Source organism: Ahaetulla prasina, chromosome 3 (assembly GCF_028640845.1).
Source record: "Ahaetulla prasina isolate Xishuangbanna chromosome 3, ASM2864084v1, whole genome shotgun sequence".
NCBI classification, from domain to species: domain Eukaryota; kingdom Metazoa; phylum Chordata; class Lepidosauria; order Squamata; family Colubridae; genus Ahaetulla; species Ahaetulla prasina.
The window spans coordinates 191,790,512-192,367,227 of NC_080541.1; the positions used below are offsets into that span (position 1 = coordinate 191,790,512).

General features: G+C 38.5%; 3 protein-coding genes across 11 annotated transcripts; 2 read left to right on the plus strand and 1 right to left on the minus strand.

The window, feature by feature from the left end:
* Positions 1-5,910: 5,910 nt before the first annotated feature.
* On the plus strand, positions 5,911-270,182 carry TOX2 (TOX high mobility group box family member 2). 4 transcript variants are annotated; one of them, XM_058175389.1, is made up of 11 exons: positions 5,911-6,430; positions 93,408-93,526; positions 95,208-95,303; positions 100,830-100,895; positions 157,614-157,859; positions 219,255-219,494; positions 234,172-234,399; positions 251,287-251,367; positions 257,109-257,516; positions 259,108-259,238; positions 265,726-270,182. In XM_058175389.1, the coding sequence occupies exons 4-11, from the start codon at positions 100,845-100,847 to the stop codon at positions 265,760-265,762; spliced, it is 1,422 nt and encodes a 473-aa protein (XP_058031372.1). In that variant the 5' UTR covers positions 5,911-6,430; positions 93,408-93,526; positions 95,208-95,303; positions 100,830-100,844; the 3' UTR covers positions 265,763-270,182. The 4 variants fall into 4 exon arrangements, with proteins under 4 accessions (XP_058031372.1, XP_058031373.1, XP_058031371.1 ...); XM_058175390.1 differs by lacking the exon at positions 93,408-93,526; XM_058175388.1 differs by lacking the exons at positions 93,408-93,526; positions 95,208-95,303.
* Positions 270,183-317,741: 47,559 nt separating this feature from the next.
* On the minus strand, positions 317,742-382,721 carry SNTA1 (syntrophin alpha 1). The gene is given in 6 exon segments (XM_058175392.1): positions 317,742-318,890; positions 326,413-326,636; positions 326,639-326,670; positions 331,756-331,951; positions 377,184-377,369; positions 382,177-382,721. Coding segments are annotated over 6 exon segments (1,005 nt in total). The 5' UTR covers positions 382,451-382,721; the 3' UTR covers positions 317,742-318,797.
* A 61,134-nt stretch (positions 382,722-443,855) lies between these two features.
* On the plus strand, positions 443,856-530,672 carry CBFA2T2 (CBFA2/RUNX1 partner transcriptional co-repressor 2). Of its 6 annotated transcripts, none has more exons than XM_058176297.1 (12): positions 443,856-443,989; positions 502,257-502,344; positions 509,911-510,054; positions 510,539-510,780; positions 513,404-513,493; positions 515,618-515,799; positions 518,282-518,532; positions 519,436-519,521; positions 520,435-520,630; positions 522,925-522,996; positions 525,809-525,999; positions 527,479-530,672. In XM_058176297.1, exons 2-12 carry the CDS (start codon positions 502,299-502,301, stop codon positions 527,767-527,769), a joined length of 1,791 nt encoding a protein of 596 aa, XP_058032280.1. In that variant the 5' UTR covers positions 443,856-443,989; positions 502,257-502,298; the 3' UTR covers positions 527,770-530,672. The 6 variants fall into 6 exon arrangements, with proteins under 6 accessions (XP_058032280.1, XP_058032282.1, XP_058032283.1 ...); XM_058176299.1 differs by having other exon boundaries at positions 525,812-525,999; XM_058176301.1 differs by lacking the exon at positions 443,856-443,989 and adding an exon at positions 502,498-502,589.
* The last annotated feature ends 46,044 nt before the right edge of the window (positions 530,673-576,716 follow it).

The following is a 576,716-nucleotide window of genomic DNA, read 5'->3' on the forward strand; positions in this document are numbered from 1 at the left end:
CAACTCAATAAGTGGATGTTCGAGAAATTATTTCAAAGGAGTATTCCAGATACATTCTTGGGAGTCACTTGAAGTTGGGCAGCATATAAATTTAATAAATTATTATAGTTTGCTGCATAGTCAGACAGATGTTCAAACTGGATTTGACCTTTTTATCAGGGGTGAAATCCACTTACCTTCACTACCAGTTCACAAATGGGAGTTTGCTCGTGACACCTCTATGCATGCGCAGAACTTTCTGTGCATGCACAGAGCGCCAAAAACGGGACGTGATGACATCCGGGTGGGTGGGCGGAGCCTCCCGCCCCGGTTTGCCAAGTCAGATAGAACCGGCTGTATTTCACCATTGATTTTTATCTACCCGTTGAGTCTTTATCAAGGACCTGGGATAGGCAGATGTTATTCCTATGGATAGAATCTTTTTTTTTGCATTTACTGAGGTGGCCAATATCCAGCCATTAATTGTGCAACCAACTAACCAGACTCCCTGAGTTCCCAAGTTTCAATTAAATCCCATAAGAAAAAGTCAGGAGGGAATTCCTCCTTTGGGATGCTTTCAGACTGGAAGAGTGAGCAGACAGGGATGTCTCAGCAATGAAAGAAAATAATGTCAATACTAACATCCTCTTTACTTCCAATTCTAAAGTGAAATGAAAGACATTTACAGAAAAATGCACAGTTTTTACAACTGGTTGCTTGCCATTTAAAATTAAGCTAAAAACCACTAAAACCACATGACATTGGCTGATGTCCATGGCTTTTAATGGGAGGGGGAAGTACTTATTTTAAATACAGAAATATATTAATTTGTACGATATAGGACTAAATAATAAACCAAATGACTAAAGGTGTGATTCAATGTTTGAGATTAGTTTATTTGGTCTCTATCGGGGTGAAATGTTCCCAGTTCAGACTGGATTGCCCGATCCGGTAGAGATGGAGGCAGGTGGTTTGGACAACCGGTAGCAAAAATCCCTGCCTCCCCCCCATGCCCAGCTGAGCCATGCGATCATCAGAGATTTATTTTTTTAACTTTTAAAAGCAACTTTTCTTCGGCCGAAAAAATGCTTTTAAAAGTAAAAAAAAAAAAAAAAGCCTCTGATGATCATGTGGCTCAGTTGGGATCATCAGAGCCAGGGTGAAATCTAAAAATTTTCCCTACCAGTTCTGTGGGCATGGCTTAATTGGTGGGCGTGGCTTGGTGGTCAGATGACTGGGTGGGCATGGCCAATAGCAATAAATAATAAAAATAATAAACAAAGTATACAAAACAATAAGAGGCACCAAAAACCAACTTTCACACTTTGCACACACATACAACACAACTGACTCACACACAATGTTAAAGCAGATGCACTTCACCCAAAATGGCCCCTGCAACAAGCAGGAACCTCACTCTTTCACACTTTACACAGAGACAACATAACTGACTCACACACACATACATACACACAAAATGCCACATACAGCTTTGTGAGATTTTGTATGTTTGTGTAGTTAGAGTGAAACACTACAGAAACACATCAAATCTCAGAAAGCTGCACAAATATTTTATTTTATTATTTTATTTTATTATTTTTTTAGATCAGGGGTCTCCAACCTTAGTAACTTAAACATTTGCGGACTTCAACTCCCAGAGTTTCTCAGCCAGCAAAGCAGGCAGATTGAGTTGCTCAGATAGATTTTAGGCAGGCAGTTGATTACAGTAGCTGAAGTAAAGCATGAAAGGAGCAACAATTATAGGTAACTGAGGAGGGGGCATTGGGTGGGCATGGGTGGGGGCTCTTGTAAGTGGGGGCTGTTAAAAATGATTTTAAAAGCCTGTGAGGATCAGGAAACTCATCTGGGATCGCCAGAGGGAAAAAAGATTTTAAAAGCTCTTCTGACTATCTCAGCTGAAGTTCCTCATTGCAGCCCAGAACCTCTTAAAAAAATTGTTTTAACAAGCTCTTCGGCTTGTTAAAAGAAAATATGCTTTTTAAAGGTTCGGGCAATCAGGCAACTCAGCTGGGATTGCCAGAGGAGCCTTTTAAACCCTTTTTTTTCTAACCTCTTTGGGAAGAGGTTGTTAAAAAAAAGAGTTTAAAGGCTCTGCCGATCTCAGCTGAGCCGCGGGAGTCTCAAAGGCTTTTTTTTTACTTTTAAAGGCATGTTTTCGGCTGAAGAAAAACTGCTTTTAAAAGTAAAAAAAAAAAACCCTCTGCTGATGGTGCGGCTCAGCAGAAGCAGGGGGCAGGGCCAGGGATTTTTGCCACCGGTTCTCCGAACCACCCGCCGCCATCACTACCGGATCAGGCGAGCCAGCCCAAACCAGGCGCATTTCACCTCTCATCAGGCAACTCAGGTGGGATAGTCAGAGCCTTTTAAAAGCATTTTTTACAACCCCTTCGGCTGTAGAGGTTGTAGAAAAATGCTTTTAAAAGGCTCTGATCAGGAGCATTTCACCCCTGATCAGAGCCTTTTAAAAGCATTTTTCTACAACCTCTACAGCCGAAGAGGTTGTAAAAAATGCTTTTAAAAGGCTCTGACTATCCCACCTGAGTTGCCTGATAGTCAGAGGCTTTTTTTTTCTTTTAAAGGCAAAAAAAAGCTTTTAAAAGAAAACAAAAACCTCTGACAATCAGGCAACTCAGCTGGGATTGTCAGAGCGTTTTAAAAGCATTTTTAAACAACCTCTTCAGCCAAAGAGGTTGTAGAAAAAATGCTTTTAAAAGTTAAAAAAAAAAGTTGGCCGTGCCCACCCAGTCACATTACCCCACCAACAAACCCCGCCCACAGAACCGGTAGTAACAAATTTTACATTTCACCAGTGATCTCATGTATGTTATAGTCCTGGCTTAGTAAAAAAAAGTTACTATAAAATGCTAATACCGTATAATAGATCTGAGATTAGCTTCCTATAGCCATTCTCAGTATTCCTTGTGTACGTTTCCTACAATTGATATGATCAATATCAAGGATAAACTAAACAGCTATTATGCTTCCTATGGCATCAATTTTTTCTTTTTCTTAAATAATTGCTTTAACTGAGCCCGTCCTGAGTCCCTCGGGAGAAGGGCAGTATAAAAATTCAATAAATAATAATAATAAATAATAAATAATAAATAATAATAATAACTGTTCTGTTTCTCGAATATCTTTCCTACTTTGGTAGAATAATAGCTATATCTTCTCTTACTTTTTCCCCATAATATTGTAGTCTCTTTTCCCATGATTTTTCTACAGTATCCACTCCTATTCCTCCCCCAAAGTCTTTTCTGTGTTTCCTATTCATTTTTCAGCCATCTTTCCTCACTGAACTTACTTTCTCTTTCTTGAGTGTCTAGGAAGATTTAAGTAAAAATATAATGCAGTTCATGGATTAAATGTACAAACATCATATTTATGACAAGAAAGTAAGATCTCTTCCATCATAATAAAAATGCAAACATGAGTTCATTTGAACTACTGTACTATTTTATGTTGATTTTTTCTCAAATTAAGTCTATACTGTAATTTTTGAAAGAACTACAGATCAGGCTACTGAACTAAACCATTTCCTGTACAAAACAATTGTAAAGTTGGTTATTCAACTGCAGAATGTGCCCCTTACTTCAGTATGGCTTTTTCCTTCTTTACTTCCTATCCATTTCTGGCTGATGATTTCCCAATATGACTAAAATTTCCTGAGTCTGTAAACTGAGTGGTATCTATACTGAAATGTTCAAATCCACTTTCTATAAACAATTATTCCATCCATCTTTTATTACCACTGCCGTTATTATTTCAAATTGTACAGTATTTGTTATCTATTGTCCCTTTCATTTGGAAAGCCTGAGGTTTTTTCTGTCCTTTCATTGTTATTAAGAAGTAACTATTTTATAAATACGTATAGAGGGCAGGAATGGAAAACAATACTAATTCCTTCCTGTTGACACCTCTACCTCAAATGTTTCCGTCCAATCATAAGAAGAATTCCGTAACTTTTAAGTAGTGGTACCTGAATTTTTTCCCCTCTTCCCTCTCTCTTCCCTTTTCCTTTTTATCACTTGTTTTGGACTGAGTGCTTAAAAAATGTTTTTTTAAATTTAATTTCTAAAATGCTGAGATAGTATTTTGGGTGAAAGAATGAGGTAAAAATATTTTAAATACTTATTTCTCTATTGATTGCTACGTTCAACATGATCTTGCCCTTTGGAATGCTTGAGATTATATTATACCCCAGATATAAGATTATAAATATCTGAGAATAATGATTGGTTTTAAGTCTTCAGTTAGTACTACAGTACACAATTTCTGTACTTGTATATGAAAAACAGATTTATTCATTAGTACCTGAAATTATATATATAAAAAAACCTCCTGTACAAAATCATTATCAACCTATGCATATTGTGGTGCTAATACATTCTGAATTGGTATTCTTTCTCTGATGCAGAATATAAAACGGAAAATATAAACAAACCTCTACAGCCTTTCCACCATTCTATCTGCCACTTCTACATTTTTTAAAAACAGAATCATTTGGGACAAAGATTACATATAATTTATTTTGCTAATATCATTATCATACTGTGCCTCTTTAATGTTGGGATTATACTGAGATACAGGCCCAATTTTAATATTATAGTGCTATGTTGTGAAAAAGCTCATAATTAAGAGATGATCAGCTTTACTGTTTCTGCACTGGAATAAAGTATACAGCTTTGTATGCTTCCTTTCCCCCTTTTCTGGCAAGTTTATATACTGAAGATGTATCACTTCTGTCTTCAGTTTCCACAACAGTTTGTTGCAACAAAGATATTAAAGAGTCTTGTGGCTCTTAAAGAGCCAGAACATTACTTGCAGCATAATTCCCATGCTCCAATTTGTTGGTTGTTAAAGTGCAACATTCTTTTGGCTGTCTGGATAGAGTGGCTGATAAAGATTGATTTACTCAATGGATGATTAAATCTGGTCCAGACAGTCATGTTGGTTTAGGATTCAGGAGAGTCAGATTCAAATTTCTACTAAACCATTTAGATTTTGGGTGTCCTTGGGCCAGCTGCCAATTTTAAGCATAACCTCATCCGCCTGTTTTGAGGAGGACAGGCAAGTAGATAAGGGCTTGGGAAAAATCCTTTCCATGCCACTTACAACTCCTTGGAAGAAAAGAAGTACCGGTATACTAAATAAACCTGGAGGAATCCTGTGTTGTAGGAAAATCTAATTAGAAAACAGGCTGTTCTATTCCAACCCACTTTCTCATCGTTTAGTAGGGAAGCTTGACAAAACTGATGCTTTGGCAGCAGATCTTTCTGAAACGTTGAGAAAGGCCCCTAAGCTTAGTCCACCCTTTTATCACTTGCAGGAGCAATTAAAACAAGATTCTGCTCCACGATTCAGGGATACTTGGGAAGAAAAAAGCGAGGGGGGGGGGCGTGTGGAAAAGTTTAATCCCAGTTTCTCTGCGAAACAGGCCTGCCCGTTACTTTCTTGGGAAAAGGCCTGAACCTTATCTTGGAATTTAGTAGAAAGCTTGATGGACGCATAGGCAGGTTAGGAAGGTCACGTTCTGACACCCAACTTTTGCTTTCCCTTCCTTGGAGGCTTCCCTCCGGACAGGTCCGCGCAACGCGAAACCCCGGTACTACCAAACCACATTTCCGTACCGGAGTTAGGAGGCGGCCAAATCCAAAAAACGCCAACAAGAGACGCGCGCCCCTTTTTCCTGTGGGATCACAGAGTCTGGCTCTTTTCTCCCCTGAGGGAATAGTCCTAGATCGCACGCGGAAGGGGCAGCGAGCCCATGACGGGTGGCGGTTTCTCCGAGCCCTTCCTTTCCCAGGCGGAGTGGAGCGGGCGCGGGGGGGGGGGAGGAGAAACCAACAATCACCACCACTTTCTTCTTCCCAGCTCACTCTTTTTTTCTTACGGACCCTGCCCTCCACACACCGGGCCCTCTCCTGCTGGCTTGCCAGCCCCGGCGCTTTCGGGGCAGGGCAAGTCCCGAGCAGCGCGCGGGGATTTGGAGCTGCCCTGTGGCGGTCCCAGCGCCGGCCCGAAAGGCTGTTAAGGGAGAGGCTTGACCCAGCCCAGCTCGAGCAGGTCCCGGGCGCTCTTCCCCTCCCCCTCCTTCCTCCCCCACCCCCTGCCTCGGTGCCTGGAACAATAGAGTGCGAGAGGAGCTGGCTCTGGGCTGCGCGCCCTCCCCTTCTCCCTCTCCCCGCCTCTCCTCCCCTTTCCTCCCGCCCGCCCTGAGCCAGAGGCAGAGCAGCCGCCGCCGGAGGAGCCGGTTCCATGCCCCCTGGAGCCTCCTCTTGCCGCTGCTGCCGCCACCTCTTTCTCTTCCTCAGCGCGCAGTCCCGGCATGGACGTTAGGTTTTACCCTTCCGCCCCCACCGCCGTTGGTTCTTTGCCCGGGGCCGACCCCCCTTGCTTGGGCCCCCTGGACTATTACCACTGCAACAAGGTAACGAGGGGCGGAGGGAGGGAGAGGGACGGTGCAAACGCCTGGGCAGTGCGGGGAGGGGGGGAGGTTAGAGGATGCGAGCGACTGAGCATGGTACTGTCTGGACGAAGTCTCGCCCCGCTTCCCATCGTCACTGCACACACTACCCCCCCCCTTTCCCGCGACTCCCCTTTTGGGACTGCTGCCCCTTTGCCCCGCACCGGCGGAGGTGGCCGGTGGAGCGGGGAAGGTTGCACTTTGCCGCTTTTGCACTGCCCGGGACTTTTACCGCGTCCTCGCAGACCGGGCAGGGCAAGGAGTTGATTTAATGGCCCCTCCGAGCCCCGACCTTCCCCGAGCCCTTTGCCCCGCTTGAGACGGGCAAGCTTCTGGCTATTGGGGAAAAGGCGCAGCCTTTCGCAAAAGTCCAGGAGCCCCTTCCCGAATTCCTTCTGCCCAGGTCGCTTGGCTGGCTGAAGGGCCAAACTTGAAGGCGAAAAGAAAGGCAGTTCTACCCAACCCAGCCCAGCCCAGCCCAGCCCATCCTAACCTAACATTTAACGACGTTGAAAACTTCTTTTCCTCTGGGAGGCTAAGTGTTGAAGGTGGCAAGCGAGCGGCAAGCATCCTGCAGGAGGGAATTTCAAATCTGCTTTACTTAACAGCACCAAGACTGGCTGCTTAAAGGCTGAAAGTCTTTCCCATCTTGGAAGCAAAAGCGGGTGTACAGGGTGAATGCGTGAGGGTGGGGGGAGGAGGAGGAGGGGCAGTTGGTTGTTGGTTGCGAGGTCACTTCAGACCCCTGATCACATAGCTTAGTTTTGACAAACACTGTTATAAGTGGGAGGGAAAATAAACCAACAGCTAAAATTCTGATATAGGCTTTTTAGAAGAAATGTACTGGGGCGGGGGGAATGGATTGCCTGGTTTTAAGTGTTTTCCTTCCATGCCTGGCTATGGTGTTTGATGGAAAATGTATAAGCTAAGGGAGGAATACTTTAGGGTGAGTATTTTGTTTTTGTTTTTTTCCTGAATAAATTTCTGTCTTGCTCAAAGGAATCAGCATATTGGCAAGGCTGCAAACCTGGATTTCGTTTTTGTACAGTATGTTCTGGTTAGAACCTAAACCATTTATATGCTCATGATTAACATTTCCTTAACACAGGATTCAGAGTCTTGGCTCATGGTTGTCAGCCTCTTATGTTGTCTTTTTCCTAATCCCACAATTATTCCTGTTAAATATAACTGAGAGGACAGTTTTATGACTATTTCATAAATCTAGAATACAGCATAAAAACCTTACTAACCTAGATTTGCCTGTGTGCCACCACAAGCCTTTTACTCTTAGTGTGTGAGGAAGAGAAAGAAGGGGAAAACCCCCAACATTTGTCCAGGAATATCTGAGAGTGTATGGTGTTTTAGGCAATAACCCTTTAACAGACAGGAGAAAGAGGTGAACATAATCAGAATGTCAATACTTCATATGAGTAGCCATCATTTCAGGTTGAGAATTACAGCGCTGCAACATTTTTAATAAAATAATTCAATTGAAACTGTGGATTATTTAGTTAAGCATGAAAATGTTGCTGTTGTTGATAATCAGGTGCTTTCACAAAAGTAATGAAAGTTGTAGCATCTCAGTACAGGGGGGAGGTTGTTTTGTTTCTATGATATAATGGGTTCTTCAAAATAGCATAGGTTTTCAATGCTGATGTCTCCCATCCCCATGAAAACATCTAATTATTCTGAAATGTAAGCTTTACTAAACATGTATCAGTTTATATATTACAGTAAACAGTTATTTTTGAAATACATTTAAGTATCCTTTTCTTACTAAAATATTAACAATGTTTAACAAAGAATCATTTACTGACACAAAGAACATCTGAAAATTCATGCAATATCAATCTGCAGGAGAAAAAAATACCCAAATACCTTCTGAAATTCTTTGTGTTTTAGGAGCTCAAACATTGTAGTTTCAAGATAGAATATCAAGATATTTGTGCACCTGATGAGCTATAATATAAACCTTTAAAACTGTAATTGTAATTGTAAATCAAACAAAGGGACGGAATATGATGCACTTCAGAAGAAACTTGTAGGCCCCATAGAAAATAATTCTCTGGGATCTAAAATCATCTTCCACATGTCGGGAATACACTTGTTGCAATTAGTATAAATATATTTTCCTTTAATTCACCCTATTTTAAGATCATCATTTCCTGTAGTGCTAAAGAGACAGACTTCATCCTGGGAAATTCTTCATCAGTTTTCTGATAAAGCTAAGTTCAAGTTTGATTGATAACACTCTGGATGAAGTGATGCAAATGATCATATACAAAATACTGACCTCTGCCACGAGGTGCTGCTGTTGCCACTGTTACCAAGATCTTAGAAAAAGAGAGGGAAGAAAATACAGCCAATACTGTATATGTGTGTGTGTATGTGTGTGTGTGTGTGTGTGTGTGCACGCATGCGCACGCATATACACATACTGCATTGTACCATTATTCTACTTTATTCCACTTCTTTCAAATTTTATTTACATAATGAGAACGTGCAACAAAGTTCTATCATAGCAAACTCCAGTGCACAAAGAAAAATGGACTGCAGCTGAAGCAGTATCTAAATCACCTCTCTTTCTCAGCCTTGCCCTGTGTGTTACAAAGATGTTATCACTGTCTATAAAACACAGGAAGAGAGTTTCATTTTGAAGAGCTTTGTTCCCTTCAGGATAATCTAAGAGGTTCTGTTATTGTGGGTGGGCTAGAGCCAAAAGTAAATGAATTACCCAGTTACGTTCCGCTATTCTTTTCTCTTCTTCATCATCTGCAAGACTTCCACGGAAAAGACAGATAGGTTTTTCATGAGTTCTAAACTGATAACTTGCAGAAAGCTTTCCTTTTGCTTTCATCTTCTTTGGTTGCCCTGTTTTGATTGCCTTGCCCCCTTTTTTTCTTTTGCCCTTTTCTTGTTACCTGATTCCAATTGAAGGCCACAGGTTGCCTACCTGTATTCTTCAAGATAGATGTTTCACAGCTAGATCAGTGGATTGGCTCCATGCCAAAGCCAGAGAATACATAGGTACAGTTTGTTAGGAAAAGAGAAGTGTCCTTGAATAGTAAGAATTGAAGGAATGTTTCAGTTGTAGCGTAAGAAAAATAAAATAAATTTCAACAGGATCTGAATGAAAAGGGAAAAATGTGTTGTGTTTGTAGTTTTTAATTCTGCCTTTCCTTACATTGCAGTTTAGAATCAGGGCAGTTTTGTGTTGTTATAATTAAAAGAATGCTGGCTTGGAGAAGGTTGAAATAGATTAGACAGGCCTAACAATTTCTTTTTCTTCATATTCTCCAGGAGTTCAAACAAGAAAAAACTCAAAACATATTTTTATGTTGAAAGACTGAAAGTATTTTTTCCAAAAAATGTAAGGTTTCCTTCAAATCAGGCTTAGGTCTTAATGATTTCGTATAAGGTTTTTGTGTGTGTGTGTGATTTCATATAGTTCCAACCATGCTTACAATTTTAAGTCCAGACAAGATCAGTTACATAGTTTTTTTCCCTTCTAGATAGTGATTTTTGTTCTTTTGTGAGTAGGTAGGTAGAAATTCTGCAGGAGTGTGTGGAACCCAACATATATAAATAGCTGAAATGGAGGGTATAGCAGACATACATTTGTTTTCCTTAGACTAATTAATACTTCTGATACAGTAAATGAACCAGCTTGTTCAGGAAATAGTCTGTTTCAAGCATCCTAAAATTTTGACATAATTGTTTTGTGCCATGATAGAATGTGATATTCTTAGCATGAAATCTCTCATTTAATTTATGTATCACAACAATCCTCATTATCAATTCTACAAATTCAAAAGATAATTTTTGAGAAGCATTTTTTCTTCCTCTATGATGCTCAGTCTTAATACTGTAGAATTCAATGTTTCTGACCTATGTTATGGAACTTTTTTGATCATTAGTTATTACTAGTTAATAAATGTTCTTGTTAGCATTGTGAATGTGGACATGCAAATGAGCTCACATGTGAATAGTCTGCAAAAACGTTTATAAGCCTGCTTGTTTGTTATATTGATATCTGAAAGAAGAGCTAAACACCCACATAAGTTTTTCAATCTTCCTAGTGTTACTACGTAGAAGTAGTAGTTACCAGTTATAATTGTGGGCAAGTTACCATTTGCCAATACCATTGGTATTTTGCTGTCAAACTTTCTTTCCCTTTCTTTTAAACATTTAATACATTTTTATCCTCTTGTATTGAGGCTGATTAGTGACTCTATTTAATGATAGATTATTAATGTCATTTTCTTCTTAATAAAGTAATTGTATGCTACCCTGGAAATATATTTCTCCTTTAATTAATATAAATATTATCCTTACTTCCTCACTTCTTCACATTTAATATATTTTATAATGATCTGGGTTGCAAAAATGTGGATTAAATGACAGCAAAGAGTAACAGTTTCAAATATCTATTATCATCTTCTGATTTTCTTCTTTTCGGTTGGCCTTTTGTACACTTGTTTCCTAGATATGGATGAGCTTCATATAGAAAAAAATATATATGTAAAGTGCTCCTTATTTTTATAGAGTTTGCCTTCTATGGAATCATTTTGGTTTGCAAAATCCAAAATATGAGCCTGTTGTTTCAGATGGATATTTAAAAACAGAGCCCTCAGGGCCAAAGTTGAATATATTCCTTCTTTCAGTTTTTGATTTTTGAGTATGTTATACACTGAAAAAATATTGTTTCTTTCTCCTGAAAGTTGTAATATTATGAAGAGGGCATCAATTTATCCTCCATAGCACCTGAGGGCAGGACAAGAAGCAATTGGTAGAAGTTTGTCAGAGGGAGATTCAACTAGGAAAAAAGGAGGAATTTCCTGACAGTAAGAATGATTATCAGAGGAATAGCTTGCCTCCCAGAATTATGGATGCACCATGATTGAAGGTTTTCAGAAAAAAAATTGGACAACCATTTGTCCAGGATGGTATAAAGATTCCTCCCTTGGGCAGGGGGTTGGACTAGAAGACCTCTCAAGTCCCTTACAGCCCTGTGATTCTATGATATAAATTGGTAGATATAATATACATCTATGTGGTCATTAAAAATCAACAAGAGGATCAAACCAATCAATCAACTAATGATTAATGTTCACTCTTTATTCCCTTCATAGAGAAAAACTCAATAAACTTTACAGTACATAAAATTTATATGCCCAGAAAGTGAGGAGAAAATTATAACTTTCTTTTTTTTAAAAAAACCCATAAGTTTTTATGATGATAGTAAAAATTATGCATTATGTACTCTCAGTGAATCTCTTTATAGAGCAGAAGGCTAAATTTTCTGTCTTAGGCCTATCAGATCTGAGCTGCAAAAATCCAGGCAACCATAGATGACACCAAAGATATACAGAATAGTCTTTACTACTATTTGCTGGTCATTTGGATTTTGTAGACTGCACTTCTCTTGTCTTTCAACAGAAAGTACTACTGCAAAAAAACCCCACCACTACTATAATGTAAAAAATGATTGTATGGTAAGGATGTGTATGCTCAGGATGGTAAATGTCATATCCCATTTGCTGCTTAATTATTTTTTGAAAAAACTTGTGAAAGTAGATTAAAGTCTCAGTTTTTGACTGAATATAAAACTGGCTCTTCACTCCTTATTTTATATGTAGAATTAGGATATTTAATTTTTTATTTTCAAAGATCACATTATCTAACAAATATGATAATGTGGAAAAAAAGCTATATTGAATGGTGTGCAGCAAACGTGTTGTTAGTTTAGCTGACATGTTACACATAGTCATGAAAGGATAGTGCGCTATAGTATTAGTCAGAAAATGTGCGAAGCCAAAAACTTGGACTTGTTTTACATTACAGGCTACTTGTATGGGACCTGAGTGCCCCATGATAACATATTTTGATATAGCACTAGCACTTAGCAACAGCACTTAGACTTACCCTGTTTCCACTGAAACAAGACATCCCCTGATAATAAGCCCAATTAGGCTTTTAAGCACATGGCAATAAGGTCAAGCGCTTATTTCAGGGTTCAAAAAAATATAAGACAGGGTCTTATTTTCGGGGAAACAGGGTATATACCACTTTACAGTGCTCTACAGCCCTCTCTAAGTGGTTTACAGAGACCGCGTATTGCCCCCAACAATCTGGGTCCTCATTTTACCAACCTCAAAAGGATGGCAGGCTGAGTCAGGTGAGATTTGAACTGCCAAATTGCAGGCAGCCGGCAGGCAGCAGAAGTAGCGTGTAGTACTGCACTCTAACCACTGCACCACCATGGCTCCTATGTTGGGATATTGGGGATAGGGTGAAGGAAGGTTTTGGAATTACTTTGTGTTGGGAATTTTTATATTGCTTGTAAGAAATATTCTGGTTAATTCAATATATTGAAAATGATTATAATAAAAATATTTCTATTTTCAATTAATTTGTGTCAATGGAGTACTAATTAGAGGAGGAAAGATTTCCTTGTACTAGCTTGTAAGAGAATTGGCTGTGATTAGTTCTCTCTCCTAGTTGCATTCCAGCTCTTTTCATAAAATTTCCTCTAATTTTGAAATGAGGATCTACGTAGCTTTGCTACTGCATACTGAATTCCATATTTTTCAATCTGAATGCTTAGTCCTTTCAGTTAAATCATATGCATGAGTGATTTGGCACATTAAAACATAGTGAAAAATGTCATGGCATTGTGTGCATGACTGAATTAATAGTTTTGGTTATTTAAATTTTATACTGTTTTTCAGTTAATCAACAAGTCCTTGATTTAAGACCTTCTTGGTCTGTTAGTTTTCATCATTGCCAACAATATTCTTTGTAGAGGAATTGCACTGTTCCTTTTGCATATATGCAATAATATGCATCCAATAATGGTGATTGGGAAACTGACTGAATATTGGGAATTATTGATTTGGAAGACTGGGTAAAAGGAATGTTGATGTGATTATTTATATAATTACAAACAGCAAGATGAAAACATGATTTTAATGCACATAAGGAAGAAACAGAAAGCTGTAGCTAGAGCAAATTGTGTGTTCCTATTTTCAGAAATTCATGTTGAAAGAATGTTGGAAAACAAAATAATAAATGCCACAATCAATGAAGTAAAAAAGTGTGATATTTTTAATGTATTTATGTTATTAGCTTCCTAAACAGGGAAATCCTAAGGCCTTAAAATTTAAAATGTACTCCTTATATTGTATACATATTGGTATATAGAGATTGTAAACAAAGGGCCTTTAACCTTGCTTTTCCTAATATCAGTTCTAAAAGTAACATTTTCTCATGTCAAAGAGGATTTATTCCTGTTGTTCAAGTGGACGATAAATCTTAACCTAAATCTTATCTCTCTCTCTCTCTCTCTCTGCCTAAATAAACACTCAGCAGAAATTAGTTTTTCCCCCTCTATATAGTGAATGTAATAAATACTTTTTATAGATTTTTTTTTGTTTCCTTTGGAATTTTACCTCCACAACAAATTGCAATGCTTTGCTGCCTCCTCCTCCTCTGTTTTAACTTGATTTTTTTCCTCACTCATATCTCAGGGAAAATAATATAAATTGTAAAGTTTTTATTTGAGCCCCCCATTTGTGGTGTGATTTTGAATATTGTTAAGAAGGATAAAAACTTGTCATTAAAATTCTTTACATTCTAGAATGGCCTGAGTCACTTGATGCATCGTTTCTGTTTCTAGCAGCATAAGCTTTGATGATGTGTTCATTCCATCTGCATAATAGAAAGTGTTTGAAGCTCTTTTTTGCCAAAGGCTTTATTAAATCAGGGATTCAGAACTAAATAATGAGTACTCATTCATTCACAGAAAATGTTGTTCTAGCTTTATGTGTGGAAAAGGCTTTATTCTAGTTACTTTCAGAATTTTAAAAAAAGATGTTTTGAACACTATGGTAGCCATGGCTGCCATGGCACGTTCTCATTAATTCTGTTAAAAGGATGATGCATTTAAAGTTGCTCATACATTTAAATGAATCAGAAGAAAGGATGGGAAAATTTACATTTATATAAATAGCATAAACCATCCATGTGTGCTATTTAAACAAACTGAGTACAGTTATATTACATGTTCTGTTACTTTTAGTGCAGGGATAAAAACAATTTATTTAGTTTTGTGGGCCTATAATGCATTTGAAAGCTAAAATTAATCTGGATTTAATAAGAAACATAACCTACATATTATTGTCTTGATTTTAGTGGATGATAGAATTGGTAGACATGTTCCATTTGTGCAATCCAATGCAGATTTATTATTCTCAAATATAAAAAAATCTATATTGCCTTGGTAAATGGGACTAAAAATGAAAACATACTAATGAAATTAGTATATACACTGAGTTTCGCCATGTTCTGTTCCTGCACTATCTCTGCAATCATGAGGATTAAACCTATTTAAACGTAACTTCATTCTTCCAAGTGCTTTTAGGCTAGATATCTGCAACTCAAAAGTCCCAAACGTTCAGTTCTTGATGTTGAAAGCTACACTGCTATTGGTGGTATTAATCCTCATTTCAGCCTGTATTTCATAAATCAAAACACTTCTTTTCTTGCTAAGGAACAAAACCCTTTTTTCTTCATATATGCTCTTCATATATAAAAAGTGTGACATTGAGTTGGTTACAAAGCTCAGAGCATACACATGGTTTCTTTTTCTTTAGGGAATGTATGGAAGAATCTTTTGACCCATGCTGCCTTCTTTTTGCACTATTTATTTTTATTAACCACCATGTGTTTTTACAGACTCATCTGTGTAGAATCTAGATCTCATGCTTACTCAACCAATGCTTTTATTATGTGCTTGTATTAATCTGCATAAAATGTGTGCAGAGACCATTTTGAATCTATATTCAGGGTATTCTGGCAGTAGCATTTCATTGTGAAGTCACTGGGAGGGCTAATGTGCACTGAATACATTTTTGCCATTTACCTTTTGTATTCATCTTCTAACAAATAAAGCTCCAAATGTTCATTTTAGTAGAATTTGGATTATGTTGTAAAGCATAAATTAATTGTGTTTTTCTAAGCACTCTGCACTAAAGATTTTTCTGTTCATGTTTCTTTACAATGTTTTTTTCAGTGATGAATAGTTTGTTTCTGTTTGTTTGTTTTTTGCTGTATTTGTTTGTCTACGCAGTCAGTTCCCCAAAGAGTGTAGAAAGTGATATGTAGCTCTGGGTATCATATCTTGTCATTGGCTAACTGGAGACTTAATTGCCAGTTTGATTTTAGAATATAACTTTTAATGCAATGAAGTGAGGCCAGACTACTTCTTTTTTTTTGAAAAACGTATTCCAACTTGTAATGGGCATCTATTTGCCATCATCTCTGAACTCACTCAAATTTCCACATGGTAATAGGCCCCCTCACTATGTAAAACAATGGTGCTATAAATAATTACCTAGAAGAATATCGACTTTCAAGCAGTTAAGGTAAAATCGCCTTCCAGTTGAGCTTGATTCCTAGTGGTTTCATGGCCAGTTTCTGTATTTTTCTTGGCAACAATATGGAAATGGTTTGCCATTGCATTTTCTAGTGTCAAGCTTTATTCATGAATCACACATATGTAGTATATTAAATGTTTAAATATGGATAAGCCATTGGCTTACCTAGATATTATATGGTCAGGCTTCCTTTATCCTGATGCTTTGAGTTTGGATTAGAGGATCTCATACACATGAGGAAATACTTATGCACAGAATGCCTTTTATTATGTTCTTGATGTTTACAGAGCTAACCCCATTCCTATTTTAGAGTAATACACAAATAAGGCCTAATTTGTAATGAAATTGTGTATTCTTTGCAATCCACTACAAATAGATCAAGATCTTCAACATTTAGTGTTCTCCAACTATGCTGATTTTGCAAGAATTTTGAAAAAAATAACCACAGATTCTAAATCCAAAGGATCAAGCTGTTGGCTAAAATAAGATGGACAGAATGTGAAAAATCTGATTTTATTTATTTGATTTTTGTGCCCTCTCCCCTAAATCACAAAAGTGGTTTTGGGTGGCTTACCTGTTGCTAGAGTCATAAAAACTCAAGGGATTAAAAAAAAACCAAACACAGCAAACACCAAAATAGAATAAATGAGATCAACCACAGTAAGTTAGTCCTTCCATTTTTTGGGACAGATTTATCTCATACTCTAGCCCAGTGGCAGAAGTAAAAGCCAAAACTCTTCAGGCCCTTTTGGAAAATCAGTATATTCAGGGCCATCCGAGTCATTGAAAAAATGTTATTCTGTAGAGCAGTTAATGTGTCAGAGAAGGCAATCATTGCGTTTTTTTCTTCGTTAATTATATTTATTTTATTTAATAGTGTTTCCATGCAAATTTTTCATAACAAATCTTGATAATCCGCATGGGTTTAACAGTCTTTTCATAGTGTTCAAACATTAGAGTTAATGATTTACAAACTGCTCCAAATATTGTATGTTAATATCATTACAACTACTGTTTCTGCTATTGAAAGCAACTTGGTAATGCAGCACTTTCCACATCTAAAACACTAGCCACTGTGTTGATATATGTTGTCCTTTCTGGATAATTTCACAGAAAAAGGCTACCCATTTATTGATTAGAACATCTATGTTTTAGGTAGCCTTCTATTGATAACAGAGAAGTAAAAGGAACTGGGAAGACATACATTATCCTTTGAATATTTGGCTGTTGCGCTGCTTTCCTTTTGAATTGTGGTATTGGAGTCCCTTGGACTCAGTGGTGAAATCCAATTTTTTTACTACTGCTTCTATGGGTGTGGCTTGGTGGCCGTGGCTTGGTGGGTGTGGCAGGAGAAGGATGCTGCAAAATCTCCATGCCTACCCCACTCCAGGGGAAGGATTCTGCAAAATCTCCATTCCCTCCCCACTCCTGGGGGAAGGAATATTGCAAAATCTCCATTCCCACCCCACTCTGGGACCAGCCAGAGGTGGTATTTGCCAATTCTCCAAACTACTCAAAATTTCCACTACCAGTTCTCCAGAACCTGTCAGAACCTGCTGGATTTCACCCCTGCTTGGACTGCAAGGAGATCAAATCAGTTAATCCCAAAGGATATCACCTCTGACTGTTCTTTGGAAGGAGAGATACTGAGGCTGAAGCTCAAATACTTTGGCCACCAAATGAGAAGTGTGGACATTAGAAAAGATCCAGATGTTGGGAAGGATTGAAGGTAAAACAAGAATGGCAGAAGATGAGACTGTTAAATAATGTCATCAATGCAGTAGGCATGGGTTTGGGAAAACTCTTGGACACATAGGAGGACAGGGTGGCCTGGCAATGTTGTGGTTAATGGGATTGTGAGGAATTGGACACAATTTAGCAATTGAACAATAGCAATGACTACCCAAGATGATCTGCCATTTACACTTATAGTACAATTTGTCTGAAATACAAATACTGTACTATTATTGGGAGCCCTTAAGGAATAGATAGATTTGCAGCATCGGCCACCATCAAGAAATGTCTGTTAGCAACTGCTAGTTTCTTAGATAGCTAGTGAGAAGAAAAATTAATTGCATGATGTTTTTCTTCATTCTCTCTGTCTTGGTTAGAAGAAGCAGGCAATTGTGCAAATGTATTACTAAGTCATGTTCTTTCCATCATCTTACGAGTTAGGTGGACTTTAAAATGAAACCTTCAAGTGGAAGAAATGAGCAATAGAAAAGATTGTAAGAAAAGAGCAAAAGAATTGACTTGACTAACTTAGCTAAATTGTGGCTGAAATGGGAAATGAACTAGATCAGTGATGGCGAACCTTTTAGACACCCGAGTGCCCAAACTGCGGGCGCATGCATGCATGAACGCGCGCACATGTTCAGATGCGTGCATGCACAAGTGGACATAGCAGAGACTCGAAGACCAGCTGGATAGCATAGCAGAGACTCGAAGACCAGCTGGATAGCAAGAGGCAGGGCATCCCAACACCAGCAGCACAGCAAGAGGTGAGATCTTTTTTTGTGTGTGAGCTTCTGGTTCTTCATTTGTAGGGAAACAAGCTCACGAAAGAAACACCATGGAGATCTGACCTAGGGCGATGATGCATGTGCCAACAGAGAGGGCTCTGCCTGCCACCTCTGGCACCTGTGCCATAAGTTCACCATCATGGAACTAGATGATCTTTAATATCCCTTCAAAAATTCTCATTCTATAGTTTTCCCTGATTTTCAACAGTTTGTTGTAGTTATCGTTCAAAGTTACAGTGGCACTGAAAAAACTGTCTGATGACCGTTTTTCACACTTATGACAATTGCAGGATCCCCATGGTCATGTGATCAAAAATCAGAAGCTTGGCAACTGATTAATATTTATGATGGTTGCAGTGTTCTGGGGTGATGTGATCACCTTTTGAGACCTTCTGACAAGCAAAGTCAGTAGTGAAGCTAGATTCATTTAACAACCATGTTACTAATTTAATAACTTCAGTGATTGACCTAACAACTGTGGCAAGAAAAGACAAAACATGAAAATGTATTTCAAAGAGAAAACCAGTTATAGTCTGTGCTTCTGTATCAATTATCAGTAAAAATATTAATTAATTAAGGGCCGTAATAGCTCAGGCTGTAAGGAGCCTGTTATTAGAACACAGTAGCCTGCAATTACTGCAGGTTCAAGCCCGGCCCAAGGTTGACTCAGCCTTCCATCCTTTATAAGGTAGGTAAAATGAGGATCCAGATTGTTGGGGGGGCAATAAGTTGACTTTGTAAATACCGTATATACTCGAGTATAAGCCGATCCGAATATAAGCCGAGGCACCTATTTTTACCACAAAAACTGGGAAAAACTATTGACTCGAGTATAAGCCGAGGGTGGGAAATGAGGCAGCTACTGGTCAATGTAAAAAATAAAGATAGAGCCAAGTAAAATAACATGAATATTTATTTGAACGAAAAACAATAAAAGTGCAAAAGGGGGAAGGAGGATTCCCAGCTTTAGAAAATTTAGAACTACGCCGCCTTTGGTATGACCTGAGCATAGCTCATAAAATTATCTGCTACAATGTACTTCCTATCAATGACTACTTCAGCTTCAACCACAACAATACACGAGAACACAATAGATTCAAACTTAAAAGTGAACCTCTCCAATCTAGATTGCAGAAAATGTGACTTCAGTAACAGAGTTGTTAATGCCTGAATGTGCTACCTGACTCTGTGGTCTCTTCCCAAAATCCCCAAAGCCTTAACCAAAGACTATCTAGTATTGACCTCACCCCATTCCTAAGAGGTCTGTAAGGCGTGCATAAGAGCACCAGCGTGCCTACCGTCCCTGTCCTAATGTTCCCTTTAGTTGTATTCCTTTTATGTATTCAATTCATGCTTATATTTATATAATTATTTAATATGTATTTGACAAAATAAAATGAATGAATGAATGAATGAATAGAATAGAATAGAATAGAATTTTTATTGGCTAAGTGTGATTGGACACACAAGGAATGAATGAATGAATGAATGAGTGAGTGAGTTACTTCAACAACATTGTCTCACAGAAATTGACAATACAACTGCAAGCATGAAAATGAGTCCTCCTTTAGCTTCCAAGGGACCAGGGTGCCTCTGAAGGTCAGTGCTCTAAGCACTAAGAACCCAGCACAAATCTAAGCCTGTATGCACACCAATAGTGAAAATACCCTGCACAGTGTCTCTTGGCAGAGAAGGTTAATTTTCATAGACGTTGGGGTGGCTTTTTTTTTTTTTTTTTTGGCAGGGCAATAAGGGTCTCTAATATCATTAAACCCAAGTGGGGGGAAAAAAACAGCAGCTAAAATGTTAAGGCCAGGTGTGGGACCTTCTCCAATACAGTTGGCCTGGCTGTTTGCCAAAACTTAAAACACCCTCCCACCCCCCCCCCCTGCTAAAGCTTCTTTCTTAAAACAATTGTGGTCTTTGCCTTTCATTGTGCCAATCGCCTTTAGAAGTCTGTGTGTGTGTGTGTGTGTGTGTGTGTGAGAGAGAGAGAGAGAGAGAGAGAGAGAGAGGGAGGAGGGAGTGCAAAAGGGGAAGGAGGATTCCCAGCTCTAAACAAAGGGGAAATCCCGGAATGCCAGCGAAAGGCGGTGCTCACGTTCCTCCTCCCTTGCTCAAAAGCCCCAACATGATATTGGAATTGGATGCCATTATATACCTGCTGAGGGATAATTTGAATAACTTGAAAGATATAAAAGCTCTAAACATATTTGTTTAAAAATCTAAAATCTATACTTAAAATAAAATGAATATAAAGTAATAAAGTTCTTTAAAGTTGTAATTCACTTTGCTGCTGAAAAGAAAAGAAGCTTAACACCTTAAATGGTATTTATTAACTGAAATATCATCAAATCAAATATATAATGAGGTATATTATAATGACCTTTGTTTTCAGAAAGAAGCATGATGGAAGTTTTTCAATAAAGGGGAAATATAGAAAAACTTAGTGTCATGCTCATATATCATCTTTACAGATGTTGTTAACACTATACTATGGCAGCATATGATGGTACACTGTTTCAATCAATTTCAGGATGAAAACTCATCAATGAGGAGGAGGAGTATAATTTATTAACCTTGTATGATATCAGTTTCTCAAGGACTCTAGAAGGACCCGAGGAAGAAATCTCTGCCCCTCCCACTTTCCCTTTCCAACCCAGCCTTCCAAGGGGACCTTTGAGGAGAAATCTCTGCCCCTCCCACTTTCCCTTTCCAAGGCAGCCTTCCAAGAGGACCTCTCGAAAAGAGCAAAGCTTTCTCCTGGCCGTTTACCACCACCACACCCTCCACGCCCGGCCATGGCACGAGCTCAGATTGCCGGCTGGGGATGATGGGCGCTGCAGTGCGATCTCGGGAGAGACTAGGAGGAAGAAAGAATGACTGTTTCCCACACCCTAGGATTGGGGAAAACATTGACCCCCTTAGTTGCGGGAGAAGGGTTGCGCTTCAAAGCGGTCGCCTCCATCCATCAATCCATCCTTCCTTCCTTACTTCCATCCATCCATCCATCCTTTTTTTCCCAGCGGTGCGTGTGTGTGACATGCAAGCAAGGCGTCTCACAGGCGTGTGTGTGTGTTTGTGGTGGGGTCTCGTCCCAGCCACCCACCCACTCGCTCCCTTTCCCTCTTCGGGCGTGGGCTGTTCCGTTCGCCCTGGCCTCCGTCCTCCGATCTCCTGCGCTGGGAGGCGGCGGCGAGCCAGCGGCAACCGGGCACCGCGGACTTTGGCAAGGAGGAAGGTGGGAGGAAGCGGAGCTGCCGGCTGTGGGGGTTGAGGCGTGCAAGAGGAGTGGCGTGGAAAGGCCTTTTGTGTGTGTGCGTGTGTGCGCGCCTGTGTGCCCTAGGGAGGCGGAGCTGCCGGCTGTGTGGGGGGTTGAGGCGTGCAAGAGGAGTGGCGTGGAAAGGCCTTTTGTGTGTGTGTGCGTGTGTGCGCGCCTGTGTGCCCTAGGGAGGAAGCGGAGCTGCCGGCTGTGTGGGGGTTGAGGCGTGCAAGAGGAGCGCCTCCTCCTCTTCCTCCACGCTCGCTCCTCTTGCACGCCTCAACCCCACCATCCCCACCCTCTCCAGCGTGAAGGTCACCTCCTCCCTCTTCCAGGCGGCGGCGGCGGCGGCGGCTCAGCGGGCGCCACAGCCGGCAGCTCCGCTTCCCTCCCACGGTCCCAGTCAGCGAGCGGTGAAAGCGACATGCCGGCGCGCTCCGCTTTCACCGTTCGGCTGGATTGGGACCGCTTGGTAGTCGCGGCGGCGGGGAGCCGCCAGCCTTCTCGGCTGAGGGAGGAGGTTTCCCGAGCGGTGGCTGGATCTTCCAGACTCGCAGAGTTCCAAGCCCCATCATCCACAGGCGGCCCTTGCCAGGGGCTCCACATCTGGCACACGGGGAAGGGATGTGGGGGGACCTTCAACGCATTCGGAAAAGCCGCCTGGCGGCTCCAGCTCTGCTCGGGGCGCCTGAAGCCTTCCTACAAGCCCCTTCTACCCACCCTTTTCTCCCGCCCGCCCAGCCGTGTAGAGCCAGGGGTTTGGTTGGTCGACCGGTAGCCTTCCCCACGCAGCCCGGCTCGCTTGAAGCCCTCAGGCCAACCGATGCAGGAAGGTGAAGCGAAACTCCAGCCAAGGTTGCAATTCAAAGCCGCTCCGCTCTTGGGCTCATCATCCCAGCGCGTTAAGCTTCCAGCCGGCAAAACGCCAGGCGTTAGCCCGGCCGTCCCACGTCACGAGACCGGGCGAGCACGGGACGGAGGAGCCCCGCGGGTTGCTTTGAACTGGGTATCCTTGCGGCTCTTAGGAACTCGCTCGCAAGAGAGACAGGACGGGCCAGCTGGGGGCCCGGCAGCTCCTCCAACCCGCAGCCCTTTCAAGGGGAAACCCTCCCTCCCTCAGCCGAGAAGGCTGGCGGCTCCCGCCCGCCGGACCAAGCCAAGCGGTCCCAATCCAGCGAGCGGTGGCGGGCGGCGCTCGGCATGTCGCTTTCACCGTCCGGCTGGACTGGGACCGGTGGGAGGGAAGCGGAGCTGCCGGCTGTGGCGCTCCGCTGAGCCGCCGCCGCCGCCGCCGCCGCCGCCGCCTGGAAGAGGAGGAGGTGACCTTCACGCGGAGAGGTGGGGATGGTGGGGTTGAGGCGTGCAAGAGGCGGCGTGGAGGAAGAGGAGGTGCGCTCCTCTTGCACGCCTCAACCCCCACACAGCCGGCAGCTCCGCTTCCTCCCTAGGGCACACAGGCGCGCACACACGCACACACACAAAAGGCCTTTCCACGCTCACTCCTCTTGCACGCCTCAACCCCCACAGCCGGCAGCTCCGCTTCCTCCCACCTTCCTCCTTGCCAAAGTCCGCGGTGCCCGGTTGCCGCTGGCTCGCTCGCTCGCTCCCAGCGCAGGAGATCGGAGGACGGAGGCCAGGGCGAACGGGAACACTGCACCACCAGGGCTTCCCCGCGCCAATGCACAGCCCGCCAAGTTTGTGCCGTCCGCCCACCAGACACGGGAATAGGGGCCGGCGTGGGGGCGAGAAATCCCGCCAGACCTCGGGGGGCCCGCTCCCCGTCCCTCCCATGGGGGTCCGGTCGGTACCCCTCCTGTGCGGGGTTCGAGCGTGAACTCGAGTATAAGCCGAGGGGACGTTTTTCAGCACAAAAAACGTGCTGAAAAACTCGGCTTATACTCGAGTATATACGGTATACAAATAGAATGAGACTATTGCCTTATACACTGTAAGCCGCCCTGAGTCTTCGGAGAAGGGCGGGATATAAATGTAAATAAATAAATAAAATATATATAAAGATGCCCTCAAGAGTTTGACTCTCGGTTGTTTGCCAATGTATATTCCAGGAGGCTTTTAAACTATCTAGTTCATTTTCTACCCTGGTAGTCTCCCATCTAATTACTTTGCTTTCTCTTCACTGACAAGATTGGCCAGGTGCTACCATTTGCTAAGTTTTGAAATGTTATATATGAATGGAAATCTAAGATACAGTGGATATATAAAGTCTACACGCCACTGTTACAATGCCAAGTTTTTGAGATGTAAAAAATTTAAACCAAGATAAATCACTTCAGAATTTAATATAGAATATAATATGTACAATTCAATTGAAAAACACATTGAAATCTTTTAGGAACAAATAACAATATGAGTTCTATGACATTCATAGCTGTAAAAAGCTGGAAAAGATTGGATGAGCTCCGTAGATACAATTAAACCTGTAACAAATACTAAATTAGTCCAGTTCTCATAATTATTGTGCTGAAGAGATTACTTGAAAATTGGCTCATACAGGCTAGTCTTGTAAAAGCTATTTCCCAGTAGCTTCATCAAAGAAAATCAGGTGGCTTCTTGACTTCTAATTATAACATGGTCATAAGAACTGGGGATCATAAATGAGCTGTAGGTGAAACAAAGTTTTTTTATGCTCCTAAAAATACTTTTGCCTTTTACAAGTAGTTTTTTAAACTTGTAAAATGGATCATGTCTTTCCCACTGAAAACTGCATTGCATAGTTCTTCATCCACTTGTTTGCTCCCACTTTAATCCCTTTGAGCATGCTCAGTTCTCAGCGAACTGTATTAAGTGCTGTTTCCTCTCCACACTGTATTTTTTCCTTAATAACCATATTTGGGACTGGATCTTCCATCATTAAATGATGAAGTTGTTAAGTGAGTCATGCCCAATTTTACAACCTTTTCTGATATATATATATATATATATATATAGATAGATAGATAGATAGATAGATAGATAGATAGATACACACACATATAATACATAATAACATATAAAATATAATATGTTATAATATAATATATTAATAAGTAGAAGAATGAAAAAGTAAACTGAGCAATGCCTAATAATATGGCATTTTTGTTTAAAGAATTAAATCATATCAGTTCATACATGCATGTTATCAAAATAAATCAGTTTTGTTACTAGACAGTGAAACAGTCATGTTGCCATTTAATTGTAACCTAATCTTGCTTTGGCAGTGCATAACTGATACTTGCTTTTCAATTTGACATATTTTTTTAAACAAAGGGCAAGATTGACTGGGTGTCAGTGAAACTGAAGCTGCAGGTTTATACTAGATGATACAAGTTTTTATGCTGGGGGACGACGACCTTCAGTTTATTTTAAGACAGCAGCATCTAATATTGCATTTTCTATTAATTTAATTGACATCCTGTGTTCTTACTTGAAGGTGGCAAATTAATTGTGGAAGACCATCTGTTTGAAAATTGGGTATGTATACCATTGCTGGCAATACATCATGTAGTAGTTTTGCAGTATCCAATTTAAATCAGATGGAAATGTTGGCCTTCTGAGGATTATGATCAATCAATATTTCATTTTAGTAATGGGCTCAGAGCAGAAAAAGAAGCTGCTTGAAGCCTACAACTTTTGAAAAAAAATATCTTTGTCCTTTTAATGGTAGGATTTGACTTCCTTTCCTTACTCTGAAAAGACAACAAGAAGGTTCATGATCAATATTAAAATTCTTTTCTAAATATTTTTCTTTATTTCCTTTAAATATAAAATTTGGGTTTCTGTTCAATATTTTTTTTCAGTAGAAAGAACTGTTGATTTGAAAGAGAGAATGGGAGATGGGGTGTTGGATACCACTGCATTGTATTTCTCATCATCTCTCTTCATTCATCTTGCTGGCTAAGTCTAATGAAAGATAGGACCTTTGTCCTCAGTTTTCAGTTCTCTAAGGCCTTTGCCATATTGGCTATGAATTCTGGGAAGTGTAGTCTTTGATACCTGGAGGGAAATTATTTTGGGAACCCTAATATGGGTCTAGTGGGAAATGTGCTGGTCTTCATTCTGAGATAAATTACATAGCTTATGAGATAAAATGTTTGCTCTGGGATAAAATGTTTGCTCGAAACATTTCATTTGAACACAAATTAGAGGAATAACATTTGACCAAAGAGAAACAAAAGCCATATATGGTATACATCACTTTGTCTTAGTTATGACTAAGCTTGCATTTTCAGTTTCTTTCAGGAACTGCTATTAACTAATCAATGAAATTTAAACTTTGGAAAGGTAGAGCTGGTTCAGCTTCTACTCAGGATGAAAAAAATGCTTGAAGGATTCAAATCTATATTTGGGATTTGGGCTCATTGTTCTCAAAACAATTTTGGAGAAATAATACGTTTTCTTTTCAGAGTTCCTTGGAGGAATAATTTAAAGAAAATGTAATGGGCATTAAAGAAACATTTTTTGTGAATGTCACATTTGTGAATAAAGAACTTAAGGTCTTTAGTGCCATTTCGCATGATAGTCAGCTCTGTGTTAGATTCACTTTTGTTTCCTAAAAGCTGAGTGAAAAAAACGTGACAATTGCTCAAAGTTACATATTCTTACAGTACAGAAAACAGTTTTGCATGGAAATTTTGTAACTTTTAGTATGACCTTGTTTTGAATAAAGTAAGAAACTATGTTGAAGTAATTAATCAGTGACCCAGGCTGCCCAAGGCCATGGATACAAGGGGAGGGAGCTGAATTTCACTGCGTGTTCCTTTATCCCAGATTTTTTTATATTGATGCAAACCTAACTAGATCTTCCTTCAACCAAAGATGTCCTTTGCGCTTATTATCTCAATTTCCCAGTTTTCTTGAAAGGAAGTTGTACATAGGAGACAAATGAGTATGGGCTTCTTTTGTCTTACTTCTGAAGCTTTAGAAAAGACTAAAACATTAAAATTATGTACACTATAATTAGGTACATCCTATGTACCTTATCCTTATATCTCCTAGTCACAACAGTAATCTTAATTTCCATCAGTATGTTTATTTTATAAGATAAATTTTAGCATAAAATCTTATAAGATAAAGTTTCATTTTCACAAAGTTCCATAATTTAAAACTGATATGCTGGTGCAAGCTTTTAATACAGGGAGTCCTCAATGAACATACGACTACAGTTGAGCCACAAGTGAGAAATTTGTGAAGTGAATTTTCTGTTATTTTATGACTTTCCTTGCCACATTTCCTAAGTGAATCACTGCAGTAATTAGTAACATGGTTGTTAAGTGAATCTGGCTTCCCCATTGATTTCGCTTGTCAGAAGATTGCAAAAGGGGATCACATGACCCCAGGACAGTGCCACAGTCATAAATGTGAGTCAGTTGTTAGCCATTCTATATTGTTAGGGGTTGTATATCTGACAGTTTGTTTGGTGGTTGATTTTGCTGGAATTGGGAGTAAATTTCTTTTCTGCAATTTGGAATGAGTCTCTTATCTGAAAATAGTGTGAAATTACAAGTGCTGAAATCTGGAATGAAACTTGATTGCATCAACTTCTGGGGAACTTAGAACACTGGATTTAAAAAGGCAGCATTCAAAATTGCATTTAAACACTGGGTTTCAAACCAATTTGAATTAATTCTTTTGGTTTAGTTTATTTAGGTAGCAAAGAGTAAATATCCTGCCAAAGATAACTCAGGATCTGGAAGAAGAGGGAAATGGAATCTTAGTGATTAATTCAAAGCAAAGTATGAAGATTCTTAAACAGTGTACACATAGTTCTTGACGTACGACTGCTCTTTTAACGACGGCTCAAAATTACAGTGACCTTGGAAAGAGTGCTTCATGGTCTGTAAACCACTTCCGATCATCATAAAATGTTGTGCTTCCCTTCCTCTATGGTTATATGATTACGATCTGGGTGCTTGGCAACCTATTTTCACTTATGACTGGTTGCCAAGCACCCTGGTATCATGTGATTGCCATTTGCAATCTTTTCTACCGGCTTCTTCCAGGAAGTAAATGGGGATCCAGCATGGAACGTTGCAAGCTGTTCTGCCTGCTGAAAGGGCTCCTTGTTGTTTCTGGGAACTGGGTGAAAGAGCTGCCTGCTGAAGGGAATTGAACTTCTTGGCACGGTGGAGAAACAGATCTGAGCCCTCTTTTTTGCACCCTGCTGGAGGTCTTCGTTCAGGTGTGCAGAGAGAAAAAGAACAGCTTCAGCAAGCAGCTTGTTTAACCAGTCCCTAGAGCAGAGGTCTTGAAACTTGGCAGCTTTAAGACTTGTGGATTTCAACTCCCAGAATTCTCCAGCCAACTATGCATAGCTGGCTGGAGAATTCTGGGAGTTGAAGTCCACAAGTCTTAAAGCTGCCAAGTTTTAAGACTTCTTCCCTAGAGACAAGAGGGAGCTGAAATCTCATAGGAGAGGCAGTACAGTAAGATAAGTACAGTAAGATAAGAAGTGCAGAATGCCTCAAACAGGTGGGAGGTCTGGTGCAGGCTGTGGGTGAGTGTCTCCCTCAACAAGGGCTGAAAATCCTGCTTAGTTTTCAGCAAGGAGGAATTTTAGCTTCCCAGGGTCTCCCCATCCCCCCTAATGCACTGGCATGCCTTAGCCAGGACTCATCAGCTTAACAAGTGATCAATTAAGAACCATAACTGGGAGTTCCAGGATTGACAGTCATTGAATTTTGGGTCAATATAAAAGGGGTGAAAAACGATATTGCCATAGGTCTATACTATAGGCCACCCAACCAAACAGAGGAAGTAGATGAACTTTTTGCTAGTCAGCTAACTAAGGTATGTAGGAAGCACATCACAGTAGTAATGGGGGATTTTAACTACCCTGACATCAACTGGGAAACAAACTCTGCACCAAGTGGAAGATCCAACAGGTTCCTAACAAACCTAGCAGACAACTTTGTTTCCCAAAAAATAGAGAAGGCGACAAGGGGATCAGCTATATTGGACTTAATTCTCACTAACAGAGATGAAATGATAGAAGGTGTTGAAGCTACAGGAACCTTGGGGGCAAGTGACCACGCAATATTGGAATTCGACATTAAGCAAATACAAGTAGTAGAACAAAGTCAAACTAGAGTCTTGGACTTTAAGAGAGCTAATTTCAATAAACTTAGAGAGAGCTTGAGAAGGATTCAATGGATGAGAATCCTCAGGGGGAAAACAACTCAAGAAGCTTGGGAAATTTTGAAAAGTGAGATTATAAAAGCACAGTCTAACACAATACCAATGAAGAAGAAAATAGTAGATCTCAAAAGAAACCAGCATGGATGCATAAAGAACTATCTGACAAATTGAAAGACAAAAGGACAAATATAAAAAGTGGAAAGAGGGCAAATAACTAAGGCAGAATATCAGCAAATAGCCGAGCCTGTAAAGATGAAGTGAGGAAAGCTAAGGCTCACAATGAACAAAGGCTAGCGACAAAAGTAAAAATAACAAAAAGCTTCTTCCAACATGTTAAAAACAAGAAAAAGTCAAGGAAACAATTGGCCCATTGCTGGGAGAAAGTGGCAAGAAGATGACAAGCAACAGGAGAAAGCAGATCTACTTAACTCATTTTTGCATCTGTCTTTACACAAAAGGAAAAACAATCCAACCTATCAAAAACAGCACTACAAAAACAGATTAGAAACACAAGTTAAAATAGGGAAGAAAATGGTAAGTGAACACCTGTCTACCCTAGACGAGTTCAAATCACCAGGACCGGATGGATTACACCCCAAGGTTCTGAAGGAACTGGCAGACGTGATCTCAGAACCACTGAACTATATCTTTCAAAGATCCTGGAGCACAGGGGAGCTGCCAGAGGACTGGAAAAGAGCTGATGTAGTTCCCATCTTCAAAAAAGGGAAAAAAACAGATCCAGGAAACTACAGACCTATCAGTCTGACCTCAATACCGGGGAAGATTCTGGAAAAGATAATCAAGCAACGAATCACCGAACACCTAGAAGCAAACAAAGTAATAACCAAAAGCCAACATGGGTTTGTCAAAACAGATCATGCCAGACTAAGCTTATCGCATTCTTTGACAAAATGACAAAATTAGTAGACCAGAGGAATGCTGTCGATATAATTTACTTGGACTTCAGTAAAGCATTTGATAAAGTAGACCATAACCTACTACTAGATAAAGTAGAAAATGTGGGTTAGACAGCACCACCACCAGATGGATTCGTAATTGGCTGACCAACCGCACTCAACGTGTAGTCCTCAACGGAACTACATCCACATGGAGGAAGTATGCAGTGGAGTACCCCAAGGCTCTGTTTTAGGCCCAGTACTCTTCAACATCTTCATCAATGACTTGGACGAGGGATAGATGGGAACTCATCAAATTTGCAGATGACACCAAGCTGGCAGGAATAGCCAACACTCCAGAAGATAGGCTCAAGTTACAGAAAGATCTTGACAGAATTGAACATTGGGCGCTATCTAACAAAATGAAATTCAACAGTGAAAAAAGTAAGGTTCTACATTTAGGCCCAAAAAAACAAAATGCACCAGTACCGTATATGTGGTACCTTGCTCAATAGTAGTACCTGTGAGAGGGATCTTGGAGTCCTAGTGGATAACCATTTAGATATGAGCCAGCAGTGTGCAGCAGCTGTTAAAAAAGCCAACACAGTTCTGGGCTGCATAAACAGAGGGATAGAATCAAGATCACGTGAAGTGTTAGTACCACTTTATAATGCCTTGGTAAGGCCACACTTGGAATATTGCATCCAGTTTTGGTCGCCACGATGTAAAAAAGATGTTGAGACTCTAGAAAGAGTGCAGAGAAGAGCAACAAAGATGATTAGGGGACTGGAGGATAAAACATATGAAGAACGGTTGCAGGAACTGGGTATGTCTAGTTTAACAAAAAGAAGGACTAGGGGAGACATGATAGCTGTGTTCCAATATCTTAGGGGCTGCCACAAAGAAGAGGGAGTCAGGCTGTTCACCAAAGCACCTGAGGGTAGAACAAGAAGCAATGGGTGGAAACTGGTCAAAGAAAGAAGCAACTTAGAACTAAGGAGAAATTTCCTGACAGTTAGAACAATCAGTAAGTGGAACGACTTGCCTGCAGAAGTTGTGAATGCTCCAACACTGGAAATTTTTAAGAAAATGTTGGATAACCATCTGACTGAGATGGTATAGGGTTTCCTGCCTGGGCAGGGGGTTGGACTAGAAGGCCTCCAAGGTCCCTTCCAACTCTGATGTTATGTTATGAATGAAGCGCAATTGGACAGTCATGTGACATCTCGTTTAACAACTGCTTTGCTCAGCAACTGAGATGCCATTCCAATTGCGGTCATTAAGGAAGCTCTACCTGCAATGCTATTTTTAGAAGACTATTAGAATACTTTTCAACATTTTAACATAGCCTTTTTATCTTTTTTTAAAATGAGCCATTTACAAACAGATGGCTGTAGATGTAGAAGGGGAGCAAATATTATCATCAGGAAATTCATTCATTGTTCAGTTTTGTGAGTGGTGTTGATTGATACATAACTAATATAAGAATTATGGCTTCCTTATTAATATTTATAATATTAGACAAGAAAAATAAATGGATTTCTATGTTAGGGCATCTGCACCTGGATAGGGAAGGGATCATTATTCGAGTGTACAATTGGTTATTTATTTACCAAAAATGTAAAACTCAGATTAAATACTGGAAATGGAGAGTTTGCTGCAAGGATTATCATCAAGTTGTACTGCTAGAGCAACAAGCATCAAGTTGTACTGTTGTCACATGACTTTTTCCCCCTTTGCTAAAACAGGTGGGTGTGGCCAGCATGTCATGCATCTGGCCCAAGGGCCGCAAGTTTGACAACCCTGCACTACAGTAAAATGGAAAATGATGTCCTCTGTTTTTATTTTTCTTATTCCTTCCCATTCTCTCAGTATTAGAAATAGTACCATTATGTTACCTCAGTAGCTTGGTTGATATATTTCTATGTGTATCTAAAATTATCCAGGTATGTCTGAAAGGAAACCAGCAGTTTTCCTGGATGTCATGCTATCTACCTCCTTGTATGGGCAGTCCTCTCAGTCACTTCATCGGTAGATAAAACATCGGCAATGGGCTTTGTAATTCTAACAATGGAGAGTCAAGGATTTTTAGGACAAATGTGCTCTTCTATTTCTGTAGGTGTATCATATTATTGACTCTTCCCATTACTGTATAAAGAGTTTTTTGGAAATACAGTGAAACATCAATTTAATGGACTGTTTTGGGGAAAGAAGGCCTGCTACTTCTCTGTTACATTGCAAATTATGTCATTCATAGTTATTTATGTTGCTACTAGGCTGTGGTTTCCTTTCAAACATATTTGTATTGAGTTACTGAGTGAGATATGGAAGGAACAAGAAAAATAAATATGGGACCAACTTTTGCTCAACTATAGAAATCATTTTTAGTACTAATGTTAAGATGCAAACTAGGTTATTCACATCAGATTATATCATTTACAATTGGCTGTAAATTATGTAAAATGAAAGCTAATTTAAGTTTCTTGTCTGATTGCAATGGACATGTCTTTTATTTCAGAGGAGTCTTCTGATGAAAAATTGGTTTATTGCATGTAACATCTGTTAAATGCAGGTCTGTTAAACCATAATTTAACAGACCTGTTAAATTATTCTGTAATTGTGAATTGACCTTTAATTCCTAAAATACAAATTAAAAAAAAACTTATTTCAGATATATTACATGGGCAAATGAAAGTAAAATAAAACCCACAGGTGAGTCCTTCGGGAGAAGGGCGGTATAAAAATCGAATAAAATAAAATAAAATAAATAAAATAAATTTGGTCCATTTATTTGGCCCAGTAACCTAAAAAAATAAAATTTAATTATCTTATGATAGCTAATAGTTAAGGGTCACGCTAAAACTTACTTGTGCTTTCAGTTTCATAGATAAGATAGCCCATATTGTTCCTCCTCTCTTGCCAAAAAAAGCTATGGATGACTTTGCTGTGGAATTTTGAAGATTATCTTAAAATCATCAGAAAGCAGAAATGAATCATCTAATAAACATAATAAAACTACAATTTGATCTTGATTTTTAAAGATGACCATATGTTAAAATCTTTTGTGGTTGGTGCTTCCCCAGAAGATTATTTGTTCAATTTATCAATAATCCTTCAATTAGATATTGCAACATACAAAATGCAGGATTAGAGGAGTTTTTTATTCAAATGTTTAAAACAATATATCAGCTTAGTAAAATGTAGAGATGAGTTCTCAATATAAATAAGAATTGATTTCCCCCCATTTTTATTAAGTGAAAAGGAGCCCACACTTAAATTTCTTATTTATATCCAAAGAGGGATACTGAAGTTTTACACGCACATGCATACACACGTATGTACGCGTGCGCATGCACACACACACAGACAGATATATTTGGCCTGATTTCCATTTGTACAGTGTAAACTATTATCAGGATGTAAACAACCCCAATGCATAATCTATTAAACTTGAACTGTACTATTGCTTCCTGGAGATTGTTTTCTATCTATAAAATTGTTTAAAACATTGATGTCACCGAAAAGGATAACAAGCAAAAAGAAAATCAAAACAGATGATTCATGATGTATTGCAGAAGATGGCAATATAAGTCCCTGACCCATTGTCCTCCAGATAGAATTCTGGAATTCTATCCACCAGTAACTGGGAATTCTGGGAGTTGAAATCTCAACAAGTCTGTCTTTCATCAGGGTAGGGAAGGCTGCATTAGGGTCAAATCTAATTTTCACAAACTCTAATCTAATCTTTGCAGATCTGTCTTTGCAAAAGACAGGCTTGTATTATATTTCCCTTTTGTCCCCATAATTTTAACTGTCATCTTGTCTCCTCTCATCCAACAATTGATGGGCACGAGCAAATTTCATTTCCCCACATTGAAACTCCTTTGTTTGTAAAGGGAGAGAGAAACTATTCAGAGTGCTAGTTTTGAAAACCCATCTACACAGGGAAGAAATTCTGATTTTGATAGAGTGGAATGGATACAATTAAGTCTCAAAATGAATGCCTGTTGTTTACTTCTTTTCAGGTTGCTGGACTATATGCAAAAGATGTGTGTTATATGCAAAAGGATCCCTGGTATTCTTTTCTGTGTATAGTGTAAAACAATCTTAAAATAAACATTTTCAATCAGAATAGACCTTGGAGGTCTGTTCAAGCAGGAGAACCTATACCATTTAAGGCAAGTGGCTGTCCAGTCTTTTCTTAAAAACCTCTAGTGATGAAGCACCCACGATTTGTGAAGGCAAGCTGTTCCACTAGTTATTTGTCCTCATTGTTAGGAAGTTTCTCTTTAATTCCAAGTTGCTTCTCTCTTTGATTAATTTCCATCCATTGTTTCTTGCCGTCTGCTGTTTTGCAAAAAAAAAAAAAAAGTTTTTTATAACTCCATAGAAGATTTCAAATAATTTACTTTTTGCTGCTGAGTTTTATAACCCTGGTACAAAAATACTTGCTTTCATGCCGTGCTGAATGCACATGCATGTATCTTACCACTCTTAAGTAGAGATCAATTGTTTGCAACGTTTCAGTGCTAATTTTTTTTTTATGTATGCCATCTACAGGCAAAGCAAACTGAAATTTTAAATGCCTTTTCAATCATATATCTTATTTCTTGAAGTATTTAGTTCACAGATGACTCATCACTTGCAGAGCTCTGACACTGGGTATCAAAATATTGTGATATTAAGCTGCAGAAACCCACTGCATTATCAACGTACCTCTGTAGAATGGAAAAGGCAGCAGCTGGGCATAAAAAAACCCCAAGGCTTCAGTATGACAGAACTAAAATTGGAGTTGGCAATTACCACATGCATGATTCACAGTATTGTGAAGTGAAGCTACTATATAAATCAGCCCCAGTAATCATAGGGTTTAAAATTAGTCTGTTACTATTAACTCTGCTAGCTTTGGCATATGCTAAAGCTGCTATAAAAAGTGAATGGTGTAGCATGTTTGAAATACAGGTTTAAAATAAATTACTTAAGCAACCCCCAGTAGGAGGTCTTAGGTACTCACAGGGAGAGAGTTTTGAGGGTGTTTACAAAGGTTTCTGTAATGGCAAATGCATTTTATTATGCCATGAAGCCTAATAATAGCTCGGTGTCAGAACATGTGATTTGCATGTATGAGGCTTCACATTGAGGCCCTGGAAACTCCACTTAAAAGGTTTCAGGTATCAAAGCTGAGGATCTTTTGTTTGAGATGACTTGAGTCCTGTTCCAAGATAGGCTAGAGCAGAGCTAGGCAAGGAAAATGCCTAGAATTTTGAGGGTGTTTACAAAATGTCTCAAACATTAAATGGGCAAGCAGGAACACGCCCACCCAAAGTGCTAAGCTATAGCAAAATACCAGTTTCATTTTCTAAGAATATCTTAAAATGGATAATCTCAGAGACATAAGACACGTTTGTGCATAAAAGCACAAACGTGCCTACCGTTCCTGTCCTACTGTTTCCTTTCATTATATCCAATTTATATAGTTATTTCATACTTATACCCATATATATGCTTATATATTATATAGTTACTTCATGCTTATGCTTATATATACTGTTGTGACAAAGTAAATAAATAAAATAAATAAAAATAAACATTTTGGAAAAGAAATATCTATGGAGACATTCTTTGCTTTTGCAGATATGACATCTATCTATGTATTTATTTATGATTTACAGAGTTTACAAATGGAGTCATTTAGTGTAGAGAGCCCAGACGGTAGAAGAAAAGTGCCAATGGCAGACTAGTGCCTGCAAATTTATTTATTAAATTTATATGCTGTCCATCTCACTGTCAAGTGACTCTGGGTGGTTTACAACAATCTAAAAACTCATTTTAAGATAACCTTAGAAATGTTAAAAACATTCAGCATGGAGAATTAAAACATTAAAATTAATTCAGAACTAGATAAAAAGAGACTGATATGTAAATGGTGTGGAAGTGGGATCTTCTCCTATTTTACTAACCACCTCCAAAGTGGAATGCCCCCATCGCGCCTGAGGAAGAGCCAGGTTTCCAGTTTTTTTGAAAGGCGAAGACAGTGGGAATGTACACCGCGTTGCTTAATTCTGGAGTAGAGAGAACTGGTCTAGGCAGATAATAGTCTGAAAACTGCACAGAAGTAGTTCTTTATATTGAATGTTTCATATTTTTGATGAATCCTAGTTTCCACCCTTTTTAAGGGTTCTCTTGAAAAGGAAAATGTTTAAAAATAAGCTGGTACTAGAAATTTACATTTATACTGTATGTCTGTTCCCAAGCACAAATGACTCTATCCACACTTATTGCTAAGGCAGAATTTGTTTTAACTATGGCTAGAACCAGAGAAGCAAAGTAATTATGGCTTTTCAGTCAGTTTCTGGTTTGCTTTCTTCCCATATTCTATTACTTATGAGCTGCAAAGAACTATTTTGCTCCTTTTGTTTATTGGACAATGTATACATATTTATTTTGAGATACATGTTTTCTGTGACTAAAGAAAACTTTTATACAGCATTTCGTTTGCGTGGGGATTTTTATTTTGAAAGTCTTCATTGTTTGCCACCAAGTGACATGGCATAAGTTTTATCAGGAAAGATAAGGATGTGGCTTTTTGCAAACGAGTAAAGTATCTGATTTCCATTGTTCGCAACTGTTTAACTTCATCCTTCTGACTACTTAAATAGCATGTATTATTACAATTAAGAGGCTAACCAGTGGTTTGAACAAAATGTATAGAAGATAGTGTACATGAAAGCAACATGAGAAATCACAGTTCAAGAAGCAGGAAGTGTGCCTTTAACCAGGAAAAAGCTGTCACTGGCATTGTAAAAGAAGTGGTATAAATAGGGCATTGGATAGAAAGCAGGAAACCTTGGTATTGTCTATTTTGCTTTTCTGGTGGCCTAAGATAAGACTATTGACCCTTTTGTACTCCAGCACTGCTGTTTGCCATTCAAGAAAGTCGGCTTTTAAAAAATAAAATCCTTCACAGGGATACTGTATTGGAAATAATATTACTCGATGATGTCAGTAAAAGCTTGTCTCTGAGAGGGATGCTTTGTGTTCTGTTACTGAGACATCTCCCAGTAGACTTGATTTTGTGATGTTTCCCATTTCCTAGAGGTGACACCAGCATTGCTCTGTCAACCTGCCAGTGGCAATGCAGAGAAAGTGAGACATCTGGCATCATTCCCATAACACATCATCTCTGTAATGTCCTAGCTTGCCTGGGGCTTAAGGTTTTTGCTCTAGTTTCCAGCAAGGCTTTCCCACGAGGGAGCTTGAAGTATTGTCATTGTGCCAGCTGCCTAGATAAATTGAACTTTTTGTGACAGCTCAACTTCATATTTATTACCTAATAAAGTAATTAAGCATTGATGTCTTTGTTTATAGATTAGGGTATTTTTTTCCCTCTCCCCCTCTTTCCTTGTTTGGAATTGTTTGGCCTTTAAAAAATACCCTTAACTTTTTAAAGTATACAGAATGGATTGCAAAAGATCCATTCTGTTTGCATATGAACAAGGTCCAGACTAAGTAAAAGATGGAAAATTGTCAATTGTCCCACTTTAGGTTGAGTACTGTCTAGGCTTTCCTTGGAATAAATTCTAATAAATGCAGCACATTTGCTTAGTACAGGTTTATACTTGATAAGTTTGTAAGGTGATTGCTTCATTAGTTGTCTTAGATCTTCTATTGCTGATTGTGGCTGTAAGTTTATTCTGAATAAAATGTGTGTTTGGGATTTGATCGCATGTTCCAATATTTCTCAATCTAATGCTTTCTGAATGCAACTCATAGAGGTTTTTTGTTAGTTTGGACATTCCATACAATTCAAATAGACCATAGGTGCAACTGTCAGGTTGGAAAAGGTTAATTCTGACTTATTTCCTCGTGGTTTGAAGGACCATACTTCCTTCCCAGCACAAAACACTGCGTTCATAATATTTGTCCATATCATCAATTCATATCTTGTCTGTACAGCATCTAATAACAATATGATGGATTACATTGTCCATAATTTCCATTGTAGCATTTCTTTGGAAATTGTGATTGTTTCCAATTTCTGAATTTTGTTTTCCTCTGTTCCTTGTCATGTTATGTAAGACATAAAAAAAAAAAACATTACCTGGCTATAATTCAATTATTCATGGATGACATGAATAATGCTTTTCCAAAACCCAGAATTTCTTTCTGACAACATAATTATTTTAACAGATATAACAGAATAACAGAGTTGGAAAGGATCTTGGAGGTCTTCTAGTCCAACTCCCTACTCAAGCAGGAATACAATTTTTTTTTCAAATCTGTCCCCCAAATATGAGGGCACATATCAGGGGGGTAAGAAGCCACAAAAATCCTCCTAGATCATTTGCAAGCAGGGCTTGAATTCAGCTGTGCTTTCTGATGGTATTAAAGAATGATAAATTTTATTTTTTTCAGTATGTGTGGCATTTATTTAAGGATAGGACATCTTCAGTACTCTGAAATAATGAATTGGGGGAGGGGGGGGAGAGAAATGGCAGCTATGGAGACAGATTGATAAAGATGAAGAAGTGGCATGTCTAAAACCAACTCCAAATGCCCAGGACCTATCTCTGGTCATACTTACAATCCCTGTATTACAGTAATCGGAAGTAAAATGTTATAGATACAATGCAGTTTGAAGCTGTAGCAGGAAAGTGTTGGTTAAGCAGAAGAAAGGAAATTGTTTTATTTCAGCACAGGAAATGATGATAGAAGACTATTTAAATCCAGACTGGGGGCCGACGGAGGCAGGATTCTGTGATAAAGAGAGAAGACTTGTGTGTCAGGTTATTATAGTTCCATTGCAAACTGCAGTTGAGACAAAGCCTTTAGTTTGATTAATTTGGCGCCATGGGACCCTCAGTATTGAATTTGCATTTGCTACAATATTCATACAAAGTAAGCATGTAAATATGATCCTGGCATTTGGACATGCAGTGAAATAGGTTATGTACTTGTCATTGGCTGTGGCTCCTAGTACATATAATGTACCTGAAGTGTTTTATGGCTTTTGTAAGCCATCTCCAAAGTGCATTTTCCAGAAAAGTATAATATGATATTATTGCTTAATATCACATCTGGCATAATTACCACCAATTCTTTAAAGAGAATATTTTGGTGAGCCCATGGTTAATTATCTGAGATAGCAATCTTTAAGTTTATTTCATCTTCTGGGGTTGAAGTTGAACTCCACTTGGATGAAAAAAACTTAAGTGAATATCAGTATGACTGTAAAGATGGGCATTCATCATCTCACTGCTAGTGGGATCTTCTTTGATTTCAACTCTGAAGTATGATATAATAGAGAACATTTGACAATAACAATCTGTTAAATTGTATGTTTAGCTAATCTGACATTATAGAGATGACACCATTTTATGTCATAGGTTGTGCATGTGAGCTTGTTGTGGATAAAATTTTGTTTCATTCAACTAATCTAATAGAATAAAATATATGAAGCTCAGAGCTGAAGAATTGAGTTCTTGGTGCTCTCTGAGCATGGTTTGGTTGCAGACATTTCATTACCTAACTAGGTAACAAAGATCATAGAACAGGGGTCTCCAAACTTGGTCCCTTTAAGACTCGTGGACTTCAACTCCCAGCAAAACTGGCTGAGGAACTCTGGGAGATGAAGTCCACAAGTCTTAAAGGGACCAAGGTTGGAGGCCCCTGTCATAGAACATAAAATATAGAATAAAAGGTTTATTGGAGATCTTCTAGTCTGTTTATGGTATTACCTCATCAGGTAACAAAACATTTGCAAGCAAATAACCAAGCTCAGAGAGAATCAAGGATTCCATAGTTTATGAACTAAACGTTGTTTAGATCAGCTTTTGTAATTGCTTGCTATTAGGAAAAGCCCCATGCTACTTTTGTCTGGCTGAATATGCAGGAAGCTTATTATCTGTCTATACAAACTACAACTAAACTGTGTTATAGGATTGTTTATATGGTGACATCACCCCAGGAGCAGGGGTGAAATGCTCCCAGTTCGGACCAGTATCCGGTAGTGATGGCGGCCGGTGGTTTGGAGAACCGGTAGCAAAAATCCTTGCCCCCATCCATGCCCAGCTGAGTCGTGCAATCATCAGAGGTTTTTTTTAAACTATATACTTTTAAAAGCATTTTTTCGTTTGCTGAAGAGGTTGTAGAAAAAATGCTTTTAAAAGTAAAAAAAAAAAAGTTGGCTATGCCCACCCAGTCACATTACACCCCACCACCAAGCCATACCCACAGAACGGTAGTAACAAATTTTACATTTCACCACTGCCCAGGAAGAAATGTACCTTGTCTTAAGCAAGTCTCCTTCAGATATTTTAAATTGCCTGGGAATTATGTATTGGAGTTGCAAACCAAACACATCTAGAAAATGCCAGATTGGGGGAATTTGACACATTTCTTATGTCTTTTCTTCATAGGAATGCCTTCAGGTTAGCTTCTCTCTAGTAGAAGCTTTCAGAGGTATCTCCTCCTGGAGAGTCATGAAAAAGCCCAGCAAATCAGACTGCAGATCAGCTTCCTAATTTCATGGGGAATCTCCCCTCAGAACTTGAGTTGGACGAGTCTTTATATAACTTTAAAAGGATCCTGATGATTATAGTAAACTATATCTCCTATTCTGAAGCTCATCAAAATTTAGTGGGTTGATATTAAGACCATTTGCTGCTTATAAGTTGGACTTCTTTTGTTTCCATGCCATTGCTTTCCTATTGTGAGTTTACATACCATTTTATGTCATAGGTTGTGCATGTGAGCTTGTTGTGGATAAAATTTTGTTTCATTCAACTAATCTAATAGAATAAAATATATGAAGCTCAGAGCTGAAGAATTGAGTTCTTGGTGCTCTCTGAGCATGGTTTGGTTGCAGACATTTCATTACCTAACTAGGTAACAAAGATCATAGAACATAAAATATAGAATAAAAGGTTTATTGGAGATCTTCTAGTCTGTTTATGGTATTACCTCATCAGGTAACAAAACATTTGCAAGCAAATAACCAAGCTCAGAGAGAATCAAGGATTCCATAGTTTATGAACTAAACGTTGTTTAGATCAGCTTTTGTAATTGCTTGCTATTAGGAAAAGCCCCATGCTACTTTTGTCTGGCTGAATATGCAGGAAGCTTATTATCTGTCTATACAAACTACAACTAAACTGTGTTATAGGATTGTTTATATGGTGACATCACCCCAGGAGCAGGGGTGAAATGCTCCCAGTTCGGACCAGTATCCGGTAGTGATGGCGGCCGGTGGTTTGGAGAACCGGTAGCAAAAATCCTTGCCCCCATCCATGCCCAGCTGAGTCGTGCAATCATCAGAGGGTTTTTTTAAACTATATACTTTTAAAAGCATTTTTTCGTTTGCTGAAGAGGTTGTAGAAAAAATGCTTTTAAAAGTAAAAAAAAAAAAAGTTGGCTATGCCCACCCAGTCACATTACCACCAATTCTTTAAAGTGAATATTTTGGTGAGCCCATGGTTAATTATCTGAGATAGCAATCTTTAAGTTTATTTCATCTTCTGGGGTTGAAGTTGAACTCCACTTGGATGAAAAAAACTTAAGTGAATATCAGTATGACTGTAAAGATGGGCATTCATCATCTCACTGCTAGTGGGATCTTCTTTGATTTCAACTCTGAAGTATGATATAATAGAGAACATTTGACAATAACAATCTGTTAAATTGTATGTTTAGCTAATCTGACATTATAGAGATGACACCATTTTATGTCATAGGTTGTGCATGTGAGCTTGTTGTGGATAAAATTTTGTTTCATTCAACTAATCTAATAGAATAAAATATATGAAGCTCAGAGCTGAAGAATTGAGTTCTTGGTGCTCTCTGAGCATGGTTTGGTTGCAGACATTTCATTACCTAACTAGGTAACAAAGATCATAGAACATAAAATATAGAATAAAAGGTTTATTGGAGATCTTCTAGTCTGTTTATGGTATTACCTCATCAGGTAACAAAACATTTGCAAGCAAATAACCAAGCTCAGAGAGAATCAAGGATTCCATAGTTTATGAACTAAACGTTGTTTAGATCAGCTTTTGTAATTGCTTGCTATTAGGAAAAGCCCCATGCTACTTTTGTCTGGCTGAATATGCAGGAAGCTTATTATCTGTCTATACAAACTACAACTAAACTGTGTTATAGGATTGTTTATATGGTGACATCACCCCAGGAGCAGGGGTGAAATGCTCCCAGTTCGGACCAGTATCCGGTAGTGATGGCGGCCGGTGGTTTGGAGAACCGGTAGCAAAAATCCTTGCCCCCATCCATGCCCAGCTGAGTCGTGCAATCATCAGAGGGTTTTTTTAAACTATATACTTTTAAAAGCATTTTTTCGTTTGCTGAAGAGGTTGTAGAAAAAATGCTTTTAAAAGTAAAAAAAAAAAAAGTTGGCTATGCCCACCCAGTCACATTACACCCCACCACCAAGCCATACCCACAGAACGGTAGTAACAAATTTTACATTTCACCACTGCCCAGGAAGAAATGTACCTTGTCTTAAGCAAGTCTCCTCCTTCAGATATTTTAAATTGCCTGGGAATTACGTATTGGAGTTGCAAACCAAACACATCTAGAAAATGCCAGATTGGGGGAATTTGACACATTTCTTATGTCTTTTCTTCATAGGAATGCCTTCAGGTTAGCTTCTCTCTAGTAGAAGCTTTCAGAGGTATCTCCTCCTGGAGAGTCATGAAAAAGCCCAGCAAATCAGACTGCAAATCAGCTTCCTAATTTCATGGGGAATCTCCCCTCAGAACTTGAGTTGGACGAGTCTTTATATAACTTTAAAAGGATCCTGATGATTATAGTAAACTATATCTCCTATTCTGAAGCTCATCAAAATTTAGTGGGTTGATATTAAGACCATTTGCTGCTTATAAGTTGGACTTCTTTTGTTTCCATGCCATTGCTTTCCTATTGTGAGTTTACATAATAATGTTTTGCCCATTTTGGGTGAGATTTTATTTTTTCAATATATCTGTTGTCGAGGGTATTTAATTATGTGTGTTCTGTGAGCATTCATTTAAAACTTGAATCAAGCTTCTATGGCTTTACCATATTAACATTGGGTTTCATTTAAAACTTGAATCAAGCTTCTTGCCTTTACAATATTAACATTGGGTTTATAAAGTTCACTACTGTACTGGAATAATGGGTGGAATATAGGAATGCCTTCAGGTTAGCTTCTCTCTAGTAGAAGCTTTCAGAGTATCTCCTCCTGGAGAGTCATGAAAAGCCCTGGCGGTGCAGTGAGAGGGCGGGCGGGAGCCGCCAGCCTTCTCGGCTGAGGGAGGGAGGGAGGGAGGGAGGGAGGGAGGTAGGTTGGCTTATTCAACCCTTCCCGGCTAGCCATCCAGCCCTTCCCAGGAGAAGGCGAGGAGTTTTGGGCGAGCGACCTTTTTGCTAGAAAGCGGCGGCGGCTGGCCCGACACCACCAGTTGGGGCGGGAGGCGGGTGGGCCGCAGTAACTCCCGCCAGGCTGTGCATTGGCGCCGGGAAGCCCTGGCGGTGCAGTGAGAGGGCGGGGCGGGGGAGCCGCCAGCCTTCTCGGCTGAGGGAGGGAGGTTGGCTTATTCAACCCTTCCCGGCTAGCCATCCTGCCCTTCCCAGGAGAAGGCGAGGAGTTTTGGGCGTGCGACCTTTTTGCTAGAAAGCGGCGGCTGCCCCGACACCACCAGTTGGGGCGGGAGCCGGGTGAGCCGCAGTAACTCCCGCCAGGCTGTGCATTGGCGCGGGGAAGCCCTGGCGGTGCAGTGAGAGGGCGGGGCGGGGGAGCCGCCAGCCTTCTCGGCTGAGGGAGGGAGGGTTTCCCCGACCGCGCGAGCTCGCCGCCGCGAGAGCCACCCCAAAGGCCAGAAGAAAAGGTCATTCCATCGGAGTAATGGAGCGAAGGCTCCTTCCTCTCCCGCCTTACCCATGCTGTGCGAGCTCAGCCTCCCGGGCCTCGCGCTCTAGCAGCCGCCAAGCTCAGGCCGGACTCGGCAGCTCCCCATCAGCACTCGCACGGCGCGATTCGGGCAGGAGGAGTCGGGCTCGCTCCGTGGCGGTGGCGGTGGCGGCGGCGGCGGCAGCAGCAGCAGCAGCAGCAGCAGCAGCCCGCCAAGTTTGCGCCGTCCGCAGTGCTCGCTGGCGGTCTGGTCGTGGTCTGCTCGTGCTTCCTCTTCCTTGCGTCCCGCCCGCCAGACACGGGAATGGGGGCGAGACCTAATAATGGGTGGAATATAGGAATGCCTTCAGGTTAGCTTCTCTCTAGTAGAAGCTTTCAGAGGTATCTCCTCCTGGAGAGTCATGAAAAAGCCCAGCAAATCAGACTGCAGATCAGCTTCCTAATTTCATGGGGAATCTCCCCTCAGAACTTGAGTTGGACGAGTCTTTATATAACTTTAAAAGGATCCTGATGATTATAGTAAACTATATCTCCTATTCTGAAGCTCATCAAAATTTAGTGGGTTGATATTAAGACCATTTGCTGCTTATAAGTTGGACTTCTTTTGTTTCCATGCCATTGCTTTCCTATTGTGAGTTTACATAATAATGTTTTGCCCATTTTGGGTGAGATTTTATTTTTTCAATATATCTGTTGTCGAGGGTATTTAATTATGTGTGTTCTGTGAGCATTCATTTAAAACTTGAATCAAGCTTCTATGGCTTTACCATATTAACATTGGGTTTCATTTAAAACTTGAATCAAGCTTCTTGCCTTTACAATATTAACATTGGGTTTATAAAGTTCACTACTGTACTGGAATAATGGGTGGAATATACATTAAAATATCCAAAAATTTAAGAGGAGTGTTCTTCTCAGGCGATTTGGTGTTCTCTAATTTGAGTACATTTCCCACAGTATCTTTCTATTAGCCGTACCAATGAGGACTGATAAGAGTTAAATTTAAAATATCTGAAGAACATAAAGTTGTCATTTCCACCGATCATTGTAAAATATTCATGCAAGGGCGTGTACTTCACTTGGACACTCAATATTTAGTGTGCAACTGTGTTTGGGCTGTTGGAAAGTTTGACTTGAAGGTAGCAGAAGATGTTGGCATCTCCCTTTTGTTTCAATTTATTTGGTTTTTATTTTGGCCATGATTAGTATTTGAGGGAATAAAGATAGCACTGAAGAAATGAATACAGTATAATTTGGTCTTTTCTGCTAGAACTTTCTCATTGTGGCTTCCTTCTGATAGATCTTTCTTTCTTGTTCCACTATCTGCAGCTTTTACAATATTTTACAATTACAATGTATTAAAATCTTCTAGATCTGACTGGTTTTCCCAGGGGAAGATATGGCATCTGTGCATGGTTCACTGAAGGCTTGTTTTTCCCCCCTCCAATTTAACTGTGAAAGTCTATGTACAGGGTAATTTTTGGTGTCATTAATCATGAATGTTAGACAGCTTGATTTTGCCCTCTGTGCATTATAAAACTCATTGACTGACCTGTTAGAATTTCCAGTTAATTTTGGTGACATTTATAGCATTGAGATCTACAGCTCTGACCTGTTGTGAGGACATACTGTGGTTTGACATCTGTTTTAGGAAAAGGGATTATGCTTTTGAGTGGTGACCCAAATCAGCCCATGTTGCAATGAGAAAAAAGTGGTTACCAGTCAATTGAAGCTGCTGACAATTGATTTCTACCATTATGGAAACAAAACAACTGATATGGGGGGGGGATTTGAAATGTACCAGGGGAGAGAAATAAGAGTAAGTGTTGTAGTGGTGGTTTTTTGAAGGAAAGTAAAGCTGAAATGATATACAGAGGAATTGTGAAAATCTTATATTGTGAAAATATTAAATATATAAAACTGAAGGTAGATGTGGAATAACAGGCCTGTGTATATTTCTGCCTGTGTTCTGTGCTTCATGTGAGTACCATGTGGTTATTGTTTGAACAATAATAGATATCACAAGAGATAGTTGCAATTTTTGTTGTTGTTGCAAGACAATCCAATTAAAAATAACATTTAGGGTGGGAAAATATTGGCATTTTAAAAGGTATCATTATTTTTTAATATGATGTTAAGTTTCCTGAAAATTTGGTCCCGCTCTTGGAAAGATTGCCCTGATTTTGTACTGGAGCCATGAATATAGCATCTGTCTGCATATCCTTTAAATAAACATTTCTTTGCTTTTTCCAACTATAGCTTCTGGATTTAAAAAAAGATGCAGCAGCTTTAAGGGGTTTACAGATAACTGCTGCATTTCTACACCTGCACACTATGAAGCACTTTATGCACTGTAATCCAAACTCCTGCACAGCCACAGCATTTGATATGATGCAGCATCTGCTAGCATAGAGGCAATTTTACTCATAAGAACAAGAAGGGATAATTGACTTATGAATCTTAGAAAATTTTTATGGAAATTTATCAAATGTCTCAGTGAGTCCAATATAGTTCACTCTTAAATACTTTAAAAAAATAGTGGTATATGTCTTAATTAAGCTTAAATATCCCCTAAACTCCACTGAAGATGTTACCTAGCCTGGCATGAAATGTTTGGAAACCAACCCACAAGCTCGGAGAACGAACCTTCAACCTATAACCAGAGCTACAGATATTCGCCATTATTGCTAAGCTTAAATAATCGGGAGGCATGCAATTTCTTTTAGTCCATAAACTAGATTTGATCAGAGTCTACATTCTGAAAAATATCATGGGGAATGAAGCCAAAAACTATATTTGACTTAATTTCATTTATATTTAAATTTAATTATTTTAAAATATAATCACAGTATTATTAGTATCCATCTATGCATTTATTGTCTTTACAAAATTCTGATAACAGTTGTGGTAGGTTTGTGGGGGGCTTGCTGTGTATTTTCATCTGGTCATTCATGCTTTGAAAGATATTCAAGTAGTCTCAAATGGTCTTTTTTCAGGGGTGAAATCTAAAATTTTTCCCTACCGGTTCTGTGGGCGTGGCTTGGTGGTCAGGTGACTGAATGGGCATGGTCAATAATAATAAATAATAAAAATAATAAAGTATACAAAACTTGGGAGGCACCGGTCTACCTTCTTTAAAAATAGAGGCCCCGGTCTACCAATTGCGTTTTACTGAGAGGCTCTGGTCTACCAAGTGCCTTTTTTGGCAGGCACCGGTCTATCTTCTTTAAAAATAGAGGCACCGGTCTACTAGCTGCCTACAGCGCTGATCAGCTGTAGTGCGGCCCTTTGAATTGCTGCGGCAGTCATTTAAGGCCTTTTGCAGCTATATCACCACTGAGTGCTTCAGGAACAGAGAAGAGGAACAGTGAGGTGTGGGCAGTGGGGGTGGGCAGGGATTTTTGCTACCGGTTTTCCAAACTACCTGCTCCCATCGCTACTGGATTGCGCGATCCGGTCCGAACCGGGAGCATTTCACCCCTCTCTTTTTTGTTTTAAAATGTAAAATATATGAAGAACATTTCTTTGAATTTAATCTATCCTCATATCAAATAGAGCTTCTATGTTCTGCAGCTGTAACACTAGCCCCTGTACATTGTTTGTTTGCACTGGTATTACTCATCTCTATCTATGTATTAGTGAATTATTTCAGTAAATCTCACCTACAACAGAAGGGCAGCTGATCCTCTTCTTGGAATAGTTTCTCCAAATTGCAAATACTCAAGGGCTTAGTGCTCTCTACTGAAGTGCTGTACTCTGTTATGGCTGCACTTGCTAAACATCCGAGAGCCTTAATCCTGGGAAGTAGTCAAATATGACAGCCCATGGTAAATCTTCTGGGAAATAATACATAAAAAGAAGTGAGCATGAATTTCTAATTAACTAAATTTGCAACTGATACATATGAGTTAAAGGGCACCTGATTTATCACTTGTCAATAAAAATGTTGGTTACAGTTGCTGTTGCTGTCAGTACGGCAGTGTATGCAGCTGTGACACCCAAGATAAAGGGCATCTGATTTATCACCTGACAGGAATTGTGTTCATTAAGCTATCTTGCCCTGGGGATGCAGCAGAAAATGCATTGTGTGTTTCTTGTTTGAACACTACACCTTCTGGAATGTGTGCAATTGTTGAAGCAAATACTGGGATGCATTCATTCATATATTGAAAAATTGGGGTAGATGCAATTGATCCCCAGTTTCTTCTTTCTAATACTACATGCATTGCATTAGAGGTGCAAGCAACCAACCATTTGCAAAGTGGCTATAAATTCTGTAATCTGCAAATAGTTATATCTGTGACATCCTTTTTTAAAAAAACCAGTGGATTTTCAAAAAAATTATGAGATTGACTTAAGGGCCAGTTTACACATGGGTTTCTTCCCATTGCACAGATTTTTTTTCATTCTATATCTTTTTGCCCAATATAATATCTATTGCAACTTTTCATGTACATTATTTGGTTATCAAGTCATAACATATCCGGTTATGGTAACTAAAGTTGCCACATGAAAGTAGCTTGCTACAGGGATAAAGTAACATTTAGACCCACATTCATAGGATAATGGCTTTGTGCTCAATATAAACTGATAGTGTCACCAGTAGGGAAAAAAGCTGTTATCATTGAATTCATAGACATAAAAGAATCTTGTATTATATTAACAAACTTATTAAAAACAAGTAGGTTTGACATGTTAAATGTAAAGGGTTTTTTAAAATCTGTGTATCCAGTTTTGTAATGATGTGCATCTTTGGCTCATTTTGAAGTAATTTAAATGCACGTAATGAATTGCGGAAAGGGAGGAAAGTGTGAGCCAGGTGTCAGGGACCTATTAGGTATTATTGTAAATCATGAAGAGGCAACCTGTGGCACTGCAGCTGTTTACCAAATGGCAACCTCTATCGTCTTCTATTGGCCACAGTTTCTAGGGATGCTCAGTAGTGTTTGGCATACTCATGGCTGCTCACCCTAGCAAATAATTTGCAACCATAATCTCTGTGTTATTTAAAATTAATGGGAAAGCAGATACTAATGACAAAGGATTTCCCTCCGGAGGTTAATAACATTTGTGGGAGGACGTATTTTGAGGATAGCAATGGTAAGGAAAAGGTAAACCCACTCTTCTCGTGTGTTGTCATTTCAACAGGCAATCTTTCATAGATTGTTCCATACAATCATAGGGCTGGAAGGGACCTTGAGGGTTTTCTAGTCCAACCCTCTGCTGTTTCTGTCAGTCATAAAAGATAAGCTTCACACATAAAGATCCAATTGAATGGATTTATTGCTAATCATGTCTATTCACAGGAATCTTTTCAACTAATGGTTAGCACCTATTTGTGGTTAGATAGGGGTTAGTTGAATTCAAGGAGGTTGGATTTAATTTGCTTGTGATTCTGTAGGGGTTCTAGATTGATCTCTCTTTTAACTCCAACCCAGTTTCTGCCACTCCTTTTTCAATTTCCCTATTGCTGAACATAGATATATTTATATATAGTGTTTCAGTATTCTATCTAGCTGCTGAAAGCAAGGATCCTAAAATGAAAGTTTCAAAATTTGTGTATGGATGTTCTGGTTATTATTGGACCTTGGCCCAGACTTTTTATCTAAATATTAAGCAGATGTAATTTCTTGTTATTTTTTTTTAATAATGCAACAATGTTCTTAATAATATGAGGGAAGGAACTGAAGAATACTTTAAGCTGACCATGATCACAAAATGATAACCTGCTACAACCTAAATGTAACTCTTCTCCAGTGTTTGTGAATATAGTACTAATTTCCACCAGTCAGGGAACAACATTTATGATGCCTAAATGTTAGCTATATTAAATAAAAATTAGCTGATCTGTTACACCAGGAGGATGACTGTGCTAGGAGTCCATACTGCTAGTGCCCAAAATCTATTCTGAAAATTGCTGAGGTGATTTACACAGTGACAGACCTGGAAAACTGTCATGGCTTTCATTGGAAACACGATACAGGGAATTCTGACAGGTTGCTAACCTTATTTAAGTAAGGCTGCTTTCTATTTCAAAGGTGCATGGAGAGATAGATAGCAAATGAACTCAAGAATTCCCATGTAACACTTGTTAACAAAATTCCTTCTCACTCAGTTTGCCAAGGTTGTAGGGACACACTAGAATAAAAGAGCTGGATATAATACAGAAAACAGCTGAAACCACACTAGTTTCAGTGTGCTGGTGGTAACTTGCAATTAACTTTAAAGATATTTTTTTTTGCAAGGAGAAACTATTTAAAATATTTTTATTAAAATAACAGAAGACGGTCCGGGGATTTGCTCTTTTTCACATGAAAGAAGAGACTTCTTTATCCATGTTAAAGTGAAAGAGTGCTGCTTTTTTGCTCTGCATGAAAAAGGAGCATGTGGAGAGATAATAATAGTGATGGGTTTCCAGAAAGGAGAAGGCACATTGTTCCTAATGCTCCTCTCTCTAACATCTAGTTTCCCTTAGTTATCCTTATCCTGATACAGATAGAAAAAAGTATGATAACTACCATGTTTTCCTGAAAATAAGACCCTATCTTATGTTTTTTTGAACCCTGAAATCAGCGCTTGGCCTTATTGCTGTCCACTCAAAAGCCCGATTGGGCTTATTATCAGGGGATGATAATATTTTAATATAATATTATATATAATAATATAATATTTTGGGGGAAACGGGGTATAAGAATTATTCATTAGGAGAGAGAGGAAGGAACTCAAGCTTGTTTTTATTGGTCATAAAGACCATAGAAATATAGTTTGATTATATTGTTTCCTTGAATTGCAGTTAGATATAGATTGTTCAAAAGTAATTGGAAGGAGGAGACTATCTCAGTTTAAAATTGCTTTCTCAGTAACATCCAGTTCATCATGGTGTCTTGAGAGTTATTGATAAATAATACATTTATTCCAGGTGCTGATAGCAAACTAGTAATACCAGAAATGGATATTGTAACACATAGGATAAGTTGCTTACATTGCATATATTATAAATCTATTGATGTGTATTGGAGACTATTAAATAGTGAAGAAAGAAGCATTATTTAACCAAATATGCAAATATTACACTGGGGAAAAGGAAACACAAGGAGCAGTGAAATGTTAAGTGATATTTTAAAGGACGGTCTCCAATCCCCGGTTCATGGACCAGCATCAGGCTGCGGCATGCCAGAAACCAGGCCGTGCAAACAAGCAAAGCCCCATCTGCAGGATGCAGGCAGTACCCGAAACCACGCCCCCTCTGGTCCACGAAAAAGCCTCTCTCCATGGAACCAGTCTCTGGTGCCCAAAAGGTTGGGGGCTGCTGATGCATGAGGAACATTGTCAGCTTTGAATCTTATATAACATGCAAAGATTCTCATAGAATGTGAGAAAATAAATATTTCTTTTTTGCTTGTAGATATTTGACTTTTTAATGAGTTTTTAAAACATTACAATTAAATCTTCTTTAAAGAGTTTATAAGTAACAGCTATATATGAAAACTAAATCTAAAATAAACTCTAATGAAATGAATCATAAAAAACTGCTTTGTTTTTATTCTGAATTCGATGCTTCTTTAGGCATGGTTCCCATCACTGAATGCTTTTAAATGCCAAAGGTATAAAGCAAGAGTAATAATAATTTCCTCATCTGAAATATGAGCTCCTTGGGAGGAATTTGTATGATACTGTGGATGAGCTACAACTGGCTGCAGAGTTAGTCAAAATTTTATTTCTCTAGGCAGATTTGGAGGAGATGTATGAAATAAACTGTTTTGAGTTCAGTGAGAGCATTTTAATTTAGACTGTGGAAGGGTTTATTCTATGCTGCTGTTTGGAGTACAACTGTGGTCTGCGGAAGCTTATATCAGTTAATTTCTGTTCCTCTTGGGACACATAAGCATTCTAATTTTTTTATCTGCAATAGCAAAGTAATCTCTAATGAATATGTCTCAGAAGTAAAAAGCCAGTGCAGTCCTAGACTGCATCAACAAAGAGATAGTATCAAGATCACCAGAAGTGATAAAACAGCTTTATACTGCACTAGTAAGGCCACACTTGGAATACTGTGTCCAGTTTGGATCATCACAATATAAAAAAGATGCTGGGAGGATCCAATCTGAGTCAGTCACTGGGACCAAAGGTTTATTCTTCCAACCTTTCTGGCTCATGCTGAAGCCCATCATCGAGGATTTCTCTCTGAACCTCTCTCTCTCAGCCTGAATGCTTGGAAGAATAAACTTTTGATCCTGATAACTGAGAACAGATTGTCTCCTGAAACATTATCTGGGGATGTTTATATTTACCTTTATTTGCAAGATGTTGAGACCTTAGAAAAGACTGCAGAGAAGAGCAACTAAGGTAATAAGGGGTCTGGAAGCCAAATCATACGATGCATGGCTAAGGGAACTAGGTATGTCTAGTATAACAAGGAAAAGGACTAGGGGGTAATATGGTAGCTGTCTTTTAGTACTTGAGGGGATGACACAGAGAAGAGGAAGGAGGGGGGGAATTTATTCTCCAAAGCACCTGAGGGCAAGACTCCAAGAAATAACAGGTAGAAATTCATTCAGAGAGATCTAATCTGGAACTAAGGAAAACATTCATGACAGTGAGAACAATTAATCATGGAATGGCTTGCCTCCTGAAATCGTGGGTGCTCCATGGCTAGAAGTTTTCAAGAAGACATTAGACAACCATTTGTCCAGAATGGTAAGTTCTCCTGCTCAAGCAATGGTTGGACTAGGAGGCATCCAAGATCCCTTCCCAATCCTATAATTCTAAGAAGAGTATACCATTGCAGAAACTTAGTATGAACCCTAAATTTGAATGGAACTGTACCCGAAATGTTCAGTCCCTTAGCATACATGTCTTGAAATAAGGCTCTTGAATTCCATGAATTAATGTATATTATTGGACGACCAGGATCCATTACAGATGTTGGTTAAACAAGTTATATCCTCTCTTTTCTTCATAAGCTCAAAGGGGATATCCAGCATATCCTCCCATTTTTCTTTCAACAGTCCTAGATGGTAGACAGGGCAGAGAGAAAGTAATTAACTCAAAGGCAGTGACTGCTTAAGAATTTTAGATAGGAGACTTCCTCAACAGAAACTGAAACAGCCAATGACTCAACCAGGATCTTGTTCATGCAAGGCAACTGCAAGCTGCATCTACCAACATTCATTTTTCTGCAGAACCTTTAAAGATGTAGGAGCCCCTCCCTCCCACCTTTTTTATTATTAGCTATCTTAAATCTAAACATGCTCACAAATATGTGTTTATTAAAAGCAACAGTATAAACTATGTCATTCTGATTGCATGTTGCCAGATTTTCCCCTTTATTGTGGAATGTTGCTCACTCATGGATGTGATCACTGTTGGCCATTCATTTATCATATAAGAATTATCCTAAAGACCCCACCTGTGGTAAATAGGTTCATTTAATAACACATTGCTTCATTTTCCTGTGGGAATTGGATTTCCACACATTTAAGAAGCACATCTGCTACCTAGGGTTTTCATCCAAGATCTCTATTAGAGTAGTTGTGCATTCAGTATGAGGAATGTAAACTAAGACAGACTGGAATCTTACCTTTAATGAAACCACATCTGCAGAGTAGCAAAAAATAAAAATATATTCTGTTGAATTCTAGTAAGTTGTTACTCTGCTTCATCAATTACATCCTACTCACTGCCTGTAATTTTTGTTTAACTTTTCTTTAAGTAGGAGGAAAACTTTGCCAGCTGCTTCTATAATTAGAATAGGAAAGCTATATTCATTATTTGGTAATGAATCCCATTCACGTACTTGCCTATCTATATGTAGGTTTGAGATATAGATCCTATATTTTCTTTCAGATGCTTGTATAAAAGATATTATGGGCCTATCAAAAATTGAAAGTTTTTATTTTGGTTTGTTGCACAGTCAGCAAGAAGTTCATACTGGATTTGGCACTTTTGTCCACTTACCAAGTTTTTCCCAAGGATTGGGATAGGCAGATGTTGATGTTTGATGGTGTCACACGATGTAAGCTGTTCATAGTAAAACTCCCTTTTGCAATTTGACTGATGGTGAATTTATCCAAGCTGATGGTGCTCCAGTTGTTTTGAGGTTGCACCCAAGGCCCTTATAATTATTGTTACTACCTTTGCTTTCTTTTGCCACAATTGTTCTATTTCTATTTGCATTTTGTTATCTTCTCCAGTTCTTTCTCTTCTCTTCTGGTGTCTCTAGGTAATGTCATGTCCACTATCCAGACTTTTTTGTCTTTCTGATCAACAATTGTTAAGTCTGGGGTGTTATATGGCAAGGGACTTTCTGTTTGAATTCTAATGCCCCATAGCATTTTAGCTTCTTCTACTGCTTTTCTACTTTACTGTCCCACCATTTCTTGCTGGCAGGCAAATAGTATTTCTCCCTCCCTCCAAGTTTTTTATTTTATTTTACAATATATCCACATCAGTGCATGAACAGTGTAGCACCTGGGTATCATACATAACACTAATCATATTTGTTACATTCCTCAAGCTTATGTAGTTCTACTGTTAATACACATATTTGTATTAAATTATAGACGTTCATTATTTAATTATAAAATGTTTCAATACATTATTCCAATGCCAATCACAATATTGTTTAAACATACATAATAATACCATCATTCAATTTGTAGTCTTCCCTCATATTATTATTTTTATCTTATTGTATAAAAATGTCCTCCCTCTCTTATTTCTATCCCTATTCTAACTTTTAATCATGCCACCATTATATTTAACAACAAATCCTTTCTATCCGTCATCTCTTGTCCTCTTTAAAGCTTTAATTGTTCATTTTTTAACTTGCCTTCCATATTACTCTCTTGGATCTTTATCCCTATCTACGTCCTGACTCTTCATTTTAAACATTTCTCCCATCTCTGCCCTTTTCCATTGTCTAGTTCCAAAATATCTACCCCTGCCCCTGTCTCCCTTTCAAAAATGTCTTCCTGCTTCTCCTGTTTCCTTTTTAAATCTCTTAAAATGTTTCCCCCTTTGTTTATTTAATCAGTCATTGTTGTTTTTGTCATCTTCTTTTGTTTGCTGGTTAATCTGTTCTGCTTTTTCATCTTCTCTTTCAGTTGGCTCCTCCTTTTCCTGGGCATCTTGATCACTCATTGTCCTTTGTATAATATTTCCCAGTTTTTCATCCATGCCATGCATTAAGTTCTTAATCTCCTTGTGGTTTCTTATCAGAATGTCCTTGATGCTTTGAAACATTGATGCCATTTCTTCCCAAATTTCACTCATTTTCTCCTGATGGAGCATTTCATCTTGTTTTAATAAGTCACGCTTATCCAAAAACCATATATTGAAGCTTAAAATCACTCCCCCCAAAAATTTCAAAGTTCACAATTTTTGTATTCCATAGTTAATCAATCTGTTCCTTTAGATAATCCCAAAAGCTTTCCAGAACCTCCTTAAATCCCTTTTATTCATTCAATCGTGTATCATAGCATTCAGGGGTCTCTAATGATCTTCCTTATTCTAATATTCTAATATTTAATATTCTAATTATTCTAATATTTAAATCTCCAATAGTCATGTCGTAGGTGCATAAAACATATCCTTGTCAGAATTTTCCAGGATTTAAGAATATGTTATACTTTCCTTTCCAGCAGATGGCACTCTTAGTTTATATTTCAATGTTAACTAGTTTTAGTCAAATAATAAGTCAAAATATAGAAACAAAGTTAGTTTTTTAGGTAAATAGTTCCAGTATTTTTAAAATGCCTTTCCAGAACAATGCCTGCTCAGTTTGAAAGTCCAGTTTTCTGTATTTTTAACATTTTTTTTGCTTTTCTCCTCTTAATTCTTTTTTTTTTTCAATTCTGAAGTTTTTCTCAAAGTGCTTAGTTGCTGCTTTAGCAAATAGTTGTGTGCCACTCTTTTCCTGGAGTTTTTTCTTATGGGGTAAGGTTTTAAATAAGAAAGAATCCTCTCACCCAGTTCTAGACACTGTTCACTAACTCAGCTCCAGCACTAATCTTAGGTGTTCCTTGGCTGCCCCAGCTTTGTGGCAGCCATGTTCAGGCTGCCTCTTCTCCTTGTCATAGCTGAGAGGGGAAAAAACCCCGGGGCCGTCAGGAGAGTTGTGACTCTCCACAGTCTCAAAGGTGCCCCTCTTTGCTTCGCTACAGGGCAGCTTTGGCTCCTTTCGGAGCCCACCAATGGGGAGAACTCAGCATGCGAGTGCAGAGACTCACTCCTCATGTCCGATATCACTGCGATGTCAACCGGAAATCACAAATGGTATTTCTTACAGATCTGCCATTGATGCTGCTTTGTCATGTCATTGTTTGTAGTCAGTCTGTGCAATTTCTTGCAGAGCTACCCACGGAATAGATATATGGTTTCTTCAGCTTCTTTGCCGAGTCAAGTCCATTATTCCAGCTATGTATCTAATGACTGGAATTATCCAGGTATTGATTGACTTGATGATATTTTCTTCACTGAGTTGGAAATGAAGATCTTCTTCACTTCACTTCCTTGAGATATTCACTTCTAACATTTTTTTTTTAACTTCGGTGTGCTTGATGTTGTCAGCTTGAAGGATACCAAGGTATTTGCAGTGATCATCTTCATCCAGATTCTTGATTATTTTCATAGGGCATCTTGATTCCTTCAGTTTTTACTATTTCACCCTGATTGATGGTGAGGATCACACATTTGTCGAGTCCAAACGTATTATTATTTACATATTGTACTTTAATTTGATTTGGCGCTGTCTTTGTAATGGTTGACACATTTCACTGCTAGCTGTCTTCCCTGGGAGAGATTCAAATCAAGGTTAAATGATCTCTGGGTTGCAGGCAGCTCCCAGAACAACCCAGATTGCACCATCATAATTTGTTAACAAAGTAGCTTTTCTTTTAATGGTTGGTCTGACATTTTTTTGGGGTTTTGCTATAAAATAGGTTCTAAAATTGTAATGTTATCTCTGCAAGGCTTAAAGTACCTATTTCATCCTCCCAGATCATTCTTCCAAATAGAAGTCAGAAAATTAATGTCTATTCTGATGACATCAACCTCTGCAGCCCTTAGAAGAGTTATTAAAAAACCCCTAATAAATAATGTACGTGTGGCCTTTGGATCAATGTTGACTCCTGGCAACTGCCTGGAAAAGTTCCTGCAATTTACTTGGCATTATCTGCTTCCTTGGTCTGAGAGAGAGAGTGACTGGCCCAAAGTCGCCTAGCTGGCTTCATGCTTAAGGCAAAACTAGAACTCACATTATCCTGATTTCTAGCCTGTTGCCTTAAAAGCAACACCAAACTGGCTATCCAGTGGGAAAATCAATGGCATTTGGAAGATTGTTCTATTTTAATATTGGTTGTATTTTTTATTTACATATAATATTATATGACACCTTTGCAGATTTTGTATTTGTATATATAAATGTATTTATTTATTTAATAAGCTACTTTCTACTGTGGCTCTGGGCAGCATATATTAAAGCAATTTTAAAACAATACAAATAATAAATACTTGGAGAAAAATAAATAATCTCTGACAAATCATTCATCACATAAGGCATAATACATAATACATGTCTGGGAGGAATATAATTCTAGAAGGCGGGTGCTTTGATTGGGAAGGATATTTCCTAGTTCCCATCAGGTGATACTATTTGAACCAAGGGTTTCAAACTCTAATGAATATGGGGATCACATTATATATAATATGGTAATTGATGAGCTGCATTTATGCACATGCAAAAATTCAACAAATATTCTATATTAAAAATGAATTAAAGCTGCATTTCTTATTTTGAACATACTACGTAATAATATTCAATCTGTTCCATATGATGTTCCTGTTGCTGCAGCCAGCCATGTTTTCTTTTTGCCAGTAATTTTATAATTTATTATCCAAATTGGATTTTTTTCAAAAAATGATAGGTAGTGGTAAAATAAGTAATAAAATCATATCAGCAGTGATGACGTTACCTAGTTTGAGTAATGAAACATCTGCAAGAAAACAATCAAGCTCAGAGAGCACCAAGGACACCTCAAAAGCATGTCAAAATAAATGTGTTTTTGAATGTGTGTGCATACACACATTCCACACTGACAACTCATTTCCATTCTATTCTGGTTCATTGTGTCATTGGCAGGCAGACAAACTAGTTGGCTCAGGAGAGCAGAAGCAGAAGGTGTGCAAACCAGCACTATGGGGGGTGGGGTGGGGGGAAGGGAAGGCAGATATGAGTTTGATGGTATCATGCCTGATACTGTGATTTTGTACACATACTTTTTATCTGATTCATTTTTCAATAAAAACTGTAGCTAAGGCTCTAACGCTATTGAAAATTTTATGGGAGTTCCTTTGCTCTTCTAACTTTTGGTTAACTGAAACTTGCTTTTAAATAAATCTGCAGAGGATTGAATGATAAACAATTAAAATCTTTCAATGTAATATGCTTGCAACAGTAGATTCTAGAAGGTTTTTTCTTGACTAATTTTATGAAAGAAAGGTATTTATTTGCTTACTGCCCCTTCTCCAGCTTGCTATATTCATTAGACCCCATGTCCTAGTGACAAATGTTTGATCTGGATGATGAAATCCTTGGGGTGAAGGAAAGTTTTTGGAATGTTAGAGAATGCTTATGATCCCTGGTTTTCCTAGTAATTAAAACAGCCAAGTCTGTTTCCAGCTTGCTTTAGAAGTACCGTATTTTTTGGAGTATAAGACGCACCGGAGTATAAGTCTCACCTTAGTTTTTGGGGAGGAAAATAAAAAATCTGATTGGCAGGCGGATTGGCCTCCCCGAATACCCCCAATCAGCTGTTCCCAGAGGTGAATTTTAGCAACAGATTCTGTGAGCTATGTGTCTTGCTTTTTTTTTTTTGCCTTTTTTTCTGCCTCTGAAATTTCTGAAACTCCATTTCAGAAAAAAAAAAAATCTGCCTCTGAAAGCCTCCAAAACAGCTTCAGAAAAAAAGCCTCTGAATCCCTGTTTGGGGGCTTCTTTTCTGAAGCTTCATTTCTGATGCTTTTTTCAGCCTCTGAAACCTCCATTTGAGAAACTGGGTGGGGCTACATTCAGAGTATAAGATGCACCCAGATTTTCACCCTCTTTTTGGGGGAAAAAAGGTGCCTCTTATACTCCGAAAAATACAGTAGCTGGCAGCACTTCCAAATTTGGGAGAACCCTAGAAAGAATATGGCTACTTTAAAGATTTAAAATTGTGCGCTTTCTAAATATTTCCCCTTGTTCCAAACAACTTCTTTTGAAGGGTATGCACAACAATAATGATCTACTTTTTCCTGCATTATTTAGTTAAGGGACAAAGCTTGGTGAGATGAGATCCTGCTGGTTTATGATTGCTCTGGCAAACGGAAAATAGTGCTTTTTTTGGGGGGGGGGAAGAATTGCCTTGAAGCCTGATGAAAAAGAACCCATGATATAGCACCCCCTCTGGAACAACAAAACAAAATAGTAATTCCCCTTAAAATGATTAATTGAAAAATATAGCTTCATACATAGATGTATATTTTATTTATTTTATTTATTTATTTAGTCACAACAATATATGTAAGTATCATACAAAAAGATTATATAGTATATAAACATATGTATGAGTAAATATTAGGAGGTATAAGCATATATATATATATATATATATATATATATATATATATATATATATATCTATATCTATATATCTTTGGTTGTTGGTTTTCTCCCGTGTAAAATTGGAAGTGTCTTGGCGGCGTTTCGAAGTCTCATTCGTCATCTTCAAAGGAAGAAACAGCTGCGATCACATTGCTCCCAGAAGCACGAAGCTGAAGCCTGAAGATGACGAATGAGACTTAAGACACTTCCAATTTTACAGAGGAACAACCAAAGACCTATATGCAAACACCCGTGAAAACCTCAGAAAACATATATATATATATATATATATATATATATATATGAAGAAGAAAATAAAAACAATAGGACAGTAACGGTAGGCACGTTTGTGCTCTTATGCACGCCCCTTATGGTCCTCTTAGGAATGGGGTGAGGTCAATAGTAGAAAGTTTTTGGATAAATTTTTAGGATTATGGGAAGAGATCACAGAGTCAGGTAAAGTGATCCAAGCACTGATGATTCTGTTACAGAAGTCATATTTTCTGCAATCTAGATTAAAGCGGTTGACCTTAAGTTTAAATCTATTGGTTGCTCTTGTATTATTGCAGTTAAAGCTGAAGTAGTCTTTAACAGGAAGGACATTACAATAGATGATTCTATGAGTTAAACTTAGGTCTTGTCCAAGGCAATGGAGTTCCAAGTTTTCTAAGCCTAGGATTTCAAGTCTAGTGGGATAAGGTATTTTGTTGTTTTCAGAGGAATGGAGAACTCTTCTTGTAAAATATTTCTGGACATGTTCAATTATATTGATGTCAGAGATATGGTGAGGGTTCCAAACAGGCGAGCTGTATTCTAGAATTGGTCTAGCAAATGTTTTATATGCTCTGGTTAGTAGTGTGGTGTTTGTGGAAAAGAAGCTACACAAAATTAGGTTTACAACTCTTAGAGCCTTCTTTGCTATGTAGTTGCAGTGGGCTTTGGCACTTAGATCATTTGACATGAAAACTCCAAGGTCTTTAACGGGATGTGGGTCATCTGTAAGGTAATGTCCATCAAGTATGTACTTAGTGTTTGGGTTCTTTTTTCCTATATGTAAGACTGAGCATTTGCTGGTTGAGATTTGGAGTTGCCAAGTTTTAGACCAAGCGGTTAGATGATCAAGGTCTTTTTGAATGATAGATGTATTGTCTGTGGTGTTATACTGTGGTGTTATACACACACACGTGCGTGTGTATAGCGAAATAAAATGCCAGGTGTTTATATAGGAAGTCAGGTTGCATCATTTTCAGTCATGAGGTCTGAATCGGAGGTCTCTAGCTACTTTTGCTCAGTATTATTAGTTTACTGAACTGAATTAGTTTACTGAAAAAAGGGTTTTACCTTTCTGAGTACGTTTGTAAGAGAAGAAAGAAAAACTAGAGATTGTATTAAGATAATCAATTATGTGAGAGAGGAAATAACTCTTTTTTCCCACTGCTTTTATCAGATATTGTGGTCACCTGAGGCAATACAAAGCAACTCAATGCTGTTGCATTTATTTTTGCTACAATCGTTCCATCTCTGTTTACCATATTCAGTTAAATTTGCTTGTTTGCTACATCCTGCCAAAATAACCTCATTTACTCTTCAAAGTCTTCTATCAGTGCTGCTGTAGCATTGTTGCTTCACAAATAAATACTTTGTTGTGCTTGGAGATGATAGCTTGATATATCCCTTCACTTCAAAATACCCTAACCTATGGATGAAGTGCATTTTTGGAAAATTATACATTTGGCAGATTATTCTTTAATGTCTTGCAAGGTTGGATAATTGTTAACTTTCCTTTTAAATTCATTCAGTTTAGTTCCAAATAGAGTTGCCTTTTCCAGATGTTTCTAATAATTTTTTTTAACGCAAAATGGACTGAATTCAATAGCAGATCTAAGCACTGGCAGAATTAAGAAAAAAAAACCTTAGTAGTAATGTTAATAAATATTTTCAGTGTTCCTTATCATTTGAGTATTTAGGTATTCCCCCATTTTCATTTTTATTTTTCCCCCTTCCCAAGCTGTCTGTATTGGGAAACTTGCATTTTTAATTTGGATGTTTCTGATTTGACCAGTGATCGTAATGATTACTGAATGCACCTGAAAAAATAGAAGGTGAGTGACAATGTTTCTTTCATTAACATTTCTTCCCTCCCTCACCCAACACTCACTAACTATATTAACCAGTTCTTAGATAAGATACTATATAAAGTACGGCTGTGCAGAAATATGACTTGGAGTCAGATATAGCACCTGTTCAGAAAATCTCCCTCTGCATCTGACATGCGTTCCCAGATAAATCCTTATTTGATTTAAGACTAGCTAAAGTCTAATGGATCCCCGCTGTTAATAAATAAAGTGGAAAAATTAGGCAGCATGGCACCTTGAGTCCCGCATGGTTTTTACATTAAGAAACAAGGTTTTAGTCTGGCACCAAATTCTGTAACACAATAAATCTTGTTAATCTATGTAGGAGAAAAAAAGAGGACCAAAAATTGCTTTTTAAAAATATTTAAAATTTGCAATTCATCTTAGACGTCAATTCTAGGTATTCTGAAATATTTTGGGCTATTTATTAAGATGTTAAATAAGGCATGCATGGATAAATCACCACTTATGGGTCGGATAAGCACTTGACTCAGTGTTCAGTTCATATGTTTGATGATTGATGTAAATCTACTCTTGACAATTTTAGAATTAAATTTTGTAATGGAAAACTACTGTCTTCCAAACCTCACCTCAAAATGGGAGCTAGTAGAGATATAGCTAATGAAAAAGTAACCTAACATTTGCAATCCAATGTTATCTGAGAGTCCCCGAGTTTCACGTTCTTTAAACAGTTTTGTTTAATATGGTATCTGTATTTTTTTTATAATGCACGCTATTTTCATAGGTTTTTTTTTTATTGTAGTGATGACAAATTAGGGCTTTATCTTTTTGCTAAAGAGAAGAAATACAATGGCAGGAGATTAAATCTATATTCTCAAGAAACATTGTGGATGCCAAAGACATTAAATGAATTATATAAATTCTTTTATGCCCCCAAAGCCTCAAATGAAAACACCATAAAGAAGCTGAAAACTTAGGTGTACCTCCCTTTGTAAATTCACTGCCATGTTTCTATAATTATTGGAATTGGGGGGGAAAATGTGGAGCAGCAGCAAAACACACATACAGCAAAACTTCGTAGACAATACTAAAATATAATAAAAATTAAATGCAATTTTGTATTTCAGAAAAGTTTAATATATTCAGTGAAACTTCATTCTGTAGTTACCTTTTCCACTGTAGGTGCCTGGAAAGCAGTACATTTGTGCTAATATAAATAAAAGTGGCAAACTCTACTCTCATTTTTGTGATAGTAGGATTTCTAGTGTTAAGACCAGAAAACTCAGAGTTTTGGTGAAATTAGTACAGTGATAAACAACCTTATGTGTGTTTTCGGTAGAACAAATGTCTGCGGGGAAAATGTTAACATTTCAGCTCAGTTATAGAGAGCTGCTTTAAAAATTTTCTTTGTCAGCATGAATCAGGGTGGAGTAAGCAAGCAAATATGTCTCCTTGAAAAATAAGACTCAATAAGATCTTATTTATGAATATATGAATAGTTTTGTAAATATTGCATCTGAAATTTATGAATGATCTGACACTGACAGGATGAAATGAACTATGCAATTTTATTGTATTAGATTTAATGGGTCAGAGAGAGGAATGCAAAGTAGAAGTGACCTAGAAAACATTTCTAAGTCAAAGTATAGAAAAATAAGTTATTGGCTTCTTTCTCACCTTTTTATACCCCCAAGGACAAAGTCACACAATTTTCTGCTTACCCCAACATTTTTCTTATTTTAAAAAATGTAGCACTCCATTTGAAATATATGATTTAGGGCTTATTTCATAACTTAGAGGAAAATAAATACACTTCTTCATATAATAGTTATTCCTTCACTTATCTTTCTTTTTTTATAGCTTTATGTAAATTAAGGAGTTGTTTACTGAGTACAATTGTTGGCCTATAAATATATAAGTAATGCTAAATCTCATTGTTTGAAAAGAGCTTCTAGAAAGATTCGTTCTTTCAAAGAAAAATTTATTTACTTAAGTAAATGAGAATAACTTCTTGTTTGAGATACTGTATTCAGCAATACACCCAAGTAATTTTTAAAAACATAATAAATGCAATAAAAGTAAATGGATACATTAAAATACATTAAAAAGGATGAAGAAATTATAGAAGTCTTGTGCTGCAAAGTGTAGGAAGGAAGGAAAGACTAGTGGCGCTAGGCGTGTCTTTATTGCATAAGATTATGATCGCAGGGCACTTTGTTTTATTATACCAAGCATCCATCTTATCTAAATGTTTAGTGGCCTGCCAAGAAAAGGAATAAGTTGGAGAAAACATTCCTAGCTGTTGGTTTTATAGCAAAAATAAGACCCTGTCTTATTTTTTTTTAAACCCTGAAATAAGTGGTTGGCCTTATTGCCATGCACTCAAAAGCCTGATTGGGCTTATTATCAGGGGATGTCTTATTTGGGGGGAAACCAGGTATGTATAGAAGTGACATCTCCCTTAGTACAGAGACTTAATTAATAAGTTTATTAATAAAATTATTATTTGTCATTTACTGATAAGGATTCTTAAAGACAGAAATATTAAAATGTAGAAAATAGTTTCTTAAAAATCATGCTAAGAAGATTAAACAGGAGAAGAAAGCATTATTTTAGAATTATTTTAGAACAGGAAACACAAAAGTGTTTTAATGATCTGAGGTTTATACTTGCCAAAACAAATATAAAAATATATAGAATATAATTTATCCATGTTTCCAATAAGTTATGAGTAGCTAATAGCTATTGATAGATTTACCTTTTACAAATATATTTAAATAGTGTCTATCTTGGTGTTTTTTGGAAACTAAATTGCATATTCTCCTGTGCGCTGCTTGGAGAGTCCAAGCATGGGTTAAATTCATCTGATTGGCCAGAGACTGAGTTGCAAAATCTTTGGCCATGCCTCTTCCTCCTGGCCGAGCCTCAGCAATGTGGCCGAGACACATTGTGAGTTGATCCTACAATTAATTGGATATAATTCAGAAATTAGAAGTTTTAAAAATTTTCAAATTGCTGTGTGTGGCTGAAGCATTGAGAGTTCAGTTTGCCTTTAAATCTGGGAGCGGCATTACGATAGCAGCCACGGTCGCCATTGCCATGTGGCAGCTGATTTACTTGCTGCAGGGCCAGACAACACAGGAGGTGTTGGGAAAGGCCTTTTGGAAGACCGAGGCTTTGGTCATGAGCATGGCTTGCAGCAGCTTTCCCCGGAGCACATTTGCTATTCAGCACTGTGATCAGGGTACCAATAGCTGCCATTTTGTGGGCGGTGGCTACGATAGTGAAAGCCAGAACAGCTGTTTTTCAGAGCTTGCAAGCTCAGAAGAGGGCACTGGTGCATTTAATAACCCTCTGATGACTGAGGCTTCAGTCAGGAGTGGAGGAGCATGCAAATAAACTGTGTTGCCGGTTTCGTGCTATTGATTGTGGGGTGGCATTTGTAACCGTGTTGCCAGTTTCGTGTCATTTCCCCTGCTGTTATTTTGCTGATTATCTTGCGCTTACAAACCATGTTGCCAGTTTGGCACTAAATTTGCAACCTGAACTGCGCAGTGAGTACCAATTCAATTGCTCAGTGATAAAGCAATATCCTTTAAAGTATTATTTCTGCAGTCTGTGAGTTTTTAAGAGGCAACTCATAGCAGAGGTTACAGGATAAAATGGCAGACTATGGGGATTCTAATAGCAGTAATTCTGCTGGATCTTCCCCTAGACAGCAGATAGCTGAGTGTTCTGAGCCTAAAAAGGGAGATCAACAGCCAAAGGGCCTTCAACTAGATTCAAGGCCAAGCATTCAAATCAACATCTGCAGCATCCCCTCCCCTTTATCAGAAAAGATGCACAGAGGAGACAAAAGGTCCACAAAAAACAGTTTGGAAAAGCTCAAAAGCAGGAAGTGGCTACAAGGGCCCCAGAAATTTCTGGGAGCACTAGTGTTGCTTGCATGTCATTAGACATGGAAATACCATCTCAAACACTCATCGGCTATGGCAAACCTCCTTCCCAGGCTGAAGGTAATCAACAACTGGCAGATGACCTGAATGAGTTTTACTGCAGGTTTGAAAGGAACTTACAGCCACCCATCTCCACAGCCCCCATCTCAGACACACCAACAACAGCCAAGCCTCCTACAACTGACCCCATTTCATTGGGTTCACAACCCCTAGTGATCACAGAAAAGGAAGTGCAGGACCTATTTCACAGACAAAAGCAAGGAAAAGCTCCAGGCCCAGACAAGATAACTCCTTCTTGCTTAAAAGTCTGTGCTGACCAACTGGCCCCCATCTTCACCCATATTTTCAATAAATCACTAGAGATGTGTTATGTTCCTTCTTGCTTCAAACGCTCTACCATCATCCCAGTGCCGAAGAAGCACACCATCAAGGAACTGAATGACTACAGACCAGTTGCTTTAACATCTGTAGTCATGAAAACCTTTGAAAGGCTAGTGCTTTCCTACCTGAAAACCATCACGGATCCGCTGTTAGACCCCTTGCAATTTGCATACCGAGCAAATAGATCAACAGATGATGCTGTTAATATGGCTCTGCACTACATCCTACAACATCTTGAGTCTCCAAAGACCTATGCAAGGGTCCTTTTTGTAGACTTTAGTTCAGCATTCAATACCATCATTCCAGACATTCTTCTAACTAAGCTAAACCAGCTACAGGTACCGGAACAGACTTGTAAGTGGATCACAAGCTTCCTAACAAACAGGAAGCAGCAGGTGAAGCTAAGCAAGATCACATCAAATACCTGTACAATTAGCACAGGGGCCCCCCAAGGCTGTGTGCTCTTCCCACTTCTCTTCTCTCTGTATACCAATGACTGCATCTTCAACGATCCATCTGTTAAGCTACTGAAGTTCGCAGATGACACAACAGTGATTGGTCTCATTCGAGACAATGATGAATCCGCATATAGACAAGAGGTTGAACGACTAGCCTTGTGGTGCAACCAAAACAATCTGGAACTGAACACACTCAAAACTGTAGAAATGGTGGTAGACTTTAGGAGAAACCCTTCCATACTTCCACCTCTCACAATACTTGACAACACAGTATCAACAGTAGAAACCTTCAAATTTCTGGGTTCTATCATATCGCAAGATCTCAAATGGACAGCTAACATCAAAAACATCATTAAAAAAGGACAACAAAGAATGTTCTTTCTGCGCCAACTCAGTAAGCTCAAACTGCCCAAGGAGCTGCTGATCCAATTCTACAGAGGAATTATTGAGTCTGTCATTTGCACCTCTATAACTGTCTGGTTCGGTTCTGCAACCCAACAAGAAAAACACAGACTTCAGAGGATAATTAGAACTGCAGAAAAAATAATTGCTACCAACCTGCCTTCCATTGAGGACCTGTATACTGCACGAATCAAGAAGAGGGCCGTGAAAATATTTGCAGATCCCTCGCATCCTGGACATAAACTGTTTCAACTCCTACCCTCAAATCGACACTATAGAGCACTGCACACCAGAACAACTAGACATAAGAACAGTTTTTTCCCGAAGGCCATCACTCTGCTAAACAAATAATTCCCTCAACACTGTCAGACTATTTACTGAATCTGCACTACTATTAATCGTTTCATAGTTCCCATCACCCATCTCCCTCCACTTATGACTGTATGACTATAACTTGTTGCTGGCAATCCTTATGATTTATATTGATATATTGACCATCAATTGTGTTGTAAATGTTGTACCTTGATGAACGTATCTTTTCTTTTATGTACACTGAGAGCATATGCACCAAGACAAATTCCTTGTGTGTCCAATCACACTTGGCCAATAAAATTCTATTCTATTCACTATTGAATGACCAGCTAATCTGGTCTCCTAATGTGATCATGGAGCTGCAGGATTTTCAGCCACCTTCCTATGAAAAAGCAGGTGATTCAGGATCTGGTTTCCCTGCATCAGGATTGCAGCCTATCTCTGGCAACCGGGCTTCAGCTCCATGTACCACATTTACACTGACTGCAGTGGGACTGCACCCTCAGGAAAATTTAGACCAGGGGTTGTCGGCAGAATTACACAATGTCATTATTCAGACTATTGCACAAGGCATTGATGCAGCTCTCCACCAATGGGAGTTAATGGGATTATTACCTCTGGGACGTGCTCGGTCTGGGGCTAAGCATCATCACTTCCAACCAGAAATGGGTTATCTTAGAGAACCATATTCCCCATCTCCTTCAGTGCAAAGCGAGGCTTCACTAGAAGGGGAAGAAGCATTGGGACACTTTGAATTCTCAGAGGATGAAGACGTTACCCCAGAGAAACCCACGTATTCTGGCCTATTATGCCCTAATCTGTTTAAAACCTTATTGTTTAAGTCCAAAACTACAGCCAATATAGGGAGGACTGACAGTCTTATAGACAACCCCATGGTATCTCAGGATCCCTTGCCAGCCTCTTTACCGAACAGATCACAGCTCAGGAAGGGATTCCTTCACCCAAGTTCTTTGTGGATGCCATACAAAAACAGTGGGATCAGCCTGCGTCCATTCCTGCCCCTAGTGGAATGGACAAAAAGATGTATACGGCAGAGAAAGAATTAGAGGAGCTTCTGCAAATACCAGCTATGGATGCCCTGCTGGCCACCTTAGCCTCAACGGTCATTCTGCCTTCAGACACGGCTGAAGGGTTGAAGGCAGAGGACAAGAAAGAAGAGCTGTCAGCTCGTAAAACTCACCAGGTTGCCACCTGGGCTATTTACACAGCAGCTTCCTTCTTTTCTAGAACTATTATGGAGATTGGCATCAGCTCCATTTAAAGGAGGTCAGATTTTTGGGGAAGTGTTAGACCCATCCTAGTGGAAGGGAAGGATAAGAGGAAGGCCCTTCTGCATCCTTACAGGAGAGCGGATAGGAAGACTACTCTCTATTATTGGAGACAGCCCTTTTGTGGATCTGAGGTGGGATTCTCTGCCCCACATTATCAGAGGCCACACCCACAGAGTATGGACTGGGCACAGGACAGGCCATTGTTCTGAGATGGGGCTAGGCAACCCCAATCCAAATGGCCCTTTGGGGGAGCCAGTACCAGATCCTACTGCTGTTCGAAGTGACTCTCAGTCGCACGTCCCCATTGGTGGCCAGTTGAAAATGTTTGCAAGCTAGTGGCAGGACACCACTACAGATTCTTGGGCACTACAAACAGTGAGGTTCAGGCTCACTATAGAGTTTTGTTCCAAACCACCAAGACATTTCATTCAGTGCCCCATGCCCAGAGATGTCTCCAAGAAGGCTCTAATTGAGGCCGAGATCTAGCACCTGCTGGACATCAAGGCCATTGAACTGGTGCCAGTAGAACAAAAGGGACTTGGGTTTTATTCAATCCTCTTTCTGGTTCCCAAGAGTTTGGGGGGACAGAGAGCCATTTTAAATTTGAAGGACCTCAATGTACACGTAAGGTACAAGAGGTTCAAGATGCAATCCTTGCATACTATCTTGGGGGGCATCAGACAGGGAGATCTTTTGACTTCACTAGATCTCAAGGAGGCATATCTCCATGTACCAATCAGACTGCCCCACAGGAGATTTCTCAGATTCTCATTTGCAGGCAACCATTGGCAGTATAGGGCACTGCCCTTCGGGCTTTCCTCGGCCCTGAGAACATTCACCATATTGTTAAATGTCATCGCGGCTCATCTGTGTGTGAGGCCCATAAGACTACAATGATATCTAGACAATGTCTTAATTCAGTCATTGTCTCTGAGGCTGGCATAACAGGACCTTTGATCATGGTCCAAACCCTCCAAGATCATGGGTTTTCTGTGAACTGGGAGAAAAGCCACATCATGCCTTCTACCATCATTACCCATTTGGGGTCGGTGATCAACATGCAGACATCACAGCTGTTCTTTTTTCAGGAACACCTAACCAGTATAAGGGACGTGGTGATGCAGGTCAAGGCCTTAAACAAAGTACTCTGGATTCTCCTTTACCAACTGTTAGGAAAAATGATACCTTGCTTAACGATAGTATCTTGGGCTCATCTGCATGCAAGGCCCTTGCACTAGCTTCTACTACCCAGCCAGAGATCAGGGCGTAGCAATTTACTGACCACGATCAGGGTCTCCAGGCAGGTGGCCCAGTCCTTTGACTAGTGGATGTCAGCGCTATGAAAAAAGGCAGCCTTTTTCAGGAACCTTGCCGGCTGGTTCTCACTTTGGATGCCAGCCTCTATGGCTGGAGCGTGGATTTGAATTCCAGAGTGACCCAAGGTTGGTGGTCGCAACACGAGCTCCTTCACGACATCAGTTGGCTGGAACTGAGGGCAACCCATCTGGCAATACAACACTTTCAAACAGCATTGTCAAGTTAGCATGTGCTGCTCCTGACCGACAATGTGACAGCCAAAGTGCATGTCAACAGACAAGGTGGCACTCATTCCAAGGATCTGATGTGCGAGGCAAAGGACTTAGGTCTTTGGATGGAAAGACATCTGCTTTAGTTGCAAGCAGAACGTATTTCCAGTGTGACCAACACTCAAGTGGACTGGTTGAGCAGAATAATCATTGACCAGTCAGAATGGTGACTCCACCCAGACCTCTTCCACCAAATAATAGTCAGATTCGGATTCCCAGCCCTGGATTTATTTGCCAGCCCACAAAACACTCAACTTCCGAGATTTTTCTCCAGGTTCCAGACACAATTGGTAGGGAGCACCAACGCTCTTTGTTGCCCGTGGCTTGCTGAATTCTTATATGCCTTCCCCTGACCCCTCTAATACCAAGGGTCATCAGGAAGATCTTGGAGGAAGAAGCAGAGGTGCTTCTGGTGGTGCCCCACTGGCCCGGGCATCTGTGGTTCATGGACCTGGTGACACTATCCATCGTGCAACCATGGAAGGTACCACCCCACAGGATCTCCCTCAGCCAAGGGGCTCTACAACACTTGGACCCGCAGTGGTTCTAGTTGGCCGTTTGGCACTTGAAAGGGAGATCCTCAGGATGGGACACTTTTCAAGTAAAGTGATTTTGACAATTCTAGCTCCTCAGAAGGACTCAACAAACAGGATATACATGGGCTTCTTTCTGTCACTGGTGCACTAAGGAAACATTGCCTCGACTTCAGCAACTGTTCCACAGGACCTAGACTTTTTACAGGTGGGTCTTGAAAAAGGGGTTATACACAAACACTCTCGGCAGGCAGGTGGCAGCCCTGGTCACAGTCCTGCCAGGTGAAGAAATGACCTCTCTTTCCCAGCATCCTAAGGTGCGTAGTTTTTTGAAAGGGGTCTTCAACCTGTTACCCCCACTGTACATAGATACCCTACTCGGGACCTGTCAGTTGTCACTCACGTTTCCTCTGTTTGAGCCCTTGACATCAACCAGCCTCAGACTACTTACCTTCAAAGTGACCTTTCTAGTCACAATCACATCAGCACGCAGACTTTGGGAGCTGGCAGCGGTTTCTGTGTTTTTCACCCAAGTAGGGTTGTGCTCCGTTTAGATCCAACACTTGTGCTGAAAATTAATACTTGGTTTCACAGGGCACAGGAGGTAATTTTATCAGATTTTTGCCCAAAACCCAGACATCTGCGTGAAAAACTCTGGCAGAGCCCTTCCCAGGTACAGAAAACGTACAGCCTCATTCTGATGGACTGAATCTCTGTTCATCTCTTTTCAGCCCAGGTCAATGGGCAAGAAAGTTTTCCCATCTACTATTGGATGCTGCCTGAAGGCGTGTATTGCACTGGCCTACGAACACCAGGCCAGGCCCACACCACATCGTATTACGGCGCACTCAACCAGAAGTGCAGCCACCATGACTTCAGAGGGTTCTGCCAGCTGAGGGGACCCCGGACCATGCTTTTTCCCACCCTTCAGTGAGTTAGCTTGGGTATATCCCATGCTTGGACTCTCCAAGCAGTGCACAGGAGAAGGAACGTTGGACTTACCTGAACATTCTTTCTATGTGTGTTGCAAGATAGTCCAACCCCACCCTGGTTCTGGTTCAGTTCAGGAGTGGTCAGTTTCATTGATTAGGCTATGTCCTCTCCAGATCCTTGTCATCATTGAAAAAACTGAGGCTCAGCCAGGAGGAAGAGGCATAGCCAAAGATTTTGCAACTCTGTCTCTGGCCAATTAGACGAATTTAAACCATGCTTGGACTCTCCTGCAGCACACATAGAAAGAACATTCAGGTAAGTCCAACATTCCTTTCACGAATGATAGATGAACACGAATTCTGGCTTTCATTCAACTTACTTGTCTTTGCTATTTTTCCATTGATAGAAGAGGAAAGAAATAACTACTTACAGAAAGGTGTTTATTTTTTTCATTTTCCCCTTTTTAAATTCTAACATAGAATATGCTTTCCAAATTGATAAAGTCAAGCTGGAACAGGCATATCTATGTACCATTTATTCTATGCAGTGTATTCTTGTTCTGTTTAGTATTCTGTAGCTCTCAACTCCCCACAGCTGGAAAGTAAGATGAGCTCAATATTCTACACAAGTGATGTTTGATTTCTGAACTAGAGCAGGATGCAACATTATAGCTATTGAATCTATATTCAGACTTAGTACTCCTCTTACCAGATGTTTGGTCAAACTGTCAGGTTGAGGGTGGGGGGGAGCAGTTATTACTTTACAAGTTTCAAGAGAATGCATTGCTTCCTGTTGCAACATAACTACATTTCATCCTATGTTTGATGTGAGTTACTGTTTTTCTCTTTATTCTTAAAGTGTCTAAGTATGGTGAAAGTCGAGTGTTATAATAAAACTTCAGATTTAGATGACTGGACTTTAAGGTAGTAAACCTTTAGCCCTTGAGATGTTCTCAAAAGACAATTAATAACATCTGTTCCCATGAACCATGCTGGGTAACTTACTAGGAGTTGTAGTGAATGTAGAAAAGCTGCAGCAAAAATGCTTATCCGTGCTGTAGACACGTATCTCCATACCTGATCTCTTCGTTACTTCTATGCTTCTTATGTCATGGACTAGCTAGAAATAAAACTGACATTTCCCCAATCCAAATCACACGAGGTACCTGAGCTCTAGGGATTAGAAAATTTGTTTAAGAAAGGGACCGCTGTAAGAATTTTCCACCATCAAATGTGAAGGCTGATTCTTTTGACACTAGCGAATAGGAGGACATTTCCTACTTCATTAAAAGAGAAATCAACACTACCTGGCAGACTTTTCTCTTTCATAGGCTTGTTGAAAGCTCTTTTGATAGGATGTCAGGTACCATCAGTATTTTGATAATATTCAGTGGTAGATCTTGATCCCTTGCTGACCAGGTGATATTGTCAAAGTCTTGCCCCAGTGTTTGGAAGCTGTGCTGGTTTGACTGGAGATGCAAAGGACTCAAGCGAAAACCCTGACAAGATTGAGTGGTTGGGGATATTTGGATATGAAGTTGCTTCTCGTTTAGCCCTGAATGGGGTTACATTTCCCCCTTAGGACTGGTATATAGTTTGGACAGGTTCACAGTATGATATGGTGGAGCATAATGTGCCATCAATTAAACAGTGTTACCTGATGAGACCCTGGAAGCCTTTGCAGCACCAGTCTGTTGGAATGATAATCCTTCACAGATATGTATGGCTCCCACCCTCACGTTGATCAAATGAGCTCATAAGACCTGGCTGTTTCCTCAGACCTTGGCCTAGAATGGGTGGGAGACCTCTACAGATAACAGTTGTTTTGTGAGAATTCTCTCTTATTTTTCCAGTTGTCTGCTTTTTGAATTGTTGTTGCTTGGATTGCCTATTAAATTAATAAATAAAATGGACACCATGGTTTTAAACTACATATTCTAAAGCACTGAACTGTTTCAGTGTCACTACTTGACAGAAAGAGAGCTATGCAGTAAGTTACAGTTATCACTATTTTCTTATAGTGCCAAAAAAGGTGAGGCCCCATGTATGTAAGAGGAATACATCTTGTAGATTCTCTTTAGTTTGTAAATTAGGAAGAAGTTTCAGCATAGTTTTCTCCTACAAGGGGCCTGTTCTTTTCCCCTGGTAGTGCAGAAAGGAGCAGAGCTCTTGGATTACCTACATTTAAAACAAACAAACCAATACAAACAAACCTTTGAAAGGCTAGTGCTTTCCTACCTGAAAACCATCACGAATCCACTCTTAGACCCCTTGCAATTTGCATACCGAGCAAATAGATCAACAGATGATGCTGTTAATATGGCTCTGCACTACATCCTACAACATCTTGAGTCTCCAAAGACCTATGCAAGGGTCCTTTTTGTAGACTTTAGTTCAGCATTCAATACCATCATTCCAGACATTCTTCTAACTAAGCTAAACCAGCTACAGGTACCGGAACAGACTTGTAAGTGGATCACAAGCTTCCTAACAAACAGGAAGCAGCAGGTGAAGCTAAGCAAGATCACATCAAATACCTGTACAATTAGCACAGGGGCCCCCCAAGGCTGTGTGCTCTCCCCACTTCTCTTCTCTCTGTATACCAATGACTGCATCTCCAATGATCCATTTGTTAAGCTACTGAAGTTCGCAGATGACACAACAGTGATTGGTCTCATTCGAGACAATGACGAATCCGCATATAGACGAGAGGTCGAACGACTAGCCTTGTGGTGCAACCAAAACAATCTGGAACTGAACACACTCAAAACCGTAGAAATGGTGGTAGACTTTAGGAAAACCCTTCCATACTTCCACCTCTCACAATACTTGACAACACAGTATCAACAGTAGAAACCTTCAAATTTCTGGGTTCTATCATATCGCAAGATCTCAAATGGACAGCTAACATCAAAAACATCATTAAAAAAGGACAACAAAGAATGTTCTTTCTGTGCCAACTCAGTAAGCTCAAACTGCCCAAGGAGCTGCTGATCCAATTCTACAGAGGAATTATTGAGTCTGTCATTTGCACCTCTATAACTGTCTGGTTCGGTTCTGCAACCCAACAAGAAAAACACAGACTTCAGAGGATAATTAGAACTGCAGAAAAAATAATTGCTACCAACTTGCCTTCCATTGAGGACCTGTATACTGCACGAATCAAGAAGAGGGCCGTGAAAATATTTGCAGATCCCTCGCATCCTGGACATAAACTGTTTCAACTCCTACCCTCAAAACGACGCTATAGAGCACTGCACACCAGAACAACTAGACACAAGAACAGTTTTTTCCCAAAGGCCATCACTCTGCTAAACAAATAATTCCCTCAACACTGTCAGACTATTTACTGAATCTGCACTACTATTAATCGTTTCATAGTTCCCATCACCCATCTCCCTCCACTTATGACTGTATGACTATAACTTGTTGCTGGCAATCCTTATGATTTATATTGATATATTGATCATCAATTGTGTTGTAAATGTTGTACCTTGATGAACGTATCTTTTCTTTTATGTACACTGAGAGCATATGCACCAAGACAAATTCCTTGTGTGTCCAATCACACTTGGCCAATAAAATTCTATTCTATAAAATTCTATTCTATTCTATAAAAATTGAAGCAACTTCTGATATCCCAGCTGAGCGTTAAATTCTGTGGCTGTGGTGCCTTCTGAACAATTACAGCTCACAGCAGTCCAAATGAAAATGTTTGTTGAAAACAACATGTGCATAATTAAGGCTTAATGAGCCCTTGTCTGTTTGGAATCTGCAATTAGATTTATAATAGAAAATACTAGCAAATGCCAAATCATTTTAAAAGAAACTGCAATGAAAGGTAATTTTGTTGTAAATCTTTAGTAATACTGTAATTGAATGAGCTGGATGTATTGCAGGAAAGGCTGGTGGGAGCATTGGGCAGGTGTGTATTGTGCAGGTTTTATCTTATCTGTGTTTTCCTATCTTTGAAACTGTCAGTTCCATTTTTAACTGCTGAGCAAAACTACACAACTTCTCTGAAATGAACATAGATTCAGTCTGGTTTTCTCCCACTAAGCCATTAATTAATTGGACAAAGCTGCTTTTACATTGTTTCACCAACATATTTTAAACGTATTGTTGGTTGTAATGGTAATAATGGAGTATCAAATAGAGATGCACAATAAGTTTTAAGGATTCAAATGTTTTAAAGTTTTACAAGCTGTCAAAATTGCTGAATGCTAACATTTCCTTATTCTGTTGCTGCATGATTCACAAAGCCAGATAATATCTTTAAATGTATGTTTCCCTCTATTGATCCGGGCAGCTTTTGCCAAAGCTGTTTATTCATTTCCTGCCTTCCTTCCAAATGCCCTTGTAAAATGTAAAATATGAAAATATATAAAATTAAATAAACGACAGTAGGAAACAGTTGAGCCAATTTATAATAAACCCTAAAATTAAATTTTGTAGAGCTAGTTTGGTGTAATGATTCAGGCACCAGGCTATAAACCAGAGGCCTGAGTTTTATTACCACCTTAAGCACAAAGCCAGCTGGGTGAGCTTGGGCCGATCACACTCTCTCCCTCTCCCTCTCCCTCTCTCTCTTTAAAAGGCAAACCACTTCTGAAAATCTTTGCCAAGAAAACTGTAGGGACTTGTCCAAGTAGTCACCAGGAATCAATAGTGACTCGAAGGCACAAAATAAAAATTAAAAAGCTTTCTAATAAACATATCTTACTAATAAAAAGTAAAAGTTTTTAGAAATATGAGATGAGAATAAATTTGATGCATAAAAATAGGAAAAAGATATCAAGTAGGCTTTGAGTCCTAAAATATTTTCAGAGCAAGTTTTCTGAAAGATCATCAGCACCCAGGGTATATTTAACATTAGCAGCGAAACTGATTAGTACCATATACAGAGACCTCAGCAAATACGTACGTGTGACATATTTGCATAAAAATATACAAATCTCTTTATATAAATGCTGAAATGAATCCTATACAGACTGGGGCACAATAAATATCTAAATATTGTTGGATTAATTAATTAAATTAATTGCTTGTAACATCATTTATTTACCTCATGTACAAAACTGATTCCTATCTTGGTATACAAATTGTTCTTTGTTCTACACTCGGATGACTGTCAATTACAAAAATATATAGTATACATCTATACTCCATCCTTTGCTCCTTCCAGCAGATGGAAACCAATAAACTGTATGGGATTTATGATTGTTGGGAAATCTTCCAAATGTCTTTTGAAGTATATTTGGATCCATCCTATACAGCAGAGGTGTCAAACTGGCGGCCAACAGGCTGGATGCATCATTCTCAAGCCACACCCACACCCACCTCCATGAAGGGAAAAAACATCGCAAAATATCACATGATGGCAAGTTGACATGGCGAGTTTGACACCCATGCTTGACAGAATCAATCCAATGGAGCCATTCATAGGAAGGTCCATATTATCACTTTCACAAGGATAGATGGTAGAATCACTGGAAAGGGATATGGGTGGCATATAAATTAAACAAACAAATCAATAAATAGATGTTAGAATGCTGTTTCTTCAGATCATATTTAGTCTGCTCTGAAGTAAAACTAGGTCACATATATGCTCAATATTACTTGGAACAGATGTATGATTGCTATGGAAGTCATGAACATAAAAACTACATCTGACCCCTCCCCCAAATTATTAATCTAGATACTTATAACACACCCCCAAAAGGAGATCCAGATACTTAGGGAAGGCAACTGCTTGACAGCTAAGCAGCTGATATACCAGCATTAAACATAGATATTGCTGTGGTCTGGTTCCTTATATATGTTCTCACACTGAGTCACCTTCTTGGCAGTGCTTCTTATAACCAGATCTCTCCTACCACCTTAGCTGTTTAACCTTTACAATGAAGACTTTTCAGTGAAAGCTGTACTAACTGGGACAACTGGTTTAGAAAAAGGATTTTGCACTAATACATTTGTTTTTTGCATGACATTGTTAAGAGCCTTTTAATGAGTTAAAATGAGTTCAACAAAAAGATGCTCACAAAATTTTAAAAAAGCACATAACAATAAACAGTCCATCTCTAAATTAAACCACATATAAAATAAAATAAAATCAGAAAACCATAAAAATAGATGGTGACCTCTCTAAATCAAAGACTGTCTTAAAAAGTTAGATTTTTAATAATTTCCTGAAACCTAAAAAGGTAGGAGCTGATCAGATTTCAGGAAAGATGGAATTTGTGGGTGTACATCATCTGAATCTCATGGAAATGAGGGGCTACTAATAGATTATCCTAAGAGTGTTCCCTTAGGTGGGTCAAAATTGAGTCGAAGAGACAATATCTTAGTGACAAGCTACATAAGACTTTGCAAGTCAAAAATATTTATTTGAATTGCACACAGAAACTAATAGGAAGCCAGTGCAGAGTCTGAAGCACAGGTGCAAAGTGCTTATAGCAGCAACTATCCATTAACAACCAGACTGTGCATTCTGAACTAACTGAATCTTCCACATGATCTTCAAAGGCAGCATCATGTAGAGCACATATAATGAACCAGCTGAGAGGTGTTAAGGGCATAAGTTATAAACACATTGATCAATCATAAAACTAACAGCATTTCAACCCCTTGCTAACTATAATCTTTCTTTGACTATACAAATGTCTTCACTCCAAACCACCATTTGTGGAAGCTGTCATTTATTTATTTTTTATTTTTATTTATTTGATTTTTATACCGCCCTTCTCCCGAAGGACTCAGGGCGGTGTACAGGCAAAAATAAAACAGATAATACAATGTACAGTTTAAAATGCAATTAAAAAACTTATTTTAAAATTGGCCTGAGAAATAAAAATATACAATAAACTAAAAACCCCATTTAAAATTAATTAATAAGAATTTAAAATTAATAAAATTCAATTTAAGCCAGCCCCGCGCGAATAAAAAGATGTGTCTTCAGTTTGCGACGAAATGTCCGAAGGTCAGGTATTTGGCGTAAACCTGGGGGAAGTTCGTTCCAGAGTGTGGGAGCCCCCACAGAGAAGGACCTTCCCCTGGGGGCCGCCAGCCGACATTGCTTGGCGGACGGCACCCTGAGAAGTCCCTCTCTGTGAGAGCGTACGGGTCGGTGGGAGGCATGTGGTAACAGCAGGCGGTCCCGTAAGTCATGTTGCCAGAATTCCTACTGCTAATAAAAAACTCCCAATCCCAATCCCACTTTCGTTCCTCTCCTCTCCTCTCCTCCCCTCTTTTCTTATTGCAGAAAAACGGGAGCCTCGTCAACAGTCCTTAGATACCACCAAGGATGTACAATAACAAATCCTCACTGTTTTAATCCAATTAACAATTCCCAGAACCATCTGACCTTTGCTTCTAACATAACTCCTCTTGGGGAATTGTCCATGTAGGGATTGTCTATACCAGTGGCCCAACCTTTTTGGGATCAGGGACCAGTTTTGTGGGAGACAATTTTTCCAGACCGTGGTGGGGGTAATGTTTTCAGTTTTTCTCACTTGCCCACCACTCACTTCCAGCTGTTTGGCCCAGGTTCTAACAGGTCATGGACCATTACAGGTCCATGGCCAGGGGTTGGGGACCCCTGGTCTATATATTCAAATAAGATGGCTGGCTCCTGCTTTATTCCCACAGGAGCCTTTCACCCATTAGTTCTGCTGAGATTCATTATCCTCCTGAGTCATATGGGAACCAAGATCTTTTCTCTTGTTTCTGCTTCAGTTACTCTTCTCCTTGAGGCTACTCTGTTGATAATTATTGTGGCAGCAAGTTTTGTTGGTTGGCTTCCAGTGTGCTCCTTGTCACAATGCTACAAGATAGTTCACCTTCAGCCAGAAGGATGATCAGTTTTGGAGAATGCTGTTGTCTTTAGAGTGGTGCAGTGGTGCAGTAGTCAGCAGGGACTACTACTGTACATATTTTTTCAGTTTCACCATCGTTTTCATACCTTCTTTTTTCCTTCTCTTTCAGTTACTAGCATGTGGCTGCTATTGTTTATCATCTGCCTTCTGTCACAGCACACTATGCAAGGAGGTGATCTGTAACATTTCAGGGATTTCTTAGGATGTCATCAACAAGTCACAATTTTATTAACAAATCTGCACTATATGTGAACTCACTCCTGCAAAACTACCCTTTTCCATGGCAAATCTGTACTGCCCAAAAGGTTACACTAAATGTAGATGTAATATTCTGGGGTAGAACATTGACAGGGAACCCTACATGTGTCTTATTCAGAAATAAAACCCATAAGTTACACTGGACATATTTCTAGTAAATATATCTATGATTGTAGACTATCATTCTAGCACTGAATCTTATCTTCTGTTGTCAGTAGAGCACAGCATAAAGTTAAATCATTATTATTTCCTTTCCTAGGTTGTTCATTTTCTAAGTCATGTTACTTTTTTCTATTACATTTTTTTTAAAAAAAATACTGTCCTTTTTTCCATTTCAACAAAATTCCACTTTCAGAACCATTCACTTTCTTAATCTCAGTGTCCTATCAGTGTTTATATCAAGCATAATGATAACACTTATTTCCCAAATGTAAAATGAATCTAGAATTTTATCTGACCACTATAGCACAAATTAGTACATGTCCTATAATATCTTTCGAATTGTTTCACAATATCTACTAATAACACAACCTTTTCAACAATTGTCCTTTACCCAGATGTAATTAAGCAGATGGCACAACAGTTTCTTCATCCTCCATCTTGTTTGCTTCCTTTCTGTGTTGATGTTTCCTTTTAACATCATTTATGGGTGGTAACTGTCATCTTGTTTTCTATAAGGCACCTGGGACAGCATATTTTGGATAGGTCTGGTGCACACTTTTGTTAAAATAGGACTACTGTGAAGTGTTGTTGTTTTTTATCTCCTTATTGCCATCTAACAGTCATTTGGCTGTGTACACTCAGATATTAAAACCATTTTTTTCTGTGGCCAAACAGTGGCATACAATAAGATTGTAGTGCATTATCAGAGGAAAAGGGAACAGGCTATATTTTTTTAAAAAAATTGTTTTCTAAGTATGCTAAATCTACCTGATTTACAATTGAAAATCAGTAGAAAATTGTACCTGTTTGATATTCAAGTAAATTTGGCTGCCTGCATATCACAATGTACTGCTCTAGCCCTGTGATGAAGTACCGTTACTTTATTGTACAGTGTTTATGATTATGATGAAATCATTTAAGCTGGAATTCTTATTAAATTAAATTAGATTTGGCTGCAGTGTACATTTGCTTAAAGAAAGCAAATACATCACCCTTAATTCCAGATAATATGCATAAGAATGCATCACAAAAACCATTTGCCTTCAGGAGAATTTAGTTTGTTTTTCTACAAGTATTTTGAGTGAAAAGCTTGCAAGACAAAGAGTACAAGAGTTTTTACTGAAAGGCCTCACCTTTCTCTAGGCAAGTGAACCAAATCTTTACTTAGGAACCCCATTCAAAAATAAGCTTTGTTTTGCTAAGTATCAGCATTAAGCTGTGCTTCTAATTATCACAGTTTTGTTTAAGTCAGTTAACTGTGGCCTTCCATTTAGGTCTCTTCCAGATAAGATCAATACAATCAATACATTATTTTAAACTCATTGCTCTCTTTTAAAGTTTAAGATTTGTTGATTGGACTAAGGAAGAATGAAGCATTGTCTCCCCCCTCAAACACACAAGTGCGCACACACACGTTTTGCATAAGAATGAAACCCATGTAAACAAAAACATTAAAATAAAATTGGCACAAAGGTAAGCTTTGAGAAGAATTTAGGCATTTGTGGACAGATTCATAAAATAGCTTACTTGAATAAAATAAAGGTGTGGGGGGGAATATAGGACTTCCATGCAACCAGTCGTCACCTAAAATTTCAGGAGAAGCCACCTCTACAAAAGTATTAATTGTTATTTAGAAAACAGATTAAATATTGAGGGTGGTATTTGCTCTTACAGAATTCTATTCCTGTAGGAATTCTGTTTCTAAATTCACATGTGACAATGAGCACAAATCAAATTTCACAAGCTAGTTTCAAACTGTTATTTCATATTAGGTTTAGTCAAGCTAAAAAAAAATCAGGTAGTCATATAAATAAACCACAGCTGAGGTAAAGAAACCACATTTTTAGTGTTATGCCTCACTCTAAGCTTAACCCTAAGGTTAACTCTTACTTAAAATTGAGTATGCGATTCTATAGTGAACAATCTTTATGGACTGCCTATAAGGTAATCAAAATGTCAATATAGGTATCTGGACCTCTAAGTTGAAATATACAATAGATCTAAAAACATGCCAAAAACAGTGGGACCCAAAAGCCTATATTTTGTTCGTAATATAATGAATGAAGCAAATTCTTGTATGTGGAAATTCAATATATAATTAATTATTTCATGTTTGAAGTATTAAAGAACCTTTCTTTAATTTAAGACAATCATGTAGACTATTTCTACTCATTTTTAAGCTTCAAACTTATGATTACTTATAGGATCTATTGAAAAATATCAATATTATACTGGGCATTCCTTTATTTGCATTTTTGTTTACCAGGGTCTTTCTGTTTCTTCTCATTCGTGATGGATCTTCTAGGCATCACCCCAAAAGTTCTAAATTCAGTATTTTATCTGTGCTTTTACAGACAGTTTTTTTTTTCAACTCAAGCTTTCTGTCCATGAAGATATACATACTACTGCATATGGAACAAAACTTCAAAGCATGACGACAATCCTGATAAACAGTTCTCCAGCAGGGCGGGACCAGCAGCCAGGCATGGGGGGGAGTGACTCGGTCTGTATCCAATGGGATCGAGTCTGCTAGTTGAAAAGCACCTCCTCCTCCTGGTGCCTTCCAGCTTTCAGACTCGATCTGATTGGGAACAGACGCACTTCGGAGCTGCTTCCCTTTGAATTCTTCCCAAAGTAAGCTTTTCTTAAGTAATTAGGAGGGCGATTCAGCCCTATTTATTCCTTCCCAGCTGCTGGTATAGGGGTTGAGGCTCCCATTGTAGGTGAGCTCTCCCCCTCCCCAGCGAGAAAGGGCGATTCAGCCCGATACCGCTGGGGACAGCATAAGAAGCTGCTGGAAGAACGGGGAGGCTGTTAGGCCTCAATTACGCCTCCCCGTGGCTGGCAAATTCAGCGGCTGCCGAATTTAAAACACAGCGTGGCGGCTTTAATTAATATTAAGTTTGGGCGCTCCGGGTGCTTCCCGATCGCCTCGGCCTACCCATAAAGGGTCTAGGCCGCCAGCCTGCCCTTACCTGAGCTCTGGGCGTCTTTAATCAGGCCATTGATGGGCCTATTTTCCAGTCACCGGATCTTCGTGGGCGCCCCGGCTTCATTCCCGATCGCTTGGTGACTCAGCAGGGCCTCTGCATCGATCTTCGACTGGCTCTCCGGCCGCTCACTGAGGCCTTCAGTCTGTGAGTATGATTACCCTTCTCCGGTTTTACTAGCCACGTGGCAAAATACCTAGTAGGCCCTAGAGAATGGAAAAATTTCCCCACTGAATTTTTATTTAAATGGTAATTTAATTATAATTTGTCCTAGGTCATTTCTGTAATAGGCCTTGGCTTGGGCCTCTAAAGGCTCATAGGCCTCGCATCCAGGCCTTGTCCACGTGGGGTTTGAGGCCTAACTATCGGTTAGGCCTTTCAAGATGGCCGCCGTTCCTCCAGTCCGGCCTAGTAAAAGGAAGCAACATCAGACCAGTCCAAGCCCAGGGCCTAGTGCTTCGAGCTCTCATGCACCCACAAGGTCAGAGACACTTCAATCCTCCATTTCTAAGCCCCAAAAGGCTATTTCTAAGACTTCTGAAAAGAAGGCCCTACAACGCCAGAAGGCTATGGATAGGGCCATTGCTAGGGCAGTGAGGGAATCTGCTGATACTATACAGGAACAGCAATCCACCTCCTTACCAGTTCAGCCTCCTGTGCAGTCTCCTGGGGCTCCATTAACTTTATCTCCTGATATATCTGTAGACTCATCCCAACCTCTGCCCAATTCTGATTTATTCTGTCCTATTTCTGTATCTGAAATGGAGGTTTTACCTGCAGCCCCGCCAGTACTTGAGTCAGCAGAGGTTCCTTCTAGTGCCACTATTCCAATGGGGCCTGTGAGTCACCAGGCAGTTGCCCCAGTGGCTAATGACCCTGCAGTTATGGCAGAAATGATTGCAGCTGCTGTTCAGAGGGGTATTACTGCTTCCAGGCAGACAAGAACCCATTCATGGGTTTCAGAATATGTAGCATCCCAAACTAGTCACGATTTGGTGCAGGACTACTCCACACCTCAAGCTGAAGATTTCCAGGCTCATTCTCCATCTCGGGCCTCACTGGGGGATGAAGGGGACCTTAGGGATGAGAACCTCTCTGAGGATGAGGATTTGGTTCCAGACCAACCCTCCTTTGTGGGTCTCTTCAACCCACAATTATTTCGGTCTTTGCTACACAAGGCCAAGGTCACTACCCGGCTGGGAGTGGCCCGACCGGCCCCAATTCCCACCTCAGAGACCACTGATCCACCCATGGACTTGTTTTCAGTTCCGGTGGTCGAGTCAGAAGAGGTGCCTGCCCCCAAGCTCTTTGTGGAAGTAGTCGATAGGCAATGGAACACTCCTATAACTGGTCCTAATCCTAATGCCTTGGACCGTCGCTTGTATAATTTGGAACCTAACTTCCTTAAATTACTGCAAATCCCCACAGTTGATGCCCCAGTAGTTGCATTAGCAGGGCCATCTGTGGTCACAGGTCCTCCAGAGGAAACCCTTCGCCCGGAAGACAAACGGGCCGAACAAACCCTGATTAAGAGTCATCAGGCGGCTGCCTGGGCCGTTAGGGCCTCTTCCTCGGCCTCTTTCTTTAATAGAGCGGCCCTTTTATGGTTAAAACAGTTGCGGGACCGTTTACCAGTCACTGACTCCCGGTCACATCAGGACTTAAACAAGATTATAGCTGCCATCGAATACTCAGCCGATGCCACCCTGAATGCTTCTCGATTTGCTGCCAAATCGATTGGTTCCACAGTATCCTCACGCCTTCTCTGGCTTAGGCGTTGGCAAGCCGACGCCAAAAACAAATGGAGGTTGGCCTCAGCCCCTTATTCGGGGACCTCACTCTTTGGAGCAGCCTTGGATCCTTTACTTATAGAGACCAAGGACAAGCGCAAAATCCTTCCAAGCATGTCCCGCCGTTCAGACTCCAGACCAACCCCATATTTTCGTCCCTTCAGAGCGGCTGATTCTAACTTTGGAAACTCCAGAACCCAAAGACCCTTCTCCCCCAGACAGGGTAGACAGGATAGGCAGGATAGACAGGCAGGTCAAGGTCAGAGGGGTTCCTTCAAGCGGCCCTTTCGGGGGGGGAGAGGTCGCCCATTCAGACGCTCACGTTGACTGCTTGCCCGTCCCTCCCATTGGGGGCAGACTGGCGCTCTTCGCCAGCCAATGGGAGGAGTCCACCTCGGACTCCTGGGTCAGGGAGACAATCAGGTTCGGTCTATCCCTGGAATTCCTCTCCACCCCCCCGGGCCATTTCGTCAGGTGCCCGTTATCTTGCAAAACGGCTGCTCGTGGCATCGGCCATAAAACATCTTCTCTCAATTCAGGCCATCCAAACGGTGCCACGAGATCAGCACGGTCGGGGGTTTTACTCCCGACTGTTCATAGTTCCAAAGCCCTCGGGGGGATGGAGAGCAATCCTCGACCTGAAGGCTCTGAACCGCCACATAGTCTACAGGCGGTTCAAGATGCAGTCACTCCAGTCCATCTTGGAGAGCATCAGGGAGGGGGACTTCCTCACGTCAGTAGACCTGACGGAGGCATACTTACACGTCCCTATCCTTCCGGCTCACAGACGATTCCTCCGCTTCTGCCACGGGGGTCTCCATTACCAATATTGTGCCCTTCCATTCGGGCTCTCCTCGGCCCCCAGGGTCTTCTCAAAGCTAATGGCCGCCCCCACAGCCCATCTCCGGGCTATTCCAATCAGAATCCAGGCTTATCTGGACGATCTCCTTATTCAATCTCGATCAGAGACCCTGGCGGCAGCGGATTTGTCCACAACCATTCAGGTTCTAGAAGCCCACGGCTTCTCGATCAACAAGGCCAAAAGTCACTTACATCCTACGAATCGAATCCAACACTTAGGGGCCATCATAGACACGATAGAGGGCCGGGTCTATCTGTCACAGGAGCGTCTCACCAATTTACAGAATCTAGTCAGGGGGGTAACCAAGAGACGCCTTATTCCTTTAAAGACCCTTTCCCAACTCTTGGGGAAACTGGTCTCCTGCATCGGCATTGTACCTTGGGCTCGTCTCCACTGCAGGACACTGCAGTGGTTTCTACTCCCCTATCAAAAGGCACACACAGCTACGTCACCAATACTTGTCCAACTTCCACAACAAGTCAGACACTCTCTTTTATGGTGGATCTCCCCAGCCCTGTCAAAGGGCAGAGAGTTCAGGGAACCCCAACGCCTAATCTTGACAACAGATGCCAGTCTTCATGGCTGGGGCGCCCATCTGGGATCAAACATGGCTCAGGGTCAGTGGTCCCCAAGGGACCTGACCCACAACATAAACTGGTTAGAACTCAGGGCCATTCATCTGGCCTTACTATCGTTCCAGGACATTGTTCTCAATCAAGACATTCTAGTATTAACGGACAATGTGGCCGCAAAGGCTCATGTGAACCGCCTGGGGGGAACCCATTCTCAGCCTCTCTTGCAAGAGGCAGTGCAACTGGGTCTCTGGGCGGAGGCTCACCTGAGGTCCATACGGGCCTCTCATATATCAGGGGTGGCAAACACACAGGCCGACTGGCTCAGCCGAGTCTCAGTCGACCAGGGGGAGTGGCGACTGAATCCGGATATGTTCCTCGAGATCACACTCCGCTTCGGGAACCCGCTGGTAGACCTCTTTGCCACTCGAGACAATCGTCAACTGGATCGGTTCTTCTCAAGGTACCCAGTCCAGGGGGCGGAGGGCATAGACGCCCTGCGCAGCCCTTGGCCCCCCGGCCTCCTTTATGCCTTCCCTCCCATTCCGACAATACCCAAGGTTATCAGGAAGATGCTGAGGGAACAGGCGGAACTCATCTTGCTGGCTCCACACTGGCCTCGGCGCCCGTGGTTTGCGGACCTGGTGGCTCTCTCAGTGGCTCCCCCGTGGAAACTTCCTCAGACCAAGATCTCGCTCAGCCAAGGGCAGCTGACTCATCCGGACCCTCAGTGGTTCAAGCTGACCGCCTGGCGCTTGAGCGGAGCCTCCTGAGGAAGAGACATGTACCTGCCAACGTCGCCAACACCATCCAGGCGTCTCGTCGTAGTTCCACCATTCGCATCTACGGCTCGACGTGGCGCACCTTCTACACCTGGTGTTCAAGCAAGAACATAGACCCTACCAACGCTTCTACGATCACTATCCTGATCTTCCTTCAACACGGATTGGAACAAGGTTTGGCAGCGAACACGCTTCGACGACAGGTAGCTGCTCTCTTCTATTTTAACTTGCGGTGCTAAACGCCTCCTAGCCCACCGCCCCTCATCCGTCAATTTCTGAGGGAGCAACCAACCTTTGTCCTCCGGTAGTCCACAGGTATCCATCTTGGGACCTCACGAAGGTTCTAACATCCTCACCAAGGGCCCTTCGAACCTTTGGGAGTGTGGCCTGCATTATTTGACATATAAGGTGGCCTTTCTAGTAGCCATTACTTCAGCTCGCAGAATTTCTGAACTTGCTGCCCTTTCCACCAGGGCGGATCTCTGCGTTTTTCACTCAGATAGGGTGGTCCTCCGGCTAGATCCTACCTTCCTGCCTAAAGTTAACTCACTGTTACATAGATCACAAGAGCTCATTCTTCCCGACTTTTCTCCAGATCCGTACACCGCTGGAAAGGTCCTGGCATACCTAGATGTCCGGAGAGCCCTCCGTATTTATATCAAGCGTACCGCCTCTCTCAGGAGGACGGAGGCTCTTTGTGTCCTTTCAACCAACCACCATCGGCCTTAAGGTATCTTCCTCTACCATCGGTAGATGGCTTAAGGCATGCATTGCCAGAGCATATCAGATTCAGGGAATTCCTGTTCCAAGTCGCATCACTGCGCATTCTACTAGAAGCGGCTACTTCAGCTCGTGGGCCACTCAGGCTCCGTTAGAGGAAATCTGCAAAGCAGCCACATGGTCTTCTCCGAATCCATTCATACGCCATTACAAGATCGATTCCTATGCATCTGCTGATGCGGCGTCGCCGCAGGGTTCTCCAAAGGGTCCTAGAAGGGGGTTCTAACCCGGACCGGGCGGATCCCTCCCGATAGGACTTGCTTTGGTATGTCCCATGCCTGGCTGCTGGTCCCCCCCCCCTGGGGAATGGACATTGGTCCTACCTGGATGTCCTTTTTCCTTTGGGGGGGCCCGCAGCCCGCCCTCCCTGAACGCCCGGTTCCTGTCTTCTATAGAGGTCATTCGGGCTCTCATGGTCATATGCCGGGGGGGGGGGGGAGGGCATAATAGCATATTCTTGCAGTTCCTGTTTTACAGCTCAGTGCGTCGGTCTGCCGCATCATCCTCGTCCGAAAGCTGGAAGGCACCAGGAGGAGGAGGTGCTTTTCAACTAGCAGACTCGATCCCATTGGATACAGACCGAGTCACTCCCCCCCATGCCTGGCTGCTGGTCCCGCCAACAGAGAAAGGACATTCAGGTAGGACCAATGTCCATTTTGTTTAGCAACTGTGTTTCAGTTATAGAAGATTCTGTTTATGAAGATTAAAGGAAGATTATAGTTCCGGCTCATTGGATATCACATCTTAATTTTAAAGGCAGTTGAATTGTATAGTTAGATTTGAATAAAGGTCACATTTCATTCTCCAGTTTCAAAGCTTTTCAGAACAATCTCTCTCTCTCCCTCTCTCCCTCCCTCTCTCTCTCTCTGTGTTTAATTATTGAACCACCAAGACAGTGGATAATATTTCAAGCAATTTACCAAGCATTACTGGTTGAATTGGGATTTATTTAAGTTCTAGGTTCTATATAGACAGATTGCAAGATTTTGTAAGGGTAGCTTTATAATAAAGTAGAATAATCTGTTCTACCTTGTAAGAGTAAAATCAGTCTTGCATGTCTGAAAATACTATTCTTCCCCCATTACCTGAGAAAACCAAGGAGCGTCCTTTTGAGCCTTTTGCTCCACCCATAATTCAGTTGCAAGCTATGCTAATCCTTATCTGACTATACCTTGGCAGCATCTATTGGCCCAGTTCCCTATTCAAGGATAGGATTTGAGGATCTTCCTGGATTTCCAATTCCCCCTTGATAAGCAGGTGGCAGCTGTTACCAGGAAGGCCTTTTCCCAGCTTCATCTGGTGCACCAGTTGCATCCTTACTTAGATTGAGGGTCCTTACAGACCACCACTAATGCCCTGGTCACAACCTATTGCAATGTGCTCCACGTGGGTCTGCCCTTGAAGACCACCCAAAGGCTTCAACCTGTTGAGAATGTAGCTGTGCAGACAGTGAAGCGAATGCTTTGATATGCTGAGATATACTTCTGCTTTACAAGCTGCACTGGACTCTTAACTCTAAAGCCTTACATGGATAAGGCCCAGATACTTGAGGGACTGTGGTGAATGGGAATGAACTTGGGAAACAGGAGAAAGAACTGCAGAGTAGGCAATGGTCAGATAAGAGGCAGTTGAACCTGAAGAAGGAATGATTCATGATTTTCATCCCTAAAAAGTAATATATATTCAAATGCCGAAAGTCAGTTTGTTCGCATAATCTTACATTGTTAGTGCTTTAAATTTGAGAGGGAAAAATTGTTTCTGAATAGTTTCAGTTGTCAACTATTGGCAATTGTTGTGGATTTTTAAATGCATATTTTCTCTATGTATATATGTATCCTCCATTTCCTGTGATTTGCAGATATTGTACGGATATAAAATCATTACCATTGTTACTAAATCTTGTTTGTTCGTTTGTTCTTTTCTAAAAACATTTTACTGAAAAAAGTAAAGGCGGTAGCTTGTGATCTGCACAATGTGTTACTTACTGAACCAAAACCCAAGTAATTTATTGTGACTTGCCAGGAACTCAGCAACTTTTGTTTTGCTGTTGTAGCAAGCTATATAAATTAATGAACTATTAATGATCATTTGTTCACAATGCATGGTTGGCAAGATGTATTTTGTTTGTCAAGTCACAGATTAGACATGAAAAATAGTGCAAGGTTTCTAATCTCAGTGAATTGATTTATTAGAAATCTAAAGATTCAGTGCTTGGGAGAAGGATTTTCCATATAATATTTGGTAGGACCTCTTCCTAGCATTTAGTGCTGTTTGCTATTTTTTTTCTTCCAAAACAGTAGCATTAAAATAATTTTGATGGAGTTTGAGACACCCAGGAGGAGGAAGTATATGGGGCTGTCTAGGGAAAAAGCTTAATTTTTGCTTTTCTGTTTCTGCCACCCTATTATGATTCCAATCACTTTGCTGATGGCACATATTCCTTTTTTATTGAAAAAGTTTCATTTTATGTTTATTTTGTCTTAATAACATATTTTCTTCTTGCCTGATTGTAGGTATATACGTGCTTCACAATACTCAGATTATTGTTTTATATTATGAACTTCATGAGCATTGTGATTATTTTGTACATATTTACGCTTAACTGAATTGTTGGAAAGAAAACTTTCTGAAGTGTTCTTCCATTTTCTTTCTTCCTGCCCCCCTCTCCCTCCCTCCCTCCCTCCCTTCTCTTCTCTCTCTCTCTCTCTCTCTCTCTCTCTCTCTCTGTGTGTGTGTATATATGTGTGTGTTGGAATGGATTTTAATCTACCTAAGTTTAGATAACACCGTAGTGTTATTATTTTTAAGGTACTTACTGTCATAACTGTATACTGTTTGAATACTATTTCAAAGTAGGAGAGACAAGGTAGAGGAGGTGATATAAAGACTTTGAGAAGCCACAAGCCCTTCCTCTACTTCCTCCCTTCTACATCCTTTGTTAGTGTTTTTTTTAAAAATCTTTTTGTGTTTTGTTCATTGAAATTAAACTACCAGTGAACAGCTTTGTAGAGGAAAAAGTACTGAAATAAAGTTTAGGTCAATCTGAATATTTCAGATACTAAACTGTTCTTTGAATGGCTGTTATCACTCTACATGGGGCACCTAAGGCAGTTGCTCCCTGAGTAGAAGATGTCTCTATCAGTAGAACATTTGTATTTTGCTATGCATTTATAAAAGTTCATATTTTCTTATTTTGTGAGGAAAAACAATCTCAAAATTTCTTTATCATGCAATGATACTCTGATAGTGAAAATAAACTCAGGGTACAAAACTTTTTCATAATCATAGAGCACATTAAAAATGGATGTGGCATTGATAAATTAAACCTTTTTGATTAAACATACAATTGAATACATGCTTTTTTGTGAGGGGATTAAGATATATTGAAATGTATGGGATTTGTATCCTAGCAGATTTTAGAGGATTGTACTGTAAATCTTATTACTGAATCATAGAACCATAGAACAAGTGGAAAGAGAATTATAGAAACACAGAACAGAAATAAGTTAAGGAATCCTTTCTCAGTGCAAGAATCCAATTTAAAGCATCCATAACAAATATCTAAACATCTTATGCTGGAAGATATCAGTGGTATATGCTCCTTCTCTTTTAGTGATTTTAACATTGAACTATTTTAACATTCATTCAGAGTCTATTTGTTCCAATGTTAACTTGTTATTCCCTTTTAGGACAAGAGAGAGCATGCCACAGTTTTCTTTTCATTCACGCCATTTAAAGTACTTAAAAAGTGTTATTGACAACTACTCAAATGTTCTGTACCCAAGGCTGAATATATACAGTTCCTTCAATCTTATTTTCTGATAATGTCAATTGTCATTTTTTGAACCTGTTCTAATTCATCTGAATCCACCTTAAAATGTGATGTCCAGAATTTGATACTACTTAGCTGAGGTCTGCAGTGCAAGTGAATGACTGACAATATAGAAGGGTTTTTGGACCAAGATTTGGGTTAAACAAATTGTACGCTGTTGGCATGATACGAGATGTACCTCACAAAAATTTGTAAATAATATGTGGCTAAAGCAAGGGAAGTTTGATCAAGATTTAAAAGAGAATCCAGCAGAGTTGGAGACACAATCCCTGATTAAGGAACTCTGATAAAATTTTATGCACTTTGAAAGTGAGAGCTACTAAAGAAGTAGAAAGACTTTGACTCATAACATTCATGATCTTGATAGTCTATATATATGTTCACAGTATGGGAAATAAGCAGAATGAGCTTGAAGACTTAGTACATGATGGCAAGTATGTCTTAAAAGGTATAAGGAGTCCTGATGGGAAGAAACCCATGATTGGAATATAATAATTGAAGTATGAGTTATTCAGAAGAAACCAAAGCAATAGCAAATGATAGAAGAAAAAGAAGAAAAAGGAAGAATGACATGCATTTAAACATTTTACGTCATTGTATTAAAATAATCTCTCTTCACAAATCCAAGTCAGTACACTTACCACTTAGCATGTGCCTTTAAAGTAAATGAATAAAAAGCAATACTGTTGTTGATAATATTGAATGTTAAGAAAAAAGAACTTTGTGCAATGGAATTATGTCCTCCAAGAGATGGTAAATAAGCCCTATTTAATGTGTTTCTGCAAGAAAGCAGTTTGAAGGGGATACTTTAATTTAAAACTGTGAAATTAGCAAATACAAAGATTGAAGAATATCTAGGACTGAACCTTGTAGCATCCCATTCAATAACTCATTCCATTAATGGGAAAAGGTTGAAGGCAGCTCTGAATATTGCTGACCAGCTGTGAGACACCTAATAGAATTTCCATTCAGCCCAACTGATTTCCTAATCAGTATGTCACAAGATATATCATCAAATGTTTTTGTTTTCAAAGAATATCAAAACCAGAAGGGAACATAAAAGTTTTTGCTTTACTTGTGATTAAAATAAAAAACACCATTTTGATGGTGGGCCAGTAGGATACCATGCCATAAATATGCTTGCATTTCATAGCTGTTTATATTTTTTATAACCTGCATTTATTGCCCTAGTAAAAATATTTAAACTTCAAAAGAGGTGTTGTATGTATGTTGAAAAGTGTTGATTGTCTCTAGGAGTTATTCTTAAAACAGATTTTAACATAGTTGCAGTAATACTGCTTGAAAGGGCTTGTCTAAAGCCATGCTTTTTTGTGTTCTTTTCTGAATCTTTGCCAACACACTTTGAAACAATATATTCTGCTTGTCATTTGAATGTATCTGCAGCGGTGCATAACATTTATGTCTCCTTTATCATTTTTTTAATATCATTCAATACTATTTAAAATGTTTAATTTTACTTTCTTCTTGGAGAATTCATTTCTTTGCAGTATGACTTTCCCCTTTTAACTAAATCCACTGGAATACTACTTAGATGAGATAGATTAAGGTCAAGAATATTGTTTGAAGAAGTTCTGCACTCCAGAGTGAAAAAGTTTGTAGTTTATCTATTTGTAAGTTTTCTAAGTCAGCTTATTCAGCTACAATGGTGCATCAAATTGACCCCTTGCTTTTCTAAAGTAAGTGGTTCTATTGTTCCATAGAGTTGCATCTAAAGTCAGGGAGAAGAAAAGTAATTTTTCAAATGAAGAATACTATTTCTTTAGGATTACTTTTGGACTAATGTTGCATTTGTACTTACTTTCTATTTTCTCTTTGTATTTTATTTAAAGTAATAAGCATATATTAGGAATTCATTTCAACTCAACCTCTAAAAAAATCTGTAAAGCTGGTTTCTGTCTTATTTATAAGCCATTTTTTTTCTTTCATAAAACTCAAGGTTAGATTATTCAGGATTTAATTATCAGGTAGTCTTTCATCTGTGCACTGAATAATTGTTTCTGTAAGATTTGCCTTGTTGCTGTGTGGGGGAAGTAGGGAGTGTACATTTTTTAGGTCCAAGGACATTTGGAAATGTTCATCAACAAGTGAAAGCAACGATAATACACACCATGCAAAAAGTTACCACAATATGAAAGAGCATAATTGTTTCTATTGATGAATCCATTCTTTCAATGAATTAATAATGGTTGCCACATATGCTATATCTTATTGTGGAATTGGCTGATCAGCCAGGGATTTCTAAGCCTTTCTGCTAAAGACCTGTCTCTATTGCCTAGCTCTAGGGTGACTTGTCCAAAGTTTGAGAAACCTGGAGGCTAACAGAATCTTGTGAAAAGTCCTAGGAATACAAGGCAGCACTTGGTGAAAGTAGCTTCTGCCCAAGGGAACTTTTTTGGTGAGACATTTTCTTTTATAACAGTCTACTAAATTGTCCAATATAACAATATATTTGGGAAAAAGAAAAGATAAAATTAATAAGTGAAATAATAGAATTAATAAACCAGAACAGAACAGAACAGAATAGGAGCTGGAAGGGACCTTGGAGGTCTTATAGTCCAGCCCTCTGCTCAAGCAGGAGAATGTATACCATTTCAGATAAGTGACTGTCTTGTCTTTTCTTAAAAACCTCCAGTGATGGAGTACCCACAACTTCTGAAGGCAAAGCTGTTCCACTGGTTAATTGCCCTCACTGTTAGGAAGTTTCTCCTTAATTCCAGGTTGCTTCTTTCTTTGATTAGTTTCCAACCATTGAAAACAACAATTACAGTATATTCACCCAAAATTTGAAAAGAAAGCAGTAAAGTGAATCTAAATCAGGGCGTATCAGTTAATGTAATTGAGAACATATGCAAAGTTTCTTGCACAAAGTAGGGAATGAAAGAAAACATAATTGTTCACCTAACGTGTTATTATTAGAGAAACTTAGATTTGGATTGAGTCTCATTATATAGAAGTTTGAGATATGTAATAATCAGTCTCTTAATAGAATTGGGTCCATCTTTCATTTGTAGTATAAATGAGTTAGACAGTTTCAATCTAACCAACAGTTTGAGGTAAGGGTGTTAAATTGATTGTATATGTTTTTAGATAAAACTAGAATAAATATTTTTTTCTGGCAGAGTTTCAGAGTCAAAGCATTGTAGTGTGCAGTGCTGAGTTGTATTGAATATTGTTTTGTTTTAATTAAAAAGTTGAGCATCTTGGTCTTTTTATTAGTTTCACACTTTGCTTCTAATTCCTATGACAAATTCTCTATAAATTAGCATATACAGAATCTTGAAGACTATCAAGCATGGGTGTCCATCTGGGGGCTACATGTGGCTCTAGACAGCTAGTAATGCTGCTGCACATGATTGTAAACTTTTAACATTATGCGTTTTTCAGCAATATTTATATACATTAACTATTTTATATATTTTATATGCAGCCCAAGACAACAACTCTTCACTCAATGCAGCACAGATTGGACATCCATGCTATAAAAGGAAAATGAGATAGTTGGGCACTGCTTGATGCGAGAGCAAGAAAATAGCTGTGCTTACAAGAGAAACTAGGTTAAAATTCAGGACATTTTAAATTCAATCTTAAAAGTTATTTCCATGGTATTATGGGTAGTCCTTGGTTAACAAACAACAATTGGTACTAGAATTGCCATTGATAAGTGACTGAGCCATTTAGGAATGGCAATTCTGACAGTCCTGGTTGTCATTGTTAAGTGAGGGCCACACAGGTCAATAAGTGAGGATGTCACATGGTTGCCATTTGCAGCCCCCTGCTGACTTTCTTATGGTCTGGTAGCAAAAAGAAGCTTTTGCATCCTAGGATTTGTAATTACATTTATAATATTACATAATATGTGTACTGCTCTGCTTACAGACAACCTCAGTAAGTCTGAGAAATATATATAGAAAATATAGAAAATATAAAAAATATAGAAAACAATTTCATAGTAATAATAACAAAATGAAAAATTTAAGACTAAGTCAGATTAAAAGATATTGCAATATTTTAAATTAAACCAAAATTTGGTGAGTTATTGTTCCTTTTTTGTCTTCATGGACACTTTAATACTTTAGATTTTGTGGAACCCAGGCTGAAGAATGACAAAAACAGGCCCTTGACTTCTCTATAGGGGGATATAGAGAATTGAACATCAGGCCTAAAACAAATCAGTAAGTTTGATATTTCTGACTAGACAATTTATCTACTTAAACAGAAGTAGAAAACATTAATTCCAGATATGTTTTGATATTGAATGTGGCTTCACATCTCACATGAAGAAGTAACTCTGAATGGCATATAATAAAACCAGCAATAATCTTCCATATGAGATATTTTGTTTTAAATTGAGATCTTCAACTGGCTTAATTGTTCTTCAAGATCTTAGCATTTTCCCCAATGTATAGTAACCACTTGTTTTTACATTGTACTGGCTAATGTAACGTCTATGTGATGCATCATGTGAAGTGTGTTTGTGCTGGGTGAGGGGAGATTGTTTTATTACTCAGCTTGTAGGAGAGCTTGATGTTAATTTGGACTGAGAATGGGTGGCTAGTCCACCTGGTTTCCATGCACAAGAGAGAACCAGAACCTGAATCTTCCCATTACTAATTCAGCACCTTAATTACCGCATTATGCTGATTCTCTTCAACCTGCTTGGTTATTTCTATTTTTTTTTAAAAAAAAAGATTGTTTATTTTTTTAAAGAAACATTTATTTATATAGTTTATGTGCATAGGCTTGAGAGTAGGCATCAAAATTAACAAGATCTATTTTTAATATCTGGAAAGGCACTGCAGTATGAAATATTATGTAATCTCTAGTCTAAACCTATTTTGATGTTAACCTATGTTAACTTATTGACTTTGTGTTAACTGTGTTGTGCAAATTAATAGGTAATTAACCCATTAAATTAGAACAGTTAGATTACATGGCTGTACTGTGATTAGGTATATCATCATACTTTTTCTGTTGCAAAAGGCAGAAAAGCAATATCAAAATATATTTCAATAATCAGTCTCATGGGAGAAAGAATAATTAGCACAATAGTTCTGAACTATTCCCCTGCCAGTAACAGAAAAGTTTTTATTGTCTACCATGCTTAGTTGATTAAAAATAAATTGGATCAATTTTTCTTGGAAATAGAGTATAATAAATGTATTAGCCTTATTTCCTGAAATTGATTAGCATCTCTCTATATATGAGGAGATAGTTCTAATCAAAACTAAGAGAAAATCATTTTAACAAATGGAAAATATTAAAATGTTTTGTTTCTGTCATAAAGAGGGGGCAATTATAAAGCTGATTGTCTCCAACTGCTTTCTGCCACAGAGTGATAACACATCATACATCTATTCGTCTGGCTATAGCATAAGTTGCAATCATTTAATTGAAAAAAATAAGCTAGCAGCAAGTTTTTTTAATATATTTTTTTTGTTCTTACTGCTTTCAGGAGTTAAAACAAATCTAATCTTCAGGGAGGAAGTTCTGAAGTTTTCATTGAATTTTGAGAGTTGATTTTCAGCCTCACTGCTTGGCAATCAGAAGCATAGTAATTTCCAAGATAGGCTTCATTATAGTTACTGGGCTAGGGAAAGAATAGCATATAAAGCAATAAAATAGATATGTATTACCAAATTGGAATTATGAAAAGGGAGAGTTTGAATTGGCTTTCAAGCAAATAGCACAGTTAAGAAAGGCATACACATACACAAATCTAAAGTAATAGTGATGATATTAGACTGCCTCCTGAAGATGGAAAATAAGATACATGAACATGTGTGACTTGAAAAATGTGCACTAATACTTTCTTTGCTCAAAAGTATAGGTTTCATGTGAAGTAAAATAAGTTGACTATTGATGCCATCCTCTAGTTTGATTTCTAGGTGTCACTAAACATTTGCTAGAACCAACTGTGGTGGCTTTGAATCTGTAGTGTTTACTGGTCCATGTCCATATAATTCGAAAACAGCATATGAGCTCAAAATAAAGAAGAAGAAAAAGACAGTTTAAGATAACTTTCCTCACTTTCCAAAGAAAGATGCATTCATTTGTCTTCATACCACTTTCTTGGTAAATCTAAGATAATTCTTTCATTGCAACCTAAACTGTTTGGTGGGAACTATTGTAGAAAATGCAGTACTTGAGAGTCCGAAATGATAAAAAGTAATGTAAGGATAATGTATGAATGCTAAAAAGAAGGTAATAATGTGCTAATGGAAGTAGCACTTGCTGATGGAATGACAGTTGTAATTTTCCCTTCCCTTTATTATCATCAAACATTTCAAAGAAAAAAATATCTGTGTGGGAGGTATATGAGTATGTGTGTATGCATGTATATAAATTATAATAGTAACTCCACTACAGGTAGTCCTCAACTTACAACAGTTCGCTTAGTGACTGTTTGAAGTTAAAACAGCACTGAAAAAAATGACATGACCATTTTTCTCACTTATGACCATTGCAGCATCCCCATGGTCATGTGTTTTACCTTCAGATGCTTGACAACTGACTCACATTTATGATGGTTGCAGTGTCCTGAGGTCATGTGGTCATCTTTTGCAGCCTTCTGACAAGCAAATTCAATGGGGAAACCAGATTCACTTAACAGCCGTGTTACTAATTTAACGACTGCAGTAATCCACTTAATAAATGTGGCAAGAAAAGTCGTAAATTGGGACAAAGCTCACTTAACAGATTTCTCATTAGCAACATAAATTTTGGGCTCAATTAAGATGGTAAGTGGAGGATTACCTGTATAGCTGGACAGTTGTATTGTTCATGTCCAACTGGAACGTAAAGTAGCAAAACAATAATTTTATATATAACTCCCCAAGAATATTTAAGGAAAATAAAAGGAAATTAAGAATCCAAATGCCAATTTATACACCCATTCCATAAAAATGATTCTGTAGATCAGTTTTCCAGTTCTTCAGTGGCCTATAGTTCTGCAAGTAACTAAGGGAGAAAAAAATTGCAGCCAATTTTTGTTCTGTGATCTGAAAAAGTTGGAAACCACTAGCTGTAGACCACTTCTTCTAAGAATTTTAGCTACATTATTTTCAGTGGATTGCACAGGAGTAAATTATTTTAATGACTAAACCATTTTCCAAACTTTTATTAGATGTTTGTTGCATATTTTTCATTGCAACAGTTGCACCACCGACAATACATGTACCATTCAAAAAAACCTTGATCATCTAACCGCTTGGTCTAAAATTTGGCAACTACAAATCTCAACCAGCAAATGCTCAGTCTTACATATTGGAAAAAAGAACCCAAACACTAAGTACATGCTTGATGGACATTACCTTACAGATGACCCCCCACCCTGTCAAAGACCTTGGAGTTTTCATATCTAATGATCTAAGTGCCAAAGCCCACTGCAACTACATAGCAAAAAAGGCTCTAAGAGTTGTTAACCTAATCCTACGTAGCTTCTTTTCCAAAAACACCACACTACTGACCAGAGCATATAAAACATTTGCTAGGCCAATTCTTGATTACAGCTCGCCTGTCTGGAACCCATACCATATTTCTGACATCAATACAGTTGACCGTGTCCAGAGGTATTTTACGAGAAGAGTTCTCCACTCCTCCGTAACCAACAAAATACCTTATTCCACCAGACTTGAAATCCTGGGTTTAGAAAACTTGGGACTCCGTCGCCTTCGACAGGACCTGGGTTTAGTTCATAGAATCATCCATTGTAATGTCCTTCCTGCTAATGACTACTTCAGTTTCAACTACAATAACACAAGAGCTACCAATAGATTTAAACTTAATGTCAACCGCTCCAGTTTGGATTGCAGAAAATATGATTTCTGTAACAGAATTATCTGTGCTTGGAATGCATTACCTGACTCTGTGGTCTCTTCTCATAACCCCAAAAGCTTTAACCAAAATCTATCCACTGTTGACCTCACCCCATTCCTAAGAGGACTTTAAGGGGCGTGCATAAGAGCACAAACATGCCTACCGTTCCTGTCCTATTGTTTCTTTCCCTATATATATATATATATTTGCTTATACTATATGTTTCGCCTCATATATATGTTTATATATTATATAATCTTTTTGTGTTATGTTTGTGTATATTGTTATGACAAAATTAAATAGAGAATTAAATAAATAGATAATTCTTATCTTTTATGAGGAAAGTTTTATGAATGAGGAATTAAAGTATGTAGGGCATAGAAAGTTACAGAAAACTTGCTGTGTTGGCAATAAAAGTTTATGATGGTAAGTAAATTATATAGTTATAATATAAAATGTAGCTCAAAACTCTTAATTGATCATTTAATTATAATGATGATTATTGAATGTGTTATTACTTATAATTATGGTAATTATGATTATTTAACAATAAAGAAATGATGTGAGGTGGCTCACAAAACACCAGACAATATTAAAAATAATATAAGAAACAGCAAAACTAACTAGAATATCCTTCATAGCAAGTGAATTTGTCCTAAAGTTTTCTTTCTCTAAATAAATATAAGATTTAAAAAAACTACTGCTAATTCTGGAGAAATACTAATGAAAATAAATGCACTCTTAGTTCTTTGAAAGGATTCTCCAGGCTAGATTTTGCCATTAAACCTTCATTTGTTATGACCAAGCTCACTGCCCGTAAGAAAAGACAGAAGACAATAAATTTACTGTTTACCTTCCTTTCTTCTCCGTTGCCCAATACTGAAGATTTCTGTAGTAACTAAACAAAACTGTTAGGAAAGGGAAGTACAAATAATAAAACAATAATTTTGCAGTAAAGATACTGTATATAATAAAATCACAGTAAATGAAGCAGCAAAACAGTAAAGAAAATTAAAGCAGCAGTAAAGTTGTATTTAAAAAAGATAAATTGAAGAATGAAGACCTGGAGCAAATAGATTTTGATGAGTATCTCTGGGAAGGAATTCTGCAAACAGGACCTTACTTTTAAAAACAAAATCAACACCCTTTTGTCATTTAGCATGTATCTCATTCCAAGATCACCTTAAGAAACATTTCTAATGCACATATTTTGGGCCCCAGTATGAAAATAGATGATCTTCTGGTCCAAAGGTGATCTGATCCAAACTATTTAGTTTCAGTTCTATGGTTTTCTAAACTGAAGGTGATTTAGATCCATCTTTTATTCATAAAGTTTCTTTCCTAATTTCTGATAGGGCTTTATCTTAATAATAACTAGTATGGAGAACAATCTATTGTATGCCAACAGATGTTTTCCTTCATGCAAGTAGCTATGTGTGACCTGAGATTTTGTATCTTAGACCTGGTTTTTCAATTAATTTTAAACTTAATTCCTAATCATCCTCCTTATACCATATGATTTCTACAAACAGCCCATTTTTCTTTAGAAGTGATAAAATTTATTTCCCTGCTTTTACAGTAGTAAAAGTCCATGCTTTGATATATGCAATCTTATAAACTTTCCACCATACTGATTTTCAATTGCAAACAGTGGTGATACAACTTTTGGGGATAACTACAGACCAGTTTACATGAAACTTCTCTATCATGCTGTGATTTTGGTTTATTTTGTGCTAATCTCTGTAACATTTAGAATTATTTTCAGCAATAAATCAAACAGTCAATCAATCAAGCTGTTAGATGGGCTGCTTATAGAATTTATCAATTTCTTGATGGTTCCAGTATACTTGCATTTTGATTATTTTTTTCCCCTGTCATTCCAGTTTGACGGAGAGAACATGTATATGGGAATGAATGACAATAACCAGGAATTCCTCTCAGCAAATCAGGTAAAATGAGTTGTTTTTTCAAGGATATGTTGGTTTAGGATATTCTCATAATTTGCTTATGCAATATTGAAGACAGAATCTAATCTAGAGGGGTAAAATGAAGATGGGGTACTAATACACACAGATTATCAGCTCCAAAGACTAGCCTGTTGAATGTGAAAAGATAAGTAGCCTGGGCAGAAAAAAAATGTTTATTTAGATTCATAACCTCTCCCTCTCCCCTCCACCCCGTATAACCATAGCAGAAGCACTTCTGTTGGGTGACTTTTGGTATGTCTCTTGGCCAGATAGCTACTTCTATTAAATGAGCAAGTAAGTGACAGATATTTGCAAATCTCTTTCATCCATTCTATTGTTCCACTGAATTGTTCCACTGGAAGTTGATGGAAGACTAAAATATACATTTATATATAATGTCATGCTTTATGTATGGACATTGTGCAGGAATGTGTCTGTCTTTTATTTATGTGTACGCGCCTACTTTCCTCCCCTTGGTGACTTCACTTTCATGTTTCTTGGACAGTGTTACTATATAGTATGTTTTCACTTACTACTGATTACACAACTCCTCAGCAATCCACAAACTAAATAATACAAAAGAAAAAGAAAGGCATTAGAGGGAAAGTTTGGAATTTATTTAGCTTAGAAAAATAAAGAAATTAGATCACCTTGATTCCAAGTGATTTTGGGCAGCTTACACTTTAAAAGCAAGAATAAAAAAATTAAGAAACTCTTCATGGATATCCAGAAATGTAAAAACAAACATACCTACAAAAGCCTACATGTTAAGCAACCATTCTTACCCTGATGCCTGAGAAAACAGACATATTTTCAAAGACATCCGGAGCATCACCGTGGTGGGAACTGTATTAATATCTGGGGCAGGATATCAAACCAGAGAACAGGCACCACAATATAGATAGCCATGCTTTCTACATTCTGTTAGATGGCATTCTTTATTAGAGGGAACTTGAAAGCTATCCATTCTGCCTGATCTTACCAGCCTAGAAGAAATAATGGAAGATAGGTTGGTCCTGCTAGCTAGACTACAAAGGTTAAATCAAATCACTGCATATCACTTCTTTATGCTGCCAAGAAAATTACATGGATATGTTGAGGTCAACTGTGAGAAATCTATATAATATGTGCAGCTTATATATTTTGTGTATATAGGTCTTTTGTGTATACAGAACTTTGTATATAGGTATTTGTGTAGGTTTCCTCCCTTGATGATAGTGTGTGTGTATGTGTACGTGCACCTTCAAGTCATCCTTGACTCCTCATAGTGCTTACAATTTTTTTGGCAAAGTTTTTCAAAAATGGTTCGCCATTGCCTCTTTCCTAGGACTAAGGTTACCCAGCTGGTCTTATGACTAAGGCAGAACCAAAACTCAGTTTCTTGCTTAATGATCTAGTGCCTTAAATAATACCTTGGTAATAAACCCCAAATACATTCTATTTATTGTATGGCTTTTCCTCAATTTTTTTCAAATACTTTTGCAGAATTTCCCTGTATTCAAATACATTCACAGTGAGGTCAGAGCAGCTGTATACAATGCAAAGCATGCCCTGCTGAGATTCTAATTTATTAAAGTTCCAATCAAGGAAATTATGAAAATTTCCTTGCTTTTTGGAAGATAAATATATAAAAATTGGATTTTTAAAAAAAGTTTCATGCAGCAATTGCCATATATTCTCCAAATGGACAATTTGTCTTTTCTTAAATTCACAACGCCTATTCTGGTAAGTCTGTACACACTGAAAAAGTATGTAAATGCATTTTCTTTACCATGAATAAGTTGTGTAGTATTTGTTGATCCTTTATGTTTTCAATCATGACAATTTTACTTATTTATATATTATTTTATTTAGGGTCTGTATTTTTAAATCTAACTTCTCTTCATACATTTCTAAAATGATTTATATTGGAAAACTGAACTATTCATATAGTAAAACTTCACAACATAATGAAATGTAGGGAATATACAACCAAAATAAAATCAAGAAAACAACTGGCAGCAGAGTGGAGAAAAACTTATTTGCTGTATCAGCTTTTGGAAATGGAAAGAGAAAAGGAAACCTTAAATCTCCTTGTGGAAAGATAACAAAGATGGAACCTCAGAGTTTTCCCAAGAGAAAAAAAATGCAAATAATGGAAGAATATGAACAGGGAAATTCTGTTAACTCTGTTCTTTAAACATGGCTTACAATGCTCTCTTTTTTGGTTTGGTTCTGTAATCTCATAGATGATAGAATCTTTTTAAAAGGTATTTATTACACTGCAGAAAAGATCCTTGATAGTGGGATTAAGGCTAAGTGCAAGAATGGAAAATAAAATTAGAGAAGTATTATTAAAAATCAATGTATTTTCATGTAGTTTTTTTTAGAATAATTCTAATTATCCCAATAATTAGATTTCTGATTTAACAAAATACTAAAAGCATTCATGCTTTTATTTAATATCTGAGTTCTGGTCTAGATACAGCTAGTGAACTTTCTGTTTTATTGTTCATCACTATAACAGAAGATCTTTAGAATTTTATTTACTTAAGTGACTGGAAACAGAAATGTACTACTGAGCTTCTAAATGAAATTCAAAATTTATTTATTAACAGACCAACTAGATGCTCTATTTTTTGATTGAAAAATATAAGGAACCATTTTGCATACTAATGTAAAGAGTAAAATCAGTAACAGGTTCTAAGGGCCAGTTTGCTATAATGGTTAAGGCAGGGGTGTCCAAACTTGGCAACTTTAAGACTTGTGGACTTCAACCCCCAGAATTCCTCAGCCAGCAAAGGACCCCAGACAATCTGCACTTGTGTTACCCCAGTTACTTGGGCATTCCTGACTGACATCACATCTCTTATGCACTTTCTCTGACCATTGCTGCACTTCTCATGTGCCCTCCCTGACCTTCATTGTCCCCCCCACCTCCCGCACATCCTCACTCATTCTTTCTCACACTTACCTGCCTGTTGTCTGGGACTTGCAACTTCCTGCTGGCTTTTCCACTGGCTTTGTTTGTATGAAGCCAGCAGACAGTTTACTTGCATAATGCATAATGACCATGAGATTCAGCTAAAGCAGCAATTGAAACTGCTGGGATCATAATTGCTAAGCAGAATGATCTCACTTTATTATAGCATCATTTAGTGATAGAAACATTGGTCCCAATTGGTATCAAGGATTGCCTGTATATATTTTGTGTGTGTGTAGTTTCCAGTGCTTTTTCAGGCTTGCCATCTGAAGGACACACACCCAAGGACAACCCAGGTCTGAGTACATTTTAGTTCCTAAATCAGTGAAAGAAGGTTTGCTGAGACTTGGAGTAGAGCAGAGGTGTCAAACTTGCGGCCCGCAGGCCAGATGCGTCATGTGCTGGCCACGCCCAACCCCAGTTTAGCAAAGGGGGAAAAAGTTGTGATATGTCACATGACTACTGAAGTGATGCCAGGAGTTGACACCTCTGGAGTAGAGTATGGTAGAGCTGAAAAAAAATTGGATTGGGAACTGATGCTGCTTATTATTATTTTTACAAGCTCTATACATGTATTACCTTATATAAAGATTCCTTTAAAAATACATATAAAATAGGGTTGGTTGAATAGGGATTGTTGTTTAGCATAGCATGAGAAGAGTAAATAATTCAGTTCACACACTTTTCCCCTTTCATATCTATTGCATTATTCCTGCTACAGGATCATTAAAGTGCCATGTGCATCCATGGATTCCATTATTTCAAGAGTTTCAGGCTGGTCAATCATGGAAATCGTTGCTTTTTTCACATTGTAATGAAAAGTTCCAAATTACTATCAAAAATGTTCATGTTTGTGGTTAAGCCAAGTCAATTATTAGGAGAATTTATTAAAGATAACATGTTACAGTAAATGTACTTCTAGTTCTCATGTTTTTCCTGCTGTGTCATGATGAATAATCTCATATGAAGAATAACATGAACTTCCCCATAGGCATATCTTTTAAATATACAAAAGGGGGCTGTAAAGGATAGTCATATGTGGCTGGTGATGATCTCAAATTTTGGAACATTTTTTCCTAGAAAAATGTATGGAGCATTCTTATGTTTTCTATAAGAAAATTAAAATGTAATTTTGGCAAGGGGTTTTGGCTGTACAATGCTAATATTACAATAATCTTGCCTTGTTTAATTCCTTTTTACTGTTTAATCTTGGATGGTATTTTATTTATTTTATGCTGTTTTCAGTATTACTAATATCTGAATAGCTTCATCCAATATTTAATGAAACTGTAATCTTCGATCCTAGCTGTTCTTGTAAGTCCACTAAGCTTTTACGTAAACTACCAATAGCCTGTTTGAACAATATTTATATATTGATTTGTATCCTGTCTTTATTATTTTTACAAATAACTCAAAGTGGTGAACATATCCAACACACCTTCCTCTCCTATTTTCTCCACAACCACCACCCTGTGAGATGGGTCGGGTTGAGAGAGAATGACTGGCCCAAAGTCACACAGCTGACTTTCATGGCTAAGGCAGGACTTGCACTCATATTTTCTTGCTTTCTAGCCTGGTGCCTTAACCAGCAGACCAAACTGTAGAAAAGCTCATTATCACTCAGTTATAATGATATATTAGCAGCATCAGTGGTGGGTTGTTACTGGTTTGCCCTGTATCGGATGAACTGGTAATGGTGGCGGTGGGAGGCTCCACCCACCCACCCGGACCTCTCTGCACATGCGCAGAGGCGTCGTGCGTGCAAGCACTCAAGCAAACCAGTAGCAATGAGATTAGAATCCCACTACTCAGCAGCATCCATTGGTATACACAGGCAGATTGCCTTATGATACAATCAAATAGCCTTCTTCATATAAGTCCTTTAAACAAAAAAAAAGGGGGGGGAGATATTAAGGCAATAGTTAGCTAGGTGCTTTCTTGAATGATAATTTATGTTCAAGGAAGTGAAGAAGGCATATTTCAATGGTTAATAAATTGCAGTTTTAGAATTAAATATTCTACAAGATGATTTGCTATACAGAAAATAATTTTACTTGGTCAAAGATTAAAGGAAAGGGATAGCTATAAGCATGTGAGGCATATTAAAAATCCTTAACAGCTGATATAATTTGTTGCTTCTAAAACTACTGCAATTAGGAATAATTCTAATATAATAATGTAGTCTATTCCTGACTGATTGCTTTTCGCCTTACAGTCAAGAAACAGTCAAACTATTTTCTGTCTCCTTTAACTCTTGATTAAGATGCTAATTTCACCAGCACAGCAGTATGTCATAATTTGGTTAGCCATTCTGTCTCTGAGATTCATGCTGCGACAATCTGCCTGATAATTCATTCTTTATTTAGTAATATATGTCTTAATGTAAGGTAAATTAAAGGACCTACTAATAATGTATATATCCTGCTATGTCTGTTTGGCTTTCTGAAGTGGTTTAAAAATGCTTTGAATATGCCTACCACATGTGCTTGAAAAGCTTAAACTTGAGGTGATGAATATGGTTGGAGTGGTGGTCCATGATGCGGCCAACGTTCTTCCACATTACATAGATCATGGCAGAAGCAAACTGGCTGTACTCAATATTGAAAGGATACAGCCAAAAGTAACCATTATTGAAGATTTGGCAGATGTTACTTTTGCAACCACAGTTGTCAGAGAAGCTTTCTTTTAGATCAACCATCCAATATCTCAGGGGTTGCCACAAAGAAGAGGGAGTCGGGCTGTTCTCTAAAGCACCTGAGGGTAGAACAAGAAGCAATGGGTGGAAACTGATCAAGGAAAGAAGCAACTTAGAACTAAGAAGAAATTTCCTGACAGTAAGAACAATTAATAAGTGGAACAACTTGCCTGCAGAAGTTGTGAATGCTCCAACACTGGAAATTTTTAAGAAAATGTTGCATAACCATCTGACTGAGATGGTGTAGGGTTTCCTGCCTGGGCAGGGGGTTGGACTAGAAGGCCTCCAAGGTCCCTTCCAACTCTGTTGTTATATTATATTATATAAATTTTCTTCCCACAGCTGACCAACTTTTTTTGCATTCGTTTTAAGCCATTTGGGTTGTTTGACATGTATTTTCAAAGATATATAAAAATTCCAGAGCCACTTTAAAATTAAATCAAGATTGAAGCAAAATTAGTATAGTGAGTTGAAATTGAAAGTTTTGCATTCATGAAAAGAGCATGAAGAGTTTCAGGGAGTTGTATTTCTGTGTTTATCCCTTCTTTTCAAGGTCCCCAAACCTAAACAGCTTCACTATCTACATTCACAGTATATGCCCATCATGATTTAAGGTTAGTCATGAATGTACCATATTAAAAAAGCAGGCTTCTTAGTTCATATTTGGTCTAAACTTGTTTATGTTAATAAGGATATACAAATAGTGAATCTGCTTGAGCTAGGCAAGGTACTCTAGTTTTGTTGATATCACAGAGCTAGAACCTGTCTGCCAATCTTTAAAGCAGCTGAGACTCTTTCTAGATTTATATAAAAGTTCCAGAGGGCAACCATATGATTTTGAGAATAGACAGCTGTTTTAGCATTTGTAGACAGGTGCTTCTCTGATACTCCAAAGCAGTTTTTTGAAATTGAATCTGAAGTGCTGTATGGCAGTTTGCATCCGCATTACTCATCAGCATATCCTGATTTCTTAATGATTGAGAATGAGCCCGTTTTGTCGATAGTAGGTTTTCACAGGATTTCCTGGGGATCCAAATTAACTATCTGCTTTAGAAATAACTTTTCCAAACTCATTTATTGTTATGTATATTTTGGGAAACTTGGTGAATGGTGTAAGTCCCCCATATAATAGCTTGAACATTGAAAAGTCATATCTTAGTATGCACTGTTAAAAACTGTGGAGGTTTTCTAGAAAGTGGCAGGTGGAGAGAGCACAATTACCATTAGCTATATTATTCTTATAGCTGACAAACTTAAAAGTTAACAATTTGTTACCTTTTATGATCGGATTCTCTCTTTCTTGCTATTGCTGCTTGATGTTTTGTAATAAATACAAAGAATTGGAAATGCAAAAATGCTGTCAAAAATAAGATTAATAAAATGATAGTGTAATATAATTTGTGAGTGAAAAAATATTTTAAGATAATATAAACAGAAATTGCAAAGAGGAAAAATAACTGGCAAAGAAAAATGAAATAAGATATGAATAAAAGTTTGATGAAGTTAACATAGTTACGGTATTGTAATATGATTATTTTGCACAATAAAGATATTTGATTTTTTCCCCATTAATTTCTTATTCTCAGTCTCTGAATGCCTAGGGGGGATAGACAAAATGTTTTATTCTGTTTGTAATGTTTATGCTATTAGAATATGATGTTCTTTATATGGAAGAACTCAAGCTGTATGAATAGCATAATGTATATAAAATTTACATTAATGGATGTATCTAATAATATCAACTCTTTCAGTTTTTAAAACATTTCTTATTTTAAGAAAAGTAGAAAGAAAGTACGCAAACACAGACATTAAATTTCTGGTATCATTGCTCAGAGAATTAGAAAGTTTGGGCTGATTTTATTACCTAGAAATTGCCTAGAACATCTGGGCAAACTAATCTTAATTATACTTTTAGAAATACACCAATACAACAATTAGAAGGAACATATTGGTCGCACCCAGAATAAAAATCTATTATAACCAATGACTGATATTTCTCCTAGGTGTGAACATATGTAATATAAATTTCTGCTGATCAGAGATCAGACCTTTCATAAAAAAAATTTCAAGTTTAATTTGAAAGTCATGAAATATAAACAAGCAATAATTTAGCTTCTGATTTAGCTATTGATTCAGTACAGAAATTCAGGTTAAACTGAAACTATATCTTCTACTTTAAAATTACCACTGAAGAAGAACTCATCACCTTTGTTGGTGATTGTCAATCTGCGGTTAAGTGTACAAACTGTTCCATGAATCCAGATCAAAATACATATATTTTATCTAGGTTTGGACCTAAAACATGCATGTTCTGGCCAGAGGTGTTTCAGAATGGAGGATGTATGAAAAAGGCAAGGTCATCAGTTTTGGCAAAGTATTGATAAGCTAAGAGGAAATAGGGCAAAAAAAAAGTTAGGCAGGTTGATGCACAGGTAAGAGAGAAGTGGGAGTGCCACAGCCTTGCTTCACTTGCACTGTAAGGTCCTCCAGGTTTTGTTCAATGAAACCCAAAATAAGTGTCAGCTTTGGAAGCCATATTAATGCTTCCACACTGCCGCCATCTTGTGCTTGGGAAATTAGGAGGGGGGGATTTAGTAGCGGGGTTGTAGTTAGAAAAAATAACATTCTTCTTTTCAGTCAAGGCAGTCCTGCATCTGGCGAAGAAGTGGTTGAAGTGTCTCAAGATGGGGCGGATGGTGATTGGACCATGTGATGGACTGATGGGTGCAGGGGCTGGATTTGCAGTTTTGATTTACCTGGAACTCTCAGATCAGGTTTTTCCAGCTGTGCCACTCTAATAAATGGGAATTTTGAGACAATACCTGTCTCTGAGTTTTTAATTGAAACTGGGTTCTTCTGGAACACTGACACATACTGGTCTGGGTTTCAGCCTGACCAAAGAGTAACCTACCCAGAAGAATTCAACAGAACAGAAATGTGTGTGTTTGGGGTATGAAATAAAACACATTTTCTACTTCATGTGCTCTTCAACTCTTACTGACAGGACTTTTTCTAACACTTTTCTAACACTTGCTTGGGATCTGTTTTTCTGTTATTTAGTTTGATGGTATAGGTCCTGCAATCTGGAATTTTTTTAAAAAAGCAGGTCTTAACTTTTTTGTGATATTTTGAAGTATTTGAAGAGTGTTATCATGTGCTTCCCGAATTGTCTGTTCTCAAGGCTAAACATATCCAGTTATTTCTAATCCCTTTATTATCTTTTTTTCCCATCTTTGAACTTGTTTGCAATTTCTCTGAACCTTTCTTAAAGCATTTTGTTTGCAATCAACTACTGTTCCAAGATCTTTTTCACAACTATCATTACCAGGTCAAGTTACCCTATCCTACACCCAAATATATTATTTCTGTTTCTTCAATGAAGAAGCTTCTGAAAATTTTATTTCTGTTGAATGAACTTGGAAAGAAAAATCCTTTGAGGAATATGGGGTAATATTTATTAAATGAAATTAATAAAAATAAAGTCCTGCCTGTTAAGGCCTCATGATTTTTACACATTGAGAGCCGAAAAAAGTAAAGAAATATCATCAGGCTAAAAGTTATAATATACTGCAGATTGTTCAATGAAAAAAAAATATTTTTTTTGTTATTGATTTAAAGGCAAGAGTTTTTGAGGAAATAACTCATTTTGCAATGAGAAAATAAAGATTTTAAATAAATTGGTTTTGGAGTTACATCAGCTCATTTGACTAGGGGGAAAAACAAAAACACAAAAAGCAAACCAACATAACTGACCAACTTTATACGTTTCTTATTCAGGCTATATTAAACAAAATAACAAATTGAGAAGAGGTGGGTTGGAGCATGGCAAGAATAATAACAGTGTTATTCCTGATTTTAATTCAGAAATACTTGAAATGTAAATTCAGTATTAAAATAGAAAACTATTTTGATCTTGTATGCTTGAATGGGTTGGATCTGCATAGGAGAAGAAGTGTTTCATACACGCACATAGAATGATGCTGGAATATTAAATTAGCTGTGTATTCTGTTCTCTCCATAGATACTACAGGCTAGTTTTGGATTAGGTATATGACAATGACAATGAACATTTTTTAGATTTTACAGCCAATTCATATATCCACCACATTGCAAAAAGTAGTAGTGCAGCAAAATCTCAGAGTTATAAGCTGTCCCCCATTCTGTTGATCTAACACATGATTTAATTATATCTAAAAACCCAAATATGATTTTTCAAGAGGCAACTGGGCTTTCTGGTTTTTCTTTGAAGATGTTTCACTTCTTATTCAGGAAGCTCCTTCAGCTCTGAAGAAACTTCTTGGATGAGCAGCGAAACATCTTCAAAGAAAAACCAGAAAGCCCAGTTGCCTCTTGAAAAATCACCTTTGGGACAACCATGACCTGGATGACTGAGAATCTCCATAGACGTATTTTTAAAAACTTACCTTCCTTGCTTTATTTTATTTTTCCCCCTCTAATAAAAACTGCAATTGTGGAGCTTGGTTGCTTGCTTGCAGACATTTCATTACCTCACGAATGAGTGTGTGATTTGCTCCCTTTTTATATGCAGTAGCTTGCCCTGCCAGTTTTGATGGAAGTGTGGTTTTCTCCTTGTTAATTTCTTGATTAGGGTGCTGTTTTCTGCTTGATTGTTTGCCTTTGTTAATTCCTGTTATTTGGGGCTCTTGGAGACACACCAGGATGGGGAAGAGGGGTCCAGTTTTCCTCATAGATCACATCTCATTTTGTCCCCCTCCCTTTGCCAAAATGGCAGACGTTGGGGGGTCAGCTGAGGAGGAGGAAGAAGGATGATTTCTGATGCTCTTCCAGCTTTCCACAAGCAGCATCAATGGAGGGAAGCTGGCAGGAAATTGAAAGTTGCCCCATTCCTATTTCCTTTTTGCGCCATTCTGTTTCTCTGTAAGGAAATATCTTTGAAAAGATGAGACAATGTGTCTAGTGTACTTTTAAAACTCTCATTGTGTGTGTTTGTCTGCTTGTATCCTCAAGTTAGCCTGAATATATTGTGACAATTTTTTAATCAAGGTCCCTAAAATCCTCTAATTTAAGGAATGTGTAAAAAATCTGGGACCCACTACTTCTGTAAAATTGATATTTCCATGATGTTCAGTTTTATTTATAAAAGTGGCTATTGCATCATCCCGGCAGTCATATGATCATGATTTTCAATGTTTTCCGGCGGCTTCTCATAAGCATAGTCGTTAAGGAAACTGTCAGAACGTTGTTAACAACTTTTTTGCCTGCCCATGGTCTTTCTGCTTTGGTAAATAATTATTGAATTATTATCGAAGTTTGTTTATCACTACAATTATTTTTCTATTTATGATATATACTCTTATATGATCATGGGACCATTCACCATTGTTGTAAAAAAAATGGCCAGACTAAAATATAATATTCATTACGATTATATCAGATTGCACTACCTTTCTTTCAAAGGATGACGCAGAGGGTCACATGGTTGTCTAGTAAATTATATTTCTTTAGGATTTTTATGCACTTTGCAAATTCTGCTTAAAATAGTTCTATTTTTGAGCAACTTTTCTTTATCCTATGACACTGAACACAGTAAGGACATAGTATTGTAAGAAGTAGAATAGTATTGTAAGAAGATCTCTACTTCTAAATCAAATCTGAATCAGAGTAATTGATGTTAGAAAACATTACTTGGAAAATAGCTATATATTTACACAGAGAGGGGGAGAGAAAGAGAGAGAGAGAGAGAGAATAATGTTTAAGGATATTTTCTTGAAAAGAAGTGCAGTTTACATTTACAGCATGGGAATCTTTACAGATTAAGAGTTGGAAGGGACCTTGTAGGTCATCTAGTCCAGCCCCCCGCCCAAGCAGAATACCTACACCCATGATGGCGAACCTATGGCATGCATGCCACAGGTGGCACGCGTAGCCGTATCAGTGAGCATACAAGCTCAGCTCTGGTGCACACATGATTTTTGGGCTTTCTGGGCCCACCAGAAATAGGGAAACAGGTTGTTTCCTGCCTGCAGAGGGGGGAGGGGGAGGCCTATTTTTCTCTCTCACCTAGTTCCAGAGCCTCTCTAGGAGTTTGGGGGGGCAAAACGGCCTTCCCTACCCCTTGGAGGTCATCTGGAGGCCAAAAACTGCCTGTTTGCCAACTTCCAGTGGGACTGGAAGACCCATTTTTTTGCTGTCCCAGCCTTCAGGACCTCTCTAGGATTTCCAATCCCACCGGAAGTTGGCAAACGGGCCATTTCTGGCATCTGGAAGACCTCCGGGGTGGGGTGGGGAAGGCTGTTTTCACCCCCCCCAGACTTCTAGAAAGGCTCTGGAGCCAGATGAGAGAGAAAAACGGGCCTTCCGGCCCATCACGTACCAGGAGCGCGGGGAGCGCATGCACAGGCACACATGCACACGACCTCCTTGCTCCCCCCTCCTGGCATGTGATGGCAAAAAGGTTAGCCATCACTGCCCTACACCATTTCTGACAAATGGCAGTCCAATCTCTACTTGAAAGTAGAGTGATGAAGCTCCCACAACTTCCAAAGGCAAGCTAAATTCCATTAGTTGATTGTTCTTACATCGATTTATTTAAAGCAAGGTTGAAAGACAGCAAAGTTTCATTCCCACTAGAATTGTTTTAAAGTAGGTGACTTGTACATTTTTAGCTGCATTGTCAAAAGTAGCCAGCACATAGTATAATAACAAAGTTGAAACTCTTAAATCACAGTGTGCTGCATGAGAATAATTTCTCATGTTCAATCAAATCGAAGGGGTTTTGACCGTTGGAATGAGTCAATGCAAAATGTAATGCAATCCCCAACAGGGCCCTAGGTATTAATGGAACCTGACATGTGATCAAACAGTGATGGCCATTTGACCCCAGAGATGAGCGAAGAATCTATTGTGTCTAATAAAAGAGGCAGGTTTTCATTCTTCACTCTAATCAATTTTCTCTCATATATACTGTCTGTCTATCTCTTATTAGAGTGGTGATGTTAGGATCTAAACAGTGTAGATTATCAGTGTTCCTTCATTCTGTATTTGTTAGAATTTGTCAGTGTGGTACAGTGCTAAAGTGGGCAAATGATTTGAAGCATTATAATGGCAGTAATCTCTCCTTAAGCAAGAAACAAAGAGAAAGGAAAGAAAAAAAATTATAACATCATAACACTGGTTTAAAAACCCATTAAGCAAGATTTAGCTTTGGTTCATCCCGCAGCGCCAGTTCTGCTTACCAAAAGTGGCTCACTAGGCGTCTCGCATTCCACGCCAGGCTCCATGACAGCGAGCCGGGCTTCTTACCCATTTAAAGTTGAGATTGTTTTGGCCCCAAGACCTCTAGTCATTCGCTTGACCGGATAAAACTGTGGTGTCGTGTCCCACTCCTCCGCTAACGGCCGGGTCAGGGAAATCCGAATCAGGCTTGCCTCTGCAGCTCTGCCCAAAGTCCTAGCAAAGTCCTCAGAGCAGGCAGGAGACCAGTAAGTGACTTCAGCAAGATAAGTTCGACTTTTGCCTGACTCAGAGACTGCCAGAAAGCAGATCCTTTATATAGGCCATGGGGTGTGGCTCCATGACTCAGCACTCATTAAGGCCTGCCCCTCCCTTCCTTCTGTTGCCTCCGCCTATCCAATCTTCTGATGCGAGGGTCACTCCAATCAGCTGTTGGTAATAAACCCTCCTCAGGCTCACATGCTGTGGAGGAGGGGGAGGGGTCTAGCTGCTCCGTTTGCCTGGGCATGGAGTCAGGGCTGGGGCCGAGAGGTGCTCCTTCTTCTGCAGTTTGTCTGGGCATGGAGCCAGGACTGGGGCCGGGAGGCATACATTCCTCCGTGTTCGGGAGCAGATAAGAAGGCCCCGGCTGCTCTGAGGGCGGGCAAGACACAACATGTGGCAGCCTTATGCCCGCAAGCGCCAACTATCCTGAGGGAAACTTCGGAGGGAACCAGCTACTATATTAAATTGGGAAAGACTAAGCTTATACATAATAAGGGATGTGGTGGCTCAGTGGCTAGGATGCTGAGCTTGTCGATCGAAAGGTTGGCAGTTCAGAGGTTCGAATTTCTAGTGCTGCGTAATGGGGTGAGCTTCCATTACATGTCCCAGCTTCTGCCAACCTAGCAGTTCGAAAGCAAGTAAAAAATGCAAGTAGAAAAATAGGGACCATCTTTGGTGGGAAGGTAACAGCGTTCCGTGTGCCTTTGGTGTTTAGTCATGCCGGCCACATGACCATGGAGATGTCTTCAGACAGCGCTGGCTCTTCGGCTTGGAAACGGAGATGAGCACCGCCCCCTAGAGTCAGGAATGACTAGCACATATGTGCGAGGGGAACTTTTACCTTTACCTTACCTAAGCTTATACATTAGGTTAGTTTTAATGCTGAAAGCTGGAGACAATATTCAGTTGACTTGTTATATGAATGACTGAATTCTTGTGCAGCTAGTTTAAACTGTTGGGATCAAATCTGCTTAGCCTTCAAAGTATACCCTGTGCTGAGTATCCATTAAAAGTAGGTGGATAAAGTTAGTTAAGCCTTATTACCTGATCACCAGTAATCACAGCAGTGAGTAAGAATGTAGTTTAGCTACAGATCAAGAGTTAAACAAAACAGTCTCAAAAATTCATTCACTAAAGGGATAAATAAAGAGTAATACTAAGTAACTAAGATCAGGAATTTGTCCATAGTTGCAAAGCAGAGGTCCAGAAAACCAATCAATATGAAATACGAAGTACAAACATTCTAGTCCTGGATAACTTTATTTAGTGGCATGCTTAGATTGCTGTAGGGAGTAGAATAATTCTCTGATCCAAAGACTGCATGTTTGATCTTATCTGTTTAGCTTATCATGTAGTGTACCCATCGTGAACAAATATTTTCCTGCACTAGAACTATTGAAACAAGTTGCTATTGTAAAACTCTTCTTATGGCAGATTATTATAAAGAAAAGATAGTTTTTTCTACAAGAACATCAAGGAAATACTAACTTTGAAACTCATATACATGTATGTATATACATATATATATCTGAGATCAATTTAAATAGATATTTTCTAATAGCTGCAGTCAAGCAATTTATCTTGGGCTGAAAATTCTACATTTTTGTTTTTCAAGATAGTGAAAATGCAAATAATGAACAAAATATTTTGTGATTTACTTTTTTTTAATCAATTGTAAGTTTAAACACTTTTTAGTCTAGTTGTGGAACAACTGATAGAAGTAAAAGCATTGATGTTGTCAATATAGATTGAGTATGAACACATATATAACTTATATCAGTTATGGCTAATCTTTTTGCCATCGTGTGCCAAAAGCGAGGGGGAGCGCGGGGGAGCTTGTGCTCCCCTGAGCACGTGCGTACAACCACCCAGCAAAAATGGCCTTCCCACCCCCCACCCCGGAGACCCTCTGGAGGCCGGAATGGCCTCCCAGAGCCTCCATACGAGTCCTGTATTTACCTGGCATCCAAAACAGGCTGTGTGGATACTCCTGGGAGGGGAGGCTTGGGCGAGGCCAGCTGAAAATCAGTTGGCCGGCACGCGCATGTGCACAGGAGCTGAGCTAGGGCAATGTCTCTCATGCCCAAAGATATGGCTCTGCGTGGCACCTGTGGCATCACGGACTTATATGTTCCAAACAGAGTTTTGCAGAAAGGACAGTTTTAAAAACAAACAAAACCTGGAAATGAGCTGCAATTCATTTTGTGTTTGAAACATAGGACAAGATCATGAGCAATGGTTTTGCAGTGGTTATAGTGCAGTACTGTAGGCTACCTCTGCTGATTGCCTGCAATTTGGCAGTTCAAATCTCACCAGGCTCAAGGTTGACTCAGCCTTCCATCCTTCCGAGGTGGATAAAATGAGGACCCAGATGATTGGGGGCAATATGCTGACTCTGTAAAATCGCTTAGAGAGGGGTAAAGCACTGTAAAGAGGTATATAACTCTAAGTGATATTGCTATTGTTATAATAGTTCCTCTTTTGGAAAAATAGGCTTATAATCTGAGGCCCCAAAATCAATCCTAAATAAATTCAGAAAAATTTTTCTGTGTCATCAAGTCATTGTTTATTCTTAGAGATCACATGGATAGATTTTCTCTATGATGATCTGTCCCTAACTTTATCCATTAGTGGTGCATTCATTACAGTAGTGGGTTTCAATTTAGTTTGCTACCGGTTTGCTCTAAAGAGCTAGGTCTTTGCTCCATCATGGAGATGGTGGTGGTGGGAGTGCTTTCTGTTCCTGGGAGGGATGAATGAAGAAAGTTCATTCTCTATTTCAAGAGTGAACATTCCCATCAGAGTCACCCAAGGCACGAAGGTCATTCCTGTTTTCTCAGCTAAAGCAAGCAAGCAAGCAGGCACCCATATTGGCAAAAGTAATATAGGAAGATGCTGGAGGCCGATGGCCATTGCAGTGAGTATGGTAAATGCATCAATTCATACTGTGTGGGAGAAAACAATGGTAAACCACTTCTGTACTTTGACAAGAAAATCACATAGATAGAAAATACTTAACAGACTGACCACTTTGGGGAAAACCAGTCTGTACTTAAAATAAGTCACTCAAAATTGGTAGCCCAGATTTACTATAATCAGAAAGGATCTTGTCTGTGATTTGAAGCTACTGCCAGTACAGAATGGCTTCAAGGTATCAAAGAAGTAGAATGCATAGTTCCATTACCATAGATAAAGGCATCATCGACAGTAAACCATTTGGAGCAATCTTGAAATAGAATTAAACAATTCTGCTTTTAATAAATTAATGTGCATATTTGTATCCCGATTGCTCATATATACAAATCAGCATGTGTATCCAAAAATAGATCCTGAGTTTCATCTTCTTTGCAATGTGGTCTGAAGGAAGTTGCAAGATAAACCATGCTTTGCCATTCTTGAGAGCTAAGTATGAGGTCAAATGGTCAGGTTGCTTGATCAGATGTCAGGATGCATTACGACTGTGTCCTCTGTTGGGTGCTGAATTACAACTCTTATTTAACTCATTTCTAGGGTCAATATGTCCCTCTCATTTGATCAGATGGCAGAAATTGTATAATTTGTATATATCCCTGAGCCATATGGGCTCTGAGTGGTGCTTAATGTGTTTTATAAAGGCACAGCTGTCTGAGTGACTTATTTAAAATGGGATTTTGGAGTAGCATTTCTGCTACTAAATGTCTTCATTCAGAGTTAGCCAAGGTTTATCTGTTAATAAATTGCATTTGGGTGCTTGCTTTATAATCACAATAGTTTTGCTATTTATGAAACATAGACTTTTGCAATGTGTTGGTAAGCAACCTATAATGTAAAAATAAATAATAATATAATAAGGGCTTAATGAGAATTTGGAAAATATTGTTATAGTTGTTGCAAGTCAGACAAAGGGTTTTTCTCCTCTTAGTACTGCATGTTATAAGATGATATAAATATTCTAAATAAGCATGCCGTTTCACTGTAAAAAATCATCTAATATGTATTGCAGTAAGATAGCAGGTGAAGTTTTTAATGTAAAATGAAACAGGTCTCCAGGCAAAAGAATACAGTATAATTAAAATCAGTTGCCTGATACATTGAGGACTGAATATCAGACTAAACTTGCATCATAGAAACAAATATATTCCAACAAAGAGTTTAAAAAAAGAACCTGAAGTTTTCAACATTACAATTCTGTGCTATACAATGTACATGCTTATTAATTTCAATTGAAAGTCCAGTTGAATTCATTGGAGCTTGTTCCTAGGTAATTGCTGATGGCATTCTTAATTTATTTTTTAAATTTTATCCTGCAAGGTGGCATACAAAGCATGTAGTTCCCCAATTTTATCTCTGCAGTAATAATCTTTCAGTGAGTAAACCAGAGACAGTTTGTGAATTCCCAGGAACCCAGTTTCTGTATCTTTCTGGCTACAGTGTACCACATAGCCACTACACTAAACTTGAGTGTTCCAAATTAGTTGTTTTCAAATAAATGTAATGTGGTTTGCTATAATTTATGAGGAGGAAATACCAAACCTCCTTCTACAATTTATAGATTAGAAAAAAATGACTTAGAATTAAATAGAATAGAACCAGCTGCATGCTCCTACATTAATTTGTGGATGCTCAAAAATGGCTATTTAGGTGAACAAGTTTATGTTCTTCTGCTTATGTTCTTCTGTTGAGCCATATCTGGTAAATTAAAAAATTTTTTAGCAAAAGTTTCTTTCCACAGAAAGAGAAAAGAATGGTCAATAGTAGTTAATTCAGTTGGGGGCAGCATAGGAGAAGACCCATTGTTGTAAAGACAGAAAAATTGAAAGGAAGCATAATGATTTCCTGGCTTTCTCCTGACATTTCTCATTCTAAAATAATCATTTTAGGTAGATGAATCAGCTAATAGAAGGCAGTTAGAATTTCCAGCCTTGTGGTCAAAGTCTTTGTGTAATTTCTCTAGTTATTTCTCCTATATTGTTCATGCATCATGGCTGGCTACTGTAAAGATTTGCGCACAATAATTCATCTCAAACTGGATCAATATACTGTATGACATTTGTCTTTTCTATATCATAAATGTCTGATCTATATGCTATGTGTGAATAACATAAGGGAACTTACGTCAGTTATAGAGACTTAACAACATCAACATCAGGGTGGATTTGATTTAAATCAACTCGATTTAAATCATAACTTTTAAAGAGCAACTGTCATCTCTGTCCCACAGCGGCTCCTCCTCTGACCCACTGTTGACTCACCAACAGTCCCAATATTGCAGAATATACAGCCTCGTGCTACATAACTAAGCTCCATTTCATGCTGAATAAACTAAATTATTAATCTATCTTAAAGAGAAAACTACCTTTGATTTTTACTCCAAAAGCATTTTATTAAAATAAATTTGATAAAAATTTAAAAAAATCTGATTTAAATAAAAAAAATCCAATTTAAATTAAAAAATTAGGTTTTTTAATTTATTTTCAAAAAATTGTTGATTTTTATCCACCCTGATCAACATACAATTAGCAATTTGTTCTGACAAATGTGCAAATGTCAACTCTTAACTCTTATACCATTAATTAACACAACCAGTCATATGGAGGGCTTGGAGTGGGGGGCACCGTTTATCAATGGTTCTCCTCCTATCTCTCTGACCAGTCGCAGACGGTGTTGGTAGGGGGGCAGAGATTGGCCCCGAGGCGCCTCTTGTGTGGGGTGCCACAGGGGTCGGTTCTCTCGCCGCTTCTGTTCAACATCTATATGAAGCCACTGGGCAAGATCATCCATGGTTTTGGGGTGCGATGTCATCTATACGCAGATGACACCCAGCTGTACATCTCCACCCCTAACCACCCCAACGAGGCCGTCGAAGTGATGTCCCGGTGTCTGGAAGCTGTACGGGTCTGGATGGGGAGAAACAGGCTCCAACTCAACCCTTCCAAGACCAAGTGGCTGTGGATGCCGGCTTCCCGGTACAGTCAGCTGACTCCATTGCTGACTGTTGGGGGCGAGTCGTTGGCCCCCGCGGAGAGGGTTCGCAATTTAGGCATCCTCCTGGATGCACGGCTGTCTCTAGAAGATCATTTGACAGCCGTCGCCAGGGGGGCTTTTTATCAGGTCTGCCTGATCTGCCAGTTGCGTCCCTTTCTAGACCGGGTTTCCCTCTGCACAGTCACCCATGCCCTCGTTACGTTCCGCCTGGACTACTGCAATGCTCTCTACATGGGGCTCCCCTTGAAGGGCACCCGGAAGCTCCAACTGATCCAGAATGCGGCCGCGCAGGTGATAGAGGGAGCGCCTCGTGGTTACCATGTGACACCTCTCCTGCGCGATCTGCACTGGCTTCCGGTGGTCTTTCGGGTGCAATTCAAGGTGTTGGTCACCACCTTTAAAGTGCTCCATGGCATAGGACCGGGTTACTTAAGGGACCGCCTACTGCCACCAATAACCTCCCATCGACCTGTGCGCTCCCACAGGGAGGGCCTCCTCAGGGTGCCGTCGGTCAAACAATGTCGACTGGCGGCCCCCAGGGGGAGGGCCTTCTCTGTGGGGGCTCCTGCCCTCTGGAATGAGTTGCCTCCAGGGCTTCATCAACTCCCTGACCTCTGGACCTTTCGCCGTGAGCTGAAGACTTTCTTGTTCCATCGTGTAGGGCTAGCCTAACTGCAGTTTTTAATGGGGTTTTTATTTTTATTTTAGTTTTTTGGCCATTAATTGAATTAGTTTTTATATTGTTTTTAAATTTGTATTATATGTGTCTTTTAACTGGCTGTTAACCACCCTGAGTCCTTCGGGAGAAGGACAGTATACAAATCTAATAAATAAATAAATAATAAATAAATAATATGGAGAAGAATCATAAGTAGCTCCCGAGAGCTGATTTTGGAGGGAATTGAATCCAATTTTCCTGGATTAGAGAATTATTTGCCTAATTTTGAAGGAAAGTGGATCCCATTTCTCAGGGAAATATAAAAGGACTAATTGCAAGAATCCAACAGTTGGCGATTTTACCAAGGAAAAGAAAATCAATAAATATAGGGGAGAAAGGAAGCCTTCTCTAAAAAAGATTGTAAAATAAGGCAATGAAACAATATGAGAAAGTGTATTTTTTTTTTTTTGTTTACATTTATACCCCGCCCTTCTCCGAAGACTCAGGGCGGCTTACAGTGTATAAGGCAATAGTCTCATTCTATTTGTATATTTTTACAAAGTCAACTTATTGCCCCCCCAACAATCTGGGTCCTCATTTTACCTACCTTATAAAGGATGGAAGGCTGAGTCAACCTTGGGCCAGGCTCGAACCTGCAGTAATTGCAGGCTACTGTGTTCTTAATAACAGGCTTTACCAGCGTGAGCTAAACCGGCCCATTGTATTTGAGACAATGAATGTGTTATTGTGCACATCAACATAATAAGCTGACCCAGAACGTCAAAGCAGGTGGAAATGCGTTCCACGTAGGATCAGGTAATCTCATTGGATAATTTTGAGCTAGTATTTAACTTTTAAGTCCAATGTATTTATATATTTGCCTTGAGCTTTGTGGGGGAAAGATGAGAAATAAATACTGTAATGATTAAATAGGCTTGAACCTATTTATATTATGATGACCATCTGCAAAACTGTCTAGTCTCTTTTAATTTTATAGATTATGGAAAGGATAGAAAATAAGGTTTTAAGTGCTTTCAATTAATATTAATATTTATAAAAAACTAAATTTACTGCAAAATGAAGCCTAAATTTGGAAGTGCCAAAGAGAAAGATGGGTGAGCAGTTCTGCCTTCTTTCAGTTATACTTATATATGAAGTTATCCTGTTATTGATCATAGTTTTTCTTAAATAACTCTTTAGTCTCTGAGAGTGTGTGAAAGAGAGAAGAGATGATAGATTAGATTAGATTAGATTATAATATAATATTATATTAATTATATTGATAGATAGATAGATAGATAGATAGATAGATAGATAGATAGATAGATAGATAGATAGATAGATAGATAGATAGATAGATGGAATATGCAACATTGGAAGAATAAATACAAGGAAGTACTGCATCAAGGGACTATAAAGAATATAGTGATTAATATTAAACACCTTCTCCAGCATGATGCATGGTAGTACTCTCATGTGCCATTTTGAAATAATCACTATAATGTTATATTCAGTGTAATGGAATACAGGCTCACCATATATCATTTTACCCTCGAACAAGAGTAATATTGAGCTGAGGCTCCAGTGACGTCACCCTCCTGCTGGGTGCTCAAACAGAGCACTCCGTGTTAGAAGATTGTAAAAGTCAGTGAAACAGAAAATAAATCACTGTTCACTGAGCTTAGCATAATCTCTGGGTGAAAGAGATTATCAGAATTGTGGAAGAGTGGCAGGTCTGACAGGGGGTTTGCTCTTAAGAGCGAATTTTCCTGGATTTATGACCCCACCGAATTCCACTCCTTCCAACTTCAGCACGCCCCTGTTTTTATCAGGGAAAAGGAGAGGAATGTTGCTTCTGCTCTAGAGAACTTATTAAATTGATTGATATTCCAAGCAGACGGGAATTTCACAAGCGTTCGAACTTTGATGTAGAATCAGCACGGCAAGTACCGACTCCCTTTTTGAAATTTGAAACCTTTCTTTGTCTTTGATTAATTGACTTTTAAAATGGCGTCTAAAAGTGAAAGTAAAATTTTTTAGTACGATGAAGCAGCGTTACTTGTGGATTGTTACAAATGGAGTTTTTTTTATACTGAAAGGAGGGAAGGAGAGTTATTAAGTTTGAATTCCTGATTCTTTTGAAGACAGAATGGCAGCTAAACCTTTAAAGCCTTCTGGAAGAAGGGGATCTGAACCAAGTCTTGAGGAAATATTGAAAGAACAATTAAAACTTTCTGAAGATAGGCAAAAAGAGATGATGGAGAATTTTAATGCAAAAATAAGAGAAGATATTCTTATGGCAGTTCAAGGACTGAGTAAAAAAATTGAAGGATTGGAAGTGGAAATGCAACAGATCTCTCAGTCAAATAAGTATTTAGAAGATGAAATGAAAGGTGTTCAGAAAAAAGTGGATCAAAATGAAGATCAGGTTGTGATATTACAATATAAACTTATGGAAGGAGCTCTTAGAATTCGTGGTATGCGAGAAGAGCGTGAGAAGACTTAAGAAAAATTATATCAGAAGCATTGGCTGAATTTATTGAAGCGGACCCCAAGAGGTAGCTTACCAAATTGATAAAATATATAGAGTTAATTCTTGGATTGCAAGACAGAGAAAGCTTCCTCGGGACATTGTGGTTTATTTTGTGAAAAGGACTATGAGAAATCAAATTCTGCAAGTTTCATATCAGACAACTTTAAAAATTGGAGAACAGGAGTTGAAGGTGTTGAAAGAGATTCCTTCAAAGATGTTAAGAGACAGGAAGAATTTGCTTTTTACACAAGAACTTAAAAAACATCAGATTCAATTCAGATGGGAGGTGCCAGTTGGACTGACACTATTCTATCAAGGAAGGAGATATAGAATTGACACTGTTTTAAAGGCAAAGGATTTTCTTTCTACAGTTTTGAAAGTGAAATAAGAGGTGAAAGAAAACCTCCAGGAGCCTCAGGAAGGCGTGGTGACCCAAGAGCCTTTATTGCTGCCAGTATTAGAGGAACCACAAGAGCAAAGGGTGACAAGAGGAGCCCTTAAGCGTAAAGAAGAGCAACAGTCTCAAAGTAAAAGTCAGGATCCCATTATGGAAGCTGTGGAGGAGCTAGACGGAAGATACCGGAGGAGGAGCTTCCGTTGTCTGCTTCAAAGCTTCAGGAGGCCAGTAATGGCAAATAGAATCTTGTCATGGAATGTTAATGGCTTGAATTCAGCTCAGAAAAGAAGGAAAATATTTCACTACTTGAAACAATTAAAAATGATGTGATTTGTTTGCAAGAGACACATATAAAATTATCAGACCAAAAATATTTAATTAATTCAAAATTGGGTAACCATTTTGTTGCATCAGCTTTGGAAAAGAAGCATGGAATTGTTGTATATATCAGGAAGGATATACCAGCTAAGCTTAATTGAGGCAGATATTCAAGGAAGATTTATTGCTATTGAACTGGTGATAGATGCAAAAGACTTTGTTGATAGGTATTTACGCACCTAATCAGCAACAAGAAAAGTTTTACAAAATGTTACATGAGAGGTTGACCCTCTGGGATTATAGTTCGTTTATTTTATTAGGAGACTGGAATGGAGTAATTGATACAAGAAGGGATAAGAGAACTTCCTCCAAGAAGATACCTATACATGCAAAATTACCAAAATCTTTTTTTGAAATGATGGAAGACTTTGAGTTTAGAGATATATGGAGGTTACGGAATCCAGATGAGAGAGATTTTACTTTTTTTTCTGATAGGCATCAATCTTTTTCACGCATTGATTTTATTTTAATTTCTAATGACTTGCTTTCTAGGGTGAAGAAAACGAAGATATTTCGAGGTGTTTAACTGACCATAGCCCAGTATGGATGGAATTATTACAAGGGAAAAAAGGTGGTAGAACATGGAGGTTGAATGAAAATCTGTTTAGATATGAGGATAATGTAACTTATTGTAAGAAACAGTTAAAAGAATTTTTTGATTTTAATATGTACAAAGGGACACCTATAGGAACTGTGTGGGAAGCGAGCAAAGCGTTTATTAGAGGGATATTGATTTATTTGGACAACAGGCAAAGGAATAATAAACAAAAGCAGCGTAGATATTTGGAAGAAGAAATTCAAAGGAAGCAACAGTTATTAATTCAAAACCCACAAGATCATAAACTTAAAGAGGCTATAAAAATATTACAGAGTCAATTTAATATGTTAATGGCAGACCAGGTGGCAACGAATATACAATATGCTAAACATAATACTTTTTGTAATGCAAATAAACCTGGGAGATGGTTGGCATATAATTTAAGGAAGAAACAGAAAGCACGTGTCATACAAAAAATAGAATATAAAGGTAAAGAGATATCAACAGGATAAAATTAAAAGGCATTCTCAGAATTTTATACTGCACTATATGCAAAAGACAAAATATTGATAGGGACATTTATGATTATTTGAAAGATTATAAGGTGAATATTCTAACATTAGAACAGAGGGAGGAGCTGAACCGGCCGATAGCTACTGGAGAAATAGTGGAGGCAATTAAACAATTAAAAATGGGGAAAACCCCTGGTACAGATGGTCTTACAGCAACTTATTATAAAAAAACAGGATGAAATATTAGGCCCACTTATTTAATCAGATACAATTAGGAGTGGGGATACCCCGTCATGGAAAACATCTTTTATTTCACTGATACCAAAGAGGAGCAAGACTGCTCTAAACCTGGTAACTATAGGCCGATTTCACTTTTAAATAATGATTATAAGATTTTTGTAAAAATAATAGCAAATAGATTAATGTTAGTTTTACAACAAAGAATTCATACTGATCAATCTGGTTTTATAAAAGGGAGGCAGATGAGGAATAATGTTAGACAGATTATTAATATATTGGAATATTTGGAAAAGAAGAATACTTCAGCGCACTTATTTTTTGGATGCAGAGAAAGCCTTTGATCGATTGCATTGGGATTTTTTATTTAAATTAATAGAGAAAATGCAATTTGGAGACTGTTTTATTAGAATAATTAAAGCGATTTATGGAGAGCAAACAGCACAGATTATAGTAAATGGTAGTTTGACAGAAGTTATTAAGATTGCGAAAGGAACAAGACAGGGATGTCCCTTATCACCATTATTGTTTGTTTTGACTCTGGAACCATTATTAGATAAAATACGAATTAATGAAAATAGAGGGAATTAAGATTAGACAATATGAGTACAAAGTTAGAGCTTTTGCAGATGATGTAGTGGTTACGTTAATGAATCCTATAAATTCAAGTAGATTTTTGTTGGAAGTAATTGATAAATATGGAAAGGTATCAGGATTTAAAATAAATCAGAAAAAAACAAAAGTGATAATTAAAAATATGTCTATACAACAGAAACAAAAACTAGAGGAAATGACAGGATTTGAGGTAGTAAAAAAGGTTAAATATTTACGGTCTATATTAGCTCATCGAACAAGAAACTTTATAAGAATAATTATGACTTGCTATGGCAAAAAGTTCAGAATGATATGAATGGCTGGAAGAAATTGCAGTTATCCCTATTGGGAAGGATTGCGGCTATTAAAATGAATGTGTTACCTAGATTTTTGTTTCTGTTCCAGATGATACCTATAATTAAAAAGGATAAAAATTTGGAAGATTGGCAGAGTGGGATTAATAAATTTATATGGCAGGGTAAAAGGCGAGGTTAAAATGAAAATAATACAGGATTCACGGGAAAGAGGTGGTTTAAGAATGCCTAATTTTAAACTATATTATGAAGCAGTAACCCTTTCAGTAATAAGTGACTGGTTTAACTTAACAGAGGAAAGAATTTTGAATATAGAAGGTTATGACTTGTTATATGGATGGCATGCGTACTTATTTTATGGAAAAAGTGGATAGGGCTTTTAAGAATCATGTGTTGAGAAGTGCTCTTTTGGTCTGGAATAAATATTCCTATAAATTAGATTATAAGATTCCTATATGGGCGAGCCCTAGACATGCAATAGAGAATATAAATATAGAACAGAAACAGGAAATGATTACATATAAAGAACTTTTGTATGCTGAAGGAGGTAGATTGCAATTAAAATCATTACAGGTATTAAATGAAGAAGGGAGGAATTATACTTGGTTTCAATATGGGCAAATAAGTGCTAGATGGAAAGAAGATCAAAAATTGGTATAATGCAAAGGAGGAAAATTTAATAAAGCAAATTAGAAATCAGACCCAGGAGCATATAAAGAGATTGTATAATGTGTTGCTTGAAATAGATTCGGAAAAGGATTTGGTAAAGGATTGTATGATAAAATGGGCACAGAATATTCAGGAACCAATAATGTTGGAAACATGGGAGAAAATTTGGGTTAGAAATGTTAAGTTTACACAAGCACAGAATTTAAGGAAAATTTTTATAAGATGTTTTATAGATGGCATTTAGATCCCAAAAAATTATCATGTATGTATCCTAATATCCAAGCGAAATGTTGGAGGTGTGATTGTGATGATGCTACATATTTTCATATTTGGTGGACTTGCAAGAAAATTAAGGTCTTTTGGATAAGAATTTGGTGGATTATTCAAAATGTACTGAAGAAGAAGATAAAGTTCCTGCCACAATTTTTCCTTTTGGGAATTATAATGGATTGTACAGGGATTGAGACTAAACTGATTTTGAACTTAATAACAGCAGCAAGACTGTTGATTGGACAATACTGGAAGAAAGAAGAGATACCTACAATAGAAGAATGGATATTGAAAGTTATTAATTTGGCTGAGATGGCTAAAATCTCAGCGCTTTTAAAAGACAATACGCAGGAAAGATATTTAATTGAATGGAAAAAATGGATTGATTATCTACAAAACAGATATCAGATTAAGAAATATCAGATTGCCTTTGAATAATTAGAAAGTTATTTTATGTAATGGGGAGGGGGTTGGGAGACGAAAAGCTTTGGATGTGGTTATTTGGATTGGACTTTACCTTGTGATTGACCCGGGAAGCCGGGGGTGGGGGAGGGAGGGGGATGTTTTGTTTTTTTTTTTTTGGGAGGGAGGGGGAAAAAAGGGGGAAAATGTTTTTGTTTTTTTTAAAACTCTTTCAATAAAAAAAAAAAAAGAGTAATATTGAGCTGAATGTGAGTGCAAGGGAAGATCTGGGCAGCTGAATTTTGCATGAGCTGCTGTCTGACAAAAGATTTTTTAAAGCACTGAGCCAGGAAGACATTATTATGATTTAGTTTGAAAGTAATGAAAATCTTAGTAGTAAAAACATGGATGTCTCAGTACTAGTCTTTGTTTTACCATGATGGTTGATGGAGCCTAAATGAATAGGTCTGTGTCTCCCGTGTTTACTATGATGCAGTAAAATAACATAGTTTGGGAGAGTAAGAAAACAGAAAGATGATGCTTAAAGTTGTTTTGGGGTATAGATCAGAGTTCCCCAACCTTTACAGCTTTGCAGACCAGCGGGGGGGGGATGGTTCGATGTGAGCGGGGGACAAGTGTGGATGCACAGCTCCATTTGCACAACTGGCAGGCACATGCACCCAACCTGTGCACTCACCTGCCACTTCTGCAGCCTGGGGGTTGGAAACCTCTGGTATAGATGGTTCGAGAAAGTTGAATTTTGCACAAAACCCACTTCCTTGTTTAATGACCATCTGCAAATACGAAGATGATAAAAATGTAACTGTCATGCACAAGAAACCAGGAGATAGGATAGAGTTCAAAAGCATTGCAAGTTTATTCTATGCAACCTATACACAAGAATCTGAATTACTAACGGTCAGTGTGAATCAGCACCAGATAAGAGTCAACAGACTTCAAAAGTGGGGCTGGTCATAGGTGTCTTTTGGGAGTGTAGGGATTCCAGACTGATGATGCATTTGAACCTGCCATTGGTCATATACAGTAACTTTATGGCCAATCTTCATAGTTACAATTTTCACAGAACTGTAAAGCAAAGGAAAGCTTTAAACACAATGACTACTTAGACTAATCATTGAATGGCCAGGGTGATTTCTGGTCACTAAACAAGAACTACCTATTTATGAATGTCTTAAACAACAATTGGACAATCTTCATGGATTAGATAGGAAATCACATATGAGTAATAAGAGGGATTGTGTGTGTTGTGGGGGGAGTTGGAGGAAATAGTCTATAACACAGAGAGATTAGAGCAAGGCAAAACTTCCTGCTGGAATCAAATCATAGCAATCACTATTATATTTGGTCGCCTCAATTTCAATTTCTTCAAACATTAAAGGAACTTGTTTAAATTAAATATCAGGGTCCACAAATTTTGATTGACTATGATCAACAAAAATCTTTGTCTCAGAAATGTAACTGTATTTTAAGACGCTCTCAGTACTAGGAAAAACTGAAGCAAGTTAAAAGGGTGAGGACTCCTATTTATAGTCACACTTAACTTAATGGCTAATTTAAAGCAATGAAGACATACAGAATACAGGTTATTAATCAAAGATAAGATTTTATCACAGTCAAATTTTCCAAAAATTTACATGGCAAAAATGAAAAAACCAATTGGCCACAAATTCAGAGTAAAATATTTGGGGGAAATCATGCTACAGATTAGTGGGAAATTTGATGGAAGGTAATATGTGTTTTGTTTAATAGAAATGCCGTTGTCTAGGAGAAAAAAGATATTAATCTAATGAAAATGAATTTCAACAAAATTTCATAGAATGACTCAGCATGTGGAATAGTTTTTCTCAATTTATTGCCAAATAATCTGAATTTTTAAATAAAGATTTCTAAGCTTCTTATTTATGAATAATATTGTGACTATTAGTTTATGTCTTTTACTTCTTTGTTTATGTTTGCATTTCTTTATAAAATTCAGTAGTGTGTGTTGTATGTGAATGCATACAGGATATTAAAAAAACCACACATGACAATTTCCAAACTTTCATTTACAGAAATTGATGATCAGTGGCCCCAAGATTTTTGCATTCTACTTTGATCATTACAGCTGAGAATTGATCATTTTCAGGAAGAACATACGTCATGCTTAAAATATGCTTAATACACAGCTAATTATTTTTATCTCCTTGCTATTTATACCAATTAGGGTTTTTTTCCTTATAGTTCCCAAAGTCTGTTGTGTACACTCTTGTTGCAAGAAGTTGTCAAGAAACAGATACATAATGAGATTTCTGAGGTAATTCTGATAAATAGTTGTGTTAATCATTGCTGTTGTTTCATGTTGGCACCTTAGTTAGACTTATTGTTCTTCTATTTAGCATTTCTCCTGCTAGTTGCAGTGTCTACTTGCACTTACCAGTACTTATAGTAAAGCTTATTAAAACATGATGCAATTTGGGTTTTAATCTGGTTTATTGCGGATGCTAATTTGGGTCGAGAGGAAGTGACTTGCCCAAGAACATCCTGCTGTCTTCCATGCCTAAGGGAAGACAAGATCTGTGTTCCTCCACTCTTAATCTATTACTTTAACAATCATATTAAATTGGCTGTTATCATGTTTAAATCTGTATATTTGGGATTATATAACATATAATTATAAAATTACTGGATTACTGCAACGCTCTCTACATGGGGCTCCCCTTGAAGGGCATCCGGAGGCTACAGTTAGTCCAGAATGCGGCTGCGCGGGTGATAGATGGAGCCCCTCGTGGCTCCCGCATAACACCCATCCTGCGCAGGCTGCACTGGCTACCTGTGGCCTTCCGGGTGCGCTTCAAGGTTTTGGTGACCACCTTTAAAGCGCTCCATGGCATAGGGCCGGGTTATCTACGGGACCGCCTACTGCGACCAGATACCTCTCACCGACCCGTGCGCTCTCACAGGGAGGGACTCCTCAGGGTGCCGTCAGCTAGGCAGTGTCGTCTGGCCACGCCCAGGAAGGGCTTTCTGTGGGGCTCCGCCTCTGGAACGAGCTCCCCAGGACTCCGTCAACTTCCGGACCTTCGTACCTTCCGTCGCGAGCTCAAGACACATTTATTCATCTGTGCAGGACTGGCTTAGATTTTAAATTTTATAGGGGTTTTAAATTGATTTTAATATTTATATTTCTATTTTTAATGATAGGGCATTGGAATAAGTTTTTTAAAGATTATTTTAATTTTGTGTATCGATGTTTTATATGCCTGTGAACCGCCCTGAGTCCTTTGGGAGATAGGGCGGTATATAAATTTAAATAATAAATAAATAAATAAATATACCCCATTTAATCGTGTTCTGTGAGCTTCTCCTTATGCTACTTTATGTTAGATATCTCCTTAGGCACCTTAACAATATATCAAGTACTGTAAGCAGTCAGTTTATTTCTTTACACTCTTGTTATGTGAGGTGCTCTCTTCTCTCTCCCACTTTTTTAACTTGTATTTTTAAATTTTTATTTTGAAATAAAATGCCATAAAATATATATTTGAATTTTCTTTAACCCTACCACATCTCAATAGTTTCCTCACTTCTTTTAAGACCTCCTCACTGAAACATTTATATTTATACCTTCTTCACAACAGGATACTTAGTCTGTAAGAGGTTACTTGGGAGCCGTTTGCTTCAAACAGGAAAGCCTTATTGTCCACTTTAGTGTTTGGATGGAGGCCTGTGCAAACAGGAAGAAGACTTAGCAAAGAAAATTGACTAAGAGAATGCAGTTCTAATATTCTTGTTTGCATCCATTCCCCATCTCCTAGAAAAGTATCTTTGTGAGCTTTAATTATGAGTGAAGAATAGATTTGGGAGAAATAAGTTTCTAGCATTTTAACTTTTTAGACATTGGAAAGTAATATTGTGGGTTCCATATTAAGAACTGATTCTGTACAGACAGCAGATTTGTAAGGAAAATGCTGACTCTGTAAACTGCTTAGAGAGGGCTGCAAAGCACTGTGAAGCTGTATATAAGTCTAGATGCTATTGCTGTTGCTAAAACAATTGATAATTTTGCTTCCAGTTTCGGTATCCATGCATTTTTATTTTGCGCAAGAACAACCCCCACCTTTTCAACTATACCTCAAAAATTGCTATGAATGCCCTCTACATTTGAATGAACTTTCTTCTCCTTGCCTCCCGTAGTCCCATATAGAAAGCCATCAAGTTTTCATATAACCTTGGGGTTCCATGAACCACAGTTTGAAAAATCCTGCTGTACAGTTGTTAGCAATGTTGCTCCCTCTTTTTTTTTTAAGTACACAATTGGATTTACACTCTAAACTTTTGCCAGTCATCAAAGAACCTTGTATTGTTGATAGAAAAGCAAAACTCTAGCTTAGGTTTTTCTTACTTAAAATCTGGGCAAAGAGAGTGAAATTCATATTACATTGTCTTTTTCTGCTTCTTTTGTTAGGGAGCCAATGGATCTAATTACTATGAAGATTACAGAGTATCAGTGAGAAAAAGAAGTTTCTGCAAGCATTTTGTATTAAATGTTCAAACATAACAGTTTACAAATAATACTATTTTTAATAATGGTATTACTTGGAAATGATTCTTAAATTTTTACTTAAATATAATATCCATGAAATTAAAAAGGATCGGAGGTTGTACTATTAATTCTAGCCTGATGAAAGCTAGCTTCCATTTTGTAGCAATAGAATAAATGAAGAGTGGGGGGAGGAACTGAACAGTATTGCATTTGTCAGACTAAACTAATGAGGTATTTTTTGTCATTGACTTTAAGCATGCACTCAAGCAAATGGAAAAAACCGTTCTAATTTCCAGAAAAGAAAGGAGAAAAAAGAATGATGATAGTGGTGATAGAATGGTTGCAATTGTTTGTTAAAATACAACTATCTGTATATGTAATATTATGTATGGAGAGATTTCAGATCTCTTCTGCAGAACGTTTGAATTGATGTTAATTTAATAGCCCTGTAAGAAAAAGAAGCTTACATTCTTTTTTTAAAAAAGAGAATAAAGGAAGAACTTGAACTGGAAAATTTATTAGAATTCCCATTGGGCTATAATAAAGATTCATTTTACACAATACACAGACTGTTTACAGTGGACAATTTAGTTTCCTTCCAACAATTATGAGTGAAATTGAATCTCAGGAAATGTTACTTTTCTCCAAAATTAGAAATAACAATAAAGATATCCCTGAAAGTTTATAGAATGGTTGAAGCTGGGGAGGAAAAAGAGGGTGGGGGAAGAACTATTAGACTTTATTTAAAGAATTTCAAATGGCTTATAAACAAAAGCATAGCTTTGTGCCATGATTAAAGATTGAACATTTTCCCTGCAGCTCTGTCTCTCTCTCTCTCTCTCTCTCTCTCTCTCTCTCTCTCTGTGTGTGTGTGTGTGTAGCATGGAGATAGGATTATGCTCTGTGTGCAGGGCTGCTGCTGACAAGACTCCAAAAGCACTTTGTGTGTGAGAGCAATGTGGGCTCATCTTGATTTTGTAAATGGTAATTAAATTTAGCATGAGGTGTTTCTTTGTGAATAATGTAAAGCTTTCGGCTAGCCATTTGGGAGGCACAGCTGTGCTATGTTTACTTTTGCTCCTATAGCAATGATAAATCCTGTCCCTCATTATACAAAAAGGAGGGTGATACTTATCTGACAGGGCTTGCTAAAAGAAGGAAGTGTATGTGTATTCTTTTTTCTTTTCTGTTTGTTCCTTTTTCTGAGAGCAAACGAAAGTGTGAGTAAGAGAGAGTTAAACAGTTAAAACTAATGACAGCCTAACAGATTCATTTCTGTTCTAATTCTGTCATCCATCCATAATAGTAAGCTTAATAATTCACACATGAAAGACTTAACTTAACACAGACTTTCTCTGTTTTTTACTATTTTGGATCAGAAAGGGAAAGAGTGGGAGAGATAATTATTTCATTCTGAGAAAAGCTACAGCTGCTTCTTTGGACGTGTCTAAAAGAAACTACATAGATCTAAACTCTCATATAAGATACATTTATCTTTCAACAAAAGTTATGATTTGGCGAGCCAGACATAACCTTCCATACATTTACATGGGTAGAAATAGTGCTTGCCCATCCTAGTATTCTACAGCTGTCTATATTTCTCATATAGTCCTCTCAAAAACTTGGGACAGTGTGCAGTTAATGAGAGAACTATTGCAGGATGGGAAAACTGACAGCTTTTCCTTGTTACCCTATATGCAGAAATAATTTATACGTATATAAAAGCCTTTTTAAAAAAGATTCTAAAGAAGATATAGCGGCTCTCACCCTTTGGGAATTTGGGAAGATAATTAAGACTTAGTTGTTCCAGGAAACCTATAGGGACTAAAGTGGATATTGCTATTCTGCAGTTTCCTGTGGTATATAATTTTATTGATGCAAAAGGTTTATTAATGATTAAGTATTGTTAATGCATTGTTTTAGCCCTTGTTATGGATGGAGTGTGTATCTCACTTGGAGATTGTTTCAGTTGAAGCAGCTGATAAGTAGTAAACAAATGAACAAATATGTACATTCAAAGGACCTCATATAATTTCTGTAGTGGGGCATTGATAGCTACTCTTGCTCCTCATTTCAATTATTTTTATGTTGCCTTAAAACTTCTGCACTGGTTACCATCCAATGTCAGAGGTATGACATTTGAGGAACATAAGAAACAGAAGAACTATATTCTTGGCAGTCAGGAACATTCTTGAGAGGTGAAAATCATGCTTATTTTGTCAAAATATTTGGAATATTTTGTTTATCTGAATGCCAATTTTAATTTATATTTCAGTACATGTGAAGGTATTTTTTGCATAAATACATAGCCTTGTAAACAAATCTTATGGAAATTCCAAAAATAAAAGGATGTTTTTGCATCTGAGTAGGTGGAAAAATGCCAACAGAGCAATTAAATAACATATCTGAAAAAATAAGCCTGTAGAAAAATATATATTTAGACTCCTGAAATAAAATTGCAAATAATAAGCAATGTATGTATATTAGCAGCAATCCCCAACTATAGTGGCAGGATTGTTGTTTTGGTAGTCTGTATGATATTGCAGATGGTCTTTGGTGTAGGTACAAAAATAACAGGAGAGAGAGAAAGGGATGGAAGTGAAGAATGAGAGAGATTATTTTTAATAATCATGTAGATGCCATCTGACTAATATGATTTTCCAAAGATTTTAAGGACTACATTGCATAAAGGAAAAAGTTGATTGAACTTTTTCAGTGGGAATCACTGCTCTAGATATATTTCCACACTGTAATATATAAAGTCAAGAAACTGATCTATATTACTCAGAATTCATCTTACTCAATTTCTTTCACAATCTTATTTTCAGCATGCATCTCATGGTGCATTTCTCTAACAGAAAGTTTGTTCAAGCTAGATTTACATAAACTTAATACATCCTGAGAGTGGCTTTGAAATTTAAATGTTCCTGTGTATTAGTAGCTTAAATATACAATGCACTGTACGTTATCCTGGTTACTAGTAATTGCATAATTTGATGGATGAATTAATACACTACTTACTACATCATGCAGATGTTTGATCACCCAATACTAGCACTGATGGTGTTACCTAGTTTGGGTAATGAAACATCTCCAAGAAAACAACCAAGCTCAGAGAACACCAAGCTCAAACCTGCACTAAAAATATTTTCCTTTACTAACACTACTTTCAGCATAATAAGTGCATAGAGTGTATAAGTGAGCAGTCTGGAAATATTTACAAGTAAATAAAATGTTCAATATAAGCTCTGAAGTGCACTTTTTATCTCAGTTTTAGGTTGGTCAAAACATTTTTAGGTTGGTCAGTCTTGTTTTTCTCTGTTTCTGCATTTCTTGGCATATTTTTAGGATTCTAAATACATACTTGCCTTCTCCAATTTAAATGTTTTGCAAAGGCATTAGGACTTTAATTCCCAGTATTCAGACTGGAATAATGTGCCATTTTTACTGGGAATTGGAAAATAGGTCTATAGCATTTTCACATTCAAAATCCTTTGCAGTTTCTCAAATTTGTGATATATTTGGTAAATGTTCAGGGATATTTATTCAAACTCTTCCTTATGTTTCTACTAAGAATTGCATATTGGTAAAGCTCTGAAAAGTGAAAGTAAGATACCAATATTTACTTTTGAAAGTGAAGAAAATGTGGCAGGTAACAAACATATATTAACACTATTTTCACTATGATGCCTTCCATGGTTTGAAGAAAAGCTACTAATTTGTGTTTGTCTGCACCCTATGATGTGAGTCTCTATACAAGTGTAAAATATATGCTAATTGAGAATACAGCTTTTTCAAGTGCTGTCTTCTGGATGGTTTTTATGTTATTTAAAATTTTGATTGTGAGCCTCTCAAGAGATTGTTATAAGATGGGAAGTTATATAAATGTTTTAAATAAATAAGTAAAAATGAGTGTTTGTCTATTACAACTCAGCTATCATTGGTAAATATATTATACAATACAATTTTTTTCCTTTGTACCCAAAACACTTAGAGCCCTCTTTGAAAGAGAAAAACACTCATTCCCTTTATTTCCTAAGTGCATATTATGATTTAACATAACAGAAGACAATATGGGAAATAAAACAATAGTAAAAAGAAAGGAATAAAAACAGTACAACAAAAAGTGCATATGCCTATATGTATATAGGCAGACATATATTATATTTGTATGTTATACTTGAGATCAATAGGAGCTGCGATCATAATAAAAGAAACTATATTGCTGAGCAATTTAAATGACATGGCTAAGACAACCCTCATTCTAATGTATTCATGGTATTAATGCAAATACCAACCACATGGAAATACATGCAGTGATAATTGTATTTTCCTGTATGAAGGGTCTTGTTTATCTGTTTTCAAAAAAAAAGGAAAGTAAAGACCATAATTGTTTTTGTCCATAAAAGTCTGAACATAGCCTAAACATTTTTTTCTGTCATTTTGGTTGGTCCTAGTAATATTGTTACACAATCGTGAGTTTTGAATTCTTTCTAGTATAGTGAATGAAATTGCTGAGTTTAACATTTATCCATAGCAGGACTTAATGAAATGGGTGAAAGAATGCTGAGTGCATGAACTGGCCATGAGAAAGTCAATTTCTGGAAAAGACTAAATGATGTTACATTTCTCTTCATTTAGTGCTGGGATCTTATTTTCTTGATGTTGTTGTCTTCACTTTCTGCCTAACATTCTGTGGTTGAGTCCCACCGGTGCTGTTATGAAAGCCTTTTCTCTTTTTCTTTTTTATAAAATTTCAAAACATTCCTAATTTTTTTTACAGCAATTTTTTAAAAAAGAGATCCTTAACAGCTTCAAGGGTAGCCAATGTGTTTTAAAAGGATCTATCTTTTTCTTTCTGACTAGAGACTGCCTTTCTGACTGTTGCAAGTTCAAAGTATAAAGATACAGACACTGTGGAATAATACAACAACACGGGTTATTAGCAACAACTCTGTGTTGAGCGTCCTGGTCTGTTTGAAGGACTCTCTATTATATCAGTGCTGCTTCAGTGAGTTTTGCCCCCAGAAGGTAATGTAAGTGAATTCTGTATGGGATGTGAACATGGAGTTAGACTTCATTTTATAAGTGCACTTCCTTTCTTGTATCGATTGACATGAATGTGTTGGTGTTGTTCTACAGTAAGTGCCATGGATTTATTTATTGACTGTAGGACTCTGCTAAATCATCTATTCTCTGTTTGTGGATCTCTCTGTGCCTGCTCCTCCTGTCCAGCACAGTCCCTCTGCAATAAAAGCCACCTTGTGGTAATGCAGGGAAATATTTATAAACAAGTACCCAATCTGTGTTGGTTTGTAAATTTGGTTTCTTAAATTACAGGATAAGAAGAGCAGCACAGACACAATCCATTAAGAAATAACTAGGTGGGTGATTCACTACCATTTGTGTAAATGGCATTAACTCTGAGCTGCCTGCACAATTTATTAATACTTCATGGGAGGAAAAAATTATTTTAATCTCATAATGGATGATGAGCTGTGAAATTGCTTCTGCAGCAGCTGGGCACCCTGGGGGAGGTGCTAGATTCTGCCACATTATGCAAGTTTCCTTTGAGATCTACTACAGTGTGCTAATCAGGCACCATCAAATGTTGAAGGGAAAGCAGTACTGCAGAGTGGAAATGGAGTGCAGGAAGATTGAAATTGTCTTTTCTGTTTCTGGGTAGACAAAAAGGAACTTGCTTTGCAAATGGTATAAATGCTGCAAAACTGGGATGAATTCAACTGTACATGACATGATGACTTAGAGAAAAGGCTATTGTTTCTTTGGAATAATATCTTCCAGTGTTATAAATTGTCTATGGGATTAATGTATCTGATTCGCTGGAGACAAAAATAAATAAATAAATTGGGATTAAAGAGGATTGAGTTTGCTAGCATATGAGAAGGCATAGTCTTAACTCAGTTTGTTACCGAGAATGATACTGATCTATATATGGGCATTTTTAAAAATTGCAGACTGGTAGAATTTAGATTTTCTTGGACTCATAACCTGCTGAAAACAAGTTGGAGGAACTGCTATTGAAAATGTTCAACCTTAGAGGCTATAGATCTAAAAGGGTTTCTATGCCCTGCAGATCTGTTGAATTTTAACTGAAAAGTGTTTTTCTGGTGAGACCGGTCTATCAAGCTAACCTGGTTTATCCAAATAGGGGACAGAGCACATTTTCTCTGCTTTTGCCTTTCAGCCCCAATCCAGGAGTCTCCCATTATTTCCTCGTTGGTAAATTTAAATTCAATTTCCTCGTTGGTAAATTTAAATTTAGATTAAACTTCAGTTTCCGTTTGTTAAAGACTTGGTAGATATTAACTCTAGAAGATAAAATACCACAAATAGGGAAGCTAGTCTGGGGCATATTTCTCAATATCAGAGCTCATATAACTTTCATATTTTTGAGTGCTCTTCTGAATGTTGGTCTCTACAAAACTACAGGCTTTTCTTATTGATATTGGGTGTTTTTTGTGGGGGGGGAGAGTTGTGAATTGATTTTGGACATAGAAATGGACTTCGTTGGCGCAAATGTAATAGAAATTGAATAAAGGGAATATGTAACTGATAGTTCTTTTAGTGGATGGATCTCACTGATGCAATTAATCATGTTGTCATTCTGGATTTGAATTTGAAGAGCTATTTTTGTAGTAGTTCTAATTGTGTTTTGTTGATCATTTCCAGAAGTTGGTCCTTATAGCTCAGACAATCTTGCCATTGATTTGTAGGATGACTCAGGTTTTATTTTTATCCATTTTGCTGTTTTGAGGGATCATCAGAATGTGGAGCTGGATCTCATAATAATGTAGGCATAATTGTTCTTGGAACTCTCTGCCTTTTTAAACAAAAGTCAAAGATACTGTGAAATCTTGAGCCAATAATTAGGTAGTGTTTGGGATATTGGTGGAAGTTCAATCCAAAAAAATTTAAATAAACGATCTGATTTGTCTGTTCTGTATAGATTTCCCACCCTTCAAAAGTGCACATTGTAATTTTGAGGAACTCTTAGAAGTTTTGATGGTGACAGTAGATAGGAGTGCACCACTACTGGCTGACAAAGGTTTTCCCTTTGTTGTCTCCTAATTAATGCCTCCCTTGCCTTTCAGCCCCAATCCAGGAGTCTCCCATTATTTCTTTATCGGTAAATTTAAATTCAACTGCAAAAATTGGATTAAACTTCAGTTTCTGTTTGTTAAAGACTTGGTAGATATTAACTCTAGATGGTAAAATACCACAAATAGGGGAGTTATTTTAGGGCATATTTCTGACCAGTTTAATTCTGGATACATTCTGGATAGGGCTATTGATAATGTTTAGAAACTGTAGGTGCCCACCCATCTCCCACTTCTAGAACATGTTTCACAAAAGGGTGAATTAGCTTCTTGACTACTCATCTGTAAGCTTGCTGAAGGCATTTCAATTTATTTAGATTGTGAATGTTTCCACAGACAATTACTCTTCTGTATTCATACATTTTGAAGGTTTGAGGGGTTTATTTTATAAATCTTTTTCAAGAAGACTTCAATTTACAATCCATAGAATGCTAGTAATTGGCAAAGGATTATTAGTGAAGAGTCTGGACAAAATATTAATAGTAATCTAGTGTACCTCTTATATATTACATTTAATGTTATACTACACTTTTTGGTGTAATTTGCCTCACCAATGTCTATTTGTTCACCCTGCCAACAAAAGTGCGTATAGTCAAGGCTATGGTTTTCCCAGTTGCAATGTATGGCTGTGAAGGTTGGACCATAAGAAAGGCAGAGCGCCAAAGAATTGAGGCCTTTGAACTCTGGTGCTGGAGAAGACTCCTGCGAGTCCCTTGGACTGCAAGGCGAACAAACAAGTCAGTTCTAGAGGAGATCAACCCTGACTGCTCTTTAGAAGGCCAGATCCTGAAGATGAAACTGAAATACTTTGGCCGCCTAATGAGAAAGAAGGACTCACTGGAAAAGAGCCTAATGCTGGGGAAGATTGAGGGCAAAAGAAGAAGGGGACGATAGAGAACGAGGTAGCTGGATGGAGTCACTGAAGCAATAGGCATGAGTTTAAATGGACTCCAGAGGATGGTAGAGGACAGGAAGGGCCGGAGGAATGTTGTCCATGGGGTCGCGATGGGTCGGACACGACTTCGCAACTAACAACAACATGTCTATTTGTATAATAGTCCCTGAATTTGAATACTTCTTGAGTATTCAAATACTTGAGTGACTTCTGTAAAATGCTGGTGTGAACTAACCTTTACACAAATAATGTTTGTACCATAATATGCTGGAGCAGTGACTTTTACCTGTAGTGTTAAAAGAATGGTCATTATTAGCAATAGCAATAGCAATAGCACTTATATACTGCTCCATAGTGCTTTACAGCCCTCTATAAGCAGTTTACAGATTCAGCATATTGCCCCCAACAATGAGGATCCCATTTTACCGACCTCAGAAGGATGCATGGCTGACTCAACCTTCAGCCAGTGAGAATCGAACTGCTGGCAACCATCAGACAGCAGCAGTAGCCTGCAGTACTGCATTCTAACTCTGCACCACCATGGTAGAATCCTGGTTTAAGATTTTAAACTGACATTTTCCCTTTTAAATATTTTTCTCTTTTAAATATTTTAAATATTTTTCTCTTTTAAATATTATATGAGATTTTGTTTTAAAACAAATTGGGATCATGGCACAACAGGTGGCATACAATATAGAAAGACAGAAAGCTTCACAATTATTTTTTATTTGTTCAACCAAAGAGACCAATAACATTATTTCTAATAAAAGCCAAGAAGCTCTGAGATATGAAATTTAAATGTGCTGTAGGTAGTGATCTCTAATGATTCTGTTCCACTGGGTCTCCCTTTGTTCTTCTAATGTTTATATTTATCAGACACACAAATGGAAAATGTTGGTTGAGAATTACAGCAAGATTTTTCATTCTTTGATTACTGGAATTCAGCCGCATAACTGCTGTTATACACAGGATACAATAAATGTGGCACATTTGTTTTGGTGGTAATTGCAAGCTGGAAATCAAGGGTTTCCTGAAGTATCTCTTGAGACTTTTGTGGGATTTTTCTGAATACTTAATTGTAAATATGTGGTTGCAAATTGTGTTATGGCATCCCCTAACTATTATGGAACAATGAAAGGCAAGAATTGACATCACCTATATAAAATTGGTATGTGCTATGCCAAAGCATCCCTTTTCTACAATTGCCTGTAACACCATATGCTATTTCTTGCTTGTAAATAAGTCTCTCTAAAAACATTAAATCCTATATCCAGCCTAACCAAAAAGTTTAGTTTTTCATTTTGGATTATGTACAGTGTGACTTTTGGAGGGACATTTTTATTCTAGGAAAATGACAAGCCAACAAGAAGCTATAATTGCCCTGATTTTTAGAAGTGGTGCACTACTACAGATCTGATGTACTGCAAGACATGAATCAGAAAAATTCTATTAAAAAATCTCTTGAATGGCTGACACGGGACTATTCTCCACAATGATTAATTTGACTTGGTCATTATGAACACAGACAAGTCTGACAAAATTGCATTTCATTCCCCACTGAATTCATAAAATTGCTGTACACATAATAAGAAATTATAGACCTATGCTATCTACTATATTTGACAGGATTTCAGCTCTGGGAAAAAATGGGGATGGGGGAAAGACCAGGAGAGGAAATTGGGAAGCAGTTTAAAAGGCTACAATTTACTGTCTTTTGCTATAGCTTGATATCCCAGTTACTCAATTCAAATTCCCCATTAAAGTTCCAGTGAAAGTCACTTTGAATGATTCTGGAAATAGCTGCTTTATCATTCTCAGAATTGAAAGGCAAGAGTTTCCATTGAGGCTGTGCAACCAGATTGTGAAGGAAACACACATGGCCATATCAAATTGGATTGAGAAAAAAATTGATTTTGCCAAAATTGCCTCTTTTGCACTTACTGAAACAATAAGCTCCTGCAGTCCTTTACAGCAAATGAGAATATTTACTTTCCAGCTAAATACCCTTAGTGGAAAAACAATGCTATGCTACTCTTGACTTTTCTCGTTTGTCAGCGACTTCACGTGAACCAGCTGCCAGAGAATTAATTAATTGAACCAATGTAATCTTCTGTATGCAGTTTCCAAACTAGAACATTAGACTCCTCAAAGCAGGGAACTCTGAGAAGTTAGATAAGATATTACCCAGCATGGTTTAATTGTATTTAGAATAAAGATTCCATGTCCTGAAATAAATAATGCAAATTATATCAAGTGGTGGTTGATTAGTTGTAAGAATGTTTAGATGTGGGTTGCATAACACTGAAAGATACATAGGTTTGGCAAAGTAAAACTAAATGAATGTTATGTGTACTGAACTAGAGGATGCATTCTATGGCCCTTGTGAATCTTTCCAATTATGTGGAGGAAAGTACATAGTTCAAGTACATGCCTTTATACAAATGATACCCAATTCAATATTTGTGATTTTAAGATGTGGCTGGAAAAAATTGCTGCCTAAATCACTACCAGTCTGTGACCTAGAATTCATATTTCATTAAGCCATGATTGGTTTAACTAGGGTTCATTGAATGCATCACAATTGGCTGGGCATTCCCAGCTGACTTTCATGGCGAAGGTGGGACTATTCCTATTCTCCTCCTATTCTCTAGCCTAGTGCCTTAGTGCCTTAACCACTAGACCTAATTAATTCTCTTATTATTAATGGTATGACACATAGAAAATATAATTTTTGAAAGAATGGCTCTAGTGCTATGCACCAAAAGTTGTGTAGCCAATAATTACCTCCAAGAGAAGATAGAATGGGATGTTAGATCCATCCTGTTCTATTTTACACTGACAGATGAATTTATATTACTTGGTCTGTTTTCCTTGCAGTTCACCAGAAACAATTTCTCTGCAGCTTTCTCTCTTAAACTTATATTTGTTCTGAATGTTATTTGACAGGGCAAATATTTACCTCCAATAATGATGAAAATCTCCATCCTTCTAACTGTGAATAACATTCTTTGAATCAATGTTTGTCTGAAGCTTCCAGGATCCCAGCAGATAATCACAGTGAACATGACATGACAGAGAATTGGGGTCACTTGATATTTGTCAGGTTTCTAAGGAGAGCATTTTTCTTGAATTCCTGCCTGGCCAAGTAATGTTCTTTGTGATTAACAATTGCACACAATGTCTGTCTTGATGGAACTGTTCATCTATAGAATTGAAAGGATTTTTCATTTACTACCCATTTTACACGTGAGGAGTATTGAGGCATAAAAAGGGATTTGTTTTTATTGTTATTGAGCAAGAGATGACATGAATAGCCAGATTTGTACAAGATTACATTAATTTGGAATTAGAGTATTCAGATGCAAAAGAGGATAGGGGTCACAAAGCTTTACAATGGCATAGAAGAAGTAATTTTGCAATTCCCACATGTTGCTCTGGAATGCAGATTGCCCATCTTTGGTCTAGAGGTTTTAAATGTGGATGGTATTGTTCTGAATGACTGTCTCATCCATTTGCTCTGCTTCCTTCCACAGGAAGTACATAAGAGCACCAGAGACCAGTGGTTTTCCAGAGGCCTCTCTGGGAAGCTCCCAGGCAGGACACAAGTAAAGTAGCATTTTGTCATTCAGTTACAGGTAGTCTTCAACCTACAACCATTCATTTAGTGACCAAAGTTACAACAGCACTGAAAGAAATGAACTATGACTGGTTCATACCCTTACAACCATTTCAACATCCCTAAAGTCACATGATGAAAATTTGGGTGCTTGGCAACCAGCATGTATTTACGATGATTGCAGCCTCCCAAGGTCATGTCAGTACCATTTGCGACCTTCCCAGCCAGCTTCTGATAAAGTCAATAGGGGAAGCTGGATTTGCTTAATGACCTAATGATTCACTTAACAACTGCAGCAATTTGCTTAAGATCCATGGCCAAAAATGGTAATAAAATTTAGGGTGATCCACTTAACAACTACCCTGTTTTCCCCAAAATAAGACATCCCCAATAATAAGCCCAATCGGGCTTTTGAGCACATGGCAATAAGGTCAAGTGCTTATTTCAGGGTTCAAAAAATATATATATAAGACAGGAACTTATTTTCGGGGAAACACTGGTATCTTGTTTAGCAACAAAATTTTTGGATCCAGTTGTGGTCATAAGTCAGGGACTACCTGTATTAGCCCTGAGAATCATAAATTATCCATTATGAAAATAATACAGAATTAGTATCACTGGTAGACTTTTATAAGGTTATTCCCCCATTAAGTTGTGAAGTCTCATTTTCAAAACCAATCAGCCTGTGCTCAACTCTGTTCTTATTATTGTATAAATTACACAGTTTGTTAAGTGTTGTACAAAGAAGCATTTCTTTTTATCTGTTCTAAATCCCACCCCATCCTTGAATTTCCTAGAAGAATCCTAAATTGTAGTATTACAAGAGGCAGACAAACATGTTATTATCTACTCTCTTCCCTTCATATATGACACTTGTCCTTTATTGCATCTTCAAGGGAATAATAATGAGTGTGGTTTCGCGCTTGTGGTTTTCCTACTACTGGAATCTCTACCGTTAGCCTTTCCCAACTCCAGCTGTGTTGGATTACATTCCCAGATGCTTTTCATATTGTTTAGTAAAAGTTCTTTTTTTTTTTTTGCATGTACAAAACCTTGATTTTATTTCACATCTAATTGATTTCTGTTTTGTCCAGTACTCAAGAGTTGAGCCAAATAAAGGGAACTGCAATAAATAAATAAATAATGTAAGTAGCTAGTAAAAATACCTCTCTCCCCTCCTTTTTGGGGGGCAGACATTGGCATGCTTCCAAACCAAGCGCTAGGTTGCATCTTTTCTTTTTTAAATTTTCTATGATAATACGGAGACTAATACGTTTCTCTGTGCAGCAAATCAATATATTTAGAGATGGGAAAAGAATCATCTGATACAAGAATCCTGGTAGATACTAAGTAGGTGCCAGAGATATATAGCTGCTCTTGAAAGCCACATTGGGAATTGCAAAATATGTATAGTAAAGATTTTAAGGTCTGCATTCTTGAATCAGGTTCTAATAGTTTGTCTTTATTCCTGCTGATTTTTACATTCTGTAATATGCAGTATGCAGAAAAGCTTTTGAAGCTGGTATAACAGGAGAGATTTGAACAAAATAAAGGCTTAGATTAAAGGCTCATGCAGCCATGTAGAGAGGATTAAAAGCAATATTTTCAGAAAGGCTTTTGCAGATGAACTTTTAATGAGGTTTTCAAGTGGAACTATTGCATCTGTGGTTTGTTATTATGACTTTATACTAATGGTAGACTCTGCACACTATTTTATTGGTTTTTATTGTTTTAAAGCTGGCTGAAACATATATTGCCATTAGAAGAAGAAAAAAGATACTTTGTTAAATTATCAACTAATTGTATCAGTAAAAAGCAGATTGAAGTACATCAGAAAAATCCTGAAGAGAATTCAGTGTATATCTTTTAGAAGTACCAGTGAAAAGGATCTGCAGATAATTATACCTTCTTAAAGGCAAATCTATAAGTCAGGCCTTTGTAAGTGAACTTAATGTATGTGGAGGGTCATATTGCCAAAAGTGGTGGTGTTAATTAAGCAAAATAATATATGGGTGATATGCTTCCAAGTCACATATAGAAAGATCAGTGTTAACAGAAACCTTGTGATATCCCTCTAAGTGACATTGATACTATTTGGGAGTTTTGAAATCTTTTGGGTCCTAACAACTGGAAAAGGCTACACAATATAAATATACATCCCATAATCCATTCACTACAGCCATTTTTGTCTGTTTCTATCTATACACTTACAAACACACTCAGGAACTTTAAAAGAGATGATAGACACTCCTTTCTTCTTGCCATTATGAGGAAATTTGCTCATAATGCTCTGCTATGTTGGCAGAGAAATAATGACCCTTCTAAAAAAATTGCTGGGAGAGAAGAGAATGAAAATGACCTCTCCTCAATAATCATTACCAAAATTGTTGTTTCTGAAGTATTAGCAGTGGGAAAACAGCAGATATGATTTTCGCTACCTAGCAGACGGCTGATCAGTTGGATGATAGAAAAACGTTAGGGCTCTACACATACTGGCAGGTGGCCAGGAGAGTGGCAGAGGGCCTCTTGTATCCTGTGGTTACCCATATGTAATCTGAGTAGTGACATCATGCATGCAAAACTTTCTGTGCACCAGATTTTCTCTGGGTGTTATTAGCATGCTTCTCTGTTCATCATTACTTCAATCAGCCAATTTGTTATTACCTTCAGTGACCAATATTCCATTTAGAAGAGCATGAAGGTTAAATCTTACCAATTTTTTTTTAAAAAAACACCAATATATTATAAAATAAAATGTGATAGAAATAATATAGTGACTAAATAAACAGCCATGTTGAAATGATTGATATAAGTAATGGTGATGAATTTTACAGCCAATGAAAGAAACTTTGATCACATTCAAAGAACTTGAATCATACTGGTCAGCTAATAAAGTACATACAATCTGTGCCACCTGGAAATTTATTTAATGAACGAATTACCACTGCTTTACAGTTTACGTATCACCTTTGGGGGCTGCTCAAAATGCTCTTGGAGGATACACAATATAAGTTATATGTGTGCGTTTGACAGAATCTAAGGGGAGGTGATTCCCAAAGTAATTCTTGCTTGCCTCTATCTGTGTTAGTGGCATTGTGCAGCACATTGATAACAGCCAAACACAGAGAGAATTGTTTTATTGCAGCCCATTGCAAGTGACAGGCAGAACTGTGGTTTTTTGTCAGACGTATCTTATGCATGGTAGATCTATACATTGAAAAAGCTTAATCTGGCTTGAAATTTGCCAATTGCTGGTATTCTGCGTTTTAGGTAAAAATACATTGCCCTCTATATTTATGACTATATCTCCTAGGTGTATTTTGTTTATTTGAATTGGTATCTTAAATATTAAATATTTTTGTATATGTAGTTTTAGACAGCATTATATTCATGTGGCACTTTTTTATATATAGAATTTATTGGCCAAGTGTGATTGGACACACAAGGAATTTTTCTTGGTGCATATGCTCTCAGTGTACATAAAAGAAAAGATACGTTCATCAAGGTACAACATTTACAACACAATTGATGATCAATATATTAATATAAATCATAAGGATTGCCAGCAACAAGTTATAGTCATACAGTCATAAGTGGAAAGAGATTGGCGATGGGAACTATGAAACGATTAATAGTAGTGCAGATTCAGTAAATAGTCTGACAGTGTTGAGGGAATTATTTGTTTAGCAGAGTGATGGCCTTCGGGGAAAAACTGTTCTTGTGTCTAATTGTTCTGGTGTGCAGTGCTCTATAGCGTCGTTTTGAGGGTAGGAGTTGAAACAGTTTATGTCCAGGATGCGAGGGATCTGCAAATATTTTCACGGCCCTCTTCTTGATTCGTGCAGTATACAGGTCCTCAATGGAAGGCAGGTTGGTAGCAATTATTTTTTCTGCTTGATTTAATTGAATTCACTTGATTAAATTGTGAACACTGTGGTAAAAGCCAAATTAATGGCAATTATCTTTAACAAATAATATTTTGAAATATCACTACTTTTCAAAAATAATTAAAATTCTTTCTCTCCTATTCAGTTATTTACTTCCTGGTCTCTAGATTGCATTTTCCTCATCCATATTCCATGCTCTCTATATAAAACAATAATAGACACATTTTTTAAATATCATAAGGTGTATTCACACATTAGTAACATGCTAGAAGGTGGAGAAAACACTGGAGAAATACAGATATATAGACATGTACATTCTCTCTTTTTTTTCTATCCATCTTGCTGCTGGTTATCTCCTTCTTCTGTTTCCTTCTACCTTTCTCTGCATTGTAGACTTTTCCAGAGAGCTAGATGTTTCCTAATGGGTCCAAAATATGAAAAATTGGGCCTGGTCATTTGTGCCTCAAGTGAAAACTCTGTGTTGATCTGTTTGTTTTCTTAGCTATCCATAGTATTCTCAGTTCTCTAATAAAACAAAAAATAAAGTACAATAAATATTGATAAATAAAAACCCACAATACAAAAAATCATAACATTATCAAGAAGGGCAATCTAGATTCAAGTAAGTTGAGTTGGAGAAATGGTGCTTTCTGATCTCAACCCCTTCATGGACCTGGGGCACCATTAGTAGCTTTACTTAGGTAAATCTTCAGCTGGGTTGACTAAGGATGGAACATGTTATCCTAAACATACTTTGGCACCAAGCCATAGGGGGCTTCATCATGCAAGACTAGCACTTTGAATTATACCCTGAAATGTATTATCAAGGCTGAAAAGATCGATGTAATATAGACATATTGCAGCAGCAAACTTCAGTCAATAAGCATTTTGAACCAAGAATGATTTCCAGCCAGTCTATAAAGGTAGCACTTAAAACCTGGAAAAGCTCCTAGAGGTGCTTTCATTCCCTCCAGATTACTAGAGGAAAATAAAGATTGGTGGGCCAGTGCCGGCTGTCCTATTTACTTATATTACCAGCTCAGCATATTTTCTGTCTGAAGGGAATAGGGCCATAGTCTATAACAGTGATGGCTAACCTTTTTACCATTGCGTGCCGGAAAGGTGATGTTGCACGCATGCATGCCCACACCCATAATTCTATGCGCTGTGCCCCTGTGCATCTGTCCGCGACCCCCTGCTTTTCCACCTACCCTCTACTCCTGGCACGTGATGGCATGGTTTTCTCTCTCCCCAGGCTCCAGAGCCTTTCTAAGAGCTTGGGGAGGGCAAAAACAGCCTTCCCCAGCCCTCCGCACCCCCTGGAGACTGGAAGTCGTTTTTTGCCTTCAGAGGGTCTCCGGGGGGGAGGCCATTTTTGTCCTCCCCAAGCTCTTAGAAAGGCTCTGGAGGCTGGGAAGAGCAAAAAACAGGCCTTTTGGTCCCACCAGAAGTTGGCAAATGGGCCGTTTTTGGCCTCCAGAGGGTCTCTGGGCAGGTGGGGAAGGCCATGTTCGCCCTAAAAAGGCTCTGGAGCCTGGGGAGAGAGAAAAATAGGTCTTCCCCACCTCCCTCTGGAGGCAGGAAACAGCCTGTTTCCCTACTTCCAGTGGGCCCAGAAGGCCTGAAAATTAGCTGGCCGGTGCGCACATGCGTGCCGGAGCTAAGCTCATTTCCCACCGATATGGCTAAGCATGCCACCTGTGGCACGAGTGCCATAGGTTTGCCATCATGGGTCTATAAGGATAAAGGAAATTGACTTAATGGACTTAAATTACAAATTAAATTTATAATTTAAATTACAAACTCAGTAGCTTGTCTCATACTTAAGCAATCTAGAAAATACCTTTATTTAAAATTATTGGATCAGGTCTAAAGTGAAAATATTTTTATGTGGAGCAGATAGGATTTAGACTACACCATTTAACTGAAAAATACATAGCCCAAAGGATTCCTTTTTGCAACTTTTGTGAATTTCCAAGGAACTGGATAAGGGAAAAACTAATAGGATCCTCAGTGGGTAAAATATTGTTCCTTCTTACCTAGACTCTTTATTCCAACACCTCACTTAATATATTTCCTGGATGTTATTTTTCTGGAGCCGTTTCCATCCAGATAGGGGTAAGGCAAGAGTACATTCTAGTACTCTTATTTTTCAATATGTATATTAATTCAATAATTCAAGCTCTGAGATCTTCTGATTGTCCATGGCTGTAGATTGTGTAGTTCTAGCTTTACTATATGCAGACAACATAGCAATTTTGTCTGTCTTTACCAATGGGAATGAAACAGGCATTGAGGTCATTGATTTTCTTTTGCCTAAACAACAATTTGTAGCAAATCATCAAAAGACTCCAGTTTTATTTTATTTTATTGCACTAAATGTTTATAAGATGGATAAATAACTAATTAATGGGACCCTGATAGATCAAATGAATACTTATAAACATCTTGGGGTACAATTCCAAGCCTCCTTATCTTGGACTTCATATTTATCAGGGCCAACATAGCTCCTCAACCATCTACAGATTTCTTTCATTCAAAGGGACACATTTTATTCCTACAGCTTGCAAGGTCTTCCTTGCTAAGGTTATTTCTAAGCTTCTTCATGGTGTTGAGATTTGCACTTTTAAACCCTGGAAGCTATCCAAGGTGCATCAAGAATGCTGCCTTACACTTAGAGATAGGTTTAGTTTCCATGGGTGCTAATGCCTGGTATACTGGCTCATTAATTCCCAGTTAAAATTGCTGTTTTTCCCTGGCTCCAGTGATTTTCAGACACTATTTTAATTCAACCTGGCTAATAAAAGGTAACTGCAGACTCTAGTCTTTTTTGGAGAGGTTCTGTTTATTAGGGTTTGAAAATGCCAAGAATCATCATAAAGAACTTATCAGGGATATTGATTTACAAACTACTCCAAACCTAATATTCAGCCCCATAGTTTCAGGATTGTTCTCAGATTGGCATATGTCATCATCCTAGTTCACTTCTATTATAATTCTGAACTGTTGTTGGACATACACCTTGGCCAGAAGGGATCCATTACTCCCCACAATCCTATCAGGATATTAAAATGCACCCTTCTTCCACAGTGAACACACTCAAAACCGTAGAAATGGTGGTAGACTTTAGGAAAAACCCTTCCATACTTCCACCTCTCACAATACTTGACAACACAGTATCAACAGTAGAAACCTTCAAATTTCTGGGTTCTATCATATCGCAAGATCTCAAATGGACAGCTAACATCAAAAACATCATTAAAAAAGGACAACAAAGAATGTTCTTTCTGCGCCAACTCAGTAAGCTCAAACTGCCCAAGGAGCTGCTGATCCAATTCTACAGAGGAATTATTGAGTCTGTCATTTGCACCTCTATAACTGTCTGGTTCGGTTCTGCAACCCAACAAGAAAAACACAGACTTCAGAGGATAATTAGAACTGCAGAAAAATAATTGCTACCAACTTGCCTTCCATTGAGGACCTGTATACTGCACGAATCAAGAAGAGGGCCATGAAAATATTTGCAGATCCCTCGCATCCTGGACATAAACTGTTTCAACTCCTACCCTCAAAACGACGCTATAGAGCACTGCACACCAGAACAACTAGACACAAGAACAGTTTTTTCCCGAAGGCCATCACTCTGCTAAACAAATAATTCCCTCAACACTGTCAGACTATTTACTGAATCTGCACTACTATTAATCGTTTCATAGTTCCCATCACCAATCTCTTTCCACTTATGACTGTATGACTATAACTTGTTGCTGGCAATCCTTATGATTTATATTGATATATTGATCATCAATTGTGTTGTAAATGTTGTACCTTGATGAACGTATCTTTTCTTTTATGTACACTGAAAGCATATGCACCAAGACAAATTCCTTGTGTGTCCAATCACACTTGGCCAATAAAAATTCTATTCTATTCTATTCAGTGTATATGCCAATATGAAAATCTTGCTGTGGAATTCATAAACCACACATTCCTTTGTTTACTCTCTTTACAGGGAATATTCAAATACTTTCATTTATCCCACTTTAAAGAACTACCTTAGTAGAGTAGAATAGAATAGAATAGAATAGAATAGAATAGAATAGAATAGAATAGAATAGAATAGAATAGAATAGAATAGAATAGAATTTTTTATTGGCCAAGTGTGATTGGACACATAAGGAATTTGTCTTGATGCATATGCTCTCAGTGTACATAAAAGAAAAGATATGTTCATCAAGAATTCTAAGGTACAACACTTAATGATAGTAATAGGGTACAAATAAGCAATCAGGAAACAATATCTATATAAATCGTAAGGATACAAGCAACAAAGTTACAGTCATACAGTCATAAGTGGAAGGAGATGGGTAATGAAAGGAGAGAATGTGATGCTTATCAGTCACTTCTTCTATCCTGTTAGGACACTGATGTATTTGTCCAGGTTGCCTGATTTTGTGCCTAAATTTGTTCTATCCCCCCACCCCCCATGATTATAGATTAGCACTAATCCTAGTGATCATCACCACTATTATTGTTACATCAGTTTTATTTTTGGTGATAGTAGTGCCTAACACTATGCTTCTCCCTATTGTATATTTGCTAGTGCCATTTGCAAGAATAGGATCAGAACAAGGAAATGATAGCAAAACCCAAAATCATTTCACTATTTTCATTTAATAGTTTTCAAGAGCTGATTATTATCTTATAGATTTGTAGATACCAGTTAAAAACTAAATGCATGTATCTATCAGACATACTCCATGTAGTTTTACACATTCTAGTGGATTAAGGAAATTAACTCCCAACTACTTTCATTCCAAACGATTTTAAGTCAGTACCTTTATCTAAATTATTTTCAAATAATGTTTAAATTTCAATTTACAATTTTCCACCATTGCATCTTTCTGTAGCAATTTTTAATTTAGTCTCCATCAAAAAGAACTACGTGTTCTTTTATAAACCAAACTTACAGTATTATCATCTAATAATGACTTTGGTAATAGCTCTACTTCAGAAACCTTAACAGCCAAGTTCTTTGACATACAAATCATGTTTGATTTAAGGCGTAATTTCTCAGCATCAAAGTCTTAATCCCATTCAAAGTAAATTCCAGCCCAACATCTACTATACTCATCAATCAGTACAAGTTCTGATTGTAGTTGGGGATTTATTTATTTATTTATTTATTTATTTATTTATTTATTTATTTATTTATTTATTTATTATATTATATTATATTATTTATTTTATTAAATTTTTATACCGCCCTTCTCTCGAAGGACTCAGGGCGAAGTACAGCGAAGATAAAACACGAAATATATACAAATTAAAACATTTAAAACCTAGCAAATTACAAAAAGGCTGATAATTAAAATTTAGTTTTAAAATTTTAGAAATATTAATAAAACCCCGAATTAAAATTTAACACTATTATGCCAGTCCCGCTTGAATAAATAGGTGTGTTTTTAGCTCACGACGGAAGGTCCGAAGATCAGGCACTTGACGTAAGCCAGGGGGAAGTTCGTTCCAGAGCGTCAGTGCCCCTACAGAGAAGGCCCTGCTCCTGGGGGCTGCCAGCCGACACTGTTTGGCAGACGGCACCCTGAGGAGACCCTCTCTGTGAGAGGGTACGGGTCAGTGGGAGGCATAAGGTAACAGCAGGTGGTCTCGTAAGTACCCGGGTCCTAAGCCATGGAGCGCTTTAAAGGTGGTAACCAAAATCTTGAAGCGCACCCGGAAAACCACAGGAAGCCAGTGCAGGCTACGGAGTAGTGGTGTTACATGGGAGCCACGAGCGGCTCCCATTACCACTCGCGCAGCCGCATTCTGGACTAACTGTAGCCTCTGGGTGCACCTCAAGGGCAGCCCCATGTAGAGAGCATTGCAGTAATCCAACCTAAATGTAACCAGAGCGTGAGTGACCGTGCATAAGGCATCCCGGTCAAGGAAGGGACGCAACTGAGGGACCAAGCGAACTTGGTAAAAGGCCCTCCTGGAGACAGCCGCCAGATGTTCATCAAAGGACAGCCATCCATCCAGGAGGATGCCCAAGTTGCGAACCACCTCCTTTGGTGCCACTAACTCGCCCCCAACAGTCAGCCGTGGATGCAGCTGATTGTACCGGGGTACCGGCATCCACAGCCACTCCGTCTTGGAGGGATTGAGCTTGAGTCTGTTTCTCCCCATCCAGACCCGTACAGCTTCCAGGCACCGGGACAGCACTTTGACCGCTTCGTTGGGGTGGTCCGGGGTGGAAAGGTACAGCTGAGTATCATCAGCGTACAGGTGATAACTCACCCCGAAACCACTGATGACCTCCCCCAGCGGCTTCATATAGATGTTGAACAGGGTAGGCGAGAGAATCAACCCCTGAGGCACCCCACAAGTGAGGCGCCTCGAGAATGACCTCTGCCCCCCCCGTCAACACCGTCTGCGACCGGTCAGAGAGATAGGAGGAGAACCACCAATAAACGGTGCCCCCCACTCCCAATCCCTCCAACCGGCGCAGCAGGATACCATGGTCGATGGTATCAAAAGCCGCTGAGAGGTCTAATAGGACCAAGGCAGAGGAGCAACCCCTGTCCCTGGCCCTCCAGAGGTCATCCACCAACGCGACCAAAGCCGTCTCCGTGCTATAACCAGGTCAGAAGCCAGACTGGAACGGGTCTAGATAGACAGTTTCCTCCAGGTGCTGGGGGAGCTGCCATGCAACCACACACCATTTATATCAGAAATCCAAACTGGTTTGCTACCAGTGAAAAATTGTACCAAAACTTTGGAACATTTCTTAGTCTTGCAAACCTTATATTTATTTTGCATATTTTATTGATTTCTGTTTCCTCCAATCACAATTTTTTTAAAAAAATACTACAGTTTTAGTAATTTTTCTCTAATATCTTCAATAGAATCCTCTGTGATTGATCTAAATTTCATTCAAAATTCCTTTCCTCTCAATTCAAATTCACCCAAATCATCTAGTTCTCTTTCTAACTCTCACTCTATAACTTATGTCTTACTCTCCAATGTTTCCATCCTGTCATTAATTGGTTTTATATCCCCAGAACCTATTCTACTGAGCTTTCCATCTTCCATCCATAACTTCTTTCATCTCCTCTTTCATCTTTACATGTCTTTCATCCAACCTCTTTTTTTTCAAAAGCTGTCCAAAGGATTCAGCTAGGTTATTGGACAGTTGCTGAAACATTTTCTGAAGCAAATCTGATGTAATTCCTCTCTCTGCAGCTTGCTCTAATGATCTTCTCTCCCTTTATATACCTAGTGGATCCAGGTTTTGTCATTCTACATGTTCCTATCCGCCATATCTTTTATTCTCTGTCTATATACAGTCATGGCTGAAAGTGTTGGCACCCCAGAAATTTTTCCAGAAAATCAAGTATTTCTCACAGAAAAGTATTGCAGGAACACATGTTTTGCTATACACATGTTTATTCCCTTTGTGTGTATTGGAACAAAACAAAAAAAGGCAGGAAAAAAAGCAAATTGGACATAATGGCACACAAAACTCCAAAAATGGGCTGGACAGAATTATTGGCACCCTTTCAAAATTGTGGATAAATAAGATTGTTTCAAGCATGTGATGCTCCTTTAAATTCACCTGGGGCAAGTAACAGGTGTGGGCAATATAAAAATCACACCTGAAAGCAGATTAAAAGGAGAGAAGTGCACTTAGTCTTTGCATTGTGTGTCTGTGTGTACCATGCTAAGCATGGACAACAGAAAGAGGAGAAGAGAACTGTCTGAGGACTTGAGAACCAAAATTGTGGAAAAATATCAACAATCTCAAGGTTACAAGTCCATCTCCAGAGATCTAGATTTGCCTTTGTCCACAGTGCGCAACATTATCAAGAAGTTTGCAACCAATGGCACTGTAGCTAATCTCCCTGGGCATGAACGAAAGAGAAAAATTGATGAAAGGTTGCAACACAGGATAGTCCGGATGGTAGATAAGCAGCCCCAAACAAATGCAAGCTGTCCTGCAGGCTCAGGGAGCATCAGTGTCAGCGCAAACTATCCATCGACATGTAAATGAAATGAAACGTTATCGCAGGAGACCCAGGAGGACCCCACTGCTGACACAGAGACATAAAAAAGCAAGACTGCCAAAATGTACTTGAGTAAACCAAAATCCTTCTGGGAAAACGTCTTGTGGACAGATGAGACCAAGATAGAGCTTTTTGGTAAAGCACATCATTCTACTGTTTACTGAAAACGTAATGAGGCCTACAAAGAAAAGAACACAGTACCTACAGTGAAATATGGTGGAGGTTCAATGATGTTTTGGGGTTGTTTTGTTGCCTCTGGCACTGGGAGCCTTGACTGTGTGCAAGGCATAATGAAATCTGAAGATTACCAAAGGATTTTGGATCGCACTGTAGAGACTAGTGTCAGAAAGCTGGGTTTGCATCCAAGATCTTGGGTCTTCCAGCAGGACAATGACTCCAAACATACATCAAAAAGCACCAGAAATGGATGGCAACAAAGCTCTGGAGAGTTCTGAAGTGGCCAGCAATGAGTCCAGATCTACATCCCATTGAACACCTGTGGAGAGATCTTAAAATTGCTGTTGGGAAAAGGCGCCCTTCCAATAAGAGAGACCTGGAGCAAAGGAAGAGTGGTCCAAAATTCTGGGTGAGAGGTGTAAGAAGCTTATTGATGGTTATAGCGACTGATTTCAGTTATTTTTTCCAAAGGGTGTGCAACCAAATATTAAGTTAAGGGTGGCAATAATTTTGTCCAGCCAATTTTTGGAGTTTTGTGTGACATTATGTCCAATTTGCTTTTTTTCCTGTCTTGTTTTTTGTTTTATTCCAATAAACACAAAGGGAATAAACATGTGTATAGCAAAACATGTGTTAATGCAATACTTGATTTGCATTATTGCATCACAGTAATGCAATACTGTGAGAAATACTTGATTTTCTGGAAAAATTTCTTGGGTGCCAACACTTTCAGCCATGACTGTATCTGGCCTTATAATAAGGAAGTATTCATCTAAAAGCTAGTTTGGGTTATAAAAGACCAATGCAACTTAAATTAAATATCCCAGAATTAAATCTTTCTTCAGCTCAAAAGTATTCTGCTGATTCAGAGCTTCAAGAACTGCCACATTTAGGTCATTCTCTGAGCAAATATGACACAACTCATTAGTTATCACAGTATTTGGAATTCTTGCTCAAACTTTTCCAGGCCTCAGTAGCTTATGTGGCAGAATCAAAGAACAAGGAGTCTTAAAATACACTATTATTTAAAGTCATATGTTCTCCATCAGTTGTCATTTCTCATAATGATGCGCACGATGGCTTAAATTATGGTATTATTTAGTAAATAAATTATTGTATTAAATAGTTACAATACATAAGTTATTGTATATATTAATATTTAATTAAAAAACGAGTAATAGTCAACAGCCCATTTTACTCACTCAGATAATATAGACCTTTATTTTATTATAAATATATCTCAAATTTAAACAGTCATTGTGTTGAAGAAACTGAGATTCCTCATTATTCAAAACAGTATTGAATGGAAAAAATGTATATAAATTTTGTCCACTACAGCTACTCATTGACGTACAAATATTCATTTAGTGAACGTTCAGAGTTACAACAGCACTGAAAACTAATTTGTGACCATTTTTCATACTTATGACCTTGCAACATCTCCACAGTGATGTAAACAAAATTTGAACTCTTAGCAACTAGCATGTACTTATGATGGTTGCAGTGTCATGTGATCACCTTTTGCAACCTGCAGACAAGTAAAGTCAATGAAAAAGTCAAATTCACTTAATCACCATGAAACTAACTTAAGTGCAGTGATTCACTTGAGAACTGTGGGAAGAAAGGTCATAAAATGGGGCAAAACTCACTTAACAACTGAGTTTAGAAATGTTGAGTTCAATTGTGGTCCTAAATCAAGGATTACCTGTACTAAATAGTTTTTGGAGAAACAAGTATGGTTTTTTTTAAAACTATGAGAAGTTGTCAAACTATCTTTTGTTGTGTTTTTATTTTAGACATACAATGGTCAGAATGAAAATAATGAAGATTATGAAATCCCTCCCATTACTCCTCCTAATCTCCCTGATCCATCCCTCCTTCACTTGGTGGATCATGAAACTGGATATCATTCACTGTGCCACAGTCTCCCCCCAAATAGTCTGATACCAGCATATTCCTACCAGAATATGGATCTGCCTGCTATCATGGTATCTAATATGTTGAGCCAAGATGGGCACCTCCTGTCTAGTCAGCTACCTACCGTGAGTAATATTTTTTTTTCTATTATTGTACCTCATTTTGTATACCTCTACCTTTCTATATGATTATTCCAGATATAATGGAATACAATTTAAAAGAGGAGACATCACTTTCTACTTATTCCTGAGATAAAAATCTGTTTTGGATTTTAAAATTCAAGATGTTCTTGACTATAATAAATGAAGATCCTTAATTCTGTGCGGAGCCCTTGGCTTATTTTAAGAACCACCATTAAGTAACTGAATATTTCTGTTTTGCTAACTCAGATATTTTTTGTTAATCTGTGATCTTGTATATTGTTTTGCTAACATAATAACAACATGCATACAAATAAAACCTTTTATGAATTTAGTTATGGACTAAATTCTACCATGTTAGTTCAGTGCTAGTTGGTAGATAGATTTTTTTTCACTTCTCAGTCTAGTCCTGAAAAAGAATGACTGGTCCAAAATCACTCAGCCAACTTCCATGTCTAAAACAGGACTAGAACTGTCATATCTTTGTTCCTAGTCCAGTACTCTAACCACTGTACTACACTGGCTAGTATAGATATTTATACCATCACATTAATATTAATTACTTTATGATCAAGAAAGTTAATTTTCTTAGAAGCTTAAGTGATACGCTGAACAATGGACAATTAATTTGATATTTGGAAAATACCATAAAAATAATTTCAATTTAGATATTTTTTTCTTATTTCCTATCCTTTTCTTACAAGGTATTATGAGACTATTGTCTAAGAATGAAGTACCACAGCAGAATAGCCTAGAAATAATAAAAAGAACACTGAAAAAATAGAAACAACACAGGCTTTTAGAACAGATCGGAACTACATTTTTCACCCCCGGTCACTTCACTGTATCAATGTCCATCAAGTATTTTCTGCCGGCAAAATAAAATCAGGATAAATTGGCAATGATTGAAATGCTAAAAAAAGCAAGCTCAAGTCCTATTGTATATTCAAAATAGTCTAAAATAAAAATTTTGAATTACTGTAAAATGAAACCTTTGGATTAGATGTTACTCTTATGCATAAAGTAGCAGCATAGGAATAATTTGTTAAATTTAAGGACATGAAAGTTTCCCCTATTAGCATATGCTGATCAATATAGTATAATATGGTATGGGAAACTTTGACTTCACTGGCTGGTATTCGGAGATCTTATCTCTCGGTCTAACCTACCTTTAAGAATAGATGGTAGGAGTTCACCAAATTTGTAACAACCAAATTATAAATATACAAATATACATAGATACATGGATATATACATATATCTTTACAGATCGTATCTTGGAAAAATGCTTCATTTATTAATAACAATTTTTGAGGAAGAGTAGTGTTCAGGAAGTTCTGGAAAAAGAAATAGAAAGAGAGAAATTGCTTGCAGATATTAGCAATAAATAACAGTATAAACCATGAGAACCTCTCCTACCCCTTTATTAAAGTCCCCTACATTTTCAGATATTCAATTTCTTTGTGTCTAATTGAAGGGATTCCACTAATACTTACTCTGTCATGGCCATCTCCCACTCAACAGATACCTTTGTGTGAAATCAAACATTACTTTATGCTCCTCTTCAGCTGAGTTGATTAAACCATTTATTTCTGAGACAAAAGAGTCAATTTCGTATGAAAGATATTTCCCTCTCAGTTTAATTTAAAGCACAGACCCAATGCCTGACCCCTATTTTCATAACATGATAATTTTATTCTGCATTGATTGTCTCATTTTTGAGAAAAGATATTGCACGTATAAATCAGTTTCTAAAATATCCAAAGAAATGAGGAGAAAGGGATTTATTAAGCATCTTACATATGAAATAATTTATTTTGGAATAGTCCTTGGGAAATGTTCTGCAGTTTATGGGTCTGTTTTATAAATGCAGTATCATGACAATAAATCAGGACTGAGCTGTAAGAAGATAAGAAGAGGGCTTAATGTGCTATAAGCATAGAATAGGGATATTAAGATTTGTTTCCCTCTTGTAATGAAAATGAAAATCGAAAAGAAATCTGGGGAAGTCCAAGTTTCCCAGCTGATTGTCAGTGAAAAGTGTTTTATTTTAAATGGTGCATTTGGAGTGTTGACATATCCCTAAGGTTTTCAACTGCAAAGAGGGTGTTAAGGAAGAAAATTGTCTTTCTATTTTAAGGCCAAAATAATTTTTCTCTCTTTCTGTCAAATATCTTTTTCCAAACCATTAACATTTCCATCCCTGATTAAATGTCATGTCACAGTAAATCAGCCATTCGTTTCCAGTATTTGCACCATTTGTAGGCTAGGCAACATATCTCCCAGTAATGTATGTAGAAATTCTCCAAGTGGCATTAATACAATATCTATTTTATTTATTTATATACTCTTTTATTTTTTTATCTAAGACACAGCTTACAACAATTAAAAATAAAGTATCAAACCTCCACCACAACAAAGATTACTACACAATTAACATAATTGAAATCAAAATCAAACTCGGTTATTCAAATAATAATTAAAAGGTTGTTGAAACATTTAGCATCTTTTTAAATATAGGGAGAGTGCCAAATATCTTTTTTTACATGTTCTGGAGCTATTTGGGAGAAGACTCATTCCTCCAAACCAATACTAGAGCTTCTGGTAGTAGAAACGTATTCAAAAGTATCATTGTCACTGACCTAAACAACCTATCAAATTTATAATGGGAGAGATGGAGAACCAGACTCTAAACCATTTAGGATTTTAAAGGTTAACACCAGCACCTAACACAGTTGTATGATACACAATTGGTAAATTGACATATCTTTTAAGTAACGTGAACCCTGTACCATGAACTGGTCAACAGCTGTCAGCCTTTCAGAGTAGGCAAGGCAAGGAAACAGGAGTAATTAAAAGTCTTGGAATGTATTTTATAAAGGTTAGGGCGTTACAACAAAATCTTAGATGACTGTCAAGTCCTTCTCTTCTTCAAATTATGCCTAATACAATCAAGGCAGACCTGTTTTGAGTTTCTTTCTCACCCCAATTTTTTATAATAGCATAACTGTCTGGCTGCTATGTTTTGCATCAACTGCAGTTTTTAGGCACTTTTCAAGAACAGCTGTACTTCATTATATAATATCACAATACATTTGCACCATTCTATTATTACAGTTTTTCTTCCAAAAATGTTTCAATGCTCAATATGTATTTCTTAAGCATGATGACATCCAAAGGCAGTGTCTTAACTTGCACCAATAAATGTACACTATACAAAATGTACACAAAATATAGATAGACCTATTAATGTTTGCATACCTACATAGTTATATGTGCAGTAAATTATACAAGTAGTTCTTGCCTAATGATCACAATTGGAACTAGAATATTGGTCATTGAGCAAAGCAGTCACTAAGCAATACATTACATGACCACTTTAACAACTGCAATCCCAGCAATTATCCTTGAAGTCATTAAGCAATCATGTGGTTTGTTAAGCAGAGGGAGTTCCAAGTAAGAAACATGAGAATGCCTCAGTTGGGTAGCACATGAAACACTTTCCCAGATACACAAAGGGCCAAAAGCCTAAGAAGTTTCCACAGTAGCAGTTGTCTTCTGAGAAGTTGCAAAAGCTCAAGAGGCTCCAATGATGTACTACACTGCAAAGGACCCACCCTTCATGAACAGCCAAATACAGGGGAAGCCTCAATTCAGACCCACCCACCCCCACAGCCCTGCTGTCCTTGCTGCCCTGCATTGCATCACACCAGCTGATCTTCACTGTCCCACTGTCCCATTATATACGAAGCACACCCAGCTGGGCCTTTTTGAGGATGAAGAAGAAAACGAAATACTAAAGACAGTTGCTCAAATGCAGCATCCAAAAATACTGGTGTCCGCGTCCCTGTCGCCGCCCGCAGGACGCGTTTAAAAAAAAGGGGCGGGGGAGTTGAAAAGAGGCTGCCTCTTCGGGTTACCTCAACATCCATTCCAGAGCCGCTAAAAGAGCGGCTGCTTGGCCCGCCCTGGTTGGGGAACGGGCACAAAAAAAGGGTCCCTGGTGACCCAGAATTCATCCTAGCCCCATTGACTGGCCCCTTTGACTCCATAGGATTTAGCTGACGGGATTGTTAAACAGCGCTCGCACCTTTCTTCTGGGGAGAGAAGTCACTCTAATAAATATTGGGAGGTGTTTTCAAGGAAACATAGGGGTCCACCTTCTGCCCACAAGAAATGTAGGGAAATGCCACCATTCCCAGCCTTCTGAGCACATCAGCTTATCCTGGCAGAGGATGAGGAAAGTCGATTTCAAAGCCTTTGGAAATCACCAGCTTGGAAAAAGCTAAATTATGTAGGGCTATTCAGCTACAACTTCGTGTTTAGGTTTTGTCTTTGAAGCGAGATAATGATAGCTAGCTAGCTAGCTAATTAGATAGATAGATAGATAGATAGATAGATAGATAGATAGATAGATAGATAGATAGATAGATAGATAGATAGATAGATAGATTAGAAAGAAAACAGAACAAAAAAACAGAATAATAGAGTTGGAAGGACCTTGGAGGTCTTCTAGTCTAACCCTGCTTACGCAGGAAACCTTATACCACTTCAAATGCTTATCCAATATCTTCTTAAAACTTCCAGTGTTAGAGCATTCCCAACTTCTGGAGGCAAGTTGTTCCACTGGTTAATTGTTCTAACTGTCAGGAAATTTCTCCTTAGTTCTAGGTTGCTTCTCTCCTTGATTAGTTTCCACCCATGCTTCTTGTCCTGCCCTCAGGTGCTTTGGAGAATAGTTTGATTCCCCCTTCTTTGTGGCAGCCCCTGAGATATTGGAATGTTCCTATCATGTCACCCCTAAACTAGACATACCCAGTTCACATGCCCGTGAGACGCCTTGCTTGCATGTCACACACACGCACCGCCGCTGGGAAAAAAAAGGATGGAAGGAAGGAAGGAAGGAAGGATGGATTGATGGATGGAGGCGACCGCTTTGAAGCGCAACCCTTCTCCCGCAACTAAGGGGGTCAATGTTTTCCCAATCCTAGGGTGTGGGAAACAGTCATTCTTTCTTCCCCTAGTCTCTCCCGAGATCGCACTGCAGCGCCCATCATCCCCAGCCGGCAATCTGAGCTCGTGCCATCGATGTGGTCCTTGAACTTCCCCTCCTTGTTTCTAACCCAGCCTAGGATGGCCGGGCGGAGGGTATGGTGGTGGTAAACGACCAGGAGAAAGCTCTTTTCGAGAGGTCCTCTTGGAAGGCTGCCTTGGAAAGGGAAAGTGGGAGGGGCAGAGATTTCTCCTCAAAGGTCCCCTTGGAAGGCTGGGTTGGAAAGGAAAGTGGGAGGGGCAGAGATTTCTTCCTCGGGTCCCCTTGGAAGGCTGGGTTGGAAAGGGAAAGTGGGAGGGGCAGAGATTTCTTCCTCGGTCCTTCTAGAGTCCTTGAGAAACTGATATCATACAAGGTTAATAAATTATACCTCCTCCTCATTGATGAGTTTTTCATCCTGAAATTGATTGAAACATTGTACCATCATATGCTGCCATAGTATAGTGTTAACAACATCTGTAAAGATGATATATGAGCATGACACTAAGTTTTTCTATATTTCCCTTTATTGAAAAACTTCCATCATGCTTCTTTCTGAAAACAAAGGTCATTATAATATACCTCATTATATATTTGATTTGATGATATTTCAGTTAATAAATACCATTTAAGGTGTTAAGCTTCCTTTCTTTTCAGCAGCAAAGTGAATTACAACTTTAAAGAACTTTATTACTTTATATTCATTTATTTTAAGTATAGATTTTAGATTTTTAAACAAATATGTTTAGAGCTTTTATATCTTTCAAGTTATTCAAATTATCCTCAGCAGGTATATAATGGCATCCAATTCCAATATCATGTTGGGGCTTTTGAGCAAGGGAGGAGGAACGCGAGCACCGCCTTTCGCGCTGGCATTCCGGGATTTCCCTTTGTTTAGAGCTGGGAATCCTCCTTCCCCCTTTTGCACTTTTATTGTTTTTCGTTCAAATAAATATTCATGTTATTTTACTTGGCTCTATCTTTATTTTTTACATTGACCAGTAGCTGCCTCATTTCCCACCCTCGGCTTATACTCGAGTCAATAGTTTTTCCCAGTTTTTTGTGGTAAAATTAGGTGCCTCGGCTTATATTCGGGTCGGCTTATACTCGAGTATATACGGTATTTTATTTATTTATATACTCTTTTTATTTTTTTATCTAAGACACAGCTTACAACAATTAAAAATAAAGTATCAAACCACCACCACAACAAAGATTACTACACAATTAACATAATTGAAATCAAAATCAAACTCGGTTATTCAAATAATAATTAAAAGGTTGTTGAAACATTTAGCATCTTTTTAAATATAGGGAGAGTGCCAAATATCTTTTTTTACATGTTCTGGAGCTATTTGGGAGAAGACTCATTCCTCCAAACCAATACTAGAGCTTCTGGTAGTAGAAACGTATTCAAAAGTATCATTGTCACTGACCTAAACAACCTATCAAGTTTATAATGGGAGAGATGGAGAACCAGACTCTAAACCATTTAGGATTTTAAAGGTTAACACCAGCACCTAACACAGTTGTATGATACACAATTGGTAAATTGACATATCTTTTAAGTAACGTGAACCCTGTGCCATGAACTGGTCAACAGCTGTCAGCCTTTCAGAGTAGGCAAGGCAAGGAAACAGGAGTAATTAAAAGTCTTGGAATGTATTTTATAAAGGTTAGGGCGTTACAACAAAATCTTAGATGACTGTCAAGTCCTTCTCTTCTTCAAATTATGCCTAATACAATCAAGGCAGACCTGTTTTGAGTTTCTTTCTCACCCCAATTTTTTATAATAGCATAACTGTCTGGCTGCTATGTTTTGCATCAACTGCAGTTTTTAGGCACTTTTCAAGAACAGCTGTACTTCATTATATAATATCACAATACATTTGCACCATTCTATTATTACAGTTTTTCTTCCAAAAATGTTTCAATGCTCAATATGTATTTCTTAAGCATGATGACATCCAAAGGCAGTGTCTTAACTTGCACCAATAAATGTACACTATACAAAATGTACACAAAATATAGATAGACCTATTAATGTTTGCATACCTACATAGTTATATGTGCAGTAAGTTATACAAGTAGTTCTTGCCTAATGATCACAATTGGAACTAGAATATTGGTCATTGAGCAAAGCAGTCACTAAGCAATACATTACATGACCACTTTAACAACTGCAATCCCAGCAATTATCCTTGAAGTCATTAAGTAATCATGTGGTTTGTTAAGCAGAGGGAGTTCCAAGTAAGAAACATGAGAATGCCTCAGTTGGGTAGCACATGAAACACTTTCCCAGATACACAAAGGGCCAAATGCCTAAGAAGTTTCCACAGTAGCAGTTGTCTTCTGAGAAGTTGCAAAAGCTCAAGAGGCTCCAATGATGTACTACACTGCAAAGGAACCACCCTTCATGAACAGCCAAATACAGGGGAAGCCCCAATTCAGACCCCCCCACCCCCACAGCCCTGCTGTCCTTGCTGCCCTGCATTGCATCACACCAGCTGATCTTCACTGTCCCACTGTCCCATTATATACGAAGCACACCCAGCTGGGCCTTTTTGAGGATGCAGAAGAAAACGAAATACTAAAGACAGTTGCTCAAATGCAGCATCCAAAAATACTCCTTTTCACTGTGGTCCTGGTTGCAGCCAAAAAACTAGAACAGGCTTTACAGTGAAAGAAAGAAAAAGAAGAACTGCCCTACACTTTCTCATGACTTTGTGAAGAAAGTGCAGCTCTTGTCAATCCCAAAATGAAAAGTTTTGGCTTGGCTTCCTGTGGGTTAAAACAACCAAGCCGATTCCTAGAGGAAATTGACTTCAGCTTGGCTTCCCGTGACAGGAAGCGAAACTGAAACCTATCTCCTCTAGGAATCAGCTTGGTGGTTTTAACCCACAGGAAGCCAAGCAGAAGCCAATCTTCTCTAGGAATCGGCTTGGTGGTTTTAATTCATAGGAAGCCAAGCCAAAGCCAATCTCTTCTAGGCTTTTGATGTTATCTGGGAAGAATTTGAGCATTCAAGGAAGTGGACAGGATCCCTAGGCTGTAGATATGGCCACTTGTGTATTAGATCAAGGAGGGAGCATATGGGTGGCTCTATGCATTGATAAATATTTTCTTTGAAAGAGGGGTGAATGTGTTTCTTGCAACTCTGAAAGAGGCAGTAGTGTACTCCTTCCTCAAGGGACCAGCTAATCTGGACATTTTTATCCAATCTCCAACTTTCCCTTTTTAAAGAAGTTTGGAGTAGGTTGTCAGTTTCCAGTTTCAGAATGCCCTGGTGAAAGTGGATTACCATCCCAGACAGGATTCAGACTAGGATATAGTATGGAGTCAACTTTGGTTGATGATCTGTAGTGAGCTCAGAATGGGGATGGTGCATCCATTCTGACTGTCCTCGATCTCTTGCTGGCCTTCATTCCCATCCATTATGATATCATTCTGGATTGACTGAGGTTGGGAAGTGGGTATTATTCTGAGGTATATCTTCTCTGAGGTGATTCTCAATTGGTGTTAGTGGGAGGGGAACAGTTGAGCCTGCTTCATGGGGTGCCTCAGAATTTTACCCCACCTCTCTGCTTTTCCAAATCCACATGAAGCTGCTGGAGATAGTAATTTGTTTTGTCCATATAGGGCAAGAAATGAGTGATATGCAAATTAAATCCAGTAAAACATCTCTGCAACATCAGTGTCTTGAGGCTCTAAGGATCTGGATGGCAAGAACAGATTGTGTCTTAACAGTGCCAAGACTAAGTGGGGAGAGATTTTCAGATCTCCAGATCTGGGAGTTGGAGGCTTTCCATCTTTTAGACCTCTTGTGAAATATGGTGATTCTCCTGAACTCACAGTTCCTGCTTGAAGAGCAACTGACAGCTATAAGTTCTCTGCACAACTGTGCCTTGTGTACTAGTTGTATTTATTCCTGAACCAAAGGTCCCTGCCCATAGTCACTCATGCCTTAGTTACTTTCCCATTGGACCACTGGAATATATTCTATACAAGGTGCTAGGAATCACGGGGCATAAACATTAAACAAACTTACAAATAAGGAAGTTCTTGAACATCATCTGGAATTTTCAGTAGCCCATTTCATGCCCGTGTAATACCACTATTTTGTGCTGTTAGTTTTAAACCCTACATAGCATAAGGCTATGAGGGACTGCTTTCTCCCAAGGGGATGAATTAGAATTGTTAAGTCCTCGGATTTACGATGCCGGCTTGAGCCTTGCCAACAGCAAACGACTGCTGATTGGCTAAGGCGCGAGCCGGCTAGAAAGCGGGAAAATGGTGGCGCGTTGATTGGAGCCGCTTTCTGACAGCAGCCTATTTAAGAGCTGTCAGAAGTTCCTCAGGCTCCAGCTCTAGAAGTCCTGGCTGTCAGAGCCAGCTGTTGTTTCAGCGCTTGTTGTGCTAAGTTAATAAACCTGTTGCATCGAAGCCTGCCTGTCTTGTTTCTACCCACTCCTATTATACTCAACACTGGCGACGAAGCGATGGGAGCTGGACTATTTGAGGCTCGACAAAAGTGAATGACAGATCTCGTCAGCTAAGCTAATCGTTCAAACAAATGGCGACCCAACCGTCTTTCGGCCCGTTTGAGCCGGCCGCTGAAACATGGGACATTTTTCTTGAGCGTTTTGAGTGTTTCTTGCAGGCTAACGATTACACGGAAATGTCCACCCTTCGAAAGAAGGGGTATTTCCTCAGCCTGTGTGGCCGGGAAATGTTTAAAACGGCTAAAGCCCTAGCAGCGCCACAGCTGTTACGTGACATGCCATGGGATGTCCTGCTGGATAAGCTACAAACGCATTATGCCCCTGCCCCGTCTCAAATCGCCTGAAGACATGCCTTCCACCGGCGGTTCCAGAAAGAAGGGGAGAATGTGGCCGAATACATAGCCGCCCTCCGGTCAGCAGCATTACAATGTGATTTCCGCGACCTGGACGATGCCCTGGTAGAGCAGCTGGTCAGCGGTGTACGAGACTTAAAACTCCAACGACGTTTGCTGGCTCGCAAAGAACTATCCCTAGCAGCCACCATTGATGAAGCCCAGGTGTCCGAGATGTTCGAGAGATCTGCAACTGAGCTACAGAATTTCCATTCGCCAAGGGGTACCCAGTCAGGGGAATCAGCTGTCAATCAGACTGCCTCGGACTGCTCGGAATCATCAGATGAGGGCGGGAGTGTGAGTTGTCTTAGAACAGCGGAAAAAAAGGATCGGCTTCAAGCGGCAAGACCTTTTGACTGCAAATGCGCGGGCTGCGGAGGAAACCACGACAGGGCAACCTGTCATTTCAAAACCTCGATCCGCCTGCGATGCGACAAAAAAGGCCACCTGGCGAAGGTCTGCCGGGCAAAATTGCCAGTCGCTGATGCTTGGACCGAGACGAGCAGAAGCAAGAAACCTCAAAGGAAGCCTTTCAACCGCCATGAAGAGTCCTATGACATTAACCATGCCATCGCTACTAAGCCCAACAATAAGATTTACCTCATGGTAAATCTTAAAGGGGCACCCTGCAAAATGCAAGTGGACACAGGGTCCTCTAAGTCTTTAATTTCCTGGGCTACCCTGAAACGTTTGCTACCGAAGTATTCAAAGAGTCACCTACAACGGTGCGCCATTCTTCTGAGAGACTACCAAGGTCACCCCATTCCTATTTTGGGGTGCGACCTGTTTGAAGTCAGCCATGGCAGTTTTTCCAGATGTCTGCCCTTGGTGGTAGTGAAGGGAAGATTGCCTAGCCTTCTTGGGCTTGATTGGTTCGAGGCATTCGGCCTCAATGTTTTAGGTGTTCACGCAACCGCTGCAGACCCCTTCGATGACATCCTCCAAGAGTTTTCCGATGTTTTTGATGGTCAGTTAGGGGAATATAAGGGGCGGCCCATTTCCTTTAATTTGGACCCTCAAATTGCCCCCATTCATTTGAAAGCTAGAAGGGTGCCCTTTGCGTTACGAGATACGGTCGATCAGGAAATTGATAAGACTCATAGCACAAGGAATCCTAGAACAGGTGGATCATTCCCCTTGGGAAACTCCTATTGTCGTTCCTATTAAACGGGACGGATCCATCCGGATCTGTGCCGATTACAAGGGAACCATCAATAGGGCATTACAGGCGAACCCATACCCGGTTCCAGTAGTGCAACACCTCTTGCACTCATTGGGACAGGGTTCCCTTTTTGCTAAACTCGATTTAGCACAGGCCTACCAGCAGCTGCCGATCGACGAAACAACGGCAATGGCGCAAACTATAGTCACTCACCGGGGGGTTTTTAAGTGCAAACGCCTTCAATTCGGCGTTTGCGTAGCCCCCGGGTTGTTCCAGAGTCTCATGGAGCGTTTGCTCCATGGGCTAGAGGGTGTCGTCCCTTACTTTGACGACATCCTCATCTCTGCAACTAGCCAAGCCGCCCTTCGCGCTAAACTTCGGGCAGTATTGGGGAGAATCAGGACAGCGGGGCTTAAACTAAAACGCCAAAAATGCGTAGTGGGGGTACCCAAGGTGGAGTTCCTGGGATTCCTCGTGGACTCCCAGGGCATCCACCCCACACCCTCTAAGGTTGAGGCCATTAGGGATGCACCGACCCCGGCCAATAAAGCGGAACTACAGGCTTTCTTGGGGTTACTTAACTTCTACGCCATTTTCTTACCACATAAGGCATCCGTGGCAGAGCCACTGCACAGGCTCCTAGATGCCAAGTCTCCATGGCGTTGGGGGCAGGACGCGGAAGCCGCGTTCAGGGCTGTAAAAGCCATGCTCACCTCGTGTTCTGTCTTGGTGCAGTATGACCCCCGGCAACCAATTTCCCTTTCCTCTGACGCGTCTCCCTATGGGATCGGCGCCGTATTAAGCCACATCCTTCCCAATGGCTCCGAGGCTCCAATTGCCTATTATTCCAGGACGCTATCTGCGCCCGAAAGGAATTATAGCCAATTGGACAAGGAGGCATTGGTGGCTGTGGCTGGAATCAAGAGATTCCATGATTATGTATACGGGCGTTTTTTCCTTGTGGTCACCGACCACAAGCCCCTTCTGGGTTTGCTGGCCAAACGCCGCCCATTCTGTCATCCCGCATGTCCCGCTGGACGGAATTCTTGGTGGCATATAATTACCGCCCAGGCTGGGCACTGGGCCACGCAGATGCCCTAAGCCGCTGCCCACTTCCTGCTACTGCGGTGGACCCTGCCCCCGTTTCTAAGGTTCTACTCATTGACGAGTGGCAGGGGCCGATCTCGGCCTCTGACATCGCCAGGCACACGTCTTCTGACCCCACTCTGTCCCAAGTCATGGACTGGGTCTGCAGGGGGTGGCCGGCAGCGGCCGTGTCTCCTGCCTTCGTACCATTCCAGCGCAGACAGCATGAACTGTCTGCGCTGAAAGGCTGCCTCTTGTGGGGAAACAGGGTAGTGGCGCCCGAGGTACTGAGGGCGCCAATTTTAAACAGCCTTCACGATGCCCATCCCGGCATCGTACATATGAAGGCTCTGGCACACAGCTATGTGTGGTGGCCCAAACTGGACCGCGACATAGAGCTGTGGGTAGCCAGATGCCAGCAGTGTCAGTCCTCCAGACCGGCTCCCGCGGCAGCTCCAGTCCGGGACTGGGATGTCCCCAGGACACCTTGGTCCCGGATCCATCTAGACTTCGCGGGACCATACCAGGTTCAAACCTTCTTAGTGCTCATCAACGCTTACTCCCGCTGGGTGGAGTTAGCACATATGCAGTCCACCACAGCAGAGGCGACCATACGAGTCTTGGAACAAATCTTTGCCACCCATGGGTTGCCCGACATCATGGTGTCAGACAACGGCCCGCAGTTCACGGGCCGTTTTTATTACTTTTTGATGGCTAAATACATAGTATACTCCTGAGCTTTTCAAGTAGATTCATTAAGACTAGAAACTGAAAGAAATACATGATAATAGAACTAAATTCTTATAGTATAAAGATGTTATTAAAATCCATGAAAACAGTAAGTAATTTTCTGAATAATGGGAATAACCATCAGTATTTTGTTGAAATCTCAACAAAATACTGATGGTCTAAAACAGAATAAGTAAAAAAAATATTGCTTTAAAATGGAGCTGCACATAAAGAAAGATAGGAAATGCAGAATAACAAAATGCATCTTTAAGTTAAATTTATGGTTTGGTGTGAATTGAGAAAATGTATTTTATGATCACATGACAATCCAGAAGTGGAAACAGTAAGGTGATGTTGTGTTGTTCACTGTTTTTTACCAAAATTTAAATTAATCACTCACTCAGAAAATCACACTAAACTTCTAGAACTTGCTGAAACACATGTAAAAATAAATGTAAATAAGACAATCGTTTTCCTTTTCTGCCCTTTTCTCAGGGAATTAGATCTAAATCATGGTTTTCTTTCATTAAGTGTTAAAAGGAGCATGGTGCCTTGTGTGGTTTGGATGCTGGGATGGAGGTTAGCAAGCCCACGTTCAAGACCCAAAAGCTGCCGTGGGGCAGGATTGAGCTCCCGTCCTTCTCTCCAGTTCCTGCTAGGGACATGAAAGGAGGCCCCAAGTGGGCATCCCCCAGGTGACAGTGATATCACTGGCTAATCCTTTCAACCCAGAGGTGCCTTGGCGCTTCTGATACCAATGCAAAAATTTAAGTGTTAAACCATGGAATGTAATTTTGAAATATGAAGTCTGAGACAACAAAGCCATTAGTGGTGAATACTTGCATAATCTAGCAGACTACCAGTTGCTGGGTTCTCTGCTGATTCATAATGTGCTTGGTTTGGTTTTATTTAGCATGATGTGATTCATATTTGGGGCTAAGTGTGTTCCTTTTTAAAAACATGGCATTAAGCTCAGCCAATTGTGATTTATTCAAGAAATCATAGCTAAACAAACTTTGGCTTAATCAAAATGTTCACCCATTTAGAGTCTTTGAAACTGACCAAAATTAATCCAAGTATAAGAAGTTAGGCACTCAGAGGATTTTTAAATAAGCTCTGGAGCGTCATGAATTAAAGTGAAAACCATATTCAATGTGGGAAAAAATTACAGTGTATGGAAAAGGAATTATGCATGAATGAACACATGTCAGATTTTGTTCAAAATATCTCATTTGTTCAAGCTATCAGACTTCATTTTTACAATTCGTGTCCCAATGACTTAGTCTTGTGTAAACCCAGGTAAGCGAATGGAGATGTGCAGGAAGACTGTTTGATGGAAGTGAATGCTTTGTTAATTTCTGAAATTTCCAGAAGACTAAAGAATTTATCTTCTACTTTTTACCAATTTCTTTACAGCTGTGAAACCTTTCATCCCCAATGACTGTGAGATGAAGAAAGTTAATGTTCTCTTCATTAAAGTAAAGGGAGCACAGCCGATCCTTTAACCACATCCTCCTATATTGGTTTTTTTTTTAAAAAAAACAACTTTGGTTCTATAAATACTCTGCATATACTAGGTTCTCATTATGAAGGAACAAAGTGAGGAGGAAATTCACCAGTTGAGATGTAGCCACAGATGTTAATGTGTTTTTTTTCTCTTCTTGAGGCCTTGCTGATATTGAATGTAACTACAACAACGGAGAAATTATTCTGGGCCCACTCAAGTTTATTTTTAAGATTAGCCTTCCTGGCCCTGCTGCACATGATGTTCTGTTACATGGCATTTATAATATCTATGCTTCTTTGTTGGAAGCAGCTATGGGGAACATGCTGAATTCCATTGATATTTAGAATACTGGAGCTGGGAAATGTTAGGGACTCTGCAAACAGAATAATTTTTGCTAAACTAGAAAAATCTGCATTTGACTTTCCTTAATTAGATTATTTGAGTTACTAGATATATACAGAAGGCATAGAAATGGATCTTGCAGAAATACAAGAAATACCAAAGTACAACATACAGAGTGTGAAATGTGATGGATGTTTAGCATTCTCTGAGCTTTGCAAATTTTCCCCAAAAGTTCATCTCTTAATTTTGCAGAGCATACAAAACCACATTTTCAGCTTCTAAAAAGGGATGTAAATTCAACAACAAACAGCACTGCAGGACTTGAAAAATATCCTTTTTCTTTCCAGCCGCTATTCAGGCATCCTGACATCTTTTCTCTCTTTATTTTATACAGATATCAGACATGGTGTTAGAAGCCATTCTCCTCTAAATTCTGGAGGTGGGGATCTCCTGCCATTTCTTTTTAATCCAGATTGCTTTTTCCAGATGAAAGGAGCTATGACATTTTTAATAGAATTGGTTGCATGGTCTCAACAATGAAGATATTTCTTAGAGAGAGCAATCATGGTAACCTGCATATGTTTTTTCCTCACTCATCCCTACCTGCCAAAATTTTGAAACTAATCAACTTTATCTCTGACCCAGAATTAGACCCTCCAGAAAAGTTGGGGAGCAAGGAAATAGGCAGTAGATTGTTAGATCAAGTTAGATTGCAATAACAAAAGAATGCATATGTCAAGTCTCAGATTTATGTCCTCTAGAGTGATTCTTTGCCTTTCTTTATACATGATGGATAGTTGCTTGTTCATGTATATGTTCCCTTTCCTTTAAGGAAATATATATTGCAATAGAACTGCAGGACCATGGGGAAATGTTTACAATTCTGCAAGCTGAATATTCAGAGAGCTTCAATGGTCAAGAGTAACAGCAGATGCCAACAATTAAGTTTCATCTTATCGTGTTTGTCACCAGGCCAATATTGTTTCTGGTAGGCCAGATGGTTTACTTTGGCTTCTCCTTTCACCAATGGGACTCTGGGATTCTGTTTCAATGGATTTCATTTCTGATCTTCCCCTTCAACAGAATTACATGATGATTTTTATGGTTATTTATTTATTTATTTATTTATTTATTTGGTATTTATCAATTTATTAGGGCAATACTTCAAGTCCCTATTGTTTTTTGCAGAATTTGCATATAACAATTCAATACATTCATTGATAGGCATATCTCTCTTTGAAACAGTCTATGGTTACCATCCCACATCTTGCCCTCCTGAACTCTCGCATCTGCTGTTCTTTATGCCTTCTACATAAGAGACAAGCTACTTAGCAAGCTTAAAGGAACATCTAGATTTGTCAAAGTTATAAATTGTATGCAAGATGGCACACACAAGCAAGAGCGAGATAAGTTTACAGTGGACTTTGGTGTAGCTTTCAACCAAATGTTTATCTTTTACCAGTCTATTTAGACAACTGGAATCAAATTGTACTGACTTCTTCCCAGTTATCCAGCAAATTAATCTAGTGGTCTTTTATTTGCAATTGCCGCCTTCTATGAATGCAGCCTTCCATTATGTATTGCTAACAATTCTTCCCCTTCTTCCCTTTACTGGTGAACAGGAAAAATGACTATGAAGTGGAGTATACCCTTGATGCAGGAAAAAATGCTTGGAACATCTGATTCACTGGAAAGGCTACTCTGAATCTAAAAAGTTTAGTCTGAATTCACAGAATAGGAATCATTCCTCTGGATTATTTTCCATGCGTGTGCTTTTAACTTTTGTCTCATTATTCTTTCTAATGTTTAAAATACCCTAAATGTCAGCTTAAAAACAGAGCCATGATGCAATGGTGTGTGAGAATGACCTTGAGGAATGAGGGGAAGTGATGCTGCCTAGAAAATGATCAGACAAGGAATTCCTCCCCCCAGTGGCTTAATGGTTGGAGGAAGAAACTTAATTGATCAGGCAATTAAAAGTGGTGGCGAGAGATTTGTATCTTTAGACTTACAGCATTCTGTTAATGTAGCCTTACAATAAAGTAGCTTGTCTAGTCCTGTATCCTGACTGGTTTACCTGAGGGGGGAAGGGTGACTGACACATGGCTGGCTTTTGTTCCACACATTACAGTTGGATGACTAATATTTAGATGTTCCAGACTATTAACCCGTAACATGATTTATTAGTTTTAGATTGATGTGTTACATGAACAAATAATTATTTCTTTTACTGAAGTTTTGCATTTTATGTAAATAATCCTGTCCATGGTTATTCATAGTCATTCATATCAGCCAGCCCAGGGCTGTAGCCTTTCAAAATAGGCAAGGTCAAGAAAGAGGCATGACAGGGAATCTTTATGGCTGTAGAGTAGAACTGCAGAATCTTGAAAGCCTGTCTATACCAAACAAAATTAAGGCAGGGACAGAGAAGTCTTTTCTGAAATTCTACCCTTAATAATAAATTCATTCCTCATCAAGGTGAGGTCCACATTCCTTCACAAAGGCTAAGAAAGAAAGAAAAGAGAATTTTATTTATTTATTTAATTTTTATTTACTTGTATCCCACCTAATATAAGATGACAAACATCTTCCTCCTTCTACTTTTCCCCAAAACAACAACCCTGTGAACTGAGTTGGGCTAAGAGCAAGTTCACACAGCTAGCTTTCTTGGCTAAAGCAGGACTTGAACTCATGGTTTTCCACTTTCTCTAGCCTGATCAAACTGGCTCTATGTGTTATGTCATATTATATGTTAAGGAGACCCTGCAATAAAATAAGCCAGTCAGCGGCATACATTGAAACACCATCGTATTTCAGGTCATGTATATGTAAATAATATCAACTTCACCACTGATATAAAAATCTTGCCTTTTGGACAATTGTATTGGTGCATAGTTCATGCAAATTGTATATTAATTGTTTGTTGCTTGTTAAAACATGCCCTGACACAGTCACTAGGGTGAAGTTTAAAACTGCTTTTTATGTGACTTGTAAGTGTAAACTAGTGTTTGCAATATAATCTAGTATCATTGAGTAATGCCTGTTCCCATCTTTATTTTAGTAACTTGTAAAAAAATTATGAGCTGACAGTATTTCCCCATTTTTATATAGCAGTTACTGCATATATTTGCTTTTAAAAATAATAAATAATACAGACAATGATTGCATTCATTTTAGTTTTATGTGGTGACTCCCGGGATTTAGCTCATGATATTATTTTACTATTGCATTTTGTTTTTTAAATCTGATTCGGAAAGGACATTCAAGCAGTATAGACAAACGCTCCCATCTTCCTGTAGAAACTAAAATGTTGCTTTCCTGAATTACAATGTTTAAAAACAACTATAAAGTGCCATGAGAAAAAATTACCATGTAAATATAGCAATAGAGTCCCCAGGCCTGTTGCTGGTGACGGCTGCAATAAAGCAGATCGTAGAGCTACTCAAATCAAGCTGCAAAACAAATTGAATTCCAAATTAGCAGCCTTATGAAAACAAACTGAGGTAAATGTTGAGCACTGAGCATATGAAATGTAACAGCAGAAACTGTTGACACAGGAACAAGCGAACAATTTAAAATGTGCTGAGCTTTCTCTGTAATTCTGTGAATTGGACCTTTCCTATTTCAGTAGGATTTTTATCTTTTTTTGTTATAAAGTGTTTAAAATTCTGCTCATTAATGTTCCCCTGTTTAAATAACTAAATGTAAGTCAGTAGCAAGGAATACTTATAATGCAATCAGATTCAGAGCTGTTTTTCTTTGTATTAATCGGAGGCCAGTTGGCAATCCTCTGCTAGTGTTTTTCTCAGAGGCAATAAATGAAAGAAATATGTCTTTTTAAATTTTATAAAACTCAAAGAAATGGTTTTAAACAGCTTTTCTTCACCTCCTATAATTATTTATTTTCAAACAGTCCTTCAGGGTAATGTTCCGTTTTCTTATTTCACACTCCTTTTTCTCATAAATGAACCATCACTTCAATAAATCATTATGAAAACAGAGACTAACACAAACCCTGAAAGGTTGAAAGATTTATGTAACACATTTATGTTTTCCATTTTCTCATTCTGGTACTCTGCTGCTAAAGCTAAGCTAATAAAAGCAGCTATTAATATTTCTTGTTGCCTAGCAACCACAGAGAGGGAGTAATAGCTATAGCTAGAAAAATAGATGACCGATAAGGAAAAATTCAATTCTTTTATTATCTCAAGGGAAAATGGGCTTTTACTGGAACATTATGATGTACGAGTACAAAGTTGAATACAAAGGATTGTTCTCATTTTTTAAAAAATGAACATTATTTTACCTTTGCTAACTCTCTTTAAGTTGTCCTCCTCCTTTTCCAATTTAATTGAACAACCCCCACTAATATTCTCATTGTAATTAATTTGGCATATTCATTTGGAAACTTCTCTCTCTCTCTCTCCCCTCTCCCCTCCTTTTTTCTTCTTTTTTCTTTTAACATAGGAGTGTACAATTACTCGGTTGTAATATTTTTCTCCAAGCTGAAATTTGCAACATGGCATAAGGTTATTTTTATGTGTTAAAATATATCATTCTCAACAACAGAAATAAATGGTTCAATAAAATTATTTTTTAGTGCTTTGCTATGCATTTAGGTTAAAGCTCTTTCTTGTGGAGGCTTCAGGTCTGATCTTAGCTTAGGGATAGTTGTGTTCCATTGAAAAATATAGATTGATTACCGACCTATAACATGAAGGCACAAAAAGGTTCTCTTCTGCAGAACTTAAAATCCAGAACCTTTATTTCAAAATGTGGTCTATATTCTGAAATAAAAGTTCTGGATTTTAAATTCTGCAGAAGATAATCTTTTGTTGGTACCATACAATCAGAGGTAATCTTGACAAAAATCTGGGAGATGTTTCTTTGATAAATGCTGTGCTGCTCTGATGTTTTTCTTAGGAAAATGCATCATTTTTCAGTTAAATTGATATTTCAAGTTAAGGAATATCTTGTGATGTACAATAGTAGGGAATTATCATATATTGTGATTCTGACCCCACAAAAAATCTTGAAGCAATACTTGAAGCAAGTACAGCAATGATTGAGATTATCTTGGAACATATTCTCTATTTGTTGAGATTGTTCACTGTATATATTATTGTTATTGTGTGTTTGTATACTCAATCTTTCCATTGTATATACCAACCTTCTTAAATGTATGCCCTCCAGACAAGTTACAATCCAAATTTTATAACGACCATGCAACATATCTGAAGATTTTGCATTGTGAGCCTGATGTACATTTGCTACTTGGACCAATCACTCTCTCTCAGCCTAGCTCATTTCACAGGGATAGTGTTGTGGGGAAAATAGGAGGAAGAAAGTGGGTTGCGTATGTCTGCCACCTTGAGTTATTTATAAAACTCAAAGAAATGGTTTTAAACAGCTTTTCTTCACCTCCTATAATTATTTATTTTCAAACAGTCCTTCAGGGTAATGTTCCGTTTTCTTATTTCACACTCCTTTTTCTCATAAATGAACCATCACTTCAATAAATCATTATGAAAACAGAGACTAACACAAACCCTGAAAGGTTGAAAGATTTATGTAACACATTTATGTTTTCCATTTTCTCATTCTGGTACTCTGCTGCTAAAGCTAAGCTAATAAAAGCAGCTATTAATATTTCTTGTTGCCTAGCAACCACAGAGAGGGAGTAATAGCTATAGCTAGAAAAATAGATGACCGATAAGGAAAAATTCAATTCTTTTATTATCTCAAGGGAAAATGGGCTTTTACTGGAACATTATGATGTACGAGTACAAAGTTGAATACAAAGGATTGTTCTCATTTTTTAAAAAATGAACATTATTTTACCTTTGCTAACTCTCTTTAAGTTGTCCTCCTCCTTTTCCAATTTAATTGAACAACCCCCACTAATATTCTCATTGTAATTAATTTGGCATATTCATTTGGAAACTTCTCTCTCGCTCTCTCCCCTCTCCCCTCCTTTTTTCTTCTTTTTTCTTTTAACATAGGAGTGTACAATTACTCGGTTGTAATATTTTTCTCCAAGCTGAAATTTGCAACATGCATAAGGTTATTTTTATGTGTTAAAATATATCATTCTCAACAACAGAAATAAATGGTTCAATAAAATTATTTTTTAGTGCTTTGCTATGCATTTAGGTTAAAGCTCTTTCTTGTGGAGGCTTCAGGTCTGATCTTAGCTTAGGGATAGTTGTGTTCCATTGAAAAATATAGATTGATTACCGACCTATAACATGAAGGCACAAAAAGGTTCTCTTCTGCAGAACTTAAAATCCAGAACCTTTATTTCAAAATGTGGTCTATATTCTGAAATAAAAGTTCTGGATTTTAAATTCTGCAGAAGATAATCTTTTGTTGGTACCATACAATCAGAGGTAATCTTGACAAAAATCTGGGAGATGTTTCTTTGATAAATGCTGTGCTGCTCTGATGTTTTTCTTAGGAAAATGCATCATTTTTCAGTTAAATTGATATTTCAAGTTAAGGAATATCTTGTGATGTACAATAGTAGGGAATTATCATATATTGTGATTCTGACCCCACAAAAAATCTTGAAGCAATACTTGAAGCAAGTACAGCAATGATTGAGATTATCTTGGAACATATTCTCTATTTGTTGAGATTGTTCACTGTATATATTATTGTTATTGTGTGTTTGTATACTCAATCTTTCCATTGTATATACCAACCTTCTTAAATGTATGCCCTCCAGACAAGTTACAATCCAAATTTATAACGACCATGCAACATATCTGAAGATTTTGCATTGTGAGCCTGATGTACATTTGCTACTTGGACCAATCACTCTCTCTCAGCCCAGCTCATTTCACAGGGATAGTGTTGTGGGGAAAATAGGAGGAAGAAAGTGGGTTGCGTATGTCTGCCACCTTGAGTTATTTATAAAAATAAGGGAGGGAGGAATATGGAGAATATTTTTATAAGGTATTGGGAAAAGTTCAATAAAAATAGTTTGTTAGTTTAACTCAGCATTAGTTTGACTGTAAAAGTAAGGTAAAAACTAATATTCTTCATAATTTCCCCTTATCTAATTATATATTTTTGCAACACTAAGGGGTGTTTTTCACCTGACAAAATAACTTCCTCAGTTTAACAGTATTCATGGATGCCAGTTATTGTTTGCCTTAATGATTGCCTTTTAGTCTGCTATCAAAATATGATATTCACACATAAATCATCCCTGATATTCAGGATAATAATGTCTGCTGCCTTTTTTTTATTTTACCTTGCACACATAGTTGAATAAACATTGTACTTTGCAATCTATGGTTATCTCCTACCATTAGGTATTTGCAAAACAGCATTCATTCACTCTTGTTCTCTCTGTGCATGTATATTTATCTATTTTTAGTTGTTTAAAATATTAGTGATTATAAATGCAAAATATATCCAGAGCAATTATCAGGACCATAAATAAGTTGTCTAACACCAATGAGGAGGTTCACTGGGAACAGAAGCGTGTACATATTAGTAGTGTAATTAAAATATCAATTACACTATGTTGACAGTTTGCCAAATAGCTGGCTTTTGTGCACAGTAAACTTAATCATTCCTAAATCTGTTCAGAAGTCATTTTGCAATCCTGGAAAATTGAACTGGTACAAGATAATAAAATTTCTTAAGGCATATTTCCAGTATACCTCCCTTAATGGCTCTGTGTTCCAACTGTATGCTGAATATTGTTTTCTGAAAATTATTATTATTTTTAATTTACAATTGTACTGTTGAAAAATACTATTTAACCTCGGCAAAAAGAACTTGAAGATTTATTTTACTCATACTTCTTTTGTTTCCTATATCAGGTTGATAACACATCCTGGTTTTATGTTCAATTTGGTATTCTGTAGAAGGATGCAATATAAATAAAAGATGATATAAATTAGGAGCACTGTAGCAAATAAAAACTGAATTTCTAAAGTAGAGGAAATAAATACCGTATGAGGGAGCTTTAGAAAAGTAGCATAATATAGATAAAAAAACAGTTTGAAAGTTATTTTATTAAAATAAACCATGTATACATATATGGTACAGGTTATATAATATAGAAAATGTACAGTATATGTGGAATATAAATCCAAATACATAAGTAAGAATAGTGTATTTCTCAAATCCTCAATATGCATACATGCATGAATGGATAAATAAATATGAGACCATACAGTATCTTAACTAAGTTGCATGTGCAACATTCATTATATGTTTGGTCTATGTTAACTCTAACATGTTAATTTTACCAGTCTAACATGTTTTAAAAGAAAATATTTAAATTACTTTTGTCCAAACCTAGCAACCCTAGAGAATAAATTATGTATGGTGTTAACTGGATCCCAACAATGGATCAAATTTGTTTGTTTGTTTTGTTTTTAATACTAGTGGTGCAGAACAGAAAGCTATTTGCAACAAGGAAATACATGCAGCCCTTATGTTTTTCAAAGGGTGGGGAAATAAGGAAAGCAATTGTATGTACAGGTTCCTCCAACTGTGCCAAAGAGATGCTTAGTGGCATGTGAAATCAACATCACCCTATTTTTGGACAGTTAGGTGCTTGCGAAGGCATTCATATGGCTGCACATAAATAACTCAGTACTGTTAATGCTTTTTAGAAGCATTTTTGAAAGTTTTACTACAATATATTTAGTGGTGTTTTTTTTCTCTTTTCACCTCACTGCATAATTTCATTGCCAAAAGAAACATAAACAACATTTACTTTGTTTTTGTTAGAATCATTCTCCTTTTTTGCAATAATATTTAGCTGTTAATAATTACCACTGCCTGTGGCCTTCAAAACACATTGTGCTCTGCTTTCTCTTGGTAATTTATTTATATTTTTCTTAACCTATGTGTGTAGTGGCTGCTCCATGGAAGTGGGATTTTAGCCCACTTTCTCAAATTCTAGGAATTAAAATTGGCGCTATACTTCCATATTCTTCGGGAGATCTGTAGTCTTTTGCTAGTTTTCTATTGGCTTCTTTCTTGGAGATTTGCTTATAGGCTGAAGGCAAATGGTGATGTGCTTTTAGGAGCAACAAATTATAAACTGTTGAAATCTTCAGGGCTTCAAGAATCTAAGAAGTGGAAAATGGATGCTAGAGAAATCAAAGCTTTACTGTAGTGGGAAAGACAGAAGAGGGTCACAGTTAGGACTCACTGTTAGGACTCACTGAATGGATCAGCTGTTGCTGAATCTCTGCAGGAGAAGAAAATCAGTGAGTATTTTATAATTTTTAATTTTTGCAAGTGGGCATTCCTTCTGCAGTATGTCACAGGCTCAGGAGACTTGGTGAATTTTGTTTTATAATTTGTAAGAATAGGTGACCTTTGAATAATGAGAGAAAAGTGTTCCTTTTTAAAGTCATATTTTCCCCCTGTAAACATGTTGTGGTTGATATTTAATTGTTTCAGTTGAATATTATTTATGCCTTTGTTTGACATTGCCAACTCTTAGCACCTCTTCAACTTAGATATAGCAATAATAAATAATACATAATTCTAGTTTTCAGCTCAGAAGCTTTGCTTCAATAGCTCCTAGACTTTTTTAATGGAAATTTATGCAGAAATAACATTGCTTTTTGAAAACATTTTGCATAAAACATCTTCACTGTTTAAAAGTAGAACACTGCATTTGTATACATATAGCATAGAATGGAAAGACAGACTGAATGCTATTACTCTAAAAATGTATATTGGATAAGAGAACCACAAAGAATAGATTATTCTTTTCCCTTTGTTCAGACATAGAGATTGTGATAACTACATGGAGATGTAGATGTATGTGCACCCAGGAGAATTTTTTAAAATTTAAATTTAAACATTTTAGAGGCAAATTATAAAGAATGCTTACAATAAAAAAGTGTAAAATGCTTCTTTAGAGTGTAAATATTTCAAAGCATTCTGAAAACATATGTGTATGAGAGAGTTTTCTGAAGAGTCAGTTCTAAAAGCAAATGCTTCCAATGTAATATTCCCTCCCCCAAAAGGATCCCAAATCTGTTACTCACTTTGAATTTTGCTCAAACTAAAATGGATACCATTTTTGCAAATGGCAATTGTATGGAATATTTTTCAACCATATATTCTATATTCTACCAATCCACATTAACATCCTGGTATAAGGGTTCAGCGGCTAAGACACCATAGTGCCGCGTAACGCGGTGAGCTCCCACTACTTGTTCCAGCTTCTGTCAACCTAGTAGTTTGAAAGCATGTAAAAAGTGCAAGTAGAAAAATAGGGACCACCTTTGGGGAAAGGTAACAGCATTCCGTGCGCCTTTGGCATTTAGTCATGCCAGCCACATGACTACGGAGACATCTTCAGACAGCGCTGGCTCTTTGGCTTTGAAACGGAAATGAGCACCACCTTCTAGAGTTGGGAACAACTAGCACATATGCGTGAGGGAAACCTTTACCTTTACCTTTATGTTGGATTAGAAGGTGTGAATTTTTTGTCTCTTGATTGTGATCTTATTGAAACCAGACTTCCATCACATTTGTGAATGGGGAGGCAATTGAAACTAAATGAAAATGGGACAAATACACACACACACACACACACTGCACTTCTGCCAGCAAGTTGATTTAGACTGCCTATATTTACCTGATGATATCAGAAATTGCTGATATCATGATACATCTGTGATTGGGCCATTTGTGGGGGCTAATAATAATTACGTTAGTTAGGAAAACAATAGCATTGTATCTCTTTTCAGGGGAAAGGAGTATTCAGCTCTGTAACTGCAAATGCAGATCATTGTCAACACATTATTTTGATTAGTTCCCTTGTTGCAAACATATTTTGCATGCAGGAAAGTTTGAAATCTCCTTCTCTATTTTTCTTTAATGCAAATTGCACTACAACTCGAGTTCTGCTTTTTTGCATTGCTTTATGTTCTTTATGGATCTTAAATTGTACATTTAATTGAAATTACAGTAATGAAGTTGCTCTCTAAAGTTATGTATATCTAAGTCATCCTATCTTGAATAATAAGAACTTGGATTTCCAGGCAAAACAACAAAATGGTATTAGAGAAAAGTAGGAAAGTTCCAGATAAAGAAACACTGCTGCACATGCAACACACACACAATATGTTCGTGAAATGCATCCAAATGTTTTGCTCTAGCCTTTCTGCTTAAAAAGGTTAATGTGGTGCCATACACTGAATCCTATTACTAAGCTTCCTTTTACAAAGTGAACATTGTTTGGCTTGTCACCAAGAAAGGAGGAAATGTATTGCTACAATTCTTCAACATCCATAAAAAAGGCCAGTGTCATACTTCTCACTTATCTCTTAGTGCAGTGGGCATTTCTCATTATAGATGGAGACTGGTTTGCAACCTGCTCAAGCCAGCTGTCATACATTTTTGGTGCCCTTACAGATAAGCAGCCCCCAATAACAACATCCTTTCCCTGCATCTGCATACTACGTGCAAATCAGCCTTTTGTGGAGGTGATCAAAAAGGCAGCATATTGTTGAATCCTTTTACCTTCGCATAGTATAATGTATTGTGGAGTTGAATACAACGTAAATTAATGGGTATTTGTGGCATATGATTTTTTTGCCATAACAGCTTCATATCATATTGATATTATTTTACTTTCTTTAATCTTAAGAATATTATTCATTCTTGTAAACATTGTATCGTAACTTTGTAGCCTATAATGATAATTAAGGGCCTCTGGTGGCTCAGCAGACTAAGTCTGTCTGTTATTAACACAGCTGCTTGTAATTATTGCAAGTTCAAGTCCCACCAGGCCCAAGGTTGACTCAGCCTTCCATCCTTTATAAGGTAGGTAAAATGAGGACCCAGATTGTTGGGGGCAATAAAAGTTGACTTTGTATATAATATACAAATGGATGAAGACTATTACTTAACACTGTGTAAGCCGCCCTGAGTCTTCGGAGAAGGGCAGGATATAAATTCAAAAAAAAAAAAGTGTTGTATCATTAAGTGTTAAATTTGTACCCTATGACTATCATTAAGTGTTGTAAGTATTGTACCTTGATGAAGGTATCTTTTCTTTTATGTACACTGAGAGCATATGCACCAAGAAAAATTCCTTGTGTGTCCAATCACACTTGGCCAATTAAAAAAAAATCTATTCTAATCTATTCTATGTTTCTATTCTATGTAATGGAATTTTCTTTTTCTTCTGCATATATGAATACAAGATCATATGTTTGCTGGTTAAGAGTCACTGTCCTGACTCTGAAGGGATTTTCTTTTTCTCCAAACATAGCCAAAGCAATACCTGATTACCTGTGATGATGTCATACTCATTATATTAGATTTAACTAAATAATCTAGGAAGAATTATACCATTTGGGTTGAACTAGAGATGAAATTTGAAATGTGGTGATTAGTAGGGCTGAAAAGCTCTTGCAAATTATTTGGACTATATGATTCAGGGTGCATGGGCATGTGACCATTGTATCTGTCTGCAAATGACATATTTTTTCTGGGATCACATGGCTAGCCTCTACAGTTGTCATCTGATCGCAGAGAACAAAGTAGTTGACATTACAGTTTACAGATCTATGGTATGTTTGCAACTCCACACCATGAAGCAAATTTTTGTAATGAAAACTGAAATATTGCACCGTCCTTGTAATTAAGTTAAGGTTAGACAACTGTTTACACAAGTTGATTTAGCAAAGGCTAGATTAAAATAAACTGGGAAGGTTTGTGGTTCTTTGTGTTAGAGGAACTTGATGACTGTCTTATCATGGTATGGGGATCAAAACACAATGTTATGAGATGAAATACTATGTTTTAGTAGAACAATAAATTATATGAACACAGCATACAGCAAGGTATAATCTGGATTAATGATTTAGTATGTGACAGGCAGCAGAGAGAAAGCAGAACTGCTTAATTCCTTCTTTGCATCTGTCTTCATGCAAAAGGGAAAAAATAGTTTAACATATCAAAAACAGCACTGTGAGAGACTGAACAGGAAAGCAGGTCAAAATGGTCATAAAATTAGTAAAAATATACCTTTCTATTTTAGATGAATTCAAATTGCCAGGGCCACACAGTTTATATCCTAGGGTTCTGAAGGTTCTGGAAGATGTAATCTCTAAACCACTGACCAAAATCTTTCAGAACTCCTGGAATATGAGGAAAGTACCAGAGGACTGGAAAAGTGCTTATGTGGCTCTGATTTTTAAAAAAGGAAAAAAAGTGGAACCAGGAACTACAGACCAATCAGCTTGATATCAATACCTAAGAAAATCCCAGAAAAGCTAATCAAGCAGTGAATTTGTGAAATGAACAAGGCAATTAATAGAAGCCAGCATGGGTTTGTTAAAACCAGCAACATTATTGCTTTCTTTTACAAAGTGACTAAATTAATGAATCAAGGAAATACTGTGTATATTGTATATGTGGACTTCAGTAAGACATTTGACAAAGTAGACTATAGCCTTCTCCTTGGTAAGATAGTACAATGTGGGATAGACAGTACCACTAACAGACAGTTGGCTGATCAATTGCACCCAGTGTATAGCCATCAACAGAACTAAAATTGCAGGAAGAAAAGCATGCAGTGAGGTACCTCAAGGTTCACTTTTGGACCCACTTCTCTTCAAATCTTCCTAAATGATCTAGGTCAGGGGTCACCAACCTTTTGGACCTCAAGGACCACTAAATTCATAATTTTAAATCCCACGGACCACTAATATGATCTGCCTAATGACTGGGTGAGCATGGCTAGGTGGTCATGTGACTGGGTGGGTGTGGCAGCTCAATATCACTCACGTTGAGGGGCAATATCACTCACCAGCCTCTACTCGCCCCTCCCCTGCCAGCCACTACTCGCCTTCCCGTCCAGGCTCCTTAAGGCCCCAACAGTTATTGGAGCTAAGCAGCCACCATCAGAAAGAGTTGGCAAAACAGCTGTCTCAGTTCAAATTGGAACTGACCAAGAAGGAGGCTCAGCAGAAGCACCTTACTGAGGACTATGAGCACAGGTTTTCCAAGCAGAGGAAAGACCTGTGGATGTGCAAGTCCAGGTACCGGCACCTGGAGGCTCAGTGGGCTGAGATGGTCAGCCAGTTCCAGGCCAAGATGCAGTCCCACTGGACCAGCATTTCACCACCAGGGGCGCTTCCCTCCAGCCTTCACCAAAGCCCTGCACCAGGAGGTTGAAGCAGACCCCAAGTTGGAATTTCTGCCCTTCTCCAACCCACACAAAAAGACACTGAAGTGGGAGACTCTCTGCAGCAACACAAACATTCATTGCACATATCCGGCACAGGGGCCATAGTTTGAGGACCCCTGATTTAGTGCAATATAAAAAAAATGCAAATAATTTTTCTGCGGACCACTAAAATTTTCTCATGGACCGCCAGTTGGTGACCGCTGATCTAGGTGAGGAGATAGAAAGTGAGCTCATTGGATTTGCAGATGAAACCAAGCTGGGAGGAATTGCTAACTCTTTGGAAGATAAATTCAAATCTTGATAGGGATCTTGCCATACTGGTGAAATAGGCCCTTTACAATAAGATGCAGTTCAGTGGTGAAAAAGGTAAGGTCCTGCACTTAGGCAGGAAAAAACAAATGCACAGGTGTAGAATAGGCGGTACCTGGTTCAATAATAGTAACTGTGAAGGGATCTAGTGTCGCTTAAGTATGAGCCAGCAGTGTGCTGCAGCTGCCAAAAAAACCAGTGGATTCCTAGGCTGCATCAACAGAGGGATAGCATCAAGATCACAAGAAGTGATAGTACTGTTCTATACGGCACTAGTGAGGCCACACCTGGAATACTGATCAAACAGACCAACTCTACATTTCCTCCTTTTACTTCTAGCAGTCTTGATCTTTAATTTGTTCAGATTTGTAAGAGTTGATCTTTCTTCAATTTTTTTTTCTCATCACAATGGTTTCTACTAATTCTGGTTGTCACAAAAAAGATGCTGAGACTCTAGAAAGAGTGCAGAGAATAGCAAAGAGATAAGAGGTCTGCAGTCTAAACCTGCAGCAAAGCTAGCTGAGGAATTCTGGGAGTTGAAGTCTACAAGTCTTAAAGTTACCAAGATTGGAGACTCCTGGTCTAAACCATATGGAAAAGTGTAGGCAACTAGGTATGTCTAGAGTAATGAAGAGAAGGATTAGGGGTAACATAATAGCTGTCTTCCAGTATTTGCGGAGGCAGTCCCAGAGATGAGGGGGTTGACATATTCTCCACCTTAGAGTAGGACAAGAAGCAAGAGGTGGAAGCTCATTAAAGAAAGATCCTACCTGAAACTAAGAAGAAATTTCTTGACAGTGAGAGCAGTTAACCAATGGGACAGCTTGCCTTCCGGAGTGGTGGGTGCTTCTTCACTGAAGGTTTTCAAGGAAAGATTGGGTAACCATTTGTCTGGGATGGTATAAGGACTCCTGTCTTGGGCAGGGGGTTGGACTAAAAGATCTCCAAAGTCCTTTCCAGCCCTATGATCAGCTATAGATTCAATGAAATCTCCATCTGCCACTAGCACAACTTCCTTTATTTTTGACAAAGTCTAGTATTGCTTGAGACGCTTACCATTTGTTTAAGGTAGTGAGTTGTAACCACTGGGGATTGAGACCAATTTATGGGGCAGGGCATCACACACACACACACACACACACACACACACACCAAGGCAGCTATGTTGTATGGAGGCAAAGCTGGAATATTTTGACGGCTCACTGCCATGTTGCCTAGATAAGACCACAACAGATTTGAACAGGTAAAGTGGGCATTGCATGGATTTGCAGATTATTTTTTCCCCAACTATTTTTGTCCGGAGAGGGAGATTGTCTTAAATTCAGGCTTGTTTTCTTTACAGTAATAGCAAAATTTGTTTTGATTTGGAAGATCTCTTAAGGCCACTGACAAATATGCACTCTGTGAGCGTGCTCTCTTACACATGCACATAATATTTTTTTTTACAATTATTTGTTTCTTCTGTGATGGAAAGAGATGTGACTGTGCCTTACTTAACCAATCAGAATATCAATTTAGATCCTTTTTGAAGATTTAAACTTCATTGTCTGCAATGGTTGATAAAAATGGAATTCTTCCAAGTAACAGTTTTTACTTTTTTTTTTTTTTTACTTTTTCAGTACAGTAGAAAAGTCACACAGCAGAAAGTATAAACTCAGTCAGCAGGAGCTTAGCTCTGCTACTTTATCCTGAATATTTGGATGCATGTTTGATGCTGCACAATGAAAGCTAAATGTTCATGTTGATTTTTCTTTTGTGTGAATGATTAGGTATTTTTTGTATATGTTTGCTTTTTTAGATATTTCAGTCAGGCATCACTCTTGTCATATTTTGGAAGCATGACAGAATGATCTTGCGTTTTGCAGGCAGTATATATATCAAGAAAGCAGGAAGCAAATTCTGAAACCCATGTCCTATAGTTTAATGAAATCTGTCCATATCTATTGTTTTCTTAACTTTAAAAAAATAATTACATTAGTAAAAGTGAATGCAAAATAGAAAGAATAAAATATTGTTTAGGAAGGAAGGAAGGAAATAAGATTTATTTTAAAGAAATGTAAAGAAGCGAGTTCCAACATATGTGTCCTTCAGGTTCGAAGAAGACACACTGTTGTGCAGTTCATCAGTGGACCTGGAGTGACTTTGCAGTCCCAGTTTGGAAAGGCAGAATCTAACACAATGAAGGCACCGGAAGTCCATTTTTGTAGCAAGTGGGTGTTATTCTCAGTTTTCTATCAGTTTTTGGCAGCCCCTATCTTTAGAGCCAGTGGAATCTTCATAGCATACGATTCCCCAGCAGATTCTGTCAGCAACTACAACTTCTAGTTCCCTTAGTTGGATTTCACAGTAGTATATGGTATATTTCATAGAATCTTTGGAGCAATTGTACGGTCAACCTTGAGATCTCCTCCCGACACCGTATACTATAGAACAGCTATGCAGGCATTCAGTGACCATCCATTCTGATGATGTATCCACCCTTTTCTCAACTGGGCTCTGATAATCAGGGTATCAGCTTTGGAACCCATATTCCAGGGCCTTCTCTGTGGGGGCTCCCACCCTCTGGAACGAACTCCCTCCAGGACTTCGCCAACTTCCGGACCTCCGAACCTTTTGTCGCGAGCTTAAAACACACTTATTTATCTGCGCGGGACTGGATTAGATTTTAAAGTTATGGGTTTTAAGGGGTTTTTATTATTTATACTATTTTAAATTTGGGGCAATAGAATAAGTTTTTTTATTGTTTTTTAATCTGTATTTATATGTATTTTAACTGCCTGTGAACCGCCCTGAGTCCTTAGGGAGATAGGGCGGTATATAAATTTGAAAAATAAATAAATAAATAAAATAAAATTAGGCCGGAAGCTTTCATGCTGACACCTTCTCATGTGTGGGAAAGTAGGAGGGGGGATTTAGTAGAGGGATTGTCTTTAGACATAATAGCATTCTTCCTGTCGGTCAAGGTCAGGCCGATCTTGCATCTGGAGAAGGAATGGTCGGAGTGCTGTCTCGAGATGGGGACGAATGGTGATTGGAGCATGTGATTGACTGCAGAGTGAGGAGATGGTTTTGGGGCTTTTGATTTACTGAGGGAAAACCCGGACCTCTCGGATTCGGGTTTTCCCAGATGTGCCAGTTTACCTATTCTAGTAAATAGAACTTTGAAAAATGCTTGTTTTGGAGTTTTTACTTGGAGTTGGGTTTTTTTCTGGAATGCTAACATAGGGATTCAATGCTAGTGGACTCTGTATGATCTAAGACCTCTAGGTTGGAAACCAAATGCTAAGAATGGAATGGAGTGCGCACATGTGAAATTTCTCCAATTGTTTGATGTCCTTTCGGTACAGATTCTAGAACTCACATTCATAAGTATAAGATTACAAAAATACTTTATTTCTTAAATGTGTGTGCTACCCAGCTTGCAGCTCTAGGGAACTCTGGGTGACCTCAAACTCTCTTCTTCCTATAACTCCTTCCTTATCTATCAGCAAATCCATAAATAATCACCTTTACATATCTTATGTCAGCAGAAAACATTACCAAAGCTTTATAAAAATGTGTCTTTATTTTAACTCTGATCAAACAGATGAACTCTGTATTGCTTCCTTTTACTTCTAGAAGTCTTGATCTTTAAATCATTCAGATGTGATCTGTCTTCTATTTTTTCTTTTTCTCATCAAAATGGCTACTATGAGGCTTTAACAAACACCTCTTTTGTAAATCCAGGAAAAAGTCATTGTCCAGGTTTGTCGTTGTATTGCGGTTTGATTTTCAACGCTTAACCAGCTTACTTTCTTTTGTATATTTCGTAAAAAGTCTTAATCAGGGTCATTCTCTTGGCTTATATAAAATTCCACTTTACTTGCACTCTTAAATGTATTCTTATAATCTACACTTTTTTATTATCCAGTATTTCTGATTCCTGTTTCTGCATCAGATTTAATATATTTTGAACATAATCTATCCATAGAAGCAGACATAATTTGCTGACATTTCTAGTATTGTAGCTAATATTTGGCACCATTCTTAGAAAAACTCCTGAAGTATTTCAAGTACTATAATAATTTGTATCATTCTTTAAATCCATATATTAACTGAAAACGTATGTTATTTTTTTCCCTTTTCCTTTTCTGCTTGGTATCTTTAGTTCCCTCTAGTGTTCAATTTGTGAAATAATGTTTCCAATTTCTGTTTTGACTTAAGATGGACAAAACACTCTGGTTCTCACAAAATATTATTTATTTTATTTAGTTATTTCCACTACCTCGTAGTAAAAATCTCAATGTAATTCTAAAATTCTCAAAATGTATAATTATTTTTTTGTTTATTTAAGAAGAAAAGTAAACTCTCCAGGTAGTTTTTAAAACTTGTTGTTCTGAAAATCTCTAGTAGTCTTGGAATAGTAAATAAGCAATTTTCAAAAGTTATTAGAAACTGTGCTTTGGTAATTGAGTGTCCTTTGAAAAGTTCATCCATGGCGGTTAGCATGATATCTCCCAACTCCCAGACCTACAGGAGACTTTTGTCCTGCAGTCTTCTCATGAGGTGCATCCATCCTAAGTATATGTGGAATCTCCCAATTTCTTCTTATTCAGAGATGTTCCAAAGAAATTATCTACTTGCTGATTTTCCAATCTTTGCCACAGTTATCATCTCTGTCAGAGGCACATTTAGTTTGCCATGGCTCTAGCAGACATTATCCTTCATATTTCTACATGGTTCATGTGTCATAACCTTATCGTTATTCAATACAAACATGTTGTGCCTCGCCCGCCCCCCTCTCCGCAGCCGGGCCCCTCCCATCTCCTGTTATCTGAGCCAGAGACTGATAGTGAAGAAGAATGGCCTGACATGCCTCCAACCCCCAGCCCTGGCACCATGCCCAGACAGACTGAGCAAATAAACCTCCCGCCCCATAGCATGTGAGCAAGAAGCCAGCCACGAGCTAGAATTGCCGGCAACTGACAAAACGTGGATAGATCCCCGCTTCCAGAGAATGGAGAGGCGAGGTCAGCAAAAGGAAGGGAGAGCAGGCCTGGATAAGTGCTGAGTCATGGAGCCACACCCCATGGTCTATATAAAGGATCTGCTTTCTGGCATTCCTTGAGTCAGGCAAAGTCTAATCTGGTTGCTGAAGTCACACCTTGGATTCCTGCCTGCCCTGAGAACTCTGACAGGAATTTGGCAAAGCTGCAGAGGCTTCACGGCCACGCTTGATACAGACTTCCCAGACCCGGCCATCAGAGGAGGAATGGGACACGACAAAACAGTTGGCTTTATATGTGAGAAACATATTGGCTTGGATCCATATTTAAGGATAGATATATTGAAATCAAGTGGCACATAAACCATGATTGAACCCCATTGATTTCAGTAGACCTACTCTAAGGTGTGATTAATTCTCTACCCCAGCTATAACGTATAATGTGCATACGCATTTTCATGACACTTTAAATAATGTTAATGTATAAAATAATGTAGAAATTTGAGTAATACTTTTATAATACTTACGGGACCGCCTGCTGCGACCGAATACCTCTCACCGACCCGTGCGCTCTCACAGAGAGGGACTCCTCAGGGTGCCGTCAGCTAGGCAGTGCCATCCTGCGACACCCAGGGGAAGGGCCTTCTCTGTGGGGGCTCCCACCCTCTGGAACGAACTCCCCCCAGGACTTCGTCAACTCCCGGACCTCCGAACCTTCCGCCGCGAGCTTAAAACGCATCTATTTACTTGTGCAGGACTGGAGTAGATTTTAAATTTTATATTGGTTTTTATTGGTTTTAATGGGTTTTATTATGGATATGGTTTTTTAATATAATCGGGCTATGTAGAATAAGTTTTTTAATTGTTATTTTATCCTGTATTTATATGTATTTTTATTTGCCTGTGAACCGCCCTGAGTCCCTAGGGAGATAGGGCGGTATATAAATATAATAAATAAATAAATAAATAAATAAATAAATAAATAAATAAATAAATAAATAAATAAATAAATAAATAAATAAATAAATAAATAATACTACATTAAACAAGACTCGCATGCTGTCTATCATATTTCTAGAGGCTCTCCTATATCCTCCAAGTATTCTTACTTGCTGATTAGATTTGGTAGATTTAGCTGGAAGAGGATAGGGATAATCTGTTGCACTGGCAGTTTTGCTAATGTTAATTTAAAAATAGACATTAATCCAGAATACACATAAACAAGTACCCACACCCATGTTACTGATTACCAGATGTCAGGCAGTTGATAATGAGGGCAATGTTCTTAAATTAGCTATCAAGGGTTATGTAATAAATATAATGAAAACTAACAATGCATGGACAAATAGTTTTGCTTTATTTGAATAAAGGAAGACAACTATGATTCAGAGCAATAATTCCTAATAAGTCAACAAATTCAAGGAAAGAAGATTAAAATATAATGAATCTTTCAATTTTGTCAAACACACTTACAAAATATAGTATATTCATCACAGCCTAAAAATGAATAGAAATTAGATCCTTTTACGATACTTGTTCAGCATCATAGTAGGAAAAAATAGGGGGGGAAATCTATAAATTTTGCTACAACATAGCACATTCGCACTTTCTGCCTTTCTGATGTATTGTCTGAAAGTGGAATAAATTTACAAAAGGTTTCACAAACTTTGCCATGAGTCTTAGTCTCAAGAATTTGAATCTGTTAGGCAAAATTTTATTTATTTTACAAGGATGAAAGATATAGTGCTTGAGGATTTAATGTGAAAGAGGATTGCCCAGAAAGCAAATCCAAGAAATTGAACGCTCCATGCAACAAGGGGGTGTTATATTAAAGACATAAATGGCATGATTTGATGCTATGTACAGCTACAAAGCATTTCAAGGTAAATTATTGTTAAAAATTTCTGGTAATAGAAATGTATAGTATCTGCTTAAACATTGTGAGTCACTGTTTACCAAAATATTAGACATAGAATGTCCTCTGTTTTATATTGCTGTTATAACTGAACTTCACCTGAGACCCAAGACCATATGCTAGCAAGTACCTTAGAAATCAACATTCTTGTGGATTGCATTTGCTGTTTGTTAACTTTGGGTGGAAAAGGACAAAGGTCTCTGAATAAGCATGAACCTCAAGATGCTGACAAGAGCGTTAAAGAGGATATATTAGTTCTTGCTGAAATGGAACAAAGTATTTAGTGAAGTAACTGGGGAAAATTCTTCGTTGTTTTGGATACGTTGGCAGAACTTTGGCACATTGCTCTGCATTCAGAAGATGCCAGAAATTTTACTTACATTGTACACTTTGATAGAGAACAAGCTTTAGAATGATTGTTGACACTTGTTTAGCTTAATTAAAAAACAAACAAACATCCTATCAGCACAGTGCTGGATAGACCAGCACGCCCAAGAGGCATATTCCAATGTGTCTCTCAATTAATGTTTTTATTAAGTGCTCTTGTTTAAAACTATGTGACAAAGCACTTACAGGTCTGTTGGGATTTAAAGTTAGCATACTGTAATATCTCAAGGAAATAAATATCATATATAGATTATTTTTTGTGTTTTGCTTATATTCAGCCATGTAACTCAAACACAGTAGTTTTATTTCAGTTAACGCATTGTGTTACATTTTTAGAACTTTAAATTATTGCATGGTACATCAGTCAAGAGCTTTACAGAATAGCTGACAAAATAAAGCTACTGCATTTAGACTAAGTCATTTTGGACTATAATCTTTGCTTCAATTAGATATACATTCATAGAATCACAGAAAATATGAGGTGTAAGTCATCTAGTCAAATCCCTTGGTCCTTGCAGGAAGTCACTAAACCATTGCCAGAATCTGGCCATGCAATTCCCATTTTAAAGTCTCTAACACAAGGAGATCTATCACTGTTCTGGGTAGACCATACACTGCTTCAGAACTCTTTTTGCCAGAAAATATATCCCAAATTCTCTGTCTGAATCTTCTTTTCTTTTTCTTTATTCACTTGTTCTTGCACTGCTCTCAGGCTCAACAGTTCTTGCATAGGACATCCTTTTAGATCATTTTTAGAGAATAATATAGCTTCTTTTAATCATCTGTTTTAAACGCTAAATATGACAATCTCCTTTAACTATTTCTTTCAGGTCTTGGTTTCTAAGCCCATTATTCTTTTAGTAACTGTCTTCAGAATCCACTTCAATTTTCTATCTCTCTTTTAAGGCATAGTGGCCAGAACTGAACATGATATCCCAAGCGCAATCTAACCAGCTCAATGTATATTGGAAGTGTTACCTTCTATTAACTGGATAAAATGATCCTGTTAATGCAGCCCAACATCGTGTTGGCCCTTTTAATTGCTGCATCATATTTTCATTCATGTTCAGCATGTGATCTGCTGGTATTCCTCATTCTTTCTTACATGTTACCAAATCAGATTCCTCAATCGTATTCTTATCCTACCTAGATGCAAAATTTTATAATTGTCATTTATCATCATCCTACAGAATTTTCCCTATGTTCAAGTCTGTTCAGGTTTTACTGAATTGTGATATTGTCTTTTAAGGTATGTCTTTTAGTTAATCCATCTAGAATAATGATTATGTGCCATCAAGTCTGTCAATTTTTAGTAACCACATAGATGGTTGAGATGAAATAACGTAGCATTAATTTGACTTCAGAAATGGTGATGGAAAACTGATTGATATAGATGGTTCACAAGGTTCTGAGCTCCAACAACCAGTAGCCATAGAGACAATGATGGGAGCTGTTGTTTATCCATATCAGGAAGCTATAGCTTAGAAACATCTTGAATGCCATATATTTATTATCTTTGTTACACCTGTGTTCTTTAACAGTAAGTGCCATTGGACCCATTTGGATTTACTACTGAATGCACAAACCTAGAATTGTATTATTAGATGTTTTCTAGCTCTGGTTGGTAATCCCTTTGGCAGGGAGAGAAGAGAAAGGACAAGGCTACTGCACCTTTAAGAGCTGTATGATAAAAAAGTATTTTGGCAGATGTTGCTTCTACCAATGAGACACATTTTCTGCTTTAAGATACCAATTGGGAATAAGCAGGCTGATTATCTTCTAATTACCATGCAGACCATTATTTACTATTAAAATGATTTTTTTAGCATATAGTTATATGCAGGAGAATGGTCAGCTACATGGTTTGCATTTAACTTTTCTATCTTGCAGTTTATGTTTTCAAAACGAGAACAGAGACTTATAGGTGGTTTGTATAAGTGGCTCCCATATCGAAGAGGATAGTATACTTAAATAGCATACCTTTGTAGAAAGTATAGGCAATTTTGTATTGCATCTGAGCATTGTAATAATGAGACAGCACAATTAATTCATATCTACTTTAATGAAATTAAAGTACAACATTTAAAGGCATTAGTACAACATTTTTATTACCCTCTGTCCCTACCAAAAAAAGGGACAGAGACCCATCCCATGAGTCCCTGAAGGGTTAAAAATCCCTGCCTGAATTTTAGTTGAGCTGACATACATGGTTGAGATGAAATAACGTAGCATTAATTTGACTTCAGAAATGGTGATGGAAAACTGATTGATATAGATGGTTCACAAGGTTCTGAGCTCCAACAACCAGTAGCCATAGAGACAATGATGGGAGCTGTTGTTTATCCATATCAGGAAGCTATAGCTTAGAAACATCTTGAATGCCATATATTTATTATCTTTGTTACACCTGTGTTCTTTAACAGTAAGTGCCATTGGACCCATTTGGATTTACTACTGAATGCACAAACCTAGAATTGTATTATTAGATGTTTTCTAGCTCTGGTTGGTAATCCCTTTGGCAGGGAGAGAAGAGAAAGAAAATAGAAAGAGAGGCTACCATTTGTATTGTTCCTATTTCTGCCATCCAGGAATTTAAGCAGTGGCTACTTGAATTTTTTTAGACTGCTGTTTTACTTGTATTGCATAAGAGATATTGACAAAATACTGCAGTATGAAATAAATATCATATATAGATTATTTTTTGTGTTTTGCTTATATTCAGCCATGTAACTCAAACACAGTAGTTTTATTTCAGTTAACGCATTGTGTTACATTTTTAGAACTTTAAATTATTGCATGGTACATCAGTCAAGAGCTTTACAGAATAGCTGACAAAATAAAGCTACTGCATTTAGACTAAGTCATTTTGGACTATAATCTTTGCTTCAATTAGATATACATTCATAGAATCACAGAAAATATGAGGTGTAAGTCATCTAGTCAAATCCCTTGGTCCTTGCAGGAAGTCACTAAACCATTGCCAGAATCTGGCCATGCAATTCCCATTTTAAAGTCTCTAACACAAGGAGATCTATCACTGTTCTGGGTAGACCATACACTGCTTCAGAACTCTTTTTGCCAGAAAATATATCCAAATTCTCTGTCTGAATCTTCTTTTCTTTTTCTTTATTCACTTGTTCTTGCACTGCTCTCAGGCTCAACAGTTCTTGCATAGGACATCCTTTTAGATCATTTTTAGAGAATAATATAGCTTCTTTTAATCATCTGTTTTAAACGCTAAATATGACAATCTCCTTTAACTATTTCTTTCAGGTCTTGGTTTCTAAGCCCATTATTCTTTTAGTAACTGTCTTCAGAATCCACTTCAATTTTCTATCTCTCTTTTAAGGCATAGTGGCCAGAACTGAACATGATATCCCAAGCGCAATCTAACCAGCTCAATGTATATTGAAGTGTTACCTTCTATTAACTGGATAAAATGATCCTGTTAATGCAGCCCAACATCGTGTTGGCCCTTTTAATTGCTGCATCATATTTTCATTCATGTTCAGCATGTGATCTGCTGGTATTCCTCATTCTTTCTTACATGTTACCAAATCAGATTCCTCAATCGTATTCTTATCCTACCTAGATGCAAAATTTTATAATTGTCATTTATCATCATCCTACAGAATTTTCCCTATGTTCAAGTCTGTTCAGGTTTTACTGAATTGTGATATTGTCTTTTAAGATATGTCTTTTAGTTAATCCATCTAGAATAATGATTATGTGCCATCAAGTCTGTCAATTTTTAGTAACCACATAGATGGTTGAGATGAAATAACGTAGCATTAATTTGACTTCAGAAATGGTGATGGAAAACTGATTGATATAGATGGTTCACAAGGTTCTGAGCTCCAACAACCAGTAGCCATAGAGACAATGATGGGAGCTGTTGTTTATCCATATCAGGAAGCTATAGCTTAGAAACATCTTGAATGCCATATATTTATTATCTTTGTTACACCTGTGTTCTTTAACAGTAAGTGCCATTGGACCCATTTGGATTTACTACTGAATGCACAAACCTAGAATTGTATTATTAGATGTTTTCTAGCTCTGGTTGGTAATCCCTTTGGCAGGGAGAGAAGAGAAAGGACAAGGCTACTGCACCTTTAAGAGCTGTATGATAAAAAAGTATTTTGGCAGATGTTGCTTCTACCAATGAGACACATTTTCTGCTTTAAGATACCAATTGGGAATAAGCAGGCTGATTATCTTCTAATTACCATGCAGACCATTATTTACTATTAAAATGATTTTTTTAGCATATAGTTATATGCAGGAGAGTGGTCAGCTACATGGTTTGCATTTAACTTTTCTATCTTGCAGTTTATGTTTTCAAAACGAGAACAGAGACTTATAGGTGGTTTGTATAAGTGGCTCCCATATCGAAGAGGATAGTATACTTAAATAGCATACCTTTGTAGAAAGTATAGGCAATTTTGTATTGCATAAGAGATATTGACAAAATACTGCAGTATGAAATAAATATTTTTTTATTTACTTCAAGGTATATACACATCAATTTTTTTCTCTCCCACCCCCTTTCTAACCAATACTCACTATTTTTACTGACATCAAAGATTGTCATTGGATTATGCCCCTTTCACAGTCTTTTAAGTTTTCTTTCTCTTTCAATCCCTAGATAAACTTGCAGAAATGTCCTTATAGGTTTGTTGATGGTACCATTTAGACTGTGTAATAATCTATTGCCAGATAATGTATTTTTATTAATTTATTGGAAGTGGTTCCATGCAAGCCCATAATAAACAGAGTCATTGTGTGGTTTTAAAAATGGCAATATAACTGCTTATTAGCCATCTGAATCCTTTTTGTATTATCTCAAAGTAAATATTTGAAATCAAATATTGCTTTTGGGTGTATACCACAATATCATGTCATGAAAAAAAGCAATTTAAATACTATATACAGGTATAATGGATACAGAACTGTATTGCTGGTAAACTATTTGAAATAAGTTGTCTGCATTCTTCTGGCCTGCTAGTCATACCAACGTTGCATACAATGATAAGATGCAATGTCATAAAAAAACTAAGATGGTCGTTTATACCATCATGCAATAAACATAATGAAACTATATTGAATTGATGCATGGTTTTAAATTCTGACATTAAAAAGTATGTTAGATAGATCTACCTTAATAATGTTTACTAGCTGAGTTATCTGTTCATTACTTTTGGCTGCACTGGATTTTCAGAATGGAGAAGAAATAATTGTGTCTTACTCCAGAAGATCTGTTTGTGTAGTTTCGTTTTTATATATATATATATATTCCAATTTGAATTGATGTGGATTAGTTTTTCAAGATGATTCCATACTTGGAATTTCATTTAGCTAAAAGCAGGTACATGTGTTATCTTCAATCTAGCATTTGCCAGGAAGAATTCTGCAAAATATCCAAAATACAAAGTATCTAAATCAGCATGAAATCAGCATGGACCCCTGGACTAGTTCCTATTAAATTATAGGACTGTTGTTCTACGGGTGTCTTTAAATGAATTAGGATGGTCCCTTTCCTTCTATTTATTACTGTCGAAGTAGTTCTTCCTCCTTGCCTCAGGACATAAGAGATCAATTATTTAAATTCTGAATATATTTTATCTCCCTTTTTTGTTATTACAGATCTTTGGTTCCAAATCTATATAATACTTTGAATGAAGTATTCCTAGGATATAGGCAGATGAGATAATAGAACATTTCTCTCTAGTCTATCTTCAATTCAGACTCTGACTGAATAAAATTTTGTTTAAAAAACCCTTCATATTGCTTTTAGTTGGTCTAGTCTAGGAACTACTGTCTATTAAATTGTTTTGTTAGTAACTGGAATGGAGTCATCCACTTTTTTTAAAGCTGCATTGATGCAAAGCAGTTGAGGTTCATGGTGCATGCTAATTTATTGACTTGCCTTCCTAGACTTGAACTGTATATTTTCTCCCTATAAAATACAATTAAGCTGCTTTCTATGTAAAGGCAGTCTTGCACCGGATTCAATATGGAACAGTTTAAGAGATAATGCCTTTGTGTCCAATAATATAAAATTTTTTGCATGATCAGTGATAACAATACACATGGTTCCTTTTTCAATATTTTATCCTTGTGCATTATAGATCAAATGTTTCTATCTTGGTTCTTTTAAATTCTGTTACCAAGAGCTAACAATTCAGGAAATTGTTCATATTTTTATTTAACTATAGATAAACAGCATAATCTAATTATTATAGTTATGTAGGAACTATGACTAATAAAATAAGCCAGCAATACAGATAATTTCAAAATCATTAACCGTAGTGCAAACATTCTTTCATGATAATCTTGATTTGTGTAAATTATGAAAGAGACAAAATATGGTTTATATGAAAACGGCAAGTAACTTGCATGATGCTATTCCACAAGACTTTTCAGTTTCAAGAGGGACAGGAAGGAAAATAAGAGTTTATTGTAAATTAACACTTTATTCTGGCAGATTTCATCCTGCATACATGGGAAATCTGTAATGATGGAGCTGCACTGTATGTAAACCATTCTCAATTTGAAATTATGCCAAGCCACATGCTCAAAGCAGAGTACAAGAGTAATATCAGCTGTATATTAATTATGGCTTCTGAAGCTTTGCCTAATTACATTCCCTCTCTTAAGACGACACAAATATTTATGAGTAGGACATTTTATTCTCACTGTAATCGGTGACATAAATAGGTAACACCTTTATAAAGAGTTAATAAAAATATGTAAACACCGGATAGAGTGCAAAATATTGAGCAGTGAGCAGTAAAACATTCCAATGTTTATTGTATTAATTGAATATTCATGAGATGCCAATTTAAATTACAGTTCACAACTGTTGCTGTGTCTAATGAATAATTTAAACAAGTGTGGCCAAAGAGATTTCAACGCTGCATTAGCAAACTGCAACGGATTAGCAACAGAGAATTTATAATTAGCTTTGTATATCCTATAATAAATTCATTGGAAAGATGGTTTTAATTATCCCACATGTTAATTTGGAATAGAGTGCATTAATTTTAAACTAAAAAGTAACCCTTTGCTGCCAGGTGATTTTTTTTTTTTACTACTCTGCTGAATTTGCTTTGTGCTTCCTAGTTTTTAATTGGAATTTAGCATTTTTTGAAGAATGATTGAGATAGCAAACATTTATGCAATTTACTAGGTATATTGATTTTGTTATCAGTTATTCTAATTCACGCTTTTTGGTTATCAGTCATTACACACACACACACACACACATACACCCCACCGTGCATAACACTGTGTATAATTGGTGAGCCCTTTTCCTCCTTTTCTTATTTTCCAGTGTTTTCTCTTGTAATGTTTTAATTCTTACCTGCTTGTTTTTACTTTTGTTTACCTTACTGTATGTCTCTGTAATTATGGCTAAATATTTCACTGATATTATCCCTTTCAACCCTTCTTTTCTTTTTCATATCTTCCTTAACTTAATTAAACTCCATTGAGCCCATTCTACATATTTTTTCTAGACAGATTTTATATGCTTACATATCAGACATGAGTCCAGATTTCTTTCTCTTGCACTGTTCCATTCTTTCACCATGCATGCATACTTATTTTTTCATCTCTTTCCATATTTTAAAATTAGAATTCACTCATTAGCAAATATGTAATGAACATCCAACAACAACAGATAGCAGTGTTCCAATATCTCAGGGGTTGCCACAAAGAAGAGGGAGTCAAATTATTCTCCAAAGCACCTGGGGGTAGAACAAGAAGCAATGGGTGGAAACTAATCAAGGAGAGAAGCAACTTAGAACTAAGGAGAAATTTCCTGACAGTTAGAACAATCAATAAGTGGAACAGTTTGCCTGCAGAAGTTGTGACTGCTCCAACACTGGAAATTTTTAAGAAGATGTTGGATAACCATTTGTCTGAAATGGTGTAGGGTTTCCTGCCTCATCAGGGGGTTGGACTAGAAGACCTCCAAACTCCCTTCCAACTCTGTTATTATTATTATTACAATTGCTCTAGACAACTTTTTCCTCATCCTGATATTCAATATTGTTTTTTATTTTTGAAATGAGCAAGCAGGATATTAGAACCATGATGGCGCAGTGGTTAGAATGAAGTATTGCAGGCTAATTCTGCTGACTGCCAGCAGTTTGTTTTTGACTGGCTCAAGGTTGAGTCGGTCAGCCTTCCATCCTTCCAAGTTGCTAAAATGAGGACACAGATTGTTTGGGGCGATATGCTGACTGTAAACAACTTAGAGAGGGCTGTAAAGCACTGTGAAGTGGTATATAAGTCTCAGTGCTATTGCTATTATTATATTTGATTTTCTCTTCTGCCAAATTAGACTATTTGACAATATTCAAAACCATTTACACTATTTGATAGGATATGAAGAACAATACAATAACTTACAAGGAAATACTTAGATTAGAGATTGTAGCATGTATCAACAAAATTGGGGTAAACCTATATTTTGTCTGTATTTATGGCATAGTGGCCAAAATGTGCCCAAACTGAGTGGTATTGTGTCCATATCATTAACAGGAAACATTTATGTAGCATAGATAGGGCTACAGGTGATGTTCTAGTCTTCTTTTTAAAAAGATCTTACTAATTTATTAATCAAATCTGTATGCTACTGCATTTGTAAGATTGATGGCAGCTGAAAAAATATCAAATTATAATGAAGTATTTAAAACTTAAAATAAATTAAGATACAAACAGACTATATAGTATCAAGATGCAAAGGCCCTCCAGAAAACCACCATCTTTAAAATTTTCTGGAAAGCAGATGGTCTTGGAGACAGAAAAATGTCCAGTTGGAAGTCTTATTGCAATGACGTAAGCCAAACCCATAGTGGATGTGATATGAGAGGAAGGAAGGTCATTTGTTTTTGAATAGATCAAAATAAAAGCTGTCTGATCTTCCAGTGTGGAGGTAATGTATATATGGAACTGAAGATATAAGTTTAATAAATCAAAGAACAAAATGTATATTAGAAAGTAGAAACTGTTTTTGTCTTGATTTCTATGGGTACATAGTAATATAGATTGCTGATAGCTGAAAGTTATGTTTAGTATCCAAGAAAATATGATGAAAAGGAATGTTAGAAGAATATTGAAAAAGGTAATGCTGCATATGTGGATGGCAAACTGATGAAATGTTAAAAATATAGATGCAGCTTGTTTTCAGAATGATTGTGTGACTTCTCTAATGCATTTAAAGACTGGGTCTGTACCTCAGGAATAGAAGAATGTGTTATTGTTCACTTGTGTAACAAGTGTCAAAGCAAATTGTGCAACTAGAATCAAAACAAAAACTACAGAAGAATTAGTTTGTTCAATATGCCTGGAAGGTATTTAGTAATCAGCAAAACGTAGGAAGCATAGTGAGGCTTTGTGCTGGCCAGTTATCTACTAGATTGTTGGTTTCCAGCAGAAAAATTACTTTTTTTTATTTTTTTATTTATTTTTTAGCTTTATTAAATAAAAACAAAAGAAAGTGAAGAATAAAGAAAAAAGAAAGAAAATGAAAGAAAAAAAACCTAATGCAACAACTTCTTGGGTGATAGCTTGAATAGTTTCTGGTGGACCTTAAACCTTAAATAAGGTATATTGTAAGGTGCTGTGAGAGTTATGGATTTCAAAGTAAATGAATCATAGACCAAATTAGTTCTATTTGAAAGTGACAATAAATGAAATGATTGAGTTACACTTAAATGCTGTCCAGAGACTGAAGGATGGAGTATACATCATGATTGGATGGCTCTCTTTTTCACCTTTGCTACTCAAATGCATGGATGAAATGCCTCCCATATAGTCATTCAAGTAACTCTTTGCTGATGACTGTGCAATTAACATTTGACGCTGCACAAATTCTCAGAAGCTGCTATGCTATTCGGTCTGACTATCAGCCTGAACAAAGCAGATACACCATGCCAAACACAAAGCTTGTAGAACTAATAATCACTGTTAATGACATCCAGCTGATAAATATTATAGCATCATCTGGAGTGATGGGTCCTTGGATGGATCTCTGAATATTAGAGTACTCAATCAATATAACATTCATATCTCCACAAAGCAAAGTCTACCGAGCTGTAATTATCCTTTCTCTCCTATATGGATGTGAATCATGGACTCTGTACTGAAGGGACATCAAACTTCACACACACACACTCTGTTTCATCCTTGACATTTATTGGCAAGACTTGTCTCCAACCTAGAGGTCTTGGGTCTTCCAGAGTCCACCAGGATTACCGTATTTTTTGGACGATAAGATGCACTTTTTTCCCTCCTAAAAGAGGCTGAAAATTTGGATGTGTCTTATACTCTGAATGTAGCTTTTTCGAAGCTTTTTTCAGCCCTAACGAGGTGCTAGTGAGTGAAGCGATCTCTGCTTCCCTGCTTTGCCTGCTCCCTCCGACTCTCAGCTGTGAAGCTTTTTTTTCAGCCCTAACAAGATGCTAGCAAGTGAAGCAATCTCTGTGGTTTGCCTGCTTTTCTCATTGCTTCTCTCTCCAAAGATCAGTTGTGCTTTAGAAGCTGTTTTTCATACCCAAGCAGGAGATAAAAACCAGCAAACTAATGTGGTGAAGCTGACCAGACTAAGGACGCTAGCCAGATGAATACGTGGTAGGCAGATTTTTTTTTCCTATTTTCCTCCCCAAAAATTAAGCTGCGTCTTATACTCCGAAAAATACGGCAAGTCCCTGATTAACAGAGCACAGATGTGATACGTTGGGCATCTAATCAGAATGGATGAGTGCCACATAACTTACCAGTTGCTCTAGAGTATACTGGAATCTAGGAAGAGCTCTTGAGTTCAACCAGGTAATTACTACAAAGATACTGTAAGGAAATTGTACACCACTGTGACATCTAGAACTAGAAGATGCAGCAGCTGACAGAACATGCTAGCGAACCCTGTAGTATAAAGCCTCCACCATCTTTGAAGACAGGTGCTGCAATGCCATGAGTGGCATCACAGACTAACACCTACAGTTACTCTAACAATGGACTTCTGTAACCCCACTGTGCTAGCCTCTGTGCTTCCAGGCTGATGTTGCAGAGCAACCATTGTGTCCATTAATCAACTGCACAGCAGAATGTCTTCTTCAAACCCGAAGAACTGCCATACATCCTACCGCTTCCTGCCCTCAACCTTAAGACCATTAAAGAATGAAAAAAGCCTGCACTAAACTGCAATACAAGTTTAAAAAAGAGGACTAAGAGCAATTTTAAATATTGTTACTATTTGCAAGGGCCATACTTTTGTGTTCAAAATAGATGCGAGTTATATTTTAAAATAAGGCTCAGTCTAATTGCCTTCCTTAAGATGTACAGTAATATTCATTAAGTATTGGGAAGTTTGAAAAGTCATTCAAATTTGTATATCTTTAGATGGGCAGTAAAACATCTGTTCTAGACATACAGATTCTGAAAGAGCTTCTCAGATTTTAGTGAATATAGGAGCACTTCTTCCAGGTGGTACTGCTTAATTTCAGGTCATTAGGTTAATCAGATCTTGCTGATGTTTGATTTTATTCTATAATATAAACATTGACTTGGCACATGTCCTTAAGATCTGATTGGATAAAAATGCAAATGTTGCATTGAAAGTAATGTTCCTTCTGGAATATTTTGGTGTCACAGACAGCAAGACAAAGAGAGCCAGCTTTTGAAGAAACTTAATTGAAATGTGTGCTCTTTTTTGTGAGATTCATCTGCTATATTAAAATAGGCAGCTGGCTATAAAATGTAAAATGTAGAGAGATAGAGATAGAGTGGAAGTTTTTTTTTACCTTAATACCGTGCCAAAGGAATAAATCTTCTTTTGCTTTGCCATATTTTAGTGCATTTTAATTAGTATCTCATTAGTACCTATTCAGTAATACAGCCAGATACTGATGTGGTATACAACATTAGAAGTATAATTAATTTCCATTATTGTGCCGGGATTTCTGATTTACATAGTGTGTGTGTGTGTGTGTGTGTGTGTGTGTGTGTGTATCTTGTTTCCCCCAAAATAAGACATCCCCTGATAATAAGCCCAATCGGGCTTTTGAGCACATGGCAATAAGGCCAAACACTTATTTCAGGGTTAAAAAAATAATATAAGATGGCGTCTTATTTTCGAGGAAACACAGTGTACACACACACACACAGAGAGAGAGAGAGAGAGAGAGAGAGAGAGAGAGAGAGAGACAGTTATATACATTTAATAATTTATTAATTTTTAAATTTTTAAAAAGATAAAAACTAACAAGATTAATGAAAAGAAAGCAGAGAAAAATCAAATGGAAAAAGAAAGAATGAAAAGAAATGGAAAGAAGTAATTTTTGATTTTCTTCTTCACAACTGTTAAATAAAATACAAAATTACCTCTTACCTATGGTTACAAAATTAAAAAAAACTCTTACAATGTATTTCTTATGATTTTGGTTTTGATAATTTTTCTGTTTAATGCAAAATGTCGTAAGGGGTAAATTTCTGACTTTCAAGGAAGTGGAAAATAAAGATGGCTGTAAAATAAATACTTTTTTTTTTTTTTTTTTGTAAAAAGGCACATGAGAGAGATTCAGATGGAGCAATAGACACCTTGATTAATCAGATGTTTGTTGTTAATTTTTCACAAGATTATCCACAGCAAATTGTAAATTGTAACAGCTTCAAAGCATTTCAGATGTAAGCCATGGTAGGCTTCATATTATGAGATAGGCTAAAGAATTAATGGAAAGTTAATAAGACATTTTTCTAATAACCAACATTGTTTAGGAAATCAATGCAATATTAGATGATACAGGGACAGAACGAAAAAAAGCTGTATGACAAACTGGATGCAAAATTTTAAAAAATAGTCACAACATAACAATGGGAAGAATTATATATAAAATTCATACCAAGATATAACTTAAATGAAAACTGGTATAAAATGTTTTATATATGTTATATAACTCCATCAATAATATCTGAACAAAAAAATCATACTTATGTTGATTATTTGTTTTAATTAGTTTTTATATTCAGTCTTAATGGTTGGCTTTGTTTAATGCCATTTAGAACCACCCAGAGTCAGTCATATAAATTTGATAAAATAAATACATAATAAACATTGGAAATGCAGTGAAACAGAATGTTTACCATATGTGGTAGAAATACTGGAAACTTGGAAATACTTGAAATATATACAAAGCACGGAGCAAAAAATAAATTGGAATTTAAATTTGAAATGAGAACTTTCTTACTAGGCATAATTTCAGAAAAAAAATCTTAATTTAATGAGGTACATGTTCACAACAGTGATAATAAACGCTGCCCAATACTGACAGATATAATGCTGACAACATCTGACTGGGAATGTAGGCTTGGAGAAGATGAAACAGTAGCAAAATTAGTGTACACACTCACGTTTGCAGACCGGTAGTGAAGGTAAGTGAACACCGCCCCTGGTTAGGAGGGAAAAAATAATCTGAAGCTTAGATTGCAAACTTCCACAAGACCAAGGTGGCCATGGAAATACCTTCTTCTTCACTCCCATCCTTCAAACTCCCCAAAGGGAGACACTAACATAAACCTCATAGAGGGCTCCAGAAGTCATAGGCAACACAGAATTGGATTTGGAAACTAAAAGACAACCAACGCAGTGACTGAAACATTGGCGTAAATCTGCTGAAACAGTTCTCACCTTCAACATTCATACTGCTGTTCCTGTATTGAAAGACAGTCCAAAGTACATTGCAGTGTAATAATCTAGTTTGAAGACAAGGGTATGAGTTTTTTATTTCCAAGATATTCTGTTCCCAAAATAATTGCAACAGCTGCACCATACAATGCTGAGTAAAGTTTGTCTTGTCATAGACTGCTTTTGCTAAGCAAGCAAAAGCCATCAATCCAGAGAGAAAAAGTAAGAAAGGGTTTTTTTGCATAGATGGAACATTCCTTTTAACAAGGGAAAGGAACACAATACAGTTTTTAAGTTCCATGTGCTCTACAGGAAAATATGTTTTTGGATAAGGAAGGATCTACAACTTCTTTCCTTCTGGAAAATTACTCCCTCCCAAACATAGCCTCCTTTTAAAGTTGGATAAATGTTTGTTGTTGTTCAGTTAGGATAGAGAAGTGTTAGAAGCAAGGTAGAGAACTATTTCAAGTCAGGATCCTTTCAAAAGGCTCTTGATCTTCCCTGCTTTACTATATAGAGGACAATCTACTCTTTGATGGTTTTTCCAGGTCCAATTTAACAAGGGTTGTAAGAGAACACTCCATTCAGATAGCTTACAAGTCGCCAGCAGGGTGAATAAACACACATATTATCTGATTATAGTCTTATAGTTGATACTGGTTTATAGTTGATCTGTTTATCTTTTGTCCTTTTTTAAACAGGCCACATCCTTCTTTTTTTGACAGGTAATAGTCCTACTTAAACTGGAGTCAGGTTCTTTTTTTAATTCAACAAATTAAGCAGATGTTCTAAAATCTTCCCAATATTATTGAAGATAGATTCTACTGTCTAATATACGCTTGTCCCTCCTTCATTCAAGGAGAATTCTAGTAGCAGAGTTGCATCTGATCAGGTATCTTGTCTGAAATTTATGATAGGCCAGGTGCCGTAGGGTCATTTCTGCCTCTTCTTTTGAGTGGTGTTTTTGAGGGAAAATCTAGTTTGGTATTTCAGCCATAAAACAGAAGTTCAAAATTGAATCCTTCAAATATAAAAATAATGTGTTTGGCCATAACAAATCTTACCAATTCTTCCATGTAAGTACAGAGAGGAGTAGAGAAACCATTGTGATCTTATTCCAGGCATATTAATATAGGAAAACCTATATTAGGAAAACCTATATTAGGAAAACCCAGTGCTGAAAAACATTCAGTCTTTTGGAGAAAACTGCCAATTGCAGTCTAGAATATCAGAAAAATCTCTCTCCCCAGCCCTTTCTGTCTGTATCTGTGCATGTATATATGCACACACACACACACAAACACAAAGACCAATACTTTAATATTGATTACATTTTTGTTGTATGATCAGTCAATGATGAGCTGCATTTAATGGCATTTGAAATACCAGATCAAGTTTTGTGGTCAGAATTCATGGCTTTGAAATGTACTTGCAGAGCTTTCCCCTAGATACTGTTTTTTTTATCCTCTCAGAGAGTTTTCTACTTTTTCATCTCCTGTTCTAAAACCATTATGTTTTATATTCATGCAATAAAATATAGAGATCTGCCATTATTTTTAGACATTTTTGTTTATGGGAACACAGTATCTAAAATAACTAGCAAAGCTATAAGAAGCATGAAACAAGGATGATGTGACTATGCATAAAATGTGGGGAAGCATTCTAGATATGTACAATGAGCATGGTCACATTGCTGTGTATCACAGAGGAAAAAGAAATCAGAAAAAGATTGTTAAACAGAGCAAGCATAAAATCAAAAGGTAATGAGCAACTAAAATGCCATAAACATCCCTGAATAAATATTATTTGAGAGAAAGATTTTCTCTAAAGCCCACTGAAACTTTTGCTTAATTACTTATGTGATGTGGGTTCAGTCTATTATCTTCATGTTTTGCTTCAGAAAGAATAACAAAACAACAAAAATAAATTCTCCAAAAGAATCAAGACACAAACTTTGAACTATAGTTAAGCCTTTTGTTATTTATTTACAACTCTGTGTTGTTCAGAAGAAAGGCAATAGTTCCCAATATTGCTTTAACAATAACAAAACATGATAAAATAATGTTACAATATCACAATAATTCATTAAAAAGAACTGATGGAAACGGTCTCTGACTCAGATGATTAGTACTCAGTAGAAAAGTACTCAGGGTAAAAGTTCAAAAAAAAAAAGGACAGAATTTCATTGGACCATGTTTTGGCAGTTTAGTTGATAGTTTTCTTGTACTAACTGGTTTGGATTGCATCTCAATCAGCTTAGTCTTTGGCTGAGATTTCTGATAGTTGTAATTCAAAGCATCAGGCAGGGAAATCTTGAGATTTCTTAATGACTTTTGTGAGATTTTTAAAGAAAAACAAGTATTTTTGAACAAAAAAAGAGAACAGATTTTTAATTTCATACAGGGAAATAATTAGATTCTCTTTTGTTGCCGATCTGGGTAACAAAAATCCTGAACAGTATTCCCAGTTACAAATATCTACATTGAAAACAAATTGCAATTCACTTTGTGTCTCTAGAACTGGGGTGAAACCTGATACAATTAAACACGCTCTCCATTTGTTAAAGATTTTAATGTTAAACACACTAAAATAATGTGTTTTAATGGTAAATAATTTAAATAACAGAAGCATCTTAACATAAACTGGCATCACCTTGTTTATGAGTGACAGGCTTAATTTTTTTGGATGGGATGCCATGCAGTATTTCATTGCAGAAAATTATAGAACATTAAGTAGAAAAGGTTCTGTTGCAGATTTCTGAGGAAGATCTAACCAAAGTATGATCTTTCATTATTCCTTCCCTCCTGAGCAAATGTTCTGTGAATAGAAATTTTAAAAAGTAAAAACAAGGTTTATGAGAAGTAGGTAAATGTCATCTGGGGAAATCTGTATAAATTCATAATTAAAATCTTACATAGAGACATCATGTGAGAAGATTGTGAGGGAAAATCAAATTGTGGTAACCACTACATTAATTAAAGCAGAAATTTATTATTAGCTGCCTTGCCTCTTGCTCAGCATTCAACATCATGCAGGGAATAGACTTTGATTTGAGAGGACCACATCGCATTTCAATACTTAGATCTAGTTGAGCTTGTGTCTGAACCAGTGATTGAGAGCTATAACAGTAAGAAGCTTCTACTGTGTGATAAATGCACCCCTACAGAAATAAATTGCTCCCTCTTTAAGTCCTTCCCTACTGCTTCACTCATATTCTTAACAGGATGAGTAGTTGAACCAAAAAAGTGGCTGTTACTTTAAAGAATAAATTAGTTTGACTCTTAACTCAATAATTAAAATGGTTATGGCTATGAGCCTGCAGGGATAATGTACTATTATTATAGTCATTTGTTTCAATTAAATGCTTACTGATTTTACAATACCAGCTGGGCACCTGTGTGAGACAGCTATTACTCTGAACAAGACATCTCAAATTCCACCAGAAATTGTCCCCTCTCCAATGCATTCTACATACAGCTATGACAGTTTCTTAGAAACAGAAGCAAATTGAATGGTAACAAGGATTGTGTGTGTATGTATACATCTTTTTTGTCCAATGTAAAATAATGAATTTGATAAGGGTGGTACATTTCTATTTAAGAAGAATTAATTATAAACTATATTATGGAGAATCTTCCCTTTGAAACAATTCCACCTTCTCCTGATAGCAATTCAAATAGCTTTTTAAGGGAAGTCTTTGTATATCCTTTGCCACAATTCCAGGGGGCATATAGCAGAATTTCTTTGTAATTTGTTAACATTGTGATTTTTGCTCCGGTGAGTTGCTGATTTGAATTGGCTGTAGCTCTTGGTTTACTAAGGAAGTAGAAATATAAAATGGTTGATCAAGCTTGACAGATCAGAATAGGGTGTGTTTTTTTCAGAGAGAAAGTAGACATTAGTTATTGCTTTAGAAAAACTGTGTCATTTTTTCTGCTGTTAGGTTACTTCTGCACTAGTTTGGGAAATAAATCATTCTCCAATGTTCTAGTACTGTTATGGTTCTTTTACTCTGAATGTTATTTTTCTCATGCAGATGAGTTATAAGATATGACCCTAAAGCATTGTCCTGGGCAGAGGTTAGGAAGATGCAGAAGCATTGTTGTCTAACCCAAAAAGACTTTACTTAAGGCCAATCATGCACCTTGAGCAGTACTTGGTACATCAGTCCAGAAGTCAAAGCCAATGGAGTCAGGGTCATCGAGGCAATAATATCTATCTGGGTCTACCTAGAACAGTAGTTCTCCAAGTATGGTTTGTGCATCCCATGAGTCTATAATAATAATCAGGTCCACAAAGTCAAATAACTTTTAAAATTTCTTATTTTTAATTTCTAATATAATAAATATCGATAGATATAACCTACATAAACCACGGACCTTTGGTCGTTTTTATGAATGTAAAGGAGTCCTGACACCAAAGTGTTTGAGAACCTCTGATCTGGAAGAAATGGCCCTTACTATTTCAATGCTGATTTATCGTGTGTGTGTGTGTGTCTCTGTCTGTGTGTGTGTGTGTGTGTGTGTGTGTGTGTGAGAGAGAGAGAGAGAGAGAGAGAGGGAGGGAGGGAGGGAGAGGGAGAAAAATTTCCACTTAGTTGTTAACTATTCTTTGTCATCTGTAGCACATATAGTAGCTTAATCATAGTCTGAGGCTAAAGTATAATAAAAAAATACAGAGTGTTAACAATGTTAATTAGTGTATTGGATAAAGCATATCAGGTGCCCAATCCAAGCCAAGTGTGGTTAGCTGGAATCTTTCTACTGATATTAATGGGGCTGGATTGACTTTATACTCATTTCTGAAAATTTTCATAATAAATTTTCTGCACAGGTCTCATATCCATAATTACATTCCTGGACTAGTTCTGCTCTGCTGCATAAATAATATGCACTTTAAAGAAAAAATATGATTACATATTTAATGGATAAATGGAGGCGTTGTGGTCTACTGGCTTCATAATAAGATTTTTTTTAAAAAAATCTTAATATAGTGTTTGCCCAAGAGACTAATGTAACTGTAGATGGAAATGATCTTTTAGATTTGTTTAAAACTCAACACATTACATTAATATATCTTTCAACAATTATAAAAAATGAATGAAAAATAAGGAGAATGCATTATTTTTCTTACTAGCTGGCCAATCATCTTTAACCTTTAACATCCTCATGAAACAGATGCAGTCTAAAGAGCTCTAAGAAATGTTTAATTTTACATGTAATTAGAACTTATTAGAGAAAGTTGGCAGTGTAATATTAGTTTCTTTTTTTAAGGATTTCATTGGATGCTAGAAAAGTAGATATGATCATTTTCTTTTTGCTTCTTTTAGAATGGTATAAAGCATTTTAGAACAGTTTCTGCACAACTTATTAAATAAGAAACAAATGCTTTCCCCTGCAAGTGATCTAGAAAATGTCCTTTGTATCGTGACCTTTTTTCCAGAAGCTGCAGGAGAAGCCTGTATGCAAACAGCTGATCGTGTGGATTTTGACATTATAATCTGATTCATATAAATGTATAGTTCTCGGATTCTCTGTTGGGAGCTTAATCTGGAAGCTAGTTTAGGAACAGGCATTGTTTTTGAGATAATTTGAGTTGGCATTAAAATTCTTTGCTGTTGTTCATTCGCACATTAAAATCATCAGCTCATGTTGTCATCATTAAGTCATGTGGACAGATTCCTGTGAACAAGTCCTATAAAACAAACCTGCTTGTCATTCAACTACAGAATTCTACATTCAGCTTTTTGGAGGACAAATAGAAATGGATTGAAAATGTGATGCATTCTAAAAAGTATATTGAATTCTCTTATTTATTTAACAGAACTGACAAGAACAGCTCTTACAAAACCTTGCCAGCTTCCCACTCTTAAGCTCCCTCCCTGTGTCTTTTGAACATCTGAGCCCTACATGCTGTCTAATGCTGTAGAAAAGCTCTTGATTCCTGACCTGTAGCAGTAAATCTGCTTCTGCATTTGGATTTATTTCTGCTGAAGCCTACAGAGCCCTTCGAGTTCTTCCCTACATTTCTTACTTTATGAGCTGCTAATGGAGTTGGCAGGAGTCCTCTGCTAATGAGAGATTGCACCTCAGTGGGCTTATTGGAAATGAAAATTGTTAATAAATAAAGTCTTGAGTCTTTAAAGTCATGTTAACATTAATCAGATTAATATAAAAAGTGGGAGGGGAGAGTCTGGCAAAAGCTTAAGACAGTATTTGATTACTCTCCTGCTGGTTTCCACTGGGTCTCAATTGATAGTATCTAAGTATCTGGATTAATTTTATTTCCAAAACAAGCGAAGAGCAGTTGTATTTCAGTGCTCTGGCCTTTTTTTTAACAAGTCTCCCCCCCTTTTAAAAAAAGTTAGCAGTTAAAGCAGAATGAAAGTGATAAGCCACTATTTCTGAGCATCTTATCTCTTATTGAAGGAGAACTAAGCAACAATAGACTCTTGTGGACTTTGTTGGAGGTCACATTTTGTTCTTTGGATATCGCAGAAATGACTTACTCTTTTTGCTTCCCTAATTCACTAATATCAATTTTCATTAACATTAGTGTTGTGTTCCTTTTATAAAGTATTTTTTAAAATTGTTATCCTATTTAAGTTTGATATTCTACTAACCCTGCCCTTAGCATGGATGACTAGGTATCCCCAATGAAAAGAGCATAAGATGGTGACAATTTGAATATTTGGACCCTTCTGCAAAGCCATACTGGAGTCAGCCCTCAAAACTTCTGCAATCATTTTTACCACTGTGCTAGTGTTTTTCCTTTTATGTCCCATGTTGGGGAAAATGGGTAGTAAGGCACTACAGCATTTTGATTCAAGAAATAGGAAAGCAGGATGAGGTTGAATACCACCTACAACAGGATCAAACTAATAGTTAACTGGCTCAGCTTCTTGAGTTCTACCCAAATCCCAAACCTTGCTTGTGGAAAGGGGTCTTGGTTTACCCCTTATATCTAGTTTTTAAGAGTAAATTGTCTCTGAATGTGAAGATTCTATGCATAGCTACAATAATGCTGCATAACTAAATTTAACTACTAAAGCAAATAAATAGATAAAGATTCAGGTGAAGAGCAGCCTCATGAAAAGTTTATAATACAACAACATTCTAGATGCCTATTTTCCTTTGGTTTTCCAAGTTTGTTTCAATTCTTAAAAGTATTAAAACATTTACAGGAAGCCAGAATAAGTTTGTTTTGAAGGACAGTAAGGCATAACAGTAAGCATCATAAAATATGATAGAAAAAAGAAACCTAATAATAATAATGTACCCAATATGATTTTGGTCATAATTACTGACTACGTTACCATGGGCTTGAAATGCATGAATGAAAACAGTTTCAGCACACACTAAAAGTTTTTAAGAGGAATACCAAGAATTTTAAGAAAATAGATTTGAGGAAACCAACAGAACTGAATGGTTTTTGAAATGGGAGCTCCATACATAAGCATTAGGAAGGAAAAACAGTGTTTAGATAGTAAAGTTATCATAAGGGATATATAAGAGCAGAAAATTATAGACATTCTTGATGGACTTCAGAGATAAGTTTAAGTTGGATCTGAAAAACAAATTAAGGAGCAACATAAATGAACAAATTAATGAAGATAGGCAAATGTGTCTTTAAGAGGCCAGAGAATAATTGATTGCAGTAATTAGTGGGAAATAATAAAAGATAAATAAAAATAAAGTATAAAGGGAAAATGTCATGTGTATAGCAGGTGGGTGGCAGTACTGTTCACCAGTGGAGATGAGGAGCTATGAAGAAAGCTGATGAATTTGGTTTTTGAATGTTGCATTTTTCAGGACTGATCAAATGTGAGAAATTGAAAGCAGGTAATAGAAAGAAAGACTGAACAAAAGCAACTTTTCTGAAGACACTTGCTAGAATCCAAAAGCTCTTCTTCAAATATACTTTGTCCTTAATGTTTTATCTGTGTTTTTTAAATATTTTAATACTTAAAGTCATGGATTTGGTGAACAGATCCAAAAGCATTTAGAAAAAAAATCCTTAAGTGACCTTCCAACAAAAAAATGGAAAAGCAGAGGAAGACTTTTGCTCCATAGAAATTTTAAATGAGAGGCTAAATTAACAATTAGAAAACCTAAAACAAAATCAAAGAAGCTTGGGAAAGAAGGCAGTCAAATAAAAGATTCCTCAGTAATTTCAGCCAAAACATAATGATCAAGGAGACAAGGACAGGAATTCTTGAACTTGGCAATGAGTCAGCTATCAATGATTTGAGAGCATCTGAACCAACAGTGATGTAATATTTCAGAAGACCGTGAGATAAAAAATTATAAACAGCAACAAAAGGCATCATGTGAAAGTATAAAAGGAAAACAGTTGAGAGGTTTAAAAAAAAAGCAAAGGGAAAACATTAATTATTAAAATGAAGCAAAAATAAAGTATGGGCACTTTCAGATCTTCTGGTACTGTTATTAACAAAATTCCAAGTTTGTGCACATGCACACTTGCAATTCTGGATATTACAGTCCCAATATATCTAAAGGAAGCTGAGATGGAGAATATTGAATTGTAAGAAAGTGATAAATTGCTTATATGGCAGGAGATATAATGAAGGAGGAGATAGTCACCACGAATATAATGCATGTGGAGAGATTAGATTAGGACAACAGAGTTTACTACAAAAATCCATGGGGACTAGCTTTATATTCAGTGCAGTTTCCAATCTTTGACAACGGATATCTTCAGTCATTTTAAGGAGATTGTACAAGAAACCAGAAGTATAGTATTCTGAGTATAGAGCAAACACATTCCTAAACCAGCTTGCTTCAGACTGCCTGAAACTAGCTAGCTACCCTTGCTTGCTTGCTTGCTAGATAGATAGATAGATAGACAGACAGACAGACAAAAATTATTGGCCATATGGTAACTCTGGACAGCTTACAGTTAAATCTTAATTAAAACATAAAATGTTAAAATCAAACCTTACAACCAAAGACACCTAGGGACGGCGGGGACAGAGTGGAGAGGAAATGGGATCTGTTGTTACTCAATCACCTCCTATAATGATAGATGTAACTTTATTTTTCTCCTATCTAATGCAAACACTACCAGTAAGATTTTTTTTTCCAAAAAAGGGTTAATTTCAAACCCTTTGTCCTACAACAGTTTGAAAATGAGTGAGTTTGGTAGTCCTTGTCATGAGCATTCCATTTAAGGAAATATGTTCCTGTTGAAACATTAACTATTGCAGCTGTATTTGCATCAGTTGATGTTTTCTCCATGTAAGCTCAACATTCCAAATTTCAAAAAGAACATGATTTAAAAAAAATTCTTCAATGCAGATTTGAATTCTTCATTTGACTAATAAAAATGTATTTGAAGCTGACATGCCTTTTTAAAATTGACAGTAGTGTATTTTATTTTCCATTGAAAATACTTTAAAATAAATATTTTAATTGAGAATTGTATAAGAAATCCTGTCCTGTAAACAAAATATTTTATTTCCTTATACCTGCTCTTTCCAACCTTTTTTAATTTTTTGTTTTCAGGTTTCCAGCTTTTTCAGGTTTTACATATGAAAAACTTTTCCCCCCCCAAATTTTAGTATTATTTTAGGAAAACTGAACTGCAAAAAACTTTGTTCTCCTATATCAATTTATTTAGTCATTTGTTCATTCATTTATTTATTGGCTTTCTATGCCCATCTTACTAATACAATGACTTTGGACAGTTTATAATATAGTAGAAGTTTAAAAAATTAAAACAGAATAAAACAATTAAAATTAAAAACCCAGATGATGTGTAGCCTTGAGGAAAGAATTTTCTCTATGCTGTCAGCCAGTCCCAAGGTAATGGGCCCCTGTCAGGTCCTCAGGCAAGTGGCAGAGCCAACTTTTTAGGCTCTTACCAAAGGCCAAGAATGCGGGGGCATATCTCACCTGTGATGGGAGAATTTTGCAGAGGGCAGGAACCACAGCAGAAAAGATTCTTATCCTGCCAGATGAAATCCTTAGGCCGAGCGGATCTGAAGTAGGCCTTTCCCCCTGGAACAAACGGGGTGGGTTAATCCCAATGGGATAAGGCGATTCTTGGATTCCTTGCCATAACATGCCATAACATCCAAGGTGTTGCCAACACCTTGGATTAGACCCACTGGCAACCAGTACAGTTCGCATAACAGTGGCATAACATACACCACTCAAGGGCCCCCCAGAACAGTCTACATCGCTGATTTTGTACCAATTGTAGTTTCCAAATACTCTTCAAGGGTAGCTCCATGTAGAGCATGTTGCAGTAATCCAACTGGGAGATGACCAGGGCATAAGTGACAGTGAACAGGGTCTGATGATCCAGGAAAGGATACAACTGGCACACAACATGAAGTTATACTAAGGGCCTCCTAACCATGACTGTCACCTGTTCTTCTTATAATACTGTAGAATATTGTATATTTTTGGACACATTTGTAGTTTCCATCTGTACATATATGGCTAATTATTCAAGAATTAATCTCTTCATTGTTGTTTCCATCATATGATAACATTTTATGATTTTCTTTTTTGATCATGAAAATAGGGCTATCTTGCTGAAAAATACAGTAAAGTATGCAAACAAATTTATATGACCCTATTATGAAAAGCAAAGTACAACTAGCAAATCCGCTGCATGTTGCAATGAGGTCTCCCCCCTTTCCTATTTCCAAACTCTGATATTTGGGAGTCAGAATACCGCATGACCTAGTTCAAAATAACTGCTAATACTGCTGATTAATGTCAGATTAGCACAGGATTATAGTGTTAGCCCATTGTAACAGCTCTGCTGTAAGGCATATGGCATTTGAATTCAAGGGATGCCTTAATTTGCCAAGGATTACCTGTAGGAGAGTGTTAGCACATGAGAAAATGTTCAGCAATAAATTAATATTAAAAATGTAGTGCAATTTTATCTAAAATACATTGTTGGATATTCTGCAAGGTAAAAATAAAGCTAACATAGGAGTGTTTAATATGATGGAAACAGTTCTGTTACAAGTTAAGGGTAATTTTTTTCCCAGCATCAATCACTTTCCAAAAGTGACTGATACCTTGGTAACAACCATGCCCAACTTGTATCATCATATAATTTTGATAAGATAATAAATACAATTTAATTTAAAAGTAATATTCTCCTAACTCAGATCCAGGAGATGGTCCACTCAGATGCTACGTCCTATGAGTCCAACCATCAAGTTCCCCTGATCAATCGACCAGGGATGTTAACCAGTCACATGAGTGCCCTCAGCCAGTCACAGCTGATTTCTCAGATGGGTTTGAGGAGCGGTGTTACACATGGTTCCCCATCACCCCCTGGAAGCAAATCTGCTACACCATCTCCCTCCAGTTCTACTCAGGAAGAGGAGACAGAATCACATTATAAGGTACGTGCAGCCATGCCTGTTTTGACAGACATAGAGACAGACAGTGACAGGCAACCTACAATGGCAGAAATAATGAACTGCACCTAGAACAAAGGCATTCAGCCTTTCCAAGAGAGATATATACAAAGAGAGAGAATAACTTTTTTTTAACCCATCTGAAAAGAACATTTCTTAGCAAAAGAATTGGAAGAGATATCAGGATTACAAATTGGTGTACAAATTATATCAGACATTGAGGTGTTATATTGATGCATATAGAACAATTAAATGCAACAAAATATTTGCTTTCTAAATATTTTCCATCTTGCTAAAAATGCTAAGTATATTATTTTGTACTACCCTTCCAGGTTAAGATTCTGAAATAAAAGTATGATTTATCACATACAACTATTAAATTCCACAGCTGAAAATGTTTTTGGTACAGGCAAAAATTTCATATTTGGAGAATGAAAATAGGAAAGCATAAATATTCAGCTGGGATTTTAATTAAATAGCTTGCCAGGTCATTATCAGAACGAAATAACAGAAAATGTTTTCACTATAGTTAAACCTAGATAGGAGGGATTATAAATTGTTTAAAGCAGATGATTTTGCTTTTGATAAATATATGCTGAATATGTTGTAAGGATGTAAAGAATGTGTGCATGTTAACATAGCAATTTGTATGAAGAAACATGTTTTTATATTGGATGCCTTGCTAAATGAATATTCATAATTATTTTGTCTTTGAAAATAAAGTCTTGCTAAATACATTTACATATTACCCATCATTTTTTTAAAGCCCAAGTCATAGCAGAGTAGCTGTAGCATTTTTTTAAAGGATGAAGACTCTACATTGTGAAGGAGAGGCAGCTGTTTTACGTTTCACCAAATGGAGAATCTCCTGAAGCTCATACCAAGATGAGCTAGCCATGAGAACTTGACTGGTAGATCTACTGCTTCCAATGAAGGGGATCATGAGACAGGGGGATGAATCTTCCTTCTCCCTCAAGTGATCAGTCATCCTGGGCCAACTGTGTTGAGATCTATACCTCAGGGCTGCTGGCAGACAGGGGCTATTCCTTTCTTTCTGCTGTCCTTCGTTTTACCATGTTATTCCGCCACTCCTCTGTAGCAAGTGATGTCCTGATATATATTGTATGCTATACAATTTGTATGCTATATATATTTCCTAATTGGTGGCATGTGACAGTCTTGGCTTGAAATGTTGTCTCTATGAAAGATCATAACATGCTGAGCGTGAGCATGGTTGGAGTAGAACTGGGCTTTGCTTGTGTTTTTTGAACGGTATGCAAACTCTGCCAGTATCATTTTTACCATTAGAAGAGAATGTGTATGTTTCACGATATGATTAAAATAGTTAAGTTGGTCTACATTATCTCTATCTTATTAAAAATGATGAGAAGTGCAGATTAATATCTGTGTGCTCATCTCATGGTAATAATAATAATTATTATTATTATTATTATTATTATTATTATTATTATTATTATTATTATTATTATTATTATTATTATTATTTAATTTTTATACCGCCCTTCTCCCGAAGGACTCAGGGCGGTGAACAGCCAAGTAAAAACAATACAATATATTACAATAAAAACTATTTAAAAAACTTATTCCATATGGCCTAAATTTAAATATAAAATACATAATATAAAAATAAACCCCATTTAAAACGAATTAAAAACCCCTATTAAGCCCCTATTAAGAATAGGTACATCTTCAGCTCGCGACGAAAAGTCCGGAGGTCAGGAAGTTGTCGAAGTCCTGGGGGAAGCTTGTTCCAGTGGGTAGGTGCCCCCACCGAGAAGGCTCTCCCCCTGGGGGTCTCCAGCCGACACTGTTTGGCTGACGGCACCCTGAGGAGACCCTCTATATGGGAGCGTCGGTCGGTGGGAGGCATGTGGTAGCAGAAGGCGGTCCTGAAGATATCCCGGTCCTATGCCATGGAGCGCTTTAAAGGTGATAACCAACACCTTGAAGTGCACCCGGAAGACCACAGGTAGCCAGTGCAGTCTGCACAGGATTGGTGTTATATGGGAGCCATGAGTAGCTCCCTCTATCACCCGCACAGCTGCATTCTGGACCAACTGAAGCCTCCAGGTGCTCCCCAAGGGGAGCCCCATGTAGAGAGCATTGCAGTAGTCCAGGCAAGAAGTGACGAGGGCATGAGTGACCGTGCATAAGGCATCCCGGTCTAGAAAGGGGCGCAACTGGCGGACCAGGCGAACCTGGTAAAATGCTCTCCTGGAGACGGTCACCAAATGATCTTCAAAAGACAACCGTCCATCCAGGAGAACACCCAGATTGCACACCCTCTCCATTGGGGCCAATGATTCGCCCCCATCAGTCAGCCGTGGATGCAGCTGGCTGTACCGGGATGCCGGCATCCACAGCCACTCAGTCTTGGAGGGGTTGAGCTTGAGCCTGTTTCTCCCCATCCAGACCCGCACGGCCTCCAAACACCAAGACAACACTTCGACAGCTTCATTGGGGTGGTCAGGGGTGGAAATGTACAGCTGGGTGTCATCCACGTACAGTTGATAACTCACCCCAAAACCACTGATGACCTCACCCAGCGGCTTCATATAGATGTTGAACAGGAGAGGCGAGAGAACCGACCCCTGTGGCACCCCACAAAGGAGGCGCCTCGAGGTCGATCTCTGCCCCCCTGCCAACACCGTCTGCGATCGGTCGGAGAGATAGGACAAAATCACCAAAACACGGTGCCTCCCACTCCTAAACTCCCCAACCGTCGCAGCAGGATACCATGGTCGATGGTATCGAAAGCCGCTGAGAGATCTAGGAGAACCAGGGCAGAGGAATAACCCCTATCCCGGGCCCTCCAGAGGTCATCCACCAACGCGACCAAAGCTGTCTCCGTGCTGTACCCGGGTCGGAAACTGGACTGGAACGGGTCTAGATAGACAGATTCATCCAGGTACTGGGGTAACTGATGTGCCACCACACTCTCAACAACCTTCGCCACAAAGCGAAGGTTGGAGACCGGACGATAGTTACCCAAAACAGCTGGGTCCAGGGAGGGCTTCTTGAGGAGGGGTCTCACCACCGCCTCTTTCAAGGCGGTGGGAACAACACCCTCCCCCAAGGAAGCGTTGACAATTCCCTGGAGCCAGCCTCGTGTAACCTCCCGGGTGGCCAGCACCAACCAGGAGGGACACGGGTCCAATAAACATGTGGTGGCATTCAGCCGTCCCAGCAACCTGTCCATGTCCTTGGAAGCCACAGGATCAAACTCCTCCCAGATGGTCTCAACAAGACTAGCCTCCGTCACCTCACCCGAAACTACCCAATTTTGGTCCAGACCATCCTGAAGCTGAGCGATTTTGTCAAACAGATACCTGCTGAAATCCTCAGCACAACCCTGTAAGGGATCATCGCACCCCCCCTGGTGAAGGAGGGAGCGAATCACCCTAAACAGGGAGGCTGGGCGGTTCTCTGCTGACGCAATGAGGGTAGAAACATAGGCCCGCTTGGCCTCCCTCAATGCCACTAGATAGGTCTGGGTGAAAGACCTAACTAGTGTACGGTCAGCTTCAGAACGGCTGGACCTCCAAGCGCTCTCTAGGCGTCTTCTCTGGCGCTTCATCTTCCTCAGCTCCTCAGAGAACCAAGGAGCTGGTTGAGACCTACGCTGGGTCAGAGGCCGCAAAGGCATGACACGGTCCAAGGCTCCTGCCGCGGCCTGTTCCCAGGCCGCAACAAGCTCCTTGGCCGAGCCGTGGGCCAGATCGTCAGGGAACGGCCCAAGCTCCATCAGGAATCTCTCCGGGTCCATCAGTTGCCTGGGACAGAACGCATTGGTCCCATCTCCCTGCAGTGTTAAGCGGCGGTCCGAAAGTCCAGACGAAGGAGAGAGTGATCTGACCATGACAAAGGTTCAGTGACTAATTCTCATACTTCCAGATCACTCAACCACTGTCCAGAGACAAAAATCAGATCCAGTGTGTTTCCCCCAACGTGGGTGGGGCCGTCAACTAATTGGGTCAGGTCCATGCCGTCATGGAGGCCATGAACTCCTGAGCCGCCGTTGATGACATACCAGCTGATGGCAGGTTGAAGTCCCCCACGACCATAAGCCTAGGGGTATCAACCGCCATCCCGGCTATCATCTCCAGCAACTCAGGCAGGGCTGTTGTCACGCAGCAAGGAGCCAGGTATGCGATCAACAAGCCCACCTGCATCCTACGCCCCCACTTCACGTAAAGGGATTCACAACCGGCTATCTGAGGTACAGTGGCCTCCGTCGGCTCTAGACTGTCTTTAATAACCACCGCCACCCCTCCACCCCTACCTTGGGCCCTCGGCTGATGAAATGCCCGGAAACCTGGTGGGCACATCTCCACCAGGGGCATCCCTCCTTCAATGCCCAACCAAGTCTCCGAAATGCCCATAAGGTCCGCAGCTCCCCCCTGTATAAGATCATAAATCAGGGGGGCTTTATTTACTACGGACCTGGCATTGCATAACATCAGCCAAAGGTCCAAGCCCTGAGGAGACTGGCCACTCGGGGAACGGGAAAAGTCTGAGGGGCCGGAGCGCGCAATCGCTTTTAAACAGCAAGTGCACACCCCCTGAACATGATACGGCCCCCCACTTCCGCCATATCTGCCTCTCCCACTTACCGAACTGATGGAACAGCCCTCTGGAATTGGAACAAGAAGCTTCCCCTTTACCTCCGGACCTGATGAAATATCGCCGCGAGCAATCGCAAGAACTGACTCCCTCCCCAACAGGTTTCCCCCGATACCCGTTTTTACCCTCCCACCCCTTAAAAATTGTTTATCTAAAAAATCCCATAGGTTCTTTTTCAACGCATGCCATCTATCTGGGTCCCAAAACCCGTCATTGAGATAGGCCCTCGATAACGTGGAGGGCCATTGCTGCAAAGTGGAGGACCCTCGCAGATGATGGAGTTCAGCCGAAGAATAAATCATATCTCGAATCAGACATAAATGGCGCATAGATGAAATGTGTCTCTCATCTGTAGAAGATGGTAAAGCAGTCATATTTGGGTCGATGACATAAGACCCACAGATGGTAAAAACGATGGACATTCTCACATGGAATCCTCTTTCCAGATGTTAAAATAGTCGGTGCCAGCATCCTCCCCCTATAAACACCACACGCCCAAAAGGGTATGCAGGAGAGGAGGGGGAGGAACCAAGGATAGGGCTGATCTTAACCTGGACTAGCCAAAAAGCTAACTCGAAGCCCACGCATGATCTTATAGCGATCCTAATAGGTAGCCACCAGCTACCCCCATCCACACTCCAGAATTCCAAAAGGGGGGGGAGACTAGCTCCAGAATCTAAACTCCCCAAGTCAGAGTCCTGAGTCTTGGGGGGGGGAAGAAAGGAAAATCCACGGAGAAATAAATAGTCCATCGCCAAATCACAGCAGAAACAACCCGGCCCGAGGCAGTCCATCCAGTCCAGAAAGTGTCCAAGGAAAAGGGAATGAGGAGGATAGAGTCTACTGCCGTTTCCACCACCGGAAAGGCTCCGACGCCGTCCAAATCCACAACAGACGTCCTCACCATCACCGTCACGGCCACGGCCATGCCCCCCCCACAGCGATCCCCATTCCATAAAGGACCTCGCTGGGACTCCACGATGTATTTCCGCCGTTCCCAGCGAAGAGTAGAGGCTGGGTGAAACCCTCGTCACTACCATCGCTGCCGTCAGGCCCCCCCCCCCGCACCGCAGTAAAAAGTTCGAAACCAAGCTGCCGGGAGAGTAGGCCGGAATAGGCCGATGTAGGCCGGAACGCCAGCCGGGAGAATAGGCCGGGGAAAACCGGAACGCCGCCCCGCCCCGCACAAAGATGGCCACCTCCATTTCGCTGCCGTTCGGCTCCTGGCTCGGTGCTCGGCAGCCACGGAACTCTCAGGGGTGAAAAACCCCTCTCGTGGCTGCCGGGACGATCTAGTACCCGGCCAGGAAACCCAGGCAGCCCAGGACGTCCGCAGGCTGCATCTACAGCCAGAGACAATGCAGCCTTGCCGCTCCGAGAGCCGGTTAGTCGTCCATCTTGGACATGCGCAGAACCCCAACCCCAACCCCATATGATGATCATAATGTGTGGAAAACAGCAGCTTGTTATATTAGTGTGGTGAGTGATCAAGAGCATAATGAAATGAAATAGAAAGAACGTAGCTATATTATGTATCAGAAATTAGGACAAAGGGTAAAATTGCAATAGATTGAATAATCTTTGTATGATGTTGTGCAGTGAAATGATGAATAACAAAAGGGAAGGTATAGGTTTAATCTGAAAAAGCTGTACTGTATGTTTGGCAATAGAAATGATGTTATATAGACCAGCTACCCCCTTGGCAACTTTAAGACTTGTGGACTTCAACTCCCAGAGTTCCTCAGCCAGCTTTGTAGACTGTTGTGGATATAGCTGAAAGTAGGAATTCATAAGCTGATGAAGGTTGCATGTTATACAACCAGTTAATGGGGAAATGGAATAAGCAGTGATTGGTTTTAGGAAAAATTATGTAACATCCTGAATGAATGTGCTTCAAGGGAAAATTATTTTGTCAGATGACATGACTAGATGCCTGGGAATGAGACAAAAGTATACCCAAAAATAATGAACCACTCAGAAACCCAGGAACTGTAATTGTTTAATGTATTGGCTTAGATTTTTCCTTTAAAAAAGATGATTTAAGCATGTCTGTTCATATGTACATATAAGAAAGGAAAATATAAATGTAAAAGTATGTTTGATTTATTTATGATTAAACGCTTAAAGAACTAATTAAGGAAACAAATGTGATGAGAAGCTCTGTAGAAGTTTATATACTGTATAATGTTTGTGTGTGTGTGTGTGTGTGTGTGTGTGTGTGTGTGTGTGTAGAGTTGCCTAAAATAGAATGAAAATAATTATGCTAAATTATGCTGTATTTGTTAGTATCCAGTAAAAAGAAAGTAAAAATATTGTAAGAATATTGAAAAATGGTACATTTATAAATATGATGTTCCTGGACATATATTAACCTAGTATGGCTGTTTGATTTGTTATATGGCCAGATTTGTTACTTATAGGAATATTAAAACATTAAAAAAAATAATAAAAAAGAAGAGGTAAAGTAAACATGTAAGTAAAGAACTGAGTGGTAAATAAATGTGGACTGTGTGATGTATCAAAAGGTTTCTTGGGTTGGGTTGGTTATATTGAGACAATGAACCTTTGCAACTTGAGACAATTAAGTTGAGTAAGAATTAAATGAAAGAAGAATGAATGGGGCAAGAAAGCCATGGTTGGATGAAATCTGAAAATCTTAAAAATACAGTAGTAGAGGTAAGGAGCTTGAAGAACTCAAGGCCTTTCTGCGTGGTCTAATTGTATATGGACATAGTAGAACAAATATATGTGCAAGTGTAATGAACAGTGTTTATGTACACTAAATTTACCTATATTCACTATTTTCTTATTTGCTATGTTTCTTTGTTTATTGATTTTTATTTCACTTCTACACTTTGGATAATGTCTCCATTGAAATACTGTAGCTTGAGCATCTTCAGAGCAAAGCTATCAATAGCTAACATTAGCCTTTCATTTGAGAATAAGAAAGAGAAGACGTTTCAGGAATTCCTAGTTTTGCTTTGTCTCCTTGAAGCTAACTAGATGCTGGCAGTAGTTGAAATCCAGCAAAGAGTCTGCTTAAATGTAAATAGGGATAAGATTTATGTTATGTGTATGGGTTCAAGAATATATACATACAGACTGTATCACAATGATAAATAGGATATTCCAAGGAAGAAAAGTAATAACATATTTTCCACACAATAATGAAGCATAAAGATATTTCTATGAAACAAAAAAAATAGTGAAGGTAATTGTATGGCTGTGAACCTTTGTCATTGAGAAAGAATAAATAAGAAAAGAAAGATACACTTGTTTGAATTATGGATTTGGAAATAGTTTCAAAGAGTACCATGGACTGCAGGAAGAATCAATCACTAGTGAATGGCTTCCTTAAGGTAATAGCCAACTATTAGAAATTCACAGTTTTCGGGCATGTATGATAGATGAAAAACAAAAGGAAAATAAAAAACTATTAGAGAAGGTTGAGAGAATGGCAGATAAGGTAGATAAATAGGTTCAAGTAAATTATAGGAGTGTTGTTACTAGGTCAGATCACTTTACACAAGTAATAATTTGTTCATGTGATTACTAGGAATCATGATCAGAGACACTTAAGAAAAATAAGTATGAGATTGATCCCCAAGTGGCCAGAATTCCCAACCACACATTTGAAAGCTTTTATGGAAAGCGGATTATATGTGTCACCTGCACTAGGTAGACCAAACTCGTAAATCAGATTCACTTCTTTTATTGTGATTGGCTACAGTAACAGAATCTTGGAAATCTGATTGTGCTGTGCCTCCTTCTCCTTCTTATAGTTCATTGAATTAGGGGAACATCTGCCTGAGTTGCTTCTGAATATTTTTTCATTGTGGATTTTAAAAATGCTTCAGCCCCTTTTGCCTAGATAACAGTTCCTGCTTATCTCCATCAAGGTCATCTTCCTTATTCTCAATGTATGTCAGTTAGGAGTCTTTCCAGCCTGCAGGAAATTATCAAAAGGGTAGAATTAATCTTATTCATTCTCACAACCCTTTCATATAATCAAAACTAAAATCTGACAAGGAATCTTTTGACTTGACAAAATTTTCAAAAATGCACTTTAAGAGTTGACACCTGCCCTATATTGCAGGAATACTAATCTGTTTCTCTAGAAATAATATAAATCTCTTTTGATCTTTAGATTTACTATTATGCTATATTTTTCACATAACCTATTTATCCCATTTTTCTGGTGAAAAGATATCCAGAACAATTTATGTATGATCAGTAAAAACAAGACAATTCTTGTGCATACTTTAAAGCACACAGAAAAAAAGAAAAATGGAATGAGGATGGAAGAAGGAACTTGATTTGTTTCTACTCCAGCTAGTCACAATAAGAGCTATTGTTATTTTGAAGAGTTAAAGAAAAAAATAAAGTAGAAAAACATCCAGGGTCCTGATCTCTCAACATAGCTGGTAAATTCTCTGTGGTTTATCCCCCCCCCCGCTTTTTTTTTTTTGCTATAGCAAATTGGTATTGGCTAATTGTATATATAGTGGAGTTTACAAGCAGAAGTCAATGTCTATAATGTATTTTCTCACAACAATAACTTGTGGGTGAATTCACACATGACAATAAGCAGAAACAGATCACATCACTTTTGTACCATGCCACTGTCTGCAGAATCTACCTTAAAAGCTCTGTTTTTTCTGATTCTAACATTTTCCATATATTGCTTAAATTACCCTTTCATATCGAAAGAAATGTGCTTTACAGAACTGAAAGCCAGTGGCATAGAATTGGTGAAGTAGAATTGCAGATAATCAAGTCCACTTTTAGTCTTGAAAGACCTGGTGCATTGGCTAATCTGTTTCTTCCAACCCCAAAATATCGTATTAGATCCATGTGGGAGGATCTAACTAACTAGGAAAACCCTAACCCACAGTGAAACTGAAGAAGGCAGTGTTTTGTGTACCACCTTAAGAAGGAAGGAAGGATATAAACCTAACTAATAGATAAATACTCCAGGATAAATACTGCAAAGCCAAAAATCCATATATGAATAGAAATCTTTCACTTCCTGTGAATGATAATAGGAAAAACAAAGTATGCAAATAATAACTTTGCTCATTCATAGTCACCTATTGCAGTTTGTGCAAAGACACATTAAAAATAATAATGGGTGCCACTTTGCAGGAAGAATTCTACTCATTAAAGATGAATACACATTCCTATATAACATTCTATTTCTTTCACATTTCTAGTACAGTGCAGCTATTTCTAATTCACAAAACTAGGTGTTTATATTCTTATGCATCTGGTCCTTGTAATGAACGGCTATCATCTGTTTTTTTCTGATAATAGCAGTGAAAGTAACCACTATAGGTTCCCTTTTCTCTTGGATTAGAGTGCTGACTATAAATGATATGTTTATAGATCCATGTATAATGATTTTCATAATTTTTTGGCATCACTGTGCTTCATATGTTCCATAATTAGCTATGAATTCTGCAGGAACATGTTCTAAGAGTTTGGCATCATGGAAACAATGAAATTTCAAGTATTTCTGCCTTCATTAATTTCTTTGTTAAGTAAAATAGGAACCAGAATGTTGTCCTTTTACATGAGATTAACTCTGTAGCCTTCTGAATATTATCAGTGATTAATGAAGCACTCAAGTATGTGGATATTATGGTCATTTAAACTGAGAGGAAAACAAAGTGACCAAGATGAACATTCTGGATGATGATGATGATGATGATGATGATGATGTCAAAAATAGTAGTGACTGGCAGCAGGCATGCCCTGGCATTGAGCCTAGAATAGGGATTAGTTTGTGTTACCTGAAAATGTTGCAAATCCTTCCTTCAGCAGTCACCTCAAGGGGGTGAAATAAAGAAGACTCTCATTTCCCTCCGAGAATGAATATGGTGGGAAAAAGAAATGATTTGGAGTTTGTACTGGAAGAGAAAAGGATATTTGATCTTAATTACCTCCCTCTACTGCAGTGTTTATCAAAGCTGGCAACTTTAATACATGTGGACTTCAAATCCCAGTTCTAAGTAGTTTCTGTATCTCTTTTTTTATGCCACCTTTGTTTCATTCTGTTGGAGGTTTAATCTGTTTTCTATTACTTTTTCATACAGGCCATATACATTATTTTCCTGTACTTGCTCTACTTTCTTCTTTCCTTTCCTTCTATGTTCATTTTTCCCAAAATACCCTTTTGACAAAAAGTGACTCATTCAGACTCATCATCCTTGTATCTGCTGCCAGTTCTCTAAGTCTTTCATCATAAACATTCAAATTAAGTTTTCCATTCAAATAAATGTTTGTTCCTATTCCATGTACACATATGAATAAACGTACAAGTAGTTCTCAATTAATGACCATTTGTTCAATCACCATTGAAATTATAATGGTGCTAAACAAATAGTATCAAACATTAAGGCTGCTGCAACGCACACATACACACACACCAGCAGTCCACCCACACATACAATTATAGGAGCGTTTTAAGACTGTCACCCACCTATCTCCCCCCATATTTCCCTGTTTGGATTTTTCGGAGATAGCAGTAGTGTTGAAGTAGAGGCCCAGTCTTAGCTGGCTGCCACTGCCTCTCAGCCTCTTATTCAGTCCAGTGCCATTATGCTTCTATCAAAGTATGCTACCTCACGCTCCAAGTCATGACCAGCCATGCCAGCACCTCAGCAAACAGCCCCAGCAATTTGCTGTTTGGCTGCTCTTTGCAGGCCCAGCTGCATCCAGATAATCTTCAGCTTCTTGACTGGTCTGGTCCTATGCAGGGCAGCTGCTGGTTATGCGGAGCCTTTTTTCCAAAGCTACTTACACCATTCTCCAAATAATACATTTCATTCTCATGATACTTTGGAAGGCCTTACAACCAGTGGTGAAATCCAGCCAGATCTATCCGGGTAGCACGAACCAGTAGTGCCAGTAGAGGCTCTTCCCACCCACCGGGACGTCATTACTTCCCATTTTTGACCCTCTGCATATGCACAGAAGGCTCTGCGCATGTGCAGAAAAGGCACACACTCTTACATGCTTACAACACATCACTAGTGTATTTTATATCATCTTTTTTTGCACCAGTGCAGTTGGACTGATATAAACTGTAATCTCAAACCCCTGGCTAAGGATATCGATTCTTGGGCCAGCTAGGGCCTCCATTTGCATGCCGGCCAGAGCTTCTCTTTGTGCCCTAACTAAGATCTTGTTTCATGAAAAAAGACCTGGTTATACTGACATGAAAGGACCCTTCTAACCGGGGGTTCCTTCTTTCTGCCAGCAGCTAAGACCACCTTTCATGCACCAGCAAAAGAATCTTGGTACATGAAGGAAGAACCCAACTATGCCAGTGTGAAAGAAAGACCCTTCTACTTGGGACTGTCTTTTATCCATTAGCAAAAGAATCCCAATGGGGCCAGGTGGCAACTGCTGGTAGATGAGCAGCCAGAAGGGGAGTGGTGGGAAGAGATACACAGGCAGGGGAAGTTCAAGAGGAGGCAGTCCCTTGTTGTGGTCCGCCAGCAGTCTGCGGAACTGGCAACAGAGTCGGACAGCGATGAGGCTGAGGTGAGGCCAGAGCCATCAGGGAGTGAGGTGCAGACTCCAGAGCCTTCAGAGACTGATAGTAGTGAGGCAGAGGAACAGGAGGAGCCTGTTCCTAATGCATGCATGAGAATAGCTACTAGAAGGCAAGAGCAGCTCAAGCAGAGAGGACAACCTGGGAATAGGGCCAAGAGATGATTGGCTTAAAACAGACCAGTAACGGCTTTTGGGCTTTGCCGGAAAACAATGTTAACATAACATAACATAATAACAGAGTTGGAAGGGACCTTGGAGGTCTTCTAGTCCAACCCCCTGTCCAGGCAGGAAACCCTATACCATTTCAGACAAACAGCTATCCAACATTTTCTTTAAAATTTCCAGTGTTGGAGCATTCACAACTTCTGCAGGCAAGTTGTTCCACTTACTGATTGTTCTAACTGCAGGAAATTTCTCCTTAGTTCTAAGTTGCTTCTCTCCTTGATTAGTTTCCACCCATTTCTTCTTGTTCTGCCTTCAGGTGCTTTGGAGAATAGCTTGACTCCCTCTTCTTTGTAGCAGCCCTTGAGATATTGGAACACTGCTATCATGTCTCCCCAGTCCTTCTTTTCATTAAACTAGACATACTCAGTTCCTGCAACCGTTCTTCATGTTTTAGTCTCCAGTCCCCTAATCATCTTTGTTGCTCTTCTCTGCACTCTTTCTAGAGTCTCAATATCTTTTTTACATTGTGGTGACCAAAACTGAATGCAGTATTCCAAGTGTGGCCTTACCAAGGCATTATAAAGTGGTATTAACACTTCACGTGATCTTGATTCTATCCCTCTGTTTATGCAGCCCAGAACTGTGTTGGCTTTTTTGGCAGCTGCTGCACACTGCTGACTCATATCTAAGTGGTTGTCCACTAGGACTCCAAGATCCCTCTCACAGTTACTACTATTGAGCAAGGTACCACATATACGGTACCTGTGCATTTTGGGGTTTTTTGCCTATATGTAGAACCTTACTTTTTTCACTGTTGAATTTCATTTTGTTAGATAGCGCCCAATGTTCAAGTCTGTCAAGATCCTTCTGTATCTTGAGCCTATCTTCTGGAGTGTTGGCTATTCCTGCCAGCTTGGTGTCATCTGCAAATTTGATGAGTTCCCCATCTATCCCCTTGTCCAAGTCATTGATGAAGATGTTGAAGAATACTGGGCCTAAAACAGAGCCTTGGGGTACTCCATTGCATACTTCCCTCCATGTTGAGGACTACACATTGAGTGCGGTTGGTCAGCCAGTTACGAATCCATCAAGTGGTGGTGCTGTCTAACCCACATTTTTCTACTTTATCTAGTAGTAGGTTATGGTCTACTTTATCAAATGCTTTACTGAAGTCCAAGTAAATTATATCGACAGCATTCTTCTGATCCACTAATTTTGTCATTTTGCCAAAGAATGCAATGAGATTAGTCTGGCATGATCTGTTTTTGACAAACCCATGTTGGCTTTTGGTTATTACTTTGTTTGCTTCTAGGTGTTCAATGATTTGTTGCTTGATTATCTTTTCCAGAATCTTCCCTGGCTTATAGGTCTGTAGTTTCCTGGATCTGGTTTTTTTCCTTTTTGGAAGCTACATTGGTAGCTTCGTCTTTTGCTTCGTCTACGTCTTGCTTTTATTTTTGTGACTTCTGAACGTTTGTCAAGAAAGGCCTTTGGCAGTTTGCCTAATTGGACCAAGGTTTGCGATAGAACTGAGGAATTTGTATTGGGAGGAATTTATTTTAATTTGAGTTGAACGACACTGGGAATGAAGTAATTCTCAGCTGTTTGAATAAAGTTTGCTTGTTTTTTTCATGGACTGAGTTTCCTGCTACCTACTTGGGCCTTGGTCACAACATCCCTTACCTTACCAAGGGTCGGGGCTGGGAGGGATCAAGCTGGGAATGGTTTGGATTGGGATAGATACTCCCCTAATGACCAGTAGGATTTGATTTACAATGACAACAATGATAGTTGGTATTCCCATTGCTATGAGATGTAACCAGGTGATATCACACTTTATGGCCCCTTTGCTTAGTGATTGAAATTTCAATCCCAGTTAATCAAGGACTATCTGTATATCATATATTCATAGGAAGGTCTTCTATTTTAATAGCCAATAATGACAAATCAAGTAATGTGCACATCTGTAATTGAACCTTTCCTTAAGATAGCAACTAAAATGTATGGTGTATGTAATTGTTTTAGATTAATCACATAGATAAAGAACAGTGCTGGGTCAATAAGCTATCAAAAGTAAAGGGTGTTGAAGGGAACATCTGTAAAAGTAATTGTATATTTGCATTGTATTTTGGGAACAAAGTTGAGAAAATTACCTGGCATGCATGTCCTTAAACTATTCCCAGTTATTGTGTGGGTTTTTTCTTCTCAGTTCAAAAGCAAATATTATATTTCTTCTAAAATAAAAGTGATTGAAGGTGGAAAAAATAATATATTTTTCTTGACTCTTTGACAGGCAACTGGAGAGAAGAGACCTTTGACAGATCTGGGCAAGAAACCCAAAAACCAAAAGAAGAAGAAAAAGAAGGATCCTAATGAACCCCAGAAGCCAGTCTCTGCCTATGCCCTCTTCTTCAGAGACACGCAAGCAGCTATTAAAGGACAAAATCCCAATGCTACCTTTGGGGATGTGTCAAAAATCGTTGCGTCAATGTGGGATAGTTTAGGAGAAGAACAAAAGCAGGTGAATGTTTTTTTCCCAGTTACTGCTTCCCCCCCCCCCAATAATGCCATATTTTATTTTCATTTATCTGATACATTATATGCCCAACTATTTCTTAAGATGGTAGTGATAGTTGTTTTACTAATGTAAGCTATTTTCTGCAGCAGTAAAATTATCAATTACCTTTTCTTCCACATACCTCCATCTTATATTAAAGCTAACATTTTCAGTAAAAGTATTGCCTGAAAAAGCCTTAGGGGTTTTGAGCAGCTTGTAAATTTTACTAAAATCACCCCCATTCCTGAGTGCATTTTTTCACTGAGTATGTCATTACTTGTCTTCTGGATGGTGATGATAGTTATTGTTGCAGGTTTATTTTGTTGTTTTTGTTATCAAAGCTTTCTCCACACATAATTTTGTATAAGTTGGTTTAGGCATTTTCTAGAAGCCTGCTTCAGTTTCAAAACCAGACTATGCATTACACTGTAGCAAAAACACAGCTCTTTTCCCAATACAATAATGTATACCATGTAGTATTATATGGAGCAGAAATTTATGAATCTCATAGTTGCTATTGTTAAACAGTGTATTAAAAATTAATTATATGTTATTTTTGATACACGTTCACAAATTGAAATGATGCCACTGAGCACCCTTAAAGTTATATCTTTTAAATGTGGACTTTGGAAATTGCTATTTTGAAATTGATCTCTCAAGTAGAAGTTATTAAAAAAATGTACATAATATTAGATTAGAAAAATGTTTCTTGCGAAGATTGGGAGACTGTGAATGCAGGAACAACTTGATGGAAAGATGTGTATCCTGCACTTTTCAATAATCCTTGTTGCATAGTTAAGATGTTTTACAGTGCCACAGAATCGCAGCTGAAAGAGGGGCTGGACTTTCAGGACCATGCAATCAAGTCCAATTCCCTGCTCAATGCTGGGGTTCAGATTGTAGCATCCCCAACAAATGTCTGTCAAGTGTGGCTTGAAGGCTTGAACATATACTGTGAAGATATATACCGGTCTTCTCCCTTTGTAATGGATTCTACAATCAAAGTTGACTTGTCATTAGGAAGTTTTCTTAAGTTGTAGCTGGAATCTGCCTCCTTGCAGCTTGACCCTTAGTCCACATCCTGCAATCTGGGATGATAGATAATAGTTTCCCCTCTCCAGGGATTTGAAGAATCTATAAAATGCTAATTGGTTTTAGTTTCTATTGCTTCATTAAATTGCAGAGGTAATTTTCACTGCAAGAGTTTTGCCATCTAGTAGTGGAATTAAGGTTTTAAGAAACCTTGAAAACTTACATTTTTTTAAAAAAAGTATTACCCAGTATTACTCACTCACCTAGAAACAGGAAGTAGCATCTCTAGGCATTTTATTGGCAATAAATGTGGAAATTATGTTTCCACATTTTGTTTATTTCAGTTTAGATGCTAACCCAAGTTTAAACCAAATCTGGGCAGCTCACAATATAATATGCAATATAAACGCTATACAAAATAAAACAAGATAGGGATCTGATTGTTTGATGCAAAAACCCATCCAACAGGGGACTCTATTCACCCTAGCCAAGGCCTGGGATAACTTGCAAGCTTGATAGAATGTAAACAAGGTGGGAGCCATATGGATGTTCACCTAGGACACCAGAATGTTCCTTTCCTTTCTTCTTGTAATCTGTTTTAAAGCATCCCTTTAAGCCTCTAAAGATTTTTAAGATTATGGAAAGGATTGGAGAGAGTTCTGCTGGAAGAAGCGGCTCCATCAGTGGAAAGTATTCTGTATCCTTAAGAGCTGTCTCATCTTTTCTGTGGGTTGCAATGCACTGCTTGGTGATTTTTTTTAAAAAAAAAGACACAAACATTTCCTGAGAGCCAAGATCCTCCCACTGGAAGGGTTCCAAGAAACTGCATTTAGGGAAAAGAGAAGCAGGTGGAGAAAGCATTTAAAATTAAAATTGTGCTTTAAAATGACTCTGTATTTCATGTAGCCTTGTGTTGAATGACAAATACCATATCTTCAATTTTAATGAGCTCCCTCTGTCTTTTTTTTTTAATTCTAATGTGATTTTCAAATGTTCTTCACTTTTGTGACTGATTGACAAACAGTACTGATGATTCGCTATCATTCTTGGCCATGCATAGGTATTTTTATAGAATTACTTTTTGCTGCTAACTTGTCTCTATTGCCTGTCCTATTCACCCCACATTCTGATCTAACAGTAGAAACTTGATAGTTTTACAATTGCAAGAGATATATAGGAGCTCCTTTGCTACCAGGTTTTTTTTTTACCCTTAATGTTTAAGTAATTGTTTCCCTATAATATAGTTGAGTGAGTTACTTTCTATTTGGGCCAGAAAGAGGTTTCTGCTCAAACTGCCATTTGTCCTGATTCAGCAAAGATAAAATGAAATATATTTTCAATTCTGTTATCAGTGGAAAGTCTAAATTATACAAGAGAGCTGCTTCCATTGTACTTTTCAAAACACTTCATAGTAAGGTAGGAGACCTCAGGGACACATGTAGCATCAAAATAAGGGAGATTTATTAATATATTATTTACATAAAAATTTAAAATATAACATTTAAATTTCACTGAAAACATAGCAATTAATTTTGTCTTTGATAACTTCCCCATTAATTCTTATTTTTTTTCTACAGTTCCCAGGATATCCATATTGATTCTGTTATTTAACCTGCCCCAGCTTCAGTTTTAGAGTCAGTGCACCTTAAGTTGAATTAATACTTATTGTCTTCCAAACTGACCAAAATCTGACAAGCATGAGAAACAAATTCTTATTTATATGAGCATGTGCTGACCATTTATTTCTCAGAGAGTTAGTTTGAAAAGGAATGATAAAAGATAGATTGACAGACAATGTATATTCTGTCCAACTCCCAATGAGTGGACACTGGGTGGCTTACAATTTAAAAAAAAACTCTTCCAAAGGCAAAAGTAATAATAAGTGCTCCCCAAAGCAACATAGAACCAAAAAATCGATCCATGGTGGATCAGCCTTCACTCTGCCCCAAAATTAAGGAGAATAACCAAGATTACACTAGATTTCTTGCAGTCTTCAGTTCTATATTCATCTGAAGTTCCAATTTGGGTATCACTGCTGAATTAATGAATAGGTAACCTGAAAGAGAGAGAGAAAATTATTGTCATCATCATTATCATCATCATTATTATCCTATAGCAAATCTCAGAAAGTGAGCCTTCATGTTTTTAGGGAATATACCTCAATTATTTTTGAAACAGCAAGAAACTATTGGATTTTTTCCCTCTGAAATTACTCTTTCATGATTGTAAATTTCTAAAGCTTTTGTTTCACCTTATCATACTGGAAATAATAAAAGCCCTTGCCAGATAAGTTGGTAGAGTTTGATTTGATTTAGGCCTAATTCAAACGATCACGTTCATTGTACTGCAATATGGAATAACCATTTCAGTGCAAGTAAGATATATCTTCTTAAGTCAAAAGATACGTACTTTACATACACAAGTTCCCAAATTTCACACAACATCACTGATAGGGGTGGGTGAAACAGCCAGAGGGTTGATCCTTAGATCCTTTGATCTCACTCCAGAGGAATTCTAGATAACTCTTATTTATTCTATCCTGAAGAAATACCTTGATAGAGGGCATGACTTTTATTCAGCACTTTTCTGGTCTGATCAGCATTCAGACATATGTTTCTCAGTTGCCTATTCTATGTCTCAATGTGTACTTTTCACACTATATATTTTTACCTGTCTAATTTTTTTTGACTGTTAGTAGTTTTAGTTGATCTAAATCTGATATTTGTATTCACATCTTAATTCATGCCATAAAATATACTGTGTGATCTTGTACTATTTCAGTTTAACCATTAGATTTCTATGAGAATAAAAGATGATAAGTATATATTTCCAAAGGAACATATTGTTCCTGCTGAACGAAAGCTGTGTGTCAGAATAGAGATTTTTCTTCGTGGAAACACAGTGCTTTATCTAGGAATCTGGTGACTTGGTTTTTCTTATTCTTCAAGTCTCCCTTTGCTTTAAGCAGGTTTAGTGAAAAATCAGTTTAAGAAATGATTGGTGGTGGGTATTAATGTCTGAGGTTGGCTTAAAATTATAAACACATTTATATTTTTAGAAAAATGTTTTAGAAAAATGTTTTAAAATGATCACACTGAAGATTAGTTTTTTGAGCCAACTGGGAACATTTGTAGTTTGGTTTGCTGGCTGGAAGCTTTTGTATGAATCCTGCTAAGTTCCTTTGATGTTCTCCCTGCATTCATATCCTTATGAATGCAGGGAGAATAATCCTTATGATTTATATTGATATATTGACCATCAATTGTGTTGTAAATGTTGTACCTTGATGAACGTATCTTTTCTTTTATGTACACTGAGAGCATATGCACCAAGACAAATTCCTTGTGTGTCCAATCACACTTGGCCAATAAAAATTCTATTCTATTCTATTCTATATTCAAAAGACTATCACATAAAGATTTAGAGATGGACAAGCAATAAGGAACACAGGGCTTGGTGCCGCAGTATTTGTGAAATCAACAGACAGTATAAATAAGATCAGCTGATAATTATTACTGTTTTCATCAATAGATTTTTTTGGCACAACAAAAATAACCTTCCCCAATTTCACCCTGTAATGAACCATTGTTTACATAAGGCAGCACAGTATGGTGATCAAGGAAGATCTCTTCCTCCCTGAAGCAGCAGTAGTAAAAGAACTATCCAAACAATGAGATCAAAATGGCAGCTCTCAAAGCTGGGTGACAGATTAATATTAATTTGATGGATATTAAACTTGGCATTGATACTAACTGAAATGAGCTACCATGTATCCGGCAGACTTCTTGTTTATCACACAGAGGGTTAAGACACTGTTTGTGTACACTTGAAGTATCAAAGCTGGGGATATTTATCTGCTGTGGAACAGGTGCTGCTACTCCTACAAAGCAAATTTACTTTCTTTCCATTGATGAAGTAAACAAAGTAAAGATTACATATTACATATTTTTCATTGCAGTTTTATTGTTTGATATATTTCTCCCTTACTAAAAAGCAAACAGAAAGAGGAAGGAATTATGTTACTTATGCAAGGAAAAAAATAATGCAGAGCTATGTTTAAAGCAGTTGTTAGTATTGCTGCCATTTATTTGAATTTTTGCAAAAAAAAAATCAAAAGAATCTAATATTTTTGTTTGTCAGTTGGGGCTTCTCTCATATTGTTCCATTCTCTTCTTCTCATCCCTGGCTTTTTACAATGAATCTTCATTTTCTCGCTGACACACTTATATCTAAATTTCTCATTTCCTGCCTTTTTTATTTATATCTGTTGCTTGGTGATTTGATCATGCTGTGGAATACAGGATTAGCAATCTCTCCGTCCTTGGGTTTTCATCAAGGACACCTGTTCTGCAAGTTGCACAATTTCTTCCCTGCCTTAACCCTTTCAAGTATAGCTTCTGTACAGAATATGCACAATTTCCTTCCTTGCCTTAACTCCTTCAATCATCAACCTTGTGCAGAAATGTGTGTAGATGCTTATATGTGTGGGCATATAAGGGAAGCTCAAGACTTTAACGTTTTTTACCACTGTACTTTGGCAGCTGACATAGGCTTTTCTAAGAGGCTTAGAGAAGAATCTAAAGAATATGTGTGTGCATGTGTGTGTAATATACACATATAAACACACATTCTTTTGACCTTACAAAAAATGTAGCAGCTGTTCCTGCGTAGATAGTTCTTATCTCACTAAAACATAACATGTTAATGATTGTTATCAGCCAAAGAAGTATCTCTAATAATCTACCTTCATCTCTTTCAACTTTCAAAACTCATAAAATGCATTGCCACCATAAAAATAGATTGGCCCCTCAATTCTCAACATAGCAGATTTTAACTCTAGATTGAAGTAATGCAAATAAAATTCTGCCCTGCTATGGGAAGAGAGTTGGATTTTTTTAATGCTGTGTCTAAACAGAATCAAGAACATTAATTTTTGTTAACGTTAGCTCCATCTAGAGGAATTGGGGTCACAGGGTGATTTTCTAGACCAGCATGGCTCATACCAACAATCTTAGTTCTACTCACAATTACAATGATACATTCCATAGAAATTCTATACTTCATGACGTGTGCATGTAATATGAAGCCTGTAGTATACCAAGTCTAAGCATTTCCTTCATTTCTCTTGTTGTACACATGTTACAGCTTGTTAATTTAGTTTGCTTTTTAGATGTAATTCAAAACTCCACACTTAAGAACTGTCTCCTAATACAACAGTTCAGATCTTCAATGAATACATCATTTGTTTGCTTTAGATCCCAGTATTCAACCTCTCCCATTAAAAATGGTATAAGCACTGCTAAAAGAGACGTTAGTCCGAAACCTAGGAGAAATATCAGTCACTGCAAGCAGAATTGGAATGTACAATTAACTGGTCCAACTGTCTTAAGACTAGTTTGCATGTCCATCTTTTTCCCAGACTGGCATATTGATCTTATCCAAGTTCTATTTAATTTTCTCTTCTGGGTGTTTTCTTTCTTCCACAGCAAGGTATGACAGGAGTAACTAGTGTTCATTTGAATGCCAGTGATACCTTCTGTGGCACTGTGGACCTCAATAAAATAACTCCCATCATCCTCTGCTAGAACAGTAAAATATCCAAGACAATTAAGTTTAGACACCTCCTTACTCCACAGAGGAGGGGGGAGCGGTGGCTCACATGGTAAGACGCTGGGCTTGCGCACTGCTAAGGTTGTTGGTTCAATTCCTGTGAGCGAACAAACCATGGAAGGGATAAGAAAGGAGCCTCCCCCATCTGCCCACCAGCAGTCAGGCATCCCACGGGTAAAACAGATAACACCGCCCAAAAAATTTTCCTTTCACAGTCAGCCAGTCACTTCGGTAATCCCTGGCTAACAAATGCCATACACTAAAAAAAAAAAAAAAAATCCCCCTCCACAGAGTCTAGACTAGAGGTCTTCAAACTTGGTAGCTTTAAGACTTGTGAATTTCAACTCTCAGAATTCTCCCAGAATTCTTCAACTCCCAGACATCTGGGAGTTGAAGTCCATAAGTCATAAAGCTGCCAAGTTTGAAGACCTCTGGTCTAGACTGCACAAAAAACCCCAACAGAATAACAATATAACATAATACGTATAAAAGAATAAATAGAATACTATAACTATAAAAGAATGAACAAGAACTGATGGCAGATCTGGCTAACCATACAGCACGTGCGCGCACACACACATACACACACACACACACACACACACATACAGGGGCACTATCCACTCTAACCCAAGGCCTGGTCTGCCCAGAATTCCAAAAGGCCACATGGATATCAGGTGGAATCTCATTCCAAATCCTAACTGATGTTCAATGAATTTAGGTGTGGAAATAAAACCGCTAGTTTGAGATATCATCTTTATCTGGCATAGTCAACGGAAGTTATTGGGCATTATTGCAATTACAGTCTGATGTTACCACAGGGCACCAGCTTGGGAAGGGCTATTGTAAGTAAGATGAAACATGCATTTTCCTTTTCAGTATCTGGTATAAAAAATGATTGAAGACAAGTAGCCAATAGGAATACTTGCATATGTATTGGTTTTCAAGGAAGCTTAGTTTTTTTCATCAGTGTACTGATTGAAAAACATTTCCGCAAACTATGCAACATCTGTCCATTCATTTTTCAGAATAATTTTTGCAAGGTTATAGAAATGTGCAGCACTCTGAATTTCTTCTGAGGCTATATTTTTAAATCATATATATGGTACTCATATCTCTAAGTATAGCAATCAGTATTTAAATTATGTTTATATTAATTTGTTTTTATATTTGCAAGCTTTAGATTTATTATTACTAACTCAGAGTGATTCCAAAATACTTTAAACCAAAGCATTTACAATATCATTTAATTATTTATTAAATATTATTTGAAGAGGCTTTTCCTGAAAAAGATATGGCAATAGCAACTTTGAGATCGAGATACAAGCCTCCTTTTTCACTTCAAAGAAATTAAGGCTCTGAACATTCAAGTTCCATTCCAATTACAGAAAAAAAATGTTAATAGAAGAACTGTGTCGACTTTTTTGCTTTAATTCTTACCACTTTTCTATCCAATGGCACATCAGGTGCTTTGCCATGGAGAAGTCAAGTTGGTAAGTATTTGGCAGAAGTAGCAGTTGCCCCCAAATTCTTATGAGAAGTATCAGATTAGGTCCTTTATAATGGACCAAGGTAGCTGTGCATATTAATAGGAAGCTAGTAGAAGTATTTATGGCACTATATTGTAGATAGGAAGCTGATTATATGTCATGTTTTATTCAAACGATAGCAATACAGCAGGTGAATTATCATATCCAAAATCTAGGAAATTTGTTATTCTTTAGTTACATTTAACATTTACTAGTAAAGAACGTGTAGCATTTACTTAACACAGAGTGGTTCTGTGTGCATCAGCAGGATTTGGAATAACACTCTTATTTATTGTTTTTGAAAACTGAGCATTTCATTATGGCACAATTGCCAGTTTCTTTGCTAAACCACAAAAGCATTAGGACTGAAACTCTGGCTTATGCTTCTATCAGCTGCAATTCCCTCCCCCATAATCAGTCACATGTTTGTCCTCCTTCTCAACACCCACCCAGTCCCTTAATGATTAATGAATCCTCCCCCCACCCCAATGAATAAGAAAAATAAACCCATGGGCATGGTGGATTATCTGGAAAACATGTAGAATATTTTTTAAATCTTTAGCTCTGATAAACGGCTGAAGTTAATGCTCTGTGGAAAAAGAAAGAGGGCCAATTCTGCCAGTATTTAAATGGATCTCACAGCAAAGCCCCTTTTACACAAATGGCTTTTAAGAAACCCTGCTAGGAATTGCTGTCCACATTTCACCTCAGATTTTCAAAGTGTCAAGTAGGCTTTAGTTACACATTTTCTCTTTTTAGTGAAAAAGGCCAAGTGGGTACTACAGCATGTAATAGTTTCTAAACAGGGTCACAGGTAAACCATATTAACATGTAGAAAACTAAATCCATGTGCCAATGAATGGAAGTCTTGTCTCTGTGTCAATTAGTACAATTATTAAACAGACATAGAAGTTGATACTTTGCCTTTCGCTTGATTTTTTTCCCCATCTTGAAATCTTCCTAGCATTTATAGCTCTGATTCATGACAATATTTAGTATTTTTGGAACCATCCTATCAAGAAAAGAGTCAGATAAAGAACAATAACATATTAGTAATTGCTAGAATTAATAATTGATTTTGTTATTCATATAAGAGAATTATTACAGTCCTTTGAAACTTACTCTGAACTTAACAAGAAATATAACTTGAATGTAATCTACATGAATGTAATAAAATGTATGTAAACAGTCTCAGGTGACCTATCACTAAGAAGAAAGTATGGAGAGTTAATTCTTATACCCCTGGAACAGGATATTTATCATAAGACTCTCGATTAGGGATGCACAGTGGGGACAGTTAAACCCCAAATAGGGCAGAGTGAAATCCATCTTCTTCCATCAGGTCCAACCCAAGAACAACATAGAACAAACCCACTAAAGTTTCATTCCTTATCTGCTCATACTATATTGACAGAATCTTGCCAGATTAAACCTATAGTACTCTAAAATAAAGGATATACCTTGGGACATTCTAGGGAGTGGTTGTTCTAATGCTCTTCCTCTGTCTCTGATCCAGCTCTGGACAATGTTGTCTCTTGTCTGCCCCCCTCCACCAGGAATGTGCTCCCTATTTCATTTCAGTCCATCATGTTACCTCTCCCTTGTAGACACATTCCATCACATCTTTATTCTCCAGAAAGAAGGATACAACTCAAAAAACAGCCTCTGCAGCTGCCCTTTTAATCTCCAGCTTTCTTTCATGGACACTCTTTTTCAATCTTTGGAGATCTTCTTCCCACATCCAAAAAAAAATAAATGCTGCCAATATAGAATGACAGAAACAAATTAAAACTAAACGTCTGATGAATTTAAAGCAAAGATAAAATAAAAAATCATCCCTCAAACAAGATTTTATTCCTAAAGCCCTGGAAACAACAGCAATCCCTGACCTTTCCTTGTCTACAACCTTCCCCCAGAAAAAATAAAATAAAAAATAAAATAAATCCATATACACTTTCCATATATAGTTTATAGGTCATATTGCAATTCAAACCTAAAAACCAATTCAAATGCTATTTAATATGCTGAGCAGTAGATAAAATCTATTTTACCTTACATAGCAGTGTATTTGACTTGCAATGGTATTTTTACACAACTAGGCACAAAAACAGGTGCAAAGCCTGTTTGCAACCGGTGGATGAAAGGTATTTAGTAGCCTTAGGAGTAGGATCCATCATGCTGATTCTCATGACCTACCAGTACTGGAGATCAAGCATAAGGATAACCCCACACTGGTGTAAATATTACCAGAGAGTATTACCATTACCACAGAGTGCATGAGGTTACCAGTTTCTCCTAATATATTTTATATGGCAGCCAAAATTAGATGTGCCTGATAGTATATCAACTGCACAAGCTACCAATTAACTACTGATCCAGGCTTAAGAATTTGGTTATAGTTATATAATGTTAAGGAAAAGTAGGGCTGTGTGAATGGTATTTTGGTAGCACTCAGCTCAAACACCATTTTTAATTGTCCCTAGCAGTTAATAGCAACAGCACTTAGAGTTATTTACCACTTCACAGTGCTTTACAGCCCTCTCTCTAAGTGGTTTACAGAGTCAGCATATTGCCCCCAACAATCTGGGTCCTCATTTTATCAACTTCGGAAGGATGGAAAGCTGAGTCAACCTTGAACCAGTGAGAATCGAACTGCCAAACTGCTGGTAGCCGGCAGTCAGCAGAAGTAGCCTGCAGTACTGCATTCTAACCACTGTGTCACTACAGCTCTTTAATATTGGACACCTAATTACAATGATCAGTAAATCAATTGCACGTATTCCTTGTGAAGCCAATACACTGCAGCACAGAGGACAAGCAAGCAGCAGAACTTGGAAAGTTTGATCAACAGGAAAAGATTAAAATAGCTTTTCCTAGCCGTTCCCAAGGCATATGTATGCAGATACTCAGAAATAACTCCATATGTCGCTTTAGGTTTTTGACAATATTACAGATTCCAATGTCACTGACTTTATGCTGTTGCATTACACTATAGCTTCCCATAGAAGAATGTCAAGGATCTCAGCCAACTATTGGTATTTGGAGATAAGCTCATCTTCCAAGAGTGCTCTAGATATTTGTACATTTGATATGAATGCCAGGGACATTTGGAGAGGCCATGATGAATAATTTCTTTTTTCATTCTCACTCAGAAAGTTTTTTTAAAAAAAGCTATGAAAAAGAATGTTTCAGAAGGGGGGGAGACGAGGGGTTCATATTAACTTCAGCACTCATGTAGTAAAGATGTCTCCTAATGTGAAGTCAGCTAACAAGAAATTTTAACTGAAATCATATTCACACTTTTTTTCATCTTTGGGGTATGGGCATGTGGTTTCAATTTCCATAATTCTCAGCACTACTGGGAATTCTAGACTTTTAACACATCTGGAGAGTAAAGACTGAGGAAGGCTGTGTTGTAAAAGGAAGTGTAGGCAAGGTGTAAGGGAAGGGGAAAACATTAACAGTGAGATTGCATGGCTCTTGTTGGTTTCCTCAATGTTTTGCTATAGATTTGTAAATTCATTCTGAATTTAAAACCGTCAGCTATTGTTGAAAAGGTTTTTTCCAATTTCTTACCTTGAAGGCATAAAATGTCTACAAAATTTAGTTTTTCAAAGCTAATTCTTCTGAGTGTAACTAAACTTTTAAGAAAGAAACAGAAGTAGAAATGTATTCACTGAGAAACTTAATCTCTTGGGAGACTTCTTCAAAATTGAGATGAGTTTTTTGAATCTCATATTGGTCTCACTTATTAACCACAAGGCAGTTTTTCCTGTTAAGCTTGGAAACTTCAATTTCAACCACATATAAGCAGTCCTGATCTATTTTTTTTTTATCTCATGTAATTTTAGGCAAATCAAAGTATCCTCAATTGCTGGGATGTCTAATAAAATCAGAGCAACTAGAGACGGTTTTCTTAATTTTTTAAAGTCTGTTTTCTTGAATTCAATTACTTTGGTTAGCCACCAAGTGATAATATTCAGTTTTATTTGTAGTCTTCTTGTTAGTTATGTAATGAAGAGCTTGATTTTATGTGTTTCTACCTTTGGCTTAGGCATCTGCCACTTGTGAAGTTCAGAAATAACAACTGTGTTTTCCATGGAGAACAGTGCCTTCTCTTTCCCCAACTCAAAATAGCAAGCTTTATAGTAGTTGTTGTCTTTGGCCTTTTTTAGTACTTTTCCCCATGGAATTGTAATGTCTCTACAAATAGATATAAGTGAAATTGCAAAGTAGCAGTTTTGGATCTGATCTGAAGACACAAAGCCTTGGCACATTGTTCTTTCCATTTTCCAAAATAGAATTCTCAAAATTATTGAAAAGACTTGCATGTATTGTGAGTATAAAATGTGCTATTGATTTAATACTATAGTACTTTCTGCCCACATACATATAGAGCATCTGCATGCAGCCCCTCAAAAACCATCTCATAAGTGCCCTCAGAATTTGACTTGAGAAATGAAAGCTATCATTAGAAGAGCTTCCTGGGTGAATGAAAGCTAACTTCTGCTACTTTGGAATCTTTTTGTTTGGATATGCTGGAATTAAACATCTTTTTTTACTTCCCCTTTATGTTTTTAGACTAATGAACAACTTGTGGAAATAAAAAATAATATTCTAATCTTTAACTGTCCTGAGGTAGAGGCTGGGATGAATAACACTATATAGGGTTTGTTTTTGTTTTTTTACTGTATATTGATCACCTCCTTTAAAAAAAGAACAACCTGCTCAACTCTATACACTTAAATGAATTTTTATTTATTTCATAAGCAAGTAAATACCATTATGATATTTATGCATATGCAGGCTAAATAAATGCTGAATGCAACCATGCTCTATTTCAGTAATATTTTGTAGTGCACAAGAACAAGATTGCAGATTAACACATTCATAACAATAAGGATATAATACTCTTAATGTATTTCAATGGAAGTGTTTGGGACAAAGCATCTTCAACTGCTTCAATGGAGAGAGTATGCCTTCTGATAAAGTATACTATTGCATCTGTATTGATATTTATCAAAGATGTTTTTCCTGTTGTAGTGAGTTGGTCCAAAATGTGGTTTTCAGAGGCAGGATTGTGGCAAAGATAACTTTCCTTCCATTCGATCCACCATTGTTCCTGTCTTTCTGGCTAGCCCAATTTGGCCAACCATGTGCATCTTTGAAACTAGCATAGTTGGTTTTGTAAGTATATGGATTCCTTAAGCTCACATTATCATAATTACATATACAGTGAGAAATCAAAGCTGTCAGTTCCTTAGCTGCTGTTGGTCTTCATTTGTACTGAGTTTCTTCAAAAGAACTTGGGATATGATAATTTATCAGTGTAGGATATGTGTGAATCCAACAGATAGAAATTTTGTCAATGTGCAGGTTTTCTAAGTATCATCCAAGGCTTTTTCATATGCCACCTAGTGTGCCAATCACTACTGGGACCATAATTGCTGCTTTATGCCATAATCTTTCAACTTCAATTTTCAGATCTTGATACTTTGTGATCTCTCCAGTTCTTTTTCTTCGGGTATTGCCACATCAATTATCCACATTTTTTTTCTTTTCAGCCACAGTTAAATCCTGGTATATGATGCACCAAGACTATTCAGTTTGTATTTTAATATGCCCCTTTTTAATGACTTTTTCATCTGATTTTCCAATGAATCATTTGGCAACATTTTGGTTTATAATCTCTCTGTACAATCTTCTTGCATGAAATGAATATATCATTTACTGTTTCTTCTGTTTTTTGTACAATCTGGATTTGGAATCATTTGATCAATTTTTAATTCTGGCCTTGACTGCATTAGTTTGAATAGCTTGCTTTTGAGCAGCTAAATCAAGCTTTCAGTTTCTTTTTTTAATGTTACAGTTATAAGCCATTGCCATGTTTTATTTTTATCCACTTTCCCTTAATTTTTGGTAGAAATTGGTCATATATTGGGTTTCCTTGCCAGCACTGTTTCCTATATATTCAGGAAATTCCTATTGTTAACTTGCAGTAGTGCTTGTTTTTGACTGTCTTACATAATCAGCTAATCCATGCTTTTCTTCTTCAAATAGTTTGACTGAAAATAAACCTGTTTCTATTTCTATGGGCAAGTATAATATCACTAGGGGAATGTTGTACAAAGTGAATTGTATTTGTTTTGTTTTTTTCGTTTTCTGGTCTAAAATGTCCAGTTCAGCTTGTAATAATTCAAATATTGTATCCTTTCACAAATATGACCCAGGCTTTAATGGTGTTTCCACAGTTCAATTTTATCTAGGAATTTTCTCCCTGATTGGAAGTATTATTTACTAATCACATTTGTTTAAGCTTGATTTTACCCAATTGTAAAATGTCCAAATGCTTATAGGCTTCATCTTGATGGCTTCTCTGGTTTGGTCATTCAGCATTCCCATTCTATCATTGTTTGTGACCAAATTATTGCTACTATAGCATATTTCTCTAGGCCACATTCCATTGCCACATTTGTGCTAAAACTTCTTATAGTATTTGTCAGTGACTGGGTTTTGACTTCTGGTTTTCCATAAAGCTTCAGGTCATCCTTAAAAAGCAAATGTCCAAGTTTGTTAGCCTTTTGATAGCCAATGTTTGTTTTCTTCAAAATCAATGAAAGTGATGTAGCAATGACAATAATAAAATTGATAATGAGTTGCTCTGGAAGATGTCCCTCCTAATGTTGACAAGCCCATATTTTTCATTTCCAACCACCAATTCTGTCTGCCAGTTCATAATTTTTTATATAAATATTCTAAATATTCTAGTTTTTTAATGACACCAGTTGTTTCCAAACGTTTGAAGATCCAACTGAATCAACAAAATATGTAATTTTCACTAATATGCAATCCACTCCTGCAAGCAACTTATTCCTAAATCACAATATCAGGTCTTCAGTCCACTTAGTTGGGGCCATGAATTTATCTTTCCAAGTTGAAGGACTTGGAAGTGGTAAGAATGTGGAAAATCCATTTCCGTTCTCTACACATCAATTTGATGTAATGATTATGTAGTTCAAAAGAATATGGATACTAAAAATATTGCAACCTGTCGTAAAATCAATTTGCTATAATAGGTACATGGATAATCTAAGTACAATATCAAGTATCCTGGGAATTAAATTCATTTGAGAATGCTTATCTAATCCACATATTTGTTGAATATCTTATTTATATTTAATATAATTATTTGAGAAATGTCACATGGAATATAAATACCTTAAAGTTAATAATATCAATAAACATACAAAAATGATAATTACCTGTTGATATCAACACCTTCTTAGCAATCACATAACATAGCATCTCTTAATTTGCCTCAATTTATTAATCAAGTGCTTCAGAGCCAGAATCAAAGTATGATCAGAAACAAAGAATAAAATATCTCTAGCATATAATATCAATTTATATGCTAATGAATTATATAAAAAGAATCCCACCTCATATTATGAACTTGTCTAGTAGAACAAGCAAACTGCTCTAAACAATATCAAAAATCAAAATGGATATCCTTATCTGGTATTTCAGTAGAGTGAAAAACTAGATTAAGGCAGCCATTGATTTAGACTTAAAGCTCCGTACAAAAACTGGACCCATTTTATAAATCCTATGGGAAATCCATTGCTAAGGTAATTTAGCTATGATAATATACTATCTATAGATTTCATTGGAAGCTTTGTCTGCAAGTAATAGGATTGTGGCTTTGTCTTTTCCATCTTTACTCAAATCAATAACATTAACATTAACAGCCAAATATTATCTGATCTATGTCAAGTTTGATTATTCTTGACAGTTGAAGCAATCACTTGCTGATGTCTGTTGGGTAAAATATCAGTTAAGACTTTAATCAGTTAAATAGGATGTTAGCACCTACTGTATGATCTTTACCAGATATAACATGACATATGTGTCATATTTCATTCATTAAATGAAAAGGATAAGAGTCCAGTTTAAAAAAATATAATTGGATAAAATCGATAGAGTTTGGATAAAATGTATCAACAAATACTTTATATCATTCTGCAAGAAATCCATAAAATCCTGTTACATTATCATTACTCTATTTTTTTCCTTTCTATTCAATAATATCCAATTTGCAGAGATGGCCTGGATTGCCCTGCAATTTTCTTGGCAAGGTTTTTCAGAATTGGTTTGCATTGCCTCCTTCCTAGGACTGAGAGAAAGTGATTGGCCCAACTGCCCAAAGTCACCCAGCTGGCTTTTTGCCTGAGGCAGAACTAGAACTCACTGTTTCCTGGTTTCTAGCCTGATGCCTTAACCAGTACATCAGACTAGCTCTTGCCTTTACTGATAACCAATCAGTCAAAAAGTAATTAATAATTAGTTTGTTTGTAGAACACTCTCTCTAAATTTGATGTCTCCATGCCAATTCTAAAATAGCATTTTAACTTGTGCAAGTAATAGGAAGCTTCCATGATAAGCCCAGCTATAATTTTTAATCTCTATTTGTTTTCTGGTAGTTTTGATTTCAGTCTGAATTTCTGTTTTTGAAAAAAGCATATAAAATTCACTTTCATATTACCTATATACAGAGATTGGATTTATAATAAACCTAGCACAGATCCCTTGGGCAATATGCAAGACATAAACAACTGAACAATCAGAGCAGTATCATCCTGTTTCTCTTGTTTAATTAATATTTTCTTCTTGGGCTTTTCAGGCATATAAAAGGAAAACTGAAGCAGCAAAGAAGGAATATCTCAAAGCTTTGGCAGCCTACCGGGCCAGCTTGGTTTCCAAGGTAACAGACTATGCTTCATATATGAATTTCGATGGTTGTAGCAATGATAAATTAGTTGCAACTCAGGGACATCTCTGGGGAAGAGCAAGTTTGTAAGAAACACACTATAACCATGCCATCAAAATGAATTTAAGTGTTAGCTACATTCTGTATGAACTAAGTAAAATACTCCAGCATGCCTCAAGGATACATAGTAAAGATTCTAGTTTTCTTGGTTTTAAGAAAATAACATTGAATGTTCTGGGGTTCCCTTGCCTTCTTTGGAGACAAGGTTATGAGCTCACTCTATGTTACAACTAAATCCAGTATTTTGATTTAGAAATATGCCTAAATACTTATTTCTCTATATAATTAAGGAACATTTGAAAGTTTTTTGCAGGTATTCTAAACTCCTTAAAATATAATTTCTAATAACTCAACCTGTCTCAGTCTATACCCTGGTCCAGAAGCTTTAGCAAAGTCATTCTTGTCCAGGGTCATATAGTGCTCTCAGACGAATCAATAGGCAGATATTTGTCCCGTCTATTCAGGGATTGAGATCAGCAAAGATTAGAATAGTGAGTCATGGTTCATTAGCAAGTCAGAAACTTTTTTTCAGACAAAGAGACAAAGGTTTTAATGAAGATTGATATATGTCCTAGCATTACACAGGATCAATTTATTACCAGTGTTTATTAACAACTACAGTTAACCTCAGAATTTCCGTCATATCTTTTTGAAATTGTTAAGCAAATCATTTGGGCATTAAGTGAACCATAAGGTTGTTAAGCAAATCCTTTTTCCTAAATTGATCACATTTGACCACAGGATGGTGCAACCAGTCATAAATAAATAAATGCAGGCCTGTTAAGTATCCAAAATGTGATGTAGGAAGTGATTCAAATCCATTTCATTTAATAAGATTCCAATAAGATTAATTAGGCAGGATCTGACATGGCAATTCAGTTGTATTGAATTGCAACATCAGACTATTATCTTCCTCAACCAACAATGGGTGTGGTGATGAGAATTTAAATCTGTATCCAGACAAGTGGAGACGCCTGCATTAGATGGAATTATCTTTACTAGTCATATTCACATTCTTTCTTTTTTCTTTCTTTTTTTTTATATTTGAAGAAAATTTTGCTCTCCAATGATAAAAGGGGACAACAATAAAACAAAGCTGTAGTTTTTAATATATGATCAACCAGAGAAGAATTGTTTGGAATTTTAATGGCTATAGAATTGAAATTTAATTGATGTAGAATATAAAATGTATACATAAAAATGGACACCATCTAGTGATGGAAAAGAATACATGCATACATACATACACACATGCATACATGCACATACACATACAGTATGATCCATTGACCACCTGAAAATCAATTATGAGCAAAGGGAATGTAGTTGCAATTGTTTTTCCTACACATAATAATGGCAGCATGTCTATGCTGAAGGAGTAACATAGACATATGAGGAGAACATATGGCAGCTATTATTGGATGATATTACAGAGATGCATTGTAGACAGTGAGAATATAAACCTCAGGTGGTACAGTAACTTTGATGAATAAAATTTGATGAATCTCTAAATTTGATCAATAAAACAAATAAAAATTAAGTGGCTTTGGAAGCAAGGAAGATATGGAATATTTAATAAAATAAAGGATATATTGGACTGTAATAATATTTTAAAGCCTATCCGTTTTGCTAATTCATAGACATTTTTGAGTGAGTTTGGAATTGCCACCTTTGATCAACAGCTGTTATGTGTAAGGGAATTATAGTATATATTATAGCTAGCATTGGCCTTTTCTTCTTAATTAGTGTACTTTAAATGTTTGTTTGCTTTGATTTCAACATTATTTCAATATAATGAAACAATATTAAAAGGGGGGAGGCAGAAATATCTAACAGTGAGGATCAAAGAACAGAATCTTGATTTACTGATCATCTTGACCTATCAGTTCACAGAGAGTCCCTTGGCATTTTTCTGTAATGATACACTTGTTTGCTTCCTCATTTGCTATTGGCATATATGTGATGTCAATAAGCAGGCTATGGACTGCGGTTGGGGGGAGTGACCCTGGAAAAAAAAAGTACAGTGGTGGGAGAAGATGGGACATGTTCTTTGTGTTGTAGACACAGTGTTCTCTCTTTCTCTCTCCCTCCCTCTCTCTCTGATTATATTACAGAGTCTCTTTACATAAATCCACCATGCAGTGGCCATTAATGTTAATATTATAAGAAAATAAATTTACTTTTTAAACCCCTACATCATTTTAATTTTAGTATAATTAAAATCAAGTAATCATACACTTCACGCTGTGCAATGAGCACTAAGGAACTTTGCCTGGAGTTAACTGAGCCATGCTTGAAGGTTAAGAGCTGAGGCAAAAAGGTCAAAAAGGAAATAATCTGAGTCCCTGTCACTGGGTTGAGTGTGTCAAAAAATTCAAAACTGCATTGAATGAGTTTACAGTTGAATATTCTGATATTGGTATTCCATTCATGCTGCATCTAATTCATTGGCACACTATCTTACAGCATTTAGCAAAGCAGTAATGATAACTTGTGGTATTCTTTCTTTTTTAAAAAAAACTGACTTTCATATTTAAATATAGCTGGGATGAAAGGTTTTGGAGAGAAAAACCCATTTATCTTTGCAAGCAAATACCTTAAAATGTATCTATTGCCTTAGAGAGGCAAATAAATGAAATTCTGTTAGAAATTGTCTGCATTTGAAGCAATCCACAAAATGGAAGCAGGTGGCATAGCAGATAGGATGTGCAATTTTGTCAAAACTATGAGAATAAAAAAGGATCCTAATGGATAAGAACAGAGATTAGCAACATGGTGCTTATGGGCAGCTGCAAATCTCATCTCACTTAACTTTTAAAAAATTATTTTAAAATAAATAAATGGAAAGCTGATTGCAAATCAAAGTGTTAGCTTCAAGATCAACTTATTTCCAATAACTTCTGAGATTGTCATATAGGTTGCATAGATGTTCTTAGAAAATAAGTGTGATTAGAGCTGTAGCCCAATTGTTTTCCCTGGGAATTTGCCCATTAGACAGAAAATAAACAGAAATACTGGCAAAAACTGGCAAAAACTATAACTGTAGAGACAGTGGGATTAGACCACCATGTTGCCTTTTGGTTAGTCCTTAGATGGGAAATTACCAAGAAATCCCCAAAGTTATAAAAGTTAGATTGCAAGGTGGAATGCCCAAAGAACAAAACAGAAAATTATTTCCTTATTATTGTTTTTTAAAAAAACCCTACACAATTGTGTCCCATTGTGGTAGGCATTTTGTGAAAGCATTTTCAGCATGCTGTCAAAATTCCAGTTTGGGCTCAGGGACCTCAAAAGTCTGCCCTCCTCTGGTTTAAACATTGAATAAGTAAAAGGTGAAGCTAAATGAAATAATGACATAATAAACTGCCTTCTATTTGGACCAAATTTGGCTACTTTGATTAGCAGTAGCTCTTCATGTATTTGAAAAAAGTCATATGTTATCCTTTAACTAATTCTGGGTACAAAGCATATTGTGTGCTTAAGCTGTAGACCCTGAAGGATTTTATGTTAATTAAGCTTAACTCCAACTGTGTTGCTGGTACTACTTATAGTATTAATGAGCAAAATGTTTTGTATAATTGATTTACCATAGTGCTGGGAAATGCAATAAGTTTGTTGCACTTTTTGCTGCCATATATTCTTCATCTAATATAACCATCGAAAACTGTAGACTTTTTACTTAATTGTACACCATTTATAACTGTGAGAAAAATGTGAAGTCCCAATCAAGAACACTGTGATTCAGTTGCACATTAAAGGACAAGATTTATTTATTTATTTTATTTTATTTTATTAAATTTTTATACCGCCCTTCTCCCGAAGGACTCAGGGCGGTGTACAGCCAGAATAAAAACAAAATATATACAATTTAAAACAACATTTAAAAAGAGCAAATTTTAAAGGCTGATTATTAAAATTTAGATTTAAAAATTTAAGAATATTAAGAATACCCAATTAAAATCCAACACTAATTATGCCAGTCCCGCTTTAATAAATAAATATGTTTTGAGCTCATGACGGAAGGTCCGAAGATCAGGCACTTGACGCAGGCCAGGGGGAAGTTCGTTCCAGAGCGTCACTGCCCCCACAGAGAAGGCCCTACTCCTGGGGGCCGCCAGCCGACACTGTTTGGCGGACGGCACCCTGAGGAGACCCTCTCTGTGAGAGCGTCTGGTCGGTGGGAGGCAAAGGGTAACAGCAGGCGGTCTCGTAAGTACCGGGTCCTAAGCCATGGGCGCTTTAAAGATAGTTACCAAAATCTTGAAGCGCACCAAAGACCACAGGAAGCCAGTGCAAGCTACGGAGCAGCGATGTCACGTGGGAGCCACGAGCGGCTCCGTTACTACTCGCGCAGCCGCATTCTGGACTAACTGCAGCCTCCGGGTGCACCTCAAGGGCAGCCCCATGTAGAGAGCATTGCAATAATCCAGCCTAGGCGTAACCAGGCGTGGTGACCGTGCATAAGGCATCCCGGTCAAGGAAGGGACGCAACTGGCGAACCAAGCGAACTTGGTAAAAGGCCCTCCTGGCGACGGCCGCCAGGTGTTCATCAAAAGACAGCCGTCCATCCAGGAGGACGCCCAAGTTGCGAACCACCTCCTTTGGGGCCACTAACTCGCCCCCAACAGTCAGCTGCGGATGCAGCTGACTGTACCGGGATGCCGGCATCCACAGCCACTCCGTCTTGGAGGGATTGAGCTTGAGTCTGTTTCTCCCCATCCAAACCCGTACAGCTTCCAGGCACCGGGACAGCACTTCGACCGCTTCGTTGGGGTGGTCCAGGGTGGAAAAGTACAGCTGAGTATCATCAGCGTACAGATGATAACTCACCCCGAAACCAAGATGTAGTGGCTTCAAGGGACTAAGGCCTTTATATTGGATGCATGTATTAGATCAGGGGTCCCCAAACTTGGCAGCTTTAAGACTTGTGGACTTCAACTCCCAGAATTCTCCAGCCAGCATAGCAAAGCTGCCAAGTTTGAAGACCTCTGTATTAGATCATTACACCCAGGGGTAGGGAGGAACCCCAAGGCTAGTTTCCTAAAAAATGAAGAGATAGTAAAAGGATTTCAGAATTCATCTCTGTTAACTGGATCTTGTGAACAAGGCTCATCATTCAATACATATGTTATCAAGCATGATACAACAACAAGCCTCTTGTATCTGACAACAAAAGTCACAGCCCTAAATGTCCACAGATTATGGTTACTGCATAAGTCTTATTTAAGAAATCCAGTATTTCATTTTTATTTTTTTCTAAAATTGTTGCTCCAATTATGAAATCTCTACCAGAGTTTATATAGATTAGAGAGAAATGAAGATTGCATTAGCCACAGATGTTACAGAACAATATAGAATATGAGGCATTAATACAAATTTAGTTGTCTGCTTGCTTCAATGATCTTAAGTTACAGGAAGTGAAGAAAAGCTAGCATAAGCACATTTCTATTCTATTTTTATTTTTTTTAGTTTGTTGGAAAGGGATGTTCAGTCATGTATTTTAAACTTGTTCTTATATTTCTGTTCTCATCATGAGTGGAAGCAAAGATAAAGATTTTATAGAAAGGCAAGCAATGCTGTTCATTAATCTATCCAAAGGTGGTCTAAGTTGCACTTAACTAATTTTCATTGCAATTTATTCTCTTCGTGTGTTTGTCTTTTTGTTTCTCTCGTAGAGTCCAGCTGACCAAGGCGAAACAAAAAATGTTCAGAGCAGCCAACCTTCAAAAATGATCCCACCCAAACAGCCCTTGTATACAATGCCACCACAAGCCTCGTCACCTTATCCTGGCTTGGGCTCCTTCTTGTCCCCATCAGATCTGCAGAATTACCGTGGTCACCCTCACCCCAGCCTCTCCAGGACCCTGAGTTCCAAACCTATGTTGCCCAGTATCAGTGCCTCACCTCCTCCTTCTTTCCAGATTAGCCCCCCTCTCCATCAGCAACTCTCTTTGCATCACCCGCAGAGCTCCATCCTCAACCAGCCCCTCAGCATGCAGCAGGTCCCCCAGCAACCTATTTTGTCTCCTTCTATGGCACTACAGGTACAGCCTCCCATGAATTCTTCACCACCAGGCCAACAGGTGAGTGGCTGAGTTCTGAAGCAACCGTTCTTAAACAGGTTGTGCATGCGGGTATAGTGATTTAAATCAAAACCAGCTGTGAATTATTCAGTGGGATGTTTATTTATTTATTTATTTATTTGATTTTTATACCGCCCTTCTCCCGAAGGACTCAGGGCGGTGTACAGGCAGAATAAAAACAAACAAGACAATATACAGTATAAAATACAAAATTAAAAAACTTATTATAATTAGCCTAAAAATTTAAAATGTATAGAAAAACTAAAACCCCATTTAAAATTCATAATAGAAAATTATAAAATCCATAAAATTTTAAGCCAGCCCCGCGCGAATGAAAAGATGTGTCTTCAGTTCGCGGCGAAAGGTCCGAAGGTCAGGTATTTGGCGTAAACCCGGGGGAAGTTCGTTCCAGAGTGTTGAAGTAACCATAAGTCAAATCCCAATTCTCTAGAGCAGTGATGGTTAACCTTTTCGGAACCGAGTGCCAAAACTGGAGTGCTCACAGGCTCGCCTGCACACGCACCAGAACGCTGGAACCAGGAAGAGAGCAGCTGGCCAGTGCACATGCATGCAGCAGCCAGCTGCTTTTCTGGGTTCCATTGCACGCATGTACGCTGGACAGTTGCTCTCATCCAGGTTCCTGTGTGCACATGCATGCCAGCATAACCCAGAATAGAGCAGCTGTGTGGCGCGCATGCAGGCAACAGAACCTGAAAGAGCAGCTGGCGATGGCACGCATGCCCACAGAGAGGGCTGTGCGTGCCTTCTAGCACATGTGACATAGGTTCACCATCACAGCTCTAGAGTAAGTGAATTTCAACCTGGAGGTTTGACAATGGATGTTTTCCATCATTGTTCTCTCAAGCTAAATTTGTGTAGAACGTCTTTTCTAAATTTTATGATTGCCCTGTTTTGAGGCTACCTTGATTGTGGAAATAAATTAAATAATGATTTGTTTATTTCCTCCAGGAGCTTCACTGGGATATAAATTTAGTTGTTATTATGATTTCAGCTTTTCCCAGCTGTATGTCTCCAGATATACTGGGAACACGTTTCTGAGGATCCAAGTTACTAGCAACCAAAGTACATTTGGAGGGTACAGATTTCAGAAGGCTTGATTAGGGCAATATCTGAAACAATATTTCACATCAGGTCTCTCTCACGTTTTTTCGGAACTACCAGAACATGGCTTCTGCTAAAACCACAATGAAGACTTTTCTTGCCACATCCTCATATAATCAGTTATTTTAATACATTACAGCAGTGAGAAATGCAGTTCATGTGGGGAAAAGACTATGATTGCAAAGAAAAATAATAATAAAAGCAAAAGTATTCTATAATAAAACAGTAAATGTGAGATGACTTTTTTTCAGAAAAACAGGTTGTAAAGCTAGAATAAGTGAGAATACAAATTGTTTTACATAATAAATAATCTGAAATAAAGGTTCTTTAGCACGTTCACAATTGTTCAGATATCAGCATACTTGGTTCATCTGGGATTTCCCCTTTTAATATTTTTTTGAACTGGTTATATATAAAAGCCAAATTGTTCTGCTAGTAACTGTCTTCTGTTCTTGTCTTCTATTTTTAGGATTTTTCACATATTTCATCCGAGTTTCAGAACAGTGTTGGACCACGATCACCTGGTGCATCAAACCCTCCAGGAAATACTGACTGGGACAACGATTATTCCAGCAGAGAGTGTGGGATTAACCATTGCAGGCCAGTAAACAAAATAAAAAACTCTAAGTTATTTAGAAGGCTGCATCCATTTACACAATTGGAAATTTATCATTTAAGGTCACAAAGGTCACAAAGAGAGAATAATGAAGTAAACAAAACACCATATTCCAAAAACATATATGTTTCCTTTGAACATGAGTGCTTTTATTTAGATTTTGCATTTCTAAGAAAGAAACCTATCTTGTTCCCAAAACAATTGCATGAATTTTCAGAGTAAAATGAACTATATTTAATCTAACAGAAACAGAAACTTTAACTTTCTTTTTTTCTCCAATTTGTATTCAAAAGATTAATTTTCTTTCTTTTATTAAGAATTTGCTTGGTGTACTTAGAATATGGGCCTCAGTGACTTAGTTAAAAATACTGAGCTTGTCAGCTACAATCCAGGTTTGAGACCCGAGCACCATGCAACAGAGCTTCCGTTACTTGCCCCAACCTCTGCCCACCTAGCAGTTTGAAAGCATGAGAATGCGAGTAGATAAATCAGTACCATTTTTGGTGGGCAGGTGTTCTATGTACCTCGGTGTATAGTCACATTGGCCACATGATCATGTGGAAATATCATCAGATATTTGGCTGGCTCCCTGGCTAAGAAATTGAGATGATCCCTAGAGTCAAATACAACTGTCATGGGAAACCTTTACCTTTATCTAATAATATAAGACATGATGATTTATTTCCCTGATGAAGAGTGAGTGACAGAGCTGACTAACAAGAGGGAACAAATAGAAAGATGGGTTAATTTACAAAAGAAACTCTACCCTTCTTTACTATCATCTGGCTCCAGCCTTCTCACTTCCCTTGCATAAGGCTTCTTCATTATGTACCGTACATTTGTATAAGTAATCAGAAGTATTAACTTATCTCCATTTATTATATCATGACACTAATTCTTTGCAACATCTACTTTAAAGCATTTAAGTCATTCCATTGTAGCCATTATAATTTTCAGTGCCATCATAATTTTCAGTGTTCTTTTTACTTACCATAGAATCGGGGGGGGGGGGGGGAAGGATTTTCTAAAGTCAGCAAAATAGAATACAGTATTTAATACAGTAGTAGGCTATTCTAGAAAACTGGTCAAAGGCTTCAGCAGAAGGAGGACAAAAACTAAAAATGGTGACAGCAGTTATGCTGTTAAAGCCTTGCCCTGTTTAACGTGTGTTGCCCCACAAACACAAATGTGGGCAAATATGTATCTATTGGAAACTGAAGTAGCCAAGACTTATGAAACTCTCTGGATTTTGCCAGCCTAACAAGGAGCATTTTAGCCCTGAAAGATGGGGCAACTTTCTTCTGAATGTATGTGCTGGGATGATGCTTGATGTCATTCTTTGCAACGTGATGTGGCTTCCATTTGCTAGCTTGTTCTCACAGACTTCCAGTATCCTAAGGCCCTCAGAAAAATCTGAATTGGGATATACCATGAATTGTTGTTTTGCTAAGACATTGTTTACTGGAATAATATATGTGACTGCTTTTCTCCAGTTAAAGCTACTGTTATGTTTTCAGTGTTCGTCACTTTAGTTTAAATATATTACTCTTCTTGCCAATATTTAAGATTCACTGGCTGGATATCTTAATACAATTTTGCAATTTAGGATTTTATTTCTTAAACCCTTTATATAAAAAATTGTAAACTTGGCCAGGAATGAAGACAGAATGAGTGAACCGTTAAAAAGGGAATTTCAAAAAAGTCCTGACAAAGAGAAAAGTGCGAGATACCAACTCAAACTAATGCCATCTTCATCATCTTTGATATACAAGGGGTAGAAGAAACTCTTAACTGTTTTTCAAGATTCTATATTCTACCTTACAATATTAAATGGTGTTCCTGGAATCTCTGGTGTATCTGTTTCTTGATCTAGCCTAATTTGGAGGGCTGATATTTGGATAGAGAGCATTCATGAGAGCCTCTGAAATAAATAGTCTGAATTGTGAAGCAAATTGTGAAGACTATGAAGCAAACCACACATATTGCTGAGTTGCATGCAGTCAGTTTGTCCAAACAAAAACAGACCACACTAATTCATGTTGGAGACTAGAAGGTTCAGTCAAAATTATATAATCTTCCAAATCATTTGAATAAGTGAAGAAATATATTTGGGGGGGGGGAAGAGGAAATATAAAACATGGGAAATGCACTTAGTTGAAATTCAATTATTTATAATGATATCCATAATGTGTTTGGGAGAGCAGTTTGTAAAATTAATGAAGCTCTAGTACTGTAGCACCATGCCATTCATGTTCATATTAATTCTGTGCTAAGGATAGGAAGATAGAACATGCTAAGTGCAGACAGTAAAAAGGACACATAAATGAATTATGAGAGTGGATACTGTAGGTTGCCAATACCTTTGACAAACAGGTGCTTTAGTATATTTTCATTCCACAACGGAGGGCTGAAATTCATATTGATCTTGGATGTATTCACTTAAGTATGGGCCTGCTATAGGCACATAAAAAAGAGTAGAGCCAACCAATTTTTAATGGAGAAAGGATATACAGATGAGGCAACTTTTTTTCCCCTTACCTCTCTGTAGTTACCTTTCTCTCGATAGTCTACTTCCAGCATATCCAACAAGATACGTTGGTGGTGAAATATTTAGTATCACCACATGTACAATACTGCATGTGCTTTATTCTATCTAAAACACAAGCTTATAGCCTGCTTTGTATGTGATTAAGGCATACCTGTCATGAAACTGTACAATAGTTAGGTTTGACACTGATTCTCACTCTGATCAGTCTTTTTCTTAGTTTCCAAAGGGGCAAAATTGTTCATTTGTTATGAAATGCAATGAAAGGCATATTTTCACCTGTAAAATTGTGAATGGGTTGAGGTAGTAGAGTTAGATAGCTTGGAGGTTGCACAATTTTATTAGCTGAAAATTCTTCCATGAAGCTCTTAGATGGGGGAACCAGTTATAGGTTTTAATTTGGTAAGGCTTTTCAGGATTTAGCTGATTTTGCAGAAATATTAACTAACATTTAGAATTCAATTAGTATTTGCAGTGTGTGTGTGTTTGTGTTTGTTTGTGTGTGTGTGTTTGAGTGTGAAAATAGATTTCAGAAGTCTATTTGCAGCAGTGTATTTCTATGAGCCTGTATTGTAAAACAAATCCATATCTATTAGCATTCAGCAAGCATAAAATATATTCAGATCAACATGGTGGAGGTATTCATCATCTTTTTTTACTAAGGAATAATCAGAATTAGTCTTTGTCCTAGTCAAGATTTCTAAGAAGGCCAACATTTTTGCTGCTACAACCTGTGGAAGTTGACAGAAGGGAGAGAAAATGGTTGGCTCTTAGGAATGACAGGCAAACTGTGATAACACAGCTAAGTGTACCAAACAGGAATGGGGAAAGAGAGGCAGAGATTAACCGATTCTTCGCTGTAACTTTTCATAATTATTACTAAGGGAAACAAACAGCACAATGTTGCAAATAAAGAAGCTGATTTTGGTCTGAACTAATACAACTGTATTTCCCAAATCATTCTGTTCTACATTGGTCAGGTCAGATATTATCTTGAGTACTGCAGACCAAGGCTGAGCACCATGCTTTAGAAAGGATTTGCGCTGACAAAAGTGGTAGCGGAAGGTAGCCTTGAAAAAGAACAATTGAGGGAGGATACAATAACGTGTGCCAGATGAAGTGGGAAGCAGAACGTAAGATCTGTTCTTACCGTCCCAGGATGCAGAAAACAGAATAATGACTTCAAATTAAGGCAGCATCTAACTGAGTATTAGGATTGGAAGAGCAATTCAAAAGTAGAGCATATTTCCAAGGGTGGTGCTCATCTTCATTGGATGTATTCCAGCAAAGGTTGGAGTGCTTTAACACACATTTCCACATTGAGCAGGGAGCTAAATGCTGTGGCCTAAATGGCCCCTTATGTTACTAAGCTGTATCACTTTCACCACATGAGTAGGAAGTATAGCAGTCCACCAGAGTCTCGGGTTTAGAATGGATTTAGAAGTATAATGACCATATTAATTTTTTTCCCTAAAGTTGCAGCGCATTGCCAATCTCAGTTAAGTAAAACAAAGCCTCTGGTGGCTCAACAGACTAAGCAGTCTGTTATTAACACAGCTGCTTGCAATTACTGCAAGTTCAAGTCCCACCAGGCCCAAGGTTGACTCAGCCTTCCATCCTTTATAAGGTAGGTAAAATGAGGACCCAGATTGTTGGAGGCAATAAAAGTTGACTTTGTATATAATATACAAATGGATGAAGACTATTGCTTAACACAATGTAAGCCGCCCTGAGTCTTCGGAGAAGGGCGGAATATAAATTCAAATTTTAAAAAACCCAAAAAAAGTGAATTATATAGATAGATTATGCAATGTAATGCAATATAGCAGTTAAAAGTGCACATCCACAGTTTGCATGACCATTAGCTGGGCCAGTGATGTCAGCTGTAGGAATAGTTACTGCCAATAGTTTCAGCTAGAGGATGAACACAAAATTTTATTATGGATGGACTGTAAGACTTGACCCTTTCAAGTCATTCCGTTTAGTTCTGTATTGACTCTCTGATTGACAGCAACTCTCCAAGTTTACAGATTCCCCCCACTCTGCAAATACCAAGAATTCAGCCTTATGCATGTAAACTATGTACCCTAACACTGATCTGGTATCTTTGGGCTGTCATTTCTGAGGATTAACACCCAAAGAATGATGCACTACCGAGAATTGTATTTCCAGTCAGTTGGTATGTAAAAGCCTGTTGTGAAACAAATCAAAAATAACAAAGCCTGGTTAACAGTGTGCAAAGGGATGGCAATATATCAGGCATGCCACTTGTGTGCTCTAGCTGGCCTAACAGGCTTCTAAACAAAACAGCTGCAAATAATTTGATATCTGGAGTGCCAGTTGGGCATTGGAACAGAAGCCATATCTTCCACGGTCCTGAATTGTTGCTCCAACGGGGAAGGCTGACTGTTATTTGGGTAGCCAGTCTGCAGTTCATTCCCAGACATAGCCCATGCCCAGCTATGATTAACAATGGAACTATAATTGGTCTTATCTCTGTGGTAATGGACAGTATCAGTGCTGTAATGTCTGAATAGCACACAGGGCTTGGATACTTTTTATTTTCGGTGCTCCCAGCTGAATTGGCTGCTTCCAGAAAGGCTAATGAGCTAGTCTTAACTGTAAGCAGTTGTTGTTCCTTATGAGACTGTCCCTACAGTGCCCTTGCCTAATATTTAGGGGCAGTACAATAAGCTATGCAGAGCTCACGCTTGCTTATTATCAGGATGTATTTGTGTGGGTTATAATTAAATAATTCAGATATTTATTTATTTATTTATTTATTTACCGTATATACTCGAATATAAGCCGATCCGAGTATAAGCCGAGGTCCCCAATTTTACCCCAAAAACTGGGGTAAACTGGGGACTCGAGTATAAGCCAAGGGTGGGAAATGAGGCACCTACGGTTGAAACCCTCCCTCAGCTGAGAAGGCTGGCGGCTCCCCCGCCCCGCCCTCTCACTGCACCGGCAGGGCTTCCCCGCGCTAATGCAAAAGTCCGCCAAGTTTGCGCCGTCCGGTAAAATGTGAAAAAAAGAAAAAAAAACTCGAGTATAAGCCGTATATACTCGAGTATAAGCCGAGGGGCTTAAAAAAAACAAAAACTCGAGTATAAGCCGTATAGACCCGAGTATAAGCCGAGGGGACGTTTTTCAGCACAAAAAACGTGCTGAAAAACACGGCTTATACTCGAGTATATACGGTAATTAAACTTTTATACCGCCCTTCTCCCGAAGGACTCAGGGCGGTGTACAGCCTGCATTAAAACAATTTATATACACCCTAAAATAACAATTAAAAAACTTATTCCATAAAGGCCGAAATTAAAACCGTCCAAATTGACCAATAAAATACCCAATAAAATGCAATTAAAATTTAAAATTTAAGAATTTAAAAATTTAGCAATTAAAAAATCAGGCCAGTCCCACTTGAATGAATAAATAAGTTTTCAGTTCCCGGCGAAAGGTCCAATAGGTCCGGTTTAGCTCTGCCTGGTAAGGCCTGTTATTAAGAACACAAAGCCTGCAATTACTGCAGGTTCGAGCCCGGCCCAAGGTTGACTCAGCCTTCCATCCTTTATAAGGTAGGTAAAATGAGGACCCAGATTGTTGGGGGGGCAATAAGTTGACTTTGTAAATATATACAAATAGAATGAGACTATTGCCCTATACATTGTAAGCCGCCCTGAGTCTTCGGAGAAGGGCGGGGTATAAATGTAAACAAAAAAAACAAAAAAAAAATATGGGTGAATTTCAAGCAGAGACAGATAAGTTGTTGATTTTTAATTTCCCTACTGTCTTTTACAATGTGGACCTCACAATGCAGAGGTACAACACATGAGTACTGCTTGTATCATGGTTGCTATGCTGTTTTTTTAGCAGCCTGTCACAATCTCACATCCCCTCTTTTTTTTTTCTTCTTACAGCATGCTGCCAAGGGACAAGTCACTCTACCTCACTTAAGCCCTGACATCTCCATTCTGCAAAGGTGAAAAGGAAGGACACTTAAGTGAGTCTGTGACACAGGCTACCCAGGTGGGCATCAAGCAAGTCACATGGAAAAGAGAGCATGGCTTCATATCTTGATTCTGAGAGCAGCCTGTCCTTTGTTTTTTTTCTTCTTCTATCTTTTCTTCCTCCTTCTTCCTTCCTTTCTCTTTCTTCTCAGAAGTCTACTGTATGTGGAAGCCAACCATGCATAGATCATAAAAGAGCAAAATTTACAAAGGTTCACCCCATCCCGCACGCAACTTTCTTGCTTGCTACCTAGCTAAGGACCATTTTCCTAGCGAACTGCTTTTTAGATTCAGCACAGACTATGGCACAGCACTCAACGGCATTAGGCTTGGCTCAGCTGGAGGAGACGCTCTTTTGATGACTTGCTAAAAGGCACTAAACTTTGTGCAAGACAAATGTGAAGTCTGTGTGAATATTGTACATGCAAAAGGCCTTGAATGTCTGGCAAAGAATTAAAATTCAAAATAAAAATAAAACTATTGTTTGGAAGATGGGTGGACAAAATAGCTGGGAAGCAAAAGTGCAAATATGAGAAGGAAACAATGTGAAAAAAAGACCATGAAAAATATAATTTGTTGGATAGTTGTAAGTAGCTTACTTAAATGTTTTAGAAGTGTGCTAAAGACATCTTTAAAATTCTTTTGTGGAAAAAATAGTAGTTTACTTTATAGTAAAAGCATTTTATATTAATTGTAGCACATTTTTTTAGTTATACATAGAATGAAGATGTGTATAAAAAACAAATGGAAAAAAAAAACCCTGCCAAACTCGTTTCTATTATTTGTACAGCAAGAAATGGACAATTTATATCCATGTTATATGGCATTATTATATTTTTTTCAGCCATATGTCCATCTATTTAAAATTGCTGACAAGGATTTTTGTCTATTTATGAAAAAAAAAAATAGAAAGCAGAATTACAGTTTATGAAAAGTGCGTTTTCCATGTTTTTTTTAATTATTTTTTATTTTCTTTGTGGTGCTGTTTATACAGTACCTGCACATTTTGACTCACAATGCTTATCTTACCTTTCTTTATAATAAAACATAAAAAAAAGTAGAATCCAAGGCGTCACATTCTTTTGTGGGTCATACAAAAGTATCACTCTGTGCTGCCATTTCTCACCAATGAAAATATGGTGGCATATGCTTTCAGGAGATGTGTTTGCATCACTTCTATAGTTATGGGAGTATCTGGGCACACGTGGAGTTCTTTTGCTCATAAAGATTTCTTTCTTCTCTTTAATGGAGGATTAAGAACACACAAAGTGGATGCATTTACAGAATTGCTCTTTGTTTCAAAATACACAGGAGAGCCTCCATCATCACACAACACAGAAAAGCCCAGAGTATCTTAAATGCTAATACATTAACTCTAGCCCAAGTTTTAATGGACTGAATCTGTCTATTGAGATGGATCTGCTTACTCAGGAATTCTTGTGTGTATCATGCATAAGGCTCTGAATAATAACTATATGCTTTAAGGAAGAGTTAAGCACCTTTCAATAGATGAACTTTGGCTACGTTCGGATCACCATTTTAATTAGTTGCTCATACATAAAACTTTGACCCATGGTACACTTCTGCAAGAATACTAGCCAGCACTTCACTTTTCCAAAGGAGATGGTGGACTTGGGGACCCTGGTGTTTTTGTTTATCTATATCATTTTTATTAAGAGTTTTTATATAAATAAAAAAGCAAATGTAAAGTAAAATATGAAAAAAGAAACTGCAAAAAGCAAAGTAGTATCAGAAAAATGTTATCTTTGACCTTCTTTTAAATAGTTATAAACAAATTCATTATCCCTTCCCTTTTTTCACATTACAAGAATCTCTTCAGCCCCTTATTTAGTCCTTTTTCAATCATCAAAACCATAAATCCTCACTTCATTTTTTTCCCTTTTGAGAAAAAAGTGCATAAAGATTTTTTTAGTCATTTATAAAAGTATTTCTGACTATACAGATCTTTTTTGGCCAGTTCTGACATCTTTACAATCCATTCCTTCATTGTGGGAATTTCAGGGTTTCTCCATCAACCTGCATTAAAAATCTTGGTTGGAACTTGATGTTTTTGTCCGTGAGCAGATCCATGGAGAATCTAAAATGGAATACATGCTTTTGACAATCGGTTGACCTTTAATCTCACATTTGAGAGTGATGGTGCAGACTTCAAGCATGAGAAAAAAAAGATCTCTAGATGTTCTATTATCTATCCATAGAGATATTTTTTCTACATCTGTGTGAAAACTGTTTTTGATAGTCATATTATAGATGTGGACTGACACACAGAAGCAAATCCCATCAAGTTTGTCGGACTTACTTCCGGGTAAGTGAATATACAAGTGTAGCATTAGATACAACATTACATTTAAGCTATTTTTATTCATTAATGGCTCAGACTATGTTCTCGTCCTGACATAAAATCAATGGTTTTCCTCTCAAGGTTTTGACGTGAGAATAATACTTCTGTAGAATTTTTTGTATACCAGCTCTTTATGCCATTGCTCCAAATATTTCCATTTTCTTTTTTAAGGAAATAGAATAGCTGTAGTGCATGGGGTGGAGGTTGCTGTTAAGAAACTGAATAAGTATTATTTTCCACAGTTTAAAAAGTTTAATTGGCTTATTCATATCTTTCAAATTCATTCAGCATGGCAGGCAGGGTTGGCTCTAGATGCTTTGGCACCTTAGGCAAAGTCTCATTTGGGCATCCTTTAAGGTTTTGGTCATCTAATTCTTTTAGGAATTTCCAAAATTGTGTGAATGTGTGTGTGTGTGCTTTAGTTTTACACATGATTTTTTTTTTTTTGCCCCAATTTTTTTTTCTTTTCTGGGACATTTTCACCCTCTTTTCACCACAAAATTACATTTGACATGTTTTGTCAAATATATTTAATGTATTCGTTAATCCTCACTGAAAATTGCTGAAATTGATGCTTGCTATGTGTAAGTTGGTAAAAGAATGTTGGAAATCTTTGAGATGATTTTCTTAGGGCACATACAGAAAGATGGTTGTACACGAGAAACCATAACTGAGGTTTCCAATCACAAGCCATTTTCATGCATCCTTGTGTCAGTGGCCTTGCGTCTGTGGACATGGAAATGCCATTCTAGCAGTGAATGCCCTTTTTGTATATCACTGCCTGGTGCTTGAATAGATGGCCTGTGCAATCATACCGGAAATTCTAGGTACATCCTGCATTCTACCTCTTGAGATCCTGGGAGAAGATAAGAATATGCCATTATGAGTATGAAAACATGCTAAAGTGCAGCCTTATCAAAATATCAAAACTAAGAATTTTGATGACAGTGGAGCTTTGCTACATGACATAACAAAAACACAAAGAAATACTAGCAATCATAACCAATGTATTACTTTTTGAATCTGTGCAGAGGGAAAAAGGATGTTAACTTAGGCATCAACGTGAGGGATGACACAAATCCAACAGAAAAGAATATAGATGCTTTTCTATACAGGGCAGAATGAGGGCAATTGTCCTGGACCTTATACATGGAGGAGATCCCTTTGCAAAATAGCTCAATATTTGAAGCTATTAGATGAAATATTCCAAGTGTTATTCCAATATTTCTGAAATTCTGCACACATTCCTATTAAAGTATAAAACAGGAAAAAAAACAGATTACCATGAAATGCTATGAAATAAAATTGGGGGGGGGAGCTGCTCAAATGAACATTCCAGCTTTGAGCATGCCAGAATTTTTAAAGCGCCCAGGGAACACAAAGCCCATTCTATCATTATTTGTTAGATCACACATGACAGTTCATGTGTGTAGTAGCTATTTGCTTCCCAGCGAAGTAGATTTATATGCTTTCTGCCACTGCACTCAGGGCAACTCATTGTTCAACAATGTTTACACTTTACAGTGTTTTAGTTAACAGTTTAATGGATGGGATAGAAGAAGGGAAAGGAAACTTTTTTTAAAAAAGCAACTTCTATAATGGTGAGGAGGACGTAGCTACAAATGATGAAGTCCTAGCCTGGCCTAGGATGGAATGAAGGAAATATCTCACTGTCTCACTTCTGGTCCTGACCTGGTGGAATTGCTATGGATAATTGCAGTTCTCTGAACATCTGCCTTGCTAATTGGTTGTGCTTTATTTCTGCATCTTGAATTACTACTTCACAAAGCCACCTTTTTTCAGCCAGGCACCATTCAGGCCTATTGATCCAATCAAGTTTTGTATAAAAGTATCAGAACACATTTATTCATCTGCGCAGGACTGGATTAGATTTTAAATTTATACTGGTTTTAATGGGTTTTATTATTTATATTGCTTTTTTAATAATTCGGCCATGTAGAATAAGTTTTTTAACTGTTGTTTTTAGTCTGTATTTGTATGTACTTTTTTATTTGCTTGTGAACCGCCCTGAGTCCCTAGGGAGATAGGGCGGTATATAAATGTGATAAAATAAATAAATAAATAAATAAATAAGTATCTTGGGAATCTCTAGGATGACAGCATCATGTTTACATGACCTTTGGCAACTCTGTCATGCTCTAGTATAGTGGTTTTAAAACTGACTCTTTTCCAAGTCTTATAAATATCATTACTGTACCACCACAAAAGAACACAAACACAACATCTTGTTTTACACAAGCATCTCACAGATGTTTCAGACTGGATCTTCAACTCACAAAGAAGCATTTACAAATTATCCCCAATATATATATGCCCGGTTTAAGAATCACTGACTTAGAATGAAATAATAGAATAGGAAGTGTCAATTAAAGACAACAATGTCAGTCCTATTCCATTTCTGCACTTTTAGGTATATATGTTATGTAATCTTGGTTTAAAACTATTATATTTAACTAAATTAATTAAAATGGTGAAATTATTCCATACCCTGGTGCCTTGATGTGTAGTGGAAGAACCTGGGGAGGGAGTCAAAAGAGGCATCAGCCTAGAGAGTCTCTACATAGCCACAAATGAATTAAGTCCAACCTCTCCTGAATTCCATTGACCCTTATCTAGTGCTGAAATATTGCTAACTGTTAAGTAGAGAAATCTCTGTGCTTAGGCATGAAATCAGTTTAATTAGAACTTTACTTTTGGTAGTGTATTTCACCCCTGACGATGAACTGCTACTGCTTTTCCAGTGTATTTCATTTCATTCACTTTAGATAAAAATTTCCCCTTTTTTCAGTATTAATCTATTATTTTGACTCATTTCTATAACCTATCAATATCATTTTAGTCTTTTATTTCTGGAATATGTTATTATATCCAGCATTTGGCCTATTATAGCTTTTGTAAATATTTCCTTTATACCTTCATCCAAATCACTAATAAAAACACAGTACGAAACCTTGTGGCAGATTGCTTGACACTTCAGTCCAGTTAAATCAATATTTTGCTGATGAGTGGTTCTGGAATCTAGTTTTCAAGCCATATGAAAATCATGTCATCCATAATAGATATGAAATCCAGCTGTATTATGTCCACAGCATTTCTCTATTATCTAAGGGATCAAAAATGGAAATAAACAGAACCAGACAACACATTTTGTTTACCAAATCCATGCTGTTTTCTCATAATGTGTTGTTTTCTAGATGCTTTCAAATAATAATAATCAGTTCTAGATGTTCCCAAGGGTTGATGTCAGACTGATTGTTGTGCCTTGGGTCCTTCTTTTTTCTTCTCTGAAAGTATGACTTAATCTAATTTTAGTACATGAAAGTTAATAAAACAATAATTTGATTCTATTCTGTGCTGGTCAGGCCATGCCTCAAATACTGCATCCAATTGTGGACCCCACCTTTTATATTTTGGGCTTTCCTTTCCAGGATTCGTCCATTCATTAGGGGCATCTGCACAGGCACCTGCAGCTAAATGACAAATGTGCAGTGGACTTCATAATGTAAGCTCGTCCCTTTCACACATTGCTGCAAAATATATTTCATCACTTGCCATTCCCCTTGCCTACATTCTGCATATGTGCATGGATACTTGATTCAGTAACCTCAACCGTTCCTTTTATTTCCTGTTTCTATGAACCCTGCCTGCAATATCTGAAAATGATTATAAACTATGAAAGCTGTGGAAGGTAACACCATGAATTGCCTAGAAAAGTCCATCCATAAATGCTTTGCGACATAGAATAGGGAGAAACACTTTCTCATATTTCAGCAGTGTCATTTAAACTCAGACAAAGTATGGTTAATCTTGACTATTGCTGGTTGTAAGAACCTATTTTCAATATACAAAGTACTTCTTGGTTTACAGCCACAATTGAGCCCAACGTTTCTGTTGCTAAGCCAGACAGTTATTAAATGAATTTTGCCCCATTTCAGGGGTGAAATCTACTTACCTTCCCTACCAGTTCGGAAGTGTGCGTTCCACTCTCATACGTGTATCACATGCAACTTTGGACTCTCTGCGCATGCGCAAAGCCTTCTGCGCATGTGCAGAGGGTCAAAAACAAGTTCGGGCAGGTGGGCAGAGCTTTGCACTGCCGCCGCTAACGGTTCATCAAACCACATGCCACCACCGCTACTGGTGCAAACCGGTAGCGTTTCACCCCGCCCCATTTTATTTCTTGCCATGATTGTTAAGCGAATGGCTGCAGTTGTTAAGTTACTAATACAGTTGTTAAGAGAGTCTGGTTTCCCCATCGTCTTTGCTTGTCAGAAGGTTGCAAAAGGTGATCACACGACCGCAGGGCATAAATATGAGTCAGTTGCCAAGCATTTCAATTTTGATAATGTTACCATAGGGATGTTGCAATGGTCGTAAGCATGAAAAACTCTCATAAGTCACTTTTTTCAGTGCCTCTGCAAGCTCAAACAGTCACTAAATGAACTGTTGTAAGTCGAGGACTACTTCTACTTTAGGATGAAGAAATCTGTATCTCTTTAGATATTGCTGTCAGCCCTGAAGCAGACCTGGCCAAGGCGATCTTTGCGGCTTCAGAATTGCCATAAGGCAGAAGATGGGGCAGAAAGGGAGGAATAGTTAGCTGGGGGTTTTGCTGTCAAAACGAAAAGTTCTCCTGTGGGAACCAAGGTCATTCCAACAGGTGGCTAGGAGAGGAGGAGTGGAGTAACCAAGCAACTGGCCAGCATCTCTATTGGATAATGTGACTGATGACATGAGAAAAGGGGGAAACTTTCACTTTTAATTAGGAAAGTGTGAACTTTCAGAGTCAGTTTTCACCAGTTGTGCCAATATGATGTATCCAATAAATTGTTCTACCTACCTCTGAGTTCTACTTTCAATGGAAGCATTACTTGGAATTCTGATAATTGCAGAGTTACAGGATGCTGGAGTGGTCCTTCAGCAACACCTGGAGGCTAGCGATTTGGGACAATGCACTAAACTGATGTTTAACTTTGAGCAAAATGAAGCTTTTAATCTGTTTATGATTTCATTAAAGGAAGGGAAGAGTAAATGCTCCAAACCTAGGTTAGCTGAGTTGTATTAAATTATGGCTTAACATTATATACCAGCTTTGATTTTTTTTTAAAAAAAACCAAACATCCTGTCTCACCCCAACTTTTTTTTTAAAAAAAATTCCCACCAAGATTACCAATTTAATGTGTGGTTTCAATTGTTTCAAAATTGTTTGAAAGCATTTGGATTTATTATAGATGAATATAATAATGGGTTACTTACAACAAATATGACATCTGTTGCCCCAGTATGCTTACAGAGCAGTACAAGTAACCAATCCATTATTTGCCTTGTTACTGTTTCTTCCAAGTATTCAGATTTAGATAAAGTTTATTTACTGGATCTATAGGCCACCGCAATCACTGATGTTTCTGAATATCGTTTTACATGTCAGTAATATGATATCCATCAAGTTTCATTATACCATTAGGAAAATTCTCAAATCATGATCATGATCAATTCTCTGAAATTAAATAACCTCTAATTCTGAAAATCACATGTCATTACTACTGAAATAGTAAAGGAATATTTGGGGAAAAATACATAATGACTAAATCATTTTTCTAGAGAGTTCATGAAAGATGAAAGTTTCATCAGAAACTGCTGCATTAGAAATACATATTAAGAGCACCAGAAACAAATAGCACCAGAGATAATCTCAATTTTCAAAAGTTTTGTTTTTCAAATTAGTAAACCAAATCCTACTTCATCCTCAACAGTGTTCCACTATCTCAGGGGCTGCCACAAAGAAGAAGGAGTCAAACTATTCTCCAAAGCACCTGAGGGCAGGACAAGAAGCAATAGGTGGAAACTAATCAAGGAGAGAAGCAGCTTAGAACTAAGGAGGAATTTCTTGAAGATTAGAACAATTAATCAGTGGAGCAACTTGCCTCCAGAAGTTGTACATTCTCCAACACTGGAAGTCTTTAAGAAGAGATTAGATAACCATTTGTCTGAAATGGTATAAAGTTTCCTGCCTGAGCAGGGAGTTATCAGTTATCGAAACAGTAATTGTCTGAAACAACAACATCATACCTGGCAAATCATTCATTTTATCACAGAGATAACATTGTAAAGCTTATGAAGAATTTAAGCAAGTAGAAAAGCACCAGGTTGCTTGTCTGTGATTGCTGAAGAAAAGAGTTAAAATAACTCTCAAATGGTTTTATTGGTTTTAATAAGCTCCTATTGATGTAATATATCTTTTTTAGATACTGGAAAGGACTGTAATTACTGTAAAGTACAGGAAGAACACAGGTTTCCGGTGATAATAAGGAAAGAGTTTGGAGGCGGTAGAGAGTTTACTCTAACCACATTGGGTCTTTTGGCTACAAAAATTGTCTGCATTTGAAAAAAGGAGTATCTGTGGTTGACTGTTCACATAACTTAATTAAACAGAGGTTTCAACGGAACACAGAAAAAGTAAGTACTGTAGAAATTTAAAAAAAAACTGAACAGAATCAAATGATTAGAAAACTCATTCCTGTTGTAGACAGTTAAAAGAACAGCCTGAGTAAGACAGAACTTCAAGATCCTAGATTATCCTTGATGATGGGCCTGAATCCATTCCTTCATTAACTTTTGTTTGTTTGCAAAGACCTTTGTTCCATTTCAAAGGAACAAATGGAATATAACTCTAAATAGCTTACAAGCAGGAAGTGATCACTTATGAATGAGGGCTACCATGTAAGGGGTGCAGAAATCAAGGTATCCACTAGATCAGGGGTCTCCATCCTTGGCAAGTTTAAGACTTGTGGACTTCAACTCCCAGAGTTCCTCAGCCAGTGAAGGAAATCTGAGAGTTGAAGTCCACAAGTCTTAAACTTGCCAAGGTTGGAGACCTCTGCAGTAGATGGTAGCAAATGAATCTCTTTGTGCTATTCAGTGGTCACTTAAATTGTTGAAACATATTGTAACTCAGCCTCTGAAACTACCGGTAATTAGCCTCTTTATTGACCACATTGGCTTCTCACTCTGACCTAGGAAATAATTCAAACAACTGGCAACAACCAAGAAAGATTTTAAATATTGAAATTAAGTAGCACAAGGAAGGACTAGAGTTACACATATGTTATATACAGTATAAATATACAAAAATCTATGGTTTCTCACCTTCTTAAGATTTTTTAAAAAATTTAATGCTAAAATTTTCTTAACATTGTAATTGTGTTTACATTGGCTGCCAATTTGCTTCTTGATGCAATTCAAGGTGCTGCTTGTCACTTTTAAAGCCCTTCATGGCTTGGGACCAGGTTATCTGAGGGACCGTCTTTTGCGGGTTACATCTACCCAACCCATCAGAGTGAGGAGGCAGGAAATGCTGCGGTCCCATCCCCAAGGGAGGTACACCTGGTGAGACCCAGAAGAAGGGCCTTCTCCATAGTGGCTCCCTCTCTCTGGAACATCATTCCCCCAGAGATTAGAATGGCCCCCACTCTAATACTGTTCCGGAAGGCACTGAAGACCTGGTTCTGCCAGTGGGCCTGGGGAGCCCAGAGCGGGATGGAGCCCATTAAATGGCTCGTGTGATCTGTCGCCGGGGTGGGGGTTGGGGGTGATTTTATTATACTATATTAATTTATTTTGATTCTTTTTAATAGTTTTATTGTTTTAAATGTGGTTTTATACTCTGTAAGCCGTCTTGAGTCGCCATGGATGAATAGGCAACAAATATAAATTCAATAAATAAATATTTTTATATACTTTTTATATTTTGATGTTTATTGGTGATGGTGCAGTGGTATTGCAGTATAATACAGTATTGGAATACAGTATTGGAATACAGTATTGCAGGCTAATTCTGCTGACTGCCAGCAGTTTGATTCTCACTGGTTCAAGATTGACTCAGCCTTTCATTCTTTTGAGGTTGAAAAAATGAGGACCCAGATTGTTGGGGATTATATGCTGACTCTGTAAACCACTTAGAGAGGGTGTAAAGCACTGTGAAGTCTAATATATAAGTCTAATAATATAAGTCTAATTGCTATTGCTATTGTACATCACCTAATATCTCTCTTTGAGGGAGATGGGGAGTTCAGAAATGTGAAAAATAAATAACTAAGAAAGAGAAGGTGAGTTTTCAGGACAACGCTCTTCAATATCATATAAATAATTGTCATGAAGAGACATACATTAGAACACAAAATTAATAATCTTAAAGAGGTTTGGGTCACATATTCAGAAATGATAAGATATCCATTCCATATGTGAAATGTTGTTCTGGTCTCTGGAACATCATTAACATCTGTGTTAATGTGGAGCATGCTGGCTGGGGAATTCTGAGAGTTGAAGTCCACAAGTCTTAAACTTGCCAAGGTTGGAGACCTCTGCAGTAGATGGTAGCAAATGAATCTCTTTGTGCTATTCAGTGGTCACTTAAATTGTTGAAACATATTGTAACTCAGCCTCTGAAACTACCGGTAATTAGCCTCTTTATTGACCACATTGGCTTCTCACTCTGACCTAGGAAATAATTCAAACAACTGGCAACAACCAAGAAAGATTTTAAATATTGAAATTAAGTAGCACAAGGAAGGACTAGAGTTACACATATGTTATATACCGTATAAATATACAAAAATCTATGGTTTCTCACCTTCTTAAGATTTTTTAAAAAATTTAATGCTAAAATTTTCTTAACATTGTAATTGTGTTTACATTGGCTGCCAATTTGCTTCTTGATGCAATTCAAGGTGCTGCTTGTCACTTTTAAAGCCCTTCATGGCTTGGGACCAGGTTATCTGAGGGACCGTCTTTTGCGGGTTACATCTACCCAACCCATCAGAGTGAGGAGGCAGGAAATGCTGCAGTCCCATCCCCAAGGGAGATACACCTGGTGAGACCCAGAAGAAGGGCCTTCTCCATGGTGGCTCCCTCTCTCTGGAACATCATTCCCCCAGAGATTAGAATGGCCCCCACTCTAATACTGTTCCGGAAGGCACTGAAGACCTGGTTCTGCCAGTGGGCCTGGGGAGCCCAGAGCGGGATGAAGCCCATTAAATGGCTCGTGTGATCTGTCGCCGGGGTGGGGGTTGGGGGTGATTTTATTATACTATATTAATTTATTTTGATTCTTTTTAATAGTTTTATTGTTTTAAATGTGGTTTTATACTCTGTAAGCCGTCTTGAGTCGCCATGGATGAATAGGCAACAAATATAAATTCAATAAATAAATATTTTTATATACTTTTTATATTTTGATGTTTATTGGTGATGGTGCAGTGGTATTGCAGTATAATACAGTATTGGAATACAGTATTGGAATACAGTATTGCAGGCTAATTCTGCTGACTGCCAGCAGTTTGATTCTCACTGGTTCAAGATTGACTCAGCCTTTCATTCTTTTGAGGTTGAAAAAATGAGGACCCAGATTGTTGGGGATTATATGCTGACTCTGTAAACCACTTAGAGAGGGTGTAAAGCACTGTGAAGCGGTATATAAGTCTAATTGCTATTGCTATTGTACATCACCTAATATCTCTCTTTGAGGGAGATGGGGAGTTCAGAAATGTGAAAAATAAATAACTAAGAAAGAGAAGGTGAGTTTTCAGGACAACGCTCTTCAATATCATATAAATAATTGTCATGAAGAGACATACATTAGAACACAAAATTAATAATCTTAAAGAGGTTTGGGTCACATATTCAGAAATGATAAGATATCCATTCCATATGTGAAATGTTGTTCTGGTCTCTGGAACATCATTAACATCTGTGTTAATGTGGAGCATGCTGGCTGGGGAATTCTGGGAGTTGAAGTCCACAAGAATTAAAGTTGCTAAGGTTTTATGGATTCAGACAACTGGGGTTTGGGGTTCTTTTTTTAATGAAGGGTTTTTTGTTTGTTTGTTTGCTTGCTTGTTTGTTTGTTTTTTGTAGAAATGGGAGCCAAGGAAAACTAGTTTGTCAAAAAAAGAATCTGTCAAAACATATTTTCACTTACTGGAAATACTAGGAACAGCTATTGAGTATATTTTCATTACACATTGCAGAATCCTTGAATTCTTCAGACAATATTGCTTACAGATATTAGTTGAAGGAAAGGACTATGCACCCAAAACTCTTGTGTTCAACTTAAGAAAGTTCAGACATATTGCATTGCAAACTATATAAACTCAAAAATATAGAACATATAGGTTTTCTGAATGTTATAGTGTCTATTTATATGTATATAAATTCAAATATAAATTGTACCATTTAGAAATGGATGAATTTCAAAATTAATTTATTTGTATGATTAGTTTGAAACTTTTAATTAATGCTGACTAATTGATTTATGTCCCCAATGGCTTTGAATGTGTTTATTCTGTGCTAAATTCAGACAAGTATCCTGGGTTGGCAACTTATTTAAATCTGGCATCAGTTTTCTAGAAAATGCTAATTTACCAACTTTTGCCATTTCTAGTAATTCTGTGTGATTAATTTACCTATTTCCTGTGACGATGTTTTACTTTCCACTACGTGATATATATGTACACTAAAAATATAGCAGTGTCACCATGAATGCATCTAATGCTATGAGATCATTGGTATTTGTCTCCCTCTCGTGGTTCATCTAAAATCTTTGTCTTTGTCAAGTTTATTAATGTGAAAAGTAGCCATAGATTTTTTTTAAGAAAATTGAAAAAAGTGACAAAAACAGAATACTAATGTAAGGGCCGTGGTGGCTCAGGCTGTAAGATAGCCTGTTATTAAAACACAGCAGCCTGCAATTACTGCAGGCTTGAGTCCCACCAGGCCCAAGGTTGTCTCAGCCTTCCATCCTTTATAAGGTAGGTAAAATGAGGACCCAGATTGCTGGGGGGGCAATAAGTTGACTTTGTAAATATACAAATAGAATGAGACTATTGCCTTACACACTGTAAGCCGCCCTGAGTCTTCGGAGAAGGGCGGGATATAAATGTAAATTTAAAAAAAAGTCATAAACTAAAACTAAAATGGAAAATCACCCAGTAGGAATACAATGGTCACAATTCAAGATAGGATTAGTTATGCTTAACCTTATTAATTTCAAGAGGCTGAAATGCACTTTATTCTCTTTGAATTGTACTCAATGAAGTCACAACATCGTGGCCCTAAACAAGAAATATATTTCATTGTATAGCTCATCATGATGAAATAATGTGCATATTGAAGAAATTCACTTTTAAGAATAGTCTCCAGCAAGGCATCTGATTCTGATAACATATCAGGTTCTACATTTAGGCCAAAAAAACAAAATGCACCAGTACCGTATATGTGGTACCTTGCTCAATAGTAGTACCTGTGAGAGGGATCTTGGAGTCCTAGTGGATAACCATTTAGATATGAGCCAGCAGTGTGCAGCAGCTGTTAAAAAAGCCAACACAGTTCTGGGCTGCATAAACAGAGGGATAGAATCAAGATCACGTGAAGTATTAGTACCACTTTATAATGCCTTGGTAAGGCCACACTTGGAATATTGCATCCAGTTTTGGTCGCCACGATGTAAAAAAGATGTTGAGACTCTAGAAAGAGTGCAGAGAAGAGCAACAAAGATGATTAGGGGACTGGAGGATAAAACATATGAAGAACGGTTGCAGGAACTGGGTATGTCTAGTTTAACAAAAAGAAGGACTAGGGGAGACATGATAGCTGTGTTCCAATATCTCAGGGGCTGCCACAAAGAAGAGGGAGTCGGGCTGTTCTCCAAAGCACCTGAGGGTAGAACAAGAAGCAATGGGTGGAAACTGATCAAAGAAAGAAGCAACTTAGAACTAAGGAGAAATTTCCTGACAGTTAGAACAATTAATAAGTGGAACGACTTGCCTTCAGAAGTTGTGAATGCTCCAACACTGGAAATTTTTAAGAAAATGTTGGATAACCATCTGACTGAGATGGTGTAGGGTTTCCTGCCTGGGCAGGGGGTTGGACTAGAAGGCCTCCAAGGTCCCTTCCAACTCTGATGTTATGTTATGTTATGTTATCAAAGAATGAGATTAGCAGAATTAGCAAGCATTTTCTTAGTTATTTTTATGATTGTATCTTATGTGGTAATAAAATTCTTTCTATATTGAAACAGGTTTACTCTCATATGAGCATATTTAAGTCTGTAAACTTGATTCTCTTACCTCAAAATGTAGAACCTAATTTATTGCCAAGTACTACATTTTGTGACCAAAACCTGCTGTGCTTTATGTTCCAGGAATGCAAATAGCTGAAGTTAAAAGTGGATGTGACTCTGAGATTCTCTGATTATTCAGTTAAGGTAACCATTTCCCCCCCTTCTTTCCAATCATGTCTGATTTTCGGAGTTTGCTTGGACAATCCCTGCAGTTTTCTTAGCACAATTTTTCAGAAGTAGTTTGTCATTGCCTCCTTCCTAGGTCTGAGAGAAAGTGACTAGTCCAAAGTCATCCTGGTGGCTTTGTGCCTAAGGCAAAACTAGAACTTATTAACTCTCAGTTTCTAGCCTGTTTCCTTAACTACTATACCAAATTCTCTTTCCTGGCTGTAAAGAGAAAATAACTATTATACTGTGCTGTCTAGTGATTATCCAGACTTCTGCAGCCCAGATATGATACTTCTAGTTTTCAATAATAAAATAGCACCATGCTAGAAGCTAGAAAAATGTAGAATAGATAACATCACCACCAGATGGATTTGTAGCTGGATGACAAACCGTCCTCAACAAGTAGTCGTTAATGGTACTATATCCACATGGAGAGAAGTAAGCAGTGGGGTACAACAAGGCTCCTTCTTAGGCCCAGTACTCTTCAATATCTTCATAAATTACTTAAGATGAGGGAATAGAAGGGGAACTCATCAAATTTGCAGATGACACTAAACTGGCAGGAATAACCAACACCCCAGAAGACAAGCTCAGGATCCAAAAAGATCTTGACGCACTTGAACAATGGGCCCTATCCAACAAAATGAATTTTAATATGGAGAAAAGTAGGTAGGAAAAATCAAAGTTATAAGTACAGATTAGGTGAGACCTGGCTCAAAAACAGTAACTGTGGGAGGGACCTTGGATTTCTAGTAGATGAATCACTTGAATATGTATGTTTGTTGCCTTGAGTTATTTATAAAAATAATACAGCAGGATAAAAATCTAATAAATACATACATGCATACAAAAATGCTATTTGCATGCTGATCTTTTCTTTCCTCCACTGATCCAACTTATTGCGTTAATAATGCAGACAGCATGGCTGTATGGAGTAAACAATATTAATTATCCTGGATCAGGGTGTATGGCCTATGGAAAATTGCATAGTTCACACTGTTAGATTGAAGCTCTACAATTGGCTCACCTTGCTGATGAGAAAACTATTCCCCAACTGCATTACCATTTTCTTTTGCAAGGACAGATTTGATTAATGTCTGTAAAATAAGGTAGATTTAGGAAAAATTTTATCTGTATATTTACCTATGTATTACAGTAGTGTAGGGTTTGGAGTAGGCTGAAGTGTGCTTAAATTTTGCCCATAGGCTCTCTTCTATGATGTATGAAAGTTCTCCTGAGCAGAATTTATGTCTATAATCACAACTGGCCTCTAATGTACAAATATATTTGCATGAAATCCACATCCATTGCCAAATGTGTCTTTTAAGATAATGATATTTGTCCAGTTTATTTTACATTTAATTACTTAAGTTGGTAAGTGGTTAAGGTTTGAGTTTTTTTCATATCCAGGGAGCTAAAAATTATGCAATACATACAGCATTAAACAAAAATTATTAGGTGAACTGTGCATTCTACTTGCAATTAGAGAATTAAGGATATATTTAACTACAACCATCAAATGGTCCACTATTTTCTTTAATTAGTATGCTAGCTAGTATTTTCAATACCACTTTCCAGTCCCAGGTCCTTTGAACATTTCCACAGTTTCATTTTATTCACCACAACCATCTTACTCTAAAGCTGCGGTGGCAAAGTCGATTTCATCGAGGGCTGCATCAGGGTTGTGTTTGACCATGGGGTGCCAGGATGGGCACGACCTGCTTGACATCACTAGCGTTGGGGCTGCTTGTGGTGGCCCAAGCGCTCTGCCAGTGAAAACAGGCTCCTGAGCTTTGTTTCTGGCTGTGACACCCTCCTGCAACTCACTGTCATGTAGCCCTCCCGAGCTCCATTTTCACTGGCAGAGGCATTGCAGACCGGTCTTTTGCTGTTTCCAGGGTGGCCCCACAGGCCAGACCTAGGCACCCCATGGGCTGGATCTGGGCCGTGGGTTTGACACCCCTGATCTAAAGGATTAAAGGATCTATTAAGTCAGAAGTGGCTAAGTTGTTTTGACCTGTGGCAAAGCCTTTTTTTTTAAAAAAAAGAATGCAAAAAATATCAATGGTTCATTCCATATCACTTGGTTTTTCAGGGTCCTTCTTGAATGTTTAGAATTTAAGGATTGTGTAAGCACATTATAGCTGTGTATATGCTGTTATGTGTACGGGAATCCCACTTCTATGACTAGGATAGGCAGGAGGGACAGAAAATATGCAGATGCTAGATAAAATTTGTGACTTTCCTAATGGGGTTTGATAGCAGATGCCATAAAGATTGCTGCCCTGAATAGCAATGGCATTTAGATTTATAAACAGCTTCACAGTTCTTTACAGCCCTCCCTAAGTGGTTTACAGTCTCAGCATATTATCCAATAATCTGAATCTTCATTTTACTGACCTTGTAAGAATCAAAGGTTGAGTCAACTTGGAGCAGGTCAAGATCAAACTGCTGGCAGTCATCCAGAAATGGGTTTCAGCAGGTTCTGACCAGTTCTGGAGAACCAGTAGTAAAAATTCTGACTGGCTCCACCACCATCTATTCTCTGCCTTCCAATTCCTAGCTGATCAGGAGGAATTGGGGATTTTACAGTATTCTTCCCCTGCCACGCCCATCAAGCCATGCCACACCCACCAAGCCATGCCAACAGAACCGGTAGTAAAAAGTTTTGAAACCCACCACTGCAGTCAGCAGAGTGAGCCTGCAATACTGCATTCTAACCACTGTGCTATCATTGCACTACTGCTGAATCTTGCAGTGTTGCTGTCAGTTAGTACATAGTCTCAATAGACCAGCAGTCTATAGTGGCTTCTTTATTATGGTAGTCTTGGACTTCTCTTTTGGTTACAAAGAGGTAGGCATTTATTAACTTTACATCCCATTTTCCATCAAGATGTCTGGGTCTTCTTTCCTGCACATTTGTCTTCATACCCATGTCCCTGGGGGGCAAAGTGGGCTGAGCAAGAGTGGCCCAATAAAGACCAATGAGTCTTTATGGCTGACGATGGAATTGATCCTGCTTTCTATAGTCCAGGTCCTATGTCTTCATCACTACACCATGTATTCTCCATATTTATGCAAACCATAAACGCACTAATATTTGATTCAAACGAAGAGAAGCCAGAGAGCATAGTTAACTGGGTAAAACTTGGACAAAACAGTAAGAGACAAAGAGGGAGGGAGGAGGCAGCCTTGGCGGTGCAGCCATAAAGTCTGTGCACATTTTTCCATCTCTTTCTCCAGTGCAATCTACTCTTCTTTCAGGAGATACCCCAGCGATTCTGTTTAATTACTGCTGACATTTCATCTGTCATACAATGACTTTTATGAAAGGACAGATATAAATTAGCTTGCTTCTGAAAAGAGCAAGTGTAAACTCAATAAACAAAAGCACATTATAAAAAGAATACATCACAGGCATACAAGGAGGCTCTTTCCCCCTCCCCACTGTCACCCTTTCAGGATTCATTTATACTACCAGTATTGTGTGCTAACATCACATACCTCCTAGAAGACAGTTACAAAAGAAGCTGCAAATTGACTTCACTGAAATGCCAAACTATCAGGATATTGGGATGCTGTCGTCCTTGATAGTAAAGGAAATATCTGAAGGGATTTTGGCGAGGACTCCCAAATATTTATTTATTTATTTAACTTACATCCCATTTTCCATCTCTTTCTCCAGTGCAATCTACTCTTCTTTCAGGAGATACCCCAGCGATTCTGTTTAATTACTGCTGACATTTCATCTGTCATACAATGACTTTTATGAAAGGACAGATATAAATTAGCTTGCTTCTGAAAAGAGCAAGTGTAAACTCAATAAACAAAAGCACATTATAGCTGTGTATATGCTGTTATGTGGAATCCCACTTCTATGACTAGGATAGGCAGGAGGGACAGAAAATATGCAGATGCTAGATAAAATTTGTGACTTTCCTAATGGGGTTTGATAGCAGATGCCATAAAGATTGCTTCCCTGAATAGCAATGGCATTTAGATTTATAAACAGCTTCACAGTTCTTTACAGCCCTCCCTAAGTGGTTTACAGTCTCAGCATATTATCCAATAATCTGAATCTTCATTTTACCGACCTTGTAAGAATCAAAGGTTGAGTCAACTTGGAGCAGGTCAAGATCAAACTGCTGGCAGTCATCCAGAAATGGGTTTCAGCAGGTTCTGACCAGTTCTGGAGAACCAGTAGTAAAAATTCTGACTGGCTCCACCCCCATCTATTCTCTGCCTTCCAATTCCTAGCTGATCAGGAGGAATTGGGGATTTTACAGTATCCTTCCCCTGCCACGCCCATCAAGCCATGCCACACCCACCAAGCCATGCCAACAGAACCGGTAATAAAAAGTTTTGAAACCCACCACTGCAGTCAGCAGAGTGAGCCTGCAATACTGCATTCTAACCACTGTGCTATCATTGCACTACTGCTGAATCTTGCAGTGTTGCTGTCAATTAGTACATAGTCTCAATAGACCAGCAGTCTATAGTGGCTTCTTTATTATGGTAGTCTTGGACTTCTCTTTTGGTTACAAAGAGGTAGGCATTTATTAACTTTACATCCCATTTTCCATCAAGATGTCTGGGTCTTCTTTCCTGCACATTTGTCTTGATACCCATGTCCCTGGGGGGCAAAGTGGGCTGAGCAAGAGTGGCCCAATAAAGACCAATGAGTCTTTATGGCTGACGATGGAATTGATCCTGCTTTCTATAGTCCAGGTCCTATGTCTTCATCACTACACCATGTATTCTCCATATTTATGCAAACCATAAACGCACTAATATTTGATTCAAATGAAGAGAAGCCAGAGAGCATAGTTAACTGGGTAAAACTTGGACAAAACAGTAAGAGACAAAGAGGGAGGAGGCAGCCTTGGCGGTGCAGCCATAAAGTCTGTGCACATTTTTCCATCTCTTTCTCCAGTGCAATCTACTCTTCTTTCAGGAGATACCCCAGCGATTCTGTTTAATTACTGCTGACATTTCATCTGTCATACAATGACTTTTATGAAAGGACAGATATAAATTAGCTTGCTTCTGAAAAGAGCAAGTGTAAACTCAATAAACAAAAGCACATTATAGCTGTGTATATGCTGTTATGAATCCCACTTCTATGACTAGGATAGGCAGGAGGGACAGAAAATATGCAGATGCTAGATAAAATTTGTGACTTTCCTAATGGGGTTTGATAGCAGATGCCATAAAGATTGCTGCCCTGAATAGCAATGGCATTTAGATTTATAAACAGCTTCACAGTTCTTTACAGCCCTCCCTAAGTGGTTTACAGTCTCAGCATATTATCCAATAATCTGAATCTTCATTTTACTGACCTTGTAAGAATCAAAGGTTGAGTCAAATTGGAGCAGGTCAAGATCAAACTGCTGGCAGTCATCCAGAAATGGGTTTCAGCAGGTTCTGACCAGTTCTGGAGAACCGGTAGTAAAAATTCTGACTGGCTCCACCCCCATCTATTCTCTGCCTTCCAAGTCCCAGCTGATAAGGAGGAAATGGGGATTTTGCAGTAACCTTCCCCTGGAGTGGGGTGGGAATGGAGATTTTACAGTATCCTTCCCCTGCCACGCCCATCAAGCAAAGCCAACAGAACCGGTAATAAAAGTTTTGAAACCCACCACTGCAGTCAGCAGAGTGAGCCTGCAATACTGCATTCTAACCACTGTGCTATCATTGCACTACTGCTGAATCTTGCAGTGTTGCTGTCAATTAGTACATAGTCTCAATAGACCAGCAGTCTATAGTGGCTTTATTATGGTAGTCTTGGACTTCTCTTTGGTTACAAAGAGGTAGGCATTTATTAACTTACATCCCATTTTCCATCAAGATGTCTGGGTCTTCTTTCCTGCACATTTGTCTTCATACCCATGTCCCTGGGGGGCAAAGTGGGCTGAGCAAGAGTGGCCCAATAAAGACCAATGAGTCTTTATGGCTGACGATGGAATTGATCCTGCTTTCTATAGTCCAGGTCCTATGTCTTCATCACTTCACCATGTATTCTCCATATTTATGCAAACCATAAACGCACTAATATTTGATTCAAACGAAGAGAAGCCAGAGAGCATAGTTAACTGGGTAAAACTTGGACAAAACAGTAAGAGACAAAGAGGGAGGAGGCAGCCTTGGCGGTGCAGCCATAAAGTCTGTGCACATTTTTCCATCTCTTTCTCCAGTGCAATCTACTCTCCTTTCAGGAGATACCCCAGCGATTCTGTTTAATTACTGCTGACATTTCATCTGTCATACAATGACTTTTATGAAAGGACAGATATAAATTAGCTTGCTTCTGAAAAGAGCAAGTGTAAACTCAATAAACAAAAGCACATTATAGCTGTGTATATGCTGTTATGAATCCCACTTCTATGACTAGGATAGGCAGGAGGGACAGAAAATATGCAGATGCTAGATAAAATTGGTGACTTTCCTAATGGGGTTTGATAGCAGATGCCATAAAGATTGCTGCCCTGAATAGCAATGGCATTTAGATTTATAAACAGCTCCCCAGTTCTTTACAGCCCTCCCTAAGTGGTTTACAGTCTCAGCATATTATCCAATAATCTGAATCTTCATTTAACTGACCTTGTAAGAATCAAAGGTTGAGTCAACTTGGCGCAGTTCCAGCTCAAACTGGTGGCAGTCATCCAGAAATGGGTTTCAACAGGTTCTGACCAGTTCTGGAGAACCGGCAATAAAAATTCTGACTGGCTCCACCCCCATCTATTCTCTGCCTTCCAATTCCTAGCTGATCAGGAGGAATTGGGATTTTACAGTATCCTTCCCTGCCACGCCCATCAAGCCATGCCACACCCACCAAGCCATGCCACACCCACCAAGCCATGCCAACAGAACCGGTAATAAAAGTTTTGAAACCCACCACTGCAGTCAGCAGAGTGAGCCTGCAATACTGCATTCTAACCACTGTGCTATCATTGCACTACTAACCAGAGCATACAAAACATTTGCTAGACCAATTCTTGATTACAGCTCATCTGTCTGGAACCCACACTGCATATCAGACATTAATACAACTGAGCATGTCCAGAAATATTTCACAAGAAGAGTCCTCCACTCCTCTGATCACAACAAAATACCTTATGACACGAAAGTTGAAATTCTGGGTTTAGAAAATTTAGAACTACGCCGCCTTCGGTATGACCTGAGCTTAGCTCATAAAATCATCTGCTACAATGTCCTTCCTGTCATTGAGAACTTCAGCTTCAAACACAACAATACACGAGCACACAATAGATTCAAACTTAAAGTGAACCGCTCCAATCTCAACTGTAGAAAATATGACTTCAGTAACAGAGTTGTTAATGCCTGGAATGCACTACCAGACTCCGTGGTCTCATCCCCAAATCCCCAAATCTTTAACTCAAAACTGTCTACTGTTGACCTCACCCCATTCCTAAGAGGTCTGTAAGGGGCATGCATTAGAGCACCAGCGAGCCTACCGTTCCTGTCCTTATGTTCCCTTTAGTTGTATTCATTTTATGTTTTCAATTTATGCTTATATATATTATCTAATATGTATTTGACTAAATAAATAAATAAAATAAATAAACTTATTTGGGGGTTTGAAGAAGCTTGCTAATTTTAGCTGCTTAACTTTGTTTCAGTTTGACTGTCAATTATCTAGTGGAGACACTCATTCTCAGACCATTGTAGATTCTATTAACATTTTAAGGGAAGATGGAAACAGTAAAAAGCCATGATGGTGAACCTTTTCGGCACCAAGTGCTGAAAAGGTGATGCAGAAATGTCACATGCGTGCACACTCATCAGGGCCATGCTCCAGAAAAGCCGAACTTCTGGGTTCTAGCGCGCAGGCATGTCTGACAGTCAGCTGGTCGATGCGCATGTGCAGGCCAGTTTTCAGCACTGCCGCACGCACAACAGTGGTGGGTTGCTACCAGTTTGCCCTGGATCAGGCGAACTGGTAGTGGTGGTGGGAGGCTCCACCCACCTGCCTGGACGTCTCTGCGCATGCGCAGGAGCGCGCACACACCAACAAGCAAACTGGTAGTGGCCAAAATTGAAACCCACTACTGGCGCACGAAGCAATCGTGCTCCGGAAAAGCCAAACTTGTTGTGACCCAGGCCCAAGTAGGTATTAGGAAACTCAGTCCATGAAAAAACAAACTTTATTCAAACAGCTGAGAATTACTTCATTCCTTGTTTTAATTTGAGTCATTCAACTCAAATTAAAACAAATTCCTCCCAACACAAATTCCTCAGTCCTGTTGCAAACCTTGGTCCAATTAGGCAAACTGCTAAAGGCCTTTCTTGGCAAACATTCAGAAGTCACAAAAATAAAAGCAAGACGTAGAATAAGCAGAAGACGAAGCTACCTACGTTGTTTTCCGGCAAAGCCCAAACACCATTACTGTTCTGTTTTAAGCCTTATGGGAGGGGCCAATAATCTCTTGGCCCTACTCCCGAGTTGTCCTTTTTGCTTGAGCTGCTCTTGCCTTCTGGCAGCTCTTCTCACGTGTACATTAGGAACAGGCTCCTCCTGTTCCTCTGCCTAACTACTATCAGTCTCTGGAGGCTCTGGAGTCCGCACCTCACTCCCTGATGGCCCTGGCCTCACCTCAGCCTCATTGCTGTCTGACTCCATTGCCAGCTCCGCAGGCTGCTGGCAGACCACAACAAAACTTCTGGGTTCTAGCGCAAATGTGTGCCCAGTTTTCAGCACTGCCATGCGCATGAAAGAAAGCTGCGCACCAGAAACCCAGAAGACAAATGGGCAAGGCCATGCGTGCCTGGCGACATGACTTTGCATGCCACTTTGAGCATGCATGCCATAGGTTTGCCATCATGGGTATAAAGAATAAAATATATTTGGATATAAAACTTCTCACACTACATTGTTGTGCCTGATGTCTGGAGGAAAAAAACAAGCCAATTTCAAGGAGAGACGTGCCGCTGCTCTTTCCTTAATGAATGTAAATGTTTGTTGGATGAATAATACTCTCCCAGAGGTATGTACCTAATGGATCTGAAGGAGCACTGAGCTCTTTGCTGCTGATTTACAAAAAGCTCTGCTGTTCAACAACCAGAGGAACAAGCGCAGGAAATTAATAAAGGCATATTTCCATAAGACAACAATTAATGACTTAATATGGTATCCTGGCTACGAGGTGCATTAATTTAGATTGACAGTACTCAAGGCCTTAAGAGCTGGCACTGCAATAGATGGACAGGATGGAAACAAGAGCAGAATAAACAGAAAGATTTCTAAGTGCTGGTGACATTTGTTCAATGAGCTTAAAAAGAATAATATAAAGCTGGGGTCACGTATATATAACAGAGGAAGCAAAATAGAAATGTGGTGAGTACCTGAAAAAAGCTGCTTAGATCCAAGGCCAGCAAAAGATATGTGTGATGATGGAGAGGGAGATGAAGGGTGGGGGTAGTTCAGATAATAGAGAAGAATACTCTGAATTGTCAGCCTAGGAGCTATCCCGCAGCCTTAAAAAACGAGTGACATATTCTGGAGAATATTTTTCTTTCTGCAGTTTTGCTAATTTATTTATTTATTAAATGTATGTGCCATCCATCACATCGGGGGTGGGGGGTATCAAACTGGCAACCCCATGGGCGGGATGCACATGGGCAGGCCACGCCCACCCCAGCTCTGTGAACGGAAAAATATGGAGAAACGTCACGTGACAGCAACATGACGCCCTGAGTTTGACACCCTTGCATTACACTATCCAAAGCAACTCTAGGCATCTTACAGCAACACTCACAATTTCAATTAGGTGAGAAACCATGAGAAAAAGAAACACAAGAATTCTAGTCTTTCTCTAAAGCAGAGGTCTCCAACCTTGGCAACTTTAAGACTTGTGGACTTCAACTTCCAGAATTCCTCAGCCAACTTTGCTGGCTGAAAAATTCTGGGAGTTGAAGTCTACAAGGCTTAAAGTTGCCAAGGTTGGGGACCTCTTTTCTAAAGGGTGGATCAGGTAGCAATGGCTTACTGAGATGTATAGATAGTGCGTCCTTGGAATAATCCAAACATCTAATAAATTCTGCCATAATCCTTCCAGGGATTCCATCTCCCATGCCTTCTACTTAAATTCAGGAATATTTGGTGAATATAATTGCCAGTCGTGTGAAAGTGTGACAGTTCGTTAAGCTATTTTTCTTTCACATGCTTTCTAGAAATTTGATGGGGCAGAACTAGAGAGAACGGTTACATGAACTGGGCATACGCACTGGGCAAACACATCTTCCAATACTTGAGGGGGTGCCACAGAGAGGAGGGGATCAAGCTATTTTCCAAAGCACCTGAAGGCCAGACAAGGAATAATGGATGGAAACTGACCAAGGAGAGATTCAACCTAGAAATGAGAAGGAACTTTCTGACAGTGAGAACAATCAACCAATGGAACAGCTTGCCTTCGGAAGTTGTGGGAGCTTCATCATTTAAGACTTTCAAGAAAAGATTGGACTGCCATTTGTCAGAAATGGTGTAGGGTCTCCTGCTTGAGCAGGGGGTTGGACCAGATGACCTATAAGGTTCCTTCCAACTCTGTTAATCTGTAATCTAACTTAGATTTTAAGCAAACTTGTCCCCTTTCTTCCAATGTGACCCACATTGTTTTGAAATGTATGATAATAGTACAAAGCCCACATTGAAGTAACAAAGATTTTTGGGGGAGGAAAATAAATAACAATGCCAGCAGTATATTTTGAGAATAAAGTAGCTAAATCAGGTTGCAGAAGGCCTAAATCTGCAAAGCAATTGTAGTGATTGTTAATTGTTAATAAAGTTTTAATTTTGGGCAGAGGGCTTGAGTTCAGTCAGGCAACTATTGTGATAGTCCTCAGGACCTGCAGCCAATTTAATATAGGGGCCACAAGAAACTTCCAGCTGCTTCCACTCCAGACTTCCAAGCCTCTCACTGGAAGTTTATAGTGGTTTGAAAGGGTGGCTTCCCACACTTAAAAGAGTGAACATGGTAAAAACAATTAAAAGCGAAGAGTTGGTTCTAACTCTGCTCCAACTCCAACTCTAATATTAGTTTTAATAATATAGTGTCATGATTAAAAGATCACAATTAGCTTGGGTCAAATTAAGAATTTGAAATATTTTTTTTCCCAATTAACTGCCATTGTAAGACACACTAAGGGTTCTTGAGTGAAAGAGAAGAAGGAAAAAGGAAGGCATTCCCATGAAATGTAGAGTTCACCCGAGCAGTGCCATTAGTCAAATAATTCTTGTCCTCCTCTTTGGTTTCTTCTAATGAAAATTTGTCTACAAAGAGATGGCAGGAAGGCTGAGATTCGGTCTGCTTGTTCCATTTTGAAGATGTTTTACTGGTGTATAATCAGGTGCAGGTGGTTCATCATCAGCAAAAACCAGGTGGGGCTATTTGATAGGGTATGACTCTAGGCAGAATATTCAGTGAGATGCGCCATTGGCCAATCCAGTATTGTAATTTGCACACTTCATTTATTTATCACATTTAGATGGCCGCCCATCTCACACAAAGTGACTCTGGGCAATGTACTACAATTAATCTTAGCTTGGATCCTACAGAAAAGTTTTGATCTCTTCAGGTCAATACCAAATGCAGGGCACAGGCAGAAATGAAGCATGGTGGCAATCATATTTTTAAATGTTATCTCTGTTCTGCAGAGATAAAAATTGTACAGGATTACAATGGAGCCTCTAAATGCTGGTTGCTTGGTAACATCATGGGTCATCTTCCTGTGTATCATCAGTTAGCTGTAAAATTAATGGTTATCCTGGAACTTGAGGTGGGGCGGGGAGGAGATCTCCTGTTAAAATTGCCTTTTCCCCCTGCTGGGACTTCAGCCTGCTGTCTTTGTTCCAAGTGGTGTGAAGTGGTTAAAGTCATTAACTTCCTGCGGTTCTAATCTGGCTGTGAATGAGAATGAGCAGTAGGACACCACATGTTTAACTGCATGATCTCCTTGTGTTTATTATTCACACAATCTTTTGCAAGCAAGGGAATCCTCTTCTGGGCCTTTGAGACGTCAGAGAATTGGTAAATCTTTGTAGCAGGTGCCTCCAGATAGAAATATGCCAACACCTTTAAGAATGTTCCCAGAATTCTCATGTGGGTTTGCATATGTTTGCATACATGCATAGACACCTGCAGTAGAAAGACTTTCATTGCTCAGGCATATTATCACTGAAAGATTTTTACCTATAAGATTTCATTGCTAAAGACAAATAATGTCTGAATAATGCAAAGACTGTTCTTACAAATCTGGGATTTTCTAGATATGTTGGATGATACCTTCTTGAATCCCAAGATAGAGAGTTTAGGAATTGGTGCACCATGTTTAGCAGGCTGGACAAGACTCCTCCAAGAGATGTCTAAAACAACGGTAATTTTGTTTTAGATGGGTTTCTGCACCTTTGAGAATTGTAGCAGGTGTTATCCAGGAAATAGTGGAAGCTAAATTTGTAGCAAAACAAACAAATTTACAGCATAATCAAATTGTTGGTCCATCTTGTTCAATTTATCTATTCATTCGCTGGAAAAATGACTGACAAACTCTTCTTTACATCTGTGAAACTTAAGGACACCTCTACACAAAAACTCCACACCAGTTTGAAATCAGGTTAGCCAGGCCAACCATGAATTGTCAACAGATTTTGAGAAGTGATTTGTGGGTGGGTGGGTGGAGGAATTATTTTTCCTGGCCCTCTTGCCTCTGTTGAAAATCTAACAAAGCTATCTTTTTCTTTGCAATCCTGCTGACCTTTGGTGGTCGTGGGAGAGTTGTTTTCTATTAGTAGGAATTGCAGACTCATCCCATTTTCTGGCTCCATGAATTTCTTCCCTTGAGCCAAATGCTATCATTTCTGATTCAGAGGTTTTTTTAAGACTGAAGAAAAATAGTGTCAAGATTTCTTGGAAATTTACAAATGATCTTTTGTTCATGAAGAAAGGGGCACTGCTAGCAATTAATTCCATATCTGCCTCGCGTGAAGCACCTGTGGGGGTCTCAGGGTGTAGATCACTGGCTGAATAATGGCAGCCTATTGGCAGCCTTTGGCATTGAGTCATGCCGGCCACATGGCCATGGACACGTCTTCGGACAACGCTGGCTCTTCGGCTTTGAAACGGAGATGAGCACCGCCCCCTAGAGTCAGCAACGACTAGCACGTATGTGCGAGGGGAATCTTTACCTTTACCTTTATTGGCAGCTGAAGAGAGCACAGATTAGCTCACAGCTCATGATGCCTGTTCTCAGTGATTTGAACTTTGCAATAGATCCCTTGAATTTCAGATTCTGTTGGTGGGAAATGATGGCTCCAAAATGTCTGTTGCTACTTTTTGATGTTTGAGGAGTATGATAGGCCAAAAATATTCATCAACGGAATTGTTGACAATTCAGATGAAAGAGAGTAAGAAAAGACAATATGGAAAACCTATTTGACAATTTTTAAGAGCAAAACTGAGATCTCCCCAGTATTATCTCATCTACTGTCTGCTGTAATGTTGCTGCTGTGATGGTGGAGTGGTTACAATGTAGTATTGCAAGCTAATTATGCCAACCTCAAGCAGTTCGATTCTCATTGGCTCAAGATTGACTCAGCCTTCCATCTTTCCGAGATTGGTAAAATGAGGAGCCAAATTGTTGGAGGCAATATGTTAGCTCTTAGAGACGGCTGTAAAGGACTGTGAAGCATTATGTAAGTCTAAGTCTATTGCCATCGCTATTGCTGCCCTCAGAATGACTTTAAATGGAACTAAGCTACATTGTAGCATTGCCGTAGTTCTGCTAGGGGATGTAAGCAAATACAAAATTCTGCATTTGAGTAGCAGTGAGCAAACACACACACACACACACACACACACATCACACACAAGTCATGCACAACTATATACAGTAGTGAGGTGAGAAAGTCTATGGCTCTAGAGTTTTAGTTCAGATAGAAGACTTTGCACTTAATTCCTTTGCTATCAAAAGTTGTGCTGTTCCTATGGACAATCAACTCTCCACTGATATTACAATATGACGTAGAGGGAAAGGATTGCTCATGGGTGCCTCTGTAGTAAATTTTATATTGCTTGTGTCATCTTACCCAGGTACAGAATTATCACATTTGATACTTCAAAGAGACACATTGGCCATAAGTATGAGCTGCAGTGTTGCCATACGTGTCATGATAGTATCACACAATGATGCAGATGGCATAAATGGTGCCATTTGCACAATGTCATCAAGATGCAGTTGAAGTCACTTGCTTCCACACAAACCCCCTCACTTCAAGATTGCTCATTATTTTAAGGTGGGGGAGGAATCACTGACAGCTACGATTTCTTTCTCAAATCCTTTTGCAAAAATGTTGTAGAGCATTATTTTGGAACATGCTGGTTAAATGCAGTTATGAAGACTCCAGAATAGCAATGAGTTTACTATCTCCTACTTTGGACTTTTTCTTCATCTGTTAAAATAGTTGAAGTCCAATTGCTGCCTCAAAAAGAATTGTGGATGAATGTTTGTCACTCAACAGTAGTTCGACAGTGTTAAAAAAATCATCCAGGAAACGGATCAGACTATTGTAAACCAAGAAATATCTGTCTGTCCACCTATAACTCGACCATGCTTTTAGATTGCTGCAATTCTGTTACTCTTAGGAGTGTAAAAATAATTACAAATATAAATATAAAACATCCACAGTACGATAGTGACAATATAATACACAAAAAACCCAATAACCTACACAGAGCAGTGTAAACATAAACATTCATATGAAATTCATTCAACTAATTTAAAAAGTCATCTAGAAGAATTTTATTTTTAGTTGTTTTCATAAGATAATAATGTTATAAAAGCTAATCTTGTTTCCCAAGGGAAAGCTGTTTCATAAGATAGAGGCCATTACCCCAATGGCCTCAGCATTGTAATTTCATGGCAGTGGGGATTATAACCTCATAGCCTCACCTCTGTTACTAATCTATTGAATAAGTAAAAACTAAGTTAGCTGAAATCTGTCTTTATTGTCACATCACCTGATGTGGTCATATAAGTCATATTGGTTCAAGAAAACCAAATGTATTATTAAGGACACCATGACGATTGTGTTACAGTACCTCAGAAGATTATTGCAAATTATTGCATGAATGATGGTGGTGTTGAGGACTTCAGGACTGCTTTGAGCACTCTTGTGAATGCTAGGTCTAAAAGGACCTTAGAGTTTCAGTCCTCGATAGGATGTAAATGTGTTGGGAGAAAAAAACACACATTTACCTGTATTTTTAAATTTTAGCTTCTAAAATACAAAGTCCTTTTTCTGAGCTTTTGAAAGCATAAAACATTCCTTAAGTATGATATTTGCATATAAATCAATGTTTATCTGGATAAAATAGTGAGTTTGAAAGATACCAAAACTAGGCATATCGATTTTTAAAGTTTTTAATCTGTAGACATTAGTGCATTTATTTTATTTATTTGTCAATAATAATTAGATAATTTATATAATTATTAGCATGAGTTGAATACATAAAATAGACACAAGTAGAGGAAACATTAGGACAGGGATGGTAGGCATGCTGGTGCTCTTATGCACGCCCCTTACAGACCTCTTAGGAATGTGGTGAGGTCAACAGTAGACAGTCTAAGGTTAACATTTGGGGGTTTTTGGAATAAAAACACAGAGTCAGGTAGTGTATTCCAGGCATTGACCACTCTATTGCTGGAGTCATATTTTCTGCAATCGAGTTTGGAGCGGTTCACTTTAAGTTTGTATCTATTGTGTGCTCGTGTATTGTTGTGGTTCAAGCTGAAGTAGTCATTGACAGGTAGGACATTGTAGCAGATGATTTTATGAGCTACGCTTAGATCATACCGAAGACAGCGTAGTTCTAAGTTTTCTAGACCCAGAATTTGAAGTCTCATGGCATAAGGTATTTTGTTGTGATCAGAGGAGTGGAGGACTCTTCTTGTGAAATATTTCTGGACATGTTCGATTGTATTAATGTCTGATATGCAGCGTGGGTTCCAGACAGATGAGCTGTATTCGAGAATTGGTCCAGCAAATGTTTTGTATGCTATGATTAGTAATGTGATATTACCAGAGAAGAAGCTACGCAAGATTAGGTTTACAACTCTTAATGCCTTTTTGGCGATGTAGTTACGGTGGGTTTTGGCACTTAGATCATTTGATATGAGTACTCCAAGGTCCTTGACAGAGTGAGGGTCATCTGCAAGGTTGTGTCCACACAGCTTGTATTTTGTGTTCTGATTCTTTTTGCCAATGTGTAAGACAGCATTTGTTGGTTGAGATTTGGGGTTGCCAATTTTTTGACCATTCCGGCACAAAGCCCAGGTCTTTTTGAAGGATAGTAGCATTGCCGGTGGTGCATTCAGTCTTTATTTGGTGGCATATATTTTTGTAGCGGCTTTTAAAGTTAGCTACATAGCCAGTTTTGTTTTTTCACGAGAGGGATTTTTTTTGGATTGGAGTTTTCTTATCGATATGGGTAATATGTTTTTTCTGGTTTTGGTGGTGGTTTGTGGTACATATAGTTTAATAACTCTATTGATTTCGAGCAAGAAAATGTTTTAATGGTCTTCGGCAATGTTACAGCCAGAGAATAGAATTTGCCAATCAAGAGATGAGAGGTCTGAGTCTATGAGATCATCGTTGGGTTTTTTGAAGTTGTAGTTGGGTGTCCCATTACTTTGGTGATTTTTGTAAGGGCATATATTGAGACAAAAGTCAATCATTCTGTGGTCACTGTTGGAAAAGCATTCTTTTATTTGTAGTCCATGATAATTGCTTTCATGGCATTAACTACTCCAACTTTCAGGTTAAAGTCATACCAGCTTTCTTTGATCTGGTACAACTTCCATGCTGTCTTGAGATATAATGAATTGGGGTTCAAAAATGTGGAAAACAGTAAATTAATTATGGGCATATAGAAATTAGGCTGCTGTGAAAAGCACTAAAGTAACTAGGAATTCCACATATATATTGAACAATTAAGCATCTTTCAGAGACTGGTGCTTAAACTGATGGGCAAATTCTAACTTTTTTTCACAGCTCTCAGGTGTTGTGACTTGAAACCATATTAATCAGCCGGGTAACCACTGTACTAGGAAGCAGCTGCTCTCGCTGAAGAATTACCAGGCTTATTTTCAGCACCATTCCTCTTTTCTGCCCCGTTTTTCATCATACTCCTCAACAAAATGCATATTTTCCTTTTTGAGAGCTCTCAAAAGAATAATATATTTTTATTGTGACAGTGAGGCTGTTGGTTGCCATAGTTACATCCCCTGGCTGGGATAGGAGCTCTGTGGATGTTTTAAATTCTGCTATTTTCAACCAACCTCCCCTCCCCTCCTCCACATATTTTCATTCTTCACACACCCACACCCCTTATATTGCCTTTATTGACATATTTACATCATCATCCTGTGCAAATGCATCATCCTGCATTTGCAGAATTCTGGAGCCTTTAGATTTGTTAACCAGCACAATTCATTCTAAGTGTTCTAAAAATGCACACATGTAGTATTTCGTATATATGTATACACGCAGACTGCAACTATGTACATAAGTGAGAACCTCCAAAAGGTCTCATCTGTCTTTGTTTGCTCTCTCTATTATATACTAAATCCCATCCTAGTCTCCAGGACATTTGAATTAGTGTTGTAAAATGAATTTCAATTTGTGTTGCTTTTCTAGTCTCCTTGCTATAGAATCAGTTTATATCTTCCACTTGTCATCTTGCCCTTCTCTAGTCCCATAGCCTTTTTAAACTTAATCTGTTTTGAACTATACAGAGACTTGGGTGGATATATTTGCTTTTTATTTATTTTCCTTATGATTTACCAATTGGGTCTGTCAGCAACCAGCTAACTGACAATTTGCAGTATGTGTGTGTATATATGGATACATTAAAGAACCAAGGAGTTATTTAATAGCTTATTATTAATTGGTATCCTTTGAAAGCAGGGCTGTTTTCTGAATATAACAAAAGAAACTATGTTATCGAAAAACAGAGAGAATATTGCAAAAATCCGAACCATAGAGGGTCTCTACAAGATGTTATGCTCTCAGAGGTAGACAAGTCTGTATTCTGGTTTGCCAACTAAACCCTGACAGAATATCTTTATGGATTAAGCAGAAAAAAATGCAAGTGAAGTTTTTCTACTAATTGTAATAAAAGAAAAAGTTAGCTCTGAAAAATCTGAGTTGCACACAGTTTTTAAAGACAGTGGAGCCCTGCTATGAGGTGAAATTGGCATCCTTAATCTTTTATAAAATGATTAGGCAATTGAAGATGATTTAGAATGTAACTGGCTGTATGATAATCTTTGTAAGGCTGAGAGACTGAATGATTGGTCCAAAGTCACCCAGGAGGCTCTGTGTCTAAGGTAAGCATAGAACTCACAATCTCCCAGTTCTCACCTGGTTCCCTAATCACTATAGCAAACCGGTTCTCACTTTATAATCTTAAGCAAGTGCACTTTACATTCTCAATGTCTATTACTGTGATTCTGTGGCAAAGTGGCACTTATCTGTGAATAGCTACAACCCAAACTGGGGGCTTATTCTCTCAGGAATTCTGATCACAGATTTATTTATTTACTTAGTTAATTGTGTGCCCATCTCACATAAATTGACTCTAGACAGAATACAACCATTAAAAAGCAATACATATATAACAACAATTATTTAAAAACAATCATTATTAAAATACATTTATTTATTAAATTTATATGACTGCCTAAATATAGATGCATATCTTCACATTAAATACATGAATGGTGAAGGCAGAGCCAATTGTCAAGTCCTTTGTATATCCAACTTATGTCTACTGTGTGTGACGGAAGCTTATGTAAAAGGCAAGACCAGATAAATTGTAAGGGTTATGTGTAAAGTCAAAGATAAATTCCTACTCTCAATGAACATTTTTGTTGACTATAGAAAATGATATGGCCATACACTCCAACAAGTAGCCTTTTGTTCGGTACACAACTTCTCTGTTGGAATTCAGTTGTTTCCTGCCAATATTTCATGGTATATTATCAACCCTATCCTGATCTAAAAATATCTCATCAGCTGTGTTTGTGTAATAAATAAAAATTGGTAAAATTGCTTTCAAATCAAGCTTGTTTTAGGATGCCATCGTGGAGACATGTATATAATTTGGTTTGCAATAGAATGGAAGTGTTTATTTTGTGATTTTTTTTGAGCTTTGGAACTCCCTGGAAATCTGCTATCTAAGTACAAACCAGGCTAACTCTGCTTAACAATATCAGCTAGGTAAGCTACCTGCTGAGACATAAATATCATAGATATAGTACATGAAATTAACTTTTTTACTGCCTGTATGCCATGGATGATGTAGGAATCTTAAAGGGTAAAATAAAAAAAAACCTAAGTGATGACAATCATTAGTGTCATTATGCCAACACTATAAATTAGAATTTTCTGAATTTAAACTAACTCACGACAATGAGGGAGACCATTATCCAGAACCATACCCAAAACATAATAACAAAGGTCATAAACCTTATAGCAAAGAAGGAAGTACTCAAAGAGAGCTATAGATAAGTTCAGCAGGAGATGTAGCAATAAAACTTAAAAAGGACTAAGCCTTTTACAGCTAAGCAAGTAAATGGTTCAGTTGCCTGTACATCAATGCACAGAGTATGGGGAACACTTAGGTAGAACTTGTACACTCCTAGTACAGGAGGGCAAATATGATATTGTGGATATAACTGAAACTTGGTGGATTGGATTTCATGATTGGAGTCCAGTACTAGAAAGATTATAGTTTTGCAATAATGGTGAATATCTGTAGCTCGGGTGTAGGATGAGGGTAAAGGTTTGTTCTCTGAGCTTGTGGGTTGGTTTCCAAATGTTTTGTTACCAGGCTAGGTAAGGTGTTACCTAGGCTAAGTAAAGCTAGGTAAGGCTAGGCTAGGTAAGGCTAGGTAAGGTGTTACCTAGCCTGGTAACAAAATGTTTGGAAACCAACCCACAGGCTCGGAGAACAAACCTTTACCCTCAGATTATAATTTGTTCAAAAGGAACAGACCCAGCAAAACGAGAAGTGGAGTCACATCATAGTAAGAATGATTATCCCTGTATGGAAATTCATGTTTCCAAAGGTCAAAATCCTGTCAAAATTATTTGAGTGAGTATTAAGGAAAAAAGCAGTACAAGTGACACTGTAGTAGGTTTATACTATAGGCCACCCAACCAAACAGAAGCTATAGTTGAAATGCCTTGGCAGGGGGTTGGACTAGAAGACCTCCAAGGTCCCTTCCAGCTCTGTTGTTGTTGTTGTTGTTGTTGTTTGCAGAAAAACCGACCAAGGTGGGGAAACGTGGTAATGATAATGTAGGATTTCAACTATCTTGACATGAATTGGGAATCAAAGATGCAGGAGGGAGCAGGTTCTTGACGTGCCTTGCAGACAACGTCATTGTCCAAAAGATGGAGAAGAGAGAAAGAAAATCAGCTATGTTGGATGTAATAGAGAGCCAAATTGACCTAGTGGTTAAGACACCAAAGTAGAAAGCAAGATATAATGAATTCAAGTTCTGCCTTAGCCATGAAAGCTAGCTGGATGATCTTGGGCCAGTCACTCTCTCTCTCTCAATCCAACCCACTTTACAGAGTTGTTATTGTGGGGGAAATATGAGGAGGAAGGTTTGTTGTATATGTCTGAGTTATTGTTTAAAAATAATAAAGGTGGGATATAAACAAACAAACAAAAATAAAATTTTTACTAAAGAAAAGAAATGCCTAAAGAAGTGGAAATGGTAGGGACCTTGTGTTGTGTCTTCGGCAGAGAGTGACTCAGGGAGTGAGGGGGAAGAGCCGACAGGGCTTCCCTCTGCAGGACCTTCCTCTCTGGCTCCACTCCAGGTTCTAGAGGCAGGCCAGGTGGAGGAGATAACGAGGCCTCTTTCTCCCACACCTTCCCCTCCCAGGCAACGCCTCAAGACCCAGCTGCTGACAATCAGTCTTGGTTAAATCCCAGGCATTGCAGAAAGGAGAGGCGGGAACAACAAAAGAAGGGGTGGGGCAGGCCTAGAGAGTGTGGAGTTATGGAGCCACACCCCACAGGGTATAAAAGCAGGAGGAGCTGCTCTATAGCTTCTTGTGACGGACAAAAACTGACTCTTGGAAACTTTGGCTGCAATATTTCAAGACTAAGAATTTGGCTTCTGGATTTCTGTTTATTTCTGAACTCCTGGTTGCTCCAGCAACGAACTGCAGTTACGCTGGCTTCTGAGGAGATAAGAGAACTTGGCAGGCAATTGCAGGTTCGTTGCCAGAATTGATATCTGTCGTAGGAATAAATTGCTGGCAGATATAGTCAGCTCGCGTGTCTTCTTGGTTGTGGTTGGGGTGGGGGACAGAACACCTTGGGAGAAAGTGACCATGCAACCTGGATTTTACAATATTGCAAATAGGGAGAAGTAAATCAGAATAGTGTTCTAATTTCAAAAATTCAACAGGCTAAGAGACAAAATTAGGAATGATTCTGTAACTAGAAATCCTGAAGAAGAGAAAAAGCTCAGTAAATTCTGGAAAATGAGATAACTTAAGCCCAAACACAATACCAAAGTGAGAGGAAAAAATGGAAGACACATAATGAGTCTGACCTATCTGATAAACTGAGAAATAAAGAACAAGTATAAAAAGTGGAAAGAGGGGGACATAATAAAAGCAGAATATTAGGAAGCAGCCAGAATCGGGAAAGCTAAGGCATAGCCTGAACTAAGGCTTGCTATCAATGCCAGAAATAACAAAAAGGGTTTTATGGATATGTCTGGGGAAAAAAGAGGAAAGTAAAGGAAACAGTTGGACCACTTGTTAGATGGCAAAATGGTGACAGGCAACAGGGAGAAGGCAGAATTGCTTATTTCCTTTTTTTTTATTTGACAAAAGAAAATAGCAGTCCAACTTGTCAGAAATGGCACTGTGGATAACAGACAAGAAATACAGATCAAAATAGGTAAGGCATTGTTGAGAGGAGGCTTTGTAATTTTGAATGAATTCAAATCTGGAACTGGCAGATGTCATCACAGAACCACCACTGAAATCTTTGAGAAGCTCTGGAGCACAGGGGAATGTCCAGAAAACTGGAGAAGAAGCAACATGGTGCCAATATTTAAGAAAGATTGCAGTTCTGCCCTGGACTCAGGTTTCTTTTTTCTAACCATTGTCTACATAACGACTCTTCCTTCTGTCCTTCGGGGTTATACCCTTAGTCTTCTACAGATACCAGTTTTCTGTTACACTGGAGGAAATAGATTTATTTTCCCAATCACCTGGGGGCAAGAAAGGAACCAGGGGATGGAAGTGAGAGATCCAATTTGAAATAAGGAAACATTTCCTGATTGTGAGAAATATTAATATATTAATATTAATATTTCTCAGCCTTCTTCCTGAATCTGTGGGTAGCACATCATTGGAGGCTTTCAAGAAAATAAAAGAAAACATTTTATTTCAAATGATGTGAAGATTCCTAAATTGGGCATGGGTGCTTAGAGTAGAAGATATTCAAGATCCTTTCAAACCTTATGACTCTATGAATGTAGATGCCAGAATATCTTGCATACCAACCTTACAATTTAAAAATCCAAATTATTCTATACTAGGACATATGCTGAGGTCATATTAGTTCATTCTCTTGCACTAACCATCTCCAACCTGGTAGCCTTCAGATGTCAACTGCAGGTTCAGAAGTTTTAGAAATACAGTGCTGAAAGTACTTCATCTCATGTACCAGAGTGGATTGATTTTGGACTTAAGTTATTTTATAGGTTGCTGGTATATGCACTGAAGCCAAATTCCTTATGTATCCAATCACACTTGGCCAATAAAATATTCTTCTTCTTTGAATATGTTAATAATCTGAAAGATTCATTGTTTTTTGATTGTAACTTTCTAAAATTATATGCAGTCTGGAAATGATATGATTAAATTTAATAAATAAATGTATATTTGCTATATTTACTGCCAACATTTAAAAATTAAGGAAAAAGAGGATAAAACCCATAAAAGTGCAATTATATATTGTTTAAAACCAGAACTATCCTGTGATTTAGCTCAACTGCCATGGTGAAGTTTGGCATGTTTAAGACTAGGCATAGTTCATTATATCTGGTCTTAAATTTTATCTTCATTATCTTCTAGGCATAGCAAATTAATTCCTGGCCACCAACAAACGTGCACATGCATATGTAGAAATGTGTCCAAATACACACCCAAACTACTAGTACAAATTTTAGAAAGCAGAAGAGCTTTCAACAACATTGAATTCGTATTCTCGCATTTTCCTTTCCTAAGCAGTTCTAAGAAATTCAGCAAAGCAAATAGTTTTATTTCCCCATGCAGCAACCCCTAATTAAGGAAACTGTATTTTACTTTCCATGTTATTTGGCCTTCTTTGTAGTCACTTACTTTCTTTATACAGGATCTGCTCATAAATAATCAAAGCACTCTAATCTGATGAAGCATCAGTGTCCAAGATTTGAAGCAGAGTCTTTGGAGTGAATGGTATAAAATTGTTGAAAAATAAATGAATTAGGAATTTAAAAAAAGAAGCCAGGATTATAAAACTGTACAGCTGCATAATCCTTTGCAATTTGTTTCCTATAACTTTTAATATGCCTAAGAAAAAGAACATACAAGAAACTGCAACTGGAAGAATGAGAGAGAAATACAGAAAGACCTAAGCTGTAACTTTTGCATGTATTTCATTATTTTATTAATTATTTCAATTTGTATGGCTGCCAACTCAACACACAACACTCTCTGGTGTTCCAATAAGTAATTAAAAAACTAAACTCGGCCCTAGCCTATACTAATACTGTGTTTAGAAATAAGCTCCCAAACTGCCTCAGTACCTTTGTTCTTGTCAAATCTTTCCAAACAAAACAAAACAAAACCCAAATACTTTTAGCACAAATGTAAGCAATATATGAATGATAGAAGTATCTCTAATGTTGTTGAATTTTTAGGCTTGGGTAATCCATAAATACAAGAATGGTGTTGCTTTGTTGAGTTTTGTTAGTTACAGGCAGGTTTGTCTATGCAGATTCTCAGTCATCCAGGTCATGGTTGTCCAAAAGGTGCTTTTATCAAGAGGCAACTGGACTTTCTGATTTTTCTTTGAACATGTTTCATTTCTCAACCAAGAGGATGAGAAGTGAAACGTCTTCAAAAGAAAAACCAGAAAGTCCAGTTGCCTCTTGAAAAAAGCACATTGGGACTTACAGGCACTTATTTCACTTTTGCTCCCATCATTTGCTACTAAAACTTGAACACATATAAAAAATATTCACATGGTCAATTTTTCTGTAAATTGAGTGGTAGGTAGCCCTTAGTAATGATTACCATTCCACATCCATGAAGGCCTCCATAAAAATCAAGAGAGCAAGCAGTTTGTTTTAAGTTCTGATGCCCAATATGAGGCAAAAAACCCCTAAACTGAATTGTTGTTTTAGTGGAACACAAACAACTGGAATACTTAGATGGAATATTTTAAGTGGGATCATTTTATTCTAGCACTATTTTCATCTATTTCATGCATACTTTGATTTGGTTTTGGTTTAGTATATTGCGTTAACTCAAACATTTTGTTTTGTATCCCATGGTTTAAATCAGGGTGTAAACTCACGGCTCTCAGGCCGCATGAGTCACGCACTGGTCATGCCCATGCCCGGTTTAGCAAAAGGGGAAAAAGTCGTGATTTGTCACATCATGATGCCGTGACAACTCGCAAGTTTGACACCCCTGGTTTAGATGGTTTAGAGCACTGTGCACACCCAGCTAATAACCCAGAGTCAACTAATTGATGACCTAGGTTGGCTTGCAAAGCCAGTCTGTAACTTGGTTCTGGACCTACTTTACTAATCTTGTTCCATGGGTGATGTATAGAAGAATCTGCAGAGACTTTAGCTGCTGGGCTGGTTCAACACATGGAAGTTAATATTCTTATCTTTTAAAAAAAAATCCGTGGAAAAAACCAGTGCACCCAGAAAACAGACTGCAAAGACAAACTAAGTGGCAAGGAAATTGATCATAAGCAATCATCAAGGGAGTGGAGTGAGGAAGAAAACTAGTCTCTAGTATTAGTTTCTTACCAATAGATAATACTTCCATCAATTTGAAAGTGCACTCCAAATGGCACCTGCTCTTCTGTCATGTGATTTATAGAGCATTTTTGGCATTATTGTCAGAATGAGACATCCTTCCATCATACACACCGCATCTGTTTTAGAATCTCTTTAGCAATATCACCCATTTAAAGTGCATTTCATCAAAATGTGATTTACCTTTAATACCAATAGAGCGGAAGTTCAGAGAAAGGGAGGGGAGAGAGAAAGGACAAAAAGCGTATTCATGACTCATTTCTTGGTCTATCCATTCAATTTCACATCACAAGCTGTTGCCATGGAAATGTCACACATGTAAGACGGGAGTTGGAAGTCTAATGCAAGTGCTGATTGGTACAGGGAGGGATAAGGAAAAAGAGAAAACATATTTTTTATAAACAAAGAAAGGAAGCCGAAAATGCAGGCAAGTAACAACCAAGCAGACCTTAAAATGGGAACTAATTCCGGGGAACTATTCAATATATCTCAGGAAAAAGCAACATTTCTTCTATAGATTAAGGCAACAGCATTCCTTTTCCGGAATCCAACACAGGATTCCAGGGTGAAGGAAAACATTCAGCAATCATAATTTTTTTGGGGGGGGGGGTTTGTTTTATTTTGTTTTGTTTTGTTTTTCTATCAGCTGTTTTTGGCAATCCACAGGCATGGATGCATGCATGATCATGTGTTAGCTGCTGCAGAGAAAGTGTAGTTATAAACATAATTACAGCTGCTTGAGAATTTGGCACCCCAGCAATCCTCATATGGTATAATTTACATTTGCTAGCATGCAATCTGCTCTGCAGCTACAAATCAAATACTCTGGCTCTTTTTAACCTTAGCATCTCAAAGGGTTTTTTTTAATACATGTATAGTTTTCTATTGATCTTTCAAGTACACTCACAAATCATACATGTAATAGCTGGGTTCACATATCACACTGAGACCTGATTTTTTTATTCATGATCATTGGCCCTGGTTTATAAGTTACAGTGGCTGTGTTCATGTAAAATGCTAAGTTGGAAGCATCACTCTGATTAGTGCAATGTAAGAATACAGACACTGAGAAACATTAGATCTGATTTACATACTGCACTAAGCAATGAAGTGGTCTGTGAACTACGCTACTGGGGTTTGCAAACCATAGTTTATGGTTTTGTATTCGATCTAAATCTAGCAATTCAATAAAGCAGAGTTAAAATGAAGCATGGTTTGAATCAGTGTATGGCAGTGGTGTCAAACTCAAGGCCCAAGGGCCAAATCCGGCCTGCAGGGTGCTTAGATATAGCCTGCGAGGCCACCCTGGAAACAGCAAAGGACTGGCCCATGGTGCTTCTGCCAGTGTAAACAGAGCTCAGCAGGGCTTCATGCACACACACACACCCGAGCTCTGTTTTCACTGGCAGAGAGTTGCAGGAGGCCGTTACATGCCCACTCTAGTATAACATGTAATGACTCTACTTTGTAAGGTGTACTGGTTGTCAATTTGCTTTTGGGCACAATTCAAGGTGCTGGTCTCTACCTATAAAGCCCTACATGACATAGGGCTTGGTTATTTGAGGAACTACCTGTTTCCCATAGTATCGTACATTGCTAAGGTCTAGTAGCAGAAATTGATTATTTGCCATCAAGTCATTGTTGACTCTTAACAACCACATAAATAGATTTTTCTCTATTTGCCCCTTACCTGGTCTTTCAGTGGTCTTTCAATGGTGCATTCATCACCACTTTCTTGCTGGTTGTCCTCTTTTCTATCTTCCCCAAATTTAAAGCCTTCTTCGGAAAAGTAGGTCTTTGCATAATATATCCAAAGTAGGATAATTTGAGCCTGGTCATTTGTGTCTCAAGAACTCTGACTGGATTTGTTAAATGATCCATGCGTTTGTTTTGGGGCCATCCATGATATCCCCAGGAGTCTTCTACAAAACCAAAGTTCAAAACCATCAATACTCTTCCTATCTTCCTCCTTCAAAGTCCAAATTTTACTTCTCTTGAGTATCACAGGTGATACTATAGCTTTACAATTCTGATTTTTGCAGGTATAGTCATATCATAGCACTTGAATATATTTTCCAAGGCTTTATGGCTACTCTACCAAGGGACTGCTTGTTTGTTTTTGGTTAACAGTTGATCCTAAAAAACAGAAACTATCCATCAGTTCAATATCTCCATTGTCAATTCTAAAACAAGTTTTTTCACTCGTTTATATTTAATTCTAGTCCCATTTTTTTCAATGTGGTCCTTGACATTAATTATTTGAGCTTGCAGATCCTTTTGCATTTTAGCTATCAGGTTAATGCCATCAGCATAGCAGAGATTATTGATCTTTCTTTCTTCAATTTTAAAATCATGTCCATTTTCTTCCAATCCAGCTTCTCTTAATATATATTTAGTATATAGATTGAGTAAAATAAGAGGAGCGTATACAGTAGGGCAGGGGTGTAAAACAGGTGGTCCACAGGCTGGAATCATTACACCAGGCCACACCCACCCCAGCTCCCCGAAGGGGAACAACATCATGAAATGTCACATGACAGCAATATGATGCCATGAGTTTGACACCTGTGGTATAGAGCCTTGTCTCATTCCTTTACATAGATTGTATGTAGCCAATCTGTTTTGCTATATTTTGTTTGCACTGTGGCTTCCTGACCTGACACAGGTTTCTCATGAGGGCACTGAAATGTTCTGAGATGCCATTTTTCTGAGCCCGTCCCATAGCTTGATAAGATTGATACAGTCAAATGCCTTTCTATAATATATACAACACATAGTGACTTCTTTTTTTATATTCTCTGGCTTTCTCAATTATCCAGCATGCATCAGCAATATGTTGTGTTCCTTAGCCTTTTGTAAAGCCAACTTGAACATCTGGCCTCCCTTTTTCCATGTACACCTTTAATCTGCATTGGATGATCATAAATATTTTTGCTAGTAGTGGCAGAAAACACACCTCCTAAACACTAATTGGCTATGGAGTGCAATCATCTACTTGATAGAAAAGGAACTAATGCCATCACATATCCTTGCCTGGACCTTCCTGATAAAAGACCTTATGGTATACCAAATACCAAATCACATCCATTATCTCCATTTCTGGAGATAATGGATGTGATTTTCAAACTGTTGACTTTTAATTGAGTTGGTGCTTTTTTGTCCTGCCAAGAACTACTTGTAAAGAATTGTTGATTGGGTTAACATCTGATTGAGTTAATTTTATGGTGGTAATCAGGCTGTTACTGCTTAATACAAGGACTCAACCCCAGTTTTAGCTGCCTATTGAGAGTAGTATTTTTTTTATCCTAATTGTCAATAATGAGAAGGTCAGCCTTCTCATATTCCTTGTTACTCATTCCTGTGAATTGTTGATACAAGAGACTCTGCATCCCAAGCATAAACTACAGTTTTCATTCATTCATTCATTCATTAATGTTAATTTTATTTATATACCCATCTAACATGATTCTAGGAAGCTTACAATAGAAGACATAAAATACACAATATAAAAAAATAAAAATACAACATAGTAGCTGAGTATTATCCAGACAATAATCAGCTGGATAGTTTTCCCCATCATGTCTCCCAGCCTGCTTGCCCAGCTCTTGGAAAGTCATACAAAAAGACAGGGATATGACTGAGGCATTGAACCAAGCTACAATTGAATTCATCTCCTTTTATTATAAGTGTTAAAAATTAAGTTGATAGTAACTTTGGAAGTCTTTTGTGGTCTCTTCCTGGGCCTTCTGGAGTAGTTTGTGCCATCAAGGCCTTAAGTTCTAGTTTGGGGGACTACGCAGTTTAGACCTTGGTTAAGAACACTGCTTGGCTCTAGACCAGGGGTGTCAAACTCAAGGCCCGTGGGCTGGATCCAGCCTGCGGAATGCTTAGATCTGGCCCACTGGAAACAGTGAAGGACCAGCCTGCAGTGCCTGTGCCAATGAAAATGGGCTCCCAATCTCCCGAGCTCTGCTTTCGTTGGCAGAGGATTGCAGGACAATAGAGATTGTCCCAGCTGACAATAGAGATTGGGAGCCCATTTTCACCAGCAGAGCACTCAGGCCACCACAGGCGCCCCTGACAAAAGTGACGTTAAACTGGCCACGCCCACCTGGCTATGCCTACCCTGGCCCCTCGAGGTCAAACACAACCCTGATGTGGCCCTCAATGAAATCGAGTTTGAGAGCCCAGATCTAGACTGAGTAAGCATTATATGGACCAAGGCACGGACCACAAGGCAGAGCTGCCTAAAATCCAGAGATGCCTTATGTGGTGGTAGAGAAAGGGCTTTTGTACCTTCCTTATAGGAAGGCCCTGGGTTTGGTGCTTAATCCTAGGTGCTGCTGTAAGGATATATATCTTTTGCCTTTGAACAATATGTCAGGGGTAGGGCCTCATCAACAGATGTGAATACTGGTTGAAAATTATTACTTGCAGTTATTGAAAAATGCCTCCTCTACAGTCTTATTGTGATCTTAATTGATTTCCCATTTAAATTAGATTAAGAAGTCATTAAAAACAACTCTCATACTTCCCACATAAGTCTCCTACACAGAAGGTGCATGTGCATCCAGAGAAAGGCATTCTTGAAGAGGTGTGTTGCTGGTGGGCATAAAATGAGGGGGGAAAGGGTTGAGGTGGGGGCTGCATCTAAAATGCTGTGCCTTGCTGCAGAAACCTATAAATTAGCTTGCCAAAATCTAACTCTTTGGGGAACAGATATTCTTGCTCAATAATAGGAATGAAATGAAATGAAAGAAGCCGCGATGTCAAGGAAATAGCCGTTTCTGTTTCTATCGTGAAGCATCATTTCGTAGCATCACAGAAAACGAAGGCTTTGCTTTTCTAGGTTCCAGAAATTGAAGCAAAAAAATTTGCCCTGCTGAACAATATCATGCCTTTCCCTTCCCCTAGTATCAGTTGTACTTCCTGCTAATCAGATGCAATCTCCTCTTCTCAGCCTAGGAAATAGATGTGGTATCTTGGATACCTCCGAGCACTAGTAATTTCGGATGAATATTGACTATTTAATGACAACTACACTCCAGTACAAATATCAAGTGATATTATTCAGTCAGATACAGATGATTGAATAGGGATGACATACATGTTACTCAGCAAATGAATTATTGGATTCGCCCATGCCCTCAATGCGCTTGTCGGCTAGGAAATTTTCATTTGGCCTTCTAACTTGAGAACCAATTGTAAATGTCAGACCTAAATGCTCAGATTTAAGTGTTAGGTTGTCTTGTTTGATTACAGAAGTAAAAGGTCACAAATGACTAATGAAAAGTACAAGTGATATTGCCAGGGTAATGCTGTATGGCTGCAAGAGGCAAACAACGTGGGGGACAATCTTATTTGAGATTGCACCGTTTCTTTCTTTGAGAGGCTAAACATTATGCTGCCCTCTGGTGGTCTTTGCAACTGTTCCCCTCTAATCCGAGATTCTCTTTCTCCTGGGCTTTACATGCACCTGAGAGATGTTTGAGGCTCCAACCTGTTCTTATTCTGGCCACCACTCAAACAGGAACATATTTTCTCCCACCACCTCAGACCTTCTTGCTGCCCTTTCTTTCTCCCATTACTTTACCAAAAGGCAGAAACTGGAACTTGCCTCAGTTACAGTATTATATCGAGGGAATATCTTGCTTTCTATTGTGAAAACACATGTTTTATTAGCTATTTCTTGGCTTATTTTGCTAAAAAAAAATTCTTTACATGAGGGAGAGAAGGAGGGAGGAGACAGAGGGAGAAAAACATGTTTTTTCCCCTTTTTAAATAGTTCATGTGGAGGGAGAACATGAATGAACATGGCTGCCTTCTCCATAGGGGCAGAATTCTCAAGGGGAGTGAAGTTCCTTCCAATGTTTGCTCTTGTGATGGCCCAGAAGCTAGAGAAGCCAGGGAGGCAGGGGTGAAATCCAGCAGGTTCTGACAGGTTCTGGAGAACCGGCAGTGGAAATTTTGAGTAGTTCGGAGAACCGGCAAATGCCACCTCTGGCTGGTCCCAGAGTGGGGTGAGAATGGAGATTTTGCAATATTCCTTCCCCCAGGAGTGGGGAGGGAATGGGGATTTTGCAGCATCCTTCCCCTGGAGTGTGGTGGGAATGGAGATTTTGCAGTATACTTCCCCTGCCACGCCCACCAAGCCACACCATGCCCACCAAGCCACGCCCACAGAACCGGTAGTAAAAAAAAATGAATTTCACCACTGCAGGGAGGTTATAAATTATTCCAAAAATAATAATGCTATGAAATATTGGATATTAACAGAATCCTTCATGCTCAGGAAAATTTCACTGGTTTTTTTCCCCCCAGAAACAAAAATCAAAGACAATTTGAGTACATTGGTCAATTCCCAAATAGAGGATGGCTAAGCCCAAAATGCATGTTGGTTTGAATACCTCACTAAATGCAATCCTAGTCTTTGTTTATTGATTAATTAGTTTGGATTTGAGTTGGTTTGGGTTGGTTGGATTTGGTTTGATGTTACCCGATTCCAAAATGATTCTGAACAGCCCACAAAGCTCTTTGAATGTTGAGAGAAATAGGTGTCCTGTATAAAAGGATAGTACTGAGTAACAGTAACTTACGTTTTGGATGTTGGTCAGTAGTACTTGACCTTTGACAACCACAGAGAACTGCTTACCTAGACAGTGTGAAATCCAATTTTTTTTACAACTGGTTCTGTGGGCGTGGCTGTGGGCATGGCTTGGGCTTGGGCGTGGTGATGGGCCTGGCTTGGTGGGCAATATCTCCATTCCCACCCCATTCTGGGGCCAACCAGAGGTGGCATTTGCCGATTCTCCAAACTACTCAAAATGTCCACTACCAGTTCTCCAGAACCTGTCAGAGCCTGCTGGATTTCACCCCTGTAACCTAGATGTGCAACTCTAAGGTACTACCATATAATGCCCTTTGAGGCAGGGGTAGCAGGAATTCCAGTAACAGAGTTTATTGTTGTAGGGTAGAATAACAGAATTTTGAAAGCTGTCTCATCTTATACCAAGCAAAATCAAGGTAGGATTACTTTGAGTTTCTTTCCTATGCTTTTCACATTCTCAGGATTGAGTTGCTGTTTCTCCTTCCTTAATAGTTTGTTGCTTCCCTCCCTCTTCCCAAAACCAAGACTATGTTCTTCACACATAAATATCAAAAAACCAGAAAATCAAGGTTTTTAGGGGTTTGAGAGGAATAGGTTTAACTCTCTTTGCTGCATGAGCTAACAAAGAGAACTGAGATCTTGTAACGTATTCGGACAAGATCTTTCTGGCATATGTAGGAAATGCAATTTGCATTTTTTTTAAATTTTTTACTTAGAAAATTAAAATAAAGCCAAAGACATTGTCATTTGTTTTCTTTTATATTGATATTCTTTTAAGAAAATAATACAAAGGTTTCTTATAGGGTTGAATTCTTATAGTTAATTTTATATCTGTGATATTCCATAAATTAGTACCATAATGGGATTTCTACTAATATCTGTATAATACCCTGTTTTCCCCAAAATAAGACATCTCCTGATAATAAGCCCAATCGGGCTTTTGAGCACATGGCAACAAGGCCAAGCGCTTATTTCAGAGTTCAAAAAAATATAAGATAGGATCTTATTTTCGGGAAAACACGGTAATATAATACAGAAGCAAATATTTATGACGTTCAAGAATTTTCTGTTGAGAAAAAATTATCCTTACATACTGAGCAATTACATTTAAAAATAAGTAATACTAGAAGCCAGGTGTATGTGCGTGTGCATATGTTTAAAAATCAAGATGGGAGTCATGCTGTACAAAGCCACACCCCTTTTAAAAGATGTGTGGGCTGCTTCAATTTTATTTTTTATTTTTTTTTATTTGCATTTATATCCCGCCCTTCTCCGAAGACTCAGGACGGCTTACACTATGTTAGCAATAGTCTTCATCCATTTGTATATTATATACAAAGTCAACTTATTGCCCCCAACAATCTGGGTCCTCATTTTACCTACCTTATAAAGGATGGAAGGCTGAGTCAACCTTGGGCCTGGTGGGACTTGAACCTGCAAGTAATTGCAAGCAGCTGTGTTTATAACAGACTGTCTTACCAGCCTGAGCCACCAGAGGCCCTTGTGTGGCTGCAGCTGTTATAATAATAACAGAGTTGGAAGGGACCTTGGAGACCTTCTAGTCCAACCCCCTGCCCAGGCAGGAAACCCTACACCATTTCAGACAAATGGTTATCCAACATTTTCTTAAAAATTTCCAGTGTTGGAGCATTCACAACTTCTGCAGGCAAGTTGTTCCACTTATTAATTGTTCTAACTGTCAGAAAAATTCTCCTTATTCTAAGTTGCTTCTCTCTTTGATTAGTTTCCACTCATTGCTTCTTGTCCTACCCTCAGGTGCTTTGGAGAATAGCTTGACTCCCTCTTTTTGTAGCAGCTCCTGAGATATTGGAACACTGCTATCATATCTCCCTAGTCCTTCTTCTCATTAAACTAGAACTAGTGTCGGCAACCTGCTGCTCCAGAGCTGCATGCGGCTCTTTGGGCCCTCTGCTGTGGCTCCCTGTCCCATCACTGGTTGGCCCCACCCCTCGCTCCTTTTATTTTTTTAGATATTTTTGGAAATCTGGGCTGACTGAGGAATGATCGCCAGCTGCAGCGGAGGCTTCCCTTTGGGCCAGCCTCCTCCCCCTCCTCCTCTTGTGACCCCATGGTGGGCTGTGGCTGAGCCGGGAGCATGCGCACGCATGGGGAGACCCTCTTCAAGCAAGCACCAAAGCACAGGAAAGGTGCACGCTGGGCAGGCAACCGCTCACTTAAGAAGGGTCTCTCCACATGCTCGTGGCTCAGCTACAGCCTATCAGGGGGTCACAAGAGGAAGAGGGGGAGGAGGGTCGCCAGAGACTAAAGGAGCGAAGCTGCCTTGTACCTGCCTTCGTGCCACATTTGCACGTAAGGCAGCCTTCACTTCCTGATGCTTCGGGCTGGAGTTCACGCCCTCCATGCTTGGCTAAAGAGTTGTAGGGGGTGGGGGACAACATGGCAAGGCGATGGCTAGAGCCTCAGTGCAGGAGAAAGCCACGTCCTGTTAAGACCCTCCTTAAGTGCGCGCACACGATCCTGGCTCAGCCACAGCTGGCCAGGGGGATCACAAGAGGAGAAGGAGTGGGGGAAGAAGGATGGTTGCCTGAAGGGAAGCCTCCACTGCTGCTGGCAATCTTTCCTCAGCCAGCCCGGATTTCCAAAAAGAAGAAATAAAAGGAGTAGAGAAGCACTCCAAGAAGAGCTTGCTGGCTTGGCCCAGTGTCGTGTCCCACTCCTCCGCTGATGGCCGGGTCGGGGAAGTCCGTATCAGGCGTGCCTCTGCAGCTCTGCCAAAGTCCTAGCAAAGTTCTCAAGGCAGGCAGGAGACTAGGAAGTGACTTCAGCAATATAAGGTAGACTTTGCCTGACTCAGAGAATGCCAGAAAGCAGATCCTTTATATAGGCCATGGGGTGTGGCTCCATGACTCAGCACTTATCCAGGCCTGCCCCTCCCTTCCTTCTGTTGACGCCGCCTATCAATTCTCCTGAAGCGAGGGTCACTCCAGTCTCCAGCTGTTGGTAATTGACTTCCTCAGGCTCACATGCTGTGGGGGAGGGGTCTAGTTGCTCCGTTTGCCTGGGCATGGAGCCAGGGCTGGAGGCACTTCTTCTTCCTCGGCCTGTCTGGGCATGGTGCCAGGGCTGGGGCCTGGAGGCATGCCAGGACATTCCTCAGCGTTCGGGAGGAGATAAGAAGGGCCCGGCTGCGGGGAAAGCGAACGAGACACAACACCCAGCCACGGCTTTCTAAGAGAGAGAGAGAAAGAGAGACAGACACACACACATGGGGGGGGAGGGAGAGAGACATAGAGAGACACATACAGAAAGGGGAGAGTGATACACAGAGAGGGGCAGAGAGAACAAGATAGGGAGAGGGGGAGAGATACAGAGTGATAGAGACACACGAGGAGAGAGGAGAGGGGGGAGAGATAGAGAGGATAGATGGGAAGATAGGAAGAGGGACAGAGAGACACTGAAGGGGGAGGGGGAGAGAGACAAAGAGAATGGTTTTGTGGCTGGGTAGGCATGGCTAGGTCAAGTGATTTTGTGGGAGTGGCCATTGACATTGAGTTGGCCAACACTCACCCCCAGGTTTTGTGGCTCCTGGTGTTTGTTTTTTTTCTGTGGGAAATGGGTCCAAATGGCTCTTTGAGTGTTTAAAGTTGCAGATCCCTGAACTAGACATACCCAGTTCCTGCAACCGTTCTTCAAATGTTTTAGTTTAAATGTTCCAGTCCTGTAATCATCTTTGTTGCTCTTCTTTGCACTTTTTCTAGAGTCTTGACATCTTTTTTACATCATGGTGGCCAAAACTGATTGCAGAATTCCAAGTGTGGCCTTACCAAGGCATTATAAAGTGGTATTAACATTTCACGTGATCTTGATTCTATCCCGCTGTTTATGCAGCCTAGAATTATGTTGGCTTTTTTGGCAGCTGCTGCACACTGCTGGCTCATATCTAAATGGCTGTCCACTAGGACTCCAAGATCCTTCTCACAATTACTACTATTGATACCACATATACTGTACCTGTGTTTTTTCTTGCCTAAATTTTGTTTTTCTTGCCTAAATGTAGAACCTTACTTTTTTCACCATTAAATTTCATTTTGTTAGATAGCACCCAGTTTCTTTTTTTTTAAATGAGGGCATATGGCAAAAATTACCACCAAGTTTGATGGAGGGGGTCTTAAAATCAGTGTTGATTTCTGGCAACTGCCTGGACAAGTCCCTGGAATTTTTGTGGCAAGATTTTCGTAAGTATTTGGCCCAAGGTCACCCAGCTGGCTTTATGCCTGAGGCAGGACTTGTCTCCCAGTTTCTAGCCTGGTGCCAAAACTACTAATCCAAACTGGCTCTATTATGGATGCCTCAGAAATTCTTACAAAACAAAAAGGCCAGTAGAACACAGTACAAACAATCTTCCAGGCTATAGAAACACAGAGAAAAGCCTTCCCTGTGTTGTGGCCGAAAGTGCTGAGGAGAATCAATCGGGGGAACCGATTGGCACATTATATCAAAAGATGGTTTACTGTTCTAAGATGGGCTTATCAATTTTAAAGAGACCATTCATCTCAGCAAGCTTTCCAAAATCCCCTTTTGTAGGAAATCTGAGGTCAGTTGTAGAAACAGCTGGATCCCCTGGTACCAGCTAAGAGGCAGATTAAGACAATCACTATGATTTTGAAAACTCACAGTATGCCTGTTCTTAGCACTACACACCTGAGACAAAGCCTTTTTGTCCTTCACAGCGGTAGGATCTGTGTATCTTTCCCACCGTTTATGTATTTCTCTTTCCTGCTCATTTATGTACGTAGAGTGGATGTCTTCATCAGTCATTTCTATTATCCCATCAGCTGAAGTTATTGTTATAAGTGCAATATAATCTAATCATTGTTTGTTTAGCAGCAATCTATTTCTTGCAGTGTTATTTTGTGCTCTGGCGAATACTAATAGCATACAGACAGTGATATAGTTGGAGAGTTATGTACATAAAATCACCCAATTCCACAGCACATATTTTGTGCCCATAAAAATCCCAGGTGCCATTCCTGCCTCTCCCTTTAGAAATCTCTCCCAAGACGAAATGGCATGCTATATTTGTTTGTTCATTGCAGCAACAGCATAATCCTAAAGTAGGAGAAATATTTACCCCTTTGTCTTCCTTCTAGTGAGGAAACTGCTGCGGTTGTGCAGGAGCTAAAACAGAAAATCCATCATGGCTTCTTCTGGGATTGAAGAGGCACAACATGTAATTCCATCTCCCCCCCCTTTTTTTTTTAAAGTAGCATTGGGTAAAATGTGATTGTTAGTTTAATCTTCGTGGGAACAATTTGCCCAACCTTCTGCATCCTGGGATGCTATCTAAGAACCACTGTAATGACAACTTAAAATTTCTATGTACATTTGACATTTTAAAAAAATTCTCATTGTCAGTGTTCATTTAGTTAACAGTCATGCTGTGTTCAGAATGTGTGTGTTACAGTTCCCCTATTCTTAATTGACTAATATACAAATTAAAATTTATTAGAAGAGCAAAACGTGGAAAGTTGTGTAGGCTGTTTTAATATAGTTAAAATTATTAAACAACAGGACCCTAATTAGACTGATAATAACCATGGCAGCAGTTGGCAGCTAGAAAGCCACTCCAATTAAAATTAAATTGAGATGAGAAAGCCACTGTTGTGTCAAAAATTGATAAATTTCGAGCTCAATGTGTAATTCCAAATGTTACTTTCAAGATAAATTGGAAAAGGTTTGCTTTAGTCACCTTCAGCAATCTAGATTTATTCTGACAAAAATGAAAACAAATTTCATGCACAATTTTAGCTTATAAAATTAATTGCTTCCCCTGTCAAAAAAAGCACCTCCAGTTATATTTGATGAATAAAAACTATGGGGCTAAGATTACGCAAAATTAAAGTTATTTCCTGCTGTTTCCTTAAAAAAAGGCTTCTGTAACTAACTCCAAATTTTAGATAAATAAAAAAGGTTGGTTTTAGACAGTTAACTTGTGTGTGCTGCATGTAAAAAAATGGCTTTATGCTAAATCTTATGCACTTTCACTGAATTTTCAGTCCAACCCAATGCATATTCACTTAAAAGTAAATCTTTCTGGGTTCAGTGGATTAATCCCAAATAGGTCAGTACAGTGTAGTAGCTTGGGTCTAAAATAGTGTTGAAACTCTAGACTAAAAGCCACTAAGACAGCAAATGAACTATATATAAATATAAAACCTTGATACAAACAGATTTGAGATATATATATATTTACGTATATATAAAATATCATCTTCAAGGCACTAATGTGATGGCTAAATTGGATTGGTTTGACACCTTCACTAGAATCATCTCTGATGTAGGAGATGGGATGGAGATGTCATATCCTATCTTGGTATCAGTTGTCAAGTCTTAAGATGAACATTCTGACAGCTGTCCATTTGCTTTCTTCAAACAGGTTTTTTTTTCCAGCCATGGATGTTTTGCACCATGTTGTTCTTGTTCCAGTCTGTATTTCAACCCTTTATTTTCACCATGAAGGTAGAACTATACTGCATAGATTGCACGAAGTCTTGCTTCTCTCCCGAGTTTGCTCTACATCCCTATGCCAATAACCCAAGCCGGGTCACTTTGGCAGAGAGGAATGAGTGGATGATGAAGACAATTGTTTTGGGACAGGAATGAAGATCTAGTTGCTGCAGTGAAAGGAAATATAGATATTGATGAGTAAGCTATACACCACATTTCACTTCCCTACATTTTCTACATTAGTCTATGCCACTAGTTGGGTAATAGCTAGCAAGTAGCAAAAAACAGAAGTATCTATCAAATTCATTGCTTCCTGAATATCTCCAGTAAAGAAGTAACTGCACCTAGTGTAGCAGGGGATAGTCAGTTCTAATGTATTCATTAGTATATAAGAAGCCTACAGCATTAACATATTGCAGACCAATTTTCATTACATCTTGTAGGTAACAAAAATTATAGACCAAAATGGTAAGATCACAGTCCTTGGCTATTTAAATGTACTCCAGTCATTGTTTATGGTGAATTGCTAATAATAATAATAATAATAATAATAATAATAATAATAATAATAATAATAATAATAATAATAATAATAATAATAATAATAATAATAATAACAACAACAACAACAACAACAACAACAACAACAACAATAATAATAATAATAATTAATTAATAATAATAATAATAATAAAAATAATTTTTTTTAAAAAAATAATAGTTTTGCATGCTCATTGAAAATGAGCATGCAAAACTACTGTGGGATTTCCAAATACAGACTGATAAAGTTTTGGGACACAATACCTGGATATCATGATTGTGGAAAAGAAAAAAGTGTGGATAGTCGACATTGCTATACCTGGTGACAGCAGAATTGATGAGAAACAACATGAAAACGTCACCATATGCTTCTGCGCATGTCCAAGATGGCGCCGCCCTGTTGATCGGGGGAGCGGCGACAGGCCTTTTTGGGCTCTGTCCGGGTCTGGGGGGGCCTTAATAACATCTTAGGCCCCCGCCCTGATGGAGGAAGATCTAGCCACCCGAAAAAAGGGTGGCTGGGCGCTGTGCGACTCCGAGGGGCGTTGGGAGGAACCCCGGAGTCACGGCGCCTTGAAGGTAATCCTGGCGGCCTGCCGAGCCGCCGCCAGCCTTTTCGGCGTTTTGGCGGCGGCGGCGGCGGTGGGGGGGGCGTTGACATCGCGGACCCCCTGGACTCCTGCCTGGAAGACTCAAGCAATTCGAAGATGGGTTTTGGAACTTGGCGTCTCCGGGGGCGATGGGAGGAGCTCCGGAGGGGCTGCGCCCCAATGAAGATCTGGAGGGCCGCCCGGGCTCCATCGGCCTCTTTGAACTTGCGGCGGCGGCGGCGGCGGCCTGGTTCTCTTCGTCGGGCGTTGGCACCGGTGGAACCCCGGGACATGGCGACTGGTGCCCCCTCCTGGATGGTGGGGATTTCAGTGGCCTGCTTGCGGTGGCGATGGGGCTTTCCCGGCGGTGATGGCCGGGCAGAGGCGGTAGGCGGCCTGCCCCGGTGCTTTGAGGCGGCGGATGGCCCGGTAGGCCCAAGGTGGTTGTGGCCTTGCCCTAGTGGTGTGGATATCTGGTGGTGCCTGAGGAAGGCCCACGGGCCCAGCGGATACCCCTCCATTATTTAACATCTCTAAATAACATCTTTATCATCGTTCCTCCCCCCCTTCTTCCATAGTCCACCCCTGGTTGCTTGTATGGGGTGGTGAATTGGCTGAGTCAGCGGTTTGGTCATCTACCGCACATGGATTACCTCTAACTGTTTCCCATCAGGACAGACTGGTCATGGTCACTTTACCATCTGCTTTGTCATCTGCTATCATTTTGACCAGCCCAGGATGGGCCTTTTGCCGGACCTTCTCAGTGATGCGAACATTTACTGCGGCTGACCTACTTGCCCTGCGAGATGCCCCTCTCGGGTTTGGCCTCCAGATTATCGAGGCCCACCTTGAGGACGGGCTTTGGAGTCCCGAGAGGTGGCATGCAAAAATAGGAGGCTTAGGGTTTTTAATTAGTTGTTTTAATAGATTTTTAAGGGAGTTTTAAAGGGATTTTAAGGGTTGGGAGGGGGGGAGGGATTTGACGGGTAGGGGAGAGAACCCGTCGGGGAGGGATCCAGCCCCTGTGCTTGTTCGCGACATTATTACATCTGGTCTGAAGGCAGGGGGGGAGGGTTCTGTTCCAGGACTAGAGGGTTGTTCAATCTGTACGGTGAGTGGGAGAGGCAGATATGGCGGAGGGGGGGGCGTATCGAGTGTTGGGAGCACGTGCTCGATGTTTGACGGCGATCACGTGCTCCGGCCCCTCAGTCCCTACCCGTTCCTCAGGCGGCCATGATCCTCAGAGCCTGGATCTTCGGTTGATGTTATGTAATGCCCGGTCCGTGGCTAATAAAGCCCCCCTGATTTGCGATCTTATTCAGGGGGAGTCCGCGGACCTTATGGGCATTACGGAGACCTGGTTGGGTCCGGAGGGGGGGGTTCCCCTCGTTGAGCTGTGCCCTCCAGGTTTCCGAGCATTTCATCAGCCGAGGGCCCAAGGTAGGGGTGGGGGGGTGGCGGTTGTCATTAAGGAAGATCTAGAACCGAGGGAGGCCACTGTTCCTCAGATTGCCGGTTGTGAATCCCTCTATGTGAGGTGGGGCCATAGGAATCAGTTGGGCTTGTTGATCGCATACCTGGCTCCTTGCTGCGTGACCACAGCCCTGCCCGAGCTGTTGGAGGTACTTGCCTCTGTGGTGGTTGAGACCCCAGACTTATAGTCATGGGGATTTCAACTGCCATCGGCTGGCTTGCTATCGACTGCAGCTCGGGAGTTCCAGGCTTCCATGACGGCCTTGGACCTGATTCGGGTAAATGATGGCCCCACGCACATGGGGGGAGGCACACTGGACCTGATTTATATCTCTGGTCAGTGGTTAAATGATCTGGAATTAGATGATTTAGTAACAGAACCGATGTCATGGTCCGATCATTTCTCCCTTCGACTAGACTTCCGAACCGCCATCCACCATCGCAGGGAGACGGAACCTATACGGTGGTTCCGTCCCAGGCGCCTGATGGACCCTGAGAGGTTCCGGACGGAGCTTGGGCCATTCCCTGAGGATCTGGCCCACGGCACGACTGAGGAACTAGTTGCGGCCTGGGAGCCGGCCGCGGCTGGGGCCTTGGACCGTGTCGTGCCTTTGCGACCTCTGACCCGGCGCAGATCTCGTTTGGCCCCTTGGTTCTCCGAGGGGCTGAGGGAGATGAAACGCCGGAGAAGACGTCTAGAGAGCACCTGGAGGTCCAGCCGTTCCGAAGCTGATCGGACACTAGTTAGGTCCTATTCTAGGACCTACCTAGTGGCAATGAGGGAGGCGAGGCGCTCATATGCCTCCACCCTCATTGCGTCGGCAGATAACCGCCCGGCCGCCCTGTTTCGGGTGACCCGCTCCCTCCTTCATCAGGAGGTGCGGATGACCTTGCAGGGACGTGCTGAGGAGTTTAGTGGTTATCTATACGATAAAATCGCTCAGCTCCGGGATGGTCTGGACCGAAATTGGGATGATCCAAGCGAGGGAGAGGAGACACGTCTTGTTGAGTCCATTTGGGATGAGTTTGACCCTGTGGCTCCCGAGGACGTGGACAGGTTGTTGGGGAGACTTCACGCCACTACATGTTTACTGGACCCGTGTCCTTCCTGGCTGGTACTGGCCACTCAGGAGGTGACACGAGGCTGGCTCCAGGAGATTATCAACGCTTCTTTGTTGGAAGGGGTTTTCCCTGCCGCCTTGAAAGAGGCGGTGGTGAGACCCCTCCTCAAGAAGCCCTCCCTGGACCCAGCTATTTTGGGTAATTATCGTCCAGTCTCCAACCTTCGCTTTGTTGCGAAGGTTGTAGAGAGTGCTGTGGCGACAGCTACCCCAATACCTGGATGAAGCCGTCTATCTAGACCCGTTCCAGTCCGGCTTCCGACCCGGTACAGCACGGAGACAGCTTTGGTCGCATTGGTGGATGATCTCTGGAGGGCCAGGGACAGGGTTATTCCTCTGCCCTGGTCCTATTAGATCTCTCAGCGGCTTTTGATACCATCGACCATGGTATCCTGCTGCGCCGGTTGGGGATTGGGAGTGGGAGGCACCGTGTATCGGTGGTTCTCCTCCTATCTCTCTGACCGGTCGCAGACGGTGTTGACAGGGGGCAGAGGTCACCGCGAGGGACCTCACTTGTGGGGTGCCGCAGGGGTCGATTCTCTCGCCCCTTCTGTTCAACATCTATATGAAGCCGTTGGGTGAGATCATCAGTGGCTTTGGGGTGAGATACCAGCTGTACGCTGATGACACCCAGCTGTACTTTTCCACCCCAGGCCACCCCAATGAAGCTGTTGAAGTGCTGTCCCGGTGTGTGGAGCCCGTACGGGTCTGGATGGGGAGAAACAGGCTCAAGCTTAACCCCTCCAAGACGGAGTGGCTGTGGATGCCGGCACCCCGATTCAGTCAGCTGCAGCCGCGGCTGACTGTTGGAGGCGAGTTATTGGCCCCAAAGGATAGGGTGCGCAACTTAGGTGTCCTCCTGGATGAACGGCTGTCGGTTGGAGATCATTTGACGGCCGTCTCCAGGAGGGCCTTCCACCAGGTTCGCCTGGTTCGCAGTTGCGCCTTCCTTGATCGGGATGCCTTGTGCACGGTCACTCATGCGCTCGTTACCTCTCGCTTGGATTATTGTAATGCTCTCTACATGGGGCTCCTTGAAGTGCACTCGGAGGCTTCAGTTAGTCCAGAATGCAGCTGCGCTGGTGATAGAAGGAGCCCGCGCAGCTCCCATATAACACCGCCTCCTGCGCAGACTGCACTGGCTACCTGTGGCCTTCGAGTGCACTTTAAGGTGTTGGTTACTACCTTTAAAGCGCCCATGGCTTAGGGCCTGGGTACTTACGGGACCGCCTGCTGTTACCACATGCCTCCCACCGACCCGCACGCCTCACAGAGAGGGACTTCTCAGGGTGCCGTCCGCCAAGCAATGTCGGCTGGCGGCCCCAGGAAGGTCCTTCTCTGTGGGGGCTCCCACACTCTGGAACGAACTTCCCCCGGGTTTACGCCAAATACCTGACCTTCGGACATTCCGTCGCGAACTGAAGACACATCTTTTTATTCGCGCAGGACTGGCTTAAATTGATTTTAACAAATTTTTAAATTCTTAGTAATTAATTTTAAATGGGGTTTTTAGCTTATTATATATTTTACTTCTCAGGCCAATTTTAAAATAAGTTTTTTAACTGCATTTTAAATTTGTATATTGTACCGTCTGTTTTATTCTTGCCTGTACACCGCCCTGAGTCCTTCGGGAGAAGGGCGGTATAGAAATCAAATAAATAAATAAAAATAAATAAACCAGATATCAAGATTTGAGAATCAAATTGCAGCGACTCTGGCATAAACTAGTGCAGGTGGTTCCAGTGGTACTCGGCACACCGGGAGCTGTGTCTAAAGACCTAGGCAAGCACTTAAAAGCAATTGGCGCTGACAAAATCACCATTGGTCAGCTGCAGAAGGCCACCGTACTGGGATCTGGTCGCATAATTCGTGGATACATCACACAGTCCTAAATGCTTGGGAAGTGTTGGACTAGTGATCTGTGATACGAAGTCCAGCATAGTTATCTCGTTTGCTGTGTATACTGTCATTTTGTGTAAATATAATAATAATAATAATAATAATAATAATAATAATAATAATAATAATAATAATAATAATAATAATAATAATAATAATAATAATAATAGAACAGTACTCTATCTACATTTTAAATCTCTACATGAACTATTATATAAATGTGAGGGTAGTTGCATTTCTCCATTATCCATTTTGCTATCATAGTTTATGTTTATTCTTAAATAAATAGTGGAGGGACAGAAAGAAAAGAGAAGTCCTAATGATTGGGGTGGGTCAGAGCAGGTGAGGAGACCTCTCCTAAAAACGTTTGAGGAGCTATCCAAGATGCTGAACATTATTCACTGAAACCTCTTGGTTGCTATTTCTCCTTATCGTTATAAGAACTGAGAAAGATATTTTCTAATTCACCACATAAAATCTCTAATTGCACAATAACTAAATAGTATGCATAGGCACACTACAAACCAAGATTTTCCCTTGACGGGTTTTTCTTTTCTTTTCTTTTGAAAAGCATGCTTCTAAATCAATTATTGCCTTGTAACATTCTGATTTGGAATTCAAAATCATGCATGGCCTTTCTGGCCTATAATAGCATTCTCTAACGTTCGGCCCCTTCAGATGTATGAAATTCAACTCCCAAAATTCTCAACAACTTTAGGAATTAAAGGAAGTCCTCATATCTGAAGGCCTCCTGGGTTGGAGAATGTTGACCTACACATTATTTTCACCACATCCATGTTTGGTTTCACAAAGCAGCAAGCGCACGAGGGGCTTTGCTCAAATATCTGAAGTCCTGAGTAAAAGGGACTGTGACAGGTTTCTTCAGAAAAGCCTTCTCCCTTTGGAATACAGTTTAAGGAAATTATAGAAAACAGTATTTCAGTGAAGCTTTTATTACTTCATTACTGCAAATGTTGCAGCAGGGGGAGCACAACAAGGGAAGGGGAAAATGTCTCTCAAACTCCTAGGCAAAGGCCTGCCTTTCTGCCTCTGCCAGAGACCCAGAGACTGAGGAGTTTCTCCCAAGGACTGCAACATCTTTGGCACATTATCCTGTATTCAGCTTGATGACCTCCAATTTCACAACCTTTTGTCATCGACAAAATACAGTAAATACTTTTGTCATCGACAAAATACAGTAAATACTTGGAATTCAAAACATCCAGGTTGCCTACCACTACAATATAAATTACAGGGTGTCAATGTATTCATGACTAGCAGAGACATGGTAACAAGGCCAACCAATGAAATAGGCATGGCAATAGATCAGCCAATGGGAGTTGATTGGTGACTGAAACAGTTTTAGAGCCTGGGTGTGGCTTAGCTCTGTGCTCAGCTCTGAAACAGAAACTAGTCTGTTCTCTGAACTGAAACTGAAAACAATTCTCTCCTCTGGCTGTTGGTATTGTATATTTACTTCATGTGTTATTGTGTATGTAAAGAAGTTAATGAATCCTGCTGAATCGATTACCTGTGTGTGCTTTCTGGATTTGATTGCTGCAACAAACTCTTAACACAGGGTACTTTGCTTTAAGAAATCTTTATGAAATAGCACAGCACACTTGTCTCTAAAAGCAAAGTAGCCACATTATATCACTTCATCTTACTTTTGAGGCCCCTTCCAAGTATTGGGACTGTTGGAACATTTGGGACAACCTAAATAGCCAAGAAGAACCAAGTTGTTCTCTTGCACAGGCCTCATTAAGCTACAGGAACTCTCTATCACTTCTTGCAAACTTATTGAAACAACAAAAGAAGAAAATAAATCTTAGTTTATCGTTGTTAAGGTGTGGATTTGGAACAGACAAACTAAAGTTCATCCCCATTTGAATATAGAACATATAGGATGACTTTAGGTGAGTCACTCTCTCAATTCATCCTGCCTCAAAGAGTGCTTATAGTGGAGATAAACTTACAGACAACTTCCACTAAGCTATTTTCAGTTATCAAAGTAAAGGCCACATGCACACACATACAAACTAAATAAAACAAAAAAGGAAACCCACAATCTCTCCCTCTGAGCTGCCAAAATCCAAGTGAAGCATCTTGGCCCCATCATCTGAAGACATCTGTAGCTTCTCAAAGGGTTGCTGCAGAAGAACAACATTGGTGAGGCCTGGCTCCAGGGTGGAAATGGTGAAACCCTTGTCAATGTGGATGGACAGGGTGCAGTCCCTCCCATTCCATGTACAGGCTAGGGGGGGAAAACAGGAAAAATATATAAATCTACTTCTAGGTACCTGCAAGATGAATTTTCCTTAAGACTGAAATGTGGGAAGTCAAAATGCAAGCTGTTGTCATAAAATGCCCAGAAATTTTTCTGAATTTCCACATCACTACTTTGAGAGCTGGTTGGCTTCTGGCTTTAAGGTATTGACACTTTTAGTTCAGGATCTGGGTATCAGCAGAACTGCCCACTCCCAGTAGATTCTCTACATATTCTTCTGTTTTGGGAATAGCAATAGCACTTAGCAATAGAATTTAAACTTATATATCGCTTTACAGTGCTTTACAGCCCTCTCTAAGCAGTTTACAGGGTCAGCGTATTTCCCCAACAATCTGGGTCCTCATTTTACTCACTTCAGAAAGATGGAAGGCTGAGTCAACCTTGAGCCTGGTGAGATTCGAACTATCAAATTGCAGGCAGCCGGCAGGCAGCAGAAGTAGCCTGCAATACTCATTCTAACCACTGCGCCACCATGGCACTTATGCATTCTCACTGATCATGGTTATTTTCAGTTATTATCCCACATCTGTTATTATCTCACTTTTTTGGGAACAGTATTCTCCAGATAGCCAAGTGGCCCCAGCTTGATGGCGGGTTCAGAAAGGTAATTAAATGTCAACAGATCTTGGCTATCAGAATGTGATATTCTGCACAAGAGATATTCTCTCTAGCAGTGGAGTTTCTTGGTTTAAGACATTAATATTCCTGGTGCCCTTTTGCTTTACTGTATATTTGCAAATGTTTGGATGTACACTGTTCAGACTTTTTTTGTGACCAGTGGCCTAAAGGCACAGTTAAATAAGTAAATAAAAGAGAACTATGTAGAGAGTAAGGAAAATGAACTTGTTGAGAATATATAAGAACTTGGGGAAAAAACCAAGACATTTTAAAGTCCTTTTAAGATAACATTAAAAAGTGACAATGGCAAATCCCTTCTTGAATCATTGGGATATAAGAAAGAGGGGAAGTACAACACATTCAGACTTGCAAGATTCTGTTGTTATAGCCCAGAGGTCTGCAAACTTGGCTCTTTTAAGACTTGTGGACTTCAACTCCCAGAGTTCCTCTCTTGCTGGCTGAGGAACTCTGGGAGTTGAAGTCCACAAGTCTTAAAAGAGCCAAGTTTGCAGACCCATTATAGCCAATCTTAATAGAAGTAGTTCTAGTCTTTCTGTGGAGATGATTTCCTGGTCTGGTCTACATAGTGGGGCTGACAATCTATCTATGACAGCTCTGACAATCCCAGTATTCCTTTAGGACCCATATTTAACTCAGTTGTGTTTGCATTGTAGAGAATATCATTATATAGCTGGAAGGAATAGTGAACACTTCAGAAGATAGACTTAAGATACAGAAGGATCTTGACATTGGGCGCTGCTAACAAAATGAAATTCAATGGTGAAAAAAGTAAAAAGTAAGGTTCTATATTTAGGCAAGAAAAACAAAATGCACAGGTACAGTATATGTGGTATCTTGCTCAACAGTAATAACTGTGAGAGGGATCTTGGAGTCCTAGTGGACAACCATTTAGATATGAGCCAGCAGTGTGCATCAGCTGCCAAAAAAGCCAACACAGTTCTATGCTGCAGAGGGATAGAATTAAGATCATGTGAAGTGTTAATACCACTTTATAATGCCATGGCAAGGCCACGTTTGGAATACGCATTCAATTTTGGTCACCATGATATAAAAAAGATGTTGAGACTCTAGAAAGAGTGCAAACGAGCAACAAAGATGATTAGGGGACTGGAGGCTAAAACATATGAGAATGGCTGCAGAAACTGGGTATGTCCAGTTTAATGAAAAGAAGGACTAAGGGAGACATGATAGCAGTGTTTCAATATCTCAGGGGCTGCCACAAAGAAGAGGGAGTCAAGCCAGGGGTGAAATGCTCCCAGTTTGGACCGGATTGCTCGAACCGGTAGCGATGGCAGGGGGTGTGTTCTGTCCCCCCTCACCTCAGTCTGGGAGGCACGAGCGATGACTTAATTAGCCGGCAATTCAGTCCACGGCAGCTATCATCTCTAGCAGCAAACTAACGAGCGTCTGCCAAGTATCTCTGGTATCTTTTCTTGATGCCAGCGAGTCAACCAGGAACAAACAGTACTTCAGCTCAAGTTCTCTCTAAGCAGTTGATTTGTTCGCCACGGAGCAGTATAACAGCCCCTGCTGCTTTTATACCCTGTGGGGTGTGGCTCTGTGACTCAGCACTTCCTAGGCCTGCCTCACCCCTGCTTCTGTTGTTCTCGCCTCTCCTGTCTACGAAATCTAGGGTCCAACAAGGACTGATTGTCCTCAGCTGGGTCTGGGAGCATTGCCTGGGCGGGGGGGAGATACAGGAGACAGAGGCCTCGTTATTTCTTCCACCTGGCCTGCCTCTGGCTCCTGGAGCTGAGCCGGGGAAGCCGGCCCTCCAGAAGGGAGCCCTGATGGTCCTTCCCCCTCACTCTGAGTCACTCTCTGGCAGGGGGCCAGGCCCGGGGGAGGGGACTGAAGCCACAACAGGGTGGTTCAGAGAACCGGTAGCAAAAATCCCTGCCCACCCCAGCCCCAGCTGAGCCGCGTGATCATCAGAGAGTTTTTTTTTTACTTTTAAAAGCATTTTTTTTCCGGCCAAAAAAATTCTTTTAAAAGTTAAAAAAAAAGCCTCTGATGACCTCTGCTGATGGGAAAATCTCATGAAGGAACAATCTTTTAGAATCTGGTACCCAAGAGTAGTTAGTGGTGGTAGTAATAGTAGTAGTAGTTGTAATTTATTATATGCCACCTGATTCCCAGTGATTCTGGGACATTGAAAGAATAAGCTTTCAAGGATATTATTAGATCATCCAAATAACAAACTGGCAATCAGTGGAGAGCTTTAAGAAATTCAGTCTTACTTCTCCTGTTGCAACACAGTTCTTGGCATCCACATACTGGACTAATTGAAGTTTTTAAATTCTTTCTGAAGATAGATCCAACTATAACGCACAAAAGTAAAGAATCCAAAGTGCGTGTGGGATGACGGCTGCTTGAACTGACACAGTAGGTGTAGATGCCATTCTTCCCAGGTTTAACTCAAGCATTAACAAATAAGCCTGCTCTTAGCAACAAACTTTTATTATTATTTTTTGCAGCCCTGTGGTGGCCTGATGACTGCAGCATAACTTTTCCAGTAGCAGCATGCACAATGAATCAATCACGCCATGACTATCGCATGCCAAAAAACACTCAGCACAGATCTACTCAACCCACATTCTCAAAATGCCAATATCGTTATGCAAATACACCAGATGGTAACTAACTCAAAGCCTTTCTCTTTCGCTTCAGGCCAATTCCAATATTGATACAAAAAAATAAAATAAATTTGTGTCCCAGGTTGTTGCTTTTACTGGAAACGCTTCATTAAATGTATTCGGTTTCTTTCCTTTTCTAGTTTGACATACCTCTTCAGAATAATCAGCCTTCTTATTAGTCCTCTGATGTGTTCTAAAAAAGGATTTTCTTTCTTTAAATTGCCAGGGTGCTTATGAATCGGGAATATGCATTTCCTATATGCCATGCACTACTCAATTCACAAGGCATCAGTACACCCTTTTGTATTGGCATGTTCTCTGAACTAAATGGCTGTGGCATGTTTTGCAGATGTTATTTTTTTGAAGGATGGAAACACTTTAGTGAAAACTATTTCAAGTAGGGTTAGGGCTCCATGCATGAGGTTGGACCTTGAAGCTAAGCTCTGATGCTCAACATATTGTTTTGTGATTGGTGCACCCTCCAGCAGCCACTTAAATTGGTTGAATGCAGCAGAGAAACTGCCCAAAATTTGCAAAAATATGCTGACCATTTTTTACACGTGTTCCCAGCTTGACAAAACAGATAAAGGTCCCCAGCTACACAAGCTGTTTTTGACTGCCAGCCAACATCACACTGAGTGCAGCCCTATGGGAACCTCTGTCATTGCAATGGGCAGTTGATCAGTTGATATGAGAAGGAGTGAAAAATAGCTTATGTATGCCAAGCTACATACTTCTGTACTTATTATTCAGCAGAAATGGGACATGCAAAGAAAACCATCCATCAAACATTTGGAAGAACGACATTTGTTACATACGGGCTAAAAGATTAGGTGACAGACAAGAAATAATAATAAAAAGCAATTACAATGACCTAGAATCACTTTCAAGAAGCAACGGGTGGAAACTAATCAAGGAGAGCAGCAACTTAGAACTAAGGAGAAATTTCCTGACAGTTAGAACAATTAATCAGTGGAGCAACTTGCGTCCAGAAGTTGTGAATGCTCCAACACTGGAAGTTTATAAGAAAATGTTGGATAACCATTTGTCTGAAGTGGTGTAGGGTTGGACTAGAAAGTCCCTTCCAACTCTGTTATTCTATTCTATTCTTGTATGTAATATACCTCTCATTTTCCTATCCAAATGAAAAGTAATGACGTCCTATGTTGACTGCTCAAAGCACTTTAATATTAGTCTTTTAACCTCTTTATATTATGCCATTATTATCTTCCTCATATTGCTGAGGATGAAAGAAGGATGACAGTGACTTTTCAATTATGATTTTCCAAAATTACATTGTTTACCTTTTTTACCAGAGATTCTTAGTGGTGCTTGCCTAATGTTTTAGTATTAGGATAATACAGTGACTGTAGTTTACCCCCAAGGACACTTTTTTGTGTATTCAGAGTTGTATGAATATGCAAATACACATACCCTTTTATGCATGCATTCAATTATTTATGTGTGCTTTATCACTAATTTATAAGGTAGTGAGAAATGTCAGTTGTAATCAAGACATTGTGCTATATGAGAGTCAATATGCAAAGAGACATCCAAGTTTTCAGAAGGCTAGTTGTGAGCTTGGCTCCATATGAGTGTCCTAATATTATCTGCTTGCAATAGTGTAATTCTAATGCTCATTTCAAACCCTTCTTTGTCTTGTTTTGATTTCTGATGGAATTGATACTATATAATGTCATACTTGGACCCTATCATTTCTGATCATTGATAATGCAAGCTAGAATTGATGAGAGTTTAAGTCCATCATTATCCTTGTAATACATTCACATACCTTTCCCAGCAGAGAGATTCTTCAAGCATAATGCCATGAGTGATCATTGGGTTACCTGTTTTCTGGATCATTTGGAAGACACTTCCTTGATATGTAGCACATTTTTAACGGGATAGTCTTCCCTTCCTTGAGGTCTTGTAGGGAGAGAGTTGGAGAAGCTTGCTTCTGAAAGCCTGGTGAAGAATCCCAACTTACAGATGAACCAGTTGAGGAATTCTTAAAATAAGGAGAGATTTCCTTCATGTATTTGACTGGAATAGAGAAAAACAACGTAGAACTTTCAATATGCAATTCATGAAGTCTAAGCCCTACTTGAAGATGGGTGAGCCATAAACAGATAACTGCTCTATAACATTTAATGCCTAGGTAACAAACTAAGCAGAAACACAGGAAGCTTACCTGGTCACTATCCTCCCTTCTTTAATGAGAAGATTTGCATTTTATATATTATTTATAGGCTTTCTTATAAATCAGTATAAAATTATGCAAAGACCCTCTATTTGCAAGATTATTATTTTTTATTTCTCATGACACATTAGTGATTACCCCATCTGATGCTCTATACATAAATTAAAACAGTCATTAACAAAAACAGAGTTCACAGGTATGGGAAAAAAACAAATAATGTGATCACCATAGTCAAGGCAAGCTTAAGAGAAAGATTCATCACAACCTTTTCTTTGGATTATTCAGCTCCTAGAGAGCATGAGCCTTTAAATAACCAACATCTCTATCCTATCTAGCCAACTATCAAACTACAGTTACTTGTGTTTCTGTGATAAACACCACCAATGGCTACAGTTAGATAATACATTTGAAACTGCATGTGAATATGTTCTAGTTGTACATACAGTATATAGAATATAGTGTTGGTGTAGTGGTAAAGACATCAGGCTAGAAAGCAGGAGACTATGAGTTTTATCTTGCCTTAGGCATGAAGACAGCTGGGTGATTTTGAGCCAGTCACTTTTCTCAACCCTAGGAAGAAGGCAAGGGCAATCCACTTCCCCCCCCAAAAAAAACCTTATCAAGAAAACTGCTGGAACAGCCCAAGAAGTCATCAAAAGTCAAGACTGGCACCAAAAAAAAAAAAGAAAAGAAAAGAAAAGAAAACATTCCCTCTCTCTCTCTCTCTCTCTCTCTCTCTCTCCATCCATCATCTATCTATCTGAGTCTTAGAGAATGAAATAAAAATAATAATAAAAATAAATAATACAAAATAAATTTAAAAATAGCTGTAGCCTAACCATGTGTATATACGAAGAGCAATTTAAAGCAAAGGATAAACTTTTGTGCTGTAAATCTGATTCCAAAATGTAACATGCAAGCTCTTCCCTCTAATAAGACTATACTGTAATTGTTCCAAAATAGTAAAAACAGTTTAATTTCTGTTTTTTAAAATGATACTTTATCAGAATCCATAATAGCCACTGCATCACTAGGGCGCCATTGTGTCGTAGTGGTTAGAATGCAGCCTAACTTATGCTTACTCCAGGAGTTCAATTCTGAATGGCTCAAGGTTGACTCAGACTTCCATCCTTCCAAGGTTGGTAAAATGCAGACCCAGATTGTTGGGGCCAATATGCTTACTCTGTAAACTGTTTAGAAAGGACTGGAAAGCACTATGAAGCCGTATATAAGTCTAAGTGCTATTGCTATCATTCAAACCTCAAAATACACAAGAAATATTTGAGACACATAATTTTTGAAGATTTGTATAGAAAACATACAAACACTAACAGAAATTATAGAAAAATCTTGATGGCTACTCATAGCTCAGGCAAAAGGACAGATTTTTTTGGTTGCCAACTGTTTAATGTTGAAAAGCCTCTGATGACCTCTGCTGATGGGAAAATCTCATGAAGGAACAATCTTTTAGAATCTGGTACCCAAGAGTAGTTAGTGGTGGTAGTAATAGTAGTAGTAGTTGTAATTTATTATATGCCACCTGATTCCCAGTGATTCTGGGACATTGAAAGAATAAGCTTTCAAGGATATTATTAGATCATCCAAATAACAAACTGGCAATCAGTGGAGAGCTTTAAGAAATTCAGTCTTACTTCTCCTGTTGCAACACAGTTCTTGGCATCCACATACTGGACTAATTGAAGTTTTTAAATTCTTTCTGAAGATAGATCCAACTATAACGCACAAAGAAGTAAAGAATCCAAAGTGCGTGTGGGATGACGGCTGCTTGAACTGACACAGTAGGTGTAGATGCCATTCTTCCCAGGTTTAACTCAAGCATTAACAAATAAGCCTGCTCTTAGCAACAAACTTTTATTATTATTTTTTGCAGCCCTGTGGTGGCCTGATGACTGCAGCATAACTTTTCCAGTAGCAGCATGCACAATGAATCAATCACGCCATGACTATCGCATGCCAAAAAACACTCAGCACAGATCTACTCAACCCACATTCTCAAAATGCCAATATCGTTATGCAAATACACCAGATGGTAACTAACTCAAAGCCTTTCTCTTTCGCTTCAGGCCAATTCCAATATTGATACAAAAAAATAAAATAAATTTGTGTCCCAGGTTGTTGCTTTTACTGGAAACGCTTCATTAAATGTATTCGGTTTCTTTCCTTTTCTAGTTTGACATACCTCTTCAGAATAATCAGCCTTCTTATTAGTCCTCTGATGTGTTCTAAAAAAGGATTTTCTTTCTTTAAATTGCCAGGGTGCTTATGAATCGGGAATATGCATTTCCTATATGCCATGCACTACTCAATTCACAAGGCATCAGTACACCCTTTTGTATTGGCATGTTCTCTGAACTAAATGGCTGTGGCATGTTTTGCAGATGTTATTTTTTTGAAGGATGGAAACACTTCAGTGAAAACTATTTCAAGTAGGGTTAGGGCTCCATGCATGAGGTTGGACCTTGAAGCTAAGCTCTGATGCTCAACATATTGTTTTGTGATTGGTGCACCCTCCAGCAGCCACTTAAATTGGTTGAATGCAGCAGAGAAACTGCCCAAAATTTGCAAAAATATGCTGACCATTTTTTACACGTGTTCCCAGCTTGACAAAACAGATAAAGGTCCCCAGCTACACAAGCTGTTTTTGACTGCCAGCCAACATCACACTGAGTGCAGCCCTATGGGAACCTCTGTCATTGCAATGGGCAGTTGATCAGTTGATATGAGAAGGAGTGAAAAATAGCTTATGTATGCCAAGCTACATACTTCTGTACTTATTATTCAGCAGAAATGGGACATGCAAAGAAAACCATCCATCAAACATTTGGAAGAACGACATTTGTTACATACGGGCTAAAAGATTAGGTGACAGACAAGAAATAATAATAAAAAGCAATTACAATGACCTAGAATCACTTTCAAGAAGCAACGGAGAGAATTATCCTTGAGGAAAAAAGACCGAGTGGAGCATTCAGCGATGCAACAGAATGCCTCACTGTTTCTCTCTTGTCCTAGAAGAAAGATCTTACGGTATAGGAAAGCAGATTCATTTCAGTTTCTGAATCTTGATGGAATTGGGCTCAATGAACTTTTGAGTTCTCTGGTTCTATAATAATCCCACTAATGGAAACTGTTCTAGAAGATATGAATTGACTATAGAAAAGCTACATTCTGCTGATATTTTCTGCACCAAGGGTGAAAATACCCATAAAACTAGTAAAATGTCAAGGAAAAAAAATACGATATTGATTATACTTTAACATTCTGAAATGCTGGATACATGCTACAATTATCATTACTGATGTTATTTACAGTTCCTCAGATTTAGACTTATGATTACAAGAAATATAGCATACAGAAATACAAGAATAAGATCAAAGTGAAGTGTGTTTCAGGTAGGGCTTAATGACATAGCATCCATATATTGAAAACTAATACTCCACCAGCTGCCTTAACAGCCTCCACAAGAATATTTTCAGAACCTTCTCCAAAGGCTGAAGAGGCAAAATGAGCTTTAAGGCAAGGTAGAACTCTGATTGGTCTTTTCAGCAGTGAACTTCAAAAAACAAAAACCACAGCTGGCTGCATCCATGATTCTTTCCTACAGATGCACATTTATAGCTGTTCTAACACTGAAAAGATTACGGGCAAAGATATGAATCACAAGCAACTCCTTGTCCATCAACAAGGGAAATGATATTGACTTTGTTTCATGAATTGGAATTACTTCATTGCAGCTGATATTAAATAATTAAACCTAAAGGATGCAATAAATTATGAATATTTCATTTAGAGGGTGTGTTTTTTTTCTCAGAGAGGAATCTGCATTCAAGTCCCCACACAGAAATCTCTAAACCATTTGGTCAATGATAAAATATGTGAAAATTGGAAAATAATGCATAGTTTATATTATTTTTGGATCGTAAGGCTGGTATTCTTTTTGCAAATTATTCTGTAACCTATATTCCTTTTACAGATTCCAATAGGATGCTATTTTCTGTATTGCCATGCCTCCATTTCCTAAATCATGCACTCTGGCCATACACTCTATACTTCATGGAGGGTTGGTTTTGTTTTTGTTTTTTTGTTATTAATGAAAATATTCTTTAACAAAATAATAGTAATCAAAATGAAATGCAAACCCCCCAAAAAAAGGCACCAGATGCCCAAAATGTGTAAACCTGAGAATAGGAATAACAGTCCCTTTGAAACAGAGCCAGCCTGCCTGGAGCTTTGAAGTTTCTAGTGGCAAACTAATAATGTCACAGCATCTCTCTCTGGGGAAGGGGGATTTGGCCTGCTTTAACAAGTAATAATATCCATTTCTGAAGTGGTCAATCTTTGGGCCAATGACTCAGGCTTTCCTCAAATTAACTCAAATGCTTCCATGTGTTGGCATTTCCTTTAGAGATGCTTTGCAAAATTCTCTCCCCTCCCCTTCCCCCAAATCCAATGCACTTGGAGTTCAGACTGTGGGGGTTGCAGGTGTTTCCTTCTTTCTTTTTTGGTACACAGAAACAAACATGAAGCACAGAGCAAACAGTTTCAGCTCCATCAGTGGCATCCCTGCATCTCAGTTTCATCACTGGTCCTTGGAGAAACTAGAGGAAAAATTAATACTAATTAAAATAATATTTTATTTGTATACCGCCTTCTCCCGAAGGACTCAGGGCGGTGAACAGGCAGATAAAATATAAATACACACAATAATTAAAACATCCCTTAAAAACTAATTTAAATGCCCAAAATGTTAAAAACGTACTCCCATAAAATAACAAAATTTTAAAACCCATCCAATAAAAATAAAAATCAGGCTAGTCCAGCCATACGAAATAAATAAGTTTTAAGTTTGCGGCGAAAGGTCCTAAGGTCAGGTAATTGTCGAAGTCCGAGGGGAAGTTCGTTCCACAGGTCGGAGCTCCCACAGAGAAGGCCCTCCCCCTGGGGGCCGCCAGTCGACACTGTTTCGCTGACGGCACCCTGAGGAGTCCCTCTCTGTGGGAGCGTATCGGACGATGGGAGATAGAAGCCGGCAGTAGGCGGTCCCGTAGATAGCCCGGTCCTAAGCCATGGAGCGCTTTAAAGGTGGTAACCAATACCTTGAAGCGCACCCGGAAAACAACAGGTAGCCAGTGCAGTCTGCGCAGGATAGGTGTTATGTGGGAGCTCCGAGACGCTTCCTCAATAACCCGCAGCCGTTCTGAACTAGCTGAAGTCTCCGGTGCTCTTCAAGGGAGCCCCATGTAGAGAGCATTGCAGTAGTCCAGGCGAGAGGTAACGAGCATGAGTGACTGTGCATAAGGCATCCCGTCCAGGAAGGGACGAACTGGCGGATCAGGCGAACCTGATAAAATGCTCTCCTGGAGACGGTCGCCAAATGGTCTTCAAAGGACAACCGACCATCCAGGAGCACGCCCAAGTTGCGTACCTTCTCCATCGGGCCAATGATTCACCCCGACAGACAGCCGCATCTGCAGCTGACTGTACCGAGGTGCCGCATCCACAGCCACTCCGCCTTGGAGGGATTAAGTTTGAGCCTGTTCCTCCCCATCCAGACCCGCACGGCTTCCAGACACCGGGACAGCACTTCGACAGCTTCACTGGGTGGCCCGGGTGGAAAAGTACAGCTGGGTGTCATCAGCGACAGTTGGTATCTCACCCCAAAGCCACTGATGATCTCACCCAGCGGCTTCATATAGATGTTGAACAGGAGGGTGAGAGAATCGACCCCGCGGCACCCCACACATGAGGCACCTTGAGTCGATCTCTGCCCCCCTGTCAACACCGTCTGCGTCCGATCAGAGAGGTAGGAGGAGAACCACCGATAAACGGTGCCTCCCACTCCCAACCCCTCCAACCGGCGCAGCAGGATACCATGGTCGATGGTATCAAAAGCCGCTGAGAGGTCTAATAGGACCAGGGCAGAGGAGTAACCCCTATCCCTGGCCCTCCAGAGATCATCCACCAGTGCGACCAAAGCTGTCTCCGTACTGTATCCGGGCCGGAAGCCGGACTGGAACGGGTCTAGATAGACAGCTTCATCCAGGTACTGGGGTAGCTGACATGCCACCACACTCTCTACAACCTTCGCCGTAAAGCGAAGATTGGAGACTGGCCGGTAGTTCCCTAAAACAGCTGGGTCCAGGGAAGGCTTCTTGAGGAGGGGTCTCACCACCGCCTCTTTCAAGGCCGCGGGAAAGACCCCCTCCCGCAAAGAAGCATTTGTAATCCCCTGGAGCCAGCCTCGTGTCACCTCCTGAGTAGCCAGTACTAACCAGGAGGGGCACGGATCCAGTAAACATGTGGTGGCGTTCAGCCTACCCAGCAACCTGTCCATGTCCTCGGGAGTCACAGGATCAAAGTCATCCCAAACCACCTCAACAAGACGGGCCTCAGAACCCTCGCCTGTTGTTGTTCTGTTGCTAGGTCGTGTCTGACTCCTTGCAACCCCATAAATCATAGCACACCACACTCCCTCTCCCATCCTCCATTGTATCCTGGAGTTTGCCCAAATTCACGTTCATTGTATCAATGACACTATCTAATCATCTCATCGTCTGCCATTCCCTTTTGCCTTCAATCTTTCCCAATAACAGGGTCTTTTCCAATGAGTCCTCACTTCTTCTTTGTGGGCCAAAGTATTTGAGCTTCACCTTCACTATCTGGCCTTCCAAAGAACATTCAGGTTGATTTCCTTTAGGATTCATTTATTTGATCTCCTTGCAGTCCAGGGGACTTTCAAGAGTCTTCTCCAACACCACAGTTTGAAAGTATCAGTTCTTTAGTGCTCAGCCTTCCTGTAGTCCAATTCTCACAGCCATCCCATACTAGGAAAGCCGTAGCTTTGATTATACAGACCTTTGTTGGCAAGGTGATGTCTCTGCTTTTTAATATGCTATCTAGGTTTCCCATACTTTTCCTCCCAAGGAGCAAGTGTCTTTTAATTTCAGTCGCCATGAAAATAAAATCTGTCACTGCTTCCATTTCTTCCCCTTATATTTGTCAGGAAATGATGGGACCAGATGCCGTAATCTGAATTTTTTAAAAAAGCTGAGTTTCAAACCAACTGTTGCACTCTCCTCTTTTACTCTCAAGAGGGTCTAATTCCACTTCACTTTCTGCCACTAGAGAAGTATCATCTGCATATCTGATGATGTTGATATTTCTCCGGTCAATCTTAATTCTGTCTTTTGATTCATCCAGCCCAGTGTTTAGTATGATGTACTCTGCATATAAGTTAAATAAACAGGGTGCCTTGTTGTGCTCCTCTTCTTACTTTGAATCAATCAGTTCTTCCATGTATTTATTTATTTATTTATTTATTTATTGATCATATTTATATACCGCCCTATCTCCCGAAGGACTCAGGGCGGTTTACAGGCACTTAAAAAACACATAAATACAATATAAAAAACAATTAAAAAACTTATTCTAAAAGCCCAATAATTAAAAAATATAAAAAATAAAACCCAATTAAAAACCCATAAATTTAAAATCTAGCTCAGTCCTGCGCAATTAAATAAGTATGTTTTAAGCTCGCGGGGGAAGGTCCGAAGGTCCGGAAGCTGACGGAGTCCGGGGGGTAGTTCGTTCCAGAGGGTGGGAGCCCCCACAGAGAAGGCCCTTCCTGGGCGCCGCCAGACGACATTGCCTCGCTGACGGCACCCTGAGGAGTCCCTCTGTGAGAGCGCACGGTCGGTGAGAGGTATTCGGTAGCAGTAGGCGGTCCCGTAAATAACCCGGCCCTATGCCATGGAGCGCTTTAAAGATGGTCACCAAAACCTTGAAGCGCACCCGGAAGGCCACAGGTAGCCAGTGCAGTCTGCGCAGGATAGGTGTTATGCGGGAGCCACGAGGGGCTCCCTCTATCACCCGCGCAGCCGCATTCTGGACTAACTGTAGCCTCCGGATGCCCTTCAAGGGGAGCCCCATGTAGAGAGCATTGCAGTAATCCAGGCGAGACGTCACGAGTGCGTGAGTGACCGTGCACAGGGCATCCCGGTCCAGAAAGGGGCGCAACTGGCGCACCAGGCGAACCTGGTGGAAAGCTCTCCTGGAGACGGCCGTCAAATGATCTTCTAGAGACAGCCGCTCATCCAGGAGGACGCTGTTGCGCACCTCTCCATCGGGGCCAATGACTCGCCACCGATGGTCAGCCGCGATTTAGCTGACTGTACCGGGATGCCGCATCCACAGCCACTCTGTCTTGGAGGGATTGAGCTTGAGCCTGTTTCTCCCCATCCAGACCCGCACGGCCTCCAGACACCGGGACAGCACTCGATAGCTTCGTTGGGGTGGTCCGTGTGAAAAGTACAGCTGGGTGTCATCCGCATACAGCTGGTACTCACACCGAAACCACTGATGATCTCACCCAGCGGCTTCATGTAGATGTTGAACAGAAGGGCGAGAGGATCGACCCCGCGGCACCCCACAAGTGAGGCGCCGGGCCGACCTCTGCCCCCTGTCAACACCGATCATGCATCGTCGGAGAGATAGGAGGAGAACCACCGATAAACGGTGCCTCCCACTCCCAATCCTCCAACCGCGCAGCAGGATACCATGGTCGATGGTATCGAAAGCCGCTGAGAGGTCTAATAGGACCAGGGCAGAGGAACAACCCTCATCCCTGGCCCTCCAGAGATCATCCACCAACGCGACCAAAGCCGCCTCCGTGCTGTAACCGGGCCGGAAACCGGACTGGAACGGGTCTAGATAGACAGTTTCCTCCAGGTGTAAGGGAAACTGATATGCCACCATATTTCTACAACCTTCGCCAAGCAAGGTTGGAGACCGGACGATAATTACCTAAAACAGCCGGGTCCAGGAAGGCTTCTTAAGGAGGGTCTCACCACCGCCTCTTTCAAGGCGGCCGGAAAGACACCCTCCACCAAAGAAGCGGTCGAATCGCCTGAGCCAGCCTCGTGTCACCTCCTGAGTGGCCAGCACCAGCCAGGAGGGCACGGGTCCAGTAAACACGTGGTGGCATTCAACCTACCCAACAACCTGTCCATGTCCTCGGAGCCACAGGGTCAAACTCATCCCAAACAATGTCACCAAGACCACCTCGAGCGTCTCACCTGAGTCACCGCAATTTTGGTCCAACCATCCCGGCTGAACGATTTTATCGATAGATAATCATTAAACTCCTCAGCACGCCCCTGCAACGGGTCATCCCGCTCCCCTGGTGAAGGAGGGAACGAGTCACCCAAACAGGGCGGCTGGGCGGTTATCTGCCGACGCAATGAGGGAGGAGGCGAGCAACGCCGCTTCCTCAATGCCACTAGGTAAGTCCTAGTATAGGACTTCACTAGTGTCCGATCAGCCTCTGAACGGCTAGACCTCCAGGAACTCTCTAGGCGCCTTCTCCGGCGCTTCATCCCTCTCAGCTCCTCGGAGAACCAAGGAGCCGGTTGGGACCTGCGCCGGGTCAGAGGCCGCAGAGGCACGACACGATCTAAGGCCCCCGTCGCGGCCCGTTCCCAGGCCGCAACAAGTTCCTCAGACGTGCCGTGAGCCAGACCCTCAGGAAATGGCCCAAGCTCTGTCCGGAACCTCTCCGGGTCTATCAGGCGCCTGGGACGGAACCAACGCATCGGCTCCGTCTCCCTGCGATGTTGGATGGCGGTCAGAAAGTCTAGGCGAAGGAGAGAGTGATCTGACCATGACAAAGGTTCAGTGACTATTTCCTTTAAGTCCAGATCTCTCAACCACTGACCAGAGACAAAAATCAGATCGAGTGTACCACCCCCGATGTGGGTAGGGCCATCAACTACTTGAGTCAGGTCTAGGGCCGTCATGGAAGCCGTGAACTCCCGAGCTGCTGTCGATGACGAGCCGGAAGATGGCAAGTTAAAGTCCCCCATGACTAAAAGTCTGGGGGTCTCAACTGCCACCCCAGCAAGCACCTCCATGTCTGACTTTAACTGATTTTAACTGACTTTAAGGGCCTCTGGTGGCTCAGATTGCTAAGACAGTCTGTTATTAACACAGCTGCTTGCAATTACTGCAAGTTCAAGCCCCACCAGGCCCAAGGTTGACTCAGCCTTCCATCCTTTATAAGGTAGGTAAAATGAGGACCCAGATTGTTGGGGGCAATAAGTTGACTTTGTATATAATATACAAATGGATGAAGACTATTGCTTAACATAGTGTAAGCCACCCTGAGTCTTCGGAGAACGGCGGGATATAAATGCAAATTTTTTAAAAAAACTGTTGCTCCTTGACCCTCACAGATTTCTCAGGAGGCAGGCTAGGTGGTCTGGTAGTCCCATCTTTTTAAGATCTTGTCATTGTTATAATCTATAACTAATTTATAATCATATTATAATCTATATCAGGGCTGTCAAACTCCTGGCCCATGGGCCAGATGTGTCACATGCTGGCCATGCCCGGGTTAGTGAAGGGGAAAAAAGTCAGGATACATCATGTGACGCCACCTTGCCAACATGTGTTTGACACCCCTGATCTACATAATCAAAGGCTTCAGCATAGTCAATGAAGCAGAAGTAGATGTCTTTCTGGACTCCCTTGCTTTCTCCATAATCCAGCGAATGTTGGCAATTTGATCTCTATTTCCCCTGCTTCTTTGAAGCCTACCTTGTAGTACTGGTAGTTCTTGCTTCGCATATCGCTGAAACTTAGCTTGCTGGATTTTGAGCATGACTGTTGTGTCTGAGCCCCCCCCCCAAGGTTGCTAATGTGTGAAAGGAGCACAATTGTGCAGTGTGTGTGTGTGTATAGTTTTTTTCTCTAATCTAAGAAATTAGGTTAACCATTTCCAAACAAACTCCCATCATCTTCACCAATCATTCCTCCATTTTGAGTAGTATCAAACCATTTACTTTTGAACATAATAGTATTACTGCAGTTGTCACACATAAAAAAATATCCACAACCTTTTTCTAGATGCTTGTCCATTAGTCTCAAAAGAAAAATCTCTGGTTTCTATGTATGTTAACCTTTTAAAACTTCTTAATTAATGTATGTATTTAAATCCAAAATTTTCTGGGTTTTTTACATGTCCACCAAGCATGTCCCTTGAAAATGGAAATCATGAAATGTCCCTGTCAAGCATAATTCCTACAGTCTTTAAAAAATGAAAACAGGCAGCCATGTCAATGCAAAAGGAGGAATTAGAATAGGAGGTGGAGAAGGATACTACTTCCTTTCAGTTGCTGCTAGTTCATTTATCTTCTCTTGAAAGAATGGAATATGAAAGAACGCCTTCTAATTTTTCATTTTTCTTCCACTGTGAAAAAAGACCTTGTTTTTTCCACTTCATTCTCAGAGTGCTTTATAATTTATTTTGGTGCTGTATTGAACTTATGACAATGATACAGTACATAATGTTGTTGTGCTTTTAACAATGACTTAGCTATCATTATCCTAGTGGACAGTCACTTAAAGAGACCCAGCATCTCTAATGCAATCCTTGGTTGACTAAAGAGAGGAACAAAGTCAAGATCACATGAAGCATTAATACCACTTTGTAAAATCTTACTCAGACCACATGTGGAATACTGCATCCAGTTTTGGTCATCACATTATAAAAAGATGTTGAGACTTTGAAGAGTGCAGGAAAGAGCAACTAAGATGGTTAAGGGCCTGGAGACTAAAACGTGGATGCTTGTAGGAATTGGGCATGGCTAGTCTAGAGAAAAGAAGGACTAAGGGTGACATGCTAGCAGTGTTACCATATTTGAGGGGCTGCCACAAAGAAAAGGGGGTCAACCTATTTTCCAAAGCAACAGAGGGCAAGACAAGAAACAATGGATGGAAATTAATCAAGGAGACAAGCAATCTAGAAGCAAGGAGAAACTTCCTAACAGTTAGAACAGTTAACCAGTGGAATGGCTTGTCTTCAGAAGTTGTGGGTGCTCCCTCACTGGAAGCTTTTAAGTGTCAGCTTTGGAAGGCATACTAGGCCAGAAGCTTCCGTGCTGCCACTTTCTCATGTGTGGGAAAGTAGGAGGGGGGAATTTAGTAGGGGGGTTGTCTTTAGACATAATAACATTCTTCAGGTTAGTCAAGGTCAGGCCGATCCTGCATCTGGAGAAGGAGTGGTCGGAGTGCTGTCTCGAGATGGGATGGTTAGCGATTGGAGTATGTGATTGACTGCGGAGTCAGGGGAGTGTTGTGGGTTGATTTACTGAGGGAAAACCTGGACCTATCAGATTTGGATTTTCCCAGATGTGCCAGTTTACCTATCCTAGTAAAAAGAACTTTGAAAGATGCTTGCTTCAGAGTTTTTACTTGGAATGGGAGATTTTTTCTGGAACGCTGACATTAAGAAGAGACTGGACAGCCCCTTCTCTGAAATGGTATAGGGTCTCCTGTTTGAACAGGAAGTTGGACTAGAAGATCCTCAAGGTCCTTTCCAACTCTTATTATTCTGTACTCTGTCTGTATTCTCTATTGCAGAATCTTCCAGTCTGCCTGTACTTCTGAAGAAGCCCCCCTTGGGATATAATTGAAGCATGAAAAACAAAAAAACTTGTGGACCCCTTAGAGAGATACATAAACACATCAAAGAGATACATCAAATACATAACACAAACCACATCCCTTTTCTTCCTTGTAACTAATATTAAGTAGATCAGTCCAGTATTTCCCCAATGAAGCTTTCACTGAAATGGCCTTCTCTGTTGAGAAGTGAACTTCTTTTCCATCCAGCTGAGTGAGTGGTTTAAACAGACAGAAGAAAATGTTGAGAGCAGCAATCTTTGCCTTTTGAGTGGTCACGTGGATTAGATCAAATAATGGTGACTTTAAAGTTGGGAGTTGCAAGGTCAGAGAACATTTTACTTAGTGAAAGCTAGTGATGAAGCCATCTAGCGAATACTCTGAACCATTTGGAAGATATACTTCCGCCCCTAAAATTATAGCTCTTACATACATTTGTTTCCAATGAGTGCTCATTTCAAGTTTGTGTAACATACATCTCCACTTCAAAGTTGAAGGTGCTCTATGGGGAATTTACGTTGCTCATTTGATGTGCAATGTGAAACTCTGTTAAGTATAGCCCTTGCATTCCTTTGCTGTATACCACACTGTTTCATCTTTTGGCACTCTTAGGCATGAAAAGCAATTATTGGCTTATCCTGAGGCAACAATTAATTAAATGCCACTCATCCCAATCCTGACTTTGCTGTCCTGCGTTTTACCTTTGCCTCATTCAAGGTTGATTTATATTATTCAATCACCTTCATCCTGCCTTCAGAAATTCCTTGAGATTTTGTTAAACATGGGCGTCATTAAACATGGGATTCACAACCTACTGCTTATGGGGGGAAATGAGGGTAGGCATTAGTTGCACACACATTCAATGATTCTTTCTGTTGTGCATTCAATGAAAGTTTGATCAAACGGGCATTAACAGTTGGAAACACTTTTCTCCCACCCCACAAAAACTTCACCTACTGATTTTGGAACATCAAACTATTCCTAGAGTTCTTGGCAACCTAACTCGGAAATCAAGCAAGGCTTTCCTGTTTTCTTAGTACAGTCTTAGAATGAACATCTTGCTCACCAGTGAAAAGATTTGGTAGAAAAGAAGGAGGTCACTCTGTCCCTCTTTTACTGGCTTCCCATTCTCATTCAGCTAGACCAGGGGTGTCAAACTCGCACTATCACAGTGGCATCATGTGACTTAGCCAGACTTTCCCCCCATTTGCTAAACTAGGTGGGAGCCGTGAGTTTGACACCCCTGAGCTAGACAGATAGTATATTTCTAATGGAATGTTAACTTTTTTGTGCTTATTGATAAAGCTGTGCTTGTAATTTTACCGACAGTTACCTGAGACTGGAAAGATAAAGAATGTCCATTTTTGTCTCACGTATCAGTCAGAGATTCAAGAACTGCAATAAGGCTGAATCAATTTCTTTCAGGGAATAACTTCAAAGGGAGCCACTGTGACTCACTACATTGGACTAAGAATATATGTGTTGCCTTTCTCTGACAAGTCCCAGGAAATTCTGGGCCTAGAAAGGCAAAAACTGTCTAGTCTTATCCTTCAGTAACATGAACAACTGCCATTCAAGAAGGAAATATTGGTCCAAAATGAATATAAAGGTCATCAACATATTCTGGCATTCAAATTCAAACCCTCTACTTTATTTCTCCCCTCTTTTCTACATTAGCTTTATAGTTTGTGTAAGCCTGAGGGAAGAGTCTGTCTCACTTTGGTTTATGTAGGCCCTTCTAAGAAGACAATAATCAGAAAGATAGTATACAACACAACAAATCAATACACAGCAAACCATGGAGAATTTATTTCCTTCATTTGAACCGAGGTGGTGCAGTGGTTAGAATGCAGTACTGCAGCTAATTCTGCTGACTGCCTGCGGTTGGCAGTTCGAGTCTCACCAGTGGTGGTGCAGTGGTTAGAGGGCAGCTACTTCTGCTGACTGCCAGCTGACTGCAATTTGGCAGTTCGAATCTCACCAGACTCAAGGTTGTCTCAGCTGCAATGGGTAAAATGAGGAGCCAGATTGTTGGGGGCAATATGCTGACTCTGTAAAACCACTTAGAGAGGGCCGGAAAGTACTGTGAAGCAGTAGATAAGTCTAAGTACTATTGCTATTCAGAACCATATAATTCTAGCGTTCTCCATATGATTCTAGAGTTCTCTTTGGGGTTCCAGGCATAGTGGTATGTGAGCCACCAATGGAATGGAATGGAATGGAATGGAATGGAATGGAATGGAACGGAACGGAATTCTTTATTGGCAAAGTGTGATTGGACACACAAGGAAATTGTCTCTGGTGCATAAGTTCTCAGGAGAACGGTGGTCCAACTTCATGCACTTAACCAGAGAATATAACATTCTATAAAAGGATATTGCTGCTGTTTGCAGAAAGTTGCGGCTGCTGCTGTATTGAGTTTCACAAATGAAGCCTCTGGTCCCGGTGCCTGGGTGAGACCAGGGCCTGGGAGGGGAAAAGCCGTGAGTGGGTGAGGAAGAAATCCTCATGTCCTATGCCATTAACTATAAATAGCACCCTCCCTCTTTCAGACATTTGAGCTTCCCTCTGATTTCTTCCCAAGTCATTAATCCAGGCAGACAGGGCTTGTCAATGATGATTATAGTACTCAGAAAGTCACTGGTTGTTTTTTTAATGATAATAGTAAAAATTGCAGAACAAAGTTAAAACCATGCTCTAAAGGTTTACATCTTTTCAAAAAAATTGTTCAAGCAATAGAAAATGACCTAGCTGAGTATCTCATAAATCAGAGTTCAACAACAATATACTAGCAAAATCAGATAAGTTGTGTACAAGAACCAATTTTTCATGCAAAAATCTATTAAGGGAGAAAACAGGAAAGGCAGAATACAATATTCCAATGAAGTATACTATTAGGACAGTGAATGCAAATGTCATAAAGGCTTCTCTGAATTTTTGTCTACATATCCTACCTACCTAAATCAGAAGAGTCAGAGGAATCATTGGATAGAGACAGGGTGAAACTAGAGCGAGGATTAGAAAGTATTGCTGGATCCCCCAGAAGTTTATTTGTAATAGTAACCATCCAAACCCACTGAAAATCACTAGCAAGCAAGGACATTGATGGATGCCCAATATTTTTTGAAACCAGAGAGACTGTGTCATTAATCACTTTGTCCAGGAAGTCTGAGAGTTTCTACTACATTTGTCCTAAATATTGCTGCACATTATGGATCAGCAACCTCTTCAATTCCATAAGATCTTTTGGATACTCCATCCCTACCCCAAACATCACTTAAAGTCTCAAAAGGGGTAACACTCAGAAGATCTTATGTGTAAACCAGGAGTGGATTCTACTTACCTTTACTACCAGTTTGCAATGGGACTATGCGTGCTCGCTTGCTTTGCTCGTGCATACATGTGTGCTTCTGCACATGTGCAAATCACCCTGATGATGTGGTGGCAGGTGGACAGAGCCTCCCACCATTTTTACTACTGGTTCGATAGAACCGGACCGAATCGGGAACAACCTACCACTGGTATAAACTCCAAAACCTCATGAATTCTCACCCAATCACCAAATTCCCAGCAGATTAATTAACTTTGGCAAACTTTAGCCAGTTTTAATATTTTAAAATTATTTTTATTTAAATTTGTGCTGTTCTGATGCTTCCAAGGACACACACACACGAAATTCAGCAGCATCCTAATTCTTCTAAGTTAGAGTAGTGGTCTCTAAGTCATAAATCATCTCAGTCTATCTGAATATTCCATTCTTCATATAAATAGGAAACTGAGCATGCTCTTGATTTGTAGAATAATAGCATTGAGTCTTTGAACTATCCATGATCAACATTTAAAAATAAACCTAGAAGATAAAATCCATATTGAAATTCAGAATGTGACCTGATGTCTTATAGACTGAAAGAAATTGCATTGGTAATATGAATTTCTGCCTTCCTATTCATTAATATTTTATTTGAAAACTCAAAATATTTCTCAGAAGCTTTTTCAAAAATAAGTTAAAACTGAATCATTGTATACTTCTTAAGCTAGACTTTTCGCAGTCTAAAGAAAGATCTTAATCATTCCTGACTGGTCTGTGATGAACTTTACCAGTAAGAAAGAGCTTAGCAACATCCATATTATTATATATTATATTTATAATATTATAAAGCAAAAAGCGTGGGCTTCTTTAACACCAGATGGCAAAGATTTAAAATAGGCTATAAAACATACTTTTGTAAGCAACTGAATGGAAAACCTACTGTCAACATTATGGATTTACTTCTCCACCCACAGAAAAATATGCTGCAAAGCCTATGATGATATATATTCATTTTCATTTTACGTAAATGACCAAACATAGCATTTTTTTAAAGTTCCACTGGAAGTCACAGAGATAAATTGATTTGGAGTTTCCCTCCAGGACTGTCTTTAGTCATTCTTCTTCTCATTGCTGGCAATAGCAAGAATCAGCAAATACAATGCCAGTAGGCTGTGTACGAGGAGATAAAGAGGCAATGAAAAGAAAACCCAGTACTCACTACCTTTAATATATAGAAGTAATTGTTTTCCTATGCCCAGAATCTTAGGAGTTGGCTGCTTTAGGGCTGAAAATGAAGATCCATCACTGCCAAGGATCATAAACTCCCCCCCACCATTGGGATCTCATGAGGTTCTTTGAAATTAATGCAGGAGGAAAAGTTCAGAAAAGAAGTTACTTTTAGCAAGAGCCATCTCTGAGTGTTAAGTCCTATAGCACAGCTAGGTGACCATTTGTGAAACTCAATACGCCTTGACTAAAGTACAGGTAGCCCTCGCCTTATAACCAATTGTTTAGTGACCATTTGAAGTTACAACAGGAAAAAAAGTGACTTCTGACCAGTTTTCACACTTATAGCATCCACATGGTCACGTGATCAAAATTCAGATGCTTGGCAACTGGCATGTATTTTATGACAGTTTCACTGTTCTAGTATCATGTGATCATCATTTGTAACCTTCCCAGCCACTTCTGACAAGCAAAATCAATAACGGAAGCCATATTTGTTTAACAACTGTAGTGATTCACCTAATAACTGTGGCAAGAAAGGTTGCAAAAATGGGGCAAAACTCACTTAACACTTGTCTTGCTTAAGACAATTGTTCCATTGCTTTTCAATGAAAGTTTTGGGTTCAATTGCAGTTGTAAATCAAGAACTACCTGTATTTGGATATAACAGATATCAGTGGATATACAGAATGCATGATTCTCAATTAAAAGATAATCGTGCTGAGATATATAGTTTATTGCAGGATACAATCTGAATTGGTCACCGGGACTGAAAGTTTATTCATTCGAACTTTCAGGTTTATGCTGGAGCCCATCATCAGGGAACTTCTCTCTCTCCAGAATATTATATAATTATTCTATTCTATTCTATTCTATTCTATTCTATTCCATTCCATTCCATTCCATTCCATTCCATTCCATTCCATTCCATTCCATTGGTGGCTCACATACCACTATGCCTGGAATATATATGAAAATATGGTATGTGTGTGCATAGATACACTAGGTATATATTTCCAGCTTTTTTAAAAGTAGATTCTAGTCTCCCTAGAAATAGGCTCAGGTCATCTTGAAATTATCCTGAAATCTATATATTTGGGAATTATAGCCATTAAACTCAATTGGATTTGCTTCTAAGTATAGAAGAATAGGATTAATATACAACCATGGGTTTTCACAGTGCTGGCAAAGGGGAGATATGACGACTCATGCATTTAAAAGCACAAAATTATTATATAAATGGACTCTAGGAAATCAAAGTCAAAATATTAGGAGGACTGAATTTGGCCATGCTAGTTTTGCAGTACAGAAAAAGAAAATCACAGAAAATGAGATCTGCACAGACTAGAATTTATTTGAACCCAAAAAATACATATTTTTCCTATCTTGCTTCAATAAAAGGCAGAGAATTCTAAAGGAACAATATGCCATCATTATAATATGACCAGGTTTTAACTGTGATAGTAATCTCTGTATTCCAGTCATAGTATTTCGTATGTCCTTTCCTATTCCATTACAGCTAGAACATGCCTCTATATTTAGAGTAGAAAGAACAACCTGTGGCTCTCCAGATATTTAAAGCTTAACTGCCATAAGCCTTAGCAGGACAGTCAGTGGAATCCTAGGAGCTGCAGTTCAAAACATACAGAATGTACCAAGTGGCTACTCCTGTTTGAAATAGTAAGATGTACTAAATTTTCCTTATTTCTATTTTTATAATGAATACCTTATGAAACTGAAACTCATGTGCCACATTTTGTGTATATGCATATAACAATCTTATAAGATTTTGAGAGACACAAAATACAGTTTACCTTTATCATAAACACACTACAGTGACTGTAATACTTCACTTAACTGTTTCTTCTGGTGACCAAATTGTCTGGTAACCAGAGTGTCTGATGAAGAACTCTCAGAACTCAAAGGCTGGCAGTAAGCTTCCATAACATTGTTTGCCCAACAATAAAGGCAAAAGTAAAGGTTTCCTCTGTCCAGTGATCTCTAACTCTAGGGAGTGGTGCTCATCTCAGTGTCTTAGCGGAGGGAACCAGCGATGTCCGAAGACATTTCCGTGGTTGTGTGACTATATGCCGAGGCACATGGAACACTGTCACCTTCCCACGAAATGGTACCTATTAATCTACTTATATTTGCATGCTTTTGAATTGCTAGGTAGGCAGGATCTGGGGGAAGTAGCAGCAGCTCACCCTGTTGCACGGCACTGGGTGTTGTCAGTTTCCAGCTGACAAGCTCAGTGTCTATAACCGCTGAGCCATGGCAATATTGGTCAATAATATATTCACTCTATAAATTTAGATTCTTTTTCTTAATAGCCTAGATCATAATTGCTTTCCTTCAGTTTGAGAGTCAAACATGTGCCATCTATACCAGGGGTGGTATTCACTTACCTTCGCTACCGGTTCGCAAATATGAGTGCGCGTGCACGCAAGTGTGCTATGTTTGCATGCACAGAGGGTCAAAAATGGGATGTGATGACATTTGGGTGGGTGGGAAGAGCCTCCTGCCACTGGCGCTACTGTACTGCGTGGTCTGGATAGAGCCGGCTGAATTTCACCATTAATCTGTACCATCCCTGCTGACTAAAAGCTACAAAACTGCACTCTGGATAAGAAGCATGAAATATCAACAAATGCTTCCTTTTGTTTCTTCTGTCACCCATTTGTACATTTTGAACATAAATATAATAAGAAATCAGAATTTTATGTCATTAGCTTTGTGGGAAAAGGCAAAAATTTTACGGATGAATGAACTGTTCAGTTGGAACTGAATAGCATCCTGGACAGTCAGTTTCCCACCCTGGAATGAAGCAAATTTGCTGTTCAGGGGAGTTGCCGTGTGTGTGTGTGTGTGTGTGTGTGTGTGTGTGTGTGTGTGTGTGTGTGTCCTAGAATCTTGAGGCCCAAGTGATCATTGTGGCAGGAAGTGCTTATTGTCAACTTTGGTTGGTATGCCAACTATGCCTTTTTTTCATAATGGGCAACTCTATGTAGTGTTAGAGATTGCAGCTGGTACAGTATGGGGGTAAAACAGTTGGGGGGGGGGCGCCTGGCTATATAAACTTTATGGCAATAGAAATAGCACTTAGACTTATAATCCACTTTATAGTGCTTTATAGCCTTCTCTAAGCGGTTTACAGAGTCAGCATATTGCCCCCAACAATCTGGGCCTTCATTTTACCCACCTCGGAAGGATGGAAGGCTAAGTCAACCTTGAGTTGACCTTTGGCAATGAGCAGAATTAGCCTGCAATACTGCATTCTAATCACCGCTCCACAATGGCTCTTATAATTCTATTTAAGCCAGAAGTCAAGCCAGTTTCAAGCTTTTGCTTCTGATATATAATTGTTTTGAACAATTTGGTATATCTGTCAAACTTCATATTCCGGGCAGGCTGATCACCCATCTTATTAGGGAAAGTCCTGCTGCTAGTTTCAACAATGAGAGGTAGTTGTCTTGCTGTTTATTCACAGGCAGGCCTTCTCTGTGGAAGCGAATGGTATTGTTTCAATCTAAAATTCATGATGCAGCTACTGTAACATGAAGGTTTTTTTTTCTTCATCTGCAAGAATATTCAATTAATGCTTCCATTTTCTTTTTATTCACTTCTTCTTTTAATGAATAAGTTTTGGTACAATATTAATGCATTCTGTTTATTGTTGTGCTTGCCTCCACTTTCATCCACATATGGCAATCCTGGGAATCTATAAGAATCTATTAACTTTTAACCACCATTTCCCATTTTGGGCAAAGTGGCCTTACAATTAGCAAATAACAGGCAGAAGACAGAGAGAAGTCCTGCCAGTGCTCACTTTCAATTTATAGGACAAGATGGGATCTCCGTCCCAATAAATCTGAGTGTAGTACTCTTAATCTGGAACTTTTTATGGGTGACAGATTCTCTAGATTGAAATCCACAGAAATCAGGTATAAATGTCTGAAAAAGACATTGATTCAATAAAGACTACTACCAAAATTCTACCAAAATAGGTTTACCCTTCCTTCCTTCCTTCCTTCCTTCCTTCCTCCCTCCCTCCCACCCTTCCTCCCACCCTTCCTTCCTTCTTGAAATGTGATTTTATAAATCAGGGTTAATTGCTGATCTGAATTTAAGCTTAGATTTATATATTTGCCTATGCCCAGGATCAGATACGCAGAATATGCAGCCTCCTCATTGCAGATTATGGATTAAAAGGCACATTCAAAATTTCTTATGCCTGGCTGAACATAAACTGTTCATACACCAAACAAAACTTGTTATACCTGATTGTTGATGGAATAGAGCCATCAATTTGTAAAATCAAGACTTACCTGCTAAGATAAGTCAAAAGACTAGCTTTTCTTTTTAAAGAATCAAAATGAAAGCATCAGCTTCTAATTTTAATGTACATTTATTTAGGCCTTGCTAATTATTTGTACAGTGAAACTGCATGCTATTTGAACAGATTTATTACTTATATACACATTAAAATACACAACTACACTATAGCTGCACTGCTGCTTATTATCATTAAATCTAGAAGTGGCTTTGATTTAATTAGCATTCAGAGAGAATTCATACTGTCAGTATCGAGGCTAAACTATGAATAATCAGAGTAACCAGAATAAATTCTCAATTTCCGATGCCTTTTAGGCCATATCTATAATCCCGGGCTCTTTAGATTAGATGTCATAACTGGGTTTATATATTACGAAAAATATAATTGATTATTTATTTTGTTATATTTATATTGAACCTTTCCTCCAGGAGCTGAAGGCAGTGCACATAGCATGGCCTCCTTCAATTCTTCCCCCCACCCCAAATAACCCTGTATGGTAAGTGTGCTGGAGGAAATTAGTTGTAAAATTAATCAGTGAGCTTCCATAGTTGAGGATGGATTAAACCCTGTATCATCCTAGTTCAATGCCAAATTCACTAATTCATGGTTTACAGTTTAGCATGATACATGAACTCAACTGAACGTCTTTTTAACAATCCATCAGTGTTACCCATTCTCTTTCATACATCCTAAGGGAATGTTTGTGGTGAATTTGAGGCACTACAGGAGCCACTATTTTATGGACTTAAATTCTGTCAAAATTTACTGATTGGAATGAAAGAAAATAAGTTATTATGTCATAATAGAGACTTAGTAATCAAGTTTCCTCCATAGAAATACAGAGAAAAATTAAATCAACGTATTTCCCAAATGATCTCCATTTCACATTTTTCTTAGACATTTTGCTGGAGAAGGCATTTAAAAGCAAAAAGAATTCTTTTATCTCTATGAAAAATGTTCTCAAACAATTTTATTTATATTTGATGGCTGAAAATCATATCTTTCTTCACGTGACACGCATCAAATTTACTTAGCTATATATGTAAAACATATTGCATTTGTTAAAGGGCTTTATATTTTACAAAATATAAACAGCCAAAAGAAGTTCTCAGACCAATCAATCTCATCTGAAGAACATCTGGAAGCCTACACAGACATCAATGAGATTGTCAAAACAAGATAAAGGATCTGGATTTATTAATCTCCCTGTAGCATTCCAGAATATTCCAGAATATGGAATCATCCAGCATTTAAATTTATGTCCATGATGCCTGAACTGCAAGTTACTAATTCACTAAGGATTTTGATATATGTGGATATTTAAATTCAGATTTGCATACAAACAACAAATGGATCATTATCAACATTTCAAGGATGGGTTTATACTCATTCATTTGTCCTCTCCCTTCTTTTATTTGAGGCTTTAAGACTAGGAAAATAATAATCTCTTAAATCCAAAATTAGAATAATCCTCAACCATAAACAAGCATTTGGAACATTCAGATATGAAATGATTATAGGCATCCAACCAGATCTGTAAAACCAACATTTAGTCTATCAAGCAAAAACAGTTCTAGAGATCATGATAATTTTTTTCTCAAAGATTAAAGACTGGTGATGGTCATATGATTAAATTAGAAGAGATTATCCATAGCTCAGAATTGAACTGTGAGATCTTTGATGCTCTCTGAGCTTGGTTGCTTGCTTACAGACATTTCATTACCCAGCTAGGTAATACCATCAGTACTAGTGACTTTGCTGCTTTCTTCTTGTTTGTAATTTATAATCACTTCCCTTGCCAGTTTTGGTGACGATATACCTGAATGTTACACTGAATGTTAACCGAAATTTTAGCTATATTGAGACAAGCTTTCATATATTATTTATTTCTTAAATTCATATGAATAATTCCAAACCATGGCTAGAACCTTATACATTTTAATCATTTTCTGACTCTTGTAATACAAAAATATTCAGAAATATTTCTTATTATTACCTAACCCCCAAACATTTGGAAAACAAGAAAGCAAAAATGATGGTAGGGGAATGCCTTTTAAGCTATTGTTGCCCCAGGGCTTTCCACTTCTTTCCACTTTCCGCTTCTTTGCAGGATGAACAGTTCAGTGCTGCTTGCATATTTCCCTTTAGATTTCAGCAAGAGATGTAATGCAACAGGAAAAGAAATGCTCCAAAATCATTCCATTCCAGAGACCATTCCCTCTCCTTCAACTATGCAGTGTCAAATTGGGCATGTCGTCATGCCTGTTGTTATTATTTCCTTTTAACAACCTGGAAAATGGACCATAGCCTTGGAAATCTTACTGTCTGTTCTATATATGAAACTTTACCAATATAACATTTTCTGTTGCAAGGAAACTGAAAATCAGATCTCCCTCTATTTGTACTGCAGATCGCTGAAAATACTATGATCTGTTTTTTCCTCGTGGTTGTTTCTGCTTAACCTAATATATTTGGTATGTCAGGAAACTAAAGTTAAGCAAGAGACAATGCCTGTTCAAATGGGCATTACGCCATGTAAACACCTTCACCTTCACAGTCCAGCAGGTTTAAGAGCTTTCCATGACCTCAAAGCCTTCAGAACACCTCATCATCCATAGATCATTGGCTAGGAGAGAGAAGCTCAATTAACAGAGTCACACATCCTAGACCAAAATGAATTCAAAAACTGCATTCGAACACACAAACTGGGCAACATGTCCATCTGTCCTGACAAAGCAACATGCTTGCATTTTTGCTAATACGACAACGTAGTATAAATGATATATTTACATGCCCGACAACAGAATTCTTAGTTCTGAAAAAAAAATCATTTTGCAGGTTCTATTTATAGTATGTGGTGCACAAATTTGGAAAAATCAGTTTACAGGTTCTATTTGCAGTGTGTCGTGCATAAATTCTAAAACATCTAGATATTTTTATCTCTACTTGTGCAATTGTCATGCTTAGTTTACTGGCTGTTAGCTAGAAAACTTTTATTTAGAACTACCCCACAGCATATGAATAATGAACTAAATTGTAATTTTCATAAGCAAGATATTTAAAAGAGATCAGCAAACATTTTTTCCTCTTCAAGTTAGCATGCCTATGGGGCAACATTTATCTGACCTATTATGCCCACAGCTAGTTTATTGTGACCCATCTTTTGGAATGTTTGCCTGAATGTTTTACAACTTTTCAGAAGGCTACAAAACGGCCAAAATGTATTCCTAAATAGAGATAGTGAACAGAAATTAACATATTTCATCTCCTTAATCAAATAGTTCTACAAAATTAAATTCCTTTCCTTAGCTCAACAGTTACATGTCAATGCTATTTATACTGGTGGAGTTCTAAAGCTACCTCAAATAATCTATTGACCAAGTTCGATATTTTAATATTCTATTGACTGGGACAATTTGAAGCGGCATATAAGAAGAAAATTATTTCCTGATAAAACAATCGTTTTAGCTACTATGCTGCCATTTTGACCTTACTCCGCATTGCTTCTACACTTAATAGTTGTTGCTATTATTATCATTCGATCAATGTACATCCTGCATTGATTCAGATCTGTTTACCTTTAACAAGATAGCTTTAGACATCCAACACTACCATATACGGTACGTTCCTGAAAACAGCAGATACTTACAGTTCATTTTAATGGGTTGGACTTGCCAACCACTCTTAAGATATCAAGAGAATATAACAAAGACTTAACATCTATTTAATACTCAGACATGCTCCCAGTTCGGACCGGATTGAGTGATCCGGTAACAATGGTGGAGAGTGGTTCGGAGAACCGGTAGCAAAAATCCCTGGGCCCCCCGCCCATGCTCACCCAATTGCCCAATCGCCTGCTTGCCCGCTTGTCACTTATTTCCGTTTCGCTCACTTTTCCCACCTGAATGGTAGGAATAGGTTGTAAAAAATGCTTTTAAAAGGTAAAAAAAGGCTCTGATGATCAGAGCTGAGCTGCGCAATCGTCAGAGCCTTTTTTTTAGTTTTAAAAGCATTTCTTTCAACCTATTTAAAAGTAAAAAAAGATTGCATGCCACAGCTGATCACAGCTGATCACACACACACACACATGCACTGTTCTAATTACCCCATGCCTCCTTTTGGTGTACTGCACATGCACTGAGCACACCTTGCATTTGGTGCGAGGTGCACATTGTGCGTGCATGCACACAGTGTGTGATTGTGTGCAGCATGCATGCGCAGCCAGCGAACCGGTAGTAAACCGGTTCAGATTTCACCACTGCTCAGTGCCTATATACAAAGTTTGAAAATGTTTAAAAAGGAGATGTATAAATCTATTACCAATATTATCAATCATTGTTCGGAGACTGACAATGAACCACACCTGAATTAAAATTACTAAAAAGCAGAAATATCAAAGTATTTTTTAAAAAATTAATTTAATTAAGCACTAAAATATTATAATTAACATTTCTTATAAAGTACTAATAACACCTATAAACTAATTAACTATTTGCAGTACTTTAAAGAAGAAATCTAAGCTATTATATTAGAGAACTACTTGGTAAAAGGGGAGAAAAAAAACCTATATTTAATTTTCTAAGAGAGAAAAAAAGAAAAAAAAATAGCAACCCTAGATAACAAAACAAACCTAAATGAAATTAAAAAAACATGAAATATCTGTATGAAATTTCAAAGTACCTGTGTGGAATGAAATAAGACAGTTATACTGTGTTATAAAGTTATATTATGATAGGATTCAGTGAAACCTCTGAGGGCCTTGCTAATTCAGCAGTTTCAAACATGCCAATAAAACCAAGTGGCTCATGGGTTCTCAAGATATGTGCTTATCTACAACAGCACTTTGGTAATGGAATTTCCATTTGACTGACATAGCAAGGGTTTACATATTCACAAGTAATTAATCAAGAATCAGAGGAGAAATAGCCTTCTTAAATTGTTTGTTGATAATGATCCTAGGTTACTGAAAATGGCGTCTGGCTTGTTCTAAATGCAACAGTATCCAGTACCGTAAGAATTAGGCCTAACAATTAAGGTAAGTTTAAAAAAAAATTAAGCGCATTTAATATAGGAAATTAAAATTGGAATAGTTTCAAAGAGCTGAGTAACAGATGCTATTTTATATTGTTTACTACTGAATTTGAGATAACAGCTTCTAAAAATACCAGAAAAAAACTTGAATAGTAGGAAGCAATGTTTCAGAGCATTCAATTAAGACAAATCTTACAGGATAGGTGCTGAGGTAGGATGCAGTAAACTTCATTAATTATTTTCCATTCTATTTTAGGGCCTATTTCTTCACTCTCAGTGCTAAACATCAGATTATCCCATTTCTAAATAGTAGTATACCTATCCAAGGGGAGAATACACAGACACAGACACAGACACACACAGGTGTGTGTGTGTGTGTGTGTGTGTGTTTGTGTGTGTGTGTGTGTGTTGGCGTAATTGGGTCTTTTCCCATGTAAGGTTGAGAGTATCTTGGCGATGTTTCGATGAGGTCTCACTCGTCATCTTCAGGCTGGTGCTTATAGCTTCGTGCTTGTGTGAATATAAATAGACCTGAATATGCCAAGACCTACAACCTATACCCGTGAAAACCTACGAAAACATATATATGTATATGTAATATATGTGTATATCTATCTATCTATCTATCTATCTATCTATCTATCTATCTATCTATCTATCTATCTATCTATCTATGTAGTATACCTTGCCAAGTGCAGAATACACACACACGTCTGTGTTAGGCAGGTGAAACAGATCAGGAGTGTAAAACTCATGGTGTCGTCCTGGCATCACGTGACATATTATGACTTTCCCCCCTTTGCTAAAGGTGTGGGCGTGGCCAGTGTGTGACGCATCCAGCCAGCGGACAGCGAATTTGACAGCCCTGAAATAGATGGATCAATAGCTGATCAATAAATCATGTACTACATTTTATGTTCACCTTGGTCTGAGATACTATCTAAAATCAAGCAAACTTTTTTGCTAGATAAATTGTATTTATAGACATGGCCAAGAAACCTGGGTGCAACAAGTAATGGAAAAATAGAGAGTCTTGATAAAAATAGTCATTACAAATCCCCAATGGATATACAGTATTGGTAGTGATTTTCACTGATGCCAAAAAGAATTTTCCTTTGAATGCAAGGTAGCTTCTATGTCAAGCAGCTTGAGGCTTATATTCTATTTCTGCCCTTCCACAACCAGAGGCTGTGCAAGGTCTTGTGATGTCTTGTGATGTTCGCACAATAAGTAACCAGCATAAAATACAAGAGAACTGTGAAGTATATGATTGTCCATATTTGTACATGTACAAATGAAAAAAATGAAAAAGAACAGTGAAGGAGGATATTTTTGCTTCATCTTGTCTTTCATCACTATCTTTTTTTTAATCTGTGGGATCACCTCTCTCCAATTGTTTCTACCAGGCATATGAGATCCAACAGTAGTTGGATGCTAAAGGTCCCATTGATCAAAGAGTGTCATCTAGTGGTACTCAGAAAGCAGACCTTCTTGCCTGTAGTGCCAACTTCTTGGAAAACCACATTCCATGAGATTCAACTTATGCTGACCATGCCAGCTTTTCAGAAAGCCTTAAAGACTTGGTTTTGTTCCCAGGCATGGGGGTCAGAAAGTAGTTTTTTGTTTATGAAATATTGTAGCTTTTGTTGTTATGGATATTGCTGTTAGTGGCCATTTAGATGTACATGTCAAGGATCTAGTGTTGCATAGATTGTTGCCTATATTTACCTTTAAAGATTATATAGCCTGCTTAAAGTCACTGTGATGAGTTGCACAGCCAAATTGACTACATAAGTAAATAATGCTCATTCTAGATTGTAACTGTGCATTTATGAAAAACATATTTTCTAGCATTTTTAGATTTTTAAATTTCTAAATTTTAAATTTTAAATTTTTTATATTTTCTGTAATTTTATATGGGGTATTTTAGGTTGGTCAATTCGACGGTTTTAATTCGGCCACTATTGAATAGGTATTTTAAATTGATTTTTAACTGTGTATATTTATTGTTTTTTATATTGGCTGTACACCGCCCTGAGTCCCTCGGGAGAAGGGCGGTATAAAAGTTTAATAAATAATAATAATAATAATAAAAAAATATTATGATAGGATTCAGTGAAACCTCTGAGGGCCTTGCTAATTCAGCAGTTTCAAACATGCCAATAAAACCAAGTGGCTCATGGGTTCTCAAGATATGTGCTTATCTACAACAGCACTTTGGTAATGGAATTTCCATTTGACTGACATAGCAAGGGTTTACATATTCACAAGTAATTAATCAAGAATCAGAGGAGAAATAGCCTTCTTAAATTGTTTGTTGATAATGATCCTAGGTTACTGAAAATGGCGTCTGGCTTGTTCTAAATGCAACAGTATCCAGTACCGTAAGAATTAGGCCTAACAATTAAGGTAAGTTTAAAAAAAAATTAAGCGCATTTAATATAGGAAATTAAAATTGGAATAGTTTCAAAGAGCTGAGTAACAGATGCTATTTTATATTGTTTACTACTGAATTTGAGATAACAGCTTCTAAAAATCTTGAATAGTAGGAAGCAATGTTTCAGAGCATTCAATTAAGACAAATCTTACAGGATAGGTGCTGAGGTAGGATGCAGTAAACTTCATTAATTATTTTCCATTTCTATTCTATTTAACATTTTAATTAGCAGTGTTAATATTACTTAAATAATCTGCAGGCCAACTGGAATCACCTTATAGTGGAGGTGGGCAGCATAAAATTTAATAAATAAATACATAAATGAATTTTGTAACCTATACAAATCTTAATAGGTGAAATGTTTAATCTAGTGAATGTATTTGGAGTTTCAGGAACTCATAGATGTTTTCATAAAGCCACTATCTTGGAGAAAACCTGGAATGACAGAGAGCATCCTAGCAAACTCCAATGGTACAACCTAAAGAGTTTATTTGCCAGCAAATGGTTGTTTGTTGGCTACCACTGACACACCTCTTAGACCAGTGGCAACTGTAATACAAAGAATGAGTCTAAACTCCATGGAAGGGAAGCTTTTCTTCACTACCCTCAGTTTTTTAACAAGACGAAGTCTCCTTCATTCATTCAGTGCAGTGCAGTTCAGTGCATTTTGGTTGTGTGTGCAAATGGCACAGTGAATCTGTAGTAACTTGTTACTATGCAAGGGAAATTTCACTCTTAAACACTGAAACATTAATCTATATCCGTTCACTATCAATCATCAACTGAAAATGGTTTCTTCATAAATATAAAGCAGTTGAAAAGAGAAGCATTTTAATGAGCAGGTGGGCTAGTTTTTGAATGAGAAATTATCTTTTCCTAATCTTTCTCATTTTGCATTTCAAACGCTTCTTAAAAACTACACCCTGGATTTTCCAAGGAACATGAACATAACCTTTTCAACCTATGCAAAATACTGAAGGGCTTTGATAGCTTTTTTAAAATTAAAATGAACATGAAGACAACAAATTGCCTTATACAATGTAAGCCGCCCTGAGTCTTCGGAGAAGGGCGGGGTATAAATGTAAATAAAAATAATAATAATAATAATTTAAAAAGAATCAAAAGAAAACCAAAATGAAGGAGCCTGCAGTGCTTTTCATTTTTTAAAATATTGTTTCATTATGTGATATCCTATAATCACAACAGCTTCCCTCAATGACAGAGCTCTTATTCATTCCAGTGGCACTGCATTAAATTTTTCCTACATAAAAACAATCAAGGAGGAGGAGGAGGAGGAGGAGGAGGAGGAGGAGGAGGAGGAGGAGGAGGAGGAGGAGGAGGAGGAGGAGGAGGAGGAGGAGGAGGAGGAGGAGAAGGAAGGAAGGAAGGAAGGAAGGAAGGAAGGAAGGAAGGAAGGAAGGAAGGAAGGAAGGAATGCTGTGCAGAAGACTTCACCAAAGGCTTCTCCAGAAAGGGAAAGAAATGACAGACAAAGGTCTATAGAGAACTAGAACCAGAAATGTGATATTCCCATCCTAACATTGCTCTGAATTAATTGCAGACTCAACTCAACTCAAACACCATCATTCAAGGTCTTCTCTTCGTGATTTATCTTAGTCAGTGGTTCTCAACCTGGCTGCTTGTTTTTAGTTTCATTATAATAAGGATTACGGTTGCAGACATTTTTAAAAACATCAGTGTGATGACAGGATCTAATGGGGTATGTGGGCTTGTGAGTAACTGATGCTAGGGATTGATTAGGTAATAGTAGGTAGCATTTATGACAGGGAAAGATATACATTTTAGAGGTTAGCCAACATGGTGTGCGGCTGACATAATTAACATTGCAGGGAAGGCTGATTCAGCACCCTCTTTCTTAGTAAATTTCATTCTGGGCATGCTGAGATCTCTGATGCATCTGGAAAAGTTTTGAGCTAATTGAAAAAATATGCAGCTGAATAGAAGCCTGCTTGAAGCAAAGTATCAGACTAACATGGAACTATAAATCACAGTACAGAATGTTTTTTTATGAATATGTATCTGAGGAGCCATCTCACTTCAATGAGACTAGCCTGCCCCTCTTGTGCCAGCAGAAGAGGCCTGCTAAGGAATTCTGGCAGATAGGGTCAAGATGAGCCTTTTCTGTTGTGGTCTCCTTCCTGTGGAACACTCTAACACCGGAGGTGAGAACTGTTCCACCCTCTTGGCATTCCGGAAAGGTATTAAAAGTTGGCTTTGCCAGTTGGCTTGGAGCCCATAGAGTGGCACCTATTGCTGAAGGTGGTTGATGGGTTAAGAAGGCCTCAGCCCCCTGTCAAGTTTCTTAGTCCTGTTATTTGTATAGTTTTGTATGTACACTGAGAGCACCAAAGACAAATTCCTTGCGTGTCCAATCATACTTGGTCAATTAAGAATTGAATTCTATTCTATTCTATTCTATTCTATTCTATTCTATTCTATTCTATTCTATTCTATTCTATTCCATTCTATTCCATTCCATTCCATTCCATTTCTATTCTATTTAACATTTTAATTAGCAGTGTTAATATTTTAATTACTTAAATAATCTGCAGGCCAACTGGAATCACCTTATAGTGGAGGTGGGCAGCATAAAATTTAATAAATAAATACATAAATGAATTTTGTAACCTATACAAATCTTAATAGGTGAAATGTTTAATCTAGTGAATGTATTTGGAGTTTCAGGAACTCATAGATGTTTTCATAAAGCCACTATCTTGGAGAAAACCTGGAATGACAGAGAGCATCCTAGCAAACTCCAATGGTACAACCTAAAGAGTTTATTTGCCAGCAAATGGTTGTTTGTTGGCTACCACTGACACACTTCTTAGACCAGTGGCAACTGTAATACAAAGAATGAGTCTAAACTCCATGGAAGGGAAGCTTTTCTTCACTACCCTCAGCTTTTTAACAAGACGAAGTCTCCTTCATTCATTCAGTGCAGTGCAGTTCAGTGCATTTTGGTTGTGTGTGCAAATGGCACAGTGAATCTGTAGTAACTTGTTACTATGCAAGGGAAATTTCACTCTTAAACACTGAAACATTAATCTATATCCGTTCACTATCAATCATCAACTGAAAATGGTTTCTTCATAAATATAAAGCAGTTGAAAAGAGAAGCATTTTAATGAGCAGGTGGGCTAGTTTTTGAATGAGAAATTATCTTTTCCTAACCTTTCTCATTTTGCATTTCAAACGCTTCTTAAAAACTACACCCTGGATTTTCCAAGGAACATGAACATAACCTTTTCAACCTATGCAAAATACTGAAGGGCTTTGATAGCTTTTTTAAAATTAAAATGAACATGAAGACAACAAATTGCCTTATACAATGTAAGCCGCCCTGAGTCTTCGGAGAAAGGCGGGGTATAAATGTAAATAAAAATAATAATAATAATAATTTAAAAAAAATCAAAAGGAAACCAAAAACAGAGAGATAGAAGAATAATTTGAAAAGGAATAAAAACATTATAATGCTTTATAAGATTGCACTGCTAAAATCCTATGGATATTGGAAATACAAGAGAACTTAGAAGTGTCTGGCTTTGGTTACTAATTATACAGTTATACAATTTGTGCAGACTGCAACACGTTATAGATAGTCCTTAATGTATGAATATACTAGGCTAATTCATCTGTCTACTTCAGAATTTATATGATAACTATTAGAACAGAATATGGAGAAAACAAATGGTTTAAAATCATGAACTTCAAAATATGCTGTTGAAACTGCTTTGAGGTCTCTTAAATGAGGAAGAATTCTAAGGTAGGAAGCTCCATGTCCATCCTAGATGCAATCCTATATAGTTTACTCTGAACAAACCTCATTACACTAAGAAAAAGTTGTTCTGAAGTTAACTGAATGCAGGCCAACTGAATCATTCCCACAAATGTCAACTTAATAAATAAATAAAAACAAGACATTTAAAAAACATGACGAATGTCAGACTGAATGAGCTGATCTAATTATTCTTTATATTCAGATCATTTTAACTTAGCCAGGTCATAATCTTCTTCAGCCAATTCTAGGAGAGAATCTAAATTCTGGAGCTTCATCTGTCTCAAATCTTTTTTTAGAAGAAGGGACTACACTCTAATTATTTTCACATGGAACCTGAAACCAGTTTCCACCCAACAGATCTGGACTAGGAATATCAATAGATGGCAGGCAATCACGGTCACTGGCACCATGTGTTGCCAGCAATCATGTTCACATGCCTTGACATGAATCTAGATTAGTGCCAAATAACATTACCCATAGATTGTGCTACTGTAGTTTTTACCCATGAGTGGAGGCTTATAAGAATCCTATTTTTTTTAAATAAAAAAAACAGGCTAGAAGAGAATTGCCCGAGATTCTACCTACAGCAGATACCCCACAGAACTAAATTTAATAATATTATTTCTGCAACTTTGCTTAAATGAAACGGATTCTGAAACACATATGCAGAATCATGTTCAAGTTAATGTATAATATTAGATGGGTTGTAAGCAAGTAATCTTAAAAGAACTCTTATAGAAATAGAGCTATGCAAATCTTTAGAAAGAAGTGTTCCTCAGTGTTAAGAACATACAAAACATCTTCATGCTAGGAAAAATAACTGAAAATAAAACTGCATATTAATTGCATATATATATATATATATATATATATATAGAGAGAGAGAGAGAGAGAGAGAGAGAGCGCATAATGTGACCATGCTCAACATATAGCATAGTTCTAATTGTGGGATGTCAAAAAGGGAAACTGGAAAGTTGAAAAGGATATAAAGAATGTCAGTCAAACTGCATGGGAACGTGAGATGGAGGGAGCTATGGCAGCCAGACCAACTTGTGAAATTCCCATAGACAGCTGCTACTGTAAAAACAAAATCTGGACTTTGTAAGAACACTGGATCAAATCAGGTCAAATCAAATCAGATCAGATCCAAATATTATTCTATTTCATCTTAATTTTGGAATCCAGCATAATCTGCAATTCCCTTGGGATTTGTCACAAATTAAACAGAGAAACATACTCATTATATCAGTGCTATGTTTGGACTGAAAAAACAGCAATTATATGTGTCTTTTAAAATTTGCCACTCAAAAGAACAAAAAACGCAGAGATCCTTTTTGTTTACACTGTGAGAATTGCCAGAAAAAGGAAAAATGTCAGCTTTAATTATCCAAGTAATTAAAAGATAGCTGTCACGAAGCCTGAGCGAAGACTAACTGGCAAGATCTAATTTAGATCTTTAAGCATACAGAGAAATCCCATTTGATTTAAAAGATTCTTCTAGGTCAGCAGTAAGCAATTTGTGATGCTACCAAGCTTGCAAAATTTAATTCTCAACAGTCCCAGCCTGCTTACCTAACACTGAGAGAGATGCCAACTATATGAAGCCAACCCCTGTCCTGCAGTGGTCCATTTTCCATGCCCCATCAAGTTGAAATACAGATCTAAGGGAGATCCGTCGGGAGAACTTCCTGCAATGGCTCACCTTAATAATAACAGTAACAGAGTTGGAAGGAACCTTGAAGGTCATCTAGTCCAACCCCCCTGGGGTCACGCAGGAGACTTATACTAGGGATTTGAACCGCCGAACTGCTGACCTTTCTGATCAACAAGCTCAGCACCTTAGCCACTGAGCCACCTAGCCAGGTATAACCTCTTATAGCAGTTTCCTCTTTTAAGCAGGAAATTCATTTAGAATTTTTCAAATCTTTTGAAGGGAATGCTCACAAAAGCCTTAGTCATTCCTCAGGTGAATATTCACAAAGCTCTATCATAAACCCTTCAAAAAGGTAATGTTTCCTGGGACACTCTAGCTTCGTACATTAACTCTGCTGTGTCTTTTGCCGATTTCCCCCTCTCTCTAGTTGGCTTGAAGACTCCCTTTTTGAGACTCTGCTTAATCCAATTTTAGCCGGGTTCAACTACATCTCTTAATTAGATCTTCTCCTAGCCTTCTCCCTTCCCTGGTTCATTTCCTTCCCCGTGTCATTGTGCAGAACATACAAGCTCTGCCCTCTTGGTCACATTCAATTTCGTAACCCAAAAGAGAAAACAACCCTTCTTTCTCTTCAGTCCTGGGATTGTGGCTTCTTCAAGCCGATTGCTGAATACAACACTTCGTTTATTTCTTAGAAGAAGAAGAAAAAGGATTGGAGTCCAAAAACTTTTTTTAAAAGTGTGTTTTTGGCCTAAAGACAAAGCTGAAATGATTTCAACATTTTCAGCACTGGAGAGTAGCCATCTGAAGATAAAAGTTGGCTTGCATAAAGCAGCCCAAGAAGCATTCCTGGAAATAAAAGAGTATAGTAGAAGCTAGCATTTTGTACTAAGTTTCTTTTCTAAATAAAATAATAGTAGTAGTAGTAGTAGTACTAGCAAAAATGGTGCATTGGAATATCTGCAAGAAATCTGTAAGCAAGAAGTATACAAAGTAATAGAAAATGAAGAAGCTAAAGTGTTCTGGGACTTTAGAATTCAAACAGACAAGTACCTGCCACATGACACCCCAAACTTAACAATTACCGATAAGAAAGAAAAAAATGTCTGGATAGTTAACACTGCAATACCTGAAGACAGTAAAAGAGAAAGAACTGAAGAAAATCACAAAATATAAAGACCTGCAAATAGAAGTAGAATGTCTGTGACAAAATAAAGCAAAGATCGTCCCAATAGTAATAGGTGCCTTGGGTGTAATCCAAAACGTTTGGAATACTATGTCCAAATGCCACTGGCATTGACAAAATCACCATTAGTCAATTGTAAAAGGCAACTTTATTTGAATAGTTTACATTCTGCAACAATACCTTTAATATTATTAAATATCTGCGTATCCCAGGTCCTTAGGAGGGCCTCAAAAGTTAAATAAAAATGCCAAATCCAGTGTAAACATTTGGCTGACTCTGTGACTAACCATCATACTAATAATAATAATCAGACATGGTGGTATAAGACCTGGCACTGACAAGGCAAGAAGGATTAAGTCTTTGGACAAAGTAATTACTTAAAAAGGAAGAGATATGCACAATTCTCAAGGCTGGGAGGAAGGAAAGCCAGGATTGAGTTCCTGGAAAGACAACATTTACTGCTGTGTCTGGTGTAAATCTGACAGTAATGATAGTTAAATTGGTTCTACAAACTGGAATAATTCAGAATGTTCCTGTTGTCAGGAATTTGGGACATGTACAGCAGTAACTATTAAATATTATATAGTAACATCTACAATATCAATGCTACTTAACCTATGGAAGTTGCTCTGCTATGAAGATGGGAATATATTTATGAACTTAAGGAAGTGATGTGTAGGGAAATGAAATTATGGAGACATATTAATCCATAGTCTGTCTCTTGTATGCTCAGAAACTGAAATAGCAATTTCTATCTTAAATTGTGAAATCTGAACTGAGATGACCTAACATGACACAGACATCGGGTCTACATGTTGTATTATCATTATTTGCCTCTGTTTCTCAGATTACCTTCCTGAAAATATTATTCAAGACAAATACCTGCTGTTCCATAACTCTAATAATCCTTAGTGTTATCTCATCCTGATAGTAACTACGAGACCCAATCTTTCTTAGCTTCCAAGGTTAACCTCTAGACAAGGTTAGCCAGATGCAATTTTACTCCCTTGTCATTTAGTAGATAAACATTCAATAGGTATATATAGCAGTGGTGAAATGCAAATTTTTTTACTAATGGTTCTGTGGGTGTGGCTTGGTAGGCATGGCAGGGGAAAGATACTGCAAAATCTCCATTCCCACCCCACTCTGGGGCCAGCTAGAGGTGGTATTTGCCGGTTCTCTGAACTAATCAAAATTTCTGCTACCGGTTCTCCAGAACCTGTCAGAATCTGCTTGATTTCACCCCTGATATATAGTACACATGCACACCGGGCTATGTGCTATTTTAATATACTACTGAAGTGAATGGCACATTTAACCAATCAAATGAACCTTAAATCAACTAAGATTGTTTTACGTGTATGGAAGTTTTACAAATTAGACCACCAGCTTGCAATCATGTGTTTGAAAGCTTTTCCTTGGAGAATGGCTGTAATAATACCAATGAAAGCGACATGCCAATCATCTGCAATCAGAAGAATGGCTAAACTGTGAAAGTGGTCTGCATTTTGCAAACTTCCTTAATTAAAATAGCAGCTCATGATATACTCCATGGTAATAATTTCTCACTATCAATACAGCATTGTTAAGAGGTATTTTCCTTTCTCTAGCTTTAATTCATCCAAGAGTAGAACAGGCAACTTCTGCCTGCTCAAAAGTTAAGGTACACATTCAGTTTCTGTTAAAAGCAAGAGTACTAGAAGTTGTTTTATCCCAAAAGAGTTTATTCATGCAACTCTAGTCCAAATCAAAGTAAAACCAAATAAATAAATTAATTAAACAAAACAAAGTAAAACAAAGTAACTTGAATAGACTCCCACAGAGGCATCTATGGAATAGGCAAAGGGACAAATGATGAATGCGGCATTGTGTATCATGATGCAAACTCTGTTTCTATTGTACACACATTTGTCATTTTGATGAGAGCATCAGAACCTGCAAATATTTCTGCAAGATTATGTTGAGTTATACAAATCAAAGTATAGGGCAAAAAACAAAACCAGAAAAGGCAAGTTCTCAAGTTTATCTACTTTATAAATGGAATCTCTCTGTCGCCTTTGCAAGGTCCATCTACAAATACGAACTCCCAGACTTACATTTTTTATAGTTTGTTCTGTTTATGAATAGTAAAATTAATAAGGTACAATTATTTTCCCTTCTTTTTTATTGTTCCCTGACGGTTGGTTAGTGTCCAAAAAGTATTGGGAATAAGCATACTATTTATTTTTTAAAAAATAGCAGCTGCTGTATTTCCTTTGTGACTTGAGTTATTTTGTGTGAGCGTATATAGACGCTCAATTTGGCAAACTATTGCTATGATCCAGCAAAGTTCGAGTTTTAAGTTTCTGAAACTTTCCAAGCCATTCTCATCATATTTTCCAGCAGATCAATTCTAACTGAAGCCACAGAAGGATCAACTTCCTTCACAGAGATCAACAATTCCACTCCGACATTTTTAAAAAATGTGTTGTTATAAAAGAACGATTTCTATTAATTTTTTATAATGTTTCAACAAGAGACAACAAGAGATCTGAACTTTACAGAAAGAATTTGCCAAGGCTGTAAGTATGGATTAACTAAATCAACTATAGTTCTGAATATGAAATTGGTTTTGCTTAAAGAAAATTCCTTTTCTCATTTTTTTTTTGTATGAAATGCTAAAAATGTAGAAATAGCCTACAGTTTTCTTGGTAGCTGATAGATTTCCCATGCTCTCATAGACTTTTGTGACTGGGTTGTTTCTGAACATAAACTTTTGTAGGCAAAGTTCATGCACTTATTGACATTAACTAATTAAATGCCACCAAGTGAATATTGACTCTTCACAATTACAAAGATATATTTGATTAGAAGCCACACATTACAAGAAATGAGGCCAGAGATATCTCCCTGCAGCATTTTTCTACAAGTACTCCATAGAACAGATTAATACAAGTAGTGATTGAACACATAATGTGAAATAGAAACTTGGATAATCTTATGTTTTACCCAGGGGCCAAAAACTAAGGTGTATTTTCCCTAAGGTGTGTTTTCCATCCACCTCCTTCAATGTACTTTGGGTTCCTTGTAATCTAAGAAAAATTCAGTAGAATTTTCTAAACCTGCATAGTGCTTTATTAGTGTCACTCTTTTAATTCCCTCTTCCAGATAAGCTGAAATCCAGTTATATACCTGAGTACGGTATATTGTGATGCTTGAAAACTGATAAAAATGTGACTATAAATGTGATTTTTTTAAAAAATAGCACAATTTTTTGTTGTTGTTCAGATTCTCTACTATTCCCTGACTCTAAATTCAAATAGCAAAATTGCCTTAAAAACTTTTCTTTGGAATTCTCTGTCAAACTCTAAAGCCTGTCACATTTTATATATTTGAGAGATTCTGTTCATTTAAGGAGTATTTCTGACATTTCATTCAAGTTCAGGGACAACCATCAGTGGTCACTCACAAGAACCAAGATAGTTAAACTCAAGGATCTCCCCCTGATTATTTCAAGTAACAGAAATAGATGCCTTATCTGTCTTTCCCACGTGGAGTAGGAATGGCAATTCCAATCAACCCTCAATCAGTGGTTAATATCTAGGAATAAAAAGAGATGCAGTCCAAAGCACCTGAAAAGCCACAGATTCTCCACCATGCTATAACAATATAGATGTCTAAAGATTTATTGATGGTGATGAAATGAGCAAAATTTGCTTTATTGTTGTTCTACCTATAATCTGCAAGGATCAAAGTAGTTTAAAGCAGTCTTTCTTCCAAGTGGCAGCACTGAGGAATTCTGGTGAGTTGGGAAAAGCTGATGTGGACATTGTCCCACTTGCTATAGGCCTTCACAAAAATGTTATACAATAAATTACAGCAAGCTGGTTAACAACCAATGACCTTCATGGCCAAGCAAGGATTTTAAATCCTCAACTCATTATTTCACCAGCTCTCTTTCCTTGGATGGTCAAGTTCCACACTCCAATTTAGCAAGAGGTTATGGGATGACAATTTTCTCCTACAAAAATTCAGATGTATTCTGCAAGAAAATGAGAGCCAGTATTTATTTTAAACTAGAAGAAGCTATTATATAATTGCAAATCTAGTAACCATAGTAATAATAAACTAATCACCTTAAAAGTGTGGAGTATTGTAAGAAATACAGAATTATAAACAAAGGTTCATGTATATAACGCACAGATTAGAAAACAAGAGTTGCTAAGCAAACACTACCATTCTTTAATGTTATAAACAGACTTCTATTGTCTCTGATGAAATGTTGAGTTTTATCCAGTGGTGGGATTCAGCCAGTTCTCACCACTTCGAGAGAACCGGTTGTTAAACTTTCTAAGCAGTTTGGCAAACTGGTTGTTGGAAGAAATCATTAGGGCAGAGAACCGGTTGTTAAATCACTTGAATCCCACTACTGGTTTTATGCTATAGAAATTATATCTCAGCCTGTAGAATAGGAACCATTGCATCATTATTTATAGACAGCAATATGGAAAAGTAAGTTGAATAAATCTATACTGTATCAGCCAAACAAAAAGAAGATGCAAATGAGTAAGAAGATTTCAAAAGAAGGATTGGAGCTCAGAGTCAAGAGCTGCATAAATTGGGACTGCAAACTGTTTCTTAAACATGGAAGAGATCCAGACCTTTTAAAATCAAATCTATTTTGCTTTAACCAGATATGATAAACAGACATTTCTATATTGAGATTTTCAGCTAGGGGTGTGGTAAAGATGTTGATTCCTTGTAAGAAGATTCACATCAAAAACACTGTACTAGATTCAGACTTCAGGAACTTGCCATCACCTTCTCCTTCCCTTTTAATTTGAGACACATCAAGGAATTTGACAAGTTATTGCATTGAGAGCTGTCCCAATCTCAGGACATCTATTTTTCCTAGGACTGAAATTATAAACCTCACCATTTCCACAGAGAAAATAATATTATTCATGTCAGATTCTACAAGGAATGTTGATACTTGTAGATCCACTCAACTCCATAGAGAAAAGAAGTTCCATTGTTTTTCTGAAACAACAGCCACTTTCCTTCTTTTCACTTTCTTGGAGTTAAAGAGAAAGAGGAAGCAGGGAAGATGACTTCTATCAAGTTTTCATGACTGTACAAGCCAAGCTTTTGGAACTGAATGTGTCTTCATGGTTTTTTTCAGTTATTCAAGTATTAAACCAAATTGCATAATACAAATATAAATGGAAGGGCAAGTCCAGTATATTTATAATTATCCAGGTATTTGGGTACACAGGAGAAGTAGTGGCCTAAATATTTCAGGAAATACTAGATTTTCTCCCCAGATAAGTGTAATTATTTGTAATAGCTTACAATTCCCAAAAACGACAGATAAATTTCAGCAGACACAACCTCCTGCTTGACAGAAGCAGCTAATCCATACTTCCCCTACCACCCCATCACCCAAATAATAGGCGTTAATAAACTCAAGTCTCTGTAAAATATATTTCCAGTAATCAGTTACATATATTCTGATCAAGTAGTTTTGGTAATTTCCAAATATCTAGAATCAATAAATCTGGTTCGAGGCTGACAGAACCAGCACATTGCTTTTGATGTATACTCCCCATAGTATGCTTGCTTATTCTCTTGTAATCCCTTCCTCCCTTATCTTTCTGCTCTGCAAGAGGGAGAGGAAAAAACCACAGATCAGGCACAGGTCTAGGCATACTGTTCTGACTGTAATGGTGGTCATGTTTATTTTTATTTTATTTTTATTTACATTTATATCTCACCCTTCTCCGAAGACTCAGGGCGGCTTACAGTGTGTAAGGCAATAGTCTCATTCTATTTGTATATTTACAAAGTCAACTTATTGCCCCCCCAACAATCTGGGTCCTCATTTTACCTACCTTATAAAGGATGGAAGGCTGAGTCAACCTTGGACCTGGTGGGACTAGAACCTGCAGTAATTGCAGGCAGCTGTGTTTTAATAACAGGCTTCTTACAGCCTGAGCCACACCGCGGCCTACTGAATAACTGTGACTGAATAACACTGCAAAGATGAAAAAAAAAGTAGGCATTGGCTGGAAAGCTTTTTTTCCAGTTTTTGTAACTTTGAAAGGTCACTAAACAGGGCAGTCAGTAAATGAGAACTACCTGTACAAAGATGTCAATTTCTTCCTGCTGACAAACAATTAGGGTCTCAGTTTTTTGGGATACACAGGTAGGAAAAAACAAGTCTTGGGACTAGTGTGTGTGTGTGTGTGTATGTATGTATGTATGCATGTATGTATGTAGGGAGAGTGGCTGTTTGATTGAGTGTAAGTGGGAAGTTTTGTTAGCTGTGTGTGTGGGGAAAAAATGGTGTCCGTTTGCCTTGAAAGGCAACTCATGTAGGAGAAGGAAAACTCCAATCTCAAACCTCCATTGCCTTGTGTCTATACCCATCTATGGGGTAAGGCTTCAGGAGTCAACCTCGAGGCAAAATCTGGAGCAGGAGTCTCGGAGTGAGGAGTAGTGCTGGAGGAGTAATACCTCTCTAAAAAATAATAATAATAATACATATTATAATACATAATAATAATTCTGTCCCTGAATTTCTGACCACTAGTCTTTTGAATTTGAACAACTTTGGGTGAAGACTGGAAGCCAATGAGCTGTGCCAGGCTAGAACAGTGTGCATCGTCACAGAATGCAACTCTGGGATGTGATCTTAATTACTACAGTGAAAAAAAGAAAGGTTTCTGCTGCAGCCAGGTGACTCGTCAGTTAAATTTGGTGTTCCATATATGACAAAAGCTACCCTTCAAGTTGATTTAAGAATAAGAAAAAAGCTGTATTTTATTCTTTCTCTTGCATAGATGTTGAGTTGGCATATTTTGTTTCCATTGAGGACGAGAGATCCCAGATCACTACTGCAATTAAACTATCACAGGAGTTAGAAGTCTATATTTCTAGGAAAGAGCAGATGGGTGATATTTGTTCGTTTACCTACTTCATTATAGTTATTACCACACTCCACGAACATTCTTGGTGGCTTACAATATAACCAGGTAAACTCAATGGCACATATGTATAATTTATAGAACTATCAACTGATGCATCTCCAATATTCAAAAGCAATTTTAAAAATTGAAAGTTCCATGAAGAATTATTGCCTTGGCTGCCTCTCTAAGCATTATAAGAGAGGTGCCATCCAGATTCCCGGGAGGGGGGGCCGAGGGCAAGGTGTTCCATCGAGAAGAAGCAACAGTAGAAAAACATTGTCTTCTATCTGTTGTAATTCTATCTGAATTACATGCATGGAGAAGGGAAGAATTCTCAGCATCCCAACATGACATAGGTGGACTAGCTAGATGGTTCTGCTTTAAGGAGAAGATGCTGGAGATGTGCAGGTATTGAGCCCAAAGGACCTTTAAGGAAGGTTGAAACCCACCTCTTGACTTTACCTACTGGAAGTTAATGCATTTCTGTAGAATCAGTGTTAAATAGTTGCAATGGCTCTCACCCACTAAAAGGCTGGCCAGCGCCTTCTTATCAATTGTGGCTAGCTTCCAAGGGCCGATCCATGTAGAGTGCATTACAGCAGGCTGTTCTAGAACTGATGACCATGTGAGCTATACTGCCATCTTCAAAGGTCAATACAACCAGTTTACAAATCCAAAGGGAGATAAGATTTATCCGTCTAGAGTTACACAGCATTTTGCATTCAAAAGTGGGGGGGGCAGTGTCATGGGTTGTGCAGGGTCATTTACGTAGCATCAGTCTGCAACTCCTTAGATCCAATACATTTTTTACCAGACTGAGCTGTAGCTGTACTGTCTTTGTGTGATCCAATGAAAAGATGCATCTGTTTTAAGACACTGTAGATGGGGGCTATCTGAACTCCCTCCCCTACCTCTACAACATTCTGAAGATCTTTTCCAAAGATTCTTCAAATCCAAAACACGGCAGAATTTTAATTCTTGAAGTTGCTAATAACTGTCTGTACTGACTATTTCTAGGAAAAGCTGGGTACTCCTAATTGCATTTGGGTTGCAACTGAATTGATATATAAACTGCAAAATACACAGCAACAATCAGACAGGCAGTCACAATGCAGTATAGGATCTTACAGTTTTGATTGAGTAGATTGGGATTGGACAGATTGGATTTGACCAGAATATCACGCGGTGGCTCAGCGGCTAAGACCCTGAGCTTGTTGATCGACAGGTCGGCAGTTTAGCGGTTCGAATCCCTAGTGCCGCGAACGGGGTGAACTCCTGTTACTTGTCCCAGCTTCTGCCAATCCAGCAGTTCAAAAACACATAAAAAATGCAAGTAGAAAAATAGGGACCATCTTTGGTGGGAAGGTAACAGCGTTCCGTGTGCCTTTGGCATTTAATCATGCCAGCCACATGATCACATAGACATCTTCAGACAGCGCTGGCTCTTTGGCTTTGAAACAGAGATGAGCACCGCCCCCTAGAGTCAGGAATGACTAGCTCATATGTGCAAGGGGAACCTTTACATTTACCTTATCTGCCATATTTTAAATTGCAGAGCTCTCATTTCTGTAATCATCTTGCTTTACTATTCCTCATGCATCTTTATCAATAATTAAAGGATCAGAGAACCTTTGTTTCTTCTAATTTGCAGGAAAGGAAACTAGGAATAATATTAACATTAGAACTGAGCACAAATGACCTTATGAAGTTCATACCAATTTGACCTTATCAAATTGGTATGAAAAACGGGATGGTTTATGGATATTTTTAGGGATGGGGAGAAATAATTATGTCACAATTTCTTCCCATTTTAGGTGACACTACAATAATTACCGAAGGAAAAAGAAACATTTTCCTCCACATTCCTTCCTTGAGACTTAAGTGATGTATCAGAAGCCAGAGAGGCTGCAGGGAAGCTGAAGAGAGAGGAGTGTACAGGTAATGGAGTCAGAGTCAGAGATAGTTTATGACTAATCACCTTGCAACTAAGTAAATGTACAACACCATACTTTAATTGTGAGAATTTCAGTGAAATTCTCCCACCTCTCTTTGAAAAGTTTTCTAAAGCATTCTCTTTCATCCAGCTGAATGAGAACCATGGAGGGGGGGAGGCAATCACTGCCTGATGTTAATTTACAGAGGTGGTCCTTGACTTACAACCGTTCATTTAGTGACCATTCAAAGTTACAACAGCACTGAAAAAAGTAACATGACCATTTTCACACCTTTGTAGCAGCCCCATGATCTTCTGATCAAAATTCAGATGCTTGGTAACTGGTTCATACTTAGGACCGTTACTATGTCCCAAGGTCACGTGGTCCCATTTGCAACTTTCTGACAAGCAAAGTCAATGAGGAAGCCAAATTCGCTTGACAACTGGGTTACTAACTTATCAACTGCAGTGATTCACTTAACAAATGTGGCAAGAAAAGCTGTAAAATGGGGCAAAATCCACTGAACAAAGGTCTCACTTAACAACAGAAATGTCGGCCTCAATTGTGGCCGTAGGATTGAGGACTATCAGTAAGCACAGAAATAATGCAAAGTGGAAAATCCTGTTGGTGATCCTTGGTCATGGTAACCAGAGCGTAACATTGGGTGATGTGAGAAATGGAAGGGGAGAGTCGCTCAGCATTTTTCAACCACCTTAGAATGGTCTGCTTACCTTCCAGTACCACTTCCTTGCCAGTCTTCTTCAGAGCTTGCACCGCTTCATCATGTGAGGCATCAGACAGGTCACCACCGTTGACGGAAAGGATAGCGTCCCCTACAAACAGTGCTTCTGTCTGGTCTGCAGCCAGCCCTTTAAATATCTTGGATATCAGGATGGGCATTTTATTTTCCCGACCACCTAGAAATAAAACCCAAATAAAAGCCACTAAAGAAGATGTCATACAAAGATATGAAAGAAAACAGAAGATTTGTGCTATGCAAACCTTTCCTGGTATTTTTTGTACTTTCTTTTTTGTGTTTTTGTTTTGTTTTGTTTTGTTTTGTGCAAAGGTGGTAATTAAGGATAGACTCAGTTAGAGTTCTGGAATTGTTACAGGGGCAAAAGATATCTAAACAAGAGCAGTTCGAATGATCCAGCTGTGAAAATAGAGATAAGTGCAAAACAACATTTTTTTCTGATGAAGTAATTATACAATATAAATGTTGTCCTGAGTAATGCATAAAAATACTTACCCACATTCCAGATACAATACTGTACTATAGATAAGATTTTACATTCTTTACTTGAGAAAAATTGTATTTTAAGCTTTGACAGATAGTTTATTATATTTTGATTCATTAGTCTTAATCTTATACTATATCACATGTATATATTGTGGGATTGTGCTAAACAAATAATTCCCTCAATATTGTCAAACTATTTACTAAATCTGCACTACCATTAATCTTCTCATCGTTCCCATCACCCATCTTCTTCCACTTATGACTGTATGACTGTAACTTTGTTGCTAGTATCCTTACGATTTATATTGATATTGTTTCCTGATTGCTTATTTGTACCTTATGACTATCATTAAGTGTTATATCATTAAATGTTAAATTTTACCCTATGACTATCATTAAGTGTTGTAAGTGTTGTACTTTGATGAAGGTATCTTTTCTTTTATGTACACTAAGAGCATATGCACCAAAACAAATTCCTTGTGTGTCCAATCACACTTGGCTAATAAAGAATTCTATTCTATTCTATTCTATTCTATTCTATTCTATTCTATTCTATTCTATTCAACATATCTGTATTGGCTTTTTTTTATTGTTGAAAAAAGACTCTTTTATATACATCACTTTATTTATATTCCTTCCAGGACTTTGGCACTCAACTATGTTTTTCTAGCCAACATACTGAGTTTGAAACAGAAGTTTTGTGCCATAGGTATTGCACACAAAAAACATCTCACAAATACATTTTAAGCCTAAATATAATGAGTTTAAGATCCAGCTCTCTGGGAAAAGTAGAACGAAAGAGAAAAAGATGGGGAGCAAACTGGATGGACTCAGCTACAGTGATGATGAGTGTACTGTTGGGAGATTTAGAATAGAATAAAATAACAGAGTTGGAAGGGACCCTGGAGGTCTTCTAGTCCAACTCCCTGCTTAGGCAGGAAACCCTACACCATTTTAGATAAATAGTTATTCAACATCTTCTTAAAAATTTCCAGTGTTCACAACTTCTGCAGGCAAGTTGTTCCACTGATTAATTGTTCTAACTGTCAGGAAATTTCTCCTTAGTTCTAAGCTGCTTCTCTCTCCACCCATTGCTTCTTGTTCTGAGACTAGTTTGACTCCCTCTTCTTTGTGGCAACCCCTGAGATATTGTAACACTGTTATCATATCACCCCTAGTCCTTCTTTTCATTAAACTAGGCATACCGAGTTCCTGCAACCGTTCATCATATGTTTTAGACTCCAGTCCCCTAATCATCTTTGTTGCTCTTCTCTGCACCCTTTCTAGAGTCTCAACATCTTTTTTACATCGTGGCAACCAAAAATGATTGCAGAATTCCAAGTATGGCCTTACCAAGGCATTATAAAGTGATATTAACACTTCACACTTCACACTTCTTGATTCTATCTCTCTGTTTATGCAGCTTAGAACTATGTTGGCTTTTTTGGCAGCTGCTGCCCACTGTTGGCTTATATCTAAATGGTTGTCCACTAGGACTCCAAGATCCCTCTCACAGTTACTTCTGTGAAGGACCAAGTTAGGAATAGGTCATAATGGAGAATATATATGTGGTTGCTAAGAGTCAAAAACAATGTGATGCCACATAATCAATTATCAATAATGAGTCTAAATATAGTTGCCCATCTTGACTTCTGAACAGTGGCTGAACAACCATACAAACCCAATAATCCAGAGTATATTCCCCTGCCTTTTTTTTTGTGTGTGTGAAAAAGTAAAAACAAAACTTTTCCCACAGAAAAGTACAGCTCTAAACTCAAATGGGAATTTAAAGGACAAGTCTGATCTAAAAATATTAGATAACAGCACATCTGAAATTTTATGTAAATCGATTTTTTTAGCTCTTACCTGAAAGTATCTACATAATGAAGAAAATATATCTGGATATTAAATATTCCTCTAACTAGAAAGCCCAGATTAGTTGTTTTTATTAATTGATTCTATCTGCACAATCTTTAAATCCTGGAATGTCACTAATCAGATTACACAAAGAAGAAGCAAGATTAGAATCTCCCCCACCCCCAAATCCTCATAGCACCTTCAGGACTAAGAAATTTATTGCAATACAAGATTTTATGGACTGAAGCCAGATTCTCTAGATGTACAAGATAGAAAAAGGCTGACTCCTTCACTTTCCATTCATACTTACTGACCAGGCTGAGTATTATTTATAGATGTGATAACTTTGTTTTCTATAATTCCCATGACACTTGCATGCTAATGAAAAATCCTTTTCTATACAAGGTGTGCTGTCCCTTCTCAATTTGAAGGTCAAAGATAACATGACATCAGAATGCTTTACCCTTGTTTGAGAAGATCCAATTCTCCCCAGTTATTCTACTATACTACCTGTTTACCCATAAACAAGGCCCTCTGTCTTTTACATCTGTGCAAGTCTCATGAAGAAATGTGTTGCCTTTCGTATTTCTGACCCTTTCCATTCAAATGAAAGAAACATTCATTGGATATCTGATTTTACCCTCTTCTGCTTTCTAGATCACATGACCAGTCACAAGAAATAAGAACACAAGAGCCATGCCAGAGACTAATGAAGTGTGACCTCGTCTTCTCCCAGGATGGCAAAAAGCTCTTCCAAGCAAAGGTTTTGAAAAGTGATATCTAAAGCATGAGACCAGCCTTCTCTAAACCGATTGCTCTGCAAATATATTGGTCTATTACTGTTATAATTATTAGTTGGCATGGCCAAACCTATGTGGTACATATTATAATTTCAGAGGTTTTAGCATATCCAATTTTGAAAGCTCATACACACACAAATAGTATCAGGGCTTTTTTGAGATCCTCTTTCATCCTTTCAGCAATGTAAAGCTATATAGTTACCCAGAAGCCAGTCATGCTGAATTTAAAGGAACATATTTCCAGGCAACTGTATATAAATTTGTAATTTAAATCTCTATTAAGGATACTTAACATTTCTTGTTCTCATACTTCATCTGCAATTAATTAGTCAATTTTTATTTTTTTCTTAATTGTGCAAAATAAACTGTTCTTAGGAGTTTTAATACGTAGTCCTGTGTATTCTTAACTGGGTACAGGCATATATAGGATTTGCATTGTTAATACTGTTCCACCCTAAAAAGTTCTTCCTATATTTAAGAAGCTTCTGCATAGCACTGTACTAAGCTTTGAACTTGATGTCAGGGCAAACATTGCAAATGGAACAACACACACATACACACACACACACACACACACACACACACACACACTATGGATTTACATATTCATAAGAGGCAATAGTAACAGCAACAGCAACTGTAGCCTATGGACCCAGAATCTGGGGAAATGTAGGTGGCCACACTTGGCTACCTGTAAACAGCAAGCAGCCCTGGGCTTTCACAGTGCAGCAATGAAGCAGAATCTTGGTTCATGCATTGCGCTAATTTATGGTATGCCTAGCTCTTGCTTATTGAATAAAATATGATATGCTGGATTCACACAGCATGTTAAGCCACAAGCTACCGTAGTATCCACTTTACCATAATGCGCAAGTCCAGAAAATTCAGTCTGAAAACCTTCATCTGAAAAATCATTATGTTTAAAAAATGGAAGCTACACATCAGATCTTGCAGAACAAAATTTACATAAATTCCAAGAATTATAATTATATAAATTATATTTTTTTTAAAAAAACTCAAGAGAAAGCCCATTAAGATGAGGTAGCTTTATTTATCCAGTAGAAGAGAGGAGAGGGAGGGAGGGAGGCATGGAGGGCGGAGGAGAGGAAGAGGGAGAGTTGGGGGAGAGGGAGGGGAGAGGGAGAGGGAGGGAGAGGACTACATCATCTATTCTTCCATGGAATTGTTCATTATTGCATAGTTTCTCAGACTGGATTTTTAGTCTGCAAACCATACACTTTGCAGATGTCTAAGATCAAGCTAAGAGAAGAATGCAGCATTCTTTCCAAGTTGCGACTTTCAAACTTTAATACAGTTCCAGTTCCTCAGGGGCGAATGAGCTCGACTGCAATTAATAAATTCCTTAATTTCGTGTCAGCTTCTGTCGGGACTTTCCTCCTCTCCTTTTCCCCATCCTCCGGAGTTTTGGTTTCTTTTTCTTAAGGGCGGGAGGAATGAAACTGATTTCAAAGGTCATTTACTGAAGGAAACCAAACGCGGCTAATAAAAGGAGGCAGCAGAACTCTTTTAACTCTGGAGAGTTTCCCGGTCCCGCTACAGGAAAGCAGCGCTAGCTCTCGGGTGCCCAAAAATAGCCAACACCCCTAGTCCGGGGGACGAAGCAGACAGCTTTACTGTACTACGAGGTGAATCCAGTACTGTAGCTTGGCCCACAGCTATTTGGCGTGTCAAGAAGAGGCAGGTTGAAAGCAGGGTCGCGAGTGGGGTCGGCGAAGGAAAAGAAAAAGTGTGATTTAAAAAAACAAAAAGTTGCTGGGGAAAACAATGGAGACGAATGGACAGCCTTCTCGCCCTCCCGCTTACCTTTGATGCTGATGCCGAGCCCCCCCACGTCCTGCTTGACGATCCGCACCGTGCGCTTGATGTTGGTTAGCGAGTCCGGGACAAGGGCGCACGCCTCGGCACCGTTTAGTTGCACGGGGCTGGGCGGCGGCTGCAGCGGCTCCTCGGAGCCCTTGGTGCTGGGGACGACGCTCAAGAAGTCCTCGGAAAGAGTCACCAGGACGCGCAGCCACTGCTCGCCCGGCGCTCGCAGTTCCAGCAAGCCGCTCTTGGGCGCTCTCCGGCCGGCCGCCATCTTCAGCGCATTCCACGGATAGCCGCCCTCGCCGCCGCCGCCGCCGCCGCTTCAACGCCTCCTCCCGCTTGCTTGTAATCGGGACGTGCGTACGGCGAAGAGCTACCGAATGGACCCGACGGGCAGCCGAGCGCCGAGTGAGCTAGCCGTCCCCGGCAGCGCTTCCCCGCCCAGGGAGACGCCCCTGGACCCTCCTCTCCTACCCCGGGAGGGGACTCGCCGGCACGGGAGGCGTTCGGGAGCCGTGCGTGACGTCCCGTCTGGCGAAATACCCCAGGCTCGTTTAGGAGGGAAGCATGGTTGCTTCCCTGGCCGGGCAGGAGGGCAGCGCGAGCGGTGGGCCTCGCCCTCATCTCCTCATAAATCGTCAAAGCCCTGTCCACGCATTTGGTCGCCTTTAGCTGCCATTGCCAGCCGTACAGTCACGTCTCTCGCCTCAGGAAACCGGGGATGCCACATATTTTTTTATTTTTATTTTTTTAGTGTCACTTAGGGCAGGCCAGAGTTTAACAGATGAAGTTTCTATACCAACGAATTTCCACAGTGCTTTCAGTGTATTCCTTTCCAGAACATAACTTTTTCACTTTCCGCTTTTTACCAGTCATGGCCACCATTTTCCTTTTCATTTAAACTTAGAGAACAGCTTGGACAGAATCCCAAAGAAGAACACAATTGAGCCTGGCATTTTGATGTAAAAGTGCCTCTGAGCTTCATGTCTGTGAATCGCTGTGTCTGGATGGCATGTTCTCCAAGGCTGGCACCAATATTTGCTTTTTCAAATTGGGAAAGAACCTGCTGCTTAGATTTCCTTGTTGTGAAAGTCTTGTAAACCACAGTTCGAAAACCTGTTGAAATAGTTGTAGTATTCCACAATGCTTATGATCAGCAGCAACTTTCGGCCTGTGGCTAAGCGCAATTCAGGCTGAATTCCAGTGTTACTAATATTTAAAATGTGAATAACCTTGGGGCAGGTGATCTAATGGATCTCAAGACTTTTCAGTTTGAGAAGTAGCATTTCCTGATTTTGACTTGAGTCTAAAATAATAGAAGCAAATTGAAATTTGAAACAAAATAGAACATTGTTGCTATTTTAGGTTGATTCTGCTTCACCTTCTCATGAATGTTGTGTTGCCTGGTTGTATACAGTGAACAGCACTGCAGCATTGTCCTATTACAGTATAGAACCATGGTGGCGAACGCAGAACCATATCTGTGGGCACACAAGCATTGCCCTAGCTCAATTCCAGCACACGTGCATGGTGGCCAGCTGATTTTCGGGCCCACCGGAAGTCAGGAAACGGCCTCCGGTGGGGGGAAAGCCGTTACACTTTTTACACTCCCGAGGCTCCTAGAAAGTGTCTGGAACCTGGGGAGGGCGAAAAACGGGCCTATTGGGCCCACCGTGCCATCATGTGCGGGGGGAGCGTGGGGGGGGTCACGCACACATGTGCAGGGTGTGGGGCACATTGAATTATGGGTGTGGGCACACATGCGCACGATCCCTCCCTGCACTCCCCCACCTTTGGCAAAAAGGTTAGCTATCACTGGTATAGAATTTCTGACTCTCCCTCCACCCCAATTCTTTTCTTAGATGTACTGCTTGTGAAGAACACCCTTTCAAGACTGTCCAGATTAAAATAGCTACACTTGCTTTATATTGGTAACCATAAAAGTAATTCTCTCCTGAGCCACAATTAGCAAATTTCAAGAGCAGCCTCCGTTCATGAAGTCCCATGAGTGGCATAAACCTGAAAAATTTCTGAACTTTAACATGTACTTCTGTTACCATTTATATAACAGAGACAGGAAAAAGAATGTAAGAAATAATACACCTTGAATGCTTGTGAAGTGCAGTGATGGGGAGATCTGAATCCAATTCAATACTGATGGTGTTAAGTAGTTGGGTAATGAAAGAACTACAAGCAAGCAGCCAAATTCAGAGAGTACCGGGATCTTCAACCCTGAGCTACAAATATTCTCTTCTGTTGGAATCTCTATTATATTTATTTATTTATTTATTTATTTATTTATTTATTTATTTATTTATTTATTTATTTATTTATTTATTTATTTGTCAAGCATGTATAAGATAACAGATATAAGTATAAACATGATTATGAATACAGGAAATAGATACGAATAAATGGGGACATTAAAACAAGGATGGTAGGCATGTTGGTGTGCTTATGCACCCCATGTGGTGCATAATGGGGTGAGGTCAACAGTCTAAGGTTAAAGTTATGGGGGTTTGGGGATGAAACCACAGAGTCAGGTAGTGCATTCCAGGCATTGACCACTCTGTTGCTGAAGTTGTATTTTCTGCAATCGAGTTTGGAGCTGTTTACCTTAAGTTTGTATCTATTGTGTGCTCATGTATTATTGCGGTTGAAGCTGAAGTATTCATTGACAGGTAAAAGGACAAAAAAAAAGACAAAAGACAAAGGTCAGATAAAGGACAAAGGTCTAAGGCATGGGTGTCAAACTCACGGCCCGTGGGCCAGATGTAACATAACATAACATCAGAGTTGGAAGGGACCTTGGAGGCCTTCTAGTCCAACCCCCTGCCCAGGCAGGAAACCCTACACCATCTCAGTCAGATGATTATCCAACATTTTCTTAAAAATTTCCTGGCCACGTCTACCTCCAGTTTAGTAAAAGGGAAAAAAGTCCCAATATGTCACGTGATGATGACGTGAGTTTGACACCCCTGGTCTAAGGACAAAGATTGGAGACAAGGAGGGGCATATTGGATGAAGGATCTAAGGATCTAAATAGGATCTAAGGCTTAAAATACAATTAGTTTATAAGATATCAGACTGGTAGGCTTTAATGCGCTACATTCTAGGTTTCAAATATATGACAGCAATATTGATAGCACAGTAGTGGAGGAAGAAAGGTGGCATTTGGTGAATCTGGAAACTATGGTTTTGTTTTATTTTATTTTTTCCATTCCTTTGGATATGTCAGGTAGTAATTGCCAATATACCTGTACTGTACTGATTGGGGGTGATGGAAATTACAGTCCAACACATGTAGAGAATACCAGGAATAAAAGGCTTCTTTGCAGCGAGCTATAAGTTAATGATAAAACAGGTTCTATGGCACTGTCAGAAAAAAACACTGAGCAGACGTTTTTTGTTAAAGGATGAGAAATGACAACTCAAAATAGTATACAATGCATATACATTAATTAAATTTTCCCAAACTATTTCTGTGGCAAAAAATATTGTGTTGCAACAGTTTAGCAAACCAACAGAGCTCATATCTATTAGCCCCAACTTCAAAATCCCTGATGCAATCTGGTTTGTTATAGAGTTGTTTTGGGAGATTCCATTACAGGAGCATGCAGTAAATCTAGAAAATGCTCTGTTTTGTTAATGGAAAACAAGCTAAAGTCCCCGCCTTGGAGATTATGCCAGTTAACACTAGGATCCATCATCTAACATTTGAGTTCCTTTAACCTTTTAATTGCTGAGACAGAAATTCCTGTAAATCTTAATCTCATTTTATATTTTATACTGCGCTGACTTTTGCTGTTGATATTCATATATTACTTGGATTTTAACCATGATTTGCATTTTGAATATATTTTTTATTTAAAATTTTTACATGAAAACATATATAAAGGGATATTAAGGAAAAGATAAAAGAAAGTGTGTGAGACAATAAAAAGGTAAAGAAAAAAATACAATTAAAGAAGTGACTTCTGATCTTCTTTACAGCTGTTACAAACTTATTATTCCTCCTTTTCTCTAAGATTAGATTGCATAGTTCCCCTCTGTCCCATATTCAACCCTTTTTACTTAGCAAATCCAGAAATCACCATTTCATTTTTTCCCCATTTTAAGCAAAAAGTCCATAAAAAGTTTTTAGTCTTTTATGAAAGTACTTAGGATTTTATCTGTGACCAAACAGGTCAATATTGCCATTTCTGCAAGTTCTGCCATCTTCACAGCCCACTCTCCCATTGTGGCTATATGAATATTTCTCCAGCATCGTGCATAAAATCTCTTGGTGCACGCAGTAAGACATTTTATTTTTTAAAATGGTAATATTCAATTACTTCAGATATGAAATACTGAAACATTCTTTTAGCAATGTTTGACAGAGTAATGATAGAAATTTTGTTACATCAGAATGTATAAAATTTTCTATTATTGTGTGATGCAGTCATTTTTTACTCTAAATGAAATGGCTTTGGGGGCATTCCACATGTGTAAACAGAAATCTGGATCAGAACCATACCAGGTTAGCCATCTCCCTGGTCCCAACACATTCATGTTCATGTACACACACACTCATCACTTCCATTACAGTATTTGAGTCATATGTTGCTGTTTGGCAAACAGTAATAGCAATGTCATTTAGACCAGGGGTCTCCAACCTTGGCAACTTTAAGACTTGTGGACTTCAACTCCCAGAACTCTGGGAGTTGAAGTTCACAACACTTAAAGTTGCCAAGGTTGGAGACCCCTGATTTAGACTTATATACCACCCCACTACACTCTCTGGGCAGTTTACAGTATAGAACAGTGGTGGGTTGTTCCCGGTTCGCTCCGATTCTGGAGAGCCGGTAGTAAACATCAGCTGGCATTCGGAGAACCGGTAGTAATGGCTGGCTGGCCATGCCCCCAAACCAGTTCCCCGATCATCAAAGGTTTGGGGTTTTTTTTACTTTTAAAAGCATCGTTTCTTCAGCCAAAAAAAGGCTTTTAAAATTAAAAAAAAAAACCTCTGGTGATCGCACGGCTCAGCAGGGATCATCAGAACCCTTTAAAAGTTTTTTCGGCCGAAGAGATTGTTAAAACAAAAGGTTTTAAAAGGCTCCTCTGGCAATCCCAGCTGAGTTAAGAGGTTCTGGGCTGCTATTAGGAAACTTCAGCTGGGGTCATCAGAGGAGCCTTTTAAAATCTTTTTTTCCTCTGGCCCACCCAATCCCCACTCCTCAGTTACCTATAATTGCTGCTCCTTTCAGGCTGGCAAAGCCATGCTTTACATCAGTTGCATCAGCTAGCAACTGAATCTGCCTGCTTGCAATCCATTTCCTCAGTCAGCAATTCAATCTGCCTGCTTTACTGGCTGAGGAACTCTGGAAGTTGAAGTCCACAAACCTTAAAGTTACTAAGGTTGGAGACCCCTGATCTAAAAAATATAAATAAAATAAAATAATAAAATATTTGTGCAGCTTTCTGAGATTTGGTGTTTCTGTAGTGTTTCACTCTAACTACACAAACACCCAGAATCTCACAAAGCTGTATGTGGCATTTTGTGTGTGTGAGAGAGTCAGTTGTGTTGTGTTGTGTGTGTGTAAAGTGTGAAAGTTGGTTTTTGAGCTTTTTGTGGCTGTGCTTAGTGCAGGGGCCATTTTGGGTGAAGTGCAGCTGCTTTTACATTGTGTGTGAGTTTGTTGTGTTGTGTGTGTATGTGTGTGTGTGTGTGTGTCCCTTTGCAGGGACTTGGAGGCAGCTCATCTGAGGAAAAGAGGAAGTGGCCAAGCTCTGGCTGTCCCCCGGGAGAAATCGCTCTGTCTCTGCAACATTAGTCATGTGACTGAGTGGGCGTGGCCAACTTGATGTCATTCACAGCAAGGTGCCACCCCACCTTGCCCTGAGTTACTTCAAGTTGGCCACGCCCATTCAGTCACATGACCAAGCCACACCCACCAAATAAGCCACGCCCACAGAACCGGTAGTAAAAAAATTTGGAACCCACCCCTGGTGTAGAAGCATTATTTGCATATTGACCCCAATAATCTGGGTCCTCATTTTATTGACTTCTGGGCGGATGGAAGGCTAAGTCAACTTAGAGTCCCATCAGGATCGAACTCCAGGCTGTGGCCAGAGTTTGCCTGCAATGCTACACTTTAATCACTGTGCTAAGCCATGCACCATGCAACTGTGGAATAAACAGGACTTTTTGTATGTGGCTTGTAATTCCAGAAACCTGTAGAGGAGGTAGCAGTAACACAGTGATATCACTAGGAGCCAAGACTAAAACCCTTTTCCCTTTTCATGTACTTTCCTTAGCTGGCATGTGTGGAGGGGGGGGTTATTAAGTCTTGAAGTTGGTAGAAAACAGGAGAATGAATGATGGATTTCTACACCTCATAAGGTAGGCTCAACAATGGGCTCTATCCAACAAGATGCTATTCAATGGCAAGAAATGTAAGTTTCTGCCTCTAGGTAGGAAAACATACATGTACAGGTATAAGATAGGCCATACCTAACTCAACAATAAGATTTGTGAGAAGAATCTGGGTGTCCTGTAGACCACAGTTTAGCAGTCTCTTTCCTTTCATATTCAAATTTCCAAAACATTTTTTCTTGTTCATGCCTGCAAAATAGCTTGCACTCAATTTTCATGGTCTAAATGCCACCAGAGTTTTAAGTAACTGAATATCCATAATAGGAATCAAAAAGTTTTGTTTTGCACTTCAAATGAGGTCCTGTTTCTCAGCTCTTTTCTTTTTGATCAGTTTAGTGTAGAAATTGTCAACATGCTTTTAGGTGTCATTTTAAAAGTTTTTCTTTTCTGGAAGACTTGGGAATGAAGGCAGACGGTGCAGTGTGAAACAATAGAGTATATTTTTAAAAAGCTCTTTTGAAATCTTGCCTGCAGTGACAGTGATGTCTTGAATGTCTAAGCAACAGTCTCCTTTGAAAATGTAATCCTGCAACTCTTCTTCACATAGTTGTCAGCAAAAATCTTTTAAAGGACCTAGAAAACTGCAAAGGTTTATTACAGTAGTGTTTTCAGATATATTATTTATATATTAAAGATCTAATACTTCTTGAAAAATGTAAAAATGTAGGGATGGCAGGAAGTATTAATACGCTAGTGCTTAGTTAAGCTAGGCTTTGAGAAGTACCTGACAAATAGAATAATTTTGATTATTGATGTTGTTAGCCTTAGACTTCCTCCAGAAGGTATTTGCAATAGCCTTCCCCAACATGGAAAATGTATTGCAGTTCAACTTCCATGTTTCCCAATGTTCATAGTAATGGAAAAATCTGGGACTTGACGTTCAACTCATCTGAGAGCGTAACTTAGGAAGGTTGACCCAAAGGGTTCCCATGTGTGCCCACTGTGACTGATTTCCTTTGGAAAGCAAAGCATACATTTACTAGATGCTCAAAGATTCTTAAGTACCACACTTCTGTCATCTTTGCTGTCATCTTTGCTTCCCAGATGCACTCTGGACATTCAAGTTTACAATGGTAATGTGGCTGCAGCCACAAGTACTTTCCTAATTAGTCTGTCTGCTGTCCAAATTATTGCTAAAACAAACGTTCATCTGTCTTTGAAAACTAGTTTGAAGAGTATTTACAGATTATCTTTATATCTTCCCTGTCCAGTTACTCCTTGGCTTTGCCTTATTTCCACCATTTTCTTTCCCTTCCCAGCTCTGCTACTCTTTCCCATTGCCATTTTGCTGCCTTTCCTCCTCTTTTTACTGTGTCTGTTGGAAAGAGGAAAGGAGGTGTGTGTACTTTTAAGAGAAGAGTTTGGTGAATGGGATACTACAAAAGGTTTTAAGGTTATAATAGTTATTTTATGTCAAAGAGTCTGATAAATTAAGCCTGAATAGATGAAACTCAAGTTGCTTGCTAGTTTATTTATTTAACACATTTATATCGCTGGCCACCTACTGTATCCAGTGAAACTCTGAGCTGTGAACAAATAAAAACATAACCCAAAAATCCATACAGAAACTATACAAATCTCAGCTCTTCCATGTCACAAGTAGCCAGGTCATAGCTTCAGTAACTAACATCCTGGCTAAAATACTGGATAAGATCAATCTTCTCATGGGTTTTTGATAGGCCAGTAAAATCAGTGTCATCAGTATCTATTATTACTTCACTAATGACAAAAAGCATGCCCGTTCCGCCAGCTCTAATAGGATGGGGAAAACCATGGGTGACAGGTGGTCCTACCTAGAGTTTGTACAACTCTAAAAGATGTCAACCAGCACCTTCAATTGCCCCTGGAAGATTTCTGAAAATTTATATAGCAATGGTGTAACATGGACATATCTTGGTGCCAGGGGTGGGCTTCAAAAATTTTAGCAAGGGGTTCTCTGCCCAGTTGCTGGGTGGGCGGGGCTATGGTGGGCATGGCTATGGTGGGTGTGGCTATGGTGGGAGTGGCCTAGTCGGCTTCCTGCACCATGGCGGGGTGAGGGGTTTACCTTTCTTGGGCTCCAGAGGCTTTCTTTGTGCCTCTGGGAGGGCGAAAACAGCCTCCCCAGGCTCGAGAGGGTCTCTGGAGGGCCTTCCTGAACTTCTGGTAGGCCCGTTTTTTGCCCACCCTGAGCCTTCGCATATGCCCTGCACTTACCTGCATCCAAAATGGGCCACATGGGGACTCCTAGGCGGGGTGGGCGGGGCCAGCCAGGAGTGGGATTTGAGGGTTCTCTGAACTACACAGAATTTTAGCTAGAGGTTCTCCCGAACCCCTGCGAACCCCCAGCAGCTCACCCCTGCTTGGTGCATCAAAAACTGCACATGCTGCTACACTCTGGACCACCTGATGTTTTTGCATGTGCCTGAATCACAATCCCAGGTAGACTGCACTGCAGTAGTTCAAATTCCCAAAGAGCCTCTCCCTTTATTCAGAAATGCACTTTTATCATTCCACAGAGTATTGTTGGAAAAGAAGGCTTAGACCTAGATAATTTCTGATTTACTGACTACATCCAGGATATCGTAGCTGTAGCATGTCCTTCATTAGACAAACCAAGACTTCTTTAAAAGACTGCATTCATTTATCTTTTGCCTTCGCCTCACCCCAAAAACATAGATTCCATAAAACAGAATATTCTCCAGAGAATGTTTAAAACAAGCAATATTAAATTTATTATGTTGAGTACAACAAAAATTAAGGAAACTTTATTTTGAAATGGGCTGTGAATGTTCCATATTTTTTTTTGATAACAATCCATGTGATAGCTAGTTATAAAGCTATAAAGTGAAAAGCAAAACAATTGAAACTGAAACTGAGCTAGCTGTTACCAATACAGGAGACAAATGAAAATCATCTCTTCCAACCAAGAGTGGCTTCAAACCTGTTATGCCATGTAAAGTGAGAGAAAAAGGTGCTAGCATTTGAACCATATTTTACAATAAATATGCTTGAATCTGATAAATAGCAGTCCCTGAAATTCTTTTATAACAGCTTAATCAGCCCTGGGTTTTTTTAAACAATAAAACTACTTAGCAAGAATTGTGTCCTTGAATGCTTTGCTGCCTTTTTTTTGTCTAGCTTTTTAAGAGTTGCCAGACAAGATTGTTAAAAATGGTGATAAAAAGTTTGTTACATTTTCAAGATGTGAATATAGTTCTGATTTATTCTCCAAACATTTAGAACTTGTCATTAAATGAAGAATTCTCAATTGATCAAGCTTGGATAGGGAAGGGGGGAAAAAAACCCTCATTGTTCAGTGTTGGAAAGTTAGAGCCATCCCAGTTAGACAATCTTGGATTACAGATATGTGCTCACTTTCTGTTTATGGGTAGCCTTTTTATAACAGAAGAACTGACAATATTATTTTGTGCATTTAAAGTTTTGAGAATAAGGCTTGAACTGTATGCAGTATAATAATGTTTTGCTTTGTTCTTTCTGTATTTGTCCATTCTCTCTTCTTTGTAAAGTAAGCAAAACACAAAAACCTACACCTAGTGAAAACTGGCTAGGACAGACGGATAAAGAAGGAGGAAGGCAGAAGAGCATGGAGGCTCTTGCTATAAACATCCTATAAACATCTAAACAAAAGGCCTGATTGATTAACCTGACATCTGCTGGAAATCTAACTCTGCCAACAGACAGTGGCCTAACAAACTCTTGTTCTCTCTTGCTAATAGCTTCATTTGTCACAGGTGGAGGGAAAAACAAGGGAGCCTGCTATCCCGAACCTACTTTTCAAAAAAAGAGAGGAATTGATTGAAGAAATATGACCAGCACTTTGTTAGAAAGTGATCATCTTCTATCCAAAGGAGGAGTGACTGAAGAGTTCAACCCACATGCTGGACTTAAGCCTTGAAAATCTGCATCAGGTACCTTCCATATGGAGTATTTTAGTTATTTAACACCACCCCCACCATAGTAAAAGTAACAAAGTCTTGCTATCTTATGGTCTACTCTAACATTACATTGTCACTTTAATATTTTCTGGTTATCTTTTTTGTTAACTATTTCTTTCAATATTGAAAGTTTGCATTTTGGATATTTAAAATATATTTTGTCTTTTTTTTTAAAAAAAGATTTTATCTTTTAAACAAAATTGATTGGTCTAGTTCCCACAAAAGAGAAGAAAGGAACAGGAACAGTAATTCCACATGCATACAGTATACTACAGAGCAAAGGGAATCTACTGTATTAATAATAATCTTTTATTTAACAGAATTTATTTAATTAGATTTTATTTAACAGAGAATAACAGAGTTGAAAGGGATCTTGGAGATAATCTAGTCCGGGCATATCAAACTTGCATCGTCACATCATCATCACGTGATGTATCGTGACTTTTTCCTCCTTTGCTAAACTGATCTATTCCAACCCAGAGGTGGGTTTTAGCAGGTTCTGACCAGTTCTGGAGAACAGTAGCAGAAATTTTGAGTAGTTCAGAGAACCGGTAGTAAAAATTCTGACTGGCCCCACCCCCATCTATTCTCTGCCTCCTGAGTCCCAGCTGATTGGGAGGAAATGGAGATTTTGCAGTAACCTTCCCCAAGGGATGGAATGGAGATTTTACAGTATCCTTCTCATGGAGTGGGGTGAGAATGGAGATTTTACAGTATCCTTTTCATGGAGTGGGGTGAGAATGGAGATTTTACAGTATCCTTCCCCTGCCATGCCCACCAAGCCACGCCCACCAAGCCACACCCATAGAAGCGGTAGTAAAAAAATTTGACATCCACCACTGGTCCAACCTCTTGCTCAAGCATGAAATCTTTCAGCAAGTGTTACACTATCCTTCCAGTTTGCAACAAATGCTTAATGTCACAGGGAAATAATTTTAATTAATGGTTTTAATTCAATTAACAATACAATTTTATTGTCCTAATCCTGCCAGTTTTAGTGTGGCTTTAAAGGTGTATGTATTCATGCACACACAAAAAGTCTGAATATATATAATATATATGCATACACATGTATATGTATATCACAAGCACATTGTGTGTGTGTCTGTGTGTGTGTTGGGGAAAATAAGATTGCAAAATGAAATTGACAACCAAGGGTGACATGATAGGAAAATTCAGCATTGCACAAAATATTTGTTGGTATGTATTGCCCTGCCTCCCCTAGTCCTGCTATGTGGTCTCATTTGGGATTTGGGGAGCAATGAGCAAAAAATGCCAGGAGAACATAATTCCAGCAGGATCACTAAGTTATGAAGATCATTCCAGCTAAAGCAAGCAGGACCTGTAGCAGGCACAGTGATGTAAGAAGATGCTGGAGGCACAAGATCACTCTATTGACAAGGTCAATGGGATTTTTTTGTACTGGGCAGGAGAGATAATGGTCAACTATTCCCGTGTTTCATCAAGAAAAACACACGAATAAAAATCCAGTGATTGGCAATATAGTACTGCTTGATAGTTCCTTCACATCAAATGGTTCTCAACATATTCCAGATGAAGAGCTGAGGATTGGTTAAAATACTAGTAGTGTTTATGATGTGGCTAAAATCTTTGGGATATCTAATTCTGATGTTGCCATACACGAAAAGAGAATCTAAAGCTGCAAAAACAGTGGGGATATGGAATACACTACAAGTGTGGCTATGGGAAAACTCAATAGTGTGAAATTGACATAGACATCTTAGCCATCAATAAATTGAGATGGATTGGAGAATTGAACAGTTGCAGTCAAAAATTACATTGTTTTCTACACAGGACATGTAAATGACAGTGTTGCTTTCATAGTTAGGGATCACATAGAATAACAGAGTTGGAAGGGATTTTGAAGGTCTTCTAGTCCAGCAGGAGACTCTATACCATTCCAGACAAGTGGCTGTCCAGTCTCTTCTTTAAAGCCTCCAGTGATGGAGCAACCATAACTTCTGAAGGTAAGCTGTTTAATTGTTCTCACTTTTAGGAAATTTCTCCTTAGTTCTAGTTGCTTCACTCCTTGATTAGTTTCCATCCATTGTTTGTTGTCTTGCCTTTTGGTTCTTTGTAAATTAAGCTGATCCCCCTCTTCTTTGTGGCAGCCCCTCAAATACTGGAAAACTGCTATCATGTCTCCCCTAGTCCTTCTTTTCACTGGATTAAATAAAGCAAGGCCAGTACTTAGTTTCAGTGTAGTTAATAACCAAATAACATAAATTAGATTTTGTAGAACAATCCTTTAATATGACAATTATTTATGGTTATTTATTATTATTTTTTATCCCACCTTTATTATTTTTATAAATAATTCAAAGTAGCAAACGTACATAATATTCTTTCCTATTCCTATTTTCCCCACAGCAACCCTGTGAGATGGATTGAGCTGAGAAGCCATGACTGGCCCAAGGTCACCCAGCTGGCCAAGGCAGGAGTAGAACTCACAATCCCCTGGTTTTTAGGCCAGCACCTTGACCATACATCAAACTGGCTCTTTTTGTTTATCTTCCAACCATTGATGCAGAAGAAAAGGTTTATGGGATTTATAATCTGAGTAGATTTGAAACTGATAGAACATGCAAGCAAAATGTGTTGCTTATTGTTGGAGAAAAATATGGCAACATTGGAAATATGAAGGAGGAAAATATAGTTGAACTGTATGACTTAAGAAAATAAAAGGAATCAGGAAAATCATATATTTTTTTTAACCAATCTAATAATCTCTTCATTGCTAACAGACTCTTCAGGCAACACTTATATACATGGACATCATCACCTGGAAATCAAATAAACTGTGCTATTAATACAAAGAGGTGAAAAACCTCAGTTATAACAGCGAAAATCAATGCAAGGGCTGACTGTGGAACTAATCACAAATTGTTCTTATGAAAGTTCAAAGTCAAGCTAAAGCAGAAGTAGAAAGCCAAAGTTTTCATAATATGATCTTGATTTTATACCCACCATTTTCAAGGAGAACATCAGGAATCATTTTGAACAATTGTATATAACCATTATATAAATCAGTATAAAATTTGTTCATCTCTTCTGCATCTGAGGTTGGAGATAACATTCATAATTGTCATATAAAAGGATTGTCCACAAAGTCTAAATTACTAACTGTCAAAATTCCAAATGTGGCCACTGCATCCTAACCTTGGAGATCCCAACATTCTAAATCATATTGACAAATCACAGTATAGCAACATATAACCGGATTCAAAATATATCCATCCAAGAGATTTTAGAATTCAAATTGAAATTACTGTTCATATAATTAAAGCAGAACTTCCATGCCAGAGGAACAGAAAGTTATCAGCAGAACCATAATTTGGAATTGGGAGGAGAAGAAGATCCATTATTATTAACTTGTAATAAACTTTATATTTTTTCCAAGTATATCAGTGGAAAGTTTATTATACTTAAATGATCAAGCACTCAAAACCACTAATAGACAATCAATATGGGTTCTATCGCACTACTCATTAATTTTTTTGAGAATGCCATGCAGTGGTGAGTTTTTACCAGTTTGCCCCGGTTCACGTGAACCGGTAGTGGTGGCAGCGGGAGGCTCCACCCTCCTGCCCGGACATCATCATGGAGGCTCTGCGCATGTGCAGAAGGGCCGTAAGTGAGCGAAGCAAGTGTGCCTGCGTGCGCTCCCGGTTCCAAACCGGCAGCAAAGGTAAGAGGAACCCACTACTGATGCTGTGTCAAATATTTGAGTGGGCATAATCTTTACAGATGATTTACTTGGATTTTCAAAAGACTTTCTTTAAAATTCTTCATCAAAGATTCCTCATGCAATGAAGATAAGTTGACCACATAAACTTGGTAATCTCTATTTATGTTGGAATTTGAGCTCCCAAACTCACAGACTTCACCATAGTGATGTCTAAGAACTCAGAAGCTGAAGTCTTGAACATCTGGAGAGGACCAGATTGGGGAAGGTTCTCTTGTAAATGGATGAGTAAAAAGCAGGCAGTATAAAGAGCAGCAGCTGTATATCAGCACTCCGCCACCTAATCATTTGGAATAGGAAGGACTGAATTTGAAGATGCCAACCTAATTGGAAGGAAAAGAAGCCTAAACCCCAGGATTCATAAATTAGGTCAACTAATTGTATAATGTTTGCAAACATTTGTGCTTATTAAAACTTCTCATCAGACTTTTATTATTGTTTTAAAACTTGCTGATGTTAATACTACTTTCACACTGAATGCTAGTAGTCAATGTACATGAATGAGTATGTTTTCATAAACAACTCTTTGATCCCAATAGAACAGATGCTTAGACAAATGCTCTAATTAAAGCAAGACTTTCATGCCTTAGCTATCTTCATAGCTATCTCTTTTCAGGCCTGCCACAAATCCTATTGTGGGAAATTGGGAGGGGGGATTGCATAGAAGACATGCAGTCGAAATAAAATTCTTTATAGGAAGTCAAGGCCATGGTGCCCTGCAGCTGTGTGGGGAAGAATGAGGACGTGTCTTTTGTTCCTGTCGATATCTGATTGGATGTGTGGTGGACATGTGGGAGAGGTCTTGAACTTTTTTTTGGGTGAGGAAAACCTGGAAGCTCTCAGATTCGGGTTTTCCCAGATGTGCCAATATGACATTTCTAATAAAAGTTAGCTTTGAGGAATTTCAAGCCTTGGAGTCTGATTTTGTTGAGAGTGTTACTTGGAACCCTGACATTACCGCGAATTTCTTTTCAATCTAAGGCAGCTCCCCTGAACTACAGGGTGCTGTCCGGGGTCCTGAGCCCCAAGCATCGACCCGATACCGGGCAGCGCGAAGACTCAGGGAAGATGACACTTACTCATTCCTATACAGGCACATAATTGGATTCCTCTTCAGTACCAGGAATTTTTATGTAAATTCACTTTATGTAAAAATCTTGTTAGAATACGCAGTACCCAGAGACACACTATCTTGCACTGACTTCACAGTACCAGCTTGGCATCAAAATGTTCAAATTAATTTTTTGAGTGAGCCTTTTTCTACAATTGTATTTGAAAGTAATACCGGTCGGTCTAAATAAATGAATAGGAGGATCGAATGGGTGAAAAAAAATCATGATTAAATAAAGTGACTTATAATATGAATTGACAATTGGGCTACTCAATATTCGTTTGATAACTACCCATTATATGAATTTCATTGCAGTTTACCAATACTAAAACTTGCTAAATAATTATTTACATGTAAAATGTATTTATTGAGAGGATGTCTGAGAGTTTCATGCATCATACTAGAAAACCTGTCTGATTTAAAATTACTATAGTTTTCTATATAGCTCCAATGTAGCTTTTTGGCTCCCTCTACTGGCCCAAAATACAACATTTAGAGTATTACTTGAAAATAATGAGCCATGGCAGATGATTCTAATAGAAGACGATAATTAAACAAATACAGATGGTCCTTGACTTACAACAGTTCATTTAGTGACCTTCAAAGTTACAACAGCACTGAAAGTAGTGACTTACAACCGTTTTCATGCTTATGACTATCCCCATAGTCATGTGATCAAAATTTGGACACTCGGCAACTGACTCATATTTATGACGGCTGCAGTGTCCCAGGGTCATGTGATCATCTTTTGCAACCTTTTTATGAGCAAAATTAGAATAGAATAGAATAGAATTTTTATTGGCCAAGTGTGATTGGACACACAAGGAATTTGTCTTGGTGCATATGCTCTCAGTGTACATAAAAGAAAAGATACGTTCATCAAGGTACAACATTTACAACACAATTGATGGTCAATATATTAATATAAATCATAAGGATTGCCAGCAACAAGTTATAGTCATACAGTCATAAGTGGAAAGAGATTGGCGATGGGAACTATGAAACGATTAATAGTAGTGCAGATTCAGTAAATAGTCTGACAGTGTTGAGGGAATTATTTGTTTAGCAGAGTGATGGCCTTCAGGAAGAAACTGTTCTTGTGTCTAGTTGTTCTGGTGTGCAGTGCTCTATAGCGTCGTTTTGAGGGTAGGAGTTGAAACAGTTTATGTCCAGGATGCGAGGGATCTGTAAATATTTTCACGGACCTCTTCTTGATTCGTGCAGTATACAGGTCCTCAATGGAAGGCAGGTTGGTAGCAATTGTTTTTTCTGCAGTTCTAATTATCCTCTGAAGTCTGTGTTTTTCTTGTTGGGTTGCAGAACCGAACCAGACAGTTATAGAGGTGCAAATGACAGACTCAATAATTCCTCTGTAGAATTGGATCAGCAGCTCCTTGGGCAGTTTGAGCTTACTGAGTTGGCGCAGAAAGAACATTCTTTGTTGTCCTTTTTTAATGATGTTTTTGATATTAGCTGTCCATTAGCTGGGGAAACCTGATTCACTTAACATGTTTCTAACTCAATAACTGCAGTGATTCATTTAACAACTGTAGCAAAATAAGGCAAAATACACTTAACAAATGTTTCACTTAGTAACAGGAATTTTGGGTTCAATTGTGGTCATACTTCAAGGACAACCTATGTTATACTTTCATAATGTATGCATCGGAGATGATTTTGGTAATATCATTTGGCATCCACGGTTTTTACCAATGGAACTTAACATTGTAACTCTCTGAATGAGACCAACGTATTTGCAAGTCTTGTCCACATGGAATTTACTGTAGTACAGTATAACTACCTCCCTAATCTACTTTATAGAATTGCTGTGACCATAAAATGGGATGATACTAGTGATATCTCCATGGGAGAAGACTACAATTTCAATAAATAACTGGTGAGATTTATTATATTCCTGTTCCAGTCAATGTATTCTGAATTATACCCATTTTACAAATACCCATTGTTCAAATATTGTGAGTAGAACTAAAGCTTGACCTCAGTTTTCCCTGACTGGACCTGCTTTGAAATGACTCCATTAAATTGTCATTTTGAAAAGTGTGATAGATATTTATGCCATAATCACTCCAGTGATGTGAACAATTTGTCTTCCAATTAATGTATACAGTTAATCACACATGTGTAATTTGTGCCCTCTCTTTTGAGATGGCTGTTGGGCATAATTACCCTTTAGAGTTGTCGTTCAGAATGCAAGAGATGTCATAGGATTAATTGGACATTCCGTAGCTTATTAAGTTAGAAGAGCATATGTCCCATACAGGCTATGTACAATTCTTTAACTGATATTACCAGATATATTTAACTGATATATAACCAGATTATGTATTTGAGGATTCCCCCAATGTTTGTGAAGATGGAGAAGGAATCTTAACCATGCCTGAAGTAGGAAAAGTTGAACTGTCTCCTTATCTTGAGGAAGGAATCCATTAAAGCAGGAAATACATTCATAATTATTTCAATCATGAAATTTAAAATGAGTCATTTGGGATCTCCTGCATATGCCCTGACCAATGCTAGACCTGTTTAGCTTCAGCAATATGTCTTCAGATGGAAACCTAGTACTGTTGAGTTATACAGCAAAAATAACTTAACTCATGGGAAACATTTAATATTTAATATATTAAAATTATATTCAGAATTTTTCCTTGAGAAATGTTACCCAAGTATTACCAAAATTTAAAGCTGCATTTTTAATGAAACAGGGAAATAGTAAAACAGGATGGTCATACCATATGTTGTCAATAATAATCAGCAGTTCAGTAGAAGGGCAAAAATACAAAGAAGACAAGGGTCGATCATCCTATTAAATTAGAAGTGGACAATCCATGACCAGCATGATATTGAAGTGCAAAGGAGATCTGCAAATGATCTCAGCCTCTTGCAAAACGAATCTTACTCTAGAGAAAAAGGTTTCTTTTCCATGGGATAGACACTGTTTTTAAATATATATTTCTCGCATCAGCAGCCCTTATCCCAAATCAGATGTATCTATAAAACACTATCTGCTGGTTCCTAAAATTATTTTAAGAACAGTGTACAGGTAGTCCTCAACTTATTTTTATTTATTTATTTATTTATTTATTTATTTATTTATTTATTTTGTCACAATGGTATATATAAGCATAAGCATGAAATAACTATACGACATATATCTATGTATAAGCATGAAATAATTATACGAGTTGGATACGATCAAGGGGAACATTAGGACAGGAACGGTAGGCACACTGGTGCTCTTATGCACACCCCTTACAGACCTCTGGGTGAGGTCAGAGGTGAGGTCAATAGTAGATAATCTTTGGTTAAAGCTATGGGGATTTTGGGAAGAGACCACAGAGTCAGGTAGTGCATTCCAGGCATTAATAACTCTGTTACTGAAGTCATATTTTCTGCAATCAAGATTGGAGCGGTTAACATTAAGCTTAAATCTATTGTGTGCTTGTGTATTGTTGCGATTGAAGCTGAAGTAGTCTTCAACAGGAAGGACATTGTAACAGATGATTCTATGAGTTAAACTCAGGTCATGCCGAAGGCGGCGGAGTTCTAAATTTTCTAAGCCCAGGATTTCAAGTCTGGTGGCATAAGGTATTTTGTTGTATTCAGAGGAGTGGAGAACTCTTCTTGTAAAATATTTCTGGACATACTCAATTGTATTAATATCCAAAATGAGGTGTGGGTTCCAGACAGGCAAGCTGACCACAATCGAGCCCAAAATTTCTGTTGCTAGGTGAGATGGTTTTCAAGTGAGTTTTGTCTAATTTTATGACCTTTCTTGTCATAGTTGTTAAGTGAATCACTGCAATTGTTAAGTTAGTAACACGGTTGTTAAATGAATTTGGCTTCCCCAATGACTTTGTCAGACATTTGCAAAAGGTGATCACATGACCCTGGGATGCTGCAACCGTCATAAAGATGAGTCAGTTGCCAAGCATCTGAATTTTGATCATGTGACCATAGGGATGCTGCAATGGTCATAAGTGTGAAAAATGAGCATAGGTCACTTTTCCAGTGCCGTTGTAACTTTGAGTGGTCGCTAAATATAACACTTGTAAGGGAAAGGCTACCTGTACTTTCACTGTATATATTTAAGGTCTACAGTAATATAATATGACATCCACAGAAACTTTTGCTTAAATGGGTATAATGGAAATGTGGAAGACCATTGTATTTCAAGGAGCTAGTGACAACTTTTAATTTCTCCTTCATATTAAGAAGGGTATAGAAGCTTAGAGTTCATTCTGAGTGTAGTTGCCTTGTTTTTACTTCTGTCTGGGAAATAAGAAGACAGGAAATCTTCACACTGTGCAAGAACCTCAGGACTATTTTGGTTAATACTGGTTAATCTGTATATTTCCTGAGCTCTTGGTTCCTATCACAGGGTTCTGTCAGTTTTCACCTTCTGCTCAGAATTGGGTCATGCAGTCTTGGTACCATGGAAACAAGGTTTTAGTACCAGTCTTTGATAAGGCCCTGGTATTACTTCTTCAGTTTGGAGTATGGGCACAGACCTAGCACTGGGTGTTGTGTCAATTGGCTGCCTTCAGAGTATCTCTGATGTCATTCCACTGGAACTCTCAACAGCTAAAGAGAGATTGTGTATCAACTTGGTTTGGTATGTTATCCTTTCTTGTATTTCTGTTTAATTTGCCTGCTATAGTTAAACAACAAAGCTTAAAATCTCCTTATGCACTGTTGATTCTGGATCCAAAGAAAGTACAGATTGTTTAGACATCTGGCCGCTGCCTGGACACTTGGCAAAATAATGGGATAGAGCTATCTCTAGTGGCACTGAATTTTGGAAAGTTAAAATTAAAAATAAATTATATAATATAAAACAATATATAAAGAAATGTGTTGGATCCAGTTAATTACAAACTAGCTAAAAAATATTAGGGGAAATTATTCTCAATTTTTTCACTTCAATTTTGCTTACAACAGTTTGAACATATTTATTTATTTATTTATTTATTTAATTAAACTTTTATACCGCCCTTCTCCCGAAGGACTCAGGGCGGTGTACAGCCTTCATTTAAAACAATTAATATACACACTAAAATAACAATTAAAAAGCTTATTCAATAAAAGGCCAAAATTAAAACCGTCCGATTGACCATATAAAATACCCAATAAAATTGCAATTGAAAAATTTAAAATTTAAAATTTAGAGTTTAAAAATCAGGCCAGTCCCGCTTGGATAAATAAATAAGTTTTCAGTTCCCGGCGAAAGGTCCGAAGGTCAGGCAATTGGCGTAAACCGGGGGGAAGTTCGTTCCAGAGGGTAGGTGCTCCCACAGAGAAGGACCTTCCCCTGGGGACCGCCAGCCGACACTGCTTGGCGGACGGCACCCTGAGAAGACCCTCTCTGTGAGAGCGTACGAGTCGGTGGGAGGCATGTGGAAACAGCAGGCGGTCCCATAGAGCAAATTCTAAGAATTCTACAAGTGCAAATTACTGAATTAAAATGCTGGGATTTTTAAATGGTAAAAATAAATTATTTTAATTTTACTTTGAACTTTTATTTCATTTCCAGTTATATTTCAAGCTTTCTCACCTTTGCTTCCTCCTCCTCCTCATTAGCCATTGTTTGAAGGATGAAGGCCTATTCCACATGTTTTCAACCAATAATGTCCTGAGCTTTCTTTCTTTTTTTTTTTTTTGCCAATTGGGCCCGCAATACTTGCTGATGTTGTTGATCCATCTTTGCATCTTATGATGTGCTAAATTAGATCTTGGAGCCACTTGATATAGAACCTTGCTTTACATCAAACTTCATAAAAGTCCTAAGTAATACAACGAATATAAAATGCAAAAAGACCCAATTGGTAATATAGAACTCCTGCTGGCTCCTTCTCCCATTATGCAGAACTGCTTTTCCCCTGCTCTGTCAGGTCATGTATGATGTGCATGCAATAGAGTAGAACTATCTTGTATTATGCCTTACTAAGTGGCAGCGACCTTGACTGATCACAGAAAATTAAGCAGACTCAGACCTGATTGATACTTGAAGGGGAGACCATTACGAAGTATCAGACCTGTAAACCAGACTAGAAAGTTTTTAAAAGACACCCCCCCACCTCCCCCCCCAAAAAAAAAGGGAGTGGCAAGAGAGTCTATAATTTTGTCAAAAAACTATATGGATGGGTTTTCAAAATTGTCAATTTGAATTTAATTTCAAAACAAAAGCCTTCTATCTTGTACAACATTTTTTTTTTCTGGGGAGAGGGGAGACACACAAATACATAACTTAAATCTGCCAGTAGGGGGCAGCCAAGGGCTATTCCGTGAGCAAAGGAAAGAAAGGGACCTATTCCTCTTGAAGGAATTCAGGCATATAAGATAAACCTATGATTTCTTCTTCAAATGTCTTGTAAAAAAAATCACATGAAAATACTTTCTACAACCTACAACATTAGCAAATCTTCAAAGAAATTGTGCGGCTTAAATTTTCCAGAAAAAATAGTCCCTTGCAGCATACATGACTACAGTACAGCAAGCATGTCCAATCTGTGTGCTATGGGCCATCTATTAATGCAGGGGTCTCCAACCTTGGTCCCTTTAAGACTTCTGGACTTCAACTTCCAGAGTCCCTCAGCCAGCAAAGCTGGCTGAGGAACTCTGGGCGTTGAAGTCCAGAAGTCTTAAAGGGACCAAGGTTGGAGACCCCTGCTCTACAGCATGGTTGGGGAACGAAGGCTCTTTTATACTTGTGGACTTCAACTTGTGGACTTCAACTCCCAACCATACTGGCTCAGGAATTCTAGGAGTTAAAGTCCATAAGTCATAAAGGGGCCGTTGGTCCTGACCTCTTTTATACTTGTGGATTATATACTTGCTCTACAGGATTGGTGTAGGAGGAGGAGAACAATTGAAGGAACTTCTTTGACAGACTGCCTGGGACTTAAATAGTTTCATGACAGATGACTGGCTAGGAAAATAAAATGAATGTTCAAGAGGTGAGCAATAAACTGATGCAAATGACAGAATGATTCCTAAGTTTAGCCATCCAACAGACTGTTTGGTAAGAAGATGCCCCCCACATCAAGACACACTAGACTTAATTGCGTAGAGCCAGAAGAAGATACTGATAGTCAGATTTTGCTTATCTTATGTAGCACTATCTTCTTAAGGATTGTCCTGTCCAGATTCATCTTAAAAGTTGCCCACTGGCAGTTTAAATTAGTGTGTCTCAAACGTCTGTGGACATCAACTCCCCGGATTCCTCAGCCAGCTGGGAGTTGATGTCCACATATCTTAAAAGTTGCCAAGTTGGAGCAACACTGTCTATACCTCAAAGTAGGCATGTATGTATCCTAGGCACTGCTTGTTCTTATTGTGATGGGATTTCTGTATTTCTTTTTAATTTTCTAACACATTAACTTTCCCCCCTTATAACTTCCTCCTTTTTGGAGCCACACATAAGTGGTTGTTTTGAATGAGAAATCCATTGGTCCTGTTTGATTCTTGCCAGAAAATATAGTATTATTTTTGCTTAATTGTCTGAATTCTTATGACCAATATGTTAAATTTCTATATACTATGTGGCTTTGGTTGAGTGGGCTGTGTGAACACAGTCAAATGGTTTGTAAATCATGGTTTAATAGCCCAGAACATTGGGCAGAAGCAGCAATTGTGGTTTAGTCAATAATTTCTGGTTCATCAAACCATAGTGTCATGTGATAATACAAGCCATGTTTCACTTGCTTACGGTACGTCCTGCAGTATCTCAGTTTGTGGCTGGGTCAACCACATCCAGAAGTGCAGTACTTACTCTAATAGCTCCCGAAGTGTAATTCATCTTCTCTCAGAATATGCCATGCCATGCAGATAAAACAACAGAGAGATTGAATGCATGGCTTTTTTTAAAAAAAGAAAGAGTGGGAGGGAAAGGAGAAAAAGAGAAAAATCCCTCTTAAAATATCCTATTAATTCCTTTGAAAACAGATGTTTTCATTTGCTGCTCACTAGATTTCATCCAAAGCAATTCCCTAGTAATTTCTTCAAATCACAGTAATTACCTCATTACTTTGATATTAATAGAATTCATATGGCACCAGGCAGCTAATTGAAATTAGCTCACTGCTGTCTTTACTAAAGAGAGATTTACAGGCTCTGAAACTCAAGGCCTAGTCCAGATAATGACTAGTGTCTGCAAACAGACAGTCAGCTCTCATTCACACAGTCCTTGGAAAGCCTTGGAAAGCTTATGCCTCACATTGGGAAGGTGACCTGTCTCTATTTCTTGAAAAATATAACTTTAAGATTGCCATTTTTTGTGGCAAAGAGAAAAGCCTGCATTTCTGCTTTTATGCCAGGCAAAGTAAAGCTAAGATGTAGTTAGATTAATTATGATACGTTAGGCATAATTGCATAGCAGGATTGGTAGAGTCACAGATAATTCATTAATTTTAAACCATAGTTTGCAAAATATACTGGTTGACTTCTCAAACAACATTTACCCATAGTTAGCTAAACCATGATTTTCTCAGCTATAGCCAACTCAGCTATAGCCAACTCAGTATAGCCAACATTTCAGTCAGAGTCTGGATTTATACAAGATACTAACTAGACAGTTACATATATAGAAATGTAGTTGGCTAGTTGGTGGCTGAATATATTTTACATACCCAGCCCAAGTGGTTATCTTACGGTTTAGCATGTTATGTGAACCTAGCTAAATGAATTAAATTTGTAACTATACGTTATTATATTATATCAGTGGTGTCAAACTCCCGGCCTATGTGCCAGATGCCTCACACGCTGACCACACCCACATCCGGTTTAGCAATGGGGAAAATAGTCCCGATACGTCACATGACTCCACCATGATGATGTGAGTTTGACACCCCTGTATTATATGAACACAAAATTTGAGATGTTTCTAGGATGGACTTGAGCTGCCCTTGTGCAACATCAAGCCATCTCAACTTAAACTGTCATGTACAGTCTTCTTGCTGGAGATTACAAGTGCTACCCCGTCTGATGTATTTGATGTTCAAACCAGCTATTTTTCTTTTGTGATGTGGAAGTCTTTTGGTCATGCAGTAGTTATAGAATTTTGTTTTCTCCCCCAAGTAAAATAAGCAGAGACAAGAATCAGAAGTTTTTGAATAAATCTCCTGACTGAATTTGTATTTTCAGCATCCCTTGCCTGTGTCTGTGATGGCTGAGATTTCTGTAATTCAGCAACATCTAGCGAGCCACCAATTCCATACACTTGCTATAAAAACCAGAGACCAAGAACTTGCTTCTATACCCACACATTTCTGTAATTTGCATCTAGATTAGGATTATCATAACGGAGCTACAAAAATTAAGACCACCACTAAATGGTAGTGGTTTTGTATGGCATTGAGCTTTAACTGTAACCTTAATAGTCTTAATTGGAATGCAATGCTTCCAATTAGCCTAAAGGGTCTCACTATAGGATATTCATAGTGGAACATTACTAGGATCCAATCCTAGAGAACTTGAGTCTCGATGAGCGCAAACAGTTATAGGTGAAAACAAATAATTGTCTAATGATGCCTGAATTACACAATCACTTTTGAATTAGGCTACTATATATTACCATATTTCTCCAAGATCAATGGCAATGAAAGAAAATGGCTCTCATTAGCCCTCACTGATATATTTGCTGATTTTTTTTAAAAAAAAACCCCGATCTTTTCAAATTACAGCCAAAGATCTATTGTACTTGTTGAAAGCTCCCCTTTTGAAAAATTCATGATCAGTTTGAATGGTCCTGAGGCCTGGTTGGATAAATGGTGTCCTTCTTCTCCATAATCCTTTGGGGTGGGGGGAGTTGAGAAAGAGAGCTTTGGGAAAGATGTGTCTTGTGGTTATTGATTTAAATGGATGTGCTCCCCACCCCTCTGCTGCTGCCCACTTCAGCTGAGTACTCTTGGCCATTGTGGTCTGGAAAAAGACACTGTCATTTGGAGTTCGCATAAGTGGAAAGATTCTATTTTTTAACCCAAATGTATTAATTATCTACCCAGGGAACAAAGGTGGTGCATTTGCAGAATGTGGTTGTCCAGACATCCTCATCACCCCTGAGACTATCATCTCCCCCACCTCTTTTATTTTCACAGTTTTGATTGAATCTTGTCTGTCCCATATTTCTGTGGCAGCTTCTAGCATCTTATGGAGCTATTGAGAGGATCATCCAGGGAACAGCTTTTCTCCCACCTGCTCCTCTAGTCAGATGGCAAATGACCCCAGAGACAAAGGGCCTGGTCACCCTATCACCTTTTTTCCTGTGTGCCTTGCCCCAACACATGTCTCTTTAACCTCTTTCTTGGGGCCAGCTGTTCAGAAGGCACCCTCCTTTGTCATGATTAATAGGGCCCTGGATCACATGATTACGCAGACATATCGCCCCATCTGGTCAATGGTCTCTTGTTTGTTTGAGACCCGATGCCCTCTATGAAAATGATATTAAGTCTACCAGCATAATGCAAACTATGTCCTTCCCTTAATCTGCCCTGCTAAAGAAGGCAACTGCTGGGGATGAGAGATTTGAAGACACTCAGTTGTGCATTCATTCTGCAAAGGTTGCCAGTAAACATCACCCATCACTCCATAAAGAAAGAGATTTATTTATTTATTTATCTATTTTATTTATTTATTTATTCGTATTTTTATACCGCCCTATCTCCCTAAGGACTCAGGGCGGTGTACAGCCATATAAAAACACAGAAATATACAAATTAAAACATTCAACTAAAAAACTTATTATAAAGGCCAAATATTTAAAATCAGATATAAATAGTAAAACCCAATTTAAAACCAAAGCTAAAATTTAGTCATTAAAAATTTAAAACCCTAGTCCAGTCCTGCGCAAATGAATAGATGTGTCTTAAGCTCGCGGCGGAAGGTCCGAAGGTCAGGAAGTTGACGAAGTCCTGGGGGAAGCTCGTTCCAGAGGGTGGGAGCCCCCACAGAAAAGGCCCTTCCCCTGGGCGTCGCCAGTCGGCACTGCCTGGCCGACAGCACCCTGAGGAGTCCCTCTCTGTGAGAGCGCACGGGTCGGTGGGAGGCATTCGGTGGCAGCAGACGGTCCCGTAAGTAACCCGGCCCTATGCCATAATTGATGTTTGACGTGTCTTGCATCTCCTTAGCCAGACTGGGTTGTTCACATGCACTTGCTGCTAATTTCATCTGTTTTCCTATAATTCTGCTGCATGCCATCCTGAGGTGGGGACTTTCAGATAGCTGTCTGATAAGAGGCTGAAGCTCAGGTTCAGATCCAAGTCCCCTTTTCCAAGAAGCTGACTGGGTGGGTTTTTTTACCAGTCATAATTTCTCAGTATATCTATCTCACAGGTAGCATGGAAAAATTAATGTAAGGCATGGCCCATGTATAGAGTTCTGAAGGAAAGGCAGCAGTGGTGAAATCCAATTTTTTTTACTACCGGTTCTGTGGGTGTGGCTTGGTGGGCATGGCAGGGGAAGGACACTGCAAAATTCCCATTCCCTCTCCACTCCTGGGGGAAAGATATTGCAAAATCTCCATTCCCACCCCACTCTGGGGCCAGCCAGAGGTGGTATTTGCCGGGTCACTGAACTACTCAAAATTTCCACTACCAGTTCTCCAGAACCTGTCAGAACCTGCTGGATTTCACCCCTGGAAGGCAGGATATATACGTAATAAAATTATTTCATTGTAACTCCTTTGAACAGTCCTGATTCTATGCATGTGCCTTTTTTCTGTCATGACATGGGCCTTATTAGTAGCTAATACTAGTATTAGTAGTTAATACTAATTAATAGCCATATTTTTCATTTGCCAAAGATCTGAATGCTATGACCCTTTATATAGAGAGCTTCTACATACACCCCACCAACACTTTAGACTTGATTATTTGTTGTATAAGAATTCTAAATTCCCTTCCCTTCTCCTTGCTCAACAGGTTCAGCACAACGTTTATTTTCATTCGTCCCTCTGGAACGAACTCCCCCCAGGACTTCGCCAACTTCCGGATCTCCAAACCTCCCGCCGCGAGCTTAAAACATATTTGTTCATCTGCGCAGGACTGGACTAGATTTTAAATTTATATTGGTTTTAATGGGTTTTATTATTTATATTGCTTTTTTAATTATTTGGCTGTGTAGAATAAGTTTTTTAATTGTTATTTTATTCTGTATTTATTTGTACTTTTTTATCTGCCTGTGAACCGCCCTGAGTCCCTAGGGAGATAGGGCGGTATATAAATACGATAAATAAATAAATAAATAAAATAAATAAATAAATTTCATGAATGGAATTGCAAGGTGCACTGCCTCTTTCTATGGAGGCTTGCCAGCCCTACCATTGTAATGTGTTCTTCCCTAGCATCAGCTCTGTTCATAATGGGAGACGTGCTCAGTTACACTTAAAAACACTTTTTTTCCCTAGCCAATTAAATGTTTTATGTAATTTGAAAACATAATTGCAAAATTGCACATGGCTCTTAATGAATTGAAAACATAAATGTTTAATTGTGCTATGTATTAAATTCCCCACTCCACAAATGATAATTTCATCAGAAGGTCACTGTCCCACAAATACGGAATAATGTGCTTCTCAACATGAAGGAGATAAGCTTAATAGGCCAGGCACTGTTGCAAATAATTAGGGAATCACATGGCAGCCTTGGTAACATATTAGATATGTACCTCTTCAGACCAGAGGTGGGTTTCAGCAGATTCTAACCAGTTCTGGAGAACCGGTAGCAGAAATTTTGAGTAGTTTAAAGAACCGGTAGTAAAAATTCTGGCTGGCCCTGCCCCCATCTATTCTCCGCCTCCTGAGTCCAGCTGATTGGGAGGAAATGGGCATTTTGCAGTAACCTTCCCCTGGAGTGGGGACGGAATGGAGATTTTACAATATCCTTCCCCTGCCACGCCCACCAAGCCACACCCTCCAGGCCAGGCCACGCCCACCAAGCCACACCCACAGAATTGGTATTAAAAAAATTTGAAACTGCTTCAGACACCAAAATTGTATATTTCATAGGTCTCCAACACATGTGAACATTATGAATAAAATCAAGGAAGTTTGGAGGCAGTGGTGAAAAGATGAGCTATGCTGAACTTGAATAAACTTTCATCTTTATTTATATGATCATAGAAAAAATTTGAATATAGCTACATTTCCATATCACTTTCTTGGTAGCAGTACCAAAGTGCTTTTTCAACCCAAGGTAAGGCTCCATTTATTAGCAGAGGGTCTTGGGAATATGGATTCCTATTGTTCAAATACCACACCTGGTTACTTTATCTAAATCATGGGAAGTTTCCTTTAAGTGGAACTGTTCCATCAAGTCCTTAATACCAATCTGGAACATTGAGGGTACACGAGGAGGAATTTGCAGCAAACAGAAGATAAGTTTTCTGTGGTTGGTCTACTACTTTGGAATAATGGAATTTTCCTGGGAGACATGGATGGCACCTCCCCTATTGGTGTTCTGAAGGGTTAAAACTGATCTACAGCACTTTTAATTTGTGGATATTGAGTTCAGCTGTTGCAATTTGCAACCTTTGTTTTCATGTACAGGTTTCCTCAAACTTAATGTGATGCACATAGTACTTATGTCTAATTTCAAAGTTCCAGCCGCCACAGCATCCCTTGCCGTCACATGGTCATGATCCAGGCACACTCAGAAACTTCTGCAGTTCCTACCATTGCAGCATCCCATGAATACATGATCATGATTGGCAACCTTCCACCAACATGGAGTCAGGTTTTACAATGCATGTGTCAAGCCCAGCTCCAGCTCGACACATGACGCTACAGGGATCTGGATCATGGGAGCAGCCCCTAATCAAAGATCCAAAGGGATGATATATCAGGGACCTTTTTCATGGGGTGCAGGGATCTGCGTTTGGGAAGCATGGGAAGGGAATCAGCACACTGGTGACTGGGATAGAGGGAGATGAGGTCTGGGCATCACGAAGAACTGCTTTAGTTCTGGGATTTGGCAGATGATGTGGCAGCTGGGGCTGTCAGACGAGGAGGGAGAGAGCGGCTGGGCGTCCAATCAACAAAACATTTCAGCCATGGGGTGGGGCATGAGCAGCACAGGATGTTTAAAAAAGGACCGAGAGGCAGAAGCTCTCAGCACTAACTTTGTACAGAGAGACCTCGACTTTTACTGAGACCCGGTTTGTAGCAGTAAACCAATAAAAGAAGTCACTCTTGGAAAGAAAACCAAGTTGGCTTGTTTCTTCTCACGGCGTCTGACACAACTGTGGCTGAGCTAGCCGAGAGAATGGCTTTGGTGATGGAGATTTGGATCCCGATTACTGTCATTAAGTGAGAACTACCTGTATTTTTAATAATACTGGATATTGTAAATCACTGAAAATCATCAACATACTAGGCTCAAATAACATCCTAAGCTCCAGTGTGATGTAACTGTTTCATGACTCAGTATTAGCCAGTGTAGTGTTTCAATATATTGTGGGAGCTCCAATAATTTGCTCAACTCGGTAAAATATAATTTGGTAAGCACATTGAAAAAATATAGCCCTTTTCTTCCCCTGCTAATCTGCCTCCATTTCTTGCCTTATGCTTTCTTTCCCTTCTGTTTCTCAACTGTAATATTCTCAGTGCGGAGATCCTCTTCTTAATTCTTTATGAAGTGCCTAGTGCTATCTTGATTATTATTCATGCCGCTACATTTTAATGATTTGGGTAATTATGTTATGCATGGAAGCTAAGCTAAAGTTATCCCCCACTGGTTGACAGAATCCTCCAACTTTGAGTTGCCAAGACAAGTCAGATGGAAGGAGTGTCAATATTCCATTGTTAGGGTGCAGAAGTCAGCTTGTCACTGAGGGCTGCTTTGTTCAATTCCTGTGTGACAGCCTAGCAAGAAAGACAGGCGAAGTAGTGATAGGGTGGATTGCAAATAGTGGTGAAGGATGAAGGAGACAATGGCTGCCTTCTTCCTAACCTGACTCTTGAAAAGATGGTTGGGTTTTATACATGATTTAACAATAGTTTATTCAAAAGCAACAACTAGCTGGGTTTTCATAGCACTCAGCACCAAAACTAAACAAAATGCATAATGGGTTAGCATGCTGGGTGAACCCAGCAATATGAGCAAGACTGCTGCCTTTCTGAAAGAGAGAGAAAAAAAAGATGCTTTTACACACTTACCCATGATGTTACAGGGCAATGTTCTCTTTGTTCATCTGGTGAAATGTCTTATGTATGTATGTACCGATAGTTCTCGATTTACAACCATAAGTGAGCCCAGAATTCCGTTCATAAGTTACTGCAGTTGTTAAGTCAAGGCACCCACATAACCAGAAGTAAATATGGGTGTGTGTGTGTGTGTGTGTGTGATAATCATTGAGTGAATGCCCCAGTAGTTAAGGGAATTCATTTGTTTGAATATAAACAATATAACTTGGCAAAAAAAAAAAAAAAGCAAATCCTGGTCTCATGACCCCAGAACGCTGTCAATAATCATAATGCTGATCCGCTCAACGCAGGGGTGAAATGCTCCTGGTTCAGATTGGATTGGCCAATCTGGTAGCAATGGCAGCGGGGTTCGAAGAACCGGTAGCAAAAATCCCTGCCCACCCACCCAATCACCCGGTCACCCGCTTGCCGCTTCTTTCAGACTCACTCACTTTTCCCGCCCGAATGGTAGGAATAGGTTGTAAAAAATGCTTTTAAAAGGTTAAAAAAGGCTCTGATGATCACAGCTGAGCTGCACGATCGCCAGAGCCTTCTTTTAACTTTTAAAAGCATTTTTACAACCTATTCAGCCAAATAGGTTGTAAAAAAAGGCTTTTAAAAGTAAAAAAAAGATCACGCGCCACAGCTAATCACACACCCCTGCGCGCTGTTCTGCTTACCCCATGCCTCCTTTTGGTGTGCCCTGCGCGCGTGCACCTTGCATTTGGTGTATAGTGAGCACTGTGCATGTGCAGTGCGCATTTGGTGTGTGGTGCGCACTACACGTGCGGTTGCAGTGCTCATTTGGCGGACACTGCACATGCACATGCAGCATGCGTTTGGCATGCAGCGCACATGCACAGCCAGTGAACCAGTAGTAAACTAGTTCAGATTTCACCACTGGCTAAATATGATCACATGACCACAGGGTGTGTGTGACCATTTACAACAGCCAGGATGCTTGAAGTCACCCATGTCTTGATTGTCATAACTTTGAACAGTCATAAAACTTATTGCCAATAGTGTGAGATTATATTTGAGCTCTTATTCATTTATATAAAAGTTTTTACTTTTAACACATCTAACAGAGTGGTTATAAACAAAAGACTCATGGATCCTTAATACCTTTAATAATTTATGTATAAAGAAACGTAGGTATGATTAGTGAGTACAGTTGCATTTACTAACCATTTCTTTTCTGTGCAGTTCTTATAAAAAAGCCGTGTCTGCCTTGGCTTCTAGCCATATTTGCTTTATATATTGTGAACCTATATTTTTATTAGATGAATTTCTAAGATACAGTACATCATATCCAAATGAGAGTTTTACTTTTGCAGAGGTATGTGGTCATATTCTCAAATTTAATTACAACCCTCAATAAATAGCCCATCAATCTAGTGCAAAAATAGCTGTTGCCAATGTACCAGCCACATTCAGAAGCAGCCCAAAATGATACTTACGGGACCGTCTACTGCCACCGATTGCCTCCCACCGACCCATGCGCTCTCACAGGGAGGGACTCCTCAGGGTGCCGTCAGCCAGGCAGTGCCGGCTGACGACGCCCAGGGGAAGGGCCTTTTCTGTGGGGGCTCCCACCCTCTGGAACAAACTTCCCCCAGGACTTCGCCAACTTCCTGACCTTCGAACCTTTCGCCGCGAGCTTAAGACACATCTATTTATCTGCGCAGGACTGGACTAGAATTTTAAATTTTAAATTTGGTTTTAACGGGGTTTTATTATTTTATTGTGGTTTTAATATTCGGCCGTATTTAATAAGTTTTTTAAATTGGGGTTTTAACTTGTACATATATGTATGTTTTACTAGGCTGTAAACCGCCCTGAGTCCTTTGGGAGATAGGGCGGTATAAAAATATGATTAAATAAATAAATATGTTAATTTTTTCAGGACCTCGGACTTCATTATCAGTGGATCCAACAGGCATTCTGCCTCCCCCATGGTATATCTAGCTTACCTTGAAGTATTTAGATCAAGGGTGTCAAACTTGCGGCCCACAGGTTGGATGTGTCACATGCTGGCCATGCCCACACCTGGTTTAGCAAAGGGGGGAAAAAGTCGTAATACACCACGTGATGAGTCCATGACGACGTGAGTTTGACATCCCTGATCTAGATCATGGTTCTCCAACCTTGGCAACTTTAAGCCTGGAGGACTTCAACTCCCAGAATTCCCCAGCCAGCTTTGCTTCAACTGGGAGTTGAAGTCCTCCAGGCTTAAAGTTGCCAAGGTTGGAGAACCATGATCTAGAGCCTTTATTCCAGCATTATGTTGTGCTCTCCCATCAGCTGCCCCTAAAGGCCGATATAAGATGATACTTACTGGGTAAGAAACAATGCCCCAATGTGACTCTGGACACACAGAAACAACATATCTAATCCTGTACCACAGACACATTTGTGCTAACTTCATCTCACCCTTATTACATAAATATGCAGTACACACAATTTTACATCATTCTATCGCTTTCTGACACCAATCCTGTCACAGCATAAAATGTTGCAAAGTTCTTTTGCGGCAGCACTCAAATTAGTTGGATGATGACCTGTGTTTGAGACTCTATAAATTTGATTTAAGTTCACCAATTAAAAGTGTTTTGTAACTTGATACAGGTAGTCCTTGAGTTATGGACATAATGGAGCCTGTCTTTTTCAGTCATAACTCGTAGTAAAGTACAAGTGACCATCACATGACTGACCAATTTTATGTTCCTTTTGCAGTGGTTGTTAAGCGAGCACCGTGGTCATAAAATGAGTGTTGTGATCATTAAGTGAACCAGTGGTTCACTATGAACGCAGTTTTACTGAAAACTGAAGTAAATGCTGGTTTTAACAAACCTGTTCTGAATGTGGTCAGGTGACTGTGGGACACTGCAAATAGCCATAAATGCAGCATGGTTATTAAGAGGCTGAAGTATAGCCATGTGACCATTGGGGCAACCGTCAGAACTTCAAATCTGTATTGTAAGTACCGCCCCCCCCCGGTTGTCCACATAATTTTAAAAGTTCACTAAGTGACAGGTCATAAGTGGAGAACTACCTTCAGATACAGTATTCCAAATGCCAATCTGTTACGCTCCCACACTCCCGTATAATACTCCTACCTTTTCTTTTACATTCTCATTTTTATGTATTTTAATCGATACACCTTTTGTATCTTCTGGTTTTTAACAACTTTTTTTGACCCTTGATGTATTTAAGATTTTTTAAATTACTCCTTATGATGGTCCATGATGGGGAAAAAAGATTGGATTTGGTTACCTTATCATGTTGGGCTTGTCACCTGGAGTTTGTTGGTAGAGAGACCATTTAATATTAATGCTGTGATCTTGCAGTCCTCCAGAAATGTCTTTGGACCTGCTTTTTTAAAAGTCATCTCTGTGAAATGGGAGCCTTTCATTCCTGGGAATTACTTTGCTGGAATTTATAGGCAAACTGTGGTTCAATTTTAATTTCATCTGATATGCAATAAGAAATAACAATTACGCCATGGAGACCAAATTTCTCTTCTATAGGCTGAAATTTGTAGTACTTAAATAGCAATAATCAGTCAGCTGAAATTTGAGCCCAGAACCTAGGATTATTATTTTTTTACTTGTACTGTTGCAGCAACACTGAGATATATTAACATGAATGGGGTAAAAAAAAATGGAAGAGTAATTAAGGGGTGACAAAGCTGAATCTCACCTATTGATCTGAGCTATTGCTTTATTAGAGGTTGTATCCTGTGGTCATTCACCATTAGAAAGAACATTGTTGGTGGAGTAGATCTTCCCCCTCCTCTTTGCAGCTACTACACTTTATATTTCTCCAGGGAGCTGGAGGTCTATCAAGAACAGATTGGAGGGAGGTCACAGAGTAGAAAGCAAGCAAAAGGAAATGTAGTTATGCTATGCTGTTGGATGTAGCTTTACATTTATGCAGCCTGCTTGTCCTCCAAAGAGCTTCAGGCAATGTAATTCTCCCTCCTTTTTTTTATTCCCACAGCAGTCTTCTAGGAGATTGTTTAGCCTGGTTTAATCACACACTTGTTTGGTTTAGTTTTTTTCTATTCTTTCTCTTCATGCAGATGCAGCTGCTAGAGAGAAACAGTGAAAAAGGGCTTTGACTTTCCTATACAAGTTTGTGAACTTCTTCAAATGCATCTGGTTGGTCATTGCCTGACACAGAATGCTGGATTCAGCAGGACCTTACAGTCTTATATTTAAACCATAATTTTACAGACCCTGTGTTTTGAAAAGGATCTGCTAAATTTCTACATGCTTCCTCATAAAAATGATGCCCAACTTCTGAGATAATCAAGTTGTTCAAGTTATTCTTTTATATAGGTTTACTATACCTTGCTCTTAAATTCCAGTGCTATATGGACACATCTGTGCAGTTTTCTTGGCAAAAGCATGAAGGTGTTTTATTTGTCACTGCCCTTCTGCTGCAACTTTTCAAAAACATAAAATCATAGGGCTGGAAGACCAACCCTGTGCGTCCAAGGCAGCGGACCTTATTTTACCTGACTCATTTGAAATATTTGAGGTACCGAAAGCATTATTTCCATGATTAATTATAGTCCAAATTGGACCTGCAATTTATGTATACTTATAGATGATGCACACGTTAAGTTAATAACATCAGCATTAATTATAGGGAAAAAATAGAAATCTTGAATGCCTGGGATCAAAAAGTTAACAAGCACAACAAAGTTCTGTAGAATGTTAAGCACTCATTCCATCTCCTAAAACATTTGAAAAAGCACAAATTTTTCTAGGCTGTTTTCCCCCCCACTTTGCTTATAATTCTGGAGATCTTTACATGGTATTTAAGGTCTATTTCTGAAAAATTATCTGCTGTTCATTTTAACCCAGTAACTAATCTTTTCTATATGATGACTTAGTGAGATCTGTAGCAATGAACTACTGCATGATGCCACAGGTAAGGGATTATGACTTTAGTAGTAAAAAATATAGGCCTGGGAAAGAGTTTGCTTTTGCTACAGATGTCTTTGTATATAATGAATCTAGAAAATGGGAATGTAAAAACTGACAGGTAAGGAAATAATCTGAATTCATTATGCAGAGAGTGGTAAACTGTGCAACTGTGCAATGTCTTCTACCATATCACTGATCTTAATGGGTGGGGAAAGTATTCTCATAGGATATTTTTAAAAACTCAAAACTGCTGTTAAAAATACAAGACACATTAGTATGACAATAAATTTACTCTGACTAGTGAATATGTTTTAAAGAAATCACCAAGCAGTCCTCTGGCATAGAATGTAGAAGCTGTAAAATCCAACTGCCAGGCTGGCCCATCTCATCTGCTGGTCTTAAAGGGTTTTCCCAAAAACTCTACCACGTGTCCTCCAGCTGGAGCCCCTACAAGAATGAGTATCTCAGCTGTCTTGAGCCTTCCTAAAAGAGGCAAGATCTTGGATTTCACAGTAGTTGGAATATTTGCCAGTGCAGCTCCCCCTTAGACAACCTGCACTCCTCTGAAGAGGGACAATGTGCCATAGCTCAGATGGCCTCAGATGCCCAGAAACAAGTAGAGCTGCCCTTGCAAAGATAAAGCAAAAGGTGTGGGATAGCTGTTACTAAGAAAAGAAAAAAGAAAATATTTGGCTGCCCACTTCATCCTTTCAGCTTGGTCCTGAACACTGTTGTCTTTTCGTTCAGAAGAGCACTATCTTTCTCTCATCTTCTGCAAAGAATAGTGCATGATATCAAAGGTCAGAGTTTTTGCTTGAAGAGGAGCCTATAAACTCCAGACATATAGATAGATTACCATAAATTCTCCAACCTGCTCTAGACTTAAATTTAACTTGTAATTTCTCTATTTTCAAAGTGATTTGCCATAATTATAAATAGTCTTCTCTTGCGCTAGAATCATTAAAGACATTCTTTCAGGCATTGTTTTTTTCTTCTTCTCTTACTGTTTTAATATTGTTTCAAGCAACATATCCATGTTTTCTCCTCTTAAATTTTCAAATGATTCCAAACTTGGAAATTAAAAAATAGAATACAGTTTCAGATCCAACATTTTGCTTTGATATAACTGACTCTATCTTTGTTGATTGGCAGTGCCATCTACAAAAAACACATTTTGTTTGTGATTCTCATTTTTTTCTTGTGAATAGGGGAGGGAATGCTACTTCTTTGTATCTTTTTTTCTTTTTTCCTTTCTTGCATTTTTAGATTTTCTTTCATTTCTTTTCTTTTTCTTACTTTATATTAATTTGCATTAGTTTTTATTTTATTTTCCAAAATATTTGATAACAATTATATAAACTGGAGCTGGACAGATTCCAGGGTATTAAGTCATGTAAAAGAGCAAATGTGAACACTATAAAGATGATGAGAAACACTCAGTGACTTTGAGTAAGTTGTGTTCTTCAACCCAAATGAGCATACAGTTTGTTGTGGGGATAAACACAGGGAAGAACATCATGTTTACCACCATGAGCAAGAATAATCATGATGTACTCCTGATTAAATTACTATTTAAAATACACATATGTACAATCTGCATTTTCTAGTTTTGGTGATGCATGTTATTTATATAGATAAGCATGTTTGTGGAAGGATATTTCTTTTATCTAATTCCTAGCTTGCAATATCCTTGTTTCCAATGCCACATGGTAAAATAACTCATCTAGTTGTCCAATCAACATTATAGATGTCCCAGCTGTTTCAGGCATTTAACCAAGGTCTCCACAAAAGTGTTCCTAATTTGTGTGGGGAAGATAGTACAGGCTGTACTGCAACTGCTTTTCTGATTACTTTTGTCATTCCATTCCAAAGTGGGAAGGAATAACTTCTTATCACAAGAACAATCTGTACATTAAAAAATAGATTCTAGTTTTAGGCGGATTCTGAAAACTGCTGTGCCAGCAGCAGGCATTTCTTCAGCATTTCTCTCTTCCTGGAATTTATGCACCTTTCTGGTCTCTTGACCTTCAGGAGATAAAAGTTAATTAACACCTTTCAAATATGGAGCACTTTAGTTATTTAGATGACTTCCCTGTTGCATTTTTAATTCTCCAGAATAAGAGTTTTTGGGAGTAAAAACTCAATCTGTAATTTTTGTGACTATTTATATTACTTTATGGTAGTTGTTTTCTGAACAGGAATACAACAGCCACTCTCAAGCTTCAAATCTATACTGTACTTATCATCTCCTGCACACTAGATCCAATTTCACATTGTTTCTGTCTCAATCCTTAAGCATTACATAGGGGAAAGATAACAGTTTAGCAAATGGGCATTTAAATAAGACTGGCAACCTCACAGATGTACAAAGGCAAATTTGGGTTAGATCATGATGCATAGGGAAAAAAAACATTGGTTTTGCTATAGAAACCCATGTTAGTTAACTGCCAATATCCCAGACAAAAATATGATAATGTGAAATGCTGTGGAAATCAGTAGTTTCAGACAGTCGAAATGCTTTCTTGCAAGCTTAAGCTCTCTACAAGAATTTGAACTACTAGCAGGCAAGGGAAATTAGTGGCAGTTAAGAATTCAAGGTTGGCTGGACTTAGAACTGTTGTGGGCGCGCAGGGACTCATGACTAATTATATGTTTGACCCTTCCCTCAGGCTCAGCCTGGTCATCTCCTACAGATACAGTGACAAGCAGTAGAAAGAACTTTGCTTGGGAACCAAGTAAAAAAGTGAATTAGATGAATAAATGGCCTGACTGCATCTCCTGTCTCAGTATAAATTTCAAAAAATAAGCAATTAAAGAGTTGACAACCAAAGAATGAACAAGGAATACAAAACTTCTCAATTTTGCTATTGCCATTCATTCATTCAGGCACACTTTTTCTCTCTCGGGTTTTTACCTGAAATATTTGAATTATCATACTGGATGTAATAACGGTTACAGTTTGATCCATTTAGAAGGACAATTTATACTTGTATTATTATTATTAAACATCTTACTCCTTGACTACAAGATCATTAGCATTATAGATAGGCTTTAACTTATGACCAGTCACTTTATGACTGTTTGAAGTTACAACAGTCTTCCAGGAGGGGGGGTACTTACACCTGGATTTGAAGTTATGATGGCTGCCCCTCTATGGTCACATGGCTGCACTTTGGGCACTCAGCAACTGGGCTGCATTTATGGCTGTTTACATCATCCCATAATGATGTGATTGTGTTTTATAATGATTTTACTGAAAAGCAGCATTTACTGTTGGTTTTTGGCAAAACTGACTCATAACAAACTGTTGTTTTTTTAAACTACCATAGTGTTCACTTAATTACTGTGGCAGTCACTTAACAACTAGTGTTTGCTTAATGACCACTGTAAAAAGGGCCGTAAAGTCAGATCAATCATGTATATCATCCGTCACAAGTTAAAAGCTGTGATGGGTAGGTTGTAACTCGAGGACTACCTATACTTTGTAATTCTTTATAGTTCTGGAGATACTGGACTCTCAAAACAGATGATTTTTGTTGCCTTTAATAATATCAGAAGGATCAAATACCTTCTTTTCCTGTGGTTTATGCCCAAGCTGGGAATCCAATAAAATATGTCAGACATTCAGTGTAGGTCAAAGAAAATATATTTATTCAACTCAAGGATGTCAAGTAACATTAGGTAATATCCACGATAGACTGTCCTCTGTCTCCCTTCTTAGAGGCTTTTAGTTTAAAGATTTAGTCCATCATCAGTAGACTGGAATGTGTTAGCTTATTACAATAGTTCTGTTCTATTAGCATGAACATCTTTCTCCTTTTCATATTCTGTCAAAACAGATGTTTTCTTATCTATAGTTAACCACAATGTCTGTACATATGAGTATTTTATCTTTCCTATGCATATGTCTTCCTATGCATATGATATATGTCTTCCTTTGTGTATGTTTTGCTATCTGATGTGTTTGTTTATCTATAATGGCAGGAGCCAGCCTTTTCCTTTAACAAAATAGCATTACTGCTACCTAGACAATATTTCATCAATTCTTAATTTAGACTTATTGTATGCATATAAGGAAAATATACCAACAATAGGACAGGATAGGTTAGCAGATAAGATATTTCCTTATAGAGAAAGGTATGGCTTTAAAAGGAATTAATTAAAAATGCTGCCTAGCAGAACCATTTAAATCATTGAGTTGTTTTTTCTTTTTTTTTACTTTGGCTGGTCCCAGTCACCAGCATAGCAGCTATGTTTTGTCCTCTCTGAATTTCCAGGCCCTCTTTAAAGGCCTCATAACAGCAGATCCTGCTGTTAAAATAAGTTGAGCTTTGGTTGAGTGCTGTGTTGTGTGATTTTCACAGCATGCACTCATCAAGTCGGGCATTGGGATCAGATGGAAGGATAGAAGAGTGGACTTTTAAAAGCTCTTCTAATTTCATTGGTACTGCATTCCACCATAGGGATACCAGCTGTGCATCTCAAGGAAAAGACAAAAAAGATGTGTTAGCAGCTGCATCCCACATGGAGCAACCCCAAAACAGGGTAAACAGGATACATTTAACTTCTTTCAACTCTCTTTCCACTATTTAAATGACATGAGCTGAACTGAAGGCCATCTCTGTATGAGTATATCAGAAAGCAACTTCGTATCTTTGGCCTTGAGGTAATAACACCGTCTCAGACAGGAATGCATTACCTTCTTATATCTTAAAGGAGACCTTATCTAAGCTTTTAAAATCAAGTATTGTTGCCAGACAAAATACAATCATCAGGGCAATGCTTCAGTGACAAAAAGCTGCAGGCAGAAGTATATCAACTATTAACCCCAATACTTTGACTTTCATAAGGGATTCGCCGTTTTGGAAGTAGCCCATGATTCAGAAGTAAAGCAAGTCCTTGCAGGCAGAAAGCACCAGACTCAATTTTCAGCTTTTCCAGTTAGAAAAGCCTCTAGAAAAACCAGCCATTAAAGCCAACTGGGTAACTTTGAGCCAGAAGCACTCTCTCAGCCAAATCTACCTCATGGGTTTGTTCTTCTGAGGATACTAGGCAGGAATATTAGGTCTATTTGCTGCCTCAAGTTCTCTCTCTCTCTCTCTCTCTCTCTCTCTCTCTCTCTCTCTCTCTCTCACACACACACACACACACACACACACACACACACGTAAAAATAAAAAGGTGGATAAAAATCTAATAATTAACCATGGTTGATAGAACTCTGTAAGCTTTTTGAAGTGTGTCAACCAGCACATAACATGCAGGTACGTTCATTCGTATACATGTATAGGATTGATCAAATCACACTGAACTACCTTTCATAAACCTTGTGCTCCCTAGGTATATACTCTGCTTTCCTGCCTGCCTTCCTGCCTAAGTAGCTAGCTAGCTGTCTTTAGCTAGCTATCTCTAGCTAGCTAGCTAGCTATCAACATAGATGTTAGTCCAACCTACCTGCAGTGCACCAGGTTGTAAAGAGATGCATGAAGCCATAATACGGTTTGTTTCATTTTAGCTTAGTACAGCATTTTGGCTTGTTACCTTCTTGAAGGATGATAAGCAAGTAGGAAGAGGGTTGCTCTATAATTCATCTTTTGCTAACCTTCTGTCTCTGGATCTGACCATATGTGTGATCAAAGGGTCAAGGTTCATTTTCAGTACATTTTGCACTCCATACAACAAACTCAGACCATTCCTAAGTGCTCCCCGAGGCAACATGGCTAGGTTCAAAGCACTTTTGCCAAATCTCCCTTTCCCCTTCTTTAAGAGCAACTCTTCTTGGCCTTGAATCTGGAGGGTATTGCTTGGTCCCAGTGCTGAATCTATGTTGTGTTCCAAAACAGAAGTCACATTGAGGCTGCTTGGATAATAGAGGAAGTTCGGTGTCAATGCCCAATATGATACCTTTCAAGGAAAAAGCCTTGGAAGAATCATCTCTAAAATATGGGGAAAGTGAGACTAGGCAAGAATGCCTTGATTCTGGTCAAGGTTATGACGATAGTAATGGAAAGCAATGCACTGCACTGGGGGAAGCTGCTTAGGTGAACTGACATTTTATAGGCTGCATCTGACCTATAGTCTAAAATTTGCCATTTTGGATCTAGATAACCTCGAGTGGAGAATACATCATGGCCTGGGAGCAAATATGGTGCTGTCTGAAAGTAGGAAGTCAGTTACAGATAAAGAAGAAGAGGATAGAATCAGTGGTGGGCTGCTGCGGTTTGGACCAGTTTGGGCAAACTGGTAGTTCTGACGATCAGCTGGCCCTGCCCACCTGCCCCCACCCTATCCTGTCCTATATTTCCTTTCTGGCTCAGCTGATTTGTGTGGCACAGAACTCTGCTGTTCTATTTATCAGGGCTGCCAGAGAATATAAGCAGCTGAGCTTCAAACTGCTGTATTTCGAATGCTGCGTGTGCATGCGTTAGGCGCGCACTCACAGAACCGGTTGTTAAACCAATTGTAGCCCACCCTGGATAGAACATGCTGTCTGGCCTTCTTTTATTCTAGCTGCAGTCTGGTGATAGCAAAAGTGGATCTCCAATCTAATAGCCAGATTACTTAGTGGTTAGCAAAATATTTAGGTGTTTAATCCTAGATGAAATTTTTGATTTGACAAGTAATATAGAAGTCTGGCTTAGAGATGAGTGTATTTCCCCTGTTTTGTTTTCTGGGCTACTCTCTGATTTAGCAAACAAGGGCGGAAGGATGGGCAGGCTGTGTGGTCATAGCCTTTAGGAATTCCATCACACTGACCAGACATTCTATCTGGTAGTCTGCCAATGTTCAGTGTTTGCTACTATTTTTGGGTGGCCAGAACAATGCAGATATACTGTTCATGTTTCATCAATCCCATCGCACAACCATTTCTTTTTCTGACCTAACCAAGGCGATCTCTAATGGATTACCTTAGACTTTTTGTTCTGTGTGATTTTAGTGCCTCTGCCAAGGCTGCCCAGTTAGGAATGCCTCAATATTTCACCATGGCAACTATGCACCTGTCCCCATGCACCTGTCCTCATTCCAGGACATACACTATATTTGGAATTTTGTCCAACTGAAACTAGTGAATGGAGGAGGAAGTTATAGGTGTGTCTTGGCAGTGGGTGCAACATAGTGGACTTCTCTGCCTTGCCTTAACTACACAGAACAGGGGCATAATATTCAGCATTTACTCCATTAACATGTTGAGAGAGGTGGACAATGCAGGAGGATCCAATTACTGAAACAGGGCATTCAAAAATATGTGCTGAATTGTGGGCTTCTCTCAGAAATGAGACAACTGGGTGACCTTTACATGCAGAAAACGTGTTGAATAAGCAGACATGTTGTCTTAGGAACAGAATGAGGCCATGACAGGAAATGTAATGAATCTTCCTAAGGAAAAGATTCATTATGAAAAATGTCATAGGCATCTGATAGGTCAGTAACGAAAGCCAAGGCAATTGTGTTTGTAAATGCTGTTGAATGCAACAATCCATCTAGCTTATTGGCAGAAGGCTTGATATGGTGACAAACATAGGCCTTGATATCTGGCCTGATGCAAAGCCACCAAAAATAACAACAGAGAAGAATCATTTGATATACTGTAAAATGTCCAGCTGTCATGGCAGAACTGCAAGATTTCTTTTCTTAAGGATGTAGGAAGCCAGACATTTTGATCCATTTCCCTCCATCCTCTCTACCTAGGTGCAGAATGGACTTCTTATAATAAAAAAATCATTGGTAATTAAAAATCTGTGTCTTTCTTTCATGTCAATTTGGGGGTAACCTGACAACATACTGTATGTGAGTATGAAGACATTTGAAAAGTCCAGAAATTATAAGAAGAGGGTAGTGATTTCTAATAGTTATAGAGTTCAGATGCTGGTAAGCATAGAGCACTAACAAATAAGATGCCTGTATTGTATTTATGGGGGAGGAGGATGAGAAAATACAGTAAAGACTTTCTGTAAGTTCTCCTTCATACATCCTTCATGAAGGGTTTAATATTCAATAGTGGTTTTTGTAGGAATTTGTACTCCAGAAATGATATTGAGAATAGAATCACAAAATGTCTCTGTTTCCAAACATATAAACAAACTCTTCGTTTCTGATAGGTGAGATAGATAGGATTTCCTAATGCGAGGTGTTGGGAGAACATCAGGCCTCAGGGCTGGGAGTTATACAGGCCAGATAATCAGAAGCTAAATCCTCCTGGTTACATGAATATGCAGATTATGAGTCTGAACGTGTCATTAGAGAGGCTAAATAACTTGCAGAGATTCCTGATATTGAGAGCAAGACAAGAAAAGATCCATTTGCTCAAATCTGGGAACTGAGCATAAACACTAGCCGTTCATAATTATAACTTCAACAAGTATACTGAGAGACTAAATGGGAAGTGCATACTGTATGTCAGACCTGTGGAAGATTCAGTAAGTCTGCTACAGAGTGCAGGTCTATTTCAAAGCCTACTTGAGTCTATAATACAACAGAAATGACTAAATGTGGAGCGTCAGATAACGTTAATTTCTGGGGGACACAGTACCTGAAGCCTCAAAACCTGAGACTTCATTATGTTCAAAAAGACCAATCCTAGAGAATTTGAGGTACATTTCTTTTACTACAAGTATTGCACTTAGTTGGTGTTTCAGAAGTAGGGAAAATAGTGCACTCATGCACAAAATGGTCACATTCTTCATAGAATAAACATTAAGATGGGATATAAATGTAATAAATGTGAGAGTTAATTATTTGATGCAATATTTCTAGACAGCTGTGATTTAAAAGTCTGCTATTAATATCATTCAGGGACATCCTGTATATGTTTATTTGAATCTTTACAGTCAGTAAAATGTACTCCCTGAAAATTGTGTATAGAGAACTGCAGGTTTAATGTGTTTTAGTGTGGCCTCAGTAATCTTGTTTAAAATCTCATTGTTACTTGAATGCCATTTTGAAGAATGTTGTTGTACAATTATAGATCAACCATCAAATCAAATTTTCAACTTAGGGTGGGGGAGGCAGTCTATAAATGACATACTACAAAACCTCCAGAAGGAAGTGGATTCAGAAACATATAAAAATGAGTGACAACTGAGTAGGAAACTCTTGGACCATATGGCAGCCTTGAATGGTTATTGCAATGTTGAAAGAGAACTGACCAGCTGGGGAGCTAGTAGTTGTTTGCAATGGTAATAATGGGTATCAGATGGTTGGTACGGAGTAGTTTATGGAAAAGAATAGACAATAAGCTACGCTGTTTGTCAGGAAATAATTTCTGAATTTTTTGATGCTGATTTTTTAAAAATACATTCTCATCTTCATTTATCGCTTGTGACTGTATTTCTTACTGTAGGAAGCATGCTGTAATCATCAGAACCTTTCTGCAAATTTAATAAATACATCAGCCATTAAAAGTTATTGTGTATAAAGTAATATGCAGCCACTCCCAAAACTAATATAAAGAGGAACTCAGCCTTAATATGAGACTAATTATCCCCTCAATATCTGTGAGTTGTATAGGATTAGGAATGTAACCAATCTGGTCAAAAATTCAAGGAGAGGAAGAAGAAAAGCAGAACTCTTTATTATATCCAGATATTCACTGGCTTCTTGCTGAAGGAAGGAAGTTTAACTGCTTCTTAGAATAGCAAGCAAATGCCAGATGCTTTTCTGAGCCATAAGCTTCTGCTGAGAGCCTGAGGAGTTTCTGCGTGCCAAGTTTTCAAAGTGCAAGGAATATGGCAATTGGGAGACAGATTGGACAGAAACAAAATTAGGATCCCACTGGACATAACTGCATCTTTAACACTTAATGAGATCATCTATGACCAGAATTTCAAGCAGAACTTTGGGTCTTGCATCTAAATCTACTAGCTTCCTTTTTGGAAAAACAAATGATTTCATTAGTACTATTGTTATCTTTGTTCCACATAGAAATTCATGTACAAATGTAATATTACCAGATCCTTACTGTAGCACTCTAGACTGCTAGTAGATTACTATTCTACTAGCAAAGAATTAAAGTTGTTTACTTCTCTTTGCTACCATCAGATGTTCCTCAGTATTTTTGCAGCCCAAATCTGGTAGTCCTAATAAAATGTTCTAACAGTAATCAATCTCAAAGTTATAAACATTTTATTTCAGGTTACTTTCATAGAGGTTTTTATTCATAATGCTCCAATCCAAATGCAGGCTCCAAACAGTCAATATTGCAGATCCACAATTTATACGCTTTATTTTTAAAATTTGGATGCTGCCCTCTCCAAGGGTAGCTTATATATTGATTTACAAAGTTTATTGATTTGGTTTTTGATGCCAGCAACTTCAAAGCTAATTACTGAAGAGAATTTTAAGAATCTTAAGGTTCTGGTAAATGAAGTATTAAATTAAAAGATTTGTAAGAAATGGTGCTTTTTAATAGCTCCACCCCAAGGATGAAGCACAGAGAAGACTTGCATTTACTCCTCAGGTTTAGCTCTTTTCTGTCCTTTCTAAACTGTTTCATAGATGGAAATGGAGCAGGAGACAAGTATGCTATTTTTGTCCTCTCTCTGCTATTATGGCCCATTTATAGGAACTTTATGGAGCAAACACCCTCCTCCAGGGTAGACAATGTGGTGCCTCCAATCCCCCTTTTGCTCATAGATTCCTCCTTTGGTGCCCACAATTGTTCTCTTGACTTAGAAAGCTTAATGTAATAAAAAAAAAATAATAGTCTGGGATCCTGCAAAGGACAAATTGTAGCATCAGTTATGGCTCACATAAGCTAGATGTTCCTTTGGCATGGTAAAGAAGATGGACAGGCTACTTTAATTTCTGGTAAATACATGCTTTGTGACCTGTCAAATTTATTGTAATAGTTATCTTGTAAAAGGCAAATCTTCTGTGACCCTGGATAGTGCATTCATCATAGGCTCTCAACATTTCAGAAGTGCCCCTGTGTTCTCTCCAAAATGTTTTTTACCTCTAATATCCATGGAAACTCTATGCATAATGTAGAACTCTAGAAAATTGAACTGAAATTGAGAGAGCATTCATCAACAGAGGATGTTGTATCCTACAAAGAACTAACTCCTACATCTGGATGATAATTAGGGGTTGTATGTCCTTCTAATTCCTGCAGATTGCTCCTACATCCCACACAGCTGGGCGAAATCACGGAAGTAAGAACTACACTACACAGTCTTCAGTGAGTTTTCTTTAATGATACCCTTGGGGAGCATATAGAATCTTGGAAACTGCAGGAGGAATTTCTAATCCTCATTTATAGTAAGTTCAGAGTTTTTTTGAATGATTTAAAAAATTTGTTCTTAGTTGCTGTTTTTGTCTGCTGGCTCAATTTCCATTTATAAGAAGCTGCCAATAGATTTGCCTTATATCTGTTTATTGTTTATGTCAACTTTCCCTTCCATTACTTTTCCAGCCTCCACATCTAAGTGCCAGAGCTCACTGTAACAGCATTGCTAAAAAAGCATTAAGGGTTGTAAACCTAGCTTGCATAGCTTCTTCTCTGGTAATATGACACTACTAACCAGAGCATACAAAACATTTGCTAGACCAATTCTCGAATACAGTTCGTCTGTCTGGAACCTGCACTGCATATCGGACATTAATACAATTGAACATGTCCAGAAATATTTCACAAGAAGAGTCCTCCACTCCTCTGCTCGAAACAAAATACCTTATGCCACCATACTCGAAATTTTGGGCTTAGACAATTTAGAACTTTGCCGCCTTCGGTCTGACCTAAGCATAGTACATAAAATCATCTGCTACAATGTCTTTCCAGCCAATGAATACTTCAGCTCCAACTAAAACAATACAAGAGCACACAATAGATACAAACTCATGGTAAACAGATCCAAACTAGACTGCAGAAAATACGATTTCAGTAAGAGAGTTGTCAATGCTTGGAATGCATTACCTGACTCTGTGGTTTCTTCCCCAAACCCCCAAAACATTAACCTTAGACTGTCTACTGTAGACCTCACCCCATTTCTAAGAGGTCTGTAAGGGATGTGCATAAGTGCACCAGCATGCCTACCATCCCTGTCCTAATGTTTTATTTTATTCATATCCTTTAAATGTATTTATAATTGTGTTTATACTTGTATCTGTCATAAAATACATGCTTGATGAAAATAAATAAAAGAAAATAAATCTTTGCTGATGTCAACCTTTGAGTGTCCTGCAATATGAGGAAAACCATCCTATACTTGTCATTTTGATTTAAGTTGCAAACCTAGGCATTGTGGTTTGCATGTATTGTCTATTCTATGTGGCAGTTTGTCTCCAAAGTCTGTCACCTTTTTGGTTCTTCTTCTCCCTAAGATGCTTTCCATCTAGTGAACTGAGCTTTGTGCTTTTTTTGTGCTTTTTTGCTTGAAGGAAGATTTGCAGCATTAGCACCACTGAACAACTTGTCATAGGAGATCGTCCATCTCAGTCTCAAAGCCTACTTTTTAATTTGCAATGAATGAATCTGAATGTTCCGCAATTTGAGATTTTACTGCCTTGCTTTCCTCTACAGCTACAGAATGGTACATTCTTCAGTTTTGTTTGGTTGTGGTTTGTATGTTTTCCAAACTGCTCTAATTCAGACTGTCATGCAGAGGGTGTCATCAGCATGAGAGCCAATGGAATCTGCTGTCAGCCTGTCAGAAGCCAGATGGCATCTTAAGTAGCCATTTGTCTAGTTTGCATGACTCCAACCTGAGTGAAGTATAGTTTGGGAAATATTTGCATCAGCAATGAAATCAGGTCCGTTTTTATTTATTTTTTTAGTACATTCTGGTATCCAGAATGAAAACTACATCTTTTTACTCTTATACTTTCCCCATTTTTAAATGCCAAACATTACAGATGTTCTATTGTATAGAAGAGCTAACATGGGATCATTGGACTGGTAGGCTAGAAGGTCTTCAATCAGCTTGAATTTCATTGATTAACACTGGACATAATGTATTCAATATTGTAATGTATACAGACAGACAATATTCTAGTAAGAGCAATACTCGCCATATGGTTCCCAGAATCCTTCTAATAGACACAAGAACAGTTTTTTTCCCAAACACCGTCACTCTGCTAAACAAATAATTCCCTCAATACTGTCAAACTATTTACTAAGTCTGCACTACTATTAATCTTCTCATTGTTCCCACCACCCATCTCCTTCCACTTATGATTGTATGACTGTAACTTTGTTGCTGGTATCCTTATGATTTATATTGATATTGTTTCCTGATTGCTTATTTGTAACCTATGACTATCATTAAGTGTTGTACCTTATGATTCTTGATTATTATTATTATTGTTTCGATTTCTATACCGCCGTTCTCCCAAAGGACTCAGGGCGGTTTACAGTCAAAGTAAAATCAATTAATACAAAGGAAAATTTAGAGTTGATTGAAGAACTTAAAACCAATAAAACCCCTTATTAAAACCCCACTAGGCCAGTCCTGCACGGTGAAACAGAAATGTTTTCAGCTCGCGTCGAAAGGTCCGAAGATGAGGGAGTTGACAGATACCTGGTGGTAGCGTGTTCCAGAGGGTTGGTGCCCCCACGGAGAAGGCCCTTCCCTTGGGTGTCGCCAGCCGACATTGACTGGCCGACGGCACCCCAAGGAGAACCTCCCTATGGGAGCGCACTGGTCGATGGGAGATCGCCGGTAGCAGCAGGCGGTCCCGTAAGTAACCCGGTCCTATGCCATGGAGCGCTTTAAAGGTGGTAACTAACACCTTGAATTGTACCCGAAAGACCACCGGAAGCCAGTGCAGCCTGCGCAGGAGAGGTGTTATATGGGAGCAACGAGTCGCTCCCTCTATCACCCGCGTGGCCGCATTCTGAACTAATTGAAGTCTTCGGGTGCTCTTCAAGGGAAGTCCCATGTAGAGAGCATTGCAGTAGTCCAGACGGGAAGTGAATGAATACATTGATGAATGTATCTTTTCTTTTATGTACACTGAGAGCATATGCACCAAGACAAATTCCTTGTGTGTCCAATCATACTTGGCCAATAAAATTCTATTCTATTCTATTCTATTCTATTCTATTCTATTCTATTCTAAGAAGATAGCTCTTCGATTCAGAGAAAAACCTGATTGCAAACACTGGTTGGATTCAGGAAGAATGTTTTAGAATTTAAGTGACAAACATATTTACATTTCAAGACTGTTTTGAAGTAATTTTATTCAAGCATGATTCCAAATGTTTACCTAAGCACATGGAGAACTATACTAAGTATCCCTATTTCCAGCATTGTACAGATGGTACACCTGTTCTCTAGATATTCACATGAGCCAGGGGAGTTTGGTGTATGCATTTCCATGAAAACAGGAACTTCAGTGACATTTGCCTACTGCACAATGCAACTTGATATGCAGACATCATGGGTACATCAGGTCTGCAATGTCAGGGACAAGTCTACTTGACATAACTCTGTTTCTGCTTGGATGTTTTCATAATAAAACTAATTCTTAAGAGGCAAACATCATAAGCATCATCTCTGTCTGAGATCCATATTAGACCAGGATTGTGATACATTGGGGAAACAAATGATCTATATATTATTTCTCTGTCATTTCACATTATCAGTTTTCTTCCCAAGAAACTGAGGGATGATTACCCTATGTTAATTACTACATGTTCAGCTATCTTATCTTCTCCTCTCCAACAGTACAGTACTGATGGAGAGATTTGAAGCACGGTAACTCCCAAATGAGAACAATTTCAATGACTCATTTATTATATATAGGTCACAATCCTCTTTTCTTTCAAATATATTCAGAAATTATGGGATTCAATTCTCTAAGGTTTTCAGAGAGAGAACATGTCGTTTTTGCATGTTTCTTGCCTTCCTAATTGTTAGAATTGGCTAGCAGGATATTTGTCTATAGGGCTGCCCTCTGCCCGTGTGATATAATTGAATCTGGAACCATTCCAACATACAGTTCTCACCTGTGACTCCTTGAAATACTGTTTGTGTATTGATGTCACACCCCAGCATGTATACTAGCCAGCTGTCTTATTTGGTAGTGAGGTTTGGATGAAAGAGGGTCTTCTTGAGAGCTGTGTACACAAGTTAAGGAATAAGAATGGCACTGAGATATAGAAGTAGTCAAGTGCAGAAATAATAATAGGTATACTTAAAGATAACTTCTTTTTCTCAGAGTTGCTTCATGTTATTTTGAATCCTCTTGATCAACATAATGTGCTCAACTCCTGTTTATTTCATCTCAAAGTACATGGATGTGCAAATGTAATTCCTATTTGCAATACTCTGAAGCAGCTGTATCTTTACCCAATTTCAAACAAAAGAGAAGAAGAATGAATAAACAATAAAGATAAAACACAGAATGGGTTGCTTCATAGTTGTGTTTTATGTTTTAATATTTCCTCATTTTCTGTTTCAGGATAGGCAGCATCCTGTCTACATATGAGGCAAGAAAGCACATAATACTATCTAGCCTCCATGTGTTTGTCACTTTAAATGCTAACTAAAAGGGCAGGGTGGCTGAAACTATGACCCCAATTGTACTGGTCCAGATCCAAAGAATCTCTACAGATTGACAGAATGTCTGCTTGTGTAGGTTGGCATCTCTACCATCAGCCAGCCATCTGCAACTCCTTCTGCCTACTCCCGTATGAGGAAAGAACCTGGACTGTATCATCCACTGCCAGAAGCAGAAATACTACAAATTGACAGAAGGCCTGCTGCTATGGGGTTGGCATAATAATCACCAGCACCCTGACCCCAAGTCCACCATCTGCAGCTCCTCCTGCCCCTCCCTCTGGAGGGGAGAACCTGGAACATGTATTCTAACAACTGCCAGGAACCAGGAGAGAACACAGATTAGTGGAATTGTTGCCTTGTTGCCTGGCATCTTCATCGCCACCCAGTCCCCATGTCCATTATGGCTGAAGTTCGTTCTGCTTCCTGTTTCTGGAGGGAAAAGCTAGAACTCAGTCTGTAGCAGTTATGATTTTCCATTGCATTTAGTGATTTAACAAACAGTGTTCTGGAAACCCTGGGGTTTCTTGGATTCTTATCAAAAGCTACTCTGATCAATAATAATGAAGAAGTTTTCCTTACCCTGCCAATATTCTGCAGGGTTACTGTTCCATTGATTGTGTTCTCTGGCAATATAGTCTCAAAACTATATCAAACAATGATAAGGCTGATAGTCTTGATATGAACTGATTTGCAGCACTATTTGCCTGTTCCCTCCTTGCCTTCTTCCAGCACTGTATTCTGTTTATCTGGCTCACCACTTATTTTTTTTCCCCCCTCTCTCTCTCTGTGCTGTTTCTTTATCCCCCTTTCTGTCCAAAGTCCACCCTCTGCACATGACTCTTTCTTGCTATGGCTTCATCATCTCCTTGGCACAACCAGGCTTTGTTGTGTTGGGTAGCTGGGCGTACTGAATTTTGTCTTTACCTGCATCCGTCTGTCATCTTTTCATGGCAGCACCTGCATGGGCTCCAGGGGCATATAAATGGTGGTTGGGGGATGTAATTTTGCTTTGAAATGTTTCCAGTCAAGTTGGAGGATTTTTTTTCAAAACTTCAAATGAGAAGAAAAACATCTTTGTGCATACCAAGAGGTGCACAAATGCTGGCTTAAGGCATTGAAGAGTAATTTCTGAAGAGAACTATACACAGATGGCCCTTCTGAATGAAATGAACTGGGGATGGCAAATACAAATTATGGAGCAGCTGGGTTAACTGTTTTCACTGAATATAGCTCGGGTTAGTTGAACATTGTAAAATCATTATGAAGCTTACTGTGCACAGCAATATTTTTTTCTAATCCAATGCAGTTCTGAAGAATTTCTCAGCTGTGTGTATATACAAGGTTCATGTAATCTGAAGTTTGGTGGGGGGTCAGTCTTGAGAATCTATCACTGCAAAATTAGAGAATAAAATTTTCCCTGGAAAACTAAAATCTTGAGTGGAAAGGATGGATACCAAATTTCCTAAAACGGAAATTCTAGAGAGAATGTACCAAAATGCAGCAACCAACTCCTTTAATCTTGTTGAGTACATTTTCAAATACCTGGATTCTGAAGGATCTGTTGATTATCACAGCATTAAAAACTATTTAGACATGGGCAGATGATGCCTTTCAGAAAAGCAAGATGGACAAAATTCTCAAGTTGTTAAAAAGGGTTGATTAGCTTGCACTTTCTCCTACCATTTTTGTGTTGATGCCTCTGACTTCAGTTGATGCATGCTGTGCAGGTTCAAGTGTGATTATATAATTTTTGAATGGCAGTTGCACCTTCTTATTGACTTTGACTACTAGCCCTGCAGGGATGTCATCTTTATTCCTCCCAGAGCCAGACATCTACATGGGTCTCTTAGGACTGTCGAGGGACATGCTGAAATCTTCAGTCCATTTTTGATTTGTTTTTGTAGGGTGGGTGGCTTGGGGGAAGGATTCTAACAAAAAAAAAAAAGATGTTCTAAGCCTCCCATAGGCTAATATGTTTATGTCTTAAAATAAATTGTTTAAAAACAAAGCAAAACAGAATCATTTTCCTGTTAATTTTGATGACAAATCCCTGGATCCTCCTGGAAACCATACAAATGAGCTTTGAACAGCTAAGATTTCTCTTCCCCACTTCAACCCGGTGGAATTCACTAAGTAAGAATGAAGCCTGGCATAAAAATGTTACAAAATTATAAGGGTTGAGGAAAGAAGGAAAAATGGTCTGGTATTTTGTAATTGGCCTCAAAGTTAGAAAAGTGGCCAGGTAAGTTCTTTTTTGATTTGGATAGCTTGCCTGCAGAAATTATCTTGATTAATTTTGCCTCATGAATAGTCTGCCTGCATTTTGCCATGAAAAATGCTTCTTTTCCTTCTCCACCCTCAGAATCAAGGTGCAACCTTCCCCTTTTGCCTTTTCATAGGCATTGAATTCCACACTATGTTTCTCCTTGTGGGCCCTACCCAACTTTTCTTTGCTATACTGGGTTATAGTGGGAAGAGTCACCAACATTGCCCATTTCTTGTTGGCTTGTCTTTTCCTCAGCCTCCGAGCCCACATACAGTACCAGCTCCTAGGTTAATGGGTTTACTTTATCATGCCTAGAAGGTAATGGTCTTGGCAAGTGGATGTTAATTTGTTATTCTAAACCAGCAGCTGTGTGGTGGGTTTGAAAGAGCAGGTGGCAGCCTAGCAGTCACTGGGGAGAAGTGGGAGGGGGCAGCCTAGGAGAGAAGGTTACTCAGAAGTTCACCATGTCCTGTATTGATGGATTAAGCATCTTGTGACATCAGACTTTGGATTCTCGCCAAGTCTATTTATTCTGTTGCATATGCATATTCCCCACTTCCCAAGATTTACTATTAACCAGTCTTTACTTCCAGATAGGTTCTTTGATGCTTCAGCTGTTGCCAAGTTTTTTTGCTCTAATTTCCTGATCTATTGTTTCTCACTCTTTCTTTAAAAAGAAGCTTGGGAATACAATAATGAGTTGAAAATTGCAAATTATATGTTGGAGTCCTCTTCCATAAATGTTACAGACTAATCTCATATTGGCAGGCTTTGGGTGGACAATGAGAGAAAGTGTTTCAATTTTCACTCCTAAAGAAATGGCAGAAGAATGAAATATATGTAGAAGTAATCAATCAAATTACTGATTCTGACATGAAATAAACTACCCAAATTCTTCTTTCGATAATTCAAGTTTTGACTTTTTATCTTGTTTTTCACTTGATTTAAAAATGTTACTGCATCAAATAATCTTGTTTGCTTAATATTTCCCATTCGTTTGTACTCATTAATATCCAACTGCAAAAGATGCTGACTTTCCAGAACCATTTAGATTAACACTAGAACAAATGTGCTTAGAAAGGAGTTAGATGGTTTGGCAAATCTCAAACCATATACTTATTTCTAAAATATAAATACTTTTTAAAAGGAAAAATAAAGCCAAGAATTTCAAATTGATGATTTCTGTATTAATATACTGATATAGGCTTAAAGATTCTTAAGCTATATATGGCATGCACACAATTTGGAAATATAAGATTATTACAAATAATCAATTTTACAACACAAAATCTAGCTGCAAAAGGAAAATGGCAGGTAATAAGTTGAATATATTTGGTTGTAGGCCTATACCTGACGGTAAGCCCATTGATTTTAGCAAAATTTATGAACAAATGAGCATGCTTACTGTAACATTATGCTTTTTAATAGTCACTTTGATTATCTCCATCTAGAAGAGAAAAATCAGATATAGGTAAAGGTAAAGGTTCCTCTCGTACATATGTGCTAGTCGTTCCCGACTCTAGGGGGCAATGCTCATCTGTTTCAAAGCCGAAGAGCCACCGCTGTCCGAAGATGTCTCCATGGTCATGTGGCTGGCATGATTAAATGCCAAAGGTGCCCGGAACGCTGTTATCTTCCCACCAAGGGAAGTATTTTTCTACTTGCATTTTTTATGTGCTTTCGAACTGCTAGGTTGGCAGAAGCTGGGACAAGTAACGGGAGCTCACTCTGTTACATGGCACTCAGAATTCAAACTCGTAACTCTATGGAGTGAGTTGAATTTCTGAGGACACTCCTCCCTGCTAACGCTCCTCAGTTTGACAATGAAGATGAAGTGAATGGTGAAATACGTCTGAAAGAAAGAAACAAAAATATCCACCACCCCCCCCCGGAAATGGACCAGGCAGCCAACCGGGAGGGGCTGGCCTCTCCTGTCGATCACTACGAGAAAGGGCATGTCAGATGGGACCAAAGCCCCTTCTCCATACCAGTGACAGGAGAGGCCAGGATAGCACATACCAAAGCTTGGCAGTCCTACGGGCAGGAACTGCTCTGGTTCAGAGGCCCCGCCTCCTCATGCACCCACTGCAGTACACACCGGCCAAAGGCTGCTTCAGTGGAGGCATAAGAGTCCAAACGATAATGTCATATGAATGGCGATGGGGACATCCAAGTTGCCGCCCGACAAATTTCTTGAACTCTTTGTAATGCAATCAAAAGCAACTGGAAAGACTCTTTTCAAAGAAGACTAATCCCTCTGAAACATCATGGCAAAGAGCAGTATTAGTACATCTGGTTGAGATAATTACAAATTCAAAATATTTCATGACATATAAATTAAACAGATAGCGAGATAAATCCAATTATGCTCCAATTCATACAGAATATGAGTGGAAAAGTCCATAACTGATATATAGTAACCTGTAATGAACAGGATAATACAGATTAAAACAAGATATCTAATCTCAACTATTCATATCTTTAGGACAGTAGTATCAAACGGATTATAGAAAAAATATAACTGGTCTGTTTATTAATATGATCACATAATTTCATAAGCCTCAGCATAATTTACTAGATTAGCACTCTCCAGCTTTACTTCTGAAAGACATTTTTATAGAATTAAATTAATAATCCTGTACTGCATTTATAGAATTGGTTTGCCAAATTTATTTTTGACCTTGAATTACACATTTTAAACATAGGTAAAAAGTTATTTTGGTCACTGATTTTCTGATTTTGTGACTTGTATAGTGGGCTAATTCTTCAGCCACACTCTCTGATTCCTTTTTGAAAGTATCAGCCATCAAGCAAAGATGTTAAGAATATACAAACTTATCACCTGATTAATGAAACAAATTGTCTATGGATCTCAATCTGGAGCACAGTGGGGCTTCAGTTCCCCTAGGGTCATCAAGCAAATTTCCCCTCAGGAAAGAGCTGTTGTTCCTAGCATCTGCTAGGCAGAATGCTCCCAATGTCTATTTACTTTTCAAAAAGCAAATACTAATTTCAGGATGCTGTTTACGTAACAAAGCGCATATAGCTTTAAGCCATTGCCTTTTTCTAGGTGTCACATGGCATTGCTGTGTATTTAACATTTTACTGTATGTTGTTTTGCTAATGGCAGATGGCAGGCAGTCTGCTAGGCTAGGCAATGAGATAGGTTCCTGCTATTCTGCAAGTGAGAAAGTGAGAAGTTTGTAAAATACAGGACAGAAAAGTTTTTGAACAACATATCTGAAAATTTAAGGAAAAATACTTGAAAACTGCTGATTGGGGCACTGAAAGAGAAGTTAAAGGTAAATTTGTCCTATGACTGACTTCCAATACTAGCTGTTAGCAAAATTATCACCCTACACCAGTCTTTGGGATTCAACTTTACATGACTGTAGTCTCTATATGTGCATGCATGTATGTGTTTGCCATTCTTTTCTTGAAATATATTTTGGATGGAAGCTAAAAATCAAAATGATCTATGTGGATTTATGTGGATTTCATATTAATTCTATCAATGTTTTAATAATTGCTTGTTGCTGGCAATCCTTATGATTTATATTGATATATTGACCATCAATTGTGTTGTAAATGTTGTACCTTGATGAACGTATCTTTTCTTTTATGTACACTGAGAGCATATGCACCAAAACAAATTCCTTGTGTGTCCAATCACACTTGGCCAATAAAAATTCTATTCTATTCTATTCTATTCTATTCTATTCTATTCTATTCTATTCTATTCTATTCTATTCTATAATCTTTTAAAGTATCTTTTATGTACACTGAGAGCATATGCACCAAGAAAAAATCCTTATGTGTCCAATCACACTTGGCCAATAAAAAATAATAATTCTAAATTCTAATCCAGTTTTGGGAAAACATGCATTTTAGGCAGGCCAGGGCAGCATATTAGTGATACTACTGTAAAAACAAAAACATCAGTTAGGTCAGAGACTTTGCCTACTTTGTTTTAGATTTATTTGACAACCATCCGTCACTATGGGATATTACCAGTATAGTATGCTCATGATACTCATTTATATATCTCTAAATATATATGGGTGAAATGAATGATGCTGTGGACATTTTTTCATGGTGTCTGGAGGCTGTGGGGGCTTGGATGGGGAACAAACTTCAGCTGAACTCTAGTAAGATGGAGTGGCTATGGATGGGTTCCTTGGCATCCAGGAGTTTATTAACGTTGGTTTTGGATGGGGTTGCACTGGGCTCCCAGCTCCTGCTAAAACAGCAGGTGGCAGCTGCAGCTAGGAGAGCCTTTTGCTCAATTTCTCATTGTGTACCAGTTATGCCCTTCCTGAATAGAGAGGCTCTCTGCTTGGTTACTCATGCCCTGGTCACCTCCCATCTGGACTATCACAATGTGCTCTACATGGGACTATCCTTGAAAAGTATCTGGAAGTTTCAGCTGGTAAAGAATGTCGCTGTGTGAGTGATCTTGAGTGCCCAAAGAATGGCACAAATAACACCTTTGTTGGGTGAGCTGTATTGGATGCCACTTTGCTTCTGGGAACAAATGTTGTGGACCCCATCAGTTAAAGAATTCCAACTGGTGGGTCTTGGAAGAGAACTTTCTCTGCCCATCCTCTAGAACATCCTCCCCCTCCCCAGAGAGGACTCAGTCCCCCACTCTCCTGACATCCCAGAAAGGTGCAAAAACATGGCTCTGTGCCCTTGCTTAGAGAATGTAGAGGAAATTACTATGAAGAATCATTTCTTACTAACTACTAGAGGCTTCAAGAAGTATAATGATATCCTTTTGCATCCCACAGTGGAAAAAGGAGGGGAGGGAAAGAACATTTTGCTGGACAGAGAAACCTATAAATCTGGATCCAGCCCTCAGGAAAGAATTTCTCCACTACTGGTATGACTGCCTTGAGTATGATCAATGGGCCAAATATATTCACACAAGCATACATACTAAATGACTGAAATTTTGAAAGATCTCAATAATTTTCTTGCTAGCGTTTTTCCCACAGATGCAAGTTTCTGGTTGCAAGAGAAATTGACCGACCAGGGTGTCACCCAAGCTTGAGAGACTGGCCCAAAGTCACCCAGCCAGCTTTCCTGCCTTAAATGGAACTAGATCTCACGGCCTTTGGAGTCTTAACCACTAATCCAAACTCCCCAGGAAATTTGGGGGATTTTATGAGAGAGGTGAAACTCCATGCCTTTTTAAGCTATCTTTATCTTTTATCCTTTTAAAATGTTTTTTCTAATTTTACATTTTAAGTACACATTGGAGTGCGATATTGGAACCCATAAAGTTTGAAATTAATCAGGCAGAATAAAAACCTTACTAATCCTCAAGCCTATCCCATTTAGCTCATCATGTAATTTCAATAACAAAAAACTTTTTAAAAGTGTTTCTACAAGCTATCTCTCTGAGATAGATCACTATTCTTATCTTGAGTTTAGATCAGGAAGCGCAAATGGACAATTGATGACTTTGCAAACTGCCTTCTAAGTTAAGTTAAATAGAACTTCCACATTCTTTTTGAATGTCCTTCTGTGTTGATGCTCATCCACTTTGGTATTGGAGAAGACACTTGAGAATACAGTGAACAGTTAAGGAGACAAATTCTCACTTGAGGTACAAATGACCAGGTTCAAATTATCCTACTTCAGATACATTATGGGAAGGCCCTGGCTCTCTAAAGAAGGCTCTAATGCTGGAAAAGGTGAAGGGAAAAGAGTAGGGAATGATCAGCAACCAGGTGGCTAGATTCAGTTACAGTGGTGATGAATACACTGTTAGAAGACCTGAAAGAGGAAAGTAGAGACAGATCTTTTTTTGTTTAAGGTGTCCCAAAGCTTTTTCCTGTTTAAACCCTTTAGTTTTATCCAGGATAATGTAAACCAATAAAGGAGAATATTTGTAGCTCAGGGTTGAAATGAGGGGTCTGCACCAGTGGTGGGTTTCAATTTTTTTTACTACCGGTTCTGAGGGTGTGATTTGGTGGGTGTGGCAGGGGAAAGATATTCTAAAATGTCCATTCCCTCCCCAATCCAGGGGAAGGATACTGCAAAAATCCCCATTCCCTCCCAATCAGCTGGGACTTGGGAGGCAGAGACTAGATGGGGGCAGGGTCAGTCAGAATTTTTACTACTGGTTCTCCGAACTACTCAAAATTTCCACTACTGGTTCTCCAGAACTGGTCAGAACCTGCTGAAACCCACCTCTGGTCTGCCCTGATAATGTTACCTAGTTAAGATAATGAAAGGTCTGCAAGAAAACAAGCAAGCAGAGAGCACCAAGGACCCCTCAGAATGCAAACCATATGAGTTAACCATTTGATGACTGAAGAATGTGTTAAGAATTTTGAGCTATTTCTGAAAGCAAATCCTAGCCATACAATTCTTAAGTCGCTGATCTAAGTATTTCTTCCATTATGGTTAAGGATAAGTGAAAGATTTGTTACAAAGAATGGGCGGGAGGAGGGGTTTGCCAATCTATCAGTGTTTCCTTGGAATTCCATTTTAAGTGCTCAGAAGATACCATGCAAATTTCAGGCTAGTCTTCCTACCTTGTAAACCAAATTATTTGTGCATTAGAATACAGTATTTCTTTTAATGCTGATAAGGAAATAAGCATGCTTTAAGCATGGAGATTCTGTCATCCAGGTCATGGTTATCCCAAAAGTGCTTTTTCAAAAGGCAACTGGACTTTATTTTTAAAACAAAGCCAATCTGCCTTTTGAAAAAGCACCTTTGGGACAAGCATGCTTCAAGATTCTCTCTTCTGTATCAACATGCTTCAGCATTTTTAAATTTAAAAAGGCAAATGTCATATTATTTAGCAAAGCATGAATTGTTTTAACACGGTAAAAATTACATTTATGTATGTATATATATATATTTATATATATCCTATCTTTATTATTTTTATAAATAACTCAAGGTGGTAAAATATCTAATACTCCTTCCTCTTCCTATTTTTTCCATAACAACAACCCTGTGAGGTGGGTTGGGCTGAGACACAGTGACTGGCCTGAAGTCACCCATCCGGTAAAAATACATAGCATTTCTCTATAATATGTTATGTACTCACTTTTTTCTTCTTAGCATTTTTTTCATCAAGTGCAACACTTGTGGCTCACTGTTGATCCATTGGTTGCAACATGAATTGACTTATAAGCTTGTCATCTAAGCCTGATGTTGTAGGCCTGATGTTGTAGGCCTGATGTTGTAAGCCTGATGTTGTAGAGAGTGACTAGCCTAGTCACCCAACCAGCTTTTATTTTTGTTATATCCACATATGAATATCAATTTCATACCAAAATATATTTTTAAAACTATGTTGTACTATATACTATAAGGTTTTTTTTAAATTTGCATTTATATTCCGCCCTTCTCCGAAGACTCAGGGCGGCTTACACTATGTCAAGCAATAGTCTTCATCCATTTGTATATTATATACAAAGTCAAACTTATTGCCCCCAACAATCTGGGTCCTCGTTTTACCTAGCTTATAAAGGATGGAAGGCTGAGTCAACCTTGGGCCTGGTGGGACTTGAACTTGCAGTAATTGCAAGCAGCTGCTGTTAATAACAGACTGCATTAGCCTGTTGAGCCACCAGAGGCCCTTAAGTAGCCATAATAAAGCAGAATTCTATTATCATTTCAAAAACCGGTGACTTTCAGAAAAGTATTGAATTTCAATAATTCCCTACTAATGGGAATTAAGGGAAGGAAGACAACTTTTTCACATAACAGCAGTTGTTTATATATTCCTTTCTCTGGACTCTCTTCAGGCGTCTCATGGCCGGTTATCTGCAGAAGCTTGTGATAATAAACATGGTTAACCTTTATGACAAAGTTTGGTGATATATTTTAAAGATAAACCTATCTTGAAAAACCAATGAAATGATAGCTCAATAGAGGAACAGAGGCAGAAATAATATAGAAATAATAGGGGTAGTCCTCTTTGAGTCAAGCTGTATTCCTGTTGTCTTTGTGGACCTGTCCTTTTAGTTTGCCTATCCCTTTAACCCCACCCACCACCTCTTTCCAGTCTAGCCAACAGTCCTGATATTTCCTTGTGGTCTCCTATCCAAGTACTAACCAAGTCCCAACCTGTTTTATTATTATTTTTTGCAAATTTATATAGCCACCTATCTCACATATGTGACGCAAGTTAAAAATAATAACAAAACAGCAAATACTCAAAAGGATAACCAGTAATAAAATATTAAACATTGAGCTTTCACGGCCATGTTAGGAGTTAATTTCATTTCATTAAGGAGTTAAATTTCGACGACTAAAAACGCCTAAAGTTCGTAATCCTTCCTGAGGAAGAAAGTTCCACTGAACTCAAGACAACCAAACTCCTCAGAACAAAACGCGGGTCCAAGAACATGAATCTGTCGCCCCTTTTGCAACTGCGAAGCCCACCCTCTCAACACCCCCGCCCCTGCCCCCCCCGAAAAAACCTTCCATAGCGCAACTCCAACCGCTCCCCCCCCCGACAGACCGCGGTGGGAGGAGCAAAGTGGCGTCACGGGAGGGGGTGGGGTCTAGGCAAAGGCCTAGCGCGGGGCCGGGAGCGTCCGTGTTTTCTTGCTGGCGCTCGTGTCCGTCGGCTCGGCTGGAGAGGACGAAACAAAAGGAAGAAGTCCTTGCCTTGCCCGGATCGGCGATGGTGGGCATTCCGGGAGCTTCGCAGTGTAAGATCCTCCTCCGCTCTAGCAGCGATGCTGCCTCCTTTCTTGTCCCTTCCCTTCCATCTCTCCTGCTTATCCTCTCACTTAGCGCTTCCCACGTCCTTCGGACCGCAAGCCAGAGCAACGCCGAGCTCTGTGGAGGCTTGGAAGGCTGCAGTCCCAGGAAGGGGCTTAATTCTCCGTAGACGTGGCTGCGGCAGGCTGCGGTGCTTGTCTCCCTCTGGCATTCCCCAGGCAATGTACGCGCATCTTCCCTCCTGTATTGCGGGTTTCACTCCCCCCACCCCACTTTTCCTTTGCTACATTTTTACCTCTGGTTGGAATAACGTTGTCTATCTTTCCTTACCCCTCTTCGTCGCGTCCTCCGTTCTCTTGTTACTTCTTCCCTCCCCTGCCTTCCGAATAGTTTCCACGTTCATTTATAACAGCCTTTCCCAACTTGGTGGCCTGTGGAGGTGTGCACGATACTTCCCTTTCATCCTCAACTGAGGATAATGGGCCTTGTAGTCCCAACACATCTGGGAGCTATTTAGTTAGGGAAGTCTGGTCTGTAGGACCCAGCTTGTATCATGTAAGCGGCGCCGCCTTCTCTCCTAAATGGTAGTTTCTTATTTTCTGCAAACCCATTTAGGGTTTTTGCTTTTTGGTACTTCTCATCGGAGGAACCTTTTCCTCCTTCGGTCGTTCACCAAAAACAGTTTTTGTAGAAGTCTTTATTTTCTTCTTTTGTCTGTAGATTGGTTTGCCTAATATTTTGGATTGTGCTGGTATATGTTTCTGCGATAGCATTTGGAAATCAGAAAGAAACAAGGTCAATGAAGAACTTGATATTTAGAACTGATTTGCTATAATATACACCAGGCATTGACTCTGCATTTTTCACTCTGACAGTTAAATAACTGCAATTCTCAATAGTGCTGGAATAGTAAAAGGATGCCTGCTTTGTGGAATAATCAGCTTTATTAAATAAATATGTAAGAAGCATTTGTGTTAGCATTACAGACCTGTATTCCTTTTGGAACAGAGATCACTATTAGGAATGCCTTGAAACATTAAAAATTCTTCATTTCCGTTAGAGAAATGTTGCTGTTGGGTCCAGTGTTACTAGTTTTGAACAATTCAGGTAAATGTGATCTTGAATATTCCCATCTTGTTTTTTGAGAATGATAGCATATTGAAGCTTTAAAAAACCTGTCCTCAGATTTAGATTTACATGTTTCCCCTTTAATAATGGCATTGTGTGGTGTGGGGGTATATGTGTTTCAAATTTATCTTTTTCCGTGCTATTTTCTCAGTGGAGGGAAGTTATGAGTTTTTGTACATTTTAAGAATGGAAAATAAATCATGAATAAATGACCATATTTTAAGTTGGATTGTATATAAATCCAACAGCAGTCGGGTTAACAATTCTTTATTAGTACCATAGATTAGAATCAGCATGTTACTCCAGTGAAACCATAGTAGAAAGACAATTTGTTTTGTTTTTGAGGGAGGAGAGTGTGTACTATCATACAATTCAACCCAGATAGCTTTAAAAATTATTTTAAAAACAAATTGTTAATCATCTTATATTCAGTAATCTTTAACAGCATTGTGCTCAAATGATTGTAAAATGTATCCATCATTGTTCTATAGTGTGATTTATTCCAGCATTATAACCTGGAATCATTCAGTGTTCAAAGCTGCTCATGTTGCCAACTGGTTGAGGATGATGAATTCTGTAGCCTAAGATTGTTGGAAGATGCCTGGCTAGAGGAAAATGATTTATACCAAAGTTTTGATCTTACAACATGTATAGTGTCACAATCCTTTGTGGTACTCTGAGACAGCAATTTTTATTTATGCAAGACTGAGCGAATCAAAATAGCGGACTATTTTACTAATTTTATTTGTTCAGTTCAGACATTTGTATGTTGCATTTTAAGGCAAAACTCTTAAGGCAGCATAAAACAAGGTCATAATACATCAAGGATCAATAATCCTACAGTTTAAATTGTATGTTACTTTTGAAACAGTGCTGAATTTACTCATTAAGTGTCAGCAGAATAGCCCCACACATATCCCTCAAATATGGGGGATATTGGCTTTCTTTCTCTTGTGCCTACCAGTCTAGTCATCTGATACAAAGATTGCCTTATGAACTGAAAAGCTGTCATTACTTGATCTTGTAACATATAGCAAGTCAATTTCAGAAATTTAAATTTGGCCTGGAAAATCTGCATAAATAATCAGTATAGCATGTTATCATTGGGTTCACAATTATGTCTGCATTTTATGAAAAGGTTAAAAGATTGCAATATTTATGTTGCAGCCCAATAATCTAGATATATGCAACATTAGATAATCCTTGCTAGATCAAACCAGGTCTGTACAATCCAGCATTCTGTTTACACAGAGGCTAACCACATGTTTTTGAGTGATACACAAGTAAAATATGGGAGGAGTTGCATTCTGGTAGCTAAATTGAAAAGCATACTATCTTCAGTAATGTACCGTAAGTGATACTGAACTATTATGATTAGTAATCTTCCCTAGTTTTCCCAGAATGCATGTTAATCTGACCTGTTTATATATATTTAATTTAATTTTAAAAACTAGCATTACATTTGTTGTTTTTCTTAGTTTAGTGACTATTCCTAGTTGATCTTTTATTAGATAATTAGGGATTTTACATTTTAATCCTAGGAAAGTTCTCAGATAAATGTTATCCTATAATTCTGTTATCACTATTTACCTTGATTTGCTTCCTGAACATAGCAATTTAGGCAGAATTAACTTATCTGTATATTTTGTAAGATCCACTTCCCATGTATTAGTGATTTGGTGTTTTTTTCCCTTTTCCTTTCAATAGTAGTACTTTCTTCCTTCCACTTCCTTTAGTGGACACGGTTCTTCAAGTGATTCTCCAATGCACTTAAGTCATGATTATATCAAAGGTTGTGCTGAAGAACAGCTCATCCCTACATTATAGTATTCTAATTCTGTTCTAAAAATTATTAAGAGTACAGAGACATTATAGTACACTATTTGACATTCTGACCCATTCTAAAAATATTTCAAAAACAGCTCGGTTTTGAGTTTAAAACACTTCCAGACAGGTACAAACAACCTATTTTAAAATTGAGGCAACTCTTTGGAGTAAGAAATTGAATGTTTTCTGCTTTAAACTTGGAAGTTTATTTTGCTGTGGCCAAGAGGATAACAGTTTCATAAAAAAAAACCCACCCTACTTAATATGCCATTACCAGGATTCAGTATAAGGTTACATACTGGTATCTCTTTTTTGACATGAAATTCCTGAATAGAATTTATCAGCAGGTGTGTTTCTGTTCAGTTAGATGGCCATTGACCATCTTTCCTCACTACAAATGTTAAGAAGTATAGAACTAATTAAGATTAGTCTATTAGAGCTGTTTTGAATGGGCACCATGTTTGCTTTTTTGTACATTTAAGCAATGAAATCATATTATTAAAAACAATTACATTTCCATGCATTTAGGTAAATTTAGTCCTATTGTTTAATTCTCTCTTCCCCTCCTCACCTACATCATTCATACATGTCTTATTTATCATGATCTGCCAATTTCACATAGCATGTCATGCATCTTATAAAGTAGTTTTTATTCCATAAATGCATCAACAAATCTGCTCGCATTTGGGATATGCACTAAATTCTTTGTTTGATGCAGTAAAGTAACACAACTCTCCCTTTAGAAATTCTTATATACGTTCCTGAAAGTTCAACACACACACCATCTTGGCTTTCTGCATCCTATTTTGTTTTAAATGAAACCACATCTATTTGTCCCTCCCTTTTGTTGGGGTTTCCCAACATGTAGAAATGTTCTCATTCTTGTTGTTGCTTGTGGCATTGTAGGAGTGTTCCTTTTTTGTCCAGTATTCCTACCTTCTCCCCTCCCCTAAAGAGGATACTTTAAAGTAATCTTACTAATATTTCTATATTATTTTCCTATTACAGTAATAGTTTTCATAATAGCTTTATTTTTTTATTTAAAACTATTCTCTTTTTCTTTCATGATTCAGTGACTGAAAGCTAGAAGTATTTGATTAAATAACATTTCTGTGGTTAGTCATCTGACTTCTGAAGAAATTGGAGTCAAAAGACTGAATTTGAAACACTTTCCATTTCCTAGTTGTTACCTCCATCTCTGTTAATGTAACTTCAAAAGTATTTTTTTGTATTAAAAGAGACAAGTCATTTGAGGCTTGCCTACTCTCTAGTCCTGATCTTAGACAAGTGACTATTGTGATTTTGTTAATTATGATTAGCAGTAGTAGTATGATGCTGCCATAAATTTTTCATAAGTGAAATATACTCCCATGGGGGATCAAATAGAGAATTTTGTTAGATTTTAATGCAAAAGTTATTGTATTTGTATTGTAATCTTTCTTTGAGAATCCTAGATTCACAGTTGATCTTAATTGTACTAAAGTCATTTGAGAAAAAATATGATAGACACATAGTTACCAAATGAATTTCTGATCTGTGCAGTAAATTAAAGCTGGATTGCTCAAATCTACGTCCAGCGTTTTATTCTTTGTACCACTTTGACTGCTTACTATAGATAGCTGTAAAAAAAAGAAAGGTCCTCTCTAAAGATGACAATAAAGAAGGGTTCAAGAGCATTTAAGTAGTTTTCTTTTAATACTTGAATATTCATTATAGTCAATACTCATGTGATGCAATTGGCGCTTAAAAAGATACTGCCTCTGGGCTTGAAATCAAGCTAAAAAAACCTACCACCACTGATAAAAGACCCAATGAAAGTAAATAAAAACTGTTTCTCTTTGTGATGGTTGTGCACAGTTTGTTGGTCTGGCAATTCAATAAGAATTTACTTTATATTCTTGAGGTTTGGCACATTTTGTTTTCCTTTATTGAAGGCTAATACTATAGGATTCTTTTACTCAATTGTTTGAGCATAAAAGCAAATAAAAGGAACACTTGCCTGTTCATAATATTTGCATACTGTGTTTAAACTTTTTCTGTACTGTGAATATCTCAGGTTGGGAAACTAATAATAATGATCTCCAAACTAGTGCAGGGAAATACACAGAAGAAAAATTCAGTATCTGTATTTCACTACCATCCTGGGGGCATCAAGATTCATAGTGATGGATCCCAATGGTACCTTCCTGTTCCTGGAAATGAGGCTTTCTTAGTATTAGTTCTGACATAATTATCCATTTGTGAGTGCTGCCGGACAGCTCTTAACAACATATACACTGTAATTTGCTTTGTTGGATCAGACCAAAGTCCATTTAACCCTACTCCTTGTTTCCAACAGCAGCCAGCCAAATGCCTCTGCAACATTCACAGTAGGTAATAAATAGTAAATCTCCTTTGAGCTGAACTCTACTACTGATGACTTCATGGACATGTCCAAGTTGTTTTCTTGGCAACACCATGGAAAAGATTTGACACAGCTGTGGGAATCTTCCCCAACAGATGTTTATATATATAATAATATCCCCATCTCAGGACTGTACTACATGCATCTGATTTGTGTGAAAGTTTATGTGAAAATAAGTATGTTAGTCTTTTAAGACACCCTAGCTATTAAAAACAGATAAGTATTAGATAATATACATTAATAAATATTTTGGATGCAGCTCAAGATTGATTGGATTCTGCTGTTTTAACTGTTGGATGCTGAAAAAAGCTTTTGCTATAGTTCAGATTAACTTTCTAAAGCAAGTCATGTGCAGGTATGGATTTTGCCTATTTTATTAGATTGATCTTATTAAATTCCATTTTATTAAATGGATTGCAATTTACGATTCACAGCCAACAACAAGAATAATTGCAAATTGGCAAATTAATTTATGGGCAAATTGAGTTCTAGTGTAAAACCAATCAGGCCTGTCCACTTTCTCCATTACTGTTTAATTAATAGTCAAGCTTTTAGCAAATAGGTCATTTCATGATATTACTAGTACATTGAAGGAATATGTTATTTTTATATGCTTCTAATACTAGGCAATATTATTGCCTAATATTTTGGCAATATTTCATAATTATTCTGCTTCATTGTCTAACTTGAAAACGGTGATTTAGCAATTTGGTAAAATATCTCTATCGTAAAATTAAATTGGGATATCATAAGTCCCTTTTGTTCTCGTCTTTTCAAATTATTATTTGTAATAAGAAAAAATGAGCAATCTAGTAGCTTTGGAAAGAAACAGGTGGAAATAAAATTAAAGTGGATATTAAGTAAAGCTGTGTGTTTAAAAGGTAAATTCAAATCTCCTAGGCAAGTCTGACTCTTGATTTCATGGAGACACCCATATAGTTATCTTGGCAACAGTAAAGAAGCAGTTTGTCATTGCTTTCTTATGAAATATGTTTTGATTTCCTGGTTTTGGTTTGTACTCCTGCTTTACAGACAGATTCTGAATTGGCTTGACCATACTTAATTCGCAAGCGAAGACAAGATAATCAAGAGCTTATACCTACCACAGTAGGTAGTAGCCTCTAAAAATTAATTTCCAATACATTTTGTTGTATGATATCCTTTTTTCAATAAACTTTGATCAATATTATTTTGAAAGTTAACTAAGCTGATGGCTATAACCACGTTGACATAATACATTTTGTTAATTAGAGATAATCTATTATGTAAGAACAAAAAATACATACAGAAAGGTATCAGCTGGCCCAAAGACAGCATTCACTTCTTTCAGACAGTGTGGACGGGATATTAGAAGGTATTCTCCAAAACACCTGAAGGCAGGACAAGAAGCAATGGACAGAAACTAATCAAGGAGAAAAGCAACCTAGAACTAAGTAGAAATTTCCTAACATAACAATTAATCAGTGGAACAACTTGCCTCCACAAGTTGTGGATGCTCCAACACTGGAGGTTTTTAAGAAGAGATTGGACAACCATTTGTTTGAAATGCTATAGGGTTTCCTACCTGATCAGGAGGTTGGACTAGAAGACCTTCAAGTCCCTTCCAACTCTGTTATTCTGTTCTGTTAGATGGAACCCCAGCATGCGTACATGTATCTTATAATTTATGGTTTTACTAAGGCAGTTTAGTTGTTTTTTAAATGTATTCATTCACATCCAGAGCTTCTTAAATACATGGGTGACAATATAAATTGGATGGATAGATAGATAGATAGATAGATAGATAGATAGATAGATAGATAGATAGATAGATAGGTAGATAGGACGGGCCTATGGGAAGTCCATATCAAAGTAATAGTAATAGTGTAATAATAGTAATAATAGAAAGTAATAGTAATAATAGAAAGTAATAGTGTTCTCTTTAGATTGCTCTGCAGAAATAATACTTAATAATTATGACCAGTAGTCATCAATTGTCTTTTTCTCCACAGGTTTGTTTTCTTGTCTTTAGTCAAGTCCTAGTTTAATAAACTTAATTTCTAACCTGAAGTGGGGAGGGGCTTCTGACACACTTCTTCAGGTACTGTCATATATCACATCCAGGATCAGAGAGAGATTTAATTCCAAAACAAGGTCTTGAAATCATCATCAGAAGAAAGTTATTGCCTTATATTCTAGAACTGTGGACTAGCAGAGTGAAAACATCTTAATTGGCCTCTTAGAAACTGGATATCATATCAGATGAGCTTTGGTTTTATCCAGAAAAGCAACTAGTTATAGATGTTTCTGGGTTCTATCATATCGCAAGATCTCAAATGGACAGCTAACATCAAAAACATCATTAAAAAAGGACAACAAAGAATGTTCTTTCTGCGCCAACTCAGTAAGCTCAAACTGCCCAAGGAGCTGCTGATCCAGTTCTACAGAGGAATTATTGAGTCTGTCATTTGCACCTCTATAACTGTCTGGTTCGGTTCTGCAACCCAACAAGAAAAACACAGACTTCAGAGGATAATTAGAACTGCAGAAAAAATAATTGCTACCAACTTGCCTTCCATTGAGGACCTGTATACTGCACGAATCAAGAAGAGGGCCGTGAAAATATTTGCAGATCCCTCGCATCCTGGACATAAACTGTTTCAACTCCTACCCTCAAAACGACGCTATAGAGCACTGCACACCAGAACAACTAGACACAAGAACAGTTTTTTGCCGAAGGCCATCACTCTGCTAAACAAATAATTCCCTCAACACTGTCAGACTATTTACTGAATCTGCACTACTATTAATCGTTTCATAGTTCCCATCACCAATCTCTTTCCACTTATGACTGTATGACTATAACTTGTTGCTGGCAATCCTTATGATTTATATTGATATATTGATCATCAATTGTGTTGTAAATGTTGTACCTTGATGAACGTATCTTTTCTTTTATGTACACTGAGAGCATATGCACCAAGACAAATTCCTTGTGTGTCCAATCACACTTGGCCAATAAAATTCTATTCTATTCTATTCTATGTCCTCTGAAACCTGTTTTACTTACCGATAATGCCCAAATTGCCCTTGAATCTATTGTTGAGTTTCTTTCATTTGGTTCACTGGTCATATGGTTTCTTTTTGCTAGATACTTCTGTCATTGAACTCTATTATTTAAATTCAGAAAATTCTAATCCAGGATGGAAGGATGCTCTTGATCTTTCCTTGAACATGATTTACTTGTTGCTTCTATCCTCATTAAATAGCTGTGACTAGAATTAAACTTTTAGAAAGGGCTCAATGGGGAACAGTCGTTCTATTTTTGAAATTAGTGATTGCCATCATAAGATGATCTCACAAGATGCCAGACCTAAAATTCAACAAACATTTTAGAATTTTAATATTTTCCATTGCTTGGCTGGTTCCTTCTTAAGTAGCTAACAAAAGTAAATATTTAGTGTCCTTTACTTAATCTTTAATTGGTTTGAAATAACACTGCTGAAGAATCATGTTATTTGTTTAAATGTCAGTAATGATCTCAGCAGAATAATTTAAAGTTTGGACTTTATTTAAGCTGCCTAGGTGTACTGACACATTTATAAATCATTAGTGTTTCTTTTTGCTCTTTCCTTATGCTCATGTTCTTAAGAACAAATCCATTCCTCATTTGTAGCTGATGTATCTTATAAAATATTTCTATTTTTCATATTACTGGGTAAAGTCAGATTGCTCAGTAAGAATGGCCTGACCATAGTTTGTATCCACTCCAGTTGGCTATGTTCAAACATGCTAGTCCTAAACTGGCTTACAACAGACTAATCTGAAATTAAACTACATCGGAACAAGCTATGATATTTGAACTAAGCCTTGAACCATCACCATTTCCAAATATTGGAGATTTATGTATTAATAGTAACACTTTCCCATTGTTGATATGAGATACTTTGTTTTTCTTGCTGTTGTCAGTTATGGGACTGATTATTTAAACTTTACTAAAAGAATGATTAAAAGAGCTACAGTCATGTAGAATGGGGTCCCCAACCTTTTGGACCTCGGAGACCACTAAATCCATAATTTTAAATCCCACGGACCACTAATATGATTTGCCTAATGACCAGCTGGGTGGGCGTGGCTAGGTGGTCTTGTGACTGGGTGGGCATGGCCAACTCAATGTCACTCACATCAAGGGACACCTCGCCAGCCTCTACTCTCCCCTCCCCTGCCAGTCACTCCTTGCCTCCCCACCCAGGCTCCTTAGGGCCCCAACAGGAAGCAGTTGTTGTAACTAAGCAGCCACCATGAGAAACAGTTGCCAAAATAACTGGCTCAGTTCAAATTGGATCTGACCGAGAAGGAGGCTCAGCAGAACTCAGGACTACAAACATAGGCTTTCCAAGCAGAGGGAAGAACTGCAGGAGTGCATGTCAGGTACCGGCGCCTGGAGGCTCAGCGGTCTGAGATGGTCAGCCAGTTCCAGGCCATGATGCAGTCCCATTGGAACTAGGCCCTCTGGCTCCTTGTCACCAGGGGCACTTTCCTCCAGCTTTCACCCAAAGCCCTGCACCAGGAGGCTGAAGCAGACCCTGTTGTGGGGTCTGCTTCAGCCTTCTGGTTGAAACTGCACAAAAAGATCCTGAAGTGGGAGACTCTCTGCAGCGACACAAATGTTCATTGCATGTATCCGGCCCAGAGGCTATAGTTTGAGGACCCCTGATTTAGTGCAATATAAAAAAATGCAAATAATTTTTCTGCGGACCACCAAAATTTTCTCTCGGACCACCAGTGGTCTACGGACTACCAGTTGGTGACCACTGATGTGGAATGTCTGTTCTACTTCTTCCATCAGTCTCCACATAGGAAACCACTCAACCATATATGAAATAGCAATAGCACTTAGACTTATATACCACTTTACAGGCCTCTCTAAACAGTTTACAGAGTCAACATATTGCCCCCAACAATTTTCTAAGGAAAAGGTAGCCTTGCATTAATTAAGCTGATTATAAGAGAAAGAGGATTTATCTGTTGAGTGCGAAATATTCTAGATAATTCCTTTTTCTAAACAATTGACTTCAGTCTTTATTATGTAGAGATCTTTAAGTATCCAAGCAAACAGCCTTTCAATACTTAATGATATAACACCATTGAAGCAAAATTGGGCCTTCTTAACTCTTGGATAGAAATAATTGTATCCCCTCATGCAAACTGAATTACTGTTTTTTGTTTTAAAGAGCAAGCAATAGTGGAATTAGTTTTTCTTCTATGCTTTCATTTCTTCATCACTCTTAGAGCAATTACGTTAATATTTTCTTTTGTCTGTCATTTCCTCAGAATAACTTTTCTGCGTGTCCTGTACTCCCTAAGAGTCTTGTCCCTCTTCAGTTGTTAACATGGAGCATAAGGCATATAAAACTTTCCAGGGTTGGAAACTAAATTTATCTGATGACATCATTCTGGCATTTCAGTAACAGAAACAGTAACTTGCACTAAGCTTGCTTTATCTTTAGCCATGTTTTTTTGATTAAAGGCAAAGCTCTGTAAATATTTTTTAAATGATTGAATGTCGAAGCTATAGAAAACACATGGCAGGAGTCAGACACACTGAGCACCATGTGTGTTCAGCTGTAGCCTCATCTTTGAGCTTAGGAGTGCTAATGCAGATCTGAGAACTGTGGGTGATAGGTTTATCTGGGATGATTGGCAAGGATTTATAAAGCAAAGGGGGATTTTCTTACTGACCCCCTCCCCTCCTTTCCCCCCCTCCATTTCATTTTTTTTCCTCAGAAAAAGGAAATTGGGATCACATTAAAGTCTTAATTGGTTTGGCTCCAGAACGAGTTCAGGGGCTGCCAAACAGTTAATTTATTGTGTGAGTTTGGCCATGTGTTGAACAGCAAATTTGTCCTAAGCAAAACATGATCCTTGTTCTTTGTGTGTGTATGTATGTGTATGTAAGTATATATATATATATATATATATATATATATATATATATTTGTTTTCTGAGGTTTTCACGGGTGTTTGTATATAGGTCTTTGGTTGTTCGGGTTTTCTCCCGTGTAAAATTGGAAGTGTCTTGGCGACGTTTAAAGTCTCATTCGTCATCTTCAGGCTTCAGCCGTGCTTCTGGGAGCAATGTGTGATCGCAGCTGTTTCTTCCTTTAAAAGGAAGAAACAGCTGCGATCACACATTGCTCCCAGAAGCACGGCTGAAGCCTGAAGATGACGAATGAGACTTCGTCGAAACGTCGCCAAGACACTTCCAATTTTACACGGAGAAACCCAATAACCAAAGACCTATATATATATATATATATATATATATATATATATATATATATACATATACATATACACACCCACACACACACACATACATACATATATATATATATACACACACCCATACACATATGCACACATACAAAATCTGGTGATTAAGGAATCACTAGATTCCTTAAAAACCAAAGTGAATTGTGCATGACATAGGCCATTTAGGAAATGTATAAGGCAAGTCCTCTTTTACAAACAGTCAGATTCTGATAAAGTGGATTTCATATACTATTGGTGTCACTCACTGCAGGAGAGGCGTACCTCTGTGGATTGTTTTGAGTTATACTTTTGTTTGTCCATCTTTTTCCCTTATCAGAAGACTATCTTAGAGAAAGATTAAATCTCATAATTCAAAGGAAGGCAATGTTGATGCTATGTCACCATTTGAAACCATTTTTATTTCTAATGGGGCGTGATCTGTGTTTGGAATATTTCTTAAATGTCTGAAATATATTTTATGAAAATTATATTTATTGGCAAATCCTTTAATGTTAGAGGGATTGGTTTAGCAAAATAGAAACTGTGTAATATGTCCTGCTGGCTGCTTACCAGTAAAATCTACTTGGCATTGAAATAACACTTTTAAAGATCACTGAGAGTTGTCAGAATTATGAATTTTTAAAAGGCTTAAAACACTGTAGATCCTTATGGAAACTTGGTTTAGGGCCTGCAAACACACTTCATGTCAACTGCTGTATAGCTATTTAGAAGGCTGTGCACCTTAGCATTCCTACATTAGTGTATGATGCAAGTGTGTCATACATTAAATGTTGGATTTGAAATTTCAAAAATTCTACAGCTATAGTATTATGTAGTTGTATCCACTTAAAAAAAACCTCCCCTGCTGTACTGTATTATATGACATGATGTTGTAGGCTATGCTCCACAGCTGTATATCCCAAAAACATTTAGTCGTCATAGATATGGCTTACAGGATATCTCAGATCTAAAGTTACATAGCTTTATCACTCGAACTCAGTCTGTAGCTCGGTATAGAAACACTTCGACTTGAATTCAGATGAAATGTTTGCCTTACTGCTTTCACACCTATGGTATGCGTTGGAAGATTCCAGACACACATTAGGTGACAGGAAAAAGACACAAGTTGCTGTAATGTAGTAGGTCATCTGGATTTTTTGTAGTCCAAACATGATAGCCCTAATTCTGATACAAATTACAGGCCTCAATGTTGTATGTTCTTTTGCTTTTGGAATGAGGCTGGTTGGTGCTACTGTATTCCCACAGATTTAATGCAGGACTAATGAATGATGGATTCTCCTGGCATCTAATGGATGACTGGAGTTTTACAGACCAGGTATGACAGTTTTTGATAGAGATAAATCTAATTTTTTTCATTATAGAGATCAGTTACTAGGCTGAAAGAACAAATAAGTGCTTCTTTTAATCCTCATACTTGGGGTTATAGTCATCTCATCCAATATGTGATAAAGCTAGTAATCTTTAAAGCAAATATCTAACAAAGCCTTACTATTTTTGTTTATGTCTGCTACATCTGAAAGCCCCAGGCTTATGAAAGGGTAAAAAAGACTCCTCCTGCACCCAGTTTCCTTCGGAGGTACAGAAACATCAGCATTAATATACTAAATGTTAACCATCTTTTGCTGGGAACTGTAGGGAAGAAGATGAGATAAAGCTGTTGAACTTCTTTGTAGGCAGTCGGCTTTTGCCTGAGGCCGCCTGGAGCTGCCACATGTTCTCCTGACATACTGGCTAACACACTCAGCGTGTGTCAGTTTTTAAGTTTTTAACAAGGCCATGTAGAAGTCACTGCTTTTATCCAGAAAGTCTGGAAGTATACTGAGCCAGGCAAACAATAAGAATCCGCAGCATTCACATTTGATGATCTCCCCTCCTCCTTTTTTGATTCTACTGCCAAACTAAATTCAGCAAGTTACAATTAATGAAAATGTTTGATTGTCAGTGGCTTCAAGGAAAGAAATTGAATACACTGATAGAAAATAGGCTGTATTTGGCTGTACATTTTCCTGGGGAGCAAGTTTGCCTCTTAAAATAGCATTAAATAATGGTGAGTCTTATTGAGAAAGGTACCTATTTGCATAAATTCAGGGCTTCTTCCCTTTTTGATACTCTTTTTGTAAAGGTACTGCTATACTGGAAGACACATTTGGAGAGGTGAGGGAATGGGGGAGAGGGGCTTTGCTTTGAGATAAGTAAAGGCTTGTTAAAGGAAAAGTTTATGTCTCACTTACTCAGCTTTTTTAGCATACCAATTTATTTATATTGATGAATCAAACATGTTAATGGCAATTCCAGCAGCATAGCTCTCTTCTCTTTCCCACTTTTTCTGCCCACTGCTGTAGATCTGGCTCCCCTTTTGGGTGCAATGCCTTTTAATTAGGGCAATGCTACTCTTGTATAATAATGACTCAGTAAGTTGCAACTTGTTTTTCACTATATTTAAATTCTAATGTTGTGAAAAATAGGAAAAGCTCAATTAATTCGGTGCAAAATCTACACATTAATTAGAAATAGCACATGGAGCCTTTTGTTTGGAATTCATTAGATCAACTGCATCCTAGGTTGGTACTGACAAAGTTATTATCATCTGTCAGTTGTTTGTTGGTCTATATATGCAATGAGTCCTGTTATTATAGTAATCCATTTCCTATTGGACAAATTTTCTGCCATAATTGATTCTTCTATGCAGCCATATCCAGATTTTTAACCTAATGGCATTGCCTAAAGTTGGTTGAGGTACAGCTCTTTCTTATTTGTAGCATTGTTTCTGCCTTAGATTCTAGTTCTGAGATGTCAAAGAAGCAGTAAAGATCTTATAAATTATTCCAAACGTTTATGCACACTCTTACTTGTATGTGACCCAAAAAATAAAAATGATATTTTCTATAGTTTATTGATTGCTTGTCTGATTGAGCAGTTTATTCGAAATAGAGTATCTTGTTTGCAAGTAGTTTGTAGTCTCAGAAATATGGTTTTGAAATCCTGAGACAAGATGGGCATTATTTCAGGGTGTTAGGTGGAAAAATTCACTTATTTTTTATTATTTAGGATTGAATTTACAAATAATATTAGAAAATCATGGCTTGTTGGGAGTATCTGGGTTTTTTTTTTAATCTCTTCAACAAGTTCATTTTTTGCTGGGCATTGGTGCTTCGGTCCTAACAAGCCCAATGACCTTGAGCTGCTTGTTTGTGTTACTGTTTTGTTTAGAACATATATGTAGGAGAAAATGTAGCTAGGATTGGATGTGCTGCTAAAAATGTGATGGGTACCACTGAGCTGAGTTTCTATAGAGCATAGATTTCTGTGGGGGGAAGGAGAAGGGAGGTACAACAGTGTGATGCACTGTTGCAGCACAAACCATTTTACTTGCTACGGTACAACTATAAAAGACTAAGATTTGCATTCTGATGTTACGCATGCTTTGCAATTTTTCATCATTATGATTTGTAGCAGATGCTTATACCATTAATAGTTCCATAACCCTTAATAGTACATAATTGTAACTTAATAGAAAACAAGCTAATAGAATAGTAAAGCATAATATGTGACGTCTGCGTATTTAGATAATCAGAAGTTGAGCTGCATATATATTTGATTTTTCTAGGTGCAAAAGAATTAAAAACATTATTGGTTCTCTTCTGGAATGTTTGTAGGCATAGGAGTCATTTAGCAAATAAAATTAGTCTGATTAAATAACCTGAAATTGGTTAACTTTAACACTGTCTTAGCCTGTCTTTAACACTGTCTTAATCATGGTTTATCTCATTGTACTAGCTTGGCTTACATAATATCAATTAAAAACTAAACAACCTACATTATCATAGTATCATTGAATTGGCACATACCTCAGATATCGTCTAGTACAATCCTCTGGCCAGTGTAGGGAATTATTACTATGGCTGAACATGACGTGTGAACCCATTAATCCTTAACATTTTAGCTGGGTCCATGCCAAAAGAAATTGAACTTTTAGATTGCTGCCTATGAAAGTCAATATGAAAGTGTGAAATTTATGGGGGGAGGGAAGAAGAAGCAAGCATTTTAATTCTGTCTGGTTCCATATGTTTGTATGTACATGAAAATCTCAAGCTTGAATGTATGAAATACATAGATGGTTGCTTGTTCCAAGTCAGGCCATTATTATATTTACAATGCCTGTTTGTGGTTTGTCAGGTGTTACGTTTGGAATCTTTCTCAAGACAAACCTGAAATGCCAAGGAGTAAATCCGAGATCTTTTGAATATAAAACTATTTCTACTCTTCAACTGTTTTTCTGTGTTTGATTCAAATGATTGAAGAATGATTTACAAGAAGATTCTTCTATTCTTTTGAATATGTGTTTATGATGGGACAATATTTACTTAAAATTACTCAGTAATGTGGGTTAATTTATTTTAGCTTAGTGTAATATTAGATCTTCACATGATGATGCAAAAATATGATTTGAGCTGGTCATTTATTCTTCAAATGAAAACTTTAGGTTGTGTTCAATTACTCATTTGTTTCAGTGACTTAGCTAAAGTTAGGTCTTCCAAAGGGCTTCATGGTCATTAATTTCTCCTTATTAAGGACATTCACATCTCATATATCTTCAGTTTTGTAATTGCTGATAATAGTTATATGACAGTTCATTGAAAATCCCAAGTACATAGTTGACATGAGAGACAATACAAATCAGTGAAATAGGAACAGTTTTTGTGTTGGTGTATTTTTTTTTCTCAAAGAAAACTTTGCAGTACCAAAATTAAATAGCTAAAATGCTAAATATTAAAGCAGGGCATATTGTCTATTTTCTAATCAGCTACTACCTAGGTAAAACTCTGCATTTCTGCTAAATATTCATCTCTTTTAAATACTCACTGTGTAAATGGGAAAAGCCAGGTGTTTGCCTAGAACTGTAGCAGCTGTAAAGCAGATGGAGATGTTTAAAATAGCAAGCAAAATTCACCTGGTCATAGTTAAGGAAAATCAACAAGTGAATTGTTCTCATCAAGATGGAATTAATCTAAAATACATCTTTGAATACCGAGAATCCCAGAATCTTCAAGGATTCTCAATCCATTTTCCAATCTTGTCTGCTTTTTCATTGCTATGCTGCAAGGAATATCCTAACCCACTATTTGGGCTATCTATTTGTAGACCCTGCATTTATAAGCATAGACATACTCTCTGATCTTCAGAGAAGTAATTCCCACTGATTTTATTGATTTGCAATTTTGAAATAAGTGTTTACAGAAGTACAGCCAAATGATATAGTCCTCCATAGTTATTTGAATATTTAAAAAAGGGGAGTTTCCCTCAAATCAAGCCTGGCTCCTGTTGCCTAGATGGTCAAAATGATGTAGTTTTCAACCATCTGAAAATGTTTTGCCATTGCTTTCCCAAAGGATTTTTAAATTTCCTAGTATAGCATATAGCTGTGAATTCTCTGCTGGTCTCTGACTGAAGTCCACCCAGAATTATCTGTGTTTAACTTCTGAATTTAGACAATAAGGGAAGGGAAATCCACTTCTTAGGGGTAACAGTTCTTTTGGTAGATAGTTTCACATACATTCCATTCAAAATGTGTCTAAAATTATAAAAACTTAAAACAGAAAATGAAGAATCACTGAAATATTTTGAAATGCAGTTGGCAGTGCCTATTCTCTATGAGGAAAGAAAAAACGGGAAAAAGGGAGTAGTGGAATAAAAGCAGAGAGAGAAGGATGAAATGCAAAGAACACATTAGTTCCCACTGAATAGGCTAATGGATAGTAATGTGCCAAAATTGTCCAATAAGCTGTACATTAATTCATATTTCCTGAGCCAGTCTGGAAGAAATCTTGTTGTTCTTTTGACTTCTGGTCTCTTCTCTCCTGACTCTTCTCTTTTTTATTGGTTTCCTGTCTTAAGTGAAAACCACAATCTTTCGGGTTTCTCTAGCAGAGAATGAAAGGCACATGGTGATGGTGTAAGAGGAGACCCTCTCAGTCCGTCTGTGCTTGGGTGGGCGGGCTGGTCTTTTCATAAACTAATCACTTCCAGAACTGCTGCAGAATCAGACTTTGTGGAGCCAGGAGCAGGGAGCTTGGAATGTTAGGGCAGGCACAAAAGGTCTGCCTTTTTTCTGATCCTGGCCATGTTTTTTCCTCCATACTAATAATCTATTCAATGATGTGAGCAAATGTTAATAGTGCTGAGAAAACACATATAAGTGTGCATGTCTATTCATCTTTTGGCCTTTGTAGAATACTAGGATGGTTTAGGGGGAGGAAAGAGATGGAAATACTCTTGTGTCTGCAGTCATGCAATTCTGACTACAATGGGAATTCCTCTATATAAATACTTGAGGGAGCTGTCTAAAATTATTGCAATATATATGTTTGTGTGTACCGCCTTCTCAGTCACACAAATACTATGGAAAGAGTGGACTTTTCTTACTGGGAGTGAAAACATGTCTAAAACTTAAAATACGTTGTTTTAGATCAAGAGGATGGCTAATTACCAAATGAGCCAATTTTTCTTGTATAGGCAGTTCTGGAGTTTATTATTTAACATAAATGAAATCCCTACCTCATGCCAGCCCTACCTAAAGCATTGCCCTTGCTGCCTATTTTGCAATTTTTTAAAAAAGAGTGAAAGTACTATTGTCATGCATTGCAAATTACCGTATTTTTCAGACTATAAGATGCACCTAGCTTTTGGGTAGGAAAAAAAAAATCTGCCTCTGCCTCCCAGCAATTTGCCTTCTTGCAGCAAACAGCAAACAGCCTGGTCAGCTTCAGCATAGCCTGATTTTGCATGAACAGCTTATTGACGGTTGGATCTGCCTCCGGGAATAGCGCCTATCAGCTGTTCCAGGCTGCGGGGATCACCGCCGCCCATCGCCGCTGCTGCCTCTTCGTGCCCCATTTTCGGCCTCCGCACATCCTGTTTTCAGCCTCCGTGCACCCCATTTTCAGCCCATCCCAAGTGGTGGGGGTAGGCTGCGGCTGGAATGGGTCAAAAAATGGGGCACACGGAGACCAAAAAATGGGGCATGCAGAGGCCAAAAACGGGATGCACAGAGGCCAAATATGGGGCACGCAGAGGTGGCAATAGGTGGCAGTGGCAATGGGTAGTGACAGTGGCGATGGGAAGTGGCAATCCCCACAGCCTGGAACAGCTGATAGGCAGTATTCTGGGAGGCAGATCTAACCAATTAGCTGCTTGTGCTAAATCAGATTGTGCTGAAGCTGACTGGGCTGTTTGCTGCAAGGGGGCAAATTGCTGGGAGGCAGAGGCTGAAGGGTGGGGGCCAGTGGGTGAGTGAGGCTTCAGCAACATTCGCTGTATAAGACGCACAGACATTTCCACCCACTTTTTTTGGGGGGGGAGGATGTCTTATATGCCAAAAAATAATGGTACTATATTGGAATCACTCTCTGTGGAGCCTCTCATTCATTACTAATATCCCACCTTGATTGAAAGGTTAAAGCCTTCCTAATTTTTCCTTTATGCTATCTAGGACATTAAAAAAATGAAGAGTCAGATTGGATAACTGAGAATACAGAGAATAAAATGAAAAGTGCTCTGCAGTGGAAGTATATTAACTTCTTTTAAGAATTCATTCAGTTCACTGTAGTTGTTCCTTCTCAGAACTTCTATTTCCTTTTTGGGGATAAACATAATCATTTGCATCATCATGAATGCCTCGTGATGTATTTGTGAACACCATAAAAGTGGAATTTAGGTTTGTGTTGGGGTGGTTGTAGCTGAATTTGAGGACAGTTGTATCCTTCACCTGATTTGAAGCCATATCCCTGTGTTAAATGTTGCTTGCTTACCTACTGCTATATATTTTACTGCTTCTGATGCAAAAGTTAGTTCAATAGTTTAGGAATTTTTGCATGAAAGTATATGTTCTCCAAAACACCAAGCTTCTTTCTTGGGTCATCAAAAGAGGAACTGTTTATGTGTCCTCCTGGAATCTGAAATGAGAATTCTTTTGCTAGTACCCTGAAATATATTCCCAGGAAGTGTTCTGGTTTTCTTCTGAGCTTGACATTGGACATTAAATAAAAATCCTGCCATTTTGCATAATGTCTAGTGCTAATCAAGTTTATATATTTGTCCTTAATTTTTGTGGGCCAGTCATGTTTTGTTTTGCTTGATCTGCTTCTATTTTACTTTGCTTTACCTTTTTATTTAATTGGTGATGGTTTTATATTTGGGGATCCTTGTTGGGTGCAAAGATAGACTTTACCCTTCTTTTTAAAAAAATTATTGGTTGGTATTTTTATTTCTGAACTGTTTTTTCTCCTCACTATAATAGTAAAATTGCTGCTGTGAAAACACTCCCCACATTATTGGCAGCGGGATGAGTAGTCAGTTGTATTGGGTATCTCTGCAGGTTTGTTTAATTTTAGTCCCCAAATCTCTGATGAAAAGAATGTAAGATAAGCATGAAAATTAGCTGGGTATGCAGTTTGCTCCTTCCATTTGCTACAAAACTCAATCCTGAAAAACAGTGGTTTCACAAAGTTTAAATCGTCAACTTTTTATTGCAATGTCAACTATAAATTGCGATCCTGTTTAAACTACTTATATATGTACTGCAGCATTTTGAAGTATCACTGTATGATCAAATGTGATAAAAGTTGATGCATGTCTCTTGTTTCTTTTAGCAATGATCAGGGAAACAACATTCAGCTGGAATTAGTGTCAGGGAAGTGTGTACCTCTGGTTTCCTAAAAGCTTCATTAAAGCATGCCAAGCCTATGGTTGCCTTAAATCAATTACTTTTAATGGAGGCAGCAAATCTGTGAAAACAAACCTAATGATGTCACATCATGAACATTAATACAAATCGGTACAAGTTCAGCTTTGTCAAAGTTCAGGAAATGTACTATGATAGGCACGGAATTTTTGGCTCAAAACTGGATATACCATATTTTTCCAGATTTACTTGTGTTTCCTTATAAGCCTCTTTAAAGTACAAGCATGAATAGTCTTCTGTCCTCAGATATTGGTTTCTTAATAAGCTGCTTGGAAAGTGTGTGAAAAAACTGAAAACCAAATTCAAGTGATTTTCCTACTCATTTGAGGCAGCACTATTTATTTTCATTGAATTTTTGCTGTCTGGATTATAAAATTGCTGGCAGTCTGTAATATACTCATTGAGCTAGAATTTATTTATTGATGCCCAAAATGTATTATATTATGCCATTTTTGGCACACTTATTTTATTTTCTATTTGAATTTCTGAATAGTTGATTGGGCAAATTTGAATAGGCAACAGTTTTAAAGTTAGATTTCATAAAAGACAAGTAAACTACTACCATTTTACCAAACTGTCACCAAACTGTCATAGAGAAAGTTGATATTCCTGAAAATAGTGAGGTAATTGAATTCAAGAAAACATTTAAAGTCAAGGTTAGCTAATTTGCAGACCATAAGCTATTTATCACTTTACTCAGTTTGCAGTCGGATAGCTTAGTACTTAGTTATCCAAGGTTAATGAAGAGGATGATTTCAAGGTTGGAGGTCTGTCTGTCTGGTATGTTCTTGTGCTGAGCAGGCAGTTGGACTAGATAATATAAAGGTTGCCTTTCTGTGATTTTGTACATGCATTTGTAGTTCATGTGAGAATTCAGAATTCATTCATTAAATCAAAAATAGTGTGCACAAACTTTTGAAAAACTACCTTTGTAGCCTTTCTAAAAGTTATCTGAGATGAAGAGGACGTTCATATGCTCACTGTCATGGCAGTTGTCATTTCCTTCTGTTAGACCTCAAGTGCCTTTTGACAGCTGTATGACTTGCAGACTTGTAGCAGATCAAAGTGCTTTATTGTACGGGAGGATGTGGGTGTGTCTGTGTGACTTCTCTTGAATTTCTACACACGATTTCTGCTAGGGAGAAGATAGGCCATACCTCTTATCCTAGAATTTATGGGCTATGCTCAACTATCTACATAATGTGCCTTTTCTGAAAATATGTCCCAGAAGATTCCCCAGCACTCAAAAGCAGCTTGAGAATATGGAGGGAGGGGGCATGGAGAAATAACTGTCCATCAGTCCTTAAATGGACAAAATGGAATTTGCCATGCAAGAAACCAAAAGCATGCAATAATCCTGATGGTCACATGAGAGAAAAACCTAACCTAATATTGCAAAGGCAGGGAACTTGTGCATATATCAATGAACTTCTCAGCTCTTCTTATTGCTGTCCTGGCAGATTTGAGGCTCTAACATAGTCTATTTTCTGCATACCAGATTTGTTATTTTATACCAAGTACTATAATAAAACAATTAAGCATATATACTGTGACTTGTAGTGTTTCCAACAGCTTGTTGGGGGCAATATGCTGACTCTGTAAACTGCTTAGAGTGGGCTGTAAAGCACTGTGAAGCGGTATATAAGTCTAAATGCTATTACTATTGTTCAGCTGTTTTAAAAATGCTTTGTTTAGATCTTGTGAATTTAGAACTTACATACTTATGAAAGATGTGGCTTCCCAACTCATGGAGGTTGATTTTACTGGTTCTGTGATCCTTATCCTGTTGATTGGCTGGATTCACATAATAAATTAAACCATAATGTGGCTTATTTGGTTATATACAAAGCATTGTGTGCTATCTAAATCCAATCATTAAACTGTGATTAAACTTATTGTATTATTACTATGGTATTATAGTTTTGTCCCACTTTTTATATACTTTGGCCAACTCAAGAAGGTGAACATATAAAACACTCCTGCTTCCTATTTTCTCCACAACAACCCTGTGGGGTGAATTGGGCTGAGAGAGAGAGTGACTGGCCCAAAATCACCTGTCGGCTTTCATGCCTAATCATTGGATTTATTTTTAAAAAATGGTTGCATTATGTTAAACTATAAAGTGTTTCTAGGCCAAACCAAGCAAACCATTCTACTATCCAGCCTCTATGTTTTATTTTAAATTTCTATTCTTCCTATCAGGAAATCAGTATATTTCCCATTTCTGGAACCATTTTATTACAGTTCTTTTTTAATTCACATGAAAACCACTATAGCAAAAGTAATTGAATGGTTATGCCATTTCAAATATATTGTTCTGGTTAGACTGGATTTAAATGGTGTTTGTTATTAGTGGGATATTCTCATCAGATAAAAATTGAAATATAATGTTTCTCATTTGTACTTTCTATGTGTCCTACTGATTTTGGTGGGGTTACACATCCAAAGTGTTAATATGTCTACATATATATTCTAGACATGAAAAGCTAAAATGTTCAAGGCTGTTAAGTTACCCATTACCTTGTTGAATTCTGAATTGTGTTGCCTTCATCCATTATTGTTGAGCACAGGATTTTTAAGAAGTTTATTGGAACTGCCTTTGGGAGCACAATGGTGTGATTTTGACTCCAGGAATTTTAAAAGCCTGCTTTAATCATTGGCACCCATCTTTAGATGTATAATTAATGGGAACCAAGCCTTCTTAATTTATGCTGTGTTTGCTATGATGGCTCAAAAATCCCAGAAGTACTAAGCCATTAATACATGGCTATGCTCTGAAGCATATTTTCTTAACTCAAACCACTGGGACTTCCTATCAGGGAGGGGGGTCTTCTGTAAGCAGGCAATTCCTGTGTTTAGTATTTCTCCCCCAACATCAAAAGCCAATCGTTCCTTCCCCTTCCCCACACCCTGCCTGCTAATTGCTTGCATATGTCACATTTGAATTGTTGCAGATATTGTGGCCAAGATAAGGGAGGCAATTTTTCAGGAAAGATGCTCTTGGATGTCTTCCAAGAATGAATGTGCTAATTTACAAAACTGTTCTACCAGATATGGTTCTACCAGTTTCAGAGAGCTTCCATATATTGGTCTACTGTATAAGCAGGTGTATTTATTTTCTGTTTAGCCCACAAAAACTAAAAATGCATAGGTTTGAATTCTTTCATAAATCATCCATCTTAAAAAGAATTAACATACAGCTCTCAGTGTCTATGGAGATTCTCAGTCATCCACGTTATGGTTGTCCCAAAGGTGCTTTTTCAAGAGGCAACCGCCAAGAAGCTTCTTCAGCTCTGACCGAAGAAGAGATCTGCAGAAGCTTCTTGGATGAGAAGCAGAACATCTTCAAAGAAAAACCAGAAAATCCAGTTGCCTCTTTAAAAAGCACCTTTGGGACATATAGCTCTCAGATCCTTCTCCTTCTCAGTAAGTGTGGCTTCAGCAATCAAAAAGTTGCCCACCTCTGTTTTAAGTGTGGGGATCATTATAAGGAGACCCTGCTCTTAAAAGATTATTCGATGGAAATAATTGGAGCAGATATTGCTGATCAGTTGAGCACATAGAACAGCATCTTCAGTCACAAGTAGCTTCTTGAAATGCCAACATGAAAGTGGAGGCTATAAGAGTATATTATTATGATCTTACTATTAAAGACTTGGAAGTTTCTGAACACCCTTTAAGGATAGAGTTTTATGGAAATCAAACATGGAAATAAATTATGGCAACAGGTTTTAACTTACACAATTGGTAAATCAAATGAAGAAAGAAAGATTTAAAACTCTTTGGAATTTGGATTCCATATAGAATGGAAATATATTACAAAATTTCCCTTCTTTTAGTTATTTTGCTATGCTGATTTATGGCTTCTAGCTGGAGTGAGCTATAGCACTCTGATGAATTGGCTCTGGAATTATTATAAAAACAAAACTAATGAATATCTTACATATTTGTCCATTAAACTATTTATAGAGACAGACACACACATATATTTATATTTGCAAAGTCGGGTGAGACCTATGAAGGTTGATATGAAACACATCCCATGTTTTGTTTGTTTGCCAAGATTCTGTGGGTTTTTTGCTTAAGAGGTTTTATGAAAGTTACTTTTTATTTACAAAACTCAGAATATGCCCTCCCCCCTCCAAAGAGGCTCCAAAGCAAACCAAAAACACAAGGCTTTTGAACTGGGGGAGGGGAGGGGGGCCAGTCCATTGTCCACAAGGTGCTGTCCTGGTCTTTGAAGCTCTTTGCTCACTTGGGATGCTGAATAGTTCTAGCACAATATCATTTCTTTGTTGGCCAAAAACAAATTACGTGTCTTTTAACACATTAATGTCAGATTAAATGAAAGCTGCTGGTAGGTGTGGATTTAGTGACATCAGTTGGCAAAGATCCCTGGTAACGGAGAGCGCAAGCAGCCGGGAAGCAAAAGAGAGCTAGTTAGAAGGGGTGTGTGTGTGTATTTGTGTGCATTTGTGTTTGTATGTATGTATACATCTATACATAGATACACATATCTAGAGATTCTGGCAAGGTAAAGAGCTGGTCTGTTTGGCAGGACTTTCCCATCTGGGATCCATCTGTGTTTCTCTGTAATCGGACAGGCAGCTCTAGCCAGTGAAAAATCGCAGATGTGAGGGAGCTGACACATGTCCAGCTAATGAAAAGAGAAGGAAGGCTAGTTGCAGACTGAGCTTGAAGATTAAGAGCCACAAAAGAGGGACCATTTTTATTCATATTTTTAAAAAGCCTTTTCCAACAGTGGCCTGGTTTGTTTTAGCATTTGAGTATATACGGTAAGCAAACTGCTCTGGATATTTATTTAAAGGTTGTAGATGTCAGGATTGCTAGGTATGTGTGTGTACGCGCTTAAATTAGAAGCCTAATTTTCTTGCTGTGATGTGACTGTGTGCCTGTGTAGGCAAAAAAAAAAAAAGTTAACAGATAATGTACTTTAAAATCCTTCATCCTCTTTTCTTTTTAACCACCCTCAGTTTGAATGCAATGTTGCTTGGTATGTCAAAACTTCATTAGAAGAGCTGAATGCTTACATGGAATTTTTGTGGTTACAAAAATAGCTAACTAACTAAAGGTCCATTTTTCTTTTATTGTAGCTTGGAGGGATGCTAGCTTTCCAAACTCTAATGTCTTCAAAACTGTTTTATCACTTTGTGATATATTTATTAATATTTCATATTTCCTAACCACCTATCTCCTTTGGAAATTTATGTGTGTGTATTCTATTTCATTCTTCTCTGTGTTTTCTAGCAAAATAATGAGTCTTTCCTCAGATGAAAAATGATGAATTGAAGACTTTGGTACTTTTAGTTGCTTATGGTCAATTTTCTCAATTTGAGACATCTTATTATAGTAGCATAATGTCATCTTTAACAATTTAGATAGCATTTGCTTTCCTGAACCAAAAACAAACATTAGGGTTGTGTAAGGATTACTTTCACCTTAGTTATAGTTATTCAGAGATGACTGCACCTATGTGCATATTCTCTGCTGCTTATCTTTTGGGGGAAGGATGTCTTTTTCAATTTGCAGTTTAATTAATTATTATTATTATTGTTCAAATTTTTATACCGCCCTTCTCCGAAGACTCAGGGCAGTGTACAGCATAGATAAAACACATATACAAAAAATTTAAAATACAATATATAATTAAAAATCTAATTCCATGAGCTGAACAGTTAAAATACGTAGCTAAAATTATAGAATAGAATAACCCCACTAAAAATCCCACTAAAAACCCTCGATTAAAATTTATCATTAGGCCAGCCCTGCTTGATGAAAGAAGAAAGTCTTAAGCTCGCGCTTAAAGGTCCGAAGATCAGGGAGTAGGCGTAGCCCCACGGGTAGTTCATTCCACAGGGCAGGGCTCCCCACAGAGAATGCTCTTCCCTGGGGGCCGCCAACCGACATTGTTTGGCCGACGGCACCCTAAGGAGGCCCTCCCTGTGAGAGCGCACAGGTCGATGGGAGGCTACTGGTGGCAGCAGTAACATACTGATGCAAAACAAATGCAACAGTTAGGCATTATTATTTCTTCTAAGTGGTCCAGTTAAAGCAGTTATTTCCCCCCTCAAATTGTCAGTTATTATGCCATAATTCATCATATTCTAGGGTATTCCCCCTTTTCAGCATTCCTAGAATCTATTCAGTTTCAGTTCTACATAATACAATGATTAAAATACAATTAAAGCTTGTCTCTTTTAATTGAAACAAAGTAAACATCAAAGATAAAAACATACATACAAGGACAGACTTGGGAGCAGCCATTATAATGTCTATTGTATGTTTTTTTAAAATAGGAATTCAAGTCTGAGATACCCAAAAAAAGTAGAGGATACTAGGTGAGACAGGAGACAGAGAACAAGAAGTAAATACAGATGAGGACAGAAGAGAAAAATACCTGAAAAGGGGAACTATCACTAATTTAATATCACAAAATTAATAACTGTAGAATGTTGAGACAGAATGTAAAGCTTTTGAACATTCTTGTACATAACACAAGAAAATAAACGTTTGATTTCAAAGAAGCACCAAAAAACCAACAAATTACAATATCAACTGAATTACATTGATAAATGATAGAGCTTGCCTTGAAGAGAGTGATAGACTGGATGTAGGGAGACGAGGTTGTTATTTAATAGTGATACTATGATATTTAGCCAGCAGTGATCTTTGGCTAAAGTTAAAGCAAAACGTGTATATGCATGCATATTTGTTCTTTTTTTCCAGCTTCAATGTTTCCAGAGTTGATGAGCTGTGCAAATCTGGGGGGGAAAAACCACATATAGAGAATGTTTCTTTTTGCTTTCTCTTGCACCTTATTCATAGAGAACAGTGACATTTAAGCAGTTTCATTGATTTTGATTGGTTGTCTTCTAATGATTGTTGTTAGTTGCAAAGTTGTGTCCAACCCATCGCGACCCTTTGGACAACGTTCCTCCAGGCCTTCCTGTTATCTGCCATCCTCTGGAGTCCAATTAAGCTCACGTCGACTGCTTCAGTGACTCCATCCAGCCACCTCATTCTCTGTCGTCCCCTTCTTTGCCCTCAATTTTTCCTAGCATTAGGCTCTTCTCCAGTGAGTCCTTCCTTCTCATTTGGTGGCCAAAATATTTGAGTTTCATCTTCAGGATCTGGGTTGATCTCCTCTAGGACTGACCGGTTTGATCTCCTTGCAGTCCAAGGGACTTGCAGGAGTCTTCTCCAGCACCATAGTTCAAAGGCCTAAGTTCTTTGGTGCTCAGCCCTTCTTGTAGTCCAACTTTCACAGCCATACATTGCAACTGGGAAAACCATAGCCTTGACTATATGCACTTTTGTTGGAAGGATGATGTGCTTGCTTTTTAGTATGCTGTCTAGATTTGCCATACGTTTCCTCCCTTTCTAATGATACCAGCAGAAAAAACTACAATTTTAAGACTCGAGTATGCAGTTTGGTAGTTTTCCTCAACTTCAGGAAACAAGTTGGTGTTAAGAGTATTCTTTACCAGTTTAGGGTCATGACTAGCATAGTAGTCTATCTGGAGCAGTAAATAATCTCTGAAAAGCTTATTTTTTATTTTTTTTAAAAATATTTTTTATTAAAGGATTTTACATATGTAAGTACATTTGAAGAAAAAGATATAGTAAATACAAAATAAAGGCATAAGCCACAAAATCAAAAGTTAGTTTGGCATCTCAGCAAATCATGTTAATTTCACCAACCATTCTTACATAGTGGGTACTGCTGATTTTTTTGTGAAGGGTGACCTTAATTGTGGAATATAAAACCAATTATTAGTCCTATAATTTCCAATCATCAGAAGTACTTTTCAAATGAACTTGTTTTCTTTCATCTGCATTACACAGGCACAGTGACTTTGAATATGGCCTTCAGTGGAATCAAACAAGGCTATTCAGGTTGTCCATAATGAAAGTTTATGAGGTAGCCATAGAGAAAATCTTAATCTGTTAGGGATTATGAAATTTTAAAAATAATGTGCTGGATTATGCTTTTTATTAAATTCAAAAAGTGTACTAGACACCTTTACCCTTTTTTTAAAAAAAAAGTTATATCCCAGACTGTCTAACCATCCCCTGAGATTTGTGGTATCTCTATAAGAATCATCAATTCTAGGGCAAACCCCATAAACTATAAACTTCAAGGTCCTCTTTCAAAAACATCGAAAATCATCCTGTGGAATTATGGGTAGCAACTCCACTAAAATTAATCTTGATTTCAACCAGAATTTAAAAGTGAACCATCCTAAATGATGATTCGCCTCAGTTTATCCTCCCCCTGCCACACAGTTTATCCTCCCCCTGCCACACTGCCATCCAACTGGGCAAATGCTATGGGCCTGCTTAGGGTTCTCAACCTTAGTTCCATTTTTTCTACTAGTTCGGGACTGATCATGCACCTAGTACATCCCGAATCTAATAATGCTAACATTTCCCCCTTGTTGCCCGAGGAGGGAACATGCAGGTTGACTGGAATGTCCAAGGGGCCCCGTGCCCAACTCACCAGAAAGTCTTCGTCGGACTCCGATGTGGTTTTGCTGTCATCAGTGTCGGTCGACGCTTCGCGGTCCTCTTGGATGGGCGTGCCCTTCTTGGCAATGCCGTCCTCCACTTTTGCCGGTTTTCGCGCCTTAGCAGTTGGTTTCACTGCTTCCTTCCCACCACCAGGGGTCGTGCTAGGAACCAACTTCACTCGACAGTCGGCTGCCCGATGGCCCTCTTTTCCGCATCTGTAGCACGCAGTCGATCGTTGTCTCCCTCCCTCTGGTCTAGGCGTGTCCCTTGAGGGCCACCCAGGAGAATGGGCCGGGTAAGGTCTTCCAGTGCGCTGCTTTCTGCTATGGTCCTTCGCTAGTTCAATTTCCATCTCTGCTGCCAGGGTATACCAGCCATACAATGTGGTTGGAGACGCTCGTGCCCGGCACAGTTCATAGAGATCTCCATTCAGGCCCTCTTTGTAAAAGTCGACCAGGATCACCTCCGACCACCCTCTCATCAAGGGGACTAGATCACTGAATTCCTGGGTATAATCAGCCACCGGTCTCCTCCCTTGCCTGATGGTTTTCATTCGACCTTTGGCTTTCTGCTCCGCCAGGGGGTCCTCAAACCTCCTCCTTAGTGCCGTAATAAAATGCTCGTAATTTTGCAGTAGGGGGGAGTGGTTTTTATACAGCGACACAAACCATGCAGCTGCTCTTCCGGTCAAATTGTGGGTCACAGCTCTAACTTGTGCTGCCTGTGACCAATAATCTCCCCCCCAGTCTAACATGTGGTCATTCACTATCGCCAGGAACAATTCCAGCTCCTTCGCATCTCCATCAAATTTTTCTAATATGGGAGGAATTTTTGGCTTTTTCCTTCCCCTGCGCGGCCTTGCATGGTCAGCAGGTGGCGCCCGGCCCCCATCCAATTCAGCTTCCTCTGGGGAGAGAGTTTCCGTCTCTTCAGGAATCTCACCACCCTGGAAATCACCTCTAACGGGCCTCTTTGTAATTTCTTCTTCCTCTTCCCCTCCCCCCTTGGAGGACTGAACAGGGGATTCATACCTTTGGCGAACAGCTAGCCTTACTTTCACCTCACGGAAAAGACGAAAGGCTTCCTCCAGCTGGCGTCTGTCTCTTATCTCTCTCTCTCCTTGCCAATCCGAAAGTCTCACCGTCCCTTCTTTTTCTCTTTTTGTTACTCCAGGCTGAAACTCTTCGGCACTTGGTTCCCACCTTTCCTCTTCCAGCTTTAATTGCTCAATCCACCGAGCTCTGCAAACTTCCAGCTTGGGGTTAAAAGTGTCAGCAAAAATTCCTCCGGACGCCTCCCCCAGCTCAGCCGGCGGCAGTCCTTCCATCACATTTGGGTTTTCTTCCCCCCCGGTATTGCGATTGCAATCCTGGTTGGTAGACATGTGTGAGTTCCAGCTTAATGTCAGGCTACCCCCGACGGCAAATAGGAAAGAATTCACCTTGACTCCATTTGGAATAGAAACAAGTACTTTTACTTTTACAGTCTGGTTAGCAGCCAAGCAAAGCTGGAACTGAGACAAAATATGGCAAACATATCATATCCCCCCAATTGTCCCTCCTCCTCCAGGAGGTCAGGCTGGTCTGGTCCAATGCCAACTCCTTCACGGCCCCTCGTGGTAATCTTCTTCCACAAGTCTCTGGATGTCAGTCAACTCAGGAATGCAGTGTCGGTTAGGAAAGCGCGCGCTGATAACACTCAATCATTAATCACCCCTCCTCCCAGTTATGTCAGCCGACACTAATAATAAGCTCTTTTCCCTTACCCCGGATGGTGGTATGATTCATCTCATGATCCTAAGAGTTTATAATACAGAAATAAACATTTTACATTCTATCTACTGATATAATCATTTAAAAGTAAATGAAGAGTGGAGTGGAGGCTGACATTATCTTTATTACATCTCCATCTCTATCACTGCACTTGAGAGACCCTAGGGTTACTTAGAAAATTCTTAGAAAATTAATCAGGACCTTTTCTAATGAGTTGTATTCTTTGTGCATAGTTGAAGTGGCATAAACAAATTTAATTCTGACTTCTATTGAAACTTTGTTAACCACCAGAAGAGATCCTAGAAAATCCCAGAATTATGGTATATTCTGATCATTTACAATTTACAACTATTCATTTAGTCACTGCTTGAATTTGAGATCCGACTGAAAAAATGACGGATCTTCAGCTCTCACAATTGTGACTTGCAGCATCCCCATGGTCAGGTGATTGTGATTTGTGTGCTTGACAGCTGTATTTGCAACATTCCAATCTGACTTCTGATAAGCAAAGTCAAGAACCCAAAGTTGCTTAACAAGAGTGGTAAAAAAAGCCACTCGGAGTCAATGTGGTTAACAACCAACCACATTGCTTAGTGATGAAAGATCTGCTCCCAATTGATAATAAGTTAAGAGCTACCTATATAAATTTAGAATAGACCAGAATGCTTTCAGAATCTGTACAGTGACTCCAAAATATTCATCATATTTAGTGTAATTATATCTTGCAAAGGTAGTACCTTAAAAGCGAAAGATATTCTGATCATAATCATATTTGACCAACCTGTTCCTTTTTAGACATTTTCATTAATGTGAATCTATTTTAAATTCAAGGCATTTCATGCATTATTTTGCAGAATATTCTGGACCATTTGGGAAAATGAGAGGATAAACAAGGAGTAATAGGTTGAATTCTGTTTTGATATTGTTGTCATAGCTGTCACTGTAAGAAATTTTGAAACCATACATCCATAGTCTTGGAAAACTTCCAGTTCTGTGATGCAGTAGTGCTTAGAATATTAATGCTGCTACTCATGAAATTTTTCCTCACAGTGCTAATAAGGTTTCTAGAAATACAACCAATTAAGAGTTTATTTTGGGAAATTTCACCACTTGTTATGATGTATTACTGGCTGTATACCTTAAGTCATGGGTGTCAAACTCAAACTCATGTGACATATCATTACATATTGTGATGTTTTTTGCCTTTGCAGAGCTGGGGTGGGTGTGGCCTGCACATGACGCATCTGGCTGCAGGACACCAGTTTGATAGGCCTGCCTTAGATGTTTTGCTACCAGAATTCCAAACCCTCTGCTCTGAGCTACATTTAAAATCCTAAATAAGATACAAATATTGGACAAAATGAAATATAAGATTCACGTGAAACAAACTTAGATGATGTCCTTTATTTTTTTACAGTATATACAATAACAGAAGAAATAAAGCCATGATGCAACTTCATATTTGGTACTACTTTCATTTCAACTTTTCAAGTTTCCAAAATGTTCTAGAAGAACCAGGTCACAAGTTATCTCAGGAAGTGGATCACTCTTGCTATAGAGAATAAGTAGTTCTCAGGGCAGCTGCACAAACTATGGTTACTTCTGCAAGCTAGAACCTGCATAATACTAAAAGGCTCATCTGTCTTTTAAAAAAGCAGGAGGCTCTTCATTTGCAGACTTTCAGGAACTTTTACTGCTTGACCTTCATGGTTTCACTAGGGTTTTTTCCCAGTTCTATGAGACTGATTGTGACAGCTTCAACTCCTAGGGAGCTGTAGCAGGCTAAAGGAGCTTTGAAAGAACTCAAACTTGTTGCTGAACAGCAGAAGCTGTGAATGTTTAAAGATCTTGTATGGCTGGTGGGGAAGGAAAGGGGGATGGGCAACTTGTGGAGGGGTAACAGATGTGTCCTACACTGTTAACGCATGCCAGCTCTGTTCCTCTGCTCCTAACACCAGGTGCAACCATTGTTCTGGTAGGTCTCTATTCATCCCGTCTAGTCTGTTTTTTTGTTCTTTCTAGTGCATTGTTTTGGAGGGGAAATTAGCATTAAAAACCAATCCTAAACCTCCATGTCTCTCAACTGCAGGTGACTGTTATTGGCCCCAGCTGCTACTCTTGTGCTTGATTACTTCCATATGGATTTGTAGTATCCCCTTACCAGTTACTCCAACCTGCAACACATACACTTTTTTTATCTGCAAAGAACAATATCCTGAAATCAATTAGACTACCCCATAGGCTTCCTATCAGCCCATATTATAACTATAGTGAATCCATTACAAGTGAAGCTAATTATGCCCTCTTCTGCCCTATTTTTTTCTTCCCAAATGGGCAATAAAATTGGCTAGTGAATGAATGCTCTGAAATAATGTTCTGTGAGGATTCTTGCTGGCTTGAAAGAGTCTGCCAGGATTTCAGTGATCTCTAGTGGAAAATATTTAGTCAATGAAGTCTTAATCCAATTGAACCACTCCTATAAATCAGATGAATGGAACGATGCCATAAGATTAAAGTGATAGCATGTTGCACATTACTTTGCTAAATCTGGTTGAATATAGGCAAAATTTATAGTTTTTCTTTTAGAGTCAGTTGGCCTAAGAGACCTCTGGAGTCCCTTCCAACCCCTTTGATTCTGTGATTCAAACTCTGACCAAATGTTTTCCTGTATAAATATTGTTTAAGTGAATAGTAGTTTATTTCTGCTTATGCTTTAGTAACATCCACTGAAAGAAATTAAATCACAGTCGACACATTCTTCTGCAAACTTACAGAGGAATCCACTTGTTGACTATTATTTAATATCAGTGGATGTTACTAAAGCATAAGCAGAAATATGAGGGGTTTTTTTGTATTTATATCGAAACATTTGTAAGCTGCTGGAAATACTATTTTGAATAACTAAGAGGACATTTTATTTTTTAAAAAGCTAGGAGATAGCAGTGTAATCTGAACAAGAGAATGCTTTAAATTTAGGACAAGGGTAGGCTAAATTTTAGACCAAAAGCTGTTCTTAAAATAATGGTATCTTGAGATCAGCTGAGATGGAGTGACATAATGAAGTAATTGAATGCAGCCTTAAGATTTAAGCCCAATTTCTTTCCCTTATAGGTACATAAAGATTTTCTCCCCAATTTTGAAAAATTATGTTGTTACTTACCAGATTGCTGTTAAATTTAAGGAGCATAACTTTGATGGCCTATGACAGGGGTGTCAAAATGGCAGCCCGCAGGCAGGATACGTCACATGCAGGTCACACCCACTCCAGTTCCGGAAAGGAAAAAAAGTCACGATATATCACGTGACAGCAACGTGAGTTTGACACCTGTGGCCTATGAGGTCCATAAAAAGTTTCTTGGGATTGCATGAATCTCATAGGTTGCTCACCCTTCCATTAGTTTTTACAGGCAATAATGAGGTTCTTTTGTTGTATTTAATAATTAACATATTTGATTGATTTTGAACTTAATAACAGCTGCAAGACTTTTGATTGCTCAATATTGGAAGAAAGAAAAATTACCTACAATTGAAGAATGGACACTCAAAGTATCAAATCTGGCAGAAATGGCAAAAATTTCTGCTTATTTGAAAGACTATACACAAGAAAAATATATTTTAGAATGGAAAATTGGATGCTTGCTGGCTTGAATTTTTATTTTTATCAGATAAAAAAATATCGAATAGCATTTGAGTAAATTTAGGAAATATTTTGTATTAGATATATTTTTGAAGGAGAGGGGAATTGAGAGTGTGATTATGTGTGGAGTAACTAGAGATTATAATTTAGGATTTATTTTGGATTATGATTGTTAGTTTTGATACCCTGTATTTTGTTCTGGGAAGTCGGGGTGGGGGGTAAGGGGGAGGGGAATGGGGGGGTTGAGGGTAGAGGATGGAGTGATGGTTAATGTACAAGGATTATTGAAGATGTATGAATATAATTAATGTAGGGTCGGGTCTGCCCAGCTACCATTTTAGAATGGTGGGGAGGGAGAAAAGAGGAGAGAGTAGGAGGTAGGAAAGAGGAGAAGAGGGGGAGAAGAGGGAGAAGAGGAAGGAAGAGGGGTAGAAGAGGGAGAAGGAAGGCATAGGGTGGAGGGAGGAGAGGATGTAGATAAGAGAAGGGGAGGAAGGTCTGGAAAATAGAAGAAGGTAGAAGAGGGAAGAGAGTTAAAAGGAGGGGGTGGTGACTGGGCAAGCCCGACTAATTGTATATGACTGTACATTGGATGAGTTGTTGGATATGAATGTAAAAATAAAACTTTTTTATATAAAAAAAATAATTAACATATTTTTCAGGGCAGTACATCATAATTTTTTAATTTTTTATGTAATTGGTCCATATATAGAAGTCAATTTTCTTATAAATACAAATAAACTTATTTCTCCTGTTCCACAAAATTGGGACGTATAAAACACTGTTCCCCTATAAATTATCACTTTACTTATTTTTTTTTTTTTTTTTTACAAATTTAAAGTTTTCCTATAGAAAACTAAAACAATGACTCCATCTTATCATTGTCTAAATTTCCTGGGAAAATTTAGATTTCTACTTTTCCTAGAAATATGAAATTGAATTTAATATTTTGTGTACTCTTAGTAAATGCATCATTGCTATCCTTAAAATATAAACTTGAAGAAACAAACACTTGCAAGAGTTCTGAAAGATGTTTCACCAAAGATGTTAATGTATCTTTAGAAGTAGCTTTCCTAATTGGGGCATAACTACCCTATATGTCTCTGTGTATTTCCTTAAAGTTGTCTAACATTAGGCAGGGCAGAAGGAAGAATCATAACATAACATAACATAACATAACAATCCTTAATGTACTTTTTAGGAACAAATGTATAAGGTTATATTTTTGAATGGTTCTCTTTTAAAATCAAGGAAAATAGAAGGTGTAAATATCTTAAATTTATTCAGCACAAGTAGCATTTCAGAATGACTTTGAAATACATTCCTGAGAATATTTATTGAAATCAAGATTGCTGAAGTCCTGCATAGCATAATATAAATTGCCATGAAAGATGGATTTTAAATAGTTTCCCAGGTGAAATCATTTACCCTGTGAATTCCAAACTATATATGCATATTAATACTTCCTATAGCAACATGATTATCCTAGTGTTTGTAGAAAATAGAGCTACTTTACTTATTTCAAAATGAGTGATTGCGTATTTAATGTGCATCAATGAGTTTAATTGGCACATGTAAGATAGGGGTTCTTAGATTTTATCACATTCAGGTCCTGCCCAGTTGCACATTTGGTTAATATTATCAAAGATGCTACCGTTTGTTTAGTTCAAACCAGGCTTTTAAGGTTTTTTTCTGGTACGAAACTATATATGCTGTGAGAATAATGCTGTGAGAATAATGAATTTTGCCCTATACATTGTAAGCCGCCCTGAGTCTTCGGAGAAGGGCGGGGTATAAATGTAAACAAAAAAAAAATAAAAAAAAAATTGTTATCTATCCATGTGCTTAAAAAGGTAAAGGTTCCCCTCGCACTTACGTGCTAGTCATTGCCGACTCTAGGGGGCGGTGCTTATCTCCGTTTCAAAGCCGAAGAGCCAGCGCTGTCCGAAGACGTCTCCGTGGTCATGTGGCCGGCATGACTCAATGCCAAAGGTGCATGGAACGCTGTTCATGTGCTCAGTGTTCATGTTCCATGTGCTTAGCCCTATGTTAATCAGCCTTTGAAACCTTAAGATGAATGGACCAACTCCCAGAATTCCCCAGCCACATGGCTAGATAATTTAAATAGCCAGAATTAGATAATTAAAATAGACAATTCCAAGAGCTTATATGTTAAGTTTCTGGATAGAATATTTCTCCCATTGATTAATGTTTGCTAAATATGTCATAAATAAACATAATTTGAGATATGAGCATGGTGCAGAACGTAAAATTATATGAAAATAATCTAAATTACTAGGAAAGTTTTGGGGAGGGGAGTCTTTTGAGTGATATGGTGAGATAGAAGATTAACAGAATTTGGTTTTGTTTCTGGATCCATTAAGAGACTTGCATTTAATTAATGTGGCACATTAAGTGTTGTCAGTTTTTATTTTTGACCAAAAGATATGTAAGTGATCTAGATTTGAGCAAAGCATTTGAAAAGATAGGTGTATGAAGGGCATGGTTGTGAGCAAAGCACTGCCCACCATCAGTGATGAGCTTCATCCTTTGAAAACTTCAGTCCTGCTGCTGAAAGGTGTAAGTTGAGTCCATGTGCCTAAGCATTCATAAATAGTGCTATCACGGAACTGACAGAAAACTTAAGTTTCTTAAGTTTCTGAGGACCCAGATTGTTGGGGGGGCAATAAGTTGACTTTGTAAAAATATACAAATAGAATGAGACTATTGCCTTATACATTGTAAGCCGCCCTGAGTCTTCGGAGAAGGGCGGGGTATAAATGTAAAAAAAAAAAAAAAAAAAGTAGCCCTACTTGCATTTGTATATGTTCTTGCACATGAGAAAACTTGGGAAATTGCCATATTGTAGCACAAAATCTTTCCCTGATCCAAAAGTTGGTTTGAAGCATACTGTTCTCAACCCTGCCCCTCTTATTATTATTATTTTAACCCAGGTCATTCCTCTGATTCACTTATTTCCATGTTTTCAGCAAGACTTTGCCTGCAGTTGGCAAAATATGACTTACATAAATAAGAAAAGCGAATATTAGAATCTAGTAATTAATGGAGTAAAGATAGAGACAGTGACAGCTTGTGGCACCTTCCCAGATTTCCAAATGGAAAATAATGTCCTACATTAATAAATGGTCTCTTTAAAAGTAAGAAAAAGAAATGTGGTGGCTTCTAATATGTGTATTTTCATTCCAATATTTAAAAACTGTCTGGAGTTGATGAATGGAAATACTGGTATCTGTCTTTATAGTCTGTTGCCCTGAAGTAATAAGTGATATACATATAATTTGTCTTTGATGCTCATTTTAAAATACCGTATATACTCGAGTATAAGCCGAGTTTTTCAGCACGTTTTTTGTGCTGAAAAACGTCCCCTCGGCTTATACTCGAGTATATACGGCTTATACTCGAGTTTTTTTTTCTTTTCTTTTTTTCACATTATACCGGATGGTGCAAACTTGGCGGGCTTTTGCATTAGCGCGGGGAAGCCCTGCCGGTGCAGTGAGAGGGCGGGGCGGGGGAGCCGCCAGCCTTCTCGGCTGAGGGAGGGAGGCTTTCCCTGACCGGTAGCTGCCTCATTTCCCTCCCTCGGCTTATACTCGAGTCCCCAGTTTACCCCAGTTTTTTGGGGTAAAATTGGGGACCTCGGCTTATACTCGGATCGGCTTATATTCGAGTATATACGGTAATAAGTTCAACATACTTTTTCATTCTGAAGGAAATATTTTTATATCCACCAATTCAGAGTGGTTGAGGGTGGGTCATGTGTATTACCGAAGTAATGTGGAATACTTCATGTGTGTATTTGTAGAACCAATCAGGACTTCTGGATACTTACATATATCATCTGCAAAATGTTTCCATTTTAGGAGATGCTGTGATTGCTGGGCATATCCCACAAAGTGCCATGAACTCATGAGTAAAATCTTTCTTTTATTCTTATAGCATTCTTATAGTACTGTAGTATATCCTTGCAATTTTCTCTAAACCAAAATTGAATAAGTTTTGAGAGATGGATTAATTTTATTGTACAAGGATTTTTTTCCTGCAATGGAGACAAGAATAATATTTAAGCACACATAAGAGTAGCCATTTCGGACGATATGCATATATAATGGATATTAGTATTGACCTCTTAAGCTTTGTAGTTTAAAAAAACCCTAAATGCTCACAATGTGACCACAATGGGTCAAAGGTTTCTACTCAGATTGTCTATGCAGGAGAAATATGGCAGCTAGCATTTTGCAGTTTCTCACAGGGAACTGCATAATGGTGTCACAGACGAATGAAAATGGATGAGTATTTCTTTCTAGAAGAAATATCCCCATAAAAGTAATGACAACTGCTTCTTATTCTGCTATTGTATCACATGTTCAGGGAGTTTATGGGAATATATTTGACATGGTCGAAGCTGTTGTAATGCAGGCTGTTCTATATGTGTATGTTTGTGTATACATAGATACATACACATATAATCAGAAAGACATGTGGATGGATAGATTCATACCCTAAGGTTTTTTTAATTACAAAATATGCAGAATTTTAAAAGGAATTGAAATAAAATGAATGTTGCCTAATAATAAATAATTTGAAGTCAGCTTTTACTTCAGTGTTTTAGAAAGTACTGAATATAGCTTAATGATTGTGGCATTTATTTAACAACATTAGTGTTTGCCTAACTGCTGCAAAAAGGGTGTAAAAATCCTGACAATCCACTTAATCAGCATAACTTAATTCTGGGCTCAGTTATAGTCATAAGTCAAGGACGACCTGTAGAACAGTGTTTCTCAATCTCAGCAATCTTAAAATGTGTGTATTTCAGTTCTCAGAATTTTCCAGCCACTGTTGAGAAACATTGATATAGAACACAACCATCAACTGTAATACTTCAAAATACTAAGCAAGAATCAAATATACAGATTATCAGTTTTCTCATATAGTATAGTGCTTAGCAATCTATTTCTCATGAATTGTATTTAATAGCATATTATGAGAAAAGCTAGGTAGTTTATGTGTTTGAACATATAGTAATATTATATTAATATAATATTGTTGCCTGCTGGTTAATCTGACTGTGTGAGAAAATGTAGGTATTATATCGCCACAGAATAACACTCATAATGTGTAAGCATCAGTAAATACTATAATTACTCACTTTGCTCAACCGTTTAGCACTGTTAGTTCCTGCTGCCAGCTTATAGGGGTCTGGGCAATTAATAGCTTGGTTCCCACCAGTTTCTAGCAGATCACATTCTAATTTTATATTTTCATAACTTCTCTTGAATTAGAGCTAAAATAATATATTTGGGTCCTCCAGAACCTTGGAATTCATCTAGCCCAGTTAATCACATTAAGCCTCTTGTTCAACATTTCCAAATACAAAACACTGAATCCTCCAAGTTTAATTTTTTCTTTTCTTTTCTTTTTTACATTTTCCTACCATTTTCTCCTTTGTTTATATCTCTTGATTCTTTGAGGGGAACAAAAACAGATTCAGATTCTATCCATCATTGGTGATTGTGTGAGTGGGACAGAATTAATTTTTCCTGCCGTATTTTTTAAATTGAAATGAAAATCTTCCTAGCTGGTAGCAGTTGAGAAAGTTGTTTGCTTCCAGTTGTTGACACAATCTTTTAACTAAAAATGGCTGCAGAACCTTCTTTTTTTTGAGGAATAACCAGGGGAAGTCATAGATGCTAGGATTCAAAATACTGTCAAAAGATAATTTGCAGGTGATTTTACCTCTGTTTTCTGTGCTGCTTCTGTAGCACCACAAGCAAAAGGTTAACGTTAAAAGTATGTATAGGATACCATAGTAGTATTGCTCAATTTTCTCCTGTCAAGTTCACAGAAAGTACGAATCGCTTGTGTTATATTATGCTCTAATTGTAACATTTGAGTTTTTCCACAGATATTGTTCTTAACAGATACAAAATTGCTCATGATATCTATCAAATCTATCCGGTGTTTTTCCCAATGCTGCTATGAGAAAAATGAATTTGTAGTTGTAGTTCAGCTAAAATTTATTTTTCATCATAGTTATTTCTAACTCCTTGAGGCATGTGTTACAAATATACTCTGTAGCTGTGTTAGCGTTGTCCAGCAGCAAACCTCCTGTTGTTTCTGCTGTCTGTTCAGGGTCCATATGGTGACATAGCCTAGGAATAACCTTAGTGTCAGAGTTTGTTGTAAAAAATTAAATCCAGAAAGCACACACAGGCAGACTGATGCAGCAGGATTCATTAACTTCTTTATATACATAATAATACATGAAGTAAATTTACAATACCAATATAGATTCTTCTTATCTGCACCTACAAGCAAGAAGAGAGAACATTTCTTAGTTTCAGTTTCTCTGCACAGATTCAGAAGCTGCAGACTAAGACACACCCTGGCTTCAGTCTGTCTCAGCTCCCAAACAGCTCTCATTGGCTGCCTTAGTTGCTATGCCTATACATTGGCTGACCTTGTTACCAGGTCCTATTCCAGCTAATGAATATACTCTGACACTTAGGGCTGTATAAATCCTTTACTGTCACAGATGAAGAACTGCTCAAACTGTTGAGATGGCTGCCCCTTCTGAAAGTTTGGTATGGCTGCTTCCCCTGTGCGCTGCTTAGAGAGTCCAAGCAATGGGTGTTAACTTCATCCGATTGGCCAGAGACTGAATTGGAATTTGTTTAACCAAACCTCCTCCTTCCTGCTGAGCTCCAGTTTGTTAACTCAGTCGGCCTAGAGAGACTTAAAATCATTAGCTCCATTGCTTGGACTTCCTAAACAATGCAACTCCAGGAGAACAATCAACAACAGAAAGACAGTAGCTGCAGGAAAATCTTGCCTCAGCAACAGTGGCTTGTTGCCTCATGCCTGGCTTCCTGCTACTCAGCTGAGCCGCTAAGCACAGCAGCAGCATTTTTTGGTCTGCGCGCCATGGCCTGCGCGCCATGTGGAGCTGCTGGCCATTCATTCCGGACTGAGGAGATTGTCTAACAGTGAGTGGCAGCTGGCATAGTGCAGAGGAAGCCATGGTGTTGGCTTGGCGCTGGTGCAATTCCTGAGCCACCAACCTTTTAGGAGGATTGTCTCAGGCATCTTGGGGCAATAAAGGAGGATTTAATTGAGCTGAAGCTCTCTAAACTCCCAATTCAGCATAAGGCCTCCTTTCTTCCACAATGTCAGATCATAGCCATTCTCCTTCCCGTGCTTCTGCATCCTCCTCCCTTGGGCACCAGCCCCTGGAAGCTCCGGCCCCTAAGAGAGGGAGATCAAGGACCAAGGGCCCCCTAGAGTCAGGAACAACTAGCACATATGTGCGAGGGGAACCTTTACCTTTACCTTTATAAGGTCAGAATGCTATGATCATGGTGTCCCTTTGAAGGATTTGCCTAGACTTGATAATTAGCTTGCATTCAAGTTTTCATGATCATTTACCACCTTAGTAATGTTCAACTCCTGACAATAATGTGTCATTCCCAAGATTCTCTTGTTTATGAAGTTCCCCTTTCATTGTCCATTTCAGATTTCACTGTGTTCACATATTTCATTCTGTCAACATTTTCTTTTAATTTTATATCGAAGTGTCCTATAATTGATTCATGTATGTGTGAAGTTTGTAATACCACGAAGCATTAGATATTAGATAAATTAATGATTTAGCTGAAGGTCAAACTGGTTGCTTGGACTGTTTTGCTCCATAGTAACAGACATGAAGAGAGTCCAGCTTTCAGCAGGAAAATAATTTCCAGCATCTGCTTGCATAATTCATGGGCATATTGTATCTATTTTTCTTAAGGCCTCTTTCTTGTGTTGCTTACCTTCGCCTGTACAAACCCAATTTGCTTAATAGCCTTGCAAATGTAATTGAAAGACTTTCTGTCCTAAGTAATTGTGTGGAAACTCACCTGTGTCCGAGCTCTGATATGGCGCCATCTGCGTTGTTAACGGTATTACTGGCCCCATGTTACCAACTGTCTGTTTGAAAAATGAAGAACGTTTATTTCTTTTGTCTGGTCCTTGTGACTGCTTTTAAGTGCTGTTATAACTCGTGTTTGATCTATTTTTGTGATTTTATTAAACCGTTAAAAAAATCATTATCAACATAAGAAATATGAAATCAAAATTGTTTATTCTCAAATAATAAGCATGTAAACAAGCTCAAAAAATAAGTTGATATACATAAACCATAATTAATATGCTGTAGGCTGATTTATTTATTTTTTTGTAAATTCAACAATTGGTCTGTTTTTCACTTGCAGTAATCAGTTTCACCACAACAGTTTATTCCTATAGTATGACTAAATTTTCCCTTAAAAAACTGCCATGAAAGCTGTTAAATTTGCAACTCTTAGTCTCTTGACCCTAAATATCTCCTTTGCTTTTCCGAGTAGCCTGTTTTTATCACTTGAGTTCATTATTATTAGGATGCTTGAGCTAAATTTTGTCTCCATGTTTCCTTTTGTCTTTTTCATAGTGAAGGTTGCCTTGGTGGCTCATCCAATATCTTGGAAACAGAACTCTGATTTGCATCTGAGATTTTTCATAGAGCTAATTTACCTTTGTGCTTAGTGACATTTGATTGGCCTTTATTAAAGAAGAACTTGGACAAATAATGCATTTTGATATCACTAATTGTGCTAGTCACTTTGTCTGCAAAAGAAAATGGGGGGGGGATTTGGGGATTGCAAACTACTCACCCTGATGACCATAATTTTCCCCATCTCCTAGAAATAAAATAAATGTTTACCAGTCACTAATCATAAAGACTTTCACTCAGGTTGAATTTTGATATCTTCAGATTCAGAGAGAGAGTTTTCTCTGTATTGGTTTCATACCCCATTAACAATGACATGTACAGTACTTAAGCAAATACCTTTAAGTTGCTGGAGTGGATAGGACTTTAGTTTTCAGAATTACTGCATGAGGAGAGCTCACTTGTTAGACATCAAAAAAAGTTAATTTTGCACAGATTGCTTTCTTATTTATCTCTTTTTTTGCTTGCAAACCTGTTCAAATATTCCAAAACTTGAATAATTTTTGTGTGATTGCAAGTCTTTCCAATCCCTACTTTTTGGAGTGTTAAGAAATACAATAATACTACCTTTATTAATTATTATGTTTTTTTTATTTTCTTCAGTGTATAAGCTGGACTTGTATCATTTAGTTGGCTTATTTTATAAATTAGTCTTATGTAACTGTTGCTCAGTTTCCCAGAGATGTTCAGAACCTGTTGTTGCATAGCCTGGTCAAACCTTCAACTGATACTTGGATAGGTGGTTAAGAGTCTTAATGACTTTTCACTAAAATCTCTTGCCTAGATATTGTTGAGCAATGTGATGGAAAGAAAGAATTTTTGAGTGGCAAGAGTGGACATGTTCTACATTATCTCTAAGGATATTGGTATATTGTTTAAAGGGTGAAGAGTAGTTGCTAAAAGTATTATTGCTTCAATATCAACTACTTCAATATGGATATGAATATGAAACAAATAAATTGTTATTTGTGACTTCATATTTTAATTACAATATTCCTTTCCTAGTTTTGTGTTTGTATTCTTTTCTCTGAATTGGTTTCCTGTTTGGACCCAAATTAGCCAAGATCTGTGCTTCCCAAACCTAGATAAACTATCCACAATGATTAAAAGTGATTTTTCTTTCAGTTATGACACATGACTCCATAAATGGTTTTACAGACCAAATGACTGAGCTGAGGTCAAGCAGTCAATACAAGATGTTATTTTTAAAAAAGGACCATTTGATTCTTTTTGGTTAACAATTCATGATGCATTCCCTGTGGGAGCTGGTGATGCCATGATGCAATTATTGCTATTTCCAAGCAAGTTACATCTGTGAAATAAGGATTTTCCACTCTTACCTTCATAAAGAGCACAATATAAAAGTTTTTGCCAAATTCCCCAAAAGGGTGGATGGAGGAAAAAGTTTGGTAGCACTGCCTTAATGAATCCATGCAGTCCAAGAGTTTCGAGTATTGATAAATGTAAGTAGGCCTAGGATGACCACAGTAATACCAGGAAATTGAGACTTTAATTTTGCACACTGTGATTTAGAGGCAGGTACTTGATGAAATGGAAGGCTGGGGGTTTTGCATTCCTTTCAACAGAAGAAAGCAATCAACCTGTGTGGCCATTTTTCTTCATACTTGGCTCTCCATGAAGTGATTCCCTGAATATTAGAGATTCTGCAAAAGGGAAGGATTGTTGGATTGAGGGGACTATGACTAAAGATGCTTGCCTAGGGGGAAGACCACTATAAATCTGGGGAAAGATTATAAAGTACTTTTATAAGTATGCTTTAATTAAGCCTCACATGTAAACTTGCCACTCACATGTGAGAAAGAGGATGTGAGAAAGAGATCTTACTTAACTCAGTTTGTTGATGAGGAAGTCATTTTGACCCTGTTTTTTTTTTTATTTGCATTTATATCCCGCCCTTCTCCGAAGACTCAGGGTAGCTTACACTATGTCAAGCAATAGTCTTCATCCATTTGTATATTATAAACAAAGTCAATTTATGGCCCCCAACAATCTGGGTCCTCATTTTACCTACCTTCTAAAGGATGGAAGGCTGAGTCAACCTTGGGCCTGGTGGGGTTTGAACCTGCAGTAGTTGCAAGCAGCTGCTGTTAATAATAGACTGTCTTAGCAGTCTGAGCCACTCAAGGACCTGTGTCTATGTTAACAGAATATTATAGAAACCTGATGCTACCTACATTTGTATGAAGCTGGATTTAAACTAATATTCTAAGTGGATTGTGTTTACAATCCTAGCTTTATCTCAAACTCTAAAACATAGAGAAAAATGGAAATATGGTTGTGTTTTAGCTTTTTTTTTACATCACAATCCTTCTGCCAGTTCAATCTATAAAAGAGAAACAAGAATGCTATTACATACTCTAATAATTACACATAAATTATAATGAACTTTTTATATCTTCCAAGTAGCTTAACTCCTTCCTTCCAGTGTAATTTTTAAAAGAAGTTTATAAAATAATTATGAGATATTATATTTGGTCCAAGACTTAATTTTATATTTGTTATTTATTATTTTTGCAGCTTATTTGATAGAAAATTGCACATTATCAGACTATTTATTAAATACCAATTAGTTCAATAATCCATTTTCTAAAATGATCACATCGGGATGGATTTGATTTAAATCAAATTTACTTAAATCAGTGCTGAGGAAGATTTAATATAATGATTTAAATCACAATTTATTAGTCGGGAAAATGTTATTATCATTACTAGTGCATTTTTCCTGAATGTATATTCTTCAGTACTCAGAGATAGATGCAGGTTTTATTTTTAAAAGGTACATACCATACAAAAGAATTATTATTAATTACACTGAATTAAATTTAAAAAGGATATGTAAGAAATCACACAAAAAATTTTGTACCTATCCCCATTTTGGAAGGCTTGCTAATTACAATATAGAAGAAACAATAAAATATCCCCAGTATGAAGAAAGTTAATTGAAGTTGATTTCCATTGAAATTGATAATAGTTACATTGGTCTCTGCATTAAATTAACTCATTTATTTTAGTAGGCTATAAATACAATCTTTTTATTGGAAGCAGAAAATTTTAAGATAATTTAAACAATGGCTCAAATCCTGAAGGATGAAAACGGAATAAAACAAAACAAACCCCCCAGAAAGTCCAGTTGCCTCTTGAAAAAGCACCTTTGGGATCTGGTTTACATTATTTTATCCTGTTTGGAGCATTTCCTTAATTTTTCTGAATTTTGCCATAGGATGTAATGGAGCTAGAGAAAGTTCAGAGCAGGGCAGTTAAGATGATCAATAGCTGGAGGACTTCCATATGAGGAAAGGTTTCAACAATTGGGGTGCTTTAGTTTAGAAAGGTGGTAAATGAATGGGGACCTGATTGAGGTGTACAGAATTATAAATTGTGTGTATAAAGCAGACAAGGATACACTATTTTCCCTACCCAAAATACTAGAGTCAGAGGACACCCAATGAAATTGGATCTGGAAGAATGAGGACAGACAAAAGGGATCTTTTTCTGATGCTATTAAACTTTGGACTTCACTATCATGAGATATGGTTCTGGCTACCAGCTTACCTGATTTTTAAAAAAATGGACCAATTCATAAAATTCATGGGGACCAGCGATATTTGGTGGCAGAATGACTGCCACTGAGATCCATATGCTGGGGAAGTTGTGGGTTTCCTTTTCTACTTAGTGGACGACTGGGAAAAAGAATTTTTCAACTAGATAGACCCAGGTCTAATCCAGCAGGGCACTGCTTAACTTCTTATGTTACAACAAGTGTGCGTACTGATTGGAAAATATAATAATAAAATGTACTGATTGACAAGTAGAGTCTTGAATCTACAAACATGTGATCTGATCATGGGTAGAGGAAAAGATGGACTGGTAATGAAAACAATTGTGAATTAATGGAATTCTTGTTCACTCTCCTGAGGTGTGTAAGAACATCAAGTGCTGAAAAAGCTAGAACTTTCTCATGTTGGGTGGGAGATATAATGACTTGCGAGATTATCAATAGTTAACATATGGTAGGTAATACAATATGCTTGAACTTGCAAGGCCAACTGAAGGAAAATTGGCTGATTGCTTCCCTTGGCAGGAATGAGGTGGAGCTTTGGCTACAAAAGAATGATTCTTAAGCAATGGAAGGGAAAATCAATGTAATTCTTGGAATGCAGATGGAAATATGTGATGTGTAAAAAATTATGCCTTGAATTGAACATGTGCCACAGCTTGAAATATATTTCTGGGAGTAAAAGACTTTATTTTTATTTTTGCATTTTTTAAAATCAGACAGGCCCTCCCTCCCCTTAATAATTTAAATTTTTGGATTTGAGGCATTTTTTTTAATTAAGCAGGCAAGATTTTCCACACATTGAATTAAGCTTTAGACACTATTTTATTTTGCATTGTAATTACAGTACATTGTTTGATGTACCAGTTTTATCTGTGGCTAATTTTATGGATACCAGAGTTTAATAAGTTAGTTCTACATCATCCTGCAGCTTTCAGATACTGACCCTGCCGCAACATACTGTGTTACCAGGTTCTATGCAGCAGCCTCAAAAATTCATCAGATGATACCTACGCTATAAATTAGATTTAATGAATAACTGGTTTGCCATATTAGAGTACTTTGTAACTTCCACATTTTGGGCTTCTCAACACCAGGCTACTGCTCCTATCCCTTCTTTTAGATTCTTATATATACTGTCAATTTTTAATTCACATATCTTTTATGTCTTCTAACTTTTCATAATTGTTTAAAGTATTTAGTTATTCTTTATGCTTTTTTAATGACTGTATCCACTTTCTGTATGCTAGTCTATGACTGTAATAAAGATTTGATTTGATTTAAAGATTTATGGAGATTTATATAGAATGGTTCCAAAGGAATTCCAGTTAGTGCTGTGTAGTAAATGCAAGTGCTATTTCTAGTTCAGATTCTTGTCTTCTTTTTCCTGCCTGCATGATATAACAGTATTGAAGTTACTCTGTTTTGGGCACAGAAATTATTTCCATCTATATCTTGTTTGGCTAGCAGACTAACCCTACTGCCAGACTGTTTGCATGTGATTTTGTAAGATTTGGTTCTTGCTCACATCTGTTTCCAAGCTCACATCCTTTCAAAGCTGCTCACAGTTTGTATGCAAAGCTACTTTGCATTTTTCTGAGCATCTCCCATGCGTATTATGAAGCAACTCTGGGTGGTTTACAATTGTTAAAACATTTTTTAAAAAAAACAAAAAATACAAAAAACATAAAAGAGCACCAGACAAAAGACAATAATGGTAGAAGGGAAATAAAAGAAGAAAGGGGAATCAGTCTTCCTCTCCAAAGGACAAGTTCTCAAGCACCATGTCTTTAAAGCTTTTGAATCCCAGCTGTTCAAATATGTGGGGGGGGGACTTCCTTCTAGAGGTCAGGCACTGCTACAGAGAAGGTGCACTTCCAGGCTCTTGATAAGGTGGCATTGTTGATGGAACCTGGAACGTGCCAACCTTGTTAGATCAAACTGGTTGGCCAGCTATTATGGGAGATAGGAGGACCCTCATTCCAAAGGATTTGCCCAGCCATTTTCATATCCTGGCTTTTATAATACTTCTTCAAAAGCCAGGTACAATTCCTAGGCATATCTAGTGTTAAGGGGGAGACTTCCATGTGTAAATCCCAATAGCAAGGTGGCAAGAAACTATTAATTAGATTAATTAACACATTGGCAAAAGGAATCAGAACACAAAATACAAGCTGAGTGGACATGACCTTGTAGATGACCCTCACTCTGTCAAGGACCTGCTTGGAGTACTAATCTCTAATGATCTGTAACAATATCGCCAAAAGGGCATTAAGGGTTGTAAACCTAATCTTGCGTACCTTCATCTGCCTAGTTTGTGATCTATACCAACTGAAGGCTTCAGCCTTTCTGTGTGGCTGGTTGGTGAATGCACTCTTCAAGGGAAAGGGGATTCACCATCTCTGCAACTGAAAATACTTTATTTTGTTGTATTATGAATTCATAATTCAAGTCCCGGTGCTTGGAGGCCGTACGGGTCTGGATGGGGAGAAACAGGCTCAAGCTCAATCCCTCCAAGACAGAGTGGCTGTGGATGCCGGCATCCCGGTACAGTCAGCTGAGTCCTCGGCTGACTGTTGGGGGCGAGTCATTGGCCCCGATGGAGGGGGTGCGCAACTTGGGCGTCCTCCTGGATGAACGTCTGTCTTTGGAAGATCATTTGACGGCCGTCTCCAGGAGAGCTTTTTACCAGGTTCGCCTGGTGCGCCAGTTGCGCCCCTTTCTAGACCGGGATGCCCTATGCACGGTCACTCACGCCCTCGTGACGTCTCGCCTGGATTACTGCAATGCTCTCTACATGGGGCTCCCCTTGAAGGGCATCCGGAGGCTGCAGTTAGTTCAGAATGCGGCTGCGCGGGTTATAGAGGAGCCCTCGTGGCTCCGTATGACACCTACCCTGCGCAGACTGCACTGGCTACCTGTGGCCTCCCGGGTGCGCTTCAAGGTGTTGGTAACCACCTTTAAAGCGCTCCATGGCATAGGGCCGGGTTATCTGCGGGACCGCCTACTGCTATCGAATACCTCTCACCGACCTGTGCGCTCTCACAGAGAGGGACTCCTCAGGGTGCCGTCAGCTAGACAGTGTCGTCTGGCGACGCCCAGGGGAAGGGCCTTCTCTGTGGGGGCTCCCACCCTCTGGAACGAACTCCCCCCAGGACTCCGTCAACTTCCGGACCTCCGAACCTTCCGTCGCGAGCTTAAGACGCATTTATTCATCTGTGCAGGACTGGCTTAGATTTTAGATTTTAAATTTAGATTTTAAATTTATAGATTTTTAAATTTACAGGGGTTTAAATTTGGTTTTAAGATTTATATTTATATTTTTAATATTTGGCATTAGAATAAGTTTTTTAATAGTTATTTTAATTGTATATAAATGTTTTATGTGCCTGTGAACCGCCCTGAGTCCTTCGGGAGATAGGGCGGTATACAAATTTGAATAAATAATAATAATAATAAAAATACACCCAGGCAAATTAGCCCATGTACTGTTTCACCTGAGCAGTAAGTCATGCACATGAGCAGGATGCATTTACAGGTAGTTCTCACCTGCATTAATGCCCCAAGGCGCAAACTAAGAGCTTTCCTTTTAACTAGGGATTGAACTTGAGACCTCATGCTAAGTATGCATTCTGCCAGTGAACTGTGAAGTGACACATCACATTATTTGTGATGAGCACTGAGCTTAACACTGAGCACCAGTACCAAATGCCACTGCTCTCAAAAAACTCTTAGAATTGCTGTATTGTTTCATAGATCACCACCTATTTCTGATGTATGCTGTCTGATGACCCTGTGCAATGGGAGTGGGTCAGAGGTGGGTTTCAGCAGGTTCTGGAGAACTGGTAGCGGAACCTTTGAGTAGTTTGGAGAACCGGTAGTAAAAATTCTGACTGGCCCTGCCCCCATCTATTCTTTGCCTCCCAAGTTCCAGCTGATTTGGAGGAAATGGGGATTTTGTAGTAACCTTCCCCTGGATGGGGAGGGAATGGAGATTTTACAGTATCCTTCTCCTGCCATGCCCACCAAGCCACGCCCACCAAGCCACACCTATAGAACCAGTAGTAAAAAATTTTGAAACCCACTACTGGAGTGGGTGCATTTCTTTGCAATCCATATTTTATGGCCTTTTAAGGATGCATCAGGGAATAGTGTGACCTTGTCATCTCAGACTGCAAGAAGAATTTCTGTAATCCTTCTAAATGTTGTAGTCAGGCATATGGTGCTACTTTTTTAAAAAAAGCCAGTCAACCTTCCACACTGTGATACTTCCAGCAGAGTAGCTGTGAATCCTAGGGCATTTAATCCAATGCATTAGAAGAGGCCCAGAGTAGGGAAAAGGCAGGACATCTTGCCCAGAAGCTGAGCAAATTTTCCTAACTGTCACTGAGGTATCCCACATCTTACTCTCAAGTGTGAGCTCTTAAAATATCATAAGCTCCTATTCACAGTTTGGCTTCTGGATTGGAGAAAATGCTTATGAGGTAAATACATGTCCTTAGTTTTGAATGATAGTTATGCACCAAATGTCTACTTTTGGATGATGATTCTAATCATTTCAGAGCTTAAGGTTTATTTGCTTGCCAAATCTTTGATTTGTGGGTGGTCTGGAATTACTCTTGTAATTATTACAGACCCTAAGTTGTAAAAAAAGTATGTGAAGAATTTTCCTCCTCACCCTGTGTTTCAAAGACAGCACAATTAGATTTCACTTTAGAATAAGGATAAATATGTATTTCATGTTGAAGGGTCGGGAAGATGTCCTGGGTCTGGAATTTTTAAAGGAAACTTAATAATAGGAACTATCACTCCAGAGTATTCTTAAATTTTTCTTGTTATGACTGACCAGTTCTATGCTTGGAGTCATTAATCTTTCTCATGTTTTCTTGGCTGAAGCATATGCGAAACAGATGCTCACATCTGGAAAGTTTGTGCTGGGCTTCTTTGTTGAAATAAAATAGTTTAAATTGTAACAGATTGCTGGAGGAAAAAACAAAGCTTGTACTGTATTTTTCTCAATACATGAAACTTATCTGCCACATTATTACACTTTTGTCATATTCAACTTTTGTCAATATTTAAAGCACAGGGATGGAGATTAATGCACTTTTTATTAGATTTGTAGAAATTTCCTAAAAACTATTGTTCTTTATGTAATTACTCTACAATTAGCTCTTCTGAATTTTAGCAGCCAGTTCTTCTCACTAACAATTTCTTCGACTGCTGAGTTAGAGCAACTGTTTGCAGATCTCTATTCTACACCATTGAATTATGGATGTTTCCGGAAAATATATGTACAAGTAACTGTACTAAGAATAAATTATTGGATAAGTCAATCAGACAATCAGAATAGAGCTGGAAGGGACCTTGGAGGTTTCCTAGTCCAGCCCCCTGCTCAAGTAGGAGACCCTATATCATTTCAAACAAGTGACTGTCTAATCCAGGGGTCTCCAACCTTGGTCCCTTTAAGACTTGTGGACTTCAACTCCCAGAGTCCCTCAGCCAGCAAAGCTGGCTGAGGAACTCTGGGAGTTGAAGTCCACAAGTCTTAAAGGGACCAAAGTTGGAGACCCCTGGTCTAATCTCTTCTTAAAAACCTCTGGTGATGAAGCACCCACAACTTCAACAGCTGTGAGTGCTTGAGTCCTTGGTATGCTTTGCCACAATCATGAACTCAATATAGTTGTTTTTTTAAAAAAAACAAGGTTGTGATTTGCTTAGCTTTTACCACAATCTTTAATTTGGAGATAATAGCGACTTCTCTTTCAGGGTTTCTGTGTGGTTTCTCATAATGTACATACTTGTGACCAAGTATTAAATTAGCATGAAATAGGCAAATGATGTCGCTACCTTGAAAAATTTTGCCTCACTTCTCGGTCATTTCATGCTTACAAACTTCTTGGCATTCTTTTATGTCACTTTACATCTTTCATATCAATCCAGTACTCTGCTACCATAATAATTCATCCCTGTGTGATCGTGTGTAATCTCTATATTGGCATATGTTTATTTCCTGATCCTCTGCAAACTATGTGTTTGACTGTATAACTTAGTATACTGCTGCCTATCCTTTTCAGTTTTTGCTGTGCTCATTTGAAAACAAACTTTACTTTTTTTTGCTTCCCTGTATACTTACAGAACACTTTGCAGTAGTATTTTTCTGACTTCATTCAAAATCCCTCTTTAACATCTCTTTTCACAAAGCCTTTGGCATAATCTGTTAGTATCATTCCCTATCTTGATTTAACCAATCAACAAATATTAAGCAGCATTTGTAATTGAAAATACCATTGTGCTATCTTAATTCTCTCTCTGTCTCTCCCTCCCTCTCTCTGTCTCTCCCTCCCTCTCCCTCTCTCTCTCTCTCTGGTATCTCTCAGGTTCAAATTTAACTTTAAATAGATTTTTAATTTAAATAGATTTTTAAATAAGGGTTTTTTAAGGGGGGGGGGATTTGACGGGTGGGGGAGAGAACCCGTTGGGGAGGGATCCAGCCCCTGTGCTTGTTCGCGGCACTACTATATCTGGTCTGAAGGCAGGGGGGGAGGGTTCTGTTCCAGGACTAGAGGGTTGTTCAATCTGTACGGTAAGTGGGAGAGGCAGATATGGTGGGGGGGGGCATATCGAGAGTTGGGAGCACGTGCTCGATGTCTGAAAGCGATCACGTGCTCCGGCCCCTCAGTCCCTACCCGTTCCTCGGGTGGCCATGATCCTCAGAGCTTGGATCTTCGGTTGATGTTATGTAATGCCCGGTCCGTGGCTAATAAAGCTCCCCTGATTTGCGATCTTATTCAGGGGGAGTCCGCGGACCTTATGGGCATTACGGAGACCTGGTTGGGTCCAGAGGGGGGGTTCCCCTTGTTGAGCTATGCCCTCCAGGTTTCCGAGCATTTCATCAGCCGAGGGCCCAAGGTAGGGGTGGGGGGGTGGCGGTTGTCATTAAGGAAGATCTAGAGCCGAGAGAGGCCACTGATCCTCAGATTGCCGGCTGTGAATCCCTCTATGTGAGGTGGGGCCATAGGAATCAGTTGGGCTTGTTGATCGCGTACCTGGCTCCTTGCTGCATGACCACAGCCCTGCCCAAGCTGTTGGAGGTACTTGCCGCTGTGGCGGTTGAGACCCCCAGACTGATAGTCATGGGGGATTTCAACCTACCATCAGCTGGCTTGTTATCGACTGCAGCTTGGGAATTCCAGGCTTCCATGACGGCCTTGGACCTGATTCGAGTAAATGATGGCCCTACGCACATGGGGGGAGGCACGCTGGATCTGATTTATATCTCTGGACAGTGGTTAAATGATCTGGAATTAGATGATTTAGTAACAGAACCGATGTCATGGTCCGATCATTTTCTCCTTCTCCTAGACTTCCGAACCGCCACTCACCATTGCAGGGAGACGGAACCTTTACGTTGGTTCCGTCCCAGGCGCCTGATGGACCCCGAGAGGTTCCTGACGGAGCTTGGACCATTCCCTGAGGATCTGGCCCATGGCACGACTGAGGAACCAGTCGTGGCCTGGGAACAGGCCGCGGCTGGGGCCTTGGACCGTGTCGTGCCTTTGCGGCCTCTGACCCGGCGCAGATCTTGTCCGGCCCCTTGGTTCTCCGAGGGGCTGAGGGAGATGAAACGCCGGAGAAGACGCCTAGAGAGCACCTGGAGGTCCAGTCGTTCCGAAGCTGATCGGACACTAGTTAGGTCCTATTCTAGGACCTACCTAGTGGCAATGAGGGAGGCGAGGTGTTCCTACGCCTCCACCCTCATTGCGTCGGCAGATAACCGCCCGGCCGCCCTGTTTCGGGTGACCCGCTCCCTCCTTCATCAGGAGGTGCGGGATGACCCTTTGCAGGGACGTGCCAAGGAGTTTAGTGGTTATCTATACGATAAAATCGCTCAGCTCCGGGATGGTCTGGACCGAAATTGGGATGATCCAAGCGAGGGAGAGGAGGCACGTCTTGTTGAGTCTGTTTGGGATGAGTTTGACCCTGTGGCTCCCGAGGACGTGGACAGGTTGTTGGGGAGGCTTCATGGCACGACATGTTTACTGGACCCGTGTCCTTCCTGGCTGGTACTGGCCACTCAGGAGGTGACACGAGGCTGGCTCCAGAGGATTATTAACGCTTCTTTGTTGGAAGGGGTTTTCCTTGCCGCCTTGAAAGAGGCGGTGGTGAGACCCCTCCTCAAGAAGCCCTCCCTGGACCCAGCTATTTTGGGTAATTATCGTCCAGTCTCCAACCTTCGCTTCGTTGCAAAGGTTGTAGAGAGTGCTGTGGCGCGACAGCTACCCCAATACCTGGATGAAGCCGTCTATCTAGACCCGTTCCAGTCCGGCTTCCGACCCGGATACAGCACGGAGACAGCTTTGGTCGCATTGGTGGATGATCTCTGGAGGGCCAGGGCCAGGGGTTACTCCTCTGCCCTGGTCCTATCAGACCTCTCAGCGGCTTTTGATACCATCGACCATGGTATCTTGCTGCGCCGGTTGGGGGAATTGGGAGTGGGAGGCACTGTGTATCGGTGGTTCTCCTCCTATCTCTCCGACCAGTCGCAGACGGTGTTGACAGGGGGGCAGAGGTCGAGCGCGAGGTGCCTCACTTGTGGGGTGCCACAGGGGTCGATCCTCTCGCCCCTTCTGTTCAACATCTATATGAAGCCGTTGGGTGAGATCATCAGTGGCTTCGGGGTGAGATACCAGCTGTACGCTGATGACACCCAGCTGTACTTTTCCACCTCGGGCCACCCCAATGCTGTCCCGGTGTTTGGAAGCCGTACGGGTCTGGATGGGGAGAAACAGGCTCAAGCTTAATCCCTCCAAGACGGAGTGGCTGTGGATGCCGGCATCCCGATTCAGTCAGCTGCAGCCGCGGCTGACTGTTGGAGGCGAGTTACTGGCCCCAAAGGATAGGGTGCGCAACTTAGGTGTCCTCCTGGATGAACGGCTGTCGTTTGAAGATCATTTGACGGCCGTCTCCAGGAGGGCCTTCTACCAGGTTCACCTGGTTCGGCAGTTGCGCCCCTTCCTTGATTGGGATGCCTTGTGCACAGTCACTCATGCGCTCGTTACCTCTCGCTTGGATTATTGTAATGCTCTCTACATGGGGCTCCCCTTGAAGTGCACTCGGAGGCTTCAGTTAGTCCAGAATGCAGCTGCGCGGGTGATAGAGGGAGCTACGCGTAGCTCCCACGTAACACAGCTCCTGCGCAGACTGCACTGGCTACCTGTGGCCTTTCAAGTGCACTTTAAGGTTTTGGTTACGACCTTTAAAGCGCTCCATGGCTTAGGGCCTGGGTACTTACGGGACCGCCTGCTGTTACCGCATGCCTCCCACCGACCGGTACGCTCTCACAGAGAGGGACTTCTCAGGGTGCCGTCAGCCAAACAATGTCAGCTGGCGGCCCCCAGGGGAAGGTCCTTCTCTGTGGGGGCTCCCACACTCTGGAACGAGCTTCCCCCGGGTTTACGCCAAATACCTGACCTTCGGACCTTCCGCCGCGAACTGAAGACACATCTTTTCACTCGCACAGGGCTGGCTTAAATTTTATCGATTTTAAATTTTCTATTATTAATTTTAATGGGGTTTTAGTTTTATATATTTTAAAGTTTTTTTAGGCCAATTATAAAATAAGTTTTTTAACTTGTATTTTAAATTGTATATTGTATTGTCTGTTTTTTACTTTTGGCTGTACACCGCCCTGAGTCCTTCGGGAGAAGGGCGGTATAAAAATCGAATAAATAATAATAATAATAATAATAATAATAATAATAATAATAATAATAATAATAATAATAATAATAATAATAACAACAACTTGCATGATATATGGAGCTGGGAAAGGATTAGGCTTTATTTTAGATTGTTTTACTATTAGTACTACTATTTAGATTGTTTTACAGATTGTTACTCAGGAGTTAAACGAATCAGTGGCTTACATGCATAGAAGAAAGTTGATAACACCACAATTTTGATGGGATTGTATCGGCCTTGTGGATAACCCTATTATCAACTCAGAACGTTGTTGAAAAGATGCTCTTGTAGCAAGAGTCTAAACTTGCAGACATTTTCTGCCACTGTTTGTTGCAGAAATCCTTGTATAATGACAAGTAGCTTGCTTTGTTTCTGTATCAGAACATTTTGTTGTTGTTATAGAAAAGATGAGATAAGAAACCACTGTAAAAGATACCGTTTATGGGCATGTGACATTTCTCCAGTAATATTGGAAGATAGATTCAAAAGAATTTGAGGACCTGGCTCTGCTGACTCCCATGGTGCTTACAGAGCAGTAATCAATCTTGGGATTGGTTACTGCTTTGAAGATACTTCCCCTGCCTTTTTAACTTTTAATTCATTCTATCCTTATTTTACCTGGCTCCTTTTATTGAAATCCGGTATTTTTTATACAGTTTTTAATGTTTTTAATTGTAACCACCCAGAGTTCCTCCGAGAGATGGACAGTCTCTTAATTTGATACCTGTCCCAGAATAATGTTGCAGCATCCAATTTGGGTTGGTCACTGGGACAGAAGGTTTAGTCTTCTGAGCTTTTGGACTTGTGCTGGAGCCCATCCTCAGGGAACATCTCTCTACCAGAATGTGGTGTACACACATACACATTCACACACACCGTATGTATAATATATATATAGGGATATATATATATATGTTTTTAAAAAATGGAATATTCTGCTCCATTAACCTTTGCACATATTTTTATTGCTAAATTGGAATATAAAATGAAACAGCTGTGTGTGGGAGAGACAAGTATTTGTTTTCGAATTATCTAGTATCTTGTCCATGCTTCAAGGGTTGAATGCTACAAGCTGCTGAGAGCTCACAAGAGGTGTTAAATCCCTTCCCCTCCCACTACATCCTGTGAAATCTGAATGCCAAGGGATCGCTTTCCATCAGTGCTCTGACATCCACTTCTCTAAACATTATGATCATGTTCGGCTTTCTGCGAGCAGCACGGAAGAAAACAGCAATATGATTAAAAATATTATAGATATTAAGATTGTTTCAGTAAAGAGGCCTGTTTCCAAAATGCTACATGTACTTTTTTGAGTCTATCATTCTGGTTAAGAATATAAAAATATCTATCAACAGATTGTAGATCTAAATTTGTCTTCTGCCCCTCCCAAGTGACAGGCACCCGTCCAACTCATTTTACCAGCTATGAGCAAGGTATCCTCACCATGTTATATTCTATCTCTGAATAAATCCAGATCAGATCAATTGTAGAAGAATAGATTAGGCAAACCATCCAAATGTTTTCTCTCACTGCTTGGATTTGAGAACAGCGAAGGATGTTTTCTTCATGTTCCACTTCGTTTTTGTCATTTACTTCTCCTTAGCCTCATCAAATTTTACAGGAAATGATGAAGCTTAACTGCAGAGGGATATAGAGATTGGTGAACTATCTGTATTGAAAATACTTCTATTCAATAAGTGTTTATTGAAATATGTGAAAGGAGATGATAGAAATCAGTAATCTGAAAAGAATGATTTGTATGGCCTTTAATCTTGAAAGATCCAGATGTTTTCTATAAAGCATTTCTTTCTGAAAGCAATTTTAATTAAATGTTCTACTTGGTGGTTCCTGGGTTTCTTTTCTTTTTTGAGAAGGAACCCCCCCCCCTTTTAATGTCAACGGTGTTGTGGATTCCTTCTGTTGTCTGAAATAAATTCAGTGACAAAAGAGTACTTATCTATGCACATTCCATGAGTAAGTGAATTTGTATATATTGATTAAAACAACCCCTATGTATAAATATTATTTTCTTCTAGGGGTGAGAGCCCTTTGAAACCCCAGTAAAATGATCCCATAAGATGGCAACAAACTGCTCCTTCCAATTCCCTTCTCACACAAACTTGTGTAAGTAAGTAAGTAAGTAAGTAAGTAAGTAAGTAAATAAATAAATAAATAAATAAATAAATAAATAAATAAAATAAAGTACGTTCAGAATAAATCAGAAAGGGTTTGTTTTTAATGTATTCTTTCCTCCTGTCCCTCATTATTTCTGTTCAGGTGGAGAAATCCATTTTTCATGATTGAAGAAACCATTGGTTTCAGTCAAAACAGCGTCTCTCTTTTGTTACCAGAATGACAGGCCCCATCAGGCAAGTGATGTCAGGTCACCCAATCAAGGACTTGGCAAAAAAATTATAGAACTCCTGATTTTCCACAGCTAAATTCTGGATTTAACAGAAGTGTCATATGTCCACCTTGGCTAAATAAAAATCATTAGTGCTCATAGATAAGAAGGAAGCCATAGAGACATTTGATTGTGTTAAGTGCCTCTTATACATATGAGACCTCAAATCCATAGCTTTTTCTTCTTACTTATTAACATACTGTTTAATGTTTGGTAGCCTTGAACACTTAGGTTGTCAAGCATTTATATGACTGTCAGTTTTAACCTCAGTACCACCAGTCCTTTGTGTATCACACCTGGATGTGAGCAGGGCTTTGGCTTCCAAGAGCCCTTTGTCTTTGCTCCACAGAGTGTTTATGGTGCATCCACTGGACATGCAATGAAACCTTCAGCTGTGAAGATGCTGTTGGTGGGCCATTTCTCTCCTAAGCTATCTCTGTATTTTTTTCATCATCCCAGGCAACAAACTACTTTCCTGGTCAACATTATGAGGGGATGGTTTGATTTTCCATGTTTTATGTGTTTCAGGGACAACTTGCAATAACTTGGGTTCTCCAAGGATCCATGTCTCACAATTTGGAATTTTATTTTAAAATTTTATTTTATTTTATGTTATTTTATTTAAATCAGACACTTGCTGGCAAATGTCCATTTTCTTTAACAGAAAGAACTGAGTTAAAGAACTAACCTATATGTATTATTTCTTTTTCAAGATAATTCCCCCCCTTTCCAATGTGAAAAAATAGCTTGATGGGAAGCTGAAAACAGATGGTGATGTTCAAAATAAGCATTTAGGCTGGGGAGATGACAAGCCATATTTACTTTCTTATCCACTCAGTAATACCTTCTTTTAGCTGTTTTAAAATACTGTTTTAAAATCAACTACCTGGGAAACACAACAGATTGATGTTGTGGTATGAAGGGTCCTTATAATGTTGATGAAAAAGAAACACAAATGTCTTAGCCTTTTTCAAATTCTAAGTGAATCTTCTGTTCACTTTTTCTAAATTACCTTCCTGGAATATCTTGCCTTAAAATGTAATTTATTATATTAGAATAGATTCATGTTTTTTATTTGAAAAAATATTTTTAAAAAATGAGCCGACAACAATAGGTTAATCTGAAAATTTCTCTTTGGAATTCAAAGTGAAGTCTGTGACTAGCTTTGAATTTCAACATTTGAAGCATTTTTTTTTCTTTTTGCATTGAAGCATAGTCCCTCTGATCACCAGTTTAGAAAACCTGTAGTCTCCCTGCATTCTGTCTTACTAGAAGTGAAGTAAGTAAAGCACTGCAATTAGAAGCCTGAGAACATAGAATATGCATAATATGCATAAAATGGAGAAGTTCATGTTCTTTAAAATCATTGAGTAGATTTGTTTTTATGTGTCATTTTCATTTTGAGGTTAATTTGAGGTGCCCCTTCTTTTAGAATACAGATTTAGAAATTGCTTTTCCAGAGTATGATTCAGTGTTATGTATCTATTAGTAAATAAAAAGCAACAGAGGTAGACTTAAAACTGTTGTAGTAATTTATATACTCTGGATTAGCATAAGAAAGTTATTGAGCTTTTCATTGTGGCTTGATAATAGTAGGTGTTAATTGGTTCATTAATGCTAGAATGGCATGTTGTCTTCAAACGATTATTTTGTGAATGGCCACTATTATTAAACTAATTATCCATCCTGCAATCCATTTCTCTCAGAGTTCACTTATAAAACTTCTTGCCCTGAATCCTAGCCATGAATTTAAGAAGGTAGATTAAACTGGGAGGTTAGACTTGTAGAGTTTTACTTGCCCTCTGAAAATCCTAAGGGAATCCATTTTTTTCTTCAAACATGTGATGCTGTTCTCAGGTCTTTAGTTAGAGTAAACGAAAGGTATATCAGAGTAGAAGTTCCTTTTCATTTGGTTGAAATAACAATATTTACTACTCAGAAATGCATTGTACATTTGTAATAATAAAAAAACATTTATGATGGCGGCCAACAGGGAAATAAATTGGAGTAAGCCATGAAGCTTATGATTTCTAGGTACAGTGCCTAGACTGTAGGATATCTTTCCCATTGGTTTCAGTCATCACTGTAATGTATCAACCTCAAGAAAGGAATAAGGGCCTGGAAGCAATAGATGACATATTTCTATAAATTATCAGATTGGTAAAATAGTCAACCTTCAGTTATCTCCTGCTGCCCCCCTGAATAAAGAAGGCTTCTCTTGCTTACACTGTAGTAAGGGAAGGATCTATTGTTTTCCTGCCTTGCTTTTTTTAAAAAATAATTTTTATTAAACATTTATCAAAAAACAAAAAAGAATCTTTAAACAATAGTTTCTTTCCAACAATTTTGCAACAGTTAAACATTTCTTACTTGTCCATTTTTTCTCCCTTATTTCAATGTATACGTTATACATACAAATCTAATGTTAATTTATTTACGTATATACGTATACAGTGTGCCCAATTTCATTTCTACAAACTAGAAATGCTTCCTCTTATTTGTTGTTACATTTCTACTCCTATATCTTCCTTATTTGATCTTTCTTTGCCTTTTATCTCTCTCCTGTAGCCTTGCTTTTTATATTAGTAGAACTAAATTATACTTCTTGCCCAAGTATTTGAAATAAAGAAGTCCTGAAGTTGAGCTCAACTTCTGAGGTCTAGCATAGGCCTCACTTATGAAGGCATTTGGGGCCAGCAGCTCTGTTGCTAAGTGGCACAGTAATAAAATGAAATGTCACATAAATGCTGCATCCATTGTAAATGCATTCCAAACATATGAATCACAACTATGTGATCACAAAGATGCAGTGATGGCCTCAAATTGCATTTGATTTAAATTCTCCTGCAGTGTAACTTTGAACAGTCTGAATAAATGGTCAGTGAGCAAGAACTACATGCACTTGAACACATCCATGCAGCTTTCTTGGCAGTTGTAGGGATGGATTTTGCCATTGTTCCTTCTGGTTTTGATTTGATTTGACTTTCCATTCCAGGCTATAATCCTGAAACTCCCTGGTGGTTTCCCAGAAAAAAAAAATCTAACAAAGTCTAGCCATGTTAGTTTTTGTATCCAAACAAAGGTCTGCCAGGTGCTACAGTCTGCATTCAAATCATTTAAATACATGGAATTGTATGTTAAAATTGTGTTTCACAGTTGTATATGCACCTTTAGAATATGAATCTTTCCCAACAAGCTCCTTTTTTAAGGAGCAGTATAGTAGCTCTTGAGGTATGTTCACCCACATTAATATAATTATTTTTTCTGCATTGAATGGAATGATAGGGAATAATGTTCTCAAGTTAAAGGGCCTCTGGTAGCTCAGCAGACTAAGTCTGTCTGTTATTAACACAGCTGCTTGCAATTACTGCAAGTTCAAGTCCCACCAGACCCAAGGTTGACTCAGCCTTCCATCCTTTATAAGGTAGGTAAAATGAGGACCCAGATTGTTGGGGGCAATAAAAGTTGACTTTGTATATAATATACAATTGGATGAAGACTATTGCTTAACACAGTGTAAGCCACCCTGAGTCTTCGGAGAAGGGCGGGATATAAATTCAAATTAAAAAAGTTCTTAATGCATAATTTTAAGATGAAAACATAAAGGGTATCAGTGGCAGTTCTAATACAGGGGGGGCAAACATCTGGGTTGGGTGGGCACAACTCATCAGTTGGTGGGTTGCAGGAGATCTTCCAGTGGCATCATTAGAAAGGGTGGGATTCAAAACATTGGCTTCATTTGTTCATAATTTGGAGGATTTTACAAATGGAAATAGAAACGGCTCCTCTTCCCACTCTTATTTTAACCTCTTTTTAAAAGTGTACAAATTCATCAGTTATTTTGCAGAATTTCAGCATCCTGATATTGATTCAAGGGCCGATGGGGAAACGCATGTGGCCGACAGTCAATGGGTTGAGCATCTCTCCTAGTGTGTTATAAAACAGACCTTTTCCACTGGGGTTTTGTAAATAACAGGTTGCTTCATATCTTTTGTCTGTTATGTGAGGAAACTTTTAAAGAAGAACTGCTGTCATGTCTATTACTATTGGAGAGAACCCAAACCACCCCCCCCCCTTTCATTTGCTGTTTTTCTTCTTCTCAGAAATAGGGTCTGCCAACTATGGCAGAATGTGTGACTTAAACAGGTGTTTTGAATTTCCACAGGGTTTTTAGGTGAAGGACAGTAAAAGTCAGCAGAAGAGTTCTTTTGCTAGTTAACATCCTCACCTATTTTCACACTCTGACACTTCTTCTTATTTTCTAAATCCAATGAACAGATTGCCAACAGAAGTAGCTCAATAGCTGTTTGTTTGTTTATCTGTCTATCTATCTTCTATGCTATTTATCTTGAGGAGGCAAATCTAGGCAATTTACAATCTTTCAATAAAATGTCATATAAAACATTAAAACAATAAAAGACCGTACATTTAAAATTCAGTTAAAGTTCTTTTTTATTGGCATTTTAGTCATTCATTGACATCCTGAGGTTCCATTTTTCTTGACTTTGAGTCTTCCATTTTCCTGACTTAGCAGTTCTTGTTTCTCTCTGGAGAAATTTTCCTGATATAGCAACCAAAATATCTCAGGTTGCTAATAAATTCCTTTTTAAATTTAATAGAAAGCACAGTTGCTTTCTTATCTGCTTTTGCTGTATTACCCATTCTTAAAGTTATATTAGTTCATGATTCTGGGATGGCCTCATGTTCTAGATCAGGGGTCCCCAACCCCCGAGCTGTGGTCCGCTACTGAGCCATGAGCCCTTTGTAACCAGGCCATGGAAACACCGGGCAAGTACATGGGCACATTCCCACTTGTGTGCTTGCTGGCTGCTCATGCAGAACCATCCCCATCTCCCCGGTCCACAAAGCCGGAAAGGTTGTGGAACTCTGTTCTAGATAACCTTCTCCATTAAACCTAAATTAATAACACAAGGACAAGCACATCTCCATATCAAAGTTTTTCCTGACTATCAATTGTATAGACGCTTCTAGAAAGCTACAAAACTTCAAGGTTATTGATTGATTATTGACCTCCACGTACTTCATGTATGTATCTATGCTGTAATCACAAAGAAAGGATTTTGCACACATTAGCTTTTTGGCAGGCAAAAACACTTCAAATCTGAGATTTTAACACTAGTGGTAGGCAAAAGAGGACCAAGTTTGGAAATTGAGGTAGCAGTGATTTAAACTCTGATTTAATAATCTGTTCTGGACTTTGGTGTGAATGTAATGATGAATTCTTTTTGTTGTGATTTAATATTGTATCAAAGAGTTCAAACAGAATGGGATATTGGTATACTCAGACTGATTGTTTTAAAACAAATTAATTAGTTAACAGTCCTGATCAAACATTGCATTAGTTGGTAGAGATGCAGAAATTTGTAAAGCCAAGAAATTGGCTACTACATGGAAACATTTCTTTATCTTACCATAATTACATCAGGCTAGTATGTATGTAGTATGTATTATTGCAGAAGAATTCTGGCTTGCAAATGTATCTTATTCTAATTAAATTAGAATTAGTAGTAAGCTCTAGTGTTCTAGGAAGAAATATCTTTTCCTGTACAGTTACTGAATAAACATTTAACTTGTTTATATACCAATAAAGACTACAATTTCCACTCATATTAAAATATGATTAAACCTCTCCCTTTGTATTCAAATTTTGGTTTATTCTTATTCTTAGTTTCTGTGCAGGTTGTTGGGTAGAATCTTGAGTGACAGTTACTAATGACAAGAAATAGAATCTATAACTTCATGTCTAAGCTTCTGATTGGGCAATTCAGTCTGCCTGCTAGTGAATATTGCTGAATTCCAACGTTGTGCCAAGTGTTGAAGGTTGGTTGCAATGTGACTAACTGCTAAGATTTCCTGTGGGCCTTTTCACACCCATTGCTGAAAAAGCAGGTGGTTTGAAGTGAGGGCTCCCTTTGGGGTTTCACACTCCATGCACAACATGCAAAAGTGAAAGACAACCATCAGTTCTGTCCATCCTGAGTCCCCCCCCCCTTTAACAATGGGGGAACAGGGAGGGGGCAGAGAAGTTGAACACAGATGGATATGTTGGAAATCTGTCAATATAAGGAAATGCTGCAGCAGTGTCCCAGATTGCTTGGGAAGTAATTAAATGAGACAGACAATCATTTGTTTATTGAACAAATAACGGGTGGGTGTGTTGTTTAAGCAGATAAGGAGCATACATTTTGATAGGCAACAGTATAAGAGTATTTCTTGCAACAGGTTGGTTAACACAATGGATTTGGCATGATCAAAATAGCTATAGGCGTTAGGTCCTTTTGTCATTTTAGAAAAAAATGTTTCAGTTGAATTCTTCACAGTTTCAAATACAATTCTAGAGTCCTTTACCTTATTGTAAGTATAAAATACCAGTATTCTCTTCTGTGTTTTGTAAAGGATGCTTTATTGATATATATACTCCTTTGCCAGCCTGTTATGACTCTTCATAACCACCTGAGAGTATATTCCCTCCTTAACATCTCTAATATAATATTGAATTGGGAATGTTCAAAATTAACTTTATTGTTAGTAACCTGGATCTATGGAAACATTTAGTTTGTATCCATCCATTTATGATGTTTTCCTATTTGGCAATAGGAGAAAATAGATCACTGTTCTTTAAAACTGTCTTTTGAACTCATTGGGACGCTTTTTATTAACAGACTTTATATATGATTATGTTGTTAAGAGCCTTGCACATAGATACGCTAGAAATGGTGGATTTGTTGGATGCTATTGAAATACATCTAAATGGAGACTATGTTCATTTCTATAAGGTGAATTCTAATAATTTTCATCAGGTTGGTCTGCCTATATATTCCATTAGCTAAGAAAGGTCCATGACCCTGCGCTGATCGGGGGGTGGACTAGATGAGCTTCAATGGCCTTTCCAGTTTTATATTCTGTAATGTGTTTGACCTGAACCAATTAGTTGAACTTAGTCTCTCTGCCTCTGTTATTCCCCCCCCCCTCTCTCTCTCTCTCTCACACACACACACACACACACACACGGAGAGACAGTGAGTCATACACACTGGCTTGGAGATCAGATTCCTCAAAGAGTTATTATGTAAGGATTACTGAAATATAATGTATAGAAATGTTTTGAACTTTCTGAAGCACGGTATAAAAAATTAATATGATTCAAACTTGTTTTTTTCTGTGGCCTACTTTTGTATTTTTTGTCAAGACTCACCAGAATATCCATTTCAGGCAGAGGTGTTTTTTTACTGTATTCTTGATTTGTTTTCCACATTCCATTTTAGTTGCTGGTGAGAAGAGAGTATCAGTAATGCCAGGATCCCCTGTGGAAGTCAAGATACAGGCAAGATCTTCTCCATCCAGTATGCCACCATTACCACCTGTCAACCCCAGTGGCCCTCGGCCTGTTTCGTTTACCCCAGCAGCATGTAAGAAAGTTGTATTTGAGACTATTGTTCCCAAATGTCTTTTTTGTTTCTCTGTATGAAAATAAATCCTTTTAAGAAACTTACTACAGGCCTTTTTATTTTAATGCCAACAACTGTCAAATGTCAAAAATGGCAAGATGATTTTGAATGATTGCTGAATGAATGGTCATTAGTGAGGACTATCTGTACTTGGTATTTTCCAGGATCTTAGAAAAAAAAATATTCAGCATTCGGCTAAATCGTAATTAGACACCAAGAATTCTAAATCCTGGAATGTCATAAGTTCTGCCATTATTGAGCTAAGGTATCCCGTCGAAAAGGTTTATTTTAAAATGTTAAATGTGGCACACGCACACACACACCCACACACCCAGATTGTCTTCCTTATAATACATTAATCCTGCCATCTCAGAAGCTTTTTGCAACTCATTGGTGAATATAGCATATTTCTTCTTCATCATGCAACTTCATTTCCTCATTGTAGTATCTAACGGGATGAATCATTCTCCCCCGACTTTGAATGGAGCCCCTTCACCGCCCCAGAGATTCAGCAATGGTCCTGCATCATCTTCCTCATCTTCACTGACGAATCAACAGCTCCCAGCTACCTGTGGGGCTCGACAGCTGAGCAAACTGAAACGCTTTCTTACCACCCTTCAACAGTTTGGCAATGATATTTCACCAGAAATTGGAGAAAAGGTCCGGACTCTTGTTTTGGCATTAGTGGTGAGTATTAAAGCACTAAAGTCAGCCAAAACTGCAGAAACAGTGGATTTATGTTTGGTTATGGCAGCGTTTGTCCACTTCAGCTACTTTAAAAAGGGGAGACTGCAACTCCCAGACTTCTCAGCCAACAGACTAGCTGGAGAATTCTGGGAGTTGAAATCCACTCATCTTAAAGTAGCTGAGGTTGTCAAGCATTAGATTATGGCATTAAGGTTGGTAGGATACTACTGTCGTTTACTTATATTACCAACTCTGCTCTATTATTTATCTTTGCAATTTTGAGATGTTCAGTTTTCAATAACTGCTGTTATCATTTGGAGAATGGTGAAACCTGGGTTTGCAGCAATATAGTGCCAGCAGTGGGATCTGATTGCTAAAAATGCTAATGACTCTTGGCCTGCATTCATAAAATCATAATGTCCAGATCTGTACTGGGTTGGCAAGCTCTTGCATCTCGATCCCAATGATCCAAATCACTGTAACTAATCATAGTTCAGGGTGTCAAGTTTAAAGATAGACATTAACAAATTGTAGTATGTCTAGAAAATTATACAAGGAATGAGAGTAAATAGGAAAACAAGACTTATGAGAATTATAGAAAGAGCAAAGTATATTGAGCCTGCAAGAGAGAAGATAGAGGAGACATCTGGTAGCAGTTAAAAACATGTAAAAGATGAAAATGGAACAGATTTGTTTTATTCTCTGAAACTTCAGAATGCAGGTTCAGAAATTGCAAGGTGGCAGATTTTAGTTAAGCATTAGGATAAGGGTTTTTTTTTTTAATGATAAAACTTTTTTTAAAGGTTGCAAGGAAGTTTCCCTTTGTGGGAACTATTAAAGGAAGAGGTCAGACTTATCTATTTTTTAGGAAATTTTATGGTTGTATCCAATTTTGAGAAGTAAGTTGGTCTAGAACTCTGTAGTCTCATCCCCAAATCCCCAAAACTTTAACCTAAGACTGTCTACTGTTGACCTCAACCCATTCCTAAGAGGTCTGTAAGGGGCGTGCATAAGAGCACCAGCGTGCCTACCGTCCCTGTCTTAAATGTTCCCTTTAATTATATTCATTTTATGTATTCAATTCATGCTTATACTTAGATATATTATTTAATATGTATTCGACAAAATAAATAAATAAAATAAAATAAGAGGGGGGGTGGGGTTACACTCAAGGCCTGTGGGGCCGGCCTTGAAACAGTGAAGGACTGGCCTACGGTGCCTCTGCCAGCAAAGAAGGAGCTCACGAGGGCTGCGGGCAACCATCCCGAGCTCTGTTTTCACTGGCAGTGGGTTGCAGGAGATTGTCACAGCTGAAAACTGAGTGTCGTGTCCCACTCCTCCGCTGACGGCCGGGTCAGGGAAATCCGAATCAGGCTTGCCTCTGCAGCTCTGCCCAAAGTCCTAGCAAAGTCCTCAGAGGAGGCAGGAGACCAGTAAGTGACTTCAGCAAGATAAGTTCGACTTTTGCCTGACTCAGAGACTGCCAGAAAGCAGATCCTTTATATAGGCCATGGGGTGTGGCTCCATGACTCAGCACTCATTAAGGCCTGCCCCTCCCTTCCTTCTGTTGCCTCCGCCTATCCAATCTTCTGATGCGAGGATCACTCCAATCAGCTGTTGGTAATAAACCCTCCTCAGGCTCACATGCTGTGGAGGAGGGGGAGGGGTCTAGCTGCTCCGTTTGCCTGGGCATGGAGTCAGGGCTGGGGCCGGGAAGTGCTCCTTCTTCTGCAGTTTGTCTGGGCATGGAGCCAGGACTGGAGCCGGGAGGCATACATTCCTCCGTGTTCGGGAGCAGATAAGAAGGCCCCGGCTGCTCTGAGGGCAGGCAAGACACAACACTGAGCTTGGGAGCCCGCTTCCGCTGGCAGAGCGCTCAGGCCACCACAGGCATCGAGACGAGTAATGTTGAGCTGGCCATGCCCACCCTGTCCTCCCGAGGTCAAACACAGCCCTGATGCAGCCCTCAGTGAAATCGAGTTTGACACCCTGGTCTAGAAGATCCCTATAATGTACTTCGCAGCCCTACAATTCTGTCTTTAGTTTTTACTTTTTACCCAGTTGACTTTTTAAAAATCCTGGTGTTAAGTATAATTTGTATTTTCAGATGAAAATGTTTTGTTACTTAACAGTGATGAGGGTGATAAAGGTTACTAGTTCTTCCATAGACTATGTAAATCCAGCTTCTGATGCAAATATAGGTTCAGGAAAATAAATTTAAAAACAGGGGGGACTGCAGATAGACCTCACTTAACAACTCTGCTTAGTAACTGTTTGATGTTACCATGGCACTGGAAAGGTGTTTTTATGACTGATTCTGGTATTTATGACTGTTACAGCATCCCCATAATCGTCTGATCAGGATTAGGGTACTTCAAGACTGGTGGGCATTTACACAATCTTAGCATTCCAGATGATCACCATTTGCATGCTTCACAGTTGACTCCCAACAATCAGAGTCAATGGAGAAGCTGGCAGTATAATTGCAAGTCAAGGTCACATGAAGTTTTGCTTAATGACCGCAGCAGGAATGAGGTCATAAGTCTGTTGCGGTCACGTGTTGATAAACAAACAGAGTTGCCAATTGTCATTTAATTTTGATCAATTTCCTTTCTTTTTGCAGAATTCAACAGTGACAATAGAGGAATTTCATTGCAAGCTTCAGGAGGCTACTAATTTTCCTTTGCGTCCATTTGTAATTCCATTTCTAAAGGTAATTACTGTACCTTGTTGGTAAGTTTTCATGATACATTAGAATGATTTTATAATATCTCCCAAAGGATGCTTATGGAATACACAGATCTCTGTTTCTCTCTCTCTTCGTCTCTTCTCTCATACATACGCACACACACGTACTACCTTACTGTCTTCAACAGAACCTATTTTAACAAGTAAACCGGAAAATGTTCACGAGATCTGATTTCTTTGTAGCAAATCAAAACATAAGCTAAATAAGTTATATTATTATATAAATTATATATTTTGTTATGAATGAATTAGTGGTGTTCCCCTAAGTTTTGTTGTTGCTTGATTTGAGAAGATTTGAAATTGCAGAGATAATAAAAAGAATTGTTTTGTTTGCCATAAATTTATATAACAAAAAAAGGCGGGGGGAGAGAAAATGTCCTCTGGATAGCCATTGGTAAAATGATAGAAAAGTGTTTTTTTTGCTCTGAGTCAGATTTTGTTCAGTTTAGTCAAAATCATTGGCAGAAAAATTATAGTGGAATCTGTAAACTAAATGTGTTAGACTGTTCTAAATCATGATCTTCTAATGTGTTATAAAAACTAGTGTTGCAGAGGAAGCATTTGCAGAGATTGGATGAAGGTTAATATTTTTAAAAACTGATAGTTAATGAAAAAAGTGAGAATTGCCACATCCCCAGAAAGATTTATTAGAAAATGTAAAAAATCAGTTTCTTCTAGATCCCTAATATGAGGACAAAATAAGGAGGTTTTAAGAAGAGACTGGACAGCCACTTGTCTTGAACGGTATAGGGCCGTGATGGCGAACCTATGGCATGCGTGCCACAAATGGCATGCATAGCCACATCAGTGGGCACGTGAGCTGAGCATGCGCTTGCCAGCCAACTAATTTTCGAGTCTTATGGGCCCACCAGAAGTAGGGAAACAGGCTATTCCTGCCTTTGGAAGGCCTGGGGTGGGGGGGTGGGGAAGGCCCATTTTTCTCTCACACCTGGCTCCAGAGCCATTCTAGGAGTCTCTGGAGGCTGGGGACAGCAAAAAATGTCACTTCCGGTCCAACTGGAAGTTGGCAAATGGGCCGTTTCTGGCCCCTGGAGGGCCTCTGGGATGGGGTGGGGTGAGGAAGGCTGTTTTTGCTGTCCCCAGACTCATAGAGAGCTCTGGAGCCAGGTGAGAGAGAAAAACAGGCCCATCTACCATCACATGCCAGGAGCGGGGGGGGGGGGGAGGAATGGGTGGTTACCCGTGCATGCACGGGGCACATAGAATTATGGATGAGGGCTCCCGCCTACTGGCACGCGGTGGCAAAAAGGTTAGCCATCACTGGTATAGGGTCTCCTGCTTGAGCAGGGGGTTGGACTAGAAGACCTCCAAGATTCATTCCAACTCTTTTATTCTTTTACTCTTTTCTGTTAATCCTCACCATTAAAGCCAAATAATTGATTTTGCCCAGATCAGAAAATAAATTATGTATCTGTTTTTTGTCTGTAATATTTCACCGATTGTCACTTTTCTTATTTAGGTTAAGGAGTGGTCAATGCATATGTTTTCCTTTTTCCCCAATGTACAGCTGATTCATGTATATTGGAATATGGAATATTATTGCATGCGCAATACCAGTTTGAGTTCTGGTTCTTTACTTGTTCCAGGATTGTTCCAGGATTGTTTCCATTTCTTACATAGGATCATGGCTGAACCTATACCTCTTCTGCACATTTCTCCTTTAAGGAAAGCAGAAAAGGAAAACAAACTGAAATTCAAACTCCTCTTGTATCTGATAAGGTTGTTCATTGGAGTCTATGTGGTCATCTGTCTCCAAGGGACAGAATATCTTGTTTATTTTTCCATAGAGCTACGTGAGGTTTAGCCTCTTTCTGCAAGCCGTTCTGTCTAGAACAGGATGGCTGCTAATTATCATTCAGTTGATGACAAGTGTTATCTGTGCTAATGGAAGTCACATTATTTTTTCATAGTACTCCCTAGGAAGATTAATACCATTTATAGCTGAGTGTTATTTGTATTCAGAGAACCTCTTGTTTCAAACACTTGGCTTTCTGCTTTACCTAAAGGGTAACATCAACTTCTCCATAGCTTCAGAACCTAAATGGGTAACTGTACCATTGTTTTGTAGGCCAACCTTCCTCTCCTCCAGAGGGAATTGCTGCACTGTGCTCGAGCAGCCAAGCAAACCCCTTCTCAGTACTTGGCCCAACATGAGCATATTCTGCTGAATACAAACACAGCATCCCCTGCTGACTCTTCAGAATTGCTAATGGAAGTAAATGGAAATGGAAAGAGGCATAGTCCAGACAGGTAAGAGGATTCAAGTAACTCCGAGATCTGCCAGTGGAGATATCAAGGTATAGAGAAACACTTGTTGAGATGAGCAGCTATAAAAATAAAAAATAATAATCCTTATGCCTTCTTTTGGAAGGTTTTTTCTCTCTGTCTTCTCTTAAAAGCTTGTTGCTGTATGTTTAGAAGTCCACCACTTGCCCAAAAGGCTATTCTCCCCTCCTTTTCTGTTCCCTTTTTCAGAAAAAAGGAAGTAGTGAGGAAGGAAAAATAATGGGAAGGAAAAAAATGCTTAAAGCTTGGTAAGAGTTGGGAATTAAGATCTGGAGATAAACCAAATGTCCCAATGAGAGAATGGGTTCTATAAGATGGGAATGGTGGAAATGAATATGTATGCAGAAGACATGCACTGAAACCCATAGAATTATTTTTTTTAAGATAGAAAAATCCAGGTGCCAATCTGGGAAATGTTTATCGGGCTGAACATATTTTAGATAAGACAGTTTTTAGCTAGATTATGGAAATGCTCTTATCTACAAGACACCATATTGTCTGGAGGTCATGAAACTTTCTACATAAGCATTTTATCTGCTCTGAGAAGAGGATTTTTCATCAGTATAAACTCGGGCCTCTATATACAGTTTTCTAATAAAAAAAACATTATTTTAGATAATTAATTAATTGTGGTTTATAATTAAACCAATTTATTGTGAGGGATTTAATCGGTGGGCTAATTGATTATTCTAGTGTTTCACTTTTGTTGTTGAACAGTGCGAATATATATATTAGTGTTTTCCTGAGACTATACATCTTTTTTTTTTTTACTTTTAAAAATACCAGAACAAGCAATATATGTTAAACATACGTTACAAGCTTTTAATACTATAATAAATTAATGCACTGGTTAGTTTTCCGATTTTTTTTTTTTACTGTTAGTCATTGTAACCAAGTAACAACTGAGTTGATAATTTTGACCCATTTGTTGTAAATAGCCATCTCTGCACAAGTAAGACCACACTAGGAATTCTGAATCCAGTTCTGGTCACCACAATGCAAAACAGATGTATTATGTCTCTAGAAAATGTGCAGAGAAGAGCAACAGAAATTATAAGAGGTATTTAGCCTAATGAAGAGAAGGCTCAGGGATGACATGTTAGCCATCTTCCAATACTTGGAGGACTTTCACAGGGAAGAAGCGGATTGATTTAGTTTCCAAAGCATCTGAGGACAGGACAAGGAACAAGCTAGTCAGGGAGAGATCCCACTTGGAACAAAGGAGAAACTTTCTGATAGTGAGGACATTAGTCAATGAAATAGCTTCCCTTACAGAGTTGTGGGGTCTCCATCGCTGATGGTTTTCAGGAAAAGATGGACAATCATTTGTCCAGATGGCATAAGGCAGGGGTCTGCAAACCTGGCTCTTCTAAGACTTAAGACTCCCAGAGTTGAAGTCCAGAAGTCTTAAAAGAGCCAAGTTTGCAGACCCCTGGCATAAGGAATCCTGCCTAGGGCAGGGGGTTGGACTAGAAGTCCTCCAAGGTCCCTTCCAGCCCAATGATTTTACGATATATTTTGTTCTGGCTTATGCTTTTGAAAAGGCTGTCTTGTCTGAAACAAGTTGGGGTTGATTAATAAAGTTTTTCATTACTGTCCCTTCTGACTTTTTTTCAACTCCCCCTTTTTACCAATGTTTGGAAGGAATTGGGCATATCGGACACAACAAAAGAGGCTTTGTAAGTAACGTTGGATGAGTTTTGCACAATCTTTTTTTTCAGGCAACTCTCTAGAAAGGTGGTTTCATAAGAAGAGTTTTTCTAACTCCCCCCTCCCTCCATTTAACACTTTTTATATTTGCATGGGTAATAGTGAAGAAGGCTGTTCAGGTGATTTGAAAAAAACAAATGCTGGCAATCAGCAAATACTATTCTGTGGGAACTGAATTAAAGCAGCAGACTTGAGTTCAATGCTGCAAGATGAAACAAAAGGATACCTCATAATTTGCCACCCTCCTGATTCCAACAAGAAATTACATAAAAATGTAGTAATTGTGTTTTGCATTGGCTTTACATACCTTCAGAATGATTGGAAATGCTGAACGCAATTGACTATTATTGTCTCTATGCTGTCATGTTACTATTAGGGCATTGTTGTTTTTCCAACTTGGCCACTTTAACATGCAAGAACTTCAACTCCCAGAATTCCCCAACCAGCATACTGAAGTCCACACATTTTAAAATGGCCAAGTATGAAAAGCACTATACTAGTGCTTTTCATAAATAAATTAAGCTGTGTTTGTAGCAGAGTTTGGATGTCATATTTTTGTATGTCATCAATATATGGGAACCTTTTCTTTTTCTTCTTTTACTGATTTTGTGCCTTGTTACTCGTTTTCTTCGTTGTATCATGGGCAATATATGAAACTCTGCAAGTGGATAGAATAATGTAATAATTCCCTGAATGCTAATGGACATCTTCCTTTCTTTTCTTGTCTTGCTTACAGAAGGGAAGAGAATAACTTTGAGAGAGAGCCGATCCCTTCAGAGCCTCCCACCAAAAGGGTTTGCACCATTAGCCCAGCACCTCGGCACAGTCCATCCCTCATGTTGCCCATCATAAACGCAGCTGGGCAATTTCATCCTACACCTCCTCCGCTCCAGCATTATACCCTAGAAGACATTGCAACATCCCATTTGTATAGAGATGCAAGCAAGATGCTGGAACACAGGGATTTGCGAGAAAGACATAGTATAGGTAATGAAATCTGCCCCGCGAGACAGATATGCCTATATTTTCCAATGTACTCTAATTCCAGTCCAAATGCTGATTGCCAGCATTTGTTTTCAATTTTATAATGCCTTGGTAAGACCACACTCAAAGTACTGCATCCAGTTTTGATCACCACAGGGTAAAAACGATGTTGAGACTCTAGAAAGAGTACAGAGAAGAGCAACAAGGATGATTAGGGGCTGGAGGCTAAAAGACATAAAGAACGGTTGCTGGAATTGGGTATGTCTACTTTAATGAAAAGAAGGACTGGGGTGACATGATAGCAGTGTTCCAATATCTCAGGGGTTGCCACAAAGAAGAGGAAGTCAAACTATTCTCCAAAGCACCTGAAGGCAGGACAAGAAGCAATGGATGGAAACTATTCAAGGAGAGAAGCAACCTAGAACTAAGGTGAAATGACAGAACAATTAATCAGTGGAACAACTTGCCTCCAGAAGTTGTGAATGCTCCAACACTGGAAGTTTTTAAGAAAAGATTGGACAACCATTTGACTTAAATGGTATATGGTTTCCTGCCAGAGAAGGTGTTGGACTAAAAGACCTCCAAGGTCCCTTCCAATTCTGTTATTCTGTTATTCCTATTCTAATATGTTATAAATTTGACAAATTTTAGCCGAGGTTAAGCATCTCAGGATGAAGAACTAAATATCATATAGTAGTTTCTGTTATTTCATAGCAAAATTTGATGTTCTTTACTGATCTTACAGATGCCCAAGGTTTCGTAAATCCAATATGTATGTATGTATTGTAAATATGTGTTGATAGAAATAATCTCTTTCACCCCTTCCTCCTTTTTTTTGGTATCATACTGCCAGGATTCTAGACTATACAATTTTAGATTGTAATATTTCCTTGCATTTCCTTACAGGATTAAATGGAGGTTACCAGGATGAACTGGTGGATCATCGCCTAACAGAGAGGGAGTGGGCTGATGAATGGAAGCACCTGGATCATGTAAGAGCCTGGGATGAAAAAAAGCAATGTACAGATACGACTGTCCTACTGCTCTTTTAACCATGAGCTTCATAGCATTCTATTAAAATTATATACACAGGAACCAATCTTATAATAACTCAGGTTATTCACGTAACCTGATAAATTTCTGGCAGCAGTTCTGCCATCTTGTGCAGAGGTCCACCTTTTCACTTTCTACTTGACTCTTTTATTTGAAATTAAATCTGACATACAAAGTATGTGTTGTATCTTGGAGTTGTGGCATTATGTGTATGCACACAGCCAATTACATGTCTGTATGATTAGGTGATTGTTTAGTCTAGAGAGGATTTAACTTACTGGTAGAGCACGGGTGATGCATATACATGGTTCTAAGTTTGACTCCTGCATATTGATTAACTGTGTGGGCGGGAGGGGGAGAAGAAGGAGAGAAGCAACCTGGAATTAAGGAGAAACTTCCTAACAGTGAGAAGATTTAACCAGTGGAACACGTTGCCTTCCGAAGTTGTGGCTGCTTAATCAGTGAAGGTTTTTAAGAAAGACTGGACAGCTTCTTATCTCAAATTGTATAGGTCTCCTGCCTGAGCAGGAGTTGGGCTAAAAGACCTCCAAGGTCCCCTCCAGCTCTATTCTGATTGATTGATACTGTATTATCTTGCCTATATTTCAAATGCTTCTGTATATGTTTTATAGAGAAGATCCTCATTTTTAGCACCATTTATTTTTATAGAGACTAAATTAATTATTGGGAAGTAGCTCATCGGATACTCCAGAATCTGTTCCTGCAGGATAGATCTGTTACAGATAAGCATAACAAAAACTCTTACATAGACAACTGTGCAGGAAAACTCCGCTTACTGTCCTTTGTGAAGCAGACATGTTTCAAAATGCGTTCTCCTTTTCCCTATTGAAGGCATTGAATTGTATTATGGAAATGGTAGAAAAGACCAGGCGTTCCATGGCTGTCCTTCGCCGTTGTCAAGAAGCCGACAGGGAAGAGCTCAATTACTGGAAAAGACGATGCAGTGAGCCCACGGAGCCACGGAAAGGAGGGAGCGATTCAGCCATGCGTCAGCATAGTCCTGCAAGCTCAGACACAATCAACAGTGGTATGCATGGGTGCCCTAAATTTAAGACAGTGGCTTTGGATTAGTATACTCTAGATCAGTATTTCTCAACCTTGGCAACCTTAAGCTGTGGAGTTGACATCCATGGGTCTTACAGTTGCCAAGGTTGAGAAACACCGATTTAGATTTTTCTGAATAAAAGAACGAAGAACAATATTTTGTATTCCTTTACAGCGCTTCTTCTGTAAGCTTCAGCACATTTAAAGGAGTTAAAGAGTGCACTGTTACCAATAAATACATAACAACATAAAGTATCTTTGGCCTCCCTTTTTGGACTCTATTTCTTAAGATTAAAGAGCAGATCTCAAGCTAATATTGACAAAACGTAATGCAAAAACAATGCATCAATTATGATTCTAAACTTCTTCACCATTCTGAAATAGAATGAAATGCTCTGCACTCTCTACTACTATTTCAGCAGCATTTTAAGCATAACAGTGCTTTTTAATCTCCCCCATTGATTTGCACCATCTAATATGGATTCGATCATGGATGTTCTCATGATATTGATGCAGTCTGGCTTTAGTTTCACTTTCCCAAATGCAAGTGCAAATTAGCCCTGGGAACTGAATCCAGAATGGAGTGTAATTTTTAAAAAAAATCTTATTCTCCCTTCAAAATCATAAACATAATGAAATTGGAAAGGTTATTACCTGATATTTTGTGAAGGACACAGTACTTAATTTATTTGTAACATTTGCATCATTACAGAAGTTTGGATGTAACTTTCACCCAAAAAGGTTTTCAAAGTGACTTGCATATAGTCAGCGCCATAGGGTAATAATCTAAAAGGTAAAGATACAGCAGGGGTGGGAACCAGGTAGCCTTAGAGGAAGTTGTGATGGAAAGCAGCTGTCATTCATCAACCTTGTAGGGAGACTTGCTTCATTAAATTCCTTTTCCCTCTGAATTGTTTCCAGCTGGCCATTTCTTTGGAACCAGTACTTAGTTTCAAGTATTGGTGTCTGAAGTAGCACATTGCATCCAGATTAAAAAAAAAAAAAAAGTAACATGTATTTCATATTCCAAGCTACTTCTTGGCTTCAGATTCAGAGTAAATTTTCCAATGATAAAAATGAATATTCTATTTTTTTCCTCGTTTAAAATGACAGTTAATTCTGTTGGCTACTTTGAATACAGAAAGGTAGGCAATACATTGAATAATCAACCAAGTTGGGTTTGCAATATAATGTTCTGCATTGGGCTTTTGTTTAGGTTTCCAAACCATTAGCTATAACAGTTTTCAAGATGCTCCAATTCCATTTCCGTTGTGCTTCTTTCTTCAGCCTGCCAATACTTTGTCATAATTTTGCTAGCATTGAGTTGGGTCAGTTCAAGCTTGGGGGTTTCTCTGAGCATTTAAGCAATTTGGCTGTGTAAAAATCCACACTTGGGAAATGAGTTTGCTATTAGTATACATACTGAATGCATTCTATATTTGATGAATGGTAATCTGGAGGCCAGATTTTCTATCAACGGCATCTGTGCAGTCCTTGAGCATAATGTATAGGTTTAACTGAACTTTTAAAACGTTTTGCTAAACTAAAAATCCATTCCATTCTTTCTACAACACTGAGCCAAATACGCCTTTTGATTGTTCTCACAACATTTGGTAATGTACGTTGTTTCTGAATAAATGCGATTTCTCCTACTTTGGCTAATAAGCATTGATATGAGTTGAATTCTAATATTTTGAGCTACAGACAAAAAACAACAACCCTTCCACAATGCTGCTTTTACTTTACACTATTTTTGAAGTTGGAACTTTTAAGTTTGTATTCTACCTTGTTTTGTGCAGACTTTCAGGGAAAAGAAACATGAGAGGTAAATTAGAGGTGAAGTATGCCTATGTCTGGGTAAAACAAAAGCATTATTTTCAACTTAAAATATGTCATTTTTACATGTAGTTACCATATTATTGGGGATTGGGGATATACAGTGATCTGTATGAAACGTTGTGAATATTTCATTTTTAACTGACTCTTTAAAATACAAGGCACTATTAGCAATGATTATGTTGTGGAATTTAAAGATGGAAATTATGCTACGCAAAAAATGATGCAGGGATCGAAATTAAATTAAATTTAGATTTAAAAGTGATCATCTATAATTTTGACATTGTTGAACACTGTTTAACTGCAGATATCTCTTGGTTTGGTTTTAGTGATTAAACCATCCTGCTCTCTTGCTGCACAGATGCTGAATATAAATTTTTTTAGCTTGGCAGGGCTAGATTTGAATGCTTAATATTATAGCCATCCTTCTTCCTTCTGCAGAATCTCAGCGGGAGAGCAGTAGCAGGCCAGGAACAGCAGGTTATGTCACAGAAGAGATATGGAAAAAGGCTGGTAAGTAAGGAAGCCTGTTTCAATACATTGCTATGAGACCTTATTTTGTTTAGAACAGGGGTCTCCAACCTTGGCAACTTTAAGACTTGTAGACACAAGTCTTAAAGTTGCCAAGGTTGGAGACCCCTGGTTTAGAAGTTTCTGGAAAGCACAAATTCCTATCACTGACTTAAAAAAAGAATATCTGGAGAGCCAGAGTAAATCAAAAATTCCAAATAAATAGCAGAGGTGGATCTGAATTAAAACTAAACAGGCAAGCAGCTGCTCTGAGAAGCTGGCATGGAGATCCAAGATTCATGCTAGCATATTCAGACTGGAGATTTTCTGGGCAACTGGTGGCAGTGGCAACATCCACTCCGTTTCAGAAAAGACATAGCAGAATTGTGAGGAAACAAAAAAGGAAGTAGTCGTGTCCTGAAGGGGCAAAGGAGAGAGGACAAATGGAAAACAACAACCAATACGTCTTGGTTTACATTAAAGGTAAAAAAAAAAAAAAAGGCCGTGGTGGCTCAGGCTGTAAGATAGCCTGTTATTAAAACACAGCTGCCTGCAATTACTGCAGCTCGAATCCCACCAAGCCCAAGGTTGACTCAGCCTTCCATCCTTTATAAGGTAGGTAAAATGAGGACCCAGATTGTTGGGGGGGCAATAAGTTGACTTTGTAAATATACAAATAGAATGAGACTATTGCCTTACACACTGTAAGCCGCCCTGAGTCTTCGGAGAAGGGCGGGATATAAATGTAAAAAAAAAAAAAGTATAATTTTTCTAAACGCTTTTTGCAAATGTCTTTGCAGCATTCTGTCAGGCAGTGAGGTTTATCTAGCTATGGATAAATATTTCAAGTAGTTTAGGAGAACTTTGCTTTAAATTATATAAGTAATAGTTTCACAACTAATTCAGGTATTGACTGAAAAGGTATGTGCACGTACGATTGGTTTGCCTTTATCTTTTGGGAGAGACATTAATTATATATAATGAATAACTAAATCTTTAAATAAAAGAAAGCTCAGTCAAAATGAAGATACATAGGCCACAAGGACAAATATTTCTCCTGGACGGTGACAGTAATATGAAAACTGTAACATGGATAATGTAGTTATGAAACCTGTAAGTGAAAGAGAAGTAGAATATTGATACCAAGAAAAAGTGGAAGCCTTAAAAAGGCTTGAGTTTCAATTTCTACAAAGATTTTTGTATAACTTTGGACAATTTGGCATTTTTCAGACATGATTACTTTCTAAGAATAGTTAGGATGCAGGCTAACTGCTTAAAGTTAAGAGTTCACTCCTGACTGGCTGCAGGTTGACTCAGCCTTCCATCCTTCACAAGGACCCAGATTGTTTGGAACAATATGCTGACATTGTAAACCACTCAGAGAGTGCTGTAAAGCACTATGAAGCAGTATATAAGTCTTAAGTGCTATTACTATTGCTCTTCAAAGCTTTTTATAAGGAAGGGATGAAGTTTTATAAATTAATTCATTTATTCCCATACCTTCCCTCTCTGATAAGTGAACTGACTCCTCTCCTTTCATATATCTGAGTCATTTGCACTAATTAGTTTAAAGTTAGGCATAAAAAATATTGCAGCTGTGGAAAGATCTTGTCTATATTGCCTACTTGTCTTGTCTTTAGAAGAGGCAGGCAAATGTCTTTGTTGGATGTCCCCAAAGGTGCTTTTTCAGGAGGCAACTGGACTTTCTTGTTTTTTCTTTGAAGACGTTTCACTTCTTATCCAAGAAACTTTTTCAGCTCTGACAGGATAGTGAGGAATTGAGGGATTTATATTCCTTGCATTCAAATACTTCCATTCCCCACTATCCTGTCAGAGCTGAAGAAGCTTCTTGGATGAGAAGCAAAATGTCTTCAAAGAAGAAACAAGGAAGTCCAGTTGCCTCCTGAAAAAGCACCTTTGGGACAACCATGTCCTGGATGACTGAATCTCTACAGAGTCTTTGTTGGATGATATTGCCCTTTGTTCACTCCCCACTCTTGATCAAAATGGTCTCAGGGTGTCTTTTTCTGCTCCACTTTGCAAGTACACTGCCTTGTCAACTTGGGCGCATTTATTCATTTCAGAAAGTGTGCTTCCACTGATTGCAGATCAACCCAGCAGTTTATCAGCTATTTTGCAAAAGAAAGAATGAATGCCTGTTCAATTGGGTCAGAACCTGTTATTTTTGAAGCTGCCCATTTACCATGAATAACTATAAAACCATAATATTTGCCTTGCAAATAGGAGGTTGCTGGCTCTATCCTTAGCAGAACGTTTTAAAATTACAGTGATACCTTAGTACTCAACTGCTTTGAAACTCAACTGCTTTGAAACTATTGTATTTAACTCATTTTGACATGAAAATTTTGTCCCGGTACTCATTGTTTCTTTGGTACTCAACACAAGCTAGAACTTGTCAGTCAGCTGCCTTGTGATTCACTACATTATTCCTTATGGAAAAAATTGTTTGGTACTCATCACTTTTCTGTACTCATCCTGCCTCCTGGAACCAATTAATGATGAGTATTGAGGTACTGTTGTGTTATTTTTCTCTCCCTGAGCTTGACTTCCGTGCCGTTTTACTTGTTTTCCAGCAACCTGTGTAAAAAGTTTTCACCTCAGTTTCCAAATAGCTCAAATATTCTAAATAGTAAAATGAAGATGATCCTTAAGTTCAGGAGCGCTTCAGGGGAAGCTAAAGTTATGTGTGACTTTGGCCTTTTATTACAGAGTTGATTGGAAGTGTCTTCTCCAAAGATTACATTTCACTTTCTATCATGAAGCTGTTTGATGTACAACCTTTGTTTTCTTTCAGAAGAAGCTGTGAATGAAGTCAAACGCCAGGCTATGTCTGAAGTCCAAAAGGCAGTAGCAGAGGCTGAGCAGAAGGCATTTGAAATGATTGCATCAGAAAGGGCTAGAATGGAGCAGACCATTGCTGATGCCAAACGCCAGGCTACTGAAGATGCTTTCCTAGTGATTAATGAGCAAGAAGAGTCTACAGAGGTGAGGACTAAGCAGAAATATCTGGTGTTTTGGGGGGGCACCGGGAAACTCTTGGACATCATTTTAAAGAAGAAGTAACTTTGTGTTGGTTTTGGGGGCTGGGGGAAGTTGTCTGGCATTTTTTAGAATTTCATCACTCCTTTTTATGTTATAAATTAATCTAATTTGTCTATGGAGATTCTCAATCATCCAGGTCATGGTTGTCCCAAAGGTGCTTTTTTTGAAAAGGCAACTGGACTTTCTTTGCTTTTCCTTAAAGACATTTCACTTCTTTTCCAAGAAGCTTCTTCAGTTCTGACTGAATGGTGGAGAATAGAAAGAACTACCACTTTTTCCCGAAAATAAGACCTAGTCTTATTTTCTTTTCGCTCCCAAAATAAGCACCAGATCTTATTTTGGGGGGATGTCTTACCCGCTTACCTTAGGACCACCACAGCCATGCCTATCAAGCCCTGAACCTGTCATGTTGCTGCCCAACTTCTTCTGCAGCTGCTCGTGACCAGACTCAGCAAGGCTTGTCACGCTGGTGCTGCCTCTCACAGCAGGAGGTTGCATGGCACGTTGTGCCATTGTCTGAGCAGCAGCACAGTGACAACAAGCCTTGCAGGATTCTGCCATGACCAGTGGCACCAGCACAATGCGGCTGCAGAAGAAGTCAGGCACTGGTGCAACAGGTGTCGGGACGTGGGAGACCTGGTTGCAGCAGTCCTAAGGTAAGCGGGTGTGGGGCGCGTGGGGCAATTCTACCCTTCTAGCTTGATTTCAATGCCTGTGCCTTGCCCCACCTCTACAACCAGTCATTGGGCAGGGCTTAACTAAGGCTTATTTTGGGGAAGGGCTTATATTAGGCACAGGCGTGAAAATCGGGCTAGGGCTTGTTTTCAGGATATTTTCGGGGAAACATGTTATATTCCTTCAAGCTATCTGGAAAATGGAAGGAATATAAATCCTTGTTGGGAAGATTGGAGTCTCAAAGCCAGTGTAAGTAAATACTATTCCAGCAGCATTTTTCCTCCAGCTTGAATAATTACATTCCTTTACCATTGTTAAAATCCACCTGGTAAAGGAAAGTGTGCTCTTGAGAAACATGCTATTTGAGCCTGTTACATGGCTCACTGATGGTTGCTAATTAAGTTATTCCTCTTATATTTGTGCCAAGGAAAAGCCTTGTTGGGATTGCTAGGAACACCTTCGTAGAAATGTAAATTCACAAATCTATGAACATATCATATGACAGTTACAGCTGATGTAATTATAGCTAGGTTGCCATTTGATAGAGTTTGGCAAACTGTTCTATGTTATTCTGGACAACATTTGAATTTGATTATACAAGGAATTTTCTTCCTAGCGGTATTGAAGCACTATCTTAATAGCACCTCCCTCCCTCAAGGCCTTTTTCCTTCTTGGAATAATAAACCAGCTTCAAACTGTTTATTTGGCAGTATACTTAAAGGAGAAGTTTGTTCTTTGGTTTTTCAGAGCTGCTGGAATTGTGGCCGCAAAGCCAGTGAGACATGCAGTGGATGTAACATCGCTCGTTATTGTGGCTCCTTCTGCCAACACAAAGATTGGGAGAGACATCACCGAATCTGTGGACAAGGCCTGCACAGCCAAGTTAAGCCGGTGTCCTTATCAGCCAGTCGGTCTTCAGCTGCCACTCTCAATTCAGTTGAGGGAATAGCAAGTCCGGCTCTGGAAAAAACATCCACAGCTACTTCTCGATCCTCCACACCAGCCTCTGTAACAGCAGTAGATACAAATGCACTCTAAAAGGGAACTCTGCATTCAATACATCTTTTGTTATTTTGTACCTTGAAAAACAGAAACCTCAATACATTATTCAAAATTTATATTCCCGCACTTTGGAATTCAGTTTTGGCTATTTGTTGGGGCGGGTGGCTTTTCCACAATATTACAGTGACATTTTTAGAAACCTATGTTAGCCCTTCCAATTTGGGATCTCAGAATGATCTCAGTATTTCCTGGAATATGGAGAACTTTGTTTTAATGAAACTTTCTCAAAAGATACTCTATATTGATATATAATTTTAAGCTTCTAACTAGCAGATTGTTCTTTCTTTTTATCATGAAGCAAACTACTTGGAAAGCCTTTTCTCTCCATTTAATGTTCCCATTCTTCCTCTGTATGATCTGAACAATTGGGTTTTCACTACCACCAACCATTGCTATTTGAGTACCTCTAGGCTTTTTACATATTGTGACAGAATAAGTGGACCATTTCATTATCAGGCAGAACTATGTAAATAAAATATAATATAAGCAGCCTGACTGTTCTTTTTACCTAGCATTGAAAATTTTTTTTGGCTTTCATTTTCATGTTTTCCATAATTCCTGAAATAGATACATGACTGAAAGATGTTGTTCTTGTGCTGTAAAAGGAAGATCCCAAACTTGTTCATATAATGACTCATTGGCTTTTTCAGTTACTAATTTTGGTAACTTGTGGATACAGAGCAGAATGTTTACGAATTGGTCGGAAGACCTTAGCAGATTAAAATATTCTGTCCAAAGATTTTTCCAAAACATCTTATTGGATCTTTTAACAAATCAGATTGTTTAATTTTGTTATCCCAACTCTGACACACTCTTCTCTGCATAAATGTTGATGGCTTTATATATTTTGTTTTGAAGGTGCATTAGTGAATAAATTAATTGGCACATACACTCAAACAGTTATATCCTAGTCCAGACTTTCATGTTCAGGTGCCCTCTAGGTACATTGGTTTTCAGTTTTCAAATTTTCCCAGATTAGATAACCAGTGACATAATTGTCTGTGGGATTTATCGAACTTGAAGTCCAATACCTGTGGAGAGTGTTGTGTTGGAGAAGATAAAGCTATTATTTCAGAACATGTTGGTTACATTATAGAAGATTCATGTCATTTAATAACATTCATGAGCAGGCAAGGCTAATGTATTTAAGTCTCTTTTTCTGTAAGCAAACTAAAATTGTTGACTCTATTGAAGTCTATTATTTCATGTATTAAAAAAGTATGTCATCTTTCCAAGATCACTCATGAAGTTTGTAGGTTCCAAGATTTCAAGATCTACCCACTGTGTTTTTATAATGTATCTAGTTTTTTTGCTGCATTTAAGAAGGACTTTTTGTGATTTTTTTTTTCCATCTTAAACATGCCAGATTGCTATAGATCAAGATCTGCAGACAGTAGGCAAACCACAACCACAGATGGAAAGCAGGTTTTGTTAGCTTTAAGATGCAAATTCCTAGAAAACTAAAGTTAATGTGAGGATGGTTGAAAAGGGTTACACTCTTACAATTACTCCTAGTAACACAGCTGCCTTTTGCCAACACTAACATCAGAAATTATTGGGAGATATATTTATGCATCTAGTTCAAATCTCAGAGGAGTGGCTTCATATAAAGTCTTTTATTTTTGAAAGGTTATCAGAATTTATTCAGATTCATGTTTATTAAAATCCAGTACACTAACTTCTAATCCCCTACATGTAGTTTACCACAAACATCTGTTTTGCCGCACTCAAATAGAGGAGTGTGTCTTACTATTAAATTGAGATAATGAATATACAGTACCAAGGAAGAAGGCATTTATATGTAAGGAAAGACTTTATTCATACGATGCCAAAATCTCATGGTTTGATGTCATATCTGAACTAACTCATTGTAGCAAAATAGTTTTCAGGGCGTATGAGATACTCTAAAGCACGGGTGTCAAACTTGTGGTGTCACATTGCCATCACGTGATGTATTGTGATGTTTTTCCCTTTTGTGGAGCCGGAATGGGCATGACCTGCACGTGACACATCCAGCCTGCGGGCCGCCAGTTTGACACCCCTGTTCTAAAGTATTATTTGGTGTTTCTTTGGGTTTGTTTTTTTCCAGATTCTTGTGTTGCATATTTCCATTAATTCATATGCATAGGCATTGCTTGGAAAAAAATATTTGAATTACACCTGGAACTCATCCTTAAGTGAAGATTTACCAAAGAGGGATTTTTAAAAAAATTCATGCTGTTTAATAAGAATGAAAATCCAAAGTCATGCGTTCACACATGTTTATAGATACATTTGTAGTGTTCATTTTAAGTAAAGGTTTGTAGTACTCCAAGGAGTTCAAACTGTTTCCAGGATTTTTCAGCAAATGTGAAAATATGAATTAAAGCTGTGGTGCTAACATTACTTATTTGTTCCAAAATTGATTGCCACCTGATTCTCTCCATAGAACAGAATGATACAAGATCAGCTCCAAAGAAAAGTATGAATGTATGTTTGTCTGAGAGAGAGAAAAACAATATGTGCGTGTGAGGGAAAACATTCATTGGCATTCTAAGCGTATATGTAAATAGACAGTCTTCCATAATTTAACATGGAACTACAATAGTCTGCGGTGTATTAAATGAAAAATACATCAATGTACATAGGTTACAATATTACCAGTCATAATTTTAAAATGATTTTTTTGAAAATGGAAATGAAAGATCTGAAATGCTACTATGGGAATACTTTGTGGATTCTGTTTTCTATATATTTTTGTCATTTGATTCTATTTTAGGAATTTTTGTTACCAATTTCATGTGCATAACTTATTTAATATACTGTATAAAAGAACCCAAACCTTTACAGATGTATTTAGTTTGTTCTACTCATAGCAGTCAATAAAGACTATGTTCACCTTATAACATGTTGAATTTTTTTTTTAAATTTACATTTATATCCCGCCCTTCTCCGAAGACTTAGGGCGGCTTACATTGTGTAAGGCAATAGTCTCATTCTATTTGTATATTTATATACAAAGTCAACTTATTGCCCCCCCAACAATCTGGGTCCTCATTTTACCTACCTTATAAAGGATGGAAGGCTGAGTCAACCTTGGGCCGGGTGGGACTAGAACCTGCAGTAATTGCAGGCAGCTGTGTTTAATAACAGGCTTCTTACAGCCTGAGCCACACCGCGGCCCTATAAAACAATTATCTTGTTTTATAGAATATAATTTCAGCTAAAGGCTGGATTGACACATCATTAATATTTTTTATAATCCTATCCCACTTTTTCTCTAGGAAATCAAGATATGAGGATCTTCTTTTGTTTCATCCTCATAAGCATCCTGTTAGGTAGTTTGAGCAGAGAATGGTCTAACATCTCAGTCAACTTCCATTGTTGAAGCTAGATTTGAACCTGAATCCCTCTGATATTATTCCAACATCTTAACTATTAGACCACTACTACATCATAAGCAGTAGCTATGCCTTGGTTTTAGATTAGCTTGTTGTGTGAATCCAGTCACTGGTTTGTAAGCCATGCTTGGAACTTTGCAAATCATGTAAACTAAGCCACAGTGGATTCCACAAATCAGGATTTAAAAAAAACCCAGTATAATTTAAACCTAACCAATGACAACCGTTACGATTTTGCATGCATAAAATGCAGAGATTACTGCAGGCAAAAGTCAGTCTGGTATAATTACTTTTTAATGTCTGAAAGCATGTTTAATTGCTGTTATGTTTCCAAGCCAAGCTTGAAAGGATAGATTATGAGGTTTCATAAATCAGGAAGAAAAACTGGGAATATTCACTGAATACAGAATTACTGAGAACAGTAGCAGAAACCCTCAATATAATGTGAAAAAAGGCAGATTGAGATTTATGAAAGAGAGATGTATTTAATATATCGTTTTAAGCCTGAAATACAGCCCTATCTAGAACATCCCCAGCTTTATGTATGTAATTGATTATGGACATTTTGAGTAGACTCATGATTAAGAAATTATTTAATTATATTAAGAAATTATCTTCGGAACAATTTGAAATAACTAATGCTGACTAAAATAATATATATGTAAATCAAGCCCAAGCAAAATAGTACTTATATATATTTAAATAGACATTTTATTCATCCTTACACACAGAAAACTCAAGATTAATTTAATCTTCACATTATGGCTTCATCATGGATAGACTGTATACAATTTAATTGTCTAGATATACTTTTATGATGTGCCTTCAATAAAGTGCTTTATTGCACATCTTATTTGACAACGTTTCAGGAATGAATCTTTTAAGTGGGCACAGAGAGGAAAGAAAGCATGTAAATTGCCTGATTTAACTGATTTACATAATTTAACAATCCAGGAGTATTTAAGAAATCTTAAAGAAATATTTTAATAGCCCATAATTAGGCAAGGTTTTTGATCCAGTAGCACAGTTGGGTGCTTTTACAAAAGAGCTATTGTGTATATGTGCAATGTGCAGCTCCCATGTAATTTTTATTTCAATAAACTTGTTTCAATAATTTGATCAGAGAATGGATCTCAGTGCCAAGAGACTGTGGGTATGGGCATATTTGTGCCCTGATACACCCTAAAATTAGTACTCTAATGTGGACATTTAATGTCCTGGAAATCATATGTGTATCCTTGTCTTTCACTGTAAGAGCAGGAAGGCACAGAACTCCTTTGATCAATGGGATTGATACGAGATGTTATATGCTCCTAGCTGTGGGAACATCCCGGAGGTGTTGGAAATTTAGGTTTCAAAATTACCAGGCAGCAATTCAGTTCCCGAATTCATAACTTATTATGTGAATTTGGGCATTAAAGTCCCATCAATACTACATGGCACCAAACTCCAAAAGGCAAGGAAATTCTCACTGGTAATCTCCAAAATTCCATGAGTAATGTTTGAGATTAGCAGAAGAAAGAAAAGTACAATTTTTGGATTGTAGTTGCATATACTTACTAGATACAGTCCAGAGTATTCTGTAAAGTATATTAAACTGTTCAGAAAATAAAGTGATGAAATAATTAAATATATTTATTACATGGAAAGTTAAAGCAACTGTAGCCTTCACCTATAATAAAATAGAAGGCACAATAAAAGAGTAAGGTTTGTAAACGCATAAATTGCAAAGAAGTCTTACAGAATTCATAACGTTCTGTAGATGTACAGATAAATCACTCCACATCCACAAATATACACGTGCATCATCATTGTTGTCATCAGCTGAAAATGTTTTGGCAACCCTGCTCTCTTTTTTTCTAGTTTGGCTAAGATAGTTTTAAAAGCATATTCATGGCCATTTCTTGTAGAATGTGCTTATCATCTGGTTTTAACCATAAATGGAAGTTTTTTTGCTTCAGAGAGGCATGCTTTCACAGATGTGGTTGGAAAAGGATCCCATAATGAAATAAAGCCACAGGCATCTGTACAAGAGGAAAGTAAAAAAATATATACTGTGGTACAATCCCCCCTCCCACCCCAGCCTGTAAGTGACGTGACACAAGTACAAAATGGCAAAGCTTGAATAATGATATCATAGCACATATTTCATATTGGCATATTGAGCTTAGGATCGGCTGACTACATTTAAGCCATTGTTATCTGCATGCTGTCTAATTTAGCAGCATCTAGATCACCAAGTCAGAATAAGATGTCATAATAGCTTCATCCCCGACTTGATTCAGAAAGCTCCTTCCCCTAATTATTGAAAAAGGTAATCCACTATGCTGAACAAAATGTCTAATACTATAACAATACTTGGGGTTTCAGCATTATCTGGAAGCAATTTGCATTTATAATACAGCAAAATCCAGACAGCCTCTGGCTTTCTACCTGAGCCCCTCTTCTGTCCGTCCAGTGAATTTGCTTTTGCTGAATGAAGATGAGATGCGAAGAAACTTTTAAAAACCTTTATCTACCACAAAGTCAAAATCACTTAATATCATATCCTATTTGTACCACAGTGTGGCGTCTGAAGTCCATCTTGAGGGAAACTTTAAGGCTTTTGTTTGTTCAATAATTATTTCTCTTTCTCACTGAGTGTGTGCTGAATTTCCATATATCTTGATAGCTCAAAAGCCAAATGACATCTGACTAAAAGAATTGCTTTCAGCGTCTAAAACTTGGCATTGTAAAATGTAGAACTTAACTGAGAGTAGACTACTTATTTAGAATCTGACTGGAAAAAGTTACTATGTTTAGAAGTTGAAATATTACTAATTTTATAATAATCTCTCTCTGTGTGTATATATTTCATTCAGAAAGATTTCTACAGGAAGAAACCAATGCATTTTAAAAAATCCAGTAACATGAAAAATTCCATTAAAAATGTAAAAAAATACTACCTTTTCTCAACATAAAACAGGAAGCCTGATTAAAACTTTAAGCAGGATATCATCTTTGAAGCATGCATTCTCATTTCATTTTAAAAGCTTTTGTTACTATTTGAGTTCTTTCAGAAATCTCAGCCTGATCAAAACTATAGCATTTCAATAAACTGTTGGCTTCATTTCCTCAATAAACAGAAAACCCTCTTAAACATACATTTGTTAATGACTTTTCATTAATTTGCCAATTGCTAAATATTTGTTACTGTTGTTAATTAGTAGAATTTCAGTACAGCCTAGAGACCACTCAAAGAAATCCAAACTTTGTATAGTTTTAACTTGCAGATGAAGAAAGATGTTAGCCGATTGTGATTAAACTTTTTGTCCTAGTAATCTCACATTGTGAACTTCAGCACAGCAAAGTTTAAAAAGAAGGGCAATTCTGGAATACCCTGTTCACAATCTGTTCACTGTTCGCCCCCTTGTTCTCTTAATAAATATGTGAGCAATTTAATAATTATTGTTACTATGATATATTTAAATAATAAAAATTAATATTTATCAGGCCTGTACAATATATTTCAGAAACCTTACTCACAAGCTAAGATTGCATATCCCATTAATCTGTGGTTTGCTTAATATGACTTTTAGACTAAGCCATATCTGATTAACATATTTCACTAAGTCCAAACCATGGCTTCCAACCCATAATGAATAAGTTCATATGAGGCAACCCAGTCCCAAAATGGTTCAGTGCAATATGCTAATCCACAATGCACTAATCTGGATCCTTATTTTCTTTTGGGATAACAGAACTTTTTATGATGTTTTTTTATTTTCTTAACTAAAGGCATTTCAGTCAGCTGATTTTTGTTGGTTTCATTGTTTTAAAGATCATGAGACATTCACTTATGATTAATTGAATTACTGGTAAGTCAGTTGTCTGGACTCATACAATTCATTGAACCCTAAAGTAACCTCAAGGGCTAGATGGATTCGTGTATAAACATTAAGCTACACTCAGCCACATTTTAATCTATCAGGTCATACTTTGACTCATTTGATAATGAATAATGCTACCAATTCTGGGCTACAAAAGTCTGGATGATCAGTACATGAAAGAAAAGAGATAAAACAAATTCTAAATCTCTGCTGCCATTTAAAGATCATCTAGAAGTTTGCTGCCCAGATTTAGCAGTCCTAGAATAAATAGTTAAATCAGGATATTAAAAAAATATATCCTTCATTTATGGTAACTGGAAATGTGATTGTAGATTATCCTTGGAGCTGTGGAGTATGTTCTACTGTGAGTATGTTCTATGATTATCAGAATTTATTACACATCTCTGAAAAATTTATGTTGCCACCTGCCTGATTCAGATTTAAGGAATAAATAACATCTCTTTTGATTACATAAATATTAGATTCCAGTAAAGCATATTTGACATTCTTTGATGATTAGATATTTATCTTGGAGGAACTCCAGCTTTTTTCAAGAAATCCTTTTCAAATTGTGTTGGGTAGTCAGAATTCCACAGAAAACAGTATTTGGTATGCTTATTATTTATATTAAAAATTAGCAGCCTGAGATAAACATATAACCAGGTGCAATGTTTTTTCTGTTTAGCAATGCTAAATTCAGCACAAGTCAAAATAGTGTTTACTGAAATCCTTTCATGAAATGCAATTTACTATAGTCCTAGCAATTAAATACTTCAAAAACTGTCCCTCTTTATAATATTTTGATTATAGGAACTGGGAAATTCATTTTAAAAGCATTTCTCTCAATGTGGAATCCTCTTGAAGTTTCTGATTCTAGTTCCCCAAATTTCTTAGATGCTAGGGATTTTGGAAATTGGGGTCCAAAAACCTGTGGCACCAGATTGTATTTTATTTTATACAATATTTTAAATATATATTTAACTGCTTTCAGCATTCAGACAACGGAAAGTCCTTGGACTATTGAATGAATGAATGAATGAATGAATGATTTCAAAGTACTTCTTTTCTGCCAACATAGCTCTAATTATTTCCATTGGCAGGGCATCCTCCCTTATTGTTGTTAAGCCTTTCCTGCTGTGCCACATTTTCAGGTGTGCTAAAACAGGTCATCTGCCCAGGAGTGTTTGAGCAGTTCTTTAAGGCCCATTTGCTTCATTCAGTCCATGGGAGATGCTTCAACATAATGCAGCCCATTCTTCTAGTCAAGAGTTGATTCACTGTAAAAGAGTTTCTTGGATCAACGTAAGTTGCAAGTTAAGTATTCCAAACTGAATTTGACCGCTTATCCCCTGAGTGCTTAGGAAAATGTTTTGACCAATGAATTCAAGGGATTTGAGGACACCTCATAGCTGCATGGTCAGTTCTCAGAGGAAGATGATAGGAAGCTGGACATAAATAGAATTGAATACTGTTTTTCCTCTGCAAAAGATGAGATGAGTAACTATTGAAGTATAGACATCAACAAGTTAAAGCTGTTAATAGTTTTGTTATAAAAATGATGACAAAAATATTTTAAAATCAATTATTTGTCCAGATTATATTTTAGAATTAACAGAACTGGGTTGAAAAAGTCTAGATAACCACCAAATGGCAGCAAAGAGTTAAACTGATTTCTCATATTGGAACAGCAGTATCTAAGGGCTGCCACAAAGAAGAGGAGGTCAGCTTATTTTCCAAAGTACCAGAAGGCAAGACAAGAAGCAATGGATGGAAACTAATAAAGGAGACAACCAACCTAGAATTTAGACGAAATTTCCTAACAGTGAGAACAATTAACCAGTGGAACAACTTGCCTTCAGAAATTATGGATGTCCCAACACTGGAGGTTTTTAAGATGAGATTGTAAAATCATTTGTCTGAAATGGTATAGAGTTTCCTGCTGAGCAGAGAGTTGGACTAGAAGACCCCCAAGGTCCCTTCCAACTCTGTTATTCTATCATTCTGTCATCTGGATTTTTGCAGTCCAGATATGGCATCCATGCAATTTAGGCATGCGGAAATGAATAGACCTAATTCCATAATTAATAATAATTGATTAAATGGATATGCTGCCTGATTCCCAGTGACTCCGGACAGCATATCAATTTAATAATGTTTTTAATTTCTTTTATTTTTATTATTTATTATTAAATTTACTAGTCTACATGTGACCAAACAAAATGGGGTGTGCAACCTGAACCTTCAAAGCTGTTTGTTGCTACCAGACCTACTTCCAAATTGTTGAAAATGGGAATGTAATATCCTAGCAACTCTGGTATAAATTCTAAATAAGTTTAACTTTGTTAGGAAAACAGTGGGTGGAATGGGGAATCATAACTGCACTGGCTGCCTGTGGTTTTCCGGGTGCGCTTCAAGGTTTTGGTAATGATCTTTAAAGCGCTCCATGGCATAGGGCCGGGTTACTTACGGGACCGTCTGCTGCCACCGAATGCCTCCCACCGACCCGTGCGCTCCCACAGGGAGGGACTCCTCAGGGTGCCGTCAGCTAGGCAGTGCCGACTGGCGACGCCCAGGGGAAGGGCCTTTTCTGTGGGGGCTCCCACCCTCTGGAACGAGCTTCCCCCAGGACTTCGTCAACTTCCCGACCTTCGGACCTTCCGCCGCGAGCTTAAGACACATCTATTTATTTGCGCAGGACTGGACTAGATTTTTTAAATTTTAATTGTTTAAATTTTAGATTTGGTTTTAAATTGGGGTTTTATTATTTATATGTCTATTTTAAATATTCGGCCTATTTAATAAGTTTTTTAGACTAATGTTTTACTTTGTATATTTATGTTGTTTTTAGATGGCTGTACACCGCCCTGAGTCCCTAGGGAGATAGGGCGGTATAAAAATATGAATAAATAAATAAATAAATAAATAAATAAATAAATAAATAAATAAATAAATAAAACCTAGGCATTAACAATAAAGTTTGTCTGACCTGTTTTGACATAATCCAGTTTAATTTGTATCATAATCCTATGTCTTTGTTCAACCCCCAAAATGATATATGTACCCCCACAGTTCCCAAAATGTTATTTTCAATATCTTAATTTAACTTCTAACTGTTCCAAAAAGGGTCCCAAATCAACAGCAGTAGTGTGAATTATAATAGTTAAAGCAAATATACACAGATTCTATGACCACTGCTTAAGATGCCTACATGCCTTATTTGTCAAAGAACTAGCAAATGCACAACTGATACCTTAATGCCAATCTAACATGAATTGTTTACTTTTAGTTTACTGTATGTGTATACCCATCAATTGTGATATGTAAACTATGAGTTATATCTTAGCCTTACCTTTGGTTACTATGAATTGTTTAACAAATATGCTAAAACAAGTGATAATGTAGAATGGAATAAACCTAGACTATAAACAGCTTTGCGTAGGAAAAATAAGGGTGAATGAGCAGAGTCATGAGTCAATGCAACTAAAGATATCCCTTATCCAGGAAATATATCTTCCTATGTACCTTTCTTAATACTTTTCATGGGACAGATATACATACCTAGGGTGGGATGAAATCACTTAGACGTTTTCAGGTTTATAGAAATAAATGGCTTGGCTGTTGTTATTATTTTAACAGACTTCCTGCATGGTATTGTATTGGCTGATAGGTCAATCTGTACACTGCACTGAGGCTTCATCTACTTGTTTCAAATATTTACTGAGGAGCCTTTGTGATTATGGTGAAAAAGAGCTTGTGATCATTCTTAGTAAAGGTGGCTAATTATTCTTTTAAAAACTAAAAAAAAAAAAGTCAAGGAGACATTTGACTTTGCGGAACCTCCTCACTACCTAAAAATAGAAAAAAGACTATATTGACTGAAATCATATCAATGTCTGACAATAGCGTCACAAAATTTTCAGTCCTGATGGACCTCCCCAGCATCTGTTTTTCCTTTTTGATATTTCCTGGGAGATCTGTTTCTCTCTGAAATATTATAACTGCAATCCTCATGGAGATGTTAAAGAGGGTTCAACTAAGTAGCAAGGAATACTCAGTTTGTGCTAGAAATCCAATGTAAAGATTTAACAGTGATCTTGTTCTTCTTACAAAAGCATTAAGAAATGAACACAAATGTGTATTCACAGACATTGCTCTTAAGAGGGCAAAAAACAGACATATGGAAGAGATATGTTTTGTTTTGTTTTACTGGAAAAAATCACCCTTAACCAAGGCCTTAGGTTGTTCCTTCTTTGATGCCACAATCTTTTCTTGAAGAGATGTTGTTTGTTAAACGAGGGTGATGTGAACATGGTCTGTATATATTTTCCCTCTCTAATAAAAACTATGTCACATGTTCTCGATTGGGATCAAGGTCTGAAAACGATCTGCAGCTCTAGAGGCTTAATTATAGAATCCCAGTAATGCCAACAAATAGGTTGCATTTCCACAAACTGCTCCATATGCAGGATAAAGAAAAGGCTATAAAACCAGCATGATATATATGCAGTTCAATGAACTCATTTTTTAAACTATCCATTACATTCATTTCCCCACATCACTCTCTGGGTTCATGGTATTTTACAACAACGTGATAGAATGCAAAAGGCTGATATCTCTCTATTTCGGGTGGATGAAAACAGTGTCTTGAATCCTGTCTTGAACAAATGGGCACTTGTGGTTTCCTGCTTGACCTAAGATTCAGAAAATAATTCTACTAATGCAGGATAAGAAAGAACTTTTTATTGTGCTCCTGCTCCCCTATAGCTTTGGTGCAGATGCCCCCTCCTAGCCTTTGGGAGGAGATTTGGGGGGAGCAAAGGTTTCTAGGGAGAAGTTGGTTAAAGTTGTTTTCCCCGCACCCCATCCCCCTTCTGGTAGGAGCAAATTTAGAATCTCAGCTAGTATTTATCAGAATTATTTTTAAGGTGTTTTCCGCTCTCAACTCTGGCACAGCACAGAAAGCAGATGGCTCAAAAACAATGCCTGTTATTTGTAAGTCTGTTGATGATTTTGTGAAACAGAGCATGACTGTAGCCTTTCTCCAATCTAATACCATCCTAATGTGCTGGAGATTAACTGCTAAAGCATATCTGGTGATGGTGGGAGTTGTAGTCCAATGTATCTCACTGGCTTTCATGGAAGGACTGGGTTCAAACAGCGGATTAATCTAAAATGTAACTAGCTAGTTCATGACTCAGCATGCGATGGCATTGGTTAATTCAGTAAGCATTGGATCAGTTAATCATGTATGTGGACTGAATTTAGTTTCATTGTGTTAGTGATAAGAAATTTCTGCCATATCTAATGTCATCTTAATAACTTAAAATTACTCTCTCAAACCAACAGTTTTTTAAAGTCAGATAAATGAAGCAAGAGGTGGAAGGATTGCTGAAAATCAGTGTAGTGATTGCTAGTTAAAAATAATTTGCAAGTTAAAAGGAAATGTAATCAAAGATTACATAAGCCCTTATTTAAGGGCTTATTTATGCATGCAGAATCTCCAAATAAAAGCACAATTTTTTTTCTGAACCAATTTTAAGGAAGGTCACCCACAGCAATTCAAAACAGTGCATGAATTGATTCCCACAGCACAGTCTGTTGACTGAACTGGAAACATACAACACACAAAACTGTAAACTGGGATTTATAGACCATTAATGCTATATTTGGCTCATCCAAAAAAACAGTCAAGCAGTACTGAGCCTTAGTACAATGTGTGCATGCAATCAGTATATCAATAATTAGTACTAAAGGAATGTACTAGAACATTATTCCCCCTACCCTGAGATTAGTTTGGCCACAACACCACTAGCTTTTCACAAGGCTTATAAATATGGTTTTGCATTGGACTTGGGGCTCTTGGGGGGGCCTCTGACCCGGCGCAGATCCCAACCGGCTCCTTGGTTCTCCGAGGAGCTGAGGGGGATGAAACGCCGGAGAAGACGCCTAGAGAGCTCCTGGAGGTCTAGCCGTTTAGAAGCTGATCGGACACTAGTTAGGTCCTATACTAGGACCTACCTAGTGGCACTGAGGGAAGCGAGGCGTTGCTACGCCTCCTCCCTCATTGCGTCGGCAGATAACCGCCCAGCCGCCCTTTTTCGGGTGACCCGTTCCCTCCTTCACCAGGGGGAGCGGGATGACCCGTTGCAGGGATGTGCTGAGGAGTTTAACGGTTATCTATACGATAAAATCGTTCAGCTTCGAGATGGTCTAGACCAAAATTGCGGCGATTCAGATGAGGCGTCTGAGAGTGGTCTTGGTGACATTTGTTGGGATGAGTTTGACCCTGTGGCTCCCAAGGACATGGACAGGTTGTTGGGTAGGCTGAATGCCACCACGTGTTTACTGGACCCGTGCCCCTCCTGGCTGGTGCTGGCCACTCAGGAGGTGACACGAGGCTGGCTCCAGGCGATTACGAGTGCCTCCTTGTTGGAGGGAGTCTTTCCGGCCGCCTTGAAAGAGGCGGTGGTGAGGCCCCTCCTCAAGAAGCCCTCCCTGGACCCGGCTGTCTTAGGTAATTATCGTCCGGTCTCAACCCGCCGCGAAGGTTGTAGAGAGTATGGTGGCATATCAGTTTCCCCTGCACCTGGATGAAACTGTCTATCTAGACCCGTTCCAGTCCGGTTTCCGGCCCGGCTACAGCACGGAGACGGCTTTGGTCGCGTTGGTGGATGATCTCTGGAGGGCCAGGGATAGGGGTTGTTCCTCTGCCCTGGTCCTATTAGACCTCTCAGCGGCTTTCGATACCATCGACCATGGTATCCTGCTGCGCCGGTTGGAGGGATTGGGAGTGGGAGGCACCATTCATCGGTGGTTCTCCTCCTATCTCTCCGACCGGTCACAGACGGTGTTGACAGGGGGGCAGAGGTCGGCCCCGGGGCGCCTCACTTGTGGGTGCCGCAGGGTCGATTCTCTCGCCTTCTGTTCAACATCTATATGAAGCCGCTGGGTGAGATCATCAGTGGCTTCGTGTGAGGTACCAGCTGTACGCTGATGACACCCAGCTGTTCTTTACCACACCGCCACACCCCAATCAAGCTATGGAAGTGCTGTCCCGGTCTTTGTAACCCGTACGGGACTGGATGAGGTGAGACAGGCTCATACTCAATCCCTCCAAAGCCGAGTGGCTGTGGATGCCGGCATCCCGGTACAGTCAGCTGAGTCCTCGGCTGACTGTTGGGGGCGAGTCACTGGCCCCGATGGAGAGGGTGCGCAATCTGGGCGTTCTCCTGGATGAACGGCTGTCTTTTGAAGACCATTTGACGGCCGTCTCCAGGAGAGCTTTCCACCAGGTTCGCCTGGTGCGCCAGTTGCGCCCCTTTCTAGACCGGGAAGCCTTATGCACGGTCACTCACGCCCTCGTGACGTCTCGCCTGGATTACTGCAATGCTCTCTACATGGGGCTCCCCTTGAGGGGCATCCGGAGGCTTCAGTTGGTCCAGAACGTGGCTGCGCGGGTGATAGAGGGAGCCCCTCGGGGCTCCCATGTTACACCGATCCTGCGCAGACTGCACTGGCTATCTGTGGCCTTCCGGGTGCGCTTCAAGGTGTTGGTGACAATCTTTAAAGCGCTCCATGGCATAGGGCCGGGCTATTTACGGGACCGCCTACTGCTACCAAATACCTCTCACCGACCCGTGCGCTCTCACAGAGAGGGACTCCTCAGGGTGCCGTCAGCTAGGCAGTGCCGTCTGGCGACACCCAGGGGAAGGGCCTTCTGTGGGGCTCCCACCCTCTGGAACGAACTCCCTCCAGGACTTCGTCAACTTCCGGACCTCCGAACCTTTCGTCGCGAGCTTAAAACGCACTTATTCATCTGCGCGGGACTGGATTAGATTTTAAAGTTATTGGTTTTAAGGGGTTTTTTATTATTTATATTGTTTTTTAAATTCGGCAATAGAATAAGTTTTTTAATTGTTGTTTTTAATTTGTATTTATATGTATTTTAACTGTCTGTGAACCGCCCTGAGTCCTTAGGGAGATAGGGCGGTATATAAATTTGAAAAATAAAATAAAATAAAATAAATAAAAATAATGATTGAATTGTCACAATATACTAAGGAACATTGTCCCCATGGATTCCAGAGTGTCCTCAGGTCCTTTCTTTGATGTTCATCGGGTTATCTGTCTTTGTATTTTTTAAAGAGCATTTAAAAAAATAAAAAATAGATATTAAACTGACATGCCATAGAATGAAGAACCAGAATTTGGTATCAAATTTAGTTGCAATAATGTGCAGAGACAGCCTTTTGATAAATGGGCATTTTGTGACTAGAAACCATTTTATGGAAATATCAGTCTTCCATGGTGTCGATTGTGTGAGCAAGCTTCTGCTTACGTCAAACTAAATCTAGCATGGTTTGCTTGCCATAATGTAGGATCTTATGTTCTATGTGGGTCTTATGTAATGATATCTGGAAAAAGCGAATATTGTTTTATTATTGTTATTGTTTTACATTTATATCCCGCCCTTCTCCGAAGACTCAGGGCGGCTTACAGTGTATAGGGCAATAGTTTCATTCTATTTGTATATTTTTACAAAGTCAACTTATTGCCCCCCCAACAATCTGGGTCCTCATTTTACCTACCTTATAAAGGATGGAAGGCTGAGTCAACCTTGGGCCGGGCTTGAACCTGCAGTAATTGCAGGCTTTTGTGTTCTTAATAACAGGCCTTACCAGCCTGAGCTATCCGGCCCTTATGCTATGCTATCCGTACACATATTATAGATGTGTACAGTCTACATCTATTCTTCAAGTCCTTTTAATACCTTTTTTTTTCTTTGGTTTATCAGCATCAATACCCAAAGGAATTCAGGAAGCAAATAAAGCCACAATTCAAAATATTGTGTTTTCTGCAATTATTTACCTTGGAAGGTTGATAGAAACATAGATTTGCTTACCTACAATTATCTGGGCATGCAACCCCTTCATTAAAATATAATACGATCTATTTTAGATATAACAGTAAGAACAGATTATAAGGGAAGCTTGAGAATCATTGGCGAGAAATTGCCTCCAGGTAAGAGCTACCAATCGTGCAGTTATTGAGGATGGGGTATTCAAGAATAAATATCTTAAGAATGTGAAATCTGCTGAATCACAATGGGATCTCAGTCCTTTATTTTCTATAGTATTCATAATACTTAATTTGCTATACTGTTACTTCACTACAGTAACTGTAACAGAGTTGGAAGGGACCTTGGAGGTCATCTAGTCCAACGCCCTGCTCATGCAAGAGACCTTGTACTAGGGATTCGAACTGTCGAACTATGTTTAACTCATTTATGAAAAGTGTGGCTAGAAGGAATAATAACCAAGGGCTGAATCTGTATTCCAGAATTATATGAAATTCGGTGTGTTGTGACTTTGTGCAAGAACAGCATCACCAAACTCTAAGAGGAAAAAAGGAAAGCAAGGCAGGAGGCTTCTGATAAGAAAATTAATCTACATAAGAGAGGATAAGGACAATGATGGATTGTGAAAGACAAGTGAGGAGGACTTTTGGGAGAATCTTCAAGTGAATTGGTACAAGGAAGCTCCTTTACAAAGCAGAGCAAGCCATTTCAAATAAAGGTACTTTTTTCTTCTTCTTCTAGTCAAGCTTGGCTTCTGGTGACTTCATCGATATCTCCATACAGTTGTCTTGACAACAATATGAAAATAGTTTACTGCTGTCTACTTCCAGTATTTTTTTTTATTTCTCAGTCTAGCTTTCAACTCCAATATTCTCTGGAAATCTCCCATTCAAATATTAATAAACTTAGCTTTCAAAATGAATCAAAGTCAGTTAGATACTGCCACCTAGCTGGGCGACCATGAAGAATGGAGATCAGTAGGAGCTTTTTTTGTTTTAAAGATAGAATTTAGTATATACTTTCTTAGCTTCTTGAATTTTGAAACTTCCTTATAACTTTCCTAGATGTTCATCTTTATTTCATTATGGTGTTAGCTACAAAATTTGATTTGTACCCAGCTAACACTATAATGGAAATTTGGTTTAGGCATCACACTAAGCCAAAACCAAATGAATCTCTTGGATGGTGCAGGAACCAAGCAAAAGGTAATAAAATCTGATGGCTAGTTTTGTATGAACATTTGCCTTCCCAGAAAACTGAACAACTATGGGATACAGATTTCATCTCACTTATCAATGAGCATTAAAATTACATTATTCCAAAATTTTTCTTAATATCCAGGATACGTTTTACTGATCAAAAGAGACAGGCAAGAGGTTTTTTTTTATTCACACAAGAGTAGAAATGCAAATCTTCTCAGTTCACAGATGCAGGTTGCTTCCGATGAGGAGACTAATAAAGATGGTAAAATGGCAATCAATGATAAGGTAAAAAGAAACTGTGGCGTAGGTGCTGCAGGCAGCTGTCAATTCCTGGCAAATCTCTCTCTCTCTCTTTTAAAAAAAGATAATTTTTATTAAAGAAATCTTTACGGAATAAAGACATTTAAAAGAAAAAGAAAGTAGAAAAAGAAAAAAAGAAATGAAGAAGAAAGGAGTAATGTTAGTATGGCTATTTCATGAAGGACTGAGTTGCCCCCACACTTGCAACTCATTTTTAATATCAGAGAAGCATATGGTTACAGGAATTAACATAAACTGGGCAATCTATATTAGGCTGAAAGGTTGGAGGATCTGAGGTAACACATAGAGGGGCATTTAGGTGCATAATACCTCTTGGGAAAAGAACCTGAAAGTGGCATCTGACCTGTGAACAACATGCCAGGGAAATATCCTCTGAAAAGTGAACACAATGTAGCACAAAGCAACACTCATTATTTTATGTCCCCTTTCTTTTTCTAGGCATTGTTTCAGAAGTTTCTTGCTGTCTCTAGTTCCATATTGATAAAAGATGGCTAAAAATGCTGTAATTTCACAATGAATTGGTAAAGAAAGGAATGGTTTCATATTCATCCATTGCAGCATTTGAAAATGACAATTCAATGTGTTGATGGTGTGTTGCTTTTTCTTGAGTTTTCAAGGTATTGGAACCATCTTTGGATTAGATTATTCTTCATTGATTCTCTTTTCATTTTGATTCTCTCTTTGCAAAGGTCCTTCCTTCTTCAGAGTCAAGGATGCCAGGACCTGGTTCTGATCTCCTTTCTCTGCAAAAGCCGAGGCAGCAGAATGGATTCAATCCGCAAGATAGAACAGGAAGTCGGTCTGCTTGGAAATACAGCCCATTTACTCAACGGTCAAGGGGAGAGATCTATCAGAGCTGCCAAGAGTCAAGGTGGTTCAGTTTCAAGTAGAGCATTTTGTGCCTCTGTCACTTATTGGCATCAGCGATACCACATTAAATGCTTGTAAGTAAACAGCACAACACATAGTATAATACTTCACAAAGTACAGAGCAATTACTTGGAACAGTTCTATCAGAAAGGCTCTTTTAGATGGGTGGGAAATGGAAGAAAGAAGAAAACCGTTCTAGGAAATCATTTTTTTTCCAGACATTTCTTTATAACAAAAGCTTTTTTTTTTAAAAAAAATAAATCCTAAATGTAGTCTTTGCATCCTGTCAGCGTGTATAAAGCTCACATAAATTGTCTCAATGGAACAAACTAATGTTCACTTAGTCCTACTTTCTGACAGCATTATATGACTATAAAAAATGCATGTGAGTGAAATACTTTTGTTTGAAGTTGTTTTCTTCTAGTGTCCCAGGTAAACTTTTATCCTATAGATGAAAGTTACAGCTAATAACCATTGATGGATTTTATTTAATCCTATTTCAGGCCACCTAAGTCAATGTCTGCCATCATTACATTTTTCAGTGCCAAATTCAATAAATGATTGGGATAAGCAGTTCTCTGTGACTACTGCTTATCCAGCTGATTATATAACTATAACTTCATAGGCTTAATTCCTTAGGACTAGCTGTGCTAGATGAAATATAAGTCCAGATAGCATTCTCTTCATACGCCGGTCACGATAATAACTAATATGGCAACACATTTTGGTTCCCAAACTGGAAGTAATATTTAATTATAATAGTTCATGTGTTTGTTTTAGTTGCTTGTTTTAGTTTAAGACATTTCAAAAATCTTATTTTAAGAATCATTTGGAGCAAGGTCACATACATTCATCTCCCATGCAGGGCCAAAGCAGAATGTGAATAAAATAAATTTCTTCACCCTAATGCTCACCTAGTAGAAATAGTATTTTTGTTGAGTTTCTTCTTCTTCTGCTACATAAATATCTGGGGGGAAATGTCATCAAGTCTAATTCCCTGTATTCTGTAAGATCTTCCTGCCTCAGAGCACTGTCTGTCTTCTAGAACCAATCAGGTATGGACAGAATGGAGATAGCCATTCTTTCAAGCCTTCGTTCTCATAGCTGTTCTTTTGCAATTCTGCTGCACATACCAACTCTTGTTTGGGTTGCTTGGACTGCAGAGTTAGGAGTCTGCTGGACTAGTAGCAAACCCATGTCCTAAAGGACTGCTGACAGAGAAAGTGGACAAATTTGGCACAAATGTTTTGCATGGGTATATTCAAAGCGGATCCAATAATCAAGTGATATCAGGTGAACACTCGGTTTCTTATGGTCATTAATTTAGAATTGTTCCAGGAAAAACTAGTATCAGATCAGCAACTTTTGCCAGCAGGGTATAGCTGCCATTCTAGACATCTGTCAAACCTCACCTCTTTCCCAACTCTACTTCCATTCCACATTGAAGATGCATTATTGATGGCTGTTGTTTTCCTGTTGGCTGATGATCTTTTGTAGAGTAGGAGAGATAAAGCCAGGAGACACCACCATCATGTTTGTTTACATGCCCTGTACACTATAAAAAGGACAAGACCTTTTACTGGCATTGTGACTTTAGTGGGACAGAGACTGCCAATGGAAAGAATATATCAGGGGTAGAATGCTACCGGTTCACACTGGTTTGGGCAAGCAGTAGTGATAAAAGCTACTAGTTCATCTGAACTGGTATTTCTGACGATCAGCTATGTCACATGATTTAAATTAAAGCAGGAAATCCTGCTTTCTAGCAAAACTAAATTGCACGGCATAGCTGTTCCCCCCTCGCTGTTCTACTTACCTTGTTAAGCTTCCTTTTTCCACGTGAAGCACACGTTTGGTGCACACTGTGCATGTGCATGAGTGTTTGGTGTGCATTGCGCACGCACGCACAGCATGCATTTGGTGCGCACTGCACATGCACACATATGCAGCATGGGTTTGGCATGCCCTGCGCATGTGCAGGCAGCAAACCAGTGGCAATCTGTGGAGGATTTCATCACTGGAATATATATGTAGTTTTCTGCCAAGACAAAGACTGGTGGGTACCACTTCACCTCTGCTATGGAAAGAAAGCACTTCATCTCAATTCATTTTACTATATAATTCCCTCTTCCCATGTGTTAGCATTTTAACAAAAAATGCAGAAGAGAATACCCTTGTTTTACATATTAATTATTTCCACTGTCCTAGATTTTGGATCTAGGTTCTTTTGCCAAAAGACTGAGCAGGTATCTCTCCTCTATTCCAACAGCCTTTTTGACAATAATGATGCTGGGGGAAACATTAAATACACAAGCTGCTCATCTCCTGCTTTATCCACACACACCCTATTTAGAAAGAGACTTTGTTTAAGAAAAGTAACAGATGCCTCAAATCACATTCAGCTGTTTCTTTGGAAGTGTGTCAGCTTATTAACTTTGATGAATCATAGCACTGAATCTTTGAAAGTACCGGTCTTGGGCATGTTGTCTGTTTTCCTTATTTTTAATACATCACTCATTTTTAGATATCCAAGAGTTACTGTCAGAGGTAATCAAGCAACTGTTGCCACTGGACTTAATGAAGTCTCTACCTAAGACAATCAAAGGCATAAACAAGCTCTTAAAAAGCAGAGAAGATCCACATATAATTGGATACTTGGAAAACAAGATTGACAACAATGATATGCTCAAACTGATGCAAAGTATGACACAGTAAGTATATCCATCATGAGACTGCTCACATGTAAATATGATTTTAACTAATGCTAAAATCCATGGTAATTACCACACTTGTTGTCAGGCCTGGAAGCCATATTACTTTGGTATACCCTGACATTTGATGCTAAATTAGCTAGGTCTTCAACTGACCAAGTTAAGTATGTTGCATTGTTGCATGACCCTAGCTTTCCACCTTTTTTTGTCGTAGTGGAACAGCTGCCCCCAACTTGTATTATTTAGTTCTACTAGACTACAACTCTTCCCAAAATCCCCAAAGCTTCAACCAAAAACTGTCTACTATTGACCTCACCCCATTCCTAAGAGGTCTGTAAGGGGCATGCATAAGAGCACAAGTGTGCTTTCCGTTCCTGTCCTTTCGTTTCCTTTCGTTATAGCCAATTAATATAGTTATTACATACTCATACTTATATATATGCTTATATATTGTATAGTTATTACATGCTTATGCTTATATATACTGAGTGACAAAAAAAAAATAAAAAATAAAAAAAATAAAAAACATTCATCATCCCATCATTAAGGTCAAAGTTTTGTAAGTTTTGTATTAACGTAAGAATGGACAATAGTTTGCATTTCAGATTGTAAAGAATTAACCCATTCTTAAATTTACTTTTTTTTTATAATAGGAAAACCCAGTGGAGATTTTTGTTATAAAAAAATCTGCATGCCTCCCTCTTTTCACTCTTTCTCTTGCCTTTTTTTCCCAGTTTGGCTATTGAAAAAATTACATTTCTTCCAATGTTGATGAGATTTTCACCTAATGATGTGGTCTATCTTTCTCTCCCAGTTGAAATTGGCATAGAAGGTAAAAGGTAATGAGCCAAGGATCGTGGATAGACAAAAAGAAAGGCACAGATTACCCTAGTCTATCCTTAAGGGCATTTTCTCATCCATTTTGAATAGTCTGTTTGGACAATATGGTTCTGTCAGCAGCAGAATTTAATCTCTTAGGAGGAGTACTTTGTGTATCATCTCTATAGATCAGTGTTTCTCATTCTTGGCCACTTTAACAGAGGTGGACTTCAACTCTCAGAATTCCCCAGCCAGCTTGCCAGATCTAGATGAAGCTTTCCTTTGGTTAACGCTGTGCCAGCTCTTCCATCTCTATCTTAAATCTATTGACTCAATGAATTCAGTGCAACAAATTCCCAACAACTCATTTCTATCCACAGAGTAAATATCTGTTTTCTAATAAGAGCAAATGCACCTAAACAATTAAGAGATGTCCATGTTTCCAAGATAACTATGTTGATTTCCAATAAAACTATAATTTGATTAAATGTTCAATTGTCACAAGTCTTCAACTTTTATCTAAGACAGGGGTCCCCAGCCTGTGGGCCGTGGCCCACTACTGGGCCATGGCCTATTCATAACTGAGTCATGTGAGTGGTGGGCTGGTGTGAGCGCCCGCATATGTGCATGCAACCCCACTCTCACGGATGGTTGCCGCTGGTGCTCGTAGCCCCACAAATGAAGAAGTGCACATGGACATGCACCTGCCTCTCACACAAAACCATCCCCTCTGCCCACCCCCCACCCCCCCGGCCAGGCTGCAAACCTGGAAAAGTTGGGGAATACTGATCTAGGAGTAAGATCCACTGAAATCAATGGGACTTTATTTTTGGAAAATGAGCATAGTATTGTGGTCCAAATGTGCACAAATCTCATAAAACTTAAATTTAGTTCATCCCCATTTGTTTTTGTTTTGTTTTGTTTTGTTTTTTGCCATTTACTGACTGTCCTACAATTTTTTTTTCAAATGTTGTAACCAGGGGTGAAATCCAGCAGGTTCTGACTGGTTCTGGAGAATTGGTAGTGGAAATTTTGATCAGTTCGGAGAACCGGTAGCAGAAATTTTGAGTAGTTCAGAGAACCGGCAAATACAACATCTGGCTGGCCCCAGAGTGGGCTGGGAATGGAGATTTTTCAGTATCCGTCCCCCAGGAGTGGGATGGGAAGGGAGATTTAGCAATATCCTTCCTGTAGGAGTGAGGTGGGAATGGAGATTTTGCAGTATCTTTCCCCTGCCATGCCACCAAGCCACTCCCACCAAGCCACACCATGCCCACCAAGCCATGCCCACAGAACCAGTAGTAAAAAATTTGGATTTCACCACTGGTTGTAATACAATATCTAGAAATAAATAGCTATAAACGTACAGTACTTTTTGTTAACGTGTGTATTTTGAGACATATATTTTGATTAATATAATACTTTGAGACAAAGTACCCTTTAAATATGCATCTAAATGACAAATATAGATCTGGAACAGTAGAACATGGCTTAGGGCCCGGGTATTTACGGGACCGCCTGCTGTTACCATATGCCTCCCACCGACCAGTACGTTCTCACAGAGAGGGACTTCTCAGGGTGCCGTCCACCAAGCAATGTCGGCTGGCGGCCCCCAGGGGAAGGTCCTTCTCTGTGGGGGCTCCCACACTCTGGAACGAGCTTCCCCCGGGTTTACGCCAAATACCTGACCTTCGGACCTTCTGCCGCGAACTGAAGACACACCTTTTCATTTGCGCGGGGCTGGCTTAAATTTTTTAATTTTTATAAATTTTAAATTTAATTGATTTTAAATTTGTTATTTATTTTAAATGGGGTTTAGTTTTATAAATTTTTAAAATGCTAGGCTAATTATAATAAGTTTCTTAATTTCTATTTTAAATTGTACATTGTATTGTTATTTTTTACTGCTGCCTGTACACCGCCCTGAGTCCTTCGGGAGAAGGGCGGTATAAAAATCAAATAAATAAATAAATAAATAAATAAACTATAGATTGAAACATTTGACTTGGATCAGACATACACAGACTTTTCCATGGTCTGGAAATTTGGCTGCAATGCAGACCTAATTATACTAAAACGGCACCCCCACCCAATTAATATTATTAACATCAGGAAAGAGGATGTGATGGCTTTTAGATGAACACAGATACATTCAGTGACAAGTTCATTTTCTGCTAAAATCCACAATTCCTGTAGCTGATATTTGTTTCTTTTTCCTTTATTCCTGGAGTTTAGCACTGGGAATGGTTTATTTGCAGCAACAGTGAAAGTCAAGGTAGATGTAATATCTAGGCTTCTATGGGATCCTTCCAAAGATCAAATATTCACCGCTAAAGTTTCCAAAATTTCCATCAATGAAATTCAAATCAAACCGCAAAAAAGGTGAGTGATAATTATTATTCATAGGCTACTTGACAAAGATATATGTCCAGAAAATTCTGCTTCCAGGTAAGAATATTAGCAATAGCAATAGCACTTTACACCACTCTCTGAGCAGTTTACAGTGTCAGCATCTTTCCTCCAACAATCTGGGTCCTCATTTTACTGACCTTGGAAAGATGAAAGGCTAAATCAACCTTGAGTCAGTCAGGATCAAACTCCAGATTAGAGGCAGAGTTAGCCTGAACTAATATTCTAACCACTGTGCCACCAGGGCTTAAAATTAATGAAACCTAGCAATTTCGAAAGCACGTAAAAATGCAAGTAGAAAAAATAGGGACCACCTTGGTGGGAAGGTAACAGCATTCCGTGTGCCTTTGGCGTTGAGTCATGCCGGCCACATGACCACGGAGATGTCTTCGGACAGCGCTGGCTCTTCGGCTTTGAAGTGGAGATGAGCACCGCCCCCTAGAGTCGGCAACGACTAGCACGTATGTGCGAGGGAAACCTTTATCTTTTTACCTTTAATGGTGAAAATATAGGAGCTATATTAGTGGCCTAATCATGGCTCTTTTCTGAAGTGGTAAGGAGTGAGGACATATGTAACTGCTCTACTGCCAAAGTAACAAGAGGGAAAATATCTCTTAAATCTATGACAGGCAGATAGTATTCCTAAGTAGGTCAGACACTTCCCTAATTTACAAGAGTATGAAAGTGGAGGAAATTCAGCACAATTAGACTTGCAAGATTTTATAGTTACAGCCAATCTCATTAGTTTTAGCTTTGAGGTCCAAGTTATTTCCACCAGGATAGATTGTTCATAGTTAGGAGAACTTTTGATTAAACCTATGACACAATCAAAGGGATAAAAGAGATGACAATGCACAGATCAGTGGTTCTCAGCCTCTGGTCTGCAGGCTCCTAGGGGCGTCCAATGTCATCCCAAGTGGTCTGCGAAGGCTTGAAGAAATGTTATGATTTAAATCTTGAATTAAATCTTGGTGGTGCGTGGTCATGGTCCGTGGCCACAAAATGGGGTCCATGGTGAAGAAAATGTTGAGAACCATTGACCTGGAGAATTCTAGTCTCATCCTAATCCTATTTTGTCAATTTAGGTTTAAGCCCAAAATTACAATATACAGTAGAGACTGAACATTTATTTTAACATGAAAGGTCTTACATGTATAATAACACAATCAAAATAATGGCAAAAATAATTTATCTTACTCAGTCTAGCTGATCCAGTTAAAAAGAACATGCAGTTTATGCTCTGGACAATTTTGGTTGATGTGGTAAGTTGGCCAATGTATCGCCACATAAAGTACACACAAATATTAACAGTTTTGCTTTAATGAAAGTGATCAATAGTACCTCAGCATAGGTTTGAAAACTAGACAATATATATTGAATGCAGAACTTACCTTACTACCTTCAGTTAATACTAGTTTTCCCCGATCTGGTGTGATCATGAGGTGCTCTACCCCACCATGCTGGATAGCAGTACCAAGAGTAGTATTCCCAAAACATGTGGACAACATCCTACTAGAGAAGGCCAATTTATATAACTTAAAGAAGTAACTTCTTACTAAAGTTACTTCTTACTAAAGAAGTAAGTTTCAATTGGTAGATATATGTACTACGTAAATGAGATTTAATCACTCCAAAATTGAAAACCAATACAAGGGAGGAGTTTAGTAATGACTTGCAATACTTTGTCATGTAGATACATTATGGTTCCCCTCCCCCCTTGCTTTTGACTTACAAGTGCAGAATGGTTACAGAGGTTTTCATATGACAAACACCTCGTTTTTTAAGTATATTTTGAATATAATTCAAATTTATTTTATTTTTATCCTGTCTTTCTCTTTAAGATCAGTCAGTGCACTCAACTGGTGGCTGATCTTCTTAACGTCTCATTTACAACTATGCTCAATTGTAAGTTCCAGATGATATATACTTAACATCAGTCTTTATCATGCTTCCAAAGAGGAAAAACCTCCTGGGGAACAGCACAGAGGGGCTTCTGAGAAGGAAAACCAGCTGATTATCCAAATACTCTATACTCCAATGAGGACAGCTGGTGTTCAATTTCACAGGGTTTTACTAAAGACAATTCAAAACAGTATTTGTTCTGGAACATCCACTGCTTCTAGGATTTGCTTCTGCACAAATCCTGGAGCAGCATAGTTTTCAATAATAAATAGCAATTAATTGCCTTATTGCATTAAAACTATGGCCCAGATTTCATTACCTACATGCAAATTGGATACTTATCTCACTTCACAGAGGGCAGTCATTTGTTTCAAGACATCCTGATTTATTTATTTATTTATTTATTTATTCATTCATTCATCTATTTATTGTCAACAAGTATAAGGAAACAAATAACAGTACAGACATAGACATGGACACATGAAAAAAATTGGCGCAAATAAAAGGATATAAATAGGCAAAACATAGCCATAAACACATAGAACGATTACATATAAGTGGGGACAGTAGGACAAGGACTTACTACAGGATAGTAGGAAGGACTCACTGGAGAAGAGCCTAATGCTGGGAAAGATTGAGGGCAAAAGAAGAAGGGGACGACAGAGAATGAGGTGGCTGGATGGAGTCACTGAAGCAGTAGGCGTGAGCTTAAATGGACTCCAGAGGATGGTAGAGGATAGGAAGGCCTGGAGGAACGTTGTTCATGGGGTTCTGATGGGTCAGACATGACTTTGCAACTAACAACGACAACAAAGGACAGGGACGGTGGGCACGCTGGTGCGCTTATGTATGCTCTCTTAGGGACCTCTTAAGAAACATGAAAGGTCCATGGTAGGCAGTTTAAGGTAAAAGGTAGGGGATTAGAGAGACTAACAACAGGATCAGGTAGAGTGTTCCAGACATTTACTACTCTATTGCAGAAGTCGTATTTCCTACAATCAAGATTACAGCAAATTACATTGAGTTTAAATCTATTGCTAGCCCTTGTGTTTTTACGGTTGAAATTAAAGTACTCATTTACAGGTAGAACATTTTGGTAAATAATCTTATGAAGTAAACATACGTCAGAATGTAGACAGTGTAGTTCGAGGCTATCCAGATCTAAAATTTCAAGCCTGGTGGGATAGGGAATTTTTGAGCAGAAGATTTGAGTACTCTTCTAGTAAAATATCTCTGGACCCTCTCTAAGGTATGATGTCTGAAATACAGTGAAGGTTCTACTTTGTTTGTTTCAAGACATCCTGAATTTGAAGGGCTGGTCCAGTTTACTGTAAATCTTACTTTAAAATAAAGAATTGTAAGAAAGTGGAGCAGAGCTGGTGAATTTGTTTGACATCAATTAGCCTCTAATCAGCAGATGGTGTAGGGCAGGCATATAGCTGATTACAATGTTCTACTCCAGGTGGAATGCAGTGTATTAGCCCTTAGTAAAAGAGCTCTATATTTCTCTCTATAAAAATTAACATGGCAGTTTTTGCACAAATTTGTCTCACATTTTGCGCTATTTCTTTAAAAATGCATAAGTAGCCATTTCCCATGAACTGATAAGATTGTAAATCATGTTTCTTAGCCTTAGGAACTCTAAGATTTCATCATATCAAATTAATATATAATATCAAATTGTTGCATACTTTTGCTTATATATATGTTTTTTTTAATGATGTGTTGTTGTTTTATGTCGATGTTTACATATATTGTTGTGACAAAATAAAAAAAATGTGTGGACTTCAATTGGCTGAGGAATTCTGGGAGCTGAAGTCCATACATCTTAGAGATGTCAAGGTTGAGAAACACTATTATAGACAGTGATACTTAAGTGAATGATTTCTTTTAATGTCTTTGCAGCTGCAACTCCAGTTGGGACATCTGAGGCCATCCAGTATGATCTAACAGGTTCCTCCACGGTAACTGAAAAACATTTCCTGGTCCCGTATCAGGCAGGTATTACTTTTGACTTTTGGTTCAGAATATGATAAGAACTGGCTGTGTTATGAAATTACTGTTAATCCTCAAGTCTTGAATTTCAATAAGCTTCTTTTCTGCCTTTATTATTATTAAGGAGGTTTGCTGTTTAAAGATAACTTTGATATCCTTTTAGATTCCATTTCTGCATATATATCAAAAGGGCTGAATTTATGTTTAAAGTGCAGGCTGCAAAAAGCCCAGAAAAAAGAAATTCAAAACATTCTACCTTAATAAACTAAGGCTGGAGATTGCTATAGGTGTCTTCAAGATTTTATACTTCCAATTCTTGCATTGAAACTACCAGTTGATTCTTACTTTCTTGCATTCCATGCATCCTTAATGCTTTGTTCTCAATAAGGCCCTTTCTCCTTTTTCAGTTTCTCAAAGACCCACCTTCGCAAAAGTGCTCCAATTTCTTTAAGGTGCATGTTTCAGAGTTTTTGGTTTGCCCAGCCAGTGGCCAGCAGCCAGCAGAGCTGGAAAGTGAGGAGGCTGGGGAGGAACATGGGCCAGTCCTGGAGGCTGGGGAAGGCTTGGATGAGGGCTCTGAGTCGGAAACAGAGTGTGGGGCAAGGCCATCTGGTAGTTCTTTGCTGCTTCTGGAGTCTCCAGAGTCTGACATCAGCGAGGCAGGAGAACAGTGTGAGTCTGTTCCCAGTGTGCACATGTGCAGAGCTGCCACAGGACAGGAACAATTAAGAAAACAGGGTCGACTTGGGAGTAAGGCTTGGAGATGATTGGCCTCTCCCATAAGACATAAAAGGATGCAAACAGAATGTGAGCTTTTGCAGGAAGCAATTAGTTCATCTATTTATTTTATTTATTTATTTATTTATTTTATTTGTCATAACAATATATACAAGCGTTACATAAAAGGTTATAAATATATGAACGTATATATGAGGAGAAATGAGGTACTAAAAACGTGTATATACATAGGGAAAGAAACAGTAGGACAGGAACGGTAGGCACGTTTGTGCTCTTATGCACGCCCCTTTAGAGTCCTCTTAGGAAAGTGGTGAGGTCAACCGTGGACAGTTTTTGAGTGAAACCTTTGGGGTTATGAGAAGAAACCACAGAGTCAGGTAATGCATTCCAAGTATATACAATTCTGTTACAGAAATCGTGTTTTCTGCAATCTAAACTGGAACGGTTGACATTGAGTTTGAATCTGTTTGTAGCTCTTGTGATATTGTTATTGAAACTAAAAAAGTCATTGACAGGAAGGACATTACAACGGATGATTTTATATGCTAAACCCAGATCCAGTCGAAGGCGACGAAGTTCCAAGTTTTCTAGACCCAAGATATCAAGTCTGGTGGAATAAGGTATTTTATTAGTTTCAGAGGAATGGAGAATTCTTCTCGTGAAATACCTTTGGACACGCTCAACTGTGTTGATGTCAGATATATGGTAAGGGTTCCAGACAGGAGAGCAGTAATCAAGAATTGGCCTAACAAATGTTTTATATGCTCTGGTCAGTAGCGTGGTGTTTTTTGAAAAGAAGCTACGTAAAATTAAGTTGACAACTCTTAGAGCCTTCTTAGCTATGTAGTTGCAGTGGGCTTTGGAACTTAAATCGTTAGATGTAAAACCCAAGGTCTTTGACAGGGTGGGGGTCATCTGCGAGGCAATGTCCATCAAGCATGTACTTTGTGATTGGGTTCTTTCTTCCAATGTGCAAGACTGAGCATTTACTGGTTGAAATTTGTAGTTGCCAAATTTTAGACCAGGCAGATAGATGATCAAGGTCCTTTTGAATTGTGGATGCATTGTCAGTGGTGTTGAAAAGTTTGACATCATCAGCAAAGAGAACACAGTTACTTGAAATATCAATACAAAGATCATTTATGTCTATACAACAGAAACAAAAACTAGAGGAAATGACAGGATTTGAGGTAGTAAAAAGGTTAAAATATTTAGGGGTCTATATTAGCTCATCGAACAAGAAACTTTATAAGAATAATTATGACTTGCTATGGCAAAAGTTCAGAATGATATGAGTGGCTGGAAGAAATTGCAGTTATCCCTATTGGGAAGGATTGCTATTAAAATGAATGTGTTACCTAGATTTTTGTTTCTGTTCCAGATGATACCTATAATTAAAAGGATAAAAATTTGGAAGATTGGCAGAGGGATTAATAAATTTATATGGCAGGGTAAAAGGCGAGGGTTAAAATGAAAATAATACAGGATTCACGGGAAAGAGGTGGTTTAAGAATGCCTAACTTTAAACTATATTATGAAGCAGTAACCCTTTCAGTAATAAGTGACTGGTTTAACTTAACAGAGGAAAGAATTTTGAATATAGAAGGTTATGACTTGGTATATGGATGGCATGCGATTTATTTTATGGAAAAAAGTGGATAGGGCTTTTAAGAATCATGTGTTGAGAAGTGCTCTTTATGGTCTGGAATAAATATTCCTATAAATTAGATTACAAGATTCCTATATGGGCGAGCCCTAGACATGCAATAGAGAATATAAATATAGAACAGAAACAGGAAATGATTACATATAAAGAACTTTTGTATGCTGAAGGAGGTAGATTGCAATTAAAATCATTACAGGTATTAAATGAAGAAGGGAGGAATTATACTTGGTTTCAATATGGGCAAATAAGTGCTAGATGGAAAGAAGATCAAAAAATTGGTATAATGCAAAGGGAGGAAAATTTAATAAAGCAAATTAGAAATCAGACCCAGGAGCATATAAAGAGATTGTATAATGTGTTGCTTGAAATAGATTCGGAAAAGGATTTGGTAAAGGATTGTATGATAAAATGGGCACAGAATATTCAGGAACCAATAATGTTGGAAACATGGGAGAAAATCTGGGTTAGAAATGTTAAGTTTACACAAGCACAGAATTTAAGGAAAATTTTTATAAGATGTTTTATAGATGGCATTTAGATCCCAAAAAATTATCATGTATGTATCCTAATATCCAAGCGAAATGTTGGAGGTGTGATTGTGATGATGCTACATATTTTCATATTTGGTGGACTTGCAAGAAAATTAAGGTCTTTTGGATAAGAATTTGGTGGATTATTCAAAATGTACTGAAGAAGAAGATAAAGTTCCTGCCACAATTTTTCCTTTTGGGAATTATAATGGATTGTACAGGGATTGAGACTAAATTGATTTTGAACTTAATAACAGCAGCAAGACTGTTGATTGGACAATACTGGAAGAAAGAAGAGATACCTACAATAGAAGAATGGATATTGAAAGTTATTAATTTGGCTGAGATGGCTAAAATCTCAGCGTTTTTAAAAGACAATACGCAGGAAAGATATTTAATGGAATGGAAAAATGGATTGATTATCTACAAAACAGATATCAGATTAAGAAATATCAGATTGCCTTTGAATAATTAGAAAGTTATTTTATGTAATGGGAGGGGTTGGGAGATGAAAAGCTTTGGATGTGGTTGTTTGGATTGGAAGGAAAATTTTATTCTATGTTTGGTTTATGTATAACTTTACCTTGTGATTGACCGGGAAGCCGGGGTGGGGAGGAGGGGAAAAAGGGGAAAATGTTTTGTTTTTGTTTTTGGGAGGGAGGGGGAAAAAAGGGGGAAAAATGTTTTTGTTTTTTTATAAAACTCTTTCAATAAAAAAAAAAAAAGATTTTATACTTCCAATTCTTGCATTGAAACTACCAGTTGATTCTTACTTTCTTGCATTCCATGCATCCTTAATGCTTTGTTCTCAATAAGGCCCTTTCTCCTTTTTCAGTTTCTCAAAGACCCACCTTCGCAAAAGTGCTCCAATTTCTTTAAGGTGCATGTTTCAGAGTTTTTGGTTTGCCCAGCCAGTGGCCAGCAGCCAGCAGAGCTGGAAAGTGAGGAGGCTGGGGAGGAACATGGGCCAGTCCTGGAGGCTGGGGAAGGCTTGGATGAGGGCTCTGAGTCGGAAACAGAGTGTGGGGCAAGGCCATCTGGTAGTTCTTTGCTGCTTCTGGAGTCTCCAGAGTCTGACATCAGCGAGGCAGGAGAACAGTGTGAGTCTGTTCCCAGTGTGCACATGTGCAGAGCTGCCACAGGACAGGAACAATTAAGAAAACAGGGTCGACTTGGGAGTAAGGCTTGATATGATGGTTTAAGTCACAACGATATTAAGATGGAAGTCAATCATGCAATGATCACTGTTGGAAAAGGGTTCTCTTATTTGTAGTCCATAAATGGTATTGTTATTGTTGCAGAAGATGAGGTCAAGGCAGTTGTTTAGTCTTGTATTATTGGTTACAAGTTGTTCAAGACCTAGGTTAGTAACAGCGTTGTATATTGTTGTGTGGATTGGATCAGTTGTACTTTCGTTAGTTATCCAGTTGATGAGAGGTAAATTTAGGTCACCCAGGAAGATGAGTGGATATGGGCAAGAGGCAGCCCAAGTTAGTAATGAGGTTAAAATATTAGCATGAGTAATATCGTAGTCGGGGGCTCTGTAGCATAGAATGAATCAAGTGCGGTATTAGATGATAGATCACATACAATAGTTTCAGGAAGAGAAAGTTTGTGGGCAACTTGTATGTTTTTTAGATTAAGTGACTTTTTATAGAAAATAGCCACTCCACCACCTCTTCGGTTTTCACGATCTGAACGGTGAACTTGATATTCTTTGTTTAAAATGATGGAATCAGGGATGGAAGAGATTAGCCATGTTTCGCAAATAAATATAATGTCAAATGTACCACTGTTTAGCAGGAGGATAAATTCAGGTAATTTGTTAAGAATACTTCTTGCATTCATCAATTTACATTTAAAATCTGTAGAAAGAGGTGTTAAAGAGGTAAGAGGCGTGCATACCTAGTTTTGAATGTTAGTTGGTTGAGGGATATGTATAACTGGTGGTTGTTTTACCATCTGGTTGGTAAAAGCTCTGGAAAAGGTCTGTTTGACTCTGTGCTAAGTTTGGCCTTACCCTGCATCTGGCAATTAGTTCTCTGGCAGCTTTCCAAGGGAGATAAGGTGAGTGTTTGTAAACACTCCCCTGATAGACTGTTTGAGAAGCCTTTCAGTCTGGGAATGACAATAATTCACAGCCGTTTGAATTAAATAGGTTTACCGGGACTAAGTTTGTGCTGTTTACTTTCTAAGGAAGCCTAAGTCAGAACAGTTTTGCTCCAATCCCACTTCGAATAGTGGGATCAAAACGAATAGTTTTCCATCAAAGATGGATCAGCAGACACCTGAAAGAGAGAACTTGGCTTTCTTCCTATCCTTCAGATGTGTTTTATCTAAAAACAGTTTCAACACATGTAAGCCCACATACAGAGCTAAAATCATGCTGAAAAAGAATGAAAGGCAAGGAGGTAAATTTAGTCTTTCAGTGTTAAAAGCCAAAAGATGGAGAAGAAAGGCTTAACTTTTATCAGAACCATCTATAGACTCAATTAAAATTATTGGGAGATGGTAACACCACTGATCCTGCCTTTAAAGATTAATGACTACTTCTGTATTTTCATGTAATTCTCATCAGGCAACATTCAAGGTTTCTCTACCAGGAAGACCGCCTGCAACCACACCATTCCTTGTGATGCCACATTCTGGAACTAATCTGCACATAGTCTTAAGCAAGGATTTTATCAGCTATGGGATTGCTGCTATGACTGGTGGAAGCCGTGCCACACTTAACAAAGAAGCAGGGGTGAGGTCATAACTGCAACTGGCATTGAGCTTCCATGTTATTCAAAGGCACAAGACACAAGATTGAATAGATTTTGCAATTCTGTGTTTCAGGACCAGTTAATGCACCAACTGTTACGTAGGAAAGAATTTCATATATTGTATTACTTGGGTTTTTTTTTTCTTAAGATCATCTTTTTGGCCACTCTAGAAAAGATGATAGACCACATGGATTTTGGATCAGGTTCTGCTGTGTTCAATACTCCTCTTACCTCACTTTTGGATCTATTGTTCCCATTTGTCTGGATAGTAAAATCAACAGCAGCTGAAAAAGAAACTGACTTTAGGCAAATCCATGAAAGCATTTCAGAAATTAAGCCAGTGACAGATGTTCAAATTTAATTCACTTTTCAATACTTTTTGACAGGAGAAACAGCTCATGACAACTTCAATAGCAAATGCAATTCCTAAGGTCAGTGAATTTCCTTTTTGGGCCATTGCTTTATGCAGTCTAAATCAATTGCTTTATATCCACTATGTAATATTGTATTTTTATATTTAGTAGTTAAGTTCCAGTGAATTGGATGGGGCTTAAAGACCTTCCTAAGATTGGAAAGTTGAACTTCTTTGGGTCCAACATCTCAAAACTGAGTTTTGTTTGTTTCAATAAAGCTATCATCATCCATTGGCTATTACTGCATATTCATTTTAAATTATTACTTTTTTATGTGCACTGATATATTTGAATTTGCATTAACATGTTGCATGTCTGCAAATTCACTAGTCAGATTTGAATTCTGTTGAATATGAATTATTCATAATCACAGTTCTTTTGTCAGCCCCAACACTCAAAACGTCATGCTGTGAGAATTTTTTTAGGTTTATTATATATTTTTGGAAAAATATAAACCTGATCCTGTTATTACAGGTAAAATGAAGCAATATAATCCAATAATTTGTTTAATTGTAGAGAGGTGGAATTAAGAAATTAATTCTCAAAGACAAATTCATACAGCCATTACAAAGTCTTCAAAACATTGGTAAAGCCAATGTGATTGTAATTTGATTCTAAAGCCATTGTAATTCTTTCTTAACTATGAGCAAGTCTTGAGATAGTATCTTTTTATATAATCTTTCTAAAAATTATAGATTCTATAGAATGCAAAGTAGTAGGCCAGAATTTATTTATTTATTTACATCACACAAATGCTTATGTAATAAAGGACACTAGATGTACAAAATAAAATTTGTATCTCACTAGTTGCAAGAAGTACAATAGATGTATTATCCTGGTGAAGTAGAAATCCTTTATATAAGCGAACTCATGTTTTGTTTCCAGATATCTAAGCATTTTCCGGTTCCACAGCCTGTGGTAATACAGACAAGAGGCTCAACATTCCCACTTGTTTCTATGGATAGTCAGAACATTAAAGTGAAACAAGGCCTTTTCACTGAGGTGCTTGTACGTGGTCAGTCTGTTCTACACTTGGAAGTTGTAAGTACATAGATCTTGATTTCTACCAGTCACAATCTCAACCATTGGCAAGCCCTCCCCACAGTACTTTGATCCTAAATTCATTACAGGCTTCACTGCAATTATTTAGTACTAAGGTTTACTATTTTCCTGGGGATTTTGACTTAATCCTACTTCAAACAACATTAGCCAGTAGACTGTTTATGTACCTAAGTTAGTGTTGACTTTTGAATGGATTTAGTTCACCTTAATTAATTTTCTAATGTACATCTTTGATACATGGGTGTATATATAATCAGTGGTGGGATTCAAATAATTCAACTACCAGTTCTCTGCCCTAATGATTTTTTCCAACAACCAGTTCACCAAACTGCTCAGAAAGTTAACAACCGGTTCTCCCGAAGTGGTGCGAACTGGCTGAATCCCACCACTGTATATAATCATAATATATTAATATGTATGAGTACATAATATATTTGGGGCTACAGACAATAGGTATCTGTCTACTGATCCAAAGCCTGACTACTGAAATTCTTGTATCTACTGATGCAAGAATTTCAATAAGAGAAATAAAAGTGAGAAAATTAAACCGATAGCTAAACTATGGTGTTTGATGCCATCAGATTGGGTAATGGTGAACACTTTTTTAAGGCACATGATAATTATGGAAAATTAGATAAAACTGGTTACCAATCTCGATGTATGTTTACTACTTACACAGTCTTATGCACCAATTCCTGGCAGTGGGAGAGGACTACAGTGTCCCCTACTACCCATGGTAGCAGGGTGCTTCCCAAATGCAATTGTTTGGCCACTGAGTGACACAGAATGGACCAGAGAGGCTCTTTACCAGTGGCTTCTGTTCTTATGAAGGGAGTGTTTGGAAACTTTTATTCTTCCTTACACGCCCCTGTGCTATTTTTCCCTGTTAGTTTGAAAAACACTTCAAAGCTCTAGAATAGTTTTAGGGAAGCTGCAAGAGGATTTTTCTTACCTTGTTAATGAGAGCTTTTGTTGGATGCAAGAATTTTAAGGCATTTCTTATTGAGATGACTATCTATAATTCATTGGCTGAATGTTTTTGACCAGAAAAACTGGCTCTATGTGATATTGAGGCAGTTTGGTATAATAGCTAAGGTGCTGGCCTAAAAGCTAGGAGACTCTGAGTTCTAGTCCTACCTTAGGCAGGAAAATTGGCTGGGTGACTTTTGACCAGTCACTCTCTCTCAGCCCACCTCACAGGGTTATTGTGGGGAAAATAATCACCCAGCTGGGAGGGAGGAATATTATGTGTGAATGCTGTCTTTAGTTATTTACAAAAATAATAAAGCTAGGATAAAAAACTAATAAACAAACAAGCATATAAACAAATAAATAGATATTATTTGATTTCATGTGCCTAAACATTGATTTGGTCATCTTACAGACTGACTTTTTCATTAAAACATAGATTAATGGTGGCAGCAAATTGTAGATTTCATTTCATGGTAACATCTTATTATAAGATGCACCACAAAACTAATGCCATCATTAAAAACACAGCATTTCAAACCATGAAGTGATTTTCCCTTTTTTTCATTGTAGAGCATAACCCCCCAAGCAAGGCTTTCAGCTTCTAATGGCAAATTATTCATTATTTTGTCACGAAACAGGTATGGATATTTCTCCTAGTTTTCCCTTCTTTTAATATCAAGGAAATATCTGTTGGAATAATAAGATATTGTAAATCACTGGGAATGGTAAATATTAGAACTAGAAAATATGGCTTGCTATTTAGAATCAATGGGAGTTAATTCAAGCATTCTTTAATCTTATTTGGGAATATAAGGGAGATTTGGCAGGGACACGGTGGCTCAGTGGCTAAGATATTGAGTCGGCAGTTCAGCGGTTCAAATCCTTAGTGCCGCATAACGAAGTGAGCTCCCGTTACTTGTCCCAGCTTCTGCCAACCTAGCAGTTTGAAAGCACGTAAAAAATGTAAGTAGAAAAATAGGGACCACCTTTGGTGGGAAGATAACAGCACTCAGTGCACCTTTGGCGTTTAGTCATGTGGGCCCCATGACCACGGAGATATATTCAGAGTGCTCTGGCTCTTTGGCTTTGAAACGGAGATGAGCACCGCCCCCTAGAGTCGGGAACAACTAGCACATATGTAAAGGGAGATTTCCTCTTTCAGCTCTCCTTCTTCCTTGTCCCAAAGGTGCTTTTCAAAACTACTTTCTCAGGTTTTTTCCTTGAAAATGCTTTGCTTCTCATCCAAGAGGCTTCTTATCCAGGAAACTTTTTCAGTTCTGACTGAATGATGGGGAATGGAAGAATTTATGTATATTCCTTAACAGTCATCTGGCAGTCGTGGTATTCAGCCAGTTCTATCCAGTTCAGTCAAACCAGTAGCAGCAGTGGCGGCCAGAGGCTCCACCCACCCACCCGGACATAATCACGTCCCATTTTTGATGATCTGCACATCAAAAGGCCCTGCACATGCGCAGAGATGGTGTGTGAGAGCGAAGCGAGAGCACGTGCGAGCTCACATTTGCAAACCGGTAGCGAAGGTAAGTGAATATCTCCGCTGTCATCTGGTTGTTAGCACTCTGAGTATCATTGAGGCCACTTGAGGGTTTAAGGAAAAAAATCAAGAAAGTCGAGTTTGCCTTTTGAAAACACACTTGGAACAACCATGACCTGGATGATTGAGAATCTCCATAGACCCTCCTCCTTCCTTGTTGAGAGGAGCATGAATTAATCTACATCAGATTATAAAGTTGAAGAGAATTTAGAGGTGCACAACCTCTTCTTCCTGGGTGTGTTACCAACCACAAATGCAATATCTCCAATAGAAAGTTGCTCAGCTTCTTCTTAAGTTTTCCTAGTAAAGCAAAGTCCCATCATCTCCTAGTATTTGCCTGTGTGTGTTTGTCTGCCATGTCCAGCCATAAATCTAGTCTTCCTTTCTGTAGTTGTATTTATTTATAACAGAGAATATATGTCCACTGCAAGACATATTATGAATTAGTTAGAAGGCACCATAGTGCCAATAATTTTGATGTATATATACATAGACATTGGAAGGAAGTTAAATAGTGGCCAGAAAAAAAATACTCTTAAAAAATAGGGAACTGAAGTTGAAAGAGAAAGTCAGGTGGGCTAAAACTTGCCAGAACCTTTTTGCTCCAAACCAGGGTTATAATAGCTGCCACAAAATCCAGAGGATCAATAGCGTTATTTACACCGAGATAACCCATGGCCTGCCGGATCATCATTTCAGAGACATTTTCTTACCCTATCAGAGAAACAGAAGGGCCACAGATGGGCAAAAAAGCAGTGGGAGGGGGAGCGACTTCTGACTTTCTGCTGGCTTCCCTGTTGTGGAAAGCTGACCTGGAGCATCCCTTCCTTTTCCTTCCTTCCTTCCTTCCTTCCTTCCTTCCTTCCTTCCTTCCTTCCTTCCTTCCTTCCTTCCTCCCTCCCTCCCTCTCTCCCTCCCTCCCTCCCTCCTCCCTCCCTCAAATTTTTCCTGACTTTCCCATTTACTTTGCTTGTGGGAAGCTTGGAGGGAGAAAGTCAGTGGGGAAACCAGCAGAATGCAGCAAGTTCAAAGCCAACAGGCAGATAAGTGACTGCTGCTGGGTGGGGGAGGGAGTCAGGGGATACACAGGGGTGCAGATAAAGAATATGTGGGGTGTATCAGAGGTGCCACGCTGGTCAGGAATGGTACATGGAAGATGGTATGGATTGGGGAGGGTGCATAGGGTGGTGTAGGACATTCTGTGCAGTTCAGGGAATGAAGATAGACCTTGTGGATTGGGAAAGGTGCATGCAAAAGGTGCCATGTGGGTCACAGAAGGTGTGTGGAGATGCACAAGTAGTGCTGCATGAGTCAGGGAAGATGTGCAGCGGGACAGCATAGGTTGGTGGACCACATGGGTAGGAGGTTAACATGGATCAGGAATGATGCCTGAGGGTTCCTTACTCCCTTTTTTCCCCTCCCTCCCTCCCTCCCCTTTTCAGCTGGCAGGTAAATGGCTGCTGCTGGGTGAGGGAGATAATAAGGGATTGAGAAACTGACTAGAAAACTCACAGAATGTTGAAAATGATGGCTAAGTGACCATAGCAATAGCCTAGCTGTGCAGTAGCAGCCAGTAGTTTTGAAGCAGCCACAATTTACCCAAATTTCATTCCCTCAGGAGTCATGGGTCCTGGATTTTGGAGGTTCTGTAAGTTAGTTCATTTGAGGTACCTCGGTTCAAAAAGTGTTTCCCTATGAAGCACCATTTCACCAGTTAAAGGTCATAACAATGAGAGTTTTAATAGTACACAGATGTCAGGGGAGTTGTTGGAGTACAGCTGCAGGGGAGTTGTTGGAGTACAGAAGGCAGTAAATTAGTCAGAAGTAGGAAACTACATGGGTAAGCAGTTGTAGAACTTAATAATGTAGGAAATAATAAAGGTCTAAAATAGGGAGACTGCTTAGAGGCTGAATTAATTCTTTATGTCTGATGGGAGTTGATCCAAACATAAGGGAGCCAGATTGCTTTAATCTTTTTTTAGAACTTTAGACGCAGACTAAAACATTTGTGAAAGATAAAGTTTTCAAATTTATATATTAATTTAATGTATCAAATTTGTCATGGCTACCCACTCCATTAGATTCTGGGAGGCTTACAAAATCCAAACATTAAAAATATATTACATATATTACCTTCCATTTCTTCAGTAGTATCTCTTAACAGAAACAGCTGGGAAAAGGAATGGATTTGAGTCTGTATGAATGGATCACTTGATTAGTCACTGTGGACAGAATTCTCAGACTTGATAGGATTTTAATCTGATTATCATGGTTTTTCTTATGATCTTCCACACTAGAGCTGGAAAGGAAAGTTAGAGTATCATTTCCAATTAAGAAGATGGCACAAGGCCACAATATTGTCACACATAAGTAATGCAGATTTGGCTGGGTTGGAGTTCTTTTTATCTTCCTGTTGGAAGAAATATCCATCTGGGTTCAGTTCCAAGTGGGGACAAAGACACTGGAAACATGGAGGCTGCTTGGAAAGATGGTTTAATGATGGCCAGGATCACATGGCTTGAGATCCTGAACAGAAAAAAGGGCTGAGATCCTGTGTGCTCCCTGGTTTTATGCTTTTTCTGAGCTTTGAACTTTCTGGGGCACAGGAAGAGTATCCTGATTGGTTGTCAGACTCCCAGGGGGTGGGGGTCTTAGTTAACACTGTAGGTTGTCTCTCAAGCTTGCTTGAGCCTTGCCATGTGGTAAGATTCTGTTGCTAGATGGGTAGGGGCTAATCCTATCTTTGTCATGTAGACAATGGACTGGCTCAGGCCTTAATGGCCCATTGACAAAGGTGGGGAGAATGAGTGAGCTTAGCTGAGGCTTTTAATGGCCCATTGACAAAGGTGGGGGGGAGTCAGGAAGCTGCAGGGAGCTCCTTTGTCTTTAAAACATGTTTCTCCATTTCTCATCCAGGGAAATATATTCTGCCTTTTTAAATATTTTCTAAAATATTTCATTCTTCTAGGAGGGGGGTGGGTGCTAAATTCCTACATTCCTTCCCTATTTATTTTTTTAAACATGTAGAAGTATATTTGTGATATACTCTGGAAGCAGGATAGAAAAAAAACAATCTAGAATGGTCTGTAAATTTCTTTACTATCTAATCAATTGCTAGTCTATTTCCAGACTCAATTCATAATTATGTGTTTGGCCTTTACAGGCCTAAAATGGTTTAGGTCTAAGTAGCAGCTTCTCCAATGTATACCTACCTGGAGTTTAAGATCATTTAATGAGAGCATCTTCCAAAGAGGTTCAACTACACTAGCAGCATTTTGGTACCATGTGAAGACTTTTCTTTTTTCCCATGATTTCTAACTGACTTTTAATTGTATTTCAATTGCATTTTAATTCATATTCTTTTAGTTTTGCAATGATGGCCTTGCAGCTGCTCAGTTTTATACAATGATTACATTTTATGTCTATGTTTTCCTATTCAAATTGTATATTTTGGTGTATTATTGTAATTTCCCAGGTTGTGTCAACTATTTGGCTGTTTAAAAACTTAAATAAATAAAAAGTACTTGCAACGTCGAAGCTCTAACTGGATAGGAAAAACACTCTATATATTAGCTTTTAAGGAAGTAATAAAACATCTGGTTGTCCTCTAGATGTTGTTGAATTGACTGATATGGCTGCTGGAACTGTGTTTCAGAAATTCTGGAGAACAATGCCTCTATTTTTAGCAGATGGGCTCAAAATAAAAGTCCTGTCAATATCGTGACTGAAATAGTTTAGCAGTCTGGAAATTGGTGCAGCTCCCAAGCTACTTCTCTTTTCCACTTTCACTCAATTCATAGCATGCTTCCTCCCCCTAATTAGATGCCTCTTGTTTTTTTTTCTTTACAGTTTAGACATTGTTCAAGCCTCTTCTTCTGTTGGCCCTACCAATGTAAGTTCCCTTGAGTTACATCACAGGCAAATCAAATGGTTTTACATTAAACTTTATTCATGATAGAATGAACCCTGCATGGCATCCTAATACCATAGTAACATGTAGATCATGGAAATTGAGACTCTGATGAAAAGGACCTGGGTACACTGACTGCAACTTTCATACCCAGTTACTAAAACTCTCCTCACTACCTTGGTGCCACTAAATTATTTTGGGGCTGCCAATACTATGTTTGCAGGACATTAGGATGCAGCAGATTGCCCTAGATGAAGAACTTTTCATCTCTATATTTACATGCCTTCTTGTTCCCGTGATTGTGTATGTATTTATTTCTATCTGGTTCAGAAATAACATTATGGTTTTAATGCAAGAACTAAAACTGAATGCATTTAGACGTTATACAGTGGGGTAAAAAAGTATTTAGTCAGCCACCAGTTGTGCAAGTTCTCCCACTGAAAAAAGATGAGAGAGGCCTGTAATTGTTATCATAGGTATACTTCAACTAGGAGAGACAACATGAGAAAACACATCCAGAAAATCACATTGTCTGATTTGTAACGAATTTATTTGCAAATTATGGTGGAAAATAAGTATTTGGTCACCAAAAACCAAGCAAGATTTCTGGCTCTCACAGACCTGTAACTTCTACTTTAAGAGGCTTCTCTGTTCTCCACTCATTACCTGTATTAATGGTACCTGTTTGAACTTGTTATCAGTATAAAAGACACCTGTCCACAACCTCAAACAGTCACACTCCAAACTCCACTATGGTGAAGACCAAAAAGCTGTCGAAGGACACCAGAAACAAAATTGTAGACCTGCACCAGGCTGGGAAGACTGAATCTGCAATAGGCAAGCAGTTTGGTGTGAAGAAATCAACTGTGGGAGGAATAATTAGAAAATGGAAGACATACAAGACCACTAATAATCTCCCTCGATCTGGGGCTCCATGCAAGATCTCATCCTGTGGGGTCAAAATGATCACAAGAACGGTGAGCAAATATCCCAGAACCACACGGGGGGACCTAGTGAATGACCTGCAGAGAGCTGGGACCAACGTAACAAAGGCTACCATCAGTAACACACTACACCACCAGGGACTCAGATCCTACAGTGCCAGACGTGTCCCCCTGTTTAAGCCAGTACATGTCCGGGCCCATCTGAAGTTTGCTAGAGAGCATTTGGATGATCCAAAAGAGGATTGGGAGAATGTCATATGGTCAAATGAAACCAAAGTAGAACTGTTTGGTAGAAACTCAACTCGTCGTGTTTGGAGGAGAGAGAATGCTGAGTTGCATCCAAAGAACACCATACCTACTGTGAAGCATGGGAGTGGCAACATCATGCTGTGGGGCTGTTTCTCTGCAAAGGGACCAGGACGACTGATCCATGTAAAGGAAAGAATGAATGGGGCCATGTATCGTGAGATTTTGAGTGCAAACCTCCTTCCATCAGCAAGGGCATTGAAGATGAAACGTGGCTGGGTCTTTCAGCATGACAATGATCCTAAACACACTGTCCGGGCAACAAAGGGGTGGCTCCGTAAGAAGCATTTCAAGGTCCTGGAGTGGCCTAGCCAGTCACCAGATCTCAACCCCACAGAAAACCTTTGGAGGGAGTTGAAAGTCCGTGTTGCCCAGCGACAGCCCCAAAACATCACTGCTCTCGAGGAGATCTGCATGGAGGAATGGGCCAACATACCACCAACAGTGTGTGAAAACCTTGTGAAGATGTACAGAAAACGTTTGACCTCTGTCATTGCCAACAAAGGATATATAACGAAGTATTGAGATGAACTTTTGATATTGACCAAATACTTATTTTCCACCATAATTTGCAAATAAATTCATTACAAATCAGACAATGTGATTTTCTGGATGTGTTTTCTCATGTTGTCTCTCCTAGTTGAGGTATACCTATGATAACAATTACAGGCACCTCTCATCTTTTTCAGGGGGAGAACTTGCACAACTGGTGGCTGACTAAATACTTTTTTACCCCACTGTATAAAGCAGGGGTCTCCAACCTTGGCAACTTTAAGACTTGTGGACTTCAACTCCCAGAGTTCCTCAGCCAGCAAAGCTGGCTGAGGAATTTTGGGAGTTGAAGTCCACATGTCTTAAAGTTGCTAAGGTTGGAGACTCCTGATATAAACAGTAATCAATGCGTGAATTGTTTATTTTATTTTATTTATTTATTTTGTCACAGAGGATATATGAGCATAAGCATGTAATAACTATACAATATATAAGCATATATATCAGTATGAGTATGTAATAACTATATTAATTGGATATAACAAAGGAAACAATAGGACAGGAACGGTAGGCACGCTTGTGCTCTTATTCACGCCCCTTACAGACCTCTTAGGAATGGGGTGAGGTCAATAGTAGACAGTTTTTGGTTGAAGCTTTGGGGATTTTGGGAAGAGACCACAGAGTCAGGCAGTTTATTCCAAGCATTAACAACTCCGTTACTGAAGTCATACTTTCTGCAATCAAGATTGGAGCGGTTAACATTAAGCTTAAATCTATTGTGTGCTCGTGTATTGTTGCAATTGAAGCTGAAGTAGTCTTCGACAGGAAGGACATTGTAATAGATGATTTTATGAGTTAAACTCAGGTCATGTCGAAGGTGGCGTAGTTCTAAATTTTCTAAGCCCAGGATTTCAAGTCTGGTGGCATAAGATATTTTGTTGTATTCAGAGGAGTGGAGAACTCTTCTTGTAAAATATTTCTATTGACTCCTGATCACCACAGGTATATTGTTTTCTGAGCAGTAATATAGAAATGGTTTGTCACCACCTTTTCCTGTCTCAGTGTCGCCTACAACCCTGAGATTTCTTACTTGTTGGCCATCCAAGTATTAATAGATGCAACCCTGTCAATTTTCTGGTATCTTCCAAGGTTGCTTGGAAGATATTCAAGCTTACAGTAGCACACAAAAGAGGCTACCACCTACTGTAGGTTCTTATATACTTTTTCTTAAATATGGGATTCTTTTCTCTTTCTGATTCTAATTACAAACTATCATATACATTCCAGGTGCCGAAGGTCTATGACTACATCAATGATGTTTACACAAACTTTGCTCTGGACCAGAGTAGCTCATCCAGTCAGGTGTGATATAGTATTTAATTGTTGGACTAGAACAGGCAACTCCAGGTGACATTAAAAGGCGCCCCCAACTGGGCATCCCCCAGGCAATGGTGATGCCACTGTTCAATCTTTTCAACCCAGAAGCACTTTGGTGCTTCTGACATGACTATAGTAGTACTGGTCAGAGAGGCAATATTGGGCAATTTACTTAATACACTTTAGAAAATGGACTAAAAAAATCAATTTATTCTATAGATTAGAGCCGTGATGGCGAACCTATGGCACGGGTGCCCGAAGTGGCATGCGGAGCCATGTCGCCTGGCACGTGCAATGTTGCCCGTTCCTCTTCCAGCTTTCTGGTGCATATGCAGAGCTGGCCTTTGTGCGTGCAGCAGTGCCAGAAACTGGAAGAGCTGGTCTTCCATTTTCCAGCATGAGCATGTGCACGGCAATAACTGGAAGACTTGCTTGCGCACTGGAAACCAAAAGTACTTTATTCGATGCATGCATGCCCCCTGAGCAGTTCCTCTTCCTGGTTGCGGCCCTGACAAGCACGTGAAGTGCTCAGTGGTGGGCTGCCCCTGGTTCAGACCGGTTCGATAGAACTCATAGCAAAACTGGTGGGAGGCTCCGCCCACTGACCCGAACATCATCAAAAGTGATCTGCACATGCAGAGTGAGCGCACGCGCACGGACACGATGCGAACTGGTAGTAAAGGTAAGTAGAACCCAACCCTGGAAGGGCTCCTTTTTTGGCACTTGGTACCAAAAAGGTTTGCCATTACTGGATTAGGGGAAAGATTTATCTTCCAGCTCATACACTTTTCCCATGTGCCTCCTGATATGCTCTACAAGATTTATCATGACTACTCATTTCATACTGAATGACTTCCCAATATAAATAAATAAAAATAAAACCAGGAGATTTATATACGTTTCAGTTTAAGAAAATAATATGGCTCATCCTAATTTGGTTTAACATCCCCAATCATATGGAGGATTTCAATATAATCTTTAGCATATTTAGAACTGGTTAGCAAAGTGACACCCAGTAAATTCTGTTATTCTGTTATTTTATCTTTTAGGAATGCTTTGCAGAGGGATTGTATTGCCTTCTGTTCTAAACATCAAATGGACAAAACTCAATATTGCCCTTTCTGAGGTAAGCACAGATGTACACATCCATTCTCCATTGACACAGAAATAGTCATCTTGGTGCTGTAGATATAACATGTTTCTAAGAAGAGGAAGTGATTGTTTTTGACATACATTATGTATGTCATACTTCTCCTGTTAATCAAATTCCATGTATGTCATTAGGGTGAAACATGGTATGCAACAAAATTGCACATTTACCTATGACTTTTCTTTCGTAGGGTGGCCTGGTGATATCAATGTGATCAATCCACTGAAACTGCATCATCAACAGTATCCAGTAATCAGAAAACATTAAAAGAGATCAAAATTCATGTTGATAATGGTACCTCTTAACACATTGTCATTTTTCAGCTTTTAATCTTTAGAAAGTTAAGGGTCTTAATGCAGACTGTTGCAATTGCACATCCAGTATACCATAATAGATTGTTCATGTGATTCCCAAATATGCAAAGATTAAGAACGTCACCTCTTGGTCATCTTTAAAATATCTTGTTGCTTGTATGAAATGTTATTTTATCATTGAAGTTTTGTATGTAGAGAAACAAGCCAAGTAGGCAATGTACAAAAATTCATACCAAACTGAATACTGACAATTACAGTTAGGTTTAAATTAGTGGTCTGAATGTTGTTGGGGATGGCTGTAATCTAGGGATGGCTGTACTTTAACCATATTACCAGGTTTATGGCTACATGAAACTGGTAGGTTGAAAACATCCATGATTGTGTGATGCAATGTAAGCCCACCCAGTCTCGTTGTTCCTGTTTGAGTTGGAAACTTTCATATTCCCTTTTTCTATACATGCATCTGTATGTATAAATTTGCATATGAAATACTGTTTTTATTCTGAATTATAGCAGGGATAATGATTGACAATGATCCAGTAGCCTCTAATTATAAGTCTAAAAGCAAAGTCTGTTATTATTACTAGATTTTAATATCTATCTATCTATCTGTCTTTCTATCTATCTATCTATCCATCTATCCATCTATCTATCTATCTATCTATCTATCTATCTATCTATCTATCTATCTATCTATCTATCTATCTATCTATCATCTATCTGTCTCAAGGGGGAAAACCTATCTACTACTCCTACCCACAACAACAGTGAAGTGGGTCAGGCTGAGAGAGACAATAATTGACCCCTTCTTGCCTAAAGGAGGCCTAGAATTCACAGCTTCCTGATTTCACAGCTGGCATTTCAACCATTATACCAAACTGGCTCTCAGATCTCAATTCTGTTGCTACATATATATAATCTCACCAACTCCCTCTGCGTTGGGGATTTGAATTCAATGCTTCGATTAGTGCCAGGGTTTAATGGCAGTGCATTACCCAGTTTCCAGAGTTGTTTGACTTAACCATGAATCAGTAACCCAGATTGATAAGCACTGTGACCTGTGTTGCTTATTAAATATGCCAAATATTTTCCCCATCATCTCTGAATTGACATTTTGCCCTAATGCTATCCTGAGAGAAAGAAGGGAGCAGCTCCCTATACTCTCAGGTGAAGGCTTGGTTTATTTATTATTCAAAGGACAGAACAAGATTTGTAGAGTGAGAGATAAGTGTCAAGCTCACAACACAGAGAAGCAGTAAGACTTTCTTTACTTTGGTTTCCTCCCTCTCCCTGCTATGAGCATCTGTGCACTAACTTTATTTGGCTGTAGAGTCAGAAACCAGAGATTTAAAGAAAGAGATATGTAGATTTATGCAAACACAATGCTAATAAAGGCTCAAAGGAGGAGTTGCAAAGGAATTAACTAAATCACCAGATAAGGAAGCAGTCCATCATATGAAATCCATGGTCTACTGAATAATAATGCCAGATACTGTTAATACTCTGGTTATACAAATGGTAAACCTATAGGAAGGATGTTTACCTATGAATAGCCCTAACTTATTAATTAGCTGAATTGCCTGGGTTTGCCCAAGATATTGAACTATAAAACCATGATGGATTCATAGAACGCAATAGGCTGAAATGTGGTTCCCTTCCACTATACATTGTAATTCAATGTATAATGGAAGCAAAGCTGCTATGCTCAAAGAAAAGGACTATTACATGGGATGCTGAGTTTATCAATATATTTGTGGTGAGAAAGGATTAGTAGTTAGCACTCCTCTTTGTAAGTCAATTAACTCTTAGTTGTTTGATTCTGACAGAATAATTATTAATATTCTTTCTCTAAAAGATTGATGCATTATAAGGTGCAGTCGAAATTCACAAGAAGCAATAGTGAGACTTTACTGCTCTGTTCAGAATTACTACAGAAATTGGATGTCTGACCCAGAATCCTTCCTAGAATCCTTGACAATCAAACAGAAGGAGGGGTCAGGATCCAGAAGTTTCTATGGGTGAGTGGGGAAGGGGTTTTCCTTGGCAGTCATACTCATATGAACATTTATCTGACATCATAGCTTTTGACACACTCTGGGAAATGGAAATCAGTGGAAGATTCAAGACCATTTCTAAAACAATGATTTAGTTACTGGATTCTTTTAGGTATGTGTTGGAGCTAACTATGAATTGAGATTTCTGAATTGTAGTGGGAATGTGAACATCACTGACTGAGTGTCAGTAATGATAAGCATCCTGAGGGCTTTCAGTGTGATTGCAGGGACTGGAAAATCAGGATCCTCGACTATATAGAGAACGTTTGTGGACAAAGTTCTTCATCTTGGTTTTTGGTATACATATACATGGGTTATGAGCCACACAGAACTCTATTGGAAT

Coding starts and splice junctions, on each gene's coding strand:
- TOX2 (XM_058175388.1), top strand. CDS start 6,329: ATGGACGTTAGGTTTTACCCTTCCGCCCCCACCGCCGTTGGTTCTTTG. Junction 219,495..234,171: donor AGACAGAATCACATTATAAG/GTACGTGCAGCC, acceptor ACTCTTTGACAG/GCAACTGGAGAGAAGAGACC. Junction 259,239..265,725: donor TGTGGGATTAACCATTGCAG/GCCAGTAAACAA, acceptor TTCTTCTTACAG/CATGCTGCCAAGGGACAAGT.
- CBFA2T2 (XM_058176297.1), top strand. CDS start 502,299: ATGGCAACAAACTGCTCCTTCCAATTCCCTTCTCACACAAACTTGT. Junction 502,345..509,910: donor CCCTTCTCACACAAACTTGT/GTAAGTAAGTAA, acceptor ATTCCATTTTAG/TTGCTGGTGAGAAGAGAGTA. Junction 526,000..527,478: donor AGCAAGAAGAGTCTACAGAG/GTGAGGACTAAG, acceptor TTGGTTTTTCAG/AGCTGCTGGAATTGTGGCCG.